Source organism: Scyliorhinus canicula, chromosome 8 (genome assembly GCF_902713615.1).
Source record: "Scyliorhinus canicula chromosome 8, sScyCan1.1, whole genome shotgun sequence".
NCBI classification, from domain to species: domain Eukaryota; kingdom Metazoa; phylum Chordata; class Chondrichthyes; order Carcharhiniformes; family Scyliorhinidae; genus Scyliorhinus; species Scyliorhinus canicula.
Window position 1 is genome coordinate 65,891,786 of NC_052153.1, and position 576,716 is coordinate 66,468,501.

Here is a 576,716-nt window from a genome sequence, read left to right on the forward strand (position 1 = left end):
CATTCAATCCGGACTCTCCTCTGTACTACCACTAATCAAACACCTCATGAACGTCTTCTTGTTTTCCCCAGGAAGTCGTCCTCAGGATCCCCTCTCCCGACCTGGCTGGCCACCCCCGGGCCCATCCTGCTCCGGAAGCATGTGCCGGTGCACAAGTCCGACCCGTTGGTTGAGTGAGTCCAGTTACTCCACGCCAACCCGCAGTATGCGTACGTGGAGTATCCCGACGGTCGGCAGGATACGGTCTCGCTCCGGGACCTGGCACCCGCCGGCGTGCGGCCTTCTTCCCCTACATCAACACCTCCCCCCCCAACCCCAATTCCCCCCAGCGCCCCCCCGCACCCCCACGACCCAGCGCACATGCCCCCTCTCCCCCGATTACAGCGTATCCACCACCGGCCTGGGGTACGGAGACACATCTACGACCAACACTCCCGGAGGCAAGGACGACCATCGGCCCAACGGCTCCGGCTCCACTGCGAAGGTCATCCATAACAACACGGGCACCCGACAGGCTGATCGTCTCCATCTAAAGTGGCCATGGGACCTTTTTTGGACATTTCGTTTTATTCTGTTGTTATTAGTAGTTGTAGTATTGTTTTGCCATTTTTTTAGTTTATCGGAGCGACCCGCAGCGCAGGCTTTGGGGGAGGGGTCGGGGTCCACGGAGGATGGGGGTGGCGCGTGCCATAAAGTCCTGGGGGTTGCTGCGCGGCCGGGGGCATATCCGCGGGCGTTCAGGTTGGCAACCTCCAGTGCGGTTGCCAGAGTCCGTGCCTCAGCTAGGCTGAGCTGTTCTTTTCTAACAATCGTTGGCGGATAGAAGGAGACTGCGAGCCAGCAACGTAAGCGTCTCTGATTAGAAGCTCCATGTGCTTCGTCGCTGAAACTTGGAGACATGCGCACATTCTCCCTAGAGCTGCGGGGGCCTGGTAAAACTCGTCGAGGGACTCACCAGGGGACTGTTGTCTGGTCGTCAGGAGATGCCGTGCGTAAACTTCTGTGAGCGGCCGGAGAAAATGTCCTTTGAGAATCTCCATGGCCGCATCAGAATCGCCTTCGTCTTCGATCATTGAATATACCGCCGTGCCCACGCATGAGTGGAGGATGTGGAGTTTCTGCTCCTTGGTGGGCTTGCCGGCTGCAGTCGTCAGGTAGCTATTAAAACACACCTGCCAGTGTTTAAAGATTGCAGGTGTATTTGCAGCATGCGGGCTGATGCGGAGGCAATCAGGCTTGATGCGAAGCTCCATTCCAAAATTCTAGCAGAGTAAATTGATGTACCATCAATTCGACTCAAGACACATTTAGGATCCGAACTGTGGCTTTAATCAGCTAGTTGTTAGCCCGGTGGTCGACTACAGAGAATGACCGACTGCCGGGAACTCTGGGTACTTATACCCCACCTCGGAGGCGGGGCCTACTTGCCTCTCGATCAATTGGAGAGCAGTCACATGACTAGTCCCAAATAATCGGACGAGAGGCACATGACCAGCTAGAGCCAATGTGAAGCCAGTGCTCTGCCCCAATGGCAGTGCTCATATCCATACCACCACATATATACAGTGGTATTACCACATTCACCCCCTGTTAAGAATGAGTCCGGCGGGGTGACGTGAAACTATAATACATAAAAAGTGATTTATTTACAGAGGGCGGGGGAGAAAAAAATCAGGTATCCATCTTGGCGCCCGTCATAGGTTGAGTCTGTCCGGTGGTCTGACGGTTCGTTGAGAGCGACGCAGCAGTGGTGGCGACGTCTGCACAGGTGGTGTCGGCGTCGACGGCATCGGTGGTGGCGGTGTTGGTGCTGGCCAGTGGCTGGACGACTCCGGGAGCGTGCCAAAATCTTCCATGTCCTCTAGTGTGGGCAGGGGAACGAGGGATGGACCTGGTGGGGCTGATGTTGGGGGCGCCGGGGAAAAGGAGGATGGCGCGTGGGTGGGGAGGTGTGTGGGCGTGGGATCGGCACCCGAGGGAGCCAGGTAGCTGAGCGAGACTGTACCCTGGTGGCTGTCGGGGAACTCCACGTAGGCATACTGGGGGTTCGCGTGGAGCAGGCGTACCCTGTCCATCAGAGGGTCCGTCTTATAGAGTCTGACATGCCTACGAAGTAGGACGGGCCCTGGAGCTGCGAGCCACGTCGGGAGCGAAACCCCAGATGTAGACTTCCTAGGGAAGGTAAAAACACGTTCATGGGGTGTGTTGTTAGTAGCGGTGCACAGCAGTGACCGAATGGAGTGGAGCGCATCAGGGAGGACCTGCTGCCAGCGAGGGGCTGAGAGGTTCCTGGACCGTAGGGCCAGCTGGACGGCCCTCCATACCGTCCCGTTCTCCCTTTCTACCTGCCCGTTTCCCCAGGGGTTGTAGCTGGTCGTCCTGCTGGAGGCGATACCCCTGCTGAGCAGGAACTGACGCAGCTCATCGCTCATGAACGAGGATCCCCTGTCACTGTGGGTGTAGTCGGAGAAACCGAACAGAGCGAATATGGATTCGAGGGCCTTGATGACGGTGGCAGACGTCATATCCGGGCATGGGATGGCGAAGGGGAACCTAGAGAATTCATCGACCACACTAAGGATGTAGGTGTTGCGGTCGGTGGAGGGGAGGGGTCCTTTGAAATCCACGCTGAGGCGTTCAAAGGGGCGGGACGCTTTCACCAGGCGCGCACGGTCTGGCCGGTAGAAGTGCGGCTTGCACTCCGCACAGACCTGGCAGTCTCTGGTGACTGTCCGTACTTCCTCGATGGAGTAGGGCAGATTGCGGGCTTTGATTAGGTGGTACAAACGAGTGACCCCCGGATGGCAAAGGCTCTCGTGCAAGGCATGGAGCTGGTTCACTTGTGCGCTGGCACATGTACCTCGGGAGAGGGCGTCTGGGGGCTCGTTGAGCTTGCCAGGGCGATACAAGATCTCGTAATTATAGGTGGAGAGCTCGATTCTCCACCTCAAGATTTTATCGTTTTTGATCTTGCCCTGTTGCGTGTTGTTGAACATGAAGGCAACCGACCGTTGGTCAGTGAGGAGGGTGAACCTCCTGCCGGCCAGGTAATGCCTCCAGTGCCGCACCGCCTCAACGATACCCTGGAATGTTGAATTTCGGAGGCATGGAGGGTGCGGGAAAAGAATGCCACGGGTCTGCCAGCCTGGTTTAGAGTGGCGGCAAGGGCGACATCTGAAGCGTCGCTCTCTACTTGGAAGGGCAGTGTCTCATCTACTGCGTGCATACCGGCCTTGGCTATGTCTGAGCGAATACGGGCGAAGGCCTGTTGTGCCTCGGCCGCGAGGGGAAATTGCGTGGACTGGATCAGTGGGCGGGCCTTGTCCACGTATTGTGGGACCCACTGGGCGTAGTAAGAAAAGAACCCTAGGCATCGTTTGAGAGCCTTGGGGCAGTGGGGGAGGGGAAGCTCCATGAGGGGGCGCATGCGGTCGGGATTGGGCCCCAATAGTCCGTTTTGGACTACGTAGCTGAGGATGGCTAAGCGGTCTGTGCTGAATACGCACTTCTCCTTGTTATAAGTTAGATTGAGGAGAGATGCGGTGTCGAGAAATTTGGCAAGGTTGGCGTCATGGTCCTGCTGGTCGTGGCCGCAGATGGTGACATTATCTAAGTACGGAAATGTGGCCCGCAGTCCGTACCGGTCAACGATTCGGTCCATTTCTCGTTGAAAGTCCGAGACCCCGTTAGTGACGCCGAAGGGAACCCTAAGGAATTGATAGAGGCGACTGTCCGCCTCGAAGGCAGTGTAGGGACGGTCTGATTTACGAATGGGGAGCTGGTGGTAGGTGGATTTCAGGTCCATTGTTGAGAAGACCCGGAACTATGCAATCTGATTGACCATATCAGATATGTGAGGGAGGGGGTACGCGTCGAGCTGCGTGTACCGGTTGACGGTCTGGCTGTAGTCCACGACCATCCTGTGTTTCTCCTCAGTTTTAACCACCACCACGTGAGCTCTCCAGGGGCTATTGCTGGCCTCGATAATACCCTCCCTAAGCAGCCGCTGGACTTCGGACCTGATGAAGGCCTTGTCCTGGGTGCTGTACTGTCTGCTCTGGGCGGCGACGGGTTTTTAATCTGCAGCCAGATTGACAAAGAGAGAGGGAGGGTCAACCTTGAGGGTCGTGAGGCCGCAAATGGTGAGTGGGGGTAAGGGTCCGCCGAATTTGAGGGTGAGGTTCTGGAGGTTACATTGGAAGTCCAGGCCCAGTAAAAGTGTTGCACAGAGGTTGGGGAGAACGTACAGGCGGAAACGGCTGAATTCCACGCCTTGTACGGTGAGTCTGACCAGACAGAAGCCCCGGATCGGGACAGAGAGGGATCTGGAGGCCAGGGAGATCCGCTGGTTGGCAGGATGGACCACGAGGGAGCAGTGCCTTACCGTGTCCAGATGAATGAAGCTATCGGTGCTCCCGAAGTCAAGTAGGCAGTAGGCCGCGTGGCCGTTGATGAGCACCGTCGTTGAAGCGGTGGCCAGGTTGCGAGGACGGGATTGGTCGAGCGTCATGGAGGCAAGTAGCGGGCGATCGTCCGAAGATTCCGATGCGTAGCGGCAGCGACCCGGGTCCCGTGATCCAGTCCCGAGGGGTGGACAAAATGGCGGCGTCCGGACTACCTGCGGGGAAGAAAATGGTGGCGCCCATGCAGCGCAAGTTGTGGGGGTGGGGCCAGATGACGGCAACCATGGAGCGCACGTTGAGGGGGCGGGACAAGATGGCGGTGCCCATGGTGCGCACGTTGCGGTGGTGGCGAAAGATGGTGGCACCCACTGATCGCACGTGGCCCCGGGAGCTGCGGACGGTGGGGCCCATTGTGCGATCAGCTGGGGAGAGGGGGAGAGGTCGGGCGCGATAGAGGCAACAGCGCGGGCCTGACACACTGCTGCAAAGTGGCCTTTCTTGCCACAAGATTTGCAGGTCACGGCGCGGGCCAGGCAGCGCTGGCGGGGGTGCTTCTGTTGGCTGCAGAAGTTGCAGTGGGGACCCCCAGGGTGCGCGGTATGGCGAGTAGCGCAGGCATACTGCGCGGGAGTGGCCCCAGTCGGGGGGGTCGGTAGCGGGGTCCACGAGGGGTAGGATGGATGGGCCGTGCGGCGGGCGGGGTAGGACTGCACGTTACGGGAAGCGGCCGTCATAGAGAGCGCTAAAGTCTTTGTCGCTGCTGGATCGAGCACGGCCCCTTCCAGCAGTCGTTGCCGGATGGGGTCCGATGCAATCCGCGTCACAAAAGCATCTCGCATGAGGAGATTCGAATGTTCCGTAGCCGTGACGGCCTGGCACTCGCAGTCCCGTACTAGAGGGATAAGGGCCCGCTAGAAGTCCTCAATCGACACCCGATTGCTGGACGCGAGTGGAGAGTACGTGCCTCGCAAACAGTGTTCGTCGACTGGACATAATTTTCTTTGAGCAGTTCCATAGCCCGGGCGTAAGTAGGCGCATCCTGTATCAGCAGAAACACGCTGGAGCTCAACCTTGAGTAAAGTAGTTGAATTTTCTGAGCTTCCGATGGTGCAGGGTCCGCGGAGGTGATGTCGGCCTCGAAGACAGCCAGCCAGTGGTTAAAGCCTTTCCTGGCGTTCGGCGATTGCGGATCCAGCTGCAGGCGGTCGGGTTTTATTCTGATATCCATGAATAGGGAAATCTCACGGTAATAAATTGATGCGCTAACAATTGCACACAGAAACACAAAACGGTACAAAGAGGCTTTATTACCGGGAGATGTTATTCCCTCAAGTGGAGCTGTAAAATGGCAGCTCAGGAGACCTCATGGATATTTATACAGCTCACTGTGAGCGGAGCTAGCCGGCAGGGGCTTAACGACAAACTATGCAGGGGCTTACTGACAAACCTGTAATAGCAGGTACTATTGTACATCCCCTAAAAGAGGCACACACATATATATACAGTGGTATTACCACAATTGCAAAGTAACAATTTCAATTCTGTTTGCCTTCACTGTTCTCCATAAGCATTTCCACATGCACTTAGTTTGTATTGAATAGGGAATGAACAATCTAAGCCTGGTAAAGCAGAAACAAATGGGTATTTTTATTTACACTTAATTCACAGCATGACACACAATTCCATAAACAGTTAATATTTGCTTCTGAGATCCAACTATGCTACCTTTCCGTATTGGAACATGGTTATATGTGTTACGATTCAAGTAGCTTCAATCCAGATGCAAGTATGAGTGTTTTTGCACACTAAGTGCTTTGTGAGCTCCTAGCAACCCTGTCAGATTACCAGAACTGGAAGAGGGGAGAGCCAGAAGGAGGTGAAAAAATTGCTATCAATCATATTTTGTTTGCTGGTGGAATCAATCCTTTGCCATTTTGGGTTACCTACCGTCTATCTCTTAGACAAGTGTGAAATTTTAGAAACACAAGGGGATCACTCACTTGTCCAAAAATTAGAGATTTTTCTCTATGCCTGCTGTTATCCATTCACCGTGTCTGAACCCCTGAATTCAGTCAGGCAAGTTAACATGAGCATGTCATATGGTTCAAATCACTCTCTATCGTTTAGTCCTGCATATTATCAGTGAATTTCCTAATACTGCCTGATGTACTAGATCTATATCTGCAACTCTAATAACCAAAATAAATGGAATCATATAAATATCCTGAATCAATTCCCCAAATTTCTCATTGTGGCTCCCTGTCTCCACCTTGTGTTTGAAAGGTGAATTCGATAGGAGGACTGCACATTGTTTTCATAATTTTGCATTTGCTTGAGGCTTGCACTTGGAAGCCATTTTGATTCCTTTGTGGATACCAAATTAATGGTAAACCTTGCAAGCTGCAATAAAAGAAAATGCAAGGAATGTACGACAGATCCATCGGTATCTGTTAAGAACAAAAACAGAATAACATTTCTTGCATTCTGATGAGCAGTCACGACATCTGAAACATCTATTTATCTTTTATCTTCATTGGCCTACTGTGTATTTCTTGAACTTTCTGTTTAAATTTCAGTTTGGCTCAGTATTCTTGACCGTGATGTGAGTCAGAGTTAGAGTGAAACCATCTACTCAGATGGACCTGGTGAATAAAATAACTAATTTATTATCTCTAATTTTACTGTATTGTATTGACGTACAATTATTGATTGGAGTTAGTTTGTAGCTTTTTCAATTTAGACTGTATTTTCCAAAGAGGAAGGTGCAAGAAATACCATTACTAATCTCCCTTTACAGTTGAATGTGTTCTTTTACTATTAGGTGTTTGCCTGCATTTGTACCTGGTCGTCCACTGGCTTCATGGTTACAGTTACAGGCATTCCCCGCTTCCAGAAGGAAGGGGTGGCTGCTGAAAGAATTGTGAATTGACACATTGTGCTGAAGATAAGATTTGTACAATTATTCTTACAGTGAAAAGCAGCTAGATTTTAAATATGGCAGAGTGCAAACAGTGGTGGATCAGAGACTGAATTGTTATATTGTACCTTTCAGGATTAGAAGTCGTAATATTCCAGTTGCCCAGCTAAAGCAGGTACATGAAGATATGGGCCCACAGATCATTCCAAATGAAAGTTTTGTGTATTATGTTCAATTTAGGACAGAAATTATGTAATTTGAAGGGATGTAGAAAACAAGAAATGGAAACCTAGTTAAGAGTTGATGGGTTCCAACGACTGGTGACCAATGACTTAGAACAATAATGTAATGATATGCAGTAACAGTGTATATAAAAGGATATATGGCCTCCGACCACTAGGTGTCATGCAAGAGGAACAGGACACTGGAACCGGACAGAGCCAGTCTTGATCAGAGTTACAGAAGCTGTTAGAACAGGGGTGGGCAAACTTTTCCGTGCAAGGGCCGCATTCAGAAATTCACAATTCACAAAGGGCCGCATAGTATATTAAGTAAAATAATTACTTCACCCGGTTATGATTCTGGGCGCCTCATATAGAACATAGAACAGTACAGCACAGAACAGGCCCTTCGGCCCTCGACGTTGTGCCGAGCAATGATCACCCTACTCAAGTCAACGTATCCACCCTATACCAGTAAGTAACCCAACAGCCCCCCCACCCATTAACCTTTAAAAAAAAAAAAAAAAAAAAAAAAAAATTTTTTTAAAAAAATTTTTTTTTTTTTTTTAATGACTTGGTGGGCCGCAGAAATTCCTTTGGCGGGCCGCATGCGGCCCGCGGGCCGTAGTTTGCCCACCCCTGTGTTAGAAGCATGGTTAAAAGAGCCACAGTTTGATCTGTAACAGATTAGTTTACCCACAATTTATTCAACATTAAATGACTGGTCTTGATGCATCAGCACAGCATCCATGTAACCACCCGGTCTACATCCTCCCCTTCTCTGTTAGGACAATCAGTAGTTATGAGGTGTGAAAGAGTGCACGAACATCACTTTACAACATACAAATTGAACAGGCTAACAACACATAACTATTTATATTTTGTGAAACACGGATTAGGCTGCTGCAGCTGGTGCATAGTCTATTGCGTCTCCTTCACCCCCGTACTTTAAAAAAAAATGAAGACCAATTTTAGTCTAGTCCGTGACATAGTCCTGGAACTTTGTGTTTGCTTTAGTCATACACTCTGAGTGTGTGATTGTGCCAGTTGGCTGTGCTGTGCTAGGGTCGGTGTCCTCAGTGTGAATGGCATCAGCCGTCCTTTCAGTGTAACCAGTGGCTGCAGGGCTTGCTGTGTTGTCTCTACAGGAGCCTCCATTTCCACTGGTGTAGGGGGTCTGGATTGTAGGCTGGATGGCTGGGGAACTCTGGTGATTGATGGTGCTGGTTCCACAACTCAGTAGGTGACACCAGTTTTGTTCATAATGGGAACCATCTGAAGCTACCACATATCTGTTTGGCTTAGGGACATGGCCGTGTACCACCACCAGTTTGTTGTGCTATGTGTGGTCTGGATCCTAATTATTGGACAAAATGTAAAAGGGCAGAGTCTGTGAGCATTTGGATCAAAGTACCATTTTCCCCTTAAACTGCACTCCATGAAGGGGCCATTCACATTGGTTTTGATATTCGGCTGCAAGAAGACCATGGCAATGGGGTTGTGGTCCTGGTGCAGCTGGAGAACCTTTGCTGTGTTAACAAAGGCAGATCCTGACTTGGCACATTTCACAGGTGGAGGATTGCAGCATAGAAATATCTGAGATCTTGGCCAGATTTCTCAAATAGGTGCTTGGCTGAGCATTCTGCCCATTCTACCAGGCCATTGGACTGTGAGTATAGGAGGCTACTCGTAATGTGCTCAAAGTTTCATGTGTGTGAAAGTTCACTGGAGACAAACTGGTAAGTGTTATCTGTCATTATCCTTTGAGGGATGCCATCTGTGGCAAAGTGTCTCAAGTTTGATTATGACTATATTACTCTTTGTGTCTGGGAGGTGGTCGAGTTCAAACCACCCAGAATATGCTGTTTACCATTCCATTCGCAAATGTCAGCTATCGTAATTGACCATGGGAGCTCCAGAACTCATAGAACATACAGTGCAGAAGGAGGCCATTCGGCCCATCGAGTCTGCACAGACTCACTTAAGCCCTCACTTCCACCCTATCCCCGTAACTCAATAACCCCTCCTATCCTTCTTGACCACTAAGGCAATTTAGCACGGCCAATCCACCTAACCTGCACGTCTTTGGACTGTGAGAGGAAACCGGAGCACCTAGTGGAAACTCACGCAGACATGGGGACAATGTGCAGACTCTGTACAGACAGTGACCCAGCGGGGAATGGAACCTGGGACCCTGGCGCTGTGAAGCCACAGTGCTAGCCACTTGTGCTACCGTGCTGCCTGCATATAGATGATGTGGATCTTTGGCTTGAGTGCATTGCATGATGCACATCTGGACACTTCCCTCTCCATGTCAGCATAAATGGAGGACAAGTAGAATGATTCCTTTGCCTGTATATGATTACTTCCAGCTCTGGGTACCTTTGGTGGAGTTGCTGAGTAATACCTCTGCAGATTTCTGGAGATGACAAAACATTGGTCAAGCAGTATCAGTCCATCCTGTCTGGTTAAGTTATCCCAGTTGGTGAAGAATGTGTGGAGCATGTGGGAACCTCTCTTGAAAGCTCAGGCCAACCTTTTGTGATGACATTGACATTGTGAAGCTGCCTGCATGTGATATCCGCCTGTAAGGCATCCTTGAGTTCCAGGATTCAATGAGAGGAGAGCACCTCTATGGACATGGGGCTGGATGCTCCGATTTTCAGGCCATGTCCGGACACCGGCATGGGAGCGGTGGCGTTTTACGGCCGAACAATAGGTGCAAAACAGCCAGCGATCCTCCGTTTGGCTGGGGTCTTGCGTCAGACAGCGTAGAGCACCCAGCTCTAGCTGCCGATACCGGCCGGGGAATTGCAGGGTCTGTGGACACACATACACACGGCGGCTGCCTGCAGCGGCCGCGCCATGCAACATGGCACCGGCCACACGCGTACCGAGCTTGCCAAATAGTGCCCCCCTTTGGCCAGGCTCGCAACCCCCGGACCATCCCCCAATAGTGCCCCCAGCCCCTTCCAATGTCTCTCCTGCCCGCAGATTGTAATTATCTAGAGTCTACCCGAGTCCGTAGCTGCCATGCCGAGTTCCCGACGCAGAATAGCATGAGTGACCCACGCCGTTGGGAACTTGGCCGGTTGGGGGCGGAGCATCGGGAAGAGGGCCTCAGGTAACATCCTGAGGCCGTCGATACGGCGTGCGACGTAGTCCTAGAGTACGCCGCTTTGGAGGGGGCTGAGCGTCGCAAAAGCAGCGGCACCCCTGTTTCATTACAAACGGGGATTCTCTGGCTGATTGGCGAACGTGATTTTGACGTTGGAGCCTGGAGAATCCGCCCATGATGCTGGAGGCACCGAGTCATCTAGCCTCATGTGAAATATTACAGATAGCTTACTAATGACATCACAGTTGAATAGGCCTTTGTACTGTATCACTTCTGGGGCCTGGTGTTGTAGAATATGTATATATGGACCAGAGTGGATGAGCCCCAGTGTGAAGCTGTCCCGAAAACCCAACAGTGGCTTTACATTCTAATTTACAATATGAAACTGTCGAATCAGATGAAACACTCATAGGACACACAGTACGATATGAAGAAAGGGATTTATTAAGATACACTACTAAACTCCCATGTCCCGAAGAGTCACCCTCCCCGTCCTGCACCCAGGCTGGGGTTTTAGACTGTGGAGCATTCCCTGTTAATGGGAAGCTCCGCCCCCAATTACGATGTACCACATCGACGCTACAACCGAGAAAGCACAGCTATACTTCCTCAGGAAACTAAGGAAATTTGTCATGTCCACATTAACTCTCACCAGCTTTTACAGTTGCACCATAGAAAGCATCCTATCGGGCTGCATCACAGCCTGGTATGGAAACTTCTTGGCCCAAGACCGCAAGAAACTTCAGAGAGTTGTGAACACGGCCCAGTCCATCACACAAACCTGCCTCCCATCCATTAACTCCATCTACACCTCCCGCTGCCTGGGGAAAGTGGGCAGCATAATCAAAGACCCCCCACCCCCGGCTGACTCACTTTTCCATTGGGCAGGAGATACAAAAGTCTGAGAACACGCACGAACAGACTCAAAAAACAGCGTCTTTCCTGCTGTTACGAGACTCCTAAACTACCCTCTTATGGACTGACGTCATTAACACTCCACCTCTGTATGCTTCACCCGATGCCGGTTTTATGTACTTACATTGTGTGCCTTGTGTTGCCCATTTATGTATTTTCTTTTATTTCCTTTTCTTTTCATGTACTTAATGATCTGTTGAGCTGCTCACAGAAAAATACTTTTCACTGTACCTCGGTACACGTGACAATAACCAAATCCAAATCCAAACCCAAATCCAGAAGAGTTCACACGTTATGAGTTAATGGGAACCGAATGGTGTACACTCCCTTACTTCCCAGGGGATCATAACAGAAGTGTTATGCTACCCTGTACGAAATGGAGAGTGACCACACCTCCTGTATGGATGGTTTGTTGGCCATAGGCCACAAGTCCACCGGGATGTTAGCGTCTGGTGCTGCATATGGGTCTAGCTCCTGCAGCATTTATGTAAGCAGTGCATTTCACTTTACTCCAGTGTCAATCTTTACTTTTAGTTTTGCATTGCTGCAGGCAATGTTCGATGTTTCTGTGATGGTGTCAATACGGTCACAGTAGAATATTGTTGGAGGCTCAGTGGTTTGATTGCACTGATTGAGCTCCAATTCATTTACCTTGTTCATGCTCTGAACCCTGAATGAGTGACTGGCTGCAATATGGCTGGTGGCTGCTGTGGTTTAGATCTGCAGCATTTCACAAAATGGTTCCATCTGCCACATTTATTGCAGCGTTACCAACTGCCAAACATGCAATGTGAATGGTGAAGGGCATGCCCTGGACCGAAAACCTCTGTTCCTGTAGTGATCTCTGTATATGCATGTACATAAGGGGTTAATATATAATCAGTAGCACCCCATGATCACTAGAGGGCCGGACCAACAGGGGTATAAAGGCAACCACATTGGGTCTCTCTCTCTCTCTTTTGGATGGACTGTGACAAGGGCAGGAGTATCAGATTAGCTCAGATGGTTAGTGTTGTTACTATAGTTAGATCTTGTCAACCTTATCACTAGTATCAATGTTATAGTAAATAACTCATGCAATTATTGTTATAGTTACTCAATAAACCTTTTGTTACCATTGGACGAGTTTGAGTCTTCTTCATCGTGATTCAGACCTCATCAGTAACCAAGGTTTGAGTAACACATTTTACACTCCGTAGTACATCAAGATACACAGAGAAGTATAATAAAAGATAATACAGGAACGTAATAAAAGATGGTACCAGGCGTGTTGGCTTTAAAAGAACTAGTTAGATTAGGTTAGGCAAAAAGAGAAGAAAAGTCAAACCGGATATTCGACTGTGGAAGACTTCGCAGCATATGGATCCTTGACGACTAACTGATTTGATGAAACTCGTTGGAGCTGCATGGCAGCTGATGATTTGAGCACTGCCTCTGACGCAACAAAAATAGCCCTGCTGCTCTCCACAGGAGGGCATGAAGCTAGAGAAATCTATAATTGCTTTAATTACTTAGAAGGTGAAGACAACAGCAAATTAGAAGTAATACTCAAAAAATGTGATGAATACTGTAAAAGTCAGTCTGGTGAGATGCTGGAAAGATTTAATTTTTGTCATAGATGCCAGAGAAACGGAGAGCTCATCACTGATTTTATTACAGACCTCAAGTTAATAGCACAAGGCTGTAATTATGCTGCTTTCAGAGGCACTATGATAATGGATCAATTAATTTATGGACGATCTCAAAAAATTGTGAGGACAGAACTTTCACAAAATAAGAATCTAACTCTAGAAATCGCTATACAAAAATGCCTTGCTTATGAACAAAAACAAAATCAATACTTTGAGTTCCCACCTTAACCCCTTGCAGCTTTTTTCTAACTGCTCATTCAGCATATAGATGTTGATGGCTGACCACAACATTAGATCTTTCTCATGAGGAAGCTGCTTGTGGACAAGATCATTTTGAACAGCACATACAATGAGATTCCTGACGAGCTCTTCGATCCAGGTGCCAAATGGACATTTCTTTGCTGGGCTATTTAGGGTGGCAGTGTAGGACTGTATTGGTTCATCAGATCTTTGGGCGGTAGTGTTAAATGCTTGCCTATCAAGTGTGATGTTCTTTACCGGCAAGCAAATGCTCCTTTTTAACAGTATCTCTGGCATCTCTTTCTCCTCCATTTGGAAAACAAAACATTTAAATTTCTCGACGGCCTCAATTTTGTAAACTGCATGCCTGTACCTTAGATTTGTGTGATAGACCCACGCCGCAGTAGATGCACCACTCACTTTCAAACTTTGTCCGCAATGGTTCTGTTGAACATGAGCGGGTCGAAGCAGGAAAATCCGTGTGGCATTCTTTTTTTAATATAAATTTAGAGTACCCAATTAGTAATTTTTTCCAATTAAGGGGCAATATTAGTGTGGCCAATCCATCTAAACTGCACATCTTTGGGTTGTGGGGGTGAAACCCACGCAGACACTGAGAGAATGTGCAAACTCCACATGGACAGTGACTCAGGGCCGGGATTCGAACCTGGGTCCTCAGCACCGCAGTCTCAGTGCTATCCACTGTGCCACATGCCGCCCTCCCCTGTGGCATTCTGCCAACTCCTGACACCATGTAGAGTTGCTGGGCTCCAATAACTGATGAACAAGGACTTAGGTTAACAACAGTTTATGAAGTACTCTGAGATGCTCTTACTTGCTGTATGTCTGCCCGCGTTCTGGAGAGAACTCCGTGCTACTGACATATACCCTTAAGTAGCTGCGTCATTACAGCATCCATGTGACCGCCCGATCTATACATAGCTTCACTGATGTTCTAAGGAGAAGTGGACAATCCCCATCAACTTCCTCTAAAATACCCTGCAGTACAAAAAAAATCCAATATACTTTCCTTCTCAAGACTTCAGCTGGAGTACACATTTTTAGTGCCTTTGCTAAATAACCAGGAATATAAAGATTAATTGTAGTGACTCCCCACTGCACCAGCTCCGAAAAACAAACTTACTTTAGACCAGCTATCAAACTGAGATTTAACCTGGTCTATGCAGCTCAGTACAACACCTAAGCATTTACCCTGGGGGTGGTTTAGCACAGTGGGCTGAACAGCTGGCTTGTAATGCCGAACAAGGCCAGCAGTGCTGGTTTAATTCCCATATCGGCCTCCCCGAACAGGCGCCGGAATGTGGCGACTAGGGGCTTTTCACAATAACTTCATTGAAGCCTACTTGTGACAATAAGTGATTATTATTATTATTACCCTTCCAGGCACTGGAGAAAAACCCCTTTTTGTTCTTATGACGCCTTGTGGAAGTAATGCAATAATACATTTCAGCGCAATTTGTACTGTGTCTTCACAAATAACATGTTAAAAAGACATCCCATGGCAGATCAGGGTGGTGGACATATGATTGTGACAGGGGCGCTGGAGGGGAGGTTAGTGGCGCTGTTAAGTGTATACGGCCCCAATTGGGACGATGTGGGATTCGCAAAGAAGGTGTTTGGGGCCATCCCCAACTTCGGCACACACAAACTGATAGTTGGGGTGAACCCTTGGAGGTTTCTGCACCCGAGGGTGCGGGAGTACTCGTTATTCTCAGCAGTCCATAAGGTATACTCATGAATCAACTTTTTCGTGGTGGGGAAGGCTTTGCTGGCTGGGGTTAAAGGGTCGGAATACTCGGCAATTGCAACGTCAGGTCATGCTCCGTATTGGGTGGATTTGGTGCTGGAGAAGGGGATAGCGCAGAGGCCGGGGTGGAAATTAGATGTGGGACTTTTGGGGCACCAAGTGTTCTGTGACAAAATTGAAAAGGTAATTAAGGAATATGTAGGTTTCAACTGTACGGATGAGATGGCGAAGGCAATTGTCTGGGAGGCTCTAAAGGCGGTGGTGAGGGGGGTGCAGTTAACGAACATGGAGATAAGGCTATGTTAGCAGGCCAGCTCCAGAGGGAAGCAGCGGCAAGAGAAATTGTGCAGGTGAGGGATAGGGCAGGGAAGTTGGTGGTGGCTCTGGATCTGATTAACAAGGTTTTTGAGGAATTTTATGAGAGTTTGTACAGATCAGAGCCACCCGGGGGAGATCGTGAGATGCAGGAATTTCTAGATGGGTAGGAGTTCCCGAGGTTAGGGGAGGGGGACAGGGCTACATTAGAAGGAGCGATAGTGGAACAGGAGATAAAGGATGCAATTGGGTGGATGCAGTTGGGGAAGGTGACAGGGCCGGATGGGTTTCCGGTGGAATATTATAAAAAATTCAAGGATGGGCTGGCGCCCCGATGGTAGGGATGTTTGAGGGGCAGTGGGGAGGGGAGTGTTGCCGCGGGCCTTGGGGTGGGCATTGATTTCCCTGTTGCTGGAAAAAAGATGGGAAAAAAGATGGGAGTGTGGGTCATGTAGGCCCATGTCGCTTCTGAGTGTGGATGCAAAAGTGTTGGCAGGGGTGCTGGTGGGTGGGCTGGAGGGGTGCCTCCCGTGGGTGGTGGGTGGGGATTGGGCGGGGTTCATGGGAGGGAAGCAGCTTTTTTCAAACATTGGAGGGGTGTTGGACGTCGTTGTGGCACTAGCAGAGGGGGGAGGGGCGTAGGTGGTTGCGGCATTGGGCGCTGGGAGGGCGTTCGATCGTGTGGGGTGGGAGTGCTTGCTGGCACTTCTGGAGCGGTTTGAGATTGGACCAAGATTTGTGAATTGGGTGGAGCTGCTGTGAGGGCGAGCCGGGTGTGGGGGCAAGGGTGGGTGGCTGCCATTCCTTGGGTGGGGACTTGCTTTGGGTGCCTGGGGGTGCGGGCTGACCGGGAGTTGGGGGGGGGGGGGGCTCCGCGGGTGCAGCATTTCTGGTTTGGTGGGGGGAGTGGGGGCTGGTCTGGCAGGGTGGGGTGGTCTCCCTCTGTTGCTGGTGCTTCTGATTTCCTTAGCATCTCCCCATTTAGAAAATAGTCTATGCCTCCATTTCTCCTTCCAAAGTGCCTAACCTCTCACTTTTCCACATTGTGTTCCATCTGCTACTTCTTTGCCCAATCTCCCAGCCTGTCCAAGTCCTTCTGCAGCCCGCCTGCTTCCTCAATACTACCTACCCCTCTATAGATCTTTGTATCATCACAAACTTAGCAACAGTGTCTTCAGTTCCTTCTTCCAGATCATTAATGTATATTGTGAAAAGTTGTGTTCCAGCACCGATCTCGGAGGCACACCACTAGTCATCGGCTGCCATCCTGAAAAAGATCCCTTTATCCCCACTCTCTGCCTTCTGACAGTCAGCCAATCCTCTATCCATGCTAGGACCTTACCCTTAACACCATGGGCTCTTAACTTATTTAACAGTCTTCTATGCGGCACCTTGTCAAAAGCCTTCTGGAAATCTAAATAAATCATGTCCACTGGTTCGCCTTTGTCTAACTTCCTTGTTACTTCCTCAAAGAACTCTAATAGATTTGTCAGACATGACCTCCCCTTGACGAAGCCGCGCTGACTCAGTCCTATTTTATCATCTTTAATAATGGACTCTAAAATCTTACCAATGACCGAAGTCAGGCTTACCGGCCTATAATTTACCGTCTTCTTCCTCCCTCCTTTCTTAAACAGGGGTGTTGCATTAGCCACTTTCCAGTCCTCTGGGATCCTTCATGCCTCCAGTGATTCCTGAAAGATCATCACTAATGCCTCCACAAGTTCCTCAGCTATCTCTTTTAGGACCCTGAGGTGTAGTCCATCCGGTCCAGGTGATTTATCCGCCTTCAGACCTTTCAGTTTTTCCAGAACCTTCTCTTCAGTAATGGTCACTGCACTCATCTCTGCCCCCTGGTTCTCCTGGAGCTCTGGCATCCCACTGGTGTCTTCCACCGTGAAGACTGATAGAAAGTAACTATTCCGTTTGTTTGCCATTTCTTTGTTTCTTATTATTACTTCTCCAGCCACATTTCCCAGTGGTCCAAAGTCTATTTTTGCCTCTCTCTTACCTTTTATATATTGAAAAAAACTCTTCCTATCTTCCTTTATATTACTAGATAGCTTGCACTCATACTTCATCTTCTCCCCACTTATTGCTTTTTTTGTTGTCATCTGCTCCCTTTTAAAGGCTTCCCAATCCTCTGGCTTCTCACTAATTCTCGCCACTTTGTATGCTTTTTCTTTAGCTTTTATGCTATCTTTGACTTCCCTCGTCAGCCATGGATACCTTGTCCTCCCCTTAGCAAGTTTCCTCCTCCTTGGAATGAATTTCTGTTGTGCCTCCCGAATAACCTACAAAAACCCCTGCCATTGCTGTTCCACTGTCTTCCCTGCTAGGCTCCTTTTCCAATCAATTCTGGCCAGCTCCTCCCTCATGTCTTTGTAGTTACCCTTATTTAATTGTAATACCGTTATATCCAATTGCAGCGTCTCCCTCTCAAACTACAGGGTAAATTCTATCATGAAGGTGCAGTTTAGCAAATCAATAGTTACAGAAATGTAGCAAACAGAAGGGCCAAAGGCTAGTCAAATAGGATTTCAAAAGTACAGTTTTAAATGAACTGAGAGATAAATTTCTCCAGGGATGAAGACAGAAGACAGGGTTGGGGTGTGGAATGGGGCATGGGTGCAGACTGATAAAAGGAAGTGATCAGAGATGGCTTTATCTGTAATTGATATGATTGGACGCTCAAGACCATGTTATTATATATAATATAGCAAGAAGCCACTGAGGCAGCTACTGTAATATCATTGAAAGTGAATTAGATAAGAGCTATGAATGATAAGAAAGTACACTGGGAAATGACAGGAAGAAAATTTAGGACTAGACAGTTAAAGCTGAAGGGCTAACAGCGCATCGCCAGAAGTGATGAATGGCCTCCTGAAATGCTGTAATTTCTGTGATACTCAGAAGTCATGTACAAAGAATACAATAGTACATTTTTGTTGCATATATTATGGTTCCATAAGCAATTTGAAAAAAAAAGTCCTGGGACATTTTCAAAGAGAAACGTTAAACTACACGGACAACATCTATCTTTTAAAATCTGAATTATAATGGAAAACGCGCAATAAAGAGGGCTAAAAGGGATCATGAAATATCTTTGGCTAACAGGGTTAAGGAAAATCCCAAAGCATTTTATTCGTATGTAAGGAGCAAGAGGGTAACTAGAGAAAGGATTGGCCCACTTAAAGACAAAAGAGGGAATTTATGCGTGGACTCAGAGGAAATGGGTGAGATTCTTAATGAGTACTTTGCATCGGTATTCACAAAGGAGAGGGACAAGACGGATGTTGAGGCTAGGGATGGATGTTTAAATACTCTCGGTCAAGTTGTCATACGGAAGGGGGAAGTTTTGGGTATTCTAAAAGACATTAAGGTGGACAAGTCCCCAGGACCGGATGGGATCTATCCCAGGTTACTGAGGGAAGCGAGGGTCGAAATAGCTGGGGCCTTAACAGATATTTTTGCAGCATCCTTGAGCACGGGTGATGTCCCGGAGGACTGGAGAATTGCTAATGTTGTCCCTTTGTTTAAGAAGGGTAGCAGGGATAATCCAGGGAATTATAAACCTGTGAGCTTGACGTCAGTGGTAGGCAAACTGTTGGAGAAGATACTGAGGGATAGGATCTATTCACATCTGGAAGAAAATAGACTTATCAGTGATAGGCAGCATGGTTTTGTGCAGGGAAGGTCATGTCTTACAAACCTAATAGAATTCTTTGAGGAAGTGACAAAGTTAATTGATGAGGGAAGGGCTGTAGATGTCATATACATGGACTTTAGTAAGGCGTTTAATAAGGTTTCCCATGGTAGGTTGATGGAAAAAGTGAAGTTGTATGGGGTTCAGGGTGTACTAGCTAGATGGATAAAGAACTGGCTGGGCAACAGGAGACAGAGAGTAGTGGTGGAAGGGAGTGTCTCAAAATGGAGAAGGGTGACTAGTGGTGTTCCACAGGGATCCGTGCTCGGACCACTGTTGTTTGTGATCTACATAAATGACCTGGAGGAAGGTATAGGTGGTCTGATTAGCAAGTTTGCAGATGATACTAAGATTGGTGGAGTTGCAGATAGCGAGGAGGACTGTCAGAGAATACAACAAAATATAGATAGATTGGAGAGTTGGGCAGAGAAATGGCAGATGGAGTTCAATCCAGGCAAATGCGAGGTGATGCATTTTGGAAGATCAAATTCAAGAACGGACTATATGGTCAATGGAAGGGTCTTGGGGAAAATTGATGTGCAGAGAGATCTGGGAGTTCAGGTCCATTGTACCCTGAAGGTGGCAACGCAGGTTGATAGAGTGGTTAAGAAGGCATGCAGCATGCTTGCCTTCATCGGACGGGGTATTGAGTACAAGAGTTGGCAGGTCATGTTACAGTTGTATAGAACTTTGGTTCGGCCACATTTGGAATACTGCGTGCAGTTCTGGTCGCCACATTACCAGAAGGATGTGGATGCCTTGGAGAGGGTGCAGAGGAGGTTCACCAGGATGTTGCCTGGTATGGAGGGTGCTAGCTATGAAGAAAGGTTGAGTAGATTAGGATTGTTTTCGTTGGAAAGACGGAGGTTGAGGGGGGACCTGATTGAGGTCTACAAAATTATGAGAGGTATGGACAGGGTGGATAGCAACAAGCTTTTCCCAAGAGTGGGGGTGTCAGTTACAAGGGGTCACGATTTCAAGGTGAGAGGGGGAAAGTTTAAGGGAGATGTGCGTGGAAAGTTTTTTACGCAGAGGGTGGTGGGTGCCTGGAACGCTTTACCAGTGGAGGTGGTAGAGGGGGGCACGATAGCATAATTTAAGAAGCATCTAGACAGGTATATGAATGGGCGGGAACAGAGGGAAGTAGACCTTGGAAAATAGGAGACAGATTAGGATAAAGGATCTGGATCGGCGCAGGCTGGGAGGGCTGAAGGGCCTGTTCCTGTGCTGTAATTTTCTTTGTTCTTTGAAAACAAGAATCATTCAGGGCTGGGTAAAACACCTTGATTAGTGCAACAATGTATTACATCCAAATACTGTTTTACCAAGTCGTCATTAGGCGTCTCTGTTTCCTCTAAAAGTGATGTTGGTTGCGAAACAAAATTAAAACAGACTTTGCAAGGACTTTGGAAGCATTAGCATTGATCAGTGCTATCATCATTTGACAAGGATTTATTTGCATGGTCAGAGGTTTCTGTACAGAAGACAATATACAACAGATGAAGACTTAAAGGCAGTATCCGAACATCAATAAGAATGTGTCCAGAATTATAGTTTGGCATTTTGATTTATCAGATGAGGAATTTAAAATGACATTGCTTTTACAACTCTATGAGCAGACCAGCTTTTATAGAAAGTGATGATCTTATTCAAAATTCTGCGAATAGAGAAAGTATAGCTTCCAGGGTGGGAGGACGTGAAGAATTAACTTCATTTATACAGTATTTCAAGTGTAACCAACGCATCACTTTCTGATCGATACATAAGCAAATAATCACTTTCTGAAATGAAATATTTGGTTATTCTTATTACTTTTAACCTCTTCATTAAGAAAGATTGTTTGGCAATGGAGGGCATGCTGGATTGTATGGATTTATGTTCTAATGTCACAAATAGATAGCATTTTACTAAATGTTCAAAAAACCAATTCCTGTAAAATTCTTAGTTGATTCATACCTATTTTGGATATTAGAATGCCGCAGAACTGATTGCTCAGAAATTAAGACAGCACTACAAAGTTAAGACAGAGGTTAAAGCAATTCTGGATGCATTGTGTCTCACGTTTACTTGGTATGTAAATCCATACCAATGAAATAGTTAAATTGCACTGAGTTTAACAACAGAGGTATACGAGTTGCAGAACACATGATAGACATCTAACAGTGTACTAAAGGAATCCCGATTCAAAGCAAATATTACATTTAAACAACACAACTCCATCAATAGATGCAAAATAAAGCTACAGCTTGTTTAAAATCCAATGACAGTCACAAAGATAGGCTATATACAGAAGGAACTGAGAGAAATAGTAACATGATAAACTAGCTGCACTTTAGGCTGTAGAATACAATGCCAGTTTATGTAAACATTATAATATGGAATTACGAATTGGTTGGGAATGGAATGAAGATAATAAAACCTCATAGGTGGTATCACGGAGAATGCAGATGTAATATGGCATTGGAACACTTTTGCAAATTGAATTAACAAACAGCAGCTTAAAATGATGCTTGGCAACTTTGTCTGCATGTGAAGTTTATGATATCAGTATCAGTCCATGGTTATTACTTTAGGAAAAGTGCTTCACTTTTGAAAAGATAATTGAGTGCAGTTTTCATACTTCTCATTCATTTGCCTTGATGGTTCTTAGAGCTCAACATATTGCCCTTGTCGCAAATGAATAAAAACAAGATCCTAGTGTCTCATAAAGATTCCATCAGCTGTTTTGTGAGCTGGATGATGATGTCTCATTCTTCCTAAAGCTTGATCTTTTACAGGATTCCCTTGGTAGAAAAAGTTAAAGTTGTGTTACTAATATTGCTTCAGGGAAGATTAAAATGAAACAGTAGTACCACATCACTTATTCTTATGGTTGAAATTCTGATCATTATTCATGCAATAAAATATTTTCCTTTTCTCTCTTGACTGCACTGGCTCAGCCTGAGGTACATTCAGCACTGATATTTTTTTAAATATAAATTTAGAGTACTCAATTCATGTTTTCCAATTAAGGGGCAATTTTTATCGTAGCCAATTCACCTATCCTGCACATCTTTGGATTGTGGGGGCAAATCCCACGCAAACACGGGGAGAAATGCCACATGGACAGTGACCCAGAACCAGGATCAAACCTGGGACCGTGGCTCCGTGAAGCAGCAATGCTAACCACTGCTCCACCATGCTGCCCGGAACTGATATTTTAAGTGATCAATGCACGTGTGCACACCCGCAGATGGTGGGTGTTAGTCGATAGGATATTTTACTGCAGGATGTCCAGCAGATGTCACTGGATGGCAATCAGGAACAGCAATCCTGGCTGTTATTTCCCCCTGCTCAATCCAAATCCCTAGACCAGTTGCAGCATCCTTCCTGCCACCCTGACTGAGAGCAGCTAAATCAGTAGAGCCTGGAATCGAAGCTAGGATGCTCATGGTGTGTATAGGTCAGAATCACTGCACACAATGCACTTCTGAACTAAACCATCTGGGGGTCTCATTGAGAGCAAAGGCACTAAAAGATCTTCTGGAGAAACGAGCTCGGCTCTGTGTGGTCCTGAGCTGGTGGTCACATATATTGATGCATTTGGGATTTGGCAACAAAACAACCCTGACATTCATGACAGCGACAAAGGTCTAACTGGCACCATGGGGACAATGGATGGCTTGTAGACTCTGGGGAAGTCAGGTATTCTGTAGAAATAGGTTGTCCTCTCACATTGTTTATGTTGTTCAATAATAAATAAAAATAACAAAAGTTATTGGGCCTGCTAAATAATGTACCAACTGCATCTGATCTCCCTTGTGTGAAGGGGATTGCTACACAAAAATTGACCTTCCTGCTGACTATGGAAAATGACAAGAGGTTGCATGTTGTACAACAAATTCTGAAAAAACTAGCAAAGGCCCAAAATATCGAGCTAGTCACCAGCTTCTGAACAAAATGATGGACTAAAACTTTTTATGTAGCACCAAATCAACAAACTCCGCTTGAAATCCTTTTATTAGATATTATCTCTCTTTTGCCACTGAGCTATTGTAGAAGTACTGTCGCATTTGTACATCTTACTTGGTCTCTCTGTGGATTTTCATGACCGGTTTATACAGGTCTGGGATCTTTCTCCCAATCATTGGTCTCAGATTCTCTTTTAACTTGTTGTAATTCTTTTTCAATTCTTGTTGATATTCCTTTTGGTCAGAGGCAATCAGGTTTTTGTTTTTCTCCACAGCTTCTCCACATCTGGAGAGGAAATAAAACATTAGCAAAGACCCGAGAAATATTATTTCACTTACTTTAACCATGAGGTCATTTACTATTTTGCATGCTCAGATTCACTCTATATTTGGTGTATTGATGTTGTCCAATATCCCTTTTCATTCCAACTTTTACATTTGTTTGGCAGTTATTTATTTTCTCCTCCCTTGCTTCGGAAAAGCTTCTGGCTTGGAAGATATGAATTTCTCCCTGCACCCGTTCCATGTTATAATCACCCACCAGGTGGTGTGCAGAGAGCCCTGGGGTAAATCTCTCTGACTTCCCCTTTCTTTCTCCTCAGCTTAGTAACATCACCCTAACCCTGCCACACACTGGCGCAACTGCAATCAATAATACTGTGAACCACGACCATACATCTGTCATGTGAGAGTACCTTTAAGAAATGGGTGTTTTTTATAGAATAACTGTAGTGGGTGTACCTTTAAGAAACGGGTGTTTATTACAGCAGTGATGTCAGAGTGTGGGTGGAGCTGGGCTGTCTGTCAGCTTTTCGTTTCACTTGAGAAAAGCATGGGTGTATCTGTGTTTTTTTGGTTTTGTTTCAGTGTTGGAGCTGCAGTCAGCCACAGAATGTGTAATGTTGTTCTCTCTGCCATGTAAAGACTATTTATTAATCATTTGGTGAATTCAGAGTGATGACTGTTCTCAGTAGTGAATTTAAACCTGATGTGCTTCTGTTAAAAGTTTTTTTTACAGTCTTATGGATGCTAAAAGGAAAGTAAGGATTATTTAGTGTTGTATTCTTTGGGGGTTGTATTTGAATTAATGGTTGCTAAGATGTTCACTATGTTTTAAAAAGGTTAACTTGAGTTCATAGAATACACATTGTTTTGCTTAAAAAAAAACCTTTCCATTTCTGCTGTACCACACCTGTACAGTGGGCCGTGTGCTCCCCATACCACAATCTATGAAAAGTTGTGGGTCAGGTGAACTCCATGATACACTTTGGGGTTCCCTAAACCCTGGCCCATAACAAATCCGATTATAATTTGTTCAAATTTATCCTCATTTGAAAAAATGTAAATTTATTAATTAGACTACACATTAATATTCACATATTTATTCTGATCAGGCAAATGATTGCTTTAGAGATAAAACTAGTCAGTAAAGCAGTGAGGTGCATACAGGCAGAGGATACAATAGGTTTGCATTTCTATTTTTAGTGCACTGTTTATGCATTCCTAACAACTTCATGCTTATGCTATCTTAATACTTTGGTTAATCCACTTAGTGGATAAAATAAAATGCAAAGAGAAATGCAATAAAATGACACACAGAAAAGGGCGGCACGGTGGCACAGTGGTTAGCACTGATGCCTCACGGCACCGAGGACCCGGTTTCGACCACAGCCCCGGGTCACTGTTCGTGTGGAGTTTGCAAATTCCCCCCTGTGTCTGCGTAAGTCTCAACTCCACAACCCAATGATGTGCAGGGGAGGTGGGTTGGCTAAACTGCGCTCAATTGGAAAAATAAGAATTGGGTGGTCTAATTTTTTTCAAATGACACGCAGAGGAAATGAAACCCCAAGATAATTTTCTCAGACATATTTCTTCAGGCTGTTGAAGATAAGCTTTGACTCACAGTAATCGGAGCATCTCCATGTCAAACAGAACACAGATACTTAGTTGAGAAAAGGTGAGAGGACGCTCGAGTGGAGCATAAGCTGGGACTGATACGACTGAATGGCCTGTTTCTGTGCTGTACATCCTATGTAATAATAAGTAAATATATGTGCTTTTGCTTTCATTCCCAATTTTCTCTCTCCATCTCTTTTCCTGATTTTAAAGATTATAAAGATATGGGGCTGGATTCTCCATTTCAGGGACTATGCCCCATGCCGTCGTAAAAACTGTGGCCTTTCGCGCCAGAAAAACTGGCCTGAAAAGGCCACATATTCATAGCCCTGAAGGGGGCTCGCAAGGACCCGTCGGGATGCTCTCAGCTTTTGCTGCAGGTACGGGTTTCCCGCACGTCTGTGTCAGAGGCCGTGCACGCGCACGGCGCCGGCCTCCAGCGGCCGCGCTGTGCACCATGGCGGTCTCAGACCACGGAGCTGGACCTCACAAATAGTGCCCCCGATCGGCCGCGCACCAGACCCGGATCACCCGCCTGAAATTAGCCCGGTCCCGTATGAGGCCACCCCTGCACTCCAATCGGCTCGCCTCCGACTGCGGTCGCCACACTAGTATCACGACCGGGAGGACCATGTTAGATTCATGCTGTCGGGAATTTGGACGTTGAGGCCCGGAGAATCGGGGAACCAGCGCTGGTCAAGATTCCATGCACGGAAGTGGATTCTCTGCCCCAGCGCCGGATGCGATTTGGCGTTGGGGTGCAGAGAATCCAGCCCATGGTTCCAAGTGAATCAGTTGCTCTCAAGTATTTCACCCAAATTGTCATTTTTCAGGTGAGAGCTTTGGTAGGTTATTCAACTATTCTGCCTTGTTCTTGCCTGGTGTGTGCACTTCGAGCACAGGTCACCAGGTAGCAAGAGTAACTGGATAGATGGTGACCCTTGGTTTTCTCTGTCATTATGCACTGCGGCCAGTTATGTTACTTCAGTTGCCATCCTTGCTAAACACAATGAATGTGCTACAGACTGAGGTCACACATGACACGTTTTTGATCTGCAATAATGTGCTGTGCAAGAAAAGGTCTCCATGTTTTCAAATTCAACAAATAACTCATCCTGCATTTCATTTAGCTTACCGCATGATAAATTCTTTGAAGCATAACCTCAATTTATTGTGATGTCTGAAGAGTTTTGAATCTTCTGGAATTTCAGCTAGAAATACTTGAGCTACTTCTAATGGACCCTGTAACAAAAAGGCAAAACTGGTATGAGACACGAGGAAAGAAACATAGTGCTTTGGTTAGCTTGTAAAGAATTAAAACCATTGTTAAGAATTAAAACCATTATGATATAACTTACTAAGACTGCCTATTTTCACCTCCGTAACATTGTCCGACTCTGTTCCTGCCTCAGCTCATCAGCTGTTGAAATCTCATTCATGCCTTTGTTACACCTAGATTGGGCTATTCCAATGCACTCTTGCCTAATCTCCTACATTTTATCCTCTGTAAACTCAACGTCATCCAAAACCTGCTGCTCTTTCCAAGTCCAACTCGTCCACCACTCTTGTGGTCTCTGACCTATATTGCCAAGGCAAGGAATGCCTCAAATAAAACATTTCTTTTTTAAAATGGTATTCCTTTATCAGAGTTACAAAACCAGAGCTCAGGGTGTGGACAGGGCAAATCCCCAATCCAGCTCCTTGCCTGCTCCAAAAATCAATTCAAATTGAATCCAATTCATGATCCTCACAAGAGAGACATACCAGATCTAGGCGTTACACATACCTCGCTTATCTTAATCTTAGCCCAAAGGCCGTGAAGCGATCAAATAAAAATTTTCATCCTCGTTTTCAATTGCCTCCTTCGTCCTACCGCTCCCTTGGCTGGATTCTCCAATTTGGACACTATGTCCTGATGCCGGCGAGGAATGGTGGCATTTTATGACCGAACAATCGACACAAAACGGCCACCGAGCCATCGTCTGCTGGGGTGCAACATGACGCTGTCCACGCGTGGACCTGGTCTGCCAAATAGTGCCCCCACTTTGGCCAGGCTCGCTATCCTCGGACCACCCCCCCCCCCACCAGTGCCCCAGCCCCTGCCAAATCCCCCCCTGCCCGCGGATTGGCTCTACCCCGACTGTGGCAGCGCAGTTGCCACCCCGAGTTCCTGAAAGAAAATAGCATGAGAGACCCATGCCATCAGGAACACGGCCGGTCAGGGTCGGAGCATCGGTGGGAGGGCCTGAGGCCGTCCATACGGGGCGGAGCATCGTAAAAGCGGCACATCTCCGATTTCGGCCCCAACGTGGATTCTCTGGCCAATCGCCGAACGTCGGAGACCGGAGAATCCCGCCCCCGTCTCTAATGTCCACTGGACTCTCCAACCCCCTGAGTCAAGTAAAACAATTCATAAACTGTCGCCACATATCCCTACTCCAAACAAAGTATCAAACAGTTAATAATGTGCAAAATGGCTGCTCCATTAATTCCTGGCAAAATGTAAAGAAGCTTAAGGAAACATAACATTCTTCTTATTCAAAAGGGTATTGTTTAGCTGTACAGATAGCTGAATTGAGATCTCAGATCTCTATGTCAAACTCCTATTTATCGACTCCAGCTTGTCGTGTTGGTTCAATATAAGATTTATTGAACTTCAGTAACGAAGATCACAGCTGCCTGTGGGTTGACTCTATACTACTCTAAGTAAATTAACATTAACTATCTAGACCAGGTTAGCTCAGATCCACATGTAGAAGGTGTTGAATGATTTGTACACCCTGACTGTCACTACAATTGTCACCAGTGGAAAGAGGCAGAGTGTTGATGCCTCGTGTGTTTTATAGTTGGAAGCCCCCTCTGGTGTCCTGTCTTGTGATTGGTCATGTTCTATTCTGTATATTGATTGGCTTACCTGGGTGTCTGTCACTGCCTGCTTTTACCTCATGAAGTGCATGGGTGCATATTATGACAGAGCTCAGCCTTCAACACCATCATTCCTACGAAACTCATCTTCAAACTCCGTGACCTTGGCCTCGGTTCCTCCCTCTGCGACTGGATCCTGAACTTTCTAACCCACGGGCCACAATCAGTAAAGATAGGCAATAACACCTCCTCCACGATCATCCTCAACACCGGTGCCCTACAAGGCTGTGTCCTCAGCCCCCTACTATACTCCTTATACACCTATGACTATGTGGCCAAATTCCCCTCCAACGCCTGCTGTAGCCTGTTCACTATCCTTCCTTTCAGTAATGTTTCCCAGTCCATCATAGCCAAAACATGCTCATACTAGTTACTTTTATTGAGGTTAAGCATCCTAGTCTCAGAATCAATTACCTCACTATCCACCTTGATAAAGAATTCTATCATATTATGGTCACTCATCCCCAAGGGTTCTCCCACAACTAGATGTCCAACTAATCCTTTCTCATTGCATAATACCCAGTCCTAGGTGGTCTGTTCCCTTGTTGGTTCCCTCCTTTATTGTATTGTGACTAATTCTACTCAACAAATCTATATGCAGATTAAAGTCACTAATAATCCTTTATCACAAACATCTCTGATTTCCAGTCCAATGCTATTTCCAACATTCCAACTGCAGTTTGGTGGTTTGCATACCTCCCCTATGAATGTTTATTGCCCTTGATGTTTCTTAACTCGAGCTACACAGATTCCACACCGACTGTGCTAAATCTTTCCTCAATATTGTATCAATATCTTCTTTAAACAACAGTACAACTCCACCACCTTTTACTTTCTGTCTGTCCTTCAAAAAAACTGAAGAGCCCTCAATGATTAGTATCCATCCTTGGTCACCTTGGAGCCATGTCTCCGTAATCCCAACTATATAATACCCTTTACATCTATCCGCACAAATAATTCACCCTTTTTATTTTGAATGCTCCGAGTATTCAGTTACAAAACCTCAAGGCTAGTCCTTTTAATGTTCCTTGTCGCATCCCTACTATTTCTTACTGTGTCTTCATCTGATTCTGGCACTTGATTTCTCTGCCTATCACTTTTCTTATTTTCTCACTTTCTTTTTCTCTTGTTCTTAATTCCTCCTGCCCTGAATCCTTACATAGGTTCCCATCCCCCTGCCATATTAGTGTAAACCCATCCCCCTGCCACATTAGTGTAAACCCTCCCCAACTGCTTTCGCAAGTGCCCACCAAGGACATCAGTCCAGGCCCTGTCCAAGTGTAACGTGCCCAGTTGGTACTGGGCGCACCTCCCCCAGAATCAGTCCCAATGCCAAAGGAATCTGGAACCCTCCTCCTCACACCATATTTTCAGCCACGTATTCATCCTATATCCTGCTCTCTTCTACTCTGACTAGTATGTGGCACTGGTAGTAATCCTGAGATAGCTACCATTGAGGTCCTAGTTTTCAACTTGTTTCCTAGTTCCCTATATTTTGCTTTTAGAACCTCATCCCTTATTTATTTTTAAAAAATACTATTATTCTTCTCTGTTTTCACATTTTCATCCATATTTACCTTCACCAACAATCAGCGGTAACAAATACAATGTCAATCCCCTGGCCAACAATTCCTTCCTCTGACCAACCCCCAAATAATCCTCAACATTTTAAATACAAACATCAAAGAAAAGGATTCAGGAATCCACCATCCACCCAGACATAGACATCAACAAAATGTACATTCCAAACCCCCCCCACCCCACACGATGTTCGGTGTCATCCAATTCTTGAAAGTGCATAATGAATAAAGTCCATGAATTGTAGAACCCTTCCATCCTTCCCCTCAACTCAAACTTCACCTTCTCAACAGATTCCCCCGCCATGCCAGGGCACGGGGTGGAGAGACTGACCTCCGCCCCAACAGGATCCGCCTTTGGGCGATCAGCGAGGCGAAGGCTAAAACATCTGTCTCCACACCCGCTTCCAACCCTGGCCAATCCAATACCCCAAATACGGCCTCCTAAGGACCCAGCTCAAACCTCACATGTACCACCTTCGAAATTACCTTGAACACCCTCCAATACCCCTCCAGCTTTGGACAGGATCAAAACATATGAATGTGGTTTGCGGTGGCCCTCCCCCGCAATGTTCACAAACATCCTCTACCCCTTTAAAGAGTCGGCTCATCCTTACTTTTGTGAGGTGCGTCCGATACACCACCTTCAGCTGTATCAGCTCCAACCTCGCACTCGAAGTTGAGACATTCACCCTACAGAGCACGTCACAGCACAACCCCTCCTCCATCCCAACTCTTCCTCCCACTCTTTTAATCCCCTCCAGTGATGTCTTCTCTTCTCCCAGAATCGCCCCAGAAATCGCTGACACCACCCGCTTCTCCATTCCCCGTCATCAGCACTTCCCCCAACAGTGTGGAGGCCGGGGCTACCGGAAAGCTCTGCATCTCCTTCTTAGCAAAATCCCAGACCTGCATATATCTAAACATATCCCCCTGCCCCATCCCATATTTCGCTCCCAGCTCCTTCAATCCATCAAATCAGCCTCCTAGAAACAAATCCTTTAATGCCCTGACTCCCTTCTTGCCCTGACTTCCTTCTCCTCTTCCCTTATTTTTAACCTATGGCATTGGTACCAATGTGTACCATGACAACCGGCTGTTCACCCTCTCCCGCTTCAGAATGCCCTGTAACTGCTCTGATACATCCTTGGCCTGAGCAGCAGGGAGGCAACATACCATCCCGGAGTCTCTTTAGCGGCCACAGAAACAGCTATCTATTCCCCTTACAATTGACTCCCCTATGACTATTGCATTGCCACACCTTCTGCCCTACCCCTGTGCTGCACAGCCAACCTTGGTGCTACAAATTTGGCTGCAGTGGTAATCCCTTGAGAGGCCATTCCCCTCAACAGCACAGGCGGCACGGTACACAGTAGTTAGCATTGTTGCCACACAGTGCCAGGAACCCATGTTCAATTCCGGCTTCGGGTGACTGACAGTGTGGAGTTTGCACCTTCTCCCAGGTTTCCCAGGGGTGCTCCAGTTTCCTCCTACAGTCCAAAGATGTGCAGGTTAGGTGGATTGGCCATGCTAAATTGCTCCTTAGTATCCAAAAGGTTAGGTAGGGTTACCGGGTTAAGCGGATAGGGTGAGGGCGTGAGGTAGGGTGTTCTTCCCACGTGTCGGTGCAGACTCGATGGGCCGAATGGCCTCCTTCTGCACTATAGGAATTCTATTATTCTAAGAACAGTATCCAAAAAGGTAGATTTGTTTTGCAGGGGAATAGTCACAGGAGATTCCTGCACTGCCTCCTTAGCCCTCTTGTTCTGCCTGGTGGTCACCCATTCCCTCCCTGCCTGTGGAGTCTTAACCTGCGGTGTGACCACCTCTCTATACGTGTTATCAACGATACTCTCCACTTCAAAAATGATCTGCTGTGTCCCCAGACACCGCTCCAGCTCCCTTACCTCCCACAGCATCCTGGGACACAATTCATCTAGACCTGGAGATTTGTCCATTTTTAAGCCTGCCAACACCTCCAATATCTTGCCACTCCCCATGTCAATTTGCTCAAGAACCTTACAGTCTCTCTCCCTGAGTTCCATACCTACATCCTCATTCTCTTGGGTGAAAACAGATGCAAAGTATTCAAAACACCCTACAAAAACCCTTTGGCTCCAACCACAGATTGCCCATTTGGTCCCTACTCATTCCCTGGTTATCCTCTTCCCATTGATATACTGATGGAATATCTTGAGATTTCCATACTTTGAACAATCAGAGCTTTCTCATATCCCCTTTTTGCTCTCCTAATTGCTTTCTTAAACTCCATCCTGCAATTTCTGTGCTCCACTAATGCCTTTGCTGATTTGCACCCCTTGTATTTGCTAAAAGCCTCTCTTTTCCTTCCCTTTGTAACCTGAATATCCCTGCTCACCCAGGGTTCTCTGGGGCTGTTACTCCTTCCTATCACTCTAGAGGGAACAGTTGGTTGACTGAATTTCAAAATGTGTTGCGATCAACCTTTCTGTAGTTGGGTACATTGTTAAGAATGGAGGTTTTTTTTAGTGTAGCTGACAGCTTAACCAGAAGCCATGAAAAGTGTTCTCAATACAAATCTCATCCTGCACCTACCACCAAGAGTACGTACTTTCATATTGTGAATGAAATAAGCACTTATTAAAGACTTGGCCGCTAAATCATCAAGTCTTAGACCTTCAAGCAGAGTGTCACAGAATCACAGAATTGTTGTGGTGCGGGAGGCAATTTGGTCCATCGTGTTTGCACCAGTTCTCCAAAAGAGCATTATGACTTAGTGCCATTCCCCTGCCTCTTCTGTGTACTCCTGCACATTGTTGCCATTCAAGTAATTATCACGATTACAAACTTGGCATCTACAGGAACAGAGAGCAAGGACAATCCAGGCGAAAGACGGGACGAACGGCTGAAGCGGAGGTGAACGCGAGACGACAACAGCAGGGAAATCCGTCCGGGAGAAGCAAGTTACAACACCAACACCAGACCCATTCGCGTATTGCCCACTGTAATTGTTTCTCCGGCACCCAAATGTATATATACCTCCCCAGTTTCTCCTCCCCCACACACACAAACAGATGCCTACTTATGTGTTATAAATAATATTGCCAATTGCATAGAGTTGTTGCTGTTGAGCTGGTGCATAATACCTTACCAGTTATTTTATTTTTTATTTATTTTTTATTATTCATTTATTTTTTTTGTTGGTATGTTTGTGTGTGCCCTTCTCTTCTTCTGTGTACATAATGGTACATATACTTCGTTCAAAACCCAATAAAAAACATTTATTAAAAAAAAGTAATTATCTAATGTTCTCTTGAATGCCTTAATGAAATCTGCCTCCACCACATTTCCAGGGAGAGCATTCCAGACCCAAACCACTCATGCGAATAGTTCTTTCTCACATCACATTTGCTTCTTTTGTAAATCACTATAAAGCTGTGCCCTCTCGTACTTGATCCTTTTTACAAGTGGGAACAGTTTCCCCCCGTCTTCTCTGCCCAACCCCTCATGACTGAGCATCTCTATCAAATTACTTTTAAGCTGTCTTCTCTCCAAGGAGAACACTCTCAACCTCTCCAATCTATCCGTATGACTGAAGTTTTTCATCCCTGGAACCACTCATGTAAGCCTCTTTTGCACTCTCCCCAATGCGTTCACATTCTTCCTGGAGTGGAGTGCCCAAAACTGTACACAATATTCCAGCTGAGGTCTAACTATTGTCTTGTACACGGTCAGCATAACCTCCTTGCTCATGTACTCTAAGACCAGGATATGTATGCTTTATTAACTGCTCTCCACCATCTTCAATGCTCTATGCAGATATACACCCAGGTCCCTCTGCTCCTGCACATCTTTTAAGAATCCTACCTCTTATTTAATATTGTCTCTCCATGTTATTCCTACCAAAACTGTCATATACAAATCAACAGTAAGCAGACTCAGACTCTTTGGTGGGGTACTATACCTGGTTTACAGTAGTTCCCACAGAGCCTTGTAGCACCATCTGAAGCAATTTGGGATCTGGAGGTTCCTGATGAGTTGCAGTTGCTAGCTCAAGGGTTTTCTTCTGCATATCCTCAATAGCTACTTCAATAGGCGTCAGGATAAACTGTAAAACGAGCCAGATAAAGTTACTTGTTTCCAGGCTGCTACAATTGAAAATAAATTTGAATTCTATTCTCAATAAAGGTACACTTGACCCATATTAATGACTATGGCTTGCATCAGATGTCAGCAGTTTAAACCTGAAGGATACTGGGACTCACTATTCATTGCTGTTTCTACTGAAACATTTTACACGTGTGTGTTGCATGAGTTGTATATTGTAAAATTATACCTGGTAATGTCACACCCCATCTTAATTGTAACACAGCTTATTGGAATGAGGTGCCAGGCTTTTGTGTACATTTCAATAAGATCCATGGTTCAACAATGGTCCACAACCACAAATTAAATGTAACAAGACAAGGTATGTGCTCAAGTGCAGAGATTGTAAAGAGGAATCTGTGAAAGAGCTGCAGAAAATTGCAGCACAGAGGAATTTGGGAGTCTTCACGCATAATTCACAAAAATCTAGTCTGCAAGTTCAGCCGGTAATGCGGGAGGCAAATTGAATGCTGGCCTTTATTTCAAAGGAAATTAAGTATAATAGGGAAGTATTGCTAAAATTTTACAAGGCACTAGTTAGTCCACATCTGGAATACTGTGAACAGTTTTGATCCTTTATCTAAGGAAAGATATACTGGCACTGGAAGCAGTCCAGGAAAGGTTCACTCAGTTGATCTCGGGTATGGAGGGATTTCCTTTTGAGGAGAGATTGAGTAGATTGGGCCTGTCTTATTGGAGTTGAGAAGAATGAGAGTTGACATTGTTGAAACATGTAGGATTCTCAGCAGTCTTGACAGGGTAGATGCTGAGAGGGTGTTTCCTCTTGTGGGAGAGTCTGGGACCAGAGGGCATAATCTTAGAGTAAGGGGTCACCCATTTGAGACAGAGGTGAGGAGGAATTTCTTCTCTCAGAGGGCAGTGAATGTGCGGAATTCTTTACCTCAGAGGGCTGTAGAGGCTGGGTTGTGAAGTATGTTTGAAGTCGAGATACATTTTTAATCAAGAAAAGAATCAAGGCTTATGGGGAAAAGGCGAGAAAGTGGAATTGTGTATTATCAAATCAGATCAATCATGATCTAATTGAATGGCAGAGCAGGCTTGACGGGCCAAAGGGCCTATCTTTGCTTCCACGCCTTATGGCCTTATGGTCTTAAAGAAAAGGATTTGGCTGAACAATTTTGTAGTTGAACTACTTTTTATTTATTAGATCTTGCTGTGCTGCTTACCAACTTTCATCTTCTTCTAACCTGAGGCAACCATATCTCTACATTACTTTTGCCTTGGGGCATCAGTCCTTTATTTAATCAGGAAAGGATATTGGGTTACACATGCATAATTTATTGACTAGTTGCTATTTGCATTTCAAGGATGGCAGTTGCTCTACCGATTGATGTTTTAAAACATCTTTTCACAATATTTCCCTATTTCTCATCATGAAATCTAATTTTTAGTTGTTTCTTATGCACAACCATTAAAAATGTAATTGCCAGCTTCTGACATGCGAAGACAAAACAAAAAAAAAATTACATTTTTAATTTGAATGAAAATACTTTCTGGTCCAATCAGTGGACCCACTAAGTGCAGCGTACATATTGCTGCATTTTTTGAAGTTATGTTGTTTAGTGAAGGGATTGTCGTGAAGAACATGCCTGTGAAGTGAGCCAGACAGGTTGCTCTTGTCCATTAAGTGTATTTCCCAGTCGGTCAATTTTCAAAACCTGGGCTGGGATTTTACACTGCCTTTCTTCTCGGGCTAGTTTGGCGATGGGAACGGAAAATCTCGCGAGAGGCCCAAATCGTGTTTTACTTTGGGGAGAGAGAGTTAATTTAACTTCTGTGCATTGGGGTTGCCTTCCGATCTTAAATGAACAAAGTTGCTGATGGAGAAGGTACAATCAGCACCACCCCGCTAACGTGATGTTGTGGGACCCAATACCTCCAATGCTTTAAAATCTATCTCCCTAATGATAAAAAAGTCGGCACTTGGGTGGGTGCGCTTCCGACTCTCGCGCTGTCAAAGCCACTTTTCTCTCCAGACTCTCACAATCTGCATACAAATAGGGAAAATTCCACCCTGGGTTTCTTTCAAAGAGTTCTTGAGCATTCATGCAGAATGGTATGTTGAATTTATTACCTCTTCCTTCTGAATGACATTAATTCTAGTTTTAATGTAAGGGAAAGCATGTAGGGTTGTCAGGATGGTCTTTCTCTTGTACTGCTCTTTTAGGTCTCCTCGGGGACGTCCATCCTTTGTAAACGGAGTGGTGTACATGAAGCGGCGAAGGTTGAAATTCTTTTCAAAATGGGTGATTCTGTCTTTCATTTCATAATCATCAAAGAACGGCTCAACAAATGTTATTTGTATGTACGCCTGGAAATACAAAAGTTCAAAATATAAAAATATACAACTAATTTTTATTTGGTAATAAGTACTTATTGTGAAGACATGCTGCCTCTTTCTCTCCATATAGAGCGTATATATTCCTGTGTCCAAAACTTCAGGACTGGATACTGAGCCAAAACAATTACGAGGATCCATGCAAGAGTGCCCCACTGGTCACTGTGCAATATAATTTCACTCCAGCTTGCAGGATGTTACTCCGCCTTGCTTGTCGCAGTGCAGCTGAAATTGACTCTCTCATACATGGTGTTACCATGACTTGAATTTTTCATCATTAGGCGCGAAACACACTACTGGCTATGATTTGCCCCAGAACCCAATTTCAATAGCTGGTTGGCTAATTAATGGGCAGCCAGCATGAAACAAGTGCAGAGTATGGCTCAGTGTTGTTGGGGAGGGCGTGCGTGGAGAAAAGGGAGGGTGCGGGATGGTGCTTTTAACGTGCTCCCTCAGAGGAACAGTTGATGTGGAGCTGTCTCAAGGAGCTGCAGACCTGTCAAAATATAAACTGCAATGGTAAAATGCTGCTAAGTGTGTCGAGACAGCACATTCAATCATAAAGTTCAATCCCCGTACACCTTCCTTAATTTTATTTCAGCCCTGACATATCATTCCACCCTGGATTGAGGTTGCAGCTTAAACATAAAGGCCACCTGGCCAATCAGCCCACCCACTACCTATAAAGGGAGGCGAGCCCTGTAAAATTGCTGGCTTGATTGTTGGCAGGCGCGCTTCCACACATTGTTAGACGTTTAGCTGCTGTTGTATAAAGAGTCAAAGGTTCTGCTCCTTTCCACAAACACCTTTATTTTACTTTAACAGACTCTGCACAAAACTCTATCATCACATCACCTGACACAAAGGCTAGCTGAAGCCCCTTTACATATCAGTGTCAATTATTAGATACTTAACATAAATGAGACAACTAATTGGAATGCCTCTGAACCCATTACTTAATAGTCTCCCCTTCCTTGGAGAAAAAAATTAGGTGAAAACTAAATTACAAGAAACTCAAAAACTCACACGCAATTTCCCCCCTTCTTTTTTTTCATTTTTGAAAGAAGAAAAAAAACAGTCACAGAAACAGATCCAAAAGTTTATGTGAACTCTCCCCTCTTTTTGTAAAACAGTCAAACAATTGATAGCTACTGTCGATACATTTAAATTTTGCTATTTCCCCTCTGTCCAACATCTGGTTCAAACTTGCAATGTCTATCTTTAACCTTTTTTCATTGACACTTTTTGTAGAGTGCACATTTTCCCACAGGGATTTATTGTCAATGTGACATTCAATAGGATACAAATCTCCTAAAATCTACAACTCCCAAAATTTCTGTCAATATCTGAGATATATAAAAGGCCATATCCACCGCCTCTACAAGGCTTAACGTCTCAGTAGCCAAAGTGCTTTTGACCACTCTCCTTATTTTCTTTGTTTCCCACACAAGAATGCAACATTTACCATTGTTCCCCAAAAGGAAAATTATAAAACCTCCTGCGCTTGAAACCCCATCACATAAATTTGCATAGGACGCATCATGATAAACTATGAGTTTCAAGTGCCTAAGGTCACCTAAAATCGGGAACCTCAAAACACACGCCTGCATTTTTAGTTTGACCAACGCTTTATTTGCTCTTATTATGTCTTCCACTTTGGGACCATTCATTCTGGTACTCAACTCTAAGACATCAAAACTCACGTCTGGTCTAGTCTGTCTACCCAACCAATTAAGTTGCCCAATTAAACTTCGCAGTAGCTCTTTTTCCATCTTTAAAACCATTGCGTTTTTTTGTGAAACCTGGCCACGACTAATCGCTATTAGGCTGAGGCTTTCCAAATCAGATTGCTGACGTAAAGTTGCCCGTAACTTAGTCTGTCTGATTTCCAGTCCACTATATTTAAATGCACCGGAAGCCTGACTTCCACCCTGAATTCTTTCCTCAACAACCAGAGATTACAATAGCTTTAAATCACTAGTTCCACCCCACAAAAAAATCGATGTGCATCATAAGATCCAAGAAGCTATCCTTTATAATGCCAGTAAAACATTGCCGGATCTGCTTTCAATTGGCAACAGCCTAACTTTTAAAAAATTGGCCCTACCGACAATACCAGACTCTAGACCATCATTTACTCCATATACACATTGTTCAACTTCCAGAGTACGCCTTCTGTGTTAGCTGCCTCTTTAGGAGGATGGAGAAAATGTCTCTCTGAAACTAATTCCTCTGCAAAAAGGCAGCTTTTATATCTATAGATTTGCATTCCCATGCCTTTGTGGCTAATAGAGCCAAGAAGATCTTTAAAATAACATTTCCTGCCGTAGGTAAATCTGCCCTTAAATCCTGATCTTCTAAGTTTTCTTCAAATCCCCTAGTCACAAGCTGGCCTTTGCCTTTTAAGTTCCATCCGGAAGAACCTTTTCAGTGCAAATCCATCTGTGGGATAGAGCTCTTTGTCCCCTATCCAGTACTGTGTATACCCCAAATTCTTGTTGTTTGGCATCTTTGATAACTTTTTCATCTAATTTATCGGAAGCCACCAAAATATCAGGTGCATGTGGGCTTCTACTTCTATTAGTATTCACCATCTTACTCATGTTCCGAAACCTTGATGAATGTACCCAAACAGTTTGATTGCCATATTGCAAAATAATTGATTTGCCATCTATACCTATGATCTTCCCTGGGCCTTTCCATTCATTAAAATTGTCTCTCTTATAGTATACTATGTCTCCTTGCTTAAAAACCAGTATTTGATGGCCGTACATTATGTCTTAAAGCTCTGTGAATTCTTTCAGAGACTTCTGCTTCCAAAAAAGCTTTTCTACTGCTATGTAATGCATTTAAATTCTCAGCAAAGGCAGAGCTAATTGTAGTCCCTTCCCATGCTGGAGGCTGGTCATCCACAATGGATGGAATTTTAGGATTTCTACCAAACACTAATTGAGAGGGATATAGCCCCCAAACATTTGCAATGAACTATTTGCATGTACCGCCCATGCTAAAGCTGAGTTTAGTTTGCAATTCGGTCTTTCTGCCAGAAGTTTCCGGAGCATGTCATTGATTACAGCACGATTTCTTTCACAGACACCATTACTAAATGGGCTTTCCATAGCTATATTCATAACTGTGATATTCTCGTTTTCACGCATATCCCTAAACTCATCATCAGCAAATTCTCCCCCATTGTCGTAAGGAATTTTGCCGGTGGGCCCATTCCTGTCCCTATCCACTTTTCCACCATTTGATCCAGAATTACTCTCTTTTCTTTACTTCGTAACAATCGTTGATTGACTAATTCTGGTTGCTAAATCTACAAAATGCAAAATAAATATATTATTGGCTTTATCGCAGATCTTAAGATCCATGGCCACAATGTCATTAAAATCCCTGGCCAAAGGTAGGGTTACTATCGGTCGTGCTGGTGTCCTTCTGTACTTCCGACAACTTCACAGCAATCACTAACCTGGTCTATCAGTTTAGTATAGTCTTCATCCCTTAACCCTGCATCCTTCAATAATTTTTCAGCCTCCGAGGAACGGATGCGCAAATTGCCTATGCAGTTTAATACACAAACTTTTTAAACAGCTAAAGTCCCATTTTCACTGCCACAAACAAATCCTTAACAACTCTACTTGAAACATTATTTGTCAATAATGGAATACAATAGTGTCCCGACTGTGTAAATTGTAAGTCCACCATCTTTCCAAAAACCGTTGCCTTATCCTGTTCCATATCCAGTTTCATGTGTGCTTTCTTCATTGACGGTCTGCTCAGAAGCAAAGGTACCTTGCTTGACACAACATTCGTGCTAATGAAATGATTCACTCTGGCAATATTGCAAGGGATCACCACGCCTTTCAGCGACTTCTGAGTATTATCATCCCCAAACCTGAAACTTGTGGAACTTTCAAATTCCTTAACCTTGTTACTATTTTCAGCTTTCAAGGAGTCCAGGTAACATTTTAATCAGTCAATTCCACACACAGTAGATGTGCAGCCACTATCCAATTCAGCACAATTGAAGGATTCTGCCACCAACACTCTCATTACTGGCATAAAATTGCTTGTTAATACAGTAGGACAATGTCTTCTTTCTGGGTCACTATCTTTTTCCTCTTCTGACTCTTCCGTGTCATGTGTCGCTTCAAACACTCTTATTATAACGTGTTGGACAGTTGAAAGCATAATGGTATTGAGAGTCACATCGAAAACATCGATTTATCATACCCCGGGCATTTCTGGGGTTCATCCTCCTATTGCAGGTTCTAACTGGGTTTCTGTCTTCATAATTTACAGGTCCCAATCTCCTTCTATAGTCTTGGAACCTGTTCGTAGCTGTACAATTTCACCATCCTGTTAGTAGTGTATCTTCCATATTCTGCATTATTGCAGACAGACCTATTTGAGTCATCAGAGCCATCAGAATCGAATGTTTCCCAAGAAACGTTTTTAAAGCTGCTGTCATCTGATCGAATAAGGTATCCTTATCCACAACTGAACTCCTGTCAAAACCAGGAGCCTATCCATGTTGCTCACTCTAGCCCAGTCAAGTAATTTAAAGGCCAACACAGACTGTGGAAATTCCAGGTTATGTTTCTGCAGCCATTTACATAATCTGCCAAATTCAATTATATAGTCTTCAAAGGAGAAATCCTCGCTTTTTCCGGAAACCTATCAAATTCCGACTATGCTTCATACGCACTTAACAAGAGATCCTTTTATAAATCTTATCCATATAATGTAATAGAGTCTGCAGACCTTCTTCTGAGTCTAACGTCTTCCAATTCCAGCTCAGAAAACACTTTGCTCCGGATTTTTACTGTCAGAAGGTAGAGAAAGAGCCAATGCCATACCTTGTTTTCTCTTTCCCACCTTAGGCACATAAACTACTGCACTTCTCCATTGGTCATATGATCCCCTTTCAGAAAATAAGGGGGGATAGTCATATCCGGCCATCTTTATCCTAGATTCAGCCATATATCTTCTTTTTTCTTCTCACTCACTCCTTGGTTTGGTCTGGAAACGTTGTATCTTTCAACCTTCAAACTTGCACAGCAACCATCCTCTACTACCATTTGTTAGACATTTAGCTGCTGTTGTATAAAGAGTCAAAGGATCCGCTCCTTTCCACAAACACTTTTATTTTACTTTAGCATACTGCACAAAACTCTATCATCACATCACCTGACACAAAGACTAGCTGAAGCCCCTTTACATATCAGTGTCAATTATTGGATACTTAATATAAATGAAACAACGAATTGGAATGTCTCTTAACCCATTACTTGACACACATGCCTACCAACTGAAATATGGCATTGAGTGTGCGAAGATGTTGGGATGCATGACTAATGTCTTCTGGCATGATTTTACGTGCTTCCAAGGTGGGTGCATGCCAACCCTTTTTTAAAAATAAATTTAGGGTACCCAATTATTTTTTCCAATTAAGTAGCAATTTAGCGTGGCCAATCCACCTATCCTGCACATCTTTTGGGTTGTGAAGGTGAAACCCACGCAGACACGGGGAGAATGTGCAAACTCCTCACGGGCAGTGACCCAGAGCCGGGATTCGAACCCGGGTCCTCAGCGCCGTAGGCAGCAATGCTAACCACTGTGCCGCCATGCTGCCCCTGGGTGCATGCCAACCTGAGCATGCAATCTGGGTAATATTGCAAAATATATGAGGCTCGATTCTCCGCAGCCCCTCGCCGAAATTGCGGCCGGCGCGGGAGCGGAGAATACCCTTTCACACCGTAATCAGGCCCGGTGCCAGTCTGGCAATTCTCCGGACTGCAAAAATCGGCGTCACCGCAGAGTACGTCGCACGGCTGGGGGCCCATTGCCAGAGGCACGCCTAGCGATCCTCCACTCCACGACCGGCTGAGTTCCCGACGGCGTGGAATAACCACCTACTCCCGGTCGGGATGCTCGCGTGGCGGCCTCGGAGTCAGTCTGCGGCCGCCTGATTGGGGGGCAGGGGAATCGGAGGTTAGAGGGGCCTATAGGTGGCCGGGGATTAGATCCGCAGGACTTTAATGCTCGGGTGCAGAGCCATTCGGGGGGGGGGGGGGGGGGGGGGGGCTGTCTCCTTTTCTCGGTGTGGCTCCGCGGTCTGAATCCGCCATGGAGTTTGGCTGTGGGCGCTAGCGGCCGCCACCGTGCGCATGCGTGGACTCGAACTGGAGGTGCGGGAGCCGTATCCGCAGCTGCGAGATTTACTCGGGTCTCTGCTAGGCCCCTGAAGAGCATTGAATTAGCTCAACTTGTTATCGGAGTTTTGGGAGCAAACCTCCACCGTTGTTACGCCAACGTGGGGACCTAGTCCCGTTTTGGGGAGAGAGAATCCAGCCCATTAAGCTCAGAAAAAATACATAGGACCAAAAAGATGTTTTTGCAGATTATGAAATGAAATGCAAATTTTTACGAGACATTGATTCATATTATACGTTGTGAACAATTTTCAACTGACCTTGTTGGGGTCCAGCTTGCTTTTCTCCACAGGACTAGAATCCTTAATGACCTCCGCAGCATCTTCACCAAAACATTTTCCATAAAATGCCTGTTTGAAAAACAATACAGAAGCCCTGGCTTTAAAGGAATTTTTAAAGTACCATCAGTTGATGGCAGCGAACCAAATGTGCTCATTTTGCTGAAGTTCAGTTATTGAAGATCAAAACTAAAGGTTTGCCGATTGCTTTGCAGCGTCAAATTACACATTGAACATTGCACAAAGAGCAATGATACCTGAACAATGCCTTTGGAAAGAGGAGGCAGGAAAAACAGTTGAAATTAAGTTTGTCATGGAAAGAGATATATTAGAAAACATTACAATTTTGATGTGACATTAAAAATTGACTAACATCATCAGTCCTGGAGACTAATGACAGCAAAAGCGAAAATGCTGGAAAATGTCAGCAGGTCTGTAGGGAGAGAAAAGAGCTAATGTTTTGTGTCCAGATGACCCTTTGACAGAGCCATCTGGACTTGAAACGTCAGCTCTTTTCTCTCCCTACAGATGCTGCCAGACCTGTTGAGATTTTCCAGCATTTTTTATTTTGGTTCCAGATTCCAGCGTTCGCAGTATTTTTGCTTTTATAATATTTTATTTATTCGACTAATGACAGGTTTTGTTTACCTCCAGCCGATGAGAAATTTCTGGCAGCTTGGTGATGGTAGGCTCCTTATAGACATATTCGTGTTCATCCAAATCCCCAAATTTAGCTCCATAGAATGCAACACGGAAATATGTACCAAACATTCGTTTAGAACCCTTGCAGAAAATAAAAATGCCACGTCTTTAATTTAGATGATCATAGCTGGGCTGTAAATGCATGGCTTTTAAATAGCAACCCTTAGGTGATGGGAACATTAACAAGAAGCTGCTTAGTACAAACTTATTCATCAATGGGCTAATGGTAAGATTCTTGGTAGTGTGGACGAGCAGAGAGATCTCGGTGTCCATGTCCATAGATCCCTGAAAGTTGCCACCCAGATTGAGAGGGTTGTTAAGAAGGCGTACGGTGAGTTAGCTTTTATTGGTAGAGGAATTGAGTTTCGAAGCCATGAGGTCATGTTGCAGTTGTACAAAACTCTGGTGGTGCCGCATTTGGAGTATTGTGTGCAGTTCTGGTCGCCACATTATAGGAAGGCTGTGGAAGCATTGGAAAGGGTACAGAGGAGATTTACAAGAATATTGCCTGGTATGGAGGGAAGATCATATGTGGAAAGGCTGAAGGACTTGAGGCTGTTTTCGTTAGAGAGAAGAAGGTTAAGAGGGGACTTAATTGAGGCATACAAGATGATCAGAGGATTAGATAGGGTGGACATCGAGAGCCTTTTTCCTCGGATGGTGATGTCCAGCACAAGGGGACATAGCTTTAAATTGAGGGGAGATAGATATAGGACAGATGTCAGAGGTAGGTTCTTTACTCAGAGAGTAGTAAGGGCGTGGAATGCCCTGCCTGCAACAGTAGTGGACTCGCCAACACTAAACGCATTCAAATGGTCATTGGATAGGCATATGGACGATAAGGGAATAGTGTAGATGGACTTTAGAAGGGTTTCACAGGACGGTGCAACATCGTGGGCCGAAGGGCCTGTACTGCGCTGTAATGTTCTATGTTCTAACTCCCAAGCATGTCAGAAAGCTTTAAAACATGTTGCCTTTGTAAAAAGGAGGTAGGTTGCCCCCCGACCAGGCTGATCACGTGGAACGTGCGAGAGTTGAATGGGCCGATCAAGAGGGCTCGTGTGTTCGCACATTTGCAAAGATTAATGACGGGTGTGGCCATGCTACAGGGGACTCACCTGAAGGTGGGGCACCAGACTAGATTGAGGAAGGGATGGGTTGGGCAGGTATTTTATTTGGGATTGAACTCTAAAATGAAGGGGGTGACGGTTTTTATCAATAAGTGGATAGCGTTTGAAGTGCGAAGTATCGTGGCGGACTCTGGAGGTAGGTATGTTATGGTGAGCGGCAAACTGGAGGGGATGCCAGTGGTGTTAGTGAACATCTATGCCCTGAACTGGGATGATGTTGTATTTATGAAGTGGGTGCTGGGGAAGGATCCCTGACCTGGATTCTCATCAGTTGATTATGGGGTGGGGGGGATGGGGGGGAATGAGACTTCAATGCGGTCCTGGATCTGAGACTGGATCGGTCAAGCTTGAGGTTGGGGAGGGTGTCGGCAAAAGCTAAGGAGCTCAATGGGAGTGGCAGTACAGAGGTGCAGTGGTTAGCACTGCTGCCTCATGGCACTGAGGTCCCAGATTCGATCCCGGCTCTAGGTCACTGTCCGTGTGGAGTTTGCACATTCTCCCCTCGTTTGCGTGGGTTTCGGCCCCAAAACCCAAAGATGTGCAGGCTAGATGGATTGGCCATGCTAAATTGCCCCTTAATTGGAAAAGATGAATTGGGTACTCTAAATTTATTTTGAAAAAGGAACTCCGGGGGTCATGGAGCACATGGTTGAGGGGGGGGGGGGGGGGGGGGGGAGGGGGACCTTGGAGGACTTGGGAGACCGAGGGCAAAAGTATTTTCATTCATGGGCCAGGGATTAGAGAACCCCAAAGTGTTTCATGGAGTTCACCTGACCCACAACTTTTAATAGATTGTGGTATGGGGAGCACACGGCCCACTCTACAGGTGTGGTACAGCAGAAATGGAAAGTATTTTTTAAAGCAAAACAATGTTTATTCTATGAAAAGTTAACCTTTTTAAAACAAACAATGAACATCTTAGCAACCATTAATTCAATACAACTCCCAAAGAATACAACACTAAGCAATCCTTACTAACTTCCCAAACAACATCCAGAAGACAAAAGAAACTCCTGGATTATTATCTATAAAGGTTACCTCATCATCAGCATTATACTTGCTAGCCTTATTTGCTGACTTATCCCGCTTCCCTTTTTAAAGCAGGTGTTGTGGGCCAGGGTTTAGAGAACACCAAAGTGTATCATGGAGTTCACCTGACCCACGACTTTTAATAGATTGCGGTTATGGGGAGCACACGGTCCACTCTACAGGTATGGTGCAAACAGAGCTTTATAGTACTTTTAAATTAAAACAATGTTTATTCTATGAACACAAGTTACCTTTTTAAACATACAGTGAACATCTTAGCAACCATCAATTCAAATACAACCCCCAAAGAATACAACACTAAGTAATGATTTAAGCTTTCCATTTAACATCCATAAGACTTAAAAAACCTTCAAAACAGAAAGACATCAGGCTTAACTTCACTACTGAGAACATTTATAATTCTGAATTCACCGAATGATCAAGAGATAGTCTTTTCATGTCAGAAAGATCAATAGTGCACATGCTCTGTCTGGCTTCAGCTCCAACACTGAAAACAAAATTTAAACACACCCTGCAGCAAACAGCCTAAAATGAAAGTAAAAAGCTGACAGACAGCCCAGCTCCACCCACACTCTGACATCACAGATAAACACCCATTTCTTAAAAGGTACATTTCTTAAACACCCATTTCTTAAAGGTACTCTCACATGACACTACTCCCATGTGCACAAGGTGTACTCCCGAATAGACATTTTTGTGTTTGACAAGACGCTGTTGGCAGGGGTGGTTGACATTGAATATTCAGCAATAGTGGTGTCGGACCATGCCCCGCACTGGGTGGACCTAGGAGTTAGTAAAAAGGGGGTCCAGCGCCCGCAATGGAGGCTGGATGTTAGACTGTTGGTGGAGAAAGAGGTGTGTGAGGGGGTGAGGAAGGCCATCTGGGAATATGTGGAGATTAATGACACGGGGAGGTTTCGGCAGGTGCAGAATGGGTGCTGGGTGCATTCCCCCCAAGCGAATTGGAGGTCTTTTTATTGATGGGGGCTTCCCGAGCTTAGTGGAGCAGGAGGAGGAGTTTGAGTTGCCAGTTGGGAATGGGTTCCGGCATCTGCAGGTGAGGGATTTTGTGCGGAGGCAGGTTTCGACCTTCCCGCACCGGGGGGCTACAAGATAAGGAGATGTCGAGAACCGGAGTAGGAGAGGGGCAGGTTGCAGAGATCTACAAGGAACTGATAGAGTGGGAGGGAGCCCCGATAGAGGAGGTGAAGAGAAAGTGGAAAGAGGAGCTGGGTGGGGAGTTGGAGGCTGGATTATGGGAGGAGGTGCTGGGACGAGTCAATGCATCCTCATCATGTGCCAGGCTCAGCCTGATACAATTTAAGGTGGTCCACAGAGCACACATGACGGTGGCTAGGATGAGCAGGTTCTTTGAGGGGGTGGAGGATAGGTGTGCGCGCTGTTCAGGAGGTCCTGCAAACCATGTCCATATGTTTTAGGCATGTGCAAGGCTGAGGAGTTTCTGGCAGGGGTTTGCTGATGTAATGTCAGAAGTATTAAAGCTGAGGGGGGTGCCAAGTCCAGAGGTGCCGATCTTTGGTGTGTCGGAAAATCTGGGAGGCCAGGGTTTGATAAAGACCGATGTCCTGGTCTTTGCCTCCCTGGTGGCCCGGAGACGGATCATACTAGGCTGGAGGCTCTTGAAACCCCCGAAGTCGGGAGTATGGGTCAGTGACATGGCGGGGTTTCTCAGATTTGAGAAAATAAAATTTGCCTTAAGGGGATGCAGTGTTTTCCCGGAGGTAGTGGCCATTCATTGACTTCTTCGAGAAAAATCAGGCTGTCAGCAGGGGTGGGATGGGATGCGGGGGCGGGTGGGGGAGGCAGGGGAGGGAGGCATGGGGGGACGAGTAAGGGCAGGAAATCCAGTGAAAGGGGGGCTGGGGAAGGTGGTACTGTTTGTGTGAGCCATGTTGGCTGGTGTGTGCCACTGGTGGGGACGGGGAGGTTGGCTGTATTGTTTTGTTCGTGTTGAACCCTGATGTTTAGACTGGGATTCTCCCTTCTGGGAACTAAGTCCCCACGCCGGCGGGAGAACCGGCACCAACCACTCCGCACTTTCAGGGTAGGTGGATGCCGGAGGTGTTGCCGCCGCTCCAGCCGCCGCCGAAGGGACGGTGTGCGTTTGTGCATGCTCCGAACGGCCGGCATGATCTCGCGCATGCGTAGGTCTGCCGGCGTGGTTCTGCGCATGCGCAGACCGGCTGCCGTATTTTGGCACATGCGCGGGGAGGGGTTCTGTTCTCCGCGCTGGCCATGGCGGAGCTCTACAGGGGCCGACGCAGACAGAAGAACCTGCTCATCCTAGCCACCATCATGTGCGCTCTGTGGACCACCTTAAATTGTATCAGGCTGAGCCTGGCACATGATGGGAAGCAGACGGAAGAAGTGCCCCCAAATAACAGGCCCGGCCACAGATTGGTGGGCCCCGATCGCAGGGCAGGCCGCCATGGGGGACCCCTGGGGTCGGATCCCCAGGTGACCACCCCCCGCTCCCTGAGGACCACGCCGGACGACTTACCTGCCAGGTTTCGCCGTGTGGGACCATATTTAACCTATGTCGGCGGGACCGGCCAAAAATGGCCCATCGGGGTCCGGAGAATTGCCTGCCAAAGCCCCCGACTGGCGCGGCGTAAATCCCGCCCCCACCCGAAAAACGGTGCCAGAGAATACAGCAGCTTGCAGCGGGGCAGGGTGGGATTCGAGCCGCACCTCCCAGGGATTCTTCGACACGGTGGGGGGGTCGGAGAGTCCTGCCTTTCAAATTGTTAAAATTCTAAATGCCTCAAGAAAACATTTTCTAAAGAAAATAGTTTGCAAATGATTCTTTCCCACCATGCTAAATAATCTGGAGAATTTGCTGAAACACTGAGAAAACCTTGACAACTGGGACAAATGGCAGCACAATAGCACAGTGGCTAGCACTGTTGCTTCACAGCACCAGGGACCTGGGTTTCATATCCGTCTTGGGTCACTGTCTGGGCGGGGCCTGCACATTTTCCCCCTGTCTGTATGGGTGTCCTCCGGATGCTCCGGTTTCATCCCACAAGTCCCGAAAGGCATGCTTGTTAGGTGAATTGGACATTCTGAATTCTCCCTCAGTGTACCCAAACAGGTGCCGGATTGTGGCGACTCGGGGCTTTTCACAGTAACTTCATTGCTATGTTAATGTAAGCCTACTTGTGACACTGTGGAAGATTATTAATTTAAATAAGTTACCTTTGCTGTTATGTTATTGAATGCATTTTTGAGCTTCCCATGTGTATACGCCAATTTGTTGACATCTCTATGGGCTTCTTGGATTGGTATGACAACTTTGTAAACTTCGTTTACACTTTCAAACATACAGGCCTAAAGGAAGGAAGCAAGAATTATGTTAACATAATCAATTGTGACACTACAATTAACTGCATTAACCATTTGATTCATTGCGTTTAAAGTTAGATCTTTTCCCCCTATTTTTTGGTACGCTATTCAATGTATTTATTTTCTTGGACCAATAATCAAATTGATTTCCATCCATGTAATTGTATATTTCTTAACGTTTGGTCTCCTAATCTCCTAACCGATGAACTGTACATGTAATTTGGAATAAAAATGAATTGGAAAAAAAAATCAAACAAAAGTTTTTCTTTAATTGCCCTTGTGTTGATAAATGGCAGCTGATCCAAAATGGATGATTTATTCTCTCACAGTATTCCACTGAAAGCGTGGTACTGTGTTTGCGGTGCTTCTGAGGAAACATCAAAATATTCTGTTTAATGTTTCAGGTGTGAAATGTTAACTCCATTTCTCTCTCCACAGAAGCTATCTGTGGCATCTCCAGCATTTTCTATTGTCATTTATTGTACTCAAAAAAAAAATACATCTGTATACTCTCCCATACATTCTGCATCTATTTTGTACCAACTGATTTTCTGTCGATGAACCTGACGGTTAACCATGACAGGAAGGAACCAATGTCATGATACATCACGGATGAAAGCATTTTTTGTCAGCACCCCATAGCACAAAATCTACTTGGAATTAAAAGATCCCAGTTCAGGATGAGGAAAATATCATGCTGATGCAGTAGAGGCCTGCTGCACTATTATTGAGATGAGGCGGAGTATTGGAATAGAACAGAAAACAATTTACTTTTAATCTGGGCTGTGTTGTACCTGAGCTGCGAGTGACCAAAATGGCAATGTATTCATTGTCAAACATTGCCAATAAGCACAAGAATGCATTTAAAAGGAAAATGACATGCATGACAGTCATGAAAAATGATCTGAACTCTTAATTTATTTCAATTGAAATTGACGCACTGGTTAGATTTGAATGTGAGGTTGCAGTGGGATCATGGTGGACAGATAGCGGGTAGGAAACCTGGGCCGTATTTTACGGGAACAGAGTTGAATAAGTTTGTACAAAGCCAGTTATAAACCTACTTAGGTATGCGAGGCTTGGCCCTGCCCATTGTGGGTAGGATCCTGATCGCGACGCCACACAAAGTCTGGGTAGATTTCGTGAGGCGTAGTGGGAAGCATCTCCTGGCAGCGCCACACTCCCGTTCTGGTGCAACATGGCCGGCAGATCGCACCCTTAGTCTCCCAAATGGAGAATTCTGGACTTGACCTCTGCTTTGATAAATGCAAACTGCCTGAGCAATTCCTCTGCAGGCCAATCTCTTACATCTCCTAATGGTGAGCTGGCAACGGACACTGGTAAGAAGTCTGCAATATGTTGCCTGTCTCTGCTGGCAGTGTTAGTATATGGGGCAACGATGACTTCAAAGAGGAAAGAAAAATAAACTACCAGGAGAGAAAGAACACTTACCGTGTTGAAGAGTTCAGCTGCTTGTTCGAGCAAACCCACAAGACCATTTTCACTGAAATACCTTCCACTGCATATCCCATCTTCATCAGGGGATAAAATATCATCTGAAACAGCAGATTCTTCCAGCACATTGGGTGATATATTCTGGAAACCATGACAAAAAAAATGGAAGTGTTTTAATCAAGTTCCTCGGTCAAGTGATATGTATAGTGAAAGTTTTCCAAACAGACTTACTTGAAAGGAAACACTGCCCACAGGAAGGTACTTGTGGTCTTCCAGCATGCTGAGATACTCGGCCACCAGAGCTGCAGCATGGACCAAACACAATGCAGCCTCGGTGTAACATTTACGTTTTGTGTGCTTCTCCGCCATGTTTTGAAGCCAGGTCAAACGTAGGTCAGGTGAGGTCTGATATCCTTTGGCCAATCTGAAAGTTAGAAAAAAAAATGAATGTAGCAACCAATATACTAAACAGTCATAGGAAGAGGATATGGTCATTTTGCCCCTTGAGGATGCCTTGCCAATCAATGGCTGACGTGCGACCTAACTCCATAGGCTCCATATTACTTAACACCTTTGACCAACATAGATATCAATCTCTGATTCAAAATTAACAACTGATTCTAGCGTCAATCGCAAGTTGGAGAAGAGAGTTCCAACTTTTGTGAGTAAACGATACCTAATTACACTCCTGAAAAGTCTGGCCCTAATTTTAGATTATGCTCCTGGTCCCAGACTCTCCAACCAGCTGAAATCTACCCTTTCTGTTCCCCTCTAATATCATGAAAACCTTGATCAAATCTTTAACCTTAACCTTCTAAATTCCAAGAACACAATCATTGTTTGTGTAACCTTCACTTAACATTTTTAATCCTTGGAGTCCAGTTATCATCTGCTAAACCTACACTGCACTCTTTCCAAGGCCAATATATCCTTCCTAAGATGTGGTGTCCAAGAGCCCACACAGCACTCCAGGTGTGGTCTGTGACTAGTTGAAGGGCGATTTCTGCCCACTGCATTCTTGTCCTCTAAATTGAAAGGCAGCGTTCCATTAGCATTTAAAATTATGTTTTATTCTCTTTTTAGAATTTTAATTATCCAATTTCTGGATTCCCAAGCTTCTCTGTACTTTCACTGTTTCTGGGAGGCCCAAAGTGGATGTTTTCACATCTGGATATATTGAAATCCATTTATCACAGTTCCATTTGTTCATTTTTTTTTTTTTTTTTTATAAATGTTTTTATTCAGTTTTCATATTTTATATTGAACAAATTACAAATTGTTAGGAGAGAAAAAAAAACAAACACGCAAAAATTAACATACATATTTACAGGTAAGCATCTTCGTAGTAGTAACTGCGCCCCCCCCCCCCCCCCCCTCAACATGTTTATTTAGTTTGGTTTTGGGCCTTAGCTAGCCATCGAACCCCCGTAACGAACCTGTAGCCCCCCCCCCTCCCGCTACCTTCCCCCGACTATTCTTCCTCTTGTACATTGGCCACAAATAGGTCCCGGAACAGTTGCATGAATGGCTCCCACGTTCTGTGGAAGCCGTCGTCCGACCCTCGGATGGCAAATTTGATTTTCTCCATTTGGAGAGATTCCGAGAGGTCGGACAGCCAGTCCGCAGCTCTGGGCGGTGCTGCTGACCGCCAGCCAAACAGGATTCTACGGCGGGCGATCAGGGAGGCAAAGGCAAGGGCGTCCGCCCTCCTCCCCAGGAATAGATCTGGCTGTTCTGAAACCCCGAAGACCGCCACTATCGTGCATGGCTCCACCCTCACTCCCACCACTTTGGACATAACCTCGAAGAAGGCTGTCCAGTACTCCACGAGTCTGGGGCAAGACCAGAACATGTGGGCGTGGTTGGCCGGGCCTCTTTGGCACCGTTCACATCTGTCTTCCACCTCCGGGAAGAACCTACTCATACGGGTTCTTGTTAAGTGGGCTCTATGTACCACTTTTAGTTGCGTCAGGCTGAGCCTTGCGCACGTGGAGGTGGAGTTGACCCTATGCAGTGCTTCGCTCCAGAGTCCCCACCCTATCTCCATCCCCAGGTCGTCCTCCCATTTCCTCCTTGTTGCGTCCAGTACGGTGTCGTCCCTATCTACCAGTCGGTCATACGTGTCACTACAGTTCCCTTTCTCTAGGATACTTGCGTCCAGTAGGTCTTCCAGTAGTGTCTGTCGTGGCGGTTGTGGGTACGTCCTTGTCTCCTTTCGTAGGAAGTTTTTGAGCTGCAGGTACCGTAGCTCGTTCCCCCCAGCTAGCTGAAATTTCTCTGTCAGTTCGTCCAGTGTTGCGATCCTGTCGTCCGTGTATAGGTCTCCATTTGTTCATTTAACCTATTATAACTTTAGTAACTGGAGGAAGCCAGCGGTAGTGGAACAAGGATTTATTGAACTATGTGCAATACTCTGCCCACGGCAGTAACTCTTTCCCACTCCAGTCCTTGTTGAGATGGTTTTTATGTGTAGTCTTTACTGAGCTCCAGCTGGGTGGCCTGCACCCCCTACCTGGGAAACCCGTACTCCACGGGTCCCATGGGAAGATCGACAATAGTTTCCCCATGATCCTCATGGGGGTTACGACAATAACCTTTGTAATTCTATGCTTTCATCTATACTGTTTACAAAGCCATCTTTGTGTCATTGGTAAATTTGGATATGAGGGGCAAGGTATTTTGGTTGGAATAGTTTCCCACCCCACAACCCGAAGATACGCTGGGGTCAGCACAGATCCCACAGCCATTTAACGCCAAGGTATTTTAATTGGCTGGAGACATGAGTTAAGGTTGTCATCAATATTTCAGAAGATATGGAGCACATAGGCTACAAACTACTTATCTAAGCTGACTTTTCTCATTTCAAATATTGTCAATCTCTGTATGTACACATTTTCTGCTTTTATTCCTCATTTTACAGTTTACTTGCTTTTATATCGACAATTTCATTTCAGTCATAAAGCTTTCCAGTCTGTTTGGAGTTTGCCGAGGTTACCAGAAGATAAGAGACATAAATGAAATTCAAAGCGACCCAATGTGGAGATATGAGATGGTATCTCTGGACAAGTGGCATAACGCCATGGCAGCCAACCTCCTGTTTGATGGCTGATATTGAGAATGCATGGATGGTTTGTCCTGTTTAGCTGCTAGACACCCTCCTTAACAGTCCACTATGACTGCCAGAATAAAATGGCAATGCCCAATTAGCTCTTCAATATTTTCTGAACTTGGGAGCAGATAATGGAGAGCATCGGACATTTCAGGCTTGATAACAGACTAAAAGTTTCCTTTCCCAGGGCAAATGCCTAAGTCTCCACCTTAAAATGTCACCTTTGACATGTCCTCATAAAACCTTCATTGCATCTCACGCATATCCATACTTCAGCAAGGTACACATTCAAGTTGAAACAGACAACAAATATTTAAAGGGTTTCACAAACAAAATCACAAGCAAAACATTGCTGCAAAAGTGTGTGATCACTACCTGACATAGAGTTTGACATTCGGGTTGGGCACATGCATTGGGCACTCTGCACATGCTCTTGCAGCTTATATTTCAAGAGTACTTTTCGTTTTGCGATGGCACAAATGTCAAGGTCCCAAATGAATAAGACCAACAACTCACAGTCCCTTAACTCCCTTGGTGCCATCCTGCTCTCATTTTCTTGGCCAATTTTCTTTGGTCCAAAACAGACAAATGTACAAACACAAGGACATCATCCACTTGATTGTGCTTTGCAACTCGGATTAAAAATGCATCAGAGAACGAACATTGTTATATTTATCTCTACTCTGTCGCTGTAAACTTTGTAGAGCAGCTTGTCAGTAGCTTGAAGAGAGGCAGTCACACACAGAATCTTACACGTATCTTGTCCAAGCATCAACATACTGGTAACACATACCCCAGAATCAACAGTGATGACAACTAGGGATCAGCTGTTCGCCTTCACTTATCTGCCTAAAAGACAAAGTGTAACAGTGATAGGAGGAGGCCATTCGGCCCTTCGAGCCTGCTCTGCCATTCATTATGACCATGGCTGATCATCAAGTTGAAAACCCTGATCCCGCCTTCCCCTCATATCCCTTGATCCCTTTAGCCCCAAGAACTATATTTAATTCTGACGGTATCTAACGTTGATGGAAGACTATTTTTGTGTGTGTTTGTATACCTGTACATCAGGTCCATGAGCATCTCGGGATCCTTCTGGAACTCCCTCATTTTCACTGTATCAGACAAGATACTGTTGAGGTTAAGCAGTAATTCCTCCACCTGGAAGCAATGAAAGGACAGGCATGAAAGGGGTCATCAAATCAATTTCCAGTAATTTACATGAGATTTGATTATATTTTATATAATCTTGGTGTACAATTCTTAGAATAGAATTTTCTCATTACTTTTCTCCTCAACCGAAGTTATTGAGTGTTTGCTAACACCTGGTTTCACTGGTTTCCCACAGCAGTTTGGCATACATAAATTATTACGATGCGTGATGACAGACTATGAAACTCTGAGGGGCATCACAGCTGAACCCAATCCAGTCATCACCTGATATCCGTGCACAGGCACCTCCAGTAAGGCTGGTGATCAGGAATAAAAATCGTGTCCAATTTCCCGCCTTTAAGACTGGTGGTGCTGCTGATATCAATCCCTGGTATTGATCAACCCAGCACAGACTAGGAATCAAACTGGGTTACTTCTTGGTCTACATGGTATAGCTAATTAATTTGATAACCTACTGATTATTCAAGTGGGAGTAGCAAGTCTTATTCCTTGCCTGATGTCTTGTGAAACCATTTTGGATCTCTGACTCTTCATTGTGGCACTGCAGTCATTTGATCCCATTCATTTATTTTGTGCAACAGTATTTAATATAAATACAATGGGGCTGTGAAACTGCCAGATGGGCAGTTCACCCTGAATGTTCCTATCTGGAATCTCAGCTACTGACTGTCAAAATTCGTGCATGGGGTTGGTGGTTTCTTTAAAGTATGGATTAAAGTATGTCACTGGCTAGGATGCCTGCTAGCCCAAGTACACTGGGAAATTCAGCAAATTCTGCTGTCTCTGGGGGAGAGGTGCATTTATCCACAACAAGGGTAAACTGGTTTGACCTGCTTTGTAAAGGACCCAGGATGTAAACAGAAAGACTTGCATTTAAACAGCACCTTTCGCATCCGCCGGATGCACCAAAGCATTTTACAGCAAAGCAAACGCTTTTGAAGTATACTTACTGTTGTAAAGCAGCAACCAATTTGTGTGCAGCACGCTCGCATAAACAGCAATGTGGTAATGAGTAGATAATCTGCTCTTGTGTAATCAATTGACAGATAACCTTGGTTCAGACACCATCTGGCCTGCTGTTCTTAGAAATAGTTACACCCTCCTGTTCTCTTACATCCACCTGAGAGGACTGACTAAGTTTAAGGTCTCACCCTTAAAAGGTTGCTTATTCAACAGTGAAACACTCCCTCAGCATTGAATTGGAGTGTCAGCCTTGATTTTTGTGTTCAAGCCATGGAGTGCGGCTCGAACCTATAACCTCATGACTCGGAGGCCAGAGTCCGACCAACTGAGTTACAACTGATATAATGTGAAATAAATGTGCTATTCTTTGGGGGGTCCACGTCAGGATCAAAGACTGAACACAATAACATCTGATGGGTGATCTGGTGTGCTTTGTCTCACCATGTGCAACATCACCGAAGACAAACTGGGGCCTGTGAAACCACATAGGCAATTTCAATGTTGGGATTTCTTGGTCCCAGTCATGGGAAAGCCATGGGCTTTTTAATGGGTGGAGGCTGCACCCTTTATAAAACTTCAGTGCATGAGAAAAAATGCAGATTTTCAGCCTGTATATGTTTCCCATTGATGAGACAGACCTAAGCTTCCTTTTTTAAAATTCATTTGCAGGATGTGGGCGTTGCTGGTTAGCCCATCCCTAGTTGCCCCTCAGAAGGTGATGGTGAGTTGCCTTCTTGAACCGCTGCAGTCCCCGAGGTGTAGGTACACCCACTGTGCTGTCAGGAAGGAGTTCTAGGATGTTACCTCAGCGACAATTAAGGAACAGCGATATATTTTCAAGTCAGGGTGATGAATGACTTGGAGGGGAACCTCCAGGTAGTGGGGTTTCCAAGTTTCTGCTGCTCTTGTCCTTCTAGATAGTAGTGATCATGGGTTTGGAAGCTGTCTGAGGAACTTGACGAGTTAATACTGTGCATCTTGTAGATGGTACACATGGCTGCCACTGTTCGTCGGTGGTGGAGGGTTTGAATGTTTGTGGAAGGGGCAGCAATCAAGCAGGCTGCTTTGTCCTGGATGGTGTCCAGGACAGTAAGCCAGCACTTTTCCAGGAGACACATCCGGAGTGAGACTCATCCAGAGTGGGGATTGAAACGTGGTAATTTGGTGCAGTGAGGTAATTCGATGCAGAGTGTGAGGCGGTGCTTTTTAACCCTGGTAAGTGACTGGTAAGTAGTCTCTCTTTTTCTTTTCATTGTCTAATTTATTTATTTTTATTTTGAAATTCTAGTTGTTTAAGTTTACCAAAGGTTTAAGACATGGCAGGAGATCCCAGACCCATGTCATGCTCCTCGTGTGCGATGTGGGAGCTCAGGGACACGTCCACTGTCCCTGGCTTCTTCACGTGCAAGAAGTGTGTTCAGTTGCAGCTCTTGTTAGACTGCTTGACGGCTCTGGAGCTGCGGATGGACTCACTTTGGAGCATCCGCGATGCTGAGGAGGTCGTGGATAGCACGTTTAGCGAGTTGGTCACACCGCAGGTGAAGGTTACTGAGGGAGATAGAAAATGGGTGACCAAAAGAAAGAGCAAGAGTAGGAAGGCAGAGCAGGTCATCTCCCTGCAAAACAGATATACCGCTTTGGATACTGTTGAGGGAGATGGCTCACCAGGGGAAGGCAGCAGCAGCCAGGTTCATGGCACCGTGGCTGGCTCTGCTGCACAGCAGGGCAGGAAGAAAAATGGCAGGGCTATAGTGATAGGGGACTCGATCGTAAGGGGAATAGACAGGCGGTTCTGTGGACGCAATCGAGACTCCAGGATGGTATGTTGCCTCCCTGGTGCAAGGGTCAAGGATGTCTCGGAGTGGCTGCAGGACATTCTGGGGGGGGGGGGGGGGGGGGGGGGGGGGGGGAGGGTGAACAATGTCAGGATAGATAGGATGAATGCGTGGCTCGAGAGATGGTGCAAGAGGGAGGGATTCAAATTCCTGAGGCATTGGGACCGGTTCTGGGGGAGGTGGGACCAGTACAAACCGGACGGTCTGCACCTGGGCAGGACTGGAACCGATGTCCTAGGGGGGTGTGTTCTAGAGCTGTTGGGGAGGGTTTAAACTAATGTGGCAGGGGGATGGGAACCGATGAAGGAAGTTGGAAGGTAGTAAAACAGGGACAGAAGCAAAAGGAAGTAAGGGGAAAGTGCAAGGCAGAGAAGACATAGTCAAAAATCTAAAAGGGCGACAGTACAAGGTACAGTGACTGAGGGGAGCTCAGTGAATAGGCCCAGTAATAACAAAAGGAATAAAACTGGAGATGTTAAGATTCAAAACAGAGGTAAAAAAACCAACATAAGTGTACTTTATCTGAATGCTCGTAGTATTCGGAATAAAGTAAATGAGTTGATGGCACAAATCATCGTAAATGACTATGATTTAGTGGCCATTACTGAAACATGGTTAAAGGATGGTCACGACTGGGAGTTAAATATCCGAGGGTATCAAACTATTCGGAAGGACAGAGTGGATGGTAAGGGAGGTGGTGTTGCTCTGTTATTTAAGGATGACATCCGGGCAACAGTAAGGGATGACATCGGTGCTATGGAGGATAAGGTTGAATCCATTTGGGTGGAAATCAGGAATAGTAAGGCAAAAAAGTCACTGATAGGAGTAGTCTATCGGCCACCAAATAGTAACGATATGGTGGGGCAGGCAATAAACAAAGAAATAACTGATGCATGTAGAAATGGTACAGCAGTTATCATGGGGGATTTTAATCTACATGTCGATTGGTTTAACCAGGTCGGTCAAGGCAACCTTGAGGAGGAGTTAATAGAATGTATCCGCGATAGTTTCCTAGAACAGTATGTAATGGAACCTACGAGGGAACAAGCGGTCCTAGATCTTGTCCTGTGTAATGAGACAGGATTGATTCATGATCTCATAGTTAGGGATCCTCTCGGAAGGAGCGATCACAATATGGTGGAATTTAAAATACAGATGGAGGGTGAGAAAGTAAAATCAAATACTAGTGTTTTGTGTTTAAACAAAGGAGATTACAAGGGGATGAGAGAAGAACTAGCTAAGGTAGACTGGGAGCTAAGACTTTATGGTGGAACAGTTGAGGAACAGTGGAGAACCTTCCAAGCGATTTTTCACAGTGCTCAGCAAAGGTTTATACCAACAAAAGGAAGGACGGAAGAAAGAGGGAAAATCGACCGTGGATATCTAAGGAAATAAGGGAGAGTATCAAATTGAAGGAAAAAGCATATAAAGTGGCAAAGATTGCTGGGAGATTAGAGGACTGGGAAATCTTTAGGGGGCAACAGAAAGCTACTAAAAAAGCTTATAAGAAGAGTAAGATAGAGTATGAGAGTAAACTTGCTCAGAATATAAAACAGACAGTAAAAGTTTTTACAATATATAAGACAAAAAGAGTGGCTAAGGTAATATTGGTCCTTTAGAGGATGAGAAGGGAGTTTTAATAATGGGAAATGAGGAAATGGCTGAGGAACTGAACAGGTTTTTTTGGGTCGGTCTTCACAGTGGAAGACACAAATAACATGCCAGCGATGATAGAAATGGGGCTATGACAGGTGAGGACCTTGAGAGGATTGTTATCACTAAGGAGGGAGTGATGGGCAAGCTAATGGGGCTAAAGGTAGACAAGTCTCCTGGCCCTGATGGAATGCATCCCAGAGTGCTAAAAGAGATGGCTAGGGAAATGCAGATGCACTAGTGATAATTTACCGAAATTCACTAGACTCTGGGGTGGTCCCGGTGGATTGGAAATTAGCAAACGTGACGCCACTGTTTAAAAAAGGAGGTAGGCAGAAAGCAGGAAATTATAGGTCAGTGAGCTTAACTTCGGTAGTAGCGAAGATGCTGGAATCTATCATCAAGGAAGAAATTGCGAGGCATCTGGATAGAAACTGTCCCATTGGGCAGACGGAGCATGGGTTCGTAAAGGGCAGGTCATGCCTAACTAATTTAGTGGAATTTTTTGAGGACATTACCAGTGCAGTAGATAACGGGGGAGCCGATGGATGTGGTATATCTGGATTTCCAGAAAGCCTTTGACAAGGTGCCACACAAAAGGTTGCTGCATAAGATAAAGATGCATGGCATTAAGGGTAAAGTAGTCATGATGTGGAGATGCCGGCGTTGGACTGGGGTGAGCACAGTAAGAAGTCTTACAACACCAGGTTAAAGTCCAACAGGTTTGTTTCAAACACGAGCTTTCGGAGCACGGCTCCTTCTTCAGGTAAAGTAGTAGCATGGATAGAGGATTGGTTAATTAATAGAAAGCAAAGAGTTGGGATAAATGGGTGTTTCTCTGGTTGGCAATCAGTAGCTAGTGGTGTCCCTCAGGGATCCGTGTTGGGCCCACAATTGTTCACAATTTACATAGATGATTTGGAGTTGGGGACCAAGGGCAATGTGTCCAAGTTTGCAGATGACACTAAGATGAGTGGTAAAGCGAAAAGTGCAGAGGATACTGGAAGTCTGCAGAGGGATTTGGATAGGTTAAGTGAATGGGCTAGGGTCTGGCAGATGGAATACAATGTTGACAAATGTGAGGTTATCCATTTTGGTAGGAATAACAGCAAACGGGATTATTATTTAAACGATAAAATATTAAAGCATGCCGCTGTTCAGAGAGACTTGGGTGTGCTAGTGCATGAGTCACAGAAGGTTGGTTTACAAGTACAACAGGTGATTAAGAAGGCAAATGGAATTTTGTCTTTCATTGCTAGAGGGATGGAGTTTAAGACTAGGGAGGTTATGTTGCAATTGTATAAGGTGTTAGTGCGGCCACACCTGGAGTATTGTGTTCAGTTTTGGTCTCCTTACTTGAGAAAGGACGTACTGGCGCTGGAGGGTGTGCGGAGGAGATTCACTAGGTTAATCCCAGAGCTGAAGGGGTTGGATTATGAGGAGAGGTTGAGTAGACTGGGACTGTACTCGTTGGAATTTAGAAGGATGAGGGGGGATCTTATAGAAACATTTAAAATTATGAAGGGAATAGATAGGATAGATGTGGGCAGGTTGTTTCCACTGGCGGGTGACAGCAGAACTAGGGGACATAGCCTCAAAATAAGGGGAAGTAGATTTAGGACTGAGTTTAGGAGGAACTTCTTCACCCAAAGGGTTGTGAATCTATGGAATTCCTTGCCCAGTGAAGCAGTTGAGGCTCCTTCATTACATGTTTTTAAGGTAAAGATAGATAGTTTTTTGAAGAATAAAGGGATTAAGTGTTATGGCGTTCGGGCCGGAAAGTGGAGCTGAATCCACAAAAGATCAGCCATGATCTAATTGAATGGCGGAGCAGGCTCGAGGGGCCAGATGGCCTACTCCTGCTCCTAGTTCTTATGTTCTTATGTGTCGAGCTTAATGAGTATTAACCATTACGCCACCATGCCGCCCCTTGCCTAGCACATGTGTGGCCAAATGTAAATTGCCACTTGCAGCCCAAGCTTGAATATTGTCCAGGTCTTGCTGAATTGTGATGTGGAGATGCCGGCGTTGGACTGGAGTGGGCACAGCAAGAAGTCTTACAACACCAGGTTAAAGTGCAACAGGTTTGTTTCGAATCACTAGCTTTCAGAGCTGTGCTCCGAAAGCTAGTGATTTGAAACAAACTTGCTGTATTTGGACATGGATTGCTTCATTGTCTGAGGAGTCGCGAATGGTGGTGAACATGTTTGCAGACACGCAAACATCCCCACTTCTGACCTTATGATGCAAGGGAGTATATTGATGAAGCAGCTGCAGATGGTTGGGCCTGGGACATTTTATTGGGTTGAGTGTTGTTCTGGCATTTGCTACGTCAGTGCAGCACAGCAGGCTGAAATTCCAAAATACATTTTTTTGCGTTTACAAATATGTTAATTTATTACAATGTAGTAGCAGTGGTTTCTGACTACAACTAACAATCTGGTATGTCTCAACAGTTCAACAATAATTTATTCCAAAATAAATATGCTGGATTTGTTAAGATGATGCGAGACTTGAGCATCTGAATCCAACTACGCTGGAAAGCCATTGAACCCAGCATAAAACAAATAAGAAAGGTCCTATTCCCAATTCAATGTCCTGGAAATCATCATACGCACAAATAGTACGACACTAAACTTTTGATATTATTATCTGGGAGGACAAGGGATCAAAATTTTATGGTCCCTTTATACTGTTGGTACTCATTTGGAGACCAGTATTTATTTTAGAGTAGTTATACTTCAGTACCACTTAGGCCTGAATTTTAAGGATGGTAGGGATCAGTCACTATACCAGCCTGCTGAAGCCCAAGTGCCAGAGCTGGAGGACAAGTTAAGTGTCAGGGATCCCAGGGTAGGGAGTGGAAGAGTGAGAGATTGGGGAGGGAAAAGGCTCAAGAATTCAGAAGCACACAGGGACTTAGGAGTCCTAGTTCAAGCTTCTTTTAAGGTTAACATGCAGGTTCAGTTGGCAGTTAGAAAAGTAAATGCAATGTTAACATTCATGTCGAGAGGGCTAGAATATAAGAGCAGGGATGTACTTCTGAGGCTTTCAGACCCCATTGAAGTATTGTGAGCAGTTTTGGGCTCCGTATCTCAGGAAGGATGTGCTGGTCTTAGAAAGGGTCCAGGGGAGGTTCACAAGAATAATCCCTGGAATGAAGAGGGGTTGAGGACTCTGGGTTTGTACTCGTTGGAGTTCAGAAGAATGAGAGGGGATCTTGTTGAAACTTACAGGATACTGAGAGGCATAGATAGAGTAGATGTAGAGTGGATGTGGAGAGGATGTTTCCACTGGTCGGAAAAACTAGAACCCGAGGGCACGGCCTCAGACTGAAGGGACGATCCTTTAAAACAGAGATGAGGAGGGATTTCTTCAGACAGAGGGTAGTCAATCAGTGGAAGTCTTTGCCGCAGAAGGCTGTGGAGGCCAAATCACTGAGTGTCTTTAATACAGAGGTAGATAGGTTTTTGATCAATAAGGGGATCAGGAGTTGTGGGGAGAAGGCAGGAGAACGGTGATGAGAAACACATCAGCAGTGATTGAACAGTGGAGCAGACTCGATGGGCCAAATGGCCTAATTAAGCTCCTATGTCTTATGGTCTGGAGCTCATCAGGGTCTTATGGGGAGGGTGCCCTCTGTCAGAAGGGGGCTTCCTGCCCGAGATCGAAATTTCATTATTTCCAGCTTTCCCATGGGGGTTTAATGTTACCGCCAGCCTAAAAGTTGAGGTTGGGCAGGGAACAGCCATTAATCTGCCACTTAGGGCCTCATTTGGGGTAAGGACAGGCTTCAAATTGCGGCCTTGTCCATCCCAACTGTGGTAATACCACTGTATATATATATGTGTGTGCCTCTATTAGGGGATGTACAATAGTACTGGCTATTACAGGTTTGTCGGTAAGCCCCTGCATAGTTTGTCGGTAAGCCCCTGCCGGCTATCTCCGCCCACAGGAGCAGTATAAATATCCATGAGGTCTCCTGAGCTGCCATTTTACAGCTCCACTTGAGGTAATAACATCTCACGGTAATAAAGCCTCTTTTGTACCATTTCGTGTTTGTGTGTGCAATTGTTAGCGCCACACCAACATAAAATCGCTGTGTGGTCAGGGGGGAGGGATCCCAGAGAGAATCCTGACCCTGTAATTTCACGCTCTGCCACTGCCTAAAAACCAGTGGGGGGAAAGGGTGGAGTGTAAAATTCAAACTGTATAATCAGACTGAGCAGAGCTTGACATTCATTTATTTTATCTTTATCCCAGCGGAAAGTCTACGTTTCTGCACAAAAGATGACGTTGGGATCTGTCTCAATTGTGATGACTATCCACCCCTCCCACCCTATGTTAATTTGCTTCTCATGGTTGGATAACCCACAAGTATCACTGTCCAGCCTCACATACAAACAGGCACTGGAGGCAGTGGAACAGCCATTATCAAAGTATACAAACATAATTATTTCAATGGGGTGCTATGCTCAGTGTGAGATCATCCTACCTGGATTGGAAACATTGTTTGTTGCATATCTTCATCTTCCTCTGCATAAGCCAGAACAGCTCGTAAAGATCGCCTCAAATATTCTTCATTAAAATCAGATGATTTACCCACCAGAGAGGCCAAGGACATGGTGACCTGCATTTTAACCCTGGCAAATTCTGAAAGCGTTAGAACACCAAAATCAGTGCAAGCAACATGAGTGCACATTTATTTTCCACTCTGATGATAAATGAAAAATATAGAAGGTACAGGTAGTATAATTCATGACTCCAGCAGGTGAGATTACTGATTTAAATGTGTATGGACCTGGCTCTTGGCTTAATTTTGCTATTACATTTAGACGGGATGAGATCATGACAGGGTGACAGAGAGCTGCTAATGATACAGCAACTGTTGCAGAGGTTGCCAGTTTGGTCGCCAGGAGATGTCATACCAGTGTGACAGCTTCCCCTGTGAGGGTAGTTTCTGAAGGAACCTCTCCTGTAACACGCCAAGGAAGGACTACCTTGAGGCAGCAAGCACAAGTTCTCAAGGAAGGATGGGAGTTCACATCACAAATTGTTCAGGATGGAAATTCTTTTCAGAGTTCAGATTGTGACAGGCTGTGTTTATTTTGTCGCAACACTAGGGGGAGCACTTCTCGCACATGTGCAGTTGCAGTCTCAGCATCAGATTGAAAGCAGCGTGTATTAAAACAACAAACAAGCTGGGTGGGCACAGACTAAGTTACTCATTCTTAGGTCTGTACATCCTTAACCAATTGCAAATTCTTGTGTTTAATCTATGTATCATTTATTAACTGTTCCCGCTGTAAAACATGCTTCTGATAATTCAGTAAACAATGAAGGGATATATTTAGGAAATTAGGTAAATTAAATTCTCACCATCTAATGTGGAGAATTGATTTGTAATATTCAGTTTAAGGGTACTTATTGACGGGGCAGCACGGTGGAACAGTGGTTAGCACTGCTGCCTCATGGCACTGAGGACCCGGGTTCGATTCTGGCTCCGGGTCACTGTCGTGAGGAGTTTGCAAATTCTCCCAGTGTCTGCATGGGTTTCATTCCCACAACCCAAAATGTTCAGGGTAGGTGGATTGGCCATGCTAAATTGCCCATTAACTGAAAAAAAATAATTGGGTACTCCAAATTTATCAAAACAAAAGATACTCATTGGCAAATAAGTGGTTAATAAAAAAAAGCAATTTTGACTGAAATATAAAGTACTTAAGAAAAACCTTCATCACCTAATCGTAGAATCCCTATAGTGCAGAACAAGGCCATTTGGCCCATTGAGTCTGCACTGACCCCCTGTAACTATCTCTGTAACACCACCTAGGGCTAATTTAGTATATCCAATCCATCTAACCTGCACATCTTTGGACTGTGGGAGAAAGCCTATGCAGACACCATGAGAAAGTGCCAATTCCACACAAGCTGTCACCCAAGGTCGGAATTGAACCCAGGTCCCTGGCACTGTGTGGCAGTAGTGCCAACCATTGTGCCACCCTTGTGGAACTCAAAACAATGACTCTGTGATTAAGAGTCCCATTATCCACCAAATGAGCAACCTACTCGTGCAGGAACTCCCTGCACAAACCTTTTTACACTCTGAATCCAGCTGAAGGATGCCGCAATGACATAAAAAACCTCACTGTGATTGAGAGCCTATTACAGATTGGGTGCCGGGATGAATTATTGCTGGCATATTACATTTTCTACATTATGCAGTGAAATCTATGCCAATCCAAACCCTTGCTGCGGACTGCAGAGGCTTGAAGAACAGTTGCACATGTGCGAGTGGCTGCCATGTGGGCCAAGTGCGAATGTGCAATTGCTCCTGAAGCCTTTCCGGTTGGTGGCAGGAATTACATTGTAGACTCAAATCTGGGCCTGCTCACCACAGATTACACTAATTGGTTGAAACTTTCTGTTATTTACCGGGTTCTGGCTGAGGCGCAAAAAAATGGCGTGCAGCTCGCAGGCAGCGCAGCTGACTTTTCTCACCACATTTAGCAGCACTCTGTGCAGAAGAAATGTCCCGACTTGGTCCATGACGTCCTGCAGTCAGGACAGAGTCTAGTAGAGATTGGGACGCCCAATCTGTGATAAAAAATACATCCACAGCAAACCCCCCCATGGATAAGGGAAACCCCCTACAACATGCACAAGGGTAATCAATCCCTCTGCCAGCTAGTCAATGGATAAGGGAATCCCAACATGCACAAGGGCAACCCCGCCTTCCCAGTGGAGCACCCAGAGGGCCCGGTTGGTACTGTCTCCCCCCCCCCCCCCCCCGCTCCCCCGCCTCAGGAGGCAATGTCAGGGTACTGTCCGGGCATGTCCCTCTCCCCAAGCGGCTATATTTACCTGTGTGCCCCCACTGAGTTTTCTTGGGCTGGTTCACATTTTGCAAAAGGTAGTTGTAAACCTTGCCGACCTGACGCCACACTGGCGAGGGTGGGAGTTTCAATTTCTAGGGGCGGGGGAAAGAGGTTGATATGGTGGGGAATTATAATTTATTGAAATGAAGTTCTTGACATTCCTCTAGGGAACCTTGTTACGTCACTGGCGAGGAGTGGGAAAACTCAGAAAACAAGGTCTCGCTGCCGAGATTTTCTGAGTCTCGCAATATTTTGCACCCACGTCGCCGTTTACGCTTGCAGTCAACGCAGGTACAAAATCGCAGCAATTAGTGAGAGGTGTGTGAAGAAGAATGAGCTATCATGTTGCATTTATTTGCTGCTAATAGCAATCCATTGCTGCCAGAACTGTAAGATAAATGTAGTGGTGCTATTACCATGAAAGGTAATTTTCCCTGTCAGTTGTAACGGCAGTATGAATGGTTATCCCGAGGCACTGACCATCATTATTTATTTGTGATGCTTTCCACATGGAATACAACATTACCGGGCAGCACAGTGGTATGGTGGTTAGCACTGCTGCCTCACTTCGCCAGGTACCCGGGTTCAATTTCAGCCTTGGGTGACTGTGGAATTTGAACTTTCTCCCCATGTCTGCGTGGGTTTCCTCCACGTGCTCTTCTTTCTTCCCATAGTCCAAAGAAGTGCAGTTTAGGTGTATTGGCCATGCTAAATTGTCCCTTAGTTTGCCCAAAGATACGCCAGTTAGGTGCAATTCTGGGTAGGGTGCTCTTTCAGAGGTTCGGTGCAGACTTGATGGACCGATAGATGGGTTCTTGATTAATAAGTGGATCAAGGGTTATAGGGAGAAGGCCAGGATTATCGGGAGAATGGGAATGAGAAACATATCAGCCATGATTGAATGGTGCAGCAGGCTCGATGGGCCGAATGGCCTATTTCTGCTCCTATGCCTTATGGTTTTCGCAAGTCTAGATGTGATTTGTTGTTACTTATGATCAGCAGTTACCATATTTTCTGAATAAAAATAAGGAAGCCTTACACTGATTGTGCTAAAGCTGTGTCTCATGATGAGGTAGAGTGTGGCACAGGCTTGGGTACGGGTGCTGTCCATACTGCTGCTGCAGTGGTCTAAGACTCTCTGACACATGTCAGAACACTGTTCTGCCTCCTCCTCAAATAGCAGGTCTGCATACTGGTGAAACAAGAAAATGAAGCGTCAGCATTTTAATCAACCCCATCAAGTTGAATATGTATATTGCCTTGAATGTAAAAGAAGTCACAAGCCACGTCACAGATGTAGGTTCAAATGAAATAGGCTCAAGTTATCCAATCGTGTTGTCCAATTCACTCCTTCCATCATATGAATGTCATTCAAGAGTTCAGTAAGAAGTCTTACAAACCTACCAACTGTCCTGGCTTGAGACAATTCATACCTTTTTAACCTGGGGTTACCCCTATCTCTGGATCTGTAAAGATTCAATTACCTGCAAATGCTCACATTCTAAGCATTGTCTGGCATCTTTGAATTCGTCTATATATATGTTTCTGGAACATACCTCTTCATTCACCTGAGGAAGGAGCAGTGCTCCGAAAGCTAGTGTTTGAAACAAACATGTTGGACTTTAACCTGGTGTTGTAAGACTTCTTACTGTGCTCACCCCAGTCCAACGCCGGCATCTCCACATCATGTTATTTAAAGAGCTTCTGTGCATCAGTTGTAATTACTTAGGCCTGTCAGCTGCAGAAGCCGGTGGCCTATAATATACATTGTCCTACAGCATGCATCTTAAGAATATGCTGTGCTCCATATCACAATGCTAACCAGTTTCCTTTAAGATGGAAATACATTCCATAAAGGGATTAGTGCCTGTTGAAAACTTTGGATAACAGTGCTTCAGGGTGGATCAGGTAGAAATGCTCTCCTGTGTATCTTGCAAAACTTTCTGCTTTACCTCCGATGTTGCACTGGCGAATCAGACCATTTTTCAAGGATAGTGCCTTGGCAGGTGGCAACCCCTGTGGCTGCCTTTGAAATGTTTCCAGGGGACAGTGGGCACAATTCCAACATGCACCCATTTCCCTGGAACAAAGATCCCATTATCTTTCTCCTGAGACACTGCAGGAAACCAGGAAATTTCCTGCCTCCGTACATCTGCCTCCTGAGTGATATTAGTAACTAGTGTTGAATTAGGCTAGCTTTATGCTGTCTATCCTGTGCCCACTGGAAAATAGTTGGAACGCCAAAACCAATTTCAAAGAAACCTTAAACTTTTCAAACTTGGCTGGGTTTCAACCTGGAAACCAGAGTTGAAAGGGCAACGTGACAACCCATAAAAATAGTCAGCAAATCTTAAATTATTCCAAATGATTTTATTATTCAGCTCCTATTATATGCATTGTTCTTAAAGTAAAGAGACAAATGTTACGGTTTTACCTTGGCCAGGAGGGCTCTCAGTGTGCTGAAGCAATGAGTCAGGAAGTAGGAGCTCTGAATACAGCCCAGGCTGTGAAGCAGAATCCTGAGAACACTTCCCAAAACATTGTCCTTGCAATCGGACATTGAAATTACCTACAAAGAAGAAAGAATGAAGATCTTTGAAGGCATTTTAGATTATTGAACCCAAGAGTCACCACACACAACACTTTACACTGTAATACGAACTCTTATTGAGTATTCCAACGGTACTTGAATAATGAGTTATTTCAACGTGAGAAAAATTAGTCCAACAGTAATTTCATGATTATTGTTCCCCAACGATGTATTCAACACTCAAACCTGAAACAGATAGAGAGATGTTTCTCTTCAACTCCCTTAAAAAAAGTTGTAATCATTCTTAGTTGCTACTGAGTGTCCTAGAAACATAGGAAACGTGTTAGAAGTGTGAAAAGGTGAGGGATCAGTTAAGAATAGTTTATTAACACTCATGGCTAAGACTGAAACATGAGTCAGTCACATGGGTTCACCTTCATGACAACAATGGAGCAGTAACCTCAGCAAGGGATCAACAACTTTGGAGGTCGGAGTGGGGGAGAAAACCAGTGAGCTCTTTACTCTAAGTCTGCTACCATAACTGACAGATGTAATATAAAGTGGTCAAACTGATTATTTGGTACAGCAGGCTTGATTATTTAGAGAGTGGTAGAGCAGGCTTGAAAGGCTAAATAGCCTAGTCCTGCTCCTATTATTTTATGTTCTTATAAAAGGGTGTTCCCCAGCTGATAGTGTTCCCCAGCTGATAGTAGATCTGTTTTTATAATATATTAGGGGACCTTTGTTTTTAGAATATATTAATGATCTAGACTTTTGTTTACAGAGCATAAGCTCAAAGTTTGCAGATGATACATAACTTAGAAATGTAGAAAGCCTCAAACAGGTGACAACCAATCAATAGCCGATTGACACCTAGCAACAGGTGGGCCTTGACTTCAATGGGTAAGCCAAGGTGATTTCTCCAAGGTTTTCAGGTAAAAATCAGACAGCCATGATTCAAACGTTTCTCCCAAATCATAGAGTTAGTGATTCTCTTTTTAACTGCTACATCATTCATAATTTTCAAAATGTGAACAAAGTGGATAATAAAAAGATTCAGGTTAGCTTAGAAACATTGCTGTTTTTCACCCTCACTCCTTCATTAAAAAATTATTTCCACCTTTTCCAATCCGCCTTAATAGACCCGATCCCTCAGATGAAAGGGAATGTCAAAAGCTGGTTGCCAATTTTCCATCAATGCTGTATTATAGCTAGGAAATAAGAAAGTGACTCTCTGACCTCCTTCCCCAAAAACATCGAGATGTAAAGACAGCTGCACATTGAAAAATATATTAAATGTCGCCACAGTCCCAGAGGACCATAAGCTGCTCTCCCGTTGAGAGCTGGTGGTGGTGATTGAACCAGAGGGTCACCATACCTCAAGCGATGGGCAAGGTTTTATATATATATGTACTGTAGCTGGTTACAACTGATACCAAGTAAGGTTTCCTTCTCATTTTTTTTAATACAGTGTGTACTGAATACACCTTTGAGGAACCCCAATCATTACTGCTGGACTAATTATCTGGATCATTCCAATCATATCTACAGCCATTCCAGTGTTTACATATGCCCCCGTACACCCAGTTTGTTAGTGCAGCACCAACACTACAATAATAAACACAGCAGAATAATTCTTAAACCCCGTTAAATCCCTTAAAAAGCGTTAAATATATCCAAGTGTGAGGCATTAAGTCATGAATTTAAAAAAAACTATTATTCAGAAAGAAAGCAAGTAGTGCAATTAATGAATTCAATATTTATTCAATGTGTAATGGAATAAGTCAATGTTGGGCGGCACGGTAACATAGTGGTTGGTAGGGCAGCATGGTGGCACAGTAGATAGCACTGCTGACTCACGGCGCCGAGGTCCCAGGTTCAATCCCGGCTTTGGGTCACTGTCCGTGTGGAGTTTGCACATTCTCCCCGTGTTTGCGTGGGTTTCACTCCCACATCCCAAAGTGTGTAGGGTAGGTGAATTGGCCACGCTAAATTTCCCCTTAATTGGAAAAAATTAATTGGGTACTCTAAATTTTAAAAGAAAATAAAAAGCATAGTGGTTAGCACTGTTGCTTCACAGCGCCAGAGACCCGGGTTTGATTCCCGGCTTGGGTCACTGTCTGTGCAGAGTCTGCATGTTCTCCCAGTGTCTGAGTGCGTTTCCTCCGGGTGCTCCGGTTTCCTCCCACAAGTCCCGAAAGATGTGATGTTAGGTGAATTGGACATTCTGAATTCTCCCTCAGTGTACCTGAACAGGTGGAAACTGGGGATTTTCACAGTAACTTCATTGCAGTGTTAATGCAAGCCGACTTGTGACATTAATAAAGATGATCATTACTAAGTCATACTAATGTTACCTGAATGATTATTTCCAGTGTATCTAAAATAGTCAGATTAGCCTCTGTCATCAGATTCCCAGAGACCAGAGCTTCCTGATCTAGATCTGCCTTAGTTCTGAAAAAAAGGCAAAAGAACCATCAATGACTGCAGTATGCTTTATGCTATAAATGATTATCTAAATACACAAATTGTCTTCTAAAATGTAGCTGCAAAACAAGTACTAGACTATGTGAAGCAGTGATGGGATCTAAAAGTAATGTTATTAATAATTACTACCAAACATAAATTGCATTTACAGACTTCCTTTTATACAAAGAAAATGTCTGAAACTACATTACAGAGTAGACATGGAAAATGGAGAATCAGAAGGGTGATCGAAAGGATAGTTAATGAGATGGGTTTTGAGAAAGATTTTTCAGGAAGACAGCTATGAAGAGACATAGGGGCTGAAGTAAAAAATTCCATAAAGTACGATCCAAAACAAAGATACATGTGGAAAAAAACAATTGTTTCAGTTATGGAAGATTATGGATGGGAGACCTAGAAGGCAAGTATTGGAATAGTCCAGATAGAGGTGATTTAAGGCCAACTGAGGGTTTCGGTCAGAAGAGACTGAAATGGAAATGTTCATTGATACAGAAGTAAAGATAACTAGTTTTAATGATGGAGAGGACTTGAAACTAGGCTCAGGACTAAACAGGATTTCAAGTTTGGAAACAATCTATTTCAATCTGAGATGATGATTGGGAGATGTTGAGTGGGTGGGAGGTTACATTGTTTGGGATGGCACTGGTGCAGAGTTGATGGTGACTTTCAAATGCCCAGAGGGATGTAGGTGCTTAGTTATCGAGTGTATTCAAGGCAGTGAACGATAGATTTCTAGATACTCAGGGAATCATGGGACATGGGGATAGTCTAGTTAAGTGGAGTTGAGCTGGAGATTAGCCAGGATTTTACTGAATGGTAGAGCAGGCTTGAAGGACCAAATGGCCTAGTCCTGCTCCTATTTTTTATGTTGTTATACAATGGTGTTCCCCAGCTGACAGTATTAGGACCTCTGCTTTTACAATGCATTAATGATCGAGACTTTTGTTTACAGAGCATAATTTCAAAGTTTGTAGATGATACATAACTTAGAAATGTAGAAAACAGTCAGGATAGTCATAGATATTTCACAGCACGGAAAGAGGCCTTCGGTTTATTTTCTCCGCACTGGCCATCAAGCACCTATTTACCCTAGTCCCAGCACTTGGGCCGTAGCCTTGTGTGCTGTGGCATTGAACTAATTACTTCTGAAATGTTGTGAGTGTCTCCAACACCCTTTCAGGCAGTGAGTTTCAGATTCCCACCTCCCTCTGGGTGAATAAGTTCCCCCTCACCTCTCCTATAAATCTCTTGCCCCTTACCTTAAATCCACGTCCCCTGGTATTGAACGCTCCGTTATGGGGAAATGTTCCTCCCTATTCACCTTAACTATGCCCCTCATAATTTTCTAAACCTCAATCAGATACCTCCTCAGCCTTCAGAAAGATATGGACTGGTTAAAAGGGCAAACAGATGGCAGATTACATTTTATATGGAGAAGTGTGAAGTAGTTTGATAGAAAGATTGAAGACAGGCAGTATAAAATAATTAGTACAATTTTAAAGGGGCTGTGTGGACAGAGAGAACTGGGGTTCTATGTATGTAAATATTTGAAAGAGGCAGGGCAAGTTGAAAAGGCTTAGAAAAAGCATGTGGGATCCTTGGTTTTATTAATAGAGGGTGAAGTACAATAGTACGGAAGGATGCTAAACTTTTGCAAAACATTGATGTGTTGTAAAACACTGTAAACCACTTTGTAAAACTCCTCAGCTGGAGTAGAACATAGAACATGGAACATACAGTGCAGAAGGACGCCATTCATCCCATCAAGTCTGCACCAACCCACTTAAGCCCTCACTTCCACCCTATCCCCGTAACCCAATAACCCAAGAACCCCTCCAAACCTTTTTGGTCACCAAGGGCAATTTATTATGGCCAATTCACCTAACCTGCATGTCTTTGGACTATGGGAGGAAACCGGAGCACCCGGAGGAAACCCACGCAGACACGGGGAGAACGTGCAGACTCCGCACAGACAGTGACCTAGCGGGGAATCGAACCTGGGACCCTGGTGCTGTGAAGCCACAGTGCTATCCACTTGTGCTGCCCGTACTGTGTTCAATTCCAAATGCTACAGTTGAGGAAGGATGCCAATGCCTTGGAGGATGCAGAAGAGATTTATTGGAAAATTAACATGTTAGAAAATTAACAGAGATGCGGGCCTCCAGTCAACTGGAGAGACTGGGCAAGCCAGCGTCGTCCTCCTCAGAACAGAGAAGGTGAAAAAGGAAATTTGATAGCGGTTTTGGTTCTGAGAGAGCGAATAAGGAGAAACTCTGCCCTGTGCCAGTAGGCCAGTAACTAGAGGACACAGATTTAAGGTGATTGATAAATAGATTGACAAATAAAACCAGAGATGACATGAGAAAACAATTTTTTTATACATGGAGCTGCTGACATTTGGAATGCGCTGCCTGGAAGGGTGGCAGGAGCAGATTCAATAATAACATTTAAAAGAGAATTGGATAAAAGCGTGAGGAGTAAAATGCAGGTCGATGGAGAAAAGACAGGGTTTAGCATTGATTAGATAGTCCCAGAAAGGTACCAGCATAGATCAAATGAATGGCTTCCTTCTATGATTGACTACTCTTTTAGTTACATACTTTTCATGTCTCTCATTGCCCTGTCGCCACTGTGTTTGATCTTTTCTCCATCGTAAGTTTTCATTCAGTCCAAAATTTCTTTCATTTCCTGCAGCAAATACAATAAATAAGCATAGACTTAGGTAAAGTGAAATTTAATATAATTGATGTGGGCTCAGTCCAGCAATTAGAGGAACCCAGAGGCCTGACCAGATTAAGGGCGCGATTTCCTCACCTCAGAGCGCTAGGGGTGAATCGCAGGAGAGGCCCAAATTGGGTTCCACGCCTGGTGCAAAACCTCACACAACTCACCCAGCACAATCTGCGTCACGCCCATGCTGGGAGTGATTCAGATAATGATATTTAAATTAGTCATTAGGCTCATTTAACTATCCCGACGCCTGGGAGTCAATGTCTGTGCCTGCGATGCTTCAACCAAGCGTCATTTAGCACTGCCGTGGACCAGGCAAGATGACACCTTGGTGATTTTGCAGGCCATTAGAGCCCCAGGTGGTCAGGGACAGGGCAGGGTAATACCCCTGGCACTCCTCCTGGCACCTGGACTCCTTGGCACTGCCAGTTTGGTGCCAACTGGGCACCATAGCAGTGACAACTGGCAGTGCCTAGTTGGCAGAGCCAGGACGTCTAGTTGTCGGTGCCAAAGGTCAGGGCCTCGAGGGACATGCCATGAAAAGGAAAGGGGTGAGGGAGTTTTGAAGGGCCCGCAGAAAAGCTGGGGGACTGATGTGAGTGGAAGATTAGGGCAGCCTTTCGAAATGACTCCCCGATTTGTGACGAGCCAGTCATGGGGGCAAGCTCAGCTCCTCAGTACAGGAAATCTTCCTAAGTGTGACCACGACAGGGAGAAAATCCTCGAGGCTCAAGAAAAACAGCTAAGTACCATTGAATAGCATTGTCAGTCCCAGCACTGCAGCTTCCGAGAAGCACCCTGACAAACACAGTGTTTAGCACAGTTGCTTCACAGCTCCAGGGTCCCAGGTTCGATTCCCGGCTTGGGTCACTGTCTCTGCAGAGTCTGCACATTCTTCCCGTGTCTGGGTTTCTTCCGGGTGCTCCGGTTTCCTCCCACAGTCCAATGATGTGCAGGTTACGTGGATTGGCCGTGTTTAATTGCCTTTAGTGTCCAAAAGGTTAGGTGGTGGTACTGGGTTACGGGGATAGGGTGGAGGTGTGGGCTTAGGTAGAGTGCTCTTTCCAAGAGCCAGTGCAGACTCGATAGGCTGAATGGACTTCTTCTGCACTGTAAATTCTATGATTCTATGATTCAAACGCACCTGAAACCGGACGTTGAAATTCTTCTGGTGAATCACACCATGAGTGGAACGCGAGGGATGAAAATCCCATCCCCTCCATAGCTGATGGTGAATCTGAAGCGGTCATCTCTCTATTATAGGCAGTGCTACCCAGAGCGGTGGCTGTTGCTGGTTGACCAGCAGAAGCCCTATGATTGCCAAGGGACCCAAACCACAGGTGAGTGAGGTTGGGCTGTGTGTTGAGTGGAAGGTGCGGCCACGAAGGATCAGAGGCAATGGCAGAGGAATGACTTCCAGTGGCCTTCCACCCTGCCCGGTGTTGGGTGCTCGATTGGACACTAAGTACCTGTGAAAGAGGGACGCCCCTGGTAGGGCACAGGCATCTTGATAGATCCTTCTGAAGGCATGGATAAGCCACGTCACTAGCATGTAATCCCTGAGGCATGATTAAATTCCTGTGGGCTCAGGGATAATTTCTGCCAATTGGCTCATTAATGAGCCCAATTGATGACATGCCCCAAGTAGGCAAGTTACCCCAATTGGCCCATTTTCACCACCAACCTAATTGCTGGGAGACAGACGGACAGCCAGTCCCATGATTAAGTGGGTCCAGCTGCCATGGTTTCTGCCGCAATGGGTTGCATTTAATCCAGCCCATCGAAACAAATCTCTGCAAACTCTTACTCTGAAATTGGACGAATGCCTTGTTGTTGCTTTCACTTCAGGTGATGAAACGCGAATGGCACCTCAGCCAGAAGTTTTGCTACAAATTAGATGCTGCCTTTAGAATCTCTGAGACCCAGATGAGAAGGTGTTTTTCCTTTGGGCTTTCAGATGCTGTAGTATGCTGTATAAATATTATCCCAAGGAGCAGCAGCCATAGTTTTACTTGGACATTGGTGGGCCCAGTGATTAAGCTGTCCACTGAGGCCAACAATGTGGACTTTCAACCATTGGTCTATACTGACCTTCTCTAGACGGGGAAAGTTTGGAAGGCCAAAATGAAAGTAACAACAAATATTTTCAAGAAAATGTGCTCATGCATAGATCCATTGTTTGCCTCTTGCTGTAATATATCAGACCAATTGCACAGCTCCATATGCCAAGACTACAACAGAACTGCTTCTACTTGATGCTTTCTGTAATGTACACATTAAATAATTCTGAGATGTGATATGGCTGATTAATAAGACTTAGGAACAGTTATACACAAGTAATCTCTTCAGGCAAGACGACTATGTAAGGCATCACAAATAATGATGTCTGTTTACAAAAATGAAATATTCAAGGTATTTCTCTGTAATGCATAGAAACTATTTTGAATTGATGAATTAAGTTTAGTGGAATCTGGAAATAAATGATCTGTGCCACCTGTTTTGTTCTTCTTCTTCTTTCAGCTTCTCCCATTTTACTTGGGATCACCATAATTCAGGTTGAGAATCCCTCCTCTATCTCCTTCTGTCTGTCACTCTTCCAATCCTGCTGCATTTCAGTCTCTTTTCATTGCATCTTTCCATCTGGGCATATGTCTTGTTTTTCCTTCTCCCTGGTAGTCCCATGTCTGTCACTCACCTCACCACATTTCCTCTCCATCCCAACGACACTTGACCAGACCATTTCAATCTCTTATTGGCTATTTTCTTCGATGCTCCCACAATCTTCACCAACCCCTTGATGTGCTGGTTCCTGATATGGTCCCTTCTCATTAATTACACCACGCGTCCAACTCAGCATCTGCATCTCATTAGTAGCCAGTCGTTCCTCTTTTATTGAGCTTACTTTGGTTCCTAGGGCAGCACGGTAGCACAGTGGTCAGCACAGTTGCTTCACAGCTTCAGGGTCCCAGGGTCGATTCCTGGTTTGGGTCACTGTCTGTGAGGAGTCTGCACATCCTCCCCGTGTGTGCGTGGGTTTCCTCTGGGTGCTCCGGTTTTCTCCCACAGTCCAAAGATGAGCAGGTTAGGTGGATAGACCATGATAAATTGCCCTTAGTGTCCAAAAAGCTTAGGTGGGGTTACTGAGTTATGGGGATAGGGTGGAGACAAGGGCATAAGTAGGGTGCTCTTTCCAAGAGCCGCTGCAGATCTGATGGGCTGAATGGCCTCCTTCTGCACTGTAAATTCTACGATTATGCACCACACAACAAGGCTGGTCTCACAACTGTCTGTTTCCTTTCAGTTTCAGCAATATATTTCTAACAGATAGCACTCTACTGCACTTCTCCCAATTCCTCCAACCTGTGTGTCATTTAGATGAGTGTTTTTCAAACTATCTTCCTGGGACCAACTTTTGCCAACTAGCCGACCTTAGGGACCCACTCCCGCTGAGCTTCGCGACCCACACCACGTTTAGAACATAGAACATAGAAAAATACAGCTCAGAACAGGCCCTTCGGCCCATGATGTTGTGCCGAACTTTTGTTCTTGATTAAGAACAAATTAATTCACACCCCACCATTCTACCGTAATCCATGTGCTTGAACCGCTTGAAGGTCCCTAATGTTTCCGACTCAACTACTTCCACAGGCAGTGCATTCCATGCACCCCCTACTCTCTGCGTAAAGAACCTACCTCTGACATCCTCCTATATCTTCCATCATTCACCTTAAATTTATGTCCCCTTGTAATGGTTTGTTCTACCCGGGGAAAAAGTCTCTCACTGTCTACTCTATCTATTCCCCTGATCATCTTATAATCCTATATCAAGTCTCCCCTCATCCTTCTCCATTCCAATGAGAAAAGGCCTAGCACCCTCAACCTTTCCTCGTAAGACCTACTCTCCATTCCAGGCAACATTCTGGTAAATCTCCTTTGCACCTTTTCCAAAGCTTCCACATCCTTCCTAAAATGAGGCGACCAGAACTGCACACAGTACTCCAAATGTGGCCTTACCAAGGTTTTGTACAGCTGCATCATCATCACGGCTCTTGAATTCAATCCCTCTGCTAATGAACGCTAGCACACCATAGGCCTTCTTCACAGCTCTATCCACTTGAGTGGCAACTGTCAAAGATCTATGAACATAGACCCCAAGATCTCTCTGCTCCTCCACATTGCCAAAAACCCTACCGTTAACCCTGTATTCCGCATTCATATTTGTCCTTCCAAAATGGACAACCTCACTCTTTTCAGGGTTAAACTCTATCTGCCACTTCTCAGCCCAGCTCTGCATCCTATCTATGTCTCTTTGCAACCGACAACAGCCCTCCTTGCTATCCACAACTCCACCAATCTTCGTATCATCTGCAAATTTACTGACCCACCCTTCAACTCCCTCATCCAAGTCATTAATGAAAATCACAAACAGCCGAGGACCCAGAACTGATCCCTGCGGTATGCCACTGGTAACTGGGCTCCAGGTTGAATATTTGCCATCCACCACCACTCTCTGATTTCTATCGGTTAGCCAGTTCATTATCCAACTGGCCAAATTTCCCACTATCCCATGCCTCCTTACTTTCTGCATAAGCCTACCATGGGGAACCTTATCAAATGCCTTACTAAAATCCATGTACACTACATCCACTGCTTTACCTTCATCCACGTGCTTGGTCACCTCCTCAAAGAATTCAATAAGACTTGTTAGGCAAGACTTATCCCTCACAAATCCGTGCTGACTATCCCTAATCAAGCAGTGTCTTTCCAGATGCTCAGAAATCCTATCTCTCAGTACCCTTTCCATTACTTTGCCTACCACCGAAGTAAGACTAACTGGCCTGTAACTCCCAGGGTTATCCCTAATCCCTTTTTTGAACAGGGGCACGACATTCGCCGCTCTCCAATCCCCTGGTACCACTCCTGTTGACAGTGAGGACGAAAAGATCATTGCCAACGGCTCTGCAATTTCATCTCTTGCTTCCCATAGAATTCTTGGACATATCCCGTCAGGCCCGGGGGGGCGTTGTCTATCCTCAAGTTTTTCAAAATGCCCAACACATCTTCCTTCCTAACAAGTATCTCCTCGAGTTTACCAGTCTGTTTCACACTGTCCTTGCCAACAATATGGCCCCTCTCATTTGTAAATACTGAAGAAAAGTATTCGTTCAAGACGTCTCCTATCTCTTCAGACTCAATACACAATTTTCCGCTCCTATCCTGGATCAGATCCATCCTCGCTCTAGTCATTCTCATATTTCTCACATATGTGTAAAAGGCCTTGGGGTTTTCCTTGATTCTAACCGGCAAAGATTTTTCATGCCCTCTCTTAGCTCTCCGAATCCCTTTCTTCAGTTCCCTCCTCGCTATCTTGTATCCCTCCAGCGCCCTGTCTGAATCTTGTTTCCTCAGCCTTACATAGGTCTCCTTCTTCCTCTTAACAAGACAACCTCTCTTGTCAACCATTGTTCCCTCACTCGACCATCTCGTCCCTGCCCGACAGGGACATACATATCAAGGACACGTAGTATCTGTTCCTTGAACAAGTTCCACATTTCAATTGTGTCCTTCCCTGACAGCCTATGTTCCCAACTTATGCACTTCAGTTCTTGTCTGACAGCATCGTATTTATCCTTCCCCCAATTGTAAACCTTGCCCTGTCCGATCTATCTCTCTCCATTACTAAACGAAAGTCACAGAATTGTGGTCACTATCTCCAAGATGCTCCCCCACGAACAAATCTATCACTTGCCCTGGTTCATTAACAAGTACCAAATCCAATATGACCTCCCCTCTGGTCGGACAATGTACATATTGTGTTAGAAAAGCTTCCTGGACACACTGCACAAACACCACCCCATCCAAACTATTTGATCTAAAGAGTTTCCACTCAATATTTGGGAAGTTGAAGTCACCCATGACTACTACCCTGTGACTTCTGCACCTTTCCAAAATCTGTTTCCCAATTTGTTCCTCCACATCTCTGCTGCTATTGGGGGGCCTATAGAAAACTCCCAACAAGGTGACTCCTCCTTTCCTATTTCTGACATCAACCCATACTACCTCAGTAGGCAGATCCTCCTCGAACTGCCTTTCTGCAGCTGTTACACTGGGCGGAATTCTCCAACCCCCTGCAGGGTTGAGGAATCGCCCGGGGCCGGCGTAAATCCTGCCCCCACCGTGGCCGGAATTCTCCGCCACCCGGGAATCAGCGGGAGCAGGAATCACGCCCCGTGCCCCCCGCGCCGATCGGCGGGCCCCCCGCAGCGATTCACCGGCCTGTGATGGGCCGAAGTCCCGCCACTGACAGGCCAATCCCACCGACGTGGTTTGAACCACCGCTGTGCCGGCGGGATTGGCGGCGCGGGGCGATCGGACCCCGGGGGGTGCCCCCACGGTGGCCTGGCCCCCAATCGGGGCCCACCGATCGGCGGGCGGGCCTGTGCCATGGGGGCACTCATTTTCTTCCGCCGCCGCCATGGCCTCCACCATGGTGGAGGCGGAAGAGACCCCTCCACCACGCATGCGCCGGTGGTGATGTCAGCGGCCGCTGACACTCCGGTGCATGCGCAGACTCACGCCGGCCGGCGAAGGCCTTTTGGCCAACCCTGACGCCGGCCGGCGTAGTGCCAAAGGTCGTTGGTGCCAGTCGGCGGAGCGGGAGCCACTCCGGCGTGGGCCTAGCCCCTAAAGTTGCGGAGAATTCTGCAGCTTTGGGGAGGCCCGGCGCCGGAGTGGTTGGCGCCACTCCGCTACATCGGGACCCCCCGCCCCGCCGGGTAGGGGAGAACTTCGGCCACTATCTCTAATTAACAATGCAACCCCCAACCTCTTTTATCACCCTCCCTAATTTTATTGAAACATCTATAACCAGGAACCTCCAATAACCATTTCTGTCCCTCTTCTATACAAGTTTCCGTGATGGCCACCACATCGTAGTCCCAAGTACCAATCCAGGCCTGAAGTTCACCCACCTTATTCCTGATGCTTCTTGCATTGAAGTATGCACACTTCAACCCATATCCATGCCTGCAAGTACTCTCCTTTGTCAGTGTTACCTTCCTCCTACCTCACTACATGATTTGATGTCCTGAACATCGGCTACCTTAGTTGCTGGACTACAAGTCCGGTTCCCATTCCCCTGCCAAATTAGTTTAAACCCTCCCGAAGAATACTAGAAAACCTCCCTTCCAGGATATTGGTGCCCCTCTGGTTCGGATGCAACCCATCCTGCTTGTGCAGGTCCCACCTTCCCCAGAATGCGCTCCAATTATCCAAATATCTGAAGCCTTCCCTCCTACACCATTCCTGCAGCCAAGTGTTCAACTGCACTCTCTCCCTATTCCTAGCCTCGCTATCACGTGGCACCGGCAACAAACCAGAGATGACAACTCTGTCTGTCCTGGCTTTTAACTTACAGCCTAACTCCCTAAACTCGTTTATTACATCCACACCCCTTTTTCTATCTACGTCGTTGATACCAATGTGCACCCACGACTTCTGGCCGCTCACCCTCCCCCTTAAGGATCCTAAAGCCACGATCCGAGACATCCCTGGCCCTGGCACTTGGGAGGCAACATACCTTCCGGGAGTCTCGCTCGCGACCACAGAATCTCCTATCTATTCCCCTACCCATTGAGTCTCCTATCACTATTGCTTTTCTATTCTCCACCCTTCCCTTCTGAACCCCAGAGCCAGACTCAGTGCCAGAGACCTGGCCGCTAGGGCCTTCCCCTAGTAGGTCATCCCCCTCAACAGTATCCAAAATTGTATACTTGTTTTGAAGGGGAACGGCCACGAGGGATCACTGCACTGTCTGCCCATTCATTTTCTTTCCCCTGACTGTAACCCAGATACTCTTGTCCTTCACCTTTGGTGTGGCTACATCCCTGTAACTCTTCTCTATTACTCCCTCTGCCTCCCAGATGCTTTCCTTTAATGTGAAAGGGGAGCCTGCTTGGTCTTCACGATCTCACTTGAATCAGGTTCAAAGGAGGAGAGAGCAATGCACACCAACTGGTGCAGATTTCAGCCAGTTCCTTTGTGCCTTCTTAATCTTTATGAAAATGGAAAATCCAATCTCGCACATGCAGGGAAATAGCAACAAGATGCTCGTTTTACTCAGCACTGGATACACCTGGGAGATGCAACACCGGAATGCTGACAGTCTCATGCTCTATTTTTGTGTCTTTAATGTGACATCACAGGTCAGCTAAAGCAGTGTAGTCTTGTAATTTGGAGTCATCTCTAAGTTAATACTGACTCTGGGGTCTCAAACACAAAAGCAATTTTTCACCCACCACTTCTCTGTCAAAACTCTCGTTTGCCAGTACTTCCCTGCACATAACACACATGGGCTTTGCATTGGTACAATTGACAAAACCATACCTCAGGAATCATCTTTATACTGCTTTGTTCACGAGTTAAGTTTCTTCTTTATAGGCTGTTACCCAGAGGCCCTGGAGCTTTATACAAAGGAAACACTAGCACTGCTCTGTCCTGCCCTGGACATTCTTAAGTATCTCTCTCCAGCAGATCATGTTGTGAGATCCTGTCAAATAGGTAAACTGCCTATTTGAGTCTTTGGCCGTCTCTTACTTTTCAGAAAACCATTAATCTTCACAGTTCACTTGCCTTGCCTGCAATCAGCTGGAAAATGAAAGCAAAACTGCTCTGTGATTTGGTGCCAAAAGCATGTACCTGGAGGATGCTGGAGATCAAGTGTGCGTGCAGGGCGAATGACCTGCTTTCCGCTGCCGTTTCTGGCCGGAAGACTCCACACAACCTCATTTATTTCCACTTAAAAGGCGGAAGAGGCAGCCATTCTTGATGTAAAAGCCGAGAGTGGCTGTTGGACGTTTTCCCCACGATCAGTACCATCAGGGGAATGGCGCGACCAATCGCTCCGTGACCGTCCCGACACCCGTGAGCGAGTCGCTACCCCTGTTTGAAAACCCCCGAATTAGACGGACAGCATTTCTGACTGGATAAGTGACTCTCTAAAGCAAAGGGATTTGTTTTATTGGGGAACTACAAAAGGAGGTGAATGTCCTACCTGGGCCACGGCACCGCTTCATCATTTCTCCCCGGGCTCCTGCATTTCCCAGAAGCACTTCTTCCAGACGTGCCTTAGTATGTTTGCTTTTTTGGAGGGCTTGTGTGCTGACTTTATCTGAACTTACTTTGCCCTGAAATGCAAAAAAAAACTAATGATAGGTTCCTTCTAAAACAATAGTTCAATGCTTAATTTCTCTCTGCACCAAGTGTTATAACATTTTCTAACATTTTTCTGAAGTTGGAAGTGAACTTACAGTACAAATAATGGATAGGTTATACTATACTGACATGTGGTAACTAACAGGCCAGCTGTTCCAAGTAATCAGAGGAATTGCAAATGCAATTTCACCATTTTTTATGCATGTGGATCTTATTGAGAGGAGAAACAAAATGGGGCTGAAAAATCCATTGATTGTCCACCAAATTTACACTTCTATATTTTCTGCAAGCAGGAGTTGGCATGATGATCGTAGTTTATTTGTAAGTGTTAGTATAGCGTACTAACACATCACAGTGTATGGAGGTGAAAAGGAAAAAAGACAGAAAATGTTGCAAATATTCAGCAGTAAAGGATCTCAATTAAAATATTAACTTGTCTTTTTTCGATTGAGATGCTGAGAGAACTGCTTGGTACCTCTGGACTTTTACATTTTTAAGAATAGTATATCCCAGTACATTGCCCCTTATTTTGATTTCTCATTTAAACACAGGTGTAATGTTAAATGTGTGACAGTATATTCTACAGTAGACAGCACTGCAGCCTGCATCCTTACCCGGTACTCAAAGCAGGAAACACAGAGATGCAGCAGATCTAAGAGCTTGTTAAGTTGGGTGACAGGGAGATCTGCTGCCCATTTTCTGATAAGAGTTTGATCAGCATTCTTCAGGATCCATAAAAAAGAAATCAGCAAATCCCGACTCGTATCAGCAGCCAGTGGAGTTGTCGGTTTGCTCGACTGCGGAGAAATAAAACAAAACATTCAATAATCATACAAAATCCTACCTTCAGAGTACTAAAGATAATAATAATAAGAAGAATCTTTATTGTCACAAGTAGGCTTACATTAACACTGCAATGAAGTTACTGTGAAAAGCCCCTAGTCACCACACTACAGCGCCTGTTCGGGTACACGGAGGGAGAATTCAGAATGTCCAAATTACCTAACAGCACGTCTTTCAGGACTTGTGGGATGAGTCTAGTGTGGACAACTTGGTTTACAGCGGTTGAATCTAGTATACAGAATTTGCTTTGCAATGTGAAAGGACAAAATTAAAACTACAAACATGGTAAGGGAGAAATTCTGATAGGTCCTCCTAGTTTCCTGAAATAAATCTGGAAAATCTGTAGAAACCCCAGGGAAATGGTGGAAATGCTATTTTTGTCCATTTAAGCTGGTTCTCCAGTGGGGGATTCGGGATTCCATCAATTTCTTGCCAGAGAATCCCCGCAAAGATTCCTGACACAGAACACTGAACTAAAACAGAAAATGCACAACAGTTTGATGAACACAGACTAATGTTTTGATTCTGTTACCCCCATCAAAATCATTGCTAATGAAGGGTTACCCCCGAACGATTAACTTACTTTTTAATTCTAGGGATGACTGACCTCTTAGATATTTCCATGCTTCTGAATATACTCCATTGACCCCTGTATTATTGTTGGAAGATAGCTAACACTTCAAGTATGAGTTATGACTACTGGATGTTATAAGATGGTTATGTTTTAAACTACCTGCTTTAATTTGAGGTAAAATTGAGTGATTTGGCAGATGTGGGCATCTGAACTCCTTCTGCCCAGATAAAAGCCCAAGCGATTTGGATGCCATGGGACCCAGTTCACCACTTATTTGAAGTCAAGTGCTAGATTTAACACCTGAACGAAAACAGAAAGGCAGTGGTTCTCGCTGTTTGAAGACTCAAAGGCTCTCAGAGGCAGAGACTGAAAGAGTTGGGAAAAGAGAACCCACAACAGACATTGCTGCGCCAAGCAGTAGGAAAGACTACTCTTGGGTTAAATATCCAGCAAAGGGTTGGTGAGGATGGGACCCGTGGTCAAGGAAAGGATTGTGAAAAGTGAGAGAACGCTGAATCACCAGGTGGAATCTTACAACATGAAATCCATTCAATTGTGCACAAAGGGCGCAGTGAAGGGTATTTTTATTAAAAAAAGGACACTGGAAGATTTAACTTGGCAAGGTAGGGAAATCTTGGATGGGCTCCAAGACTTGTGTAAAGTTGGTGCTGGACTCCTCAATACTCCTTGATAATGTGCACAGATTTTCTGGCAGGTTTGCCAATACACAAAACATTTAAGCTCTTCTGTACCCGACCTCTGATACCTCTGCAGCAGGACTTATGGCAGGCTGACACCACTGCCTTCCGAGAGTTTATCTGGAGGACTTCCTGGCCCCTCTTTCTCCTTTTCAGCTCCTCCACCAAGGCCTCTAGTGTCGCACCCCAGAATCTTGGGGGCATGCTCTCGCTCATGTTGTGCCGTTACTCAGTCATTTTTCATGTGACAGTGACTTGTAGAAGGGTTTTCCTTTCGAGCCACAATGCATCTTCCCGTTAAGAGCTGCAGGCTGACTTTAAGTCGTGCAATTACCTCTGGCTGCATGCCACGATGATGGGAGTGAGCAGGTTGCATGTAGTTGGCGTGCTGCCCATTTCACATTGATGTGCGTGGGGTAATCATGCATTGCTCAGTCCTGTTTCTAGAGTTGCCCAATTTCGACCCCTTTGCAATTTATGTACCTGGTTGAAATTATTTTATTTAAATTTAGAGCACCCAATTTTATATTTTTTCCAATTAAGGGGCAATTTAGTGTGACCAATCCACCTAACCTGCACATCTTTGGGTTGTGGAGATGAAATCCACGCAGACATGGAGAGAATGTGAAAACTCCACACGGACAGTGACCCAGGTCCTCAGAGCCGCAGTCCCAGTGCTAACCACTGCGCCACATGCCACCTACCTGGGTGATATTCTGATTTATTTATGATTAAAGACAGGGAAAATCATACAACAGCTGAAAAATTACTTTCTATATGACTGTAGTATGCCTCCTACATTGTCACACAACAAATTCCTTTTTTTTTAAATAATATTTTAATCAAAGCATTTTCTAATTATTTACAAAGCACAGATCACATGTAACCATCATCCATAAACCATAGTCCTACTAACACACAGCAAATTTCAATGTGGTTCTGTGATTTGCTGTTGAATAAAGCTGTATTCGGAATGGAGGCACCCCATGAATTTCCTACACCATCTCTGCACTCGGGCAGGATCAATAAGTTAGTGGCTGGTAAATTCCAGAAAGAGATGAGGTTTTAGAAACTCCTCTGCATGTACTTTTTATCACACTATTTAAAATGCATCAAATTCTCAAAAATGTTATTTTAATGCAGTCAATGAGTTCCCTAAAATTAGTGCACGGAGGAATGCAAATCTAATTGGGAGTGGTGAAGAGCCACAGTGCTCTGGTTTCCACTAAATTGATCTATAAATTAGATTGCAGGGCAGTAAAGCACAATAGAATGGTCAGGTGAAAGTTGTGCCATGGCCTTTCACATGATTTATTAATGAACTTAGCCATGTGACCATGAGAGTTTGCCACGGAGAGATGTTGCAATTCCATCAGGAAGATTTAAGAAAAAACATTGCATGGATAAGGGCATTGCTTGCAAGGCCAACATTTGTTCCACATCCCCATGAACTTGAGACGGTGCTGGCAAGCCACCTTCTTGAAGCATTGCAACCAATGTTGTGAAAGAACTCCCACAGAGGGTTAGGTAGGGTATTTCACTATATTGACCCACTGTTGATGAAGCAATAGTGATATATATCCAAGTTAGAATAGTGCATAACTTGGAGATGATGATGTTCCCATTCACCTGCTGCCCCTGTCCTGCTAGTTGATCGAGGTGGTGGGTTTGGGAGATGTTGCCAGAGGTTTAGACAGGTTGTTGCAATGCATCCTGTAGATAGTATACACTGTAGCAACGGTGCATCCATGGTTGAAGGACAGGATATCTACAGTGGGCAGCACGGTGGCGCAGTGGGTTAGCCCTGCTGCCTCACGGTGCCGAGGTCCCAGGTTCGATCCTGGCTCTGGGTCACTGTCCGTGGGAGTTTGCACATTCTCCCTGTGTATGCGTGAGTTTCGCCCCCACAACCCAAAGGTATGCAGACTAGGTGGATTGGCTACACTAAATTGCCCCTGAATTGGAAAAAATTATTTGGGTACTCTAAATTTATTAAAAAAAAAAGATATCTACAGTGATGGATGAGCTACTTATCTTGTAGGCTGCTTTGTTTTGAGTAGTATTGTGCATCTTGAGGGTTGTTGCAAATGTAGGCAATTAGAGTGTGTTTTATTGCACTTCTGATTTGCGACTTGTAGATGGTGAAAAAGCTACGAGGAGTCAAAATAGGAGTTACTTGCCATAAAATTCCCAATCTCTGACCTGTTCCAATAGACACAACATTCATGTGGCTGGTCAAGTTGAGTTTCTAGCCAATGATGATTCCCAGGATGTTCATGGTGGGAGATTCAACAATGATAATGTCATGTAATGCCAATGGGAGGTGGTTAAGATTCTCTCTTGTGGGAGATGGTCATTGGCCGACACGTGTGTTGTGCAAATGTTTCTTGCCACTTATCGGCCCATACCTGGATGTTGTCAATGGTTTCATTACCAGAGGAATGTGAATGGAACCAAACATTAGTGAATCATTTGTGAATAACCCCACTTGAATGAAGAGAGAGTCACTCAGCCAGAAGGTTCAGCAAATCATGAGCATGTTTTAAGAGATTGGCAGAGTCTTAGATAGAAGTTAGCTCTGGACCAAAAATGGTGCATTGCTTTGGAGGTGAAGGGCAGAACAGAGAAGAGAAAGATGAAGAGAAAAAAATAAGAAACACAATATCCTGACTGGATCAAAATCCTGGAACTCCCGAATGGCAATGAGGGTGTTCCTACAACACATGAACTGCAGCAGTTCAAGAAGGCAGCTTATTACCACCTTCTCGAGGGCAATTAGGGATGGGCAATCAAAAGTCTTTGCCTCTAGCAAGCGACATCCATGTCTCATGGAAGAATTAAAAAATATATAAAGTAATGGACATATAAACTGCCATATCATTTATTAAGTATTTGGAAAACTTATAAGATTCAACCAAGTAAAATCAAATTATGTGACTTTGCACACGAACAATTTAACAAATTAATCTGAAACACATTTTGGAACACAAAGATCACACAGTGCCATTTCACCCACCTTGCACCAAAATGTATCACAGAATCACTAAAATGTCATTGTGTTGCTTATCATTGTGATGAAAATAACATATTGCCATTGAACTATATTACCCTTCCCTACCTAGATTTTACAGGCCACTGTAGCTGCCAAAGTCTACGCCAACCAACCGTGCTACCCCCCCCCCCCCCATCCCCCCCCCCCCCCCCCCCCCCCCCCCCCCCCCCCCCCCCCCCACCCCCACATCCTCCCCACCGTCATGACTTTTCAGTCGGTGGGGCAACCACCAACGAATGGCACGGCTGCCCACATCAACTAAATAGCCAGTAATTGGACGCAGGTGGGACATCCGTCCCTCACAGACATGTTAGGGTGCAGGCTGCCAGTCAAAGCCAACAGTTTTCTAGAACTGGCAGCACCACTGGGAACAGCGGGGACTGCCAGTAGTGTGCTTGGGGCTTGTTTAGTGCCGGATCAGGCATTGGTCAGCGTTTGGAGGTCATGGGCGAGAGGGTTTGGGGACAGTGGTTTGAGAAGCTAGAGGTAGGAGAACCATGGGTGGGGGTGAACACATTTAGGGATAATCTGATGGTTCAGAAGCCTTGCCTGCCATCAGCTCAGTCAGTTTAAACCTGCTTAAGGTCCCACCTGATGCCACCTCTGCTGCTGGTAAAATTACATTGGGTGCAGACTCAGCACGTAGATTGCGGGCAGGCCACCCACTGGATATAATGTACCTCTTCCCCAAGTTCAAACCCCACTGAAAGGGGAGTGAGAAGTCTAGCCCAGCATATCTATGTCAGAATTTAAATTAAAACAAAGTCTTTCTGAGAGACTCTCAGCATACCAGTGATGAGAAGGCTATTGCAGAACTTCTCAGCATTGTGTTTACAGGATTTCCAGCAATGATCAAGGCAACATTATGATTGATGGTGCTGGTATCTGCCTCACCATCAGAAGTAGCTGGACGAGTCTTCCTGATCCGGGCATCTGAAAGAACAAACACAGATTGGGAGAAGTCCTGTGAAGGTGAAGTATAACCTGCAGATACTACAGTTGGCATTCAGTTCCCAAACTTAATCTACTGATTGACGATATTGGAAGTAAAATGATGCCATGGAAGTGTAAGCTGACAGAAATGATCTTTATTCGCAAGTTAACAATTCAATTCTACATACTGCATATGAAAATACAAACAAGGAGGAGTTGGCCTCTGACCTGAGGAAGGAGCTGCGCTCCGAAAGCTCGTGTTTGAATCAGACCTGTTGGACTTTAACCTGGTGTTGTAAGACTTCTTACTGTGCTATAATACAGAGCTGCTTTGTTGAAATGGTTTTGCAATATAACGTTGTTCGTTTGGTTACTGACCTTATTACCAATTGTTAACTGCATATGCATGGGTCACACTGGTTACCCAGCTTGTCTGGTAGGATCCTTTTCAAATTTTACAGGAAGGTCTGAGTAGGTTGGCAATATGGATAGCAGTTGAAGATGGGCTTTGATTTGACCCTGATTACCTTGGATATCCAGCAATGGCTGGCACCCACGTCAAGGGCAACACAAGAAAATTGTATTTAAAAATAGACTTGCATTTTCCTAGCAGCATTCATGGCCAAAGGGTGACTCAAATCCCAAAGTGCCGTGTGGACAATAAAGCATTCTGGATGCCAGTCAAGGGGGACATGGTGGCGTAGGGGTATTGCTCGTGGAATGGTAATCCAGAGATCCAGGCTGGTTTAGCTCAGATAGCTGGTTAGAGTTGGAGAACGACACCAGTGGCGCGGGTCAATTCCCTTACTGGCTGAGGTTATTCAAGAAGGCCCCGCCTTCTCAACCTTTCCCCTCACCTGAGTTGTGGTGATCCTCAGGTTAAACCACCACCAGTCAGCTCTTCCCCGCAAAGCAGAAAGCAGCCTATGGTCACCTGGAACTATGGCGACTTTATGTTACCTTTACAGAGACCCAGGGTAATGCTTTGGGGACCTGGGTTTGAATCCCGTCATGGCAGATGGTGAAATTTGAAATCAATAAAAAATGTGGAATTAAAAGTCTAATGATCGCCATGAAAGCATTGATAATTGTCGTAGAAGCCCCTCTGGTTCACTAATGTCCTTTAAGGAAATTGCTGTCTTTACTGGGTCTGGCCTACATGTGATTCCAGATCTCTCAAATACTCTTTGAAACTACTGAAAAGTAGCAAAGATGGTCATCAGTTTGCACACAGCAAGTCCCTGAAACAGTAATATAATAAAGACCAGATAGTCTGTTAATTGAGGGATAAATATTGACCAGATCACCCGGTCTTTCTTGCTGTTCTTTAAAATTGTGCCACTTACGTCCATCTGACAGAGCAGACAGGATTTAAGTTTACTGTCTCATCTAATGCTAACATCAGCAAAACCATACCTCAATATCAATCACTGCCTTTTGGAGAGAAATATTAAGGGGACATAGCTGGAGGGAAACAATGTAGAAGCATTTCCAGTTACAGATTCCTCTGTGTACCCTGTTCTCGATTTCCTTCGGCTCATCACAAGTGTTTTCTTTTGTTTACACTCAATCGCATTTTGGGTGGCACACCAGATTAAATTGGAGAACCGTAGGTACTGTAGATCATAGACAGGCGTACGATAAAGTAGTCCCACTTCCCCAGTCATTTCCCCGCTGGGAGCAAAATGTTCATAATTTCTTTCTGTGATAATTAATTATCTAGTAGTAATTGATAAGTGTTTTCATCGATATGCCTGATACCACGAGACTGTTACTCTAACAGATATGAACATTTGAAAAGCTTGTACCTGTGAAGTCGTAGAGCTGTGGCAGTACATCCAGAATAATCCCTATCAGAGGGAGATACAAGGCAGCAATTTTTGTTTTAATCTCTGGTTTTGAATAGCGAGAGTCCAGATCATGTGAACACAGTAGATTGAGTATTGCATTGACCGCCTTCTTTTGTACCCTTGCTATCCTGCAGGAGCAAGCAGATACCAGAAGATCAATCCTTTCTGTTCAAGTTGTTTCTGTAGCTAGCTGGCCTGCAAAGAACTAGGAAACATTTCCCTTCTTCGAGATTTGCTATTTTTTAAGTGTTAACTGAAAACATCATTTGGACTGGATAAACACTTGAGATGATATTAGATGTATTCAAATCTTTTGACAGTGGTACGCACAGAGAAGCTAACAGTGAACGAAAGGAGATATTCTGTAAAGTCTTACACAGAGGCAATTTTCCTCTTCAGTCCCAGAGTACTTGGCATCTCAATTACATGAAACTTACAATTTCATGAAAAGCTGCTGGCAGGTTTACATATTATGGATAATAATATTCCTTTCAACTAACTAGGTTTATTTTTTTTTAGGAAATATTTTATTAAGGCATTTATAATTTTAACACTTTTAAACAGAAAGATCCAACAAAGACAAAAAAACCCACAATAACATAGCCACCCCCCGCCGCCCTCAAACACAGACCCCAACCGACATGGTCCATATTAACACTCCGTCTCACGGTCCTCCCTTCATTGGTTTTCCTACCCGTATTCGTCACTTCCATGCCTATCCCCTTTCCCCCCCCGCCCCATTTCCCCGCTGACAGACTAATTTTCCTCAAAGAAGTCGATGAATGGCTGCAACTTCCGAGCGAACCCCTGTAACAAACCTCTTAAGGCAAACCTGAGAAACCCCGCCATGTCACTTACCCACACCCCCGACTTTGGGGGCTCCGGGTCCCTCCATCCCAGCAGAATCCGTCTCCGGGCCACCAGGGAAGCAAAGGCCAAAAATGTCAGCCTCTTTCGCCTCCCTGGGCTCCCGGATCTTCCGACACTCCGAATATCACCACCTCTGGACTTGGAGTCACCCTCCCTTGCAGGGGTTCAGATATGACGTCCGCAAATCCCTGCCAAAAGCCCCTTAACCTCGGACACACCAAGAGCATGTGCATATGATTCGCAGGGCTTCCCCCACACCAACCACACCCATCCTCCACCTCCTCAAAAAAACCTGCGCATCCGAGCCACAGTCATATGAGCCCTGTGGACCACCTTGAATTGGATCAGGCTGAGCCTGGCACATGATGAGGACGCGTTCACCCTTTGCAGGGCCTCCTCCCATAAACCAACCTGCAATTCCCCTCCCAACTCTTCTTCCCACTTCCTATTCACCTCCCCTATTGGAATCCTTCCCACTCCATCAGCTCCTCATATACTCTGAGACCTTACCCTCCCCAACGCCTGTTTTGACATCATCTTGTCCGAGAGACCCCTTTGTGGGAGACGCGGGAAGCTTGGGATCTGTCTCCGAACAAAATCCCGCACTTGCAGGTACCGGAAACCGTTGCCAAATGGCAACTCAAACTCCTCCCCTAGCTCCTCCAAGCTCGGGAAGTTCTCCTCAATGAAATGATCTCCAAATCTCTCGATCTCTGCCCGCTGCCACCTCCTAAAACCCCCATCCAGCCCCCCTGGAGCAAATTGATGGTTGTCACAGATCGATGCCAACATCAATGCCCCCTCCAGCCCCATTTGCTGCCTCCATTGTCCCCACGCCTTCAGCGCCGCCACTATCACTGGGCTTGTGCAGTGCCGAGCTGGCAAGAACGGCGGAGGTGCCATCAACAAAGCCCTCCGGCTCGTGCCCTTACAAGATGCCCCCGCTCCCACACCGACCCCTCCCCCACTATCCACCCTGACCTTCGATATATTAGCCGCCCAGTCATAATTGATAAAGTTCGGAAGAGCCAGACCCCCCTCCCCACGCCCCCGCTCAGGCAGGACATACTTCACCCGCGGGGCTTTCCCGGCTCAAATAAAACCCGAGATCGCCGCATTCATCTTCCTAAAAAAATGCCTTAGGGATGGAAATTGGGAGACATTGAAATACAAACAGCGATCTCAAGAGGACTGTCTTTTTCACAGTTTGTACCCTCCCTGCCAATGACAGCGGGAGCACGTCCCACCTTCGGAGGTCCCCTTTCATCTACTCTACTAGTATACCCAAATTCAAGTTATGAAGCTGACCCCAGTCCCGTGCCAATTGAATATCCAGGTACCCTCCCATCACCTTGAACGGCATCTCCCCAATCTCCTCTCCTGCCCCTTGCCTGGGTCACAAAAATCTCCCTTTTGCCCATATTCAATTTATAACCTGAGAACCGGTCAAATTCCTCCAATTCCTCCCAACAGGTCTGTTATATAAAGGAGCAAATCGTCCGCATAGAGTGTGTTCCACACCCCCCTCAAACTATCCCCTGCCAAAATTTCGACGCTTGCAACGCCCTTGCCAAAGGCTCTATGGCCAGGGAAAACAGTAGTGGGGAGAGTGGACACCCCTGCCTCGTCCCCCAACACAAGCTAAAATATTCCGATTAATCCTTACATTTGCCACCGTTGCCTGATAAAGCAACCCGCACCTATTCCACAAATCCCTGCCCGAACCCAAACCGTCCCAGGCCCTCCCACAACTAACCATGGGCGAAATTCTCTGCAGGCCGTCGTAACACCGATTTCCGGCGAGCAAAATTGGCGTAGATGACTCCGGCGTGGGGGCCTTCTTTTAGGCGGCGATTCTCCGTTCCCGGAGGGGCCAGCAGCTGACTGACGCGATATGCGTCAGTTTCACCAGCTGCGGAAGTGGTGAGACCCGGCGTTTTTGGGGGGGGGGGGGGGGGGGAGGAGGAGAGAGACAACAGCCCGGCATTTTGGGGGGGGGGGAGGAGGAGAGAGACAGCCCGGCGTTTGGGGGGGGGGGGAGAGGAGGAGAGAGACAGACCGGCATTTTTGGGGGGGGGGGGGGAGGAGGAGAGAGACAGACCGGCATTTTGGGGGGGGGGGGGAGGAGGAGGAGAGAGACAGCCCGGCGTTTGGGGGGGGGGGGGAGGAGGAGAGAGACAGACCGGCATTTTGGGGGGGGGGGGGGGGGAGGAGAGAGACAGACCCGGTATTTGGGGGGGGGAGGAGAGAGACAGACCCGGCATTTGGGGGGGAGAGAGAGAGACAGACCGGCATTGGGGGAGGAGGAGGAGAGAGACAGACCGGCATTTGGGGGGGGGGAGGAGGAGGAGAGAGACAGCCCGGCATTTTGGGGGGGGAGGAGGAGGAGAGAGACAGACCCGGCATTTCGGGGGGGGGGGGGGGGGGAGGAGAGAGACAGACCCGGCATTTGGGGGGGGGGGGGGAGGAGAGAGACAGACCGGCATTTCGGGGGGGGGGGGAGGAGGAGGAGAGAGACAGACCGGCATTTGGGGGGGGGGAGGAGGAGGAGAGAGACAGACCGGCATTTGGGGGGGGGGGGGGGGAGGAGGAGAGAGACAGACCCGGCATTTGGGGGGGGGAGGAGAGAGACAGACCCGGCATTTGGGGGGGGGGGGGGAGGAGAGAGACAGACCCGGCATTTGGGGGGGGGGGGGGGGGGGGGGAGAGAGAGAGAGACAGACCGGCATTTGGTGGGGGGGGAGGAGGAGAGAGACAGACCCGGCATTTGGGGGGGGGGGGGGGGGGGGGAGAGAGAGACAGACCGGCATTTGGGGGGGGGGGGAGGAGACAGAGACAGAGAAAAAATGGGGGGTTTGCGGCGTTGAGTTGAGAGAGGGGGGGCGGCGTTGGAGGGGGGGCGGCGTTGGAGGGGGGTAGGGGTGGTGAAGGTGGTAGGGGTGGTGAAGGGGGTAGGGTGGTGAGGGGGGTTGGGGTAGGGGCAGCGGCGTGCAGAGGAGGGGGGTGACGGATGCCCGGGGCCAACGCACCATCGCCCCCCCTCTGCACGCAGCTGCCCCTACCCCAACCCCCCCCCCTCCCCTCACCACCCCTACCCCCCTTCACCACCCCTACCCCCCTCCAACGCCGCACCCCCCCCCCCCCCACTAACGCCGCACCCCCCCCCACTAACGGATGAAGGAAGGGGGGGAGGAGGAAGGAAGGGGGAGGAGGAAGGAGGGGGGGGAGGAAGGAAGGGGGGAGGAGGAAGGAAGGGGGGAGGAGGCAGGAAGGGGGGAGGAGGAGAGAGGGGGGTGTGGGTACCGGCCTTCAGAGGGAGGGGGGGTGTGGGTACCGGCCTTCAGAGGGAGGGGGACGGGGTGTGGGTACCGGCATTGAGGGGGGGGGACCCGGCGTTGAGGGGGGGGGGGGGACCGGCGTTGAGAGGGGGGGTTGCGGCGTTGCGAGAGATGGGGGGGCGGCGTTGGAGGGAGGTAGGGGTGGTGAGGGGGGGTGGTTGGGGTAGGGGGCAGCGGCGTACAGAGGGGGGGGGCGACGGTGCGTTGGCCCCGGCCATCCGTCGCCCCCCCTCTCTGCACGCCGCCTGCCCCCAAACCCCCCCCCATGCCGCAACCCCCCCCCGATCCCGCAACCCCCCCCGATGCCGAACCCCCCCCCCGATTGCCGCAACACCCCCCCGATGCCGCAAACCCCCCCGATGCCGCAACCCCCCCGATGCCGCAACCCCTCCGATGCCGCAACCCCTCCGATGCCGCAACCCCTCCGATGCCGCAACCCCCCCGATGCCGCAACCCCCCCCGATGCTGCAACCCCCCCGATGCCGCAACCCCCCCCCGATGCTGCAACCCCCCCCCGATGCCGCAACCCCCCCCCCATGCCGCAACCCCCCCCGATGCCGCAACCCCCCCCGATGCCGCAACCCCCCCGATGCCGCAACCCCCCCCATGCCGCAACCCCCCCATGCCGCAACCCCCCCGATGCCGCAACCCCCCCCCCGATGCCGCAACCCCCCCCCCCTCGATGCCGCAACCCCCCCCCCCGACACTGAATGGCGTCAACCATCATCAATGCCGCTGCCGGCCGATTCTCCAACCCTGCGTGGGGTCGGAGAATTTCGCCCCCATATTTCTAAACATGTTGGGCACAAGCAATCCAGTGACCAGCCAGGAAGGGAATTATGGGACTGATGTCATTAATAGTTGCTGGTATTTGAAGATATCTAAGTCTGATTTGGTGAGGACCAGCAGCTCTTTTCAGGCTTATATTGGATTTTTCTGTCTAAATATAGTTTATAATAAATGTAAAAAACAACAAGATGTATCTGCATTCATGATGGTTTCTACTTTGTCGGGCCCTTGCGTCAGCATTATCTCTTATAGCTGTACCAAAGGCATTTCCACTGATTGTAAATATATTCCACGCAACAATGGAATATTTTTTTCATTTAGAGCACCCAATTAATTTTTTCCAATTAAGGGGCCAATCCACCTACCCTGCACATCTTTGGGTTGTGGGGGCGAAAACCACACAAACATGGGGAGAATGTGCAAACTCCACACGGACAGTGACCCAGAGCCGGGATCGAACCTCGGACCTCAGCGCTGTGAGGCAGCAGTGCTAACCATTGCACCACCGTGCTACCCAAGAGAAAAAGAGTTAACGTTTCAAGTCCAATATGTCTCTCCAGAACTGCATTCCAACATACATTCAGCTGACATTTTGCTTTCAAAACTGCAATTCTGTGACTTTAACACTTGTCACTTCATGGGTGGGATTCTCCCCTACCCGGCGGGACGGGGAGTCCCAGCGTAGCGGAGTGGCGCCAACCACTCCGGCGTCGGGCCTCCCCAAAGGTGCGGAATTCTCCGCACCTTTAGGGGGCCAAGCCCTCACATTGAGGGGCTAGGCCCGCGCCGGAGTGGTTGACGCCACGCCGACTGGCGCCAAAACCGGCAAGAACGGCCTTTGATGCCCACCGCTCGGCGCCGGCCAAAAGGCCTTCGCCGGTTCGCACATGCGCTGGTGCGTCAGCTGCCGCTGATGTCACCACCAACGCATGCGCGCTGGGGGATTCTCTTCTGCCTCCGCCATGGCGGAGGCCGTGGCGGTGGCGGAAAAAAGAGAGTGCCCCCACGGCACTGGCCCGCCCGCCGATTGGTGGGCCCCGATCGCGGGCCTGGCCACCGTGGGGGCACCCCCCTAGGTCCGATCGCCCCACCCCCCCAAGACCCTGGGGGCCAGCTCGCGCCGCCTATCCCGCCGCCACCAGAGGTGGTTCAAACCACGGCGGCAGGAGAGACCTCCCAGCGGCGGGACTTCGGCCCATGGCGGGCTGGAGAATCGCCGCAGGGGGCTCGCCGATCGGCGGGGCGTGATTCTGCAGGGGGTCGGAGAATTTCGCCCCATGTTTCTGGACAGCAATCCTTAGAATAAACTCATCAATACTCTTCTTAGTAATTTCACCCAACAGGCAAACAGAGGTGTACCTTAAATTGGATCAACCCCATTTTCCTGCCCTATCCCCATATCCCCTTGATATATTTTCGATACAGAAATCTATCATTCTCTGCCTTGAATACGTTTAATCATTAAGCCTCCACAGTCCTCCGCAGAAGAGAATTCCAAAGATTCACTACATTCTAAGTGAAGAAATTCCTTCTTATCTCAATCCGAAATGGCTTAGCCATTCTGAGACGGTGTCCCCTGTCGAGCCCCATAAGAAGTTTGCATGCTTCAATGAGATCACCTCTTATTCCTCTAAACTCTGGAGAATATGGGTCCAGTTATTTTTTATTTTTTTTAATTTAGAGTACCCAATTCATTTTTTCCAATTAAGGTGCAATTTAGCGTGGCCAATCCACCTACCTTGTACATCTTTGGATTGTGGGGGCGAAACCCACGCAAACACGGGGAGAATGTGGGTCCAGTTATTATCAATCTTTTCTCATTGACCAATTCCGCCATCCCAGGATCATTCTGGTGAACCTCCGTTGCACTCCCTCTATTGCATGTATATCCTGCTTTAGATAAGCAGGCTAAAACTGTACACAATACTCCAGGTACTGTCTCTCCAAGGATTTATACAATTGCAGCAAAACCTCTTCACTCTTGTATTCAAATCCTCTTACAATAAAGACCAACATAATCATTTACTTTCCTAATTGCTTGCTGCATGTTAGCTTTCAGTGACCTATGAACCAGGACAACCAGATGTCAGACTGGGTCTATGAAATCCAGAAGTACTTTTTGCTCTCATAATTTTTCTGTCTCCTTCCCCCAACAATATATTAGTTTTGAATTCTGCTTTCTTTAGTCTCCCTTTGTCACTCGCTTCTTTACCTGCACCCAGGTCTTTGTCAATGTCAATCTTCTATTGATCATTAGGAAGGGTGCTGAACTGTCAAGGTGGCTCCCTCCGTTCCTCTCCTCTGCTGTTGAGAAGCACCTAACTTCTCATTTCTACCACAATCGAGGATTTGCGATTGGAATAAACTGGAGTTATACAATTCCGTGGCACATTTCTGGAGCGCCAATAAATTCTACCCATCACCCTCATGGGCATCATGCAAGTCTGTTCCATAGAACTCGTTTGTTTCACTGAAATGCAACAATTCCTGCGAAAAAATGAAAAACTAAGCTTAAAAGCCGTACCCTTCCACTTCCGCCTCCAGGGCTGCTGCAAGCTCAGCGAAGAGAAGCCCAGTCAGGTAGTGCTGCTGACGGTAATCAGTGGAAAGCTCAAACATGTTGGCAATTCTTTGGTCTTGAACACTTGAAGAGGAGCTAGAATTCTGTTCAATAAAAATGAAATGATCAAAATCAAAAATATTAACATACAAAGTGAGAAAAACAATCTCAAGTAAAATAAAAGTTACATTTTTTCCCTCGCCTGAAGAAAATCCAACCAATGTCACATAAAAGAAAGAATCCACAAATAGTGTGTAATTTAAAATTGAGCTACAATGGCTAATATTTACCGCTAAGGATGTGCTACATTCACATAACTAGACAAAGAACAGCTTGCCACATTTTACATATTGGCCAGTCAATAAATGATAGAAAAACTAAATTAATACGAGCCATAAATTTACAATAGGATTTCACAAGATCTACATCACAGAAACAGGCCATTCATCCCAACCAGTTAATGCTGGTGTTTATGCTCCACTTGAGCCTCCTCCCATTTTTCCTCCCAATCTATAACTGCACCAATCTATTCTGTTCTCTCAGATGCTTGTCTAGTTCCACCTTCAATAGAGCTAGATTATTTCTTTCAACCTCACTTTGTCGAAGTGTGGTGCACATTTTCTTTTCATTTTTGGTGAATATATTTCTTCAGAATTTCCCACTGTATTTCTTGGTGGCTATCTTATATATCTTACGGGCTGTTTAGCACACTGGGCTAAATTGCTGGCTTTGAAAGCAGACCAAGCAGGCCAGCAGCACAGTTCGATTCCAGTAACAGCCTCCCCGAACAGGCGCCGGAATGTGGCGACTAGGGGTTTTTCACAGTAACTTCATTTGAAGCCTACTCGTGACAATAAGCGATTTTCATTTCATTTCATATCAATGGTCTTTAGTTATGCTCTTTCTCACAAGAGGAAAGCTTTTCTCCGTACCTACTCTATCAAAACCTTACAGAATTTTCAAGCCCTCCGTTAGGTCACCTCTCAACTTTCTACTTTCAAATGAGGAAAGACCGAGCCTATCAATCCTTTCTTGACATGTACACTCTTGCATTTCAGGAACCACCTTTGTAAAGTTTTTCTGCACCGTCTTCAGTGCCTCTATATCATTTCCACAATATTGCAGCCAGAGTGTATGCTGTACTGCTTATCAAGAAGTCAGTGGGGTTGATTATAACTGCCCCTTTTTGTATGGTAAGAAGTCTTACAACACCAGGTTAAAGTACAACATGTTGTTTCAAACACTAGCTTTCGGAGCACTGCTCCTTCCTCAGGTGAATGTATGGCAAGTGCCTTTTGTGTAACACGTTTCATTCACCCAGATGAATAAAGTCTAGCCTTGTGCATTTACTCATGAACTGTAGCTTTGAGATGCTGGTATTATTTTCCTCTTTCACTGAAGCCCATAATGTGAATGTATGGACAAAATTAAATCTATGCATAATTCTATTAAGCTATTCAATCACCAACATGTCCTGATCTGTAGACCAGGATCCATGAGCATTACCTGCAAGCACTAGTCTTTGCTTTCAAATTGTTGCCTAGGCTCTGTTTATGTCTTTGCCAATTAGGCAGTTCATTTAGCCTGCCTGAGAATTGTAAAACCTGCAGAATGGTAAGTGCTTAAGTTGGGTGGCAGGAGAAAATCCAGTCACAAATTATGCCTGCAATATTGGCCATTAATCACACCCACATTTTGAGTTTCAATGAAAGGGGAAGATATTGCCTGCAAATGAAATCAGCAAATCAGCTACAGCTGATAAGTAAACTCACAAGATTGGAGTTTCTCCAACTGTGTGATTGGAACATATTACACGGATGGCATTTAGCATATGCAATGTCATTCAAACAAAGGCACAATAAGGTTCACAAAACAAAATAGTTTAAATTTGATGCACGATTGTCTTCACCTGTGATGATATTGAGAGACATGGGGAAGCTGGTGCAGACTGATTTGTGATGAAGAAAAGATTCAGGCTGAGATAGTGTTCATGGCTGCAGAGTATCCTCAGGAATTCCAGTCTCATAGAAATGAGGGTGGGCAGTGATTGCAGTTTGCCCGACAGCTACAAAGGAGCGGGTTCAAAATAATGTTAATGAAACCAACACAATATTCTGGTTCATATAAATGGTCAGTTGTATTTAGCTTTCTTTTGTTTTAAAAAAAATATTGAAAACTTCTTCATTATAAACAGAATAGTAGAAAACAGTTGCTTCAAATTACAATGCAATAAAAACACAATCAACAATCTAGAACACAACTAAACTTAATCCCCCCCCCCCCCCCCAACATTAAACTCCCTTAACAACTGACGGTGACTAATTCTTTGAATAATAAAAGAAATGGTTGCCATCTTTGGTGGAACCCTTCTTCTGACCCCCTAATGGTGTACTTGACCTTCTCCAAATGTAGGAACGACCTGAGGTCACCCAAACAGGCCGAGGCTCTGGGCGGAATAGGATACTTCCACCCAAGCAGAACTCACCTCCGGGCTACTAAGAGGCAAAGGCAAGGACACCCTCACCGCCATCTGCAGCACCGGTGAGTCTGACATCCTAAAAATGGTCACCAGCGGACATGGTTCCAGATTGACATGAAGTATCTCTGACATGGTGTTGAAGAAAGAGACCTAAAAGCTTACTAACTTGGGACAAGACCAGAACGTATGAGTGTGGTTTACCGGTCTCGGAGAACAACGTTCACACCTGTCCTCCATCCAGAAAAAAACCCACTCATCCTCGCCTTGGTCAGATGAGTCCGTGTGCCACCTTGAATTGGATCAAACTAAGTTGAGCACAAGATGATGTGGAGTTGACTCTGGTATTTAGCTATCTTTTCAATTTTGTCTGCTTTCTTTCCTTTAGCAGCTGTCCAGTACTTTATCCAAATGACTTGTGTGTGACAATAGACAGCAATACTGTCAGGCTATTCAACTACAGGAGCATCACAGTCATGGTATACACATGTACATAATTGTTAGCATGGATTCCTGGTAAATGATTAGGAGCTGATCATTGTTTGTCTCTATTTCAAAGATGCTGCAGATAATTGCTGCACCCAATAGCACCATGGTGAGGGTTAGAAAACTCAACATTGATAAGAATTGAACCCTGGCAGCCACCTGGTCCATAAGGTATAGTAACAAAGTTTAAGGGCTGGATTTTTCTCAATTTTCCTACTCAAAACTGGGCAGCATAGCAAAAGAATTGGAAGATTGAATGGTATTGGAAGAACAGCAAGGAAGCTTCATTCACCTGTTTCAGCAGGGAAATCATACAGTGCCTGGTGATCATCTATCACAAATAAATGAAGTAGTGTGGGGGAGAGAAAAGGTGTCGTTGGGAAACCTGGAGGGGGATTCTCTGTAGCCCAACGCCAAAATCATGACGGAGAATGGATTCCGATGGCGGAAACGGGGCGGGGCTGGCGCCAGATTGCTGCCGGTCCGCCCACTCCAAACCAGCAGCACTGTGACGCGCGCTGTTTCAACGCCATTGGTGCATCATCGGCCAGGCCGCATGTGGCCCCAACGGTCGGGATCCCAGTATGCCGATTGCGGACAGTGTCCAGCGCCACCAGATTTGGCTGGGACCAATGCCGCTGGCCGGGGAGGCTTCTGCTAGGACTGGGGGGATTGGTGGAGGGTAGCCAGGGGGTGGGCTGTGGGGTCGTGGTTGGCAGAATAGGGTTTGCGCACGGACGGCGCCATGCTGTACAGCGCAACTGCTGCAGGTTGTCAGCCGTGCATATGCGCGGCCTGGGACTCGGCCATTCTCCGGCTGTTTTTGGCGCAATCCGCGGGCGTGTCACTAGGCGCCGGTGTTAGCCCCTCACCAATACTGAAATCGGTGAGGGGTTCATGCTGATTTTCCTGTCGTGAACATCCCACAGTACTTCGCCTCAGAAACTCAGAATCCAGCCCTGGTTCTTTCCCACTGCACTGCTGCCTCATTTTCTTGTTCAGCAGCAGTGGACTTCCACCAAAAGCCCAGCCAACATTAATTCATAAGCCCGATAGCAGGGAAAGTAGATTGGGGTAATATCGAGGGCAATGTGATGGCCAGAAGTCCGGGCTTAACCTTCCACTGGCAGCACAATTCACCCCAGAGGAAACTTCAGGCCTGAGGCAACACTACATGTTATTTATATCAAGGTTTAATGGGCAAAAATTGTGCTTGTGTTCTTTTTTTGAATGGAGTACAGCTAGGATGTGACTACACAGTCATCATCGATAAACAGCCATGTTTCCAATTCTCTCCAGGTTATAAAGGGAAGGATCGCTGTAGGAAAGGAAAGGCTATTCTGGTGGCTCTCCCAAGATTTGATTCCAGAGCTAGCTTGGCAGGGACATTGGGGATAGGCGGTCTGTCTGCTCCCTAGGCTGGAGCAGTTTGCCCAGATAGAAATTTGCCCTAAGGCAAAAATAAATGGGAGTAATGACCAATTTCCTGAAATTACACTATGGGACACTAATGGCTTGTTATTTGTCTCTTCACTGTTTTAACAAAAACATGAAAACAAATGATTTAAATTCAAAATAACCCAGAGTAATTTCAGATCAACTTAATAAGGTGCCACCTGGGCACTGCCAGGTGTCAATTTGTCCATGCCCAGGGGTGCCTCTACTCATTGCCCATGCCCAGGGATGCCTCTTCCCAGATGAGATGGGATATTGGGGCTTGAGGAACCCCCAACAGGCGATTTGGGTATCGGGGGTCGGGAGATCGGGGCCTTGTACTGGCAAATGGAGCTCCTCCGTGCAGGAAATGCAACTGAGAGCGGCCTCGGTAGGCATTCCCCACTCAGGCCCCAGAAAATCCTAAGACTGCCGTTCAATAATGGCATCCCACCACTACAAGATGAGGAACGACCCTGCTAATCCCGCCCAGAACGGGAGTCTTTACTTTCCGTTAGATCGCACCCATGATTTAGGCATTTGATCATTTTCAGACTTCTCTCAATATTAATTGTAAAGAATGCAATTTTGTGCTTGACATTGTTGTGTGAAGAATATCAAGAAGTTGTCTTAGACTTGTACACCAGAAATGTAGCAAGAGAACATGTTTTTTTACCTGCTGGCAATAAATTTTGATGAGATTAAATACAAAGCCACGGTCCATGAGAGAAAGGAGGTCATACAGGAAAAATGCCAAGCTTATGTTGATCTTTTCTGCTTGTTCTGCTTCCTGAGATGAAGAAAATTAAAATCAATATTTCACAACCTGAGAAATGTCTCTTGAGGTTTCAATGGTTTTTGTGACACCTTTGATTTAATCTGAAGTAGTTATTTCAATCACCAAGGCCTCAATATTAAGGAGGAGGCAAAAAGATGAGGAGAAGCATAGTAGCTGCTAAAGAATTGAACAGGACTGGGGATCTTGAAGCCCTGCCCAGTTCAATGGAAAGGCGTCATTTGAATAATTTTAAGAAGTACCCTTTCCAACCAGAATGACTGCCTGCCTAGTGAGAGGGAAGAGTTAAGTACTGGCAGAAGGACCAGCCTGGAGACTTGTGGTATTAGTTGTCGGCAGTCAGTATGGAGAGAAGGCTGCTGGCTATGACTGAAATCTGCAGGGAGACGAAAGCCTCCTTATTAATTCGAACTTATCCTTTCATGGGATGTGTGCAATGCTGGCTGGGCTAGCATTTATTGCCCATCCCTAATTGCCCACTCAGTGGTTTGTTCGGCTATTTCAGAGGGCATTTAAGAGTCAACCACATTGCTGTGGGCCTGGAGTCACGTGTAGGCCAGACCAGGCAAGGACAGCAGATTTCCCTGAAGGGCAATCATGAACCAGATGGGTTTTTTTATGACAATCGGCAGTGGTTTGATATATTAACCTACCCACCAACCAACCTGCACACACCAGGGCTGTGGTGCGGTGGGAAAAAAAGAACATAATTGAGAATGTTAACTGCCTGACAAGATATTTTACCTCAGTGACATTGCCTTTTTAAACATTTTGACATAAAGCGCAGATATTAAAAGAAAATCTACCTTTTGCTGTTTCACAAGAATCGTGCCAATCTCTGCAGTAACAATAGTAACAATAGTAATGATGTCATCTTTGAAGCGATCAGAGAAGCGTAGTTTTCGGGAAGAATCCTGCTTGTCCATCTGGCAAAGGTACTGAGCCATGCTTTTAACCTTTGATTCAGAACAAAAATGTTTTTTATAATTATTACAAGAACATTTGTGAAATCACAAATCAGTAAAATCACCAAGAGATAAAGATAAGGAAGAAAGAACTAGCATTTAAGTAACCTCCTTTACTTAAGGGCTTCTCAAAGTGCTTTGCAGTCAATGAATTACTTTTGAAATGTAGTCACTGATTTAACACAGGAAATGTGACAGCAAACACATATTTAGGAAGTCTCACAAACAATAAGAAAATGACCACTATTCAAAAGGATGTTGCTTGAGGGACAAATATTGGCCAGTCCATCTGGGACAACTCCCTTACTCTTCTTCAAAATAGTGCAATGTGATCATTTATGTCCACCTCACAGGATATACCAGTGTTTTTCAAACTTTTTTTCCGTGATCCATTTTTACCAACCGGCCAACCTTTGGGACCACGCGCATGCGCACCAATGAGCGGGCATGCATGTGCAGTGCGCCCGCATTTTTTTTATGGTCGAGGCCATCATCTTGAAGGCCGCTCGCAGCTGGCATTGTTAAAAGCTGGCTGCTGCGGATGTTGAGCGCGAATTTGCACAATTGGGAGTGCCGCGACGGAAGGCTCCGCGACCCACCCACAGGTCAGGTCCCGACCCCGACTTTGAAAATGCCTGGGATAAACAGTACAATGGAGTGAGATTTCTCTATGATTGCTGAAAGATTAGTGGGCTTGTTTCTGCTTGTACAGGTGGACGGTGGAGGTATCTTTGTATTCTTGCGGAATGCTTTCTTGCAGCCATATTGACTGAAAGAGTTCAATGAGCTTCTTGTCCAGGAATTGACCTCCACCTTTGTAGACCTCAGCTGGGATGGCATCAGCTCCTGGAACTTTGCAACTGGACAGGAGTTTAATTATGTTTGTCAGTTCTAACAGTGTGGGAGGGTCGTTAGGAGGACATTGGTGGCCACCTGAGGTAGCCTGTAGATTGCTTCTTTACTAGCGAATAAAGACCGATTGAGGATGCAGTTAGTATTCATAGAATCCCTATAGTGCAGAAGGAGGCCATTCAGCCCATCGGGTCTGCAGCCACCCTCCGAAAGAGCACTCTGTGCAGGTCCACTCCCCCGCCCACCCAGCCCTGACCCTATAACCTAACTTGCACATCTTTGATCACTAGGATGCAATTGAGCAAGGTCAATCCACCTAGCCTGCACATCTTTGGACTATGAGGGCAAACCGGAGAACATGGAGGAAACCCATGCAGATTTGGGGAGAATGTGCAAACTCCACACGGTCACCCAAAGCTGGAATTGAATCGGTTTCCTGGTGCTGTGAGGCAGCAGTGCTAACCACTGTGCCACTGGGCTCATCTTTATACAATTTGGCATTTTTCTGTGAACAGTTGACCCATTGGCATGAGGTTTGGTAGTGAACCAGTAGGCTGGGCTCTAAACAGTTTTCAGAGCATCATAGAATCTCCACCAGTCCTTGAGGTCTGCCTATGACTGAAGCTCATCTGCTGCCTGATTCAGCCAAGTGTTTTGCATCTCTCCGAGCTTGCAGTGGACGGTTTTGCGGGTGTTTCGGCAGGCATCATGTTTGGATAGTGATGACTTGTCATTGAGAAAAACCCTGTGGAGGCGATATTTCTCCTCCAGTAGTTTCTAGATTACCTCATTGTTTCCTCGTACCAATCTTGATTCTTACGAGGGGTGTAGTCAAGGGCCTCTAGATCAGCAGAGTACATTATATCCCTGAAAGCTGCCCATGCATGATCACTGCAGTGAGTGTCCAGTTTCACTGCACACAGGCAACTTTCTCTCTTGAGAGATTCCTTCATGACTCTGTTTGAGCCTTGAGGTATTGAGTTGCTTCTGTATCTTCATGCCCTGTGTGCCTCGTGGGGATAGATCTTGATGTTTAGCTTTGAAAGCTAAGGGTTCCGGTTGTGGCTATGCCTGGGTAGGTCGCACAGTCGGCAGCTCCTGCCGATAACGGGCTTTCGGGCCCTTTTAAGGAGCCTCAGCAGCATTTGTTCGACGATTCCCGGTGTGGGAAGGTAGCAGTGAGGGTCCCCCAGCACTGTATGGAGTGGACCAGGAGCGGAGCGGAGCGGTAAAAAAAGTGGCTTTAGAGCAGAGAGGAGAACGGGCGCGAAAAAACAAGATGGCGGCGGGCGGGGACCAGGCAGCGTGGACCCAGTGGTCTCGGGAGCAGCAGGAGTTTTAAAAAAGCTGCTTTGCTGACTTGAAGGCGGAGATGTTGGCCCCTATGAAGGTGTCGATTGAAAGGTTGGTGGAGACCCAAAAGATGCAGGGGACGGCGATGAAGGAGGTGTAGCAGAAGGCCTCTGACAATGAGGATGAGATTCTGGGCCTGGCGGTTAGAGTGGAAGCGCACGAGGCGCTTCGCAAAAAATGGCAGGGGAAGCTGGAGGACCAGGAGAATAGGTCGAGGAGGCAGAACCTGCGGACTCTGGGTCTCCCTGAAGGCGTGGAGGGGTCGGATGCTGGGGCGTATGTGACCACGATGCTGAGTACGCTGATGGGTGTGGGGGCCTTCCCGAGGCCCCTGGAGTTGGATGGAGCGCACAGGAGGCCGAGGGCGAACGAACCGCCGAGGGCGATGGTGGTTAGGTTTCACCGCTTCACCGACAGGGAGTGTGTCCTGCGATGGGCGAAGAAGGAGCGGAGCAGGAGGTGGTAAAATACCGAGATCCGTATTTATCAGGACTGGAGTACAGAGCTGGCCAAAAAGCGGGCAGGATTCAACTGGACTAAGGGGAGGGGGTGAAGTTCGGACTGTTGCAGCCGGCAAGACTGTGGGTCACATACCAGGAGCGACACCACTATTTTGATACGCCGGATGAGGCATGGACTTTCATCAAAAACGAGAAGCTGGACTTGAATTAATGGTTTGCAGTATGTTATGTGGGATGTTGGTGAGGGAGAGGGGGGGCGATGCTTGTTTGGGTGGGGTTTTTCCCCGCGTTTTCTTGGGACTGGGTGGGCCCGTAGCCTCGGGGACTGGGGTGAGGTTGCAGTTGAAAGGAACAGCGACACAGGGGTGGGGTCGGCCCAGGCAGGGAGGGTGACTTTTTCCTGCAAAATGGTGGGGGCGGTACTTGAAGCGGGGGGGGGGGGGGGGGGGGGATACTGTGTTCGATCTCCGCGTTGGTTTATATGGGGTGTAGGGGTGGGACTTTCACTTTCCCACTTTGGTGGGGGGAGGGCTGGTGATTTGGATACGAAATCCAAAAGGGGATTGGAGGCAGAGGCGGGAGCGGCCGGGGTCAGCATGAGTCAGTTGACTTACGGGAGTGCAATGGGGGGGGGGGGGGGGGTAGGGGGTTAAGCAGTTGCTTGGCCGGGGAAGGGGGGGGGGGGGTGGGAGGGGGGAACTGGGTTGCTGCTGTGCGGATTGAGGGGGAGTTGACGGTAAGAGGGAGAGTCGGGGCGGAGAGCCTCCGCCTGGGGGGCTGGAGAGTGCAGGAGGTGTGGGCACGTGGCTGGCCTACAAAAGGAGATGGCTAGTCGGCAGGGGAGGGGGGGGGGGGCGGGGAGAGAGAGAGAGAGAGAGAGATAGCCCCCCCGATCCGGCTGATCACGTGGAACGTGAGAGGCTTGAATGGGCCGGTCAAGAGGGCCCGGGTGTTTTCGCACTTAAAGAGGCTGAAGGCAGACGTAGCCATGCTACAGGAGTTTAAATACCATTAGACTATCAGTAACAACTGAGGGAGGCAATTCAACTTATTGACAAGATGGTTCATGATAGAAAGCTTACACCAGCGTTTGCGCCATTCTTCTTTTCCAGGCCACTTCAAAAGAACATGTAACCTGCACTGATATTCTGGAGTTGGCTCTCCTCAGGAAGATGAATCTTGCTGAGGGTAGTGATCTGGAAGTTGTACCTATCCAGCTCTCTACAAACTCAAGCAGCCCTTCTCTCAGGTCTGTCCATTGTAGATTTGCCCATAAGGGAGTGCATATATCATGTGCCATGTCACCTTTACTTTCTTTTTTGAGATTGACTTAGGACCATGTTGATGGGATCTCTGCCAGCTGCAGCCTGTTTGGCCAGGGGCTGCCTGGTCAGAGAGGTGAAGTAGACAATGTTTAGAGCACCGTTTCTAGCCCCTTCCTCATACTAGTGAGGTGAGCAGTGTGGTATTAAAATGGATTGCTCAGTCGCAGATGGAGCTGCCAAGTTCCATTTCTGCTTCTTTCCAGTAAAAAATAACCCTACGGCATGAGCTATCTATGTGCGGTGCGGGTTTGCCCCTACACCTCCCAGTGAATCCACACCTGCTGCCATATCGCTTGCCTGTCACCACAAGACTTGCAAAAGGCAAATAATGAATGACAAGTGATAGAAAGAGGATGAACATGGCTTCATGCGCAATTCTGTTCTAAGATTTAAGAAAAAGGTACACTGCATTGATATAGATTCAGATTAAACAGAAAAGCGACAAAACAAAATATAGGGATTGAGACATGATCACACTAAAATTCCAAAAGAAAAATTGGTAATTGACAAAAAGGAAAAGGATTATGGGAGAAAAAGAACAGGAAAGGAAGAAAACAACTGGTTCAAGTCAAATTGGTCGGGAAGAATGCGTGAGGGAAAAGAAGAGAATTACATGTTTGGAAAGAAGAATGGAGTCTAACAAGATAGTTTGTGACAATGAGCATTTTCAAAATACATCAATGTGAAATAGTTTTCAATGACACCAATTGGCTTTGATTGAATTGGAAGTGGACGTACCAAAAGCTCATAGAAGAACCAGGCATACTTGAAGACATTTTCTCTCACCATTCCCGCACTAACGACCATTTGCAGTGCCAGCTCTTCATGAAATTGCTGGATAATAATGAAAAACAAGATTTTACAAAAGATACAGATAAAAGAATGACCTTTCTTAAAAAGCCTTTATTAGATTTGTCTTTGCCCACTCCTTTCCCTGCACTTAAAGATAGCAAAAAAGCTACAGAAAATTGTTAAATTTTGTGACATAAATTTTTAAACTTTCCTTATGAAATACTGCAATAGTTACAGAAAACATGGGCGCAATTCTCCGACCCCCACGCCAGGTGGGAGAATCGCGGGAGTGCCGGGCTATTCCCGCCACGCTGCCCTGGCACCCGCATGCGATTCTCCCACCCCCTCCCCCCAAAACGGCGTGCCGCGTTTCACGACAGGCCGCTCGGAGAATCGCTGCTCGCCATTTGTCGCAGGCGAGCGGCGATTCTCCGGCCCAGATGGGCCGAGCGGCCTGCCCAATCCAATGGGTTCACGCCAGTGCCAACCACACCTGGTCGCTGCCGGCGTGAACAGCACGTGAACGCTGCGTGTGTGGTCTGTGGGTTGGGGGTGGGGGGGAGGGATGATCGAGCACCAGGGGGGCGCTCAGTAGGGTTTTGACCCGCAATTGGTGCCCACCGATCGGCGGGCCGGCGTCTCTAAAGGATGCACTCTTTTCCTCCGCCGCCCCGCAACATCAATCCTCCATGTCTTGCGGGCGTCCGCGGGAAGGACAGCAAGCGCGCATGTGCGGGTTGGCACTGGCCAACCTGCGCATACGCGGGTGACGTCATTTACGTGACGCCAGCCAAGTAATTTACGTGGCGCTGCTCCTAGCCCCCTGGGGGTGGGAGAATAGGGGGCGAGGAGCGGCCTCCGACGTCAGAGTGAAACACTCCGGTTTTTACTCCGGTGTCAGCACTTAGTCTCCCGATGGGAGAATTTTGCCCCATATGTTCAAAAAGATTTGATCCATATTTTAATTATTCCCTCCTTTTAATTATGTAAGACAGAAATTGACAAACAATTTTGAACATGCGTAAGATTTATGTTATTGTGCCTCCAACTAGTGAAGAATTGTGGCATTTTTAAAGGATAGGCATATAGACCGCGGAGGGTCAAACAAACAAGAGCTTTATTGGAAAGGTGTTTACTCTACAGGTGGTTAGAATAGACTGCCCGTTTGCCCGGGCAAATGGCTGGTGACGGCATCAATAAATCACGTGATCAGACTCTTAGAGTGACCTTTTTCCAACTAGGAAGAAATATGAATACACAACAGGAATGTTCAGCATATCCTACAAATCAGCATTTGCTTACATGTGAGAAATATGCAGATCTAGAGTAACATTGCGGGTTCCGTAGGGGCTAGAACTCTTTTAATCACCCCTTCGACATTTCTGCAGCCCCCCAGCCCATTTAATCTGGCTAGAGTATCATGATGGGTGCAGGAAAACCTGCTGGTAGAATACTCACCAGTAAGCAAAAGCTCTCCATGGTAAAGCCAAGAAATACTGGCAGTGTTTTGGCTACATTAGTTAATTACTGTGAAGTGAACCTTTTTCTTTAGTTTGTATCAATTATCCATTAATTATTGTTTGATCTAGATTGATTTTTGTTAATTTGTTACATTAAAAGTCTTAAAAAGTGAAATCTTGTCAACGGTTTATTTTAGATGGCTATTCGAAAAATTAATCTGTTTAAAAAAGTTAGCGATCTCTATGGGTTCATAACAGATAAACCCAGAAAAGGCCAGTATTATAGTTTGAAGGACTGGTCAGAAAACCGATTCCAAACTGAGGAAGCCTTGTCTAATAATCAATGTTTCTTTCAAGTTCTGGTTCCACTGCTTCATTGTAAGAAACAGATGTAATAACTCTGCAGTTTGATCATTCCGCATGAGTACTGAACAATCACATCTTTTCTTATAGGTCTAAAATAATATATAAGCTCACCTTAGAACAGAAGCAGTACAAGAAGCAATACATTAGTTAGAATTTTGTTCAAATACCAAACTAATGTGACATAACTTACCATAGAAGATACGACAGGGCATGTCCAAACTGAAATATTGGGCTATTTGTGTTCATTGTTGTTCGGTAATAAAGACTTAGCATGACAATAAATGCAGTAGGTCTGACAACTGACCCTCCCCTTTGATGTTACCAGAAGGAAATTAGTTCAATGATTTGATTAGAACTATGAATCTTAGTCCTTTAGCAACATGTACCAACTGTTAAAATTCGACATGTGCCTTCAGAAAGGGGTGCACATATAGAGGAGGAAAGAAAATTAATCTGTGGGGAAAGAGGTTGTTATTAAAGCAAAACAAAACATTTGGCAATGTGATCAAAAGGAAGACTGCCACACAAAACAACAAAGGAGACAAAGGAGGGTAAGCAGCACTCACTTCGAAATTAGTGATTTCAATATATGTACACAGATAGGACTGCAGCACACCAGTCCATTCGCTCGGTCGGATGTGAAGTTGATATTAGTCAGCAAATATTATTAAAAATGCACTTCCTAACTTTCCATTATATCGTGGGCATAAGGAGTAATCAAACCCGTGCCTTTTGAGTACTGGGAAAGAAGCCTAATGGCAAATTAATCAACTATCACCAGATCATTATTACATTGAAAAATTGGTTGATTGAGGCTGAATCATAGAAATTTTCCAGAACGGTTTTCAGAATGTAACATGCTCAGGTGTCACAACCCTAAAACCAATGGGACAACACATTTGCCATTCATCCCATATCTCTAATAATTTTGTACAACAGGCCATCTACCACTACTTACTTAGTCCTGTTACCATCCTCTTTTGCCTTGCCTCACTCAATCCCTCCTGCCTTTCACTCTATCATAGAGCTTCTTTTTGTTCTTTCTCCCTCCCCATTTTGTTTGCAGGATATGTGATCAGAATTAGTTTGTGACCAGGGCATTAGAAGGTGGCAATCACGGTGGTACAAATTTACAGGAAAATGTTTGATGCGGTATAATTTAACACTAGGGAACAGACGATGAAATAAACAAATGAAAACATATTGAATCATGGAGCAACCCTGAGGGACTTAATGGCCAACTCCAGCTCTGATTTCTTAAGATTTCAGCAGGTCTTATTGTGTTCTTACTCTTCTTTCCTGCCTCCGTCCCTGTAACCTTTAACTCCCTTGTAGATCAAAACTCTCTCTCATTCAGCCTTGAATATATTTAATGACTCAGTCTCCACTAATCTCTGTAGAAGAGAATTCCATAGATTAATCTTAAATGGAAGATCCCTTATTTTTGAACAGGGCCTCTTAGTTCTTGATCCTGCCAAAAGGAGAAACACCTCCTGAACATTTACTCCATCAAGATCCATCAGAATCTTATATATTTTAATAAAATTATCTCTCATTCTTCTAAACTCTATAGTGTGTTAACATGACTTGCTCAACTTTTCCTTACACCCCTTCATCTCTGGAATCAACCTGGTGAACATTCTCTGAACTGGTTTCAATGAAATGCAGTCTCGCCAATATTTGGTACAGCTCGAGCAATACTTTCCTATTTTTAAACTCCACCCCCTTTTAATAAAGGCCAACATTCCATTTGCCTTCCCAATTACTTGCTATACCTGCATGTTGACTTTTTGTGATTCATGTACAAGGACACCCAGATCCCTCTGTGTTGCAGCATTCTGAAGTCTGTCTCCGTTTAAATCACATTCTGCATTTCTATTCTTCTTGACAAAGTGGACAACCTCATTCTTTCCCACATTACACTCCATCTGACAAATTTTTGAACACTCACTTGACCGATTTATATCCCTTTGCAAAGTCTTTGTATTTGCCTCACAGCTCACTTTCCTACTTATCGCCAGCATAACTGGTTACAATACAACTGGTCTCTTCATCCAACTCATTAATTATAGATTATACACAGTTGAGACCTCTGCACTGATCCCTGTGGCATTCCACCAAGTATAGTTTGCCATCCTGAAAATGACCCATTTATCTCGACTCGCTGTTTCCTATTAGTCAATCTCCACTCTCCGTTTCTTGTTCGTTAGTCAGTCCTCTATCCATGCTAATATATCATCCCCAACATCATAAACTCGTATCTTGTGGATTCATTGTTAATGTGGCACCTTATTGAATGCCTTTTGAAAATTCAAATACACCCACTGCCCCCCCCCCCCCCCCACTGTTATTCCACCTGCTTGATCCATCCTCAAATAACTCCAAACAAATGTCAAACATGATTTCTCTTTCACAAAACCATGGATACTCTGCCTGATAGTATTATGATTTTCTAGATGTCTTTCTACTACCTCTTTAGTAAGATTCTAGCATTTTCCCAATGACAGATGTTGGACTAACTGGCCTCCTGCTTCCTCTCTCTCTCATTTCTTGAGCAAAGCAGTCATATTTGTAGTTTTCTAATCCATTTTGACTGCTCCAGGATATAGGCAACTTTGGAAGATTGCAAACAACTCATCCACTGTCTCTGCAGCCACTTCTTAAGACCCTAGCATGTAGGCCATTAGGTCCAGGGGACTTGTCAGCCTTAAATTCCATTAGTTCTCCCATTACCTTTTCTCTAGTTATAATTTCAAGTCCCTCCCTCCCTTTTGCTTTTTAATTTTCTACTATTCTTGGGAAGAATTCTGTGTCTTCTACTGTAAATAGGGCTGGTTTAGCACAGGGCTTGAAAAGCTTTGAAAGCAGACCAAGGCAGGCCAGTAGCACGGTTCAATTCCCGTACTAGCCTCCCTGAACAGGCACTGGAATGTGGCAACTAGGGGCTTTTCACAGTAACTTCATTTGAAGCCTACTTGTGACAATAAACGATTTTCATTTCTACTGTAAAGACAGATACAAAGCACTTGTTCAAAGTCTCTGCCATTTCTGCTTGTGCCATTATTAATTCTCATCCTATAAGAGACCAATTGTTACTTTAGCAATGATCTTTCTTTATGTGTATTTGTATAAGCTTTTACTATATGTTTTATATATCTTACTAGTTTTCTCTCACGCTCCAATTTCTCCCTCTTAAGTATTTTTCCAGCCATTCTCTGCTGGATTCTAAAAGTTTCCCACTCTTTTGGCCTGCCATTAATCTTTGTAGCATTGTACGCTTTTTCTTTCAATTTGATATCACCTTTAACTTTCTTGACTAGCCACGGATGGTGCATCCTGCTGGTAGAGTCTTTCTTCCTCAATGGAATATGTCTTTTTTGAGAGTTATGAAGTATCTCCTTAAAAGTCTACCACTTCTCTACCATTTTAACTTACAACCTATTTACCCAGTCAACTTCAGATAACTTTTTCTTCATGTCCTTGCAACTGCCTTTATTTAAGTTTAAGGCACCAGTTAGGGACCCACAATTTTCACTCTCAAACCAAATGCGAAATTCCACCATGTCGTGATCACTCTTGCCGCTGGGATCCTTTACTATAGGATCTTTAATGAACCCTGTCTCACTATACATTATCAAGTCTAAAATAGCCTGGTCCTCAGTAGGTTTCAGAATGTATCAATTCTGAATACAATCTTTCAATTCATGCATTAGGTTACCTTAGTCTCCGTCAATTTCATTTGTTGAATGAATGTTCAGATTAAAGTGACCCATGATTACTGTAGTACCTTTCTTGTAAAACCCCATTAATTCTTGATATTAACAATTATGTAAGTACACACTACAATGCTTTTCATCTGCACCCCAAATATTGTGAATTTAGAGATGTCTCATTGATCCATTTATGCTCATAATTCACTTCATTATTTCAGCCCTGTTAATCTATGCTGATACTGAATGAAAACATACAGCAATATTTCCCTCAGTGTTACTCAGTACTCAAAAGGGTAAATAGACGGACCTTTCAAAATTGGAAAAAAGTATGCTGTAATTAGCCAAGTTAAAAAGCAAAATAAATTGATTTAGTGCAGACAATATTTATTTTGCATGGAAAATAAAATAAAATGATATGCGCCATGGGAAGATATTTGTTAAATGTAAATGACCCCTAAAAAGATTGAAGTCTGTTACATGCTGACTATTTTGTTAGAGAAGGTTCAATTAAGATCTGATGACAAAGAATAACTGAACAATTGCAGCTCTATGGCGTTTTTGTTAATACTGAAGCAATCCATTACTAAGAGTATTACAGGTCTGCCCTGCATGTCGAAGAAAATATCGAGTGGAACTTGAATTTGCGCCTTTCACGCTCACAATTGCTGCATTGTCAATCTCAGTTACATGGCTATGTGGAAGTGCCAAGCTGGAGCCAGGTCCTTCCACATGAAGTGGAAGGTCGGCCCAACAGGCAAGTAGTTGCCACTGCAAGTAGCTGCCTCAGGACACTATTCAAATTCCTCCCATTTATGCAATTAGTGATAGCTGTAGCATGGTACTGGGATGAAATGAGGGAGGAAAATAAAATTTGTATTCTCACATGTACTTAAATTAAAATATTAATGGATCAAACATGTTGAGTTTTTGTCCAATAATTTAAATAGATTATCTGTAAAAAATCAAGTTCTTGAATCAAAGTGGCAGTAATGTTTAAGAGTATTTCTGTCACAAATCAGTTGAATATATAACTCTAATCTTATTATTTATATTTTATGTCATTTGGGACTATCATGTGATGATTTCTTTCAACATTTATTTTGTTCATTTCATCTAAGGATTGAAGTTAGTTTTGTTTAAATATGCATGATCAATCATTAAAAATGAATTGTTTAATATTGCTGGTAAATGTAACTTATTTGTGCATCTGTAACGTTTGCTGACATGCTTTTTCTGTCAAAAATCCGAATACAAAAAGCTACGAAAGACCTTATCAAAAAGGTATAATGTTCATAGAAGTATCAAAGTATAGAATGAGTTGACATTTTTAATTCAGTAACTAAGGCTGCAGCAAGGCATACATGGAACAATTGTTTGCAATTGGGTTTAAAGTGCTGTGCTGCCAGGTGTAACAAACATCTCCTTGTGTTATGTGGCAGTCTACCTTTCTGGTTGATGATCGTCCAACAGAAACAGCGTTGTGGAAGTAGCTGCTGACTTCGACATAGGAAGACATCCGAACGCCACTTCGATCCATTCCCTGGAGTAAAAGATCCAGGACAAAGCATAGCAGGGAAAATGTTACACAGAATCAAAGAATGGTTACCTCACAGCAAGAGGCCAATCGGCCTGTCATGCCTGTGCTGGATCTCTGAAGGAGGGAATTCACCCGCCTTCTTCCAATCGCCCTGCACATTTATCCATACATGGAGCTATCAACCACCTCTGGAACTCTTGAAATGTCAGAAGAGATTAATAATTCCAACCATAGGACTGTCGCAATATCAACCTACAGCTTCTATTTCTATAGTACCTTTCATGTAGAAAAACATCTCAAGGCATTCAGTGACATAAGAAAACAATAAAAAAAAGATCTGAAGGGCAATTAATGCCCACTTAAGGACCTCATTCCATCACCACTGGTATTAGCCCAGCATGTATGTAAGTCTTGCCATACATATTCTTACTTCCTCACTCATTCGCCTTGCACCTCAATGCGCAACCCCCTCCCACCATCACTCACCTCTAGCCTGGGATCAGAAATGATCCTCGGTCTCAGGTGGGTGTTATGCCAGCAGAAACCACTGCCTCCCACGTAGTGCTGCCATTTAATGGAGCTGCCGGCCTCCATGAGAAAAGGTCTGCCACTAGACTGTCACATACTTGAGTGGAAGAAGATGCTGTTGATCTTTGACTTAAGAGGCAGAGAGGGCTTCTTGCTTGCTCCCCAATTGGCGACCAAGACTTTTGTCAACTTCACAAGATCTGGCCCAATAGGTGGCAGATGCTAGATCAATAGGTAATTTTGAATCAAATATATATATATCGATATTTGTTAAACAAAGGGAGGTTGAGCAAAGGCACGAATATGGAGTTAGGTTTCAGATGAGCCATGGGGCGCAATTCTATCCCCACCTGTCCCCCCGCTGCATTTGGTACACCTCCTGCTATTCCCGGGTATATCAGGAGAGCCCCTAAACACAAGTTGTGCCCGACGTTGAATGGGTGAGATACTCCCAGCCTGTGGCGCCCAGCGCAATCTGGTTCCCACCCTCGTTGGACATGAACCAGGTGACAATATTTACATTTGGCTTTAAACTGATTTAAATCTGCTCAGCCCGTCCAAAGCCGGAGTTTCCCAGCTCCAGGGTTTCTCCACCCCTGCCAGCTCAGCCGGAGGCTGGCGGGAATCACTAATGGTTTCCAAAAACAGAAACCAGTTGTGGTGGGCATGCCGGGGAGCTCAGAGGTCATTTGATCCTCAGAGTGTTCGGAGACGGGTCAGGGCAGTGTCCTGGTACTACCCACCCTGGCACTGCCGACCTGACACTGCTAGAGTGGCAGCTGGTAGTGCCAAGGGCCTGAAGGGGAGGCATTAGGGGGGTCCTGAAGAGGGTGGAGGCTAAAGGGAGTGGCTTAAAGGGAGGGGTGGGTTGGTCCTGAAACTGGGCCTCGGCGACCGAAAGGCAAGCAGCTGGATTCTCCATCGGCAGGATCCTCCCCTTCACCGGCAGCGCACTCATGCCCACGGATTTCCTGACAGCATGGGGGTGCCCACAATGGGAAACCCCATTGGCCGGCAGACGGGACGGTGGGCCCCAGCTATCAGCGGGGGTGCATCGCACCAGAAAACAGGTGGAATACAGGCAGCGGGACTTGGCTGAGGCCATCCGCATGTGCAATCTGTGCACCTGGATGGTACTCTTACATTGCCAACAGCAATGCCCATTGCTAAACCCTGGCCGAAGGTATTGGCAGGATCAGTTTATCTTCTTTTAAAAGACCAAGTAACAGCTTGTGGTCCGTGATTATTGAGAAATGACATCCATAGATGTATTGGTGTAGTTTTTTGACTGCAAAGATCATAGCCAGTCCTTTCTTTTAAAATTAAGCGTAACGGCACTTTGTGTGATGCGTAGGCAATTGATGGGACAACACTTCCCCAATACCCTATGGTGCCTGATATTTCTTTGGTGGGTGAGAGGGAGGAGCGTGCCCCCGGTACCTCTGTGGTGGGGAGGGGTGGTAGAGGGGGAGTGTCCCCCCACCCTCCCCGACCCCCTCTGATACTTCCGTGGTTGGGGGGGGGGGGGGGGGGGGGGGTGGTTTGACCTGAAGCTTTCTTTGCGGGGGGAGGAGAGGGGGTGACCCCCAGTATCCTTGGAGGTTTGGGTCAATTTATTTTAAAGATCTCGATCTCAGTGAAGCCAGCCATGCAGGCTCTATCAGGCCCCACCCTGCCAGAGTGACGGTGTAAACCACACTCCCAGATTTGCTGTGCACAATGTGCCAGAAATTCCGGTCTGAAAACTCAACTGTGTTTCTGGAGAGAAACATGCTGGTTTTCAGTCAGAGTCTGACACACTGGGCGCGACCTTCCCTAAAGGGAACTAAGTGTCCGAGTGAGCACGTTTAGCTATGTGTTTCCCGACACTCACAATGCCAAGAAACTCGTGGCTATTCAACGCGACTCACTTTGAATAAAGGCCTGAACGGGGAATGCATGGCCCAGATCGCACACAGCTCCATTTTTTATAATTGTTAAATGGACCGAATGCAACAAGGGGGCTCCCCCCTCACCTCTGCCCGCCCCCCCCCCCCCAACACCCACGGCAGGAAACCCCTGCCTGATCGGCGCATGTAAAAAAATGGCAGCTTGGCACCTTGACAGTGCCAACCAGGTACCTTGGCAGTGCCCCTGCCAGCTGACAGTGCCATCTGGGCAACCTGGCAGTGTCAGGCTGGCACCCAGGTGACATTGCCAGATTGGCACTGCCAGGATATCCAGGTGGCACCAACAGTGGGGGAACTCTGATTCCCTTGGAGACCCCCATGACTGCCGTTCCATCTGGTCCTGGTTTGTGGGGTCAAGTACCCACCCAAGATAACCGAGGCAAAGGGATTGAATCCCAAAGCCTCAGGTACCTTGGAAATCTGCACATTAGGAAGTCTGCATATTAGTAAGGCTTGCTGTCTCACTCTAATATACAGATTTGCTCAAAAGTGATTCCCGCCCACTTCCCCTTGCAACGTCTAACGAGATTCTGTTGAATCTCAAGGCATGGCGAGCCGGGCAGAATCCGCGAGTTGGATCTCCCGACTTTCACCGGCCATGCTGCACTGCAGCGATCTGCTTTTCTGGCGCGGTGTGGCTGGAGAATCACGCTCTCTGATAAATTTTGGGAAAATTCCACCCACTGAAACTGTTTTGACATTAATGTTATATTCTCTGGCTATTATCAAAGCACCATCAGTTTTCACAAGTAGGGGCACTGAAGTTGAAACATATTTTAAATTGTAAGGCAATTGGATGAAGATACCAGAAGTGAATGGTAGATTAGGGTAGAACTGCATACTGAGATGATTCAGTAATCTGGGTTAAACAGCAATGGATTTAGTTGGCCTTCATTCATTCATTTATGTCTTTTACAGAAAAACTGATTTCTAAAAAGATTTGTTCGAATAAAGTTCTCTTGATTTGAGCACCATACCTTTGAAGATGAAAGAGTTTTAACTTCATCTGCTAAAACTGGGGTGCCTGCAATGTCGGGATTGCTGCTGCTCAGGATGCGGGACTGCAACAGTCTGGAGCCCACATTGACAGCACTGGAACGTCCCACGGTATAATAACGACTTTCTGGGATAATAGGACCTGCTGCTGGAACTAAAGAAAACAGTCTTAATCAGCAAAAACATCATGGACTGTCCAATCACACCTGGGTGAAGAACAAAGAACAAAAACAGGCTTGGGTCCAGACACACACACACTCAAAATCATGTCTGAATCTGTGGGGATTGAAATATGCAATAAGCACACCTTTGTTCAATTGAATGGACACATTTTTATGGTGTACTTTTGTGGTGCCAAATGGGCCAAACATATTTCTCTCAGCACCAGTTGGCATTTTCACATACATACCATTGCCAGTCAGAAGCAGAGCTTTTAGACATTGCTCTGCCAACTTCAGACAATGAAAACAAAACACTGGAGAAGGGACAGAAGGCCAACTTCAAAATATCTGCTAACAAGTGTCAGTTTTTAAGAAGTGAAACAAGGATTATAAACAAAAATCTATTGTTGCGAATGTATTTGTTAGCCTGTTCTTGCGGTAGTGGTGATGCCTTCGTCCAAGTCTTGTACTGTTTCAGACAAACCAGAGGCAAAAACCAAAGCATTAAAAAAAATGTGGTCACATCAAAGCTTTATTTTATCAGACGACTGGATGATAGCTTGATGCAGCACTATTAAATGCATTGTTAGAAAATAATGTTAACCTTGCTCATTTTCAATAAGGCAGGTAAATTATGCATTTTATTAAAATGTGAGGGCAGCAATTATTTATTGGTTACTTTAGTGGTCTTTGTGTAATTTTGCACATGTGCTATTTTGGTGTCACCGAATTAGAACAATTTGCTGATGAAATATTTAATTGCACTCTAATTTCCCCCACCTTATTACCCCAACGGTACCGACTATTGCAAGGATATAGCTCTCTTGGTGCTAGGTATCCTTTATTACCTTATCCAAGTAGCTTCCTGATTGAGCCTAAACAGGAGACGATGGCTGGATATACAACCAGGAATGTTATTGCAGAGCAGTCCAACTCCATTCTCATTTAATGTGCAGTATTTTTCAGTAGGAGCTATTGGTTAGTGAAGAGCAACAGGAAATCCAAGGAGGAGAAATTCAACTCCGCGTTTTTAATGCAAAGCTAATACTGATCTTCCAAAATTTACAACATAACCTGACGTGCCTAAACTGCGCTGGAATTTGCCATGTCATATTGGGTGAATTTCACTTGCCCAAGATACATAATTGAAACAGGTGTTAAGTTCTTCAGATGGTAAAGTAGGATCCTATACTCATGGTAGGACTCCAGGTTATTGGTTCATGTACAAATGAATGGAACTTGTACCAGAAATGCTCCATTTAACAGTATTAAGTCTTGAGCGGCCCTTCAAGGGATTTCTTCAGGAAGCTCAAAAAAAGGCCCAAGAGATTTTTAGCTTTTCATTTTTGTGGACCCAGGAGAAGGATAGCTCCTTCAGACCCATTTGGTGGGCCGAATTGTCTACTTCTGCCTATGTCTTAGGGCCAAAACAAGCTCAGGCCTGATACTGGTACATTTGAAGTCTCCTCTATGATCATCGCCTCACCCTGGCTCTCAAACCCTGTCCTGCAACCTGAGCTGGGCCGAGTAACAGGCTGATTTTGCACCCTCCCTGATTGGCAAATTACAATACAGATCCCAGAGGGGAGGTCATGTGATGTGAATGCCGGAGCGGCTGCATTTTTGCAAGCTCTGGCTCTGCTCATCTAGTCATCCTTTATTTTATCCTTGGCTTTTCTAGGGATATATGCCTTGCACTATGTCGCTGGCGGATCCCCATTGGTATTTTGTGAAGAGGGGCAGAGATAAATGGTAGAAAATCCTCATTTGACTGTGACGGTGGGAGTGGGCTGGGCTGAGTCTTTATGAAATGAAAATTAAATGAAAATCGCTTATTGTCATGAGTAAGGCTTCAAATGAAGTTACTGTGAAAAGCCCCTAGTCGCCACATTCCGGCGCCTGTTCGGGGAGGCTGTTATGGGAATTGAACCATGCTGCTGGCCTGCTTGGTCTGCTTTCAAAGCCAGCGATTTAGCCCTGTGCTAAACAGCCCCTTGTTAGAGCTCACTTGGAAGATTTGCAAGGTATCCTTGGGAGAATGGTGAAGGCGAATGGGAAAGTCCTTGCATTGGAAGAGCCCTTTCCCCGGTGAGGGCCTGACTTCGAGATGTTGAGATCCTGCTGCATATGTGTCATTTGTCCTGACAGGTTCAGGAGCGAGGGGGTTGGCAAAGCGTGTCCGTGAAGCTGGTCCCTGCCGAGAAGTGGGGGACGAATCCCCGATTGTGTTTGAAGATTGGCTGCCATGCGTTAATCACGATTTAAAAATGAAATGAAAATGAAAATTGCTTATTGAGGAAGAACTTTATTTACACGTCGTGTGGTAATGATCTGGAACTTGCTGTCCACAGGTGTTGTGGAAGCAGTAAAAATCAATAACTTCAAAAGGAAATTGAATGGACACATGGAGGAAATAAACTTGCTGGGTTGTGGGGATGAAGTGGGGCAGTGGAACTGACTGGATTACTCTGCAGGGAGCCAAAATGGATTTGATTAGTCGAATGGTTTTCTCCTGTGCTGTAAATGAATCTATGATTCTAAATTAGGATTGAGCTTTTAGCTTCTAATACTTAAAAAATAATTTTACAAGAGAGTGCATTAAAAATAACTTGGTTGTCGTGTTCTCAGGCCTGGGCCACCCATTTGAAGGCCCTCAACAAAACCTCGACTGGCAAGGGGATGAAAATCATCACCGGGTGTGATGCGTCATAGAGTACTACAATGGATGTCCACTCTAATAGCTTCTAACACAGAGAATAAACCAATACTTACCTCCTCTAGCTATCTCTTTCTGAAATTCTGGCAGGCGAAAAACATAATGGACATAAGACATCAGTAGGCAATTGCGCCCATGTTGATCCTTGCTGAGGTCAGGACTGTTATGAAGGCTGTTTACTATCGACACAACTGACTCAAATGTGAATTGGGCAAGATTGGCTGAAAATTAACAATACAGGAGTGTTAGAGTCAATGTGATGTGACAATTGTAACTGCAGTAATTTTCCATTCCCTACAGACCGAGGCACAAAAGACAGATCTATAGAACTGTCAAATGTTGAAACAATGGTAAAATCCAGGATGCTGGGTACTTTCTAAGACTGAGGCAGCAACACCCAATTCCAGATAAGCCTCCTAAAAATAGGCAGTAAAATGCTGTGCAATTGCCTTTTTGCAATAATTTAAACTATATCAATAATTATTAGTCAATAAAATCTAAACTTTTAAAACATAAATGATTTAAATCTGTACTTGTAAAGCAAGAGGACAATTATTGTAATAATCAAACCAAAATATCACGGATGCTGGAAATCTGAAATTATAGAATCCCTACAGTACAGAAGGAGGCTATTTGGCCCATCGCGTCTGCACCAACCCTCCGGAAGAGCCCTCTACCGAGGGCTCATATCCCCATAATCCCTCGATCCCACCTAACTTTTGGACACTAAGGGGCAATTTTAACATGGCCAAACCACCTAACCCGCACATCTTTGGATGTACAATAAAAACATAGAATGCGAGAAAAATTCAGCAGGTCTGGCAGCATCTGTGGAGAGAAAAAAGGGTTAACATTACGAGTCCACATTACCATTCTTCAGAGCTGAAGAGAGGCAGAAATGTGATTGACTTTATATTGTTTAAGAGCGAATTGGAGCAGGTGGAGCAAAATAAAAGGTCTGGGACAGATCTGAGAGAGATCTGTCAAAGATTTCATGGGCCCAGGCAGAGAGTGTTAATGGTATTATTATGAAGGTGCTGATAGTGGTATAAGAGAATGGGCTGAAAGCAAACGGATCAGTGTTCTGTGAAAACAAAATTAAGGACAAGTGACAGTTGACCCTGTAGAGATCGGGGTTGGGATGGAAAAAATTGGGATTAATAAAAGAGATCAAGATGGAGGAGACAGTTCATGGTCTGAAGTTGTTCAATTCAATTTTAAGTCCAGAAGACTGTCAAGTGCCCAATTGGAAGATTAGTTGTTGCTCCTCTAGTTTGCGCTGGACTTCAGTGGAACATTGCAGCTGGCCAAGGTCAGACAAGTGGGCAAGAGACCAAGATGGCGAGTTGAAACTGCAAATGACAGAAAGATCGGAGCCATGCCTGCAAATTTGAGAATCCAAACAACTATAATACTGGGCCATAATTTGATGGTTCAGTTTATTAAACAGGGCTGGAGTTTACATGCCCCCATCAGGATTTGTTTTCAGCAGGGGGGGATATATAAAATAAGTCAGGTGGTGAGTCATCAACCTTCCTGCCCAACCCTGAGCTCACCCCAATAATACACTCGGTGCGGGGGGTTGGGCTCAAATAAAATTACTAAAAGATCAACTACGCTCGTTAAAGAGCCTGTTGACCCGTGCCATAATACAGTTGGCATAGGCAGGCAGGAGTGGGAATTCTGTTCTTTAAGGTCGAGATGAAAAAGAACGAGAAGGAAGGCTATCATCTCCCCCTCCCATACAAAAAAAATATATCCCTCGTTGTCTGCTGGCACCCATCTCCCGTGCTGGGCTCCTGCCTGCCCTAAAACCCCAGGACTTACCTTTCAGGGGATAACTTAGATCTATCATGAAGGGTGGCAGAGTGACAGTGGTTAGCACTGCTGCCTCATAGCTTCAGGGACCTGGGTTCAATTCTGACCTTGTGTCATTGTCCGCGTGGAGTTTGCACATTCTTCCTGTGTCTGCATGGATTTCCTCTGGATGATTCTTATTCCTCCCACAGTCCAAAGATGTACAGGTTAGATGGATTGGCCTTGCTAAATTGACCCTTAGTGTCCAAAGATGTGCAGGTTAGGTGAAGTTATGGGGATACGGGGATAGGGCAGGGAAGTGGGCCTAGGTAGGCTGCACTTTCAGAGGGTCAATGCAGACTTGATGGGCCAAATGGCCTCCTGCCTGAAGGGATTCTGTGGATTCTTCATGTTCCTTCCTGCAGTCTCAGAAAGGCCCACTACTGTGCTCTTGTCCTGCAGGGACGTGCAGGGACCAGCATGGCCCACTACTGAGCTCTGCCCCTTACTGATTGGCTGATGTCCCACTCTCATTCACTTTAGTCTACCCTCAGTGAGCTTTGGTTATGGGGCAGGCTTTCTCCAGTGTGTCGGCTTCTGGCCCACTTTCCTTCCTGCAGCCGATGGTGGTCTGTCAATAGTTACATTTGTCCTTGCATGTTTAGCTGTGTGGCAGATTGCTAAAAGCGCAAGCTGATAAAATTGCAGCGAGGGAAACCTGGAACATGAGAAAACAGTGCAATCTAACCTGTACATCTTGACCAATCAGATTGATAGATTATGAAATTAACAGTGCAAGGACAGGGAAAGAATTGTCAATTAGAGTTGGTGAATTTGATGTCAAGTCAGGCATAGAAAGAGAAATAAAGAAGGATAGAAGAATTTGATTAATAAAGACCGGATCAAGGAGAAGAAGGAGGCGAATGAGGAAATGTAAATAAAATAATGTTTTATTTTAAATATCCAAAAAATAAAACATGAAGGGGTTTCCATACATAAAAGTTCATTTTATATATGTACATATTAGTGCTGGAGACGCTCAGTATAATTGACACTTACGAGCATATTTAGACGTGAATAGACAAGGTTTAATTGTCTACAGCAAGTTTTGTTTGTATTTACCACATATATTCAGCAACCCCACACTGCTCATTGGTGCGTCAGGCAATGAGATTCACAAAGCTAATGGTGTAGTGGCGAATCTTTGATAGCAATATTTGGATTTTTTAGTTCAACCTTGCATTTGCCCTTACCAGAGGTTGCTATCCCATTTGTGCATAAATAAAGGTGAGCACCATTACCCTCACTTATTTTGACAAGAAAATCTGCGCGAAGCATTTCAGGATAAGACTGACAAGAAACATTGGGCGCGATTCTCCGCTCCCACGCCAGGTGGGAGAATCGCGGGAGGGCCGCTCTGGCACCCCCCGCGTTTCGCGACACACCACTCGGAGAATCGCGGGCCGCCGTTTTTCACAGCGTCCCGCGATTCTCCAACCCGAATGGGCCGAATGGCCTGCCATTCCCGACCGGTTCACGCCGGCGGCAACCACACCTGGTCGCTGCCGGCGTGAACATGGCGCCGACAGCTGTTTTGTGGCTTGTGGGGGGCGGAGAGGGGAATGAGCACTACGACTGTGCTCAGGAGGGGACTGGCCCGCGATCGGTGCCCACCGATCGTCGGGCCGGCGTCTCAAAGGGACGCACTCTTTCCCCTCCGCCGCCCCGCAAGATCAAGCTGCCACGTCTTGCGGGGTAGCGGAGGGGAAGACGGCAACCGCGCATGCGCGGGTTTGAGCCATCATCCTTCGTGACGTCAGCCGCGCAGGCGCGGGTTGGAGCCGGCCAACCGGCGCATGCGCCGCTGACGTCATTAGGTGCCAGCGACAAGGCCCGGCAGCTGAGATTTACGGCACAGCCCTCCTAGCCACCCCGGGGGGTGGGGGGGAAATAGGGGGCCAGGAGCGGCCTCCGACGCCGTCATGAACCTCTCCGAGTTTCACGATGGTGTCGGGCCTTGCGGAGAATTCCGCCCATTGTGCCAGATTTTATTTTCTCGGTGAAGTGAGAGAGACGGAATTGTCCCTGCTTGTTCAATCAAAACATAGAAACTAGAAGCAGAAATAAGGCCATTCAGCCTGTCGAGCCTGCTCTGCCATTCAATATGATCACGATTGATCCTCTATCTCAATGCCACATTCCTGCTTTCTCCCCATACCCCTTGATGCCATTAAAATAAATAAAATCTATCTCTTTCTTGAATACATTCAGTGACTTGGCCTCCACAGCCTTCTATGGTAGATAATTCCAAAGTTTCACTCGCCTTTGCGTGAAGAACTTTTTCCTGACCTCTGTCCTAAATAGTCTACCCATATCCTCAGACTGTGCCCCTTGGTTCTGGATTCCCCCAATCAGGGAAAACGTCCTGCTTGCATCTAGTCTGTCCAGGCCTCTTTGAATTTATACATTTCAATCAATCTCCTCTCATCCTTCTAAATTCTCGTGAATACGGGCCCAGTTGAATCAAACTCTTCTCATAGGATAGTCCCGTCAACGCTGGTATAAGCCTAGTGAACCTCCGCTGCATTTCCTCGAGAGATAATATATCCTTTCTTAGGTAGGGAGACGCCAGATGGCCAATAGGACAGAGGCCAATTAAATGTGCAAAGAGTGGATTCCGCACCCAATCAGCACTGTAGGCCAGGCGGTCATGGGGCAGAAGGATACTGGTGCAAAAAGGATATTGGGTCACGGCAAGAATTGTACGGGCCCCCTGCTCTCAGAATCTGCCCTTATTTTGTATTGAAGGCACAAAACAGGTGAAAGATGTCATTCAAAAACATACAGATTCTACCACCTTCTTCAGCAGAACTTGCTGCTACATTTAACCACGGGCTCAGTGGCAGGCCTTTCCTATTGCCCTTATGATGTACTGTTATAGCTGGAAGTAAAAGATGCACAAACATTTTCTCGTCCTATGCCCAAAAATTGCAGCAGACAATTGGGCTGCCATTTCCGGTGCCGCTGGTCTTTCGTAATTTGTGAGACTGGCATGATGATGTCATATTACTGTCGCAATGCCATCACATCAAACGTTTTGCCAGCATTGGGGAGCCAGCGTGCTCGATTTGGGAATGGAAAATCTAGTCCATTATCAACAATGCCCAGAATGAGATCCTGGTTGAATCCTGATGACTTTGCTGGATAGATCGGAGGGTAACTGAACTGCTGAGGCACAGAGATCAAGGAGACTCAAGGGTTTATCCGTGAATTGTACCAAGTTAAAAGATCTTGCCCAAGGGGGTTATAGGAACACTAAAATTAACCTCAGTGTCCAGGAATTGAGAATATGAACATCACTCATGAAAGAAGTGGTGAATGAGCATCTGAACCATCAATTCATGGTCTATTTTCTAAAATAATTCTGAGGATGATTTTAAAAATTATTATTAGCAATTTTCAAATTGACAGTACAAGTCATTTCCTACAGTCACTTTATACAGGAGAAGAAAGATAAGGGGCGAGATTCTCCCCTACCCGGTGGGGCGGGAGGTCCCGGCAGGATGGAGTGGCGTGAACCACTCCGGCGTTGGGCCACCCCAAAGGTGCGGAGACTTCCGCACCTTTAGGGGCCAAGCCCTAACATTGAGGGGCTAGGCCCATGCCTGAGTGGTTGGCGCACCGCCGGTCGGCGGGAGCGGCCTTTGGCGCCACGCAATGCCAGGGCCGAAGGGACTTCGCCGGCCGGCGGATGTCCGCGCATGCGCCGGAGCGTCAACGGCTGCTGACGTCATCCCCGCGCATGCGCAGCGGAGGGGGTCACTTCCGCCTCTGCCATTGTGAAGTCTATGGCGAAGGCGGAAGGAAAAGAGTGCCCCCACGGCACAGGCCCCCCCGTCGATCGGTGGGCCCTGATCGCGGGCCAGGCCACTGTGGGGGCACCCCCCGGGGCCAGATCGCCCCCCGCCCCTCCCCCCAGGACCCTGGAGCCCGCCCGCACCGCCGGGTCCCGCCGGTAAGGTAGGTGGTTTGATTCACGCCGACGGGACCGGCATGACAGCAGCAGGACTTCTGTCCATCGCAGGCTGGAGAATTGCCGGGGGGGGGCGCCGACAGGCGGGGCGCGATTCCCGCCCCCGCCGAATCTCTGGTGCCGGAGAACTCGGGACACGGTGGGGGTGGGATTGACACCGGCCCCCGGCGATTCTCCGACCCGGCGGGGGGTCGTAGAATCCCGCCCATGATGAGAAAACTGGGAGGAAAAGAGCAATTTAAAAAAAAGAATAGTGGGGAACTAATGTGAAATTCTGGTTTGATGTAATCAATTCCCAATGAGGCATCTTGGAAAAGCTTCAATGCAGTCAATTCCTTCAATTAATAACTAATTAAAATAGATTTTAACTCTCGGGTAAGTTTAAAGGAAATAACACCTTAAGCTGAAAATAAAATCATTATTTCAAATGAGAAATCTATCCTCCTCATCTTCATAATTGTATGGTTAATTGGCCAGCCATGTTAATGGGTTGATGTCACTGAATTTGGTCCAATAAAATCCCATCATACGTAAATAAAACAGTTCTTCAGTAAGTTGTTCTTTACCCTCTCACTTTTGCTCCAAATGCAGGAGGTTGGCTCATTAGTCTACTAATCACTGGCAAACAACAACAATAACTTGTATTTATAAAGCGCCTGTTAATGCAGTAAAATGTCTCAAGGCACTTCATGGAACCATTCTCAAACAGGATTTGGCACTGAGCTACAGAATGAAGTGTGATCAAAAGCTTGGTTAGAGCAAAAGTTTAAGCAGTATCGCAAAGGAGGGTAAACAAGTAGAGAACCATTAAAATGTAGAGGAGGGATTCCAAAGTTTAGGTTAGCAGGATAGCTGAAAGCAGCGGTGCCACTGGTGAAGCCATCAAAATAGGGGATACCCAAGACGCCAGAACTGGAGGAATGCAAATGGTCTCAAGAAGATTGCACGGTTGGAGGAGGTAGCAGAAGTCGGGAAGTGTGAGGAAGTGGAGGAATTTGAAAACAAGGATGACAATTCATAGAACAATAAGACTGTTTGCTTTCAGATTGTTATTATTTATTTATGTTTGAAATTTAAAGTGCCCAATTTTTTTCTTTACAATTAAGGGGCAATTTAGTGTGGCCAATCCACCTATCCTGCACATCTTTGGGTTTGTGGGGGTGAGACCCACGTAGACACTGGGAGAATGTGCAAACTCCTCATGGTCAATAACCTGGGGCCGGGATTAGACCCTGGTCCCCGGCGCCATGAGGTAGCAGTGCTAACCACTCCACCACCGTGCCCCCATTCAGATTGTTAACTCTTCTTCAATTTTATACCTTTGGGCCATTATCACCCAAGCCAAATGTCAATCAATCAGATTGGAAATTATGATAATATCAGTGGTGTTTCGCTCGTCAACTTACCTGTCTGGCCTGCGACGACAATAGGCTGTACCGTCAGTTGAAAGAGCTTATCCATGACCTGGTGTAGAAACAGTACCAATGGTTCAAGCCCAGCTGAAGGCAGTGAGATTATGCTCAATTTCAGCTCATGCTCCAGGTCATTTTCTGTTATCTTCTGGTCTAGAATCCAAAATGGAAATGTCACCTGTCCTTCCAGAGTGTGGCATAAAGCGAAGAATTTATCCAGGTGGTTGTCCTGTGCCAAAGAAATAGAACTCTTTTAAGTCATATAATCAATCCTTTTAGTTGCCTCGCATTGGTGCCCATTTTTGTGAAATGTAATTATTTAAAAAATCATTCAAATCTAAATAGTCCCATTTTGTTTCTGATGTTCAATTCTATGGAAAGATTTATGGCAGAATGTGATTTGGTTGTATGGTTCAAAATTAGGCAATATGTGCCATTTATTTATTAGTTCTGGAAACTGGTCTATAAGTTGATTGTCAAACAATCATTGACTGTTTATAAACATGGGCTTTGGTATTAATTCTCTGCCCTGTTCACCAACAAAGGGTCCTGGGGGTGGGGCAGGAAAGTGGCGGTTTAACTGTCCAATGCGCAGATCCTGACACCTAGCTGCTGCAAAGGCATCTTTTGCTGTTGTAATGTGAGCAAATATTGTTCCATCCACTGTAAAGAGATGGAACCCATCACTCGTATATCTCTTAGGGCTCCCACAGTACAATAAGCACGGTAGCATTGTGGATAGCACAACTGCTTCACAGCTCCAGGGTCCCAGGTTCGATTCCGGCTTGGGTCACTGTCTGTGCAGAGTCTGCACATCCTCCCCGTGTGTGCGTGGGTTTCTTCCCACTGTCCAAAGATGTGCAGGTTAGGTGGATCGGCCATGATAAATTGCCCTTCTAGTGTCCAAAATTGCCCTTAGTGTTGGGTGGGGTTACTGGGTTATGGGGATAGGGTGGAGCTGTTACCCTTGGGTAGGGTGCTCTTTCCAAGAGCCGGTGCAGACTCAATGGGCCGAATGGCCTCCTTCTGCACTGTAAATTCTATGATAATCTATGACAATAAGGTTTAAAATTCACTGCGGCTGTGCAGGAATTCCCAGGAATTGCGGAACTTGTTTCTGAAAGGGAAGTGTTAACTGTGGCTTCACAAGCTGTGTATCCGTGCCAGCACTCCTTTTGTGTTGTCAGAAGCCCTCACGGAAGCCTTCAGTTTCGTACACCCTAATTGCAACCTTATCTTTCACCCTCCTAATCACTGACCTCTCAGCCCAATGTCCTCTTGCTCTCTTGGACTTTGCAACACTGGGAGCTGTTTTCAGTCTTCCTGCACCTTCCCTGCCTCCCTCTTAGTTTGACGAAACATCAATACCTGGAATTTCTATGGCATTTTCCCAGTGAGGAGTAGTAGAACCCCCTGGATAAATTATGTTGTTAGCTAAAAATAACCATTTCCACCATAACTGCAGGGTTTCTGCCAATCTTCTATTGAAATTGCAGTGAAGATACTAATTCGTGACATAGATATCAAAAATTGAAATTCAGCAGAGTATGACAGCAATATTTATCATGTTCACATTAAATTTCTATGGCTTTTACCTTAGCAAGCTTGTTGATATGTTTATGTAAAAATGGTGAACGACTTTATCAACATACCACACAGAAAGTTACATGAACCTGCTAACCAAGGCACCAAAAACGTGCTCAGTGGAATTACACATCTCCCAACCCATGTATTATAGGCACAGAAATCTAAGATATCTGTGTGTATTTATTGCACAGTAAGATATCACATTGGTGTAAATTTTTAATTATTGCAGTACAGGTAGGTGTGAAAAACACAACTATATTAATAAAACACCTAAATCATTCTACATTCTTTTCAGACGCTTCAAAGTTACACCTTTAATAATAATAATCGCTTATTGTCACGAGTAGGCTTCAATGAAGTTACTGTGTAAAGCCCCCAGTCACCACATTCCGGCGCCTGTTCGGGGAGGTTGGTACAGGAATTGAACCCACGCTGCTGGCATTGTTCTGCATTGCAAGCCAGCTATTTAGCCCACTGTGCTAAAGCTTGCCGATTAAACAACATATACTGGACAGAAAAACAAACAACTCCACTAATGTACATAGAACATACAATGCAGAAGGAGACCATTTGGTCCATCAAGTCTGCACCAACCCACTTAAGCCCTCACTTCCACCCTATCCCCATAGCCCACAACCCCTCCTAACCTTTTTGCTCACTCAGGGCAATTTATCATGGCCAATCCACCTAACCTGCATGTCTTTGGACTGTGGGAGGAAACCGGAGCACCCGGAGGAAACCCACGCAGACACGGGGAGAACGTGCAGACTCCGCAGACAGTGACCCAGCGGGGAATTGAACCTGGGACCCTGGCGCAGTGAAGCCACAGTGCTATCCACTTGTGCTACCGTGCTGCCCTAACCGTAAATTATAACTTAAAGTAATAGGCACTTTGTAGTTGCCATAGAATCCCTGCAATGCATAAGGAGGCCATTGGGGCCTCCATCGAGTCTGTACCGACCCTCTGAAAGAGCACCTTACCTAGACCCACTCCCCCAGCCTATCCCCGCAACCCCACTTAACCTGCACATCTTTGACACTAAGGGACAAATTTAGCGCGGCTAATCCACCGAACCTACACCTCTGTGGACTGTTGAAGGAAACCAGAGCACCTGGAGGAAACACATGAAGACACGGGGAGAACATGGAAACTCTACACAGACAACTACCCAAGGTTGAAAATTCTGAAAAACGTGAAGACATCTGGCAAGAAAAGGGCGCAGTCAGATTCGGCGGAGGTGGAGCCGCCTTTTCAATTTGGCGACTTGACTCTCGAGTGGTCTCTTGACCCGGCGTTTGCTGAGGTGCTGAAAACATTATCTGAGTAATAGATCAGGAACAAGGCTTGCAGACACAGAAATGGAGTGCCCATGAGATCGAGCTACAGAATACTAACAAGACGCTTGATGAAACGGAGGAAAGAATCCTGAACATTGAAAATGTTGCTTCCTCAGCTGAAGCTCATGTTCAATCCTGGGAAAACCAGTTAGGTGACATGTCAGAAATCCTGGAAGATTTGGAGAATCGAGGCTGTAGAAAGAATATCCGGGTCGTTGATTTTCTAGAAGGAGTGGAGCGTTATGCTCCTGATAAGTTATTTGAGAACTGGCTGCCACATTTTCTTAAGCTGGATGTGAAATTAGAAAAGGTGCACCATATCCTGTCTTTGAAGCCAAGGAATAATCAAAATCCAAGACCTATAATCATTCGCTTCCACAATTTTAAAGATCACCAGATGGACCTGGAGATGGCGAGGCGTGGCATGACGTGGCTCCATGAAGAGGCGAGGATTTTGTTTATCCAGGATTTTTTGGCAGCGAAGCAGTTGAAGTTTCGACACTTCGATGAAGTTCGAAGGCAACTCAAGGCAATTGGAACGAATTATGCCCTGCATTATCCTGCGACCATGAGAGTGATATCCGATGACTTTGTTAAGTCTTTTGATGATCCGAACTTCTGTTGGTGTCATGTAGAGGGCAGTCGCACACAAGGTGGTTCCTGCCAGAGTACCTTGTTTTTGGACCTTTTCGTCCAGTTTTCTGTGATGGTTTGAGAAGGTACTTGTTAGTCTGATGGCATAAGAGTCTCAAGTGAAAGGAATGCTTGATAAACACAAAACCAGGCAGCAGAAAAGCAAAGATTCAACGTTGGGACTTGGGTATGTCGAAAGCTACAACTGCGGAGAAAATGGCAGACGCTTCTGCTGGGCGTTTGATTACTCCACTAACTGCTTACAGGCGGCTTGGCAGGGGAACTGTATTTGTTGTGGGATGTCTGTTTGTGGGTGGGAATGTGATATATGGGATATGTTGGGGTGTCTGTTGGGCATTTTGGAGTTTGCGCTTGTATTTTTACTGATGGTGTGTGGCATGGGTATATATGTTATGGTTATTTGTTCTGTTTTTACTCTGAGCAGGGGCCGTCCTGCTAGCTGTATAGTTAGTTAACGGGAGCAGAGTGGTGGGGGCAACTGCAGATCATACTGTAAGTTTTTTCTTTTAAAGATGAGTTTAGGATTTTTGTTTTTGCTTTATTTGGGGTTAAGGTGAGGAGGGGGAGGGGTAGCAGCCTTTGTTTGCCTTGTTGCTGTTTTTGGTTGATTTGAGTGTGGTATTGATGGGGAGGCAGGTTGGGTGGGGGAGGGGAGGGGGAGGGTTAGTTCTCAGACGGTGACTATAACCTTTTCTTTGTGATGTTTGGATGGGGGCTCTCTGAGTAGATGCTGGACTGCAGCGCATGGTGGGGATGGCTGACTCTGGATTGGGGGAGGGGGGCAATCAGCCCCCTGTTCAGCTGATCACCTGGAATGTAAGATGATTGAACATCCCAGTAAAAAGATATAGGGTGTTTGTGCACCGTAAGAAATTGAATGCTGATGTGGTGCTTTTGCAGGAGACCCATTTGTGGATTAAGGATAAGACAAGGTTACTGAAGGACTGGGTGGGACAAGTATTTTATCGGGGTTTGACAGTAAGGCCCGGAAGGGCTGCGGTTTTGGTGAATAATAAGGAAGTATCGTTCTCTGCGGCAAAATTCTTGGTGGATCCATGATTGTTGGTGATTGTTGGTGTGTTATTGGTGGGTATTCTGGTGGGTCTAGTTAATTTGTGTGCACCAAACTAGGATGGCAAAGGCACTATTAGTCTTAATGGAACAGGTGAGGGGGCAGACCCGGGGCGCTTTTTACATCCGATTGAGAATTACTTTTCTTTTTTCTCTCAGGTGCATTAGGTCTACTCTCGGATTGATTTTTTTGTGGTGGGTAGGTCTCTCCTTCCTGTGGTGGTGGGGGCAGGGTATTCGGCAGTAGTTATTTTGGATCATTCTCCACATTCTGCGGATTTAATGTTGGGGTCGGGTCCCGCTCAGTGCTCCCTATGGAGCCTGGATATGATTTGGGTGGAAGACAAGGGATTCTGTGAGAGGGTATCCTCCGCCATTGGGGAGTACATTGATTTTAAAAGGAGTGAGACTATCCTGCCTTCCATGTTGTGAGAGGCTCTAAAGGCAGTTATTGGAGGGAGATAATCTCCTATAAGGCACATAAAGAGGTGGAGAGGCAGAGGTTGGTGGATTCCATCATGGTGGTGGACCGCCAGTACTCGCTTGCTCCGACACCGTAGTTGTTGACGAGCAGGGAGAAATTGCGGATGGGGTTTGGGCTGCTCTTGATGGGCAAGTTGGTGCACCAGCTGCGACGCTTGAGGAGGACATGTTATGAAAATGGAGAGAAGGCCAGTTGCCTGTTGGAGAACCTGCTGAGGTGCTAGGCTGCCTCCCTGGAGATAGTGCAGGTGAAGGTAGGTTGGTTTCCGCCCGAGAAAACGTGAATGAGGCTGCTGTGTTATGCTTCTTCATGTAGCATAAGCTGCTTCCTTGATGTATACTCTGACAAAGGAAGGTTCAGTCTTGGAGATAGGTTTAATACATTTATTGAACAGTTAACAATTCTCCTACTTGAGTTCGACTCTCCTGCTAATCTTACTAAAGTAACATAATCTAACTAACCAGTCTGCTCTAATCCATGCGGTGGGTGTGATGCTTCCTGATCTGACCGTGTCTTTGAGTGTCGCCTGTGGAAAGAGAAAGAGCACGTGTGCCCTGTCCTTTTATATGGGTCGCCCCCTTGTGGTAGTGTCACCTCTGGGTGTGTCCTGACTGCCCATTGGTCATGTCCCATCTTACTGACCTATTGGTTGAATGTCTGTGTGTCATGATGTCTCTGGTGCTCCCTCTAGTGTTTTAGTTCTAGTGTATCTACATTAACCCCTTGTGTATTTACAGTGATGCATATCATCACAGAGGCTTTTGAGGCATTTTACCGCAGACTTTATCAGGCGGAGCCCCCGGAGGATAGGCTGCCCATGACAGAATTTTTGGATGACTTGTCTATCCCAGTTGTAGAGTGAGAGAGAGAGAGAAGAGAGGAGTCCCTGTTGAGCCTGGAGGAGATCACGAAATGCATGGGTTTAATGTAGTTGGATAAGGCTCGAGCCGGACGGATTACTGATTGAATTTTACAAGAAATCTGCAGATCAGTTGATCCCAGTGCTGTTAGATATGTACAATGATTCTTTGCCCTGGGGTATATTGCTGGTTACATTGGCGCAGGCATCAATCTCTTTGATTTTGAAGAAGGGCAAAGACCTGACAGAGTGTGTGTCGTATTGTCCTATTTCGTTACTGAATGCAGACGCTGAGCTATTGCTGAAAAGTTTGGCAAGGTTCTTGGAGCTCTGCCTTCTCGGAGTAATATCTGGGTGTGATATCAGAGGAACAAACTGGGTTTAAGGGCAGGTAGCTTTCAGCCAACATACGGTGACTACTTCATATTATATTGTCCGCCTCTCAAGTCCCTGAGCCAGAGGTGATATTTCAATGGACGCTGAAAAGATGTTTGATAGGGTAGAATGGGAGTATCTGTTCGAAATCCTTGGAAGGTTCTGGATTGGGCCTAGATTTATATCTTGGATCCGTCTTTCGTACGAAACTCCCACCGCTAGTGTTCATACGAATGTCCTTGGCGGGCAGGATTTAGTCGGTAGAAACTAATGCCCTTCCAAGGTTTTTATTTTTGTTTCAGTGTCTCACAAATCTCTTTCCCAAATCTATTTTTGTGAAGGTGAATAAATTGATTTCTTCCTTTATTTGGGCAGGCAAGACCCCACGGATTCGTAGGACATTTCCACAGAGGAAGAGACAGTCTGGGAGCATACAGCTACCTAATTTGTTATTTTACTATTGGGCTGAGAACATTGAGAAAGTACGGGGGTGGAGGCAGTCGAGTGATTGTCAGAGTACTAGTTTGAGGTCCTTGGTCACAGCCCCGCTTCCGTTCTAACTTTGGATGGTTTTGCCAGTGTTGCATCAATGGTTAAAAATTAAACCATTTCTAACTTCAGGGTGACTATTTTCAATACACAGGCAGGTGGGCTTCCCCCTCCCCCACTAAGCACCCCCACATGATATCCCCTATTCCCAACCCCCCTACACCCGCATGGGTTTCCCCACTGCCCCCCTCGTCTTGACCCCCCCTGTCCCGACTGGATTGGACCACCATCACCCCCCCCCCCCCCCCCCCCCCCCCCCATGTCCACATCCTAAATCCCATCCACTTACCCTTTCCATGCCTATTATTTTCAATGGGACATTTAAACCCACTGCTTTATGGCGGCAAGTGCCATAGCAAAGGGACCGTGTCCTCCGGGCAGGCAGAATATAATGTTATTGCCAAGGGCCAGGGGGCCATGCCCATAAAATGAGGGTGGGTGGGGGTTTGAAGGGTGGGGGACCTCCAGGGATCCCATAGCGGGGTGTCATCACTTGGGGGGGGGTGTGCGGTAGTGTCCATGTGTGTGGGGGCTGACATTGTCCATGGATGGAGGGTGACCCACACGCTCACTTAGAGATTGGGGCACCCTTTCAAAATGGCGGCCCGATCTCGGAGTTCAGCTCCCCAGTGCTAAACAAAATTCGAAGTGTCATTGAATAGTGGAACTTGCCAGCAGGAATCTCCCTGAAAAACCTGCCACAAATTAACTGAGGAATATTTGGGGAGAATCGCACCCAGAGTCTTTAATTCTGTCTTTCTACATTTTCTTTCCTATTCTGACCTTACTTGCTGCTTCATTTTTATGAAAACTCTTATCAACAGACTGATCTGAAGAAAGCTCTTGGTACCACTTGTTTAGCCAGTGTCCAATGACTTATCTCAATGACTTTACCGCAATAAATACCAAAGCCCCACTTTTTGTATAGAAAGCGATAATTCCCTCAAATTTATTCTCCTAACTGCTCAGCCAAAAACAACTTGAAATGGAATGTTAGATTTGAGCTCAACTAGAAGCAGTCCCTCAGACTGACAACATTTTAATTACCTCCTTAGGTTTGTCCAGCCACAAGAGTGTGCAGGTCAAAGTTGCTGTTCGAGTGATATAAGAGTATGCACTAGATAAGTTCACCCTGCCAATCCATATATTTTCAGAATGTTATAAAGATCTGTTATATAAAATATTACTTTATAATGACAGTTGCAACCAGCTCGCAGAGACAATGGCTAAGGTAAGCTCTGATAGAAATTAGAGATGTCACATGATCCAGCTCATGTGTAAACAAATACTGGATTTGAACTAAGTCAGAGAGATTGGCACAGGAACAGAAGGGGAAACAGCCTTACCCTATCTATATTTCTCTGAAACATTTCTCTTCAAGGCCGATTTGTTTGTGATTGAAAACCCACCAGAAGATCACATTGCTGCAAACTGGGAGTTCTTAAAGGAGGATTCCAAATCAACACCACTGTCTCGAAGAGAGAGACGAAGATCACCCAGCCATAACTGCAATATGACTGCTTCAGTGAGAAACCTAAGCACCAGCAGCTACTGTGGAAAGTGACTTGTCAGCATAAGGAGAATCCATGAAACTTTTCCTGACTTTTCTCATTATTTGGCCAAGTTTTAAGATCTGATACGCTGCAGATTTTTTTGCATGCTTCAAGTGGGGTTTGTGTGTGTGCTTTTGCCCATTAATGGGTAGTTGGACATATTTGTACATTTTAAACCTATTGCTGATAATTTCTGCATCTTTACCTGAGTGAGTTTTAACAATAAAAGTAATACTTTACTAATTAACATGAGGCTTATTTCTTAGACTGAGCCACACAAAGTTAAATATATAGAGATATTACATGGAAAGTCATTTGGTGGTACCCAGCTTGAAGTATTGATCAAAAAATATATTTTTGGTTGAAGCTTTTATTCTCGCACTTACCAAAACATTTGCTAGAATACAATGAAAGGGAAATTAACAAATTTATACTGTATGAGAAAAGTGCTGATTGCTTGACAAATGGACTATGATTGAAAGGCACCAGTTGATTGGAAAATGCACCAGTTGATGGTGACTGACAGTGAACTGCCAAGCATTGTCTGAAATTGAAACCTGGCAGGTTGAACCTGATTGGTCAAGACATTGCTCTGAGGAATGAACCAGCAAATGGTCGTCGCTTATTTTGTTTTGCTGAAACTGATGCAATGTATGTCTATGTTCTGTTTGTCTGCAAAGAACAGGCATCAGTGTATTAATATATGTAGCTCCCAGTACATACAAACATGTCACCCTGTAAGCCCGACAGAAGATCTTAAATTGGCTGTCAGTGTAATTCTTAGGACATGGAGGAATATTTAGCAAATGTTGTCCAATCACGGAATCACATCTAATGTTGCAAGCATGGGCTGGTTAGCTACGGGCCTGTACCTTGCCTGTTGTGAACAACAGAAGGGACACGCTGTTTACTACAATCCGCAAGTCTTTGGGACATACGGCCTACATATCTAGCATTGGCACTGAAATTCATGAACGACATTACTAATTTGTATAATAACCAGAACATCTTTTTGGCTTGGTGGCCGCACCCTGTGAGTGTCGAATACCACTCGTGTTATTACTGCATATTATTGGGTGAAACAACTAGCTTCACCTGTTGCTCACATTTTTCAGATACCTTGCCCTTCCAGGGTAACTTGAGATAGCCTGGGCACTTTTTAGGGCCGAACGTGATTGGCTGGCCCGCTCATGAATTTGTGCGATGTAAAGCATGAAATGATCAGACCAGAGTAACCATTAACCCCACGGGATGTCTTTGACATGCCTTATTGCAGCATCGAGCTTTCATGGTGGTCAAAAGCTTGGGCCACATTTATGAGGTTGCCAATAAGGCCAAACTTCTAGCACATGGAATTGCCTTCTCTCTACCAAGCAGAGTCCACTGACAACCAATCAGCATTCCCTTCTCACACAGTATAAATTTGTTGATTTCCCCTACATTGTATTCTTGAGAATGCCCTAATGAGTGCAAGGTGAAAAGCTTTGACCACAAAGGTCTCGTTTGTCAGCATTATATAAATATAAAATTATATGTTGATATGGAATTGCCAAATCACCGTTTCAATTCAAATTCTGAAATAACTAACCCACGAGTAGAACAAGGAGAGGATGCAATTCACTCCTCCTAACCTGATTATAAGAATAAATTCTGAACGAAACATCGCTGTGCAGCTCTGCAGAAAAATGAAATTAGCCTGGAGACTTACCTGAGTATGCACAGATGAAACTGCCTGGATCTCAACATTGAACACACCTTTGTGGCCATCTACCCATTTGATTTGTGGATTCTGGTTTGGAATCTTCTGCTTTGAACAAAAAGATGATTATAAAGTGGGAATGCATTTATAAAGTATATAAAGCACTGTAAATGTATTTGTCAGACATTGCAGAGCATTTTAAATGTTGCATATTTTTTATGGGCCAGGTTTAGCGAACCCCAAAGTGTATCATGGCGTTCACCTGGCCCACAACTTTTAATAGATTGTGGTATGGGGAGCACACGGCCCATTCGACAGGTCTGGTACAGCAGAAATGGAAAAGTATCTTTTAAAGAAAAACAATGTTTATTTATAAACTCAAGTTAACCTTTTTTTAAAACATACAGTGACCATCTTAGCAACCATTAATTCAAATACAACCCCCAAAGACTACAACACTAAGTAATCCTTTAAACTTTCCTTTTAACATCCATAAGACTTAAAAAAATAAATTTTAACAGAAGCACATAAGGTTAAAGTCACTACTGAGAGCTGTTATTAGTTTTTATATTACAGAGAGACTAATACCCCTTCTGACTGTGACTGCAGCTATCCAGCTCTGAAAACGAAACTAGGCTGCAGCAAACAGCCTAAAACAAAAGTAAAAAGCTGACAGCCCAGCTCCACCCACTCTCTGACATCACGGCAGTAATAAACATCCATTTCTTAAAGGTACTCTCACTGCAGATATTTATATACACGCCCATCTATAAACACCCATTTCTTAAAGGTACTCTCACATGATACATGAGAGGGATAAACTTAATCATGAGGAAGAATATCTCACTTTACTGGTTTGGATATCTTTCACTTTTCCCAGATTTCCTGCTTTTAGCTGTGTGCAGTTGTATCCAGCAGTCAGATAACTGAAAATGTCACTTTCTTCCCTACTATTTTTTGGCCTGACATCCTAAATGTATTTGCTGCCTGTCAAATTCACCAACTGAGAAAGGGGAATCTAGAAGTTCCCATCTGGTGGCAATGCAAGTCTTACATTAGTTTTGTATACAAATGGTCTTTGCCCTTGAAGATGATATTGTATCGTTGTTTTCACTTTCATCAGTGTAATGAAACAGACTGGTGGAACAGGATTAGGGCAGCATGACATAGGTGAAAGGCAATAATAATGATGGAAATGTCAGGCCTGTAAGTACATGGAACTTCATGACTTTCATTATAGAAGCTGATACAAGGCAGTGATGTAACTGTTCACTAAATATTTATTGTTGTAATTTAAGCGTTGGTTGATTCAGTACCATTGTGGCTTCAAGTTACTGGTGGATTTTATTTTGAAACAAATGGAGTAATGAAAACTGTGTATAGTGAAGGTTATAACCAACCCTGTGTTGGAATATAATCAAGGGTGTCAATCCGATGGGATTTATATTCTTGTATTTTATCATCAGCCTGCTCCAGGTGACCATTAGTTTATAGGGATACCAACATCTTCTGGCAAAACTCCAAAAACATTTATGCATGTACAATCAAATGAATTTGATTATTGCCAATAAGCCATGATACAGATCAGCAGGCAATGCTGTTTTGTTTCCCTCCCTCAACTCTCTCCTTTATAACCTTTTGAGTCTTGCTTTATATCTCAAACACCCCTACCTTTCTTCCAGAGCTGGGTGATTATGCAACCCTTGATTTTGGTGTTTCTGTAACACAAATGACTCTGTAGACCTTTAAAAATGGTAGATGGAATCCAGATGAGGAGGTTCTGCCCCCATTTCCAACAAGTTCAATTTTTGACAGCAGGGAAAGGGGAAGGGCGTGATTCACACAGCCAGGAAATCCAAATTCAACACTAACATACTCCATTTTGGCTGGTAAACGGTCTGATTCTGTAGTGTGTGGAGATGAATTGATGGAGCGAACATAAATGCTCTTGAAGGGCGGATAAAGTCTGTTTAAGTGTCATGTTGTGGGACAGTTTTAAAACTCTCAACTGGTTCTGAATGAAAATAAAACATGCTTACTTTGTCAGTGAGAATTTAAAACAATTCTTTTGGATGGCTTTGATTGACAGGCCATCTATTATAGGTTACACAGTTCCAATAGAGGTCTTTATTGACATTTCTCAAGGGCTATTACTGTATCATTATGAATGCTTGGCTATGTTTCAAAAGTTACAATGTTGACAGTTTAAAGTTTCAAGAATTAACTTTCTTGATGTGGGGCTGAAATAGAAGTTTGTTTTTTATTAGAGATCACAATCTAGGGAGATTTGAGAGGGTCTCATGAATGGGAGTTTTTCACTTTCAAGTGTGCAGGAGTAGGTTCTGTATTAGATTGTTATAAATGTATTTTTTTATCTCCATATGGCTCCTGAGCTCCGTGCATGGTGGATACTGGGCTATTGGCTATGGAGGTGGCATGAAGAGTATGGAGCATGCGGAGATGGGTCGGGGCTTTGAGACGGATGGAGGTGGCATGGGGCTGGTGGGGGGTTAGGAGGTTTGAGGGAGGAGGTTTAAAAGGCCTAACAGCTTCAAACAAAGCTGGGACAAAGTCTCAGAGAACCGAGGCAGGCTTTCTCACCAGCCTTCGCTCACTCCTGTGGCCACATCTGTTCTGCTTCTTGGATCAGCAGACACAACTCAATGTTGCCCCCCCCCCCCCCCCCCCCACCCCAGAACCTCATCCTCCACCTCCTAGGAGTAACAAATTGGGTCTAATGGGCTCTTCAAACCAAGGTGGGTGGTCTGAGTTGGGAAGCTTTCCTCGAAAATATCTGGCCCAATATGTTCATCCATTAATGATGGAAATGTTGTTTGTTGCCCATCGTTGCCAACAGAGTGTGTGAGGAGCCAGAGTGGCCCTAAAATATTTCTGCTTCCAACTTTGAAGCAGTAATATCATACCATGTTGAAGTGAGGGATGGCAGGATTGTTTTATGAGGAGAGAGTAAGGAAACTGGGCCTGTATTCGCTCGAGTTTTGAAGAATGAGAGCTAATCTCATTGAAACTTACAAAATTCTCACGTGGCGTGACAGGGTAAATATAGGTAGGATAGATCCCCTGGGATGTATAGCCTAGAACCAGCAGGCATAATCCCAGAATATCGGACGGGCAAATTTAACACTGAGATGAGGAAGAATTTCTTCACTCAGAGGGTGGTGAATCTACCACAGAGTGCTGTGGAAGGTCAATTATACAGCATGTTCAAAACAGAAATCGTTAATGAGTTTTTGATACCAATAACATCAAGGGATGTGGGGATAGCTTGGAAAAGTGGCATTCAAGTAGCTGACAAGACATGATCCAATTGAATGGCAGAGCAGGTTTGATGGGTTGAATAGCCTATTCCTTTTCAGGATGAAAAAAAAGTCAGCTTTCTCTGGTGATATATTACAGAATGTACATGCCTTGGATGAATAGGTGAACGTGAAATATACATGAAAGGCATGTATATATTTTCACTGCACTCCGACCTGCCCGGGAACGACTGAACCATACATACTACACAATCTGTGCCAAGCCATCCAACATAGCCAGGGCAATGGTTGAAGCTTTACAACTGACTTCAGTGTCCCTACAATATCATGGCCTCCCACACACGATCATGATCAGTACCTTCTGCTGCAAATGCACATGAGTGGCTGTCATAAGGAGATAGAATTAGCTGTGATTAGCCTCACACTCTGAAATGGGCTATCAGGACTCACTGACAAAGGTCTGGAGTTGAGACCCATTAGAATGTCAATGCCTTTCATGTATATTTCACGTTCACCTATTCATCCAAGGCATGTACATTCTGTAATATCAATGATTTCAAATGTCGGCATGGTGGCACTGCTGCCACACAGTGCCAGGGGCCCGGGTTGATTCCGGCCTTGGGTGACTGTCTTCATGGAGTTTGCATGTTTTTCCCTTGTCTATGTGGGTTTCGTCCGGGTGCTCTGGTTTCCTCCCAAAGATATGCAAGCTAGGTAGATTGGCCACGATTAATGCAGGGGTGACAGGGATAGGGTGGGGGAGTGGGCCTAAGCAGAGTGCTTTTTTGGAGGGTCGGTGCAGACTCGATGGACTGAATGGCCTCCTTCTGCATTGAAGGGATTCTCTGGATATGGATACACGGACAGGAGGTTGGCCATGCAGTTATGTACAGTTTTATACCATCCTATTTGCAGAATTGCCCATTACTTGGTCCTGACAAGTTCAGATGTACCACCATGAAATCAATCACAAGAAAGGTCAGTAGACTTACCAGTCTGTTGAGGCCAATGATCTGCCCTCAGCGAGGCCCTTCATTGAGGGATTGAAGCACCTGCTTATGGGGCTCCAATTGCCATTGTAGGACAGAATTCATTGGAGCATGTGCCATGCATTCTGGATGTTACTCGATGTGGGGATGTTGCTTCCTTTGGTTGGGGCTACGGGATAGGTATGATGAGGAGAAACCTCTTCACTCAGAGGGTGCTGAACCTTGGAATTCTCTGTCACAGAAGGCTGTGGAGGCCAAGTCACTGAATATATTTTAGAAGGAAATAGCTAGATTTCTGGACTGTAAAGGGGTATGGGAGAGAGTGGGAGTATGGTTGAGATAGAGGATCAGTCATGATAATATTGAATGGCGGATCAGACTCTTAAGGGCTGAATGGCCTACTGCTGCTCCTATTTTCTATGTTTCTATACTTTTCTATATAGTGTATGGAAGATAATAATAATAATAATAATTGCTTATTGTCACAAGTAGGCGTCAATGAAGTTACTGTGAAAAGTTCCCAAGTCGCCACATTCCGGTGCCTGTTCAGGGAGGCCGGTATGGGAATTGAAGCCGCGTTGCTGGCATTGTTCTACATTACAAGCCCATCTTGCAAACCCATCTTGCAGGTTACACTTACCTCTGGAGAGTGCATGGAGTATTTGTTGGGGAGCCTATCCAAGGCGACTGGCAGACAGTAATGGCCCGTCTGAAGACGCTCATTCATAAGAATTGGTAACCACTAGAAAATAAAGACGACACAATCCGTCAATTTACTGAACACTGCTGGGCACATCAAAGTTTTTTCCCACAAAGTCAGCAGCCTGTATATAAATGAACATTCCAAATCTTGTCTGGCAATCAACACCCGACATATTGGTTACAACTACCACTGTGACTGTGTGAGTGAAAATCCGAATTACAGGCGGAGCTGTAGAAAAAAGGCTGAGGGTGACCGAGCTCCCCATTTGATTCTTCTTCACTGGTTGCACCCCAATGATGCAAGAGACCAAGTTTGATGTAGAAAGGGGTTCTACCCCAGACCAGGCCCTGTAGAAATAAAAATCTGGGGTATACAAGTTCTGCCTTAACTGGCATACTTGCATTGTGGGTTGGAATTGGCTAGAAGGACTAAAGTGGGGTAATTGAAATAATTCAACTTTAAACATTGATAGCTTTGAACTAAGTAGGCAACTTCAATTATGGGCATCTATAGCTTTGAAAGAATAGTTATTAAGGTCATTTCTCAGCATGATGGTGTGGGAAAGTAACAATCACAAACTTAATGACCTTCACATGATGGGGAAGCAAAAGTGTGATAAGAACCACAGATCTCAGCCTTCAGTTAGTTAAATTACAGCAACAGCCTGTATAATGCTGCTTATTAGGATTTTGTAGTGTAAAGGTGATAAACTTTATAGGGATGGCCAAACCAGCATTGCCCAAATCCCATAAATGAATAAAACAAAAGATGCAACTATGTGACATGGCCTTTGTATCAGGCAGACACCCTGTAGGAGAAGGTTGAGTCTCCCAAGCTTGCTTGGGAATAAATGTCTCTGTTACAGCAAGGAATAGACTTGAGTGGTTTTAATCTTTTACTGCAACAGATTGGTGTAGTCGGCAGGATCGTCACAAAATCAACACTAGCACTGGACTGGGGGGGTCAGCATTTGAAATGGGAAGCTGGTGGGTCAGTCTGAACGAGTGTGTGATTGTAGTAAAGAGGTAGAATGGAACAAAGAAGTTGAGAGTTGAAAAGGTAATGGGTTTTTTGATGGTGAAATATATTACCATACTCCAAAAGTTGATGAGGTTTCGGAAAATAAAGAAATAACTTAGGAAATGGTGAATTTGAGAAAGCAATTCCAGCAGAGAGATCAAGAGACAGATGGTTTAGAGAGGCAGATTCATACTTCAGGGTTAGGAGCTGAGCAGTCAGCTACAATATTGTAACAGCACAGTATATCCAGTCTGCATGCAGGAGCTGCCTTGGTTGAGTGCAGCAACTATGGCTGGAGCTCACAGAAAGTAACAGGACTAACGAGAGGCTCATACAGTAGCTGGGTGATGACAAAATAACTGTAAGGGAAGCAGTTAAGCAGCCTCACGGTTAAGCTAGTCATTCCCTGTGTAGGTTTCAGCTATTGTAGATAAAAGGGGAATTGGGAAAACAGCAGGGGTTACTAGCCGCAGTTACAGGAGGCAAGTTCCTCTTTCAGCGAGATGATATACCACTTGCTTGTGTGCCTGACCAAAATGTAAAACAATCCATTTCTCTAAACCCCATCCAGTCATAAGCAAGGTGTGGCTGAACGGCTACCTAAGATGACGTTGTGCAAAGGATACTGAGAATTTTTGCCAAGTATAGGACAAGCAGGCTGCGGTTTAAATAAACATTGATGAGCAAGCTGCAGCCTAGATGTTGCAATACACAGGAAAAAGGCCATCTCCAGGCCATCCCAGGAACAATAGAACTATCCAGTCAATCACAAATGTTGACCAGACACAGCAACACCTAAACTCTTTATTTGGAAAGCCTACATGCCCTTAACACCTGCAGACATGGTCGGTGAGTGCACACTTCAAAATCGAAGTGGCAGCCATTGATTGGATCTCATCGATCAGGGTGATCGAACCCTGATCAACGCATTGGCAATGACCCGGTGACCGCCCAAAAGGGCGCAAAATCCCTTGAGGTAGAACGTGCCGCGCCACTTTCCAATCTCTCTCTGCAGCAGCCAGCACCAGGAATACAACAATGGTGAACTTCACCGGCTATCACCAGGAGGAAGACCAGAGCCAGAGTATTAAGCCAGACCAAGGACCAAACATAGAGGACGACAGAAACCAGATCACGGATAAAGGCCAATATCTGTTTGGGTACTTGTCAGTCACTCAAAGTTAAGTCAAGGTTGGTATTGCACTTTAGCATTTTGTCGTATAACTTAAACTGATATTGTGATTGATTGATTCTAATATTGTGTGTGTGACAAAAGACTACTGATTTAAAACAAAATCGACTCGCAGTCATTTGTCCACCGCAGAAGGGTTAAAGACACACTGTGCACAACAAAGATAGTTGGGAGAAAGTAAGAAGTTAACTTCATAGCCCACAGTATAATTCAGATGCTGTGTGAAAAGGCAACATAAAGAAAAAAATAACTTGTGAGTACCTGTATTTTGCTGAAGTATGAATAATTTTCCTGTCTGAATGTGATTCCTCGTGTGTCTGTGCTGTTTGTGTGTCAGTGAACTAGTGGCTTGTGACCCCCTGTAGTTTAATGTTTGTATACATTTGTATTATGGTTGAAATCTTAAACCGGCTTAAACTTTAATTTGTTTTTATCTTCCCTGGAGCTCGCAATCCAGGGATACCTTTGTCACTTTGGGTTTATCTCATTACAGGAGTTCATATTTTTAGGGGTGCATGGAATTATGAAAGTATGCTTGTGATTACTGCATGTCCCCAAGTTAATTTACTTCAAGGTTTAACTGTGGATTTGTGGGAACTCAATGAAATTTTTGCGAAGGAATTTTCAGTTTGTAGTGTTCTGTCTCTTTAGCCCTCTGTAGTGAGAGATTGCTGAGAATTAACGGTCTGAAATTTACAAGCATATGTGTTGTTTCGGTTTTATATGAATGTTCATAGGTATGTTTTATTGTTGTTTTGGGCTATATAATGTATATATATATAAAACCATAGAATCCCTACAGTGCAAAAGGAGGCCATTTGGCTCATGGATTCTGCATTGACCCTCTGAAAGAGCACCCTACCTAGGCCCAATTCCCCACACTATCCCCGTAACCCCATGTAATCTTTGGATACAAGGGACAATTTAGCATGGCCAATTCACCTAACCTGAACAGGGCGCTGAGGAAGAGGTTGCAGGTGGGAGAACTGCCAAGGGCGATAGTGGTGAGACTGCATCGGTTCCTGGATAAAGAAAAGGTCCTGAGGTGGGCGAGGCAGACCAAGAAATGCACCTGGGAGGAGAGTGAGCTGCTGATTTACCTAGACCTGGGTGTGGAGCTGGCTAAGAAGAGGGCCGGGTACAACTGGATAAAGGCGGTCCTCTTTCAGAAGAGCGTGAAGTTTGGCATATTGTACCCTGCCCACTTGTGAGTAACGTATCAAAAGCAAGAATTTTGTTTTGATTCACCGGCGGAAGTGATGGACTTTATGAGGGACCATGGACTGGGAGGAGTGCGAGGACATTGAACTTGAGAGGGGTTTTGTATAAACTGCGGGGCATATTAGGTGGGTAATTTGGGGTAGGTTTCAACGGGGGGAGCAGTGATGGTGAATGTGCCTTTTGTTTCTCTTAGTTGGTCGTTGGGAGGATGGGGGGGGCTGGGGGGGGGGAGGGATAGACTGGAGGGGTGAGGGGAAGTCAGAGGCCTCAGACAGAGGCCACCATGCTAGTTGGACGGGCCAGTTAAAGGGAATGAAGTGGGGGGTTGCTAGGAGCAAGGCATGGGGTTGTTTTTTAGTTTGGTGGTTGGGGGGAGGTTGCTGACATGGGTGTGATTGGCGTGGCGCAGTTAGGAAGGGAGAGATGACGGCAGACATCTGTGGGCAGGCCTGGAGGAGCACGTGACGCAGGCAGGGTCTGGCTTAAAAGGGGTATGGCTGGTTGGTAGGGGAGGGGGACGGGAAACCCTCTGACCAGGCTGGTCACCTAGAATGTGAGGGCGGAATGGACAGTTAAATGGTTGATTGTCTTTGCACATCTGAGGAGTCTGAAAGCAGGTGTTATGTTTTTGCAGGAGAAGCAACTGAAGTTGGGAGATCAGACAAGGCTGAGGAAGGGATTGGTGAGGCAGGTGTTCCACTCGGGGCTGGACATGAGGACGAGGAGAATGGCGGTGTTGGTTAATATGAGAGTAGCTTTTGAGGTGGGGTCATCGTGGCTGATCCAGGGGTAGGTCAATGGAGAGTTGGAGGGGATGCCGGTGGTCCCGGTGAATGTTTATGCCTCGCATTGGGATGGCGTGGACTTGATGGGGCGGGTATTAGGGAGGATCCCGGAACTGGATACGCATTGGCTGATTATGGGGTGACGATTTCATTACCATAAGACCATAAGAAACAGAAGCAGAATTAGGCCATTTGGCCCATCAAGTCTGTTCCGCCATTCAATCATGGTTGATATTTTCCTCATCCCAGATTACGGTCCCAGATTCAAGTTTGGACTGGCGAGTCCGAAGTCATCGAGGGTGTCAGAGGTGGCAAGATAGTTGAGGGGGTTCATGGAGCGCACTGGGAGGGTGGACTCGTTGAGGTTTGGGAGGCTGAGGGCGAAGGAGTTTTTTGTACTTCCATGTACACCAGTTGCACTCCCAGATTGATTTTTTAAAATATGGATAAGGCGCTGCTGGCCGTCTTGGAGTACTCGGCAATTGTGGTTTCTGACCATGTGCTTCACTGGGTGGATTTGTGGGTAGTGCAGGGAGAGGCCCAACAGCCGCTTTGGAGGCCAGACGAGAGGCTGCTGGCGGATGAGGGGAATGAAGGCGGATTTCAAGAAGTGGAATGTGTTGCCGCTGTCACTGGCTGGGCGGTGAAAATGATGGTGCTGCCCAGGTTCTTGTTCCAGAACCTTCCTGTCTTTGTTTCCAAGTCCTTTTTTCAGGAAGGTTAACAGGATAATTTCAGGCTGTGTCTGTGTGTGTGTGGGGGGAGAAGACACCATGGGTGAAGCGGGTGTTACTGGAGAGGGGACGATTGGTGGGGGCATGTGGGGGAGTTGCGGGGGTGGGGGGGGGGCTGTCTTTATTATTGGGTGGCGAATATTGGTGATGAAATAGGCTGTGGAGGACAAGTCAGTTTGGGGGCTAATGGAGACGTCGTCGTACAGGGGAATGAGTTTGAGGGCTCTGTTGTTGGCACCTCTTCCGTTCTCGGTGGTCAGGTCCTCAGTGAGTACAGTGGTGGTTTTGGCGTTACAGGTGTGGAGCCAGTGCATGCAACATTTTGGACAGGAGGGTATGTCGCCGATATGGGACGACCATAGGTTTGTGCCGGTGGGGCTGGATACGAGGTTCCAGGGGTGGCGGCAGATGGGGATAGGGACTTTAGAACAGTACAGCACAGAACAGGCCCCTCAGCCCTCGATGTTGTGCCGAGCAATGACCACCCCACCCAAACCCACGCAACCCGTATACCCGTAACCCAACAATCCCCCCATTAACATTACACTACGGGCAATTTTAGCATGGCCAATCCACCTAACCCGCACATCTTTGGACTGTGGGAGGAAACCGGAGCACCCGGAGGAAACCCACGCACACACGGGGAGGACGTGCAGACTCCACACAGACAGTGACCCAGCCGGGAATCGAACCTGGGACCCTGGAGCTGTGAAGCATTGATGCTAACCACCATGCTACCGTGAGGCCCTTGTTACTTGTTATGTCCACCCCTGCATGCGGATCAGCCCTCCCCCCCACTAAATCCGCAGCCGCCATGCTGAGTTCCCGACGGGGGAAACCATGAGAGACCCACGCCGTCGGGTACTCAGCCGGTCGGGGACGGAGCATCACGGGGCGAGCCTCAGCCAACGTACGGAGGCCGTGGATTCTGTGCGAGTATGCCGCTTTTCAGGGGGCAGAGCATCATGAAAGTGGATCAGCCCCCGATTTCGGTGCCATTGGGGATTCTCCACCCCGTCGCCGAAGCGATTTCGGAGTCGGGGAATCCAGCCCCAGGTGTGAAAAAACAACATCGACTGTTGCCTAGTTTCCCATGCAGTGAGAAAACCAGTGCAGTAAAATGATATTGACTGTTTCCTACTGTTTGGTGGAGTGACGGGGAAAAGAACCTGGGACGGTAGTCCAGCTATCAACAGTGCATTAGTCATGACAGATACAAATTTGGATTGGGGTCCCGAAGGGTCACTCCCTGAACCCGGGTTCAATTGGGACCTTGGGTGATTGTCTGTGTGGAGTTTGCACATTCTCCCCGTTTCTGCGTGGGTTTCCTCCGGGTGCTCCGGTTTCCTTCCACAGTCCAAAGATGCGTGGGTTAGGTGGATTGGCCACGATAAAATCACCCTTCAGTGTTCAACGCTATGCAGGCTAGGTGGGGTTGTGGGGATAGGGCTGGGGAGCGGACCTAGGTAGGGAGCTCTTTCAGAGGGCTGGTGCGGACACAATGGGCCAAATGGCCTCCTTCTGCACTGTCGAGATTCTAGGTTCTATGGAAACTGTGCTCCAGTGGTTGTTCTTCTTTTATGGGCAGCACGGTGTCACAGTGGTTAGCACTGCTTCCTCACAGCGCCAGGGATCCGGGTTCAATTCCAACCTCGGGTGATTGTGTGGAGTTTGTACATTTTCCCCGTGTCTGCGTCGGTTTCTTCCGGGTGCTCCGGTTTCCTCCCACAGTCCACAGATGTTCAGGTTAGGTGGGTTGGCCATGCTAAATTGCCCCATTAGTGTCCAAAGGTAAGGTGGGGTGGTAGGGTAGGGAGTGGGCCTTGATCGGCTACTCTTGCGGAGTGTTGGTGCAGACTCGTTGAACAAATGGCTTCCCTCTGCACTGTAGGAATTCTCGGATTCTATGACATGTGTTGGTCAGGTAAATCAGAGTTGGGCTGCTGATTCAGGAAAAGGGACAATTATGAAAGGAACAAGTGGTACTTTGAACCAGACTTACCCACAACAATATAAAGAACCAGACTTTGCAAAATGGGAGTTAATTCTTTTTGATACCAGCTCCAACTTTTAGACTGATTAATTCCACCTCAAGCACAATGGACCCTTGTGTTTTATTTAGACATTTTTGGCAGAGTCAAAGGAGGCAGCTCGACAACACTGCTGGGATAATTTTAAAACCGAAAAAGAAGTCAGGCAAATAGTGTAGTGGGTTCCCTTGAGAAAATAAAAATTGCTTCAGGGAAAGGAGGCAAGGATTCAAACCATGTTGATGTCTGGAATCGAATAAGAATGTTTGATTTCTGTTTCCAAGATTTGATGAGAATATTTCATTGGAGTTCCCAGACAAACTGAATAACAGAACATTCAGATGTAAAATGGTGTGCGGAAATAGGAAACAAAGTTAGGGGAAAGAAGAGAGGGCGAGACTTCAATAAAGAGCGCAGAGAGAGGGCAAGACTTCAATAAAGAGCGCCGAAAGAAAGAGGGCAAGACTTCAATAAAGAGCGCGGAGAGAGGGCGAGACTTCAATAAAGAGCGTGGAGAGAGAGAGGGCGAGACTTCAATAAAGAGCGCGGAGAGAGAGGGCAAGACTTCAATAAAGAGCGTGGAGAGAGAGAGGGCGAGACTTCAATAAAGAGCGCGGAGAGAGAGGGCAAGACTTCAATAAAGAGCACGGAGAGAGAGAGGGCAAGACTTCAATAAAGAGTGCGGAGAGAGGGAGGGCAAGACTTCAGTAAAGAGTGCGGAGAGAGAGAGGGCGAGACTTCAGTAAAGAGCGCGGAGAGAGGGTGAGACGTCAGTAAAGAGCGCGGAGAGAGAGAGGGCGAGATTTCAGTAAAGAGCACGGAGTGAGAGAGAGGGCGAGACTTCAGTAAAGAGCACGTAGAAAGAGAGGACGAGACTTCAGTAAAGAGCACGGAGAAAGAGAGGTCGAGACTTCAGTAAAGAGCGCGGAAGAGGGCAAGACTTCAGTAAAGAGCGCGGAGAGAGGGCGAGACTTCAGTAAAGAGCACTATCGGGTAAGACAGCTGTTGGTTCAAAATTGAAAACAAAACGGTAATGTGATGTCACACGAGACTATAACCTGATTGGCTGAAAGTCAGACTGGGCTAAATTTGAATATCTAGGGAGTTACTGATTTAAATACTAGTTTTTATTTGACTTAGATTACCATTTTTAAATTGATTTGAATTACTATTCTTAAAATTTTTAATTTGACTTAAGTAACTATTTTGGGTTGATTTAAATTACTATTTTTAATTTGATTTAAATAACTTTTTAAATTTCAATTAAATAACTATTTTTAATTTGTTGTCAGATCAAGAGGGATAAATACTCAGTTATCTAATGAAATAGTATACGGGGATTTGATTTAATCTGACAAAAAACATCTTTCTAAAGTTTAATTTCAAAGGTTTAATTTAAAGGAATAATTCATGGCAGGACAGCTCCAAGATGTGGTCTGCTCCTCCTGCTCCATGTGGCAGGCTGGTGACAGTTCCAGTCCCCAGGGTCAGCATGTGTGCAGGAAGTGTCTCCAGTTGCAGCTCCTGGAAGCTCGAGTTTCAGAGTTGGAGCGGCAGCTGGAGACACTGTGGAGCATCCGCGAGTCGGAGAGTATCGTGGATAGCACGTATAGAGAGGTGGTCACACCGCAGGCTCAGACTCTGCAGGCAGGAAGGGAATGGGTGACCACCAGACAGAGCAAGAGAGCGAGGCAGGTAGTGCAGGAATCTCCTGTGGCCATTCCCCTGCAGAACAGATATACCGTTTTGGATACTGTTGAGGGGAATGGCCTTTCAGGGGAAAACAGCAATAGCCAAACTCGTGGCACCACGGTTAGTTCTGCTGCAGAGGGTAGGGCTGATAAGTGTGACAGTGCAACAGTTATACGGGATTCAATTATAAGAGGAGTGGACAGGCGTTTCTGTGGCCGCAAACGAGACTCCAGGATGGTATGTTGCCTCAAGGGCAGCACGGTAGCATAGTGGTTAGCCCAACTGCTTCACAGCTCCAGGGTCCCAGGTTCGATTCCCGGCTTGGGTCACTGTCTGTGCGGGGTCTGCACGTTCTCCCCGTGTCTGCATGGTGCTCCGGTTTCCTCCCACAGTCCAAAGATGAGCAGGTTAGGTGGATTGGTCATGGTAAATTGCCCTTTGTGTCCAAAATTGCCCTTAATGTTGGGTGGGGTTACTGGGTTATGGGGTGGAGGTGTGGGCTTGGGTCGGGTGCTCTTTCCAAGAGCCGGTGCAGACTCGATGGGCCGAATGGCCTCCTTCTGCACTGTAAAATCTATGATTCAAACTATGATTCCCTGGTGCTAGGGTCAAGGATGTCTCGGAGCGGGTACAGGACATTCTGGAGGGGGAGGGTGGAACAGTCAGTGGTCGTGGTACGCATCGGTAAAAACGACATAGGTAAAAAAAGGGATGAGGTCCTAAAAGCAGAATACAGGGAGCTAGGAAGGAAGTTCAGAAATCGGACCTTGAAGGTCGTGATCTCAGGATTACTACCGGTGCCACATGCTAGTCAAAGTAGAAATGACATGATGAATAACGTGGCTGAAGGGATGGTGTCAGGGGGAGGGTTTCAGATTCCTGGAGCATTGGGACCAGTTCTGGGGGAGGTGGGACCTGTACAGACTGGACAGGTTACAACTGGGCAGAACTGGAACTGATGTCTTTGGGGGGTTATTTGCTCGAGTGGTTGGGGAGTGTTTCAACTAATGTGGCAGGGAATGGGAACCGATGCAGGAAGTCAGAAGGTAGTAAAACAGGGACAGAAACAAAAGGCAGTAAGGGGGAAAGTGTAAGGCAGAGAGGCCATAGTCAAAAATCAAAAAGGGCGACAGCACAAGGTACAGTGACTGAGGGGAGCTCAGTGAATAGGCCCAGTAATACTAAAAGGTATAAAACGGGAAGTAAAAACATAATAGAAAGCGACACGGCAGGTTGTTACATGAAGATATGGGTTCACCGACTCGGAAAATAAGGAGGAAAGTTAAGAGGAAAAATAACTTACAAGAGGTTGGTGATCAAGGTGTTAAGATTCAAAACAGAGGTATAAAAGCCAACATAAGTGTACTTTACCTAAAATTTCCTGTAGTATTCGGAATAAGGTAAATGAGTTGATGGCGCAAATCATCGTGAATGACTATGATTCAGTGGCCATTACTGAAACATGGTTAAAGGATGGTCACGACTGGGAGTTAAATATTCAAGGGTATCAAACTATTCGGAAGGACAGATTGGATGGTAAGGGAGGTGGTGTAGCTCTGTTATTTAAGGATGACATCCGGGCAATAGTAAGGGATGACATCGGTACTATGGAGGATAAGGTTGAATCAATTTGGGTGGAAATCAGGAATAGTAAGGCGAAAAAGTCACTGATAGGAGTAGTCTGTAGGCCACTAAATAGTAACATTATGGTAGGGCAGGCAATAAACAAAGAAGTAACTGATGCATGTAGAAATGGTACAGCACTTATCATGGGGAATTTTAATCTACATGTCGATTGGTTTAACCAGGTCGGTCAAAGCAGCCTTGAGGAGGAGTTTATAGAATGTATCCGCGATAATTTCCTGGAACAGTATGTAATGGAACCTACGAGGGAACAAGCGGTCCCAGATCTGGTCCTGTGTAACGAGACAGGATTGATTAATGATCTCATAGTTAGGGATCCTCTCGGAAGGAGCGATCACAATATGGTGGAATTTAAAATACAGATGGAGGGTGAGAAGGTAAAATCAAACACTAGTGTTTTGTGCTTAAACAAAGGAGATTACAATGGGATGAGAGAAGAGCTAGCTAAGGTAGACTGGGAGCAAAGACTTTATGGTGAAACAGTTGAGGAACAATGGAGAACCTTCCAAGTGATTTTTCACCGTGCTCAGCAAAGGTTTGTACCAACAAAAAGGAAAGAAGGTAGAAAGAGGGAAAATCTACCGTGGATATCTAAGGAAATAAGGGAGAGTATCAAATTGAAGGAAAAAGCATACAAAGTGGCAAAGATTAGTGGGAGACTAGAGGACTGGGAAATCTTTAGATGGGAACAGAAAGCTACTAAAAAAGCTATAAAGAGTAAAATAGATTCAGAGTAAACTTGCTCTGAATATAAAAACAGATAATAAAAGTTTCTACAAATATATAAAACAAAAAAAGAGTGGCTAAGGTAAATGGATGAGAAGGGAGATTTAATAATGGGAGATGAGTAAATGGCTGAGGAGCTGAACAAGTTTTTTGGGTCGGTCTTCACAATGGAAGACACAAATAACATGCCAGTAACTGATGGAAATGAGGCTATGACAGGTGAGGACCTTAAGATGATTGTTATCACTAAGGAGGTAGTGATGGGCAAGCTAATGGGGCTAAAGTTAGACAAGTCTCCTGGCCCTGATGGAATGCATCCCAGAGTGCTAAAAGAGTTGGCTAGGGAAATTGCAAATGCACTAGTGATAATTTACCAAAATTCACTAGACTCTGGGATTGGCCTGGCGGATTGGAAATTAGCAAACGTGACACCACTGTTTAAAAAAGGAGGTAGGCAGAGAGCGGGTAATTATAGGCCAGTTAGCTTGACTTTGGTAGTAGGGAAGATGCTGGAATCTATCATCAAGGAAGAAATAGCGAGGCATCTGGATGGAAATTATCCCATTGGGCAGACGCAGCATGGGTTCATAAAGGGCAAGTCGTGCCTAACTAATTTAGTGGAATTTTTTGAGGACATTATCAGTGCGGTAGATAATGGGGAGCCAATGTATGTGGTGTACCCTGATTTCCAGAAAACTCTTGACAAGGTGCCGCACAAAAGGTTGCTGCATAAGATAAAGATGCATGGCATTAAGGGTAAAGTAGTAGCATGGATAGAGGATTGGTTAATTAATATAAAGCAAAGAGTGGGGATTAATGGGTGTTTCTCTGGTTGGCAATTAGTAGCTAGTGGTGTCCCTCAGGGATCCATGTTGGGCGCACAATTGTTCACAATTTACATAGATGATTTGGAGTTGGGGACCAAGTGCAATGTGTCCAAGTTTGCAGACGGCATTAAGATGAGTGGTGAAGCAAAAAGTGCAGAGGAACCTGAAGTCTGCAGAGGGATTTGGATAGGTTCAGTGAATGGGCTAGGGTCTGGCAGATGGAATACAATGTTGACAAATGTGAGGTTATCCATTTTGGTAGGAATAACAGCAAAAGGGATTATTTAAATGATAAAATATTAAAACATGCTGCTGTGCAGAGAGACCTGGGTGTGCTAATGCATGAGTCGCAAAAAGCTGGTTTCCAAGTGCAACAGGTGATTAAGAAGGCAAATGGAATTTTGTCCTTCATTGCTAGAGGGATGGCGTTTAAGACTAGGGAGGTTATGCTGCAATTGGATAAGGTGTTAGTGAGGCCACACCTGAGAAAGGATGTACTGGCGCTGGAGGGTGTGCAGAGGAGATTCACTTGGTTAATCCCAGATCAGAAGGGGTTGGATTATGAAGAGAGGTTGAGGAGACTGGGGGCGGAATTCTCTGCTCCCCACGTGGTGTGGGAGAATCATGGGAGGACCTCCCGACATTTTTTACGCCCCCCTGGCGCCCCCAGCGATTCTCTCCCCCCCCCCCTCGGAAAAGTCCCCGTGCGCCGTTTTTCACGGCGAACGACGATTCTCCGAGCCCAATGGGCCGAGCGGCCGGCCCTTCACGCCCGTTTCACCACAGCAGCAACCACACCTGGTCGCTGCATTCGTGAAACGGGCGGCAGATGCCCGTTTGGGACATCTAGGGGCCCGATTTGGACGGGAGCACCGCGACTGTGCTCGGGAGGGGACAGGCCCGCGATCGGTGCCCACTGATCGTCAGGCCTGCGTCCAAAACGGATGCACTCTTTCCCCTCCGCCGCCCGGCAAGATCAAGCCGCCACGTCTTGCCGGGTGGCTGTGGAGAAAGACGGCACCGCGCATGCGCGTGTTCGTGCCATCTGCGCGGTGATGTCATCCGCGCATGCGCGGGTTGGAACCAGCAACCCGCGCATGCGCGGATGACATCATGAAAAGTGCCGTTCACGCGTCATTTCTGGCGGCCGAGGCCGCGGCCGGGATCGACGGGGGCCCGCTCCTAGCCCCCCGGGTGGGGGTGAATTAGGTGCGGGGAGCGGGCCCCAAGGCCGTCGTGAACCACGGCCGAGTTCACGACGGCCTCCGCGATTTTTGGCCTTAGCGGAGAATACCGCCCTGGGACTGTACTCATTGGAATTTAGAAGGATGCGAGGGGATCTTATAGAAACATATAAAATTATGAAGGGAATAGATAGGATAGTTGCGGGAAAGTTGTTTCCACTGGCGGGTGACAGCAGAACTAGGGGGCATAGTTTCAAAATAAAAGGAAGTAGATTTAGGACTGAGTTTAGGAGGAACTTCTTCACCCAAAGGATTGTGAATCTATGGAATTCCCTGCCCAGTTAAGCAGTTGAGGCTCCTTCATTAAATGTTTTCAAGACAAAGATAGATAGTTTTTTGAAGAATAAAAGAATAAACGATTATGGTGTCCAGGCGGGAAAGTGGAGCTGAGTCCACAAAAGATCAGCCATGATCTAATTGAATGTTGGAGCAGGCTCGAGATGCCAGATGGCCTACTCCTGCTCCTAGTTCTTATGTAAAACGGAATTTGATAATCCGACCATCATCCAAGACATTTGAATTGTACAGGGGGAGAAAAGCTAAGATCTAGAGTCAGAGATCCCCTTGACATGGTTAATGTAGCCTAAATTACAGGTGCAACAGGTGATTAAGAAGGCAAATGGAATTTTGTCCTTCATTGCTAGAGGGATGGAGTTTAAGACTAGGGAGGTTATGCTGCAACTGTATAAGGTGTTAGTGAGGCCACACCTGGAATACTGTGTTCAGCTTTGGTCTCCTTACCTGAGAAAGGACATTCTGGCACTGGAGCGTGTGCAGAGGAGATTCACGAGGTTAATCCCAGAGTTGAGGGGGTTGAATTATGAGGAGAGGTTGAGTAGACTGGGACTGTACTCGTTGGAATTTAGAAGGATGCGTGGGTGGGTGGGTGCGTGGGTGGGTGGGTCTTGTACAAACATATAAAATTATGAAGGGAATAGATAGGATAGATGCAGGGAGGCAGTTCCCCCAGGCCATGCCAGAAGTACAGGAGAAGGTCATGGTCAGGGGACACTAGAATGATCTATATCTACCCCGCAAAGACAAGAACCTTACTACGTAAATATGACTGGTGACACATGTCTAGGTTTGGAAGCATTGGTCACAGGTGAAACCTTATATCGCACTGTCTGTCTCTGTCAGCAGGAATGCAACCAGTAGCTCACTTAACCATTTTGTTCCAGACAAATCCTCAGAGCAATGGTAATCTAAAGGACCGCAGCAGCAATAATCACACTCTTAACACTAACAACAGCATGGGAGGGCTCACCATGAACATCAGTAAAGCCACCTGTCTGCATCCAAGACAGTACATGCAGCTACATAAAGTAGGGAGCAGAGAATGGATAAATAAACCAAGTGTTTTGATTTCTGACAGAAGTCACTACCAGTAGTCGTGTTATTCAGATTCTATTATCAAAAAGAAGACAGACTGACTCAGGTAACATTGCCCTTACCTTTTAGACGATTGACACAGCTCGAAATGTGGACCCAAAAGGAGTGCACCATACCAGCTTGAGTGTGGGGACAACTGTGTCCAACACAGGAGTGAATGGACAGCAGAATGGACTAATTTGACCCCATTTGTCTGGGGATCAGGATTAGAGGGGTAATTCTGTCAAGAGTGTTGTATAGATGTTACTAGTCAACTTGGTTTTAGCAATTCACGATGTTTTACACATGTTTTTGTCAACATGCAGGTGTCAGATCCCTACTAAGTACCCAGCCACCATCTCACCTTCCTTGGATGGAATAATTAGAAGTGGGAAACCCAAAGCAATACTACTGGCATTAGTATAATGGACTCATAAACTAAGGGGAGGGCATGTTAGATTAAGTCCGATATTGAAGATATAAGATTTGTTATTGCACCTTGAACAGATAAGGCTGTGGAGAAATTAGATCTCATCAATCTACAGGAAGAACAACAGGTATCGGTAGTTACACAACTCTTGACAAGAGGCATAGGAGACATAACATCTGTGATGAGTATATCACAGGAACATAACAACAGAACATATCAGGGTGGATATGAAGTTGAATTCCTGGGAGTGGGAGGGTATTGGTGGGTGTGCCATCCTTGCCTGGGTGTTGTACTGAATCACAGCATTGAGTCAACTGCTTTTGCAGTTTCCTGAAACCCATCAGTGACAATTCTGCTATTGTGGTGTTGGTTAAACCTCTTGAATCGACTTTCACAGCAGTCCAAACCTCCCCTATGCAATGGTGCTTTCTGGCGGACAGAACAAGATTCCTATATGGAGGATTAGAGTGTGATGATAATGACACTTCTGCTTACAGATCAAGGACTCCTTTACAGTGGAGGGTGTTCATCTTGTAGATGGGGCCCTCACTGATTATGTATTCAGTACATGGTGAGATGCTATTTTAAACATTGGTGATACCTGGGTTGAATAGTTTGGGCAGCAAAGATAGGACTCTGGCCGCTACCAGGTGGTTTTTTGGGGAACAAAGCCAACAGCAATCATGAGGGGAAGGCTGCAGGTGACTCTGGCCACAGAAAATGCCAGGAGATTGGAAGACCCATCAAGTAATCAGGTAGAATTCCATCTGGTGGGAAGTAGGGAGAGTAACAGCAGTGATTGCGTCTGTTTGAGTGCTAATAGTTTGTCTTTGTATTTGTTGCCATCAGAGACTGATGGTATCCTAAGTGTATCCATGTTAATGCTGGCCAATAATAAAGGATATACCTTAATATCCACTGCTACTGACACTTACCTCCCAGGAAATACAAAATTGGGCTATCGGTAAGGCAAACTCGACAATACACGCCTCTACCCCAGCCTAAATCATGGGTGAATCCAACACCCCAAATATGGCCACCAGCGGACAGGGTTCTTAATCCACTTGGAGCATCGCTGGCATGGTATTAAAGAATGAAACTCCGAAGGCTACAAGTTTGGAGTCGGACCAGAACATGTGTGTGGCTAGCTGGACCAAGAGAACAGTGATCACATCTATCCTTAACATTTGGGAAAACCCACTCATCCTTGCCCTAGTCAAGTGCGTCCTGTGTAACAACTTAAAACTGAATCAGGCTTAACTGAGCACGAGGACGTGGAGTTGACCCTGTGAAGGGCCAGCAATAATAGGACCTAATTCACTTTCCCAATTCCCCCTGACACTGTTTAACGGAGCAGAATCTGATGAGAGAATATGGCCATATAGGTCTGAAATAGACCCCTCGCCAGGGACAGAATTCTCTTCCTCAAGGAAGGAAGGAAAAATCTTACTTGAGAAGTCGCAAACTTGAAAATACCTAAAAAAGCTGGAGTTGGGCAGCCGGAATTTATCAGCTAACTCCCGAAAACTAGTAAACCTGCCCTTCAGGAAAAAGGTCCCCAAAAGCTCCAGACCCTGCACTTCCCAAGATTTAAATGTTGGGTCCAAACCGGAAGGTGGGAGAAGGTGATTATTGCAAATAGGTGCGAGTGAAGACAGGGAAAGGAGTTTAAAATGTTATGTAAACTACTTCCAAATTCTAAGAGAGGAGACCGCCACTGGGTTTGAGGAAAGCCTAGCGGAGGAAAGCCAATGGTGCAGTGGCTACGGCAAGAAGAGTAGATGTAGTGCAGGAGCGAGTCTCATTTGTCCCCAAATAGAATCAGAGTCACTGATCCACAACAAAATTATTTGAACATTAGTGGCCCAGTAATAAAACAATAAATTGGGGTGGGCTAAGCCTCCGGTCTATCGCTTTGAAGCAGAACGTTACAGATTCTGAGATTCTTAACCGTCTAAATAAAAGAGGATATCAATTTGTCAACCTTGATAAAAAGGGAACTTCTGGTGACGGCATGTTGAGGGGAAGTCACACATTGGGTGGCTCCTGCTCGAAGCGTGGTTTTAGGAATTTTAATGTCCGGTCCTGGGGGCAATTTGTGAACGATTGGGTGTAGGAAGGTATAAAGAAGGCAAAGAATGTCAAAGAGTCAAAGAAAAAACAGTCGTGAAGAAGGGAGGGAGTGAGGGTTCAACGTCGAATGAGAGGGCCAGCCTGGGAGCTGGCAAGATGGCGGAGGCTGGGCTGCTGTGGGGGCTGCACTGCTTACGGCAGAGAAGATGACTGAGATTATGTCTCTAGAGTTGGAGAAGCAGTTTGCGAAACATATGGAGGTGCTGAGAAAGGAGATGGTGGTGGCATTGAAGGGGTTGGTGGAGGAGGCAATTGCCCCGGTGAGGGTGAGGGTGGCTGTGGCTAAGACATCGGCCGAGGTGACGGGGCAAGGCGAGAAGATGAAGGGAGTGGAGGTGCTGGTGTTCACATTTACCAGGACTTGGTGGTGGAACTGGCAAAGAGGTGAGCGGCGTTCGGCCAAGTGAAGACGGCATTGAACAACAGTGGGGTGCGGTTTGGAGTGGTGTATCCAGCGAAGCTGAGGGTAACCTACAGCTCCAGAGACTTTTATTTTGAGACGGTGGAGGCGGCGGAGGTTTTGTGAAGGCAGAGGCCTGGGACAGAAGTGAAGAATGGGAATGAAGAGGTATCATGGACTGTGGAATGGGAGTTGGGAGAGTGTATGTATGCAGTTTTGACTTATGTTTTTACTTCTTGCTGTTATAGTGTTAAGTTTTTTATTGTTGTTCGTTGTAGTGATGTTTTTTTCTGAGATGTGTATTTTTGATTGCTTTTCCTGGGACTGGATGGAAGGTGAGGGAAGGCCTGGGCAGCGGCCCACGCACTAGCAAACTTAAGCCGGCCAGTGAACAAAGGCGTGGGGTGGGGGAGGGGCTGCACACATTGGAGCCTGGTGAGCAGGTTTCAATGGGCTTAGGAGGTGTCAAAACGGGGGAGGAGGGGATCAATATTGGGTAAGGGTTTTTCGAAAGGAAGTGTAGGGGGATTCTGAGAGGGGGGGTGGGGTTCGATGTTAATAATGGTTGGTGATGGGTCAGGCTCAGTGGGCAGGGCCTTGAGTTATGATTATGGTGGATATGAAGGGGGGGGGGGTGGAGGTGGAGAGACCGCCTGTTAGGATAGTTAAGTGGAACATGAGGGGGTCGGGAGGCCCAGTGGAGAGGTCGAGGACGCTTGTGCACCTGAAAAGTTTGAAGGCCGATGTAGCAATGCTGCAGGAGACTCACTTGAGAGTGAAGGATAAGGTGAGGCTTAGGAAGGGCTGGGTTAGTCAGGTGTTTCACTTGGGTTTTGATGGCAGGGCACGAGGCTTGCAGTCCTGGTTTGTAAAAAGAGTGCGGTTCCAAATGGACAAACTGGTGGCGGATCAGGGAGGTAGGTATGTGATAGTGAGGGGCATTGGAAGGAGGTTGGTGGCATTGGTAAGTGTGTGTGGTCCCAACTAGGATGATGCAAGGTTTGTAAAGGTGTGTGGTGCCATCCCCGACTTGGATTCATATGAATTGATAGTGGGGGGAGACTCAAATTTGACGCAGGAGCCAAGATTGGACAGGTCGCGGCCGTGGTCGCATGACTAATCATGGGGGGGGTGGGTGCACCTGGTGGTCCTGTTGGAGTACAGGTCAGCTTCTCCACCCTGTCCTTGGCGTGGAGGGACACCTGCTGGATTAACGCTTGAGAAAGTGAAGTCGAGCTGAGGGGAAGGACGGAAGGGTTCTACAACTCATAGGCCTTGTTCATCATGCATTTTCAAGAATTGGATGACATAGAACATTAGAGGGGGGATGGTTTGGAAGGTATAAGTTATTGGTGATTATGTATGGATTGATGGTGGATTCCTGACTCTTTTTCTTTTGTGTTTAAAATGTTGGGGGCTGTTGGCCAGGGGATTGCCACTGTATTTGTTATTGTTGATTATTTGTTGGTGGGCATAAATTTGATGAAAATCTGAAAAAAGAGAATAAAAATATATATCTTTAAAAAACCTTGATAAAAAGGGATTTGGGAAGAAAAATAGGAAGACATTGGAAAAAAAACACCTCAGGGGCACATTCATTTGAACAGTTTGAATCCGACCTGCCAATGATCTCCCGGGGGACCGCTTGACGTTTGAGTTGGTGAGGCAGAAGACGACTGGCCTTCTCCCCGTACTCATAAAAAGTGCTCCTGGAGCTGACGTACCGCCCCGCTAGTAGACAATAGCTCAAATTGTGTCTGTCATTTTTTTCTTTTTGCCAATAGCTTTGGAGTAGGATCAAGGAATACTGGTGATCCATCTCCAGAATGGGATCCACCAGCTTCTGCTGCTCCAACTTCATTGTCTTCAACAGGTATGTTCTGTGAGAGATAATGTTGCCCCTGAGGACTGCCTTCAGAGTCTCCCACAGCATGGAAGGTGAGATCAAATTGGACCTGTTCGAGTTTACACAGTTGCCTGTGGAGGTGGACATATCCGTACAAACTTTTCTATGAGTTAACAACGTTGCATCTAATCTCCAGTGTGGACATTGGGCGAGGCCAGACTCGAGCTACAAGTCAATCATGTGCGGAGCATGATCTCAAATAACAATTGCTGAGTACTCAGCTGCCACCACTGAAGGGAGGAGAACCCTATCCAAAACAAAAAAATCAATACGGAAATATGCATGGCGGACATGTGAATAAAATGTCATCTCTATCATTCAGGTGCAAAATGCACCAAGGACTCATTAAAAAAAGATAAAACCCTGGGCATCACAGATGGAACAAGAGATTCGGGTTTGGATTGATCCAATCTAGGGTCCAAAAAACAGTTCACATCCCTACCTAAATTAAGCTGATGTGAGTCGAGGTTTGGGAAGGAAGGCTAGCAGGGAGTTAATAAAATTTGTATCATCCCAGTTGGGGGCATAAACATTGACTATGCCTACCAGGGTGTACGACAGGGAGTCGACCACTGGGGTTGGCTATAATCTGCGAGGAGGCACACTGAACTCTTGTGAATTAAAATGGCTGTACTTCTGGCCCTGCCATCAAAAACGGAATGAAAAACCTGCCTAACCCAACCTTTGAGAAGCATGGTCTGATCCCGGACCCGCAACTGAGTATCCTGCATAAACACAGCATCAGAGTTTAAGCTCTTAAAATGGGAAAATGCCCTCAACCTCTTCACTGGTCCATTCAAACCTCCAACATTCCAGGTGCCCAAAAGGATTGGAGCTCTCCCACCACCCCTTTATCCGGAGTCAGCCATTCCCACCAAGAGAGATCAAACAAGGCGCACTGAAGAGATAAAGCTAAACGATCCACCCAAGATGGCCACCAAACTAAGTCAGAAGACTGGACAAAGAGAAAACAACAGATACAGTCAGCAGACTACCCCAGCCCCCAAACCCCACCCTCCCCCTCCCAAAAACACCATCACCATTAAATGTTACCACACCCAAAAGCAAATACAATGAAGCAAACAATGACTTATCCTAAAACTAAAACCTACATTTAACAGAACCAAACAAAACATAAACTCTAGCAGCAGCAGCGAGCCCTACAAAACCGCTACTGTTAACTAACTCCCTAGTTAGCAGGGAGACTCCCAACTCAAAGAAAAAAAAAGAACAGAAAATTTAGAAAATACCAAAACCCCAATTGGCTTGCACACTCCATTAGCGATTAAATGTCGTGGCAAACTACATTGAAAAAAGAAAGTAAAGCATATATTGTCAAGAACAAAACCCCACATAGTAGAGAGCCTTGAATTGAATCCAAGGTAATAAGAACACAACCCCACCAAAAACAAGGAAAAACAAGAAATACAAACAATACAACATGCCCACAACAGAGCCATAAACTTGTTATATGGCACACAATTTGTACCTTTGAACAAAAGAATCCACATATCCCGACATATTGACAAAATAGTCTTTCCTCAAACTTGACTATAAGACGAGCTGTGTAGATCACCTCAATCCAAAATCCTCTCTTATACAGGTCAGCCTTCACTCCATTAAACACGACTATTTTATTTTCGCTAACTCTTCCCTCATGTCCTGATCCAATCTAATGGAGTGGCCTTCCCACTTATAGCGGTGTTCCATTGCCCATCACAGGATCCTCTCTTTTTCTTTAAAACTGTGGAATTTTACAATCACCGCACACGGTGGATCTTCACAACGAGGCTTTGGTCGAAATGAGCAATGGACCCGGTCTAATTCAGGCAGGGATGCTGATCCACTCTTACCCACTATTGAGAAACATGGCCCTCGACCCCCTCTGGCAATCCCACAATCCGGATGTTTTGCCTCATGGTCATTCAGCATGGTTCTTTAAAGGGTTATTGGTTTCAGCCACTGAAGTCAGTTCGGACTCCAGGACGGCTATCCGATCACTGTGGTACGATAAAGTCTTCTTCACGCTCTTACTCGTGACTCCACGGACTTCCAAGGTCTAACTATTTTTGTCCAGAGTCACACGAATGGGAGCCCAGTTAACTTTGATAGATCTTCCAACATGATTTGATTTGTCAAGTGTTTCTCAAACGCTTCCATCAAAATCCTAGTCAAATTCTTGGACGTTAGTGGAGTGGACTGAGAGAAAGAAACCAACCCCGCCATCTTACTTCCCATTGACTCCAGAGAGGCTTCAAACTCCGTCAATGGGTTTCTGCTCAAAGCTTTGTTTCTGGGCATCTTAGTGAAGAGAGAACTCTACCCTGATAACGATCATGAGGTTCCAAGGAATAAACAACAAAGGGCAAAATCATCAGTTCTCCGGCAGGAGCCACCTCGTGCGTGTCTTCCCCTCACATCGCATCACTGGAAGTCCCCAAGTGTAAGTGCTACATAAAAAGGTGCTTATTGGTATGCATCATGCTTAAAGTTTGACAGTCCAAAACTACAGTTACCAAAAGGTTTTATACAAAATTCCAGTCATATTTTTGGAATGGTTTCATTGTTTCCAGTCATTGGATGTGATCAAGTTCAAAAACGCATGTTCAATTTATTACTTTGTATTGATCTTAACCTGAATTTGCTGTGTACTCTCATGTATCAGATTAAATGCCCAAAGGGTATTTCAAATGTATTTCAAAGATAAATGACTACTGTTTACTTTATTTTCCTCCTCACATCTTTTCTTGTGAAGATGGTAACTCAACTCGAGAACTGTTCCTTAAATAGCAACAAGTCACTAGTGTCTTAACCCAGTGAGAACTGTATGCATCAGAGCCAGGGGAGCAAATGCCAGATTCCATTTCATCCTTGCGAGATCACAGGTGAGCCTGACCTTGTCCCAACTCATGTCCACAAATACAAATTGTTCAGCAAGGGTCACTGGCTGGTAATTCAGAGTTATAACTTTGGCTGTGTTTTTCCCCCTTCTCTAGAAAGGAAAAAATTTGAGAGGTGGAGTATGGAGTAGGAAAATGTGAATAGAAGAGCGGTATGCTATTTAAATGGAGAGATTACAGAATTCAGTGCTCTGAAGGGATCTGGGTGTTTTGGAACATGAATCACAAATGAAGTTACAATGCAGGTACAGCAAGTGGTGGGGAAGGCAGCAGAACATTGATATTTATTGCAAGGGGAATGGAATATTAAATGGAGGTTTTACTGCAGTTGCACATGACCTTGGTGAGACCACATCTGGAGTACTGTGTATAGTTTTGGTCTCCTTACTTGAAAAATCATCTTTATCATTGTCACAAGTAGGCTTACATTAGCACTGCAATGAAGTTACTGTGAAAATCCCCTAGTCGCCACACACCGGCGTCTGTTCGGGAACACTGAGGGAGAATTCAGAATGTCCAATTCACATAACAAGCACGTCTTTTGGGACTTGTGTGAGGAAGGAAACAGGAGCACCCGGAGGAAACCCACGCAGACACGGGGGAACGTGCAGACTCCGCACAGTCAGTGACCCAAGTGGGAATCGAACCCAGGACCCTGTCACTGTGACGCAACAGTGCTAACCACTGTGCCACCATGCTGTAATGTATAAATGCATTGGAAGGAGTTCAGAGAAGATTCACTTGACTCATTCCTGGGATGAAGGGCTGAGTTAAAGAAAATTTGAACAGGTTGGGCCTATGCCTATTAGAGTTCAGAAGAATGAGAAGTGTTGAAACATACAAGATCTTAAGGGCACTTGGTCAGATAGATACCGGCAGTATGTTTCTTCTTGTGGCAGAGACTAGAACTAGGGGAAGCAGTTTAATACAGAGATGAGTAGAATTTTCTCACTCTCATAGGGTCATTAGCATGTGGAATTATCTTTACAGAAAGCAGTGGAAGCTGGATCACTGAATTTGTTCAATGCTGAGTGAGACTTTTGATAGACAAGGGAATCAAGAATTATGGGGGGCAGACAGGAAAGTGAAATTGACGCACAACCAGAAAGTGCTAATCTTATTGAACGGTGGAGCAGACTTGAAGGGTTGAATTGCCTACTCGTGCTCATAGGTCCTATGTTCCTAGTCCAGGGGCACCGAGACCAAGTATATTTGTTCAACAGCTTAACTTGACTGGGCGATGATGTTACAATGGACGAGAGGTGAACATGGAACTTTATCCATTGAACTATCCGGGAATCCAAATGTACAACACTACTGGGATCTCTGGGTTATATTAGTCCCATGGTGTTAACAGGAAGTGCTCTGTGAACTGACCAACTTACCGAGTAGCCAATCAGAGTCTCTGAAGAGCCTGTTTGGTTCTGTTTCTGTTGGCAGCTGATGTGATAGAAAGTAAACAGCAAGTGGTGTTTTCCTGTAATCTTGGCAGGAAGTTTAAGTTTTACTTCCTCATAAAAATCAGGTGACCTGCAGTACAAGAAAAGATCAACAATCAATTGCCATTGTGTATTATATTAAATACAGCCCAATTCAGTATCTTCACAATGCAAAGCCTTCACATTCTGCTTATGGTAGTAATATAGACATTGATTGACTTCTATTGCATTTTGTGGACCACATTTTTCAGCAGTTATGAGTGAAACCTATCTGCTGCATTAAGCCTGCCTATTAGTAAAGCTCATAATATATAAAAATGGATGGGCCACAATAGATTAGTGTGATAAAATGCAATAATACACATTTCAGGAAGATTCATCAGTTTATTCAATAATAATAACCTGTTTGAATATAACAGCATTGTACACAAATTACGAAGTAGAATTGTGAGTACATGAGAAAGCCCAGAATGTTCCTGCCTTTCTTATTATATTGGAGATGCAGTATATGTGTGTGGAGAATTATATTACTGGATAAAAGCAAAGTACTGTGGATGCTGGAATCTGAAACAAAAGAGAAAATGCTAGAAAATCTCAGCAGGTCTGGCAGCATCTGAAGGGAGGGAAAAGAGCTAACATTTCGAGTCCAATGACTCTTTGTCAAAGCTAACAGACACAGAAAGTAGGAAATATTTATACTGTGGAGTGAGAATGAAAGAGTGAAAAACCCAAGGAAACGGGTTGCTAATGGTCACAGAAACCAAGGGCAATGAGTGCTAATGGCAGTCCCTAGAGAGAACAAAAGATGTGAAAGGCCAAACAGCAGAGAAACTAACATCAGAGGGTGAACTATGACAGATGTAGATGTGGGGGGAGGAGAAGTGGGAAGCAAAGGAGAGAAAGGGTATACTTGTTAAGCAGTGTTTCACTTGCATCTCCTCCAATTTGGTCTATTGCATTCGCTGCAGCCAATGTGGTCTCCTCTGTATCTGAGAGACTGGGTGATCACTTTGCTGAGCATCTTCAGTCTGTGAGCATTCAGGACCCTGACCTTCCCGTTGCTTGTCATTTTAACAAAAGACCCTGCTCCCATGCCCACATGTCTGTCCTTGGCCTGCTGCAATGTTCCATTGAAGATCAACGCAAACTGGAGGAACAACATCTCGTCTTCCGGTTAGGCATGTTACAGCCTTCCGGTCTCAACATCGAATTCAACAACTTCAGATGTTTAGCTCTACCCCACCTCGACCCATTTGTTTTCTTCCCATTTCATTTTTTAACTGTCTTTCACCATTTCTTTCTTTCTTTATATATATATTTAACCCCCCATCTTATCCACCTTTCCTTACCCTTTCGCCCCTTTGCTTCCCCTTCCCCTCCCCCCACATCTACACCTGTCACAGTTCACCCTCTGATGTTAGTTCCTCTGCTGTTTGGCCTTTCACATCTTTTGTTCTTTCTGGGGACTGCCATTAGCACTCTTTGCCCTTGGTTTCTGTGGCCATTAGCACCCCGTTTCCCTGGTTTTCTGCGGCTAAGACTCATCTTTCATTCTCAGTCCACAGTATAAATATTTCCCACTTTCTCTGTCTGTTCGCTTTGACAAAGAGTCATTGGACTTGAAACATTGGCTCTTTTCTCTCCATACAGATGCTGCCAGACCTGCTGAGATTTTCAAGCATTTTCTCTTTCGTTGGAGAATTATATTTCCATTCAAGAGTCCAGTTAATTATAACATTTCCCTAGAGCTGCTTCTGCACTGTAACGTTTGTCACATGTGCACTGACTCTAACAAACAGAGTTTCCACTGTGCATCCCAGCAGATTATGGCAGTGGTACGGAAGAAGTTCCACAGAAATACCCATCATCAAATGGTTCTTTCTGAAAGCTGCTTTCAGTTTCCTAATCCATGCTTTCCACGGTCTTTTCTTTGTCAAGATTTTTGGTAAACTCACTTATATTGGCTCCAAAATTTGCCACCAAACATCCATTACTGTGCCATGTCCCTTTCTTCCCTGGATTGTGGGAATTTCTGGCTTAGCACCTTTTTTGTCCTGGCTTTTCCTGGTAATGCTGATCGCTTGAGCCTTCCTGATTTTAATTGCTCCCCATTGCTGGCCAAACTTTCAGTTGTATAGACCCTGGGCGGGATTCTCTCAGCCAAGGGCCGGGCCGGAGAATCCCCGCAACCGGGCCATGCTGCCCTGATGCCGGCACGTGATTCTCTGCAGAGCCCACTCTACACAGCTGGCCTGCCAATTCTCTGGCCCGAATGGGCCACCGGAACTGTACTAACCTGCTCTGAGCCGTCAGGACCTCGGCGTTGAAGGATTGGGTTGCGGCCAGTGGGGGAGTGGAGAGGGATGGTCTGACCCCAGGTGGGGCCTCCGATGTGGCCTGGCCCACGATCGGGGCCCACTGATCGGCGGGCTAGCCTCTCTGGCTGAGGGCCACCTTTCCTACATGCCGCCCCTATAGTCCTGCACCATGTTGCGTCGGGACTGGCGTGTTGAAGGGGGTCACTGCGCATGTGCGTGTTGGCGCCGGTGCCACTGCGTATGCGCAGATCCCGCGGCGCACAGTTTACGCTGAGATCAGCAGCTGGAGTGGCACGAACCACTCCAGTGCCGTGCTGGCTCCCTGTAGGAGCCAGAATTAGTCCTGGCAGCGGCCCTTTTACGACGGCGTGGACACTCTGCCGCGGGATTGGAGAATCCCGTCCCTTGATTGTTTCACTAAACCGATCTACCTTTCTAACTCTCTTTCTCCTTTCAAGATGCTTCCTAAAACCAACCTCTTTGATCAAGTTTTTTTGCTATCTGCACTTATAATACCGTATGTGGCTTGGTGTCTAATTTTGCTTTATGATCTACATTTTGAAGAGACTTGGGATATTTCATTATCTTAAAAGGTGCTGTATAAACACACTTTATAATTTTCATGTGCTTAGTAGGGGTGGACAGAAAGCAACAAGGAAACGTTTGTCTTGTAGAAGGTTCTATTCACCTATCACTGGAACTGCAGAAATTACCTCTGCTCGTGCGCAGTGGTTAGTAGTGCTGCCTATGGTGCTGAGGACCAGGGTTCAATCCAGGGCCCGGTCACTGTCTGTGTGGAGTTTGCACCTTCTCCCCATGTCTGCGTGGGTTTCACCCCCACAACCCAAAGATGTGCAGGTTAAGTGGACTGGCCGCGCTAAATTGCCCCTTAATTGGAAAAAAAATTGGAAACTCTAAATTTATGTTTAAAAATTACCTCTGCTCAAAGATCTTGTTCTATTTACTTTACAGCAGCTGAGATTTAGCAATGATCTGATAAACTAATTACATTAATTATAACATCTCCATAGATAAAATTATTCCAATTTAACAGATTGAGTATGCATTCAAATGAAGAAAGAGTGGGAATAAACTGGATGTTCGGCTGTTCTTTTCCCTGGAATGCACTTTCAGTGGTGCAGTGAGTGTTGACCTGGGGCAGAGATTGCATCATGTAGAACGGAAGTCCTTAAAGGTAACACTTTCCTGTGCGTGATCTCCTGGAATGGTTTTGTTAGCCTGAGAAGAGTTGGAGAGGAATTTTACAAAGTATTTCATTCCCTTATTGCCCCAAAGTTTTATGTTTTTCTTTTGCTTCTTCTAGGAGATGGGGGAGGGTAGGTGTAAAGGTGGTGGTGGTAGCAATTTGGAGAGAGGAAGTGTAGCCATATTTATCCAGCTCATCATGATGTAGAGTTGGTTTGATTAACTTGCTAATCTTTTCCCAGCTGTCATTATTGTATGCTCATTTGCTTTTTACAAATTTACAGTAGTTCTGGTAATTTGACTGAGCCGATCGACTCTTAGAATCATAAAATCCCTACAGAAGGAAGGAAATAGGTCCAGCCAGTCTACACCGACCCTCTGAAGAAACACCGTACCTAGAACCACTCCTCCGCCCTATCTGGGTAACCCCATAACCCCACCTAACGTTTTGACACTAAGGACCAATTTAAGCATGGCCAATGCACCTAACCTGCACATCTTTGGACTGTGGGAGGAAACCGGAGCACTCGGGAGGAAACCCACGCAGACATGGGGAGAAGGTATAAACTCCACACACACACCCACACACACACACACACACACACAGTCACCCGAGATCAGAATTGAACCTGGGACCCTAGCGCTGTGAGGCAACAGTGCTAGCCACTGTGTCACCTCTCAGTCCCAAAAGGTTTACCCCTTATCCTCAAACTATGACCCCTAGTCACTTCAGAAAACTAGTGTGATTTTGGCACAGTTTGCATCGGGATGGAGATTTCTGTCCATACAAAAACCTCCAATGAACCATGAAAAACATCTTCAAACCAGAATTCAATCATGCCTCCAAAACAGATGTTAATACATTACTTTGTAACTGATTATTACACCAATATCATTAAGAGTACAAACACTAAGCCATAATGAAATCCTGCTGAATATGACATATAAGCAGTTCAACATGGTTTAATCAGTGTTTCTGTGTAGAGAAGATTTCTATTCCTTAGTTTGTCTAGTCTATTTAGAAAATGTAAAAGCCAAGCTGTAAAATTAGAGTATAAGGCAGTTTGTCCTATTTCCTATATACTTATCATCAATGGCAGGCTTAGTTGGTTGGCAAAGTTAAATTTAAATTATGCTATATATATGTCCAGCTATTTCAGTCTTCCTAAAGTGATGGCATAGAAACAGGTAAGATTACAGTGCAAACACAGATTCTGTCTGCAATTCCCTTTTGTACAGAAATGCAACACACAACGGTAATGGAGCCCCACTGGGCCAAACTGGACTTCTCGCTATCACACAAGTAGCTGTGCTCCTAATTACCCATAGTAGCTGTGCTGTGGCCAGACTTCTGTCACATAGTCCCCATGTCCTGGCAGATACTAACAGCAGCACAAGGTCAGTGGAGGTATGTCTGTTGCTTTTGTCCTGTTTAGCACAGGGCTAAATCGTTGGCTTTGAAAGCAGGCCAGCAGCACGGTTCAATTCCCGTAACAGCCTCCCCGAACAGGCGCCGGAATGTGGCGACTAGGGGCTTTTCACAGTAACTTCATTGAAGCCTACTCGTGACAATAAGCAATTTTCATTTCATAAGAAAACCAGCCCATAGTATCTATCACACGAGGTTCTTTTGCTTATTGCTGAGAATTTCATTTCAGCTACCTTCTTTTCAAATAATTTTTACATTCCTATCTACGTGGCGGTTCCCTTCTACACCCTCCATGCCCGCTTCCCATCTGAGAGATTGGGTTTGGCTGATGATTCACACCAGGCTTCTTTTGTGCATGCCATAACAGGGTTGAATTGCGTACTGAATGAGGAAGATAACACATTACCATTATATCCCCAGTGATTAAGAAAGTGCACAAGGAGGCATTAAGAGGACAAAAAATACATTTCAGTAGTTATGCACACATATATTACGTGTTTCTTATTTGCAAAATACATTGCAGGATTTGTTGCTTCATGACCCCACTTATATATGCTTACTTGTTATGATAAGTAACTGCAGTGTACGTTTCTGAAACAAACTCTGCATTGCTGGATTTTCCAAAGATAACCTGAAAATAAAAAACAATATTTGGCATCATTCTGATAAAAACACTTGAAAGTTTTTAATTGTTTCTTTTCTCAAAATTAGTGAAAACAGTAGAATCTAAATTATTTAAACTTATTACACTATTTTCTGTCAATAGTTAAAGGTCACCTCCTCATTGGGATGTAGAGAGTTCTTAAAATCTACAATGCTCTTCTCATAAATTATCCTCCTATTATTCCATCTCCAAGTCAGTAGTTGCCACAGTCTTTGTTAATTACTGTTAATATCCAGGGGCTGGTTTAGGTCACTCGGCTAAATCGCTGGCTTTTAAAGCAGACCAAGCACGCCAGCAGCACGGTTCGATTCCCGTACCAGCCTCCCCGGACAGGCGCCGGAATGTGGCGACTAGGGGCTTTTCACAGTAACTTCATTTGAAGCCTACTCGTGACAATAAGTGATTTTCATTTTCATTTCATATCAGCGTGGCTCAAGCTCGGAAATGAATAAAAATGGCAAAGCCTACCTTTGTGAGTCTATATGTTTGTGCTGAAACCCTCACAATTATCAAAGTATCTTAGATACAATTGCTTTATTTATTTCATACGTTAGACATTTTTAGACATGTGTTACAAGAGTCAAAAAGATACAGAGCCCATTTTCTAAATACCTTCTGCTCAGGTGCCGGGCAACTATTTTGTGTCAGTTAACTCGTGGGCGTGGTTATTAAAGGGCTGGTCACATTACCAGTGCATGCCAGTTGCATAGACATGCAGCATAAAAGTGGGCTGGGCACTCCTAAAAAAGAAAGGGTCTTGCCCGAGGTGCTTTCCCTCTTCTACTGCTCCCATTCGAGGGTGGGAAAATGTACGTTCTTTTTTTTTTTTAAATTACTACACGTTTGCTCTTTCCCATTGAGTGAGGTTCTGGTGCCAGGAGCACATTTAAAAATAACCACAAATGTGGAGCGGCTGTTCCAGATACTGGTTCTGTCTAAAAACCTGCGCTAATGTGAGAATATCCAATTGACATGCTCACTTTAATCTGATTTATAATAATAATAATCACATATTGTCACAAGTAGGCTTCAATGAAGTTACTGTGAAAAGCCCCCAGTCGTCATATTCTGGCGCCTGTTCAAGGAGGCCGGTACAGGAATTGAACCCGTGCTGCTGGCATTGTTCTGCATTCCAAGTCAGCTATTTAGCCCACTGTGCTAAACCAGCCCTGTCTTATTTGTACATTATCCCCAGTGAAACATTGGAGGATGAGCAGAATTCTCGCAGGAAAAGCACAAAGGTGAGCATAAAAAACATTTATCAACCAATAGTCACCAGAGAAGGAAAGCATCTCCCATGAACTTTGATCTGGTGGAACTTACAATTTCCAGTGGAAAATGAATTTCAATTGGGTTTGTGAATTTATAAATGATGGTAAACATGCAAAAGAAAACCATCTGAATCAACAATAGTCATAAATTCTCTGGAATAAAAAACACACATAAGGATGTCTAAACACTACAGATATTGGAATTAAGAGCACTATATAAAGAGCCAGCTGATTGGAGTTACATTGCTCTTACCTTGTATCCATGGCCCCTTGTTCTGGATTCACCCACAAGTGGAAACAATTTCTCCACATAAACCATATCGACCCTATTCATAATTTTGAAAACCTTTTCAAGATTCCTCTTAGTCTTTCCGTATCAGAGAAAAGAACCCTGACTTATTCAATCTTTCCATATAATTGTGTCTTGATGCAAATTACACTGTTAGTATTACATAGAATTACACCTAAATTACAGTACAGCAACATGGCATTTAGTCCAACTGTCATTTCTATTCAATGCGAACCTCTAAAAGTACCTCTTTCCACTCTCTTTATGAATTTCTCTACTCTCTTGTGTACGCATCTCTTCACTCCGCTCTCTTCATCCTTCCTTTACCACCGAGAAGAGTCCCAACTTGTTTAATTTAATCAGATCATCACATCCCCTCAATTTTCATAACACGTTTGTAAAACCGTTTTGCACGTTTTCTAAAGCTTCAATATCATTTGTGTACATTCGAGCTGGTCAATTTTGTTAAATGAGAGCCGTTAAGAGTGTGCACTCTTTTCTAAAGCTAAAATAATATAAAACCACATTTCACAAGTTCAAAGCTAATCCACTGGGATACCTGGGAACTTTTTAAATGTGGTTTCAAACTGAGATGGAGCCATGCAACCCGACAAACTACCTACTGCGAGAAGATCATTTACCTTTTTGCTCAGCCCAACTTGGGAGCCTGACCTCCGACTCCTCAGTTATTATATAACTTTTGCAGCAATGCGCATCCAAATCACTTTGCAGCAATGTGCAAGCTCCAGTATAATGCAACTGTAGATTTCCAGGACATGAGGGGCTATATGAAGATACAACCTTTTAGATTGGATCTTGCTTTATGTCAGTGATGGTAGATTGTTAATCCAGTATATTGTTAAATTGTTAAAGCAAGGTTGTAACAGGCAGTATACCTCTACAGTACTCACAAAATGAAATGTGATTATTTTCACCAATTACCTGCATGGCATGGCTCTGATCCTCGTCTGCCAAGAATTGGATTTTAATTGTGATGTTTCTAGCGGAAGCCAGCCGGTTGGCAAAATTAAGTCTTTGCGGGTAGACATAAAGTAGATTCCTGCAAACAAACATAAACCAAAAACCAAAATTATTACCAGCAAAACAGGATCAGCCAAAATGAAAAATAGTTGATTGAGCAGTACATCAAAAGTTTGGAACATTTTGGATGAACACCTTTTACCAAATTCAAAACTGGCCGAAGTAAAAAGCCACAGTTTAGTCTAGGTAAGAGATTTTTTTAAACATTGTATAAAGGCAAAAATCAGCAATTCATGAATATTATTGCCGAACTTTACTTAGAGTCATAGAGAGTCATAGAGGTTTACAGTATGGAAAGAGGCCCTTCAGCCCATTGTGTCTATGCTGACCATCAAGCACCTAACTATTCTAATCCCATTTTCCAATCACAGTTTCAAGGCATTGTGATTTTGTAATTGTTGTCATAGTTAAAATTTATTTGGTTTTGATATTTTGCTTTAACTATTGCATATACTGGATTAACAATTAGAGGGCGGGATTCTCTGATCCTGAGGCTAAGTGTTGACACCGTCGTAAACATTGTCGCGTTTCCCAACATGGCCTCAGGATCAGCAATTCTGGCCTCTACAGGGGGCCAGCACAACACTGGAGCTACCCATGCAGCTCCAGCTGCCAATCCCGGCGTCAGATGGGTGCTGCGGGGTCCGGGCATGTGCAGTGGCACCGACGCCAACACGCGCATGCACAGTGGGACCGGCGTGATATCCACGCATGCGCAGTGTCTCCCTTCTCCACGCCGACCACAATGCAACATGGCATAGGGCGATGCAACATGGCTTAGGGTGACAGGGGCCGGTGTGGAACAAAGGAGGCCCCCAGCCCGAGAGGCCGGCCCGCCGATCGGTAGACCCTGATCGGGCCAGGCTACAGCGGAGGCCCCCTCCCCTTGGGCTAAGCCACAGCAGAGGCACCCCCCCCCCCCCTCACTCCCACAGGCCACCCTGGACCCTTCCATGCCGAGGTCCCGCCGGGTAAGACCAGGTTAGAACGGCGCCGGTGGGTCTCAGGTTTTTGGTGCGGCCGCTTGGCCCATCTCGGGCCAAGAATCGCCAGGGGGGGGGGGGGGGGGGGCCCGTAGAGTAGCCCCCGGCCGGTGCCGCGCCAATGGCACCGATTCTCCGCTCTGCGTGCTGCGATCCGCGCTGGTCGCGTCTATTCTCCGGGCCGGCCCCGGGGTGAGAGAATTACGTCCAGAAAGTCTTAAATAGAATTACTGCTGGATTACATGGGAAAGAAGAACAGACTGCTCAAAATATGAATTGTCCCATTGAAAAAATATAGTGTGGCAATTTATGGCAATGCGGATTTATTTTCTCAAAGAATTCTCACTTCCAGTTATTGCTTTTGTGTGTCAAATGAACAACATTTTTGGACTGTTTTGGAATAGCTGCATGTTGGAGGGCATTTTGTGATACTGGACTATGATATAAATCATAGGTGGCCCTGTAACTACATTTGTGCTCCTATATTACTTTTGAATAGTTCTGATGAAACAAAAAGGTACGCATTGGCTTAGATGCCTGTTTAGAAGAGGCAATTTGTAGAAATAGATAGTGTATACCCAATGCTGTTAATATCAGAAAAGACAGAAAATGGCTGTTAGCTATTTTGTGATATTAAAGACACAAAATGGCTGAACAAGCCACATTCCCTGTAAACTGTCTCATGAGACCCAAGCGTGGGTATGTATAGGGAGTGTCCCAACAGCCGCTGATAACAGCTTCACAGAACAAGACTTGCAATATATCCTTGATAAGCTCAAGGTCTACGGCTGTAGACAGGACACATCATTATGTTAATTTTGAATGACTTCTGTATGAAGTTAGGGGGGGTAAGACGACATCTACTTTAACCATATATGTGATAAGTGGGTTGCTAGGAAAAATTGATTGACTGCACGTAATAAGTGTGACGCGAATATAGTTGATTGATTGTATGTAAATGAGAAAACAACTAATTCCGCCCCTTAAATCTGTATATTAACCCATATGAGCTTTAGCTCAAGTGGGATAAGGTGCTGTCAGGGGCTGCGGAGTCCTCAGATCTCATCTCCCAGAATTCTGACATAATAACCTGCTTTTTTTTTTACTTATACTCAGGCCTTCGTGTGAACATGGGAAAGAAGAACAGACTGCTCAAAATATGAATTTTTGAAATATTTTGAATATGAAAAATATAGTGTGGCAATTTATGGAAATGCAGATTTATTTTCTCAAAGAATTCTCACTTCCAGTTATTGCTTTTGTGTATCAAATTAACAACATTTTTGGACTGTTTTGGAATAGCTGCACATCAATGGAATCTATAAAGGTGTTTCTGTCTTACCACAAATTTTGCAATGTTTAGCAATGAGGAGATTATTCTGCCTTTTCAATGGCTGATAAGGTGGAAAGTTTTCTTCTTGTGTTTAGGAAGTGATAGCTCAACACAAGGCTGGCCAGAGCTGGAATTGTTTCAATGATTCTCAAGGTCCTGGCAGCATTGTGAGATCATGGTGTTTATTTACACTTTTAATTGCGCAATGCTTGTCTTAGTATGAGAGCTAGTAATGTGTTTGCTCATCAAAATGTGGTGAGAGATTGTTTTAAAAAGGAAACACACGTTATTATTACCCAAGTTTATATTTCACTCTCGACAGTCATCTTCATTGTGCTGATATCTTAAGAAAAAGTATCAATTTTATCAACAAGCATTGAGTATGCACAATACATGTATGAATACGCAGATATATAGGCTGTTTAGCACAGGGCTAAATCACTGGCTTTGAAAGCAGACCAAGCAGGCCAGCAGCACGGTGTGATTCCCGTAACAGCCTCCCCGAACAGGCGCCGGAATGTGGCGACTAGGGGCTTTTCACAGTAACTTCATTTGAAGCCTACTCGTGACAATAAGCGATTTTCATTTAATTTCATCATTACCTCACCAACCTTGGAGCGTTCATGCCATGGAGGGATATTGGAAGCCCTGGCATATAGATGCCTCTCTTCTCCCCACTTTCACATCCAACCATTACAACTGGTGGAAAATTGTGGGTAGCATATAATCGTGATAATTTGCTGCATTGTAAGCTGATCAAATACAGTTAAATGTTTGCATGTAGCACCTATGATGATGTACTCGGTAGAAGTATACTACTGCCAGGTGTGATAATGATGTACATGGAATAGGAAGATTAAAGAATCAATCAGTTCAGCTCAGTGCCTTTGTACTGGGTGTGGGGAAACAGCCTTGATATATGCTGCTGATCAGTAAACAGTGGATTACTGCTGGATATTGCACTTGCGGATGTTGAGCAGGATGACAATCAGCAAATGTGTCATCCTCCAGCATGGTTAAATAAATTCCTTGCACATATAGCCTGTAGGTTGAATGGTGCCTGCAGAACATTTTCATCCGGCCCACAGATTCCTGAACTAACTAGTTGTCCTTGGTCACTGAAAAAATTGGAATTTGGTGGGAAGTGCCGACTGACGACATTTCCTACTCACAATTGAAAACTTTGCCAGATTAAATTGGTCGCATTTAGATGTTCCGATCTGAAATTCAGTGGGAAGTTTTGGTTGGCTGAATCTCAATTTATTTTAGTTGGGTGCATGGCTCTTCCATTTCAGCTGTGGCACATGGTTCACGGTTGTTGGGCTTCTCTTCTATTGCTGCATGAGTTGTTCGTGTTTCAGGTAGTTTGTTTTAGAGAGGTCTTCACTGACTGCGAGGTTTTCACAGGCTGGGAAATTTTCACTGACCCAGGACTAATTTACTAGTGTAAAAGCAGTAAGTATTGATGTATAAAATTATATTATCAATGCTCGATGAAGACAAAGTACCAGTGTAGTTGTCAGTACCTTTGTATTGGGTGTGGGGAAACAGTCTTGATATATGCTGCTGATCAGTAAATAGAATAGAATAGAACAGTACAGCACAGAACAGGCCCTTCGGCCGTCGATGTTGTGCCGAGCAATGATCACCCTACTCAAACCCACGTATCCACCCTATACCCGTAATCCAACAACTCCCCCCCCCCCCTTAACCTTACTATTAGGACACTACGGGCAATTTAGCATGGCCAATCCACCTAACCCGCACATCTTTGGACTGTGGGAGGAAACCGGAGCACCCGGAGGAAACCCACGCACACACAGGGAGGACGTGCAGACTCCGCACAGGCAGTGACCCAGCCGGGAATCGAACCTGGGACCCTGGAGCTGTGAAGCATTTATGCTAACCACCATGCTACCGTGCTGCCTAAACAGTGGATTACTGCTGGAAATTGCACTTACGGATGTTGAGCAGGATGACAATCAGCAGATGTGTCATCCTCCAGCATGGTTAAATAAATTCCTTGCACATATAGCCTGTAGGTTGAATGGTGCCTGCAGAACATTTTCATCCGGCCCACAGATTCCTGATATATTATTCATAGCTCATCACAACATCATTACAGTCTGACATATGAATAGTACAGTGGCGCTCATTGTTCTATGTAACTCTAGTTTCAAACATTGATCTATTTTGAGTTAACTGAATTTAATGAGGACAGTAATTCGGGCATTACAGTCAGTTTTAGTGTCCCAGGGTTGATGGGACAAAATCAGGTCCGCTGCCCACTCCTGACTGCTAACCAGGCTGGATATCCAGTATGGCTGGATGGTGGGTGAGAACAGAATCAGATTTGACTGTGATACACATGCAGTTCAATAGCAGGCTGATACTTATTACCAAAACTCATCTGCGAATAATGATCACCTGAGCCAGCAGTCAATTGTAGTAGGGAATTAAATCCTTTTAAAAAATGGCAGAGAGAAATGAATGCTAGTCCTGCAGTGTCGGGCAATTGGATGATGTGTCCTCATCTTGATGTCAGTTCCTTAGTACATGGGTAAGTGCAGGAAACGCTGGCTCTTTAGACTACACAGTGAAAAGCTGGTTCAACAAACTGGTTCTTTAGGCAACAGGGAAGGCAGAAAATGCTCAACAGTTATCCTAACGTGTTGGGCTAGCCGCTTGCCATTGCTGTCTCCTGTCACTGGCTAAATCCTGAAAGTGGCAGAATCTCAACACTTGGACTTTAATCTGGTGTTGTAAGACTTCTTACTGTGCTCACTCCAGTCCAACGCCGGCATCTCCACATCATACTTATCCTAAAGTCAGTGTACTACTATTTTATTCCAAAACTTTACAGGTGGAAATCATTCTTCCAATTCCATTTCTCAAAGAAATTAAAGACTGGTGGAGCTTTATTGAAATGTTGAAATGTTTCACGATATTGGTAGAAGTCACCCTTTAGGAATATCTTTGAGAACCTGTTTGCTATGTACCTTAAAACACAGAGGGAGTTTCTTTTCTAAAAGGACGAAGAACCAAATTGCAGCAACTATTTTGAGACCAATAATTTTGATCACTGCATGTTCATATTCCTGTCTGGAACTCATACACCCACAGGTTTCAAGGCTACAATGCCCTAACTGTGTTATTAAAAGCATAATACTTATAATTTTCTATGTCAGGATGGTTCATGATTCCAGAGTTTGTAAAGGAAGCAAGCATTCAACATAAATAAAGAGTATGCCACCTGGTATCCAGGTCAGAGTGCTTGTCAAGTAACTGCAGAAATGAGCAAAACTATGTGAGAACACAGAACACATTCCGACATTTGACTGGAAATTATATCACCTTTAACATTTAAACCATCCAGGACATCTGTACTGGTGTGTTCACTGCCACCGCACAACTGTATTGTTTTAAAGGGAACACTGGTGTAGGAAAAGTAATATGCTGCTATGTCCACACCATGGTACTAGTCCTCCATGGTAGGGCTAATTGGGATGGATGATGCTTTGATGTCAATCTCTTAGCATTTGGTGAGTGCAGGGAACGCCTAAAACATTCTTCCTTGCGTAGGGTGAAGGTCAGGAATACGAGATAAAGTCAGTTCTTTGCTATCTTATTTCAAAAAGGGAAGAACAATTGGAATAACTGAGCCTTATTCCTCACAGTGAATTGCTGAGGTGCTGCATATTCTCCACCACACCTTAAGGCCCATATCCACAAAATACTGTGGATTGTGGCATGTTACTCGAACATAAGCCTCTAAAAATCCTCCCACAAAATGGAGGTTGACTTAAATTCCGATCAAATGTGAACTGCCTGTGTTGGTGTAGGTGGTCGCCAATTTGAAATATGAAGGAAAAGACCAGAACACTGGTATTCAAAATTATGTTTTACTGAATGAATTAACCTCAATCAAAAACTTCTTTAAAAAAAACTTCGGCATCCAGTGCAAAGAGTTCACAGAATTCACTGGGAATCACTTTGACTATTCAATGTCATAAAGATCCCCCTCCAGATCAGATTTGGTGCTTTTGGTTTCAGAATCGTCCCTGCACAATAAATCATCTCCATCCACGGAATTAGATATTTCTCATTTTTAAACACTCTGGCGACAATTCGAGTGTTAATAGTATCCCACAATTTGATGATGAAACCACATAAAACATCAAGCAGGCATGCATAACCATCCACTCTTTCATTAGGCATGAACACGATTCTTTGAATGGCTTATGAATGATGTATAACAGTGCCTTTTGATCTCATTGGTTATATGGGATGCAAACATGTCCCACATGGAATAGCTGTTTTCTTTGCTTCAGAACACCAATTCACATAGACCAATGACTTCACTCCATCCTCGTCCATCCATGCATTGCCATGGACATGCACAAAACCTCCTGCTGGGAACTGCATTTCTGGTTTTACATTTGAAAATTGCTCTGGGCTTCAATTGTGTTCAAATTGTCTTGGAGGCTAGTACTATTGTGAATCCTGCCTTCTCATGTCTTGTTTTCACCAGGACTATTTTTGAACCTATCCACTCCACAATTCAGTTGCTGGATACATTAAATTGTACTGGCGTTTCATCCATGTTGCCAATGTGATACAGTGGGTGTTTTTGCTGCTGTCTGATGAGGGCATTGCGGTATTTTGGAAGTCTCTAAGCTATCTTGGTCTTCTGCTATAAGACTCAGCATTTTATTTCCATAATGTGGCTGCACCAACTATCTGAAATCTTTGCTGGACTCGGTTTTATTTGGCCCTCAAGTGCATATACATGCATTTCATTTCGGGTGGCGGTGGTAACCATTTTCTGATGATTTTTGAGGACCCAGTCCAATACATGTTTCACAAGATCAGGCCAGTGGCTGGTCCCTGTTCTCATTGTTCTTTTTGGCGTTGGGCATCTTCTTCAGGGTGGATTTTTTCATCTTCCACTCTTGCACCAGTTTTTCACCAATACCCAGTATCTTCATTGCAGCACAGTTATTTGACAAGTTAGCAAATGTTGCTACTTTTAACTTGAAATCTGCATTCCTTTTCTGGAGGACCCATGCATGATCTTCTCTGTGTGGGCATGTATTAAACTCCTGGCCATTTTCTAGGCAACGTGGCATCTGCATGATCCAATGAGTAAAAGTGTATTCCTGAGTTGAGAAATTGAGGCTGAGTCCTCCTGTGGGTACAGCATTTCTTAGCAGAAAGGGAGCCGAGGGGACGAATTAAATGCCGAGAATAGGCCGAATTCTGGCTCCAACAAAGTGGGGTCATCTTATATGCCAGGTGAATTTATATCCACAATCTATGGTATATTTACTGGCCAGTTTTGGCTGAATTATGAGGTACAAGATTCCCTGCTCTCACTATTGGCTAAACAGTTGATGAGGAGCCTGCTGAGTGAACACCATTTCACAGCCAATAAACTGGAAGTGGTATCTCCGCCCTTCAGGGACAGGATGTCCTGCTTTAGAGAGCTGCCAACCGATCGACGTATATGATATTGAACTGGAATTTGGGTCAGCATTTTGGAGTCTTGTCTGCTGCTAAATTGGCAGGCATCAATGAGAGGAATGGGGTCTGGGATTTCAGCGACCAATTGGTTGGTGGGGGGGGGGGGGGGGGGGGGGGCAACCTGCCATGATAGGGTGGCCTGTCAAGGAGAAACTCAGTTTGCCTGCCACCAGCCCATGCAAGGAAACGTGCAGGGCTAACTGCTTGCCGTTGCGGTCTCCTGGTCTCTTGTCACTTGTTAAATCCTGGAAGTGGCAGAATGAGGATTTGGGAAGGAATTAATCGCTAACTTATGAGTCCCAATTGGCCCTTTGGCATACACCACCTACGCTATTGAATGGGGGATGGTGGTGGTGGTATTGGGAGGGTGGTAGGTTGTGGGCAGGCCGCCCGCTGGATTTAACAAGCCTCTCTGCCTTCTAACCAGCCAGAGGCAGAATGTAAAATCCAACCCTTTGTTTCAGCATGCCAGAATAGTATTTCTTCTTTTGCATATTGTCCAGGTCCTATCCTTAAAAACATACATTTTGCCCAGTCACTTTGTGACAAGAGCACTGAACCTGACGGAGGTAATAAAGAATCTTCCTACTATTGGCTGCATGGATCCTAAATTTCCCTCTTCCATTTTTCTTTTGAAGATTTCATTTAGTTAAATATTCATTCATGGGATGTGAGCATCACTCGATAGGACAGCATTTATTGGCTATCTCAAATTGCCTTTAAGACGATGGTGATAGTAAGCTGCCTTCTTGAACTGAGCCCGTGTTCATTCTCTGCTGTAGCTCGTGTTCATTCTCTGCTGCAGCCCGTGTTCATTCTCTGTTGCAGCCCGTGTTCATTCTCTGCTGCAGCCCGTGTTCATTCTCTGCTGCAGCCCGTGTTCATTCTCTGCTGCAGCCCGTGTTCATTCTCTGCTGTAGCCCGTGTTCATTCTCTGTTGCAGCCAGTGTTCATTCGCTGCTGCAGCCCGTGCTCATTCTCTGCTGCAGCCCGTGTTCATTCGCTGCTGCAGCCCGTGTTCATTCTCTGCTGCAGCCCGTGTTCATTCTCTGCTGCAGCCCGTGTTCATTCTCTGCTGCAGCCCGTGTTCATTCTCTGCTGCAGCCCGTGTTCATTCTCTGCTGCAGCCCGTGTTCATTCTCTGCTGTAGCCCGTGTTCATTCTCTGCTGTAGCCCGTGTTCATTCTCTGCTGTAGCCCGTGTTCATTCTCTGTTGCAGCCCGTGTTCATTCTCTGCTGTAGCCCGTGTTCATTCTCTGCGGCAGCCCGTGTTCATTCTCTGCTGCAGCCCGTGTTCATTCTCTGCGGCAGCCCGTGTTCATTCTCTGCTGCAGCCAGTGTTCATTCGCTGCTGCAGCCCGTGTTCATTCTCTGCTGCAGCCCGTGTTCATTCGCTGCTGCAGCCCGTGTTCATTCTCTGCTGCAGCCCGTGTTCATTCTCTGCTGCAGCCCGTGTTCATTCTCTGCTGCAGCCCGTGTTCATTCTCTGCTGCAGCCCGTGTTCATTCTCTGCTGCAGCCCGTGTTCATTCTCTGCTGCAGCCCGTGTTCATTCTCTGCTGTAGCCCGTGTTCATTCTCTGCTGTAGCCCGTGTTCATTCTCTGCGGCAGCCCGTGTTCATTCTCTGCTGCAGCCCGTGTTCATTCTCTGCGGCAGCCCGTGTTCATTCTCTGCTGCAGCCAGTGTTCATTCGCTGCTGCAGCCCGTGTTCATTCTCTGCTGCAGCCCGTGTTCATTCTCTGCTGCAGCCCGTGTTCATTCTCTGCTGCAGCCCGTGTTCATTCTCTGCTGCAGCCCGTGTTCATTCTCTGCTGCAGCCCGTGTTCATTCTCTGCTGCAGCCATTGTTCATTCTCTGCTGCAGCCCGTGTTCATTCTCTGCTGCAGCCCGTGTTCATTCTCTGCTGCAGCCCGTGTTCATTCTCTGCTGCAGCCCGTGTTCATTCTCTGCTGCAGCCCGTGTTCATTCTCTGCTGCAGCCATTGTTCATTCTCTGCTGCAAATGGCTGTTGCCTTGCTGAGTCTTCATAGAATCATAGAATTTACAGTACAGAAGGAGGCCATTTAGCCCATCAAGTCTGCACCGGCTCTTGGAAAGAGAACCCTATTTAAGCCCACAGCTCCACCCTATCTCCGTAATCCCACCAAACCTTTTGGACACTAAGGGGCAATTTAGCATGGCCAATCCACCTAACCTTCACATCTTTGGAATGTGGGAGGAAACCGGAGCACCCGGAGGAAACCCATGCAGACACGGGGAGAAAGTGCAAACTCCACACAGTTACCAAAGGCCGGAATTGAACTCGGGTTCCTGGAGATGAGAGGCAGCAGTGCCAACCACTATGTCACCGATCATATTGAGTCGCTGTCAAATACAATTCTGTCTTCACCCATTATCTAGTCATACTGGATATCTGGTTAGCAGTCAGGAGTGGGCTGCGTAGCTGATTTTGCCTATTCAATGCAGGAACACTAAACCTGACTGTAATACCCTAATTATTGCCCTCATCAAGATCAGTTAACTTAAAATAGACCAGTGTTTGAAATTAGAATTACATTGAACATACAGCCGCAAAACTGGCCAGTCATCCCAACTGGTCTATGGTGATGTCTGTACTCCACATTAATCAATCACTTCTGTCATCAGTTTACTGCTGACTGTGGATTGGGGGGGGGGGGGGGGGGGGGGGGGGGGGGGGGGGGGGGGTTTGCTAATAAAAATTTATATATATGGTACTTTCTAATGTAGAACAAAAACTCTCATGCCAGGCTAGTAATTGGCCCAGATAGAGTTTCATTAATAGGACATATTTGGGCTATACGTCATATGGTCAGGCAATGCTATAACTGCAGATAAAATAGCTCAACTCAGGGACCGGCGGGTTCTAGTGCTCAGGTCTATGGTGTTGGACGCATAACATTTCTGCATTCAGTTAATTCAGCCACTTCTTAATGTCACATGGAATTAATGTTTTTAACATTGTTAGTTTGGCACAGAATATGATGCAGAATGTGCGATATTTTGTGATCCATGTTCATGGGAAAGAATGTGGAATTTAAGAAATGTTAAGCTAGTAGAATCATAGAATCTACGGCACAGAGAGAGGCCCTTTGGCCCAAACTGGTCCATGCCAACCATGATCATCTGAGCTAACCCCATTTGCTTCCATTTGGCCCATATTCCTCTCAATCTTTCCTATCCATGCACCTGTCCAAATGCCTTTTAATAGAATCATAGAATCTAAGGCACAGAGTGGGAAAGTGAAAGTTGATAGTGAACCTTCAAATTGCATTTCTACATTTTGCTCCAAAGTAGAGATCTTGGCATTGCTCCTTTGCATTATGGCATTTGGATGAAACCTTGAATTTGGACCATTTATTTTACTATATGGCTCAACCATTCGTTGGATAGATTCAATGGACTTCCTGAGTGCTTTGTTGGACTACTTCAACCCGTCACCTATCAGCACAAGATTGGAACTGTCACTGTCGTGCGGAGTCTGAACGTTCTCCCTGTGTCTACGTGGGTTTCCTTCGGGTGCCCCGGTTTCCTCCCACAGTCCAAAGATGTGCAGTTCGGTGAATTGGCCATACTAAATTGCCCAAAAAATCAGGTGGGATTATGGGGAGAGAGTGGGGGATTGGGCCTAGGTGGGGTGCTCGATCAGAGCAAGGGTCAGTGCAGACTCGATGGGCTGAAAGGCCTCCATCTGCACTGTAGGGATTCTATGAGGAGAAATTTCTTCACCCAGAGAGTGGTGAATCTGTCAAATCCACAACCGCAGAATGTAGTTGAGGCCAAAACGTTGTGTAATTTCAAGAAGGAATTAGATGCCACTCTTGGGGCTAAAGGAATCAAAGGATTGGGGAGAGGCGGGATCAGGGTATTGAACTTGATGAACAGCCATGATCATAATGAATGGTCGGGCAGGCTTGAAGGGCCTCCTCCTGCTTTGATTTTACATGTGTGTTTCGATGCGGCTGCATGGAGCACAAATCTCCTGTCCTCTTTCAGGACATGATGTGGAGATGCCGGCGTTGGACTGGGGTGAGCACAGTAGGAAGTCTTACAACACCAGGTTAAAGTCCAACAGGTTTGTTTCAAACACTGGCTTTCGGAGCACTGCTCCATTCACCTGAGGAAGGAGCAGTGCTCCGAAAGCTAGTGTTTGAAACACACCTGTTGGACTTTAACCTGGTGTTGTAAGACTTCTTACTCTTTCAGGCCGACAGCATTCAACCTATAATTCATGCCACTTTGCCAGTACCCTTACTGTTACCTGCCCATTAGCCAGCCCATACTGCTGTTGTCCATGCCATGATGATGATGCCCACAGTTGGTTTAAGACAGGAGCTGTTAAGTCTCCTCCGTTGAAGGTCAGCAGCCTTCCACCAGGCATGTTGCAGTCACTGAATAGCACAGCATTGTAGTGCTAGAAACAGGCCAAAGACAGGAACAAAGGGAATATAGAGTGATTATTTGACTTTTGTATGCAGCATGATGTGATTTTACTTGTAAATTTGGTTTGGAATACTTTATTTGTATGCAATTCAGTCAAGCAGATGTTGTGATAGGCAGTGACAGGAGGGGAAGAGAAGGTGTGAGATTGTTGGTGAATGGGGAATTGGAGTTTAATTTACTGATACCACTTCATGGACAGTTTGGACTGAAATGGGTTGTCCACATTTCCTCCTCCATTCTTCTTCCTCCTCATTCTCCGATTCGTCCTCATGCTCATGCCCCTATCGACTGGCAGCTTATGCAACATGTAACAGATCATCATGATTCTTCATACCTGCTCTGAAGAGTAGGGCATGGTTTCTTCAGAGGTGTCCTGGAAGCGGCCCCGAAAGCAGATGCATTGTTTCATCTGCCAATGATCTACTCAATCACATTCTGTCTGGCAGTATGGCTCTCATTGTGTGCATGCTGCCCACGTATGTAGGTTGCGCACTTGCATCATCAGTTACATGGTCATCAGTTAGCTCGTGTCCCTAGTATCCTTTGGTTTGGTTTTCATTTGATTGCCACAGACTGTAAGCATTAATGATTGCTCCTAGGATATTGGACATCTCTGTATGTGGTCACACACCAATTTGAGATGGAAGAAGTGTTATCTCTTTTAACCTTTTAAAAATATTTTTTATTCTCCTTTTTCACATTTTCTCCCAAATTTACACTCAATAATAAACAATAATCAGTAACGAATGTAATGTCAATCCCCACATCAACAACAACGATCCCAGCCTCCCACCAAACCCCAGACATTAGCATGCACGTTAACATACACAAATTTCAAAAAGGAATCAGGAATCACCCATAGTCACCATTACCACATACAGTCCGCCTTCCCCAACCATCCCAGCAGCAGCCCCCCCCCCCCCCCCCCCCACCCCCACTAATGTTCGATGTGATCCAATTCTCGAAAGTGCATAATGAATAACGCCCATGAATTGTAGAACCCCTCCATCCTTCCCCTCGGTTCAAATTTGACCTTTTCAAGCATCATGAATTCCAGCAGGTCCCTCTGCCACGCCAGGGCACAGGGTGGAGAGGTTGATCTCCACCCTAACAGGATCCGCCTTCGGGCGATCAACGAGGCGAAGGCTGCAACATCTGCCTCCGCACTCGTTTCCAACCCCGGCTGGTCGAACACCCCGAATGCGGCCTCCCCAGGGCCCAGGTCCAGTTTCACGGGCACCACTTTAGAGATGACCCTAAACGCCTCCTTCCAGTAATCCTCCAGCTTTGGACAGGACCAAAACATATGAACATTGCCCGCCGCAATGTTCACACACATCTTCTACCCACTCAAAGAGCCGGCTCATACTCGCCCTTGTAAGGTGCGCTCTGTATACCACCTTCAGCTGTATCAGCCCCAATCTCGCACACGAGGTGGAGGCGTTCACTCTCCGGAGAACCCCTCCTCCATACCCTCTCCCAACTCTTCCTCCCCCTTTGCCTTGATCCCTTCGAGCGGCGTCTTCTCCTCCTCCAAAATAGCCCCGTAAACCGCCGATACTACTCCCTTCTCCAGTCCCCCTGTCATCCCTTTCAATTTTAATGTAGGGCAGAGCAAAGTGCGTGCAGTGAAAGGCATCTTTCCTGATGAGAAATCCCGCAATCCTGACAAAGCCACTTGCTCGCTCACCTGGCTTCCCTCTGACAAAAGACAATTAAAGGTACTTTGCCCGTCTTGGCTCGAGTAAGTCTCAGTGACTGTTAACTTCAAACTGCAAGGTGCTGTAACTATCTCCAGCTCCTGTGTGGAAGGAGCAAGATAGAGGGGGCGGGATTCCTCGACCCCCCACTGGGTCAGAGAAGTGCCAGGGGGGCGGCTGAATTCTCCGGCGCCGGAGATTTGGGGCCCACCGATCGGTGGACGGGTCTGTGCCACGGGGGCACTCTATTCCTACGTGCCAGCCATGTAAGCCTCCGCGATGGCCGGCGCGAAGGTGAACCCCCCCCCTGTGCGCGTGCGCGGGGATGACGTCAGCAGCCGCTGACGCTCCCGCACATGCGCAGACCCGCACCGGCCGGCTGAGTCCCTTCGGCCCCGGCTGGCGCGGCGCCAAAAGCCTTCAATGCTGGCCGGCGGGGCACAAACCACTCCAGCGCCGGCCTAGCCCCTGAAGGTGCAGAGGATTCCGCACCTTTGGGGCAGTCCAACGCCGGAGTGGTTCCTGCCACTCCACTGCGAATCCCGCTCCTGGTCTTTGCCACAGCCACCTTTACAACCACTGGCAATGCAGTGCTTTCTCTGCTCTGAGGCTGTAGTTGTGACAGCAGCAAAAGGAAGATTTCAGTGATGATATCCTTACTGTGAAGTAAGCAAAACATCATTCAGTGCCTGCTGCATCCCTACCTGTCAATCTTTTGAGCTTGAAACAAAGGTAGAAAACATCAAACACTTGTAGAATCGTAGCAGAAGGTGAAGAATCAATCACCAACAAACCTACTGGTCATTGGTAATCCCTTTAAATTGGTCTGGTAGGAGAAATCCCTTCTACTGCTGAATCTGGGTTCAGCTCTCGACTGGCAGGTTAACAGAGGACATTAGTAGGTGTGCTGAGCTCCAAATGACACCATTGGTGTTAAATTGTGGGGAGACTGCACGGCCTCGTCATCATGGGTTTAAAATCACCAGTTTAAATCTACTGCAGATCAACACAAGTGAAACCCCTTCTTCATATTCCATTAAAATTCCTGTGTAAAACAAACGTAGGTAATATCTATTCAGTTGACAATTAGTGTGCATCAGCAGCAAAATCCTGTCCCTAATTTAACATTACTGTACATGAAATTCTCATTCAGAGAAGCCACAGAGTGAGGTGGGCAATTGAAGTTGTCGGTACAAGGGTACTCTTCTGAAGCTGCAAATGAGGCATAGCATTGAGGCACAGTTGAAGGATTTTTTCCCCCTTCTACACCCATTTGTGTTCCCCTTAGCCTCTGAGTGTTTGGTGCAACCCGGATACCTGCAATTATGTACACCAGTTCTCAGCAATAATTTTCCCTACCTTGATTAAACCAAAAATGTACTGGATTAAAAAAACTTGAGAACAATACTCATGTATTGTTGGTAAGCTAGATATGTTCTGGATTTTATAAAAAATGAGAAAAGTGCTTTTAATAAGCTGAACACACATATTTTGGAGACACTCCCTTAAGAGTAGTTACTGCATAGCTGTGGTTTTTACAATGTGACTTTGGTTCCCACTGAGTTTAAACATTCATCATTTACATAAGTGGAACGGGGAGGACTCTGCTACAGTACATAAGTGAGTGCAGCGTCTGCTCTGGAACATCAGAGGACATAATTTCTGTCCCAATAGTAGGAAAAGAACTGATAAAGCTGAACTGCCCGTCTGTAAATAATGAAGACAGTTCATTTTATTGTGATAATTTGTCTAATTTGTTCCATGTCAGGTCTTCCTGGGAACACTCGCCGAGGAGAGAAATCTCAATTTGCCTCGTCAGATGACATTAGCCTACTCGCCCATGGTCTGTACCTGCTCGGAAAAGGGCTGAAGGAGCACACGAACAAAATTAAGGGAGAGATGAATGCTGTTTTAGGACAGCTGAATGTTTACAATAGCTCCATCAATAATCTTGGCAGCCAGGTGAGGCTTATAAAAAGTGATGAAAAGGATCTACAAGGAAAGGCTCTCAAGCTGGAAATTGAGGATGAGGAGCTTCATAAAAGAATCATGGAGCTCAGAAATGAGCTAAGGAAAGCACTGCAGGACCAGCAGTCAGTTGCCAACAAGGTAGATTCCGTGGAAGGAAAGCGGGAGAGGATTCTGGAGAACTACGTGGAGAAAAACAAGTCTGCCGATGTCCCCTTTTACAGAGTAAGTCAGCACATCTTGAAGTACCATGAAATGCAATAAAATTGACAGTACTTATAAAGTTTAATGATTTGATAGATTTATGGTGATAACATGTGACTACTTAATGGCTCTTACAACAAGTTGCTGGAGGATTGGGTAACTCTCCCAGAGGAATTATTCACTTGGAAGTACCTAGAGCTACAAAATATCACTACAGATGTGGCACATTCTTGGAATAAAGTAGAAAATATTTGTCAGGTATTGTTAGACAGAGTTTTGTAGATTTTAAATTATCTTTGAAACAGGGCAGCACGGTGGCCCCTTAATTGAAAAAAAAAATGAATTGGGTACTCTAAATTTAAAGAAGAAAATTTCTTTGAAAATCTGCAAAACAATATGAGATTTACATCTGAGATTATGCTGGGACTGTAGCCAGGTGTGCTAATTTAGACAAAACAAACAGCAGAAAATTTGATTGGTTGGAAGGCATTTCTGTAAAGGAAGCCAACTAAATTTTCCTTCTGTTCAAACTTAAATAACAGAGGTAAATTGAGAGGTACACTCTTTAATTGGCACACTCTCCGATGCATCCAGCTTTATAGTATTCACTGCATCCAGGCACCTCAACGTATCAATGTGTCGATCCAGAATAGTCTCTATTATTTCGAATATCGGGCGGGATTCTCCGACCCCCTGCCAGGTCGGAGAATCGGCCAGGGGGCGGGGGGGGGGGGGGGGGGGGGGGGGGGGGGGGGGGGGGTGTGTGATGAGGCGGCGTGAACCCCGCCCCCGCCAGCTGACAAATTCTCCGGCGCCGGGGACTTGGAGGGGCTGGAATCGCGCCGCGGTGGCCACTAACAGCGGCCCCCCAGCGATTCTCCGGCCTGCGATGGGCCGAGTGGCCGCCCGTTTTCGGCGGGTCCCACCAGTGTATGTTACGACAGGTACTTGTCGGTGGGACCTGGCACCGTGGGCGGCCTCTGGGGTGCTCGGGGGGCGGGGTGGCGCAGGGGATCTGGCCCTGGGGGGTGCCCCCATGGTGGCCTGGCCTGCGATCGGAGCCCACTGATCCGCGGGCGGCCCTGTGCTGTGGGGGCACTCTATTCCTCCGTGCTGGCTGGTGTACCTGTCCACAATGGCCGGCATGGAGAAGAACACCCCGCGCGCATGCGCTGGGATGATGCCAGCACACGCTGGCGCTCCAGCGCATGTGCCAACTCGCGCCGGCCGGCGGAGGTCCTTCGGCACCAGTTGGCGCGGTACCAAGCCCCTTCAGCACCAGCTGGCGCAATGCAAACCACTCCGGCACCAGCCTAGCCCCTGAAGGTGCCGAGGATTCCGCACCTTTGGGGCGGCCCGACGCCGGAGTGATTCATGCCACTCCTTCGCGCCGGAGATGCCCGCCCCGCCGGTTTCCGAAGAATCCCGCCATAGTCTCCCTACTAAAAGTACAGAATAACCATATTTTTAAAAATAAATTTAGAGTACCCAATTATTTCTTTTCCAAATAAGGGGCAATTTAGTGTGGCCAATCCACCTAACCGGCACATCATTGGGTTGTGGGGGTGAACCCACGCAAACACAGGGAAAATGTGCAAACTCCACACGGACAGTGACCCAGTGCCGGGATCGAACATGGAACCTCAGCGCCGTAGTCCCAGTGCTAATCACAACGCCATGTGCACCCCTCAAAACAACCATATTAATGATGTAGATACAAGTCTAGAGTGTGTTATTAGTGATGTTAGTGGGAAAAAGCTGTGCACTGGCACAAGTAATAATCCACTTTAAAAAATGAAAGATTTTTACTGAAATAACGGACCCTGAAATGTGTTTGTTCACTGAAACAACAATAATTTTCACACTACTTACAGGTGTTGTTGAATAATCTGATCAACGTCTTGTCCAAATATTCCAGACGTTATGCCTAATGTAGATATTGCAGTTGCAGAGTCATTTTGTAATGAGGAATGGTAGCACAGTGGCTATGTTACTAAAGTAGTAATTCAGAGGTTTGGACACAAAACCAGGAGTCCCACCACAGCAGTTTCAGTTAAAAATAAATCCAGAATAAAAAGCCAGCATCAGTAATGGTGGCCACATCAATATCGGATCATTATAAAAACCCACATGGTCCATTAAAGCCCTTCCAGGAAGGAAATCTGCCATCCGTATACAGGTTGGTCTATATGTGCAACCCAATTGACCCTAAACTACCCTCTGAAATGACCTAGAAAACCACTCATTTAAGAGAATTTGTGATGGGCAATAAGTGCCAGCCTTGGCAGCAATGTCCACATCCACTAAATGAGATCAACAAAAATGCATGGGACCTATATGACTCTCCATGAGTTCTCTATTTTTCTCAAGTTAGCTATTGCTGCTCTTTTGCTAAATGCACATATTGCATTACCATTATCAATTCTTCACTGCTCAATTTTCTCTGGCATTACACATGGAGAATCAAGAAAAAAAAACCTCATAAAAATAAGTAGGATAAACGGCTGTGAGATCAACTGGATCCAGACAGTGGATTGAGAGATAAGGGAAGGGAGAGAGAATGGGGAGGAGGGGAAAGGAATGTAGAAGGGTCAAGGTGACTGAATGGAGAGATGATGAATAGGTAAGAGGAGAGTGGAAGGGAAATGGAGAGAGGCAGGAGAGGAGGACGATGTGGCTGGAGATTGGAGAATTACATCAGCTGGGATCATAACTGCACTGTAAATTCTATGATAACATGATTTCACATTCCATTTTAGGGTGAGAAGTGTGCGAACTCAAGCCTTGAACTGAACACAATTATAAGAGTATGAAGCCAAACTTGGCTGAAGTTAAATGGAAAATACGTTAAAAGATTAGACCATAGCGAAGCAATGATAGCCAGTTAAGGATTCTCAATATCCCGTTGAGTAAGAAAGACCGAGTGGGACGCACCATCAGTGCCTATTTAAGGATGGTATCGAATTAAAAGAAAAGATGCACAATGCAACAAAGTTTAGTAGTAGGCCAGAAGATTGGGAAATTTAGAAATCAGCGAAAGATGACTAAAATAAAGAGGGAGAAATTGGAGTGTGACAGAAAACTATCAAAAAATATAAAAACAGGCAGTAAATTCTTCTACACATATATAAAAATGAAACAGGTAGCAAAAGTGAACACTGCTCCCTTAGAGGGTGAGTGGTGAATTAATGGGAAACAAGGATATGCCAGGGACATTGAACAAGTATATTACATCATTCTTCACAGAAAGAGACACAAAAAGCACCCAAGTTGAAGTGAAGATCAAGGTGCAAGACGGAGTAAGGAACCTAAAACAATTATTGATGCGACCATCAATTCGCTCGAGACATGAGTAGAAGTAAACCGTGGCTTTAATCAACTTAGAACAGTGCCTGCCTGCGACTGAACCAATGCTGAGAACTGCCTGCAGGTCGACTGCTCTTTATACATCCATTCAAGGGGGAGGAGCCATGGGCAGAGCCCATACATACCCCACATGTTCCCCTATGGATAATGCCATCCAATGGCCCATAGGAGAAGCCCACAAGGGCAACAGTATAGCACAGATACAAATATACAAATACAAGTGCGACAGCACTGGTACAAATACACCGGTGGATTATTAGTATAATACATTCACCACAATTATCACTGGAGAAAATGTACAAGGAAAACTAATGGGACTAAATGCTAACTGGTCTCCTGGACCCAATGGCCTGCATCCTAGTGTCTGAAAGGAAGTAGGGCTTGATTCTCCGCAGCCCCCCGCCAAAATTGTGGCCAGCATGGGGGTGGAGAATCCACTTTCACGCCGTAATCGGGCCTGGCACCAGTCTGGCGATTCTCCGGGCCCCAGAAATCGGCATGACCGCGGAGTACACCGTGCGGCCGGGGGTCCATTGTCAGAGGCCCGCCCGATCCTCCACTCCCGACTGGCCAAGATCCCGACGGTGTTGAACTAACCACCTATTGTCGTTTGGGATGCTGGCGTGGCGGCTGCAGACTCAGTCCGCGGCCTCCCTGGTCAGGGGCGGGAAGATCAGAGGCCGGGGGAGGGGGCCTTATAAACGGCCGGGGATTAGATCTGCGCGGTTTCAGGCTCGGGCACGCGGCTGATCGGTGGTGGGGGGAGGGCTGGGGGAGGTCACCTTTCCTCCTTTCCCTGTGTGGCTCCGCAGTCAGAGTTCGCCATGGAGCTCGGTGCGGCTGCTGGAAGCCGCCGCCATGCGCATGCACGGACTCCGCACCGGAGGTGCGGGGACCCGTATCCGCAGCTAAAGCTGCGAGTTTTACTCTGGGTCCCTCCCTGCTAGCCTCCTGTAGGGCATTGAATTAGGTCAACTTTTTAAATAGGAATTTCGGGAGTAAAGCTCCACCATTTTTACGCCAGCATGGAGGACATAGTCTCATTTTGGGAGAATCCAGCCCATGGATGTATTGGTTGTATTCTTCCAAAATTCCCTAGATTCTGGAAAGGTCCCAACAGATTGGAAAACAACAAATGCAAAATGGCAGAAGCCTGCTCGCTACTCTATTACAGGGACCAGGTCGGGGGCAGGCAGTAAGGCAGTGAGCTAACCACCTGTTATATTTTATGTCCTCCCTGCCAAAAGCATACCCAGCCCAAAGAGTTGACACCTTCACGCCTGCAAATGCTCTTCTCACTACTTTGATTTAGTTTTTCATTGTGGTGAAGGCAATCCTATTCAAAACTTTCTCTGTTTCAGTTTGAATCATATTGAATCTTGGCTGTTACATACTGGCATGGTAACTCAACATTAAATAACTGGTGGTACAGACATGATACAACTCCCACACCATGAATTTAAAACATTATAGGTTGTGGATAGTGTTATAAGTTGATGTTTGTATATACATGTGGAACTGTGGTTGGCTAAAAAGAGCAACCTAAAATTGAATACAGTGACTCGGTGAAGTGTTAAAGAATAGCTGCCTGATGTAATTTGTGTGCAATAATGAACATTCAGTTATTGGTTACGAAGCTGTTCAAAGTTATCTATTGGTTTCTGAGGTTGCGTAATACCAGAGATCCATTATTCCATTATTTTGTCAGTTCACATACAATGTTTAACACAAATACTTGTCACAAAATGTTCCTTGGAATAATTCCAATGGGAATTATTTTATTTATCTGCAGCGTAAGTAGTTTTCATAAATTATACACTCAGCACCAACAGTATGAAGAAAACATTCAGGTTTTAGGTGATCAAACAATCCTTACTATTTTTATTTTTTCCTTGTCAAATTGCCATTGTCTGACTGTCTGTCTTGTTCTAGATATTATCTGTTGTCTGTTTGCCATGTCTTATTTTCAATTCTCTTGTAATTATTCAGCTTTACTTCAAGGCTCAGAATTAGAAATTAAAGGGATGAATCACTGATTCCAGCTGAACAGCTATATAGGGGCTGGTTTAGCTCAATGGGCTAAATCGCTGGCTTTTAAAGCAGACCAAGCAGGCCAGCAGCACGGTTCGATTCCCTTACCAGCCTCCACGGATAGGCGCCGGAATGTGGCGACTAGGGGCTTTTCACAGTAACTTCATTAAGCGATTTTCATTTCATTTCATATGAGGGCCAAAATAGTGTGCCAGAAAATGATAAGCTGTCCTTGGTGGATACTGCAAAGCCAGTTTGAGTCTTGCACAGAATGCTCTCAAAAGGGTTTGTCCTCAAATTTAAAAGGATGCTACCAGTTAAAAGTCAGTAGCTACATGTAGGAAAGCTATTAAAATGCTGAGAGGTTATTTGGAAGGGTTCAGCCTTTGACTGGAAAGAGGCAGTGACCAGCAATGATAAGTTGGAAAACTCATGTGGGAGCAGAAAGCAGAATTCTGTGAGCAAATGGTCTCAGGTGGAGGAGAAAGAAAGGCTGGAATTCTCCAACCGTTCATGCTGACAGGATTCTCTGGTCTCGCCAGCAGCGTACCCGCCTCACGGGTTTCCCGGTGGTGTGAGTGGCTCCAGTGGGAATTCTCATTGACAGCGGTAGGAGTAGAAATTCCTGCCTCCTGCAGACAGCACGCCGTCTCTCACCACTGAGAAACATGCGGCTGAGAAGCTGGTGAATCCCGCCCAAAGTGGCCTTTTTCTTAGAACTCTTAATGCAGACACTCCAGAGAGTAGCAGTGCATGATAGCTGGAAGAGGATGATGGAATTCAGGTTCAACATTGTTTACTGTACCTAGAGACACATGGGACCAGAGAATTGAATGGTCTTCTCCTGTTCCTATGCTCCTACATAGGAACAGAAAGGGAAACTAAACAGTCTTTTTTTCCTTTAAAATTTCGAGTACCCAATTATTTTTTTTCCAATTAAGAGGCAATTTAGCGTGGCCAATCCACCTAGCCTGCACATCTTTGGGTTGTGGGGGCGAAACCCACGCAGACACGGGAAGAATGTGCAAACTCCACACGGACAGTGACCCAGGGCCGGGATTCGAACCCGGGTCCTCAGCGTCGTAGGCAGCAATGCTAACCATTGCGCCACGTGCCACCCCGACAAAACAGTCTTTAAAGAATTTGGCAAAGTACGTCTACCCAACGGAATGATGTATCATGGAGATGGTATATGATTACATATCACAACATAGAACATAGAACAGTACAGCACAGAACAGGCCCTTCAGCCCTCAATGTTGTGACCAGCATTGTCCGAAACCAACATGTTGCTTATTTAATTCATTCATGGAATATGAAAATCGCTGGCAAAGCCAATATTTATTATCCATCACTAATTACCCTCAACTGGACTGCTTTGTCCAGGATGGTAGTGATTTGCATTGTGTTGATGTGGTTGCATGTCTGTACTTGACCATGCCAAGCCCTTATATAACCATACAGCTCTGTTGCTGCATCGCGGCAGTCTGCTTCAATACCTCACTGAGGTGAATACAAATACATATCCATTAACATTTTGAAAATATAAACCTCTTCTGTCATCATAGAAAATTTAATGCACTCGGTTTGAATGAATGTTGGACATGGTTACATCAACAAATTAAATTTGCTTCACAGTCAGCAACCGAGTTTCAAAACCAGCGCATAGATGAAGTTGTCGTATTGCTGAAGGCCCAGCAGCAACAGATTGATGAACAGAACCAACAGATTCAACTGCTGGTGAACAAGGTCTGTGCACCACCCTACCTCTGACTTGTATTTTCAGCGCACTGTTGTACCCTCGACAGCCGTTTCTGAGAGTTCTATGCTTAGTACAACAGATAATTCTCACAAGAAATATTTCATGCAGTCGTAACTGTAAATATTTGTGGAAGGGAAAAGGGAAATTAACTTGAGGGGGCTGTTTACATCACATTTTCATATGTTTAGTACAAGATGAGCAGAAGATTCCAGGCTTATGTCTGCAACATATTTCTAGCCATATGTAGACCAGGCGAGTAGGCAACAGGATTATGAATTATTTCAGAACTAAAACTGGCATTTGTGTAAACTTTCAACAATAATTTAGCTGAGCTTTGAATTAATAACATTGCTAAATTTGGTTATATTTGAGCTTACAACAAAAACTATGTGTCACATTTTACGGTGACATTTTGTCATGAGGCAAACCTTTTCCGGAGTCTCCTGTGCCCCTAATGACCATGGTACATTACTTTGCAACATACTGCTGCAGGGGATAGATATTCAAAGAGGCATTGGCCTAATGGAAGAAATTGTAAAAAATCTTTCGCAGTTGAGAAGGAATAGAGAGCTTTCTCATTTTGCGTTTTGTTTCTAAAAATGTCATAGGTAAGTGGTGCATTGTGCTGCAGTGCACCTTATTGTTCAATATTGAGGAACTTGCACTTTTGTTCGTAACATAAGGAATGTTCCAGAATACTTTACAAGGAGGATGTATGGAGCAAGAAAATACCAGGAGAGAAGAAAATATCAAGAGAGAAGACATTGTGGTGATCTGCATCACTGTAAATACACAAGGGGATAATGTAAATACATGTAGACTAGGAGACACTAGAGGGAGCACCAGAGACATGACACACAGACACTCAACCAATAGAACAGGTAGATAGAACACGACCAATGGCCATTTGCGATACACACTGAGGTGGCACCACCACAGGAGGGCATTACACCAACCCATATATAAAGGACACAACACACATGGGGCGAAATTCTCCCCTACCTGGCGGGACGGGGGTTCCTGGCGTTGCCTAGTGGTGCCAACCACTCCGGCGTCGGGCCTCCCCAAAGGTGCAGAATTCTGCACACCTTTAGTTGCTAGGTATGCGCCGGAGTGGCTCCCGCTCCGCCGACTGGCACCAATGGGCTTTGGCGCCACGCTGATCGGCGTAGAGGCTGGCCGAAAGGCCTTCGCCGGTCGGCGCGAGTCCGCGCATGCGCCGGAGTGTCAGTGGCCGCTGACGTCACCACCGGCGCATGCGCAGTGGAGGGGGTCTCTTGTGGAGGCCGTGGTTGCGGCGGAAGAAAATGACTGCCCCCCACGGCACAGGCCTACCGATCGGTGGGCCCCGATCGCGGGCCAGGCCACCGTGGGGCAGCCCACCCTGGGGTCCGATTGTCCCGCCCCCCCCCCCCCCCCCCCGGACCTCGGGGCCCGCTCGCGTCGCTTGCTCCCGCCGGCACAGAGGTGGTTCAAACCACGTCGGCGGGAGAGGCCTGATAGCGGCGGGACTTTGGCCCATCGCGGGCCGGAGAATCGCCGTGGGGGGCCCGCCGAGCGGCGCGGTGCGATTCCTGCTCGCGCCGATTCCCGGGTGGTGGAGAATTACGGCCACGGCGGGGGCGGGATATATGCCGGTCCTGGGCGATTCCCCGACCCTGCGGGAGGTCGGAGAATTCTGCCCATGATCTTCCTCTTTCCAGTGGAGACAGCCAGTGAGTAGAGACACAGGGTTGATTCAATATCACACCCACCACGTGGATTGTAGCAGACTGGTTAGTCAGTCTGAGTAGCTATAGAAGGAATAACAGTAGTGGCGAACCCAAGTAGGAGAATTGTAAATAGTTTAATAAACGTGTTGAAGTTATCTCCACGTCTGAACCTTCCTTTGTCAGAGAGCACATCAAGGAAGCCGCTTACGCTACGCCAAGAGCATAACAAGACAGACATGAAAACCGAAAGTCCGGATAGATATAGATTTTCAAAGGAAAAGAAAATAGCAGAACAAAATGGTTTGCCAAAGGATTTCAAGAAGCAGAAGTATAGGGCATGATCTAATGACCCTGCTGTGCCTAAATCTTGCAGGAGGCTCCTCGCGGGATTTACCCGGCTCGCCATGATTGCAAGATCTAATGGCATCTTGGAAGACGCCGTGATTGTGGGTATCCATATTTGGCAAATTTACATATTGAAGTGAGCAGCTAGTATCACTTTAATATGTACTCACCTGATCTACCCTTGTGGGATCCAATCCCTTCGCCTTGGGCACTGTTTAGCATTGGTCTCCACAAACGGGGATCAGGTGGAATGACATTTGGGGGATCCCCAGGAGATCTAGGGCTGTGCTCTGGGCAGGGTGGTGTCCTGGCACTCCTGATGCCACTTGGGCACACTGGCACTGCCAGTCGGGCAAGGGCAATGCCTGGGTGGGTAGCACAGTGGTTAGTACAGTTGCTTCACAGCTCCAGGGTCCCAAGTTCGATTCCGGCTTGGGTCACTGTCTGTGTGGAGTCTGCACATTCTCCCCATGCCTGTGTGGATTTCCTCCGGGTGCTCCGGTTTCCTCCCACAGTCCAAAGATGTGCAGGTTAGGTGGATTGGCCATGATAAATTGCCCTTAGTGCCCAAAAAAGTGGGGTTACTGGGTTATGGGGATAGGGTGGCGACGTGGGCTTAAGTAGGGTACTCTTTCCGAGAGTCGGTGCAGACTCGATGGGCCAAATGGCCTCCTTCTGCACTGTAAATTCCATGATTCTACATTTGTATGCACCAGGAATCAGGTGTGGGGGTGCGCTGCCCTTATTTGGTAGGGAGCTTGATGGTCCCCTTACAGGTGCATTGGGGGAGTCCAGGAGTCGTGTTGGGAAGTCTCAAGATCGGGCGCCACGATCTCTTCCTGCGAGTGGAGCTTTTCAGTGCAGGAAATGGGACCAAGTGCAGCCTCAGCAGGCGTTCCCCACTGAGGCCCCGAAAAGAGCCTCAACAGCGGGGTCTTTCCCGATGCTGTGAGTGCCGGGAAACACCTGGCTAAATGTGTTTGACATTCATTTCTGTTAGCTCGCGCCCATGGTGAATGTACGAATGGCCTCTGAAGGGAGCAGGGAGGGGTCTGAAGAATGAGCAATGAGACAAAGAAAGTGGACTGGAACGTACAGTTTAGGTGCTGTTGCGAAAAGAGTAAACAACATCAAAAGAAACAAGAAAGGGCAAACCAAATACTTATTCATGGGAACAATGGCCTTTAAAATAGCAACTTTTATTATTATGTTTAAAATACATACCGCCCACATTGTCGAGAATAGAGAATAAAAATCAAACAACTTTATTAGTTTGGAGGTTAGTTATTATTTCTATTTTGTTCAATAATCTTCAACAGAGAGCATAGATTTGATGTTCACTATATTCAAGATTATTAGAACATTGTCAACTGGACATTCAAAATAAATATTTTTAATAATAATCTTCTATTAACACTGCAATGAAGTTACTGTGAAAGTCCCCTAGTTGCCACACTCCAGCACCTGTTCAGGTACACAGAGGGAGAATTCAGAATGTTCAATTCACCTAACAAGCACATCTTTCGGGACTTGAGAGAGGAAACCGGAGCACCCGGAGGAAACCCACGCAGACACAGGGAGAATGTGCAGATTCCACACAGACAGTGACCCAAGCCGGGAATTGAACACGGGTCCCTGGTGCTGTGGAGCAACAGTGCTACCCACTGTACCATCGTGCCACCGATACTATGGAATGCTTACCATTTGTGTTAATGATGAAATATTGTTTCATCGTATTTCAATACAAGAATAATGCTTCATGTCAAATCAATGAAATATCATATTTACAAAACATATAGGGAAATGTGTGTTCAGATCAAATTACTGAGTTTATGAGACATCCTATTTTCGAAAAAACTGTCCAAATCACTATCATCACACTGAAACATTACTGTTGATGTCAGTTGTGTGTGCTTTTTGGTACTGGAAATGTTTCCAAATTCAGTCTGTAACATGTAACTGGATCAACAATGCAAACTTCAACTGTACTTAAAAAAAATGTCACTCTGTGGAAGTACACACCATTATAATTCACGTCTGAACACACTGTGCTTTTGCTATGATTCTTTTAGCCAAATAAATGTAATCAGTTCAATCCTAGAAATTTTACAAGCTTACCTGAAAATACTTTTGCCTAACAATTCCAGTAATTGCAGCAAACAAACCTTTTTCTCCACCTCTCAAAAGGCAAGTGATATAATGTATAAATCACATGCTGTAATAGTTGGATCCAATATAATTGATTTATAAGGAGATATTATTTTCCCTGAATGAAGATTTCAAATGCAGACTTAGACCCGAGAAAACACTTCAAGAAGGATGTGAAGGGAAGCAACAGCCTTGGTGATCAATGGAGTATCCAAAACGAAGCTTCATCTGACTGTAAGTACATGTTTGCAATCTTAATCCACCTGAAATTTATGAAATAGGAGCTGTCCTGAATATATTGTGGATAGCGGTTGAAATGGGCCTTATGTTGTTCAGCTGTGTGTGGGGAAAAGGAAAAATTGAGAATTATTTTTAACAATTCATTGGTGCTTCAACGCACTCCTGATCACAGAAATACTGTATTTACCACAGATTGGTGGCCCATCAGTCAAACAAAAAGGCACAAGAGCTAATCTATGCCTTTTTCATGAAAATGAATAATGAAAATTGAAAATCGCTTATCGCTCATTCAATGAAGTTACTGTGAAAAGCCCCTAGTCGCCACATTCTGGCGCCTGTCCGGGGAGGCCGGTACGGGAATCGAACCGTGCTGCTGGCCTGCTTGGTCTGCTTTAAAAGCCAGAGATTTAGCCTAGTGAGCTAAACCAGCCCCGTGACTCATGTAACTCCTACATCAACTTCAGAGAGATAATTGATCTGGGAGCAGTCCAAAGTTTGTCAGAGGAATAGGGTTGGAGACAACCAAAATAAATGTAACCAAAAGTAAAACGTTCACATTTAAAAAAAATTACTTTACTCAAGGAAGAAATGAAATGAAAAGAATATTTTTAATCAATGTCCATTTCTCTAAAGCAATATTCTGAAAGATGATGACTGCCACACAATGTAAAAAATATGCAGACATTTAGGTATGATAAGAGCACAGTCTAGGGGACTTGGACAGGTCAGAAATATTGCTGGGGTGTGGTGATACAACCACTGTATATATGTGTGCTTGCAGTAAGGGCGGTAGGTTAGCGCCACATGGGGATGATGCAAATATCTTTTCATGGCACAAGAATGAGTTGACAGCACCTGATAATATTGTATGATGCGAAATAAGCATTTCCTTTTGTAGTTTGATGCCAATATTAATATTGGCAATTAAACACGGATAGTCGGTGTGTATTAAAGTTTCAGTAATTTATTGGCCTGTAGCTTCCTGGCTCCCCAGTGTTGCATTTTGGGGGTATCGAATGATGCGCTGGGCAATCCCTCCAAGAATTTCCCATTAAGGGTTTACCCTCAATTGCCCAGAAGTGCTAAATTCCCCAGACCATTGCGTTGGGCTGGGAATAATCCTGACGAGCAGTGATTTAAATCGTTAATTTTGAATGATTCTGCCAGTTTTACCCCGATAGTCACTCTGAAAGAGTTAGAAGGAAAAAAAACTTCTAACTCCAGAGTAACTATTTCAACGCCCAGACTGAGCCTCGCATGGGAAACGCTGTGCGCACATGACCACCCCCCCACCTCCCATAGTGGCCACCATTCCGACCTTCCCTTCCCCACGTCCTGGTCCGATCCACCCGCCTACCCCTCCTCCCCCCTCCATTCCCGGTCCGGTCTGAACATCCCACCACACCCGACCATCCATTGCTGACCCCCCCCTCTCTCCCGACCCAATTCTCCCTATCCCCCAGCTGGCCCACCCCTTCCACCTTCTGTCTCCCTTCCCAGATTGTCTGAACCATTTCAGTTTGCAACTTTTTTTACTGCCATTAAGTTGTCCCTTTAAACACCTTTAAACAGCTCGACTAAAAAGGCACGTTCCTTTCTTCCCTGCTCCCTGTTACTCTTTGCTGATGCAGCTGGGGGTGTGCTTCGCTGCTCCTGTCTCACCCAGCCCGAGTGAGGAAGGTTGGGCAAGACGGAAGCTTTTGGAACTTCTGGAGATTGCCACTCTGGAAGTTACAGTCCAACGTTTCTGATGGACAATCCAGGGCTTTAATGCACCAGAACGAACACAAATTAAAAACATTTCAACTCAACTCTTATCTTTACAAGAAGTAACAACAGTGCTATTTCTCAGTCTCACTGCAGTAATATTTCACCAAATCAATATAATTGTCTGAGATTATACACTTAGATATTGGTGAATTAAAGGTCTGCTTCTTATTGGCTGAACAAAGAATTGTTTGAGCTATTACCTCATGACATGTTAAAGTAGAATTTGTCTATGGTTCTGGGCTTCAGAAATTATGATTCCAGGCAATGGGGAAATCCAACACTATGGCTCAGATTTTCACTCCCAGGTCGGGTGCATGGAAACTGACCTTTACAAATGGCCTTCCATAGTTTTGATTTTAATTCTGCGGGGTGGCGGTGAGAGAAGGTCAGATTAGAAGTTGGGCCTGTCGGAATGTGTCCGGAGGCTGCCGGATGCGGAGGGGGCAGGATGGAATCCACCGGGAGGTTCCCTCATCCTCTGTGCCACCTACATGGTTCTTTATAACCCCAATATCGGCTAACTCATGCCAACCCATGCTCCACACTCATCTCTGTCCTTATCCCCTCCATGCCAACTCACCTAGAATCCTTTGACAGTTCCAATGAGTTTATGCACTTTTTATGTGCAGGTTACGTTTATGTTTATATTTAACAATTACAGAAGGTGGCATACCTCTCTCAAAGGTGACCCGGGATCATATCCGAAGCAGTACCGTCCCTCTCCAAAGGGGTACTCTGGCTATCCAAATGAATTTACCAAGGTCAGGCTATCTCTTACCTGGCCTAATCTGCACACTCTAGGTTTCACAACCTTAGCCTGCCAACATCCCACCCTGGCCTTACTCCACTCATACCCTCATGAAAAATAGGAAGTGCACTGCTTGGGGGCTGGACTCAGGATTTCTGAGCTTCGCCACAAATGAGAGGCTCTCTTTCATGGCAAAAATCGGGACCTAAAACAATGTAGCTACAAATAAATAATTTATGGAACTCGTGTTAACAAAATCTTCCTCTTCAGTACCGATAAGCTTTTTATGTCACCCTGCCAGTCCAAAGATATCACATCACATTGTAAATGTAGTTTTATTTTATTTTTTAAAAATTCATTTATGGGATGTGGGCATCGCTGGTTAGGTCAGCAGTTATTGCCCATCCCTAATTGCCCTTCAAAAGGTGGTGGTGAGTTGTCTTCTTGAACTGCTGCAGTCCTTCAGGTGTAGGTATATCGACTGTGCTGTTAGGGTGGGAGTTCCAGGATGTTGCCCCAGCGACAGCAAAGGAACAGCTATATATTTCCAAGTCAGGGTAGTGAGTGACTTGGTGGGGATCCTCCAGGTGGTGGGGTTCCCAGCTTTCTGCTGCTCTTATCCTTCTAGATGGTAGTGGTCGTGGGTTTGAAAGGTGCTGTCTAAGCAACCTTGGCGAGTTCCTGCAGTGCATCTTGTAGATGGTGCACAAGGCTGCCACTGTTCATCGGTGGTGGAGGATTTGAATGTTTGTGGAAGGGGCAGCAATCAAGCAGGCTGCTTTGTCCTGTTCCAATTCCAATCATTATCTTGTAGCTCCAACAAATTCAGATATACCGCAAGGCATGGAAGATCATTGAGAAACAAAGCCAACTTTGAAAGCAGTTATATTTTTCTTACTGTAAACTTTTGGTCTTGAATTTTACAGCTTGTCCATTTGTCAAAAATGTAAAAATTGCAAGTTGTTTATTTTCTAACCTTTTAAGTTGGGGAGCAGCTGAGGATTTGCAAGCAATTGCCAATTTACAAGGAAACAATAATACTTTATTTTTAAAATATGTTCAGTCTGTCCCTAATTTTCCTCAGAAATTATCTTAAAAAGGCAGGCTAGGTTTCACAGACTTCACCTTTGCAGTAGAATAACATTTTTCATAACACAATATAATAGTATAATGCTGCTGTCCTTATCCGCATTATCGCAATATCCAAATTATCCCAATCCCCAAATTACCTGCGAACCCAATGAAAGATGCTCAAATAAAACACTGGGTAAGTTTATCCAAAATAATAGTTTGATAATATGAAGAAAGTATTTGCAATGAGAATCTCAGAATTTTGATCCCTATTGTACCTGGAATTAAATTCATAATTGGCATTGAGTTGCTCTGCAGTGATGTAAAAAATCCTTATTACATACAACCCATGACATGCCAAAAGGATAAAAGAGCCAAAAGCACATGAAATGGAAATAATTTTTAGAAGGATTAAGAGGATTAACTGAAAGGTGAAAGAGATATTTCAGGCTGAGGCCTGCATTAGACTTATTGTCAATCTCTCATGGGAACCATTTCTTCGTAGCTAATTAAAATTAAATGAAACATATGAATACTCTGAGAATATCAGAAATATATTTTGCAAACCGTGAGTCATTATGGCACAGGGGAGCCCATTTTGCCCAGTTGTGTAACATTTTTAGGAATTTTAACAGGTCATGCAAGTTCGGTCGGTCTCACTCTAGTTTTGTTTTGGGCAAGGAATGAATACAATTAAGTATACATCATATTTAAAGTGAACAAAACAGGAGTGATCTGACATTCAGCCAATGCCCGAGCAACCTGTTGTCAGTACGTTACTTAAGAAATCTGTTTAATTGACCTGAACTTCATCTGAACCTCATCAGCTGTCAGAGCTTGAAAATAGCTAAGCTCCCTTGGCATGCATTTAGTATTTAGTGGAGCAACAATTTACTTTTCTTAAAATAACTTTCACCATCTCTGAAAGATGTACACTGCTGCTGAAAAACATTTATTGTCTGGAAAAGCTTGATTTAAGGCATTCACTGTATTCACTGACAAATTATTTGTGTAATAAAGGAAGAAAAACACAAATAAGTGATAAGGAAAGTTCACCAAACTTGTCCATTCTGTAAATTTGGTGCGTCGTAGAATTAAATAAATTTAGAGTACCCAATTCAGTTTTTCCAATTAAGGGGCAATTTAGCGTGGCCAATTCACCTGTGCTGCACATCTTTGGGTTGTGGGGGCGACCACCCATCCAAACACAGGGAGAATGTGCAAACTCCACACGGGCAGTGACCCAGACCCGGGATCGAACCTGGGACCTCAGCGCCGTGAGGCAGCTGTGCTAACCACTGCGCCACCATGCTGCCAGTCGTAGAATTAATTTAATCTACTCAAGGACAGCAATCAACCAGTCACAGGGAAAATCTACAGGTAGGCAATGCTTTTCGAAATGTCTCCCTGGTCCTTGAAAAATGCCCTTGGACATCAGTCAAATCTTACAACCCATATTGTTCAATTTTTAGCAGGTACGGTCTTGGCTAGATCTATGGGTTCAGCAGCAAGTCATCAATCGAGCTATTAATAATCCAAGCTGTTTTGTACAACCCTCATATACAATAACTGGCAATGTTTTCAACTATTGGACAAAGAACTATTGCATCGTAAAAATCGGAAACCACAGATGGCTTGATATTGATGGAAAGGTGGCATCCTTCTGAGGATTGCAAGGATGGAAAAATGATTGTGGTATGGCTGGTCCAAGGAGATGTGTGGTAGGGTGTGCTGAATTAGGTTTTGGAAGGTGGATGCGAGCATGACCACATGACCAGGGCGTAACCTGTGCAGCAAAAATCCTGCACTGGTGTTTGTGTTGTAGTGTAGTATGGTGGTATGGCGTATATCATTAGTTGTACATCTTTGTTGTTAGTCTATAATTTTTTTAAAAATAGACATCTACATTTCAAAACTACTGGTTAAAGGCAAAATTAAACTGGACATTTTACATGCAATTTTCCTTATACATCATGAAGTTGTGTTATGGAAATCATGTCCATTCTTCACGGGAATACAATTTGAATACAGGGATCATTTTAATGAGGTCAGCCATGGCAATTAAAGGAATGAAATGCATTACTATAGAGTCATCATTAAATTTTAGATGCCCTATTGCACCAACGTGCGTCAGAGAGAAGAAAGCAGAAATGAAAAAAAGCTGTGCTTTTATCATCCGCTGTTCCAATTCCCACACTTAGTGATTTGGGTGACGAGGCACACTGGACAAGGTAACAGCATTAGTCCAAACAGATGTAAAAGAAGAATAGTGCTTGGACTACACATATCTCTGCATTGGCATCCTGGGGTTGAGACACAAATCCAGGTTTTTATTGTAGTTGATAATACAGACGGATCTGTGTGTTCATTTTATCTCTGAACTTTTAAATGAGGATGAACTCTGCTACCTCCACCACTCACTGTATTGATAGGTGGATGTAGGTGATGTATAGACGGATATGATGTGTTGCCATATATATGTTTGCCACAAAAAATGAACAATGACAGGAAAAATCTTCAAATCATTTGCCATGAACTTCCCCCAATTTGTATTTGGGGAGTATTGTATTCCAGCTAATTGAATCTGTTTAAATGCTCTTTAACAGATGTGATTCGTCAATGACAATTAAGGTTTATTCCTTCTATCTTCCAGCTGACTGTGATCAGATTTTCAAGAGGGGTGAAAGAACTAGTGGAATTTATAGCATTCAGCCAAAAGGATCCCAGCTATTGCAAACATATTGCCAAATGACTGCAGGTCAGTTTGAACAGTTTTCTTCTGGATCTGTTAAGCTTCTACATGAGAGCTGAGAGTCCTGTACTTGATTTCATCTCATGTTACAATTCTTAAATGTAACAATTGAAGAGCCGAATGTCAATGTAATCAAAGAACTGGCATTACTGGTGGGGATTATTTGTGCTTCAACATTTTAGTGTCAGCTCCTTCTGAAGGCCATATTAATAAGCATTCTTCAAAGAGCTGCTGTGAACAATTATCCTGCCATGTCTGGCCTCAGATTAATCCACTCTCATTCTCTCTTCTGTGCCCTCAAATAGAATCTGGTTGGACTGTAATTCAGCGGCGATATAATGGCACTTTGGATTTTGATCGGTCCTGGCTAGAATATATAACTGGATTTGGGGACCTTCATGGTAAGAATCTGGCACAGGATATGTTGGATAATGCTGTACTATCAGCACCATATGAAAATTAATCAATAGTCAGGAGGGGAAAATATACTTACTACTAAATTACAATTTTGCATCAGATATTGTATGTTGAGTGATAATAAAGCAAATCTAAAAGGTTATTAACCTGAAAAGCTAATTGTATCTCTCCACAGATGCTGCCCAACTTGCTGAGTATTTTGTGTTTTTATTTCAGATTTTCAGCATCTGAAGTATTTTATTTTTGTCCCAATTAATAACATTTATTGTTTCTGGTATTGTTCAATATTGATGAATGTAATAAATCTTCATCATCTGCAATATCATGAGAAGACTCTTCGTTCTTGGTATCCACAGAAGCAAGTTTGAAATGTCAGAAGATTGTCTTTTGTTATTTTGGCTGGAATTCTCCAGCTGTTGGGAATTACTCTTCCCGCGGTCAGAGCACCTCCATCTGCGGTTTCCGGGAGGTGTGGGGTGGGTTTCAATGGGAAACTCCATTGGCAAGTGGTGGGTGTAACAGAATGCCACCGAACAGCATGCCGCTAAGAAACACGCAGTTGGTGGGCCAGAGAATCCCTCCCTTTATCTCGGTTTTAGCGACATTAAGATCAAAGATTGAAGATCCTATCAAAAAAGCTGGCACTGTAGTTAATATTGCAAACATTGACTTTTTCAACAGGATTGATTTTATGTGTTTCCGAGCAGTTTGTTTCTTTTTTTAAAAAAAAATTGTTCTAGATGTATTTAAAGTAAATTTGTATAACATAAATGAGATATTAAGGCAAAACCTTACTTTTCCTCCAACTTCAAATCAACTATCTCTTTTCTGTTTAGGTGAATTCTGGTTAGGTTTGGAAAGTTTCTATCAAGTTGCTCACCGGGCCAAATATATTTTGCGCATTGAACTGGAGGATTGGAAGAACGACACACGGTATATTGAGTATACATTTAAGATAGGCGGCAAGGACAACAACTACACCCTGCAAATCGGTCAGGTTTTGTCTGGAGACCTCTCGTCAGCCATGAGTGACTGTAAAGCGCTTCCTTTTTCCACCAGCGATCGAGACAATGATCTTCACACTGTTATTAACTGTGCTGAGCAACATTCAGGTATGATGCTGTTAATTATAAACAGCAGATCCATTCTCTCACTTGTCGCAGAAGGTCCACAAGTTCAATACCTAAAGAACTTATTTAATGGGATGTGAGCATCACTGTCAAGGCTAGCATTATTGCACATCCCCAAATGCCCTGAAATGTTGTGAGCCACCTTCTTTAACTGCTTCAGTACATCTGGTGTAGATGAACCCACAACGCTGTTAGGGTGCAAGTTCCAGGATTTTGGCCGAGCAATAGTGAAGGAGTCTGTCTTTCTAGGTAGAGGTCGCAGGTTTGGAAGATGCTGTCTCAGGAGTCTTAATGAGTTGCTGCAATGCATCTTGTAGATGTTACTGCTGCCACTCATTGTTATTGGTGGAGGGAGTGAGTGCTGAAGGTGCTGGATGGGGTGTTGATCAAACTGGCTACTTTAAACTGGATTTTGTTGAGCTTCTTGCGTTTTGCTGACACTGCACCCACCCAGTCAAGTCTAAAGCACTCCACCACATTCCTGACTGGTGTCTTGTAGATGGTCAACTGGCTTTGGGGATTCAGCAGTTGAGTTATTCGCCACAGATTTCCCAGCCTCGGACCTGATGTCCAGTTCAGATTTTGGGTTCAATGGTAACCCTCAGGAGATTTAGTGATGGTATACTATTTAATAATAATATATTCATGGTTATTCATCTTGCTCCTCGCCTGAGGTGTGGTGATCCTCAGGTTAAATCACCTCTCCATCTTAAAGGGGAAGCAGCCTACGGTCATCTGGGACTAGTCAATTTTACCTTTTACTGTTGAATGTCAAGGGGAGATGGTTAGATTGTCTTGTTGGAGATGATCGATGCCTGGCACTTGTGTGGCCGAATGTTACTTGGCACTTGTGAGGGGACTGTGATGTGGTGGTAATGTCACTGGACTAGTTATCCAGAGGCCCAGGCGATGCTTTGCACGTATACAGTTCACATCATCCAGAGCATCTGGTGGAATTTATATCCAATGAGTTAATAAACTGGAACTAACAGCTGTTCTCAGTCATGCTGACCATGAAACTAGTTTGATTTTCGTAAAACAATACCCCCCTGATTCACTAATATCCTGCAGGAAAGGACCTACCATCCTTACTCAGTGTCTTAAATCCAACTCCAGACCCACAGCCAATGGCCTAGCAAGCCAGTCAGTTGTGCCAAACCACTACTGAAAAAAATGTTTCCTACGTTACAGCACGGTAGCATAGTGGTTAGCATTATGGCTTTACAGCGCCAGGATCCCAGGTTCGATTCCCGGCTTGGTTCACTGTCTGTGCGGTGTCTGCACGTTCTCCCCGTGTCTGCGTGGGTTTCCTCTGGGTGCTCCGGTTTCCTCCCACAAGTCCCAAAAGATGTACTATTAGGTCATTTTGACATTCTGAATTCTCCCTCAAGTGTACCCGAACAGGTGCCGGGATGTGGCGACTCGGGGCTTTTCACAGTAACATCATTGCAGTGTTAATGGAAGCCTACTTGTGACAATGAAGATTATCAGTGACTACAGTTCAAAAGTATTAATTATCTGTAAAGTTCTTTGGCGGTCTTGCATCCCTACCTCGGAGTCAGAAGCTCCGGGTTTGAGTCCCTTCCAGGATGGCCAAGGAAAGTGCACTCATAACACGGCCAACAGGTTGAGTAGTACCTGCAAAATTCTTCCAACACACCAATTGCAGCGGGAAGAACGAGACACTCTCCCCTTAAGCTACAAGCCTCTGGCACTAGGCTAGCTGTTCCATGTAAAACTCATTATGGAATCAGATGAAAGTCTGCCTTGTACACCACAACAAAAGGTCTTTGGGACGTCCTGCAAATCTTTCTTTATATGGAATGTACGTGCTAGCACTTGTACATTCGGAAGGAGAAAAGGGGTAAAATAACAGGGGAACAAAACAAAATCCGCTGGTGAACAAACCTGTCATATAATCAGCAAATGGAAGCAGTTTCTTAGTTTTGTGTTCTGCCTATTTGACTGAGTAACTTGCAGGATTATATCAACAGTTAAATGATTTATTGGAAAAGAAGAAAATACATGGAGTAATTGGGAGAAAAAAATAGCTGATTTTTGTTGTGGGTATTTCAAAGGGCAAAGGAGATTTCAGCTTTTGTGACTCCAGATAGTATGTACCAATTCAAAGTTATGCCATTTGGCATGAAAAACGCCCCAGCCACATTTCAACGCTTAACTAACAAAGTCGTTTCAGGATTACCCAATTGTGCGGTATACATTGACGATCTGGTCATTTTCAGCCAGACATGGACAGAACATTTAAAGCATCTGATGGAGTTATTCGATTGACTTCAGGAGGCGGGTTTGGTGATAAACCTAACCAAAAGTGAATTTGGACAAGCCCAAATCGCTTTCCTTGGCCATACAAATGGACAGGGTCGAATGGTCACACGGGATGTGAAGACGACAGTTATTGAGGAGTTTCCAATACCCTCGACACAACGGGAAATAATGCAATTTTTTGACATGAGTGTATCTGATCAAACATTTGTGAAAAATGTTTGTAGCGTGGTTGCTCCACTGATTGACTTGCTGATGAAACGTCGAAAATTTCAGTGGACAGCGGAGTTTCAACAGGTATTTGACTGCCTGAAAGCTGTGATAACCAATGCTCCTGTGTTGGAGAATTACAAGGGAATCTGTCATCAGATTGAACTAAAGTATCTGACTTTAAAGAGACATGCCAAGGCATAGAGAAATGGATGGATCGTGCAGAGACCTTCTTGTCCAAAGAATTCCAGTTGGAGGAAGAAGAACAAAAAGAAAATGGACGATATTATTACACTGGTTTGCGTGTGTTGTTTTTTGAAACGAAAAAGTATATTTACTGTGCATTTCTTGAAGGATAGTGAGAAGGTCAAAAATGAAACCATCTTGAAGTTGATGGATTATTTTTTTTTCTTGGGGGGAGGTGTCATGAGAATATCACTTTAAGAAATGTTTGGCTGCTCATGTTGCTGCAGTGATGTCAGAGTGTGGGTGGAGCTGAGCTCTGGCTCTGCTTTTTAGTTTTCACTTTGAGAAAAGCTTGGGTTTTCTCTGTGTTTTCTTGGTTTTGTTTCAGTGTTGGAGCTGAAGCCAGACAAAGCAGGTGTACTGTTGTTCTCTCTGCCATGAAAAGCTTATCCCTTGATCATTTGGTGAATTCAGAATTATAAATGGTCTCAGTAGTGAATGTAAACCTGATGTGATTCTGTTAAAAGGTATTTCTTTTGTCTCCTGGACGTTGTTTGGGAATTTATTAAGGATTACCTAGTGTTGTATTCTTTGGTGGTTGTATTTGAATTAATGGTTGCTAAGATGTTCACTGTATGTTTTAAAAAGGTTAACTTGAGTTCATAGAATAAACATTGTTTTGGTTTAAAAAATACTTTTCCATTTCCGCTGTACCACACCTGTAGAGTGGGCCGTGTGCTCCCCATACCACAATCTATTAAAAGTTGTGGGTCAGGTGAACTCCATGACACACTTACATGATAAACCCTGGCCCATAAAAAAGCCTCTTCTTGAATAATGTAATAAATATCTGAATTTTAGGTCTTCCACTCACTCTGCATGTTGTAATTGTACACCCACCAGGCATGCCCAACATACAAGGATTCCATTCCTCTGTTGTGTCTGGTACACAATTCTATAAATTCTATATCTGCAGAGTAGTTAGGAAATCAAATAGATACAGATATTGATCAGTGACTCAACCTGCTCTTTGATTTAATAAAAGTGGAATATCATACCATGAGGCTTCTATTTTGTATCCATGAACACATGCAGTAGCTAAAATTCAAAGTAGTTAACTAAACTGTTTTAGCAGGTTTCATGCTCTTCCCCAGTATGTACTAGGGAAAAATATAGACTGCAACAATCACAATTTTGACTGCTTTAGTGAAGCATCATGCTGTGACTGATTAAATCAACTGGCTAACAGAGTGGTGAATTGATTATTCAGAGCTGAAAATGGTTTATAAAACTGAAATTCCAGGCAATGTTTTCTCATGATCATCCACTTCATACTAAGTGGTATTATCTTCATAACATCTGCTATCATGCAGGCAAGATTACATCAACAAGCTGAATGAATTTTACTTATTGGTTTCAATCCATTAAGGGATAGTGAACTCTCATTACTGCTCACTCCCCCACAGCTGTTGTTTATAATTTTCCATCATATTTAATTAATTTATTTCATAAGTTACAAATTAAGTTACCCTTGACAGCCCTAGATTCAGAGATATGGGCGACACAGTAGCACAGTGGTCAGCACTGTTGCTTCACAGCGCCAGGGAACCAGGTTCGATTCCCGGTTTGGGTCACTGTCTGTGCGGAGTCTGCACATTCTCCCTGTGTCTGCAGGGGTTTCCTCTGGGTGCTCCACTTTCCTCCCACAAGTCCCGAAAGACATGCTGTTAGGTCATTTGGATATTCTGAACGGTGTACCCGAACAGGTGCTGGAATGTGGTGACTAGGGGCTTTTCATAGTAACTTCATTGCGATGTTAATCTAAGCCTACTTGTGACAATAAAGATTATTAAAATATTAAAAGAGTGGCCAAGTGGCAAGTTTCTTAACTGCCTCAAATGCGAGAGAACAAATGGGAAATATAATTAAACTGAATTTCCAAAATATAAGTGTGACTTTTGAAAATGCTCCACATGGATTTAGAAATTATGTAATGTGGAGGAGGGTAAAGTGTTTCCTGACAATCTAATGGAGTGAGAGGAATTTCTGAAAATTTTGACCAACTTTTGGCTTGGATAAGAATGGCAACCATCCAACTCATAAACACCGTGCGTGTTTGTAAATATTTGGATGGATAGATATTTATGCTGTTATTACTTGACAAAGTTTCGCTGCAAACTGAAATTAGAACGTCATCTTTCTCATTATAGGTGGCTGGTGGTTTAGTGCATGTGGAGAAGCAAATCTGAATGGAAAATATCTTCGATCCAGAATCAGTAGAAGGCCAGATCGGAAGAAAGGCATTTTCTGGAAGACTTGGAAAGGCAATTACTACTCTTTTAAATCCACACAACTAATGGTCAGACCTATGGAGATTGCGAATTAAGAAAACGTGCTGAATATCTGTGAACTCGAGAGCGATGAATTCAAGCAGCTGGACCAAAGTTTACATTCCCAGAGCGGCATTTTATTGCAGCTATCAGCACGACTAATTTCACATGATAATTTGTCATTAGAACTGGAAAACCAGTGTTTCACGTCGTATGTTTCTGTGCCTTGTCTGTATTTATTTGCATTGAAACATCTTAACAATTGTATAAAACAGCACCCAGTGTATTGCAGAGCCAAAGTTTCCACTTAAGAGTCTCTGATGCTGAGGAGAAAATTTCAAGCAACATTTCCCATAACTGAATTACAAAGGCACTGGTCATAACTTTGGAACAACTGGTGGACCCATTCCAGGGGTAACCAAGCTGGAATCATTTTGAGGCCTCAATCATAATGGCAGTTGTGATCTGCATATGACAAATGGGCATATCCCGCTTGCTAGATTCAGGCTAGGCAGGCCAAAAACCATTGGATAGGCCAAAACTAAGTCCAGGAGGAGCGTTATGATTTTGGGGAAGCCCAGACTGGGCAATGGCTCAGATTCTTTTTGTGGGACCTGGACATGGAATCCATCTCCTATTTGCCCCACAAAAAATCATTTTAAAAACTTACCTTTCCAGGCTCTTGTCACCTTTAAATCACCTACAAAACTGGTAATAGAAACATAGAAAATAGGAGAAGGAATAGGCCATTCGGATTTTTGAGCCAGCTTCGCCATTCAATATCATGGCTAATCCTCGATATGAACGTCGATTCTCCTCCCATCCTCCCATCTCTCCTCCTGCTCTCTCCTCCCATCCCTTGACCCCCTTGGTCCAGAAATCTAGTTCCCACCCCCCACCCCCAAAAACCCTGCACCCAGTAACATCTAAAATGCATGACACATGCTCCAATGAATTCTGTCCCACAATGGCAATTGGAGCTCCATAAGCAGATGCTTCAGTCCCTCAGTGATGGACCTCTCTGAGGGCAGGTCAAGTTGGTAAGTGTGCCAACCTCATTTTTGAAGCTATTACTGCCAATTTCACAACTTCAAATCAACCTCATAGGTATCCCAATGTTAAGTGCCTATTTGTCAAAAATTGTTTTGTCGACAATTTTTAAAATGTGGCAGTCTCCTGATGGCTTAATTGACAAGGCAACAGCAGAGTGCAGAAGTGAACTACATGGACCAAGAAGGTTCTGCATTTTATCCCCAAGATATCTGGGGCGCGATTCTCCGCTCCCCACGCCGGGTGGGAGAATCGCGGGAGGGCCGGCGACTAACGACACGCCCCCCTGGCGCCCCCCCCCCGCTCGGAAGAATCACCGCTCGCTGTTTTTCACGGCGACCGCCGATTCTCCGGCCCGGATGGGCCGAGCGGCCTGCCATTCCCGACCAGTTCACGACGGCGGCAACCACGCCTGGTCGCTGCCGTTGTGAACATGGGCGCCAAAGTGCCGTTTGAAGCTTGGGGGGGGCGGAGAGGGGAGTGAGCACCACGGCCGTGCTCGGGAGGGGACTGGCCCGCGATCGGTGCCCACCGATCGTCAGGCCAGCGTCTCAAAGCGACGCACTCTTTCCCCTCCGCCGCCCCACAAGATCAAGCTGCCACGTTTTGCGGGGCAGCGGAGGGGAAGACGGCAACCGTGCATGCGCGGGTTTGAGCCGTCATCTGTCGTGACATCAGCCGCGCATGCGCGGGTTGGAGCCGGCCAACCTGCGCATGCGCGGCTGACGTCACTTAGGCGCCGCCGTTGCGTCATTCTCGGCGCGCCGCCTTGACGCAAGCGGGTGGGGGTGTATAAGGTGAGAGGAGCGGCCTCTGAGGCCGTCGTGAAACTCGGTCGAGTTCACGACGGCCTTCCCGATTTATCGCGGAAGCGGAGAATTCCGCCCCTTGTCTCTCGCAGGATGGTGTTGGGGGCTCCGATCAGCTAATAAAGATATATTTCTAACAATAGGCATCTCTAGGTTTATTGTAAATAATAACACTTATTATGAACTAATTGGTTTGCCTCGGTTCAGTAGTATTTTGAGGGTGGTGATGTTAAGGGAGGAAAATCTCCACTGATATATTTTATCTGAAAGTTTAAGGAAGCTCCATGCTGAGACTAAAGTTTCACAGAATGATACAGCTCAAAAAGTGTTTTGTCCCAATTAAAAAAATATATACACAAAAGTGTTAGCACTCTATAGAACAAACTGCATTGTCGCTTTCTAAAGATCTGACAGTTAACCCCTTTATTATCCTGCCGTAGTGCTGAAACTGTTATAAAAGAACACATCCAACAACATGACAAACAGCATCACACCGGAAAACAGTTTGTTCTTATAATAGTGATGATGAACATAGCGGGTGAGATTTTAACCCCTCAAAATTCCACTTGCACAGTTAAAATTGAGACTACGTAGTAAAGCTCTTAAAACAAAAACAAGTGTTAACTTTTTTAAAAATGAAGCGTAACTTTGCTTTAAATAACAAACAAATCAATAAACATTCATAATAAATATGAATTCAGGTATAATGCATAGTTCAACATGATACCCTTCCTTCTATTTTATTAAACTGCTTGAACAAGGATAGGAGATCTATAACCTTTTCATCAGCCTCGTTCACAAGCTAAGGTGGATTGTGAGTGGGTTAATTATCTGAATTATTTTGTTTTGTTTGATCCTTTATGACATTTTCATCTCTTTTGCAATGTAAACTGCTATAGCAATGTTAAGCATTAAGACTCCGGAGGTCCAATGGCAAAGCAAAATCAAATGCTCCCTCTTCAGGTCAAAACCTTTAGCTGCATAAACTGAATAGAATGAGAATTTGGAAAAGGAGAAAAAAAATAATTCTTCTGCAGCCCAGGCTTTACAAACGTTCGTATTGAAACACTCTTGAATTCTTGTATTATAAGCACTGTGAGGTTCGGCCAAGCTTGTAATCTACAAAATTATTAAAAGTTCTTGGGAACACTACCCTGTGGTGATGTGATTAATGTTTTAGAATCAGCTGAACTATGACTGTAATCAAGCTCTCCAAAGACCTTCATCCTCAGGAACTACAACTGGCAAAATGAAAAGAGTGACAGAAAATAGAAGGACATTTTATTTTTAAGAAATAAATTTTAAAATTGCAAGCTTTATGGTAAAAGCTCAGCAGATTTGCATTTTGCACGGGGACTGTGGGTCACTCACCTGTAAGATGCATGTGGAACGTAGACCTCTCGAGACGGGAACTCTAGAATTTCTTTGATTGGTCGGCTACGGTTTTCAGAATATGGTTTGACTGGTAAAAGTTCAGGCGTGATGCAGCATGTGGGCTTCTCTGCAGCTGGTGAAACTTCGAGCTTTATTAATCCTGAAAAACGTCAACAATCGTGAATTAGAAAGAACTTGCAGCCCCTTTTCACATCCTTTAAAAATACCTCAATGCAACGATTGTTGTTCTGGAGATAGCTGCTGCTGCTGCCATTTTGTTACAAGCAAGATGGGGTTAATGATCGGTTATTGCATTTTTGGATGCTGGTTAGCTCAGTTGGCTAGTCTGTGGTTCAGAGGAATATGAACTGCATGAGTTTGATTCCTGTTGTGGCTGAGGTAGGCATCTGACCTGCCTCCTCACCCTGCCCCTGAAAGTGGAAGGCAAAGTAACACTGGCAAAAATAATCTGCTAAGATTACAGCTCAGGGTGAAGCAGCAGCAGACAATGAGTCAAGGTCTTGCCTTTACTACGGATCATATTCCAACATCTCCCAGTAGAGGGTGTAGAGCAATGGTCTCAAACTGATCTATGCAGACCCCTAGGGATTCAATGATTTTCCACAGGTCCAGGAAATAATGTGAAAGTGATTACTATAAAGGTTCAGTCTTACAGGCGAGTAATGTTGGCATCTGCTCAGGGTGCCATAGTCATGAATAAGTGAATATCTGAAATCTATCTCAATGTTTGGCAGAGCAACATGCATTTCATTTGTGTTGGCCCATTGGTTGAGGAAGAAATGTTGGCCAGCGCGGTGGCAGAACTCTGTTCTTCCTCGATTAGTGCTAACTGGATCTTCAACGCATATTGAAATGAAATGAAAATCGCTTATTGTCACAAGTAGGCTTCAAATGAAGTTACTGTGAAAAGCCCCTAGTTGCCACATTCCGGTGCCTGTTCGGGGAGGCTGGTACGAGAATTGAACCATGTTGCTGGCCTGCCTTGGTCTGCTTTCAAAGCCAGCGATTTAGCCGTGTGCTAAACCAGCCCCATTGAACAGGCTAACAGGACTTTAGTTTAATGGGCCATTCGAAAGACAGAATTTTAAACATTGCAGCATTTCATTAGTGCTGCCTAGAGTATCTTCAGTGGTGAGACTGTTTCAAACTGGGCCAAGCTGATATCTTAAGCATGAAAGGCTACAGATCGGGCTCTTAACCTGTACATACCAAACAATAAGAAATTTATGAATGATTATGACTCTCAATAACATTTTTCTTTTAAGCTATACCATTTTTATTAGCCATATATATGGCTTTAAATCAAGTTATTTAAAGCTTGCTGATTTATGTCACACACTTTCTGAACTGAACTTACAGTAGACGCTCAGTCAAGGGTGGCTGTATTCACACAAGGAACACAGAAAATTAGCAAGGGACTGGAATACAAGAACAAGGAAGTCTGGTTATATTTCTACAGGACTAAGATGATGTCATAATATACACCAGTATATCATGGTGCAGACACATACTGATGGACACACACAGGGACCAATCAATATGTACAAACACCGCAGCCAATCACCAGTTAGAATACACACACTATAAAGGCAGAGGGCACCACGGTTCCCGCTCATTCTGGGTGCTGCCTCTCAGTGTAACAGGAACTCATCCAGCCCAGCACAGACTCACATCACGTGCTGAGAGAATCAACTGGTTCGGACAAGGCTTAGGTATCTAGTTTAAGTTAGCATCATTTAGACCCACAGTCATCTTGTGTTAGTTAGTTAGAAGTTAGTTAATAAAATTGAGTTGAACCTTCATCAGTGTTGGAAGTGTCTGTTCATCTCTCAAGTCTACACTAGCCAACACATCAGATGAAACCACACCTGGAGTACTGTGTGCAGTCGTGCAGTTTTGGTCTCGATATCAAAGGAAGGATACGCATGATACAACTTCACTCAGTAGCGTTCAAGAACACTTCTGGTGGCGGCCATGGAGTGAGTGGTTGCACATTTGGTGGCTCCCACTCGAGGTTTAATTGTTTTTTTGCGGGGGAGGGGGGATGGGGATAGCCAGAGCCCCAGGCGAGGGCCACTATACTACCTGGTTGGGCTAGTTAACGGGAGCGAAGTGGGGTGTTGTCGGGGGGATGTGGGGGGGGGGGGGGGGGGGGTTGGTTCTTTGTTCGGTATTGGGGGGTAGGGATGCTGACGTCGGCAGGATTGGTGTGGCGCAGTTGGTGAATTAGGAAAGGAACGGGGTGGACATCTTTTGGTGGGCCCAGAAGAGTGCGAGAAGCGGACTGGGGGTTGGAGCTGGCTAAAGACTGGCAGAGAAGGGGGGTGGTGACACGGCCCATGGTTAGGAGCGTGTGGGGGACCCTCAAGCTCACTTAAAGATTGGGGCAGCCTTTCAAATTGCACCATGATCTCTGAAGAGCCGGTCTGGGTGGAAGAATCCAGCCCCATGTGTTTGGGCCTGGGGGTGTTTCTCCCTGGTCTAGTCCACACTCCAGAAATGTTTTCAGCAGTGTGGAGCTGAACTCACCGGCGAGAGTGGCTCCTCGGATATCGGGGCGCCATTTTGAAAGTGAGCTTGAAGGTCCCCCTCACCCCTGGACAATGCCACCGCCTCACCAGCAACAAGTGAACCCATCCGCTTTCAGGCCCCCTTTCAGGAGTCCCCTTCACTCCCGAAACTTTATGAAGCCTGTTCATACCCCCCTTTCATGGGCATGCCCCCCCATAGGCCTCGATCTTGGCCAGTGTCAATCTGGCACCCTCGCTCTGCCAGCCAGGCACCTAGGCAGTTCCCCAGCTGCCAGGATACTACCCTGCCCTGTCCCCAATCACCGGGGGGGGGGGGGGGGCACACCGCCAGTGACACACCTCACACCGCCAGTGACTCCTACATTCCGGGAGAATGTGGCCTCAACTAAACCGTGCATGTTTAAATGTGTCGCTTTTGACAAATCGCACACCAGTACTAATTCCCAAATGTTACCCTCCCATCTGATACAGAAATCCTTCAGCATGGGAACAGAGACAAGTTCAACCCAAGTAGCTATATAAGAAATCGCTACTAATAACTGCATAAAATCTTTATCGATTTATGGAATATTGCAGAAATAGCTCACTATCTCTCACTCTTGTGAAGAAAACTCAAAGCAGCTTTCTGGGTAATTAACACAGCGCAGACCTGTTCCCTCTGCCAAGGACATGTCTCTAATACAGACCCTGAAACAAGAGATTTCTAATCCGGATACAATTGGATCTCAGGACACAGAACCAAAACCAGTTGTCTGTGTGAAGGTTGATAGAGGCTGTCAAGAGCAAAGAGATTTTGAAGTGATCGACACTGGCTTTAGCCCAACACCACACTCTGGCTGACACCAGTTCACCGTTCAGAGGAGACTGCCGTCACCAGCTATAGAGACCAGCACTCCTCTGAATTCGATCTCAGTGTGCCCGAACAGGCGCAGTGGGGCGACTTGGGAATTTTCACAGTAACTTCATTTTAATGTTAATGTAAGCCTACTTGTGATATTAAATTATTATTATTTTTTTTTTAGAGTATCCAATTGTTATTTTTTTTCCAAGGGGCAATTTTAGCATCGCCAATCCGCCTAACCTGCACATCTTTGGGGTTGTGGGAGTGAAACCCACGCAGATATGGGGAGAATGTGCAAACTCCACGCGGACAGTGACCCAGGGCCAGGATTCAAACCCAGGTCCTCAGCGCCTCAGTCCCAGTGCTAACCACTGCGCCACGTGTCGCCCCATCACTAATAAAGATTAATGATTAATTAATTAATTTGCATGGTGTGAGGCCTGGCCGTGGGACCTGTGAATATGGGAGCTAGGAGACTGCAGCCTTGAACATATATTTAAATGAGTAGAATGGCTCATTCAGATATGATTATCTGGATCATGCCCAGCAATGCATTGGGCGTAGCAGGTTGGATGCATCATGCGTGGCTCGCCGCCCAGCGCAAAACATGTTTTTGGTCTCTCCCGTTATGCACCCGATATAACTGACAACGCGGTGGTTCCTGAGCGAGCACATTTGGCTCTGTGTTTCCCGGCACTTGCAGTGCCCGATCACATGCATGCAAAAAAAATGCCAGCTTGGCACCTTGTCAGTGCCAACCTGCCAACTTGTCAGTGCCACCTGGGCACCTTCGCAGTTCCTGGTGGCATACAGATGGCATTAGCAGGATACCCATGTGGCACCAGCAATACCAAGGCAACACCCTGCCCAAAGGGCAAGCAACTGGGGGCCTCTGACCCCTTTGAGAATATTTTATCATGTAAGTTTAAACGGTGTTTCGATAGTGTATGATAATTTTTTAAGTATTCAATGTTTTTTAAACACAAACAAATTTGTGTTTAAGGTTTTTGTATGGCTTTAACTATGTTTTCAATGCAATGATTGATCAGCATTGTACAAAGGTTCAGATGCAGTACAGTCCTTTCTCCAGTGACTACAGTCCTCTTCTTTACTCTACTGTAAATGACATAAGATATGAATGTATGTAGTGGACCCTGTGGTTTCATTTTGATATTGATTTAACGTCCAGCTATTTGTTGAGCATATGAGGTACTCCGCCAGTATCCGTTCGATTGAGAACCAGAAAGCCCCATAGTAACGCTGGCAAGTCTTGGAAAAACTCAGGAAATGAAAAAGAAAACAGGAATTCAACTTTCTCTTTCAAATAAATTGCCCCTGTTAAATTCTCATTAACTATCAATAAAACACAGCTAGCAAACGGTCCATTGAAGAAACCTTTAATATACTTAACATTCATCAATAGAAAGAATTGGTGGATGTTGAGTCTGGAGAAGGGTGTGTAGATAGCCTGGGTCACATTGAGATCCAAAAAGACGAGGTGTGGGCGTCTTGAAAAATATTAAGGCAGATAAGTCCCCAGGGCCTGATGGGATCTACCCCAGAATACTGAAGGAGGCTAGAGAGGAAATTGCTGAGGCTTTGACAGAAATCTTTGGACCCTCACTGTCTTCAAGTGATGTCCCGGAGGACTGGAGAATAGCCAATGTTGTTCCTTTGTTTAAGAAGGGTAACAAGGATAACCCAGGGAACTACAGCCCGGTGAGCCTTATGTCAGTGGTAGGGAAATTACTGGAGAGAATTCTTCGAGACAGGATCTACTCCCATTTGGAAGCAAATGGATGTATTAGTGAGAGGCAGCACAGTTTTGTGAAGGGGAGGTCGTGTCTCACTAACTTGATAGAGTTTTCCGAAGAGGTCACAAAGTTGATTGATGTAGGTAGGGCAGTGGATGTTGTCTATATGGACTTCAGTAAGGCCTTTGACAAGGTCCCTCATGGTAGATTGGTACAAAAGGTGGAGTCACACGGGATCAGAGGTGAGCTGGCAAGGTGGATACAGAACTGGCTAGGTCATAGAAGGCAGAGAGTAGCAATGGAAGGGTGTTTTTCTGATTGGAGGGCTGTGACTAGTGGTGTTCCGCAGGGATCAGTGCTGGGATCTTTGCTGTTCATGGTATATATAAATGATTTGGATTAAAATGTAACTGCTCTGATTAGTAAGTTTGCAGACGACACAAAGGTTGGTGGAATTGCGGATAGCAATGAGGACTGTCGGAGGATATAGCAGGATTTTGATCGTTTGGAGACTTGGGCGGAGAGATGGCAGACGGAGTTTAATCTGGACAAATGTGAGGTAATGCATTGTGGAAGGTCTAATGCAGGTAGGGAATATACAGTGAATGGTAGAACCTTCAAGAGTATTGAAAGTCAGAGAGATCTAGGTGTACATGTCCACAGATCACTGAAAGGAGCAACACAGGTGGAGAAGGTAGTCAAGAAGGCCTATGGCATGCTTGCCTTCATTGGCCGGGGCATTGAGTACAAGAATTGGCAAGTCATGTTGCAGCTGTATAGAACCTTAGTTAGGCCACACTTGGAGTATAGTGTTCTCTGGTTGCCACACTACCAGAAGGATGTGGAGGCTTTAGAGAGGGTGCAGAAGAGATTTACCAGGATGTTGCTTGGTATGAAGCGCGTTAGTTATGAGGAGCGGTTGAATAAATTTGGTTTGTTCCCACTGGAACGATGGAGGTTGACGGGCGACCTGATAGAGGTCTACAAAATTATGAGGGGCATAGACAGAGTGGATAGTCAGAGGCTTTTCCCCAGGGTAGAGGGGTCAATTACTAGGGGCATAGGTTTAAGGTGCGAGGGGCAAGGTTTAGAGTAGATGTACGAGGCAAGTTTTTTTACACAGAGGGTAGTGAGTGCCTGGAACCCGCTGCCGAAGAAGGTGGTGGAAGCAGGGACGATAGTGACATTTAAGGGGCATCTTGACAAATACATGACTAGGATGGGAATAGTGGGATACGGACCCAGGAAGTGTAGAAGATTGTAGTTTAGTCGAGCAGCATGGTCAGCACGGGCTTGGAGGGCCGAAGGACCTTTTCCTGTGCTGTACTTTTCTTTGTTTGTTCTTTTTTTTAAATTCACAAAGGAAGATAGCATAATTTTAGGCTCAGAAAACCATCAATCAATCAAAGCTAACAGTCTCCCTTTACAGCAACGTAAGCAACCCTCAAAGGGCTGAGTCCTTCAGTCATTTTTTGAATTCAGCCAAGCATTCCTAATCTGGCGATATGCCAACTGTTATCAACAAAACTAGGCGGAACAGATAGTCAGACATTTGTTTTGCCAGGTGGCCTAAATATGAATGTTAACCGAGCTTTATAATGGACTCAGGCTGGTAGGTGGCGGTTTATTTTATGAATAATATAAAGACATCCCAGTGTCACTTCAGAGCTCACTTGTTCAACACTTAATCGATACTGGTAAGGTGGTTATGGAGGATGCGTGGGTTTGGAGGGACATGAATACTTTGGAGGTGATATGGAGTGCATGGGTGATCTGGAGGATGCATGGCGGTGGGGGGGTTGGGTGAGGTGAGCGATCAGAACTGGGATCATGTCTCAGTGGATAGAGGTGGGCCTTCTAACCTGTCCATCTCTGCATTTGCCAGCTCTGTTGTTGCCTCAGGCCTGATTTGGGAGGCAGCGGGTCCGTTTCCAGTGGACCTGTTTCAGGCCTGTGCCTCCGTCCTCAGGATGAAAATATGACAGGTGGGCACTTCTAGGGCGGAGGCAAAACCACATTTCCAACTCCCAATTCCTGGCTGGAAGACAAATATCTGGCCCCCTGTTTCCTTTATCGAGGCCTGCATAGGCCATCCTAAAATAACTGGATTCGATCAAATTTTGATATACAGGAAGTCAATCGGTTACGTCCAATGGTGTAAATTCAACTTTTCAGCTCAATTCCTCATTAATTTCTAAACTAAATGTCAACTTCAAACTAGGCCTGATGTACTTTACAGTTTAAATGAAGTAGAGCTGATTACCTGATATTGTCCGCAATCTTCTTAGCGATGCAGAAGATCTTTTTAATTCAGCTAAAAACTTGAGCAAATCTTCGTCACTGAGCCTATCACCTTCCTGTAAATAACACAAAGAAAACTCAACACTTTTGGGTCCATTCGAGGATTGTTGAATGGTGGAATAAAAAAGGTTAATAGTGTTTCATTTAGAAGTGTTTAAGTAATAAAAATATTTAACCTAACTTGGTTTTAAAGGTATTTTAAATGCATTTGTTTCATCTTTCCCAGCTTGTTCACTCTGAATAGGATTCAGCGAAAGACTGAAGATTATATGGAGGAGTAACTTTGTCTTCGAAAGTAGTTCCCCTATAAAAAAGGGATGTTTATGGTGTCTTCAGTTTTACAGGTATGCCTATTTTGTGATTGATGTGGAGATGCTGGCGTTGGACTGGGGTAGGCACAGTAAGACATCTTACAACACCAGGTTAAAGTCCAACAGGTTTGTTTCGAATCACTAGCTTTCGGAACGCAGCTCCTTCCTCAGGTGAAATCTGAGGAAGGAGCTGTGCTCTGAAAGCTAGTGATTTGAAACAAACCTGTTGGACTTTAATCTGGTGTTCTAAGACATCTTACTATTTTGTGATTGTCATCGTATTTTGTTCCTGCTTCTACATGCTATTGCTTAACCTTGCATGTAATGACACATTGCAAAAAGCTATGTGATAGGCACGAATTCAAGAAACTCTTGTGACATAATTACCAAAGATTTCCTGATGAATGTGAAACTGTAACCTTGAAACTTCAATGCTCTCAGGAAAGGCAAGAAAAGAGAGCCTGTCACTTAGTTTTAAAGATCAGAACGAGGCCCTTCAGCTCACCATGTCTGTGCTGGCAATCAAGCACCTATCTATTCTAATCCAATTTTCTGGCACTTGGTCAGTAGCCTTGTATGCTATGGTGTTTCAAGTGCTCATCTAAATGTTTCTTCCACCTCTACCACACTTTCAGGCAGCATGTTCCAGATTCCCACCACTCGCTGGGTGAAAAGGGGTTTCTTCAAATTCCCTCTAAATCTCCTGCCGTTTACCTTAAATGTATGCTTCCTGGTTATATCTATGTCCTTTATAAATTTGTACACCTTAATCCGGTTCCCCCTCAGCCTTCTCTGCACTATGGAGAATAACCCCAGCCCAGCCAGCCTCTCTTCATAGCTGAAACTCTCCAGCCTAGGAAACATCCTGGTGAATCTTCTGTGCACCCTTTCTAGTGCAATCACATCCTTCCTATGGTGCAGCAACTAAAGTTCTCTGTACTTCTTAGCATCCTGCTGGTCATTGCATACTCCCTTGCCTCGCTAGTTATCCCAAAGTGGGTAGCACGGTAGCAAAGTGGTTAGCATAAATGCTTCACAGCTCCAGGGTCCCAGGTTCGAATCCCGGCTTGGGTCACTGTCTGTGCGGAGTCTGCACGTCCTACCCGTGTGTGCGTGGGTTTCCTCCGGGTGCTCCGGTTTCCTCCCACAGTCCAAAGATGTGCAGGTTAGGTAGATTGGCCAGGCTGAATTGCCCTTAGGGTCCAAATTGCCCTTAGTGTTAGGTGGGGTAACTGGGTTATGGGGATAGGGTGGAGGTGCTGACCTTGGATAGGGTGCTCTTTCCAAGAACTGGTGCAGACTCGATGGGCCGAATGGCCTCCTGCTGCACTGTAAATGCTATGAAAATGTATCACCTCACATTTTTCAGGGTTAAATTCCATTTCCCACTGTCCTGCTCATTTGACCAACCTCTCTATATCACCCTGTAATCTAAGGCTTTCCTCCTTGCTATTTGCCATATCATCAATTTTTGTGTCATCTGCAAACATACTGATCATACCATCCACATTCCCACTGAGATCATTAATGCACACCACAAACAGCAAGGTATACCCATATCTAATCCCTGTGGTACACCACGACATAGACTTCTAGCCACAAAAACCACCTTTGGCCAACACCCTCTGCCTCTTGCCACAAGGCCAATTTTGGATCCAATTTGCCAAATTGTCCTGGATTTCATGGGGCTCTGATCTTTTTGATCAGTCTCCCATGCGAGACCTTGTCACAGGTCCTATGTGGACTATATCAATGTCACTGCCCTCATCTACACACCAAGTCACCTCCTCGAAAAATTCAGTCAAATGAGTTGTACATGATTTCCCCTCGACATAGCCATGCTATAATGACTATAATGACCCAATTGCGTTCACACTTGAGATTTGCCAACAAATCTGCTCTATATCTCTCCCTCATTGTTTGGGGGCTTATAGTACTCTCTCAGCAACGTGATTGCTCCCTTTGTGTTTTTAAGTTTCACCCATTTGGCTGAGGAGCATGATAATATATCACCCTTCCTCACTGTAATAATTGATACATTGATCAATGTTGCTATACCACCTCCCCCATCTCACCTAATGATTCTGTACCCCGGAATATTGAACTGCCAGTCTTCCCCTCTGTCAACCATGTCTCTGTGATAGCAATATCATACTCCTATGAATTAATCAACACTCTCAGTTCATTGGCCCTACCCGCAAGACTCCTCGCATTAAAATGTCACCCCGCCATGCCATATTCCCTTGTGTCTCAACAGGTCACTCATTGCACTACCTCCCATACTGACTCGGTTTTTCTTCTATATTTGGCTGTGCAAGACCCCCTACTGTACCTCCACACTGTCACCCCGTCCCCCTGCCAATTTAGTTTCAACACATCTTGCCTCCTCCGACAATTTAGTTTAAACACATTTTGCACCCTCCCATTCTGATTTAGGTGCAACCTCTCCATCTCCATCTCCATCTCTGACCGTCCATGGAAATGGCCCCAGTGATCCAGGAAACTAAAACCTCCCTCCTACACCAAACCTTCAGCCACGCATTCATCTGCTTTATCCTCCTATTACTATATTCACTAACATATGGCCCTGGTAGTAATCCACAGACCTTTGAGGTCCTGCATTTCAATCTGCTATCTATCACAGAAAACTAGAGTACAGAAGAGGCCCTTCGGCCCATCGAGTGCACCGACGCATGAAAGGCCCTGAATCCCACTTGCCAGCACTTGGCCCATAGCCTTGAATGTTAAGGCATGCCAAGTACTCATCCAAGCATCCTGCCTCTACCACCCTCCCAGACAGTGCATTCCAGACCGTCACCACTCTCTGGGTAAAAAAGCTTTCCCTCAAATCCCCCCAAACCTCTCACCCCTCACTTTGAACTTGTGTCCCCTCATAACTGACCCTTCAACTAAGGGGAACAGCTGCTCCCTCTCCATCCTGTCCATGCCCCTCATAATTTTGTACACCTCAATCAGATCACCCCTCAGTCTCCTCTGTTCCAGAGAAAAATACCAAAGCCTATCCAACATCTCATTATAACTTACATGTTCCATCCCAGGCAACATTCTGTACAATCCCCCTCCCTGCCCCCCCCCCCCCCATCCCCCTAGCGCAATACATCTTTCCTATAATGTGGTAACCAGAATTGCACTCTTACTTTTCCAAAATGTAGCTTCGAATGGAGAATATCAACTTACCTACTACTATCAGCTCTCTCTCCCTTGTAGCATGTACCCCAGGTTGAGCTGTTGCTGACTGCGGAGTGTTCTCCTCTTGCACTCTCCTCTAGTACTCTCCACTACTATGCCTCTTTCTATGCTCTTCATTGAAGTCTTCCCCCTCTCTCTCCATGCTCTTTACTGCTGAAGTCTCACTTCCCTCCCTTCGCTTTTTATTCAACTCTTGCATCTCTCTCTCTCTGTGCTGTTTAAGTCTCGCCTCTCACTCCATGCACCTTAATGTGATCGAATGATGTATTTATTTCCAGTGTTAATTAGATAAATGTCTCTTTGAATCCAGTCATAATACATCCATTTTGTTTCCTCACTCTCCCACCATATCATCAGAAGATCGATGAAAGATAGAGAAACAGTATAAATAGCCCATAAAAACTACTTGCATAAGATTTTAACAACTAGCAAAAACAGAATCTTCTTGCATCTCTCTTTGACAGTACATTGCATCAGTTGTAGAGAAATAATTCAAACATGATGACATTGGTTTAATTTGAATATACTGCCTTGTTAAATTTGACAAAACAGGTCTGGCAACTCTTTACCAGGCTGAGAAAGAGTCAGTAGATCACTAGTCACTGGGTAGCATAGTTCAGAATAATTAAGTGAAATATTGTCTACTGTAAGTATTTAAGTATGTTAAATGGCTGTTATTTAGGTACTAAAAAATAAGTAAAGTAAATGTGCTCAATATTTTAAACTTAAAACAAGGCCTTTGTCACGTTCAACCACTTTCAAAGGCAAAAGTGGAATCTTTTGGAGCCATTTAATAAGTCCTGTAACTAAAAGCAACTACTTAATAGTGCTTCATCTTTCAGACATGTATTAAAGGCTTAGCAAGATAGCTAGGCAAACAGAGACACCTATTGGTAAATCTGTGCTCCCAAGTCCTAGAAACTGTCTATTTTGTTCTTACTTTTACTCTTATTGCCTTGACTTGGCTAAGTTTTGTGGACATGGAGGCTATAGTAAAGCAATGATTCCTCATTGTTTGATAAATTCCAAATCAGAGCAGAAACTAAGTGAATGGCATGATGGATTTCACTTTCACATGTGGTCTGTGAGGTGTCTTGATGTGTGGCTCAAAAGAATCTTCAAAATGCCTTTAACTGTAATCCTGCATGAGGTGAAAAACACCATACAGCTAGACAGGACTGAAAAGTACCTGTTTAAAGAAGTTGCTGACGGTAATTGTGGCAGTTTTGAAGTTGGACAGATTATACTGATCCTCCAGAAGAGCTGACCTCTCAGAAAGTCGCCTTTGATGTGCAAAGGTTTTCTTGTCACCACTGTTTCCTTTACCTTGTTAGGGTACAACAGAAAAATAAAGGTACTTTATTATAGTTCGCAACACAGAAAATGTTTAAATTCCACTGCAGTGAGAATTTATTTTTTTCTATATTACCATTGATGTTTTCAACCTCCATTGAATCTCTGTCTGATACTGTGTTGACCATATTCATGATGTTTATGTTAGCCCAGGCAAATGGCATACGGTATTTCCCGAGTCGCTGACAAAAAGACTCTGCTTGAGATTTAAGCTTCTCAATTTTATCTTTATTCTGGGGGAAGAAAAAAATTAAAAACTTATAAGGCGCACATTAATGATTTGAGAGGAACATAAGAAATGAACAGGACATTCACCCCCTTTCAAGCCTTTTCCACTATACAATTTCCTATTACAATGGTGACTTTGTTTAAAAAGTACTTCAGTGGTTTAAAGCACTTTAGGGTATTATCAAAGGCATCCATAACTGCATATAGTCTTTCAGCCATAAGTCTTTCTTTCTTAGATCATGGCTGACTTGTATCTCAACACCATTGATCCGTATGCACTGATAAACATGTGTAACAAAAACCTACTGATCTCAATCTTAAAGGCTCCAATTAACCCAACACCACGAAGCAAGTTTTATTAAGAAGCAGCACAGTGGTTAGCACGGTTGTTTCACAGAGCTTGGCTCCCAGGTTTGATTCCCAGCTTGGGTCACTGTCTGTGCGGAGTCTGCACATTCTCCCAGTGTCTGCGTGGGTTTCCTCCGGGTGCTCCGGTTTCCTCCCACAAGTCCCGAAAGACGATGGTTAGGTAATTTGGACATTCTGAATTCTCCCTCTGTGTACCCAAATAGGCGCTGGAGTGTGGTGACTAGGGGCTTTTCACAGTAACTTAATTGCAGTGTTAATGTAAGCATACTTGTGACAATAAAAAGATTATTATTATTAGATGTATGCTTTTGAAGAAAATGTATCTACATAGATAGATACAAGGATGGCTGAGAGACAGAAAAAAGAATAAGGATATAAACAAATCGTTTTCGGTTAGCAGGATGTGGATAATACTATTCCCAGGAATCTGTTCCAGGACCTCCTGCATTTTTTAATTTATATAAAATTGTGGATGCAGGTACAAGACAACTGATAAAAAGTTTGTTGTTGGTACCAAATTTGAAGGCATGATAAACTGAAAGACATAATGAAAGAGGTTGTAGGAGGATCGAGGATGGTGGAGGGTTTAGCAACTAGGCAGTGAAGGATGATGATGGGTTAGCTACTGTTGGCTGAGATGGTGACTACATGTTTGCAAATTGTATTGATGCGTGTTGATCAACCTCCATGCAGAGTGCTGAAGTCATTAAGTCACAAATGAGATCAAGAAGGTGGGATTGAAATGGATGGAGATATAATGTGACAAAGACAGTACAAATATCAGCTTGGCTTTGGGTTCAGGCCAAAGATCTGCAGACGGACACATGAAGGGAACAGAGCCTGGTTAGCCAATTCAGGCCTACATCACTGACAGAATGACTGCCCAGGAGCTGTTGCAAGTAGGCACTCTAGTAACCAGAAAGGAGATCTAAATGGAAACAAGAACTTGTGAGGGGAATTTATGGGTAACTAAAGTTTTAAATCAACATTTAATAAATACTACTGTGAGTTCAAAACAGTCAGTGTGTTGAGCAGTTCCTTTTGTTCAGACGCATATTCACTGCAGTTCTAGGTCCTCGGACTTAGTGTGGAAGAATGGGGAAAAGGTCGGAGGTAAAACTCTCCAGAGCAGCCAGATAGAAAATGCCACTCAATGCAGAGAAATGGGAAGTAATTGATTTCAGACAAAAGGAACTGGACTTGATGTTATAGGGAGTAAAGTTTCTGTTTCAATATGCTATTAACACAAACACACTGCAGCTGAATCAACATAAAAGATTGGGGGAATTTTAAATCAAATTGAGTTAATTAACAATGGTTCATGGTTCATTTTCATTTCACTGGATCAGGCACCGCCTACAAACGGGCCACAACTCCAGGTCGATAGGGAGATTCTGCTCAGTGTGCTGGTTTGGGAAGACTCTTCAAATTCTGTTCATTTTCTTACAGGTCACAGGCACTAGTACATATGTTTTAAAAGGTTTTTCATATCAGGAAACACTGAATTAGTATACACCAATGAAACAATTAAATGATTCAGCTGTGCTTTTTTAAAGTCACCTTCATTCTTTTTTCATCTAGTTCGTCAGTTGAGGACTAGATGTGGCTCCAATGGCGCAATCGGTTAGCGTGCGGTACGTATACAGTTAAGGACTAGATACCTGATTTAAAAATGATTAATTTTGGTGATGCAGCTATTTTCCTCTGTAATAATAAAACCGCACCAGGTTTTAAATACATTGGGAAATATGTTTTTGATGGAAAGAAATCAAAATAAAATATTATGTTCCATTACACTGCCCAACTGCGTGGTCTACCTTTGTAAATCTCTTTCAGCACATTTTGGCCGTAATTTCCTGACTGCCTCAAAAAAAAGATTCTACGTCTTAAACATAGTGACGGTGAATATAAAAGCAAAGACGCCTTTTGTACAAGACAGTTGGAAGAACGCATGCGTTGTTGGTCAACTCATTAGAGAAATAACTGAGCAGATGCAAGCATGATAGAAAGCACGACACCGAAGACCCAAAGGTTGTGCTGGGAGGGGAAATCTGGTATTGGGGGAGGCTTCTTTGGGGGGGTGGGTGGGGCGTGTAAAGAAAATTAGGATATAAGTTACTAAAGAACGCAGTAAAACTTTCCGCTCGCCACTGATCCGATCCTAAAATCTCACCTCCCCCGCCCCCCCATCCCATCTCCCAGCCTCTGCAACGGAGATTAGAGGCAGAGGTGGGGTCCAGTGACTGGATCTGCCCATATGCCTTCCATCGACGTTAATGGATAGGAAACATCTACCTCTTTATTTACCTCTTTTTTCGTTTAATAAAATGAAAGACAGCGTTTCAGAGTCTGTGATTGCATTTTGTTGCGGTAAGTCAGGGCTTTTTAGGAGTATAATGTATTGGTGCAAAGTTGTGTGATTCACCATTAGTTAAAATCTACATTCAAGCATTTGGGGTTGACAAGTACTAGTAGTGGTAAACCTGCAAAAATTTTAAATAAAAGTTGTGCAGGATGACGAAAACATTAGCAGAAAAGAAAATATCAGATACCTTTGCTGACTCGGATTCTTTCATTACTAGATATGGTTCAGCACAATCTCCAATCTCTCCCTGCTGAAGGACTTTTTCAATCTAAAAACAGCAAAAATGAGTAAATAACTGGGACACAGGAGTATACTTAGCTGGATTAATCCACAGGTACTTTCTTAAATAACAAATCCATCTCTCTTGAGACCACAGGCGGAATTCTCCATTTCTGACGCCAAAATCGTGTTCAGCGATCAGCTGGAGGATCTCCGTTTGTGACGGAATTGGGGGCGGCGTTGCTTTCCCGATGCTCTGCCCCGTTCAAAGCGGCGTGCTCTGGGAGTACGCCGCATCAATGGCCTTAGGATGTTACCTGAGGCCCTCCCTCCGATGCTCTGTCCCCAACCGGCCAAGTTCCTGACGGCGTGGGTCTCTCATACTATTTTCTGTCGGGAACTCGGCATGACGGCTGCGGAATCAGTCCAGCGCAGGCAGAATCTGGGGAGAGCTGATCCACGGGCAGGGGGACTTTGGCAGGGTCTGGCGGCACTGTTGGAGGGTGGTCCAGGGGTCGCGAGCTTGGCCAAAGGGGGGGGCACTATTTGGCAAGCCGGGTCTGCGTGCGGCCAGCGCCATGTTGCACTACCTCAAAAAAAAAGGATTCTAGGTCTTAAATATAGTGGCGGTGAATATAAAAGCAAAAACGCCTTTTGTACAAGACAGTTGGAAGAATCCGCCTTGCGCATGTGCGGCCACGGACCCAGCAATTCTCCCGCCGTATCGGCATCTAGAGCCGGGTGCTCTACACTGCCTGCCTGATAACCCCCCATCAAAAGGAGGATCAGGTGGCCGTTTTGCGCCTATTTTTCAGTCATAAAACGCCACCATTCCCACGCCCGCGTCAGGACATAGCCTGGAAATCGGAGTATCCAGCCCCACATCTTTATCTGACTGTTCATGTATATGTATACACCTATTCATGTGGATGTATTGTACACCTTCCTGGATTTTTCACCAGAAGTAAAAGGAACTGGCGGAGAGCAGGAGCTTGTTGCAGGAGCTCACAAAGAAAATCCTGCCACATCCTGCTGGAGAAGTGGATAATTCCAGCAGGAGATCCTGGTCAAAATTGCCAGTGTAATCAAGCAACCACTTGGCACAACACACTCAAATAATCAAAGCACTTTACCTTAATGACCAGGTAGATGTCCGGAGAAGGATACGTAATGGAGAAGATGGCCGACCTACTCAGACTGGATGGTGCCATTTGATTTGTGTGTGGACGAAGAAAGGCCTTTATCTGGTCACTGTTCAAATCACAGTAAAAATTTTCTGAAATCTGAAAAAAAAATGACATTCGCCTTTTAGGATTTGGATTTGTTTATTGTCACATGTACCGAGGTACAGTGAAAAGTATTTTTCTGCAAGCAGCTCAACAGATCATTCAGTACTTGGAAGAAAAGGGAATTAAACAAAATTCAAGAAAATACATGAGAATACATAATAGGGCAACACAAGGTATACAATGTAACTACATAAGCATTGGCATCGGTTGAAGCATACAGGGTGTAGTGTTAATGAGGTCAGTCAATAAGAGGGTCATTTAGGAGTCTGGTGACAGTGGGGAAGAAGCTGTTTTTGAGTAGGTTCGTGCGTGTTCTCAGACTTCTGAATCTCCTGCCCGATGGAAGAAGTTGAAAAAGTGAGTAAGCCAGGTGGGAGGGATCCTTGATTATGCTGCCCGCTTTCCCCCGGCAGCGGGAGGTGTAGATGGAATCAATGGATGGGAGGCAGGTTCGTGTGATGGACTGGGCGGTATTCACGACTCTCTGAAGTTCCTTGCGGTCCTGGGCCGAGCAGTTGCCATATCAGGCTGTGATGCAGCCCGATAGGATGCTTTCTATAGTGCATCTGTAAAAGTTGGTAAGGGTTAATGTGGACATGCCGAATTTCTTTAGTTTCCTGAGGAAGTATAGGCGCAGTTGTGCTTTCTTGGTGATAGCGTCGACGTGAGTGGACCAGGATAGATTTTTGGTGATGTGCACCCCTAGGAATTTGAAACTGCTCACCATCTCCACCTCGGCTCCGTTGATGCTGACAGGGGTGTGTACAGTACTTTGCTTCCTGAAGTCGATGACCAGCTCTTTAGTTTTGCTGGCATTGAGGGAGAGATTGTTGTCGTTACACCACTCCACTAGGTTCTCTATCGCCCTCCTGTATTCGGACTCGTCGTTATTCGAGATCCGGCCCACTATGGTCGTATCGTCAGCAAACTTGTAGATGGAGTTGGAACCAAGTTTTGCCACGCAGTCGTGTGTGTACACGGAATAGAGTAGGGGGCTAAGTACGCAGCCTTGCGGGGCACCGGTATTGAGGACTATTGTGGAGGAGGTGTTGGTGTTCATTCTTACTGACTGTGGTCTGTTGGTCAGAAAGTCAAGGATTCAGTTGCAGAGTGGAGAGCCAAGGCCTAGGTTTTGGAGCTTTGATATGAGCTTGGCTGGGATTATGGTGTTGAAGGCGGAGCTGTAGTCAATAAATAGGAGTCTGATGTAGGAGTCCTTGTTTTCGAGATGCTCTAAGGATGAGTGTAGGGCCAGGGAAATGGCGTCTGATGTGGACCGGTTGCGACGGTATGCGAATTGAAGTGGGTCAAGGCGTTCCGGGAGTATGGAGGTGATGCGCTTCATGATCAGCCTCTCGAAGCACTTCATTATAACTGACGTCAGGGCCACCGGGCGGTAGTCATTGAGGCATGTTGCCTGGTTCTTCTTTGGTACCGGTATGATGGTGGTCTTCTTGAAGCAAGTGGGGACCTCGGAGTGGAGTAGGGATAGGTTAAAGATGTCTGTGAATACCTCTGCCAGCTGGTATGCGCAGGCTCTGAGTGCACGACCAGGGATCCCGTCCGGGCCCATCGCCTTCCGTGGGTTCACTTTCAGGAAGGCCGATCTGACATCGGAAACTGTGATGGTGGGTATGGGTGAATTATGGGCTGCTGGGGCACTCGACAGCGGATTGTTGGTTACCTGCTCAAACCGAGCATAGAATACATTAAGTTCATCGGGGAGGGGTGCACTGCTGCCAGAGATACTGCTCGGCTTCGCTTTGTAGCCCGTTATGTTGTTTAGTCCTTGCTACAACCGCCGAGAGTCTGTCTGTGACTCTAGCTTAGTTTGATATTCTCTCTTGGCATCTCGGATGGCTTTGCGGAGGTCGTACCTGGATTTCTTGTATAGGACAGGGTCGTCTGCCTTGAACGCCTCAGATCTGTCCTTCAGTAGGGAGTCAATCTCGCGGTTGAGCCATGGTTTCCGGTTGGGGAACGTACGTACTGCTTTCTTTGGCACGCAGTCGTCCACACATTTGCTGATGAAGTCTGTGACGGTGGTGGCATACTCATTTAAGTTAGTCGCTGAGTTCTTAAATATGGACCAATCCACCGCCTCTAAGCAGTCACGTAAGAGCTCTTCTGTCTCCTCGGACCAGCACTGCACAACCTTCTTAGCTGGATTCTCCCGCTTGAGTTTCTGCTTGTAAGCCGGGAGAAGGAGCACAGTCTTATGGTCTGATTTCCCAAAGTGCGGTCGGGGGATGGAATGGTAGGCGCCCTTGATTTTTGAGTAGCAGTGGTCAAGAGTGTTGTCGCCCCTGGTGGGACAGGAGATGTGCTGGTGGAATTTTGGCAGTACACTCTTGAGGTTGGCTTTGTTGAAGTCTCCGGCCACAATGAACAGGGCCTCCGGGTGTTCTGTTTCATAGTTGTTTATGACTGTGTACAGTTCATCCAGCGCCTTCCTCACTTCTGCCTGGGGTGGGATGTAGACCGCCGTGATAATGGCTGAAGTGAACTCACGTGGAAGATAGTATGGGCAGCACTTTACGGTCAAGTATTCCAGGTCTGGGGAGCAGTAGGTCGCCAGGGTCACCACATCAAAGCACCAGGAGGAGTTGATGAGGAGGCAAACTCCTCCACCCTTCGCTTTGTCTGAAGATGCCGTGCGGTCCGCCCGGTGAATAGAGAAGCCTTCAGGTTGTATGGCACAGTCCGGTGAGGCGGGGGTGAGCTATGTCTCTGTGAAACAGAGCACACAGCAGTCTCTTACTTCCCTCTGAGAGGTAAGTCTGGCGTTAAGTTCATCCAGCTTGTTTTCAATCGCTTGGACGTTTGCCAGGAGTATGCTGGGGAGAGGGGTCTTGAAACCGCGTTTTAGTGAAGAAAACAAAAAAAAACACTTTCCACATAATGCAGAATAATATTAACTCAACCTCTAACGGATTTGGGGTTATGGAATCAAGATGAATCAATTCAGGCAAGATTTGAGGGGCAGAATGGCTGTTTTTATTCCAATGCTCCAGCAAACATATCTCAATTTTCTCAGACTTAATGGGGAAACTAAGCCTGGGGCACAGGCGCTGTGAAGCAACAGTGCTAACCATAGTGCAACTCTGCCGCCCTCAATCTGCTCTAAAATTGTACTTATTGTCGAGCTAAATGAACAAGTTCACCCTGAAGGGAGAGCTACTTTTAATCATCTATAGATTTTCAAATAATTAGTATGACACATTGCTGGCAGGTAAGACATGGCATCAATAAATAGTTAAGCTATGTAGAGATATTTTAGATGCATGCAAGTACTTTTTTGTTAACTTAGGGTGACTAATTCATTTTTTTACCCCAATTAAGGACAATTTAACGTGGCCAATCTACCTACCCTGCACATGTTCTGGATTTGTAGGGATAAGACCCACGCAGACACGGAGAGAATGTGCAAACTCCACACGGACAGTGACCGGGGTCGGGATCTAATCTGGGTCCTCGCCGCCTGTGAGGCAGCAGTGCTAACCACTGCATCACTGTGCTGTCCTTTGATGCATGTAAGTATTTAGGCCTTCCTGGTTTAATTCTAGATAATCTGGAGAAGTTGAAAATGTAAAAATAGCTCCCCACCAGAAGAGATTGAGAAATAAGAAGTTAATTAAGAGAAACAGGTCTGTCACAGTGATAATTGAGAAGAGGGCTCTCCGGCAGTCTTTGATTGTTGGATATTTTTGGAGCTACCTCCCTCTTATATCCTATAAACTAGAAACATCCTGGGGGTTACCACTGACCAGAAATTGAACTGAACTAGTCACATAGTACAGTGGCTACAAGAGCAGTACAGAAGCTAGGAATCCTGCAGTATGTAACGTACCTCCCCAAAACCTACAAGGCACAAGTCAGGAGTGTGATGGAATACTCTCCATTTGCCTGGACGAGTGCTTCTCCAAAAACACACAAGAAGCTCGATACCATCCAGCACAAAGCAGCCTGCTTTATTGGCACCCCTTCCACAAACATCCATTCCCTCCACCACCGCTGCACAGTAGCAGCAGTGTGCATCATGTACAAGATGTACTGCAGGAACTCACCAGGCTCCATAGGAAGCACATTCCAACCCCATGACCACTAACATCTAGAAAGAGAAGGGCAGCCGGTACATGGGAACACCACTGCTGTAAGTTCCCCTCCAAATCATTCAACATCCTGACTTGGAAATATATCACCGTCACTGGGTCAACATCTTGGATCCTCCTTTCTAAAAGCACAGTGAGTGGACCTACACCACATGGACTGCAACAGTTCTAGAAAGCAGCTCACCACCACCACAGGGCAATTAGGGATGGCCAACAAATGCTGGCCTAGTCAGCGATCCTGGGGCATCATGGTGGCACAAGGTGCTGCCTCATAGTGCCAGGGACCCGGGTTCAATTCCAGCCTTGGGTGACAGTCTGTGTGGAGTTTTCACTTTCTCCAGGTGTCTGCGTGAGTTTCCTCCGGGTGCTCAGGTTTCCTCACATAGTCTAAAGTTGCGCAGGTTAGGTGGATAAGCCATGCTAAATTGTACTTTCAAGTCCAAGGATGTGTAGGTTAGGTTAAAGGGTATAGGAATAGGGCAGGGAAGCGGACTTGGGTGGAGTGCTCTTTCAGAGGGTCGGTGCAGACTCGATGGGCCGAATGGCCTCCATCTGCACTGTATGGTTCTTTGATTCTAAACGTGAATTTAAAAAGGCCACATTCCTGCCTTCACTCATCAGCTGCTGAAACTTTTAACCAATCCTTTGTTACCTTGAGACTTGACTATTCAAAGCTAGCTGGCTTCCAGTTTTCCACTGTCCATAAACCAAAGCTCATCCAAGACTCTGCAGTCCATATCCTAACCCCCCACAGAGTTTGCTTAATCTTGATCAGCCCTGCAACCCGGAGATATCTGCAGTCCTCCAATGGTGACTGATTTTAATTGTTCCACCGTTGGCAGTTGTGCCTTGAGCTGTCAAGTTCTGAATTCTTTTTGAACGCTTTCCTCCTCTCTATCCCTCTTTTCACCAAGACATTCCTCAAAACCTCCCTTTTTGGCTCAGGTTTTGGTCATCAGCCCTAATGTCTGCCTTTGTGATCCAGTATCGAGTTTTGTTTGATAATGCTTCTGTGAAGCACCTTAGGATGTTTTAATACATTAATTGTGTTCAGTAACTTTTAAAATTTATTTGTGGGATGTACTGTTGACAGGACCAGCATTTACTGACCATCTCAAATTGCCCCTTGGAAGATGGTGGGGAGATGCCTTCTTGAATGACTGTAGTCCATACGGAGGACATACGTCCTGAAGCAGGAAATTCTGGTGGCGACAGTAGCTTCTATTACATTTGGAGTGTAAACTTGAGCAACTACTTCCTTTATTGATCTTTTTTTAAATCAAAGAAAAGTTCAAAATATTAAATGAAGTTATTGGTCTTTGACATGTTTGCTGGCTCTAACAATAGAGGAGAGCCAGGGAAGAGGAGGGGGGAGGCAGGAAAACGTTAACAAACTTGGCATCCACAGGAACAGAGAAAATGGGGAAGACGGGAAGGCCGCAGAAGCGGAAGTGCGCACGAGACGACAATGTAAGCGAACTCCGTCCGGAAGAAGCAAGGGACAACACCACGAACGGATGCCTACATGTGTGTAAATATCTTTGCCAAGGGTACAGAGCTGCTGCTGTTGAGCGGGGGCACAATTCCGTCCGCTGATTCCGCGGGGAAAATTTAAACTTCAGCAGCATGGGAGGGGGTGGGAGGACTGAGGCGCGTGGCGTAACGATTAATGGATTGCTGATGTATATTCTCTTTATGCACTATGTTAATGTTCACTAATTTGCTGTGTTAAGATTATTACTATTTAATATGGAAATTTTGCAAAACCGTAATTTAAAAAAAACAGCAGCAGCAACCCGGGGGGGGGGGGGGGGGGGGGGGGGGGGAGAATTCTTTTACTTTTTGTAAGGGGCACATGCTCTATCCTGTTTTGAATTGGGTGTTAATTTGCTAAACTGTTTATCGTTTAGAGGGTTAAGTTGTTCTGTTGGAATGTTGCCCTTCTTTCTTTGTATTATTTTCCTTTTTGGAGGGTTTTGTAAACTTATTGAAAAACTTTGAATAAATAGATTTTTTTTTTAAATGTTTGCTGGTTCTGCATTTTTCATTATTTCACATTCAGCTTCCCTACAAATAAAACTGGATTCAATTCCTTTCTTAAAGAAATAGTTTAATAAATTATAACAATATATAATATACAGTTGTGTATTGGCAGTGGAGGGAGGTTGATGGAAAGGCAGAACAATTAACATATTTTGTTTCAAAAGGGTCAGCTTAGGCAGCAGATTACAGGCGCAGTGATTTACACAGGCAAGTGTGTTAAAAATGGCCTTCATAAATAGCAATATATATACACACATCTTAGAAATTACCTTTTTTTTCTCTTTTAAATCGTACAAGGCTAAACTGGCAAACAGCGGCTCTACTTCAATTTCAAACCTGACAGGGAAAAGATGAAAAGATGTATGAGAAATTTGACAAGAGCAATTTAGAACAAACTGGTTGTCAAGAATTTCAAAGAAGGTATGCTTCAGAAACATTCCTTATACTTGTTAAGGCAAAACCTTAACATCACAACATAGTTCATCCGCTATGAACTTTTGCAGCTGTCGTTTTTAAGTACACAGTTTAGTCTGAAGAATTTTGCAGTCACATCTCATTAAAAAAAAATCTTAAATAAAAATATATGAATGCAACAAGAATAATTATTGCCTTTCTGAAATTGCAAATAAATCAGAAAAACTACATGAACACCACATTGAACTTGAAAAGAAAGTATCATAATGATAAAAACGATGACGGATGGTCTTAATCACTGACATAATAACAATAATATCAAAGCTGCACCATTTAAACACCCTAATGTTCAAACTACAATCCAATTCATTTGCCATTAAAAAGAGAAAAAGAGGAAATGCAAGAAATACTTAGTGAGTCAGGCAATTTCTGTGGAGAGAGAAACAGAGTTAACGTTTCAGATCAATGACCTTTCATCTGAACTAGAAAAAGTTAGTTAGAGATGTTACAGGCTTTAAGGAAGTACAGTGGCAGGAAAAAAGGGCAGGGGAAAGAACAAATGGAGATGTCTGTGATAGGGTGGATGGTAGAAAAGATTAAATGACAAAAGGGATGATTGTGAAACGTGAAAGGAAATGATAATGGGCCAAAAGTAGAGAACTAAAAGATGGTGTAAATGGAAAAACCTGAATCACTGGCAACAACGTCAGACTGACAAGATGAGATCAGAAATTGTTGCGCATTCGCAATAAAGTAAATTAATTAATTGTACAAATAGATGTAAACGGGTATGATATAGTCAGGATTATGGAGACATGGCTGCAGGGTGACCAGGGCTATTCAGTATATAGGAAGGTCAGGCTAAAAGGAAAAGGCTGTTGAGTTGCACTGCTGGTTAAAGAGGAAGTTAACGCAATAGTGAGGAAAAATATTAGCTCCCACGATGAGGAAGCTGAATGGGTCGAACTGGGAAACACTAAGAGGCAACAAACATTAGTGTTGGTGTATAGAAGCCTCCAAACTGTAGTGTTGATGTTGGGACTGGCATTAAACAGGAAATGAGAGATACATGTGATAAAGGAACATCAGTAATTATGGGTGCATTTTGATTGGGCAAATCAAATTAGTTACAAAACCATAAAGGAGGAATTCCTGGAGTGTACAGAGGATGATTTTCTGGACCAATATGTTGAGGAGGCAACGAGAGAATAGGCCATCTTAGACTGGGTATTGTGTAATGAGAAATAAATAATTGGCAATCTAGTTGTGGGAGGCCCCTTGGGGTTGAGTGATCATAATATGATAGATGGAGAGTGACGCTGTTGATTCTGAGACTAGGGTCCTGAATCTAAATAATGGAAACTACAATTGTATGAGGTGCGAGTTGACTATGCTGGATTGAGAATATAACTTGAAGGGATGACAGTGGATAGGCAATGGCAAACATTCAAAGAGCGCAGAAGTGAAGTACAAGAATTGTTCATTCCTGTCAGGCACAAAAGTAAAATGGGAAAGGTGGCCAAACCATGGTTTACAAGGGAAATTAGAGATCGTATTAGATCCAAGGAAGTGGAATACAAATTGGCCAAGAAAAACAACAGACCTGAAGATTGGGAGCAGTTTATAATTCAACAAGGGAGGACCAAGGGGTAGATTAAGAAGGAGAAAATACAGTATGAGAGCAAGCTTGCGGGGAACTGTAGGGACTTCTGGTGGCAGTCACACACGTGATGGTTCCTGACAGGGTACTTCATTTTTGGTGCTTTTCATCCAGTTTCTGGGTGATGTTTGGGGGGAAATTGGGAGTAGTTCAATGGGACATGGTCCCCACATAACGCAAGATCCAACAGGCATAGCACAAGGCAGCAGACGGGCAACATATTGTCACTGGACTCAGAAGCCCTTTGAACTGCCCAGCGGAAAAGCCAGCAAGGAAGATGGGAGGGAAATCTCAGCCTCGGAGCTGGCAGCCGCATGAGGTGGCATGGATTGACGAACTCATAGGCTTCGTCACCTCCGAGCTCCAATGACACAAGGACGGGCTGAAGGGAGATCTCCTGGCAGCCATCGAGACAGCAGTGGAGGCCCCTATGAGGGAAGCTATGGCCAAAATGCAGTGGCAGTCGGCGCAAGAGATCTCGAGAAGGCTGCCACGGACTAAGGGGACCGGATCGTGGCACTCAAAGCCGACGTGGCGAGCCTGATCATGATTACTTTTCTCTTCTTACTGAGCAGGGCACACTGCTAGCTGTAAATTTAGTTAATGGGAACGGAGGAGCGGGCGATCTGCTGCTCATTACATTGGGGTTTGTTTAAAGTAATGAGTGTAGGATTAGAACATAGAACAGTACAGCACAGAACAGGCCCTTCAGCCCTCGATGTTGTGCCCAGCATTGTCCGAAACCAAGATCAAGCTATCCCACTCCCTGTCATTCTGGTGTGCTCCATGTGCCTATCCAATAACCGCTTGAAAGTGCCCGACTCCAGTATCACAGCAGGCAGTCCATTCCACACCCTAAACACTCTTTGAGTAAAGAATCTACCTCGGACATCCCTCCTATATCTCCCACCCTGAACCTTATAGTTATGCCCCCTTGTAACAACTACATCCACCTGAGGAAATAGTCTCTGAACGTCCACTCGATCTATCTCCCTCATCATCTTATAAACCTCTATTAAGTCGCCTCGCATCCTCCTCCGTTCCAAAGAGAAAAGCCCTAGCTCCCTCAATCTTTCCTCATAAGACCTATCCTGTAAACCAGGCAGCATCCTGATAAATCTCCTTTGCACCCTTTCCAATGCTTCCACATCCTTCCTATAGTGAGGTGACCAGAACTGCACACAATACTCCAAATGTGGTCTACCAGGGTCATGTACAGTTGCAGCATAACCCTGCGGCTCTTAAACTCAAGCCCCCTGTTAATAAACTCTAACGCACTATAGGCCTTCTTCACGGCTCTACCCACTTGAGTGGCAACCTTCAGAGATCTGTGGACATGAACTCCAAGATCTCTCTGTTCCTCCACATTTCTCAGAACCCTGCCGTTGACCCTGTAATCCGCATTCAAATTTGTCCCACCAAAATGAATCACCTCGCACTTATCAGGGTTAAACACCATCTGCCATTTTTCAGCCCAGCTCTGCATCCTATCAATGTTTCTTTGCAACCTACAACAGCCCTCCATCTCATCCACTACTCCACCAATCTTGGTGTCATCAGCAAATTTACTGACCCACCCTTCAGCCCCCTCCTCCAAGTCATTGATAAAAATCACAAATAGCAGAGGACCCAGCACTATATCTCCCTGTGGTACACTGCTGGTAACTGGTCTCCAGTCTGAAAATTTTCATTCCACCACCACCGTCTGTCTTCTATGTGATAGCCAGTTACTTATCCAATTGGCCAAATTTCCCTCTGTCTCACACCTCCTTACTTTCTTCATGAGCCAACCATGGGGAACCTTATCAAACGCCTTACTAAAATCCATGTATACGACATCAACTGCTCTATCTTCATCTACACACTTAGTTACCTCCTCAAAGAATTCAATCAAATTTGTGAGGCAAGATTTACCCTTCATGAATCCGTGTTGACTATCCAGGATTAAGTTGCATCTTTCCAAATGGTCATAAATCCTATCCTTCAGGACCTTTTCCATTAACCTACCGACTACCGAAGTAAGACTAACCGCCCTATAATTACCAGGGTAATTCCTATTCCTTTTCTTGAACAGAGGAACAACATTCGCCACTCTCCAGTCCTCTGGCACTCTCCCTGTGGACAGTGAGGACCCAAAGATCAAAGCTAAAGGCTCTGCAATCTCATCCCTTGTTTCCCAACGAATCCTTGGATATATCCCATCTGGCCCAGGGGACTTGTCGACTTGAAGGTTTTTCAAAATTGCTAATACATCCTTCCTCAGAACATCTACCTCCTCCAGCCTGCCCGTCTGCATCACACTCTCATCCTCAAAAACATGGCCCCTCTTTTTGGTGAACACTGAAGAAAAGTATTCATTCAATGCCTCTCCTATTTCTTCTGACTCCATGCACAAATTCCCACTACTGTCCTTGACCGGCACTAACCTAACCCTGGTCATTCTTTTATTTCTCACATAAGAGTAAAAAGCCTTGGGGTTTTCCTTGATCCGACCCGCCAAGGACTTCTCATGCCCCCTCCTAGCTCTCCTAAGCCCTTTTTTTTTTTTTAGCTCATTCCTTGCTACCTTGTAACCCTCAAGCGACCCAACTGAACCTTGTTTTCTCATCCTTACATACGCTTCCTTTGTCCTCTTGACAAGACATTCAACCTCTTTTGTGAACCATGGTTCCCTCACACGGCCATTTCATCCATTACTGACAGGGACATACCTATCAAGGACACGCAGTATTTGTTCCTTGAACAAGCTCCACTTTTCATTTGTGCCTTTCCCTGACAGTTTCTGTTCCCATCTTATACTCCCTAATTCTTGCCTAATCGCATCATAATTACCCCTCCCCCAATTATAAACCTTGCCCTGCCGTATGGCCCTATCCCTCTCCATTGCAATAGTGAAAGACATCGAATTGTGGTCACTATCTCCAAAGTGCTCTCCTACAAACAAATCTAACACTTGGCCTGGTTCATTATTCAGTACCAAATCCAATGTGGCCCCCCCTCTTGTCGGCCTATCCACATATTGTGTCAGGAAACCTCCTGCACACACTGTACAAAAACTGCCCCATCAGAACTGTTCGACCTATAGAGGTTCCAATCAATATTTGCAAAGTTAAAGTCACCCATGACAACTACCCTGAGACCTCCACACCAATCCATAATCTGTTTTGCAATTTCTTCCTCCACACCTCTATTACTATTTGGGGGCCTATAGAAAACTCCTAACAACGTGACCGCTCCTTTCCTATTTCTAACTTCAGCCCATATTACCTCAGTAGGCAGATCCCCTTCGAACTGCCTTTCTGCAACCATTAAACTATCCTTGATTAACAATGCTACTCCTCCACCTCTTTTACCACCTTCCTGACTCTTACTGAAACATCTATACCACGGAACTTCCAACAACCATTCCTGTCCCTGTTCTAACCATGTTTCCGTAATGGCCACATCGTAGTCCCAAGTACCAATCCACACTCCAAGTTCACCTACCTTATTTTGGATGCTCCTTGTATTGAAGTAGACACACTTAAACCCACCTTTCTGTCTGCCGGTACACTCCTGCGACCTTGATACCCTTCTCAGTACCTCACTACTCTCAACACTGGCTTTTGGACTACAGCTCGTTTTTCCATCCCCCTGACAAATTAGTTTAAACCCCCCCCCCCCCCCGGAAGAGCCGTAGCAAATTTCTCTCCCAGGATATTGGTGCCCCTCTGGTTCAGGTGCAACCGTCCTGTCTGTACAGGTCCCATCTTCCCCAGAACGTGCTCCAATTATCCATGTAACTAAAACCCTACCTCCTACACCATCCCTGCAGCCATGTGTTTATCTGCACTCTCTCCCTGTTCCTCACTTCGCTAGCACCTGGCACCAGCAACAAACCAGAGATGACAACATGGTTTGTCCTGGCTCTCAGCTTGCACCCTAGCTCCCTAAATTCCTGTTTTAAATCCCCATCCCTTCTCTTGCCTATGTCGTTGGTACCGATGTGTACCACAACTTGTGACTGTTCCCCCTCCCCCTTAAGGATTCTGAAAACACGGTCCGAGACGTCACGGATCCTGGAACCCGGGAGGCAACATACTATCTGTGAGACTCTTTCGTTGCCACAGAACCGTCTATCTGTCCCTCTAACTATTGAGTCCCCAATAACTATTGCTCTCCTGCTCTCCCTCCTTCCCTTCTGAGCTACAGGGACGGACTCAGTGCTGGAGATCTGTTCACCTTGACTTACCCCTGGTAGGTCATCCCCCTCAACAGTATCCAAAGCAGTATACTTGTTACTGAGGGGAACGACCACAGAGGATCCCTGCACTGACTGCTTCCTCCCAGCCCCTCTCACCGTCACCCATCTATCTTCATTCTTCAGAGTAACTACATCCCTGAAGCTACAATCTATGATCACCTCTGCCTCCAGAATGATCCAAAGTTCATCCAGCTCCAGTTCCCTAATGCGGTTTCTGAGGAGCTGGAGATGGGTGCACTTCCCACAGGTGATATCAGCAGGGACACTGACGGCGTCCCTCACCTCAAACATTCTGCAGGAAATGATTGTTGTTCTTGTTTTATCTGGAGTTGGGTTGGCGGGAGGGAGGGGGGGTTGCGAGGATAGGTGCCCGTGTTATCCTTTTGGCTGTCTCTGTTTGTTTATTGGGTGTGGTTCTACTGGGAGGCTGGGCGGAGGGGGATGGGGGGGGGCATGTCTGTCCGGTTGTGAACTTGGAAAACAAGAGGGCCTTGTAAAAAGATCTAGTGTGTTTGCTCAACTGAAAAGTTTGAAGGCCGATGTGGTGTTTTTACAGCTGGCCCATTTGTGTGTCAAGGACCAAACAACTTTACGGAAGGGCTGGGTGGGACAGGTATACCATTCGGGTCTTGATGGCAGGGCTCTGGGGCCTGCAATGTTGGTCAACAAGAGGGTATCTTTTTTAGCTGCTGTAATATTGGTGGACATAGGCAGGAGTATATAATCGTCAGTGGGTTGTTGGCGGGCACGTCACTAGTCCTAGTTAACATATATATGGGATGATACAGCATTTATCAATAAGGTGCTGGCTTCTATTCTGGATTCACATCAACTAATTGCTAAATGCGTTTGTTGTGGGATTCTGTTGCCATTCGGGTAGATCGCGTCCAATCTATTGGGTATTTGCAGATTTGCGATTTTTTGCACAAGAAGATTCCTTCATTTCCCCTGGCACCGTTGGGTGAGGGGAGGATTTCAGATATCTCTGACTGGATCCTGTCGATGGAGCAGGCTTCGTTGAGGGAAGTAAAAAGAAAGTGGGAGGGTGAGCTGGGTCCGGTTTTTGATGGGATGGGGTATATGGAGTTAGGCTCTTCACAGGTCATCTCCACTTCCTCTTGCGTTGGGCTCAGCTTGATCCAGCTCAAGGTGGTACACAGGGCACGAATGAGTGGTTTCTTCTCGTGGGTTGGAGGATATATGCGAACGTTGTACGAGGGGACTGGCGAATCATATGGTCTTATAATAAAATTGTAAGCTTCTGTGTCTCCTTTATCATCACAGTGTAGGGGATTCTGGGGATTCAGCTGGAGCTGTGCCTGTTGGTGGCTATTTTTGGCGTATTGGACTTACCGGTGCTGCGGGCAGGGGTGAAGGTGGACATCCTCACCTTCACCCTGTTGATAGCCCGGAAGTGGGATCTGCTCGGGTGGAAATCTCCGATACTTCCCAGTTCCCCGGTGGCTGAATGATCTCATGGAAATTTTTTGTATGAAGTACACCATAGTACACCAAGAGGGTGTCGATGGAAGGGTTCGACCCGAGGTGGCAGCCTTTCATTTCCTTTTTCAGGGAGTTGGTTACCGTCAGTTGCCGGGGGGGGGGGGGTAATGTTTCTTGTTACATTCTCTTTTTTTTTTTTACAGGGAGTTCGGGTTGTGGAGATGGGGGGCCCACAAGGATGCCCACTGTCCCCACAGCTGTTCGCTCTAGCGATCGAGCCACTGGCAATTGCGCTCAGACTGGCAAAAAGCTGGAGGGCGATCCGCAGGGGCAGCAGAGAGCACAGAGTCTCACTCTATGCAGACGACCTGCTCCTGTATATTTCGGACCCACAAAGCAGCATGGACGGAATCATCGCGCTCCTGAAAGAGTTTGGCGCCTTCTCGGGCTACAAACTCAACATGAGCAAAAGCGAGATCTTCCCGGTACACCCGCAGGGGGGGCAGCACTAACGGGACTGCCGTTTAAACAAGCCCGACTCAAATTCCGCTACCTGGGGATCCAAGTAGCCCATGACTGGAAAGGGATCCACAAATGGAACCTCACCAATCTGACGGAGGAAGTAAAAAAAGGACCTGCAAAGATGGAACACACTCCCATTCTCCCTCGCGGGGAGAGTCCAGACGATCAAAATGAACGTGCTGCCCAGGTACCTCTTCCTTTTCAGAGCCATCCCGATCTACATCCCCAAAGCCTTTTTCAAAGCACTAGACAAACTAATCCTCTGTATGGTGGGGGGACGAATGCTAGGATCACAAAGAAGGTCTTACAAAAAACAAAATAAAGGGGAGGGCTAGCTCTCCCAAACCTACAATTCTACCACTGGGCAGCGACGGCAGAGCGAATAGGGGGATGGATCAAGAAGCCAGAAGCCGAGTGGGGTGCACGCGGAGAAGGCCTCCTGTAAGAGGACCTCACTCCGGGCCTTCGCCACGGCGGCACTCCCATCATAATGAGGAGATATTGAGTTGGTTAGGATTATATTCGTTGGAGTTCAGAAGAATGAGGGGGTTGTGGGGGGAATCTCACAGAAACCGATAAAATTCTAACAGGACTAGATATGGTAGATGCAGAAAGCATGTTCCACATGGCGGGGGTGTCCAGACCCAGGGGGTCATAATTTAAGAATGTGGCATAAACCTTTTAGGACTGAGATGAGAAGAAATTTCTTCACCCAGAGGATGGTGAGCCTGTGAATTCCCCTACAACAGGAAGCCGTTGAAGCCAAGAAGGAGGTGATATAGCTCATGGGGCTAAAGGGATCAAAGGATATGGGGGGGGGGGTGGGGGAAGTAGAAACAGGTTACTGAATTGGATGATCAGCCTTGACCATATTGAATGGTAGAGCAGGCTCGAAGGGTCGAATGGCCTGCTCCCGCTCCTATTTTCTATGTTGCAATGTTGAGTCTGGAAGGCTGTGAAGTACCTGCTGATAGGCTGAAAATTTCCAGAATTTTCTGCTTTTGTCTCAGAACATTGCAGTATTTTATTGCCCTCTGTAGCTAACACAAGCTTTTTGTGCCCAAGATTACTTTTAAATAGTGCGAGTGTCTTCTTGAATTGGATCATTGCTTTTGACTCCTGGTATAATAACACAATTATATTTTGCGATCAATACATTGGGTACATTTATGGTGAGAGTGTTTAAAAATGCGAAAATTACTTTAAGATTTGGCACTTTACATGGATCCTGTAGCCCATGTGTTCTTTTGGACAGTCAGGAACTGGACGAATTTCCACAGCATCCTCCTAGCAATAGAAATGAAAAAATGTTGAAAGCATGTTAAAAATGAGATAAATTGCTATTTGCTCTAACATATGGTTCTAATCCAATTAAAAACATAGAATAACTGTGCAAATACTCCCAACTGATTGTTGTGATCACAGGATACGGTAACTGTTGATGAAAAGGGGCATTTTTTCTTGAAAGAGCATCATGACCTTTTCAGAAAACGTTTTCTCGCTTTGCTAAAACAAAAAGAGGGTGTGCCTGCTTTGTAAAGTATTCAAATTAACAAAAACATTAATTATCCTTTTACTGTGCAATAAATAATGCATAAAATATTTGTAACCTCATCTGTTGCTGGATAGAGAGCAAATAGTTCTGTCTGTCTGTTGGCTCTCCGTGTTTCTTCATTTTGTTTGTCAAGCTCCTCTGGAGTGATGGGCTGAAGTATACTTTCTAAGCGGGTTTCTGGCTGCAAGCTTCGAAGGTCAAAGTCGCATGATGTCAATGTTGTCCTCCCAGACTGCTCACCCACAACTGGATGAGGCCTTGTATCATCCTACAGAAAAGAAAACGCTACTGATTAGAAACCCAGATAAAGGCATAGAGCTGACATGATTGCAAAATCAGAGTAGTTTTATTTTGGGCTAAAACCACCACAAACGTCTTAACTGCAGAAGCTGCTCCCATGCAGTAAAGGCTGACAAACAATAGGTTCAGGCTAAGGCGAGTATGGTACAAGCAAGGAAAATGACTCCCCCAAAGTTACGACTGTACTTTAAAATCAGGAAAATCACACTGAGTACAGAATGCCAGTTTCAATGCTCTGTGACTTTCCACTGTCCTCTTGCCTTGAGGACAGTGAGGAATTAAGTCTTCCTCAATCCTGTGAGACTGTCGATGAAGATGGCAAGGTCCAACACACCTTAGGAAACCTGTGCACTGGCTGTTAAGATCCAGATTGCTAGGTCAAGTTGCAAGTTAATTGCCATTTAACTTATTCAAATATCTGGGAGGTTCCAAACACAGCCTTGTTAAATGCAGTTGTGAGCAAATGCTTGGGTTCCTTGCATGCCATCACATACCTGCTGTATCTTATTAAATTGCCCTTTGGCAGATAAAACTCTGTCCAATGTGGTAAAAGCCATTTTTAATGTGGTAAAAGTATTCTAAGGCATTATGCATCAGTGTCAAAGTTATTGAACAGTAGTACCAGAAATGTAAAATACATCACATTAGGGTAGGGCGGCATTCTGACTATACAACTGTGGTTATTTACACGTAAATTTAACAAGCTCTTTTAACTCATAACAACTCGCAGCACCTTCCATGCAAATATTGAATAATTCTAATAATTGACAAGACAGAAAACTATTGAGAAATAATTACCATGCCATCTAAGAAAATGAACAGCCACTATATTGATAGACGATCGGCACTAATAAACGAGATGCGAAAGAAGAATTTAGAAAAGGGGAAACAAGCCATTGGAGGCATAAGAAAGGACAACCAGAGTGAAAGTTGCTTGAAATTGATGGATACCGCTGCTTAGCTGTCAGATCAAAGCAATATTCATCTACAACTGGGAGAAGGCTTCCCTCCTTATGTTTGTTCCCTACATTTCTGTCCAACTTGCCTGAAATCAGGGATTGAACTTTGGGTCTGGTTATCCGAGTGGTGAAGCCACCACCAGCTTCTTACCCAAGTGACCACTCTATGGGCAGGATTTTCTGTTTTTTGACGAAGTGCTGGCTCAGGAGGAAACCCACGCAGACACGTGGAGAATGTGCAGACTCCTCACAGTTAGCCAACAGCCTTCAATCAAACCTTGATTTTGTTGTTTGAGTGGAAATAAAGATAGCAGTTAAGGGTTATTGTGTTACTGTATTAATTAGCATTACTTAAGGGGTAAGCTACTTTCTTGTGTGAGGTTAAAAATATTTTAATCCTGTGTTAGTAATAAAGTTTAATTAAATATACCATACCCTTATTTCATGTGAAATCACTCCTGGAGTGAGTAATTCTTTCCTCACAATCATACAAAATAAAAATAAAATTTGGGGGTTTCTGTCCAGTATCCTAGTGACTGTTACGGTCTGATCCGGGATAGCCTGTCCTGCAGCCTCCGGTTCCTCCCTGGCCTCATCCTACAGCCCCTGCTGGTCCGGTGCTACCTCATCATACTTGTCCTCCTTGGAGGTGGCCACATGTTCCCCATCATCAATCTTCAGCTCGTCGCCCCGCTGCTGTGCGAGATTGTAGAGGACACAGCAGACCACAACAAAGCGAGCGACCCTCCGGGTGGTGTACTAGAGTGTACCACTGGAATGGTCGATACATCGGAACCGCATCCTGGAAGAGTCCGATGCACTGCTCAATGACAGCCCGGGTGGTTACAGGGGCCTCATTGTACCGGGTCTCCGCTTCAGTCTCCGGTCTCCGTACTGGCATCATTAGCCAGATCATCTCATCCCCAAATAGCTAGCCACCCATCCTGGGCTGCTCCTGGTAGAGGCCAGGGATGACCGACTGCTCCATGATGTAGCGGTCGTGGAAGCGTGCATACACATGCGTGATCTTCATTTGGTAGCCGCACACGAGCTGTATGTTCAGGGAGTAGAACTCCTTTCGGTTAACATATGGGCACTCTCAGATGGCCCGGTGAGCACAGGGCAACATGCATGGCATCTATTACCCCCTGAACCTGAGGCACCCTGGCAGTGGTGGAGAAACCTGCCAATTGGTCCATGTCAAAGATGGTGTAGGTTTCAGCCCGGGCATACAGGGCACCCATGACCTCATGCCTGTGAGATACCTCACAGGTCCCCACTCGAGCCCTGGAATGATCCCAAGGTGTAAAGGTGCAGTGACCTTGACCCCCTCCCTCTTGGAACACTCTTCCCATGCAGACCCAGCTGCAGCAGGCACCTCTAACAGGACCCCAAACCCGTACATGGACACATGCTCATAATGTCACCTGGACCGGGCGCTGGTCCCATCCCTGTGGCACTCACCCACTCTCCCTGCTGTGGACATGTCCCAGGGGCTGCCTGTTCGGAAGTTGGCTGCTGCGTGTGTGGTGTTGCCTCCACACAGAGTGTTCAGCACAGTGCCCAGGCATCAAGTCTAATTGGGATGCTAGGCACTGGCTCCCACATGCTACATGACCTGCTCCCCCACGGGAAACAACTTGGGTAGCGTGAAGTGCTTTCCTAACCACGATTGCCAATTCCCTAATTCCTTATTAGCAATAGCGTTAAGCCACAGAGCCAGAGGCCTCGGCAGCCGATGAGGGTAATGGGTGGTCGGTGGGGCCGACGGGCAGGGACAAGGGTTGCTCCCGGAATGGGTACACATGATCAGGGGTTGGCATGGTGGTGCCATGTGCGGTTGCCCCCACGCACCCACGACATTCCACCCCTGCAGAGATCCCCCCTCCCTCAGCCGAGGTCCTCCCCCAGCTAATGGTTCTCCACCTCCCCCCCCACCTTCCCCAGCTAACAGCCCCCCACCGAGCACTGGGGTGGCAAGCCCAGCGCCGCCGGGCTCTTTGCCTGTGAGCAAAGGTGGCAACTCACCACCCGGACTCCCCACAGAAGCCCTTCAACCAAGGGGCTGGTTTAGCACAGTGGACTAGACAGCTGGCTTGTAATGCAGAAGAAGGCCAGCAGCGTGGGTTCAATTCCCGTACCGGCCTCCCCAAACAGGCGCCGGAATGTGGTGATTAGGGGCTTTTCACAGTAAACTTCATTGAAGCCTACTCGTGACAATAAAACAATTATATTCACATTTTTTAAAACAAAGTACTAATTGGCGCCAGCATGACCACTTGCCTGGGAGGCCGATGAATGGGGGAGGCGTTGGATAAGGGATTGCTCCCGTTAATTGTTTGGAAATAGGGTTTAAGTTGTGATAATTGGTTTCTTGCCACACTACGGCGAGATCCCAATTTCGCCTACAGGAGCACGCCGGTTGCATCGCAAACTATTTGGCGCCTGCCGTGGTTCTCGTTTTCCTTATTTTTAGAAAATATTTTATTAAGGCATTTATAATTTTAACATTTTAAGCAGAGAGATCCAACACATTCAAAATCCCCACAATAACATTCCCATCTCCCTCCAAGCATAAACCCTAACTATCATGCTCCATGTATCCACTCCATCCCACGGGTCTCCCGTCATTAGGTTCCCTATCTTTATTCGTCACTTCCATGCCTACCCTGGAGGCTAAGCCTGGCACACGATGAAGATGCATTGACTCTCCTCAGGGCCTCTTCCCATAGCCCAACTTCCAACTCCCCTCCCAACTATTCCTCCCACTTCCTCTTCACCTCCCCTACTGAAACCCCTTCCCACTCCATCAGTTCCTTATGCATTTCCGAGACCCTCCCCTCCCCGATCCCTGTTTTTGGCATCACCTGATCCGTTAGTCCCCTTTAAGGAGGACTGTCATTTTCACAGTCTGTACCCTTCCCACCAATGACAGCACGATAGTACAGAGGTTAGCACTGTGGCTTCACAGTGCCAGGGTCCCAGGTTCAATTCCCGGCTGGATCACTGTCTGTACGGAGTCTGAACGTGTTTTTGTTTTCCAATTTAGATCCCAATTAAATTTTTTCCAATTAAGGGGCAATTTAGCATGGCCAATCCACGTACACTGCACATCTTTGGGTTGTGGGGTCAAAACCCACGCAAACACGGGGAGAATGTGCAAACTCCACACGGACAGTGACTCAGAGCCGGGATCGAACCCGGGACTTCATCGCCGTGAGGCAGCAATGCTAACCATTGCACCACCGTGCTGCCCGTCTGCACGTTCTCACAGTGTCTGCGTGGGTTTCCTCCATGTGCTCCGGTTTCCTCCCACTAGTGCCAAAAGACATGCTACTAGGTAATTTGGGCATTCTGAATTGTCCCTCTTTGTACCCAAACAGATGCCAGAATATGGCGACTGGGGGCTTTTCACAGTAACGTCATTGCAATACAAGCCTACTTGTGACAATAAAGATTATTATTATTAGCAGGAGCACGTCCCACCTTCAGAAGTCCCCTTTCAACTGCTCCATCAACCTGCCCAAATGTAATTTATGAAGCTGACCCCAGTCCCACTCGAATACCCACGGTTCTCATTTTCTGCCTCTCCTTCAATTTACCAGCCTCATTTTGCTCTCAGCCAGATTACAAATTTCATTAGCAAAAGCTTTAAAATGAGAAAAAGGATAAAAATGCAAAGTAAGGGAGATTTTAAAAAAGTGGACTGTTGTAGCAAAATAAACAAATGGATGATACCTGAAACTCTTGACTGCCTGTATCTCCATTGTCATCTGTTTCAAACAACTGCTTTGGAAGAGTCTTGTATAAATCTCTCCTCAATTCAAGTCTGCTTGAACTCAAGGGCCCAGTGTCTCCTTGATTCCTGAACATCAGACATTAAAATGAACACAAGTTATGAAAGGAGTCAGCAACATTTCAATGTGTCTGCTAATAACCTTAAAGCACAAAAAACAATTGTGTGAGATAAAAGCAGCTATTTCAAAAGAGAGAAAATATGTGGCCCTTCCAGTATAATGTGGCTGTCATTATGGTGGGAGCATGAGAAAAATAAGATACTTCAGGTTAGGAACTTGTTTCCAGGATTCTGTAATCACTTGCATTAAACAAATCCATCGGTAAAAGGGGGGCAAAAGCCAGCGACAAAGATTTGTTGGGTTAGGTGTTCTTTTTCAGCCCTTATTGGGAGTGGGCATTGCGTTGACAGAAGCATCCTTATCAGCTAAACAGTAGAAATGCCATATGGGCAGCGCGGTGGTGCAGTGGGTAGCACTGCTGCCTCACGGCACTGAGGTCCCAGGTTCGATCCCGGCTCTGGGTCACCGTCCGTGTGGAGTTTGCACATTCTCCCCATGTTTGAGTGGGTTTCGCCCCCACAACCCAAAGATGTGCAGGGTAGGTGGATTGGCCATGCTAAATTGCCCCTTAATTGTAAAAAATTAATTGGATACTCTAAATTTAAAAAAAGAAATGCCATATGAAGGGGTCCCAAGCAGAATCATACCTGGACCCCTGAGGAAAATGTCAGAATGTTAAGCAGTTTTTAAAAAAATGTAACCCCATACCTGTCCACAACAAACCACTACCCCCACTCCCTCCAAACACCTGATAAGTCTTCCATTGATGTCTGTAGTGGGTTGGTCCCCTGGATGCAGCCATAACGCTGCGAGGGCCCACTATTGCCATGTTAACGAAGAGAACTCCTTCTGATTCTCCATGACTTTGTTGGTATTGGCTGTGGAGGCCGATGGGCATATCTTGGCACTTAAATCAGGGTGTGCGTCCCCGCTCCCCACCACTGAGCAATGATGGGCTTTGTGGTCTTTATTCGTTGATATTTTTGCACATTCTGACATTTTATATACATAGTACAAAAAGCAACATATTGAAGACGCTGGGGCGGGATATTCCACGGCGCGTGCCCTGCGGCGTGTTTCATGGTGCTGAAAGGGCGTGCCATCTTGTCTGCTTCCCAAAATGGCACAATTTCAAAGCCCAAAGTGTATTCATACTTCAAACCAGATCAAAAAATCCTAACAATTCCAAATGAGTTGTTAACTCGTCAATCTTCCAATCAAAGTGTTATCCTTGATTTTATTTCAGTCAAGTTAGAATTGTTAACTTACCTTCTGTTGACAATGAGCCAATCCTGAGTGTAGGTCTGGACACAATCACGTACAAGTGGATCTAAATTAACCCTAGAAATTTGAAAAAAAATATATATATATTTAAACAATCCATCCTCATGAGATGTGAACTTCTATCCTGGTAAGAAAACATAGAAAGGAAATATGGACAAACTGCTACGTGACAAGTGATACTTCGAGAATTTAGTCACAAGAGGAGGTTTTCTTCTGTGTGCTACATTTGCAATACATTCGCGCCACACACGTACCAGGCAATGACCATCTCCTACAAGAGAGATCCAACCACCGCCCCTTGACATTCAACGGTGGGACTTCTGGTGACGTCCATGGTGTGAGTGATTGCACAGGGCAGTTCCTGCTTGAAGGCGTAGAAAAGAGATCTTTTTACCTGAGATTGAGTGCAATTTTAATGGAAAAATGTAACCAGAGGTCGGAGGAGACGTTCGCCCTGGAAGTGGTATGCCTATTGGTTACCAAACCCGGCAGAAGGTGAAAGACCCGGCCAAGGAGTTGGAAGAGACCTGTGGCATAACAGGCAGTGGAAGATGGCGGAGGGGGAAGGGTCAGTGCAAGTAGAAAGCCCAAAATGGAACAGTTAATGGCCTTCATCAAAGAAGAGTTTCACCGACAGAGGAAGGAGATGCAGGAGGATCGCTTGAAGGCCATCGAAGGGGCTGTGGCACCTGTGAAGGGCTCGTTGGAGAGGGTGGAAAATGTCTGGAGGCTCAGGGGTTGCAGATCCGAGAGATTGAGAGGGTGATGTCGGACCACAGCGATCAGGTGGCATTGGAGGAGGTCTTGGAGCTCTTGGAGGACCTCTGCGACTCGTTGAGAGCAGAATTGGAGGAGAAGAAAAATAGATCGAAAGGCAGAGTGGATAGTGGGCCTGCCCGAAGGAGTGGAAGGTGCGAGTGCCACAAGGTACATTGAGGATGCTGGCGGGGCTGGTGGCGGAGGGAGTGTTGGATAAGGCCCCTGAGGTGGACAGAGCGCACGGGTCTCTGAGGCAGAAGCCTAGAGCGGGGGAGCCACCGTGGGCAGCAATCGTGAGGCTCCACAAGTTTGTGGAGAAGGAGAAGATCCTGCAATGGGCCAGGGAGAAGCGCAACAGTGAATGGGAGGGGAACAAGGTCTGAATATTCCAGGATATTGGAGCTGAGCTGGCAAATGGCGTGTGGGATTCAACAGAGCCATGGTGGTGCTTTTTCGGCGGCAGATCAGGTTTGGAGTGCTCTACCCTGCGAAGCTTTGGGTGATGCATGAAGGCTGGGAATACTATTGAGACCCCAGAAGAAGCCAATGATTTTTTCAAGGAACATAAACTGGGGAAGAACTGAACAATTTTGGGAGACTGAGGTACTGCCACTTTGAAATAATTAGGAATAAGGATAGAATGGGGGTTTGAGGGTTGCGGGGGGAGGTGGGGGGGGAGTTTCTTTTCCTCCGATGTGGAGGTTTTGTTTCTTCTTTTTACTGTTGGATTGACATAGGGTAGCTGGGGTGAAAAGTTTGTAAGGGGACGACTGTCCCCATTCCTCCTCCTGCTATCTGGGCTGTCTTTCGGTTTGTTCTTGGGGAAGGGCGAGGTCAGCGGGGAGCCTTCTTCACAGAACAGAGAGGTCAGTCGGAGGAGCCTTCAGGCAGGAGTTACCAACACGGTAATGCTAGTGAATGGAAGTGAAGGGGGGAGGGGGAAGGCAGAAAGAGGTGGCCATAGGAGGGGGCATGGGGTAGGGAGGGTGATGCAATGAGGCGAGGTTCGAGAAGAAACATGGTCGGGGCAGAGAAAAAGGACATCTTAGATGGGCCAGGTATAGGGTTAAATTAATGGGGGTAGAGCCAAAAGGGGAGGATGGCGGAAGGTAGAGGGGAATGGAGAGGTAAGCCCCTGGTAAGGCTGATAACGTGGAACATGTGAGGACTCAATGGACCGGTTAAAAGATCTTGGGTCTTTACGCACACTAGGAGCTTTAAATCGGAAGACGTCTTTCTGGAGGAGACGCACCTCCGCGTGAAGGACCCGGTTAGGCTAAGGAAGGGATGGGTGGGTCTGGTTTTCCACTCGGGGTTTGATTCAAAGTTGCGAGGGGTGGCAATTTTGAGGAATAGGAAAATGGGGTTTGTGAGCGCGAGGGAAGTGAGAGACCCGGGTGGAAATTATGTGGTTGTGAGTGGGGTATTAGAAGGGATACCGGTGGTATTGATGAATGTGTATGCACCGAATTGGGAAGATGTAGGTTTGCGAGGAGGTTACTGGCAGCAATCCCAAACTTGGCCACACACCAGTTGTTCATGGGAGCAGATTTTAATTGCATCATAGAATCTTAGAATTTACAGTGCAGAAGGAGGCCATTCGGCCCTTTGAGTCTGCACCAGCCCTTTGAAAGAGCACCCTACTTAAGCCCACACCCCCACCCTATCCCCGTAATCCAGTAACCCCACCGAACCTTTTTGAACACCAAAGGCAATTTAGCATGTCCAATCCACCTAACCTGCACATCTTTGGACAGTGGGAGGAAACCGGAGCACCCGGAGTAAACCCACGCAGACTTCGGGAGAATGTGCAGACAGTGACCCAAGCCAGGAATTGAACCTGGGACCCTGGAGCTGTGAGCAACAGTCCTAATCACTGTGTTACCGTGCCGCCCACTAGAGCCGAGCGTTGATAGACCGAGCCCAGGTCAATGGATAAGACAAGTATGACAAAGGAGCTGGGTGGATTTATGGAAAAGATGGTTATGGGGGACCCATGGCACTTCAAAATCCCAGGGGAAGGGAGTATTCCTTTTTTTTTGAATGTGTATAGGGTGTATTCCAGAACTGACCTTTTGTGGTGAGCCAGGAGATTTTGGTAGGGGTGGAGGGGGCAGAGTATGCTGGGATAGTAATCTCGGACCATGTGCACCATTTGCTGGAGATTTGGCTTAGATCGGGATGGGAGCGGAGGTGGAGGCTCGATTGGGGTTGTTGATAGATAGAGGGTATTGTGGCAAAATGCGGGCTGTGATTAAAGATTCTGTAAAATGTAGAGAGGTGTCGGCGGCCGCTTTTGGAAAGCGCTAAGAGATTATCTTGTTGAAGGCACATCCGGAAAAGGTAAGGAGGAACATGAATGGCTAATGAGCGAGATAGTGGCGGTAGATAGGGAGTACTCAAGGATGCACACCACGGAGGGATTGGTGAGGAGGAAAAAAATTACAGGGGCAATTTGATAGGCTGACAATGGGAAGGGCGGTAGGTCGAATGTTAGCGCATCAGCCAAAAAGGCAGGCCGCATCCAGGGAAATATTGAAGATACGGACTGGAGCAGGGGATGTGGTGTTGGAGTTGGGGAAGATAAACAAGGCGTTTAGGGATTATTATAAGGAGCCAGGGTGGATCCGGGGGGGTGAAGAGTAAAACATGGGGCAGCTCTTAGACAAACTGGAGTTTCCACAGTTGGAGGAAGAGAAGAGGCAGGTGCTAGGTGAGAGAGATATTGGACAGTATAAGGGGTATGAAGTTGGGGAAGGCTCCTGGGCCCGATGGCTACCTGGTGGAATTTTATAAGGTGTTTGCGACAGACCTGGTGCCACATCTCTTGGGGGGGAGTTTAATGAGGCATTGGAGAAGGGGGAGCTGCCGGAGATGATGACGCAGGCAACAATCACATCAATACCAAGAAAGGGAACAGACCCATTGGAATGTGGGTCATACAGGCCCATACCATTGTTAAATACAGATGTGAAAATGTTGGCTAAGTTGCTGGTGAGAAGGATAGAAGGTTGTGTTCCGGGAGTGGTTGCGGAGGATCAAACAGGCTTCATAAAGGGCAGACAGCTTTGTAGCAATATAAGGAGGCTGTTAAATGTGATCAAGACCCAGTCGAAAAAAATGCCGTTTCGGGAGATCCATGGGCGGAATTCTCCGCTCCCCACGCCGGGTGGGAGAATCGCGGGAGGGCTGGGCGACTCACGACACGCCGCCCTGGCACCCCCCGCGATTCTCCTAACCCCTGCTCGAGGAATCGCCGCTCGCCGTTTTTCCCGGCGACTGGCGATTCTCCGGCCCGGATGGGTCGAGCAGCCTGACGTTCCCGACCTGTTCACGCCGGCGGCAACTACATCTAGTCACTGCCGTCGTGAACATGGCGCCAAAGTTTCTTTGTGGCTTGTGGGGGGTGGAGAGGGAAGTGAGCACCACGGCCGTGCTCGGGAGGGGACTGGCCCGCGATCGGTGCCCACCGATCGTCGGGCCGGCGTCTCCAAGAGACGCACTCTTTCCCCTCCGCCGCCCTACAAGATCAAGCCGCCACGTCTTGCGGGGCAGCGGAGGGGAAGACGGCAACCGCGCATGCGCTGGTTGGAGCCGGCCAACCTGCGCATGCGCAGCTGACGTCACTTAGGCGCCGCCGTCGCGTCATTCTCGGCGCGCCGCCTTGATGCCAGCGTCAAGGCCTGGCAGCCGAGATTTACGGAGTGCCCCTCCTAGCCCCCTTGGGGAGGGGGGGGGGGGGGGATAGGGTGCGATCTGAGGCCATCGTGAAACTCGGCCGAGTTCACGACGGCCTTAATTTTCGGAGATGGGAGGAGAAAGGAATTAGGACACTAAAAGATGTATTTCTTGGGGTCGTTTTGAGGGATTGAAGGAGCTGGGAGCGAAGTATAGGCTGGAGCAGGGGGAAATATTTAGATACATGCAGGTTAGAGACTTTGCCAGAAAGGAGATACAGAGCTTCCCAGTAGAGCCGGCTTCCACATTGCAGGAAGAGGTGCTGACGACAGGGGGACTGGAGAAGGGGGTAGCATCGGCGGTTTAAAATTGGCTATTTTGGAAGAGGAGAAGGCACCGCTAGAAGGGATCAAGGCAAAGTGGGAGGAAGAATTGGGAGAGGATATGGAGGAGGGTTTCTGCTATGAGGTCCTCTGGAGGGTGAACACCTCCACCTCGTGTGCGAGGTTAGGGCTGATACAGCTGAAGGTGGTGTATAGTGCGCACCTTACAAGGGCGAGGATGAGCCAACCCTTTGAGGGGGTAGAGGATGTGTGTGAATGTTGCAGGGGGGACCCCGCAAACTACGTTCATATGTTTTGGTCTTGTCCAAAGGTGGAAGGAGGTGTTTAGGGTAATCTCTAAAGTGGTGCATGTGAAACTGGGCCCGGGCCCTCAGGAGGCCATATTCGGGGTGTCGGACCAGCCGAGGTTGGAAATGGGCACGGAGGCAGATGTGGTAGCCTTCGCCTCGTTGATCGCCCGAAGGCGGATCCTGTTAGGGTGGAGATCAACCTCTCCACCCTGTGCCCTGGCGTGGCGGGGTACCTGCTGGTATTCGTGATGCTTGAAAAGGTCAAATTTAAACTGAGGAGAAGGATGGAGGGGTTCTACAATTCATGGGCGTTATTCATTATGCACTTTCGAGAATTGGATCACATCGAATATTAAGGGAGTTGGGGGCTGGGAGGGTTGAGGGGAGGAGGACTGTATGTGTTAATGGGGATTATGGTGATTCCATATTCTTTTTTGTCATTTGTTTATGTTAACATGCGGGCTAATGTTTGGGGTTTGGTGGGAGGATGGGATCGTTGTTATTGATTTGGGGATTGACAATACATTCGTTACTGATTATTGTTCATTATTGGGAGTAAATTTGCGAGAAAATGTGAAAAAGGAGAATAAAAAATATATTTTTTAAAGACCCAGTCGAAAGCTCAGGTACCACAGTTAGCGGTGTCCATGGATGCGGAGAAGGCATTCGACCAGGTAAAGGGGCAGTACCTGTTTGAGGTCCTGGGAATGTTTGGATTTGGGTCGACGTTTGTGGCACAGGGGTCGAGTGTGCAGACCAATGACAATGGGTTCACGGAACTTTGAACTATACAGGGGAACAAGGCAGGGGTGCTCGCTGTCGCCGATGCAGGTTGTGCAGGCTATAGAGCCTCTGGCAATTATTCTTGGGGGGTCGGTAAAGTGACGAGGGATTATGAGGAGACGAAGGGAACATCGGAAGTCGCTATATGCGGACGATGTGCTGTATGTTTCGGTCCCGCTGGAGAGCATGAAGAGGATCATGGGTCTGCTGGGGAAGTTTGGGACGTTCTCGTGATATAGGTTAAATGTAGGGAAAAAACTAAGTGTTCCCGGTGAATGAGTTGGGTCGGCGAGCTAATTCGGGGGGGATGTCATTTAAGGTGGCTGGAGACAGGTTCAGATACCTGAGGAATCAGATAGCGAGGGAATGGGCAATGCTTCACAAAAGGAATTTAACAAAACTGGTGGAGGAGGTTAGGGAGGATCTTAAGAGCTCGGACACGCTGCACTTGACTTTGGCAGGGAGGGTCCAAGTGGTGAAGATGAACATTCTGCCGAGGTTCTTGTTCATATTCCAGACACGCCCGATCTTTATGCCGAAGGCCTTCTTTCGAAAACTAAACACAATTATTTTGGACTTTGTATGGGTTGGGAAGGTGCCAATGGTTAAGAGGACCCTGTTACAGAGGCAGCAGGGAGGGTTGGTGTTGCTGAACCTGCTACATTACTATTGGGTGGCAAACGTGGAGAAGGTGAGGCGATGGTAGGAAGGAGAAGGGGTAGGATGGGTTAGAATGGAGGAGAATTCCGGAAGTGGTTCCAGCTTAAGAGCTATGGTGACGGCAGCGTTGTCAATAGCGCCAAGCAGATACTCGGAGAGCCCTGTGGTGCAGTCCACGGTGAAGATCTGGAACCAGCTGTGTCATAATATACATCCATGTATGTGATGGAGTGCAGACAGGCAGTGATTGACACACGGGTTGACCAGTGAGCACACAGAACACAGCAGCCAATCACCAGACAGGACACGACCACTATAAAGCCAGAGGGCACCAGTTTTCACGCTCTCTTGGGATCCAGCCTCTGAGACAGTCAGAGCTCGTGAGCAGCAGCTAGTACAAACACCATGTGGTAGTCAGTTAGTCTGGTCAGGCTAGTGTCAGGTCTCCAGTCAAGTCAGCATAGTGTCAACCCACAGTTAAAGCATGTATTATAGTTAGATGTTAAATAAAATCATGTTGCATCTCATCAAGTGTTGGAAGCCTGTCTCTCTCTACACTGCATCAAACACAGTCCACATAGACCCAGCTTACCCAATACATCACTGGCTGAGGAGGCACTTTAGGATAGAGGGGGTGTCTGTGTTAACGCCGTTGTGTGAAAACCGACTTTGAGCCAGGGGGGATCGACGGCATGTATAGGAAGTGGAGAGAAGTGGGGCTGGTTAAGGTGAGGGATTTGTATCTGGAAGAAGGGTTTATCAGTATAGATGAATTGAAGGAGAAGGTAGAGCTTCCGAAAGGAAGTGAGTTTAGGTACCTGCAGGTACGGAACTTCAGGCAGAAGGTTTGGAAAGAGTTCCCCAGGTTGAGGAGGTACGCCTGCTGGAGCGACTGTTGCTTCCGGATGTGGAAGGGGAGGGCAGGATCGGAGACATATATAGGTGGCTGGGAGAACAGGGAGGTGAGCAGGTGGTGAAGATTAAGGAGGGGATTAATTTGTACAAATTGTATTGGTTTGTGTTGGGAAGTTTGTTTCCTGAACTGTGCATGTGTTGTAACGTTTTATATACGTTTGGAATAAAATACAATAAAAAAAGATATGCATTGGCATTACCATCGCTGAGTCCCCCACAATCAACATCCTGGGGGTTAACATTGATCAAAAACTGAACTGGACTAGCCATGTTAATACCACCAGAGAGCAGGTCAAAGATTAGGAATCGCACGGCCAGTAACTCAACTCCTGACCCCCCAAAGCCTGTCCACCATCTACAAGGCACAAGTCAGGAGTGTAATGCAATACTCTCCACATGCCTGGATGAGCACAGCTCTAACAACACTCAAGAAGCTCGCCACAATCCAGGACAAAGCAGCCTGCTTCCTCCCCCTCCCTTAAACATTCAAACCCTCCACCACCAACGAACAGTGTAGCCATGTACATAAGATGCCCTGCTCTAACTTGCCAAGTTTCCTTAGACAGCACCTTCCAAACCCACGATCACTACCATCTAGAAGGACAAGAGCAGCAGATACCTGGGAACTCCACCACCTGGAAGTTCCCCAAGTCACTCACCACCCTGACTTGGAAATATATCGCTGTTCCTTCACTGTCGCTGGGGCAACATCCTAGAACTCCATCCCTAACAGCATAACGTGTGCACGTTCACCTCAGGGACTGCAGCGGTTCAACAAGGCAACTCACCACCACCTTCTGAAGGGCAACTAGCGATGGGCAATCAATGCTGGCCTAACCAGCGATGCCTGCATCCCGCAAAATAGCTTTAAAAAAAATCTCAGAACTGGAAAAACAATCAAGGAAACCTGCCTGGACCAATATTTTAGCATAAAGCCAGTATAAAATTATATGTCTGTGAGATTTCTCAGACACCTGCTTACCATCTGAGCTATTGGGAGAGCTACATATCATTTTGGATTAGGGATGTGGGCTTTGCTGGTTAGGCCAGAATTTGTTGCCCGTCGCCAATTGCCCTCAAGAAGGTGGTCATGAGCTGTCTTCTTGAACCGTTGCAGCCCATATTGTGTAGGTACACCCACTGTGCTATTACGGAGGGAGTTCCAGGATTTTGACCCAACGAAAGTGAAGGAACAGTGATATAAATATACAAAGTAGACAACATGTACAAAGTTGCCATTTTCCCTCCAAAAATAAGAGTGGCACTGCCAAATCTAGACCCCACTGGTTGTCTAGAGAAATACAGAGAAGATCAAACAGAAAAAGAAAGTGTACCATAGGCATAAAGAACTGAGCACTTCAGATAGCCTACTTGAGTATAGGAAGTGCAGGGACGAAGTCAACAAGGAAATAAGGAAATCAAAGAGAGGACATGATAAAAGATTAGCAAGTTAAGTTAAAGAAAACCCAAAAGTGTTTTACCAATATATTAATGGAAAAGGTTAGTTAAGGAAAAAGTGGGGCCTGTCAGAGATGAAGAAGACATGTGTGTAGATGCAGTGGCTGTGTGAAGCGTTTTAAATGAATATCTTGTCCCCGTGTTTACAAAGCAAATGGATGATGTAGATATACTAATCCAGGAGGAACATGGGCGATATTGGATGGGATAACAATAAAGAGAGAGGAACTACTCGAAGGGTTGGAATCCTTGAAAGTTGATAAGTCACCAGGGCCAGATGGATCATTTCCGAGGCTGCTGAAGACCAGGGCGGAGATGGCAGTTGCTTGGAAGATGATTTTCCAATCCTCACTAGACACGGGGAGATACCGGAGGACTAGAGAAATGCAAATGTGGTTTCATTGTTTCAAAGGGGATCGAAGGAAATGCCAAATAATTACAGGCCAGTTAGTCTTATATCGGTGGCGGGCAAATTAGTCAAATCAATCCTGAGGGATAAGATTAACTGTCACATAGAAAGGCATGGACTAGTCAGGGATAGTCAGCATGGATTTATTAAAGGAGAGTCTTGCCTGATTCTTTGAGTAAGTGACAAGGAGGTTTGATGAAGGGAGTGCAGTGGATGTTTTGTACATGGATTTTAACAAGGTATTTGACAAAGTCCCACATGGCAGATTGGTCAAAAAAGTTAAAGTCCATGGGTTACAGGGCAATGTGGCAAACTGGATGAAAAGTTGGCTTAGCAACAGGAAACAAGGGGTAATGGTCGACGGTTGTCCTTGCAAATGGAAAGTTGCTTCAAGTGGTGTTCCACAGGACTTGGAGTTGGAACCCTTAGTGTTTGTATTATATATTATTGATTCAGACGTAAATGTGGGGGGCATGATGAGGAAATTTGCAGACTATACAAAGATTGGCCATGTGATGGACAGTGTAGAGGATAGCCATTATCTCCAAAACGATATTGATGGGTTGGTGGAGTGGGGCTGGTTTAGCACAGGGTTAAAGAACTGGCTTTTGAAGCAGACCAAGGCAGGCCAGCAGCACGGTTCAATTCCCGTACCAGCCTCCCCGAACAGGAGCCGGAATGTGGTGACTAGGGGCTTTTCACGTAACTTCATATGAAGCCTACTTGTGACAATAAGCGATTTTCACTTCATTTCAAAATGGCAGATGAATTTAACAAGTGTGAGGTCATGCATTTAGGGAGGTAAAACAGTTATATAGGGAGTATGCAATAAATGGGAATATACTGAGAGAAGTGAGGGATCTTGGCATACAAGTGCACAGGTCCCTAAAGACAGTAATTCAAGGTTATAAAGAAAGCATATTGAATGCTCTTCTTCATTGGCAAAGATATAGAATAAAAGTAAGGATATAATGTTGGAATTGTATAAAATGCGGGTGAGGCCACAACTGTATTATGTGCAATTCTGGTCAGCACACTACAGGAAGGACGTTATTGGTATGGAGAAAGTGCAGAAATGGTTTACAAGAAGATTGCCAGGGCTAGAATGGGGTAGCTGTGAGGAGAGGTTGGATAGGCTGGGGTTATTTTCCTTGGAATAAAGAAGGCTGAGGGGTGACATGATTGAGGTGTAGATAATAATGAGTGGAAGGGATGGAGAGGACAGGATAAAATTCTTTCCTTTGGTTGAGAATTCTAGAACCAGGGTGGAAGAGGGGCTAGAGGGGACATGAGGAAGAACTTTTTTGTTTTTGCACAGAGGGTGATGGGAGTCTGAAATTTTTTGCCCATGTTGTTGGTGGAGGCAGAGACCCTAAATTCTACTTAAAATGTACCTGGATCTGCACCTTAAGTGCTGTAAGCTACAAGGCTATGAACAGGTGCAGGAAGGTGGGATTAGAAAGCGCACCTGGGTGCCCTCAGGTTGGCATGGACAAGATGGGCCGAATGGCCTCCTTCGGTGCTGTAACCTTTCTATGGTTCCATATAAATGGCAGTGCTCATGGGTTTGGAAGGTGCTGCCTTAGGAGTCTTAGTGAGTTCCTGCAGAGGATTGTGTAGATGGTACACACTGCTGTACTGTGTGTCAGTAGTGGAGGGATTGAATGTTTGTGAAAGAATATTAAACGGGTTGCTTTATCCTGGATGGTGTCGAGCTTCTTGAGTGTTGTTGGTACTTCACTCATCCAGACAAGTGGGGAGTATTCCATCACACTCCTGACCTGTGCCTTGTAGGTGGTGAATAGGCTTTTGGAAGTCAGGTGGTGAGTTCCTTGCCACAGGATTCCTGGCAGCTGACCTGTTCTTTCTTTGTTGCAGAACTATCAGCCTCTGACCTGCTCTAGTCACGTTATTTAAATGGCTGGGGCATTTGAGTTTCTGATCAATGTTGATTGTGGGGGATTCAGTGATGGTAATGCCATTGAATATCATGAGGGCAATGGTTTGATTCTCTCTTATTGGAAATTATCATTGCCTGGCACTCGTGTAGCACAAATGTTACTTGCCACTTGTCAGCCCAAGTAGGATACTGTCCAGATCTTGCTGCATTTGCATGTGGACTGCTTCAGTGTCTGAGGAGTCGCGAATGGTACTGAACATGGTGCAGTCATCAGTGAACATTCCCACATTTGACCTCATGTTGGAAGGAAGGTCATTGGTGAAGCAGCTGAAGATTATTGGGACAAGGACATCACCCTTGAAAATCTAGGCCCAATAATGGCGTCTCAAAACCCTCATCAAGTCTCATAATTTAACTGGTTCACTAATGTGCTTGAGGGAAAGAAATCTGCCGTCCTTATCTGGCTTCCATGTGACTACAGATCCACAGTAATGTAGTTGATTCTTAACTGCCCTCTGAAATAAATCCAAATGCTTGTGAAATTCCTCAGAAAAAGTACCACTGTGTCAATCTTACACCACAGTTAGGCTGAATAATTCCAAGCAATTCTAGGCCACTTACATTTTTATCAAATGAGCCAATGGTAGAGCCGAATATCAATTTGGGTTCGGAGTTCAAGTTCTGGATACTCCATTTAAAAGCAAGTAGGGAGGGACAACAATTGACAGATGGCCACATCCCATGAAATTTAACAAAGGAAATCCATGGTCAAGCTAGTTCTAATATTTGAATCAACATTTGGATGTTAACTCAGACGCCCTGCCTTTGGTAAATTGACATGTGGCTGCACAGCTATTCTAGCTTCATGCTCTTCCTTTAACAAGATACACTATTCCATGTTGATGTAATCTTGGTGTTGCCATACTAAGGGCAGCACTGGTCATGGGATGGAAGGAGTCCCAGTTGACATGTAACACACAGGAACCCAACATGAAGAAAAATGCTCCTAACTTGTCATCCTAAATCTTCCATTTCAAGCCTTCAAAGACATAGAAATTGACACGTGTGTGCATTTGTATATATGTATATTATGCCCATGTTGGTTATTGCCTCAGTATAAATCAAGACATTTCAATCAGTGAAGGAACCATTTCCCGTTGAAAGTTGCTGCTGAATCTGCTTCGGCCACTCTTTCAGGCAGCGCAATCACAACTTGCTGCATAAAAGATAGCTCCTCATCCCCTTCTGGCTCTTTAATATGTGTTCTCTGGTTACCCATTTCCTCCTTATTTACTCTGATCTAAACATTCCTTAATTTAGAATACCACTACGGAATCTTCCCTTAACCTTCTCGGCTCTAGGGAGAGAAATCCAGTTTTTCAAGTCTCTCCATGTAAATGAAGTTCCCCTTTCCTAGTACCATTAAAGTAACCGTCTCTGCATCCTTTCCAAGTTTTAGGATTTCTAATACCATTGACAACATTTATACATCAAGGAGCCCACAAAATACTGCTGTTTTGGTATTTTATATTTTCCAGTGTATCACCGTAGGCGGGAATTCTTTTTCCCTAACAGTAATGATTGCCCGTCATTGGTCACTGGTGGGATTTTCCGGTCCTGCCAAAATCAATGGAATTTTCCATGGTCGTCCTGCCGCCACAACCCCATGGCAGGGGTCAACTTCTGCGGAACCTGAAGATCACACTGGCGGGAAGGGCCAGAAAATCTCACCCATATTTATTAACATTCAATTAAACAAGTGTGTGGATGGATTACCCTTCTTCAGGAACTGAAGGCAGCAGAGTCCTGCATTCTCTTGGAACAAAAGTAATCTCCAGGTCATCATCGGGGAAGTCACCCAGGTCTTGCTGCAGATCGGGATCTATAATGTTGAACTGCGACATCAGGAACTCTTCAAAGTCCACAGGCACCACAGGGTCATAAAATGAAGGCTGAATGGAAGTAGGAAAAGCTAGGGGTTAACATACAAGGAAACAAATAAACACTATTCAGAATCCAACACTTTATTCAAACAAAATGCCATTTGATGTATCAGTGACTTGGTGGAATGTTGTGCCTTGCCCGTGGAGAGTTTGGTGGCATTTAATTAGCTGGGGGGGAGGGGGGGGGGGGGGGGGGGGGGGGGGCGCGGTTGGGGACCCTATCCCCTTCACAGATGCATCCTGATTAAACCTGCAGCAGGAAGGCCCCTAGGCAATTTTACCATTCTTGCCACCAGTGGAGGCCATTAATTGGCCAATTAATGCTCACTTAAGGGCCTCATCCCACCACTGTTGGAATGAGCCCAGTGATGAGTGGATGGCTCACCATGTGGGGAGCACAACAAGCAAACCTGTGCAATGTTGCTTTCAGACTCCTAGGGAAGGGGCCCTTCATTCAAAGGTACAGTGCCTGATTGAGAGACCTGGCATTGGAAAGGAGGGATCCTGCTGAAAGTGAAACCCCGCTCTTGCTGCCAACACCCTTCTTCATGAGTTCCCATTCCGCCATCACTCATCTGTGGCCGGCGATGCAGCAACAATCTGCTATCTGACGAAACACAGACTGGTGACCGCTTTGCAGAAAACATTCGGTCCATCCGCAAGCAGGTCCCAGACCTTCCAGTATCTTACCATTTCAACTCACCGTCCTGCTCTCACGTCCACATGTCTGTCTTTGGCCTGATTCAATATTCCAGTGAAGCCCAGCGCAAACTGCAGGAACACAGCACCTCACCTTCTAATTAGGCACATTACAGCCTTCTGTACTGAACACTGAGTTCAACTTCAGACTGTGAACTCTCTCCTCTACCTTCACCCCATTTTTATTTCTATCAATTTATTTTCATTTCTTCCATTGATCTGTTTTTCCTCACCATTGTTCTCCCCCCCCCCCCCCCCCCCCCCCCCACTTGGGCCAACTGTCCATTTACATTCCTTTTGTCTTATGTCCTTGACATCTTTGCCAATCCGCCTATCGCTGGCCCCCTATCCAGCCCCACCGCTCCATGTCCCCCCACTACAGTATAAATCTGACTCCATTTCCAGTTCTCTCTAAAATCTGTCCAAAAAACAAGAACAGCCAGTGTGCAAACCAAGTACTCTGATTGACAGCAACCATTGCAGGCAACTGTGTGCTGACTGGGAATTGGTTTCAAATCAGGATTCTGGTACGGTTCAGAATATTAAGAAGCTTCCTAATCCCTTGGACAACATTAACATTTGGAAATGGAAAATATTGAGCAAATATACTATAATATAACACGTTGGCACAGACTGACAAGCTTGAGTAGATTTTGCTGAAAAGTAGAATAAGTTGTCCTGCCGTTAGCAAAACGTTTTCAGAACTAAAATGTATTATTCATTATTTATTCTCACACCTATTCACTTCTAGAAGGTCGAGCATGAGAGTTTGGCAAAAGCAATAGAGCGGGATGAAAATGTAAACCGGGGTTTCAGTGTGATGGGAGTGAGGCTGGAAAGCGGTGAGCAATGTTTCGTGGCTTGTCCTCCAATTGTGATACGGCTTCCTCATAGCACAACTCAAATGTTATTATCACTCTCAAATCGGCAAAATAAAAGACGTCCTTAATACAGTGCAAAGCAGAAACCCACATCAGCCACCCAGATACAAACTTGCTCCCACTCCACTCTTCCTTCTACTGAAAGCAGACATATCTGACACTGGTGGAAAGAGTGGATCTTCAGGATGCGTAGCAACAAGACCTTACCCTCCCTTGACTGATCATTACCAAAGGGTGGGGCTACTGATGCCTGTATACCACTCCTGTCCTACCTCAGGCTATAGTAATTAGATACAGAGAGAGCACAACAAAAGAGTATTTTATACTGCTCTGTCTGTACATGCTACTCTGGACTCAGCAACAAATACAAACGGTTATTACCACTAAGTTTTTCGTTCCTCAAAGAGTTTTGAAGACAATGAAATCTTCAAATATTCGTCATGCAGCAGAGTCTTTGAAATAAATATATAAAATTGTACTTCAATTTAATAGGAATAAGGTTATTCGGTTTCAAAATGTACATTCATTTGCTACTGATCTGACAACATACAGATGGGGTGACTTAATTGAGGCATACAAGATGATCAGAGGATTAGATAGGGTGGACATTGAGAGCCTTTTTCCTCGGATGGTGATGTCCAGCACGAGGGGACATAGCTTTAAATTGAGGGAGATAGATATAGGACAGATGTCAGAGGTAGGTTCTTTACTCAGAGAATAGTAAGGGTGTGGAATGCCCTGCCTGCAACAGTAGTGGACTCGCCAACACTAAATGCATTTAAATGGTCATTGGATAGGCATATGGACGATAAGGGAATAGTGTAGAGGGACTTTAGAGGGGTTTCACAGGACGGCGCAACATCGAGAGCCAAAGGACCTGTACTGCGCTGTATTGTTCTATGTTCTATTAAACTTGGGGACCATCATTTGATTCTGTCTGTATTTTTGAATAGATTTTTACTTAGTGGTTGGTTTTCTGCTGGGCATTCATGTGAATGGTAAAAGTTTGACCTGAAATAACTTGACTTGCTCAGTGTTACAGGAAATAAGCATGACGCAAACAGGAAGGGCACAGTAAATGCAAGATATTTGGCATATTACAGGTGGATATATGTTCAATGCATTGTTTTTAGATTCACTAATCTCATTTCCTACATTTCAACAGTGACTAACTACACTGTTGAAAAGCACTCCATTGCCAGTCAAGCACTTTGCGATGCCCTGTGGTCAATTTCCTATAAATGGCTAGGTCAAATAAAACCTAACAGAGGAAGAAACAAATCAGAAGACTGAAAGCAAAATACTGGGGACGCCGGAAATCTGACTTAAAACAAAGTGCAGAAGGGGAATAAACAGAATGTCCGCGTCTTATTTGAGTTGAAACTTCCGCTTTGAGCAAGAGGTCAGCGAGAGCGAGCCCTCCACCCAAGAAGCCGCAGATGAACTTGTATCTGAGATCACCACTGCAGACGTCAGAGCAGCCTTCTCGAAAGTCAACCCACAGAAAGCCACTGGCCCGGATGGGGTACCCGGACGAGCACTCGGGTCTTGCGCAGATCAGCTGGCGGTAGTATTCACAGACATCTCCAACCTCTCTTTACAACAATCTGAGGTCCCTATCTGCTTCAAGAAGACGACCATCATCCCTGTACCAAAAAAAAGTCAAGCAGCGTGCCTTAATGACTATCGTCCAGTGGCTCTGACATCCATCATCATGAAGTGCTTCGAAAGGTTAGTGATAGCACAGATCAACTCCAGCCACCCTGATTGCCTTGATCCACTACAGTTCGCTACCGCTGAAACAGGTCCACAGCAGATGCCATCTCCATGGCTCTGCACTGTACCCTGGAATGCCTAGATAACAAAGACACCTACGTCAGACTCCTGTTGATCGACTACAGCTCAGCCTTCAACACCATCATTCTTACGAGACTCATCTCCAAACTCCATGGCCTTGGCCTCGGCTCCTCCCTCTGCGACTGGATCCTGAACTTTCTAACCAACAGGCCACAATCAGTAAAGATAGGCAACAACACCTCCTCCACGATCATCCTCAATACCGGTGCCCCACAAGGCTGTGTCCTCAGCCCCCTACTATACTCCTTATACACCTATGACTGTGTGGCCAAATTCCCCTCCGACTCGATTTTCAAATTTGCTGATGACACCACCATAGTGGGTCGGATTTCAAACAATGATGAGACAGAGTACAGGAATGAGAGAGAATCTGGTGAACTGGTGCAACGACAATAATCTCTCCCTCAATGTCAACAAAACGAAGGAGATTGTCATCGACTTCAGGAAGCGTAGTGGAGAACATGCCCCTGTCTACATCAATGGGCACAAAGTAGAAACGGTCGAGAGCTTCAAGTTTTTAGGTGTACAGATCGCCAACGGCCTGTCCTGGTCCTCCACACCGACACTATAGTTAAGGAAGCCCAGCAACGACTCTACTTTCTCAGAAGACTAAGGAAATTTGGCATGTCAGCTACGACCCTCACCAACTTCCACAGATGCACCATTGAAAGCATTCCTTCTGGTTGTATCACAGCTTGGTATGGAGCCTGCTCTGCCCAAGACCGCAGGAAACTACAAAAGGTTGTGAATGTAGCTCAGTCCATCACGCAAACTAGCCTCCCATCCATTGACTCTATCTATAATTCCCGCTGCCTCGGAAAGGCAGCCAGCATAATTAAAGACCCCACGCACCCCGGACATACTCTCTTCCACCTTCTTCTGTCAGGAAAAAGATACCAAAGTTTGAGGTCACGTGCCAACCGACACAAGAACAGCTTCTTCCCTACTGCCATCAAACTTTTGAACGGACCTACCTCGTATTAAGTTGATCTTTTCTCTACACCTTGCCAAAACTGTAACATTATATTCTGCAGTCTCCCCTTCCTTCCCTATGTACGGTGTGCATCGTTTGTACAGCATGCAAGAAACAATACTTTTCACTGTATACTAATACATGTGATAATAATAAATCAAATCAAAAACTCTGCTTCTCTTGAGATAGAACTATTAAGATGCACAAAAAATGAGGTTGAAGCGATAGATTTCTGCATTGCGCTGTGTATTAAAAAATTTTTTTTAAAAACAAGTTATACATTTTTGCTTCACAAAACTTGTCATTTCTCTGGGAGAAGAGGGCAGAGTAACAGATAGTTGAGAGATGTACAAAAGATTGCACAATAGAAAAAAGATCAGAAATTAAAATACTGAAGGGGGAGATTTTGGGCGCGCCAATTTTAAATTGTCTCATAATTTGAATTTAAAATAATTCGGAATACAGCATCCTTGTTCTTTTCATCTTTAAATATTAACAATCTGATGAGACCATTTCTTAATACATATAGTGCACATTAAACAAATTGTGCTTGACAGTTGCATCACCCAGGCATGTAACCAACAGCATCTCCTTGAGATCAGCACTGGATATTCCTGCCATTCGCATTTACATTTGTTCAATATGTTTAATAACAGAGTAAGAAGTCTTACAACACCAGGTTAAAGTCCAACATGTTTGTTTCAAACACTAGCTTTCGGAGCACTGCTCCTTCCTCAGGTGTATGAAGGAGCAGTGCTCCGAAAGCTAGTGTTTGAGATAAACCTGTTGGACTTTAACCTGGTGTTGTAAGACTTCTTACTGTGCTCACCCCAGTCCAACGCCGGCATCTCCACATCATTTAATAACAGACTGAGATAACACTAGATCTCACACTGATACACCATTTTCAGTAACTTCAACAAAACTACCTAGGCCCACATTCCAAGAGCACAAGAGCAGAATCCAGTGACCTCGCTTAGCAATGAATCCTACTGTGTTAAACAAAAAGGATTGTCACAGTACATTGGGTGCAAAATGTTGCTGGAATATGAAACTATCTTTCATTGTCTTGGTGGCTCAAATGCTGCATCCGATACCCAACACATGCTTTAGAGTATTGCTCTTTTGTGAATTCAATCTCTCCAGTACAAGATTTAAAACAATTTATTATTAGGAACTTTTCATGTAAATATATAGAAATATGAATGACTCACTTGTTATGAGTTTTCAACCGTAGAAAGTCTACAGTGACAGAAACCTTCAAATAAACAACAACTTGGTCATTGTTGCAGCATCCTTCAATCTACGTATGATATGGACATGCAGCAAATCAATTGAGGAGAGTACACTTTTGCTGATGGCTGGGGAGACCAATCAGTGAGAGGCAGGTTCTGGCACATAAGGAACTGTTATCAGGTGGTATTGTAGGGTTTTTTTTTTGGGGTTGCATCCTGGTCGTCATGATTTCACCATTTTCCTTTGTCATCAGCTAGTGTCTTCCTAGTTGCAAGAAATTATATTTCAGGCCCGAATGTCACCCAGGCAGGTGGGAGCACAGTAGTGTTCAATCAGGACAGAGTTACCTCAGTGTACTCAACACTGCCTCCAGGCCCCTTGAAGTTTCATGGCATCAGGTTAAACACGGACAAGTACCTGCTGATTACCACCTACCATTCTCCCTCTGCTGCTGAATTAGTAGCCCTGCATGTTGAACAGCACTTGAAAGAAGCATGGAGAATAGCAAGAGCACAGTATGTTCTCTAGTTGGTGGACTTCAATGTCCATCACCAAGAGTGGCTCAGTAGCACTTCTACTGACCAAGTTGGCTGAATCCTGAAGGGCAAATCTGCTAGACTGAGCTGGGACAGGAGGTGAGGGGAACAAGAGAAAAAAAAACTTACCAATAATCTAATTATGACAGTATTGTTAGAAGCAATCGTTGAACAGACCCACCTTCACACAGATGATACCCCTCACCGTGCAAAATGAGACAGATTCAGAACAGATCTAACAACTCAAAACTGGGCATCCATGAAGGTACTGTGTGCCAGCAGCTGCAGAAATGAATTCAAATATAATCTGTATGTCCCCCAATCTACCATTATCATCAATGGTTCAATGAAGAGTGCGGGAGAGCATACCCAAAGCAGCACCAGGCATACCTAAACATGAGATATCATCCCGGTGAAGCATGCAACAGAGCCAATCGATCCCACACTGACAGATCAGATCAAAGTTATGCACTCCTGCCATATTCAGTCATGAAGGCAATGGACAATTAAACATCTAACCGGAGAAGTCTACAAAAATATCCCACCCTCAATAATGGGGGGAGGTATTGGGCAGCACATCGGTGCAAAAGACAAGGCTGAAGAATTTGGAAACACCTTTAGCCAGAAGTGCCAAGTCAATGATACCTCTCAGCCTCCTTCGGAGGTCTCCAGAATCACAGCTGCCAGTCTTTTTTCATTTTTTTAATATATACTTTTTCTGAGTTACAAAGCCAGGACTCAAAGAGTGTGGACAGGGGCGAACCCCTAATGCAGCTCCTCGCCTGCTCCAAAAAACAATTCAAATTCAAACTGAATCCAATTCATGGTCCCCACAAGAGAGACATACCTGGGGCGGGATTCTCCCCTACCCGGCGTGACGGAGGGTCCCGGCGTAGGGGAGTGGCGCCAACCACTCAGGGGTCGGGCCTCCCCAAAGGTGGGGAATTCTCCCCTCCTTTGGGGGCCAGCCCCGCTCCGGAGCGGTTGGCACCAGAAGACTGGCGCAAAAAACCGGCGCCCCCGGCAGCGGGGCTGGCCGAAAGGCTTTCGCCGGCCGCTGATATCACTGCCGGCGCATGCGCGATGTGGGGTTCTCTTCCGCTTCCGCCATGGCGAAGGCCGTAGCGGCCACGGAGGAGAAATAGTGCACCCAGGGCACTGGTCCGGAGTCTGAGCGGGGGGCCCCGATCGCGGGCCAGGCCACCGTGGGGGTACCCCCCGGGGCTCGATCGCCCCCCGCCTCCCCCCCCAGGACCCCGGGGCCCGCTCGCGTCGCTGAACCCGCCGTTCCAGAGGTGGTTCAAACCTCGGTGGCGGGAGAGGCCTCCCAGCGGCGGGACTTCGGCCTATCCGGGCCGGAGAATCACCGCAGGGGCCTCTCCGATCGGAGTGGCGAGATTCCCGCCACCGCCACTTCCCGGGTGGCGGAGAATCTCTGCCACGGCGGGGGCGGGATTTTCGGCGGCCCCAGGCAATTCTCCAACCCTGCTGGGGGTCGGAGAATTTCGCCCCAGATCTGAGCCAAAAGGCAGAGCAGATACTACACTTGATCTTAGCCAAAAGGCTGAGAAGCGATATGCTGCCAGTCTTCAACAGTTCAATTCACTCCATGTGATATCAAAAAATGGTTGAAGGTACTGGATACTGCAAGGCTTTGAGCCCTAATAACATTTCAGCAGTAGTGCTGAAGACATGCGCTTGAGAACTTGCCGCGCCCCATTTAAGCTGGCCCAGTACAGTGACAGTATTGGCATCCACTCAACAATATGGAAAATTACCCAGGCATGTCCTGACCACAAAGAAAAATCAAATCTGGCCAATAACCAGCCAATAAACAGTGTAGCCACTGTAGCCACCTAAAATGGACACTGAACTAAACAAAATGGAGAATCGCTAAGACTGCAGGGAAAAGCAGTTTAGCCAAGGCAGCAGTCTGCAAACACTCATTAGCATTTTGCAAGCAGCAAAACTAGTTTTTTGCCAGGTGGAAGATCTCAAACCAAAGGTGATAATAGCAAAACGCTTTACATACTAATGAGGCAGTCCAGATCTAGGCACACACAATGGCAACATTTGGGTTTGAATAAGATACTTTGAGTGGATGTCCAGACAGAGCGGCACCAGAAGTATCCACTATAGAAACCGCCCCCGCCATCAAGAGAGACCCTCACATTGGAGGAATTCAAAAGATATCGATTGGGAGTGATCCAATCGATACCTGAAGGTAAGGCCCGCCCAGAAAAAGGCAAGGACATTGGGGACCCCTATAAAAGATAGACCCCCACCCATGGTCCTGTCTGTTGTTTCGTGCTCCGGCTTTGACCAAGAACTCCAACCTGTATCCTGACTCCAGCCGTTGAGCACCAGCCGCCGAACCGTAAGTGCCAATACGACGCTCGCTACGCGAACCAGGCCCTCTAGACCCCCAGTGACCAGCACGCTCTCTGAAGGTTGCAGACCAAGATCGGAACGAAGGCCTCGCTCCCTGACCTTGCCTGTTCCTGTTTAGTTAAGTATTCTGATCGCTTAGTTTAGTCATAGCTTAGTCCCTTAGCGTGTGCATGCGTATTTATTATAATTGTATAATAAATATTGATCGTTTGGAACTTACTAATCGGTGTATCGTTTTATTACTTTGAACCTGACCTTGGAATATTTGTGAGTTGTCTATACGGCATCTGGCGACTCCTGAGCTGAAAATACATACATAGAGCCTAGTAGTGTTAAGCACACGGCCTTTAAACGGAGGCGTGTTAATACACTCCAATAAACGCGTTTTACACCCATAGCAAAACGTGCAACATTTAGTGGCGACATCCTGACGGGACACGGTTATAAGTGGTACCCCCACTCCGTCGAGGACCCTGAAATTTGAATTAGAAATCTGGTAAAGAAAAAGGAAAGAAATCACAAATATTCAAGGTGTTCAAAGGAATAAACGTAATTCGGAAGTGTGTTTAGTGCATGCGTACTAACAGGGTTGTAAGGAAAACCTGAAAGCATTTTTGTTGCGACAAACTTTCGGTAGTTTTGTGAACGGAACATAGCGTAAGCCTTACCCGTTTCGTGAGACATAACCTCAACACCCCCTGTTCTAAATTTAAAGTGAGTCAGAAAAATGGCCATGCATGCAATGGAACGCCTCATGAACCCAGAACGGTTTGTGGTCGCAGCGACCAGCAGTAGCCGAGTAGGTCAGTGTCCCATGTGGGAGCTGGAACTCCGCAAGTATCTGCAAGGAAAGGGATGGCCCCTTTGGAAAGAGTTTTGTTTGAATGAGGAGACAGGTCCCGGAAGTATAGGACATACTTGGTGGGAGAACCTCTCTCAAATTCACAAGAAAAATATGAGTAAAGCACGTAAGCCGATGGCGTTGTGTCCTGTTTGGCACAATTGCGAGGCACAGAGGAGGTCGTTCAGACGCTCCGGGCAGAATTAGAAGAAAGAAATAGAATGAGTAAAGTGGATGTCAGGGACATCGAAAAGGAAAACATGGATCTCAGAGGGAAGCTGGCAGAGAAAGGTAGAGAGGTAGATGATGCCAAGAGGGCACATCAGTCTTGTCTAGCCCATCTCAGCAGTTCCCAGACCCAGTACGAAAAGGCCTATCAGGACGTGCAACGTGCCATCCTGATAAGAGAAGAATCAGAGAAGCAGGTAGAGGCTTTGCAGAGGCAATGCTCTGACCTTAAAGCAGCTTTGAGAGCACTCCATGCTGCCACCACAGAACAAAGACAGAGTACTGTAGACCACGCGAAATGCAGGAAGCAGATTGCAGAGCTGCAATCGCTGCTTTCGGTGCAAAATGGGTTTCAAAGCACCTTTGGAACGCAGTTAGATGAGGAGAATGCCCCAGACTGGAAAGAGTTAAGTGAGACAGCGCAGCGTTATGTTCAGGGAACATGTGCGCCAGCAGCGCAGCATAAAAGACAAGCACCCCAACCCCCCACAGATCAGCTAATTACCGTTCCAATGAATCCAGTCACCACCCAGAGAAAAGCGACCACAGAAGGCGCACCCGATATAACTTACACCACCCCCTTGACTGTAACCCAACTAAGGGACGCGTGTGAGAAGATCACTCTGTTTCTCCCCACCGCAGACCCCCACCAGTTTTTCGCAAAGGTAAAGCAACAGGCAACCATGTACGGCCTGGACGAGAGAGAGCAGGTTAAACTCACAGTTCTGAGTTTAGACCCATCGGTTGTAGCAGCCCTCCCCGACCCACAGAACGTTGGCGGAGGCACCCTAGAGGAAATGCACACCTCCATTTTAGATGCCATAGGGTATAATCGAGGTGACCCCGTAGAAGGACTTAATAAGTGCCGGCAGAAGAAATCCGAGCACCCCACAGCATTCGCCGGAAGGCTGTGGATCCATTTTAACGCAGTATTTGGCGATTTAAATAGAGCCCATTTGAACCGTGAAAATATGGTTAAATGGACGCGCACCATAATTTCTCATGCAACAGAAGCAGGACAGAGCGCTTGCAACAGCTATGACCCCTCAGAGGAGGCCCATAATGAGAAGTGGGTCCTGAAAAGACTGTCCCGCGCTTGGGAGCAATCAGTTCAGGGCAAGAGTAAAGTGAAATCCCCAGAAGAAGCTCAGGCTGCAGCAGACATACAGGCAGTGAGAGAGCACCAAAAACCTGCGTGGGTGAATGAAGGAAAGAGCAGCCCTCCACAGAAGTCACAGGAATGCTACAACTGTGGCCAGTTAGGACATTGGGCTAAGGAATGTAATGGACCCCAGAGATCACAGAGAGGCCAGCAGACAGGCACTCTGAATCGCAATAAAACCAAACCAATTCACAGTATAGGCGTACAGTCAGGACCCACCAATGTGGACGGAACGAACTGACGGTGTTCGGGCTCCCCCACTTGGGTCTGTGACACACTATGGGATCCATCAGGAAGACCGGTAGTCACGGCAAAGTTAAGAGGGAAGCCCATAGAGTTACTTTGGGACACAGGAGGCTCCCGCACCACAATTAACTCCACCACCACGGCACAAGCAGACACGTGGCCGACCACCTCCACCATCACACTTAGCGGGTTCACAGGACACTCGCAGCAGGGACATATTACAGCACCCGTAGCAATCCAGCTAGGGAACATTTCCACCAAACATCCCGTTGTTCTCGTAAATCTTCCCCGGACAGCAGAACACATCCTAGGGATAGATTTTATGAATGCACATAGCCTGTCGTTCGACCCAGTGAACCAGTGTGTCTGGCGAATGGCAAGATCGGACAGAGCACCCGCTACTCTCACAGTAGGAGAGTACGCTAATAGGATTAGTGCAGTAGGAGAATACTCATTTGACTTGACTACACTAAACACGGACAGACAAGTCAAGGCAATATTAAACAAACATAGGACAGCATTTGCCAGTCACCGGCACGACTGTGGCAGAATGACTGGACAAATTCACGTTACCGGACCTGACCCCAGACCACAAAAACAATATAGATTTCCCCTAGAAGCAGAGGGAGAAATAGAGAAGGTAATAGGTAGCTTATTGGAGCAAGGTGTGCTTAGAACAGTAGCCTCGACCAATAATGCCCCTATTTGGCCAGTGAGAAAGCCCGACGGATCATGGCGTCTGACCATTGATTATCGGGAACTCAATAAAGTAACCCCAGCAGTAGCCCCCACGGTAGCAACAAGTCCCGAGACCATGCTCAAGCAGGGACTCAACTCCAAATATTTCACGGTTTTGGACATTAGCAATGGCTTCTGGTCAATCCCATTGGCAAAGGCGTGCCAGTACAAATTTGCCTTCACTTTTAAAACACAACAGTATACGTGGACATGCCTTCCACAAGGATTCCACAATTCCCCCTCCATTTTCCACCGACAGCTGGCGAATGGTCTAGAAAAATTTTCCCGCCCCGAATGTCTGGTACAGTATGTAGACGACCTACTACTGCAGACAGACACAAAGGCAGAGCACATTACGCTTCTGGCCGAACTCCTGGAACTTTTAACCGAGATTGGATGTAAAGTTAACCCAAGAAAGGCCCAGATTTTGGAAAATAAAGTGATGTATTTGGGTACAATCATCACACACGGCAAACGCGAGATCGAATTCAAAAGAATTGATTCGATTGTCAAATTGCCCCTTCCCCAGAATGTTTCAGCCCTCCGGTCGTTCTTAGGACTGGTTGGTTATTGTCGGAACCACATCGACGGATTTGCGACAAAGGCCGCCCCACTCTCAGACCTCCTTAAGAAAGGAGCCCCCTGGGAATGGCTTCCGCAGCATACAGAGGCTGTGGAAGAGTTAAAGAAAGCCCTTAGCGCAGCACCCGCGCTACAAGTCCCAGACCAACTTTCCCCCTATGCAATAGAGGTAGCGAGCACAGATCTGACCCTCTCGGCCGTGTTACTTCAGGAACGGCACGAGCAGCTAAGACCAGTGGCTTATGCCTCCCGACTGTTAGACCCAGTTGAACAAGGATTTTCAGCCTGCGAGAGGCACCTCCTTGCTGTCTTCTGGGCAGTGCAATATTTTTCGTACATTACCGGACTCAACCCCACCACCATTTTGACCGAGCACACCCCCACACAGTTACTCCTAGACGGTCGACTGAAGGACGGTTCAGTTAGCCAGATTAGGGCAGCTAGGTGGACACTACTCTTACAAGGACGGGACATTACAGTAAAACGGACCCGCACACACACATTTTTAGCCGACAACCTCCAATACCCAGGACAGCCCCATGAATGTGAAATTGTAGCCCCCTTACATAACACAGGACCCTTTATAGCGAAGACACCCCCCAGGAAGATAGGGAACCCCAGACAAAGCCCCCAACACACAGACACGTGTGGACCACTGAGGATATATGTAGACGGTTCATCCACGGTGTTAGAGGGTGAGCGTATCACAGGATGCGGCATCTATGTCGAGGACGCGCAGGGGCGCGCTCTCGAAGAGATAGCTTTAAAATTACCAGGACACTTAGGCGCGCAGGCAGCAGAGCTCGCGGCCATAGCTTATATAGTGGACCACCCCGATTCTTTCCCCAGCCCAGCGGACATATATTCGGACAGTCTATATGTCTGTAATAGTTTAACAGATTTTCTGCCCCTGTGGAGGACACGAGGTTTTGTCTCCGCAGATGGGAAACCCCTTCCATCAGCCCCTTTACTCCAACACATTTTAGAGAAAGCGAAGGACAGGACCTTCGGCATTATCAAAGTAAGAAGCCACCATAGGTCATCCCCCCCTGGGAATGTAAAAGCCGACGCACTGGCTAAGGCAGGTTCCAGGCGAGGACACTTGTGGACACCCCCAGCTAGCGCACCAGCTAGCACCCCTGTGAGCGCGGTTCAAGTCTCACAAACAGATATCAGGGATTTAGCTGAAGCTCAGAAGCAAGATGAGGATCTCAGGGAGATTTTCAAAGGCAACTTTGTGCCACAGTATGACAAATTCAGACACGCACTGACCACACATGAGGGTGTGATCATAAAGGATCAGCTTTATGTGGTCCCGCAGCAGGACAGGAATGAAATGATTGCTTTGTTCCATGATGGACACGGGCATCAAGGGATCGACGCAACCACGAGGCACCTCAGGCAGCTCTGTTGGTGGCCTAACCTAAGGACAGATGTAAGTCACTACATCGAGAATTGCCTTATTTGCGCCCAGAATAACCCGGAGAGGTATTCTAAAAAGGCACAACTTCGGCATACTCGACCAGTTAATGGCCCCTGGACAAACCTCCAGATCGACTTTATAGGACCATTGCCCCCTTGTAGGAATGGCTATAAATACGTTCTGGTGGTCATCGATACCTTTACCAAATGGGTAGAGGCATTCCCCTCTAGAACGAATACAGCTAAGACAGCTGCAAAGATCCTGACCCACCACATCTTCACGAGATGGGGTTTACCCCGAAGCATCGATTCGGACCAGGGATCTCACTTCACAGGACGGGTCATGAAGAACGTCCTGACAATATTTGGCATAAAACAAAATTTTCATATTGCGTATCACCCACAGTCCAGCGGGATTGTAGAGCGCATGAATCGGACCCTAAAATCCACACTTCGAAAAATGGTTCAGGAGAACAACTCCACATGGGATTCAGTGCTCCCATTTGCACTCATGTTCATCAGAAATACAGTTTCAACTTCCACAGGATACACACCACACACACTCATGACCGGACGCCCTATGAAAGGTACAGAATTCCTTTTAGGACTGGACATGACTAGCCCCGAAGTGACGGCCCTCACACACGAAAAGACGGTTAAAGACCTGGTTGAGACTGTGAGGTCTGCACAGATCGCAGCCGCAGTTCAGCTAGGGAAACACCGTAGACAAAGCACAGCATTCTTTAATAAGACCGTTCACCCCACAGAATTCCAGGTTGGACAACAGGTAATGCTATCTGTATACAACCCCAGCAGTTTTTTGGCACCAAAATATTCTGGCCCATACTCAATTTCGGATAAAATTAGCCCCTCAGTTTATAGGATAAAATATCCTAATGGTAAGACCGCGTGGTTCCATATCAACCAGCTAAAAGCATATGGAGCACAGGCTAACCATGCACACCATGTCCTGCTAGACGCAGCAGAACACCTCGCCCCACCCACTAGAGACACGTTTCCACCATCCCCCTCACAGACCAGTTCTTCATCGGACTCGCCCACGACTCCGCCCACTGACCATGACAGACCACGCCCCGAAACGCCCACAAGCTGCCGCAGCAGAGACAGCGATACAGACACTGACTCTGAGGACAGCCACAGCACACCACACTACAGCCCACATTGCAGCAACAATGACCCCGACTACAGTGACCCCATGGAAGTCACTTACATTAAAAACCCAGACCCACCACCCGACCCCGCCGACCCCGACAACACCCATTCACTTTTGGACCCAACACTCTGGCACAGGGACGATTCGTACCGACTTGTCCGCAATGACGAAAGTGACCCCCAGTCACACAATTCAAAGATATCATGCCTGATCCACACAAGGGTGTGGGATCCGGGAGAGCAGGACGACACGGTGTCTGAATCCCGATACGGCAACCCCTTTGTGACCCTGTTCACAGAGACAGAGGAAAAGTGAGGTGTCTAGATGATGTAACATAGGAACCGCTTGAGGGAAGCGATCTCCTTTCTGATGGAACCTGCACGCATGTTTGTTTGTCAGTTTATGTTTTTCTTGTTAATATGTTAAGGGTTTGATTGCAGATCTTTTCAGCTGAAAAGATTGCGACCACCTCGCACGCACGTTAGCTTGTCCGCAGAAACCTCTGAGAACTTCAGTTGTATCCTCTGGTGAACCGACACGGTTCACGACTTGTTCCCTGTTTTCAGATGAAGGAGCATCTTGGCTCCTCCATTGTTTTTAGGTGCCCCTCTATTCGGCGAATAGAGGCTGCAAACCCACGGTAAACACATTCTTGCCCGTTTAATCCAGGTTACTCAGGCAGTGGACAAACGGCACTGAGGACCCGCCCTGTCTGAGAACCCACTTTGGTCAGCCAAGCTCGGGTATGGCACAGCACGCCCTACCCGGGGATCCCATTCAAATCGTACCCGTAGCGGCCCATACGCAACCCATTCGACCTTTTGTTTCCAATTTGTTTTCATTTTTCGTTAGGCAGCCCTTAGGCCGCCATCCCACATGCTATTTACATCCAGGAACATTCGGATGGTAAATGAGCAAAGCCTGCGAGACGGCTCGCAGGAGGAGAGTTGTTAGGTGTATTGTGTTCATTAAATTCGCTTTTGAAAAAAAAAATGAGTGGAGTCACAGGGTGTGACTTGGCCAGTCATTTTTAATGGGTCAATTGGAATTGAAAGACAGATACACTAACAAGTACGGATATTAAGCTGTATTGACAGATACTGTGCTTGATCCCATAGCTTTCGAAGGACGAAACAGGGATCACAGCAAGGATCGGCCATACAGGAGGAAGAAAAAGGAGAACGAAGAGAAGATGATGGAAGCCTACTTATTGCTCTTAAATGTTGTATTTGTTTATGTCAAAGCAAGACACGTTTCCCCCACAACCCCCGCCGTAAATGTTTCACTCACAGCAACTCCCCCGTGCTCAGCTCTGATCAGTGAGGTTCAGACCTGGTGCACAAAATTTATGACATGGTACTCCATGTCATACGTGATTGAATCACTGCTAGTGATTGCGATCCTCGCCATACTCGTACAGACCCTCAGGTTGAGGAAGTGGAAGAGGAGAGCCTCCCGTTCCTGCCCCTCAACCGTCTATGGAGTTCGATCCCCTATTTTTCGGTTTCATCAATCCCCTTTGCCCCATGATGAATAAAGCACTGTGAATAAAATAAAATATACCCATGTATTATATTGTCCTGAACTCGACTGCCGAGTCAGGAAATGTTATGTGATGTGGTATGAATGGATGAGGTTTAGTCTGTAATGAAATGTTTAAGGTAAGATAAGGATAGTTGTGATAGGTAGAGGTTCCCGGTTTTTGGTAATGCATGTCCTCTTTGACATAGCGCCAAGTAGAGATGTCAGGTAAAAAATTTTCTTCCCATAGTTTAAGGACAGAGTAGACGCTCAGGAGCTTGCCGAGGTCAGGGAACACAAAGAAGGCACCCCAGATGCACTCGAAGCAACGTGCATAGGTGATCCTTCACAATATTTTGATTGTGAGGATCACAAGGAGGGAATGTAGCCACTGTAGCCACCTAAAATGGACACTGAACTAAACAAAATGGAGAATCGCTAAGACTGCAGGGAAAAGCAGTTTAGCCAAGGCAGCAGTCTGCAAACACTCATTAGCATTTTGCAAGCAGCAAAACTAGTTTCTGGCCAGGTGGAAGATCTCAAACCAAAGGTGATAATAGCAAAACGCTTTACATACTAATGAGGCAGTCCAGATCTAGGCACACACAATGGCAACATTTGGGTTTGAATAAGATACTTTGAGTGGATGTTCAGACAGAGTGGCACCAGAAGTATCCACTATAGAAACCGCCCCCGCCATCAAGAGAGACCCTCACATTGGAGGAATTCAAAAGATATCGATTGGGAGTGATCCAATCGATACCTGAAGGTAAAGCCCGCCCAGAAAAAGGCAAGGACATTGGGGACCCCTATAAAAGATAGACCCCCACCCATGGTCCTGTCTGTTGTTTCGTGCTCCGGCTTTGACCAAGAACTCCAACCTGTATCCTGACTCCAGCCGTTGAGCACCAGCCGCCGAACCGTAAGTGCCAATACGACGCTCGCTACGCGAACCAGGCCCTCTAGACCCCCAGTGACCAGCACGCTCTCTGAAGGTTGCAGACCAAGATCGGAACGAAGGCCTCGCTCCCTGACCTTGCCTGTTCCTGTTTAGTTAAGTATTCTGATCGCTTAGTTTAGTCATAGCTTAGTCCCTTAGCGTGTGCATGCGTATTTATTATAATTGTATAATAAATATTGATCGTTTGGAACTTACTAATCGGTGTATCGTTTTATTACTTTGAACCTGACCTTGGAATATTTGTGAGGTGTCTATACGGCATCTGGCGACTCCTGAGCTGAAAATACATACATAGAGCCTAGTAGTGTTAAGCACACGGCCTTTAAACGGAGGCGTGTTAATACACTCCAATAAACGCGTTTTACACCCATAGCAAAACGTGCAACAACAGCAATCAGATTGAATGTGACATAGAAAGCACTATCAAGCGGCACTTACTAAGCAACAACCTGCTCACTAATGCTCAGTTTGCATCTGCCAGGATCAATCGGCTCTTGACCCCATTACAGCCTTGGTCCAAACAAGGGCAAAAGAGCTGAATTCAAGAGATGAGCTGAGAGCGACTGCCCTGGACATTAAGGCAGTGTTTGACCATTTTGGTATCAAGCAGCACTAGTAAAATTGAAGTCAACGGGAATCTGGGGAAATACTCTCCACTGGTTGGACTCATACCTAGCACATAGGAAGATGTCTTGTGGTTATTGATAACAGTCATCTCAGCCCCAGGGCATCACTGTTGAAGTTTTCTATGCAGTGTCCTCAGCCCAACCATCTTCAGCTTCACTTTCTGTCCATCATAAGGTGAGAAGTGGGGATGTTCGCTGATGATTGTACAATGTTGTACAATGTACTATTGACAACTCTCTGAACAAGCCAATGACCATCAGCAGCAAGACCTGGACAACATGCAGGCTTGGATTGACAAGTTACATGCAATATTCATGACACACAAGTGCCAGGCAATGACCATCTCCAACAAGTGAGAATCTCCCTATGATATTCTAAAGCATTACCAGTGCGGAATCTCCCAACAACATTATCCATTGACCATTAACTGAAAGAAAATCATAAATACTGTGGCTACTAAAGGTATAGTCACCATTCCTGAAAATCAGGGATGCAAGGGGTGGGGGTACACTGAGCCACAGCCTTTTTATTGTCTTCCTGGTTTCTTAACCAGTACCTTTTTTTATAAAAACATTCGTGGGATGTGCATGTTGCCAGCTAGTCCAACATTCATTGCCCACCCCCAATTGTCCTGGAGAAGGTGGAGGGGTCAGAAGGAGCGGACTCTAGGGCATACATAGCAGGCATGTTCAAGAAGTTGCTGGGGGGTGGGACGTTCTTCCAACCCTTGGAGGTGGACAGGGCTCACAAAGCACTCGTGAGGAAGCCGCGAGTGGGGGCCCCCCCGAGGGAAATGGTGGTGAGATTCCACAGGTACTTGGAGAAGGGGCGTATTTTACAGCGGGCCAGGCAGACACAGAGCTGCAAATGGGAGAACACTATCCTGCGGATCTATCAGGATCCGAGTGCAGAGGTGGCCAGGAGAAGAGCGGGATTCAATCAGATAAAGTCGACCCTCTTTAAGAAAAAGGTGAAGTTTGGACTGCTGTATCCGGCCCGTCTCTGGGTCACGTATGAAGACCAACATTTTTATTTCAAGTCACCCGAGGAAGCGATGGACTTCCCGAAAAGGAAATGACTGGTGACGGACTGAGGTCTTTGAACTTTGCTGCAACGTTCACGTTTTAAAAAGTTTCTTGTTTTTCGTTTGTTGGACATTATTTGTAATGCCTTCTGTTTTGATTTGGGGCCAGTTGCAGAGCTGAGTGAGTTAAAGTTTACATTTGCACTGATGGGAGATGGAGATTTGTTTGTTAGATGCTGGATCATCTGTTTGATCTTTTCTTTGTTTATCGTTTTTTTTCCTAGGTTAATTGGGTCGGGACTGAATATGTTTTTGTTTGAATATATGAGTTTGAGTGGGAGGGGGAGAGTTAGGGGGAATAGGTGGGAGAATGTCTGGCACCGTGGGTGGGGGCCACCAAGCTAGCTAGACGGGCTAGCTCACGGAAGCACAATGGGGGTGAGCAGATGTTAGGCTTATCGAAGGGGTCGATTTACATTGTGCTGTTACTGGAGGGGGGGGGGGGGGTGAGAATGTTCTGCTGACGAGGGAGAGACTTTTGCTGAGGGACAGTGAGGAGGTCGGGGGCGGAGACTGCCTGGGGGCAGGCCGGTGGAGGCGTGGGGCCCGGACTGGAGACTGGCCCAAGAAATGTGATGGCTGCTTGGCGAAGGGGAGGGGCGATGAGCCCCCCAACTAGGCTGACAACTGGAATGTACAAGGGCTAAAAGGGCCGGTTAAGAGGGCAAGCATGTTCGCGCATCTGAGAGGACTGAAGGCGGACGTGATAATGCTACAGGAGACACACCTCAGAGTAGCTGATCAGATCAGATTAAGGAAGGAATGGGTCGGACAGGTTTTTCACTCGGGGCTGGACTTGAAGACTAGAGGAGCCGCGATCCTGATGAACAAGCGGGTGATGTTTGAGGCAGGAAGAATCGTTTCAGATGTGGGAGGCCGGTACATTATAGTTAGTGGGAAATTGGAGGGGGTGCAGGTGGTACTAGTAAATGTGCATGCGTCAAATTGGGATGATGTGGAGTTTATAAAGAGGAGGTTGGAGAAATTCCGGACCTGGATTCGCATAAGTTGGTCATGGGAGTAGACTTTAACACAGTTATTGACCCTGGGTTAGACCTTTCGAGCTCAAAGATGGGCAGGGTGCCAGCAATGGCAAAGGAGCTAAAGGGGTTCATGGAGCAAATGGGGGAGAGGGGGGGGGGGGGGGGGGGGGGTTGGACCCATGGAGATTTGGGCAGGCGAGAGTGAAGGAGTTCTCCTTCTACTCACATGTGCATAAAGTGTACTCCCGGATTGATTTTTGTATTGTGGCTCTACTGGCGGTGGTGGTGGACACGGGGTACTCGCCGATCACAATCACAGATCATGCACCGCACTGGGTTGACCTACAGGTCAGCAAGGACAGTAGCCAGCACCCGCACTGGAGGCTGGACGTGGGACTCTTAGCTGATGAAGAGGTGTCTGGGCGGTTGAGGAAAAGTATTCAGAACTACCTGGAAGTCAACGACACGGGGGAAGTTTCGGCATCGGTGGTCTGGGAGGCATTGAAGGCGGTGGTTAGAGGGGAGCTGATCTCGATACGGGCCCACAGTGAGGAGGCAGACAGGGCTTAGATGGACCGGCTGGTAAAGGAAATATTACAGGTCGAAGGAGGTATGTGGAGACCAAAGAGGCAGGGCTTTTAAAGGAACGGCGGAGGCTACAGGCGGAGTTTGGCTTATTAACAAAAGGGAGGGTGGTGGAGCAGCTGAGAAAGGCGAGGGGGGTGATTTATGAGCCTGGAGAGAAGGCCAGCAGAATGCTTGCACAGCAGCTTAGAAAGAGGGAGGCAGCCAGGGAGATAGGGAAAGTAAAGGGCGGGGATGGGAACCTGGTGGGAGACTCAGCAGGGGTGAATAAGGCATTCAAGGAGTTTTACAGTAGGCTGTATGGGTCAGAAACCCCAGCTGGGCTGGAGGGGATGAGACACTTCCTAGGGGGGCTGAATTTCCCAAAGGTTGACGGGGGGCTGGTAGAAGGGCTGGGGGCCCCGATCGGGTTGGAAGAGATAGTGGAGGGTCTGAAGGCCATGCAGTCGGGTAAAGCCCCGGGGCCAGACGGGTACCAGTGGAGTTCTATAAAAAGTTCTCTGGGATATTGGGGCCGCTGTTGATGAGGACATTCAATGAGGCAAGGGAGCATGGGGTGCTTCCTCCGACGATGTCACAGACCACAATTTCATTGATTCTGAAGCGGGACAAGGACCCGGAGCTGTGTAGGGTCCTACAAGCCGATATCCCTATTGAACGTAGATGCCAAACTGCTGGCCAAAATCTTGTCCTCTAGGATTGAGGATTGTGTTCCGGACATCATTGGGGAGGACCAGACGGGGTTTGTTAAGGGAACGCAGTTGGTGGCCAATGTAAGAAGGTTATTAAATGTGATCATGATGCCCCCGGAAGTTGGGAGGTGGAGGTAGTGATTGCAATGGATGCAGAGAAGGCTTTTGATTGAGTAGAATGGGAATATCTGTGGGAGGTAATGGGACGGTTCGGATTTACGCAGACGCCTGGCTCCTGTATGTATCGGACCCATTAGAGTGGATCGAAGAGGTTATGAGGATTCAGGAGGAATTTGGCCGGTTTTGGGGTATAAACCAAATATGGGGAAAAGTGAGAGATTTGCGATCCAAGCAAGGGGACAGGAGAGGCAATTGGAGGAGCTGCCGTTTAGAGTGGTAGGGGGTAGCCTTTGGTAGCTAGGCATCCAGGTGGTGCGGGAATGGGAACTGTTGTACAAGCTAAATCTGGCCTGACTAGTAGACCAAATGAAGGATGATTTTCAGAGGTGGGACGCGCTTCCGTTGTCACTAGCTGGGTAGGTGCAGACAGTGAAAATGACGGTCCTCCCGAGATTACTGTTTGTGTTTCAGTGTCTCCCCATCATTATTCCGTGGTCCTTTTTTAAAACAGGTCAATAAGGTTACCATTGGCTTTGTATGGGCGGGTAAGACCCCGTGAGTAAAAAAAGGGGATGCTTGAGCAGCGCCGGGGAGGAGGGGCGGGAGGGGGGGGTGGGGGGTGGCGGAGGCTGGCGTGGCGCTGCCGACTTCAGAAATGACTATTGGGCGGCGAATATAGCCATGATCAGGCGTCAGCATGGGAGCTTATGGAGGCGGCTTCATGCAAGGGCACCAGCTTGGGGGCGTTGATAACAGCACCTCTGCTGTTCCCGCTGGCATGGTACTCCACCAGCCTTGTGGTGGTGGCAGCCCTGAGGGTCTGGGGGCATGTGGGAGCAGCGGGAGCATCAATGTGGTCTCCAATCTGTAATAATCACCAGTTTGCCCCGGGAAGGATGGACAGGGAGTTCCGGAGATGGCAGAGAGCAGGGATTGAGAGGATGGGGGATACGTTCATAGAGGGGAGCTTACCTAGCCTGAGGGAGCTGGAGGAGAAATTTGGATTGGCGAGGGTAAACTAATTTAAGTACCTGCAGGTGCGGGACTTCCTACTTCGGCAGGTTTCAAGCTTCCCGCTTCTACCACCAAGGGGGATACAGGACAGGGTAGTTTCCAGAATGTGGGTGGGAAAAGGGTGGGTCTCTGACATTTACAAGGAACTCACGGAGGCAGAGGGGACACAGACAGAGGAGCTGAAATGCAAATGGGAGGAGGAGTTGGGAGGAGAAATAGAGGATGGTCTCTGGGCGGACGCATTGAGTAGAGTCAACGTGTCCACATCATGTGCCAGGCTCAGCCTGGTACAATTCAAGGTCATTCACCGGGCTCACATGACAGTGGCCCGGATGAGCAGGTTCTGGGCATGCCCAAAGCTTAGGGGATTCTAGCAGGGGTTTGCAGATGTCATGTCCACGGTGTTAAAAACAAGGGTGGCAATGAGTCCAGAGGTGGCAATTTTCAGAGTGTCGGAAGAACCGGAGAAAGAGGCAGACGTTCTGGCCTTTGCTTCCCTGGTAGCCCGGAGACGGATATTATTAGCTTGGAGGGACTCAAAGCCCCCGAAGTCAGAGACCTGGCTATCGGACATGGCTAGCTTTCTCTGTTTGGAGAAAATCAAGTTCGCCTTGAGAGGGTCAATGTTGGGGTTCGCCCGGAGGTGGTAGCCGTTTGTATTGTTGTTGTTAAACCATAAATACCTCAATGAAATGTTTATTAGAAAAACAAAGTCTAGATCAATGGCCTACATACTCTGTCACTGTACACTGGATGGAGCTAAGCCTTGCTTTGGTGGCTCAATACCTATTGATATGCAGCCAAGTGCTCCCTACTCTTTTATTGCATGTTGTATTGGGCTCTATTTGCTATATCAAGACACAGTTCTTGTTGAGTAGCATTTTGCATTTACAGTTCAGCCACTCTACACCAAGAAATCAAATCTAAATCGGACGCTTCAGTCAGAATTAAATGAATTCCCCCCATCCCTTTTATTTACACATACTTCTGGCCTTGTCAAGACATAGACTGTATAGCACTGAATTACATGTAGAAACAGGCATCAGGGCATTCATTATGACGGTATGTCATTTGAGCTAAAGCATACATAGCCTGTACAGAAGCTGCACCTGTTACAGATACAAAATAGATTAAAACATTTAACTTACTTCTAAATACCAGCTACTTTGTTATAATAAGTATGAAACTTACCCAATTTGATATGCTTGATAAAAACTCCCTACAAACACCATACAATAGCAGTGAATTAATTGTCACAGTGACCTCCGTGAATACTGCACCTGCCTTTGCCAACAAGTCAGTACGACATGCAGACAAATGTGTGAATAGAATTGGGCTGCTTATGTCTACATCATTCAGCTTCATAGCCAATAAAACCAGTTCTGAATTGGCATCTGGATTGAATTTTCTTACAATCCTGAAGTTATCAATATATAGCCGCATGGGGCTGTTCATTATGTTTTGGTCGGCCAGCAGGCTTCCCTATTGCACTTGAGAAATTGGCAGCCAATCACTTCCTTGAATACATTGAGTAGCTTGCTAGGTGATTCCAGAGAGCAGTTAGAAGTTCAACACAAAACTATGACCCAGATATTCACCATGACAGAGAGGCTTTCCATTGTGTTGAAACTCTCAGAAATGGCCAAAATTTCTCAACTCTGCCCCCAAAACATGCATTTCCCATCTTCGCCAGGGTAAGACTGGAGTCAGGCCAGAATTCACGCATACTCGACTCAGAGGCAGCTGTGTCTGCCTCCACAAAATTTGGAAGAATAGGAGTGTGGAATCTGGAGTGTGCAGATTAGAACAGGACTGAACGTGTTGGATGCATTTGGACAGCCAGGGCAACTCTTTGGATGTCTTGGGACATCTTTAGGTAAGGTAAGGCAATCTTTGGGAGAGGATTGGCATGCTTTGGGATTGGTGAAAGTGAACAGGAGTATGCACATTTTACACATAAACATATTGGAACTGTCAAGGAATCAAGGAATTGCCGAGCTGGCAAGGAACTGTAAAACAATCTCCAGCTATCAAACCTGTCAAAGCTATCCAGAAAGTGCCAAAGCTGCCAAACATGCTCAGGAAGTGTCAAAGCTGTCAAGAAACTGCCGAAGGATACCAGGTGAGTTGGCATGGAAGGGACAAGGGCAAATGGTGATGTGTGCAGTGAATGGGTTGGCTTGTGTGTGCACCAATTTGCCATTGGAATTATGGGGGCCATGGGTTAGCATGAATGGGGCTGTGTGTGCATGTGTGTGTGGGTGGGGGGGGGGGGGGGGGTTGATATTTTAAAAATTAATTTAAAGGTTTAAAAAAAATTAATGTAAACACAGTGCCAGTGAAGAGGCAGCCGTTACATCCAGCCTGCCTTCCCACCTTACGTTCTAGGTATTTGGTCTGGGGTCAACCCAATTCCTTTTTAAGCCTCTGACTGAAAATTGATCTGTGGGTGGGCATTTTTAAAGGTTGTGTTTGCCATGGCAGGAAATCTTCCGACTCGGTGAACTGATCTGGAGCGGATATGTAGGCCGATGGGTCTGGAATTACGCGTCGGTCAGACCAGGGAAAGGCTGCAATCTCTTTCCCAAAAAAGGACATCAGTGAACCACATGCAGCATCTTCATGGTCACTGTTGCTGAGACTAGCTTTTTATTCCTCATTCATATAATCAACTGCTGCAGTAGGATTTTAACTCACGTCTCTGGTCATTACACCAGGCCTCGGAATTACTAGTCCAGTAATGCAATTGCTGTGCTATGCTACCATACCCCATAATATGGTAACACTTCACTTCAGACAATGCCACGCCTGTGGGACTGCAAGCTAATCTGGCATTGGAGCTCAAAATTAGCTATTTTAAAATGTTTCAAAGACACTTATAACACATGCATGCTTTAAGTATGTTGAGGTTGAGTTGAGGTTAAGTTGGCATGTTAAGACAACAGCAGCTACTGACTCCCCTACAATGTGTGCCAATGTTTGAGTAAAACAAAAGCTTCCTAAAAAGATCTGATGCAGCGCTTGAGCTTTGGGAGCTGTCATGATATGCAGATAATGATATACAGACAGGCAGCTAATGAACAGAGAACAGGACAGGACCAATGAGCAGGCAGGACACTCAGGGGTGGTACCTCACTATAAAAGGCACGAGGCACTCACACTCCGCCTCTTTCCACTGATGAACATCTACAGAGTGAGTCACGGTGTATGTACAGTATCACACCTCCAGCACATGGCTAAGAGCAAGTCTGGTTCAGTCAGACAGAGTAACCACACTTAGGTTAGCAGAGAGTCGAACTGATAGAGAACTGTGCTAACTGTGCTACTGGTTCAATAAATCAGACTGAACTAACTTCAAGGTCTGGAGCATCTTTTGGTTAAAGCTGCATCCAGTTGCAGCCTGTGTTATCCCAGAGTACATAACACAACAGGAGCAATGGAGCAGAAATCCCAGATCCCCAATGGCTCTACATGGAAGAGAGAGCCACCCTGTAGTGCATTATTGAGATCGCGCTTTGAAGTAACCATTGAAATTGGATCAGGAATGTTGCTAATTTTGTTGCATAAAAATGTAAATAATTCATCACCTGATCTGCTATTAATTAGAATCTATTTTCTTGCTGGATGTATGCTACAGTTGTGAGGTCCCACAGAAATGAGAAAGGTGCGAGAGCCAGCAGTTAACAAGGTATTTCCAGGGCAGCACGGTGGCGCAGTGGTAGCACTGCAGTCTCACGGCGCCGAGGTCCCAGGTTCGATCCCGACTCTGGGTCACTGTCCGTGTGGAGTTTGCACATTCTCCCCGGGTTTGCGTGGGTTTCGCCCCCACAAGCCAAAGATGTGCAGGTTAGGTGGATTGGCCATGCTAAATTGCCCCTTAATTAGAAAAGATTAATTGAGTACTCTAAATTTAAAAAAAAGAAAAAAACCCAAGATATTTCCACCAGGAAGGAAATAAGTACGCGTCGCCACCAGTTTGGTGCTATTTGCATAAATGCTTTATGTCACTGGTGGAAGGAATCTGCAGCAAGAGTTTCCATTGGGCTTTGCTACATTCTTCAGTGCACTTCATCCGAAATCGATGTAACCTGTGCAAAAGATTGTGGACATTTAACTGCAAAATAAGTCCAGTGCAAATAGCTTAATACAGCTGATGTCATCAGGAGAAATTGGTAGTTAATGCTGCCAGTCCCAAATCACACACAACCACATCAATGATTAAGCCAGTTAGCACCCAGCCAGAAGGTGCATGCACACAGTGGTTCATTTACCAGTTGCCTCTAATGTTTAAAATAAAGTTTGCCATAAATAACCCGTCAGGTTCAGTTGCATTAACAACCTACCTCCGTCATTAGGTCAGAAGTGGGAATATTCCCTGATGACTGCTCAATGTTTGGCCCCATTGGTAATCCCCCAGATGGTGAAGCAGTCAGTGCTTGCATTGAGCAAAGCTTGGACAACATTCAGGCTTGGGCTGATAAATAACAATATCATTCACACCATCAAGAGTCAGGCAGTGACCATCTCCAACAAGGGAGAGTCTAACATGACATCCAACAGCATCATCATGACCAAATTCTCCACCATCAACAACCATAAACTGTCTGTGCGGAGTCTGCACATTCTCCCCATATCTGCGTGGGTTTCCTCTGGGTGCTCCGGTTTCCTCCCACAGTCCAAAGACATGCAGGTTAGGTGGATTGGTCATGCTAAATTGCCCTTAGTGTCCAAAAAAGGTTAGGAGGGGTTATTCGGTTATGGGGATGGGATGGAAGTGAGGGTTTAAGTGGGTTGGTGCAGACTCGATGGGCCGAATGGCCTCTTTTGCACTGTATGTTCTATGTAATACCGAATTAGCAATTTTAATATTTTAAACTCATCTCCCCACTCGTCAGTCATTTCACTATCTACTGAACAACACATGTCAAGACTTTGGTGCTCTATACTTTATTTGCCTGGATGAGTACAACTTCAACAACAAAATAAGCTCAAACTATCCAGGACTAAGCAGCCCACTTGATTATCATCCCATTATATACATTCAGTCCCTCGACCGCCAATTCATGGTAGATGCAGTGTGGAGCGTCTGCTAGATGCACTTGCCAAGGCTTCTTTGACAGCACCTTCCTAATCCACAACAAACAAGGGCAGCAGAAGCATGGGAACACCACCACCTCCAAACTACCCTTTAAGTCACACAACAGCAAATCACACAACAGCATGACTTAGAGATACATCACCACGCCTTCCTCATTGCTGGATTAAAATCCTGGAACTCTCAACCTAACAGAACTGTGGGTGTACCTACAACAGCAGTTAAAAGCGGCAGCTAACCACCACAATTAGGGATGTGCAATGCATGCAGGCCTTCTCAGTGACGCTCAGATCCCAAAAACAAATTTTTTAAAAACACTTTCTTCTTGAAGTCTGAAAATCTCACTTTTGTGTGAGTTGACCTCTCCTGCTCTTATAGTGCATCACTTGGGTACAACAAAAGCATCCTCTTCTGATCTACAGTCTGAATTATTCATGTTTTTTTGCATGTGCATTTGTTTTAACTCTCCAAAGTTAAGTTTCATTTGAATTACAGGTTTTTATTCATTCCACAGTTCAGCAAAATGAAGACTACTAGGTTTGTTCAATTGTTGCACCTTTGTGTAATCATACAAAATAAAGAACACATTATTTCCAATCCAATGGTTCATCCAGATTAAATTTAAACAGGATAATCTCTCCCTAGGTTTGGCCCCTGTAAACCACGGGATTTTTTATGCAGTCATTCTTCTTGCAGAACCCTGTCTTTCACAGGTTTTTGCTGTGAAGACACTAAAAGCTTGACTGCAGTTGGCAATGCAGCCTAGATTTCAAATGAGAGATAACATCTTAAAGGACATCTTAAAGGACAATATCGCTTCCTGCGGGTGGAATTGGTACACACCCAGCTTGTGTGAAATGGGCTTGTGCTAAATCAGCAGTCAATTCTTCACTGTGTCTAATCAGTTCACAGAATGATAGTTCAAATCATTTTTGGAAACCATTTCCAATTCTCACTTTTGCCTGGTTCGAATTTAAAACCTTGGCAATATTTTCACATCTGTGGAAATCAAAAACTAGAGCGGTGAAAAATGGGCTGCTGATTGGCTAGGATTCCATTTTGCACTGATGGGTGGATCCATTTCACCCTTACTGTCTTTGTGTGACCATAACAAATAGGAATAGGCTATTTAGCCCTCGGGTCTGCTCTGCCATTCGATCAAATCATGGATGATCTGATTGTTGCCTTAACTCCCACTTTCCTGCCTGCGCCCATAACCCTCGACTTAAATCTGTCCAATTCAACCTTGAAAATATTCAATGACCCAGCTTCCACTGCTCCCTGTAGAACAGCATTCCAAACACCAACAATCTGCTGAGCGAAGAAACACCTTCTCATCTCAGTCTTATTTTTAACCTGGATCCCCGACGGATTCCCCCGTCAGAGGAAACATGCATTCCGCATATACCCTGTCAAAACCCCTCAGAATGTTAATATATTTTAATAAGATGATCTCTCATTCTTTTAAACTTCAACCTGCTCAACCTTACTTCACAAAGGGCAGCACGGTGGCGCAGTGGTTAGCACTGCTGCCTCATAGCGCCGAGGTCCCAGGTTCGATCCCGGCTCTGGGTCACTGTCCGTGTGTAGTTTGCACGTTCTCCCCGTGTTTGCGTGGGTTTCACCCCCACAACCCAAAGATGTTCAGGGTAGGTGGATTGGCCACGCTAAATTGTCCCCCAATTAGAAAAAATGTCCTTAGTGTCCAAAAAGTTGGGTGGGGTTGCTGGGTTTTGGGAATGGGGTGGAGGTGTGGGCTTAGGTAGGGTGCTCTTTCCAAGGGTCGTTTCAGACACGATGGGCCGTATGGCCTCCTTCTGCACTGTAAATACTATGATACTATGACTAGTTGGCCCATTTATCCCGACTCGCTGTTTCCGGTTAGTCCATCCACGCCGATATATCACCCCCAACAACATAAGCTCGTATTCTATGTTGTTTCTCTTGCACTAGGTGCACAAGGCAAACTTTCATGTGTTCCCATAGTGAGGTTGTTCCTCGAACAGTTGGGGAGCCTGTCGCCACTTGAGGGGTGCCACTTTGCATCAAGCATGGCTGACCAGGGGTCTCACCCACTGCCATTGCCACCTACCATTGGGGTGTTGGAAAGATTTTTCAACCTCTTGGCTGTATTATGAACACACCTTCCTTGGTCATTATGTCCTGGGGTGGGACTTGAAGCTCAAGATACTGATCCAGAGGCAGGATGCTACCCACTGTTTCATAAGCACCACACCAATTGACTTTTGAAAATTCAAATACACTAGATCTACTGGTTCCCTTTTATCTGCCCTGCACTTCACAGCCTCAAAGAACTATAATAAATTTATCAAACATGATTTCCCCGAATTATTTAAAGTTTTGAAATCTCCCTTTACCTGTTCTTTAACAACTGATCTAGCATTTTCCTAATGGCAGACGTTAGGCTAACTGACCAACAGTTTCTGGCTTCCATCTCTCTCCGTTCATGATTAGTGGTGTAACATTTGGGGTCTCTAATCAGTTGGGACATTTCCAGAATCTAGGGAGTTTCGGAAAATTGCGATCAATACATCTGCTATCACTGCAGCCACTTCCTTTAAGACCCTAGCATGCAGGTCATCAGGTCCAGGGAATGCGTCAGCCATAAGTTTCATTAGTTTGCCCATTACTTTTCCCTGGTGATAATGATTGTTTAAAGCTTCCTGTTTTTGCCTCCTGTTTCTTTCACTATTCTTGGGATGCTTTTTGTCATTTCTACTGTGAAGGTGTCTGTGGAGTTTTCACTTTCTCCCAGTGTCTATGTGGGTTTCCTCTGGGTTCTCCAGTTTCCTCCCACAGTTCAAAGATGTGCAGGTTAGGTGGATCGCCATGCTAAATTGTCCCTTAGTGTCCAAAAGGTTAGGTGGGGTTACTGGGTTATGGGGATAAAGTGGAAGCATGGGCTTCAGTAGGGTGTTCTTTCCAAGGGCCGATGCAGACTCGATGGGCCGAATGGCCTCCTGCTGCACTGTAAATTCTATGATTCTAAGGTGAATTAAAAAATACTTGTTCAAAGCACTGCCATTTCCTCATTTCCCATTATTAATTCCATAGTCTCACAATCTGATGGATACAGACCATAAGATGTAGGAGCCGAAGTAGGCCATTCAGCACATCGAGTCTTCTCCGCCATTCAATGAGATCACGACTAATCAGTTATAATCCCCAACTCCACTTTCCCGCCTTATTCCCAAAACCGTTGATTCTCTTGCGGATTAAAAATTGGTTTGGCTCGGCCTTGAACATACTTAATGACCCAGGCTCTACAGCTCTCGGTGGTAAAGAATTCCACAGATTCACTGACCTATGAGAGAAGACATTCCTCCTCGTCTCTGTCTTAAATGGCGATCCATTACTTTGAGATTATGCTCTCTGGTCCAAGATTCTCCCACAAAAGGGAAACGACCTCTCAGCATCTACCCAGTCAAGCCCCGAGAATCCTATGTGCCTCAATAAGGTCGCCTCTCATTTCTTGCTAGCGCCAGGGAGTAAAGTCCCAAACTATTCAGCCTCTTTATTCACAAGAAAATCCCTCCATACCCAAGATCAACATAGTTACCCTTCTCTGGACTGCCCCAAATATCTTTCCTTCGATAAGAGGACCAAAACTATTCACAGTATTCCAGGTGTGGCCTAACATAGCTTTAGCAGGACTTCCCTATTGTTATACTCCATTCCCTTTGAAATAATGGCCAGCATTCTATTTGCCTTCCCTATTACCTGCTGAACTTGCATGCTCACTTTAGCTACTCTTTTCCGTTTTACATACTTGTCCAGGCTTTTACTGTCAGTTTGTATATTTCTTGCATAACCTAATATCTCCTTCTTTATTATTTTCTTCATCATCCTATGCCGGTTTCTAAATTGTTCCCAATGTTCTGGCTCACCATTAATTTTTGCAGCACTGCACACCTTTTCTTCTAATTTGATACCATCCTGCAATTTCATTAGGTAGCCACATATGTGCATCCATCTGGTGGAGTATTTGTTTATCAGCTTTCAACTAAGATATATATCTCCTTAAAGGTCTGCCACTGCTTCTTTACTATCTTACCTTTTAATGTATTTCCCCAGTCTTCATTAGCCAACTCTGTTTACGTACCCTTGCCATTAAGTTAAGACTCTAGTTATGGAAACACATTTCTTCAAATTGAATGTGAAATTCTATCACATTATGATCACTCTTACCGAAAGGATCCTTTCCTATGAAGTCATGAATTCATTCTCTCATTCCACATTGCCATGTCCAAAATAGCTTAGTCCCTGGTGGGTTTCAGAATGCATAGTTCACTGAAACTGTCCTTAATATACTCTGCAAACTCACCATCCAAGCTCCTTATGCCGATTTAATTTGTTCAGTGATAAGATTAAGGTCACCCATGGTTATTGCAGTATCATTCTTGCAAGCCCCATTTTTTCTTTATCTGCACTTTATTCCCGTGTAGCTACTGTTATAAATTACTTCTACCAGTGACTTCTTTCTATTGCTATTACTTATCTCCACCCAAGCTGATCCTACCTCTTGATCTTCTGAGCCAAGATCATTTCCTCCTGTTGTACTGACCTCATTCTTTATTAACAGAGCAACCTCACCTCTTTTTCCATTCCTCCTATGCTTTGGAAATGTCAAATTCCTTGAATATTCACATCTCAATGTTGGTCACCTTGGGCCCAATCTCCAAAATGGCTGCTATACCATACTCATTTATTTCTATTTTTTAAAAACATTTTATTCAGGCATTTATGATTTTATGACAACAAATACAAATGTAAACTTAAACTCAGTAAATAACACCACCCCAACCACCAACCATATTCAGCCAGCATGGTTTATACAATTCCCCAGTCTCTCCTCCTCCTCCTCACGCTGATCCCCCCTAAATTAAACTATCTCCCCCTACCCCCTCCCGCCCCCCCCCCTCCCGTTCCCTAACCCCCGCCCATTGTATCTGCGAACAGTTTAATTTTCCCCGAAGTCGATGAACGGCTGCCACCCCCGGATGAACCCCAATGTTGATCACCCTTAGGGCGAACTTGATTTTCTCAAGCCTGAGAAACCCAGACATGTCGCTCACCCATACTCCCAAATTCAGGGGCTCTAAGTCCCTCCACACTAATAAGATCTGTCTCTGGGCTACGAAGGAGGCAAAGGCCAAAACGTCAGCCTCTCTCACCCCCTGAACTCCCAGGTCTTCCAACACTCCAAACATTGCCACCTGTGGACTTAGCGCCACCCTTGTCTTTAATACCGCGGACATGGTGGGGGGGTGGGTTGTGCCCCCCGACCAGGCTGATCACCTGGAACGTCAAGGGACTGAATGGGCCGGTTAAGAGGGCGCGGGTGTTCGCGCACTTGCGAGCTCTGAGGGCAGACGTAATTATGTTGCAGGAGACACATCTGAAAGTGTCTGACCAGACCAGGCTAAGGAAGGGCTGGATTAGCCAGGTCTTCCACTCGGACTTGGACTCGAAGTCCAGGGGGGTGGCAATCATGATCAACAAGCGGGTGCAATTTGAGGCGGAGGGCATATCCGCAGACAGGGGGGGGGGGGGCAGATACCTGATGGTACGAGGCAGATTGGAGGGGAGAAGAGTGGTGCTGGTGAATAAATATGCCCCGAACTGGGATGACGTGGACTTCATTAAAAGAGTGCTGGGGAAGATCCCGGACCTGGATTCTCGCAGGCTAATAATGGGGGGGGGACTTTAACATGGTCCTTGACCCGGCTTTGGATCGGTCCTGTCCCAGAACGGGTAGACTCCCAGCAATGGCAAGGGAGCTGAAAGGGTTTATGGAGCAAATGGGGGCAGTGGACCCCTGGAGAGATAGACAGCCGACAGGAAGGGGCTACTCATTTTACTCGCACGTCCATAAAGTATATTCTAGGATAGATTTCTTCGTACTAAGCAGGGATTGTATAGGGGAGGTAAAGAACACGGAATACTCGGCAATTACTATCTCAGACCATGCCCCGCATTGGGTAGACCTGCAGATCGGGGGAGCGAGCTACCAACGCCCGTAATGGAGGCTAGACGTGGGACTGCTGTCGGAGGAGGGGATCTGTGAGAGGCTTCGGAGGTGTATGCAAAATTACTTGCAGGTGAATGACACGGGGGAGGTCTCAGCGGCGACCCTGTGGGAGGCGCTAAAGGCAGTAGTGCGGGGGGAGCTGATTTCAATTGGGGCCCACAGAGCCAAGGCAGACAGGGCAGAAATTGATAGATTGGTCAGGGAAATGGGTCGGATAGATGAAGAGCACGCGGAGTCCCCGGGGGGACTACAGGCAGAACTGGGGGCACTATCCACGAGTAGGGCCGTGGAACAGCTTAGGAAGGCGAGGGGAGTGGTGTACGAGCATGGGGAAAAGGCTAGCAGACTGTTAGCGCAGCAACTCAGGAGGAGGGAGGCGGCCAGGGAAATAGGTAGAGTGAGGGATGGGGAGGGGCGCAAAGTGGAGGACCCGGCAAGATTGAATGAGGTATTCCGGGACTTCTATCGCAAGCTGTATACTTCGGAGCCGCCGGAAGAACCGGAGGAGATGAAAAGGTTTCTGGACGGGTTAACCTTCCCAAAGTAGGTGGGGGGGGGCGAGTGGATGAGCTGGGGGCCCCGATTAGAGTGGAGGAGGAATTGGGGGCCTAAAGGCCATGCAGTCGGGGAAAGCCCCGAGGCCGGATGGATACCCAGTAGAGTTCTATAGGAAGTTTTCTGAGCTGGTGGGCCCGGTCTTGGTGAGGGTTTTCAATGAGGCAAGGGACAGAGGGACCCTGCCGCCGACAATGTCGCAAGTCACTATATCTCTGATATTGAAGCGGGGTAAAGACCCGGAGGCGTGCGGGTCCTACAGGCCAATCTCCCTGATTAATATTGACGCCAAGCTCCTGGCAAAGGTACTGGCGGTAAGAATGGAGGGCTGCGTACCGGAGGTGATTGGGGAGGATCAAACGGGGTTTGTGAAAGGTAGGCAGCTGGCGGCCAACCTGAGAAGATTACTTAATGTGATAATGATGCCCCCGGCGGGTAGGGAGGTGGAGGTAGTGGTGGCAATGGACGCCGAGAAAGCCTTTGACCGGGTGGAGTGGGACTATCTATGGGAGGTGCTCGGACGGTTTGGGTTCGGGGAGGGATTGGTGGATTGGATCAAATTATTATATCAGGCCCCGAGGGCCAGCGTCAGGACTAACAGAGAAGTGTCGGAGTACTTTAGGTTGTACCGAGGGACCAGACAGGGCTGCCCGCTCTCCCCGCTGCTGTTTGCGCTGGCCATAGAGCCGCTGGAGATTGCGCTGGGAGCCGCAGAGGGATGGAAGGGGGTGGTGAGGGGCTTGGTAAAACATAGGGTCTCTCTTTTCGCAGACGACCTGCTCCTGCACGTGTCGGACCCAGTGGCCGGGATGGGAAGTATACTGGGAATGCTGAGGAAGTTCGGCCAGTTCTCAGGATACAAATTAAATACGGCCAAGAGTGAAATGTTTGTGGTACAGGCAAGGGGCCAGGAGAACAGATTGAGAGGGCTACTGTTTAGGCTGGTTGAGGAAAATGTCCGGTATTTGGGAATCCAGGTGGCACGAGACTGGGGCAGGCTTCACAAGTTAAATTTGGCCAGGGTGGTGGAGCAAATTAAGGGAGAGTTTCAGAGGTGGGATGCACTCCCGCTGTCGCTGGCAAGGAGGGAGCAGACTGTAAAGATGACAATCCTCCCTAGATTTCTGTTTATTTTTCAGTGCCTCCCGATCTTTATCCCACAGTCCTTCTTCAAAAGAGTTAACAGGATGATCATGAGCTTTGTCTGGGCGGGAAAATCCCCGCGGGTGAAGAAGGCGATGTTGGAGAGGAATCGCAGCAAGGGATGGCTGGCTGTGCCGAGTCTGATTAATTATTACTGGGCGGCCAACATCGCTATGATAAGGAAGTGGATGGTGGGTACGGGGTCTATCTGGGAGCGGGTGGAGGCGGCTTCGTGCAGGGGCTCCAGCTTGGCAGCCCTGGTCACGGCTCCTCTACCGCTGCCGCCGGCCAAGTACACCACCAGTCCGGTAGTGGTGGCGACCCTGCGGATATGGGGCCAGTGGAGGGGGCATGTAGGGGAGATGGGGGCATCTGTCTGGGCGCCAATCTGCGACAACCATCGGTTTGCCCCTGGGAATATGGATGGGGGATTCCGAGTATGGCGGCGGGCGGGAGTGGGAAGGGTGGGTGATATGTTCCTGGAAGGGAGCTTTGCGAGTTTGAGGAGCTTGGAGGAGAAATTTGGGTTGGTAAGGGGAAATGATTTTAGGTACCGACAGTTGCGGGACTTTGTTCGTAGACAGGTCCCATCTTTCCCACGCCTCCCGCCAATGGGGATCCTAGACAGAATAGTCTCTAGGGGGGAAGAAGGGGAGGGTAGAGTCTCGGGTATTTATAAGGTGCTCATGAGGGAGGAAGGGTCCCAGACAGAGGAACTGAAACTTAAATGGGAGGAGGAGCTAGGCAGGGAAATGGAGGACGGGCTGTGGGCAGAGGCCCTGAGTAGGGTAAATTCGACCGCGACATGTGCTAGGCTCGGGCTGATTCAATTTAAGGTCGTTCACCGGGCCCATATGACGGTGGCTCGGATGAGCAAATTCTTTGGGATAGAGGACAAATGCGCTAGGTGCGCGGGAGGACCAGTGAACCACGTTCACATGTTTTGGGCATGCCCTAAGCTGAGGGGGTACTGGGAGGGATTTGCGGGGATCATGTCCCGGGTGCTAAAAACAAGGGTGGTGATGGGTCCAGGGGTGGCAATTTTTGGGGTTTCGGAAGACCCGGGAGTCCAGGGGGAGAAAGAGGCCGATGTTTTGGCCTTTGCTTCTCTGATAGCCCGGCGACAAATACTATTGGCGTGGAGGGACTCAAAGCCCCCGAAGACTTAGTTGTGGCTTGCGGACATGTCGAGTTTCCTGGGTATGGAAAAAATTAAGTTCGCCTTGAGGGGATCTGTACAGGGGTTCGCCCGGAGGTGCCAACCATTTATTGACTTCTTTGCAGGAGAGTGAGCGTCAGCAGGGGGTGGGGGGGGGGGGGGGGGGGGGGGGGGGGGGGGGGTAGAGTAGAGTAGAGTAGAGTAGGAGGGAAAATATGGTGGGTAGTACCGGTGGGAGAGGAGTGGGCTTGTGCAGTATATTACGATTGAAGTATTGAATGTATGTGGATGTTTGCACATTTTTGCCTTTTTTGCTTCCTTTCTGTTGATGTCTGTAACTGTTTACGAAGCCAAAAACTACCTCAATAAAATTGTTTATTTAAAAAAAAAATACCGCGGACATGACATCGGCAAACCCCTGCCAGAATCCCCTAAGCTTCGGACATGCCCGAAACATGTGGACATGGTTTGCTGGCCCTCCGGCACACCTCACACACCTGTCCACTAACCCTTCAAAAGAACCTGCTCATCCAGGTCACCGTCATGTGTGCCCGGTGAACCACCTTAAACTGAATCAGGCTGAGCCTGGCACTTGATGAGGACGTGTTGATTCTACTCAGAGCATCCTCCCATAAACCCGCCTCTAGTTCCTTACCCAACCCATCTTCCCAGTTACGCTTTACCTCCCCTGTCTGGGTTCCCTCCCACTCCATGAGCTCTTTATAAATTTCTGAGACCTTACCCTCCCCCATCCCCTGGGGCGGTAGAAGCAGAAAGGTCGAGACCTGCCGACGTACATAGTCCCTCACCTGCAGATAACAAAACCCATTCCCTCCCGGCAGTTCAAACTCCTCCTCCAAATCTTCAAAACAAGAAAAGCTCCCATCAATAAACAGATCCCCCAGCCCCTCAATCCCTGCTCTCTGCCACCTCCGAAACCTCCCATCCAACCTCCCTGGCACAAATCAGTGATTGTCACAAATTGGAACCTACGCCGATGCTCCCTCCACTCCAATATGCTTCTGCCACTGCCCCCAAACTCTCAGAGCTGCCACCACCACCGGGCTTGTGGAGTACCGAGCCGTCTAGAACGGCAGAGGTGCCGTTACCAGTGCCCCAAAGCTTGTTCCCCACATGATTCTGCCTCCACCAGCTCCCATACCGACCCCTCTCCCACTACCCACTTCCTGATCAAGGCTATATTTGCCGCTCAGTAGTAATTCCTAAAGTTCAGTAAAGCCAGCCCTCGGCTCCGCTCCAACAACACCTTCCTTACTCGCGGAATTTTATCTGCCCAAACAAACCCAGAGATCACCGCATTGACCCTCTTTATAAAAGCTTTTGGGATAAAAATAGGGAGACACTGAAAAATAAACAAATTTCGGAAGAACCGACATGTTTACAGTCTGTACCCTTCCAGCCAGTGGCAACGGGAGCATGTCCTACCTCTGAAAGTCCTCTTTCATTTCTGTACCTGCCTCCCCGGACAGGCGCCGGAATGTGGCGACTAGGGGCTCACAGTAACTTCATTGAAGCCTACTTGTGACAATAAGCGATTTTCATTTTTTATTTCATTTCATTTCATTTGCTCAACTAACTGGGCCAGCATATTCATTCATTCCTATTTGTGCTCTGAATTCCTATACCTTGTTATGAATACTGCAATCATAGAACATAGAACAGTACAGCACAGAACAGGCCCTTCGGCCCTCGATGTTGTGCCGAGCAATGATCACCCGACTTAAACCCACGTAAACCGTATACCCGTAACCCAACAATCCCCCCATTAACCTTACACTACGGGCAATTTAGCATGGCCAATCCACCTAACCCGCACATCTTTGGACTGTGGGAGGAAACCGGAGCACCCGGAGAAAACCCACGCACACACGGGGAGGACGTGCAGACTCCACACAGACAGTGACCCAGCTGGGAATCGAACCTGGGACCCTGGAGCTGTGAAGCATTGATGCTAACCACCATGCTACCGTGAGGCCCCGTGAGGCAATCATTTGGAAAAAGAGCCTTCAATTCTGTCTTTTTTCCATTTTTGTCTGCTCTCAGCCTTTTGCTGGTTCACTCATATTTGTATGCTCTGTCCCTTCCTGTCACACTCTGGTTATGACAACCCATATCAATTCTCTGCATTATTGCCTTGGCCTTTCTATTTAACTTGTTTTTAAACTTCCCTCAGGTGAACACTTCCCATTCCCCACAGCCCTAGTTTGCGATTTAAGTACTCTGGTCCCAGTACTGTTCAGGTAAAGGCCAACCCAATATAACAGCACCCTCTTTCCCCAGTACTGGTGCCAGCACTCCAGGAATTGAAGCCCATTAGTCCCACACCAATCATTGAGGCATGTATTAAATTCTTTGGCTTACTTACCCTGTGACAATTTTCCTGTGACTCAGGTGTTAACACAGAGATTAACATCTTTGATGATCTGCTTTTATATTCAGACGTTCATACCTATGAACAGGATCTCTCTTTCTTAGTCCTACCTTGCTACAGGTACTGGCATGGACCACGACATTTGGGTCCTTCCCCTCCCGCTCCAATTCCTTTCCAGCCTGAGCAGGTATCATTAACACTGGCACCACGCAAGCAACACAGCCTTCAGAACTCATGCTCTCAGCTGCAGAGAACCATATCCATTCCCCTAACTAAACTGTCCCTTACTACAGCTATATTTTTAAAACTCCCCAGCCCCTGACCGACCTTGTCTTGGCAAATTTCCTCATCCTCCCTGCTGTTCCTGCTCTTGTTTCTACAAGCTGCGTGAACCTGGAACCTGTTGGCTAATTGTGGGTCCTCATGTGCTACCTTCCAGATCATAATTGCCATTACCCGCAGACATACCTGCCTGTCCCCGACCATGGACCAAATCTGACATGTCTATAGCGTCAGAGATGTGACTGTTTCGTGGAGCAAAGTGTCCAGATATTTGCGCTTTCCCTGATGTATCACAGTGTCTGAAGCTCAGACTCTAGCTCATCAAATCTGAGCCGAGGTTCCTCAAACTCTGGACCTTACTGCAGATGTGGTTGATGTGGCTCACACAGGTGTCCTCCCGCTCTTACATGCCACCGCTGCTACACATTCCTACCATCTTTGCTGTATTACATGCAAACAATTATGTTTCTAGATATCAACGATTCGGTAGTTACATCACAGTTTAAGTAAGTTATAAATTTAATACAATAATTGTATATCCTCAGTACCAGTTTAAAGTACTGCCTCCCATTAAGAGATAGAATACTGCCCCCGTTAAGAGAGAGAGAGAGAAAAAAAGGTGTTTCATCAGTCAGTTCAACAGTTGAGTTGGTAGAGCATAGTGAGGAAAACATAAAAATATCCAACGAAAATGAGGGGATAAAATTAGATTGACTCATATTAGTGAGATCTACCTTTAGGCGCACTTGTTACCTCCTGTAGATGTGCTCTGCGCAACCACACTTCCGTAGGCCAGACGATCTATAGGCCTTAAGCCAGAATAGCAACACAAATGCTGCTCTGATGTCACGCACCAACAGCAATGCCCTTTGCACAACTACAATATTTGTTTCAATAATTTTAAGCTTTGTCTTCTCACTAAATTTAAGCAGTATCATTCGAAGTTATTCCAAAATAATATTTGAAACCAAGTTCCCGAGTCTGGTGGAAATATTATTAATCTATTAATATTAGGCCTTTCATGGCATGCTAATTATGGGACAAAATGGCACTATTGAGTTTCAAGCATATGTGAAAATGCTTTGATGATCATTACCAGAGTTCATTCCCATCATTTAATTAAAAAATATATAATTGCTCCAATCTCTCAATATAATTGAGCCAATCTACTGATTTCCACCAACAGCTGCTCAATTTACCACACAGAACAAAATGATGAAGTCCAAAATGCAATTTGGCCAAGTACATCAATTGGTTTCAAATTGCAAAGATCACCACCACACTAGATGAAACCAGGCTGTCACTCGAATGTGAAATACATCGTTTGCATATTGCCCAGGATGGCATCAAAGTGTGGAATGATAATACTGAACACATCTGCCGGTCATATTCAAAGTTCTTGCTAAAATTAGCTTTGCGATAACAGACTAGAACTGCCAAAATGTTTCTTACCTGATAAGAACGAGTGGCAAAATCTACCTTCTTAAAATGGCGCCTCGAGCTAACAAAAAAAAAGAACAAATCTACACAGTGAAGTCTCCGAGAGGAGAAGTGGTGGTTACAAAACCACTCTCCTTCCTGCCTTATGCAAACCACACACAACTCTGCAAATAAATAGACATGTATCTGAGATGCGCAGCTACACACTCAGGAAGTGATGTCACCGATAGTGTGACAAAATATAGGAAATCAGTCTTATTTTCACCTCAAATCTTCTAATCCGACACATTTGTCACACAGTGTTTGTTTTTATTGGCTCGCGGAGACTGTTGATTCAGTGTCTAAATTATATAGTGAACCTGTAGCAGCAGAGATGCATTGGAGAAGCAGTGTACAATGAAGTGTTAAAATGAGCCAGCTTATCTTTTTCTCGGCAAATCGTTCAGAACTGAGATGACATGTTAGAAAATTTCCATGTGATCAAGCTACCTTGTGTTGAACCTCGTGACTTTAGTGTGCCTGTCTCAAGAGTTTGGTTAGTTGCTTTCTGCAGTGCTGTGGATGTCAGTTCCTCATACAGCCATCATTCATATCCTTACTTTGTGTAAGCACATGTTACTGCAACATTTCCCAACCACCACTGAAAGACCAAATTCTGCTGAGCTACATCCACAAAGCCAAACAGAGGCCTGGTTTGGTTTTATCCTTACAATTCACTCACTTCCTTCACATTACTCAATTATTCTGCAGTCCTGCTGGCTGGAATTAGTCATAAGAAATATCTAGAAGTGGAGGCATGAAAGTGTACTATTTCAAATGTTGAAAAAAAAGAGATGCTTCTAGATAATTCCAGAAAGGATGTGTAAAGATTCTATTGGTCAGATAGAGCATTCCCACTTTGATTCTCAGTGCAAAATTTTAACCATTGAATCCCGACAGAGGAGAGAAGGCTCTTTGGCCCATCGAGTCTGCACCTACCCTCCTAAAGAGCACTTTATAATAATCTTTATTAGTGTCACAAGTAGGCTTACATTAACGCTGCAATGAAGTGATTGTGAAAATCCCCTTTACCCAGGCCCCGCTCCCCTGCCCCATAACCCACCCAACCTGCACATCTTTGGATACTAATGGGCAATTTAGCATGGCCAAGCCTCCTCGTCTGCACATCTTTGTACTGTGGGAGGAAACCCACACAGACGCGGGGAGAAAGTACAATCTCCACACTGGAACTGAACACAGGTCTCGGCACTGTGAGGCAGCAGTGTTAACCAACTTTTTGTTTTGCAAATGCTGCAAGATCTGCTGTGCAATTCCACCATTTTCTGTTTTATTTCAAATTTGCAGAATCCAGTTTTTAAAAAAAATCTCTGCTACAACTTTTTTTTCAATATAAATTTAAAGTACCCAATTCATTTTTTCCAATTAAGGGGCAATTTAGCGTGGCCAATCCACCTAGCCTGCACGTCTTTGGGTTGTGGGGGCGAAACCCACGCAAACGGAGAGAATGGGCAAACACCACACAGACAGTGACCCAGAGCCGGGATTGAACCTGGGACCTCAGCGCAGTGAGGCTGCAGGGCTAACCCACTGTGCCGCCTCTCTGCTACAACTTTATTCACTCTGCATATCCATAGAAACCAATGAGGATAGCATCGGCCAATAAAGCGACTTAGGGGAGCTGACACAGAAATGAACAGAAAAGAAATAGATAGTGACTGCAACTGGAGAGACAGAATTTTATACAAGTGACTGGTGAATGAAATGGAGAGATAGAGAACAGAATGAGGGAGAGAGATAGGCAGACAAAGACACGGAAGGGAGCAGAGAAGGTCAAAGAGCAGGGAGTAGTCTATTCAGCCCATCAGGTTGGTTCCATCATCGTGTTATACGAAAGTCGATCGGAGAGAGCGAGAGAAATATGAATGAATCCCTGACCACCAAGCAGGAACTGGAAAATGGACCATAAAATACGAGCTGGAGAAAGTGAGTTAGAAGTGAGAACAGAAGGATAGCTGCACGCTGAAGCCTGAAAATTAGCATTGTTCCAATGCACCCCTTGCATTCGACTCCCGGCACCCTGGCCTTCCTCAGGAGCTGGTGCTATTGATGCAAATGTGTTGTCACAGTGGCGCTTTATGGCTGGATTCTCCTGCACCTAGTCTCGCTCAGTTGCAGGTGGCTAAATCTCTACCTGTAAACTTGTACGGCGGCAAAATATTATCTGCACCTCCATTGAGAGTTTCTGGGTTCTTTTAACTCGTGTGGTCTGGCGCTGCTCTGTCCCCTACTTGAAAAACCACAACAGCCCGAGTGTCCCTGTGTTCCCTCCTTACTCTCTCCTCCTCACAGGGGCTTGCATTTCCAACTGAGAACAATTATTCATCTGTCTCACAGACTTTACGCCCTTGAGCAATGGACTCTGGTCTCAGCTACAGTTCGAAAACCCACCAAACAAGCTTTCACATTTAAAAACCTGATTCCTTGCCTTTCGTGATTCTCACCCTTAAGGTGCATTATTGCCTTCTGAACATATTATAGCTACGAGTTGGGTTGTTAATGACCTAAATTGCCCTCCAAGTTGCAATCTAAACAATACGGACGGGTTTCTAACTTTATGACCTGCCCATGTACACAAACCACGTGATGACATCATGAGCAGCACCAATATCAGCACACTCCACATTGTACTCCGCAAGGTGGTAAACACTCCTGATCTGGGAGCATGTTAGTCAGCCCGAACTGGGAGCATGTTAGTCAGACAACTGTCATTCAATTTCACTGTCACCAACTCAAATACTGGCATACTTTCAAATACAACAGGTGGAATCTGTAAATGGTGAGTCACTGGGTCTTCCACCTGGGCAAGGAGAATGGATAGTGCAGGTGACAGTCTGTTGGAAGACAGGGTTGCTTGTACATTCTGCTGCAGAGGACTGATATGAGGCTTTGATGGGGTGACATAAAAAAAAGGATGATGGGCATGCACATTAGGTGTTTGGTTCATTGACAGGCCTACAATAAAGTATATCGTCACCGTCAAGGATAATGAAGGGATCTAGCTCCAACTTGGCACAGGAATTTGCAGCGAACAGGGAACTTAACTTTTCCAGCCTTATTAAGGACACTGGTGGACCTGACCATGGTGCAGAATCTGATGGCTAATGCCTCAAGTCTTCATCCCAGCACAAGCAGAAGCCACCCAATGTTGAGGACTGCACTGGAATGTCAGACTGGGGGCATGAATTATTGTTGCTCAGACTGCTGCCATCATGGCAGAATATACTGGTGCTCAAAGAGGCTTTCAGAGACTCAGAAAAGTGCAGCAATCTAGCAGATAACATTTCTGAAGAGCTGCCCCAGATGGTTGGCAGTGCCCCATGCAGCACAATCCCACTTTCCTCTCAGCTTTTAGGCTCTCAACGTTGCCACTTTTCCTGTATCTATGCCAGTGCTCGTCAGCCAGCCTGATGCTGGCACCCATGTTGAAGTGGCGTAATTCAACGCTCGGCTTTCTAAGCCCAGAGTTGCTCAAAGGCATCCAAAGTAAGGAGCCTTCAAGCAGCAATGCTGCAGCCACTGGGAGTGTACTGCATGCAAAGGAATCTTCAAAACATGTGTTAAGGGATTGGGATGAGTTGAACTTTCTTTGGAATATTGGATGGCTTGTATAAATTTGGAGCAAAGTTATTGTTCTGTGGTACATTTTGTTTTTGCATTGTGGCTAAGGGGACATTTTGATGGACTCTTCCAGAAGGATGGTAGGGTGTGGACCGTGCTTCTGTTCACAGGAACCAGTGGTTAATTGAGGCAGTCACAGTCAATTAGGCTGGAATGTGAATATGCCGGTTCCTCATCCCCTCCTCTTCCTCATTTTGACAATCAGGTACAATTAGTTTGCAGTTTAGACATGGCATTAGTCAAATAATGGGAAATGTCAACCCAATATATTTTTATGCTGAATTCTGGGAAACTAGCCCATCACATGACTTGGTCTTAGCATCATACTCAAGTGAAACAAAGCCAGTGAATAAAGGGAGAGGCAGAAAACTAGAACCACGCCAGGCACCAAACAGTTTGCAATCCAACCGGCCCGCTCCCGTAGACGAAATCAGGATCTCACCATAGCGTGATGAGAAACCAATTATCACCACTTAAGCCTCATTTCCATACAATTAGAGAGAACCACCCCATATCTAACGGCCTCCCGTCATTCATCATCCTCCCCAGCAAGAGGTGACGCTGGCGCCGATTAATACGCCTTTTGAAAAACGTGAACCTGGCGGAAGGGCTTCTATTGGGTGCCGAGATGAGTAGCCATCTTTGCTCACAGGCAAAGAGCCTGGGGGCACTGGGCTTAGTGCCCCAGTGCTCAGCGTGGGGGTGGGACCACCGGGTTGGGGGGGGGGGGGGGTGGCAACCGCTCGTAGCATGATCATGCCAACCCCTGAATCGTGTATACCCATTCCAGGAGCAATCCTTGTCCCTGCCAGTTTGTCCACAGACCACCCATAACCCTCACCGACTGCTGAGGCCTCTGACCGTGCGGCTGAAGGCTATTGCCAATAGGGAATTGGCAATCGTGGTTAAGTGAGCACTTCACACAACCCAAGTGGATTCCAATGAGTGGGTGGGTCATGTTGCATTTGGGAGCCATTGAAAGGCATCCTAATCACACCTTGATGCCTGGACACTCTGCCTGAACACTGCGGGTGGCAACACCACATACCCAGCAGACAACAGCCGAACACGCAGGGTACGGGACACAGCTCTGGGGACATGACCACAGCCGGAGGGTGGGTGAGTGCCACTGGGAGGGGGCCAGCACCTGGTTATGGTAATGTTATGAACAAGTGTCTGGGGGATGTGACCATCAATTCACGAGACACGTGCTTTAGGATGTGAACACTGGTTTTAATCAACTTGCAACAAAGCCAGCCTGTAACACGATGAACTCCAGATGAACTGGTGGCTGGCTCTTCGGCATCATCCTTTATACGTCAGTCTAGGGGAAGGAGCCGTGGGTGGAGCCCAAGTACAAACTCCTGTACATTCCCAGTGCAACTCCCCCTAGTGGTAGGGCAACGCAACTGCTCGTATGTTGAGCTTACAGTGACATGGTATAATATATATTACAGTGTGAATTACATTCACCACATGGGGTACAGGGTCTGATGTTTGGTGAGGGGGGCCCGCTGCGCCTGGGTGTGCATGGGCATTCCGAGTTGGGGGGGGGAACCAGCCGGAGGCTGCAGGACACGTGGCAGCGGCGAGGACCCGGCAAGCCCGGAGGGCCCTCATACTCACCCGATTCACTTAGGACATGACCTGGTCTGTCAACACTACTCCCATTTCCCACTGTCCCAAGGTCTGAGCCACATCACTTCAGGGTGGGGATTGTGTCAGCAATGTCAGCGGATCATTGTCGAGGGCATTAGGTAATAATAACCCACAGAGAGCGGAGCGGAGCGCCAGTGCTCCTCAAACTATGCCATAGTCTGACCTTGCCTGTCTGCTGAATGCTCCCTCACACCCATCACCTGCATGTGGTGTGCCCGGGGGTGGGAAGAGTTACCTGAAGAGATGGGCCTCAGTGATCCCCCCCCCCCCCCCCCCCCCCCCCCCCCCGGCGTCCCCCCCCCCCCCCCGGTGCCCTCAGTGATCCTCGATGTGCCTTGCCTTCCTTGCTCTACTGCTACATCTAGTTGTGTCCCCAAGATGCATATCTGAGATGGAGGCAGCCAGTGATTACCACATCCTGTGGCCTTCGATACCCCTGGCGGGCTTCCTCAGGGGGCCTCAGTACACTTGTCAGTGGCACATTCACAGCCATGCCGCCCTGTCCCGTGAGCTGGCTGTAAGACACGGCCTCATCAGAGGGTTGGAACTTGGGGAGCTGGTGCTTCCATCGCCACTCCATGGGTTGGGTCATGCTGCCTGGCATAGGTCATTGACCTTTTTCTGGCACTGGAGGCCAGTCCTCCTGGTCATACTCCCGGCGCTCACAGCTGCCGCCACCTCATCCCATGGCTGATTCTTCGGGACCCTTGGGGGAACAGGACATCTCTCCTGGCCTCCACTGCATCTAGCAGTCCCCCCAGATCTGCATCCCCTAATCATGGGCCCAGACTCCTAGGCATTATTGTTGTGAATTGGCTGAGCAAGTGCTGCTCAACCTTGTCAGCAGGGGGCTGGCGAGCGCCATGCCAGCGAATCGGCTGGTGAGCCTTCATAGGCGGCGAGTAGCCCGTGGGGCCTGGTTATAATAATACTCTTTATTAGTGTCACAATTAGGCCTACATTAACACTGCAAAGAAGTTAATGTGAAAGTCCCCTAGTCGTCACATTACGGTGCCTGTTCAGGTACACCGAAGGAGAATTCAGAATGTCCAATTCACTTAACAAGCATGACTTTTGTGACTTGTGGGAGGAAACGGGAGCACCGGGAGGAAATCCACGCAAACAAGGGGAGAACGTGCAGACTCCACACAGGCAGTGATCCAAGCCGGCAATTGAACCCTGGCACCAATTAACGCTGAATAGCGTTGCCGGACTCGCTGGGCCGAGCGACGGGGAGCTCGTAGCAATTCCCGCTCATTACCACACTTAGAAATCTTTCCAGAGAATTGCGCCCTTGAACTTAACAAAAAAAGTATATGGCCCTCAAGCCAGTGATGCAAGACATCAAGGTTGAACAAGTATGGGTGTGGAAACATCCATTTGATTATCAGCTCCATTCTCCAAACTCAAAGTTCTATTGCACAAAGAAAAACCAAGTGTTAAACATTCAACTTTGTGCATTAAACTAGTGCAGTTTTACTTGTGATGTTTAAAACAAAAGTCACTTCATTTCACAGTATGTAACCATCTTGGACTTTGTAAGTTTAGAATTAAGTTCTGGAATTAGCTTTTGTAACTCTTTAGCTATTTTAAATTTTAATATTTGTTAGTGAAATTTGTTGTATTATTTTTAGCACACCAGTCAATTGTAAGCATTCACTGTATGTAAATTCTGTAACTCTGTACGTTTTGCAAAACTACTGTATTTTTTTTAATTGATGTATAGCAATCACCGACAGATACAACAAAAGCATACAACAGCAAAGCAGTTGTTTCAACAAAAACACATTGATAAGTGCCTCTAATTAAGTTCAGATACCTCTTGATCAATTAGACATGTGGACCAATGAATCCATGTTCTCGGACATTGCATGTTGTCTGATGTAAAAAAAAAGCAGATATCAAAAATATTCTCATTTTTAAAAAAAAATTCATCTATGGGATGTGAGTGTCACTGGCTGGGCCAGGATTTGTTGCCCATCCCAGAAGGCATTTAAGAGTCAACCACATTACTGTGTCTCTGGAGTAACATTGAGTAGGCCAGACCGACAAAGGACGTCAGATTTTCTTTTCTAAAAGGACGGGCTGGATTCTTCCCTACCCGGAGTGACGGAGGGTCCCGGCTTAGGGGAGTGGCGCCTACCACTCAGGGGTCGGGCCTCCCCAAAGGTGGGGAATTCTCCCCACCTTTGGGGGCCAGCCCCGCGCCCGAGCGGTTTGCACCAGAAGACTGGCGCAAAAAACCGGCGCCCCGGCAGCGGGGCTGGCCGAAAGGCTTTCGCCGGTCGGCGCATGCGCGATGTGGGTTTCTCTTCTGCTTCCGCCATGGCGGAAGCCGTGGCGGCCGCGGAAGGAGAAAGAGTGCACCCAGGGCACTGGTCCGGAGTCTGAGCGGGGGGCCCCGATCGCGGGCCAGGCCACAGTGGGGGCACCCCCCGGGGTTTGATTGCCCACCGCCCCCCCCAGGACCCCGGGGCCCGCTCGCGCCGCTGATCCCGCCTTTACAGAGGTGGTTCAAACCTCGGCGTCGGGAGAGGCCTCCCAGCAGCGGGACTTCGGCCCATCCGGGCCGGAGAATCACCGCAGGGGCCTCTCCGATCGGCGGGGCGAGATTCCCGCCACCGCCACTTCCTGGGTGGCGGAGAATCTCTGCCACGGCGGGGGCGGGATTTTCGGCGGCCCCAGGCGATTCTCCGACCCTGCTGGGGGTCGGAGAATTTTGCTCGACATTAGTGAAGCAGATGTGTTTTCATGACAATTGACAATGGTTTCATGGTCACCTTGTTAAGAATTTTAATGCCAGATGTTTATTGAATTCAAATTTCACCATCTGCCATGACGGGATTTGAACCCAGGTCCCCAGAGCATGATTCAAGGGGCGGGATTCTCCACCCTGCCGCACCACATTTCTGCCCCAACCGGCTGGCAGGATTCTCCGGTACGCCGGCCAGTCAATGGGGTTTTCCATTGTGGGGCAGCCCCACGCCGTCGGGAAATCCCCGGGTATAACGGAGAATCATGCCAGCGGAGAATCCCGGCCTGGGTCTCTGGATTACTAGTCCAGCGATAATACCACCAAACCATTGTCTCTTCTATACAAAAACTACATAACCTTAAAACTAACAAACATTATCACTCTATCCTTTGTTTTAAAAGTAAAAGGAACTAATTTCAAGTGAGCACATCAACTCTCAAATGACCTGTACATTCACTGACAGGATTCTGGTTTAATACCAATTGAATGAAGTATGAGAAGATGAACCCAAGATATCAATCATGAGAGCATGACAGCATCATCCTGAACAAAGGGATAGAGACGAGATCGTGAAACTTTCTATTGTCTCAGCAAGAAGTCATAAGGCTAAAAATATTAACACTTTAATAAAAGAGATGGTCCCACAAGTAATTGACATCTCAGGAGACCTGGTCAGGAGCACTGGGAAATTAAATCAATAGATGACAATCACCCTCAAGAAACCAATTAGAAACTGATCATGCACCACCTAGATCAATCACAGACCGATTACACACCTCTTAAGCCAATTAAGAAATAGCCTCACCTCATTTATCAGAATGCTATAACATAATTGATAACACTGTGGGTTGTGACTTGTAATAATACACAGAAGCTTTCACTAAGCAAGTGCCTGCTGTGCACAGGGAAGTTATGGAGAGAGAACAGAGATAGAATGTCAACCTGTGCCGAAGGTTGAACTGGACAGCAAGAGCTGTAGTACACCAGTCAAGACCCGTCCTGTCATTGATTCGTATTAATCTACAATTTTGTAAAGATTTCCTGAGTTACTTCACCAAACTGTCTCCTGTTGCCTGTGTGGTTAAAATCAGAGGGATGGTGGTAACAGGTGGCCTGTGATTAAGTCCACAGGAACCAAAATTAATTGAGGCAATCACATTCAGGCTGGAATGTGGATCCACAGACTGCCTCATCCCTACCTCCTCCCAGGTGGCACATTCTGACAATGGATGAAGGCTGGGATGAGCGATGGGAATCTTATATAATTCTCGGGATATAAGCATTGCTGATAACTGCAGTATTTATTTCTCAACTATATTTTTCCTTGAAGTTGGTGCTGAGGTTTATTTTGGAATTTGCGTGCCATAAAGGTGCTCCAAGTGGCAGTGGAAGTCTAACATTCCCAAATCCAATGGGGCTTTCCTAGTGCTCTGCTGGTAATATATATCTGCATTTCTAATAAAAATATGTTTCCGACAACAAAAATAACATTTCAAAATTTAGATGTAGCCAGATTTCTGAATCCTGAAAAACCCAATATATGACCCCTCCCCATTTTGTTGTCAGAAGCATAAGTGTTCCTTGATTTTAATTAGCAAAGTGGATATGTAGCACAAGCTGGGCACACATCATATTATTTGCATATTTTATCATTTGCACCAGAAATGGTCAGAATGTCTTGGGGTCTACCTTCAGACATTTGTACTAATTCATAGTAATAAAACTCACGATTTGACTACAACTGGTTATACTGGTCTTGCATTCACCAATACTGTTGATTACTTTAGGTCACAGAGCATAACTAACACAAGCCATTGAAATCAACCAATTACTTAGGTTAGTTGTTATTCTTTCACAGGATGTGGGTGTTGCTGGCGAGGCAAGCATTTATTTCCCTTCCCCAGTTTCCTTGAGGTGTGGTGAGCCAACGTTTTAAACTACTACACCCCATGCGGTGCAAGAACACCCAAGCGCTAAGGAGAAAGCAGTGGCATTGTGGTAATGTAAATGGATGAGCAATTGTAAGGTGTTGATTCCCTTATTTTCCCCCTTCTCTATTTTGGATCCATGGATGCTTAATGGATATGTATTTTTAAATCAAGCAGCAGAGAGAATGAGGAATTCAAAAAGTTCAAACAGTTTTCAGTGTTAGTTTAGTCATCTGAACTCAGACTTTGTGGCATCTGAGAGATGGGGTGGGGCTCTGTTTGATTGGTTGGCTGATAGCCATGAATTGGCAAAATGCCATATTCTACCCAGTAGCAGATGGTGATTGCCCAAGCGTGATGATTTCCAGAGATCTAAGGAAATCCGGATCCCTGGACACACCGAAGAAAGGACCTTTTCTCTCTTCAGAAAGGCTATGAGTTGCTGTATTTCTGAAACTGCAGAGACCTGAATGAATTTACAATGAAAACCATTACAGACTGGAAAGCAGAAATCTGGATTTGAAGTTTAAAGTTCATAAATTCATAAGATTATAGGAATAGAATTAGGCCATTCAGCCCATTGAGTCCCATTCCATCAAGGCTGATATGTTCATCATCTGCTACCTACAATGCTACAGACCAAGAGCTGCATTGCAAAATCAGCCAGAGCATCTCCTCTCTTGAACACATGACCTAGGAGCAGGAGCAGGCAATTTAGCCTCCTGAGCCTAAACATCTTCAAATGGCTGATCCCATCCTGGTTCTAAGGAGAGTGTGCTAGAAACAAATATATTTATATTATATTAGATATAGAGGGTGGGGTGGGGTTAGGAATTAGATAATAGTTGACCAGTTTTATTTGCTGCATATTTCATTATAGTTCTTGTTAATAAACGCAATTGTGTTTAAATTTACAAACTTGCTGTTTAAATTTACAAACTTAGTGACTAATCATTAGGCAGCCAAGGGCCGAAGACTTTGGGCATTTTTTGATGAATTACTTGTTAATTCAATTGTGTTGCGACTCGGGGTCAAAGGAGGCTGGAATTGACTGTGCACTAGCCCAGGATATTGTAACACAATCCAGAGGCCCAGATTCCCAACTATGGGGACACAGATTCAATTACCACCATGGCAACTCATGGAATTAAAACTCAGCTAATAAATCGGAGATTAAAAGCTAGTCTCAGTAATACCGATGATGAAACCATCGTCAATTATCATAAAAACCCATCAGGTTCACTAATGCCCTTTAAGGGAGGAAATCTGCCATCCTTGCCTTGTCTGGCCTATGTATGTCCCCAGACTCTTAGCAGTTAAATGTCCTCTGAAATGGCCGAGTGAACCAGTAGTTTGGGGCTTTTCACAATAACCATTGCAGTGTTAATGTAAGCCTACTTGCCACAATAAAGATTATCATTTGGATCAAATTGCTATGTACCTTCCTTTGTGTAAGTTGAATATATATTATCTTCTGATGAAGTGTTCAAGGTTTTGGAGAAAGTTCAGTTCAATTTGTACTGACAAGCTATTCCTTTGCACTTCAGAAATTTCTGGTTTGAACTCTTAACCACATCTGGCTTCTTTCCTTTTCAGATTCTATTGATTACAATATATCTTCATGATTGTTCTGCTGTTCACTCACAGATAATGTTGGAGCGATTTAATGTGTACTTCAATGTCTAGTTGGATATAGCAGGAATTAGTTTAAGCAGGAATGACTGCTTTCTTTATTAACTAGCTAAATCTTCTAAGATAAATATAGATAAGAAGGCCGTTCTGCTAGTCTAGTTAATCCATTTGAAATTGCTTCAATTTGTCACCATCGCAGCATCCAACTACTGCTCAAATGTTATTAATATTGGCTCTTATTTAGTGGCGGTCATGAGAGACCAAACCCGGGCAGCACGGTGGCCTAGTGGTTAGCACAACTGCCTCACGGCGCTGAGGTCCCAGGTTCATCCCGGCTCTGGGTCACTGTCCGTGTGGAGTTTGCACATTCTCCCCGTGTCTGCGTGGGTTTCGCCCCCACAACCCAAAAATGTGCAGAGTAGGTGGATTGGCCACACTAAATTGCCCCTTAATTGGAAAAAATAATTGGGTAATCTAAATTTATAAAAAAAAATGAGAGACCAAACCCCATGCACTGATTCTTGTAATCACATTGCAACTATTGTCTACTTTGTCAATGGCAGAATCATGGGCCATTATTTTAAGAGTTTTGCGAATTAATCATGATGAGGAACGGAGTTTATTTAGCTTCACTGACGGGGCAGCATAGTGGTGCAGTGGTCAGCACTGCTGCCTCACGGCACCAAGGACCCGGGTGGTTCGATCCTGGCCCTGGGTCACTGTCCATGTGGAGCTTGCACTTTCTCCCCGTGTCAGCGTGGGTCTCACCCCCACAACCCAAAGATGTGCAGGGTAGGTAGATTGGCCATGCCAAATTGCCCCTTACATTGGATAAAATAATTTGGTACTCTAAATTTATAAAAACAAAAGAAAAGAAAAGCTTCACGGACTGAAAATATTATTCTTCAAATCACTGTTCAAGAACAAAAAAAAAAATCCCTAAATATGCTGCACTTCAGTTTGATTTTAAAATTTAAGTTTCACAATGTCCCAGACAACACCAGCACCATCCATGCGTGTGCCCTGTCCAGCACCAGAGGTAGGGACACCGTGGGTACAATGTTGGGAGGAATTGGCTGAGGAGTCACCAACATTGACTCCTGGACCAAGAGGTCTTGTGGCATCAGGTCAAACATTGCCACCTACCACCCCTTCCCCTCCCCCCTCAGCTGATGAATCAGTACCCCATCCATGTTGAACACCACCTTGAAGAAGCACTGAGGTGACACGGCCACAGGATATACTCTGGGTGCGGGACTTCAATGTCCATCACCAAGAGATGCTGAGCAGCACCATAACAGAACTGGCTGAGGGGAGGAGTGACTATCAGGCAGTCATTGTGGAAACAAAGTCCCACCTTCACATTGAGGATACGCTCTATTGTCACGTGCAAGAAGGGATAGATTCCAAAACAGGTCCAGCAGATTAAAACTGGACATCCTTAAGGTGCTGTGGACTATCTGCAGCAGCAGAATTGCATTTGACCACAATCTGTAACCTCATGATCTGGTATATCCCCCACTCTACCATTATCACCAAGCCAGCAGATCAGCTCTGATTCAAGAATGCAAGAGGGCATAGCATGGGCAACACCAGTCAAACCTAAAAATGAAACAAAAACAGAAAATACTGGGCAATCTCAGCAGGTCTGACTGCATCTGTGGAGAAAGAGGGAGCTAACGTTTCTAGTCTGGATGACTCTTCAGATGCGGACAGACGTGCTGAGGTTGTCCAGTATTTTCTGTTTTTGTTTCAGATTCCAGCATCCGCAGTAATTTGATTATACCTATAAATGAGGTGTCAACCTGGTGAAGTTACAACACAGTACTATTTGTGTGCTAAACTGCATAAGCAGCAAGTAATAGACAGAGCTAACCAAAAAATCCAATCCAAGTGGGCAGCACGGTAGCATAGTGGTTAGCACAGTTGTTTCACAGCTCCAGGGTCCCAGGTTCAATTCCCGGCTGGGTCATTGGCTGTGTGGAGTCTGCACGTTCTCCCCGTATCTGCGTGGGTTTCCTCCGGGTGCTCCGGTTTCCTCCCACAGTCCAAATTTGCGGGTTAGGTGGATTGGCCATGATAAATTGCCATTAGTGTCCAAAAAATGTTAAGTGGGGGTTACTGGGTTCCGGGGATAGGGTAGAAACGTGGGCTTCAGTAGGGTGCTCTTTCTAAGGGCCGGTGCAGACTTGATGGGCCGAATGGCCTCCTTCTGCACTGTAAACTCTAAGTTCTAACTGTAAATTCTAACTGTGATAAGTTCTGCCACATCCTGTTGTGGTGGACAATTAAACGACTAACTGGAGGAGGTGGCTCCACAAACATCCCTATCCTGAAAAGATTGGGGAGCCCAGCATATCAATGCAAAAGGTAAGGCTGAAGCATTCACAACAATCTTCAGCCAGAAGTGCTGAGTGGATGATCAATTCCAGCCTCCACAGCATCACAGATGCCTGCATTCAGTCAATTCAATTCTCTATATGATAGCAAGAAATGGCTGAAGGCACTGGACACTGCAAAGTCTGTGGGCCCTGACAACATTACAAGAATAGTACTGAAGACTTGTGCTTCAAAACAAGCTGCACCCCTTGCCAAGCTGCTCCAGTATAACTACAACACTGGCATCTACCCAGCAATGTAAGGAAGGTGTCAGCAACAGTGCTATCAAGCAGCAATAATACAGCAATAAACTGCTAACTCACGCTCTGTTTGGGTTCTCCGCCAGGGCCACTCACCTCCTGATATAATTTGAGCCTTGATCCAAATGTGGGTAAAAGAACTAAACACAAACAAGGTGAGAGGAGGCGAGAGTGGCTGCCCTTGGCATCAAACAACATTTGACAGAGTGTGGCGTCAAGGAGCCCGAGCAAAACGGACGTCAATGGGAATCGGGGGACTTTCCACTGGTTAGAGTTATACCTAACACAAAAGGAAGGTTGTGGAGGTTGAAGGTCAATCATCTCCGCACCATTACACCCCTGCAGGAATTCTTCAGGGTAGGGTCCTATTTCCAACCATCTTCAGCTGCCGTATCAATGACCTTCCCTTCATTATAAAGGTTAAATGTGGAGCTGTTTGCTGATGATTGCACAACGTTCAGCACCATTTGCAACTCCTAAGATACGGAAGCAATCCCATGTTCATATGGTTCAAGATGGGACAACATTCAGACTTGGGCTGATAAGTGGCAAGTAACATTCATGCTGCAGTGCCAAGCAATTACAATCTTCAAGAGAGACCCCCCCCCACACTTGCCTGGGTGAGTGCAGCTCCAATAACACCCAAGAGGTTCAACACCATCCAGGAAAAGCATCCTGTTTGATTGGCATCCCAATCACCACTTTCTACATTAATTCCCTCGATCACCAATACACAGTGGCAGCAGTGTCTACCAATTACAAGGTGCACTGCAGCAACTCACCAAGGTTCCTTCAACAACACCTTCCAAACCCACAACCTCTAACTTTTGGAAGAATAAAGGCAGCTGGTGCATGGGAACACCACCGCAGCTGGAGGTTCCCCTCCAAACCACTCACCATCCTGACTTGGAAATATATCACCGTTCTTTCACTGCAGCCATGTTAAAATCCTGGAATTCGCTTCCAAACAGCATTATGGATGTACCTATGACAGGCAGACACAATGCAGCCGTTCACCACCATCTTCGAGTAATTCAATTCATTTGATTTTCTTCCCATTTACATTTTCTATTAGATACCAGCATCTATAAGCCTGCCGGGGATTATCATGCAATGGAGACCGAAGGCAGCACTGGAGCATCTGGGGTGCTTTATTTCCCCTTATAATCACATTTCAAATTAATGTTTTAAGTCTCATTTGCATTTTGCTTTTGTTTAAGGCTGTATCCCTTTAAGGGGCTGCTCCTATTTCTTTGTCCCTCAGTTTAGTTAATTTAGTTTATTTGGTTCAATTAAAATAGCTGGAGACTGAAGGCTTGATTTTATGGAGGACGCTTTCATCAAAGTGATGGGATAGGTGGCAGAGGGGTGAGGGTACTCTACTTTGTAACATGACCTGCAGCCACAAGATTGCACCGGTGTTGTTGTCCCTGTTAAGGATGTAGCCCCCTACTAAGAGCTGCTAGTCCAGAGGGCCATCAACCTCAGCAATGCTGCGGATAGTAGTGGCCATTGCTGGGGCCACAACCTGGATGATGAGGGCTCACCGGGGGGGGTCAGGTAGCTGGGATCTTGAGGGACCAGTCAGGTAGGCAGGATGCTGCTCAAAGCTAGAAACTATAGAGGTCTGGTAGGCCATGGAGAGGAACATCAGGCAGGTATAATCCTCTTTGCTCAATTTTCTTCCAAGGGCTGCACCAATGTACAACCAATTGAAGTGGAAAACCTGCCATTGCATGTCTGCCAGCAGCGCACTGCAATAAAGGAAAGGTTCTGAAGGTGATATTTATCTTTTTGTCTTCTCAACCTCAATGAATGTAGTTTGCTTCCACACCCAATGACAAGTAAACACAAGTGCAACACCCCTGAATAACCTTGGCATATCTAAACAATTCATGACACACGGTGACTCTTCAGCAGCGCAGTGTAGCTGTGATCTAGAATATGTTGAATGCTTTCCTTCACGCAGTCGCTACGATGAATACATCAAGCAGATTTCACTCAATTTCTTGGTTTAAAGAAAACTCCTATTCAGTTCCCTTTCTATATAAAAAAAAAGGCCAAAATTACTGAGTTAGAATGTGACAATAAGTGATATTATTATATTATTATTTTAGCTCCCATTTTCTCCATGCAGGCTATTTACATGTGGGAGCTCTTAATTTAACGTTCATGCAGATAACATCAAAAGATAAGATCAACAAGAGCAGATTTATTTTTCCTGTGATGCCGTTTCCATTTCTTCAGCTAACTTCCAAACCTTCCAACCCCTCCTTTCCTGGTGGCTTTAACTCAGAATGCAAGTCAAATAGGTATTGATTGATTGATTTGATTTATTGTAACATGTACCGAAGTACAGTGAAAATTATTTTTCTGTGGCCGAGGGAACGTACACAGTAGACAAAGAGCAATAATCAACAGAGAACATTGACAAATGCTACATCGACAAACAATGATTGGTTACAGTGCAGAACAAGGGACCAAACAAAGCAAATATATGAGCAAGAGCAGCATAGGCTATCGTGAATAGTGTTCCTACAGGGAACAGATCAATTCAAGGGGGAGTCGTTGAGGAGTTTTGTACCTGTGGGGACGAAGCAGAGTCTTGTAGCTGTGGGGAAGAAGCTGTTCCCATGTCTGGATGTGCAGGTCTTCAGACTTCTGCCTGATGGAAGGGTCTGAAAGAAGGCAATGCCTGGGTGAGAGGGGTCTCTGATAATGCTGTCTGCCTTCCTGAGGCAGCGGGAGGTGTAGACAGAATCAATGGGGGATGGCAAGCTTGTGTGATGCGTTGGGCTGAGTTCACCACACCCTGCAGTTTCTTGCTATCTTGGACCGAGCAGTTGCCATACCAAGCCGTGATGCAGCCGGTTAGGATGCTCTCTATGGCACATCTGTAGAGGTTTGTGAGAGTCGATGCAGACATGCCGAATTTCTTTAGCTTCAGTAGTAAGTAGAGATGTTGTTGGGCTTTCTTGATTGTTGCATCAACGTGAGTGGACCAGGACAGACCGTCGGTGATGGTGACCCCCAGGAACTTAAAACTATCGACCATCTCCACTTCTGAGCCATTGATGCAGATGGAGGCGTGTGTCGTGCTACGCTTCCTGAAGTCGATGATCAGTTCCTTGGTCTTTCCAACATTTAGAGAGAGGTTGTTTTCGGTACACCATGCAACCATGTGATTTATCTCCCTCCTGTAGTCGGATTCGTCCTTGTTTGAGATACAGTTGTATCATCCACAAACGTACAGATTGAGTTGGAGTTAAATCTTGCCACAGTCATGTGTGTATAGGGAGTACAATAGAGGACTGAGCACACAACCTTGCGGGGTCCCGGTGTTTGGGACTAATGTGGAGGAGGTGCTGTTGCCTATCCTGACAGATTGTGGTCTGTTGGTGAGGAAATCAAGGATCCAGCTGCACAGGGAGGTCTCAAGTCCAAGATTGCAGAGTTTAGTTATTAGTCTCGTCAGGATAATGGTGTTAAAGACGGAGCTGTAGTCAATGAACAGCAGTCTTACATAGGTGTCCTTATTGTCGAAGTGTTCGAGTGTTGATTGTAGAGCCAGGGAGATAGCGTCTGCTGTGGACCAGTTGCAGTGATAGGCAACACTAGGCAAACTGCAATGGATCGAGACAGTCTGGGAGGCTGGCGGTGATCCGTCTCATGATTAGCTGCTCAAAGCATTTCAAGATACCAGATGTCAGGGCCACCGGTCGGTAGTCGTTGAAGCAGGCTACCTTGTTCTTCTTTGGTACTGGTATTATGGTGGTCTTCTTGAAGGATGTGGGGACCTCAGAGCAGAGGGGTGAGGTGTTGAAGATATCTGCGAATACACTCGCCAGCTGGTCTGCGCAGGCTCTGAGTAGTCGGCAGGGACTCCATCGGGGCCTGTCACTTTCCGCAGATTCATTTTCAAGAAGGCAGTTCTTACCTCAGAGGCTGTAATAGTGGGTATGGGTGTGTCCAGGGCTGTTGGGGCCGGTGGCACTGATGCAATGGCTGACAGCTCAAAGCGGGCATATGTTATGGGAGCGGCGTTTTCAGAACCCCAAAATGTATCATGGAGTTCAACCAACCTCTCCCTTTAATATAGTGTTGCTTTTGAAGCACACGGCTTGGTCTCCAGGTGTGGTATTACAATTATGGACACATGGGTTTTTAAACACAAAACAATGTTTATTCCATGAATTTAACTTAACCTTTTTAAATAAACATTGGATCATTTACCACCCCTTACTCCAAAGATAACCCCGAAAATAATACAACATTAAATAAGCTCTTTTTTCCTCAAAACTGCAACTAAAAGCAGAAGTGAGCTCAGCTTGACACACATAGGCTTACATTAACACTGCAATTAAATTACTGTGAAAATCCCCTAGTCGCCATGTTCTGCCGCCTGTTCGGGTACACTGAGGGAGAATTCAGAATGTTCAAATTACCTAACAGCACATCTTTCGGGACTTGTGGGAGGAAACCGGAGCACCCCGAGGAAACCTATTCACCCTGTTTCAATTTATCATGTATAATATCGCGTCTCATGTAAATCGTTCCAAAGCCAGAACTTTTGAATAAATAAAATGGGAAAGCAAAGAACAAAGAAAAGTGCAGCACACAAACAGGCTCTTTGACTCCAAGCCTGCGCCGACCATGTTGCCCGTCTAAACTAAAATCTTCTACACGTCCAGGGTCAGTATCCCTCTATTCCCATCCTATTCATGTATTTGTCAAGATGCCCCTTAAATGTCACTATCGTCCCTGTTTCCGCCACCTCCTCCGGCAGCGAGTTCCAGGCACCCACTACCCTCTGTGTAAAAACAACTTGCCTCGTACATCTACTCTAAACCTTGCCCCTCGCACCTTAAACCTATGCCCCTAATAATTGACCCCTCTACCCTGGGAAAAAGCCTATCCACTCTGTCTATGCCCCTCATAATTTTGTAGACCTCTATCAGGCCGCCCCTCAACCTCCGTCGTTCCAGTGAGAACAAACTGAGTTTATTCAACCTCTCCTCATAGCTAATGCCCTCCATACCAGGCAACATCCTGGTAAATCTCTTCTGCACCCTCTCTAAAGCCTCCACATCCTTCTGGTAGTGTGACGACCAGAATTGAACACTATACTCCAAGTGTGGCCTAACTAAGGTTCTATACAGCTGCAACATGACTTGCCAATTCTTATACTCAATGCCCCAGCCAACAGAGGTGGTCATTGCTAAGGATCCGTCAAGTTGTGTAATATTCTTACAGCTTCATAACCAATGGAGAGAGCTAGCACACAGTATTGTGTGCAATGGCAATTGCATGGAAATGACAAATTGAAACTTGTTTTCTGTAAAAAAAAAAGACAACAGTAGAACAAGAGAAGTGAGAGAAACACAGACACAAATGGGATGAATTTTACCAGGCCTTTGGAAATGGGACAGCAAGCAGGAAGGCTGGTGAAACAGCATTGGACGGCATTGATGTCTTCGCAATGTCATGCCATTTTGTCAACAGTAGGAAAGTTGGAAGACTGCCAGCTTGCACAACCGTAAGTGGCCAAACAAGGGCCTTTTCCCACCTCTGTTGGTGTTTTATCAGTGGCTAAGCAAATTCCAGCAGGCCCCTTTTGGTGCAGCCTTTATCAATCCTGATTTCTCACAGGGCCTGCCTCCCTTTATCTAGCAACCCCAGATATCCATTTACCTTGTCCCAATGCCCTCGCCTCCTGGTGTAACCCCAGCAGTGACCACCTGAGGCTTCTGAGCTGCTGGCCTCTGTTAGACTGGCAAGCCTTGGGGGTGGGCTGTCGCACTTAATAGGAATAGCTGTGGCACTGGGTTCCACTGAATGCCAAAGTAAGGGCATCCCACCTTTGCCCCTGGTAGCAGGAACACACACACACTGCTGCACTTTCAGAGGTGCTATCTTTCAGATGAGATATTGAATGGAGGCTGTCTACTTGGGTGAATGCAAAGGATCTCATGGCACTACGAGTCGGTGACCTTGTCCTGCCAAGGATACATCGGAGACAGGTAAATGTGTGAATTATTTCAGTTGTTTCTCCTGTTAGCATTAAGTTGTCAGCTTTGGCACTTTCAACTGGCAGACAGTTACTGATAGCACGTCACCTGGGGGGAAGGGTGATGAGCCATCAATTGCACGAGAGACGAGTTGCTATACAAAAGTTAGGCTTTAATAAACTAGAACTTAACCCTGCAGTCGACTACAATAAAATGGACGACCGCCGGGCGTTCTGACTATTTATACCTCGGTATGGAGGCGTGGTTAACTCAGCCTCTCGACCAACCGGAGAGCCATCACATGACTGGTCTCAACCAATCGGCCGAGAGGCACATGACCGACCAGGGCCAATGGTAAGCCGGTGTTCTGCACCAATGGCAGACAGCTATGCAAATCATACCACCACAAAGGGTATTGGAAGAGACAAGCAGAAACAAAAAGCTCAGCAGGCAGAGGGTAGGGCCCAGAGAATCATATCTTCTCAGGCCATTGTCTTCCCCAACAGCGAATGTGGCAGAGACTGGCATGCCAGAGTGTGGCTTTAACTGATGATGCTTAACACTTAGTTATCCCTGGTGGCCTGGCTAACATTTATCCCTCAATTATCACACACACACACACACAAAAAAAAGTGTGTATCTGGTCATTAATACATTGCGGTTTGTCGGAGCTGCTATGTGCATATTGGCTGCTGTGTTTTCTGTGCTGCCACTGTGGTGTGACAGTAAATTCCAACATTTTGATCTGGCAACAATGAAAAAGAAAATGATATCTGTCCTAGTCTGACTGCCAAAGTAAGGGCATCCCACCTTCAACAATAAATACATCAAGCAGATTTCACTCACTTAGAATAAATGCTGTTCTTATAACATTGCTGTTCTTGTCATTCCCAGTGGTACAGGTCAAGGGAGAAGAGAAGAAGTGTTGCCATCTTTGTTGTGGAGATGCCGGTGTTGGACTGGGGTGAGCACAGTAAGAAGTCTTACAACACCAGGTTAAAGTCCAACAGGTTTGATTCAAACATGAGCTTTCGGAGCGCAGCTCCTTCCTCAGGTGAATCTCTGTTGACTGGTTTAAGGAATTGTCCATTCAGCTTAAGCATGGCGGCATCGTAACCTTTCTTCTTCCTCACCTGAGGAAGGAGCTGCGCTCCGAAAGCTCATGTTTGAATCAAACCTGTTGGACTTTAACCTGGTGTTGTAAGACTTCTTGCCATCTTTGTGAACTGCTATAGCATATTCAGTCGTTAATAGATTCTACAGCCATATTGTGCTGGTGTCCCAAGGAGTGTACATTGGAGATCCTGGAAACCCTGTCTTCAGGCTCAATCAAGGAAATTGCTCCATCCTGGATGGTGTGGAGGTTCTTAAAATGTTGTTGTACATTTATCCATCCATCCAGCACTAGGTATTTCATCACTGTCTTGATTTGACTCTAGTAGGTGGAAAGGCCAGGAAAGGTCAGAGATCAAGCACATGGTATTGAACCCCTCACTGTTCTTGCAGCCATGATATTTACATAGCTGGCTGAGGTAAGCTTCTAGTCAAAGGTCAGAGGTGCTTGGTGATGGTCTAGGTCAGCATTTTGGTGTTTGTCACTGGAGATGGACATTGTCTGGTACTGGTGTGGTGCAAATTTAACATGCTACTTGCCACCCCACCCTCTCTGCTCCATTTTTGAACCATAATAGGGGAATTTCCGTGGGGCTTTTCTGGTTGTCTGCTGTTAGGTTTGGCTGAAGATCCATGTAAAACCCATTGAAACCAGTTTGAGCAGATGTAATATTCCTAAATCACGAAGTGAAAATGATAAAACTGAACAAAATGATAGTGGTACAAAAATGAAAATTTGTAATTTTTCTAAAGGTCTGTAGAATCTGTGATGGTTTTAAGAATGTTTGAAAAGTACATAAAGAGTTTGCATGAACTGTAAATCTATTCTCTTGTAAGCAACACAGCTGACCTTTGACCTGGAAGAAACAGGAAGGAGTGTGCCTGACAGGCAAAGGAAAACGATGAGCTGAGGAGCAGAGGCACAGATACAAACACAAAGAGAAAGAAAGAGTAACACAGAAAATTCTTCAGCACGGTAGCATAGTGGTTAGCACTGTGACTTCACAGCTCCAGGGTCCCAGGTTCGATTCCGCTAGGTCACTGTCTGTGCGGCGTCTGCACGTTCTCCCAGTGTGTGCGTGGGTTTCCTCTGGGTGCTCTGGTTTCCTCCCACACAGTCCAAAGACGTGCAGGTTATGTGGGTTGGCCAAGCTAAATTGCCCTTCAAGTGTCCAAAAAGGTTGGGGGGGATATTGGGTTATCGGGATAGGGTGGAAGTGAGGGCTTAAGTGGGTCGGTGCAGACTTGATGGGCCGAATGACCTTCTTCTGCACTGTATGTTCTATGTCCACACTCTCAGGAAGAGATTAATTTTTCTTGTTTGGTAGAGGATTACTCGGAGGTACTAAATCGAGCTAACTAAAAAAGGTTCAATGCCTGCAAAGCTGGGTAAATAGCCTGGAGACGCAGCTGGGCCTTTTCCCAGAAAAAGCCAAACCTTGAACAGGAGCGTTATTGGATGGTGATTTGAAAGGCTGGACCATCAGAACTGTGGTGACAGAAGGGAGAGAGGGGTCAGAGAAGTGTGACTTGCTGATAATGATCATACCCGTAAACCCTGAACCTAAAAACTATCAGTAGGAGTCCTGACCTACCCTGCATAAATAAAGAACAGCAGATTTTGGAATGGTGTAGCTATTTGGTGCCACATTTGTACGGCAGGTGATGTGGGAGCTCATCATCATGCAAGACCATTTAAAATAAAACTTGGCTTTTTATTTGAAGTATTATTTGCTTGTTGATTCAGGTTTAACATTTGTTGGTTCTGATTTATGGCAAGTTAAAATTACGAAAATCGAAATCTTACTGGTAATTCCTTCATTGGAGGTTAATTAAGAATGGTTATCTTGGTTTATGGTTTCTCTGCAGGGACATACATAAATAAAAATGTTCAACTCACCTCATTTTTCTTTCCACAATGCAGATTTTACAGTTTGCCTCAGCAACATGAATTTGTATCATGCTTTTGCATAATAAAATGTCCGACAACATTTCACAAGAGCATTAATCAATCAGCATTTGACACTCGAGACACATGAAGGTCTTCAGCAATCACAAGGCATGGGTTCTTTGGGTCTTTGCATGGCTGATGATCCCTATCTGCGAGTGACATCTCTAACCACCGTTTCCAGGAAGTGGGATCAGTCCTTGGACTCTAGGTCGCTGGTATTTCTTACTCAGGCTCATTTTCTGGACCTCCTCTTGTCCTGTTCTCCAAGAATTGTGTCCCTTCAAATCAGGGGGTTCCTCCAAATAGGCCTCTTTTGAGCAAGAGTCGCCCATGAGGACGTCTATGTTGCATTTCTTGAGGTAAGCCTTCAGGGTGTCTGTCTTTGAAGCTTTTGTCTTTCTTTTGGCCTGGAGCCTTCCTCACGTGGGGCGAAGATGATTTGGTTTTGGCAGTCGGATCTCTGGCATCTTAAGCACAAGGCAATCTTGGCTCCTTCAAGGACGCTGGTGTTAGTACACCTGTCCTCCCAGCTGATGCAGAGAATCTGTCTCCGACAGCATTGATGGTACCTCTCCAGGACTTTAGTACCTAGTCCAAGTTTCTGAGTCAGAAAAAAATGTTGAAAGGATGAATACCTTGTACACGAGGATTTTGGTGTCAACATGGATATCGTGATCATCGAAGACTCTCATCCTTAGGCATCCGAAGGTGGCACTCGCAGATTGGATACAATGTTGGATCTCCGCATTAACAAAAAGAGACCGAATCTTGCCCTGGGGAGGTTTGGTAAAGGAATTGGGTCTTCTTGAGGCCGAGACCTATTCTTTGGTATGCTTGCGTGAAGGTGTTGAGCATGGCTTGAAGATTCTCTTCCGAGAGAGTGGAGATAGCATTGTTATCCTCAAAATGAAGTTCCACAAGCAATGTCAGTGTTGCCTTCTTCTTGGATTTCAACCAGTTGAGGTTGCAAAATTTTCCGTCCATCCTGTAGATGGTCGGGCAGCACGGTAGCATGGTGGTTAGCACAGTTGCTTCACAGCTCCAGGGTTCCACGTTCAATTCCCCGCTAGGCCACTGTCTGTGCGGAGTCTGCACGTTCTCCCCGTGTCTGCGTGGGTTTCCTCCGGGTGCTCCGGTTTCTTCCTACAGTCCAAAGATGTGCGGGTTAGGTGGATCGGCCATGCTACATTGCCCTTAATTGTCCAAACAAATGTTAAGTAGGGGTTACTGTGCTACGGGGATAAGTGGGCTTCAGTGGGGTGTTCTTTGTGAAGGGAAGAGTGCAGACTCGATGGGTCGAATGGCCTCCTTCCGCACTGTAAATTCTATGATTCTATGATGTCCACTCCACTAGGAAGCTTGCTCTTGACAAGGTGAAGGATGTGTTAAGATAGGGAAGAGAATGAAGGAATGTCTTGCAGCTGCAGAGAGAGGTGGAGAGATAGGGAGCTGGATTTTCACAAGTTGGGGAGATTAGTGGAAGTGATAAAATAGCATCCGGGGCCCAATTGAGATTCCCAAATCCATTTCTGGCACCCCTCATTTTCACAAGTGAGAGTTAAGTGTGTGGGCTGATGCTAGTCGCAAACCCACATCTTACACTCGCGACCCAATCATTTCCAGAATGGATAAGGCATCACCTATACCCCTGTAATCGTCATGGAGAAAGGCAGCTTTTAAAAGATTCAAGGTTCACGGCTCCTCAGAGTTGTTGTGAACCATAGTCTGGATGAGGGAACGTTTTGAAAGATAAGCTGAAATACATGTGCCCTCATGCTAAGCTATGACTTTTCATCACCTCCATGGTTCCTTATATCCTCCATGTCGAGTTATGTTCACCTTCCCCCATGGTCTCTCTTACCCTCTATTACAGATACAATGCTTCTCTGGACTGCTCACCAGTTTCCAGACAGGGGTCTCTTTTTTGGGGAAAGATGTCTCCCTATCACAGGGGTCCCTGTGGGATGGGGGCACCTGGAAATTTGGGGGCTGCAGTCCGGTGCGGAGGGATGACCCTCGGATGGTCTCGACCATCGTTGCCCTGGCACAGTGGACCTTGTGGTAGGCCAAGGAGGCAACTGCGAGGTCAACCATGTCAGATTCACCGACGTGATTCCCGGCCTTGGGAACCGGAGAATCATGGGAGGACGGAGCATATCGCCCTTATAGGGAGACCCCCCCCCCCCGCCAGATCTATTTGCATTTATTTCCATTTTCCCGCTGGCGTGTGGCGCAGAACTCATTTATGCCATCAGCGAAGGGCTAGAGCATGGAATTTGGTTCGGCACCAGGCGCCAATCACAATTTTGCCCGACACCCGATTCTCCATCCCATCAGGGAGCGCATTCTGGGTGTCCCGAGGACAGAGAATCCCACGCCACCTTTTTGACCAAGCTTTTGTTCAGGTTTTCTAATATCTTACGTGGCTCCATGTCTATTGATAGAACTCCTGCATCATGCCTTGTGATGTTTTGCTATGTTGAAAATGTTGTATAAATGCAAGTTGTTGTTATTGAGATATGCAGTCAGGGAGTATAACAAATGCCCATGAAAAAGACTGAGGGATGGCTTCCGGTTGCGGCTATGACTAGCTAAGTCGCACGTTTGGCGGCTCCTGCTACAAAGGTGTTTTCGGGCCGACTGGAGGGCCCCAACGGCGCTGGAAGGACAAATCCCGGTGGGGGAAGGCTCCCCGAGGAGAACCAGACCAACTTTATAGTCGGTACCCGGAGTGGGGTGGCAAAGAAAGCAACAGCAGCTCCCCAAAAAAAGCGGGGGAAGAAGACCAAAATGGTGGCCGGTGGCGCACCCGAGGAATGGAGGAAATGGGCGGAGGAGCAGCAGGCCGCTCTCCTGCGCTTCTTTACGGAGCTGAAAGTGGAGCTCCTGGAGTCAATGAATGCGACGACCACCAGGCTGATGGGAGCCTAGGCGACCCAAGAGGCGTCGATTCGGGAGCTGCAGCAGGAGATGACTGCGAGGGAGGAGGAGGCCACGGTCCTCGTGGGAAAGGTAGAGGTGCACGAGGCACTCCACCTGAAATGGCAGAGCCGTTTTGAGGAGCTGGATACCCGAATGAGGCGGAAGAACCTGAGGATCTTGGGCCTGGCAGAAGGCCTGGAGGGGTCAGATCTCCCGGGATACGTAGCAGAAATGCTGAGCTCCCTGATGGGGGCAGGGGCCGTCCCTTCGCCCCTGGAGCTGGAAGAGGCCTACAGGGTCATGGCTAGGAAGCCAAGCGCAAATGAGCCCCCGAGGGCGGTGCTGGTGCGGTTCCAGCGACTCAGCGATCGTGAGAGAGTGCTGGAGTGGGCCAAGAGGGAAAGGAGCAGCAAGTGGGAGAACTCGACGGTGAGGGTGTACCAGGACTGGAGTGCGGAGGTGGCTAAGCGGCGGGCCCGGTACAACCGGACGAAGGCGGTGCTACATGCAAAACGGATCAGGTTCGGAATGCTGCAGCCAGCGCGCTTGTGGGTCACCTACAAGAACCAACACCACTATTTTGAGTCCCCAGAGGAGGCGTGGGCCTTTGTACAGGAAGAGAAACTGGACTCGAATTAGACCCAGGGGATACTTGGCGGCCGTAGCCGCTCGGGTACTTTCAGCTGAACAAGCGGTTCTTTTTCGGCTGGGTCGGAACTGGGCAACCCTTATTGGAACGGTTTCCCTTTTTTTTTTCTCTTTCTTTGTTTGGATCTTGAACTCTTGCTTTGGTTTTTCTTCTGATGTTTTTCCCCCCTTTGCCAACTTCCCTTAGTTATTGTTATTGTGGTTATTCATGGTTATTTATGGTTATTTATATTGTTTGGTAGAGGGCGACTGTTAAGTACATTGTTATTTGTTATCTATCTGTTATTTATAATGTTAAGTTGGGGAGGCGGGACGGGGGGGAGAGCAGATCGGGGATATGGGCTCCTAGGGGGGGTTCTGTACAGGCATGGATGGGGACGGGGGTGGAACTGAAGATGGCGGGGTGGGGTGTGGCAGGGCGAAAGCGCGGGCTTTCCTCTGTTTTCCCGCGCGCGGGGCAGAGGAGGGGGGAGGTGAGGAGCGCTGGGCGTGGCTAGCAATGGCGACCTTTCCCGCGTTGGAGCGGGGCCAGGGAGGAGTGGCAAGGGGGGGGAGGAGTGGCAAGGGGGGGGAGGCCCCCCCCCCCCCCCCCCGAGCCGGGAGGAGTCGGAGTGTGGCAGGAGCAGCCGGGTCAGCGTAAACCAGCTGACTTACGGGAGTACGATGGAGGGTACATCGCGGCTAGGAGGGGTCCTAGCCTGGGGGGGGGGGGTTAGGGAGGGACACCGGGTTGCTGCTGGAAAGACCAGGAACGGGAAGTGGAGGACTGGAGGGGTGGGGGGAGGGGGCCATCGCCATGGGGTGCCGGCTGATCACTTGGAACGTGAGGGGGCTGAATGGGCCGGTCAAGAGATCAAGGGTATTCTCACACCTGAAGGGACTGAAGGCTGATGTAGCAATGTTACAGGAGACCCATTTGAAGGTAGTGGACCAGGTTCGCCTGAGAAGGGGGTGGGTGGGACAGGTGTTCCACTCTGGATTGGACGCAAAGAACCGGGGGGTGGCGATTCTGGTGGGAAAGAGGGTGTCGTTCGTGGCGGAGGAGGTGGTGGCGGATAAGGAGGGTAGGTATGTGATGGTGAAGGGTAAGCTGCAGGGGGAGAAAGTGGTGATGGTCAACGTATATGCCCCGAACTGGGATGACGCGGGTTTTATGAGGCGCCTATTGGGCCTCATTCCGGGACTGGAGGCAGGGGGCTTGATCATGGGGGGGGACTTTAACACAGTGCTGGACCCCGGGCTAGACAGATCGAGCTCAAGGACCAATAGGAGGCCGGCAGCGGCAGAAGTGCTGAGGGGGTACATGGAGCAGATGGGAGGAGTAGACCCATGGAGGTTTGGTAGGCCGAGGGCGAGGGAGTATTCCTTTTTCTCCCACGTCCATAGAGTGTACTCCAGAATCGATTTCTTCGTGTTGAGCAGGGGGCTGATCCCGAGGGTACGGGAAGCTGAGTACTCGGCCATTGCGATCTCTGATCATGCACCACATTGGGTGGATGTGGAAATGGGGGAGGCGCGGGACCAGCGCCCGCTGTGGCGGCTGGATGTGGGGCTGTTAGCGGACGACGAGGTGTGTAAAAGGGTCCGGAAGAGCATTGAGAGCTATCTGGACTTGAATGACACGGGTGAGGTGCAGGTGGGGATGGTCTGGGAGGCCCTGAAGGCAGTGATCAGGGGAGAGCTGATCTCCATAAGGGCACACAGAGAAAGAAAGGAGAGGCAGGAGAGGGAGAGGCTGGTGGGGGAGCTATTGGAAGTGGATAGGAGATATGCGGAGGCACCAGAGGAGGGGCTGCTGGGAGAACGGCGCAGCCTGCAGGCCAAGTTCGACCTGCTGACCACCAGGAAGGCAGAGACGCAGTGGAGAAGGGCGCAGGGCGCGGTCTATGAGTATGGGGAAAAGGCGAGCAGGATGCTGGCACACCAGCTTCGCAAACGAGATGCGGCTAGGGAGATTGGGGGAGTGAAGGAGAGGGGCAGGAAGGTAGTGCAGAAGGGGCAAGAAGTGAACGGGGTCTTCAGGGATTTTTACAAGGAGCTGTATCGGTCTGAGCCGCCGACGAGGAGAGGGGGAATGGAGGACTTCCTAAACAAATTGAGGTTCCCAAGGGTCCAGGAGGGGCTGGTAGAAGGGCTGGGGGCGCCAATAGGGCTAGAGGAGCTAGTCAAGGGAATAGGTCAGATGCAGGCGGGGAAGGCGCCGGGGCCAGATGGGTTCCCGGTGGAATTCTATAAGAAAAATGTGGACTTGGTGGGACCGGTACTGGTACGAGCCTTTAATGAGGCGCGAGAGGGGGGGGTTCTGCCCCCGACAATGTCGCAGGCTCTGATCTCCCTGATATTGAAGCGGGATAAAGACCCCGTGCAGTGCGGGTCCTACAGGCCTATCTCGCTTCTGAACGTGGATGCCAAGTTGCTGGCAAAGATCCTGGCAGCTAGAATAGAGGATTGTGTGCCAGGGGTAATCCATGAGGACCAGACGGGGTTCGTGAAGGGGCGACAGCTCAACACGAACGTGCGGAGATTGCTGAATGTAATTATGATGCCGGCAGTGGAGGGGGAGGCTGAGATAGTGGTAGCGCTGGACGCGGAGAAGGCATTCGATAGGGTGGAGTGGGAGTACCTGTGGGAGACGTTGGAACGGTTTGGGTTTGGGGAAGGGTTTACTAAGTGGGTGAAGTTGCTCTACTCGGCCCCGACGGCGAGTGTAGTGACAAACGGGAGGAGGTCGGGGTATTTCGGGCTCCACCGAGGGACCAGGCAGGGATGTCCCCTATCCCCCTTACTTTTCGCACTGGCGATTGAACCGTTGGCGATGGCACTGAGGGGTTCAGGGGGGTGGAGAGGACTGACTAGGGGAGGGGAGGAACATCGGGTATCGCTGTATGCGGATGATCTACTGCTGTACGTGGCAGACCCAGAAGGGGGAATGCCGGAGATAATGGAACTATTAGCAAAGTTTGGGGACTTTTCGGGGTACAAACTAAATTTGGGCAAAAGCGAGGTTTTTGTGATACACCCGGGGGACCAGGGAGAGGGTATTGGGAGACTCCCCTTCAAGCGAGCAGGAAAGAGCTTTAGGTACTTAGGGGTGCAGGTGGCAAGGAACTGGGGGACCCTCCACAAGTTGAACTTTTCCAGGCTGGTGGAACAGATGGAGGAGGAATTTAAGAGGTGGGACATGGTACCGCTGTCGCTGGCGGGGAGGGTGCAGTCAATCAAAATGACGGTCCTCCCAAGGTTCTTGTTTTTATTTCAGTGCTTGCCCATCTTCCTCCCTAGGGCCTTCTTCAAAAAGGTGACGAGTAGCATCATGAGCTACGTGTGGGCGCACGGCACCCCAAGGGTGAGGAGGGTCTTTTTGGAGCGGAGTAGGGACAGTGGAGGGCTGGCACTACCCAATCTCTCGGGGTATTACTGGGCGGCAAATGTGTCAATGGTGCGCAAGTGGATGATGGAAGGGGAGGGGGCAGCTTGGAAACGAATGGAGAGGGCGTCCTGTGGCAACACAAGCCTGGGGGCCCTAGTAACGGCACCATGGCCGCTCCCCCCCACGAGGTACACCACGAGCCCGGTGGTGGCGGCCACCCTCAAGATATGGGGGCAGTGGAGGCGACACAGGGGGGAAATGGGAGGTCTGTTGGCGGCGCCAATAAAAGGGAACCATAGATTCATCCCGGGGAACATCGACGGGGGATTTCAGAGCTGGTACAGGGTGAGCATACGGCAGCTGAAGGGCCTGTTTATAGAGGGGAGGTTTGCGAGCCTGGGAGGGCTGGAGGAGAAGTTTGAGCTCCCCCCGGGAAACATGTTCAGATATTTACAAGTGAAGGCATTTGCTAGGCGGCAGGTGGAGGGGTTCCCCCTGCTCCCCAGTAAGGGGGCGAGTGATAGGGTGCTCTCGGGGGTCTGGGTCGGAGGGGGGAAGATATCAGACATCTACAAGATAATGCAGGAGGCGGAAGAAGCATCAGGGGAGGAGCTGAAAGCCAAGTGGGAAGGGGAGCTGGGAGAGCAGATAGAAGACGGGACGTGGGCGGATGCACTGGAGAAGGTCAATTCTTCCTCCTCGTGTGCGAGGCTGAGCCTCATTCAATTTAAGGTGCTGCATAGAGCTCACATGACGGGGACAAGGATGAGCCGGTTCTTTGGGGGTGAGGACAGGTGTGTCAGATGTCTGGGAAGCCCAGCGAACCATGTGCATATGTTCTGGGCATGTCCGGTGCTGGAAGGGTTCTGGAAGGGGGTGGCAAGGACGGTGTCGAAGGTGGTGGGGTCCAGGGTCAAACCAGGATGGGGGCTTGCGATCTTTGGGGTCGGGGTAGAACCGGGGGTACAGGAGGCTAGGGAGGCCGGAATACTGGCCTTTGCGTCCCTAGTGGCTCGACGAAGGATACTAATTCAATGGAAGGACGCGAGGCCTCCAAGCGTTGAAACTTGGATTAACGATATGGCTAGCTATATTCAGCTAGAAAGGATCAAATTTGCCCTGAGAGGGTCGGTACAGGGATTCTCCAGGCGGTGGCAACCTTTCCTTGAGGGGGGGGAGGGGAAGGGGAGGGGGAGGGGAGGGGGGGCAGCAATGGTCGTGGGGGGACATGCACGACTGTAACGCGGGCAAGTCTGCTCGCTGCTCAGGTCTGAAACTGTAGGCTGCCTTGTTTGTTAAGTTGTTGCTTGGGGGGGGGGGGGGGTGGGGGGGAGGAATGGTGCGCGCGAGAGGGCGGGCGAGGGAGGGATATTTGCCTAGAGGGATTGTGTTGTAAATAATTTAAAAATTAGTAGGGGTAAATGTCTGTATGGAAAAACTCTTTCAATAAAAATTATTTTTAAAAAAAAAGAAAAAGACTGAGGAAATTCGGGCACTTGCAAGTCAGGCAGGTAATTAAGTCTCAATCCCTTACGCCAATTCACCCATCCCTGTCCTTGCACACATCTCAGCTCATAACAACACTACCACAATCCCTGTTTCCCTAACCTCCGCAAGGTGAGTAGCCATATTCAAATTTCCTGCAATTAGTCTGGTTCACATTCAAAATTCCCAGAAATTAAGGTGCAGCAAAAAAAAAAACAATTTTTTGGTGTTTTACAGCAATTTTTCAAGTAGTTTAAAAAAAAAGATTTATCCTGAAAAGATCTGTAGTGCATTTGAAAACTTATTGCGTGCAGCTTGCCTTTACATTTTTTCAAAAATGACTATGCCTCACATGTATGAATGATGGTTAGATAGCTTCCAACTTTATATTTTCATTCTTAAGGAAACACTATGCAGTGTAGTTCCTCATCTTCCTCGGTCTGCGACTGTTGATGGTTTCTGTTGGTTTGTGTCAATTGTTACCGTACTATGCAAATTAATAAGATTGACAGACATTTTGATGTGAACATCCATCAGCAAAAGTAGTCAATTTTTATCCCTCAAATCAACATCACAAAAAAAAATTATATGGTTACGATCACTTGCTGTTTGTGGGAGTTTGGGGAGCATTAACTGCCTGCCATTTTTCCAAAATTTCAATACTTCAAAAAGTACTTAATTGACAGGAAATTGGTTTGAGGCATTCTGTGATTATGAACAGTGCTCTATAAATGCAAGTCTTTCTTTTTTCTTTCAAACAATTGTAAGAATTGAAACAAATATCTGGAATTAAATTAGTATATGTTCCCATTTACAAATGCCCAAATTATTCTCCAATTTAATCCATTAACAATGTTTTTGTACAATATTTAAACATTTGAAATCTTTCAATTGACACACGTAAATATTAGACGTCCACGTAATAGAATGAAGAACAATACTGGTGTACCTGTCCTCATTAAACAAGAATCATTCTCCAGATTTATTTTTTCCCTCAAATAATTAGATGAAGATGACGAGTCACACAAGTCAGAAGGATAATGGTTTGGGAAATTGAATGATCACCCTGTTGCAGTAGGTTTTGAGAGTGGGATTAAGGTACATTGTTGAACAGAGCATCGTGTGTTTCACTCTGATTATATTGACAGAGGACTGCTTGGTGGGGGAGCCATTCCTCAGTGTTAACATCCTTAATCATAAGAGCTTCAAAATGAACTGAAAATTATGAACATCTTTGATGCAATAATCATGGAACTGCTGCTCTCCCAGTTAATCTACATTAATTTTTCTAACCATCATTGTACTTTTCCTTTTTTGTAACATTAGTGAATGAGTTTGTGGGAAATTTCATGATGATCCTTTATTCCAAGTACAAGTCAAATTGATGTCTCGGTGTAATTCTTCAAATTAAACAGAAATTATACACACTATGTGCCTTGCAGTCTCACATGAAGTGAAACTAAATCTTTTACTTACTATCTGTAATGAAGTGGAGCCATAGGCACTTAAAGTGCGTTGGTGATTTGTTTGTTGAAAACATTGTCTCCTAATTTCAGCTGAGGAATACCTACAATAAAAAAAAAATCATTACATTTAAAAACTTAGATGTGGATAATGGCTGAAATTTTACATGATTATATTTTCATTAACAATTCAATAATTCATTTACTATTACAGATCAATGGCAGGTTCAGTGCAATTTATACAGACCTCATGTCCTGTCTTTACTCACTTAAAAATCTTATTTTTCCTTGGGTTGGGACAGCACAGTGGCGCAATGGTTAGCACTGCTGCCTCAAGGCGCCAAGGACCCATGTTCGATCCCGACCCCGGGTCACTGTCCTTGTGGAGTTTGCACATTCTCCCAGTCTCTGCATGGGTCTCACCCCAACAACCCAAAAATGTGCAGGCAAGATGAATTGGTCACACTAAATTGCCCCTTAATTGGAAAAAATGAATTGGGTACTCTAAATTTATTTTTAAAAAGTGGAGCAGAAGCTTTGTTTAAAAGTGTAATTTGGAAAACCACTTGGAAAACATAATTATGAGAAAAACTATTAAAGTGTGTTTGGGGCGATTCCGAGGGGACATCCACAAACATTCACTTGGAGTTCAGAGTGGAGAATGTACTTGCCAGTCATCGTGTGCTTAAAAGGGATTTGTGCTAATGAAACCATTAAGTTATGTACTTTGTAATCCGTATTAATCCGAAAACATGTGTGATGCACTATCAATTATGCAAAGACCAGAGTAGGATGCAATCGAGGCTTTATTACACTGAGATGTGTGGCCTCCTGCAGCAGCTGACAAAATGGTTGCTGTTCGGGGAGCACACATATTTATACGCCGCCTACTGGCAGGGATCTACCCCCGTACCTGTAGTACAGGGGCCTTACCGTAAAGCACCTATAACAACATCCTTTATAGTGTATACTATATATATATATATCTGTGGTGACCAACACAATGTGTAATCGTTAAACTAAGCGGGAGTAAAGGAGTATTCCATCATAATTCAATATTTTCTGATTTAAAAAAATATATATTTTTATTCTCCTTTTTCACAATTTCTCCCAAATTTGCACCCACCATCAATAACCAAATCAATAACGAATATAATGTCAATCTCCATTTCAATAACAACGATTCCATCATCCCACCAAACCCCAAACATTAGCCCGCATATTAACGTAAACAAATGATAAAAAGGAATCAAGATTCACCCAGTCACCATTAAAACACACAGTCCCCCTCGCGCCAAACCTCACTATCCACCCCCCCAAACTAATGTTTGATGTTATCCAGTTCTTGTAAGTGCATAATGAATAATGCCCATGAATTGTAGACTCCTCCATCCTTCCCCTCAGTTCAAACTTAACTTTCTCAAGAGTCAAGAATTCTAACAGGTCCCACCGCCAGGCCAGGGCACAGGGTGGATAGGTTGCTCTCCATCCCATCAGGATCCGCCTTTGGGCGATCAACGAGGCGAAGGCTACAGCATCTGCCTCCGCATCTGTTTCCAACCCCGCCTGGTCCGACACCCCGAATATGGCCTCTCGAGGGCCCGGGTCCAGTTTCACGTGCATCACTTTAGAAATTACCCTAAAAACCTCCTTCCAGTAATCGTCTAGCTTGGGACAGGACCAAAACATATGAATGTGGTTAGTGGGACCCCTCCCCGCAACGTTCACACACATCTTCTACCCTTTCAAAGAATCGGCTCATCCTTGCCCTTGTGAGGTGCACTCCATACACCACCTTCAGCTGTATCAGCCCCAACCTCGCGCACGAGGTGGAGGTGTTCACTCTCCGGAGCACCTCACACCAGAACCCCTCCTCTTTCCCCTCTCCCAACTCTTCCTTCCACTTTGCTTTGATCCCTTCCAGTGGTGCCTTCTCGCTTTCCAAAATAGCCCTATAAACCGCCTACACTAACCCTTCTCCAGTCCCCCCATCGTCAGCACCTCCTCCAGCAATGTGGAGGCCGGCTCCACCGGGAAGCTCTATATCTCCTTTCTGGCAAAATCTCGAACCGGCATGTATTTAAACATTTCCCCCTGATCCAGCCCATACTTCGCTCCCAGCTCCTTCAATCGTGCAAACCGACTCCCTAGAAACAAATCTTTTAGTGTCTTAATCCCCTTCTCTTCCCATTTCCGAAAACTTCCATCCCACTTCCCTGGCTCAAATCTGTGGTTCCCCTGAATCGGTATTTCTCTTGACCCTGCCCCAAGTGTTGGCGAAACTGCCTCCAGATTCTCAATGAAGCTATTATTACCAGACTCCCCGAGTATTTCCCCGGGGCCATTGGGAGTGGCGCTTGATGTGTTGGGTACTCTGGATCTGTGGAGACTGTTTACCTTAGCAGTAACATGAACAGGCTACCAACACTTGTAATAGTACAACACTATTTTATTAAGCTAAGACCTGTTGAACATACTTGCACTGTGGGTCGACACTATGTTAGATTAACTGAAGACCTATGCCTAACCTGACCAGTCTAAACTGTTAGCACATGGTGAAGGTTTGTGCTACTAGCTGCGAGCTCTGTCCGTCTCAGAGGCTGCATCCCAAATGAGCAGGAAAACTAGTGCCCTCTGGCTTTATAATGAGCGTGCCCTAACTGGTGATTGGCTGCTGTGTTGTGTGTGCGTGTCTCCGCACCATTATATACTGATGTGTATATTATGACAGCGCTGTTGCTAGCGCCTTCAATCCCGACCCCCTGCACAAACTCTCCTCCATTCTGACCCACTGGCAATCAACCCCTCTGACCCAGCTCCGCACCTTCTCCACATTCACCGTCCAGTAATAATACGGCAGCTTCAGAAGACCCAAACCCCCTGCCTGCCTTCCCCTCTGTAGCAGAACCTCTCTCACTCTGGCCACCTTCCCTCCCATATGAACAAGGTAATCCTTCCCTCAATCTCTCTGAAAAATGCCTTTGGCAGGAAATCGGCAGGCATTGGAAAATGAGCAGAAATCGCGGTAACACGTTCATTTTAACCGCCTGTATCTGACCCGCCAGTGACACAGGGAGACCATCCCACCTTGCCAGATCAGCTTTCACTCTCCCCACCAAACTAGAAATGTTGTACCTACGGATCCCCCCACCCCTAGAAATGTTGTACCTACGGACCCCCCCCCCCCCCCCCCCCCCCCCCAGGCATCTAAACTGAGTCCCTGCCCTACGGAATGACAGCCCCCCTTGAGCTTCTTAATATCCCTCAGCTTCTTAATGCGATGGCCAACGGCTCAATTGCGAGTCACAACTTGAGGGGAGCATAGGACATCCCTGCCTAGTCCCACAGTGCAGAGAGAAGTATCTCGAGCGCTGATGTTATTTGTGCGGACACTCGCCCTCGGCTCCTTATACAGTAGCTTTACCCAGTCCAGAAATCTTGGTCCAATCCCAAACCGCTCCAGAACTGCCATCAAATACCCCTATTCTATCCGATCAAATGCCTTCTCAGCGTCCAATGCCACAACCACAATTTGTGCATGATTAATAAATGTTTTTTTTCTGGTTGTTCAAACTAGTTAGTAGTCCTGTGATTATAAAATGTGATGGTCTTTTGAGCCATTCTGGGATCATCCTGCCCAGTTATATCCACTGGGATCGTAACAAGAATTGCAAAAGGCATTTGATAAAGTAACACATAACAGACTTACTCGAAAATAGAAATGCATGGGAATGGGAGCCAGTGGGAGAACTTAGATATGTAATTGGTGAAGGAATAGGAAACAGAAAGTGTGCTGGATGGATGTTTTCCTGGTTGTGGAAACGTACGCAGTAGACCGTGATCTGTGTTGAGCCTTGGGGCGCAACCCAATTGCTATGCTGCACTTGAAAAACAGTGCATCATGAAAGCCGGGGACCCCATGCTCTCTACCCGGCTCAGAACATCTTGAGAAATCGAACGCGATCGCACGCGATGTTGCGATGTAAATCCTGCCCACAATGGACAGGATAACTTTTTGGCAACTCTGCACATTATAGCAAGACAATTAGTCTCACGTGCAGATTCCCGAGGTACCCGAGGCTTTGGGATTCATTCCCTTAACCTCGGAGACCTTTGGTGAGCACTATTCCACACAAATAGGGACCAGACGGAATGGCACTCGTGGAGGGTCTCCCAGGGAATCGGAGGCCCCCAGTTGCATGTCCTTTGGGCAGGGTGGTACTCTGGCACTGCTAGTGCCACCTGGGCACCTTGGTAGGGCCAGCACCACCTGGGTGCCAACCTGGCACTACCAAGGTACCAAGGTGGATTGCCAGCTGTCATGTGCACTGGCAGGCTGGCACTGCAAGGTTATGATCTGGCTTTTTTTGCACACACGTGATCAGGCGGAGGGTGCCGGGGACCCCACTGCTTGTCCTTTTCTGGCTCCCTACTTGCCTACTTGTTTTTCACGTATGCTTTCTTAACCACCTTGTCAACTTGCCCTGCCGCTTCCAACCATTTGAGAATGTGCACCTCCGTTTCCCTTTGTTTTTGTACACCCTTAAATTTAGTATCATTTTGATTGTTTGTTCAAAAAAGAACAACGATTAGTTTTAGAAGCCCATCAGTAAGTTTGGGATAAGACAAGGAAGTTTTATTCATTGATTTCAGTCCGTAAGCTGAGCGGTTTAAAGATCGATCAACAACTTGAAGAAAAGCAAAAATGTAGTTTGTTAATGAAAGGTCATCGAGGCAAGTCATATTTCCTCAAACTGTCACATTTGATGACCCTGTATATATTTTTTGGCAAGTATGTAAAAATGGGCACCATGTAAGCAGTTCTCAAAACCGAGCATTGTACAAAATCTCACCCTTCTGGGTATATATGCGCTACATTATTGCCCGGCCCTTCTTTGAAAAAGGTATGGTTTGCCTTTAACTCATAAATGATCTGATAGATTTTTTTTTAAACATCATCTCACATGCTCATTGACATTGGCTTAGGCACCACAATCCCAAGTAGTGATTTTTCCAAAGAATGTTGGCTGGTAGCAATATTTTGATGCAGTTGATACAACTTGTTCCAGGACACGTTTTTATTATTCATTCATGGATTATGGGCATCGCTGGCTAGGCTAGCATTTATTGTCCATAATAATTACCCTGGAGAAGCTGGTGGTGAGCTGCCTTCTCGAACTGCTACAGTCCAGGTGGTGTATAGACCCACAGTGCTGTTGGGGAGGAAAGTTGAGCATTTTGAGCCAGTGACAGTGACGTATTTCCACATCTGGATAGTGTGTGGCTTGAAGAGGATAGTGTTCCCATGCATCTGCTGCCATTGTTCTTCTGGAAGGTGATGGTTGTGGGTTTGAATGGATCTGACTAAGGAGGCTTGTTGAGTTCCTGTAGATGGTGCACACCGCTGCCACTGTTCGTCGGTGGTGGAGGAAGGGGTGCCAATCAACTGGGTTGCTGGTTCCTGAAGCTTGTTGGAGTTGCATTCATCCAGGCAAGTGAAGAGTATTCCATCACACTCCTGACTTTGCCTTGTAAATGATGGAAAGGTTTTGGGGAATCTGGAGGCAAGTTACTCGCTACAAAATTTTCAGTATCTGACCTGCTCTTGTAGCTACAATATTTATATGGCTAATCCAGTTTCTGATCAATGGTGACCCCCATGATGGTGATGGTAATGCCATTGAATGTCAAGATGGTTAGGTGTTCTCTCTCTCTCTCTCTCTCTCTTGTTGGAGATGGTCATTGCCTGGCACTTGTGACGTGAATGTTACTTGCCACTTGTTAGCCGAAGACTGGATATTGTCCAGGTCTTGCTGCATTTGGCCATGGACTGCTTCGGTATCTGAGGAGTCGCAATGGGGAATATTGTGCAATCATCAGCCAACATTCATTGAAATGAGAAAAAAGGTGTGACATCCCTTGTTCTGGAGGCAGAGTTGGAAGGACAACGAGATTGCACAAAGTGCCACATATGTTCAGAGGCTGACAGGAAAGCTTGTAACCTTGGTTATATCTGCTATTTCATATGTAATTTTGTAATTCTTACTGAGCATAATTTACCTAATAACTCATGTTCAATTTATGTGCATTCTGATTTTTGTTAAATTGAAAGCTACAAAAAGTGGAAATTTGTTGGTAATTTTATCAGAGGACTTTCCTTCCTCTTTAAACCTTTAGTTCACTGCTCTGCATGTTTTTTTTTAAAACAATTCTTACAATAGGTTACAAATCAGTTTTGAATTGAATTCATTATATATGCATCGGTCATAAACAGCGATGCAACTTAACATCGAGAATCATGGGGCAAAATATAATTAATTTTTAAGTGCACATTGATGTGTTATCTGTGTTGGTCTAACATCGACTGCAACTGATGCAGTAAAACGAGAAACAGGCTTCCGACACAGGAGATGGTCCAACACTGTTTTATTGAACCTGTTGCTTGCTGTACATAATCTGCTGTGGGTTGACACTCTTAACCCTAACTGATAACCTCCTACTGGCTTGACCAGACTAGCTCTCTGTCACATGGTGATGATGTTCATTGGCCTGTGCACTGCGACTGTCTCCTTAGCCATGTCCTGTGTGATAGAGGGAGAGCCTTAATGCCCTGTGGGCTTTATTGTGGTGGTGTCCTGTCTGGTGATTGGTTGTTCTGTGTCGTGTGTGTTCATTGGTTATCCTGTGCGTCAATCACTGCCGGTCTGCATCTCATGATATACAGGAGTGGATATTATGACACACATTTGGATAGGTTTTCAAACACATATGAATAGTGGGCAGCACGGTAGCATGGTGGTTAGCATAAATGCTTCACAGCTCCAGGGTCCCAGGTTCGGTTCCCGGCTGGGTCACTGTCTGTGCGGAGTCTGCACGTCCTCCCCGTGTGTGCGTGGGTTTCCTCCGGGTGCTCCTGTTTTTTTTGCATGCACAGATCATCTCGCTGGCTGACATATTTTAATCAAAGAAAATACTGTTACTTTGGTGCAAATGAAAGTATTAATTATTATAGCTCTGTCTAGAAAGTCCATTCTTCAACTTAAATTTAGTGGTTATCAAAATTACTTATTAACCAATAAAGATCATTCATCACCTAGACGGTGGTTATTTATACAAGGGGTTTTGGTTATCGAACCTGCTTCTCAATGTCTCCATCCACTTCGAAGACATGGATTTGAACAATCTAGTTTAGGGCGACTTGATAAATATCTATTCTCTCTGTTGACTGTGAAAATGTTAACAAAGAAATGAATTGAGTTTAGTAGTTGACACAAGTCCAAAACATTGAAGCTCATCATAGCTTAGCTTGGTCAATTTAGTTCTGTAAGAAGTCTTAAAACACCAGGTTAAAATCCAACAGTTTGTTTCGAATCCCTAGCTTTCGGAGCACTGCTCCTTCCTCAGGAGATTCAAAACAAACCTGTTGGACTTTAACCTGGTGTTGGAAGACTTCTTACTGTGCTCACCCCAGTCCGAATTTAGTTCGGAATTATGCAATCTTACTCAAGAGCCCACAACAGCGAATTATATAGGAAATAGACAAGTTACATTGGTGCATCATGATGCCCTTCTGATGTTAGGTGGAAAAAAAACACGGTTCAATCAGGGAAAAAAGTGAGTTTGTTTGCTTACGGAGAATCTAATGTGACGAATGCTAATTTTGGGTGGCAAAAATAGAGACATACTTCCTTCCTCTCAACAGACTCTTTCAGACTGATTTTTTGCATTAATTAAAATTGTTCGGCTTATCGTGAATGTACTTAGCCCCTTAATATAGTCCTTATGCACACACAACTGTGGCAACATTTGGCTCCAACTCCTCCACAAGTTAATGGAAGGAGCCAGAAGCTGAAGCACTTTCTGGAAGTTCTGTTGAATTCTGGACATGTCTGAACAGACAAGCTTCTTCTCTCCCAGCAGTTTCGTTCAAAAAAGATTGTGAACATAAGAGGTTTCTGAAAAGGCAAGACTGCAAGCTGTTTCCTGGAGGATCTAAGTGGTTTATTCAAGACATCTCTTTACGGCAAGTATTCCCGAGTCTGTTATCTGTATCTAAAAGTGGATTGTGACCAGAGATGGGTTTTCCTTGAGTGGAGATAAAAGATAATAATCAGGAAATAGTGTTTCATTGTCATTGGTAAACATTATTTAATAGGTAATTGCAAGCTATTTTCTTGTATGATGTTAAAGATATTTTGATCATGTGTTAGTAATAAAGTTTGTTTTAAAATACCTTATCCCTATTTTTTTATGAAATCACTCCTGGAGCGAAGTATTCTTTCCTCTCAGTCTTACAAAATTATAATAAAATATTGGGGTTTCTGTCCAGTGTCCCAAGCAACTGCTGGGGTCTGGTCCAGTATCGTAATAAAATAGAACAACAGGGAAGGTCTGTGATAGGGAGTGGAAGGGTGGAAGGCAGGAGAGATTAAATAATAAAAAGAGTTGAATGCTCGAGGGTCAAATGGTGTGGTAATGGGCCAAGTAAAGAAATGAAATGATGTATCTAGAGAGGATGTGAAGAGAAAAACCATGAACAGATGTTATGTGAAAACAAAAAACCCCAAACCAACAAAGAAAATAAAGAGTGACAAAAATTATGATCTAAATTTGTTGAACTTAGTGTTGTGTCCAGAAGACTATAAAGTGCCAAAATAAAAGATGAGGGGCTGTTACACAAGCTTACATTAGAGAGAACAAAAGAAGACTTAAAAATGACAAGTGACCAGAAGCTCAGGGTCACACTTGCAGATTTTGTTTTTTAAACATTCGTCCATGGGATACGGGCATCGCTGGCTGGGCCAGCATTTATTGCCCATCCTTCACTGTCCTTGAACTGAGTTGCCATTTCAGAGGGCATTTAAGAGTCAACCGCATCACTGTGGACCTGGAGTTACATGCAGGCAAGACCAGGTAAGGATGGCAGATATCGTTCCCCAAAAGAATATTAGTCAACCAGATGCATTTTTGGTGATAATCAGCAATGGTTCACCGTCATCACGATTTCTATTGAATTCAATTTCACCATCCGCCATGATGGGGTTGAGAAAATAATCACTGCACCACTGCCTACTCACAAAGCAGGCAGCGAATCTGCATTTGGTTTCCAAAGTATTTAACTGCATTCAACGCATCGTGAACAGCAAATGCAGTATACTAAAGTGAAAAAACTACAAGTAAACTGCTGTTTACCTGGAAGACGTGTTTGCAGCCTTGAACGGTGGGAAGGAAGGATGTCAATGGGCTGCATCTCCTATGCTTGTATGGGAAGATGCAGCAGAGGTGGATCTGGATATTGCAAATGGAAAGGTCACTCACTCCAGAATGCCGACAGGAGGAAATGGGAAGATGCATTTGGTGGCATCACACTGCAGGTGACGGAAATGGCAGAGGCCTTTCGATCACTTAATCTCTCCTGCTGCTCACCCTATAGCAGACCTTCCCTTTTACTTGCATAAAATCATAGAATTTACAGTGCAGAAGGAGGCAATTAGGCCCATCAAATCTGCACTGGCCCTTGGAAAGGGCACCCCACTTCAGCCCACACTTCCACCCTATCCTCATAACCCAGTAATCACACCCAACCATTTTGGACACAAAGGGCAATTTATCATGGCCAATCCATCTAACCCGCACATCTTTGGACTGTGGGAGGAAACCGGAGCACCCAGAGGAAACCCACGCAGACATGGGGAGAAAGTGAAAACTCCACACAGACAGTGACACAAGCCGGGAATCGAATCTGGGACGCTGGAGCTGTGAAGCACCTGTGCTACCGTGTCACCCTAAAAAAAAAATGTATGCATCGTTAACTGTTCCCATTTATGATGAAAGATGGTCACCCTGAAATGTTAACTTGTGTTTCACTCTCCACAGGCACTGCCAGACCTGAACATTTCTAAAATTTTGTGATTTAACATTTCTGCTAATGCGCATTCCTACATTTATGGTGACCATTTTTTATTCAGCTACTCTGAAAGGATAACTAAAGGCAGCATGGGAGAGGAAAAACCATTCGTCCCAAATAATACGAGTGAAATTAGTCTTTGGCCTGCCTTCTACTCTGCCCAATTTGCCTTTCCAGTGACTGGGTCACAATCGCGCTGCTCGTTTTGCACAACCACTGAACGTCAATTTGAAACTCAATGGGATGAATTTTAATTTTTACTACCTGGCAGCCTGTGAGCAGTCGTGGATAAGTTGCCTGTTTACAACTTGCCCTTTTTAGTTCAATGAATCACCTGATTTCAACATGAACAGTCAATAGTTTTAGTAGTTGCTAATTAATGCTTCAGCACTTCTGTGGAAAATATTTTGATCAGCTGCTGCCTGGAGGTAGAATTAAGTCACACTGAAGAATTCAATCTCAGAAAAAACAGTCGAAAATGGTTTCTTTTTTTAAAAAATGTGTTACACAATACTTTGCTAATAGCCTACCAAAGTTCAGCATCTTGGCTCACAGTAGAGGTAAGAATCATTTCTATTTGGTCTTATCCCTGCCTATGTTGGTACTGATCGAAGAGGGGGTTATCAGCTGCAATTCTAACTAATTCCCAATATCCTGTCATTCTCAGCAAGAAAAATGTTGTGAAAATAGTAATTGTCAAATGTCAAATGAAGAAATAAATCACCATTAGTTAAATTTTAAAATGTTGTCATGTGATGTGTCTGCCAGCATTACTGTGTCAGGCTCTCTGTTAAATCATTCATCAGACTATATTTTGGTGCTTTACATCCAGATTCAGACGGCATTCATCTCGTTGTGCTTTTGTACAGCTTGTCACTTCAGGTTCAAAATAAGATGGGTCACAACTGTGCAAATGAAATATACGTAAAAACTATGGAACTCAATAGGGCATTTAGCAAAATCATAAAATGAGTCATTAAGCCAACAGACGTAACTGTACAAAAATCAGAACTCAAAAGTTCAAGCATGCTTGAAATGGTATCATTTCTCATGAAATAGGCAAGTTGATGGATGCCCAATCTAAACTTAGCATTCCAGTCACTGGTGGAGTTACTTGAACAAAAGCAGATATGAAACCTTTCTTCCCAACCTAACTGTCTTGAGGCTATTTTTGCATTTTCTAAAACCACATAGTTTGAAATAAGTCTTACACAAGGATCCATTTTCGCAATTTCACAAAGTGACTATCAAACAGTTATCCATTTCTTATGCAATTCGGTCTTAGATCCTCAGCCTTTCAATTTTAATCAAACATATTCTCTCTCAGATCCTTGAGCTTTTATTTGCAAATATCAAAATTATTCACTGAAGGTGTCATTCAAATCCTTACACTTGGAATGCTCAAACATGGGATTTTTGCACAAATATAATTTACTGTAAAATGCCAATAAACTCAAGTTGGATGCTTGCAGTTTGACACCTCATCATCAACCCCTCCCCACTACATGAGGACCTTCTACAGCTGAATCAAGACACAGCATTTACTGTCCTTTCCAAATATTAGTCCTCTAATGTGATGGAAAGGGTGTCACACACATCAATGTCCTTTAACATCTTTAGGCTGGAAACTGGCCCTGTACATCTGCATAGAAGCAAAGAAGTAAGATGGCATGACATGCAGGTCAGGTAGCCTGAACCAGAGTGCCATTACCAAGGAAGGTGGCACAAGGAGGACATGGGGAGAGGGACAGGGAGACGTCCCAGAATGTCCCAGGCAGAAACAAAGACAAGGATTGTAAAGAGGTCCTAGAAGTCAAATTGCAAGTGCAGAGAAATTGGCTCAGAGTTAAAGAGAGAGATGTGAACAACAGCCTTGAAGCAAAGAGAGCTTGAGAGAAGTTGAAGGTTGTGGGCTGTCGGGAAAAAATAATCCTTTGGAGCAGTGGTGTTCTGCTTTATATGGCCAAGGATCTGAAATTGAGATCCAGGGGAAAGGAATCTCCGAAGACAAGATTGAAACCCTGGAGGTGGATTCTTGCTGAAGCTGTCCGAGTAGGAGCAACGATTGGAGAAGTATCCAAAGTAAATTCTTCAATTTGAAGATTGGAAACCCTTGTGAAAAGACAAGGTTTCTGTTCGACTGGTTGGCTCACAATGTGATAAACTTCTGGATGAGTTGCTGAGAAATCCATGGAATCTGCTTTGCTCACATTTGCCGTTACTTTGGAATGCGGTAGGTCTGAACACAAGTTTGTCTGTTAATTCACATGTACTTTATATTTACCCTAAATATTGGAGTACAAGATGGATATTATAAATGGTTTTATCTTTCTGAGTTTGCATGTGGCTGTAGAGATATTGCTGGGGTAAAGGAATTGTGTATATTTGAATCATCTTCTTGTGCTTGCATTGACATTTTTTTCAACCTTTTTGTGTGGTGCAATACAATTAATTTCTTTGTTTAGTAAATATTTTATTCTTTGCGTTAAAAATCATCAATGGGCTCCTGTGAATTTGTTCAGTAATTTTCAATTTTCCGCTACAGTTTCTAAAAAGGTCGGGGGCTGGATTCTCCGCTCCCAGATGCCAAAATAGTGTTTGGCGACGTGCTGGAGAATCCGTTTTGCCGCCTAAAATTTGGAGCGGCGGCGGTTTTAAAATTCCCGTCCCCTGAAAAGCAGCGTACTCTACGCCGCGCCGAGTATCCACCGCCTCAGGCCATTGCCCGAAGGCCCGCCCCACAATGCTCCATTGCCAACCGGCCGAATTACCAACGGCATGGCTTACATGTGCTCACACCGTCTGGGATCCTCGTGTGGCGGCTGCGAACTCAGTCCAGGGCCGCCACAGTTGGGGGGGGGGGGGGGGGGGGGGGCCGTTCGGCGGGCGGGGGGGGCATAATTCGGGGCTGGGGGCAATGTGCACCGGCGGTCCGGCCGCTGCCGTGCGCATGCGTGACCTCTGAACCTGAACTGCTGGGGGCCGTATCGGCAGCTCTACGATGACTCCCTGCTGGCTCCCAGCAAAAACGGGGAATCTGTGGCCTTTTGATGTCAGTTTTCCCGGCATAAAAAAAACAGTTTTCCCGACGTGCTGGGGACTTAAGTCTCCAAAGCGGAGAATCCAGCCGAGGATCTATCAAGCCAGATTTCACTCTGGGGTCTGCACAATATTATCAGATGGAATATTTAACATAATCTAAGATTACAGTAACATAGTTATGTTACTGGAACTGGAATTCAGAAGCTTAGACCTATAATCAACAAACATGACAGTAGTTGGGGAATTTAAGTTGTTAATTAATAATATAAATTTGAAAAAAAGTTAATATCAGTAATAGTATTTATGACTGTAGCAAAATCCCACCTTGGTCATTAACAGTGTTTCAGAAAGGAAAACATGTGGGTGGAATTTTCCCACCTTTATCCTTGCCAGGTCCTTTTACAAGTCAGGAACAGAAGTAAGGGAGGAGTTGGGTTTTGCTGAGACTCTTTAACTGACCCAGCAGACTGTGTTCGTCTTTGGGTTCACGAACTAACCAGGCACAGTGGGTGGGTGACACGTAGTTCTGTCAAGGAATTTCTAAATTAAACGAACTATGAAATGGGTTAAAAGAGCAATTAGATCTTTACAGCTGCAACATAGAATCACTATAGTGCAGGCGGCCATTCGACCCATTAAATCTGCACCGACATCCTTAAGGAGTACCCAACCTAGCCCCACTCCCCCCCCCCCCCCCCCCCCACACCCCCCCTCCCACCGCCCTCCCCCCCCCCCCTCTCCCACCGCCCTAGCCCTATAACCCTGTGCATGGATCATGGCTAATCCACCCAACCTGCACATCTTTGGACTGTCAAGGGGAGAAAGTGGAAACTCTGCACAAAGAGTCACCCGTGACCGGAATTGAACCCGGGTCCCTCGCACTGTGAAGCAACAGTGCTAACTGCTGTGCCACCATGCGCCCACGGGAATGGAGGGCACTGGGAAGGCTGTTCCCTAGGTTTCACACTAGAGGTCCTGCTGCAGGATCAGAGGGGGCTACAATGAGGTGAACTCTCCCAAGGGTGGAAGGAAGAGGACAGCCTCTTAAGCAATTGTTGATTGATGTGGCCGAGGAAGTCAGCAGCAGAAGTGTGGTCCCTCCAGCCTGGAGATAGTGCAACAAAAGAATCCCAAATCTCTGGATTGCAATGACAGAACACCGGGGTGCCATGCCCAATACTCTTATTCTCCTGCACTGCACACTTAGCAAACCTTGGGAGCTCCTGTCATTCATATCTCTTCAGGTACCTCATGTTCTCATCTGAGCAGCGAACAGTTGCCTTCAGCTTGTTAACCTCTCACGCACATGCCTCAGTTACTCAGCCCTCCCGATTGCGCAAATTTGCGCACAACAGCCGGCTTTTAACAATACCGGCTGCGACCACATTTAAAGAAATGCGGGCACCCGCGCATGCGAGCCCGCTCATCGGTGCTCATGCGCAGAACCACCATAGTTCTGTGCATGCGCACCGATGAGTGGGCACGCATGCGCAGTGCGGCCGCATTTTTAAAATATGGTTGCGCCCATCATTTTGAAGGCCGCTCGCAACCGGCATTGTTAACAGCTGGCTTTTACCAGCGAATCTGCGCTATCGGAGACACTGGATAAATGTTTTAAATTTAATGTAATGTTCCTGCCTGAAGGGAGGCAGAGAGCGGGTCACGCGCCCCCCCCCCCCACCCCCCCCCCCCCCCCCCGAACGTCGATGTCACGTGCTTTGGCCGTGATTGCAATTCCTCCATTTTGTTAGCAGCAAACAAGGTAAGAAAAAATGGTGGGTCTTGAAGGTTGGCCGGCGTGGATCCCGAAGGTTGGCCGGTTGGTAAAGATGGGTCGCTGGAAAAAAAGTTTGAAAAACACTGACCTAGGCAATAGGAGTCACAGAATGACCCTCCAATGACAGGCGCCTTACTGGCCATTGGCAATACAACCCTACCTGGTCCACTGGGAAGGAGGATTTGCCCCAGGAGGCTGCAGGTGTCAGATGCCTCGTGAACCTGAGCCTCCGGAGTCTCTGGTGTTCGGACATGTTGAAAGAGCAGATGGAGGGCTGCGTGGTGGCGCAGTGGTTAGCACTGCTGCCTCATGGCATTGAAGACCCGGGTTCGAACCCGACCCCGGGTCATTGTCCATGTGGAATTTGCACATTCTCCCAGTGTCTGCATGGGTCTCACTCCAACAACCCAAAGATGTGCAGGGTAGCTGGATTGGCCATGCTAAAATTGTCCCTTAATTGGAAAAAAAAGAATTGGGTATTCTAAATTTTAAAAAAAGAGCAGATGGCCTGTCTTCAGACAGGAGCGTTTGCAGGGGTGTCCAGGGAGATTTTTCAGATGGGACAATTGTTTATTTGTTTGTGTTTATTAACTGATCTCCCTCAGACTATCCAAACATTTTTAGGGCCCTCTAGCTACAGACTTCCAACTCCATGCCTCTGGGGTTTGAATTTTTGCATACTTTTGTCCCCTCATCCTGCTCGTTTGGAATTGGCTAAGTGCAGAGCCAGGTGGGAACCAACACCAGCTCCATCTGGGTCATACAAATAACAGTAGGTTAGGAAAGGGATAGAAAAGATCCAGCTGAGTCCATTCATGTGTGCTGCACCTCTCTATTTCCATGGAGGAAATTCTGTCTTCCCCAAGTGTCAACCCAGGGTTAGTTCAGGGCAAGTTTAGTTCACAGTATAAAACGGTTCACAATTCAGCAGGAAATGGAGATTCGTAATCTGATAGACCTAGCTAAAGAGAATGGTTGGGAATGTTGTATTTGTTTATAAAGTAAAAAAATCAATGCCTAAATACCTATGGAAGTGAGATTTAGATCGGCAGTTGTCAGTTTGTTCAAATTTGGATGCTTTTTCACAAATGCTGTAAATGCACCAACTCATTAGATTGGTTCAAAGAATCCTTTCCAGGGTAGCTAAATTTTCTGTTGCTGTCTTGTCCAAACTCAGGTGGAATAGCAACGGAATAAAGCGGCATTGAAGATTCTGGCAGTAGGTTGCACAAACTGCCCTCCACTCAGCCCCAGGTCCCAGCCCCTGTGCCACCCCACTGACAAGTTGGCTACCCAACCTCTGACTAACTTGTTGCATTTCAGTGATGGCAGTCACAGAAACTCATTGATGTTCTTACCTTCCAGTCTCAGGTACTAGGAAAAGCAGCAGGATGATAAGTGATACCCCCACCTCCCTTTCCCTTCTCATCTCGGAGGCATTCACCTGAGGAAGGAGCAGTGCTCCGAAAGCGAGTGATTTGAAACAAACCTGCTGGACATTAACCTGGTGTTGTAAGACTTCTTACTATCCAGAAGCTATGGTTCATGAAGAAGCTTCAGTTCCAATTTGAAAGATTACTCTTCGGGGCACTTTGGCCCTCTTTAATCCAGCCTCCTCCTTTGCTGAGTTTTACTTGCTGCTAAGTAAGGTCTAGCTCTTGTTACCAGGAGCTTGTCCCCTGCTTTTATACGAATTTTAATTGACAAAGGTTGGTTGGGATCATAGTGCAGATGGGGCATATGTCGCCCAAACTCACTCCCAAATCAACCTTTTTTATGTTTTTGTTTTTATAAAATTAAGAGTACCCAATTCATTTTTTCCAATTAAGGGGCAATTTAGCGTGGCCAATCCACCTAGCCTGCACGTCTTTGGGTTGTGGGGCAAAACTCACACAAACACGGGGAGAATGTGCAAACACATCAACCTTGAAGGAGAAACAGCCCTCATCTTCCTTCAAAGAATTTGTTTAAAAGGGCTACAAACAAAAAGTGAATTATTTGATCCAAGGGATCATTTGTTTTTGAAATCTCGCATGAAAAACATTAGCTCCAGGTATTGAAAAGCCTCTCATTGGGAACTTGGCCAGGAGGGACATGAAATCGCACGCTGCTGCTCCTTCATGGTTTAAAATTGTGCAGCAGCCTCAAGGAGTAGAAGTGCACTGTAAACTTCTTGACAGCTGATTTGTACATGATGTATGCCTAGACAATCTACAGGGCGGAACATAGCCTGCAATGTTCCCCAAGGCAACAGCTCTTCTGGCTGATCCTCCCTTACACTTGGGTGTGTTTCCACTCTGGGTCCTCAGGTGGGCTCAGTACTATGTCATATTATGAAATATTTCTAGATGCAACTACACAAATGTCCCGAGACTTGTGTAAATAAAAATTAGGAGGGCTATTGCTTTGTTTCCAATTCAATTGCCGTTGTCCTTCCTTTGAAGGCCCTGTAGGTACAGTACATGGACAATACTCAAAAAGGGACAGATGTGGTCTGACTAAAATGTATATTCTAAAGCCACTAAAGGAGGACGAGTCATGCCAAGTTTGAACTAGGTAACACAATCAGACAGTTCATATTTCATACTGTTACAACCGATGTTGATGTGGGATGAACTGGTTCCCAGTCTCTATTCAATTCTCTGTTGGTTGCAACTAAATTTAATCTGGAAAGGACCCCTTTTTGTGGTAAAATGCACAACGGCCTGAATTTTAGGCCTAATATATAATTGGACTCTTGTAAACCACAGTCATCCCACAGACAGGCCTGATGGGAATTTGAACAGCCAAGTTCGAATCCACTGAAAAGGTACAGTCGGGACAAGTCTGGGCCTGCCCTGTAAACAGGACATCAGGAGATAATCGGTCCCATTCTAATGGATCAATTGTTGTGGATTGCCTAGATAAGGCTAGACTTTCTGGCACCCAAATCTCCCGCCATTACCATATATGGAATAAGGTTACGTGCAGAAAATACCTGGAGATGGACCCCTGGGCGTGGGTTCCTGGTGTCCTTCAGGAGTTGCAATCGGCAACTCCATTGGGTGCTGCGACCCTTGCCAGGATCTCATTGCCTGAAAGCCAGAGAATTCCTGGAAAGGCATGAGGAGGGCCATAAGAATCGACCACCAAGACCCTCCCCAGCGAAGACTCGGCACAGAGGCAACAAAGAAGTTCAATGGTGGATGGTGGAGAGAACCTCCTGGAAAGGCATGAAGTGGGGTATAAGAATTAACCACCAGGACTCTCCCCAGCAAACACTCGGCACAGAGGCAACAAAGATGATTTGATGGTGGACCAGGGGATGGAAGGAAGCAGCATGTGAGATCCACCTTCGCAGACGGAGGCCTGGGACCACCGAGACTCAGAGAATTGTACCCGTAGTTCGATTTAAGTTCATCGGTGCGGGTACTATTAAGAATTTTGGGATTATTGTAGTTGGGATAATTTAAAGGCAGTAACTGTTTTTACTGTGATTGATAATAAATTTTGTTGAATTATAAACTTGTATTTGTCTTTGTACATCTGGCAAATAAGGGCACCTGGGTAAAACGTTTGAATAATAAACTGGTTTTACAGACAATATCTTTTTTCTGGACCCAACAGTTATACGTTTATTAATTATTAAAGGCAAGAAAATGGTACAACACATGCATATACATTCACACAGATTAGAAGGGAGAATTGAGTTCAAAGTAAATATTTTTAAAAGGGTACATGGAACAATCCTTGACTTGTTCGGAGAAGATGGTTGATCAGTGGGGCTTGAGACTCAAGTAAAGCTGACTTCAGTAAGCGAGTAGTTTTGCAACTCCAGTGGTCTGTAGTTTAGCGGAGAAGCTTACCAGTTCTCTTTTAAGCTACTGACTTTGCTGACTTCCGCAGACAGAGAGAGAGAGAGAGTTAGATCGAGTGAGCGAGAGACCTGCAAAAAGGCTATCTGCAGGGGCACTTTGGAGTATGTTTGCTGGTTTTGCTTCCGTGTCAAACTTACAGCATTTGTTCTCATGAACACACACACCTGGGACATCTTTCAGCTGGCTTTTTTTTAAATAAACAATTTTATTGAGGTAGTTTTTGGCTTTGTAAACAGTTACAGACATCAACAGAAAGAAAGCAAAAAAAGGCAAAAATGTGCAAACATCCATGTACTTTCAATACTTCAATCGTAACATACTGCACAAGCCCGCTCCTCTCCCCCCGGTACTACCCGCCATTTTTTCCCTCCTACTCTACTCTACTCTACCCCCCACCCCCTGCTGGCGCTCACTCTCCCGCAAAGAAGTCAATAAACGGTTGCCACCTCCGGGCGAACCCCTGTACAGATCCCCTCAAGGGGATTCCATACCCAGGAAACTCGACATGTCTGCAAGCCACAACTCAGTCTTCGGGGGCTTTGAGTCCCTCCACGCCAATAGTATTCGTCGCCGGGCTATCAGGGAAGCAAAGGCCAAAACATCGGCCTCTTTCTCCCCCTGAACTCCCGGGTCGAAATCCCAAAAATTGCCACCCCTGGACTCATCACCACCCTTGTTTTTAGCACCCGGGATATGATCCCCGCAAATCCCTCCCAGTACCCCCTCAGCTTAGGGCATGCCCAAAACATGTGAACGTGGTTTGCTGGTCCTCCCGCGCACCTAGCGCATTTGTCCTCTATCCCAAAGAATTTGCTCATCCGAGCCACCGTCATATGGGCCCGGTGAACGACCTTAAATTGAATCAGCCCGAGCCTAGCACATGTCGCGGTCGGATTTACCCTACTCAGGGCCTCTGCCCACAGCCCGTCCTCCATTTCCCCGCCTAGCTCCTCCTCCCATTTAAGTTTCAGTTCCTCTGTCTGGGACCCTTCCTCGCTCATGAGCACCTTATAAATACCCGAGACTCTACCCTCCCCTTCTACCCCCCTAGAGACTATTCTGTCGAGGATCCCCATTGGCGGGAGGCGTGGGAAAGATGGGACCTGTCTACGAACAAAGTCCCGCAACTGTAGGTACCTAAAATCATTTCCCCTCACCAACCCAAATTTCTCCTCCAAGCTCCTCAAACTCGCAAAGCTCCCTTCCAGGAACATATCACCCACCCTTCCCACCCCCGCCCGCCGCCATACTCGGAACCCCCCATCCATATTCCCTGGGGCAAACCGATGGTTGTCGCAGATTGGCGCCCAGACAGATGCCCCCATCTCCCCTACATGCCTCCTCCACTGGCCCCATATCTGCAGGTTCGCCACCACTACCGGGCTGGTGGTATACTTGGCCGGCGGCAGCGTTAGAGGAGCCGTGACCAGGGCTGCCAAGCTGGAGCACCTGCACGAAGCCGCCTCCACCCGCTCCCAGATAGACCCCGTACCCACCATCCACTTCCTTATCATAGCGATGTTGGCCGCCCAGTAATAATTAATCAGACTCGGCAAAGCCAGCCATCCCTTGCTGCGGTTCCTCTCCAACATCGCCTTCTTCACCCGCGGGGATTTTCCCGCCCAGACAAAGCTCATGATCATCCTGTTAACTCTTTTGAAGAAGGACTGTGTGATAAAGATCGGGAGGCACTGAAAAATAAACAGAAATCTAGGGAGGATTGTCATCTTTAGTCTGCTCCCTCCTTGCCAGCGACAGCGGGAGTGCATCCCATCTCTGAAACTCTCCCTTAATTTGCTCCACCACCCTGGCCAAATTTAACTTGTGCAGCCTGCCCCAGTCTCGTGCCACCTGGATTCCCAAATACCGGAAATTTTCCTCAACCAGCCTAAACAGTAGCCCTCTCAATCTGTTCTCCTGGCCTCTTGCCTGTACCACAAACATTTCACTCTTGGCCGTATTTAATTTGTATCCTGAGAACTGGCCGAACTTCCTCAGCATTCCCAGTATACTTCCCATCCCGGCCACTGGGTCCGACACGTACAGGAGCAGGTCGTCTGCGTAAAGAGAGACCCTATGTTCTACTCCGCCCCTCACCATCCCCTTCCATCCCTCTGCGGCTCTCAGCGCAATCGCCAGCGGCTCTATGGCCAGCGCAAACAGCAGCGGGGAGAGCGGGCAGCCCTGTCTGGTCCCTCGGTACATTTCAGCTGGCTTTTAATCCATTCTTTGCATATTCCAAGTGGGAAAGAAAATACAAAATGCATCTGAACACTACATACAAAATATTTCATCGCATCTGGACGCTACACAGGAAATATCTCAATGAGATGGCAATCACAGAAAATACAGTGCAGAAGAGGCTCCTCGGCACTTGGCCCATAGTCTTGAATGTTACGATGTGCCAAATGCTCATTCAGGTACTTTTTAAAAAGGATGCGAGGCAACCCGCCTCCACCACCCTCCTTTGCCCCTTTCGCTCCACTGGAGATGGCAATTTCCTCCAATGAACAGCTAATCAGAATATATTACCAAATTATAAAGCAATACCTTCCATAAAAGAAAGCCCCTTACTTTCACTTCCTCAATTGGAAATTATTACTTGTATTGGGCACAGTGAATCCGACTTGAACGACGCCATGCTGTAATCTAGCAATGGAGTAAACTGCTGACATGGCAATTTCATCTATGATGAATTTCAGATCATAACCATTAAATTATTGTAATTCAATATAAAACTCGCCAGTCACACAGACAATGCATGAGTTTCAGGAGATTTCAAACAGGGAAAGCATAGCGTACAGTATATCCAACAAACTAAATCCACAAATACTGGTATGCTGATGACCAGTACAAAGCCCAGGTAAATGCAAAAAAGTGAGATACCCTCCTGTAATGGACAGGGGTTCTGTGCTGTGTCATGCTATGAAATATTTCCAACTGGAACTTGACCAATGTCCTGGGATTTAAAATAAAACATCACAGGGCATTGCTACAGTGTGGAGTTTGGATTTCTCCCAGTGTTTGCATGGGTTTCCTCCGGGTGCTTCGGTTTCCTCCCACAGTCCAAAGCTGTGCCGGTTAGATGTATTGGCCATGCTAAATTGCCCCTTCAGTGTCCAAAAGGTTTGGATAGGTGGGGTTACAGGCATAGAGTGGAGGTGTGGCTTACGTGGGGTGCTCTTACCAAGGGCTGGTGCAGACCTGATGGGTCAAATGGCCTCCTTCGGCACTGTAAATTCTATGAGGGTTGTGTTTGTCCTTAAGCTTAAAAACGTCCTGTACTCTGAGTTACAGTATATGGAAATGCTAGAAAGGGACAGATGTAAGCTAACTGTTAGGTTACACTGCAGTTATTAAAGGGGTCATACCAGAAGACAGCTTGTGCTTTGTATCTGCACAAGTAATATAATTAATTGATAAAAATTGATTACGGAGCCAAAAACAGATATTGTTTAAAAAAAAAAGTATGCAGTATCTTGGGATAGAAAAACGGAGTTAATCTTACAGGCTAACTGTTCAACTTCTGTTTTTATTTCAGAGTTTCGGCACCTGCAGTATTTTGCTTTTGATTACGAAGCTGGTGGATTTAGAATTTTCTGCACAGCTGCTTGAACTGCTGCAGTCCATGTGGTATGGGTACACCCACACCGATGTCAGGAAGGGGGTTTTAGGATTTTGACCTAATGACAGTGAAGAATTGCAATGTAATTCCAAGTCAGGATGCTGTGTGGCTTGGAGGGGAACTTGCAGGTGATGGTGCTCCATGCATCTGCTGCCCGTGTCCTTCTCGGTGCTAGAGGTTGTATATTTGGGAAGGTGCTGATGAAGGAACCTTGGTGAGTTGCTGCAGTGCATCTTACAGATAGTACACACTGCTGCCACTCGAGGCTGCTGTGTTTTGGACAGTGTTGAGCTTCGAGTTGGAACTGAACTCATGCAGGCAAATTGAGAATATTCCATCTCACTTGTGCCATGTAAATGGTGAGGAGTTACTCACTGCAGAATTCCGACGGCTCTTGTCGCCACAATACTTACATGGCTAGTCCAGTTCAGGTTCTCTCAATGGTAACCCCCCCCCCATTTGGGGAGTCGGACATGGTAATGTCAATGAAAGGTGGTTAGATTCTCTTTTGTTGGAGATGGCCGTTGCCTGGCACTTAAGTAACAAGTAACTTTTGTGCCATACATCAGCCCAAGCCCGAATGTTGTCTTGCCACATTTGGACATCGGATTGTTTCAGTATCTGAGGAGTTGTGTATGGTGCGGAACATTGCTCACTGATGATTGCCCAACCCAACTTCTGAATTTATCATCAAGTCATTGATGGCACAGCTGTAAGCGGGTGAGTCTAGGATACTATCATGAGAAACTCCTGGTGCAATGTCCTGAGACATGAAATGGTCGACTTCCAAAACCACAACCAGTGCTAGGTAGGACAGCAAACAATGGAGAATTTCCCTACAATTACTAGTGGCTTCAGTTTGGAGCTCCTTGGTGCCTTGATGTTGAGGGCAGTCATTCTCTTCTCACCTCACCAGCTCTTTTGTCCGTATTTGCACCAAGAGTGTAATGGGGACAGGAGATCAGTGGGCCTGGTGGAACCTAAACCAGAGTCCGTGAGCAGGTTATTGTGGACTAAGTGACATCTGGTCTGGAGTCCTTATGATCATTCCATATCTCATTCGTTATTCTGTGGGAGGAGTGGTAGGTTCTGTCTTTCCTGGTTCTTCCTGCTGCGTGTTGAGGTTGGACAGGCATTTGGGTACATTTTCAGTATTTTCTTAATGTTGAACCGCACTTGCTCGGATTGGCTGCTGCGATTGGCTGCTGCATTGATCAGTGGCCGCTGCTACTTCAAATTGTTTCTTGGGGTGAATGAACATTGTCCTCAGCTCTCTGTCACTTCTTTCTACATGTAGGCCGCCTCGATGTTTTCTGTGGCTGAGAAAGCATTCTTGTGGTGAAAAGGTTTGGTGGTATGCCCACCTCTGCTGTTGTTAATGGTGGGACACTGCTACCAGGTTCCAGAAGCCCATGTGGTTGGGGCCTGCTGGCTAGACGTTGCAGTGCATGTACGGTGGTCACTATGTTGACCAGCTGTACCACAGTTGGAGTTGGAGATAGAGGCTTCTTAGACTGCTGATCACCCTCTTATTCCACTATCACTGGAGGCATGGTGGTTATGTTATGAATGGTAGGCAGGTCTAACTATTAGGAATTTTCTGGCACTTATAAGGAGAATGGACAAACCCGTCCTGCAAAAGAGAGGAGAGTTCAGAGCTGAAGTCGGAGTTGGAAGACTCTACTGTGAGCACTCGAGACGAAGCAGTTCTGGCTGGCTCACGACTGTGTTTGCCGTGACATCCTCTGCCATCTGGAGGTGACCCAAGGTTACACACGCATTCCTGCTCAGGAGAGAAAAGCTGGTGATGGATAACATACATCAGCTCAAAGATCTGTTTGCCATCCTACCTCAGTTGTTCCACGATCATGCCAATGACTGAAAGTTGGGCTCCTCTTGCCCCATAAGGTGGAGTGTCTGTCATTTAAAATCAGGAGGTTTTTGAGTCATGGTTCCCTGTCTGACAGAATTGTCACGCTGGCACCCAAATGGAATGCAGAATGTCATTGACACAGATGTCTGTATTCCAGAATGAGAAAGCATAATACTTGACTTCACCAAGAAGCATGGCTGTGTGGCTTCAGTCTCGCTCTCATGGATAACGTTTTGGGTTTTGACTCAGTTTACCTTATAGGGGTGCACTCTGTTACAGAAAGTAGGGCTGTACTTACAAGGCACTGATCCCTCAGCTTCACACTGCAGCACTGGCAGGGTCACACTACTGGCCAGTTCAGGAATTGCTTTCCCCGACTTGGATTAGACTGCTATTTTTGTAGTCTGATAAAAAGGACTAAAGATTGGCTTCTGTCCCATGTTTTATTTGTTCCTGTTAAGATTGCTCTGTTCTGCTTATGGAGTTAAGACAGCGTATCTGGATTTCCTTCTCCATTGTTAGTTCATTCATTGGATGTGGGTGTCAGTGGCTAGACCAGCATTGACTGCCAATCTCTAATTGCCCTCGAGAAAGCAGTGGTGCTCCCAAAGCTAAAAAAAACACAGTACAAACCGGGAAAGAAGAAGACGGGTCCAAATTTGTTTTGTAAGCTTTGAAATGGAACACTAATAAGAGTACTGGTTCGACCTGCTTTCTCTTGAACTGCTGCATTTTGAAATGACTCCAGGAATGGCGGAGGTTATTTACACCACAAGGTCCTTAGAACCTTCATTGACAATGTAGCTTGCCAATACAATGGTGCAAAATCACCAGGAGTCTGGGCCCTCCTGCTGGTTACCCAACTAAACAACATAAATAATTGATCAACATAAATTAGTGAGCTGCCAAGAATTTAATTACCAGGTTGTTCAGAAATTATTTGAAATTTTCATTACATATTTTTCTATTGTGAAAAGGCCTGCTCTTAACTTCAGGTAGGCCATAGGTTGGCTGAACCTGCCCGACCTGTTTCAATCTTTCGTATAACAGAGAGCAAATGGATAGATCTGACAAACATTTCCTTTTGACACAAGTGTGGAATTAACTATGTTGCAAGGAAATTAGATCTAAAATTAGCTTTGTTCAATGCTGTTATGGGGTCATACTGCGTGTGGAGACTGACAGTACTCTCCAATTAACCAAATACTTATTCTCAACTGAATTATTTGATTAGTCAGGTTATTCTTGAGGGAGCATGTGGGGGACTTCGAAATACAGGCTTGATGGAATATTTCACTTACATCTACTCAAAAGCATTGATGCAAGAGTTTAGGATCTTGACTGTAAATCATGATTGTAGCCACACATTTTGCCAATACGCTGCAGATTCATGAACAAGAAATGTCCACAACATTATAGGTACTTGCACTAATTCAAAGGAAACGTTTTCCAATAGGATCCTTGTTTAACAACTAACACCAGAGCTCTTATTGAGGAACGTCCAAAAGACTAAATCCAGGAAGGTATCTCAAAAAGGATGAACCATAATTCTTAACAGACTTTAAAAAAATATAAAGTTGTATTATGAAACTTGCTCATTAAATCAGATTTGCTAGGAAATCAATTAGTGTACCACTTTTTCCTTCGAACGTCTCCATTAACCATGTCCCTATTCAAGATAAATAGGCACAATGGTTAGCACCGCTGCCTCACAGCGCCAGGGAGCCGGGTTCAATTCCAACCTTGGGCGATTGTCTGTGTGGAGTTTGTACACTCTCCCTCTGTCTGCGTGGGTTTTCTCTGTGTGCTCCGGCCTCCTCCCACTGTCCAAAGATGTGCATGTTAGGTAGGTTGGCCATGCTAAATTGCCCCTTAGTGTCCAAAGGTTAGGTGGGGTTACAGGGGTTGGGCAAAGATTCGATGGGCTGAATAGCCTCCTTCTGTATTGTAGGGATTGTCTGATTATTGTCTGTAGGTAATATTAATTGTAGGTTATTTTCCAGTTCTCCCGAAGAGAAACATTTAGTCAAGTATTTCCTGCAGATTTTGTTAACTCATATGGGATGTGGACATCGCTGACTAAGCCAATATTTATTGCTCACCCCTAATTGCCCTCGAGAAGGTGCTCGTGGGGAGCTGCCTTCTTGAACTGCTGCAGTCCATGTGGTAGACCCACAGTACTGTTAGGGAGTGAGTTCCAGGACTTTGACCCAGCAACAAGCAACGGCGATATATTTCCAAGTCAGATGGTGAGTGACTTGGAGGGGAACTTCCAGGTGGCATTCCCATGTATCTGCTGCAGTTGTCCATCTAGATGTTAGCTGTTATGAGTTTGGAACATGCTGCTTAAGGAGCCTTGGTGAGTTCCTGCAGTGCATCCTATAGATGGTACACACTGCTGCTACTGTTAGTCGGTGGTGGAGGGAATGAATGTTTCTGGAAGGAGTGCAAATCAAGTTGTCCTTTTTTGTTATTCATAAATGGGACGTGGACGTCGCAGGCTGTGCAGCATTTATTGTCCATCCCTAACTGCCCTTGAGAAACAGTTAAGAGTCAACTATATTGCTGTGGGTCTCTGGATTACTAGTCCAGTGGCAATACCACTATGCCACCACCTCCCCTGGATGGTATCAAACTTCTGGAGTGTTGTTGGAGCTGCGTTCACCCAGGGAGTATTCCATCACACTCTTGACTTGTGCCTAGTCGGTGGTGGACAGGTTTTTGGGAGCCAGGAGGAGAGTTACCCGCCACAGGACTCCCAGCCTCTGACCTGTTTGGTAGGTACAGTATTTATATAGCTAGTGCAGTTCATTTTCTGGTCATTGGTAACCCCAGGATGCTGATTGTGGGGGATTCAGCAATGGTATGTCATGGGGCAAAAGTTTGATTCTCTCTTGGAGGAGATAGTCATTGCCTGCCACTTGTGTGGCACAAATGTTACTTGCCACTTGTCAGCGAAAGTCTGGATATTCATTGAATCTCTACAGTGCAGAAGGAGGCCATTCAGCCCATTGAGTCTGCACCGGCCCTCCAAAAGAGCACTGTAAAACATATCCTTACAGATAAAGGTTGGATGAAGCTATTCTTGCTGTTACTAATTTTGCACTTTCAGCTAGGCAGTGTCATAATTGCCTAACATTAGTTACCAGCATTAAATAAATATGTAGAAGATAGTTCTCAATCGTCAATGACTATTTACTTATCCAATATAAATCACACTGCATTGCAAGCACAAATCTACAGGTGAAAAAGAAAACAAATAGGATTTTATTTAGCTTGGCTGCACTAGTTCATACATCTATATAAAACTGTGGTGTGCTATTTAAAGTGGAATATACAGTCATTAAATGTGTTATTTACTTTGAAATTGTACATAAAACAATTTTACACAAACACATTAATTTCCTCTGGAAGTGCCAATGGTTAAAATATGTGAATTAATGAAACAGAATAATGCACAATTCAGAGAATATTTCATTTGAGTTACAGAAAAAAAGTCATGCAATTTTGGGCTTGGAATTTTAAAAAGGAACATTTTGGCCGCTTCAAATATTTACTTCAGGCCTTGCTCTGAAATTGATGACTACCAAAAAAGAAAATCACTGACGTTGTTTTGAACTGAACAGCTGGGATGTGTACAGGACACAACTTAAAAAGTGAAATATCCTTATAAGCCCACACATTCAACCGTTAAAATAACTGTTTCCCTCACTCTAACAAATTCTGCTTCAACTCGCTCCCTTTTGGACCAAGGGTCAAATCTTGCTTCTCGGTTTACACTGCAGTCGAGAACATTTAATTCATAATATAGATCAATGAAATTAATCTGAAAATTAAAACAATGCATATCTTCAAATGCACCTTGTAGCTATCTACATTTGTGTGCCATAAGACATAGGAACAGAATTAGGCCATTCAGCCCATTGTGACTGCTCCGCCTATCAATTTCTTAAAGTGAGATATGAACAGATGCCACCTCTGACGAATTGCCTCCTCATTCCCTCTTAAGCTAAATGTAATCCTTTCTAGGCTTAGAAACTCCATTAAACCTCCCAGCTATATTGAGGCACAGGGTGAAGAAACTGACCTCCAACCCAATAAGCCAAGACCCTCCCCCTGTCTGGAACTCCAGCAAGTCTGATACCCCAAATATGGCACCCCGAATATGGCTCCCAGGGGACTGTGTTCTAGGCCCACTGTTAACACTGCCGACATGGTGTTCCAGAATTTCCAGTTTCGGGCACGACCAAAACACGTGTACATGATCCCGTTATTAATCAAAAACATTACATGATGCTGGATCAGCATTTCCTCAAATAATTAGTTCTAATGCTTACAATTTGAGATCGAAATTTCAAACATCTTTCTGTCATATTATGGGTTATTTATGCTGCTGTGGTGAAGGCTCATTGATGAGGACTTGAGGTGTGTGTGTTTAAATACAAACAGTTTTATTGCGAAGCTTTAACTATTTACAGTTCCAAGAATAGTCTTGCATGGTGATGCTTCCAGCATGCAGACTAGCTGCTACAGAATGTTGCTTCTAGATTGTTTTCTGACTATGTGACTACATACATCACACTGTGGGCGGTACCACCCACCAGTCCCACAATAACCCTTACTCAGTGGGGCACCGTCACATTAGAATGCATGCGTGCACCTATCATCACACTTTCCTTGACCGATTTTTGTCCCAACAAGAGGGAGCCAGCACTTCATGGTTTCATCTGAACCCAGTTCCAATTTGCAAAGTCTACTTGCAGTTGAGGATTGCAGCTTTTACGGTATCATTGTTGGAGATATCAGCTAAAAGAATCTTCAACAATACAACAACACCAGCTTCATTGGTTGTCAGCATGCTCCAGGTCTTAAGTTTATGAGTTTCAACCCTGTGTTTGTGTGGGTCTCACCCCTCCCAACCCAAAGACGTGATGGGTAGATGGATTGGCCATGCTAAATTGCCCCTTAATTGGGAAAAAATGAATTGGTTACTCTAAATTTTTTTTTTTTAAACATTTATGGGTTTCAAGCCCAGTTAAGATATAATCTATGGCTGATAACTCAGTGTGGTACCAAGGGAGCATAGAATCTTCAGAGATACTGGACCTGAAATTCCAATCAGCCTAACAGGCCAACGGATGAAGGACAGAGCAGGTCTCGAGACTGTCAAAAAACCTTAAAAATGCAGATCCTCTCTTAAATTGCGGGGATCAATTGCAAACCTCAGCATTAGCAACTATTGCTTCCCAGTGTTATTTCATTCGGAAGCCAGATGGTGAAGTAGGAAACCAGACCCCAATCAATTTACTTATTAGACTAATCTACAGAATGCAGCATTGCAAGTATCTGCCTGCTCCTGAACCAACACCCAGCGTCCTAGCATTTCTTTTTGAATAGAACAAAAACATAAATAAATGAAACAAAAATGACAGGGGGGCAGGGGGAGGAAAGAGTGGTGACAGCCCCTAGTGGGGCACTGTAACAAAAATAAAAAGTAAACCCAACTATTCAAACCAAACCAAAATAGTGTTACCGGGGATGATGATGCACCCCAGCCCCGGCAGATCGGTGGTTACCACATGCTCCCTTTCCAAGACCACCTGGCTGTGAATATAGTCTTGGTAGAGGGGCAGTCTTTCTTTATACTCTTGAATAAAACTAATAAACCTCAATAAAATATACAAATTAAAAAGGGTGACAGAACCTGGTGGGGACTGAAACAAAACAAAATGGCAAAGGAAACTTAACTAAACCAAACCGAACAGTCATTACCAGGGGCGATGCTGATATACTCCTCCCCCTGCAGTGCCCACCAGTCGCAGTGCCTTCAGGTAGGCTGAAGCTACTTCAATCAAAGCACTTTACCTGTAAACCCTTACCTTGCTAACAGTGAGCATGCATCAGTGGGTCTGATCTGATGCCAACCTGGGAAACTGGAGAGGCACATTGCTACTAAATGTAGAAGACTGGGACACTCAGCAGGTGAATCTGGTGTGAATTCTTATTTAACCTGCTTCAAAGAAATGTAAAAAGACATCAATTATACATTCTTTGAAGTGAATGAATGCTCTGTCCAAGAGCAGGTGTTGGTTCGACTGTGCATACTGGCTAGAATTCCTCTGGCAGCAGGGAATTCCTTTTTGATCTCCCCCTTTGTTTTGACCAGCTGAAGATCCACTCTTTAATCAGAAGAGAGAAAATTTACTGGAGGACCAAATCGTGGAGGAACCAGGGGTTCTGTCCCTTTCTTTTGGCTTGCCTGTAGTAGTTACACTGTTGCAATAAGAGAGAGTAGAATCAAGCTTCACGTTTTTTTTGAGAGAGGTTGGTTGTTTACAGTGACATAAAAGATCCCACGGCAAGATCTGACGAAAAGCAGAGTGTTCTGGTGTGGTGGCCAAATTCCCCTCTCAAATATTTCTCTCCACAGATGATGTCAGACTGCTCAGTATTTCCAGCATTTTCTGTTTTATTTCAGATTTCCAGCATCCGCAATCATTTGCTTTTAGAATTGTAAAAATTAGAAGAGGATGATGTAAGGAATAACTTGGTGGGTATTGTATGGCCGGATTTTGGGTTTAATCTGTACTTACACTAAAAAAAATAAAATTTGAATTTCAAAGTGTGAGAATCTGGCAGAGCAAAGCAAATACCGGCCACAATTCAACTGCAGGTGCAAATCCCGTAATGGCTGATAAATCTTGTTGGATTAGTGCCAGCTAGATTTAGGTTTCCGATCTGTCTTTCCCCCCCCCGCCCCCATGATGCGATACGGTTCACGGCTAGGAAGGGTGCGAGCTTCAATTGCATATATTAGAATACTAGCGGGCTTGACGCCACTACTTCTGCCCTCAAGGTATCTTCCCACCCAACTGGCATGACATCATGCAGGCGCAAAATCACTACTGGGTTTCTAAAACAGGGGTGCGCAGCTAAGTATAACTCCTGGTTGGTAGGGACATACTTGGGCACTGCCCTGGTATTACTAGGGCCGGGTCCCACTGGAAGGGGGTGGGTGGGAAAGAGGAAGAAAATGAAAAAATGCCCGGATGCCTTTTCGTGTTGGTCGGGGGGTGGGATTGGCTAACGGTCACCCCAATGCTTGTGAGGGAGTCCTCAGTGCCTTTGGGCTGAAGTGTGTGTGGTGGGGGGCAGATTTTATTAAGTGCACAGATCAAGGCACTTTTCAAGATGGCGGCCTTATATTCATGCAGCCGACCTTGGTTGGGGTGGCGGTTGCTCCAATGCTTCTGAGGGTGTCCTCAGTGTCTAGGAGCTGAGGTGGGGGGGTGCCAGAGTTTATTATGTGCGTAGATCAGGGTGCCTTTTAAAGATGGCTGCCCGATCTCTGTCAGCCACCCTTGGTGGGGAGTAGAAAGGGGGGGGGGGGGGTGGCGGTCGCCCCAATGCTTGTGAGGGTGTATTCGGTATTTGAGGGCTATTGGGGGGGGGGGGGCAGAGTTTATTATGTGCGCAGATAAGGACGCTTTTTAAAAAGGATGGCAATCTGATCTCTGTGGAGCGGCCTCGCTAGCTCTATCAGGCCCTGCCCCACCAGAGTGCCAGAACCATGCCCTCAGATTCTCTCTCTCTGCAGAATGCAAGAGAATCTGGAGCAAAAACCCGGCTGTGCAGTTTAAGAGCTAGTTGCCTGTTTTCGGACTGAAACAAACACCCTGCCAAATTTTGGGACAATTTCACCCACTTAGTTTCAAGCCTTAGTTTTTCTAAATGTTAATAGTGCAAAATTATCATATCTACCAACCATAAACTTTAATGCAGAAATATATTCTTATGATCAGCAGAAGAATATGGTAAAGAGAAGGGGGAACAAAAGTTAAAGTTTAGATTTTATCTTCCCAAACACATTTTCATTTGAAGACTGTCCAAAATTAGCTCTAAATATGGATTTATCAAAACTCAGAACACTTAAAATGTCAGCATGCTGCTTTCTGAAAAAACGGAAGGATCCAGTTTATCTCAAGGTCACAGATTTAATTCAAAACCAATGCTGAGCCTTGAGATGAGCACAAGGCAATGTGTACCAAACAAGAGAATTACTTCAGGACAGAGTCACATTATTCTTACAGCAGAATAGCAGTCTACTCAGCCAACTCCAAACTCTGCATTCGGAGAGAAGTACAATTTCCAGTGTCCAGTACTTTTTTGCTGTTTTATATTGGATAGGAGAGAACTAGGATTATTTATCTTCGCTCCAGTGGCTCCGAGAGCCTTTATGGATAGAAACATCATCAAGAACAGACATGCAGATAAATTTCATCCAATTCAGATAGCATTGCCAGTATCAGGCATCTGTAGGATTGGGTGGTGGTATGATACAGCATACGATGCTTTCATTTCTCAGGCCTAGATGTGAATGCAACTCGGCCTGAGAGAATGCAGATCACTTAGTGACACTACTGACACAGCAGACATGAAAAATAAGGTTCAATATTGCCTTCAGTGTGCCTGCATGGCCTCTGGTGGCCTGAGGAAGAAAGTGTTTGAAGACCTCAGACCTGGCACTAAGCTCATGGCCCACGGAGCCCTCTACAGATACCCACCCTCCTATATGGCTTAGGGACGTGGACTATGTACAGCAGGCAGCTCAATATTCAAGAGAAATACAACCAGCACTGTCTCCACAACATCCTGCAAATCCATTGGCAGAAGGCACTCCGACGTTGGTGTTCTCGCTCAGGCCAACATTTACAGCATCGAAGCATTCACCACGTTCGATCAGTTGCGCTGGGAGGACCACAGTGTTAAAGGAACCTTGGCGAGTAACTGCAGTGCACCTTGTAGATTAGTGTTCGTCAAATTTTTTTTCCGGGGACCCATTTTTACCAACCGGCCAACCTTCCGGACCCAATCCGGCCGACCTTCGTGGCCCAACTCGGCTGACCTGCGCGACCCATCATTTTCTTGACAAAAATGGAGGAAATGGTTTTGGGTCCCTCGTACACGCTCTCTAATGGAACCTGTTGGATGAAGGTGAAGCCTTCCGGTGTCGGAATGTTATAAAGTCTCCATGGGTCCAAAGTTCTGCATTTTCTCTTGTAAACTTTTATCAAATAAAACCCACCCGAACTTGTAAAAAAAAAGTAAAAAATAAAATGAATAAAATAAATGAAAAAAATAAAAATTTAAATGAATAAAATAAATGAATAAAACCCCCCCAAACGTGTAAAACAAAAAGCTGCGACCATTTTTTAAAAAAGCGGCCGCACTGCGCATGCGTGCCCGATCATCAACGTGCATACACATAGTTTTGCGCATGCGCATCGACGATATGGCACGCATGCGCAGCCGCATTTTTCTTTACATGTTCGCGGCCATTTCGAAGGCCGCTTGCAGCCAGCGTTATTAACAGCTGGCTGCTGCGACTGTTGCGCGCAGATTTGCGTGATTGGGAGTGCCACGACGGATGGCTCTGCAACCCTTCCGACACCCGCCCGCGACCCACCTACGGGTCACGCCCCCGAGTTTGACAATGCCTGTCGTAGATGGTACACCATGCATCAGTGGTGCAGAGAGTGAATGTTTTAGGGTGGTGGATGGGATGCTAATCAGGCTGCTTTGCCCTGGGAGATGGTGTCTAGATTCTGGCGTGAAGTTGATCTGCACTCATCCAGTCAAGTGGGGAGCATTCCATCATACGTGTGGCTGGTGCCTTGCAGATGCTATACAGGCTTTGTGGAGTCAAGAGGTGAGTAACGTGCAACACATCTGCCCTGTTCATGTCGCCATGATATTTATATGGTTGGTCCAGTTCAGTTTCTAGTCAATGGAGACCGCAGGAGACAGTATGCAAAGAGGCTTCAATTGGTATTCGTCCCCTGGTCACAAATTTACAAAATAATTAAGTGTGAATAGTTTATGGAGTAGAAACAGATTATAGACGATTGGGAAGGTGCCGAAGATATATATGTTCAGGTACAGTCAAGGAAATTGATCAGCAGACAGCTAAATATGTAGAAGGCATAATCAAAGAACAATAAAAGGTATAATTGCCAGACAGTGAAGAGAGGCAGTTACCATCTAGCAGTCTCATAAAGCGGACAGGCCGTTTCAAGCCGCCAAGCCCTAATGCCAAGCTTATAGCAAACAAGCTTCTAAGTCTTACAGCCAAGGCAGGAAAGTAAACCTTTGTAACAGCAGTTTTAAAATATCTTCTTGGACGAGGAAAAAGATGGTTCCCAGATTTGAGTGTCATCATTGTATTGTGTGGCAACTAAAGCTGATTATTCATTTTGGATGTTGTTTGGGGAACAGAGGATGGGGATATCTTACAGATGAAAGCAAATTACTGCGGATGCTGGAATCTGAAAAAGAAAATACTGGACAATCTCAGCAGGTCTGATGGCATCTGTGGAGAGAGAAGGGAGTTTCAAAGTTGAGTCTGGATGATTCTGTCATAGCTGGAGAGATTTGGAAAGGAAATTCATACTGTTGTGGGGGGGGGGGGGGGCAGAATTAGAGCAGTGGGACTGGATAGACGGACAGCAATAAGTGGAGATTGACAAGGATGTCATGGACAGAAAGACAATGGGAATGTAAATGCAGTGATCAATGCTCAGAAGGGAGCTGCTACTTTAATATAAGAGATTAGAATGTGTTCATGGCAGAACAAAGGTAAGCAGTGTGTCAAAGCAGAACTAGGAACAGGGAACAGATGGCTCAAGTGGGGTGGTGGTGGGAGGGGCATGTTCTATAGAAACTGTGTTTGTTTAGTAATTCATACATCCTATTTGCGTGAGAGTAGCGTCATCCTGTTGTGTGCATTTGTCTTTTCTTTAATAATTGTTACCCGACAACTGGGCTACTTATTCTCACTGGGGTTTCCACTTGTCTCCTCACACAAAAACAAAACTAAACTAAACACCCCTATGAAACAGTGTTTCAAGTTGTAATACCCTCGCAAATAACTGGCAGCACAGTGGTTTGCACTGTTGCTTCACAGCACCAGGGTCTCCGGTTCGATTCCCGGCTTGGGTCACTGTCTGTGCGGAGTCTGCATGTTCTCCCCGTGTGTGTGTGGGTTTCCTCCGGGTGCTCCGGTTTCCTCACAAAAGTCCCGAAAGACGCGCTTGTTAGGTGAATTGGACATCCTGAATTCTGCCTCCGTGTACCCGAACAGACACCGGAATGTGGCGACTAGGGGATTTTCAAGTAACTTCATTGCAGTGTTCATGTAAGCCTACTTGTGGCAATAAAGATTATTTTTTTAAAAACATTGTGACAATATCACATGGGAGTGAATCTAATTGGCTGTGGACTGGCAGGTGTGATGCTGGGGACCTCAGGACTGCATCAAGATGGGTCACTCAACATTACAGAAACTCGCATAAATTCCATATTTATTAAATTTAATTCTTAGTTGGTGGGATTTGAACCCATGTCCCTCCAGCATTTGCCTGGGTCCCTGGATTACTAGTCCAAAGAGCACTTGGTTCTCATTTGTGGGCAAGGCACAGAGAGTGGCAACAAGGTGCAAGTTTAATTTAAACAAAGTTCAAATAATGTTTAAACATCCTTCATGGAACACGCTTCCTCCTTGAATGGCAGACATCTGCTAGAAATTCAAAAAAAACTGAGCATGTTGGTCAGCTCTTCCTCCTTGATGCTATTTCCGTTTAAGCCACAGCAACAAAGAACGTTGTGCACCATGCCCTACAACTTATTTTTAAGTAGTGGGTTGATGGTACACAATTTGAGCAATAAGACATACTGTTGAAGCTTTGCATCTTGCACTCATCAGGACAGATATAAAATCAAAATTCAAAGGGAGCAACAATTTATACTGGAGGAGAAAATGATACTGAGTGATATATTCACCTGCAAGGACATTTCCTCTGCAGGACAAAGGAACATGTCCGGGTACTGTGCATTTAAAAAAATTAAACTAAAGCATGAGGAAACAATAACCCCCGGTGCATTTGCCATAGTAACGCCTCAAATTTCTAACTATATACATATTATTTTATTGCAATGGTGTGCATGTCACTGGAAAGGCTCATTGCCCATCCCTAATTGCCCTGAACTAAGTGGTTCACTGGGCCATTTCAGGGAGCAGTTAAGCTGTGGGTCTGCAGTCACACGTAGGCAAGGTTGGCAGCAAATCTGCATTATTGAGTCAATGATAGTTGTTGTGGTAATCATTACTCAAGAGATTTATTTTATATTCCAGATCTGTCATGGTGGGATTTAAACCCTGGCTCCAGAGCATTAACCTAAATTACTAGGCCATTGATATTACCACTATGCAACCATTCCTCTTGACACCCACTCAGGAATCTGGTTACATACATACAAAAGCTATCAACAATAATCACCAACAGTCTGTCCTGGTCCACGCACATTGATGCAACAGCTAAGAAAGCTCAACAACTTCCTGTGGAAGCTAAAAATTTCGCATGTCTGCATCGACTCTCACAACTGTCTACAGAGGTACGATAGACAGCATCCTATCCGGCTGCATCACAGCTTGGTATGGTAACTGTTCGGCCCAAGATTGCAAGAAACTGCAGAGTGTGGTGAACTCAGTCCAACGCATCACACAAGCTTGCTACCCTCCCATTGATTCTGTCTACACCTCCTGCTGTCTCAGGAAGGCAGACAGCATTGTCAGAGACCCCTCATACCCAGGCTTTGTCTTCTTATAGACTCTTCCATCAGGCAGAAGATACAGAAGTCTGAAGACTCACACATCCAGGCATAGGAACAGCTTCTTCCCCACAGCTACTAGACTCCTCTCGGACTGATCTGTTCCCTGTAAGAACACTATTCACAACGCCCTATGCGGTTCTTGTTCATGTATTGCTTTGTTTGGCCCTTGTTGGGCACTGTAACCAATCATTATGTGTTGATGTACCATTTGTCATTGTATTCTGTCGATTATTCTTTTGTCTACTATGTACATACAGTGTATGTCTCTTGGCTGCAGAAAAATACTTATCACTGTACTTCGGTACATGTGACAATAAATATCAATCAATCATTCAGGCCATTAAGCATGCCCACCATTTTGTTAGATCATGGCTGATATGTATGTCAATTCCATTTACCCCTTATTTGACTCACATCCCTTCATAAGCATTTCTATTAAAATGCTGAATAAATCAATCTTTGAGAAACGTTGAAAAAACACTTTTCGCTAAGCTACTGAAAAATTTCTTAATGTTAATAGAGTATACAAAATGTACAACATGATCATGGATTCTATATTAGTAAAGCTGACATAGCCCCAGGTGACTATAGGCTTTGAGGGGGAGAGCTGACTGGTGGCGATTTAACCTGAGGATCACCATAGCTCAGGCAAGGGGCAAGGTTGAGAAGGTGGGACCTCCATGAATAACCTCAGCCGGTACAGGAATTGAACCCACGCTGTTGGCCTTGTTCTGCATCACAAACCAACTGTCCAGCCAATGGAGCTAAACCGGCCCCCTATATTATGCACAGTATCAGTTGACACTTTGAAGAATTTGACACTTGATACCTCAACATTGTTAAAAGGCTGTTTTTTTTCCCCTCTTGCAGACCTGAAATATTCTATGAATCAGAATGAACATGCTTCTGAATATGGAGCCAGAAAACATGCTGTTCTAAGATTTCATGTAATAAGTACTTTGTCATCAAATGGAAACATCAATGAGATATACATGGTAATATTCCTTGCCAGATTATTTTGATGATTTAGGCTCAGTACTTGTATCTCAAAGTAGCCCCCAAGCTCCCAATTTGTAGTTAAGGAAACTGTATTTTCAAGGATTCAACCCCAAACTGAACATAGAACAGTACAGCACAGAACAGGCCCTTCGGCCCTCAATGTTGTGCCGAGCCATGATCACCCTACTCAAACCCACGTATCCACCCTATACCCGTAACCCAACAACCCCCCCCCCCTTAACCTTACTTTTTTTTATTAGGACACTACGGGCAATTTAGCATGGCCAATCCACCTAACCCGCACATCTTTGGACTGTGGGAGGAAACCGGAGCACCCGGAGGAAACCCACGCACACAGGGGGAGGACGTGCAGACTCCACACAGACAGTGACCCAGCCGGGAATCGAACCTAGGACCCTGGAGCTGTGAAGCATTTATGCTAACCACCATGCTACCCTGCTGCCCGAAGTTTAGTTTAAGATTTGACAAAATATTTACGATCATATTTTCCAGTAGTTCTTGTGACTTTACACATTTTGTCAATCCCTACTTGCTTGTTCATTTCAAATGCAATCTGGAATTCTTTATCAAGGTGTGGAGTTGCATACATTTGTGGACCATGCATATTCAACTTGCAGCTCTATGTTGTATTTTTTACATGCTGGTTTGTTCTGTTTGTATTATGTAGGAATGGAGATTGCTTCATTGGGCTTAACAGAGATCTGTTTGTATTATATATGAAAATCAATGGCAACACACCCAGTCTCTATCAATGGTGCTGAGGTAGAGATGGTTGACAGCTTTAAATGTCCTGGTCCACCCACAAAGCTAAGACCAAGAAAGCACAACATTTCCTATATTTCCTCAGGAAAGGAAATTCGGCATGTCCACGACGACTACCAATTTCTATAGATGTACCATAAAAGGTATCCCATCTGGATGCATCCCAGCTTGGTATGGCAACTGCTCTGCCCAAGACCGTAAGAAATTACAGAAAGTCGTGAACTCCTGCTGCCTTGGGAAAGCGGACAGCATAATCAAAGACCCTTCCCACTCGGGCTATTCTCGCTTCCATTAGGCAGAAAGCATAAACATTTGAGAACACGGACCAATAGATTGATTCAAAAACAGCTTCTTCCCTGCTGTTATCAGACTCCTGAATAGCCCTCTTAGGGTCGAACTGATCTCTCCACACATCTTCTCTATAGTTGTAGCATTATATACCGTATACTTCAGCCACTGTTTATGTTTATATATCCTCATATATTTATCATATATTTTCATGTATGGAGCGATCTACATGGACTGTATGTAGAACAATACTTTTCACTGGACCTTGGTACGCGTGACAATAAATCAACTTCAAAGAGCTCTATCAGAAGTTTATAATAATAATAATCTTTATTAGTGTCACAAGTAGGTTTACATTAACACTGCAATTTAGTTACTGTAAAAATTCCCTAGTTGCCACACTTCGGCGCTGGTCTGGATACACCGAGGGAGAATTCAGAATGTCCAATTCACCTAACAAGCCTGACTTTTGGGACTTGTGGGAGGAAACCGGAGTAAACCCACGCAGACACGGGGAGAATGTAAGATACAAATCATTAGCCAGCAATGATCAGGTTTATTCCTCTCCCCTCTATTTTGTTTTGAGTAAGGGTGTAATATGTTCAATCCTACAGTCCTCTGGGATTACTGCAGTATCTAAGGAGGATCCAAAGATTCTGATCAAAGCTTCAGCTGTCTGTACCTGACTATACATGACAATAAACAAAACATTTATTCTGATTCCTACATTGCTAATGCAAATAAAATGCACAGTAGGCCAGTATCATCATCATATCGTTCAACCAAAGGGAAGTGAGCATCCAAACCAATGCCATGAAGCTAAACTGTGTGAGTATCAATTGTTACTATTTCAATGCATTCAGCAAGATTAGAAAGCATTTTCAAACTGACTTAAGGGCTTCTTCGTGCCACTAATGTGTTCACCAGTGATATTAGTAACAAGCAGATGTTTGATTGTGAAACATCCGACCGCTTTATTAGATTTAACGTGCCGTGATTTGAAAGGGAAGTTTGAACTAAACTGTGACTTTCGAAACTCAATTCCATTTCAGAAAGAGAGTATATCTTTTTTCCCCCTTTTCCAATTAAGGGGTAATTTAGCGTGGCCAATCCACCTACCTTGCACATCTTTTGGGTTGTAGGGTGAGGCCACGCAGACACGGGGAGAATGTGCAAACTCCGCATGGACTGTGACCCGGGGCCGGGATCAAACCTGGGTCCTCAGCGCAGTGGTTAGCAGTGTAACCACTACGCTGCGCCACTGTGCCATCCTTCAATTCCATTTCAAAAGGAATAGCAGTCTTTCAGTGGTCCATTCTGTAGTACTGAATATCTCAAAGACTCACACTATGAGTTTTACACTAAGTCTCACACCAGCAATCATAGAATTATAGAATTTCCAGTGCAGAAGGAGGCCATTCGGCCCATCATCTGGGCTGGCCCTTGGTAAGAGCACCCTACCCAAGCCCAGTGCAGAAGGCCATTTGACACATCAAGTCTGCACTGGCCCTTGGTAATAGCATCCTATCCAAGCCCGCACCTCCACCCTATCCCTGTAACCCAGTAACCCCACCCAACATTTTCGGACACAAAGGGCAATTTAGCATGGCCAATCCATTTAATCTGCACATCTTTGGACTGTGGGAGGAACCCAGAGCACCCGGAGGAAACCCACGCAGATACGGGGAGAATGTGCAGACTCTGCACAAACAGTGATCCAAGCCGGGCATCGAACCCGAGACCCTGGAGCTGTGAAGCAACTGTGCTAACCACTATGCTACCGTGCTGCCCCACGATAGCATGAGTGTCCAGAGGAAATCACATTGTTACACGCAAGAAAGAAGTTGGATCTATATGTATTGCCTTTGGCATGGTTAGACCTAAGTAAACATAAATACAAATGGCAATTGTATACTGGATAATTTATTTGTGATGGGCATTAAAGGAGGGAAAATGGCCAGAAGTTCAAGTGCTTCCAGTTCATCAGGCCTTCATGAATGGCTTGTCTAATATAGGAATAACGCTGACGATACCGCACTTCCTCAATCTCAATCTAGTGTGCCGAGGTGAGGGTCAGGATTGAACACAGAAACATTTAATCTAAAGCAAGAACACTCCCTACCGAGTCATGCTGTAGTCTAATTCCATTGACATTCAGAGCTCCAAAGCATTAATGTTTTTCAATTCAAACATCCAGCTTATGTAGACTTTTTCCTCATCTTAAAATTAATTTGGGTTCCATACATTTAAATAAATTGATAGTCTATGTCACTCGTTAATTAATTAACCCTCTCCCATTTGCTGACAGCTGAGTACTCTGTTAAATCGATGATCTGTGAGTTAAAGAAAAATATTTCCAGTCAAACACAAACTACTGGTTGGTCCAAACACATGACTGTCATCCAGCTCACATGGTTAATAACACAGCTTCCCCACATTACAAACCCACTTTGAAAAACTTTTCTGTAAAGGGAACCCGTTTAAAGTCGTAGTATAATGAAAAAAATATAGCTTGAGGTTATACATATCGCAAAGAGCAACAACAGCTAGTGCAAACACATCTGCATGCAGTACGAAAGTCGCTGGTGGCTGCGTGTGCTATCCTGTCTTCCTGCAAACAGTTCTGCATTTCGGAGGCAACGTTAGTCTTCACCAACTTCGTCAGGAAATAATTCATGTAAACAGCACCCCTCACCTGTTGATTCTCTGAGCAAAAGCCCTCCGCTCCGAATTTAAAGTGGCCATCGACCCCTGTGTTTATATCCTGGCCGTCGATGAAAGATGTGAAGGCTGTGATCTGATTAAAATACCAAGCCGAGTGGAAACTTCCGCATTTTCACCTTTCTCTCCAACCCGAGAGCCAATTGTATATGAGGGGACAGGCTTGTGTTCAGGCAATTGCCCGCCTGTCGACATTAAAGGTCGCGTCACTTTACAGGAGATGTATTCGCTCAAGTTCAGCTCTTGTGATATTCAGATCTGCGTCCTGGCCCCTTTCGGAGTCACATGGCCAGGGTGATATTAACAATACGTTATCTGTGCTTAAATATTCTGCAATAAACTGATAGCCGCTGGTGCTTCAGTCGGGGAAACTTGCCGCCAATTTATGTTTGTTAAGTGGAACTGCAATTAAAGAAATAAAACAACTTTGACGAGGATAGTAACGAAATGCAATTGTATTTGTAATAATTAAGAAATGTAAATACATTTAGCATTTCGTTTATAAAAGGTGTATTCGGTATGACTCTGGGCCTATACAGAATGTTATATATTTTGTTATGAATCCCACTGATCCTCAATGCAAGGACATCCGAAATCTCAGAAGGGAAACTTGAAGTGCCGATTCTTAACTATTTTTGCGAGCTGGGAAAAATGTGAGAAAGATGACACTGAGCGAGGAAAGTGACCAATTTTGTTATAAACTATTCAAACAAAACATTTATTGAAAACTTTAAAACACACAAAGGCAACAATAAAGAACAAAGTTTACAATTAACTATGATAACTGTTACCCAGAGAGTATACTTAAATTACACCAAATCCATATTATCTACTTTCCTAAATTCCAAGAATACACCTTCCCCAAAACAACATCCCATAGGTTTCAACTGTAAGGGTATTCCCATTTATTCCCTATTTCCCCTTTCTTTTATTTTGCTGTTGCATTTTTGACTTATGGATGATTAGTGGATATACCATTTTAAGACAGTCTGTAAGAAGCCTGTACCTTTAATTCAAACAGAATAATCTGGCAGGATATGCTGGTTGACCTGATGATTGCAGACTGGCCAGTGTCAGTGATGACTCAGTTTGATTGATTTGGCTGGTGGCCGGTGAACTGACCCAAAAGGATGTGCTCTACCGTTAACCGGTGGTGATTGGATCTGATCCCATTGATGTTTTTTTCAGAATTCTGAGTTTCCAGTTTGGTTTCAGTTTTGACCCTGGAAGCCTGGAGGTAAAGATCCAGCTAAATTATCTCCATAAAGCTGTTGCTGAGCCACTTCAAAAAAAATCAGGATAAATTCTTTCCAGAAAGCCTGCTGTAAGAGCTGTAGCTCGCTCCAGAAGGAACTACCTAACTCTCTCTCCAATTAGCCCGTGGGTGTTGGATTCCTGTTGCTACAGGGCCTGAAGGGAATCCACAAACTGAAAGCAGTTTTATGAAACAACGACCCCGCCTCTCCAGGAAAGCTGTGAATACAGGCTGCAAAGCAAAGACTGTAATCTACAAGATCACTGAGAAGAAGGTCTGCAAGGTACAATCATTTGAAGAAAAGACTCTTTTCTCTTTCACTTACATTTTCCGACCTTTTCCACCCATCTGTTTTTGTCTGCCTTGCGTATGAGTTGAGGATGGGCGGGCACGTTAAAGTAGGAGTTAGGTATGTCCTGATATTGAACCACCTGTGTCAGCGTATTCCATCTTAGGCCTTGTTATAAATAAACAGTAACTGTGTTGAAGCTAACAAACCTGATGACTGTAATTATTGGGCAGCCAGGGGCCAAGGTCTTCGGGTATTTTTATAAGAATTATTGGTTTATTCCCTTGTGTTGCGGGTGGCACAGTGGTTAGCACTGCTGCCCCACGGCGCTGTGGACCCAGGTTCGATCCCGGCCCAGGTCAGTGTGTCGAGTTTGCAAATTCTCCCCGTGTCTGTGTGGGTCTCACCCCCACAACACAAAAAGATGTGCAGGTTAGGTAAATTGGCCACGCTAAACTGCCCCTTAATTGGAAAAAAAAAAGAATTGGATACTCTAAATTTATATATTTTTTAATTCACTTGAGTTGTGACGCCAGGATGAGTGGAGCTGGAATTGACCGCGCACTTGCCCAGGGTGTCGTAAGGTAGCACAATGAGCCAAATTCAACAAATAATTAATAGAATAGAATGTTGCTGTTAGTGTATCTTCACACACATATACTGTTTTTTACCCTTTGGGGACCTGTAGATTTCTTTTAGGGTCACTTCTGCTAGAGTACAACATATGGGGTCTCACACAGAAAAACTTTGTCTGCTTTCTTTTCTGCACAACAGCTTAATTGTGTGAGAGAGCTCTGTTTTGCAAATGGGTGTGGCTATGATCTAGGTCTCAAGACTGCTAGTCTCTACTTTGCTCAACAAAGTATCTATTTGACCCTGCTGCTCAACTAATCTGCATCTCACAAGTCCTAAATCCAGCTAAAGCTCTTATCAGGTTCTTTTTTTATCCAGTTCTTTACTTTTCTTTTCATTCCAACTTCCGAACAATATGTATACAAGGTGTTAAATACGAAGAATCAAACTTTGATTCAATTGGCATGAATTATTATGGGATGTGTGGAATAAATACAAACTATAAAAGATTTAATTGAGTCCGACAAACCACTTTCTTTGTACTTTGTGTCTGGATAGTTTACTGAAAACTGCTGGCTTGCCAATGACAAAGGCGCATTCAGCCCAGTCAACCATGCAAAGTTCACCTCAGTGACATCTTGGGACATGTGGCAAAATTTGAACAATGAGCCCACAAGATTAATCAAGCAACAGACTGACACAGTAATACTGGCAGGATCATAACTTAATGCGAATGTCCCAGACTCCTCCATCACGTCTTGTCCCACCACGTGAACAGATTTCACCAGAGAGGAGGGTGCAGTGGTGGTATACACTGGGGAGGAATTGGAACTGGGAGTCCTTGATGTTAATTCTGGACCTCATGATGTTTAATGGCATTCGGTCAAACATGGACCTGCTGATTACCACCTATAATCCACCCTGAGTTGATGAATCAGTATTCTTCCATGTTATTCCACTAGCCCAGCTGTCCTAATATTTGTAGCTTGGTGTATAGAATAGAATGTTGCTGTTAGTGTATCTTCACACCCATATACTGTTTTTTACCCTCTGGGGAATAGTTGGGGAGGTGGTGGAAGGATTTCTGATCTGATTATCAACCCGTTAAACCATGATAAACACTGCTTCTGTGGCCAAGAAGTCGTGGCGTTGGATTCAAATGCACAGGTCCGGTCCAGCGGTAGGAAAGCCACCACTGCGCCACAAGGCCTCCAATAAAATAGAATACAATCATAGAATTAATGATTTTATGTCTAATTTTACTTTATAACACTCTTGTGATACGACTGGAATTGCCACATGCCCAAAGAAAAAATTCCTGTCTGGAATTGCCACATGCCCCATAGTAGATTACAGACCAGAAATATATGCCTGTTTGACTGCATAAATGGAGCTAGTGAACGCCTCAACATTTCTGGCTAGGCGTTGCTGGATATCTTAAACAGACATGACTGACTCATAGAGTTTGTTCAATTAGACAACAATTTTCTTTTATAAGCAGCCCATGTGAGGTCTAAATACTCAAACACTATGGCCGAGGAAGAAAGTGATCTGGTCCTCTGAGATCAAAGTTCCTATTCCTCCATTGCAGTCACCATTTATTTGTCCTTATGCGTGCATGTGACTCACATGGTATTACTTCTTGAAGCTCAATGGAGTAAAGACTGCTGCACTAGAGCCTGTGATCAGCACCTTGCAGTGTTGCCGCCCTGTCTCTGCCACTGGTCATCTTAAACGCTGGCTGCCAGACATCTCAATTCTTTGTAACATTGTGTATGAAGGTCTTGTGCTTGAGCAGTCTGCATCAATTAGGAAGATAAGGTATGACACACTGGGAGATGCCGCTCAGATTATGAAGAAAACATCACTTTACTGAATGTGCCTTTCTTATGCTGGAAACCATGGAGATAAAGATAAGAAAATGCAAATATAAAAACACAAAAATAATTTTGACATGAATTAGTCATGGTACGGTAGTAAGTGGTTAGCACTGTTACGTCACAGCTCCAGGGTCAGAGGTTTGATTCCTGCCTTGGGCCACTGTCTGTGTGGAGTTTGCATGTTCTCCCTGTGTCTGCGTGGGTTTCCTCCGGGTGCTCCGGAATCCTCCCACAAATCACGAAAAGACGTGCTGTTAGGTGAATTGGACATTCTGAATTCTCCCTGGTGTACCTGAACGCTGGAATGTGGCGACTAGGGGCTTTTCACAGTAACTTCATTGCAGTGTTAATGTATTCCTACTTGTGACAATAAAGATTATTATTATTAGTCAGCCCGGATTCGGTGACAAAAATGCAACTCGATTTGGAAAGAGATGGAGAAAAGGTGAAAAAGAAAGAGAAATGTGATAGCTCAAATTACATTCCAAAGGGAAGAAAAAGTGAAAGACAGAGAGTGTCAAAGAGAAAGAGAAGTCAGGAAATTTGAATTAGATTGGGAAAGGCTTCAATTATGTGAACTGGGAGTAGCAAACATGCTTGGTGATGGCTCAGATTTAACCCCTGGTCTTGATTAGGCAAAGAACATTCACCCAGTTTCTAAATTTAGTAAGGAAGGGATTGAAATGTATTTTACCTATAGCAAAAGTGTTTGGTCAGGAAAGAATTGGGAGGTTTATTCGACTCTTTCAAATGAAGTCTGCAGATGATATGGTTAAGGCTGTGATGCCTAAAATGTATGATATAGTCCTAGAAGCTTATAGGCAAAGCTTAGAAATCTGAGGAAGAAACAGAATCAGACTTTTGTATAATTTGCAAGAGAAAAAGAAAAAATATTGATGGTATAGGGTGGTGTGAAGCTGAATCAAAATCTTTAAAACTTTCGAGAGATATTGTTAATGGAGGAGTGTAAAAGCAGTATTCCTTTAGGAATTAATTCCCATAAAGAACACTAACATTTCTAAATTAAGGGAAGCCGCAGTTCTGGCTGATAGATATGAACTATCCCAGAAATACATAAGTGACAGCAAATCTTTGTTTGCAAGCTCTCTCAGGAACTGGAGAGAGAAGATTAGTAATCACAAACAGAACATCGAAACATAGAAAAAAGGATCAGGAGGAGGCTATTCATCTCTTCGAACCTGCTCTGCCATTCATTATGATCATGGCTGATAAGACAACTCAATAGCCTAATCCTGCCTTCCCCCATATCCTTCGATCCCCTTCGCCCCAAGTGCTATATCAAACTGCTTTATGAAAACATACAATGTTTTGGCCTCAACTACTTTCTGTGGTAACAAATTCCACAGGCTCACTACTCTCTGGGTGAAGAAAATTCTCCTCATCTCTGTCCTTAATGGTCTACCCCGTACCCTCAGACTGTGACCTATGGTTCTGGACACCGCAACATCGGGAAAATCCTTTTTTGCATCTACCATGTCTAGTCCTGTTAGGTTTCTATGAAATATCCCCTCATTCTTCTGAACTCCAGCGAATACAATCCTAACCCACTCAATCTCTCCTCATACGTCCGTTCTGCCATCCTAGGAATCAGTCTTGGGGTAAACCTTTGCTGCACTCCCTCTAGCAAGAACACCCTTCCTCAGATAAGGAGACCAAAACTGCACACAATATTCCAGGTGTGGCCTCACCAAGGACCTGTATAATTGCAATGACGTCCCTGCTATTTGTACTCAAATCCTCTCGCTATGAAGACCAAATACCATTTGCCTTCTTTACCCTCTGCTGCACTTGCATACTTACCTTCAGTGACTAGTGTACGAGGACAAACATGTCTCGTTGCGCATTCCCCTCTCCTAATTTATGCCCATTCAGATAATCGTCTGTCTTTCCACTTTTGCTACCAAAGTGGATAAACTCGCATTTCTCCAAATTATCTGCCATTCATTTGCCCACTCACTCAACTTGCCTAAATCACACTGAAGGATCTCTGCATCCTTCTCACAGCTCACCCTTCCACCCAACTTTGTCTCATCTGCAAATTTGGAGATATTGCATTTTGTTCCATCATCTAAATCATTAATGTACATTGTGACGAGCTGGGGTCCCAGCACCAATTACTGTGGTGCCCCACAAGTCAATTTGAAAAAGACCTGTGAATTTCTGTTCTTTGTTTCCTGTTTACCAACCAGTTTTCAATCCATCTCAATATACTACCCCAATCCCATGCACTTCCATTTTACACGTTGGGGGCAGCAGGTTAGCATAAATGCTTCACAGCTCCAGGGTCCCAGGTTCGATTCCCGGCTGGGTCACTGTCTGTGTGGAGTCTGCACGTCCTCCCCCTGTGTGCGTGGGTTTCCTCCGGGTGCTCCGGTTTCCTCCCACAGTCCAAAGATGTGCGGGTTAGGTGGATTGGCCATGATAAATTGCCCGTAGTGTCCTAATAAAAGTAAGGTTAAGGGGGGGGTTGTTGGGTTACGGGTATAGGGTGGATACGTGGGTTTGAGTAGGGTGATCATGGCTCGGCACAACATTGAGGGCCGAAGGGCCTGTTCTGTGCTGTACTGTTCTATGTTCTATGTCTATGTTCTACGTTAATCTCTTATGTGGGGCTTTTCAAAAGCCTTCTGAAAGTCCAAATCAACCACATCCTCATCAACTCTACTAGTTACATACTCAAAGATTCCAGTAGATTTGTCAAGCATGATTTCCCCTTCATAAATCCATGCTGACTCTGTCCAATCCTGCTACTGTTTTCTAAGTGCTCTGCTATAAAATCTTTGATAAAGCATTTTCCCCTCTACCGATATCAGAATAACTGGTCTATAATCCCGTTTTCTCTCTACCTCCTTTTTTTACATAGTGGGGGTTACATTAGCTACCCATCAATCTGTAGGAACTTTTCCAGAGTCTATAGAAACTTGGAAGATGAATAAGAAGTACACTATTTTCCTTTAGGGAGACAGCAGAACCGAAGAGACAGATGCTTCTCACAATGGTGGAAAAGACAGTCAGGAGGCTAAATATAAGGTTTTAATGTAAATATGACTTGGTTATTTTTGCTATAAAACAAGGCATGTGAAAAGCCAACTACTGGACGTTAAAAGCTAAGCCGGGAACTTTTGTGAGCATGACGAGTATTTCTCCAGAAAATGTTAGACTAGTGAGTGACGCTTGTGGCAAACCGATGACATGTAATGTGCTTGCAGTGGGTATACACCAGAGCATAAAAGATTCTAGGAATTTTAGATTTGAGGAGCCAAAAATATAGTTATTCTTAGGGATACAGGGTTCACTCAAAGCTAGATGTTAGCAAAATACATGAATTTCTCTCCAGAGAATTTGCTAAAGAAAGTATATTGATAACGGGCATTGATGGAAATTGTTTACTTGTTTCATTGTGTTGAGTGGATTTAACCCATTCTTTAGACAATTGGTCTGCTATTGTTGTAGTGGTCTCAAAATTGCAGATTATGGGTGGCAAGATGGCACAGTGGTCAGCACTGCTGCCTCACAGCACCAGGGACCAGGGTTCGAGTCTGACCTTAGGTGACTGTGTGGAATTTCTACATTCTCCGTGTGTCTGCGTGGGTTTCCTCTGGCTTCCTCCCGCAGTCTAAAGATGTGCAGGTTAGGTGAATTGGCCATGCTAAATTGCTCTTAGTGTCTAAAGGTTGCAGGGATAGGGGGAGGGTGTGGGGGTGGGGTGGCAAGATAGGGTGCCCTTTTAGAGGGTGGGTGCAGATTCGATGAGCCAAATGCCCTCCTTCTGCACTGTAGCAATTCTATTTAAGACAATTTTATGCTAGGAAATGACCCAATGTGAGTTAAAATGCTGCCATCCCCAGGGATGGTAGGTATGTACATTGAAAAAAATATAGAACATATAATCCTGCTGTTGAAAGTGCTGTTTAGACTAAAGATGTGTCCAAAAAATCAAAAGCTCAGACTTCTGACTTGAAACCTCTGACTGATAACAAAGACAAGTGAACTGAATCTACTTGCTTTGAACTTTCCTGCGGGCCCTAAGGCACAGGAGTCAAAGCAGAAATGTTCTTGACAAATGGACAACCAGAGAGAGACAGTGCATTTAACTAAAATGACGTGGCTCTAACTGATGCTGTTGGTGTGGAATGACAATGACCTACGAGGGTGCATTAACAGTGTGGAGCTTTATAATAAACAAAGCTTGTGCCAAGTGAGATGTCAAAAAACAGACTGAATGTAAAAGAATGCAAGAGCTAATTTAAAAAGATTTTTTCTTGGAACACAAACATAATCTCAACAAAATTCTTAAGGCAGCGTAGGAGAACCATAATCCACATTTAAACAGGAGGAAGGTGACTTGGATGGTTGCTGAGCTGAGATGTGTCTTTCAAGTTTGGATATTTAAGAGCATACAGTCATGAAAGAAAATGGAGATCAATATTAAAGTTTGAGCCAAGTGGTTCTCAGATTGATTCGAGGAAACCAAAAGGAAATACTGAATCCAGAGAGGCATTATGACAGGGAATTTCTTCTGAATCCACAATTTACACTTGCTGGGATTCAAAAGCCAGAGGGACTATCAGAAGCCAGCAATATTGTTCTTGACATAGTTTCCCAGACTGAAGCAATTGGGCATCTTATAACTGAGGACAAAGCAACATGAACTTTAATCATCAAAGGAAAGACACAGTAGCACATATGGGCGGCACAGTAGCACAGTGGTTAGCACTAATGCTTCACAGCGCCAGGGTCTCAGGTTCGATTCCCGGCTTGGATCACTGTCTGTGCGGAGTCTGCACATTCTCCCCATGTCTGCGTGGGTTTCCTCCAGGTGCTCCAGTTTCCTCCCACAAGTCCTGAAAGACGTGCTGTTAGATGAATTGAACATTCTAAATGCTCCTTCAGTGTAGCCGAACAGGCGCCGGACTGTGGCAACTAGGGGCTTTTCAAGTAACTTCATTGCAGTGTTAATGTAAGCCTACTTGCGACAATAAAGATTATTATTATTACAAGGATGTACTGACAATTAAACCAATTCTCAATCATATGAAAGGAAGGACTTTAAGAATCACTATAGAGGGGTCTTTAAATTTGGTTGATACAGGTTAAACTATAATGATACTGCCAAGGTGGGCTGTTCAATGAAAAATGGGGTAAGAGAAATTTTTTGCTTGGACTGTATGTCGGAAGTTGGTTTTTAAAGTGTATAGAATGTTATGATAGGTTAAAATAAAGGGGGTATTGTGATAATGTGATTATTCTGAATTCTGCCTGACAACAAGCCTGGCTTAGTCAAGGGACATGCTGAGCAAGATTCAAAGTTCTCAAACCTGGGAAGAAAATGAAGGGCAGCTATGTTAACAATGAACAGGTCTGCTGGCTCCATGCCTACATTCAGAGAGAAGGGGGGGGGGGGGAGAAATATTGGTATGGTCAGCATAGAGAAGACTGCAGGTTCTTTGTAATTATTAAAGCCAGATACGGGAGGGAGATGCATTCTGCTCCCATCTCAGGTATCCAGAAAATTAATCCTGTCATGGTCAGAAGGGAAGCAGAATCATTGGAGTGGGCTGTAGTGCTGGTAGAGAATTTGGGAAATTCGCTGAAAACTGAGGGAAGCTCCTGGACATCGACACTCGGAGTCACTACTTGGCAAAATGGGAAAACAGGAATCCATTGGAAACTGGATGGGAATGTGGATTGTTTTGTGTGAGAGCCAGAGTTGTGTGATAAGTATAAAAGAGTAACATTCCTTGCTATAGTTTAAAGTATAAGTTGTCTGCAAAAATAGTATTTAGTGGATACTGTTTTAGTCATTTGTTACAGTAAAAATCTTAAAATGTAAAATATTTTTATACTTTTCAGCTATTAACTCGAAATGGTAAAAGTTATTGGTCTCCTCCGTGGTCTTAAGACTAGGGAAACGGATTACTAGTTAGTATTTCTGAGGTTACGGTGGGGTCATTTTTACCAACTCATCCAGCAAGAGACTAACACAATCAGATCAGCAAGCCTGTTTTATATGCAGCCTGACTTTACTTCCTATTGAAGTTGATGGAGGTGCGGGGAGGGCATGCTTGGTGCAGATAGATATTCCACCTGACCGAGGAATGCCTGTGAATTGGATTGTCCTGGATTCTGAGTGAAAACTCAATATGCCTGACTTCGTCAGGCTCTTTAAGATAACTTACGCTGTCGGATCACTTTTGGGTCAGAGAACTCTTGGCTCAATATTTCCTACAGGAACAAACAAAAATTTTACAAAACTTACCGAAAAGAAACTTTGTTTCTCTCCCCACAGATGCCGCCCCGGACCTGTGAAGTTTTAAAAGAATATTCTGTTTTTATTTCACAAAACTTGAGGGATCATTCTACTGACATCAATAACAGAAACAAATACTGAGAAATTGATTATTTTTCTCATTTGGGCATACACTGTCATTACGAGCTTTTCCAAATGACCAGTTAAAGTACAAAGTGTCCTTTACTCTGCCCTAGCTATCTGGCTGGAATTTTCCAGAAATTTCTACCAAATGTCAATGGAATTTTTGTTGGTCCACTAAATTTTCTAGCATGTCCACGACGGGTTCAGGCCATGTGATCTAAGAGGATGCATTTCGGCACTGAAATAATTTCACCCCAACCCTCCTTTTACAACCGAAATTGTTGTTCTGGTTTCTGCCATTGAGACGATCATATTTAGATCAAACTATGAGCAAAGTATCGTACATACCCCTGTCTGCATCAATGGTGCTGAGGTGGAGATGGTTGACAGCTTCAAATTCCCAGGTGTGCACATCACCAAAAATCTATTCTGGTCCACCCATGTCAACGCTATGACCAAGAAAGTACAACAGCGCCTCTCCTTTCTCAGCAAACTAAGGAAATTCAGCAAGTCCGAATTGACTCTTACCAGCTTTTACTGATGCACCATAGAAAGCATTCTATCTGGCTGAAACACAGCCTGGTATGGCAACTGCTCGGCCCAAGACATAAGAAACTACAGAGAGTCGTGAACACTGCCTCCCATTGACTCTGTCTACATCTCCCGCTGCCTTGGGGAAGCGGGCAGCATAATCAAAAACCCCTTCCACCCGGCTTATCCACTCTTCCAACTTCTTCCATCGGGCAGGAGATACAAAAGTCCGAGAGCACGCACTGACAGATTCAAAAACAGCTTCTTCCCCGCTGTTACCAGACTCCTAAATTACCCTCTTATGGACTGATTTGATCTCTTTACAAATCTTCTCTACTGAGTAGTATTGCATTGCTGTATGTTTCACCCGATGCCTGTGTCTATGTATTTACATTGTGCATAATGTATGCCTTATGTTTGTTTTCATGTATGGAATGAACTGTCTGGATTGTACGTGGAACAATACTTCTCACTGTACCTCCGTACACGTGACAATAAACAAATCCAATCCAATTTCATGCTTAATAGCCAAATAGAAAATGAATTGGCTCTGTAGAAATCCAATCAAATATTGAAGAGTGATTTTATTGTGAGCATAAATTACTGATCACAAATAGAATAAATAATCACGTTGTCATTAATTTCAATTACTCACATGTATTAGTATTGACACAATAGAATTCCAATAGAATGGTCAAAATGGTCTCAGAAATATTTCAAACACAATGGCCATTTCAAACCTGGGGATATATACTTGCAAAAAAAAAGATATTTGAGTTTTTAGGATATCTATTGGATATAGTCTCTTACTGCCCCAATTATTTTGGTTTTCTGTGGAATATTTTCAACATCAACATCGAGAAACGTATCAAATGCTGCATCAATTAAAATTTCCATTTTTTTCTCCTATGCGGAATTCAAAAGTACAATAAAACCTACCAGGATAAAGGCCCATTAATCTGACATTAATACTATGGAAAATAATGATAATCTTTCTAAAGTGTAGACAGGAGAGTAATCTGTATAGAGATAGGAGGCCATTCAGCCTTGAGTTGGGTCTTTGAATGGGCAGATGTACTTAAGTCTCACATCCTGGTTTTTGGCCCTGAACTCTCTTAAGGTCATAATTGTCAAGTACCTGTCCAACTGTCTTTTAAAATTATTTATGAAATCTGTTTCCACCACATTTCAAGGTAGTGCTTCCACATCCTGACATCTCTCCTGGAGTTTGGTTGTTGTAAATTGTGCACAATACACCAGCTGAGGCCTATAGCCAAAGTTCTAACATAATCTTTGCTTCAATATCCCGTCCCAATATTTATAAGCCAAAATGACCCATTTGCTTTTATAACCACCAATCAAATTGACCTGCCACCTTTAGGATTATATATCTTGGCTCATCTCGGCTTTTCAGGACTCTGCTGTTTAGAGTATACTCTACTTCTAGATTCAACCTCCCATAGTGCATAAATTCACACTTCTCCGCATTAACCATGCCACTGTCCATTTCAGCAGTCTAAGTCATCCTAAAATCTATAACTATCTGCATTATCAGCTACAGGTTTGCCAATTTTGTATCATCTGCACCCAAGTTTAGTCATTTTGTTTTTGTTATTTAAAAATTTTTTTTTAGAGTACCCAATTCTTTTTTTCCAATTAAGGGGCAATTTAGCGTGGCCAATCCAGCTACCCTGCACATCTTTGGGTTTGTGGGGGTGAGACTCACGCAGACACGGGGAAAATGTGCAAATTTCACGTGGACAGTGACCCGGGGCCGGAATCAAACCCAGGTCCTCGGCGCCGTGAGGCAGCAGTGCTAACCACCGCGCCACTGTGCCGCCCTAATTTATTCATTTATAAATATAAAAAATAGAAAGGACCAAAATCTGACCTTTTGGGAACACTACTAAATATCCCTTCCCTGTCCGAAAAACATTAATCTGTCAACACCCTTTGCTCCCTGTCGCAGAGCCAATTTATTTATCCATACTGCCACTTTTACCTTAATTCCAAGGGTTCCCATTTTGTCACCAAGCTTCTGTGTGGTACTTCTTTTGATGTTTTCTTCTAAGTCCATATATACATTTACTGCACTATCTTTATCTTATCTATTACCCCATCAAAGAATGACATGATTTGTCTTTAACAAATCCATGCTGACTCTACTTGATTAACTAATGCCTTTCCAAACATAAGTTTATTTTGTCCCTGATAATGGTTTCCAATAACTTTCCAACCACCCATATTTGGTGATTGGCCTGTAGTTTCCAAGATTATCCCTCTCCCATCTCTTGAATATTTGTACAATATTAAAAACACTCCAAATTGCAACTACTACCTATATAAAAATGAAAGACTTACCTCTGAACTTAACATTGCGAAGAAGCTCTATTAGAGTAACTTCAACCCTAAAGAGATTCAGACTTACCAACAAATCCTGTTCCCCTGCCAAAGATAATGTTCATGCATTGGCCAACCAGCAACAGACAAGACCAGATTTGATACCTCACGAGGCGGGCAGAGGGTATCAGTCACTCCTCCTAAGTGTCACATTGAGCATCATAACTCCTGCAAAAAATGTGTGAATGCATTGTCACCATCCTCCTGAATGGGCATATAACAGTACCCACTGGCTGAATTTGTGATATCTTATCAGCAGCTTTCTGCAACATAATCAAATGTAAACAGTGAATCCTGAAGATATAAACAGCTTTTGACTATCCTCTAAGTAATGACTTCCACATTTCAATATTTCCTCTCATAAATGTATTTATATAAACTGAAAATTCAAACTGAATTGCCACTTTCCAAAGTCCAAATCTATTAATAATCTAGTACCTGTATGCTGATTTTAGTCAGCTATTGTGAAAATGTATTTTCTAACTTTCTATACCTCTGGGCTTGCAAGACCAAGTTCTGTCTTCCGGATTAGCACAATTAGAGGATTGGTTAGCATTGCAACATGGTAGTGGAAAGGTAAAGAAGGCTTGAGGGAGGTGGCAAGAAAGTCGGAAAGAAAAAGAATGAATAGGGAAGGGGAGATGTGAAGAGGGTGATGTAACGGTCAGGAGGTTTGATTGGACTTGGGCTAACGTGTAGAGGTGGAGAGAGGGGGAGACAGTTGAAGTGAAGAATGGGAGAATCTTGATGGTTACTGCATGTACCCATTTGTACCCTCTCCCCATCCCTTCCTTTTTTCACTTTACTGCAGATAAAGAGTGCTAATAACAAGAAACATAAAACTCCAAAAACTACTGAAAATTAACTGCAGAAATAGGTTTGTGCAGTTAATTTTCCTTGTTTAGTAAGCCTTTTGGATGGTTTAGACGGTACCTTATATTCTTTATGTTTTGTATTTGACGGATTATCTGATACGATTATCAACTCCGACTTACTTGGATTTAGTTCCCTCACCGGCCCTGATCCATTGCAAGCTTTCACTCTAACCTGGGTGGTGTCCCGCTCGAGTGGCCTCCTTAAATGTGCTTTGTCAGGTCTTCATCACTGATCCCATCTTCCTTTTCCATCTTGTGCTGTCTATCCTACTGCCACACTGTCAAGACGCAAGTTGGGAAGCGAAATACATGTCCCACCAATTTCAGTTGTCTCTCCGTCACAATGACTTACAGGCACTCCTGACCAGTTCTGTAGCACTCCTTCATTAGTGATTCTGTCTCTCCATATGATGCCCAGGATCATACATAGGAAATGCTAGTAAAATACTACTAACTTAAATTACACCTTAACTGTTCTCTTCCATGTCCCACTCAGCTGGTAATACTCTGGACATGTAGAGTTGCAGCTTCATGGCCATGTTGGTGGTATTAAGATGCCGAGACCACGTGGAGCTCCTGAAAGACCGATACTGCTTTAGTGATTCTTGTGCGCATCTCGATCTCTACACCACCCTCCCTAGAGATGTTGCTTTCTATGTAGGGGATGTGGCTGACATCCTCGATGTTCTCTTGCTTGATGGTGATGGGAGGGCCAAGCTGCTGTCCAGCTGTCACGGTCTTGGTGTTCTCGCAGCTGATGTGTTGGCCCAACCTTGACATTGCTACCCTCGACTGGTGGTCATGTTTTGGAGCGCGCGATTCTTCGGCCAGTAAGGCGATGTCACCTGCAAATCTAGGTCCCTCAACTGATGGTGTTGTTGTAGGATGTCAAAGTCTAAACCCATCATTGCTTCCCTCATTGCGAAATCAATAAGCAAGAGGAAATTGAATGAGGAGTATGGAGCCGTGTTGTTAGCCCTGATGCTGTTGAAGGAGTCCGTGCAAGTTTTGGCACAGTAGTGACTGCCCATGTTTGCTATTGAAAGCCATCTTGAAATTAATGAAGTTGATAACAAGTGGCTTCAGATACTCTAGGCTCTGCTCTCTGATGTCCCAGAGCGTAAAGATCTGCCAACTGCATGATCTGACACCATGGAAACCAACTTGTTCTTCCCTTAGGGTACTGCCTACTTCTGTTTTCAGTGTTGAGGAGCTGATGACATGCCAGGAACTGACAGCTGATGTCAACAAGTTATCAACAGATGGCGCCAAAACATTATGGCCCAAAGTAATTTTTACTGCAGCAGTTTGAGCTAAATTGTGCAGATTTTCTGAGGAAAATTGTGTGACCAACACTGGTTTTATATTGGGGTCTGCTCTTATCATTTGCACCCAACGAAATGCGAATGAGTTACTGAGAATAGCTCGTCTACATGCCAAACAGACAAGACAACACAAGTTTCCTGTATTTACTGAATGGGCTGAAAATGTGCACCCAAACATTGAGGCACAGCGAGTCCCTATCCGACCCGATTGGCGCGCGCGGAGCCTGAATCCACTCGGGCCTGTTATTGTGCGGTAAATCATGCTGCGACTGAGAAACCTTTGCAAGCTCTGGGGCCAGCTGCAAAACTTGGCTGCTGGAGTTTGCGGTTCAAAACAAAAAAAACGTGGCAAGATGTGAAGCAATTGGGCTGAAAGTCGAGGGACGATGAGTCAAAATAGACTGCCAGCGGATTGTTGGGAACGGCAGGCTGGCGCCTAAGTAGCATCACAGCAACAAGAGAGTCGGACGACGGAACCGGCAAGGGTTTCAGTGCTCTCGCGGGCGCCGGGGATGGAACGTTGCGCGGTCCGGGGATGGAACGTTGCGCGGTCCGGGGATGGAACGTTGCGCGGTCCGGGGATGGAACGTTGCGCGGTCCGGGGATGGAACGTTGCGCGCAGCCTGCCCCGGCGCCCGAACTAAAGCTGTGTGACGCCGGAAGCTGCAGCAGTCACACACCGATTGAGCACCCCCTCAGCAAAACACATTGCAACCGGACCTTGAGGAATTTCAGCTCCTTCGTGCCTGCAGGATTTAAAAAAAAATTGCAGGGTTTTTAGTTGATGGGATATAGTTCCAGGAAAACTAGAATGGCCGCTCGAGCTTAACGGGGACGAGCTCGGGTTTAACTCCGCTGAAGTTATTGCCGATACATATCTTAACTGTAAGTTCATTATTGACATAGACTTTGAAGAAAGATGGCAGGCAAATAAAAAGGCGATCGGTGACACAGACCCGGGTTCATAAGCGTGTCTGTGATTTTAGAAAGCTGGCAGAGGTACATTTGTGCTGGCATTGTGATGGTGGGGTGAGGGTCCAGTGATTCCAGCTGCTCACTACTTCTAAAACTCTGCAACGCAAAACGTTGCTCTCGTGTTATTTACAGTGTTTTATTGTTGAACCACAAATACGTTGCGGATAAATATCAATAATCCTATTCTATTAGAATCCAAGACCGTGGCCGCTTGCAGATTAGAGAGATTCGTTTCTTTAAACAGCACTCGTCAACACTTCACCTTAAACAGGCTCTCAGTAAAAGCCCAAGCCTCCTCGGGATACATATATAAATTAGATAGGGCTATCTGATGATCTGATCAGGATTTTGCGACTAATTTACTCCCAATGTTTGGATGCTCATGTTCCACACAGGATATTGCAGCATTTGGTCACTCTAACTGTGTGTGTAATATTGATGTGGAGACTGGGGTGAGCACAGTAAGAAATCTTCTAACACCAGGTGAAAGTCTAACAGGTTTGTTTCGAATCACCTGAGGAAGGCGCAGTGTCCAAAAGCTAGGGATTTGAAACAAACTGTTGGACTTTAACCTGGTGTTATAAGACTTCTTACTGTGTAATATTGGGCATTGGGTGTGTTTAAATTCCCGCCTCAGGATGTACTGTGACAGTCAAATGAGTTGGAAGTCGGCATGGCTACAAATGGAATTTCGATCCCAAAACAGTGAGAGATGGTGTATCGCCTGAGTTGTAAGTCTCCATTGTTCTTGATGGTTGGCAGCCCAGGAATCAATTCAGAGCAACACCTATAATTCTTTGGATGCAGCTAATTGGTCAGCATGAACCACAGTTTGTAGCATCCTCTATTGGAAATTAGATTCAATAAGAATTCTACTCCAAATTAATTCAGGAGTTTCAGTCAGGATAACATATCCCTGCTAGGGGAAGCAATAGCGTAGTGGTATTGTCACTGGACTAGTGATTCGGAGACCCAGGGTAACCTGCCACGGTAGATGGGGCAAATTGAATCCAATAAATATTTGGCAACTAATTAACTTCCTTCTCTGTTATTCATTCATCACCAGTGTTCTATGGTATTCAATCACACCACTTTATAAATATTGAAATGTGTTTATTATTTTGGTGCATGTGTCAAGTATTGGCACTGACAGTTGGCGGCCTAGTGCTTTCTATTATACCTTGTTCACTATTGTGGGCATATAAGCACATTTTGGTCTTGCATTATCATTACATGCACTCTAATGCACTTCTGCATAATGAAATAATATGCTGCAAAGCAATGAAGATATGATTACTATGGTACCAACTAGTTGGGTTGCATGGTCATCTAATCTCCTCAGTCCAAATGGCTGCAGAACTCTCCTCTTCGTTTAATTTTTAAAAATAATCTGAGAAGTTTATGCTGTCACTTTCCACCACGCCGTCACTCTTTTTCCTTTAATGAGTGAATTTTGGCATTAAACATATGTAGGGCGGCATGGTGTAGCAGTGGTTAGCACTGCTGCCTCATGGCGCTGAGGACCCTGGTTCGATCCCGGTTCCGGGTCACTGTCCATGTGGGATTTGCACACTCTCCCTGTTTCTCACCCCCACAACCCAAAGATGTGCAGGGGAGGTGGATTGGCTATGTTGAATTGTCCCTTAATTGGAAAAATGTTTTAAAAACATGAGCAGTGTGGATTGTGATGGTGTGACGTAGTTTATGGAATCCCTCCTGGTAGTACACAGACCTTGCCATCGTAGCATGTACAATGTAATTTGATGAATCCGTTTTTGCTTGCATTAACTTAGTTATTGAGGAAGCAGCAACAATCTGTCAGTGGTATTAAGTATATAGAATAGGCAAAAAAAAAATTCTTGCACAAAACTGTTCTATGTTACTGCATTGCATTAATATTTTGGCTTTATTGTTTTGAGCTGATTGGATTTCTCAAATTTCTTTCCAGATCTCTTAAGCATTGAACACACCGTTAACAACTTATCTGCATTTTCCACAGATCAGCACCAGTTTTGAGACAAGGTGAGAAGGCTAAAACCCTGATCCAAAATTGTCATCGCAATTTTTTCAAATACCCACAGATAGTCAGTTCCAATAATAAATCCTGCTTTCTAAAATGTATTAAAACATTATTTAAATATATTATCTGCCCGACCTCTGGATTTGTGAGATGTTAACTATTCTGTTTAACTGGGGTAACTGCTGTAATGTTTTAATATAATGTGCTACATAGTTTCCTACCTATTTATTTAACTTTCTAATTTCTCATGTTGCTAGAATAATTTAATAGTAATTTTTATTTTTACACTTTAACATCAAAATATTAATTATATATAATGACCCCCTCCCCCGCCCCGGGGAGAGAGTACCAGAGGTGATCGTCTCCCTGGACGCAGAAAAGGCCTTTGACAGAGTCGGATGGAGCTATCCCCTCGAAGTACTGGAGCGGTTTGGGCTAGGAGCGGGATTCTGGGTGAGGCTCCTGTACAAAGTTCCCAAAGCGAGTGTCCGAACTAACACCACCAGCTCTGAATACCTCAAGCTACAGAGAGGAACAAGACCGGGCTGCCCTCTGTCCCCACTCTTGTTCGTGCGAGCAATCGAACCCCTGGCGATAGCCCTGCGGGATGCAAAAAGCTGGAAGGGAATCCGGAGAGGAGACAGAGAGCACAGGGTCTTACTCTATGCAGAGGAGCTGCTCCTCTATGTCTCGAAGCCATAGGAGGGACTGAACGCAATACTGCAAACACTGAAAGAGTTCGGAACCTTCTCGGGCTACAAACTTAACCTGGGAAAAAGTGAGGCATTCCCAGTGAACCCAAAAGGGGCAGGGACAGAGCTGAAGGGGCTCCTGTTCAAAACAGCCCAGAACAGATTCTGTTACCTGGGGATCCAAATAGCCAGAGACTGGACACAGATCCACAAGTGGAACCTGACCTACCTGGTGGAGGAAGTAAGAAGAGACCTTCAACGGTGGGGCTCACTCCCACTCTCTCTGACGGGAAGAGTGCAGACGATCAAGATGAACGTACTGCCAAGGTTCCTCTTCCTGTTTAGATCCATCCCGATCTTCATCCCCAAGGCCTTTTTCCAAACCATAGACAGGCTAATCATTGCGTTTGTGTGTGTGTGGGGGGGAGGGGTGTGTGGGTTGGGTTGGGCTGGGGGGGGGGGGGGGGGGGGGGGGGGGGGGGGGGTACAAGAACCCGAGAATTCCCAAACCGACACTGCAAAGTTGGAAATTCAGAGGAGGCCTGGCTCTACCGAACCTACAATACTACCACTGGGCAGCAACAGCAGAAAAAATGAGGGAATGGGTACAAGAACCCAACACCGATTTGGAACAAATAGAGGAGGCATCCTGTAAAGGAACAACCCTCCGGGCCCTGGCCACAACAGCACTCCCATCCTCCTCAACAAGGTACACAACGAGCCCTGTGGTAGCGGCCACGCTGAGAATGTGGGCCCAGTTGAGACAGCACTTCGGGATAACCAAAATGTCCCTTACGGCCCCTATCTGCGGCAATCACAGATTCCCCCCAGCCATGCTAGATACCACCTTCAAAAATTGGAGGCGGGACGGGGGCACACTGACGGTCAGGGACTTCTACGTGGGCCGCAGACTGGCGACACTGGACGAACTGACGAGGAAGTGGAAACTATCAAGAGGACAGGAATTGGGACACCTCCGAATAAAGCACTTCCTCCGCAAAGAGACAGTAGGGTACCCCGGGGCCCCAGAAAGCACACTACTCGAGGACCTGATAGGCACAAGCAGTGAGAAGGGGAGGGGCTATGTGGGAAAATATACGGACAGCTACTGAACAGAGCCCGAACACCACTGGACAGGATCAGACAAAAATGGGAGGACGAACTGGGGACAGAGGTGGGATGGGGACTCTGGAGCGAAGCACTGAGCAGGGTGAGCGCCACCTCCTCCTGCGCAAGGCTCAGCCTACTGCAGCTCAAAGTGGTGCACAGAGCGCACCTGACCGGAACCCAAATGAGCAGGTTCTTCCCGGAGGTGGAGGACAAATGTGAGCGTTGCCAGAGGGGCCCGGCCAACCACACCTACATGTTTTGGGCTCGTCCCAAGCTTGCTGGGTTGTGGACAGCCTTCTCCGAGACAATGTCCAAGGTTGTGGGGGTGAGGGTGAAGCCATGCCTAATAGTGGCAATCTTCGTGGTATCGGAGCAGCCAGAGCTGCACATGGGGAAGGGGGCCAACGCTCTTGCTTTCGCTTCCCTAATCACACGCCGGAGAATCCTGCTCGGCTGGCGATCGGCAGCACCACCCAAAGCTGCAGACCGGCTCGCTGACCTCTCGGAATTTCTCCACCTGGAGAAGATTAAGTACGCCATCCGAGGGTCAGAGGAAGGCTTCCTGAATACTTGGGGGCAGTTTGTCAGCCTGTTCGAAGCCAGCAACGAGGAGTAAGCCAGGAAAAAAAAAAGATGAAGAACCAAAGGACTGCGCAACTACAAGAGAAGAGGAACGGAAGTGGGGGGGGGGGGGGGGGGGGGGGATATCATACACCGATCCAGAGGGCAGCAGAATGTACATACAGTTAGTCAAATAAAGGACAAAGCGAACCCCTCTGTAAAATAAAGCAAATTAGCGTGGGCAAGAAAAATGTAATGTATGTACGTAACAACTTTATAAATATGGGAAAAGCCAATAAAAAGATTTTCAAAAAAAAAAATATTAATTATATTAGCTGAAGATCACTGATTTCCTATTTTCATATAATGTTTAAATATATTTTGGCATATTTATTTCCTATAGTCATTTTGCATTCGAATAAAATCAGTGTAGATTCCTTCAAATATTCTGGTCCATTCCATTGGTCTCCCAGCAGATCTCGGATAGGTGGAACTGGAATTCTGCCTATGTTTTTCACCATATGTTCCCCAGCATCCAGCGCTTGCATGTTTGGTGGATAGGCCTTGACAACCTTATTTTAAAATGGGGACTGTGCAGCCACTCGTAGCGATGCCTTGCACTGCCCCAAGAATAATAATGCACAGATACTCACCCGAGCTGCAACCCCTCATTTTCAGCTGGGGACCCTACCATGCCTGTGCAAAGGTTGCTAGTGCCATAAGCATTGTCAGGTCTGTCGGGTCAGGGGACAAAGGTGGGAGCAAAAATGCGTGAGTTTGAATAGATTATCTCCTGGGCTCTGCTGGAGATTTCCTCCCCAAGTTGGAAAGCCTGGTCCAAAAAGTCTGCCACATCCCCTTTCAAAATGGCACTGATCCAAGGTGTCAGTAGTCCACTTTCTCTGCAAATATAATAAGCAACTGATTAAAAGCATGTTTAATAATATTTTATAGAATAATATTTGTCATGTGAGAGTACCTTTAAGAAATGGATGTTTAAGCAGTGTACCTTTAAGAAACGGAGCAGCTCATATTACTGCAGTGATGTCAGAGGGTGGGGGAGCTGGGTTTTTAGCTCAGCCATTTTGCAGTGTTTTGGTTTCGGTTTTGAGAGAGAGCAGCTGAAAAGTGCCTGGCTGGTTTGCTGTGAGCTGTTTGAAAGGAAAAGCCAGTTTTGAGAAAAAGAGCTTGGGTGTGTCTGTGTTTTTGCAGTAAGCTGGATCTGCGGTGATCTCTGCCATGAAAGACTATCTCTGAATCATTTGGGTGATTTAAACTCATAATAGTAATGTCTTTAACCTGATGTGTTTCTGTTTAAAGGTGTTAAGTATTTTGGAGGTTTGACGGAACATTTTGATGGATTATTTAGTGTTGTATTATTTTTGGGGTTATCTTTGAAGTAAGGGGTGTTAGGGATCCAATGTTTATTTAAACAGGTTAAGTTGAATTCATGGAATAAATATTGTTTTGTGTTTAAAAACCCCTGTGTCCATAATTGTAATACCACACCTGGAGACCAAGCCGTGTGCTTCAAAAGCAACAATATATTAAAGGGAGAGGTTGGTTGAACTCCATGATACATTTTGGGGTTCTGAAAACGCCGCTCCCATAACATATTGCAAAAAGATCTTGCTCAGAAACCTCTAATGTGGCCACTCTTAGAATGAATAGTAGTAAATAATACATTAGTACAAATCTAATTGAACAAATGACTGTTGATGGAAGTGCAAAATGACATTAAAAGCACACCACGGAAAATGTTTATCGACTGATTTATTTGAATGAGTTGCAAATAATATGTAGCACTTCCCAGAAGAGAACCTCCTGATTGTTTTATTACATTGCAACTGCAGTCAGAATTTACAGTTTAACAAAACAATCCATGTTGGGGCAGCACGGTGGTGCAGTGGGTAGCATTGCTGCCTACGGCGCTGAGGGCCTGGGTTCGATCGCTTTGTGAAGTTTGCATATTCTCCCCGTGTCTGCGTGGGTCTCACTCCCACAACCTAATGATGTGCAGGGTAGCTGGATTGGCCACACTAAATTGCCCCTTAATTGGAAACAAATAATTGGATACTCTAATTTAAAATAAAATCCATGTGAAGAAAAAATACACTATAAAATTATATTGTCACTTTTCAATACTTTGGAACTGTCTAAGAATGGTAAAACTACCAGTTAGCCAAGAATGCTGTCATTTTCCAATTTATGGTGTCTTTCCAATCATCTGATTTCATTGGTTTATCTTCTGTCAAAGTGTGTCCTTTATTGAACTTGAGCAAAGATTTGTCTTGTTTGCATTTTTGAGCTAAGCAGGCTTTGAGATTGTGATTGATTTAGTTGGCCCATGTGCCATGCAGGAACAAGTTTAATCCCTGATCAGTGCTGAGTTAGCTTAAACTGGCTTGAGTGTCTCCGGGTGAGGTGGTGTAAAATCAGCAAGAGGTCTGTTTGTTATTCTAACTTATGATTCCTACTGCCTTGTAACAATGCATGGCTCTCTTGCATTGGCTAGCTATGCGCAACCCTAGATACACGTTTTGTGCCATAATAGTGTTAACTTGCAGGTGTATGTCAACAGCACTCACCTTTGTCACCTCCTTGGTTTCATGAGTGTTCCAGTTCTGTGAACTCTGTGATAGACATTGAAACCTGGATATGTCATTGTTTTGTTCAGCTTGATGCTAGCAAGACCATAAGACATAGGAGCAGAATTAAGCCATTCAGTCCATCAAGTCTGCACTGCCATTCAAACATGGCTGATATGTTTCTCACCCCCATTCTCCTGCCTTCTCCCTATAGCCCCTGGTCTCTTTATTAATCAAGAATCTAGCTCTGTCGTGAAAACACTCAGTGATTTGGCCTCCACAGTCTTCTGTGGCAAAGCATTCTGCAGATTCACCACTCTCTGCCTGAAGAAATGCCTCCTCACCTCAATTTTACAGAATCATCCTGAGTCTGAGGCTGTGCCCTCGAGTTTTTCCTACTAGTGGAAACATCCTCTTCACGTTCACTCTATCCAGGCCTCTCATTATCCTGTAAGTTTCAATAAGATCCTCCCTCATCCTTCTAAACTCCCAACGAGGGCAGACCCAGATCTATTCAGTTCAGCTTCCAACTGAGTCGTCACATTTTCGGCTCTTAATTCCTATTCTCTCATTCTTAGACTATGCTGAACACAATCTAAATGCCGTCCGTAATCTCAGCTGAGTTACAAAGTTTGCGTCACCAAAATGCCCAAGTTCATAGCAACATGTTTTTGCCCTGTGATGCACGGGGTCCGCATTTAAGCTCTTTTTTTTTTTCAAACTTGTGTTAACAGGTGTGGAACTTGTGCTTTAACAGACCAATCAACCCTGTCCTTGGATTCATCTATTCACTCCCTGGTCCTCAGAAAGGTACCTCCAAAATGATGAGATCCCACCATAGTCTCACTGAAGTCTTGCTGTGCTGTCTGCTCCTATCTTTTGACCCAGAACATTCCTCGTACTCTTCTAACTTTGGTCTATGTAATTGTGTGCCCATTGTTGCTGCACCAATGGTGTCATGACCTTCTGGCAGCCTTTGTTCTTGATTACTTACATTCTGATTTTTAATTTACTATGTTATCCTCTATATTTCACAATGGTGCTCAAGTATCTCAGGGTAACCTTTTTTACTGATGTTTATCTGTTGACTATAGAGGACATGGCAGATGTACTTTTGGGGGAAGGAGAGGAAGAAGAATGCCCCAATCTGGTTCCAATTGAAGCAGATCCTAATATTGGCAGTGCACGGATTCCGGTAACAATCATAACAGGATATTTAGGCAAGTATTGTTAAGTAAATCACTAGATTACTTCAATTATACTGCGCCATGAGTACTGCTTCATTACAAAACTCGTTAAAGAGTCCTAGAAAATTAACATGCAATTGGAAGTATCAAACAACATAAGGAAGGAAACATTAATTCTAAATGTGCAGGTAAACATGATACTGGAATTTTTCTCTGCTGAAATATAGGGAGCGCTGAGTGCAACTGCAAAGAAACACAGAAACAGCTTTAGACGAGCCTATTACCATTGATTGGATGTATTTTTGAAATAACATAATGAAGCCTGCACTCCTGTTCAGTAAGATTTGCGCATGAGTAGTTGGAAGAGAGCACATCCTGAGTGAGACATAGCCAGCGTATTTGGGAATTTGGAGCACAGTGCGAATTCGGTGCAGAGGGGAGAGAGATGCTTTTTGCTTTCTAACTTTTTAAATCTTCAGAATGTGGCCTTGCCCTGCTGCAGAAGCAGAGGCTATAAAGGAGAGAAGTGATTGCTAAGTAGTGGGTAAGTTGTTTTTCTCAAATTCAGGAAAGATAAAAGTTTTAGCTTTGTAAAAAATAACAAATAATTTTCTAATTGGCATAAGTGTAATGTTAGAGTCTTTTAACTAAAAGCATGACTGGGAAGTTCAGTTCCATGTTTTGCACAGCCTGTGGGAATTCTTAGACACTCCGTGCAGTCTGGATAACCATATTTACAGGAAATGCCACCGATTTGACCAGCTTGAGAGTCAGGTTTCAGAGCTTGAGGGTCGGCTGGAGGCACAGCGGCGCACCGCGAGGCTGAGAGGTTCGTGGCTAACGTTTTTAGATGTGGTCACCCAGCAGCTTAAGGAAGTGCAGTCAGAGAGGGAATGGGTGACCCCCCAGTCAGAATAAGAGTGGCAGGCAGGTAGTTAAGAAAGCTCCAGAGTGCACCTCACTATAGAACCATTTCTCGGTGTTGGAAAATAGTGACGAATAGATAGGTGATGGCAGGTGCAGGCATGATGGACCGAATGGCCTCCTTCTTTGTAATAAAACTCTATGACTCTGTTTATGTGCTAATAATCGGTTTTAAAACCGAGTCAAACTCTAGAGGTTTACGATGGGGTTAGTGAACAGATATACTGAAGCAACAACAAGACCATGTAACAACATGTTACAGTTACACTGAAATGTTTCTCTTTCTGGTGTTCTCCAACTTATACCTACGATTTCACCTGTTGTGTGATAATCCACAGGCCACTGAATTACATAACCCTTTCCACACACTCTTATTAATAGGACTCTGTCACAATATTTACCTCCATTCCCTGTCCTGATATCTTATGGTTCTGAAATTGTATAAAAATATCAGTAATTAAGGTTAATGAGGGAGAACTTAGCATCTGGTTGAAGTGATAAAGCAAATCTAAACGTTTACCAGTAAGAATTTCAGAGCAACTAATAATGAGGAAAAATATAATTACATTGGATCTGTATAAGGCTCGGTATAACTATAAACCTGGAATTTAACACTATGCAATAATGTGCTGCAAGTCTTCCGATTTAATTGTCAACATAGCGTGGAACAACATTGACATTGCTAGATGTAGTGTGTGTGGTTAAGATACCGGTTTGTAGAAGAGACGTACTCCCCGAGTAAAACATTTTTGGTTCTTTTAAGAGCAGCTATCTTTACTATTGTATTTCTGTTTTTGTAGGTGCTGGTAAAACAACTCTTCTGAATTACATTCTAAGAGAACAACACAATAAGAGAATTGCAGTAATCCTGAATGAGTTTGGTGAAGGTAAGAGATGTTCTGAATAAGTGGACAAGATTGCATCTGACACCTGAGGCAACTATTGTATGATTTCAGACTTCTGGATAAAAGATGGAGAGGATAGCTGAGAGCATATTGAATATTGCTGAGAAAATAGATCAAAGCTTTTTGTCTTGGACTCATCAGGACACTTTGCAAGAATACCAATATAAGGAGAAAACAACAATTTATACTGAATGAGAAGAGATTGTTTGGCAAGTGGAATGGTATTCACCAGTAACAGGTTGCTGCTGTCAAACTAAAAAGACGTTCTGCTTATCACACAAATGAGTAACGTCGTATATGAATTTCAGTGAAAGTGTGATGCGAGGTATATGGGCAGTATGTCGCAAAGATTGGAGAATTATTTCAAACGGCATGTTCCTCCCACTGTTCGCAACAGGCAAGCTGGAGACCATTCCCAACCATCCATGCTTGCAAAACTCAAAACACAGTACCTTTTGGTGTGATACTGCGATTGGACAGCGTTTGTTAAATAATCCTCCATGTGCTCAGAATTAAGCTGGCGACCAATCTCAGATTGCCAGTCGGGCTCGCAGTGTGGCGCATTTGCAAGGACAAGAAGCTACATGAATTAATACACAGGGCCCTGTTCTTTGCAGACTGAAAGTGTACACACATTGTGCCCATTTCAGCTAAACAAAATAAGTGACAGCCATTCGCTGACTCATTCCTCAGGGCAATGCCTTGACCAATCAGTCAAGCTGCCTGGTTTACATTACTAACAATGCTTGGCAGTTAAAGGTCAGACACCATCAACTGATGCATTCCCCATGGCAATGCCTTTAAATTATAGTCCACTTGCCATCCAGTCAACACTCTCTTCTCATACGGTATAAGTTGTTGTTTTCCCCTTATATTGGTATTCTTGAAAAAGTGTCCAGATGAATGCAATTCAAAAAGCTTCAACATGTCTCTTTTTCAGCAATTCTCAACCAATTGACTATTTAATAGCATATTGTTATGTTTCATTATGCCTGCCATTTGCAAGGAATAAACACTGGATGAGCAATGTGTCTTTTGACAAGAAATATATGATTGGGGTTGAAGAAACAAATGATGGGATGAGGAAAGCAAATAACGGGCTTTGAAAATCTCTTGATTGTCAATATATGTCCCAAAACCCTTAATTCCTGAGCAGAATAATGCCAAAGAGTAGAAGATTATTTTTTACTTTGTCATTCAAACATTGAGTTTTTTTTGCCATTGCAGCTGTCACATATGTACTTCGTAATGTTGTACTTACAAGAGAACTTCAAATGTTTTGTTGTAGGGAGTGCAGTGGAGAAATCACTGGCAGTAAGCCATGCAGGAGAACTTTATGAGGAATGGTTGGAGCTGCGAAATGGATGCCTTTGCTGTTCAGTGAAGTAAGATTTTACTTGCTTAGATCTTTACGGTGCACCAGTTAATCTTTACAACAAAAAACAAACATGTTCACTTGAATTTCATGGTGCCCTATTTTTAAAAAATTCCTTCATTGGATGCGTGTGTTGCTGGTGAGGTCAGCATTTATTGTGTATTTCTATTTGCCCTTGAATAGTTGGTGGTGAGCTACCTTCTTGAATTACTGCAGCTATGTGGTGTGTGCAAACCAACAGTGTTGTAAGAAAGTGAGGTCCAGGAATGAAAACATCGACCTGGCAGGGTGGAATATTGTCCAAATATGTCGCGTGCACAAAAAGCTCAACGAATCCAACCTGGCCAATTCATCTACCCTGCACATCTTTTTTGGGTTGTGGGGGTGAGACCCACGCAGACACGGGGAGAATGTGCAAACTCACGCGGACAGTGACCTAGGGCCTCGGTGCCGTGAGGCAACAGTGTAACCACTGCACCACCATGCTGCCCATCAGGGCAGCATTTGACCGAATATAGCATCAAGGAGCCCTAGCAAAACTATTCGCTGATTGGAGTCATACCTGGTATAAAGGAAGATGGTTGTGGTGGTTGGAGCTCAATCATCTCTTCAATCATCTTTCTGTTGTTTATACTTGGTGGCACATTGGTTAGCACTGCTGCCTCACAGCACCAGGGATCCGGGTTTGATTCCGACCTCGGGTGACTGTGTGGAGTTTGCACTTTCTCCCTGTGTCTGCGTGGGTTTCCTCCAGGTGCTCCAGTTTCCTCACACAGTCCAAATATGTGCAGGTTAGGTGGATTGGCCATGATAAATTGTCCCCCAGTGTCCAAAAAAGGTGAGGTGGGGTTACTGGGTTACAGGGACAGAGCGGAGGTGTGGGCTTAAATAGGGTGTTCTTTCCAAGGACCGGTGCAGTCTAGATGGGCCAAATGGCCTCCTTTTGCACTGTAAATTCTATGATCTCAGCTCCAGACTTCATTGCAGGAGCTCCTCAGAGTTGTGTCCTTGGCCTAACCATCTTCAGCTGCTTCATCAATGACCTCCCTTCCATCATAAGGTCAGAAGTTGGGTTCTTTGCTGATGATTGCACAATGTTCAGCACCATTCGGACTGACCCCTCTCCCCTCACAGACTGACCCCTCCTCGCTCGCAGACTGACCCGTCCCCTCTCAGACTGACCCCCCCCCCCCCCCCCCCCCCCCCCCCCCCCCCCCCCCTTCTTGGATTGACCCTCCCATCGCCCTTTCTCTCAGATGGAACCCCCCCCCCCCCCCCCCCCCATCGGACCGAGATTTCCCCGCTCTTCTGGACTGGGATCCCCCTCCCTTCCGATTCGGGCTCCCCTTCCCTCCCAGTCCATGATATCCTTTCCTCGCTCCTGGTCCATGATCCACTTTCCTCCCTCCCAGTCCATGATCCCCTTGCTTCCTTGCCGGTCCGGGATGCCCCTTCTTCCCTGCTGGATGGAATCATCCTCCCTCCCCCTACCAAGATGCCCCTCCACCCTGGACTGATGCCCCAAACCAGCAGGCCTGGCTCCCATTCCCCCATCCCTGCCCAACGGATCAGTCCACCCCCTCCCCGCTCCCCGAAATTATCGTGTTCGTGTCCAACTTCGATTATGCTGTAAATAGGGGGAGTGACTTATCTCTCTGCACCCCAGTTACTCCACGCCAATGCAGCGGAAAGGGGGGGGGGGGGGGAACTTTGCTGCCCTTGCCGTATAAAATGCTTATTAGGCCACAGCTAGAGTACTGTGTGCAGTTCTTATCGCCACACTAGGAAGGATATGATTACACTTGAAAGAGTGCAGAGGAGATTCACTGGGATGCTGCCTGGGCTGGAGCATTTCAGCTGTGAAGAGAGGCAGGATAGGCTGCGGGTGTTTTCTTTGGAGCAGCGAAGGCTGAACAGGGACCTCATCGAGGTGTACAGACTTATGCGGGATATAGATAGGAAAAAACACTTCCCCTGAGTGGAGGGGTTAATAACCAGGGGACATAAATTTGCTGTTCAGTAAGGAGGAGTGGATTTGAGGAAAAGCATTTTCACCGGAGGTGATGGGAATCTGCAACTCACTGTCTAAATGGGCAGTAGAAGTGGGAATCCTCACAACATTTAAGAAGCATTTAGCTGAGCACTTGAAACACCATAGAATACAAGGCTATGGTCGAACTGCTGGAAAATGGGTTTAGAATAGATAGGTGCTTGATGGCTGGCACAGGTGGGGAGGCGGTGGAGTAATGAGATAGTCACTGGACTAGTAATTCAGAAACTCAGGGTAATGTTCAAGGGACCTGGGATGAAATCCATTCATTGCAGATGATGGAATTTGCATGCAATAAAAATCTGGAAGTAAATGTCTCGTGATGACCATGAAACCATTTCCAATTGTTGTAAATCATCTGGTTCACTAATGACCTTTAGGGAAGGAAATGTACCGCCCTTACCTGGTTTGGCTTGCGTGTGACTCCAGATCCACAGCAACGTGGTTGACTCTTAACTTCACACTCAAGGGCAAACTTCCCACTCGAGTGCAATTCGGGTGGGCAATAAATGCTGACCCAGCCAGCGATGCCCACACCCTATGACCGAATAAACAAAAAAGACATGATGGGCCGAAGGGCCTCTTGCTGTGCTGTAAAACTCAAACCATTATTGCAAGGAGCCAGATTGAATCATAGAATCCCTATAGTGCAGAAGGAGACCATTCAGCCCATCGAGTCTGCACCCACCCTTCGAAAGACCACCCTACCTAGGCCCAATCCCCAGTCCTATTCCTACAAACCTACCTTAAGGGGCAATGTAGCATGGCCAATCCATCTACCCTGCACATCTTTGGACTGTAGGAGCACCCGGAGACCCACGCAGACACTGGGAGAATTTGCAAACTCCAAGCAGTCACCAGAGGTACGAATCGAACCCGTGTCCCTGGCGCTATGAGGCAGCAGTGCTTGCTACTGTGGAGCCCCTAAGTTTGAGTACTTTGACTCCTAACTGTGTTAAGATTAGAATTGGGTTATTTCATTTTGTTGTAGCCAGTGCTTATATGGCTGATCCATTTCAGTTTTTGATAAATGGTAATGATATTTAAAGTGAGGGATTCAGCGATGTTAATGCCATTGAATGTTAAAGAGTGGTGGTTAGATTATATGCTGTCAGGTGGCTTTTGTAGTTGTGAGATTAATTCCCACTTGTCTGGCTGCATAATCCTTAAGTATTTCGAACAGTGTAGTAATAATAATAATCACTTATTGTCACAAGTAGGCTTCAATTAAGTTACTGTGAAAAGCCCCTAGTCGCCATATTACGACGCCTGTTCTGGGGGGCTGGTACGAGAATTTTATGTATGGATTTGGACTCTATATTAGACTGCAGAGTAAGAAAATTCTTGTCAAGGAATAACCTTATTGGCAAAAAGGACAATTATTAATTTAGAATACAAACTTAAAAGATGGATTGGGCAATGAAGATTGATACTTTAACATTTTACTATTGGAGGTATGGCATGGTACACAAGTTCAATGTGTCTCGGTCTGCCTTTCCCCAGGATCCCAGAACTTCTGTTTCAATTGTATAAGCTTTCAGCTGAGTGATTGCACCTGTGCGGTGTGCTACTGTTATGGTGTGAAAAGCCTGTTCGCTTTTGAGCTCAGGAACCTCTTTCTTGGTATCTTCTAGTGATCTAGTTTGCTGCCCACTTTCATGGATACACCTGTGCTGAGACTGATCAGTGACATACACCTCCTTGTTGCTGCCACTGTGCAGCGCTGCTTCTTGTTTGACTGCGGTCTGCTTGTCGTCCTTGACCCCACCTTCATAGCCAGACTTTCTGCCCAATGCATGCCTTGCAATGGTCTTGAAATGGGGGACAGTCCTGCGGCTGGTCTATAAAACCACATTTTCCATATATCCTGCTCTGCCCTAGTACTTTGGCTACTTCGCCAATAGACGTTACCTCCCTACAAGTATATCCAGTAGGTGTTGATATTGTTTGCTTTTTTTCCTCTCCAACAAGCATTTCTCAATTGGGGTTGAGACAATAACGAAGTCCATGATTCTTTCTGACAGCTCTGCCTCTGAGAAATCGCACCCTGATCACAGATTGGCTAATCGACTCTTTGGGCTGTTGCCTGAGTGCCGTTAACTCTGATTGGTGGATCATGAAATTCACATCAACTTGGAGCTGATCAAGCAGCAAGGTGGTGCAGTGGTTAGCACTGCTGCCTCACGGCGCTGAGGACCCAGGTTCGAAACTTGGTCCTGGGTCACTGTCCATGTGGAGTTTGCACATTCTCCTCGTGTCTGCGTGGTTTCACCCCCACAACCCAAAAGATGTGCAAGGTAGGTGGATTGACGATGCTAAATTGCCCCTTAATTGGAAATAAATAATTGGGTACTCTAAATTCAAAGAAAAAAAAAACTTGGAGCTGATCTTCCAACTTAATCCAGAGACTTCAAGGGTATTCTTGATTTTCATCAAAGTGCTGATGTATTAATGCAATAGAGTCTTTTGTTGCCAATTGCCCGTTTAAATTTACTTGCCTGCTTGTCATGTTCCAGATCCAAAAAGCAATACTTCATTGTGTGGTGAAAAAGTTTGAGATGTCTAAGACCTTCCATTTCATCACAGTATATTTTAAAGCTACGGCATTGGTGCTCCTTTTCAAGGGTTCCTCTTTTATCTTCAAACCGTGTTTTCTTTAATCATCAGCATGCAGGGCATCACCGTTGACCAGAAACATAATTAAATGAGCCATATAAATATTGTGACTTTAAGCAGTCAAAGAGTGGGTGTTCTGTGGCGAGTAACTCACCACCTGACTCTCCAAAGACTTTCACCCATCAGAAGTGAGATAGAATACTCTCCACTTGCATTGATGAGTGCAGCTCCAACAACATTCAGGGAGCACAATGTCATCCAGAACTAGGTGTGATTGCTTCGCTTCCCTTTCAGCACCTTAAACATGCAGGTCCGACTCCAAACCTGCAACCTCTATTGCCTACAAGAACAAAGACAACAGGCATGCTAGAAACACCCCCATTTTCACAGGTTCCTATCCAAGTCACTTCCTGTCCAGATCTGGAGCCAAATTGCTGTTCCTTCAATGCTGCTGGATGAAACTCCTGGACCACTCTCCCTAACAGTACCATGATACACCTACACCACACTCACTGCAGCAGTTGAAGAAGGGGGCTCACCACTTATCTTTTCAAGGAAATTTGGGAATGGACAATAAATGCTGTTACAGAAACACAGAACCACAAGTGATACTCACACAACATGAATAAACAAAAAAAAAAACTTTATGACACATTGGTTCGACCTCAATTGGAGTACGGTGTTAATTTCTGGACACCACACTTCAGGAAGGATGCCGAGGTTTTGGCGAGGGGGCAGAAGAGAATGATACCATGGCTGAGGCAATTTATTAATGTGGAGAGACGGGAGAAATGGGGTGGTTCTTGGAGCAGGAAATGTCAGCAGGATAATTGACAGACTAGGTTTCGCTAGAATAGATGAGGAGAACCTGTTCAGTGGTATAAGGTTCAGCAGCCAGAGGAGAGAAATGTTGTGGTGATTAGCAAATGACTCATGGACGACATGGGATTTTAAAAATGCACCAATTTGTTGCGACCTGGAGTGCACCGTCTGAGGGTGGAGGACGCAGAATCTATAATAATTTTTTTTAAAAAGGAAATTAGCTGGCGAAGGGAAAGAATTTGCAGGATTTTGGGAACAGAATAGGGGAGTGGACCTAAGTGGATAGCTCTGCTGAAGAACCGGCAGAGGCAAGGTGGCCTGCACATCCCCCTTCTGTGCTGCATATTTCCATGATATTCCTGGGGAGTTTTGGATGATGTGGGGGAGCACGAAACGGGCCGAGAAACACAGCCAGATTGGGAACATAAAGACCGGTAGGATCTGATTGTAATATTGGTGGATGGCCTCCCTCCTGAAAGCAACAGATCTGATCTGCATATTTAAAACTGGACCCTGCTTCGTTCCTGTTTGTGCTCTGCTTGCCTGCTCAAAAAAACAAGTTCCAACAGGGGGGTCATACAGCATCAATCAGCACAACTAATTCCCATTACTTTAACTGCCTAATTGGCCAATTTCCCATGAGGTGGGGGCAATTACAATTGGGGCGGAGGTTTCATATAAACCTCTTGAGATGCAACGCAACATGACATCACGGTGTTTTAGCATCCCAACTATGTTTTTGCAGTTTTATTAGGCAATATTAATGGCAAATAATTCAGTTACGCCTCTTCTAAGTTTGCCAATGTTTGACGAACATTTATCAGTCACGGATGCTAATTTTTCAAAATATTATTCCACACAGAGACAATGGTTTGAAAGCCATTGAAAACCTCATGCAGAAAAAAGGCAAGTTTGACTACATTCTACTGGAAACGACTGGATTGGCTGATCCAGGTAATAGCACATGAAGGACAGTGGCTGATTCAATTATCGCATCTTCTGTTGGAACCGTGATCACTAATTTATTTCCCTCGTTCGCAAGATTGTCAGTTGGGTAAAAAATACACTTTTCAGTGGGATTGTGGTATTTTAACTGGATTTAACATCGATGGCCTATCTACCTAATTATCAATATTATTTTAATTTTTGGTCACACCCATTCAGGAGGACTACTAGCTGGAAAATAATGACTGCTCAATGTTATCATATTCAGCACATACATTGTGCTGAATGTACGTTTTCTATATCCTTTTTAATATGTTTGTCAAAACCCCCCAGGAACAGAGGGCGCCAAACTTTGAAATTCTTAATCTGTCTAGCTATATGTTAATGCTGCAACTGTCAACTCTACCGACCCGGGTAATGGCTGCAAACGTGAGTTTGCACCTTTCACTCTGGGAGAAGGTAAGAGGGAGTAAAAATTAGGGGAACCTCTTCTATAAACCTCTGAGATCACTAGAGGCAGCTATTTTTAAAGTTCTTTATTAGGGGAAGGGTGGGTAAAATAAGGGCCTGGTTTGTTTTTAAATCAAAAACTTAATTTAAGGTGTTATTACGATCCTGGTTATTCTGCGTAGAGAAGTGAGTAATTGCCATGCTATGTTGACCTCCCTTACAATAAAACTCATTGATTTGGATCCCACAGCTTGCAAATTCCATTTCACAAAATAGGAAAACTATTAAGCTTGGGGGGGAAAATCAATACAGATCAGGCAGTCATTAGAGTTTTTGGGCCATGTTGTATCTCGGATGAGCAAGCATTGTAAAGAACTGACAGATCTTTTGCTGCCAACAGGGAATGATATGCCAGGTCAGTATCTTGTCAGTTCAGGTAGAAAGGTTTGGACATTAACAAAATGAGTTCAGTTATCAATGTTTGTATTTCCCCCAAGTATTTCATCTTGTCAGATAGACATATCATTATTCTTCGAAAAATAAAAATACTTTTCATTTATACGTTGCGGTTTACCAACAGCTGTCACCTTAGGACATGTCAGAAAATTATGATTTCTAATGTCAATTTTTTTTAAGCTGTGCAATTCCTTTAGTCTTCAGATAGTCAATTTAATTTTATAATCCAAAGCATTTTATGGCTTTTATTTCCACTGAATCTCATAGCACTGGGTTTTACAGCTTTGTTTCTACATTGTGTCATTTACTCATTTCAATTGCGGGGGGTGGGATATTTTTTTATTTTACAAATTTACATTGTCTTTGAATCTTTCAATTATTCAGAGCATCATAGAATTTGCAGAGCAGAAGGAGGCCATTTGGCCCATTGAGTCTGCACCAGCCCTTGGAAAGAGCACCCTACTTAAAAGCACGCCTACACCCTATCCCTGCAACCCAGTAACACCATCTAACCTTTTTGGACACTAAGGGCAATTTATCATGGCCAATCCACCTAACCTGCTCATCTTTGTGGACTATTGTCTAGCTCATTGATGTGAACGAAACACTGGCCCCCAACTTCACATCTTAATCCTCGCAATTCTTTCACCAGTTTCAACAGTGAGGGGAAAAAAATAGATATTTCAAACAGAAGAATGCTTTTAAAAAAAATTTAAAACACCCAATGAGTTTTTTCTTCCAATTGAGGGGCATTTTAGCATGGCCAATACACCTACGCTGCACATCTTTTTGGGTTGTAGGGATGAATCCCACACAGACACAGAGAATGTGCAAACTCCACATGGACAGTGGCCAGGGCCGGGGTCGAACCCGGGTCCTCGGCGCCGTGAAGCAGCAGTGCTAACCATTGCACCACTATGCCGCCCAAAAGGAAGCACGCATGTCAGTTTGAAATACATCACCAGTTAGTTTAAGAAGAGCTGGTGAAATGACATTTTACTGAAAATACGGATAAGTATAAGGAACACGTTGCAATGTTCCGAAATGTTGACAAGCTGCAGAATTTATTTGGATTTCCCGTTCTTGCAGAGTGAACATTTGGTTTGAGTCAAAGGTGTTCCATCTGATGACAGTGCTCCGGTCCTAAAGGTGGCTGATATTTCGAAGCCTGTTAAATAAAACGCTTATTTGTTTCATCAGGATTGCCTGATTGAGCAGCCATCTTTTGGGGTCAAGATTTAGGATAGTGTTGAGTGTCAAAGCGACTCTGTCAGCTTCGAGATCAACCAGATGTTTCAGTGAAAACAATAGAGGTGAAAATTTGTGGGCTGTGTGGAGAGGCTAAATGTTACTGCGCATTTTGAAACATCTGTTCGACTGTGTGGAGGATATTTGTATTTCTTTGTTTTGTTTGGAATCACCAAGAAATAATGATGGTACATTTGTGATGGGTGAAATCTGTCTGATTGTTTGTTCGATTATCAATGCACATGGCAGAGTGATGCAGGTTTTATGGTGTGCCATTCCTAATGTTTGGCTGGAAGGGAACAAAAGCCAGTCAAGTACCATTATATCTTCATCTAATTGTGCCCTTAACTCCAATAATGTGGTTGTGATAGGATCCCTGGAGGTCGAGGTTAATTGACACCACATGCCCAGGCCGAGAAATATTCAGTAACCCTCTCCAGTGTGAAAATAGCAAGAAGACTTACAACACCAGGTTAAAGTCCAACAGGTTTGTTTCCTTCACCTGAGGAAGGAGCAGTGCTCCGAAAGCTAATGATTTGAAACAAACCTGTTGGACTTTAACCTGGTGTTGTAAGACTTCTTACTGTGCTTGCCCCAGTCCACCGCTGGCATCTCCACATCAGTGTGAAAATGGCAGTGAAGGATTTTAGTGTAGACTAAATCTCACAAACAGATTTTTGAGTATACATAATGGTTCAGACTTAGCAGTATTATAAGAACTCGGAAGGATTTCATTCATTACTTTTTGGTCCAAGGAGATGCAAATCAAATGTTTGTGAGAGCAGCTTCAATTCGATTCTTGTTATAAATGATCCATCTTTTGTTATTCGAAGGTCAAGGGAATGCGAGAGAACTTGAGTCACATCCAATGAATAAATTACAATTACAAGGATGGTTTGTTTGACTGTGGACTACATCACATGACCAGATTATTTGTGTTGTTAGCATCTGCCATGGGTTTTTGTTATCGTGGGATGTGGACAGCGTTGGCTCGACTAGCAATATTTGCCCATCCGTAATCACCCTTGCGAAGGTGGTGGTGAGCTGCTTTCTTGAACTGCAGCTGTCTGTTGTTTAGTTACTCCCACAGGACTGTTAGGGAGGGAGTTTCAGGATTTTGACCCAGCGACAGTGAAGGAACAGCGATATATTTCCAACTCAGTGTGTATGTGTGGTTGTGTGTGTGTGACTTGGAGGAGGACTTCAGGTGGTGGTGTTCCCAAGTATCTGCTGCCCTTGTCTTTCTAGATGGTCATGGTGGTGGGCATAGAAGGTGCTGTTGAAAGTGCCATTGCGAGCTCAAGCAGCACATCTAATCGATGAAGCACGCAGTTCCACTGTTTGTCAATGGTGGAGGGAATGAATGTTTGTGGATGGGATGTCAATTAAGTGGGCAGCTTTGTCATGGAAAGTGTCAATCTGTTGGAGCTGCACTCGCCCAGGCAGGTGGAGATTTTTGCATCACACTCCTGACTTGTGCCTTGTCGATGGTGGGCAGGCTTTGGTGGTCAGCCTCTGATCTGCTCTTGCAACCACCACAGTATTTATATGGCTAGTCTAGTTCAATTTCTGGTCAATGGTAACCCAGGATATTGATTGTGGGGGTTTCAGTGATGGAATGCCATTGAATGTCAAGGAGCGATGGTTAGATTCCCTTTTGTTGGAGAAGGTCATTGCGTGGCATTTGTGTGGTGCAAATTTTACTGGCCACTTATTAGCCCAAGCCTGCATATTATCCAGGTCTTGCTGCATCTGAGGAGTTGCAAATGGTGCTGAACATTGTGCAATCATCCGTTTCTGACCTTATAATGGAAAGAAGATCATTGATGATGCAGCTGAAGATGGTTGGGCCTAGAATACTTTCCTGGGAGCTCCTACAATGATGTCCTGGGACTAAGATGATTCACCTCCAACAACCCCCTCCCCATTGACTCCAGTTTAGCTAGGGCTCCTTGATTCCACCCTTGGTCAAACGCTGCCTTGATGTCAGGGTAGTCAATCCCACCTCACCTCTGGATATCACCTCTTTTCTCCATGTTTGAATCAAGGCTGTAATGAAGTCAGGAGCTGAGTTGCTCTCGGGACCAAACTGAGCACCGGAGAGCAGGTTATTACTAAGAAAGTACTGCTTGATAGCACCGTTGATGATCCCTTCCATCACTTTCTTGATGATCAAGAGTAGATTGATGGGGCAGTAATTTGCTGGGTTGGATTTGTCCTGCTGGTTGGGTACAGGACATACCTCAGCAACTTTCCTTATTGCTGGGTAGTGGCCGTGTTGCACCTGTACTGGACCAACTTGGCTAAGGGCATGCTAAGTCCTGGAACAAAAGTCTTCAATACTTTTCCGAAAAATTGTCAGGGCCCACGACCATTGCAGCATTCAGTGCCTTCAGCTGTATCTTGAAATCACATTGAAGTGGATCGAATTGACTGAAAACTAGCAACTGTGATGCAGGGGACGTCCGGAAGAGGTGAGATTGATTATCCACTCGGCACATCTGGCTGAGGATTGTTGCAAATGCTTCGGCCTTATCTTTTGCGCTCATATGCTCCCTCATCATAATAACTTTACACGTCTGTGCTGCCATTGCAGGAGGATTTTAATGTTGGAAAGTGAAGAGTTGACTTTTCGGAAGGAAAACCTGTAAAATTATTGATCAAGTCATCTGTGTTGGCAGCAGAGTTTCGTAAAATGACCCCTAATGTGTAAAGTGATGGGATATTTATCTCTTGGGTGGGGGGGGGGGGTGCATCTGAACTACATTGGTAGAGACAGGAACAGAAATTTAAAGAATGTTCAAAATGAGACAAGAGATTGAAAACAAATAAAGTAATCATTGATGTACAATCATCTTGTTAAAATGCGGTGTGTTTATAATTAAAGAATAAATAATGTTCTGTTGTAATTTGATCCCTTCTTTTCTTCCAACAGGTGCTGTTTCGACCATGTTTTGGGTTGATGCGGAATTAGGGAGCGACGTTTATCTTGATGGTAGGATTCCAAATGATTTCTGTGTTCATTTGTTGTAAATTATAAGTTTTAACATGATTAGTGAAACCTGAAAAAAATGTTTCGATAACTTAGAAGCTAAACCTCTGTGTAAGATGAACGAGCCCATTCCATATGGATTCTATTAATTACCGTTCTGTAATTCACCATTAATTGTCCATAACCTACTAAGACATCAAAATGATTTCTAAAGCTCTTAGCACTATCACTGATTTTACCAATCTTAAAAAATAACATTGTAGAATCATGAATATAATGTTGGAGTTCTCTGCAGCTAATTCTGCTATTGAGATTATTTGAGGGAAAAAAATTCTCAAATACACGACTAATATCATTGGCCCATTACCTAGAGAATGTAATTGGATTAGAGCTCAGTGATTGTTGAGCCTCAGGCTGTTCGCAGGGGAGGGATTGGATTGGATGGATTTTGTGTGTTGTCACGTGTACCAAGGTACAGTGAAAAGTATTTTTCTGCGAGCAGCTCAACAGATCATTAAGTACATGAAAGGAAAAGGGAAAAAAAGAAAATACCTAATAAGGCAACACAAGGTACACAATGTAACTACATAAACACCGGGTGACGCATACAATGTTAATGAGTTCAGTCCATAAGAGGGTCGTTTAGGAGTCTGATAACAGCGGGGAAGAAGTTGTTTTTGAGCCTGTTCGTGCATGTTCTCAGACTTTTGTATCTCCTGCCAGATGGAAGAAATGGAAGAGTGGGTAAGCTGGGTGGGAGGGATCTTTGATTATGCTGCCCGCTTTTCCCAGGCAGTGGGAGGTGTAGATGGTCGCAGCGTCAATGTGAGTGGACCAGGACAGATTGTTGGTGATGTGCACACCTAGAAATTTGAAGCTGTCGACCATCTCCATCTCGGCCCCATTGATGCAGACAGGGGTGAGTACAATACTTTGCTTCCTGAGGTCAATGACCAGCTCTTTTGTTTTGCTGGGACTATGGCGACTTTACTTTTATGATCGTCAAAATACTTAGTTGAACTGCAAAAACAAATATTGTTCTTTCTCTCATATGGGATACATAGGGACCACAAAATATTCTAAAGAAATTCAGAGTTTATATTGATAAGGTTTTCCTCTGTGAAAACTCTTTCAAGTTGTGCAATACATTTCCAATTAAATAATTAGAACATCAAACACTGACATGAAAAAAATTCAATTATTTATCTCCTATCTTACAGGTATTATTTCTGTTGTTGATGCAAAATATGGATTGCAGGTAATACTTGATTGTTTTGAAATAATTTGAACATTGGAAAATTGGAACATGCATTCCTGTTTTGCTCCCAACCATTGTTTTTTTTGAATGGAATACGATTTTGTCTAGTGAGTAATTAACCTGTAGAGAACAGGAAGGCCCAATGTTTGATTGCCAGTCGATGTTGAGTTAGCTGATTTTGACCGAAGTAATGTTTGCAAAACTGCAATTGGTTTCAGTGACTTTGGGTAAACAAAGCCAGCAGAAGCTTTCCATGTTACGTTGCAGTTCCACTTTCGTTTCTGGCTTTGTGACCTGCGGTTGAGCTTTAAACTCCACCTGTAATCTGTTACCAATATCAGATACTTGCAAATCTATAACATTGGCCATTTGTGTCACTGTCTGATTCCCATCGTCCTCATCCATGTCGTCATCTCATGGCTTTACTTTTGCAACGCACTCACTGTTGGTTTTCTGCCTGCAATTTACATATATTTCCATATCATCAAAAACACCTTTGACTCCAATCCATCAGCATTTGGCTTTTTAAACACATCTGCAAATTCTTGCAGGCATGGTCACGGTCAGGTGTACTGTCCTCGGCGCATGCCGTTTGCTTTTCTGACTCTGCTGTCATTTTTAGATACCCGACTCCTGATTGTTCCATCATCAGTTGCATTCTTAGAATCCATAGAATCCCGACAGTGCATTCGGCCCGTCGAGTCTGCACCAACCCTCTGAATGCCCCCCACCCTATCCTTGTAACCCCACGTAACCTTTTAGATTCAAAAGGGCACTTTAGCACGACCAATCCACCTAACCTGCACATCTTTGGGCTGTGGGGAGGAAACCGAAGCACCCGGAGGAAATCCGCGCAGACACGGGGAGGACGTGCAAACTCCGCACAGTCACCCAAGGCCAGGTCCTTTGCGCTGTGAGTCAGCAGTGTCACCGTGCCGCCCTATATCCTTGCACTCTACAACTCCCGTTCCTAAATTCCTCCACCTTTCTGCCAGTCACCCATAATTAAAATATACCTCCTTCACTGCACTGTCTGTCCCCTCACTATAACTTCTATCCCTTATTATTTATGTAAAATGCCTGATGTGGGTGTGTGTACGCACCTCTCTGCTCATCAGGTGAAGATCGGATCACAGTTGATAATGTCCCTATTTTGGCTCACACATGAACTATGCTTGTTGGTGCTTATAGAAATATAGCCAAACAAAAAATTAATGTTTTCCACAAAGATGATGAGTGGAAAGATCCTTGCCTTTTGTGTCATTTTTAACATTATAATCACGTGAAAATTAGTATAACCTGTTTACCTTGGTTATGGATTTTCAGTCTAAACCGAAACTGTACAACCGTTATATCTAGTTGCCCGTGAGGCCTGGCCTGGGTGATCCAATATGTTTTTTTCTGCTTAGCACATTCGTCATTTGTCACACTGTAATTGAAATGAAAATGAAATGAAAATCACTTATTGTCACGAGTAGACTTCAATGAAGTTACTGTGAAAAGCCCCTAGTCGCCACATTCCGGCGCCTGTTTGGGTAGGCTGTTACGGGAATCGAACCGTGCTGCTGGCCTGCCTTGGTCTGCTTTCAAAGCCAGCTATTTAGCCCAGTGTGCTAAACAGCCCCTAGATGCTGGGCTTGAGTTTTCCTGCAATTTCACACTCTGGACACTGAGTGGCTCTGTAGCAATTCTGCCTCCCCAAAACCCTGCATCCTTTTGAATCTGTTTTTGGCACTGTTGTTTTTTCCTCAAACCTGAGAATTTTTAATTTTGCCGTCATTTTCCCCCAGGTATCTATACCCCAACCTGAAATAAGCTTCTTGCGGCTTGTCCAGATCTAGTATTCCAGTTGGTTTATCTTCCTCGGGAGGTGGCTCGAGTAAAGTTGAACACCCTGCTGGGTGCACACTGAACCGCGAGCTGCTTCTCGTACAGCCCACGCAATGTACTAACTTGAGAAGTGCCTTTGCATGGAATTCCCCATAAAAAAACAACCAGTGGTATTGACCAGATCATGACATCATACAGCTACATTGGCTGACGTGATGGCCATTTGCCGAATTTTGATGGTGTGGGTTCATCCAACATTCACACATTCAGCTGTTGATTGACCCAATGTCAGTCCTTTGGAAAGTACCAGTCAGCAAGTCGCAGGTGAGATGCTCTTGACTTACCGTAGTTATGCTGAATTTGTGGAAACACTGTGCCTTGTATTTGGTGTCGGCTTTTGGAAGCTGTTGCATACAGTCAGGGGTGAGAAGAATACCTGACCCAGGTATGGGAGTTGTGGTGGCGGTGCCCGCAACTTGTCCAGGAAATGGAGCTGAGGATGTAGAGAGGAGAAGCTCTGCCGGGAGGGAGGAGGCATAGCTGACCCGACCCACTGAAGACTGTTAGCGAACTTTACTCTCGCGTACACCTCAATCGGGCAGTCCCTGAGGTGACGGGTTTAACAAGACGATGGCCACTGAACTGCACCACTTCCTTCAACCCGACCTGGAGTCTAACAGCAGAGCAAGGACGGCCCTGCTAATGCCTCAAGGTCATAATCACCTTCAATTTGTATGCCTCTGGATCCTTCCAGGTGGGAATTGGAGATGTTGGCAACATTTCTCAGTGTTCCACTCATTGGATCATTCGGGAGGTTGTCAAGGTCACCTACTCCAGACAAAGGCAGTTTGTTGGCTTTTCATGTACAGGAAGCAAAGGGAGCATGGCTTTGCCAGCTTAGCAGAATTCACAAAGTTACCAGCCGCTCTGCAGGTTTCCCTACGTCAGAAAGGAGGGGTTTACCAATCCCTAGGACTTCCATTTCATAAATGTGCAGTTGGTGTGCGACCATGCACAATACATTGTTGGTTAATGCCCACTGTTGTGCAATAGCCATGATGCATTCATTCTGCCCCGAGGTTAGCTGCTCTGGCACAAGGCTACTGTATCTGTATGTGGTTACGAGGAAGCTTCCTGGACTCCTTGTTACCAGACAGACTGTAAGAGATTGATTTCCAATTTCAGTGAAAAGCCTTTCCTATGCCAACGTGGACACACCATTGCCTTGCACATCGGATGTGCCATCACAACATTACTTTGCTCATTATCCAACAATGAAGGCTACCAACCAAAATCCTTCTATGACATCTTTATCTAACAATTGATCCAACTATGTCAAGCAAAATGAATGATTCATTTTTGTGCGCTCTCTTGGCGCTTATCTGGGTATTTTCACCTGCCCTGGTGCTTCAGTGCAGTGCCACTCCAGTGATTGCAGCCTGGCTGGTGTTTGTCTGCTGGCCTTCACTGGTGGTGTCTGCAGCAGCTGGCCATGCAGGATGGCCTCAAGCACCCTTTCGGCCTTGAGGGTCTGGCTTTGGCATACACCACTTCAGCAGGGGTGGGAGTAGCCTGTGCCGGCTGGCTGAGAGACTGCAGCAAGAGTGTGGAGAGGCAGTGCTGGAAGGATGAATGCTGTCACTTTGAGAAAGGAGAGTATGTTTACGCTCCTTGGAGCCCAAACCATTTCCCCGGGGGGCAGTGTCTCGGCAATGCTAGTAATCTGCTGGAGCTCGTATTACTGTACAGCTTTGAGAGCCTGAATGCTGCTTTGAGCAATGCGAACTACAGCCTTGAAACCATTAATCTGAGCCTGCATGAAAGTAAGATGGCTTGTGTGGCAACAGGCAATGATTTCTTGACTGCCTGCTGAGTTTCCACTGCAGCACTGAAATATTGAGTGGTTTCTGCCTTTGCTGCAGTAGAGGCTGAGGCGGTAGCCTCGAGGCCCGTATCACGTTGGGTCTCTGAGTCCTGTCATAGAGTTCGCCAGTGCTTCCACACTGCAAGGAATGAGCTCCAAGTTCTGCGGGAAGCGCGTTCGAAGTTGGAGCCAAGCTCTTTGATTCACCTTCTCAGTGAGAGGTGGCTCTATGAGAGGCCTACAATGCATCCTGCACCTCTGTGAGCATGCTCACAAATCTTTATGGGCGGCATGGTTGAACAGTGGTCTGCACTGCTGTCTCACAGCGCCAGGGACCCGGTTTCAATTCCAGTCTCTGTCTGTGTAGAATTTGTACCTCCTCCCCATGTCTGCGTGGGTTTCCGCCGGGTGCTCCGGTTTCCTCCCACAGTCCAAAGATGTGCAGTGTAGGTGGATTGGCCACGTTAAATTGCCCCTTAATGTCCAAAGGTTAGATGGGGTAATGGGGCCAGGGTGGGGAATGGGCCTTGGTAGTGTGCTCTTTTGGAGAGTGGGTGCAGACCCGATGGGCCGAATGGCCTCCTTCTGCACAGTAAGGCTTCTATAATGACCTTAATCTTCTATCATGAGCGGTGGATTCATATGGATTGGCCATGCTAAATTGCCCCTTGGTGTCCAGGGTTGTGCAGATTAGGTTCTGGGTTACGGGGATTGGGCGGGATGGATGTAAGAGTGTAAATGGGTAGAGTGCTCAGTTGAAGGGTTGGTGCAGACTCGATGGGCCTAATGGCCTCCTTCTGCACTGTAGGGATTCTATGATTCTATATAGACTGCCTCATCAAAGCCCCCATGTGAACCCCTTGCAACAGAACTGGCCTGCAGCCTTCTGAGCTGGCACACAAACTAAGATCACAAGGACATAAATGGAAGTAGGCCCATCGGCCCTCTAGCTGACTCCACCATTCAGTTGTTCTCTGGGAAAGAAAATTCCAAAGATTAACAAACCTTTGAGAGAAGAAATTCATCCTCATTTGCATCTTAAATGGAAGACCCCTTATTTTGAAATTATGCCCCCAGCTCGAGATTCCCCAAGAACCTTGTATGTCTTTTAAGCTCCAATGAATATCAGCCCAACGGCCTCGATCTTTCCTTCAACCCAGGAATCAGCTTAATGAACTTTCTCTGAACTGCTTCCAATGCAAGTATATCCCTCCTTGAGGTAACCAAGTATGCACACGGTACTCTTAAATGTGGTCTCATCAATGCCCTGTATAGTTGTAGCAAGACTTCCCCACTTTTATACTCCACCTCCCCTACCAATGAAGGTCAGAATTCCATTTGCCTCCCTTATACCTGCATGCTGACTTTTTCTATGTAGGTGTACACACTCTACCTTCCCGGTTCACTCTGGCCAGAACCCCCCTCTCGAGGGCCTGCGCTTTCTCCTCATTGGTCGGGTTTTGTGCACTCCCGCACGATAGATCTCGGGCCAGACGTATGGACTGTGGGGGCATGCCCATTAAAGGCGCCACATTACCCTCGTTCCTGAACGCATTGTTCGAATAAACTGTCCTAAATACACTCATCCTCAACTCATCTTCCAAGCTACCTATGCCAATTTAATTTGTCCAATCAAAGTAAAGATTCAAGCAACGCAGCAGCTTTCTTGCAAACGCCCATTATTTCTTGATGTTTATTCTGTCTTGCTGTATAGCTACTGTTAGGGGATCTATAAACTATTTATACCAGTGCCTTCTTTCTTTTGCTATTTCTTATCTTCACACAAATTGATTTTACATCCTGTATCCTTACTCCCTGGCCTGGTTGTCCTAGCCCACTTGTGCTCATTGTCTCATCAAGTGCAGATCCTGATTTCAAACTACCCTGTTAAGCTATGTACAGTGCCAGTATCTGAGAGGTTGGCTGTTCGTTCAAATCAAGTGACAGTGTTTTCTCATCACAGTTTCCCCCTCCCTGGGTGTGCTGTAACTGGCCAAGGAGGATTCTTGGGTATCTGAAAGCAAAAACTCGGAAGGGAAGGGTTGGTGAGTAGGGAGACAGATGGTCCATGGTCATGGCATCTCCAACTTTAATTTATTTCCCATTAGATATCAGGATGAGGGTGATACGGGTGTCGAGAAGGCACATGAGGCAGTACCTTATCATTGTCCTTGATTGTGCCAGTGCTGCCAGATGCCATGTTCTCTTTTGCAATCAGCCCTGCAATTTAGCGTACCGTATCCTCCCATCGAGATGAGTGAATGGAGTGGTGGTGCCCCCTGCACCCCTCCCACTTCTCTGATACTTCCAGAGGTTATGGACCACCTTAGTGCGAAGGGAAGATAGGATATAAATATTAGTGATTGTGCAGCATTTGTTTGGGTGATGTGCTTTCCTTAGCTGAATAGCTAGAGGTATGTTAGACAGTGAGAGGTAGGAATGATGTTGGCATCATTGGAAGTTGAGTGAGATGAAGTAATGTGAATGTTAAACTTGAGACTCGAATGCTAGTGACTGATGACGTTGTGATGCATTGCACAGTACCAGTGACTGGTGCAGCGGTGGGTATTTTGAAGATAAATTCCTTGACTGTGCATGTGAAGTCATTAAACTTCCAGCACTGCTGCCTTGGGGTTAAACTCCGAGTGCTTATGTTTCTTCCAACTTGCTCCCTTTCCGTTCAGAGACTGCTATGGGTACCTCTGGGCTCTCCTGGCAACATTGCCTCTCTCCTAGAGTACACCTCTGAGACTAATGCCTTCAGTGCAACTGAACCTCGTAATCTTTGGACGGCTGCCCCATTTTCTTCTCATTCATTCTTCAACTATAACTTTCTTGTAGCATTCATTTTTCGAGTGCTTTAGGAGGGCGAGGCAGCCTTTAAGAGGTGGAGAGTAGCTAGTCCATGTGTTAGCCTCACACATTCTAAAACATTCAGACAGGGAATAGCACCTCTCACTGAATGTAAAATAGGGCATTGGCACAGTCCCTGATAAACTCCCCGGGGCTGCATACATTGATCTTTTTTGTCCAAGTGGTGAAAGAGGTCACAAGACTCTGTCTGGCCGTCAACTAAGCCTGTTTGACCAGGCATCATGTTATAATCCTGCTGTCAGCCCTGTTCTAAGAGTTTCAACAAAGGGAATGCAAATTTCTATCTTGGAAATTTAGATTCCCTTTTAAAGTGTTATGAGGAACAGATGAGTGTACATCATTGTACCACACAATTATCAGGTTAGTGGAAGATGAACTAGATTTTTTTTGTCATCTTATCAATTTCTATGTTCCTTTATTGTTCTTTGCAAGTGCAGATTACTTTGCAGATATCTGTTGTGGGTAGATAGGGCATAAGAATGGCCTTAACTGCATAATCGTAGCAGATTTGTACAACTTTCTGTCCTTTCGGGTGGTGCAGTGGTTAACACTCCTGCCTCATGGTGCTGAGGTCCCAGGTTCGATCCCGGCTCTGGGTCACTGTCCGCGTGGAGTTTGCACATTCTCCCCGTGTTGCCGTGGGTTTCGCCCCTACAACCCAAAGATGTGCATGCTAGGTGGATTGGCCATGCTGAATTGTCCCTTGATTGGAAAAAATGAATTGGGTACTCTAAATTTAAAAAAAAAACTTTCTGTCCTTTTACCATCCTTGCTCATGTTGATCCCGTTCTCTCTGCTGGGTTATTTTCCCAGGTTTGCTACAGCTTCTGCTGAAGTTTTCTTTTCCTCTTGTTCCCCAGTTTCCTCCTACCCTCTCCTGTTCCCGCCCCCTACCCACACCCCCTCACCTCCCCATTTGCTGTCTATTGCATTGTGGACAATAAACTGATCATCAGATTCCTGTATGGCTTGTGGGTTGATCTTATGCCAGGCAGATCTGGCAAAAAACACTAAGTCATAGCTCCCATTTTTGATTCCTTGAAGTGAATGTGTCTGGGCAACAAGTGATAAAAGATGAAGAATGGCCAGTTGGGCATGGTGGATGTACCAGTATTTGTGAAATAGTACTTTCAGAGTGAATGCATTGAGGAAAGTAAGAATAGGGACCAGTGGGGGAAGGGAACAAGAAATCAAAATATCCGACAAAGTGTTGCTGTGCAAGTTTGAGTTACAATTCCATTAAAAAAGTTGTCTTATTAGTTCCTGGTTAAATGCTGCATTGTGAAAGTAGATATTTCCTATTACTTGATTCTACTGAAAGGGCTTGCGGGCTTGTTTTGTTTAGTAACAGTATAGCGACAGTCTTTTTATGGAAGAAATATTTTCAGAGATGCATTGACAGTTCCTTTATTTATTTGAAAAGCAATTGTTAAATACACATGTAGACTAGATGAAGTTATTTCTTAAAATGCATAGAGCAGTTTGAAAAAGTGACACATTGACAGATTTACAGAAAGCTGTTGCATTTCAATTATGGCTCGGAAATATCTAAGCTTTTGTTTTCTTCTCATTTGGGGATGAAAATTTGGCAACTTGTCCGCTTCTGTAACCCCTGATGCTTGACCTCTGCCAGTTACCCACCGTTTAAGTAGTTTTGATGTCACTACAAGTGATGACATATCGGTAATGGGTAGCAATTGGAATGTGTCATGCTTCACGGACTGGGCCCATCACAGCTGAAGCTGGGAGAGCTGCTGTGTGATCAGCCAGTTAAATTGAAACTGAAGTGGTAATTGAAATCAGGGCCTATCACGGAAATGGGATTGTCACCTAGTGATCTAAAATATTAATTTCCTAATCATGGACAAATGATTGGACAAGCGCAAATGACAGCTCCTGACTCCAAGGGCCTGACATTTAGGCCAGAGCCACAGTTCTTTTGTGGTTTGGCTTTAAAAACGTGGCAACATTCAATTGAAAGGAATTAATGAACAGGGAATGATATAAAGAAGGTCAGGGAAAGGTGTTTTTTTATTTTCTGTATTGATATTGTACAAGTTGCTTTTGATTATTTATAGTGGAAAAAAGCATGAATTGAATTACCACTTGAATTGCTACATAATAGAAAGTCAATGAGGTTATATTCAAGGGTCAAGTGACTGGGGAAAGTTTCTACCATTATAGTTTACTAATCTTACTGCTCACATTCCTCAAAATTACATTGGCCTAATGTGATCAATTTATAATTTTCTTCCATGCTGGTTAGTTAACTTAAAAGCAAAATAGGTAATCTGATTCTACACATTTTTGTTACTTCTGTGGGTATCTTCGATTATAAAAGTTATTTTGTGTTTCTTGCCAGACTTAAGTTTTCCGCCCTGCAATAATGCTCCTGTTGTCCAGCATCTTTCACATGGATGCTGCACCACAATCTTTGGTTATCCCTGTTGGTATTATTTTTTGCAGAATAAATATATTGAATAAGGTGGCTCGTTCATCTTTATTCTGTCAAAGCAAGTGAAAGAGCGGTTTGTACCATCAGTTCCTAGTCGATGAAACTTTTGTCACTGTCAAAAGATGCTCAGTTCATGCTTTCTTCCACCCCCCCAACCCACTCCACATCAGTGGATGCTGTATCACTGGTATGACTTGTTTGGCTTAACAGTCTGCTTTTCTGTGTGAAACTCTGCAATACGACTCAGTGTCTTGCATGAATAATTTGCATTTTGTACTGCAGTTATAATTTTATATATGTAAATAGGAGGTAAATTAAGAGACTATTCTGGAAATTCATTCATGGTGAAGTTGAGAATGACTGCCCTTGACCTTAAGGCGACCTTTGATCGAGTATGGCATCAAGGGGCCATGGCAAAACTGGAATTAATGGGAATTGGAGGGGGAAACTTTCCACTGGTTGGAGTCATACCTAGCACAAAGGAAGATGGTTGTGGTTTTTGGTGGCGAATCAGCTCAGTCCCAGGACATTGCTGCAGGTGTTTCTCAGGGGAATGTCCTAGGCCCAACCACCCCTTCAGTTGCCTTCTCCCCTTTACACAGTCAGACATGGGGATGTTTTCTGATGATTGTCCAATGTTCAGCACCATTCGGAATGTTTCCAATTCTATTGCAGCCCATGCCCATGAACAGCAAGACGCAAACAACATCCAGGCGCAGGCTGACAAGTGGCAAGTAACATTCGGACCACACGAGTGCCAGGCAATGACCATCTCTAATAAGAGAGAATCTATCCATCTCCCCTTGACGTTCAATGGCATTATTATTGCTGAATCCCCCATTATCAACATCTTGGAGGTTACCATTGATCAGAAACTGAACTGGACCAGCCACATAGGTACTGTGGCTACAAGAGCAGGTCAGAGACTGGGAATTCTGCATTGACTAATTCATCTCCTGACTCCCCAGAACCATTTACAAGGCACAAGTCAGGAGCGGAATGGAATATTCTCCACTTGCCTGGGTGAGTGCAGCTTCAAAAATACACAAGAAGCTTGACCCCTTTTGAGGACAAATCCGCCTATTTAATTGGCACCCCATGTACCACCATAGATATTCACTTATTCCACCATCAACACACAGTGGCAGTAGCGCGTACCATCTACAAGATTTACTCTAGCAACTCATCAAGATTCCATCGACTGAACCTTCCAACCCTGTGATCTCCACCACCTAGAAGGACAAGAGCAGCAGATATCGGAACACCAGCACCTGCAAGATCTACTCCAAGGCACACAACTTCCTGACTTGGAAATATATCACCATTCTTTTACTATTACCAGGTCAAAATCCTGAAACTCCCTCCCTAACAGCCCTGTGGATGTACCTACACAACATGGACTACAGCTGCTCAGGAAGGCAGCTTACCACCACCTTCCCGAGAGCAGTAATGAATAGACAACAAATGCTGGCCAGCAGCGGCCACATCCCACAAAATATATACTTTTTAAATTGTGGGTGTGATGTGTTTGTTATTCAATAAGTCACTTTGTTGTACAGAATTTGAGTTTTTTCTGGAAAAAGAGACATGTTGGTGAATCTTTTTGGCTTGCACTCATCAGAATTGACGCAAGAATACCAACCATTTTTACTGCATGACTAAAGGATGCTGATTGATTGACATGTCAACTCCATTTGGTCAAGACATTAGCGTAGAGAATGCACCAGGCAAAAGGAACATGTCCAGGCATTGCACCTTTTTTGAATTAAACAATAGCATTGGGAACAATGGTTTCCTGGTGCATTCTCCATGGCAACACCTCAGCGACCAGCAACCTTTTATCGAGTAGTATAATTTTTTGTTCATTCTTGGGATGTGAGCTTTATTGGGAAGGCCAGCATTTATTGCGGATCACTAATTGCTTTTGAGAATTGGTAAGGCCTTTGAAATGAGCTGCGAAGGGATGAAGGGTGATGGACCCTGGCAACACACTTTGGCCTTTTAAAAAAAATTTAGATTACCCAATTATTTTTTCCAATTAAGGGGCAATTTAGTGTGGCCAATCCACCTACTCTGCACATTTTTGGGTTGTGGGGGCGAAACCCACGCAGACACGGGGAGAATGTGCAAACTCCACATGGACAGTGACCCAGAGCCGGGATCGAACCTGGGACCTCAGCGCCGTGAGGCAGCTGTGCTAACCACTAGGCCACCGTGCTGCCCTGACACTTTGGCCTTCTTTTCCTCCCGTTTTGTTGAAGAAGTGCTGACCTCTACTTGGCACATCAACACAATGGCAATACTGAGATTGTTAACATGCAGGTCCTCCTCTGCCGTGATGAATGTTATTGTTCCAAATGTAGTGATTTGTCTTTGTATTCACTCTTTTATTAGTTTTCTGCTGGTGGGAACCACGAGAAGGCGTGATACTGGGTGCATGTTCTCTATTGTTTTTTTTTTAAATAAATAAATTTAGAGTACCCAAATTATTTTTCCAATTAAGGGACAATTTAGCGTGGCCAATCGACCTAGCCTGCACATCTTTGGGTTGTAGGGGTGAGACTCACGCGTACATGGGGAAAATGTGCAAACTCCACACGGACAGTGACCCGGGTCAGGATCAAACCCGAGTCCTTGGTGCTGTGAGGCAGCAATGCTAACCACTGCACCACCGTGCCGCCTTGCATGTTCTATATTGGATTGAAAGTTGGTTTGCTCTCACCAGGAAAGTCCTCCAAGTGGGGATCGAATAATTTATTTTAATGATCATGATATACTTGCCCGCTTCCCTCCTTTCACTTTTTAGTATATTTATTCACAGTTTCAACATTTTCACAATACAAAATGACTCCAGCAACCCCGCTCCCCACCCCTCAACAACCAATGGTAACCAACTTCTTCCCTCCTTTCACATTGAGTCATGTTAGTATAGCGTTTTGAACAAAAGTCTAGGTAGGAATTGTTCCAGACCTCTGCTTGGGATCAGAAGTTTGGTTGGGGAATAAACATAAAATGATAGAAATATAAACCAGGTTAGTCAGCTTTTGAAAGAAAAAGGTGGGCTAATGCTTTTGGATGTGACCCTATTTCCCTGCACTGTGGTCCAGCTGAGAATGCAGTTAGATAGCTTCCTTCCAGGCCTCGGCCGAAAACACATAAAGGAATTAAGTGACCCATGATGATTCATTCTGCAGGGTTTATGTATTGGTGGCTCCTCCCGATAATATTACCTTTAATATAGAAGAACTCTCTATGCTGTCTCTATATAGCGCTAATACATTTGTGTTTCTTACAGCACCTGACAGAAGAAAAACCTGGAAATCTGGTCAATGAAGCAGCCAGGTATTTCCTATACTTAAATAATACCTTTTCAGAGGCTTGTGCCAAAACTCTTAAAAAGATTTTAACTATATAAATATGTCTAGTTTTTAAAATTTTCTCAAAAGCCATGGTATGCTGGGAATATTTTTGATTTTAATTGGGTAAAAGATTATTCAAGGATATTTAAAATTTATTTTGATGTTTAATATATTTTGTTTAAGAATGGCAGTTTATTTTTGTTCCATCTCTCACTCCAAACATAAAACTTGCCAGAGGGATTCCTGGAAATTTCCACAGAGCAGTGAATTCCATAGATAATGGTAATTTCCTGATGCTTTTCAGGGGTTAGTTATTGTCTGTTGCTTTATCATATTTAGGCAAATTGCCCTTGGTGACCTCATTGTCATTAATAAAACAGACCTGGTTCAACATGAGGAGCTGGAAAATTTGAAAACTGCTGTTAGGTAAGGAAGGATGTTTTGCCATTTTATAGTAACAGATCTTAACATTTTAAATATGTTTTTGGCCAAGAAAGAAACAGAATAACTCATAAATCTGACAGGAAGTACAATGCCAACAAAATTCTTAATGCAACCAACTTTGTTCAAATATCTGAAAGTAATGTGAGATGCCATTCAGTCCTCACCAGCTTAGTTTCTCTGCTTCTTCTCCTTCACCTGATTGATGACCTACATCCCTTTTCTGGCGAATGAGAATCAACCACAATAATTTTTGTCTCCTCCTTTGCTAAATTGTAATTGTTGCACATTGTTTTTGAGACTACTATTCCTTGCAAGTCTTTCTATATCTAGTCACCTTTTTATTGCTAATTGGCCTGGAAAATGAATAATCGCAGATTGGCGGCCTGTTAAATACCCTGTCCAAACTTTCCTTTCCATGTGTTCTAAATGTTCAAATAACTTTCTTTCTGTTTTGGGATCAGATGTCCAGATTCTGGAATTTAATAGCTTTCTTCGGTGTTTTACAAAAAGTGAAATGAACAACTTGAGTTCATATGGTGCCTGCCCATGACCTCTGGTGCCTTCCAAAACACTTCTCAGTCAATGAAATACTTTGTGTATGATCACTGCGTAATGTAGGAACGGTGAACAAGTGCATCAATTAGAAATTAATCTGCCCTCGCAGAGGGTGGTTGGTGCCTGGAACGCATTGCCAGTGGAGGTGGTGGGGGCAGGCACGATAGCAACATTTAAGATGTATCTTGCTAGACACATGAACGGGTGGGGAATGGAGGGATATGGACCATTTGGGCAATATGTAGCAGGTCTAAATAAGGAGGATCGGGACAGTTTTGGTGGGCCGAAGGGCCTGTTTCTGTGCTGAAATGTACTTTAAATAGACAAACTGAATCACAATTTGATGATTTCTCAGGGAATAAATCAAATTTAGTAAGTTTTGTTCACTTCATGTTTCCTCAGGGAACACAGCTAAAGTCCAAAATCAGTCACGGCAGCAAATATAAAATGGGGGTGAAATCATCTCTGAAGCTCAGCACATGTGAGCTGATTTAGATGTAATAAGATGCCTTCTGAGGCAGGAGGAGCAGTTTGAAGAGTGAAAACTATCTATGGTGGCTGCAAAGTTTAACATTTTCCACATGGACTTTTTTTTTTCTCTCATCCAAGCTCTTCCAAATCAGGTAGAGTATGGATTTGGTGCAGAGTAAAGTTCCCATTACGTAGTGTGGTAACTGTAGTTATTTACTCCAACTTGTGGAGGTTGGGAATGCCATTCACTCTTGCCCCAGGCCACCAACCTGTGTACATACACACAAGCAAAATTTGTCAGGAGCATAAGGCTTGTCGCTATCAACTTCACAAGGTGTTTAACAGAGGCGACAACCAACAAAACTAGTCTCCAATTTACTGTACAAGTCTTATTTCCCCTTACCTTTGTCAAAGATCTATTTGGTCTCCTTAGGTCTATCATGTGCAGGTTGCCGATCACTAGAAAAGGAGCAGGTACCAGCAGAAAGCTGTGGGCCCATGACATGTAGAACCAGTGTTAAAATACAAGAGAAAGATCAAGGTCAGAGCACCATGTACTGTGATGGCATCCAAAGAGAATACACTTCCAAGGAATTGTCACAGTTCATGTTACCGTTTCAGCCCCTTCCAGAATGAGCTCCAAACCCCCTTAAAAGCATAAACTCACATAGATTGAAGTGGTTTTAAATTGTTACTCTCTGGCAAACTTGTTCAAACCTTGTTATGCAGTAGCTTGCAGGAAATTAATGCACATCAGAACCAACAGGAAGGGCTGCACACATAAACATAGTCCCAAACACTCAACCACATCGCAGTCCCAAGTACAACACTCTCATCTTACTGTCAATGATAACATTGAAAAAAGAAAGACTTGCATTTGTTCAAAGTTGGATGAATGGCCAACCTACTTCCAATGCATTAATGTTCCAATCCTTTCTTTTGTTTAAGGTTACAAGACTTTAAACAGTGATTGTGATTTTCTTATATATATGATATATTACAAAAAATGAGTTTTCAAGATCACAGATTAAAGTTTAATATTTGCATCTTTTAATTACGCCCCTAATTAGTTTGAATTCCTGTAAACCAGCCTCATCATTGCATCAACCAAAACAAGCACTAGAATCACAGAGAAATATGACTTATGACTTCCAAGTTAGTGCAGATGAAAACTGCATCAGAAAAATAAATGGAAAACAGTTGTTGGAGAAAATGGAATTTGTACTGTTACAGCAGGGGATAAAAAAACGTCAGCGTTGTCCTTGCTAATGTCCCATTTTTGTATTTGCCCACAACAGTCATACTTTGGCCCCTGAAAATAAGATCAATGGTTTGGCATCAAATTAAAAACAACTTTGAATAATGCCTTCATTTTGATTGAGAACAAGGTTCGTACTACCCAATCTCATTCCACTTGAGGTCCCATTTCTAAAAGGCATTAAGGTGGACAAGTCCCCAGGACCGGATGGGATCTATCCCAGGTTACTGAGGGAAGCGAGGGACGAAATAGCTGGGGTCTTAACATATATCTTTGCAGCATCCTTGAGCACGGGTGAGGTCCCGGAGGACTGGAGAATTGCTAATGTCCATTTGTTTAAGAAGGGTAGCAGGGATAATCCAGGGAATTATAGACCTGTGAGCTTGACGTCAGTGGTAGGCAAACTTTTGGAGAAGATACTGAGGGATAGGATCTATTCACATTTGGAAGGAAATAGCCTTATCAGTGATAGGCAGCATGGTTTTGTACAGGGAAGGTCATGTCTTACAAACCTAATAGAATTCTTTGAGGAAGTGACAACATTAATTGATGAGGGAAGGGCTGTAGATGTCATGGACTTCAGTAAGGTGTTTGATAAAGTTTCCCATGGCAGGTTGATGGAAAAAGTGAAGTCGTATGGGGTTCAGGGTGTACTAGCTAGATGGATAAAGAACTGGCTGGGTAACAGGAGACAGAGAGTAGTGGTGGAAGGGAGTGTCTCAAAATGGAGAAAAGTGACTAGTGGTGTTCCACAGGGATCCGTGCTCGGACCACTGTTGTTTGTGATATACATAAATGATCTGGACGAAGGTATAAGTGGTCTGATGAGCAAATTTGCAGATGATACTAAGATTGGTGGAGTTGCAGATAGCAAGGCGGACTGTCAGAGAATACAGCAAAATATCAATAGATTGAAGAGTTGGGCAGAGAAATGGCAGATGGAGTTCAATCCAGGCAAATGCGAGGTGATGAATTTTGGAAGATCTAATTCAAGAGCGGACTATACAGTCAATGGAAGAGTCCTGGGGAAAATTGATGCACAGAGAGATCTGGGAGTTCAGGTCCATTGTACCCTGAAGGTGGCAACGCAGGTCGATAGAATGGTCAAGAAGGCATACAGCATGCTTGCCTTCGTCGGACGGGGTATTGAGTACAAGAGTCGGCAGGTCATGTTACAGTTGTATCGGACTTTGGTTAGGCCACATTTGGAATACTGCGTGCAGTTCTGGTCGCCACATTACCAGAAGGATGTGGATGCTTTAGAGAGGGTGCAGAGGAGGTTCACCAGGATGTTGCCTGGTATGGAGGGTGCTAGCTATGAAGAAAGGTTGAGTAGATTAGGATTGTTTTCATTGGAAAGACGGAGGTTGAGGGGAGACCTGATTGGGGTCTACAAAATTATGAGAGGGAAGGACAGGGTGGAGAGCAACAAGCTTTTTCCAAGAGTGGGGGTGTCACTTACAAGGGGTCACGACTTCCAAGGTGAGAGGGGAAAAGTTTAAGGGAGATGTGCGTGGAAAAACTTTTACGCAGAGGGTGGTGGGTGCCTGGAATGCTTTGCCAGCGGAGGTAGTAGAGGCGGGCACGATAGCATAATTTAAGATGCATCTGGACAGATATATGAACGGGTAGGGAACAGAGAGAAGAGGACCTTGGAAAATAGGCAACAGGTTTAGATAAAGGATCTGGATCAGCGCAGGCTGAGGGGGCCGAAGGGCCTGTTCCTGTGCTGTAATTTTCTTTGTTCGTCTTTGTTCTATTTCTCCATTGTCTCCCAGCAACAAAACAAAATCAGGGGGTTTTAAAATTCATATTTTTCCTCCTTAATATCTTCGGTAGTGTTTGCCGAGTATGATAATCTGAGCATTTATATTTCAGGTCAATCAATGGACTTGCCAAGTTAATTGAAACACGACGATCAAGGTGAGAATATTGTGTGTTTTTCCGCCATTAAAATTAATTCTGTAAGCGACAGTGTTGTGAGATGCAGTTTAGGGTTCAGACACTGCAGTACACCATGGGCTGGATTCTCCGCAGCCCCGTGCCGAACCGCATTTGGCACGGAGGGGGAGAATCGAAATTCCGGATGCAATCAGGCCTGGCGCTGCTCCGGCGATTCGCCGGGCCCCAAATATCCATGCCTCCGTGAATTACGCTGCGCAGCTGGGGGGCCATTGCCAGAGGCCCGCCCACCAATACTCCGCTCTTGACCGGCCGAGTTCCCGACGGCATGGAACTAATATGGTCTGGCTGGTCGGGGCAGCAATCGGGCCGGTCCGAATCAGGGCGCGCTGCCAATCAGGGGGCGCCTAGTTTGTTTGTGTTGGTCCGTGGTCCGAGTCTGCCATGGTGCTTGGAGAGCCGGTGGAGGCCGCCGCCGTGCAAATGCGCGGACTCGCAACCGGAAGTGTGGGGGCCCGTATCCGCAGCCAAAGCTGCGTGAAGCTCCCCAGGTCCCTGCTAGCCACCTGAAGGTAAGTGAATCGGGTTTTTTTTCTTGGAAACTCGGGAGTGCAACGCCAGCATTTTTACGCTGGCGTGGGACATAACCCCATTTTGGGAGAATCCAGCCCCTTGTATTTCATTCCGACGTGAGGCAGCTGGACTCGTAAATTAACATCCCAGCCAACATTCAGTGTTAGACATTGGAATGATCCATCAATTTGAGTTCAGCAGGGATTAACTTCAAAGGACCCACCTCTGGGGGAATGCCTTAATTTTTAAACCCTGGGAAAGGTCAAAGGTCAAGCTGCAAACCCCTATCAGTCTAGAAATAAAATAAATGTGACGCACAGTTTCGGAGAGTTGCAAAGACCTGCTGAGGGGGAGCTGAAATAGTTTTAAGCTGAAGCCAAGTCAGATCCAACAAAAGCAGTCTGTTCTTAAATGAAACTTTAACATAATAAAACATCCCAAGATGCTTCACAGGAGCATTTTCTATAGATCATTATCTGAAAATGAAAACAATTGCAGGGTTATTGGAGGAAATGTCACCAAGTGAATTATTTTGCAGAGAGCCAACATGGACATAATTGGCTAAATGACCACCACCTGTGCTGTAACCATTCTAGAATTAGAAATAAAATTATGGCATTGAACCGCAGGAGGAAATATTAGCAATATTAGTGTAGGTGACCAACGTTTTGGTCAGAGAGTGAGACTTTAAGGAGTTTCTTAAAGAAGGAAAGAAAGATAGAGAGGCAGGGAGATTTAGCAAAGGAGTTCCAGAACTTAGGACCTTGGCAACTGAAGACATGGCTGCGACTGATGGAACAGTTAAAACTGGGGATGCTCAGGAGGCCAGAATTAAAGGAGTGTAGATATATTGGTGGTGTATGTACATCCTTAGGATCTCATCTGACTATTTTGAAGGCAGATGCTTCAGCTTTTGATGAAAAATTGTCTCCGGTATTAGCGATATTGCTGCGCCTGTACCCACTTCCGTTTTAATTTCATGACCATCGAGTTTTGAATACGCCCAAAAACATTGTTGATCTCCCTGCATTGACAAAACATCTTGCTTTAGTTCTTGCTGGAGCTCTGGTTCACTGACATTTCAGTGATTTTTAGCTTCAGCCACTAATTTTTTTAACTTGTATTGTTCGTCTTGCATTTTCTTGGTATATAACAGTTTTTCTGAGCCCAACACGTTTTGGCAATGTGGCCCTTCTTACCACAGTTCTCACATGTGCTTTATTTAGTCCATCATTCCCCTGCTGAGTGTCCAACCTGTGTGCAGCCGTGACATGGCTGCACCTTTGCCTTGTTCCTTGGGGTATCCATTTTCTGAACCTTCGATCCAGCCCCTAACTGCAAAGCTTCTCTCGAAGCAAGCTCCATAGATCATAGGCGCGATTCTCTGCCCACCACGACGGGTCGGAGAATAGCGGGAGGGCCTTCCCGACATTTTTCCCGCCCTCCCGCTAGTCTTCCCCCCCCCCCGCCCAACTCCCGACACGAATCGCTGCCGCCGTTTTTTTACGGCCGGCAGCGATTCACAGCTGATAGATGGGCCGAAGTCCCAGCCCTTTACGCTGTTTTTACGAACGGCAAACACACCTGGTCTGGCCGTTCGTAAAAACGGCGGGAACAACTCGCTTTTTATAACCATGGCACCGATTGGCACGGCAGTACCACGGCCGTGCCAAGGGTGCCATGGGCCCGCGATCGGTGGGCACCGATCGCGGGCAGCGGGCCCGATGCCCGCGCACTATTTGTCCTTCCGCCGCCCCGCAGTATCCATTCGCGGGGCGGCTGAGGGGCATCCCGGCCCGCGCATGCGCGGGTTTCGCACAAATACGCGATGACGTCATCCGCGCATGCTCGGGTTGGTGTCTTCCAATCCGCGCATGCGCGGCTGATGTCATATGACGCGTCAGCCGGCGCTAACTCCGGCAAGCGGGCTTAACGAAATTCGTTAAGCCCGTGATGCCGGAGCTTACGGCGTCGGGCTGCTAGCCCTGACCGGGGACCAGAATCGGTTCCCGGTCGGGAAGGGGCGCGCTGGCGTCAAACCCGCCCGGGTTTGACGCCAGCCGTACGATTTCTCCCGTTTTGGGAGAATCGCGCCCCATAGAATTCACAGTGCTGAAGGAGGCCATTCGGCCCATCGAGTCCGCACCGGCCCCTGGAAAGAGCACCCCACCCAAGCCCACACTTCCACCCTACCCCAGTAACCCCACTTAACCTTTTTGGACACTAAGGGCAATTTAGTTTGGCGAATCCACCTAACCTGCACATCTTTGGACTGCGAGAGGAAACCGGAGCACCCGGAGGAAACCCATGCACACACGGGGAGAACATGCAAACTCCGCACAGACATTGACCCAAGCCTGGAATCGAACCTGGGACCCTGAAGCTGTGAAGCAACTGTGCTAACCACTATGCTGCTCAGATGTGGCAGGTTCCACACCAACTTTCAAAGTCACTTACAGTTATCAGCTTCTTCTGAATTCTTTCATTGCATAATGCACAAACCAACCTGTCTCATAAGAACATAAGAACTAAGTGCAGGAGTAGGCCATCTGGCCCCTCGTGCCTGCTCCGCCATTCAATTAGATCATGGCTGATCTTTTGTGGACTCAGCTCCACTTTCCGGCCCGAACACCATAACCCTTAATCCCTTTATTCTTCAAAAAACTATGTATCTTTACCTTAAAAACATGTAATGAAGGAGCCTCAACTGCTTCACTGGGCAAGGAATTCCATAGATTCACAACCCTTTGGGTGAAGAAGTTCCTCCTAAACTCAGTCCTAAATCTACTTCCCCTTATTTTAAGGCTATGTCCCCTAGTTCTGCTGTCACCTGCCAGTGGAAACAACCTGCCCGCATCTATCCTATCTATTCCCTTCATAATTTTAAATGTTTCTATAAGATCCCCCCTCATCCTTCTAAATTCCAACGAGTACAGTCCCAGTCTACTCAACCTCTCCTCATAATCCAACCCCTTCAGCTCTTGGATTAACCTAGTGAATCTCCTCTGCACACCCTCCAGCGCCAGTACGTCCTTTCTCAAGTAAGGAGACCAAAACTGAACACAATACTCCAGGTGTGGCCGCACTAACACCTTATACAATTGCAACATAACCTCCCTAGTCTTAAACTCCATCCCTCTAGGAATGAAGGACAAAATTCCATTTGCCTTCTTAATCACCTGTTGCACTTGTAAACCAACCTTCTGTGACTCATGCACTAGCACACCCAAGTCTCTCTGAACAGCGGCATGCTTTAATATTTTATCGTTTAAATAATAATCCCGTTTGCTGTTATTCCTACCAAAATGGATAACCTCACATTTGTCAACATTGTATTCCATCTGCCAGACCCTAGCCCATTCACTTAACCTATCCAAATCCCTCTGCAGACTTCCAGTATCCTCTGCACTTTTCGCTTTTCCACTCATCTTAGTGCCATCTGCAAACTTGGACACATTGCCCTTGGTTCCCAACTCCAAATCATCTATGTAAATTGTGAACAATTGTGGGCCAACACGGATCCCTGAGGGACACCACTAGCTACTGATTGCCAACCAGAGAAACACCCATTTATCCCAACTCTTTGCTTTCTATTAATTAACCAATCCTCTATCCATGCTACTACTTTACCCTTAATGCCATGCATCTTTATCTTATGCAGCAACCTTTTGTGTGGCACCTTGTCAAAGGCTTTCTGGAAATCCAGATATACCACATCCATCGGCTCCCCGTTATCTACTGCACTGGTAATGTCTTCAAAAAATTCCATTAAATTAGTTAGGCATGACCTGCCCTTTACGAACCCATGCTGCGTCTGCCCAATGGGACAATTTCTATCCAGATGCCTCGCAATTTCTTCCTTGATGATAGATTCCAGCATCTTCCCTACTACAGAAGTTAAGCTCACTGGCCTATAATTTCCTGCTTTCTGTCTACCTCCTTTTTTAAACAGTGGCGTCACGTTTGCTAATTTCCAATCCACCGGGACCACCCCAGAGTCTAGTGAATTTCGGTAAATTATCACTAGTGCATCTGCAATTTCCCTAGCCATCTCTTTTAGCACTCTGGGATGCATTCCATCAGGGCCAGGAGACTTGTCTACCTTTAGCCCCATTAGCTTGCCCATCACTCCCTCCTTAGTGATAACAATCCTCTCAAGGTCCTCACCTGTCATAGCCTCATTTCTATCAGTCGCTGGCATGTTATTTGTGTCTTCCACTGTGAAGACCGACCCAAAAAACCTGTTCAGTTCCTCTGCTATTTCCTCATTTCCCATTATTAAAACTCCCTTCTCATCCTCTAAAGGACCAATATTTACCTTAGCCACTCTTTTTTGTCTTATATATTTGTAAAAACTTTTACTGTCTGTTTTTATATTCTGAGCAAGTTTACTCCCATACTCTATTTTACTCTTCTTTATAGCTTTTTTAGTAGCTTTCTGTTGCCCCCTAAAGATTTCCCAGTCCTCTAATCTCCCAGCAATCTTTGCCACTTTATATGCTTTTTCCTTCAATTTGATACTCTCCCTTATTTCCTTAGATATCCACGGTCGATTTTCCCTCTTTCTTCCGTCCTTCCTTTTTGTTGGTATAATCCTTTGCTGAGCACTGTGAAAAATCGCTTGGAAGGTTCTCCACTGTTCCTCAACTGTTTCACCATAAAGTCTTAGCTCCCAGTCTACCTTAGCTAGTTCTTCTCTCATCCCCTTGTAATCTCCTTTGTTTAAACACAAAACAGTAGTATTTGATTTTACTTTCTCACCCTCCATCTGTATTTTAAATTCCACCATATTGTGATCGCTCTTTCCGAGAGGATCCCTAACTATGAGATCATGAATCAATCCTGTCTCATTACACAGGACAAGATCTAGGACCGCTTGTTCCCTCGTAGGTTCCATTACATACTGTTCTAGGAAACTATCGCGGATACATTCTATAAACTCCTCCTCAAGGTTGCCTTGACCGACCTGGTTAAACCATCGAAGAGTATCATCCAGTATTGTATAAAATTCCCAATAACTAGCTAATCTTAAAGCTATAAATTGTAAAATGGTTTCACCTTCTTCCTGACTACAGCAGTGGAATTGGAACAACATGTTCCAACATGTTACTGCAATGGACAACGGTTTATGAAAGGATTGGCCATCTAAAAGTTTCATTAATTCACTGAAGGTGTGCTGGATGAGCAAGATTCTGTTGCAGCATTAATGTTTTCCGGCCAACTCAGCTAAGAACTGTTGCAAACTTTAGGTCTGATTAGCAGGGGCTGTTTAGCACAGGGCTAAATCGCTGGCTTTGAAAGCAGGCCAGCAGCACGGTTCGATTCCTGTACCAGCCTCCCCAAACAGGCGCCGGAATGTGGCGACTAGGGGCTTTACACAGTAACTTCATTGAAGCCTACTCGTGACAATAAGCGATTTTCATTTAATTTTCTGATTAGCTAATAAAAACAATTGGAATCTTTCTTCATATGAATTTCATGTTTCATAATCCTCAACATAAGCCCAGGAGCCCATTTTTCCCATCTTTTTTGGATCCCAGCTCCTAGGATCTACACTTCCTCCCTTCCGACTCCGTTGGAGACTAGGGGCTTTTCACAGTAACTTTATTGAAGCCTACTTGTGACAATAAGCAATTTTTAAAAAAAGTATGGCAAAATAATCGCTTGAACAAGCAACTAGGAATTATTCCTCTTTTTGACCTGAGTATTTTGACTTTTCTCCCGAATAGTGGCTTGTGCAGAGTCGCCAGACTTTGAAATCCCCATTTCCTGCAGATTAGATTATAAGGTTACACCAATAAGCCGGGGTGGGCGTAGGAGTGGAAATACGTTGAATGCTCAATCAAAGGTGCAGTGCAGACTTGATGGGCCAAATGGCCTCCTTCTGCCCTATAGTAATTCTATTCTATGAGATGATAGAGATGTGGAGGAGAGAAGCCCCAAAGATGAAAGTAAAGATGAGAATTTTAAAATTGAAGCTTTGCCCAACTGGAAACTAGTGTAGGTTAGTGAGCACGGGTATGAATGGTTACTAGGACTTTTGGTGTGGAGATAGAACATGGGACAGGCGAAGAGTACTTTGAAATTCTCAAGTCTGGGCAGCACGGTGACACAGTGGGCACCATTGCTGCCTCACAGCGCCGAGGTCCCAGGTTCGAATCCCAGCCCTGGGTCACTGTCTGTGTGGAGTTTGCACATTCTCCCCGTGTCTGCATGGGTTTCACCTCCACAACCTAAAGATGTGCAGATTAGGTGGATTGGCCATGTTAAATTGCCCCTTAATTGGAAAAAAAAAATAATTGGGTACTCTAAATTTATTTTTAAAAAATAAATAGTCAAGTCCAAGGCTTGGATGCGGGTTTGAGTAACAAGTGAACTCAACTGAAGTCGGATTATGCTACAGAGTTAAAAGAATGCCATCTTAGTGTAGAAATATAATTGGAAGCTCATCTCCGGGTCAGATCTGACACTAAGGTTGTAAACAGTCTGGTTCAACATCGGTTCATTGCCAGTGAGAGGGATGGAATCCATGGCCAGAGAACAGTTTGTGTACTGAGGAAACCTTGGTCCAAAAGTTACATGTGGTATATTTCACTATTTTCTACACCATGAGGTTTACTGAATTAAGTTGAATTAAGAAGAGATTTACGAGAAATGTTCCGGTGTATTTAAATTTGTAGAATAAACTGTTCAATTTGTACAAATGAAGATGTAAACCATGCAGAGCTCTTAACTTTATGTTACAGCAAGGGAGAGAAACCTGTCCATTCCAATTCATATATGTTACAAGTGCATAAGGTGGCAAAATTGGGATGTTAGCTTCGATAGTTAAATGCAAAAATGGTAATATGGTTGTTGGTTCAAGGCATGGTGTTACGGCATCTAGCATAAAATAAGCTTTTGACGTTATCTGGGGCAGCACGGTAGCATTGTGGATAGCACAATTGCTTCACAGCTCCAGGGTCCCAGGTTCGATTTCGGCTTTGGTCACTGTCTGTGCGGAGTCTGCACATCCTCCCCGTGTGTGCGTGGGTTTCCTCTGGGTGCTCCGGTTTCCTCCCACAGTCCAAAGATGTGCAGGTTAGGTGGATTGGCCGTGATAAATTGCCCTTAGTGTCCAAAATTGCCCTTAGTGTTGGGTGGGGTTACTGGGTTATGGGGCTAGGGTGGAGGTGTTGACCTTGGGTAGGGTGCTCTTTCCAAGAGCCGGTGGCCGAATGGCCTCCTTCTGCACTGTAAATTCTATGAAGAGCAGGGACGTCTAGTGGCCTGGTCAACATTTAGCCCTCAGCTTCACCAGAATCAATCAACAAGTCATTGCTGTTGTCTGTGCAAAGATTGGCTGCCTTGTCTGCATATGAAACAGCAGAGACAGCACTTCAAAACAAATTCATTCATTGTGCTACACTTTGGGTAGTCCATTATGCATGATGTGCACAAATATAATTCCTTTTTACAAATATATAAGACAAAAAAGAGTGGCTAAGGTAAATATTGGTCCTTTAGAGGATGAGAAGGGAGTTTTAATAATGGGAAATGAGGAAATGGCTGAGGAACTGAACAGGTTTTTTGGGTCGGTCTTCACAGTGGAAGACACAAATAACATGCCAGTGACTGATAGAAATGAGGCTATGACAGGTGAGGACCTTGAGACGATTGTTATCACTAAGGAGGGAGTGATGGGCAAGCTAATGGGGCTAAAGGTAGACAAGTCTCCTGGCCCTGATGGAATGCATCCCAGAGTGCTAAAAGAGATGGCTAGGGAAATTGCAGATGCACTAGTGATAATTTACCGAAATTCACTAGACTCTGGGGTGGTCCCGGTGGATTGGAAATTAGCAAACGTGACGCCACTGTTTAAAAAAGGAGGTAGGCAGAAAGCAGGAAATTATAGGCCAGTGAGTTTAACTTCGGTAATAGGGAAGATGCTGGAATCTATCATCAAGGAAGAAATTGCGAGGCATCTGGATAGAAATTGTCCCATTGGGCAGACGCAGCATGGGTTCGTAAAAGGCAGGTCGTGCCTAACTAATTTAGTGTAATTTTCTGAGGACATTCCCAGTGCAGTAGATAACGGGGAGCCGATGGATGTGGTATATCTGGATTTCCAGAAAGCCTTTGACAAGGTGCCACACAAAAGGTTGCTGCATAAGATAAAGATGCATGGCATTAAGGGTAAAGTAGTAGCATGGATAGAGGATTGGTTAATTAATAGAAAGCAAAGAGTTGGGATAAATGGGTGTTTCTCTGGTTGGCAGTCAGTGGCTAGTGGTGTCCCTCAGGGATCCGTGTTGGGCCCACAATTGTTCACAATTTACATTGATGATTTGGAGTTGGGGACCAAGGGCAATGTGTCCAAGTTTGCAGATGACACTAAGATGAGTGGTAAAGCGAAAAGTGCAGAGGATACTGGAAGTCTGCAGAGGGATTTGGATAGGTTAAGTGAATGGGCTCGGGTCTGGCAGATGGAATACAATGTTGACAAATGTGAGGTTATCCATTTTGGTAGGAATAACAGCAAACGGGATTATTATTTAAACGATAAAATATTAAAGCATGCCGCTGTTCAGAGAGACTTGGGTGTGCTAGTGCATGAGTCACAGAAGGTTGGTTTACAAGTGCAACAGGTGATTAAGAAGGCAAATGGAATTTTGTCCTTCATTGCTAAAGGGATGGAGTTTAAGACTAGGGAGGTTATGTTGCAATTTTATAAGGTGTTAGTGCGGCCACACCTGGAGTATTGTGTTCAGTTTTGGTCTCCTTACTTGAGAAAGGACGTACTGGCGCTGGAGGGTGTGCAGAGGAGATTCACTAGGTTAATCCCAGAGCTGAAGGGGTTGGATTATGAGGAGAGGTTGAGTAGACTGGGACTGTACTCGTTGGAATTTAGAAGAATGAGGGGGGATCTTATAGAAACATTTAAAATTATGAAGGGAATAGATAGGATAGATGCGGGCAGGTTGTTTCCACTGGCGGGTGACAGCAGAACTAGGGGGCATAGCCTCAAAATAAGGGGAAGTAGATTTAGAACTGAGTTTAGGAGGAACTTCTTCACCCAAAGGGTTGTGAATCTATGGAATTCCTTGCCCAGTGAAGCAGTTGAGGCTCCTTCATTACATGTTTTTAAGGTAAAGATACATAGTTTTTTGAAGAATAAAGGGATTAAGGGTTATGGTGTTCGGGCCGGAAAGTGGAGCTGAGTCCACAAAAGATCAGCCATGATCTCATTGAATGGCGGAGCAGGCTCGAGGGGCCAGATGGCCTACTCCTGCTCCTAGTTCTTATGTTCTTATGTTCTTTCTTTAAAAACCACACAGTTGCCCACTTTACGTTCTTGGAATTCTCTAAGACCAAAACATGGGATAATGTGTCTACCAAGCTACTTTCTGCTGGCGCTGACAAAGGGTGCACGTCAGTGTTGCCAATCCTATGGAATTGACCTTGGATCTTGAGGAATTAAAGATTATTCTCCTGCATATATCTGCCGGCAATCCAGAAGAATCAGGGCATTAAAAATGTTTTTTCTTCATTTTCTTTGAGAACTTTTAGTTAGAGAAATATTGGAAATGTAGGAAAAGCCACTGCCTTTCCTGTGATTAAAGCCTCCAAGAATACACCCAATTGGAATTGGTAACCCTTGGCTCACTGAGTACCTCAACAAGTGGATAGCCAGCTTTTGTTTCTGCTCGTGGCAGGTTGCTCCCCCTGGAGGCAATGCATAGAAATAGTAAAACTGCCCACAATGGTTACAAGCATATTTATGACCCATGGTTTTCTTGTTGGGATGCAGAACCCAAACCAATTGTGTTGCTGATTTTTTTTAACATATTCAGAGAAGGGAAGAAGAGGTCAGCAGTTGATCTAATTTCACATGGTGCAATACATAAGATTAAAATGCAGCTATATGCCGTAGTAAATTTCATTCATAGTGGAAATCAATTGTTTCCTTTCTCTTGATGTAAAGAGTCTAAATTAAGACATATCTGTAGTAAAGGAAGTAAAGTAAAGTCGCCATAGTCCCAGATGACCATAGACTGCTTACCCCTTTGAGGGGGAGAGCTGACTGGTGGTGATTTAACCTGAGGATCACCACATCTTAGTCGAGGGGCAAGGTTGCGAACGCGGGGCCTTTATCTGTGGACTGTGAATGATACATTTCCAAACTTTCTGCCACATTTGTATTCACAAAGAAAAACCTCTACACACATCAGAAAGAATTTTTTATGGAAGCTTTTTATGAATCCATCGGTCATGGTAGAAGATTAAGGTCATTAAAGAAGCCTTACTGTGTAGAAGGAGGCCATGTGGCCCATCGGCACCCACTCTCCAAAAGAGCACCCTACCAAGGCCCATTCCCGGCCCTAGCCCCATTACTCCACCTAACCTTTGGACATTAAGGGGCAATTAAGCATGGCCAATTCACCTAACTTGCATATCTTTGGACTGTGGGAGGAAACCGAGCACCCAGAGGAAACCCACGCAGACACGGGGAGAACCTGCAAACTCCACACAGACAGTCACCCGAGGTCAGAATCGAACCTGGGCCCCTGGTGCTGTGAGGCAGCAGTTCTAACCACTGTGCCAGCGTACTGTCCCAACTGGTGTGTGGGTGGGTCAGTGGGTGTGTGTATGCACTTGCACGTGTGTGTGTTCATGTGCATGTGTGAATGTACGTGTGTGTGTTTGCTTGTGTTTGTATGTATGTATGGGTGCATAAGTGTGTGCGGAGGTGTGCAAGTGACTTTCGTCTTGCAAATGGTGACCATGACCGCTATTATCGCTTATTGTAAAAGCCCATCTGATTTGCTAATGTGCTTTAGAGAAGTAAATCTGACATCTTACCAGGTCTGGCCTACATGTGACTTCATCCCAAAGCAATTTGGTTGACACTGCATTCAGCTTGGGGGCAACTAGAGATGGGCAACAATTTCTGACATTGCCAGCGATGCCTGCTTCCCTTGAAAGAATAAAGAAAGAAAAAAAAAACAAGCTCCCCAGTAAATGCATCGCACAAGTGCCAGGCACTGACCATCTCCAACAAGGGAGAATCTAACCATCTTCCCATGCCATTCTGTTGCATTACCATCACTTAATGCCCCGCTACCAACATCCTGGGGGTTACCATTGACCAGAAGCTGAACTGGATTAGTCGTATAAATACTTTGGCTACAAGAGCCGGTCAGAGGCTGGGAATCCTATAACGCACCTCCTGACTCCCTGAAGCTTGTCCACCATCCACAAGACACAAATCAGGAATGTCAGGAATATGCTTTGCTGGCCTGTGTGAGGACAGCTCCAACAACACATTTGAACCTTGATTTCATCCAGGGCAAAGCAGCCCGCTGGATTGGCACTGCATTCACTGCCTTAAACATTCACTACTCCACCGAAGTGTATGGTTAGCAGCAGGACCCAGGAGAATGGGGTGCACATGGTACCTTCTGACAACCGGGCTCGGGGAGCACCAGTCCTTCTCTCAAGTGGCTGCCTCACTCTTCATTGTGCTCGCAACCAGGTGGGCAGTGGGCGCTCTGCTTTGGGATAAAGTTCCTGTCCTCAAGGTCTGATTGTCCTGGAGCAAGAGCCCGAGTCCGTGTGGCCATTTGTTTTGACAGCGAGGGGTGAATTCTGGGTGCTGTTGTCCACATCTGCCCTTGGCCTCACTCTTGCCCTCCCACAATAGCGTTGGCCGACTACAGGACTCCATGCAATTTTCAGAACACGCTCTTCCCCATGGGAAATTGAGATGTTTTCACTCAGAGTGAAGATACAGGCAAGTCTTGTGAGTTTTTAAGTTTATATCCCTACAGTACAATTTCCTATGATTTACTAAAGCAGGTATAAAATGCTCTAATTCCTTTATTCGGTCATGCCAGGCTACACATAACTAGAGGACCATTACCATTGTAGTAACCTCTTTTAATTCTCTCCTGATCTAACTTTATTTCTTTGACTAATTGCTAATTAGTTACTACTGTATCTTAATTACTATCATAAGTCATGTTAATTTTACCTGTACTATGAATTTGTTCATTAGGTCTTTATATTTTTTAATTACCAGCTTTCTATTTAATTTATTAAATAATTTTCTCTGTTTTGACAACGAAAGTCAAATACCGTATGTTTGGTATAAATGCTCTTAACTAAATTTGTGTTCTAGGCGGCACGGTGGCGCAGTGGTTAGCGCTGCTGCCTCACGGCGCTGAGGACCCTGGTTCAATCCTGGCTCCGGGTCACTGTCCGTGTGGAGTTTGCACATTCCCCCCCGTGTTTGGGTGGGTCTCACCCCCACAACCCAGGCTAGGTGGATAGGCCACCCTAGATTGGAAAAAGAAAGAATTGTATACTCTGAATTTATAAAAAACTATATTTCTGTACAATTATCTAGCATTTTTTTCTAAATAGCTTTTACAATAGAGTTGACCAAATGCACAGTAGTTTGTAAGAAAACCAAAATGACAAGTTGCCTCTTGATGGACACGCAAACACAGAAAACTACACACACAACCTAACCTACCGCCCCCACATCACCCAGGTTTGTTCCTCTTCAGTTGTGGCAGCACGGTAGCACAGTGGTTAGCACTGTGGCTTCACAGCGCCAGGGTCCCAGGTTCGATTCCCGGCTTGGGCCACTGTCTGTGTGGAGGCTGCACATTCTCCCCGTGATCTGAGTGAGTTTCCTCAGGGTGCTCCGGTTTCCTCCCGCAAGTCCCGAAGGACGTGCTATTAGGTAATTTGGATATTCTGAATTCTCCCTCGGTGAACCTGAACAGGTGCCGGAATGTGGTGACTAGGGGCTTTTCACAGTAACTTCATTGCAGTGTTAATGTAAGCTTACTTGGGACAATAAAGATTATTATATAAATTATCTAGTATGCCTCTCTCCAACTTTGCTTATTAAGTAACAAGGCAAAAAAAGTTTTATTACTTGACTCTACTGCTTGCCACTTTTTAATTGTCATTTTTATTGAGTACTCATTTTTATTACATGATCAATTTGTTGCTTTGACATTGATTTTCTTTTTTTGCTCAGCGAGTTGTTTATGTTTTCTCCATACCTTAACTTTTTAATCCAAATTCATGTTTGATGTTGTGCCCGAATCAGATTACAGGCATCTGCTGCTGTGTTTCGTGCTGAAGGGGTATGAAAATTTCACAGAAGTCTGAACACTTTGTCGGGCTGGCTTAAAGGGTTATTGTTGTTCCAGTGGGCATGGACCAATGTTCAGCACGTGTGGCAGCATCTGTGCAGAGGAAAGAGGTCAATGACCTTTCGTCAGAGCCAGTGCAGATTGTGGACCTGAAGCTTTGAGCCTGTTTCTTTCTCCACTGCCTAACCTGCTGAGTCTTTCCAACTGTTTCTGTTTGTGGGCAGGATTCTCCCGACTCCCAGCCGTGTGTTTCCCCGCAGCAGGCAGCGGCGCGCCATTTGCTGGCGGCAGGATCCTCTGCTCCCACCACTGTCAGTGGGATTTCCCATAGAAGCCGCCCCATAACGCAGGGCAACCCGCCGGTGGGGGTGCACTGCCAGCAGGACCTAGGAATCCTGCCACCAGCAAACGGCTGGAGAATTCCGGCATCTATTTCAGATTTCCTTTTTTTTTTATTTTAATTTTTTGATAAATTTAAGAGTACCCAATTCTTTTTTTCCAATTAAGGGGCAATCTAGCATCGCCAATCCACCTAACCAGCACATCTTTGGGTTGTGGGGGTGAGACCCACGCAAACGCGGGGAGAATGTGCAAACTCCACACTGACAGTGACCCAGAGCCGGAATCGAACCCGGGTCCTCAGAGTCGTGAGGCAGCTGTTCTAACCACTGCATCACCATGCTGTTCTATATTTCGGATTTCCAGTATCTGCAGTGCTTTGATCTATTACATGCTCCTTGCTGGACACTTATAAATGTGGTTAGTTTCAATTTAACATGAGAAAATATTTGGCAGTAAGTGCAAAGTGTAATTTTCCTGTTAACAAAGTCCACTTGTGTGGATAGAAATTATTGCAGGTGAATAGGTTGGTGATCATTTACTGGAGGATTTTGCCATTTTAAAGTTCAAAGTAAAACCAGGGGTCATGCGCCAATAGAATGTGTCACTATTGGTTCAAGATATCCTCATTTTCACATATTTATATTTCCTTGTGAGGTTCAAGTCATTGTATAATTGTATAACAAGTTCAAGCTCGTTGTATAATACAAATGTCCAAGTTGTGTGTAATTGTCTGACAAAACAGTGTTTTTAAAGTGTATCATAGCAAACCCTGAGTTTTCGATTGGCTTTATCAATAGAGAAGTTAGTCTAAAAGCCAAGAAGTTTTGCTAGATCTATATAAAACAGTTTGTCTGCACTGTGACTATGGTTACCAATTCTGGACACCCGAAAGATGAGAGGGGTGAGTTAAAGGGAGGGGTGGTGGTAGATAAGGGACCCAGAACTAGCAGAAGCGCCATGACCAATGATTTCACCCCAACCTTAGGCAGCAGTGTGTACCATCTACAAGATGCACTGCAACAACTTCAACAATACCTTCCAAACCTGCAACTTTTACCCCCTAGAAGGACAAAGGCAGCAGATGATGGGAAAATACCACCTGCAAGATCAACTCCAAGCCACACACCATCCTAACTTGGAACTATATTTTTGTTTCTTCACTGTTGCTGGGTCAAAATCCTGGAGCCCCTTTCCAAACAGCACTGTGATGTACCTACACGACATGGACTGCAATTCAAGAAAGCAGCTCACCATCACCTTCTCAATTACGGATAGGCAAAAATGCTGTGCTAGTTAGCGATGCCCATATCCCTTGGTAGAATAAAATAAAAACCTCCACCCCCTGTGACTGCCCTTCACCCCACTCACTGCCTAACAACTCCCAGCCACCATAGGACCCCCCCCCCCACTGTGACAACCGTCACTACAAATAATGGGAATCTCCTCTTCCCCCCCCCCCCATTCCAAATCCCTCACTCTCCCAATACTTCTGCTTGTTCTCATAGGTTTGAACCTTGTGAAGCAGTCTTCCCTCCCCATGAGACTCGCTGTGGGTGAGAACCCAACAAAAAATAAATAAAAGGAGCCGTGTAGTTAAAAATTGTATGGAGGGCAGCACGGTGGTGCAGTGGTTAGCACTGTTACCTCACAGCGCCGAGGACCCGGGTTCAATCCCAGCTCTGGATCACTGTCCATATGAAGTTTGCACATTCTCCCCATGTCTGCATGGGTCTCACCCCCTCACAACCCAAAAAGATGTGCAGGATTGGTGGATTGGCCACTCTAAATTGCCCCTTAATTGGAAAAAATGAATTGGGTACTCTAAATTTATTTCAGTAAACAATGCAATGAAGTTACTGTGAAAGTCCCCTTGTCACCACACCCCAGCAGGTTCAGGTACATAGATTGTTCAGAATGTCCAAATTACCTAACAGCATGTCTTGTGGGAGGAAACCAGAGCATCCGGAGGAACCCAAGCAGATACGGGGAGAATGTGCAGACTCCGCACAGTGACCCAAGTCAGGAATCGAACCTGGGACGATGGCACTATGAAGCAACAGTGCTAATCACTGTGCTACTGTGGTTAACCTTTCTATATGAGCACTTATTGTTGATTCGTATTCAATAAATAATAACTTGGATTTAAAAAAAATTAAACTAATGGATTGTCAATAATTTTAATCCCAAAAATGTAGGCATGTCACAAATTTCTGTGTTAATTGACTAATATACCAGCCTAATTTTCAGCAGTGTGGCCATTACGTTGCTTTAATGAATATTAGTACAACTACTTGTTCGGCTGAATTGTGTTTTTTCTTGCAAAATTTAGAACTGAAAGCATAGAAGTTACTCAGTTGACATTTGACTTTATTAACTCAGTAGATTAATTAGTTCCATGTTGTCGATGCTTTGGAGTGTGTGATAAATACACACTGAACTAGATGTTAGTGTAATAGTACATTTATTGTTTGAACAAAGTAGTACTGCATTTTCAAGTCATTTTGAGGCTTAAGCCGGAATACTGCAGTCTATATTAACTTGAGATAGATTTGACCTAAATAGGCATGAGTGTTGGCCAACACTTGCATAAATGTGTTCTGTGATGGCAACAAGCCAATGTTAAAAAGTGCACACAGATATTTTGGGTGAGAACCAGGCTTTCAATGGTAAAATAACTGCCCCTCACAGTTTCTGCTCAAGTACAGAAATTTGTCTTTTGAAAGAATATTAGATAACCCCAATGGCATTATATCCCTTCAATCAGTAGGATGAATGTATGAAACTTTTATATAGATTGTGTTTTATATATATATCTGTATCTGTTGTAATAATATTTTTTTAAATCCTGGTTTAACATACAGGCAGGTGGTGTATCTGCAAAAGGTGAAATGAAAATGTCATAGAAGTGGGATAATCATTCATTGTGACCATTTACTTGGTTACAAAGAGATGCCGAATGGAACTTTGTTATGATTGCTAGAGATTTCCTGGACAGTTGATTATCATAGACATTAGGCGGGATTCTCCGACCCCCCCGCCGGGTCGGAGAATCGCTGGGGGGGTGGGCGGCGTGAAACCCGCCCCGATGCCGGCTGCCGAATTCTCCGCCGCTGTTTTTTTGGCAGGGGCGGGAATCACGCCACACTAGTCGGCGGCCGCTGGTAGCGCCCCCCTCCCCCCCCCCCCCCCCCGCCCGCTGATTCTCTGGCCTGCGATGGGCCGAGCGACAGCAATTTTCGGCCTTTCCGCTGGCATAAGTCAAACCAGGTCCGTGCCAGCGGGACCTGGCTCTACGGGCGGCCTGCAGAATCCTCGGGTGGGGGGGGGGCCAGACTGGCGACTGGCCTGCGGGGTGCCCCCACCGTGTGCCCCACGGTAGCCTGGCCCGCGATCGGGGCCCACCGATCTGCGGGCGGGCCTCAGCCGTGGGGGCACTCTTTCCCTCCGCGCCGGCTGCTGTCAACCTCTGCCATGGCCGGCGCGGAGAAGAAACCCCCTGCGCATGTGCTGGGATGATGCCAGCACACGCCGGCCGGCAGAGGCCCTTCGGCACCGGTTGGCACGCGCCAAGCCCTTCCACGCCGGCCTAGCCCCTGAAGGTGCGGAGGATTACGTACCTTCCGGGTGGCCCGCCGCCAGAGTGGTTCACGCCACTCCCCGGCGTCGGTATGGCCAACCCCGCCGGGAAGGGGAGAATCCCGCCCATTGTGTTTAGTCCTAGCTAAGCAGGTTATGGAACAGTGGGATACAGGTGATGTAATTAATATTAATAATCACTTCTTGTCACAAGTAGGCTCCAACGAAGTTACTGTGAAAAGCCCCGAGTCGCCACATTCTGGCGCTTGCTCGGGGAAGCCGGTATGGGAATTGAACCCGTGCTGCTGGCCTTGTTCTGCGTTACAAGCCAGCTGTTTAGTCAACTGTGCGAAACCAGCCCCTGCTAGGTCTGTAGCAAGCGGTTCTGGCTGTAGTATTTTAGTCTGACAGTGACAGAAGGATTTGCATGTTGTGCCTGAAAGGGTCTCTCTCTACTTTCCTGAAAGGATATCTCTACACAATAGTACAGCAAGTACCACTGTTACTAACTTTATTTACCAGTGACTTTTGACCTGTAATGGGCTTTGCTTAACTGGAGATCGACACGGTATATGTCAGTGGTTAATGTGTTTCCTTTTATTTTCAGACTTGTTCAACTGTTAATTTAAAAGCTATTTTCTGTGATGTTAATGTGGTTACTCCTGAGTTAATAAAGTTTGTTTTAATATAAAAGATCCCTATTTGTCAGTGGAACCACTCCTGGGGCAAAATATCCTTTCCTCCCAGTTTTACAAATTGGAAGATTGATGGGGTTTCCTCCCGTTTCCTAATATAAATTGGTATCTGGTCCGGCACCGGAACGTATGTCAGTGCTTTTAAGGGGACACTAAACTGTATGCAGATGCAGAAAAATAATTGAACTGTGAAGTATCATCAGCAATGATATTTATATCTCTTTATATCTATGACTGAGATAAGTATGTATCTTGGGCTTGTTTCTCTGTGTTGCAGTTAATTTTAGAATATTTATATATATGTGTATTTCTCTGGTCCTGCAGTAAAATAAAACTCATTGCTACATTTTAGTTAAGTGATATAGTAAACTCATCAGATGATTTGTTGCTTCATAAGCCAATTACACTTGATGCCGGCTCAAAAATAAATTTGCCAAAAGTTAAATACTTGTTTATGTCACAAAATGTGAAGTGTGACTGGCTGTTGTAGGTTTTATGTAATCCAAACTATTATTGTTTATAACGTGTTTATTATAGCCTGCATATTATCTTATATTTAGTCTCATAGCTACTTATTTTGTTTATTGTCTTTCAGAGTTGATCTTACAGAAGTTCTTGATTTGCATGCTTTTGATAGCCAAGCCAGTGAAAGGTACATTTCAAGCCTACGGGTAAACTGTGATCTGCATTTGTCGATTTTTTTCTTCACCGCTAATTTATGTTAAAGAAGGCAACTAGAGATTGGTGAGATAAATAATGTCACTTGATGGTTTAAAATTTATCATCGCACTAAAGAGCGTGTAGATTTAATGCCCGTTGACTATGACTAGTTGGAAAAATGTAGCTGATACTTACCTGTAGGTTCTTGTGTCCATGTTGACCACTAGCTAATGTAGTTTATGTCCATTCACAAAACCTTACGCGCTTGAAAATGAGAATTGGCCATTTGGTCCATTATAACTCAGTCCTTCCATATGGAATTATAAAATACCCTGTCGAATGGAGGGTATGAAAGAAAGCCCTTCTGATGCAAGGGAGAAGAAATAAGAAGGTAAAGTGGAGAACTCTGGCGGCAATTGTCATGGTTGGTACAATTCAGGTCTGGTGTGACACCAATATTCTCTGTCTCACAAATAGCATCAAAATTGAGTCTAAGCCCTGTATAAACAGCAGAGGGAAACTACAGTAATGATGCTTTTCAAATATTTTTATCAATCAGTTTTCTGAGGACAGTTGTTATTTATTACTTGGTTAAAGCATTGTATGTTTCCTCCCGAAATTGTTTTAATGATTAAATGCAAGGTTTTTTAATGCGTTTTTTAAAAACAAAATTGACCAAAGTTTCACTCGCACATGATTTCACTGAATTCAAGAAAACATGTTGGCCGATTTTGAGACATTGCCGGACAGGGAAGCAATGTAAAACCCTTTGATGTCTCTGCAGTACTCCAATTCTGTCTTCTTGCACATCCCTATTTTAATCGCGCTACCATTACTTATTTCAGTTGTCTCTCTCTGTCTCTCTCTCCTCCTTTAAGATTCTCCATAAAACTTATCTATGTGACCAAAGCTTTTTTCCCCAATATCTCCTTTAGAACCTAAGTGTTGCATTTTATTTTGCAACCCTCCGCTGAAGTTCCTTGGGCTATTTTGCTATGTTAAAAATCATTGATGCTGTAGGCATAAAATTGGCAGGTATGCATCAGCTGCCCATTGCAGTATTTAATCAGGCAAGAGGCTGAGGACGCTGCCACCATCCTGCCTTCATACGGTTAAATCCATGACTTTGCTGCTCTGCCATCAGTTGACGCTTTTAAGTGAGAAAATAATGCCCACATAAGTGCCTCATTCTGCCACCACTGGCAGTAACCTAGCAGCGGCTGGGGGGGCTCACCATGCTGACTGTACAACAAGCAAACCCTTGTCGAGTTTGCATGCAGGCCCCCGGAGGTGGGGCCTCGTTCAAAGGCACTGAGTGCCTGATCACTGAGAACTCCGCTCCTGCCCTTGCTACCCATGAACCACTGAGAACTCCGCTCCTGCCCTTGCTACCCATGAACCCCCTTCCCGCCAGCACTCACTTCTGGCCTGGGTCCCGGGCCTTGGATGGTTTTCATTCCCACTGCGGGTCAAATAAAACAGCCAGTCTGCGATTGGCCAACAACTCTCAGTAACGGGGGTGGGGACATCTGCCCCTGGGGTCCTGATTATGGGGAAAGGACCGCCGCTGGCTAGTCAACTGCCTGATTGGCACAAGATGCAGCAGACCATCCCAGGAAGATGTAAAACCGAGGGGGGGGGATCTAGCTGACTATGCAGCTGTTGGCTTAGACCCCCATCGCCGATACATGATTCTGCCCTTGGGGTTTCTTTGGCAGCAGGCTGAAAATCTGCCCCAAAATATTTAATAGGTGCCATTTTAATTCCTTTGGGACGTGGACATACTGTACGTAAAACGGGAGAGTGAAATTGTTCTAAAGTCTGGTTTCTATAAATGGATAATTAAAGTTTTATTTTAAATTTCATTACCTGTAGCTTTTGCAAGAAATTGACTTCTGCTGAGACCCATTCAGCTGAGCTCCCCTACACAGCTTGACGATGCACACACTCACCTTTCCTTCCTACCCTGAAGTCCAGGGTCATCACCTTACCCCCTCAGAGTATTTAGAAGCTACTGGAACATTTTGAAGTTACTCTCACAATATCTGTCTACACCTTGCAGTTGTAAATGTTGCAATCTTGTCAATCAATTTTGCCTACATGGTATAATTTAAGAAGCCAGAACAACTGCTAACTGTGCAAAAAGCATTTTTTTCTGGAGTATGTTTTCCTTTTCTTTAAGTGGTGCCAGCCGTGTGGTTAGGGATTTATTCTATCTGTTGAATTTTCCATGTGGACATCAAAAGTTAAATATACGTGAATAGCTCTCGGATGTGGGGATTTAATCTGATTTCAATGTTCCGTTAAGGGTGTTATTATAAGCACTTGGCACGTTCATCCTAACTACATTATTCGGTGCTAATATTGCCTAAATTTTTCATGTACGTTAATACCTATACTTTTACACAAAAAAAAATTTCATAACATAGTAACTGAAGAATATTTGAGAATTTGCAACATTCCTGATGTCTACAACATCACCACATTCAAGCTGCAGCTTTGTGACCGGTGGAGAAACAAAATAGAATCTCTACAGTGCAAAAGGAGGCCATTCGGCTCATCGAGTCTACCAAGACCACTGTACCTAGGCCCACTCCCCCAGCCCTATCCCAGGAACCCACCTATCCTGCACATCTTTGGACTGTGGTAGGAAACTGGAGCACCTGGAAGAAACCCACACAGATACGGGGAGAATGTGCAAACGCCACACGGGCATCGAAGGCCAAAAATCAAATCCATAGAATCTCCACAGTGCAGAAGGAGGCCATTCGGCCCATCTAGCCTGCACCGACCCTCTGAGAGAGCACTCTAGGCCCACTCCCCCGCCCTATCCCCGCAATCCCTACCTAACCTAGAGTTCTTTGGACTGTGGGAGTAAATCAGAGCACCTGGAAGAAACCACGCAGACATAAGAGTGACTTTGATCATTAGTCAGCCACCATCAGTGACTTTCATGTTTCTTTGACTGATCTGGAACTGAATGCCTTTCAGAGTTTATTTAGAAGAGCAAACCAAGTCATATGTTGTACTGTGCTTCACTAATATTGTACTAGAAACATAGAAAATAAGAGCGGGAGTAGGCCATTCAGCCCTTCGAGCCTACTCCACCATTCAATATGACCATGGTTGATCATCCAACTCAGTAACCTGTTCCCGCTTTTCCACCATATCCTTTGATCCCTTTAGCCCCAAGAGCTATACCTAACTCCTTGAAAACATACAATGTTTTGGTCTCAACTACATTCTGTGGTATTGAATTCTACAGGCTCACCACTCTCTAGTTGAAGACATTTCTCCTCATCTCAGTCCCAAAAGGTTTACCCCTTATCCTTAGACTATGACCCCTGGTTCTGGACACCCCCACCATCGGGAACATCCTTCCTGCATCTACCCTGTCCAGTCCTGTTAGAACTTTATAGGTTTCTGTGAGAACCCCTTTCATCCTCCTGGACTCCAGCAAATTTTTAAAAATAATAATTTAGAGTACCCAATTCTTTTTTCCAATTAAGGGGCAATTTAGCGCTGCCAGTTCACATACCCTGTACCTCTTTAGGTTGTGGGGGTGAAACTCATGCAGGCACGGGGAGAATGTACAAACTCCACACGGACAGTGACCTGGGGCCAGGCCTGGGCGCCATTGTGCCACCTGAACTCCAGAAAATATAACCCTAACCGACTTAATCTCTCCTCATACGTCAGTTCCACCATCCCAGGAATCAGTCTGGTAAACTTTCTCTGCACTCCCTCTATAGCAAGTACATCCTCCCTCAGGTAAGGAGACCAAAACTGCACACAATATTTCAGGTCTGGCCTCACTAAGGCCCTGAATAATTGCAGCAAGACATCCCTGCTTCTGTACTCTAATCCTTTCACTATGAAGGCCAACATGGTAGCACGGTAGCACAAGTGTATTGCACTGTGGCTTCACAGCGCCAGGGTCCCAGGTTTGATTCCCCGCTGGGTCATTGTCTTTGCGGAGTCTGCACGTTCTTCCCGTGTCTGCGTGGGTTTCCTCCGGGTGCTCCGGTTTCCTCCCACAGTCCAAAGACGTGCAGGTGGACTGGCCATGCTAAATTGCCCTTAGTGTCCAAAAACATTTAGGAGGGGTTATTGGGTTACGGGGATAGGATGGAAGTGAGGGCTTAAGTGGTTCGGTGCAGACTCAATAGGCCGAATGGCCTCCTTCTGCACTGTATGTTCTTTCCCATTTTCCTTCTTCACCGCCTGCTGCACCTGCATGCTTGCTTCAGTGACTGGTGTACGACGACACCCAGGACACGTACATTCCCTCTCTTAAATTACTGTGCCTCACTGTTGCTTTAATCAATATGGAAGATAATCATCTTTTTATGTTATGAATGGCGGACAAATGTTTTGCATGATTTGCATATGAATCCAATGTCCATTTTCTTGACTTTGGAATACCACCTTTTATTTACTAGGTCACTTCATGCCGCAATCGCGGAGGAGAAAGAATGGTCACCTCCTATCCTGCCTATTTCTATCTTCCCACTTTTCCAAAAATGTACCTTTGTCTGCTTGCTGCTCTTTCTCTTATTTAAAAAAAAATGTACCTGTGTGATTACTCTAGCCTTGGTTGAATAGATCCCAGGAAGAAAAAAATAATTTTACGCAACCAGTACCTATTTTGTTCAGTTTGCAGGAAAAATTATGCCTTGTGCAAACAGCCCACCCTCACCTTGATAAGGTAACTAGATTTCATTAAGTGAACATTGTGCCTTTGACTTTCTGCTGCCAAATATAATTTATTGATTTGAAATGTTTTGTTTCTAAAAATACATAATTATAATGTTAGGGATTTGACTGTATGGACTTAACTGCTTCAATTGTAGATGTTTATATAAACTGCTGTAAGAACATATTAGTAGAAACAAACTATTTTCAAAACCTTTTCAAGAAGACCTCAATTTTTCAGACTTTGTACATTGTGCTTCAGTCAGTTGTGTGCATCAGCACAAAACAACTGCAGGATATCTGTCTGCACAACTTGGTGATCATGTCGTTTTCTTTGTACAGAAATGAATTATTTATGCTGGAGTGTGGCGACTATGGGATTTTCACTGTGCTCTCAATTAACTTAATTGCAGTGTTAATGCAAGCCTACTTGTGACAATAATAAAGATTATTATTATGTAGTGACATTGTGATGTACAGGCTATTGTGAAACTTATTACTGTTATCAATGTGATCTTAAAAAGTGTACCATTTTATATATTAACAATTGATAGCTTCAAAGTCTTACCTAAGTTTCTGCTGAAACTGTCAACTTCATAATGCTGCCACTATAACTACTGTGATAGTTTCATGCAGGTTGCAACCACTGCATTTGCACAAACGGATGCGTCGGTTTATTATCTGGGAGCATTGATCTTGTGACATTGCCCATGCATCGTTCAATGCACAAATACTGTGCACACAGTGCACATTGGCATACGCTGTTGACTGTTGTGATGTGTAAAATATGTGCTCTCAAGATTGTGGGATAAAGTAGGATTATGAGGAGTCGGACACCTACATAGGCCCAAGATACCGTATTTGACAAATAGTTATTTAGTCGTATCGAACTTGAGTACTGCTAAAAAAGGACATTCTGCTGAAGCTTTTAACCTTGCACTCATCAAGACAATCGCAAGAATACCAATGTCAGGGGAAACAGTGATTATATACTGTATGAGAAGAGGGTGATGATTAGTTGGCAGGTGGATCTGATTGGAGAATACATCAGTTGATAGTGACTGACAGTTAACTGTCAAGCAGGTAGGTTGACTCGGTCAATGTATTGCCCTGTTGAATGAACCAATGAATGGCCATCATTTATTATGTTTAGCTGAAAGAGGCACAATGTATGTATGTGTTATTTCTGTCTGCAGCGAACAAAACCCTGTGTATTAATGTATGTAGTTTCCAGTACATCCAAATGTGCCACACTGCGGGCCCAAATGACAATAGTAAATTGGTTGTCAGTGTAATTCTTAATACACTAAGGATTATTTAGCAAATAATGTGATTCCACAATTGGACGTCATTTGATAAATAATCCGCAGTGTGCTAAAAATTATGTTGACAATCAATTTAAGACTGTGAAGTGGGCTCATTGTGTGGTGCATTTGTATGTATTGGTAGCTACATATATTAATATTCAAGACCTTTTCCTTTGCAGACAGAAAGAACATGTGCACACATTGCACCTCTTTCAGCTAAACAGAATAAGTGAAAGCTATTCACTGGTTCATTCAACAGGGAAATGCCTTGACCAGCCAAAGTCAAGCTGTCTGGTTTCAATTTCGAACAATGCTTGTCAGTTAACTGTCAGTCACCGTCAACTGGTTTATTCTCCATGGTAACTCCTCTATCAATTGAATCCACTTGCCAACCAATCAGCACCCTCTTCTCATACAGTATAAAGTTGTTGTTTCCCCCAACATTGGTATTCTTGCGATTGTCCTGATGAGTGCAAGACAAAAAGCTTTGACAAAGTGTCTTTTTTCAGCACATCCTTTCTTATTGCCATTTTGTTGATCCGTTCAGTGGTTCTTGGCTACATTTGTAGAGTGCAATTGGGAGGATCTGCAGACATGGATGTTGCGCTGAATGATGTCTGCAGTGACATTTCAGAGGTGACTTGGTAAAATTGAAGACTTGCCATCATAAGATTTTTCCTCCCCTAGAATATGAATGCTCCAGTAATGTAGGGATGTTAGCTATAGTTACATTGCAACACATGCAAAGGAAAATAAAGGCAGGACTTGAAAATGGCTAGATTTATTTTAATACATTTGGAATCAGGGTGATATCGTGAGCAGTATGCTGTACTTTGGGGCTTGCTTGGTGAAAATATTGTCGTGGAATTGTCCACAGATATACAAAAGAGTAATACAATTTGTGGGAGGTTCTAATATGTATATCATACACAACTGATTAAAATAAATATGGAGATGAAACCACTTCCCAAGAAGGTTTTCATTGAACACAATGATATGCTGAAAAGTATTCCAAATCAAAGACCGATTTCAGATTTTTGATGGACGAATAGACAATGGCCATAGTGTAACTTTCTTTTCTTTTTATTTATTGCAGAGTATCATTACAGTTACATTCGAAATTCCTGGCACCATTCTTGAAGAAGACTTAAACATATACCTTCAGGTGCACTTTTTAAATACTTTTTTTGAAACATATTTTTAAACTAACTATAAACTTTCTTATAGAAAAATACTTGGGGCTAACGTAAATCACTTAGAATTTCAATGCATGGTTTTTAATGTTACGTTTTGTTAAGTGTTTTGTTCATAGTGGGCTAAGGCGTATTGGGTGGTCAGCATTGTGAATATTTCAGAGATTAATTTAAAAGTCAAAAGAATGGGCAGCACGGTGGCGCAGTGGGTTAGCACTATAGCCTCACTACCCCGAGATCCCAGGTTCGATCCTGGCTCTGGGTCACTGTCCGTGTGGAGTTTGCACATTCTCCCCGTGTTTGCATGGATTTCACCCCCACAACTCAAAGATGTGCAGGGCAGGTGGATTGGCCATGCTAAATTGCCCCTTAATTGGAAAAAATGAATTGGGTACTCTAAATTTATAAAAACAAAAGTCAAAAGAATAAGAGACTTCAAAAACATTTAAACCAATGAGTAAATTTAATTCTGGATGAAGATGTCAGATTTGGATATGATGGTGCTTCTCGCATTGTTTTTAGATTTTAGATGGGATGCATTGTGTGGGTAATTTAGGTGTGAATCTATATTTCACCAGTTTACGGTATTGCATGTATGGTACAATAACACAATGCAACATGTTTAATTGCTTGCAGTGTCCTTCCTTCACCTTCATTATACTAAAATGGAATGAAACGTGGGGCGGTACAGTGGTTAGCACTGCTGCCTCACAGCGCCACGGACTGGGTCCAATTCTGGCTTTGGGTGACTGCGGAGTTTGTACATTATCCGCGTGTCTGTGTGGGTTTCCTCCGGGTGCTTCGGTTTCAAAGAACAAAGAAAAGTACAGCACAGCAACAGGCCCTTTGGCCCTCCCAGCCTGTGTCGATCATGATGCCCTAACTAAAAAAAAACCTTCTGCCCGTAGTCGGTCTGCATCCCTCTATTTCCTCCCTATTCATGTACCCATCCAGATGCCTCTTAAATGTTGCTAATGTACCTGCTTCCACCACATCCTCTGGCAGCGCATTCCAGGCACCCACCACTCTCTGCGTGAAAAACGTACCCCGTACATCTCCCTTACGCTTGCCCCCTCTCACCTTGAACCTGTCAGTCCAAAGATATGCAGTTTAGGTGAATTAGCCATTATAAATTGCCTTAGTGTCCAAGGATGTGCTGGTTAGGTTACGGTATAGGGTGGAGAGGATCGGTGCAGACTCTATGGGCCAAATGGCCTTCTGCACTGTAGGGATTCAATGATACTTTCGCCTCAGTATGTTGCAGTGACTATCAAGAAACATCTGGAAGTGTAATAAAAATCATAAGTTGTAATCTATCCAAAACTCCTCTTAGCTTTGTCAGTCACTATAAATTGCATTAGTGAGCCACCTATGCCAATAAAAGCAAAATACTGCAGATGCTGGAAATGTGAAAAAAAACAGACAATACTGGATAAAGTCAGCAGGTCTGGCAACACCTGTGGAGAGAGAAACAGAGTTACCTTTTCAAGTCCATTGATCCTTCTACGAAACAAGCACATATACTTTTTTTAAAAATGTATTTTATTCCAAACACAATTAACAAATCACATAGTCATCCAAAAACACAACCAAATTACAAACAGTTTGTCATTTTTCACACAACACTCCCCCTGCTCCCTAACACGGTGACACAGTGGTTAACACTGCTGCCTCGCAGCACCAGCGACCCGGGTTCGATTCTGACCTCGGGTGACTGTGTGTGGAGTTTGTACTTTCTCCCCATGTCCGCGTGGGTTTGCTCCGGGTGCTCTGGTTTCCTCCCATAGTCAAAAGATGTGCAGGCTCGGTGGATTTGCTATAATAAATTGCCTTTTCGTGTCCAATGGTTAAGGCAGAGGCATAGACCTCAGTGGGGTGCTCTTTCAGAGGGTCAATGCAGACTGGATGGGCTGAATGACCTCCTCCTGCCCTGTAGGGATTCTAACAGGCATCTATATTAATTGCACTGGAGTATTGTCCTTTTGCCAGGTCAGGGGTTAGGTGAGAGGGTTTAACCCCAACAACCCAAAGATGTGCAGGTAAGGTGGACTGGCCACGCTAAATTGCCCCTTAATTGGAGAAACAATAATTGGGTATTCTGAATTTATAAAAAAAATCAACAATCAGACTTCTATTTTTTATAGGCTTCCAGTAAAGTAAAGAAATAAATAGGGGCAGCATGGTGGCGCAGTGGGTTAGCCCTGCTGCCTCACGGCACCGAGGACCCAGGTTCGATCCCGGCTCTGGGTCACTGTCGGTGTGGAATTTGCACCTTCTCCCCGTGTTTGCGTGGGTTTCGCCCCCACAACCCAAAAGATGTGCAGGCTAGGTGGATTGGCCATGCTAAATTGCCCCTTAATTGGAACAATGAATTGGGTAGGCTAAATTTAAAAAATAAAAAAAGAAATAAATAGGTGCCATCGAATTCAGTTGACCGCAGTCTCATCTGAATTAAAATGTTGTGGGTTCAAACCCCTTTTTAGCATCTCAACACATAATTTAAGCCTACGACCCAACCGATGTGCTCCATTGTCAGAGGTACTATCTTCCAGATTAGATGCTGAACCTGGGTCTTCAGTTCCTATTTTGATGGTCTGGATTGATATTCGAGATCCCCTGGTACTGTTCCAAACGAAAATAAAAGGGTTTCTAAACTTTTGGCCAATGTTTGTCCTCTACCAGCAACATTTAAGAATAGATGAACTGGCTACTGATCCTTTTGCTAATATTGCATTTGATGGGGCAGCACGTGCGCAGTGGGTAGCATTGCTGCCTCGTGGCGCCGAGGTCCCAGGTTCGATCCCGTCTCTGGGTCACTGCCCGTGTGGAGCTTACACATTCTCCCTGTGTTTGCGTGGGTTTTGCCCCCACAGCCCAAAGATGTGCAGGATAGCTAGATTGGCCACACTAAATTGCCCCTTAATTGGAAAAATAAATTGGGTACTCTTTTTTTTAATGTTTTTAAATGATTGCATTCGGTGTGTGGAAAATGGTCATTGTGTTTGCCTACATAACCAACAGAAATTGCACCTCAAAAATAAAACCTTCTATTTTCAGCACATTGGAATGTGATAAATGTCATGTAAATACAAGTTTTACTTCTTTCTTTTAGAATCTGTTATGGGAAAAAAATTTGAAGAATAAGTCAGGCATTCCAATGGAAATCATACGGCTAAAGGTAATTATTAGTTTACCGTTCGCTTATCTGACCTAATTTGAGGAAGTACTATGCTCAGGGATGGTACGTTTTGGTTTAATTTTGTCATGTTGCTTTCAATTATGTTATTAATATGGGAATCAGCATTGCTTTTAAAAATCAAACAGTATTCACTCTTCAAAGAAAAAGATGTAATAGCAAAATAAAAATGAAATGAAATGACTCTGTGAAAGGAAAGGAAGTTCATCATAATTTTTTAATGAGTTATTTTTTATCGAAAAATCAGTTCTGGTGGGACTTTCTGGTTTGCTTTGTGAGTGATGGGACCACCAGATTTCATACAGAGCCATATGAACCAGTGTGTTTCTAGATTTGATTCCTTATCTGCACTTAACTAACAAATCTCTATTGGGATACTGCAGTCAGCATTTCTCCAAATTAGCTCAAATGCCAAAAAATAGTTAGGAACTCTGGTCTCCACTTATTATCAAGTGACTCCTCTTGGAAATCATATGTTTGGAAATTATAAAAGCTCAGGTTTAATTGTGATGTCCGCTTGGTGGCGCATGCTCCTTGCACTATCTCTCAACGCTTGCGTGCAAACAATGCCTTTGTGTGAGATACTAAGGATCCTGATGATGAATACTGTCGGGTTAAATACTGCATAGATTCTCTAGCACTGATCCTCTGCAAAAATGCACTTTAATCTACATTTATCGAAATGGTGTGGCTCATGTCAATTTTGTTTTAACAGCTGTTATGTTACATAGAATTTCAAAACCTTTGGCAATTTCCAAGCAAACATTTTAACAACCTATTTTCTAGCAGTTAAGTGCTCTTTGTAAAATGGCTTGCATTTTCCCATGATCATTGTCAGTGTAATTTTAGTTAAAGATGCTGAAAATTATGTGGCTTTCTCACATCCTCAGTATTTCACTTTGGTTAAGGATGGTGGGGTGGCACAGTGGTTAGCACTGCTGACTCACAGCACTAGAGAGTCTGGTTCTCAGATAGCTGAGTATTGAGAAGGTGGGAGCCACAGTAACCCTGGTAAGGGAACTTTATCTTGTTAGATTTTTGTCCCATGTGGCATCAGGGCTTTCTCTAAGATGGTTGGAACTGCCGTTTACACCGATGGGAATTTTTTTTGGCCTCTTCTCTGGTCAGAGACCTGATGTTTCTAAACGTTCTGCCTCTGCTTAACCCCCTTTATCCTCCATTCTGCCCTTCATCCCAGAAAATTTGCCCAATGTATTTTAATCAATTTCTATAAACACTTTATTGAAATCAAGTTTAACATGACAGCAAAATATCCAATTTTGATGCTGTATAACAGTTTGTACCTGGCTTTGTACTTCCGTCCATTTGGATTAGTTTTAGATTTGTTAATAAACATGTTTCTTTAACATGATGGAATGTAATTCTATAAAGTGTTGTGATTTTGAATTTCAGCTTCAAACCATCAGGTTTATAGTTGCCTCTCTTATTATTTGGCAGGCCCTTGTCTCAATACAGGAAAGACCACAGCAGGTGATTGTCCAGGGAGTGTACGAACTTTATGACCTGGAAGAAACTTCTGTCAACTGGGATGCAGACAGCGAAAGAATCAACAGATTTGTGTTTATAGGTAACCAACAAAAGTGGCATCCCACCTGCCTTTTATTTTTCTTTTGATGTTTTGGGTAGGTTTAACTTCTATTGGGCATGGGCAGCACGGTGGTGCAGAGGTTAGCACTGCTGCCTCACGGCGCCGAGGACCCAGGTTCGATCCCAGCTCTGGGTCACTGTCCGTGTGGAGTTTGCACATTCCCCCTCTGTTTACGTGGGTTTCGCCCCCCCCCCCCACAACCCAAAGATGTGCAGGGTAGATGGATTGGCCATGCTTAATTGGAAAAAATTAATTGGGTACTCTAAATTTAAAAAATAACTTCTATGAGGCATAGCAATGTGCTGTGGTTACAACGGTCACCCAAATTGTTCAGTTGAAAACAGATTTTACATTTGGTTTGAAAAAATGTTTGCACAGTAATCAAAATACATTTAGTTACCTTCCCAGGTATGTTTAGTTTTAAACTCTTCTGTCTTTATCCTATCCTGCGCCGTGTTGTACCCTGCCATCACTGCTGTCATTTCTGACTGTATTGTTGGTTCCTAATCCTCAAAAGCCTCAAATTTAAAACTCATCTTTCCGTTTGTTTCCATGGCCTCAACCTCCTTAACCTCCCTCTTTGCATTCATCCACTCAGTCCAGAACTCCTCTGCTCCTTTAAGTGCAGCCTTTTGCGCAATAACCCATTTAGGCTTCAGCATTGGCAACCATGGCTTCAGCTGCATAAGGCCCATGCTCTGGAACCTTCATTCTAAATCCGTCTGACATTGTGCCTCCTAACTTCTCATTCTCTTTGCTGTCATTCAATTTTTATTTTATTTTTTTATAAATTTAGAGTACCCAATTATTTTTTCCAATTAAGGGGCAATTTAGCGTGGCCAATCCACCTACTCTGCACATTTTTGGGTTGTGGGGGCGAAACCCACGCAGACACGGGGAGAATGTGCAAACTCCACACGGAACTGTCATTCAATTTTGACTGATAACTGTACTGGGACTTTTTCTACTCTGAAGGTGTTATATAAATGCAAGTTGCTATTTAAGCCTTCAAGCCTGCACCAATCATGATGGCTATCTAAACGGGAACCTTCTGCACTTTCAGGGTCCGTATTCCTCTATTTCTATCCTATTCATGTATTTGTCAAGATGCCTCTTGAACGTTGCTATCGTATCTGCTTCTACCACCTCCCCCGGCAATGCGTTCCAGGTGCTCACCACCCTCTGTAAAAAAAAAAAGTTTTAAAAACCTGCCTCGCACATCTCCTCTAAACTTTGCCCTTCGCACCTTAAACCTATGTCCCCAAGTAATTGACACTTCCACTCTGGGGGAAATAGCTTCTGACTATCCACTCTATCCATGCCATTCATAATTTTGTAAACTTTTATCAGGTCGCCACTCAATCTCCGTCGTTCCAGTCATGCATAAGAAATAAACATTAATGGATATTTGATGGATCAGTTGATGCAACAACTTGTATTTATATAAAACCTTTAACATAATAAAATATCCCAAGGTGTTTCCCTTATTAAACCAAATTTGATGCTGAACCACATAGGGAGATATTAAGATAGGTCAAAGGGGCAGGTTTTAAAGAGAATTTCAAAGGAGGAAAGATAGTTAGAAAGGCAACCAGGTTTGGAGAATAAACTCCAGAGGATAAGAGCCTAGTCAGCTGAAGGCAGTAGTAGTGTAATGAAAATCAGGTATGTCCAAGAGACCAGAAGGCAGTGTATGAACCCTTGCGTGTGAAAAGGCTTTTACACACAACTGGTGGTTAAGGTCTGGAATGCACTGCCTGAGAGAGTGGAGGAAGCACCTTTGATCAAGGCATTCAAAAGGGAATTGGACTGTTATTTGGAAAGGAACAATGTGCAAGGTTACAGGGAGAAGATAGGAAAATGGCACCATTCGGAGAGCTGGTGCAGACACAAGGGGATGAATGGCCACCTGTACTGTGAAACTTCTTTCAATATAGAAACATTTTTAAAGTAGAAATAGGACAGGTACTCCTTCCAGCATAGTTTGTGTTCAGTTTTGATAAGTCACATCCAGTCATGCATTGCTCTGTATGTGTTCCAGTAATTTTAAACTGCAAATGCTGTATTTGCATTAATAAGCAACATAATGCATTGATTACGTATAGTCTTGATATTGCTAAATATTTGTATCCTCTCAGTATTCCTCCTGTTAGTAAAATTTGTTTCTGCTTCAACTGATATGTGGTTCACATCTGGCAATTAATATATGATGATTTGTATACTGGCTTTTGTTTCCCCTCCCTCCCCACAGGCAGAAACCTGGATAAAGATATTCTAGAAGAACAATTTTCTACAATTGTAATGAATCGAGGAGACTCCAGCTGAAATTTGAATAGAAATGTGAAAGACAAAAATATAGTTAAAGTGGAGCCCAGTGTTTACGTATTGGAAGATGTGATTTTTCATTTTTTGTTCTTTCGATTCTCTCGCCTGGAAATCTATTAATTAGCATATGTCCTTCACCAGCTGCTGGGGAAGGAATGATCTGCTTTGAATTTACTCTCAGCACCACAGTTAATCAAACCTTACTGAATCTCCAACAGAACGAGTGAGACGTACACCAAAGCATTTTTTCATCATCCCTATCGAAAGAGAACATGTATCATTCTATTTATTTTCTGCATATAAGATGGTTAATTTACCTGAGAAACGAGCAGAAACCCTTGGATTATGGTCTATTACCTGCAGTTTGAGTGGCATGAATTTAATTCTTAGCTGCCTCACGGCGCCGAGGTCCCAGTTTCGATCCCGGCTCTGGGTCACTATCCATGTGGAGTTTGCACATTCTCCCCGTGTTTGCATGGGTTTCGCCCCCACAACCCAAAGATGTGCAAGGTAGATGGATTGAACATGCTAAATTGCCCCTTAATTGGAAAAACATTAATTGGGTGCACTAAAATTTAAAAAAAATTAGATTAAATTAATTTAATTCTTAGACTTGTACGATATTTTGGGTGACATTTTTTGTGAATTTTGTTCTCATCAGTATGAGGGTTATTAGCAATGGAGAATGGGACACTTTTTGTTTTGAGCGTCGGTTTGTCAGCGTCAAGCGCTTCCAGGTTAGGTATAGCAGTAGGTTAGGTATACCAACCCTCCAGGATTGGTATGGAGTCTCCAGAAATTAAAGATTTGTGTGCGTGTGTTTTGGCGGGGGGGGGGGGCTGCTGCAGGCAATCCCAGGCTAACACTATCGGAGCATTCAGTTTCTCATTGAATGTTTTTGCTTTATTAATTATAAAAATATCTTGGGGAACAAAGTTGAACAATTATCCAATTGGGTAATAAATATATTTTGAATGGCTGTGGGAAGGTGGTGCGCTGAAAATATTGGTGTTTCAAGTAACCAATAGTGCAGTTCAAGAGGGGTGGAGTGGTGATGTGATATCTTCCGGAAAATGTACAATCGGAGTTGGCAACCCTACATAGCACATGGTTTCCCCAAGAACAGAGACAATTTCCTACTCCTGAGCCAAGAGGCACTGAGTTCAATCCTCATCAAGGAGCCCCATTAAATAGATTCCAGCCCCGGGGTCCAGAACTCCAGCTATGTGCACCAGCCCAAATCTCAAGCAGCCTATATACCATATGACATTTCGTTTTCATTTCCAACATCGGCCATCCCGTGGACTTTGACTGAAGTTGAATCTAGACAGTTTTATTTTGCTCCGTAGTGTACTGGGATTGTTTAGACTTATTTTACGGAAGGCTATTATAGCCAGTAAACACTAGATTTTCGTGCTGGGCCAGTTTGCCCATTTTCTGCCAATGTTTTCCCCGAAAGATGTTCACTGACTTTCTGAAATACAGTTCCATGACTCTCAACCTCCCATAGGTGGCCATCATTCATAAACAAGAGCCCTGATGCTGGATTTGTGGGCTGTTTCACCACAGACAGCAGGAATTTGGCTAATCTTCAGCTCCTAAGCCCAAGGCGTCAGTGGTGTTTGAGAATCAAGAATGTGCTGATCGGTTTAATTAGATGTTTTCTGCACATTTTGACCACAATGTAGGTGAGACTATGTAAAGTTCTCCAAGATTTTGTTTTTTTGTGCTATATGATTACTGTAGCGATTTTATTTGTATATATCAATGTTGAAATTAGACTGCTAAACTCAATTATGAAGAGACAAAAGTTAATTAAAATGTTAAAGAGTAATGTTTTGGCACTCCCAATATGTGCTTCTGACATGTACAGGGAATTTCAAGGTGGAAGCTCTCTCCTTTGCTTCCTACCGTGTTGGTACTTCAGACAGGTTTGAGTACTTCCAACCAATATATTGAGACTAAGAATCTTGAGCACTGCCAGTCGCTTAGTTTCTGATCGCTAACTATGACTGCGAGATGAAAGCAAGTGCTTGAGAATTAAGGTGAGTGCATTCCACATCCATTCTTCCACCAGTGAACACGCTTTCGGGCACTTGCCAATGTATCTCTACAAGCAGTTATATGAATTACACAGAAGCAGTCACGTGTCATAGACATGTTCCTAATATACCAGATACTGGCAAACTGCTTGGGACATATTTGTGCCTGCAAGTTTCTATAGGGATGCTTTGCATTTCTTTGCTTTTTTCATTGTAGAAAAGTGCCCCTCGACGGTAGCTTGTGAAATGAAATGACGATCAGAGATGAGAATGAAAAGTATTTCAAATAGTATTGGAAGATTGCTGCTTCAAAACGATAGCACTGTTATTTATTCATGCCCTTTTGTGTTGGTGTTCTCAAATGCCTATTAAAAGCGGAAATGAGGTTTCATGTCTATTGAATGCAGTAGAGTAATTCATGCAGAATTTCAACTGAATTAATGACCTTTCACTTCAGACAGGTTGGGTCCCAGGTTCGATTGCTGGCTTTTTCACTGTCTGTGCGGAGTCTACACGTTCTCCCCATGTCCGCGTGGGTTTCCTCCCACTAATCCCGAAAGACATGCTGTTAAGCAATTTGGACATTCTGAATTCTTCCTCTGTGTACCCAATGTGGCGACTAGGGGCATTTCACAGTAACTTCATTGCAATGTAAGCCTACTTGTGATAATAAAGATTATTATTATTAGTTGATTTCCAATTGGAAAGTTGAACTGAAGTCTGGAACACTGCCTGCCGCTTAGATTTAAAACTCTTTTTACCAGCCATGATCCACGTTGTCCATCGAGGTGTCTGATAATTTGCTGTATTTGCATTACACTCCACTAATCTAAACCATTAATTGCATAACTCCCATAGAAAACATGAAAAAATTCTTACAACTTCAGGCTAAAAAAAATTCCAGTAGGATTCCTAAGTAACTTAAATCTTTAATGTTGCCTTTCAGTGCACCTTGCAAGGATGGGTGAAATGAAAAGATTGGTACTGTTGGTTGGATGTAGCTTTGCTGGTTGCAACTCTATAGAAGAGAGCACATATTAAGCTTCCCAATAACATAATGGGTAAACACACTTGCACCCACCAAAGGCTGCTAGGTTTAATTGCCTGTTGACACATTTTGAAATAATATTCTAGAATGCTGTGTGCTATGTAATCTTTGCTCTCCATAACATTTTTTTGCCCCTGCCTAGATAATGTAAATACATGATGACAAAATCTAAAACAAACAAGTTAGCCTCAGAACATCAAATTGATCTACAATTACTTTGCTTCATGACAATAAATACATTATGTGGAATGTTTAATTTGTTGGGTTAAAAGTGAATTGCAGAGGGCAGCACATTGGCGCAGTGGGTTAGCACTGCGGCCTCACAATGCAGAGGACCCAGGTTCGATCCAGACTCTGGGTCACTGTCCGTGTGGAGTTTGCACATTCTCCCCATGTTTGCGTGGGTTTCGTCCCTATAACCCAAAAGATGTGCAAGCTAGGTAGATTGGCCACGCTAAATTGCCCCTTGGTAAAAAAATGAATTGGGTACTTTTTTTTCTTTTTTAAAAATGAATTGCCAAGAAACATACAGCTTGCAATCAAAAAATTTCAAGAATGCCATCCAATGGGTGGCATAGCGATGCAGCGGTTAGCACTGCTACCTCACGGCACCGAGGACCCGGGTTCGATCCCAGTTCAGGATCACTGTATGGAGTTTGCATATTCTCTTGTTTGCGTGGAACTCACCCCCACAACCCAAAGATGTGCAGGGTAGATGGATTGGCCATGCTAAATTGCCCCTTAATTGGAATTTATTTTCTAAAGAATGACATCCAAAAATTTGTATCATGCTTCAAAATTGAAACTCCGTTCTCCTACAAATGCAAAATGCTACAGACTCTGGAAATTTGGAATGAAATCAAAAATACTGGAAAGACTCATCAGGTCAGCTGGCATCTGTCGAGAGAAACAGTTCACTTTTTTAAATTCAGTGTACCAAATTCATTTTTTCCAATTAAGGGGCAATTTAGTGTGGCCAATCCACCTACCCCGCACAACTTTGGGTTGTGGGGGCAAAACCCACAAAAACAGGGAGAATGTGCAAACTCCACATGGACAGTGACCAAGGGCCGGATTCGAACCCGGGTCCTCAGTGCCGTAGGCAGCAATGCTAACCACTGTGCCATGTGCCGCCCCAGAGTTCACTGTTCTGATAAAAAGGCATATCAATATGAAACTAACCTTTGCCATATTAGCTGAGATTATTCATGAAGGTCCCGCTTTCTCAACCTTGCCCCTCGCCTGAGGTGTGATGCTCCTCAGGTTAAACTACCACCAGTCAGCTCTCCCCCTCAAAAGGGAAAAGCAGCCTATGATCATCTGGGACTATGGTGACTTTACCTTTACCAAAACAAATAATCTGTTCTCTTGAATGGAAGTTAATTCTGTAGTTCACCTTTCGTGCACGCAGTTCACTTATTTTCATGTCAGCTTTTTTATAACCACATTTCTAATGACAATAGTTGTTACGGTGGCACAGTGGTTAGCACTGCTGCCTACGATGCTGAGGACCTAGGTTTGGTCCCCACCCCAGGTCACTGTGTGTAGCTTACATATTCTCCCCTCTCTGCTTGAGTTTCAACCCCACAACCCAATGATGTGCAGGGTAGGTGAATTGGCCACGCTAAATTGCCTCTTAATTGGAAAAAAAGAATTGGGTACTCTAAATTTATATTTTTAAAAATTGTTCAGGCTGTTCACAATATTGGTGTCTTGTAGGGCCACAAGTAGAATTTCCAACCCAGATTGTACCCTACTAGATAACCTACTTTCAACTGTATAATTTAATTCCCCCTTCTATTTCCAGGTTCCCTAATGTCTCTTCCTCTTCATGTACCTCAACACATCTTGATCACCATTACTAATATTTCCTCTGACCCACAACATTTTATTTGTCTTATTCCCCCTCTGTGAAGTGGTACCTGTCTGGGATGTTTTCTACATTAATGGTGCTATATAAATGCTAGTTATCTCGCAGCTGAGTTTTTAATTTAGCAATCACAGTCTCGTCTCGCAGATAACTACTCACCCACCCCGTGAAGATCAGAAATCGTACATTCACCAGATAAACACATGGGAATGAAACAGTGCCATGGTTATTTATGAGTTTAGAGTGCAATGATTAAGATAAAAGGAAATCCACATTATTTTGTGGACATATTAACAAAATAAAAGGGTTGTTAGAGGAATAGCGGGGACAATTAGAGGTCAAAATGGTAAACCATTGGTGGAAACGAGACGTGACTGAGGCACTTTGTAAATGGAGACATAGAGTAGAAAAGGGAAATGTGCTCAATATATGAAACACTAAATTTGGAGTATAATGTTCATTTCCGGGCACCAAGTTTTAGGAAGGATATTAAGACTTTGGTAAATGGAAAGGAGTTATTAGAATGGTTTAGAGATAAAGGATTACAGTCTCACGGGCAGGAGAAGTTGGACTTATTTTCCTTTGAGCAGAGAAGGCTAGGAAGAGGTCTGGAAGAGGTGTTTAAATCTCTGAATGGTTTAGAGTAAATGCAGAAAAAAATGTTCCCAAGAGTTGCTAACAAAACACCGCAGATTTATGAGGAAAGACTGTTTTAACACCAAGAGTAGTTAGGATTTGGAATGCCGAATCCGGTGGTGAACACTGACTCAATAGTACCTTGCAAAAGGGAATTCGTTAAGTACTTAGAAAGATTAACGATTGCAGCAGAAAGAATGGGGAGTGGGTCGAACTGGGATTACCCTCCCGTAGACTTCAAGGACCGATTCGCCTCCCCCTCTACCGTAGCATTTTGTGATGTTTAGAAGTTTATTTAATCCTGGAGACATATGAAAGTAAAGAAGGTCTTCAGATTACCCGGTCTGCACTGAGGGGAAACTATTTTAATCGCAATGTTGTTCAGTGTGCATATATGTATCTGCTTTCTCCATTTAGTTTGAAGGTAATTGATTAAATAAGATTAACCAATACAATCTTATGAGATGTTGGAAAAATAATGCTCTTGGTACGGATAATGTGTGTTCACTGATACCTTATCCAATTTAACTGGGCTATAAAACTGGATGTCACATCGTTATTCCACGAGCGTTATTCCACGAATGACATTGTTGTGAATCATGGACACCCTGTATGGTAGGGATTGACAAGCGGTGCATCTTACTTACGGAATGCATCCGATATTGGAAACAAATATGAGTGCAGGACACCGACTCTCTGAAGTATAGAAGCGGCGGTGTTTTGCCATTTCGTTGCAGATCTATCTTGCAAAAGAAATACTTGAAAGTCGGAGCTGAGGCTAATTATTTGACGTCTCGCTTCATCTGACTCACTCCAAATAAACCTCGTTATTAAGATGCACGGCGATCGAATTTGAATCTAAATGAATCTGGTTTGAGTGTATACTCTGTAAATATGCGCAGCTTTTAATAGGACGTCTTTACGTTTGACATGAGGCTGCCTTGATCCGCTCTAGTTTTAAAATGTACTTTTTAAAAAGGGATTTTGGTTTGTTTTGTCGGGGTAAGGTTCGGAAATAATTACAGCAGTACTGTTTGCACATTTAGTACACTGACATTAATTTCGAACGGTGCAGAACAGTCAACCTCGTTAAATATAATTGCATTATAATTTACATGTATTATTCTGTAGGTTAGATACCTATCTTCATTAGTAAGTTATTAATTAGGTATTTCACATCACGATAGTTGCGTTGAATAACATCATTGCAATGCTTGAACCAAATCAAGCTCTTACGTGCAGTATTTTGCGATTGCAGTTATTATAACTTCAGGACCTCCTAATACGTTTGGCTAAACCAATAAAGTTCATTTTTCAAAGCAGTCCGTTTTAATGTGGGAAGCGCTAATTTGCGGGCAGTGTATTATCATTCCACAACAACAATTTAATCACCGGTTTTTCGAGGCCAGGACAAGGGGTGAACTCGCCTGATCTTCTTCCAAGAGCCCCAGCGGATCGTTCACTTCTAGTTGAGTATTCTTAAGGCGCAGTAAGAAGTCTTACAACACCAGGTTAAAGTCCAACAGGTTTGTTTCAAACACGATCTTTCGGAGCGGTTTTTAGATCGCTCACGGAATCAAGGGATTATACATGGGTGGGAAAGAGGAATCGAGGCGAGGTCAGCCGATCACAGAATTGTTATGGCGCAGAAGGAGACCATTTGGCCCATCATGTCTGCACTAGCTCTCCCCAAACTAGCAGTATATCTTATTTCCCGTAGCCCTGAACATCGTTTCTATTCAAATAATCACCCAACGCCCTCTTGAATGCCTCGATTGAACCTGCCTCCACCACAATTTCAGGCAGTGCATTCCAGACCCCAATCACTCCATGTGTGGAAAAAGTTTCCTCCCATCACATTTGTTACTTTTGCAAAGCACTAAATCTGTGCCCTCTTGTTCCGGATCATTTTATGAGTGCGATGTTTCTCCCTTTCTATATAGGCCCTCCCTCATGATGGTGAACACCTCTATCAAATCGTTTCATCTTCTTCTCTACAAGGAGAACACTCCCAACCTCTCCCTAACTGAAGTTTCTCATCTCTGGAACAATTCTTCATCTGCACTCTCTCCAATGCATTCACTAAATCCCACTAAATGGCAGAGTTTGCTCTAGGAGTTGAGTGGCGTCTCTCTGCCCCCATTTCTAAAGTTATGTTAGTTTTGGGAGCAGATGGGACCTTGGCTTAACATCCCTTCCCAAAGATGGTGCAGTGTTCGCTCAGTTCTGGACTTGTGCTCAAGTCTATGGAGTGCATCTTTATCCCACAACCTCATGGCTCAAACGTGAGAGAGTGCACGAGATTAAGCGGAAACTGAGAGACTTTCATGCAGAAATAATATATTCCTTTATTTACTTTAAAAAACACGGGCAGTATGGATACAATATAGAACCGTGGGTCGAAATTGGATCATTTTGACTAAAAATGCTACCAAGGTAAAATCAGCTGATACTGCATCATCAAAGGTTTAATTGTTTTCAGGGTTGAAGTTGCAATAAAATCCCACCGATTTCAGAAAGAATGTCAGAAAACACCAACCTAGAATTACATTAAAATGGAACACAACCCTTTTGACCTATTGCACAGGAATAAGTTATTTCTGCAGTCGATTCTTAACAATCGTCAAATACATCAGATGGAATTTTTAAAAATAAATAGTTCACCATAAAGCACATTTTATTTACACGTACGCTATAGGTCACCGCGCCCACGGGAGTTCAAGTCGAGGAAAGGGTGTCGAACCACAAAGGCATGTGTCTGTCCGTGAATAGGACTGAGAGATGCTCCTCTCCAAAATCTCCATTGGAAACCTTAACCCGTTTGGTGGCCCCGTAACTTGAAATTAAATAATGTTGAAACATACTTTCGGCTGCTGACCATTGAACGCGAGAAGCAGAGCCATTCCCACACAACCATTGTGAGGTTCCAGAGCATTATTAGACTGTCTGTCTAGTCGAAGCTAATTATAACGATGACTTATTGTAAATGTGCACCATTGAGTTCTGTCCCCCACTGAATTGTGAAATGAAGACAGAAGCATTTTGGAAGCACTCGGCAGGTCAGGAAGCAACAGTTAACATTTCAGACATTGCATTAGAAACGTTCATTCGGGTTCTCTCTCCACAGATGTTTCCGAAAGCTGCTGCATGTTTCTGTTTTTACTTCCGACTTCCAGCATCCGCAGGATTTGACCAAAGACTCCTTCCTGTGAATCTCAATGGGCAGCTCCTGTCCATCTCTCTGTCTCTCTCTCTCTCTCTCTCTATCTCACCCCTGCTCTGTGCACTTGTTCAGCTCGAGTGGAAATGAATCAACACATTCGTTGTTACTGTGAAAGAAGATCAACAAGTCTGGGAAGGACGGATTGGCAATGATTCCAGGGCAACTTGAAGTCAGGACCATGCCCAGGTCGGGACTCGATGTTTTGACAATGGGGAGCTGGGGGAGAGGGAGGTGGATACCAGGGCAGTGCAGATTTCCCATTTAGGGTGGGTAGCAGAGAGGGAGCTGCTGCCTGTTGGAAAGTGCCCCGGTTAAAGGGCTGTTCCCGGAGCTATAGACGGTTCTTGTGGACATGTTTAACACGGTGGACAGCAGGCAAGGGGCTGAGTGGAGAAGGCGGCAGTAATCAGACTGGATCTGGGAGTTTGAACAGGCGGGGAACGCCCCCGAAGCCGCGCTCGAACTTCCGATGATGTTTTCGATGCTGAACGAAGTGCGGTTGAAGGCAGCGGCGCCGGGTTTGGGAGCGATGGTTTGGAGGTGGAGCTGCAGAGCTGTGCTGCCAGCCGGCGGGGGGTGAAGCTTCCTGTTGAGGCGCTGGTACGGCAGGCTGCGAGCTGGGCTGGGTAGCAGACTGGCCTCGGGGATGGGCAGGTAGCTGAAGGCAGGCTGCGGCTGTAGCAGGTAGGGGCGGCTGTAACAGGTAAAGTTATGGCACAGCAGGAAGCCAGCTGACTCTTTAGCCGGGTCCGCCTCTGGCTGGGGCTGCCTCTTGAAGCGCTTTCTCCTGCGGAGGAAGCTGCCGTTGTCGAACATGTCCTCAGAGGCCGGGTCCAAGGACCAGTAGTTACCCTTCCCCGGGTTGCCAGGCTCCCGCGGGATCTTGATGAAACAGTCATTGAGGGACAGGTTGTGCCTGATGGAGTTCTGCCAGGCGGGAAATTTCTCTCGGTAATACGGGAAGCGGCCGCTGATGAACTCACAGATGCCGCTGAGGGTGAGCTTCTTGCGGGGACTCTGCAGGATGGCCATGGTGATCAGGGCGATGTAGGAATAGGGAGGCTTCACCAGGCCCACCTTGGGCTTGCTGCTGCTGACATTGAGGCAGATCTCGCCGCTTTCCCACTCCATGGAGGAGTCTGCCTCACATTGCCCAGCTTCCCGGGGGGGCAGGCTTCCCCCATCCCCTATGGCACTGAGGAAATACAGCCCTGGCCTCTGCCTGGCCTCCTCCTCCTGGCCATCCTCATCCCCAACAATGTCAATCTCTGCCTCCTCGGGCCCCACCATCCTCCGCTGGCCCCCCCAAGGCTCAGATCCTCACACAGGGTCCAGAGGGTAACAATGTGCCAGCTCTTGCACCCCAGCCCAACCAGATCCTTGTGGGCTCCAGATGTGGAGAGGGAAAGGGCTGAGCTTTCACACCTGTCCTCTGTTAGCCACTCCTGAGAGTTCACTGACAACAGAAAAGCTTCACTTTAACCTGAGCAGAGGGGTTTTTCCATCTTCTCCTTTTAACTGATGCGGATCTGCAAAGAACAAGAGGGTGTGAAGCATTTATAGGATAGTTTGGCGCATGCGCCATGGCTTTGCTGAGGCAGCCCCCAGGTACCTGACATCAGGAGTTGGATGTGAGGGATCAGGGGGTGCAGGGAACAGGGCATTTAGGAGCTTGGGGAGAATGGGGCAGATTGAAAGATCTGGGGAATGGAGATTGTTTTATATGAAGGAAGAAGGGGAACGTCATAAAATCTTTTGAAGATAGTCCAGGCAATGCACGATGACTACTGTTAATACTGTATGACTGATTGCCAAATAAATGCAAGTGGAGTGTTTTGCAATTCATTTGTTGAGATTACAATAAAAGAAATACGGTTACCTGGCGCTTTCACACATAACATTGAACAATGCCGCAAAGTGGAAAGATTATTTGGCCCCATTTACAAACCCTCCTCCCCCCTCACAATGAGGGTTTTGCTGCCAACGAATCGATGAAAATCGCAACCTGTTTGTGTCGCCAATCTGAGCAATCAGAGCTGAACAGAAAGACAAACATCAGCGGTCACTCTGCACGGACAGACATTCGTCCAGAGTCTTTAACGGCAGAAGAGAAGTTGCAAAGTTCCTTCCTTCGGCTGGAAGGCTGCGGGTTATCAGAGCAATAGAGTGTGTAACATTGTGTGGACAGTGTGCGCCGCCTTCGCATCTTCCATTCTGTGTCCAGGAGGGATAGCCAAAATTGCGGTTAACATTCCCAAGTGAGAGAATGGAAAGTGCTGGAACTACCCGAGTCTAAACTTTCTACAAAGTCAGCACCAGGTGATAGAAACAGTGACATGGATGACTCATTTCTCTTTAGTTCACGGACAATTTTGATGTTTTTGGTGCATGTGGATGTAAATAAACACGGGGTCGCGGGTTGCAAAATGCGAGCATTGTGTGTTGTGTATAAAATCTCAGCAGGGAGCACTTACCCAAACTGAAAAGCCTCTTGTCTGCAATATGTCTGCAGATTTGGAGGAGCCCAGCCGATGTCATTGTTAAAAGGTGTTTCTCTGGGGGGGGGGGGGGGGGGGGTGAGGTGAGTTTAGTCTGACGGCTGCCTGGGGGCAGCAGAGGTGTTAAACCAGCCTCTAATCCCACCATTCAGCATATGAATCGGATTTAGGAAATGGCACAGTAGCAACCGCCTCATGGGATGTGCTTGCAATCATTGTGGGGAGGGAGGGGGGAGGCAATGAAAATTCTTATTTAACTTTGTTTAAACACCATTTTACTTTGACCTCGTGGAGAAACGAGGGATGGGAACTCACATGATATCTGTGAAGATGGGAATGCGGGGTACTAAATCTATCCTTGCGTTTGTATCACTTCTCTTCATTTATCTGAATAAACTTTGTTGCCAAATCTGCAGTCTGAATCGCGCTCTCAATGGCATCAATATAGCAGCTCCAGTTATCCACACCGACTACAGCATTGGAATAACTGCTGAGCACTCCTGGGGCAGCTTGTGCACGGCCGCATTTTAGTGCAGCCAGCTCGAAAATCACAATTGTTCGATTGTCTTAGGTTAGAAACCTAACGGGCAACGGGTACAGCCCAAGGATTGATGTAACACATCTTCCAACAGCAACAGCAGATGTGAAGCAGCCAGCACACAATGTCCCATGAGCAGCCGGTGAAATCCTGTCCCCCTTTCAGAATGTGACAGGAAGGTAAGGTGCAGATCGAACCAACGACACAAGAATTCGTTTCATGTGAGAGGTTTCTGGAAGTTTTCGAAACATCATGAAATGCAACCGGGTAATTCCCAACAATTCGATGTTATTTCAGCATCATTTAAAATAAGCTTTCAGACTTGTGAGCCTCACTCACAAAGGTAATGCAATAACGCAAAGAGCAGTTAAGATTGCACGCCTGTTGGCTATACCTATCAGAGGACACGATGCATTGGACTGGCACAGTGCCAGTTTGATGAATTTATGTTAGAGACATCGGAACTGTTTAATTTAAACCGCGTCCGCTTCCCTGATAAATAATAGCGGGATATCATTCAAATTTAAATGCTGATATCTCTTATTGTCCACGAAGTAATTGTAACGCCAAACGGGCTTTAGTGTCGGTTTAGATTATACTCTTCAAGCAAACGTTTGCAAGGATTGTATGTTTTGATTGGGACACTGAGCAACGTTAACTCTAATTGAACAATTCAGCTCAACACAAGCTTGAGGTAAAGGTAAAGTCACCATAGTCTCAGATGGCCATAGGCTGCTTTCCCCTTTGAGGGGGAGAGCTGACTGGTGATGATTTAACCTGCCCAGTTCCTGTATCATACCGACACTATCTATGCTCAGGCATGTGTTTAATTCATTTTATTACATTTCTGGTTGTTTCATACTGGTATCAATCCAGCCAATTAAGCATCTCCTATTTTTCACTCAAGCGTTTCTCTGGTCACCACACCCCAGGCGAAGGGCAAGATTCAGAAGTTGGAATCTTCATGAATAACCTCCGCTTTGTACATTATTGCTTTCGATTAAACATTTTCTCTGGTTTTAATGTTTAATTTTAATAACTGCAGCCCTTCATTATAGCTTTCACGTATTTTGCCAGAATGAGTCAAAGGTTTGAAAGAAGGGAAGAGCTTGTATTTATATAGGGCCTTTCATGATTTCGCAACCGCCCATGGCATTTTACAGTCAATGGGTTATGGTTTGAAAAAGTGCCTTTGCTGAAGTTCTGTGGACAACATTTGATGGACAAGACAGGTTGAAATTGGGGACCCTTCACTGACACACCACCCGGGTAGACCAAATCCATCCTTGTGTCCCCATTTTATTTCTTATTCTAAGGCCTGGTTCCCTGTCAGTTTTAGTCTCTTTCAATTTTTCTAGTCACATGCCCAGTTCCTGTATCATTCCTACATGATCTATGCTCAGGCATGTGTTTAATTCATTTCATTATGCTTCCGGATGTTTCATACTAGTATCACTCCTGCCAACTAACTTTTTTCACTCAAGCATTTCACTGTTATGGCCTGTGTATATATATTTTACATTGATGCGTGTAATGTACTTTCCTCTATGTTTCTCTTATTCTGTTCCTTTTAAAATGCTGACCATCTAGTTCTGATGAACTGTCTTCACCTCAAATGTCAGCTTGCCTGTTCTCTTTGCTGATAGGACTGAGTGTTACCAGCATTCTTTGTTTCAGCTGTCCATGATTTGCAGTTTTTTTTTAATGATTGAACTCTGAGTGTGAAGCAAGCTTGCTAGTGAAGTACAGATTAATTTTCATCCTGCCCACTTTCTCTTTATAGTTTCACAGTAACCTATAAGGCCATCCCATCTTCTCTGGTACTTAGAACAACAAAATACCACAATGGACATGTTTTACATCAGGTGCCACATGAGGCATGTGCAATCCAGCAATATTTATGTTTTATTTCATGGAGGAAAACCATTAGCATTACTCAGTCACAAAACATTTATCCTGCCCACCTTAACAAGTAGAATTTTAGAATGATGCAGCTCAGCAGGTCATAAGCCCATTGTGTTTGTTCTTGCTTTTTTGGTAGAAATATCGAACTAGTTCCTTTCCCCTGTTATTTCCCCATTTCCTACAAATGTTTACCCTGCAAGTATTTATCCCACATGAACGTGCATTCCAGAAGACATCTGACTGTGGGAAAGAAACGTGTTCCTCGTGTTGTCTCTAGTTCTTTTGCTGATTACCTTAAATCTGGTTCCACAGGTTACTGACTCGTCTGTCTCAGGAAGTAGTTTCTCTTTATTTTCTTTCTCAAAACCATTCATGAACCTGAATGCGTTTGCCAAATTTCCTCTCCCATCTCTTCTCTAAGGAGACTAACCCAACCCTCTACACATAATGAAAGTCCCTCATCCCTTGTACATCTTGGTAAATCTCTTCTGCTCTCTCTCTAAGCCCTTGACATTCTTCCTGAAGCGTGGTGTTCAGGATTGAACATTATTCTTCAGCTAAGGCCTAACTCATACTCCATAACAGTTCAACATAATTTCCCTGTTTGTGTTCTTTATGCTTCTACTAATAAAGCTGAGGACCCCATATACAAAAGCAGAAATTGAAACCCGTGATAAAAACAGGGAAAAAAAACAGGAAAGTTATGTAAAACCTTTCTAGAAGACTGGTTAGGCACTGCTGTCTGACGGCGCTGAGGACCCGGGTTCGTGTGGTGTTTGCACATTCTCCCCATGTCTGTGTGGGTCTCACCCCTACAACCCAAAAAGATGTGCAGGGTAGGTGGATTGGCCACGCTAAATTGCATCTTAATTGAAAAAAAATAATTGGGTACCCGAAATTTATTTTTAAAAATAGAAGACTGCTTAGGTCTTTGCTGGAGTATCAAGAGATCAAAAACTGAGAATGCCGGAAAACTTCACCAGGTCTGGCAGCATCTGTAGAGTGAGGTTTCTCTCAGACCGGCCACGATCTTATTAAATGGTGGAACAGGCTCAAGGGGCTGAATGGCCTACTGCCTCTCTTTGTTCGTACGTTTGTACGTAAAAAGTTAACATTTGAGGATGACAACCTGATAATTGACTGAAGATGGTCACTCTATTTCTTGCTCCACAGATGCTGCCAGACTGTCAGAGCATTTCCAGCTGTTCTGTTTTTATTCCAAGTTCGCTTGTACTTTTTTGAACAGCCTCTTCAATTGCTTCTGCCACCATTTTAAGCATAAAATATAAACCTCTAGGTCTTTCGTTCTTGGACCCGTTTTAAAATTGTACCCTTAAGTTTATATTGGCTCTCCTCATTCTGCCTTCCAAAATGCATTTAAATTTAATCTGCCACGTGTCTGGCCATTTCACCAGTCTGTCTTTGTCCCTCTGAAGTCTGTTACTATCTTGCTCATTGCTTAGAACATTTCCAAGTTCTGTGTCATTTGTGAACTTTGATATTATATCATGGACAGTCCATTAATATATTTCAAAAATAGACGTGATCTCAATACCCACCCCAGAGAAACACCACGGTACAAGTCCGTCCAGTCTGAAAAACAACCAATCACCACTACTCTCTATTTTTTGTCACTTACCCAATCTCATATCTATATTATCACAGTCTCCTTAGTCATCTTGGCTTTACATTTGTGAACAAGGCTATTGTAGACTATTGTGATTCTTTGTAAATACTTTGAAACATAAAGATCAGGCATTGCATCTTCTTTGTCTTATGAAATACTTTTTTATTGTATTTTTACATCTATCGTTCAAGAAGCTAAAACATTTGAAAGGTACTTGAGACTCCAAGTTGCTACTCTTTTCTCCACCAAAACCCTTTAATATGCATCTATGAAATATCGAGGTATTGCAAGACTTGCCAAAAAGAATAGGAAAATCTCAGCTGAGCCATCAAGTGAAGTCCTCGGAATTTCCAGTGTACTTGTTATCAAATAATAAAATGGATTGGTTCCAAATACTTGTTTTTTCTTTCCTTTTTAAAAATAAATTTAGATTACCCAATTCATTTTTTCCAATTAAGGGGAAATTTAGCGTGGCCAATCCACCTAGACTGCACGGGCGGAATTCTCCCCCCCCTATGCCAGGTGGGAGAATCGCCGGGGCGCCGAGTGAGTCCCGCCACGCCACCCCGGCACCCGCACACGATTCTCCCACCCCCCCAAACCAGCGCGGCGAGAAACACAGGTGGCTGCTCATGAGAATGACCGCTCGCCGTTTGCAAAAGGCGAGCGGCGATTCTCCGGCCCGGATAGGCCGAGCGGCCGCCCCAACACGACAGGTTCCCGCCGGTGCCGTCCACACCTGGTCGCTGCCGGTGGGAACTGCGCGGAAACGCTGGGGGGGGGGGGGGGGGGGCTGTGGGGGAGGGGAGGGGGGTTCCTGCACTGGTGTGTGCCTCCGTTGGGGTCTGGCCCGCGATCGGGGCCCACCGATCGGTGGGCCAACCTCTCGAAAGGAGGACCTCCTTTCCTCCACCGCCCCGCAAGATCCATCCGCCATCTTCTTGCGGGGCAGCCTCGAGTGGACGGCAACCGCGCATGCACGGGTTGGTGCCGGCCAATCCGCGCATGCGCGGGTGACTTCATTTATGCGATGCTGGCCGCATCATTTACGCGGTGCCAAGGCCCAGCGCGTGTAAAATTCGCAATGCCGCTCACCCCCCCCCCCCCCCCCCCCCAAACCCGGTTTTGGGGGGGGGGGGGGGGAGAGAATAGGGGGCTGGGAGCGGGCTCAGCCGCCGGAGTGAAACACTCCGGTTTTCACTCCGCCGTCGGGACTTTGTCTCCATTTTGGAGAATCGAGCCCCACATCTTTGGATTGTGGGGGCAAAACCCACGCAAACTCGGGGAGAGTGTGAAAACCGGTACCAAATACTTAACGGTACTGTGACCTTGAACTGGAATTGCTGGGAATAGCTGCCAATGGTAATTTTGTTTTTTTTAAATAAAATTTAGAGTACCCAATTCATTTTTTCTGATTAAGTGGCAATTTAGCGTGCTCAATCTACCTACCTTGCACATCTTTGTGTTGTGGGGGTGAAACCCATGCAAACACGGGGATAATGTGCAAACTCCACATGGACAGTGACCCAGAGCCGGGATCGAACGCAGGATCTCGGCGCCGTAAGATTGCAGTGCTAACCACTGGGCCACTGTGCTGCCCTCCCAATCCTTGTCTTGTTAAGCCAGAAACAACAGACTCATAATCAAATACTAACTCTTGCACTATCATCAAAAATAATAAGTCATTTATACAACAACCTCACGCTATTAAAATGGTGTTTCAGAGAGTAATGCTCATACCATGATAGAGGCCAAGCCAACAAAAGCTAGGTCAAAAGTGTGAAATTTATGAACTTGAACATCCCAAAGCACTTTACAGAACAGTCACAAAGAGACATATTGAAACTAATTTGAACACAACAAGGCTTTGCATGCAACAATCATGTAAAACACAGATAAAACTGTTTTATTGAGTTGGCTAAGGGATAAATAGTTCCTGACTCATACCATGGGATCTTTTGTATCCACTTGAGACTTTAACATCTCCTCCAGCCATGAAGCATAGAGAGTGCAAGAGGTGGGTCTCTTGGACAGACATGCCAACTCTCATGACAGGTTGGGGATGACTTCTGAGAGAGATGTGATATAAATTTTAAGCCTCTCTAACGATCTCAGCCTCTCTCACGATCTCAGCGATCAGGCTCCGAAGTCTTGGATTTTTATTATACTCGGGGAACACGTTTTTCTACTGACACATATGTGAGTAATTGCTTTGAGTTAGTTTTCTTCGAAATGATTTACTTAACCTTCAGAGAAATCATTTTAAATTGGAAAATATTTTTCGGCATTTTATCTTTGGTTTCTGCTTGTGGAGCAGTGTCAGGATCAGCTTACTGACAGACTGTCTCTGTGCTGTTCATGATTTGCTTTTACAGTGCAGTTCTGCAGGGTTCTAAAGCTACCATTGGCTTTTTTTATATTGTGCTTAACCCCTCCCTACAAAGCAGCATACCACTTTTCAAGAGGTAAGTTCGCACTAATCATATAAATAATTGCCGCATTCAAACAACTGAATAGTTTATTCAACAAAGAGTCATCCAGACTCAAATCGTTAGCTCCCTTCTCTTTCCACAGCTGCTGTCAGACCTGTTGAGATTGTCCAGGATTTTCTGTTTTTGTTTCAGATTCCAGCATCTGCAGTAATTTGCTTATATCTTCGTGAATAGTTAATTTTATTTTTTCTCCAGCCAACTTTGCATCAAATACATAACGGCAGCTATGTATACGGACAGACATGAACACCAAATCTGGATACTGTTCACCATTTTATCACTGTGAGCCAATAAGATTATAGTACTTGGTTCCCTTTATGGGTGGTTCTATCGTGTCAATCAGAAGAAATTGGATTGCTGCGAAACGGTGCTCTGCTCGAGGGAGATAACAGTGGTCACTCAATTACAAAATTGTTACAGTGCATAAGGAGTCCATTTGGCCCATTGTGTCTGCAACAGCTCTGCAGATGAGCATCATGACTTAGTACTAACTACTCTGTAAGTTTGCACCTCTCTGTAAATTCCCTGAAGATTTGTTCCTCTACATCCTTTCCACTAGTTGGAAATTTCTAGACTATACTGAGCAGTGCAATTGCACTCTTTTCGTTCCTTAACTTTAGCCAAATTGATCCTATCCTTGAACCCTCTGGGATATCCTCTTTATTCAGCACAGCAATGTTTTCCTTAATATCACCATTCCTCATTTTCTTCCTGTCCGATATTTTCCGAACGTGAACCCAGGAATACTTTTAAAAATAAATTTAGCGTACCGTCTGAGGCCTGAGATTTCTTTGGACTTGTGGTACCCAATCCTCTTTGTTTTATAAATTTAGAGGACCCAATTATGTTTTTTTTTCCAATTAAGGGGCAATCCACCTAACCTGCACATCTTTGGGTTGTGGGGGTGAAACCCACGCAGACATGGGGAGAATGTGCTAACTCCACACGGACGGTGACCCAGGTCCGGGATTCAAACCTGGATCCTCAGCGCCGCAGTCCCAGTACTAACCACTGCACTACATGCTCCAAACCCAGGAATACTTAACACCCAGTCCTGCTCTACCTTGAGCCAGGTCACTCTACATCTTTGTTCCCATGCTCATACCAAGTTAATTTTTTAAAAAATGTACTGCGGGATTCTCCGTTGGCGGGATCCTTCACTTCGCCAGCAGCGCACCAATGCCCACGGGTTTCCAGAGGGCGTTGGATGGCCACAATGGGAAACCCCATTGGCCGGCTGCTGGAACAGACGATCCCACTGCTGGAGGGGGCGCGCCGCACTGGAAAACAGGGCTGGCGGTACAGAGAATCCAGCCCATATTTTTATTGAAGTTTTCAAGTTTTTTATTGTAATTGCATCAAACCAAAAGAGAAAGAGAAACAAAGCCAATACAAAACAGCGACAGCACATAACATGACAACATAGGAACAAATAAGACCGAAGGACAAAATCCCCAACGTATTCCTCCACGAACACAAGATCCGTCTGCTCCAAGCAGGATACAGTCAACAACACAAAGTTACGTCATACCCATAGCTTCAAAACAAAAATAACAGGACCAAAAAACCCAGAGAACTCCAGAGCTGTGGGGTAATTACACTGATATCGACAACACAATCAAACTTCCTTACAGGCCCAGGACAGAGCAGGAAATCATCATATAACTGCAAGACAAGGATTGGGAGGGCAGCACGGTGGCGCAGTGGGTTAGCATTGCATCCTCACGATGTTGAGGTCCCAGGTTTGATCCCGGCTCTGGCTCACTGTCCGTGTGGACTTTGCACATTCTCCCCATGTTTGCGATGGTTTCGCCCCCACAACCCAAAAGAAGTGCAGGGTAGGTGGATTGGACATGCTAAATTGCTCCTTAATTGGAAAAATGAATTGGGTACTCTAAATTTATTTAAAAAAGAGGACTGGGTAACACAAGTCCAAAGAAATATCAGGCCTCAGATATCAACCTTAAACCCTGAGTCTCCCAGAGAAAATTAAGAAAGAATAAAGAGTCAGAAACAAGCAGCATCAAGCAAGCAAGACCTTAGCTACCAAACCCCATCCACCGGGTCTCAGATCCAAGGGAGGAACAGGCTGCCGAACCATCAGACAATGACACGTCCCCTTGGGTTCCACCAAAGTAGCCATGAAGGATGTGGGAAAGAAGGGTATCAACAGATCCCAACTGGAAAGGGGGAACACTGCCCCAGGGAGGATGGGGCTGTCAGGGCACCTCCTGAAAGGGGGGCAACATGAGAGAGAGAGGGAAGGTCTGCCCAGCCCCCCAGCACCAAACCACTCACCCCGACAATCAGGACCACTCAGGAAAAAGGGATAGGTCTTCCAAAGGCCACTTATCAAAAAGCCCGCTCATTTAAAAAAAATATAAATTTAGAGTACCCAATTAATTTTTGGGGATTCTGGCCGACTCCTTGGTGGTACTGCCTTGTCTTCTTTGAAAAGGCCAAGTCTGTGATTATTGCAAAGTGCGGCTGATAAACATTTTGATGGAACGTCTTGACCCTGCAGATCACAGCCAGTTCTTCCTTCTCAATCTGAGCATACCTGCGCTCCGCGTCGGCCATGGTTTTTGACACAAAGGCTATTGGCCTCTTCGTCCTGTCGTCCATCTGATGGGACAACTCCACCCTGATGCCATATGGGGAGGCATCGTACGTGATTAGATGTGGTCTGGTAGGGTCATAATGTGCTAGCTGCTTCCAGGACGACATTGTAGTTTTACATTGGCAAATGCCAATTCTTGTAGAGCCCTCCATGCCCATTTCTGATGTTTCTTTAGGAGTAGCGGTGCCAATATGGTTGCCAGATTCGGAATTCATTTTCCGTAATATTTTATGAGCCCTCGGAATGACAGTAGCTCTGTCGTATTTTCTGCGGTGGGGCCTGCTTGATAGCTCGAACTTTCTCCTCCACTGGGTACAAACCGCCCTTGTTTACCTGGTACACCAGGTATGTGACCTCCTCCACCCGGAAGACACATCTGCCCAATTATTTGGCGGATGCCAGCCTCAAAGAAATGGCAGAGGACTTGCTCTAAATTATCTGGATGTTCCTACTCAGTGTCTCCCGTAATCAAGACGCACTGTAAGTAGACTGCCACCCTTGGGAGCCTTTGGAGGGCGCTCTCCATACCCTGCTGGAAAATCATGCAGGGGGACAAATCTCTAAATGTGGGTATTGATGGTCACATCTTTTCTGGAGGTATGTGTGGCTCATGTCCAACTTGGAGAAAGAATGACCCCCAGCGAACTTTGTATAAATAATAATGTTTATTAGTGTCACAAGTAGGCTTACATTAACACTGCAATGAAATTACTGTGAAAATTCCCTTGTACACCGATGAAGAATTCAGAATGTCCAATTCACCTAACAAGCATGCCTTTGAGGACTTGTGTTAAGAAACCGGAGTGAACCCACGCAGACACGGGGAGAACGTGCAGACTCTGCACAGCCAGTGATCCAAGCCAGGAATCGAACCAGGGTCCCTGGTGTTGTGAAGCAACAATGCTAACCACTGTGCTACACATACAGCATTGGGTACCCATCCAACCGGAAGCTTTGTTCACTGTCATTTATAAATTGCCACACAGATGTCTTGTCTGGTTTCAGCACTGGGACTACAAGTGCTGTCCACTCAGTGAACTGAACTGGGCGAGTAATCCCCAAGTTTTCCAACCGGCTGAGCTTGTCACCCACTTTTGACAGCAGAGCATATGGAACCGGGCAGGTTCAGTTTCTGGGTCCACGTAAATTTTGGCCATAGCTTCCTTTAGTTTTCCCAATCCATTTTGGAAAATGTTTGGGTATTTTCTCAGGGCCTCGTACAATGCACCTGTACCCATTTTAAAGATCGGGTCCAGGCCCCTGAATCAATATCAGTGGCAGGCGAACTGATTGCTGTCCATAGACATCATTGTTGTCCCAATGATGGACAATGCCTGTCTGGTATATGTCGCCAATTGTGCCTTAGTGTCCCTTAGGTCCAAGTGTTTCATCATTGTACAGGCTTTCCATATGTTTGTTGTCCAATGACTGAAATAGCAGCCCCTATGTCTATGTCCATCTCTAGTAGATGGCCATTTATCTGGATGGTGATCTTGATGGGGGCTACTTTTGTTGCCATAATACAATTTAGTTGCATGCATCCATCCTCCTCGTGTTGTGCTAAGTGTAAAGCCCTGGCTCTGGGTAGACCTGTCCCCTGACCAAGGCGATGCGCTCGCTGACAGTTCTGGAGTCCCTGGCCCCCATGGTCCCTGCGAACACAGGTGCAACATCATTGTGAGTCATGCTCCTGGAGCTCAGGAGAGGTGTCTCACCGGGCTGCACTGGCTCTTGGCTGATGGGTCTGACCATGACTTGCTCATGTAGCGATTGGGTCCCAAGGCTCTACTCTTGGGGGTTGTTACTCGCTGGAATGGGGTGGGGTGCCCAATGCTATTTACCTTCATATCAAAAGAACCCTGGATGTTCCTGGTCTCCCGTTTCCATGGTTTCATGGGAGAGGGATAATTCCATGGCTGAAAGATCTGCCAATAACTTAGGAAGGGTCATCCTGTTGTTTATGCCATACACAAGGCGGTCCCGCAGCATCTCTGGAAGGGATGGCCCTTAGTAGCAATGCTCGGCCATCTTGCGTAGGCACATCAGGACTTCCATGACTGTCTCCCAAAGGGTTCCCCCAGCCATGTTGAACTTGTACCTCTGTACTATCACCGACGGTTTGGGGTTGGAATGGTCTGCCACAAGCGCTACCAGCTCATCAAAGGTGTTTGAATCTGGGGCTGCTGGGGTAGGTAAGTTTTTTGATCACATTAAGGCTGCGAAACCACAGGCAGTCAGGAGAATTACCTTTGTTGGTCATCTCCTGTAATTTAAAGATACCACATCCTTTCAGCATACTGGGCCCATTTTCTACGCCTGCATTAAAAGCCTTGCCGGGTGGAACAGTGGCACAGTGGTTAACACTGACGCCTCAGAGCTCCAGGGTCCCGGGTTCAATTCCGGCCTCGGGTGACTGTGTGGAGTTCGCACTTTCTCCCCGTGTCTGCGTGGGTTTCCTCTGGGTGCTCTGGTTTCCTCCCACAGTCTGAAGATGTGCAGGATAGGTGGATTGGCCATGCTAAATTGCCTTTAGTGTCCAAAAAGATTAGGTGGGGTTACTAGGTTACGGGGATAGGGTGGAGGCGTGGGCTTAAATTGGGTGCTCTTTCCAAGGGCTGGTGCTGACACAATGGGCCAAATGACCTCCTTCTGCACTTTAAATTCTATGAAAAGCTTAAAGTTTCCCCAAAAAACAACATTTAAAAACTTTCTCTGACCTTGCTCTTGTGCTGAGGAATTCGAACACAGTGCGGACGTCCAGAATTGCAGCTGTAGTTTTTCATTGTCGCCAGTATAATCTCTTCCGGTGTCCCAAGAAGGATAAGCAACAAAGGTTTATTTAGTCAAACACAGGTAAAGGCCATAACGTGACATACAGCACAAAAGTCCCAGCTGGGACTACCAATCATGCCGATCCCAATCCTGGAGGCTATTAAGCACCTGGTTCCCTAGTCCCAGCTGCTAGTCCTCCGCCCCTCAGCGGAGGAGCTCATATTCCATGAGCCCCATGCGGAGATCAATTGGGTCATCCCCATGGGTCTCACGAGGGTAATTACAGGATGAAAGATAGCAACCATGTCCAGTGACTGCACTGACACTGGGCCTTTTAACTTCCAACTTCAATGTGGGCAGCAGAGCAAGGGCCCCATCCCCTCTCCTGGTGGAGCTGTTGACCTGACATCACCCAAGGTCTTGATGGGCCGATAGTGGTAACTAAATAGTGAATGGGATGGGAGGGGCATGGGTGATGTTAACAGGAGGCGAGATTTGGAAAGTTAAAAAGAAAGGTCATGGCAATAGTGCAAGGTAAGATAGTGATGTGGGTACTGATAACCAGAGTGTGACAGGAGAGGATACAGAGTACAAACATAAGAGGGACCTTCGTTCCAACATAAGGTAGGCATGGGGATTTCACTGATGACTGCATAATGTTCATCTTAATTTGCAACTCCTCAGATACTGAAGTAATCCATGTGCAAATGCAGCAAGGCCTGGACAATATCCAGGGTTGGGCTGACAAGTGGCAAGTAACATTCGTGTCACACAATGCCAGGCAATGACCATCTCTAATAAGAGAGAATCAAACCATTTCCCATTGACATTCCATGGCATTACTATCACCAAATCCTCCACAATCAACATCCTGGGGTTTACCATTGACCAGACACTTAACTTGGATTGGATTGGATTGAACTTGTTTATTGTCACGTGTACCGAGGTACAGTGAAAAGTATTTTTCTGCAAGCAGCTCAACAGATCATTCAGTACATGGAAGAAAAGGAAATTAAACAAAATTCAAGAAAATACATGAGAATAACTGGACTAGCCATAGAAATACTATGGCTACAAGAGCAAATCAGAGGTTGGAATCCTGTGGCGACGAGCAACAGGGTTCCAGGTTCGATTCCTGCTTGGGTCACTGTCTGTGTGGAGCCTGCGCGTTCTGCCGGTGTCTGCGTGGGTTTCCTCCGGGTGTTCCGGTTTCCTCCCACAAGTCCCGAAAGACGTGCTTGTTAGGTAAATTGGACATTCTGAATTCTCCCTCTGTATACACGAACATGCGACGGAGTGTGACGACTAGGGGATTTTCACAGTAACTTCATTGCAGTGTTAATGTAAACCTACTGGGGCTAGGGAACCAGATGCTTAAAAACCTCCAGGATTGGGATCGGCATGATTGATAGTCCCAGTTGGGACTTATGTGCTGTATATAACATTGTGTCCTTTACTTTTGTTTGCCTAAATAAACCTTTGTTGTTTAACCTTCTTGGGACTCCCCAAAGTTTGTCCACCAACTACAAGGCTCAAGTCAGGAATATGATGGAATACCCCCCACTTTCCTGGATGAGTGCAGCTCCAAAAATACTCAACAAGCTCGACACCATCCAGGACAAAGCAGCCTGCTTGATCGCTCCCCCTTCCACAAACATTCAGTCCTTTACACCTGACAAGCAGTGGCAGCCGTGTGGACCATCTACAAGATGCACTGCAGGCACTTAGAAAGGCTCCTTATGCAGCCTCTTCCAAACCCACAACCACTACCATCTAGAAAGACAAGGGCAGCAGATACATGGGAACACCACCAGCACATTTTTCATATCTGTCCAGATTTTGATACCTGTCTGACTTTCTTCCAGATGGAGAAAGAGGGCTCAAAATCATCCTCTATAAGTGGCACAGTGGATTAGCCCTGCTGCCTCACGTGCTGAGGTCCCAGGTTTGATCCCGGCTCTGGGTCACTGTGTGGAGTTTGCACATTCTCCCCGTGCTTGCGTAGGTTTCGCCCCCACAACCCAAAGATGTGCAGGCTAGGTGGGTTGAACACGCTAAATTGCCCCTTAATTGGAAAAAATGAATTGGGTACTCTAAATTTAGTTTTTAAAAAATCACCCTCTATATTAATGACTCGGATGAAGGGACCGACTGAATTATAGCCAAATTTGTTGATGATAAAAAATAGTTCTAGGGTGACACAAAGAGTTTGCAAAGATTAAGGAATGGGAAAATATTTAGCAAATTGAGTTTTATGTGGGAAAATGTGAGGTTGTCCATTTTGACAGGAAGAATAGAAAATCAGAATATTATATAAATGGAGAGAGATGGCAGAATTCTGAGAAACAGAAGGATCTGGGTGTCCTAGTAATAATAATCTTTATTATTGTCACAAGTAGGCTTACATTAACACTGCAATGAAGTTACACTTGGGAGAGGGATGCGTGGAAATCAAGGACCTTTGAGCACCACATTCTGTCTGGTTTATAACCATAGGAAAGCTGCCATTGTAAACAAACCTTCATATTTCCTGTTAGAAATTAAATAAACTGCTGTTGAGGCTTGTAAACCAACTAACTGTCAATCTATACTGGTTGATGTTCACAAAATAGAAACTCAAGATTTTTATACAAAATGTCTTCATTTTTAACAGTTTGTCTCCAAATGTATGAGGTGGTAGAACTGACATTACTGCATGGACAACATGATCTCAGAGAAGGCATGAGGGGGGTGATAGGACAGAAAGAAAATAAAATATAATGATTATTCTTCATTCATGAAAAAGTACCATTTATTTTACAGATTAGAGAATCTAGTTATTTGCAATATTGCTACTAAGAACATAATTTAAGGATTGTAATCCCTTAATTGGGGTCTGCAATAATATCCCAGAAGTACAAATTCTCAGTGTTAGGGCCTCAAGCAATAGGAAAGAATGGAAGAACCTAGGCTGATCAGCCTGGAAAGGAGATAACCAATCTTATGCAGCTATTTAAAATTGTTAATGGAAAAGTTAATGACAAACAATTGCCAGTATAGAGCTGGTGCACCGGTTCAAACTTCATTGGAGATTGTATCAGAGAATTCTTCTTCAAAGTGAAATCAGTGTTCTGAATAAGTTTCCAGCCAGAGTGTGCAAAAACCTTGCATGAATGTAAGAAACAATAAATGCAACTGCAGGGAAGGAATACAGGGGTGGGGGAGGTGCTTATGATTTGCTTGGATGTCTTTATAATGATGGTCTGAATGTTATTTTTTCCCCTGCAACGTGCCATGTCTGTGCATTGATGAAAATGTGACAATGTAATAAACATGATAGGTTGTAAATTATGTTGTTCCTAACACTCTTGCGATTCTAGGTTTCCTCGAATCAGAATGCTTCCTCACAGAAAATGAACAAATTGTTTATTTTATTCAAAACAACCCACAGTTGAAATGCATAAAATAACGAGCAAAGTCAAAAAATTCAAATAGTTGTCATTGCCTTTCTGAACATCCTGGCCACAAATATTTGCTCATCGAGGCTGTCCATTCAAAGCCATTTGCTGTGTTTTTTAAATGTAACTTCCTTACGCTCTTTTGGGCTAACAAATGACTTTTCCCAACAAAAGTGATCTGCATATCTATTCACCTTACTTAATTTAAGTTAAAAGGTGTTATCAACTATTCACCCGTCCTGGGGCATCCATTAACATCTCCATCAACAATTACCTAAATGCTAAACTTACCATCTCAAGGACTTCCATGACTTCCTGAATAAGAATGCAAGCCAATCTGCTTGTTTTAACATCAACAAGGCGGCACTGTGTTGCATTTTAATGTCTGACGTTGCAACAGAATAAACTTGGGATCACTTGCAGGTCTGAAACTGACAGGACACAATAATGCTCTAAATGCTAATAAAATTAATGTTTTAAACTACTGTTCCAAACAGGGTAAATTCATCGACTAAATGTTAAGCTGCATGTATTTTAAAACTAGCTATAGTTTAATGTGGAGTTGATACAATCCAAGGGCTCTAAGATGATACAGCACATTAGAGTAGACGTGTACAGGGGCAGCACGCAGTAGCACTCAAGCTTGGGGCAGCTGCTGCCAAGGCGCAATGGGGAAAGACCACTGTGTAAGGTCTTACCAGCAAATGTACACCGAGGGGTGGGTAACAGTGTAAAACCCCTCAGTCTGGGTCATTAACACTCCAATGTATAAAAGAAACATGACGATGTAAACATTTAAGAAAGAATTGTAACATAAAGAGGGATATGTGTGTAATGTCATCCCAATTGAATGGAAGAAAGTCATGGGAATGTGTAACTTTGATGGAAATGTACAGTCAAGACAATTCGAAATGTTCTGAAATGTTTATTATACATTTTATGAATAAAGTATATTTTTTGAAAAAGAAAAGTTAACACTGCTACCTCACAGTGTCGAGGGCCCGGGTTTAATCCCGGCCCCGGGTCACTGTCCGTCAGGAGTTTGCACATTATCCCCGTGTTGTCATGGGTCTCACCCCCACAACCCAAAAAGATGTGCAGGGTAGGTGAATTGGCCACACTAAATTGTCCCTTAATTGGAAAAACAAATTGGGTACTCTAAATAAAAAAAAGGATAGACCTGTACTATCGTGATCTTATCTTAATGATTCATTCTTCGGAATCAAATTAAATGAAATGAAAGTCGGCAGAGTCCCGGAGGACCATAGGCTGCTCTCCCCTTTGAGACAAAGCTAGTTGGTGAACGCAATTTTAAGATATTCAAGGAGCCACCCTAACTAAGCAGTGTTTTTTCAAAATAGTAAATAGTTAACTTTTAACGAAGTGTGTTGAACTGAGCAACCACCTTTAGTGGCCCTCTTCTTCATCATCACTTAAATTCTTTTTTTGTTGTTGCCAAAATGAATTTTATTCGCAGACTGACGGTAAAGTCGGCTGAATGGCATGTTTAGCGGGGTGTTTCTGGGCAGCTGCAGCACTGAGAAACATCCCGTTATCCACTGGCCCTTGTTGTTTTTTTTGGCTTTGGGGAGTTTCTCTCCACCGAGGCTGCACTTAGAGGGATTTCCTGCTGGTGAGCTTGAAAGGCTCCTCACAGGTCAGGGTGCTATTTTCTATGGCAGACCTGGGGGTTCCTAGGAACACCCCCCCCCCCCCCCCCCTCCCCCCCCAACTTACAAGTGCAAGGTCTCCTGGACACAACCCTTGGCAGTGCCAACCTGGCACCTGAGCACACAGGCACTGCCAGCCTGACATCCAGGCAATGCCAGATTGCCTGGGTGACACTGTCAGGGCGCCAGGGTGACTGTGCTAAAGTGCCTGGGGGAGTGCCATGGTGTCCCTGTGCCCTGTCCCCAAACATCTGGTGGTCCCCAATGGCCTCAGAGACTCCCCAGGTGCCGTTACACCTGGTCCACGGTTGTGTGGACCAGTACTAAATGGACACCCTGGCGAGGTCTCCCATGTGCGGCCGGTGAGTCCCACTGAAGGCAAGATCCAGATCTGGGCCATTCTGTTTCTGCCAGATCTGGTCACCTGGTGTGTTCATCAGGGTGTAGATTAAAAAACCATCAGGTGGTTGGGATTTTAAACCCAACGGCCAAGACACAGACAATGACTGTATCATTGTTTTTCAATATTCAAGTATATTAGATTAACAGTCACCATTCAGCACCCCCTTAAATAATCTTAATGTGACAATATGCAGCAAAACAATTTCACAAAACATTTGCCGCATGTACAAATCTTTATTACACAAATGGCAGAAAGATTGAAACTCTCTGTGATCAAAATATAAACGGTGCCAATCTCAAATCAGAACCAAATGCAAAAGCAGGCCCAGCAGCTTGGTAAAGGGAAAAAACAAGGTCAAGCTTAAGGGGTTGACACTTTTGGAAAAATTGAGGCAGCACTTTTATTTTTAATTCCTGCTACACAAAATAATGTTCTAAGTTTGAATACTAATTGCTGAATATTGGTGGAGTGTACGGCTGGAAGGGTTATATTAAGTAGCAGGAGTGAAGCATGAAGAACAACACGGACCAGTTGGGCTGAGTGGCACACTTCTGTGCTGTAAACTCCATGTCATTCCAAACAAATGGAGAGAAAGAGGAGAGGGTGTGAGGGAATATGACATCAGGGGCTAAATTGAATAGATTATAAAACAGGTACTGTGATCACTCTACGTAATATATCCATGTTTGTTTAGAATAATGCGGTCAGCAACTTTCAAATTATCCATTCATTTGAGTGAATACTGGGTGCCCCAGTAAGAAACAGAACTTCCTACCACTAGCTAAAGCTAGTCTGAACTTCTTAACAGGGAGGTATATTATGGCTGGAGCAAGTGCTGGTAGACCTGGGAAGTCCTGAAGAGTAGCAGAACATGGGCGTGAGTGGACACCAAAGCTTTTGGACTGGAGACCTTGGTGGAGGAGCTGGGAAGCAGGAGAGATTTCCTGTATCCACTGGGACCCAGAGGCACCCAAGTCCACTGGGACCCAGAGGCAAAGTCAAAAGGTAGTGGGAGAAGATAGACATGGAGGCCAATGCCAGAAGTCAAGTCCTGATGATCTGGCTGCAGTTCTGGCAGCAATTTAGTGACCTCACACAAATGTTCAAGGCCAATGATTGCCAGATCCTACCAACTTTATTCAAGGGAACGTGGTGGCATAGTGGTATTATCACTGGACTAGTAAACCAGAGTCCCAGAGAAATGCTCTGGGGATCCATGTTCAAGTCCTACCACTGCAGATGGTGAAATTTGAATTCAATAAAAATCTGGAATTATAAAAAAAAACACATCTGGTCCACTAATGCCTTTTATGGATGGAAAACTGGCATCCTTACCTTGCTTACACGTGACTGCAGGTCCACAGCAATGTGGTTGACTCTTAACTGCCTCCTCAAAGACAATTAGTTGAATACCGGCCCAGAATGTGATGGCCATGTCCCATGAACGAATATAAAAAATCTGCACTGCTAATCTTAACGACTGCATAAAACTGCTGCCACCTGTGAAAAATCTCTATCAACAAGCACTTATATTTCTCATTCATATCCTTCTCTTCACCTTCACACATTTAGACCTACTGCAAGATAGACACCCTTGTACGCACTGCCAGCTGTTCAACAATAACAGCTACCTCAGCCAATCAAGTTGCACAACACTCACTGAAACATCTCCCCATCTTTTTCAAGATAAGGTGGAACACAAGCAGGGCAGCAGCAGCCAACCGCAGGGGGACTGCCATATGTTACAAATGATAGCCCCTATGGAGAAGGTTGGCATTATTGAGACACCCAGTGCTGAGGTTGGGGTGGGGCTAAATCCATAGAAGATTCCTTGGCTGCGATTTAGCGGCCATACTAGTCACAGTACAAATCCTGTATTGGCCGCTACATCGTGCAAGGTGCTAACAACAGGATTTGTGCCGATTTCTGAACGCGATCTTCCCAACTCTTCCTCTGATGACACAATCAGGTTCACACCCAGGAGGGGTGTGAGCCTGATTAGCATATAGTATAATACATTTTAATATCATAAGTGGGCTTAACAACCCAATTGCCGTTATGTCATGTCTATGCGATTCACTACTGGTTTTAAAAATGGAAATCAGTTGTGATAAACACGCTGTGGGTGCACAGGTAATTTAGCCCCCAGGTGGTGAGGGATATGTGCACTAACCCCGGCATTACTAACCTGGCATTGTAAACCTCTAAGGGTGGGCCCCACGGGGAGACCCATTGGGGAGGATACCCTTGTGTATAGTTTTTGGGGGGGGCATGCCTTGATGCCTGTGAGGCGGTGGGGTGTCCACATGGGGGGACAGGGTGTGGGGTGCCCCGATGCTTGCGGAATGAGGGGGGATGACCCAATGCTTATATGGTGGGGGAACCCCAATACCTGTGGAGGGGAGCTCCCCTATGTCCGTGGGGACTAGGCAAAGTTTATTCTCAACATGGATCAGGCTGCCCTTTAAAGATGTCTATACAGGAGCCAACCTTGCCAGCTCTATCAGGCCCCGCCAGAGTGACGGCATAAATCAAGCCCCCCGATTCTCTGTGCATAGAGTGTCAGAACATCTGGAGAGAAACCCGGCTGTTCAGCTGGAGGGACACATGCCAGTTTTCAGTCTGGACTGGACACTTTAACAAATGTTGGGTTTTTCACACCTGCCTCATCCCACAATCTTTGAGAAGCTACACATGGTATGTAATTGCACTCCTTACTTTCCTCCTCAAGATATCACAATCTAATCCTTACATCTTTTAGCATTCAGATGCCTAAGAGGTCATACCTGGCCAAGCAGTGGCAGAACACATGAATACAATGATTTTTTTAAAATGTATTTTTATTAGAATTTTACAATTTTAACAATTTAACAGTTAGACATATAAAACATATTTACAGAATAAGATGGTTCTTCTGTACAATTTACACGTACCTCTTTCCTCGGCCCTCCTCCTTCCCTTGTTCCCTCTTCCCCCCATTTCCCACCTCCTCCCCCTGTTGTTAATCGGGCTCCATCTTGACCCCTTCTTCTGTCCCTGGGTGTTGTAATCTTTATTTTGCCCCTATGGCTTTGCTGGAGGAAGCTTTCTGCCTACCCCCCCACTCTTTTCCCATGTTCCTTCCTGATACTTCCCGGGGTTCCTTCCTTGCCCCCCCCCCCCCCTCCCCCCCCTTGATCCTATCTGTTCTGTGTAACCCTATGTGCCCTTATTGGTCCTCCCCTCCCCCTCCTTCCTATTCGCTATTGGCTTAGAACAGGTCTTGGAACAGGCTGATGAATTGTCCCCATGCTTTGTGGAATCCGACGTCCGACCCTCAGATGGTGTATTTGATCTTCTCCAGGTGGGGAAATTCCGATCGGTCTGCCAGCCTGTCCGCAGCTGTGGGTGGTGCTGCTGATCGTCAGCCGAGCAGAATTTTCTGGCGTCTGATTAAGGAAGCAAAAGCAAGGGCATCTTCTCCATATGTAGTTCTGGCTGGTGGGAACCCCGAAGACTCTCACTCTTGGGCCCGGTCTGCCCTGACCCCCACAACCTTGAAACTTCGAAGAAGGCTGTCTTCTGGCCAAGAATACAATGATAATGAAGGCACAGCAGTCATTCATTTCACACACAGCTGTCAGCTTGGATATTGATACACTTCACCTCCCTTGGAGGTCAGATTAGAGGCATGTAGTGAGACACTGCACATGACTGGGCTTCTCTCAGGCTAGGGGGACAAGGGTAGTGCAGGTGTCAGCTTGCTCAGGGGTGAACACACACATGGGTTCTGCTACAGAGATTTCAGCTGAGCACCTTGATAGCCTTGAGTCGCCATTGAGGCCTACTCTTAGGGATTCTCTCTTGATAATCGACCACCGTTCTGCTGCCTCACCCTGACCTCTCTCAGATTTGTGCTTCCGCACACCAATTCTTTCTTATGTATTGACCTCTGAAAGACTGAGATATGAAAATAATAAAATGTTAACTAAAGGCATTAGTAAATTATCCATCCACTTGGCGGTTATGACTTTTCTCGCCACATTTCTCAGCCCTCTGTGCATCAGGCTAGTGGGACAGGGCCTGATAGAGCCACCACTACCAGCTCTCCAGAGACCGCGGCGCCCTTTTTAAAGGACCCCCCGACATGCAATTTTAAAAATACATTCCCCACAGGACCTCCGGACGCCGCCATCTTGTCTTCCCCATGGGGCTGCAACGCCAACTACATCTCACGATCTGGGTCGCCGACGCTCTCCATCCGAAACCTCTGACGACCACCCGCAGCTTGCCTCGATGACGCTGGACCAGTCTCGTCCACATAACCTGGCCACCCCTTCGACAACAGTGAAAATCAACGGCCACGTGACCTCTTGCCTGCTGGACTCCGGGAGCACCGAAAGCTTCATACACCCAGATACGGTAAGGCGCTGCTCCCTCGCAGTCCACCCCACCAATCAACGGATCTCCCTGGCCTCCGGATCCCACTCTGTCCCCATCCGAGGATTCTGTACGGTCAGTCTCACTGTCCAGGGCGTAGAATTCAGCGGTTTCCGTCTCTACGTCCTCCCCAACCTCTGCGCTGCACTATTGCTGGGCCTGGATTTCCAGTGCAATCTCTAGAGCCTCACCATCAAATTCGGCAGGCCCCTACCTCCACTCACCGTTTGCGGCCTTGCGACCCTCAAGGTTGATCCCCCCTCGTTCTTTGCCAATCTAACTTCGGATTGCAAGCCCGTTGCCACCAGGAGCAGACGGTACAGTGCCCAGGACAGGACCTTCATCAGGTCCGAGGTCCAGCAGCTGCTTCGGGAGGGTATTATCGAGGCCAGCAATAGCCCCTGGAGAGCCCAAGTGGTAGTCGTAAAAACGGGGTAGAAACACAGAATGGTTGTGGACTACAGCCAGACCATCAATCGGTACACGCAGCTCACGCGTGCCCCCTCCTACGTCTATCTGATATGGTCAATCAGATTGCGCAGTTCCGGGTCTTCTCAACAATTGACCTGAAATCCGCCTACCACCAGCTCCCCATCCGTAAATCGGACCATCCATACATTGCCTTAGAGGCAGACGGTCGGCTCTATCACTTTCTTAGGGTTCCCTTTGGCGTCACTAACGGGGTCTCGGTCTTCCAAAGGGAGATGGACCGAATGGTCGACCGGTGCGGTTTGCGGGCCACGTTTCCGTACTTAGATAATGTCACCACCTGCGGCCATGACCAGCAGGACCACGATGCCAACCTCGCTAAACTCTTCCGCGCCGCCACTCTTCTCAACCTTACGTAAAGTAAAGAGAAGTGTGTGTTCAGCACGACCCGCTTGGCCATCCTCGGCTATGTAGTCCAAAAGGACTTCTGGGGCCCGATCCCGACCACATGCGCCCCCTCATGGTGCTCCCCCTTCCCCACTGCCCCAAGGCCCTCAAACGCTGCCTGGGGTCTTCTCCTACTACGCCCAGTGGGTCCCAAACTATGCGGACAAGGCCCGCCCACTCATACAGTCCACTCAATTTCCCCTCGCGGCCGAGGCACAACATGCCTTCGCCCGTGTCAGAGCAGACATAGCCAAGGCCGGGATGCATGCAGTAGACGAGACACTGCCCTTTCAAGTAGAAAGCGACGCTTCAGATGTCGCTCTTGCCGCCACTTTAAATCAGGCAGGCAGACCCGTGGCATTCTTTTCCCACACCCTTCAAGCCTCTGAATTTCGGCACTCATCCGTCTAAAAAGAGGCCCAGGCCATTGTTGAAGCTGTGCGGCATTGGAGGCATTACCTGGCCGGCAGGAGATTCACTCTCCTCACTGACCAACGGTCGGTAGCCTTCATGTTTAACAACACGCAGCGGGGCAAGATCAAAAATGATAAAATCTTGCGGTGGAGAATCGAGCTCTCCACCTATAATTCCGAGATTTTGTATCGCCCCGCTAAACTCAACGAGCCCCCAGACGCCCTCTCCCGAGGTACCTGTGCCAGCGCACAAGGAGACCAACTCTGGGCCCAGACCAACTCCAGGAACCTCCCAGCCTCTCGCTGGCAGGAGGTCCTCCCTGATGCACTACACTCCATTCGGTCACTACTGTGCGCCGCCACAAATAACACACCCCATGAACATGTTTTTACCTTCCCCAGGAAGTCCACATCCGGGGTGCCACTCCCGACTTGGCTCGCAGCTCCACGACTGGTCCTGCTCCATAGGCACATCCGACTCCACAAGGCAGACCCCTTGGTGGACAGGGTACACTTGCTCCACGCCAACCCCCAGTATGCCTGCGTGGAGTTCCCCGACGACCACCAAGACACTGTCTCCCTCAGGGACCTGGCACCGTCAGGTTCCACCACAACACACTTCCCCACCCATGCGCCACCCTCCGCTGCCCCGGCGCTACCAACATTAACCCCACCTGGTCCATCCCTCCTTCCCCTGTCCATGCAAGAGGACGAAGAAGATTTCGGCACGCTCCTGGGGTCATCCGAACACTGGCCAGCTCCAGCACCACCAGCACCGACATCGGTGAATCCAGCACCGCCGGCACCGACATCGCCGCCACCGTTACATCGCTCCCAGCGAATCGTCAAAGCACCGGATCGACTGAACCTCTGACGGGCACCGGACCGTCAAAATGGACATTTTATTTCCTTCCCCACTCATTTTATAAGACACTGTACATAATTCGCAACATTGTATATAGGTCCACACCACCCCACCGAACTCATTTTTAACAGGGGGTGAATGTGGTGAACCACTATACACCTGTATTAGGGGATGTAAGGTAGGACCTGTACTACAGGTTCGCCGGTAGCCCCTGCTGGCTGACTCCGCCCGCAAGGAGCTGTATAAATATGCATTTCCTCCATTGATCTGCCATTTCGCCAGCTGCAGTAGGAGGCCATGCATCTGACTGTAATAAAGCCACAGTTGTACCCAATCTGAGTCTTTTGTGCAATTGATCGTGCATCATATACTAATGGACAAATCTGCCTGGGGGTTCTCTCCAATGGTCTACTACAAGCCTGCCTTCACTGGTCAATAGACAGGTTGGGATTATTATAGTTAATTCATTCATTCTTTATTTTTTAAATTTAGAGTACCCAATTCATTTTTCCAATTAAGGGGCAATTTAGCGTGGTCAATCCACCTACCCTGCACATCTTTGGGTTGTGGGGGTGAAACCCACGCAAACACGGGGAGAATGTGCAAACTCCACACGGACAGTAACCCAGAGCTGGGATCAAACCTGGGACCTCGGCGCCGTGAGGCCACGTTCATTCATTCTTTACATCACCGATGTGATGCATCTGTGGGAAGCAGATTTCAAAGGCGGGATTCTCCACAAACCGGCGGGGTGGCCCACTCCGGTGCCGAGGAGTGGCGTGAACCACTCCGCCGTCGGGCAGCCCTGAAGGTACAGAATCCTCCGCACCTTCAGGGGCTAGGCTGGCTCCAGAGTGTTTGGCGCTGCATAGCCGGCGCGGAAGGCTTGGCGCCATGCCAACTGGCGCTGAAGGGCCTCTGCCAGCTGGCGTGAGTTGGCGCGGGAGCACTAGCGTGTGCTGGCAACATCCCAGCGCATGCGCAGGGGGCATCTTCTCTGCACCGGCCATGGCGGAGATTGACAGCGGCCCATGCTGACCAGGCCACCGTAGGGGCACCTCCAGGAGCCAGATACCCCCTGTGCGCCCCCGAGGACTCTGCAGGCCGCTCATGGAGCCAGGTCCCGCCGGTAAGGACCTATTGTGATTTACGCTGGCGGGACCCGCCGAAAATGGGAGGCCACTCAGTCCATCGCGGGCCGGAGAATCGCTGGGGCGGCCGCTGCCAGCGCCCCGATTCCTGCCCCCGCCAAAACTCCAATGCCGGAGAATTCGGCAGCCGGCGAGGGCGGCATTCATGGGATTCTCAGAATGCAACTGATCTCTCTTGTGGATTTAACACTCACTATTGTCTAAACAACTACAGAAATTGTGGTACAATGGGAACGCAGATTTAGTGCTTGCAAATTTAAATTCCGCAAAATGGATGTGAAGAAAAACCATTCGATCACAATGAGATGCAAATGGTTGAGATTCAAACTCCGCTCCAGTGTATGCCCATGTTAACGTCATCAGTAACCAATTGTACTGACAATGGGAACACCAACAGAAACTGGCTTCCGGTAAGAAACTCCTTATTACTCACATATTGAGCAGCCCAGATCAGTCAGTATAGGAAACAGATAACAGAGTGGGAAGGAATTCCAACCAGTTAAAGAAAGGTCCCTGCCTAGCATAATATTACTGGAAGAGACAGTGGTGCTCCCCTTTATTCTGCTGAATTGCAGAACCAAACCAGATACCGAGGGCGAGATTCTCCCAAAACGGGAGAAATCGTAAAGCTGGCGTAAAACCCGGGTGGGTTTGACGCCAGCGCGCCCCTTCCCGACCGGGGACCGATTCTGGTCCCCGGTCGGGGCTAGCAGCCTGACGCCGTAGGCTCCGGCAAGACGGGCTTAACGAGAATCGTTAAGCCCGCTTGCTGGAGTTAGCGCCGGCTGACGCGTCATATGACGTCAGCCGCGCATGCGCAGTTTGGAAGACTCCAACCCGCGCATGCGCGGGTGACGTCATCGCGTTTTTGCGCGAAACCCGCGCATGCGCGGGCCGGGTTGCCCCTCAGCCGCCCCGCGAATGGATACTGCGGGGCGGCGGAAGGACAAGTAGTGCGCGGGCATCGGGCCCGCTGCCCGCGATCGGTGGGCACCGATCGCGGGCCCATGGCACCCGGGCCGTGGTACGGCCGTGCCAATCGGTGCCATGGTTATTAATAGCGAGTTTGTGACGCCGTTTTTACGAACGGCAAGACCAGGTGTGTTTGCCGTTCGTAAAAACGGCGGAAAGGGCTGGGACTTCGGCCCATCTAACAGCTGAGAATCGCTGCCGGCCGTAAAAAAACGGCGGCAGCGATTCGGGTCGGGACTTCGGCGGGGGGGGGGGGGGGGGGGGGGGGGGGGGGGGGGGGGGGGGTGGGAGAATAGCGGGAGGGCGGCAAAAATGTCGGGAAGGCCCTCCCGCTATTCTCCCACCCGTCGTGGGGGGGCGGAGAATTTCGCCCCGACTGTCTTCAGGAGTCAGTCATTGTGAATTAATTGCCAGAATTCCCCAACCTCCTTTTTCTTCAGCGAACCAAGAGAGAATCCTCATGCCTGCAGTGATTCTAGCTACTATCTTTAAAACTAAGAGTAAAAATGACTTTCTGGACTCTTGAGAAAATCTAAGTGCATGATTTGTTATTGTTGGGGTTGTCTCGGAAGGCATTGGGTGTTTGAATCTCATAACAGATCTGGCTAAAGGCAAAGATCTTTCCTAACTAATTATTTACAAAATTATAGAACATCAGCAGCAGCCTAAAGCACTCCACAAGATGGTGGAGGTAAATGAGCACATAATCCTGCACACGGGAGGTGATACCCGCAACAGGGTATCTATGCAAAGAATTAGCTTTGTGCATCTTGTCAGGAGGCTCAGGGTATTGCGTTAGGCAGTCACAGACATCTGCAATCTCCCAGAAGAAGATTTCCTGTTTCCTCTGACTTCATAGAATCATAGAATTTACAGTGTGGAAGGAGGCCATTCGGCAGATCGAGTCTGCACCGGCCCTTACAAAGAACACCCTAGTCAAGCCCACATCTCTACCCTATCACCGTAACCCAGTAACCCCCACTTAACCTTTTTGGACACTAAGACGAATAATCGGAAGATCCAGCCGGCAGTTTCACCAATTTCTTTTTTTAAAGTATAAATTTAGAGTACCTGATTCATTTTGTTTTTCCAAATTAAGGGGCAATTTAGCATGGCCAATCCATATAGCCTGCACATCTTTGGGTTGTGAGGGCGAAACCCACGCAAACACGGGGAGAATATGCAAACTCCACATGGACAGTGACCCAGAATCAAACCTGGGACATCGGCGCCATGAGGCATCAGGGCTAACCCAGTGCGCCACCGTGCTGCCCCTAGTTTCACCAATTTTGCTGGATGTGTGTGAAGTTCCTTGTGAGGATCTGTTCGCTCTGAACTCATTCCCTGAGAGTTGTCACTGCTTGTTTCCCTCATTAGTGGTTCTGCAGGTATAACGTCCTCCTGAGGATCAGGGGATGCAGCTCAACCTGCTAATGGTTTTCCAGTATGTGTGAATCTACATAAATTCTTCATTGCGCCTTTGAGCCTCTCAACATCTTTGCAACGTCCATTCTGTTGCTGGCAAGTTTTGAGTGGTTAAGGTTGTGACGATCTGACTTCCTGAATGAAAGCCTCATCTGCTTGTTTGGGGTAATTAGTGGGTAACCATGACAGAATATCAGTTGTATTTACCTGCACATAGTTTGTGGTAGTGTCTTATCACATGAATGTCAATCTGAATCTTTGGATTCAGGGTGGTATCTTTACAATTTCCTTATTCAACAAAGTTACCAGTGGTTTATGATCAGTTTTGATCTTGATGTTTAGGCCCAAGGCATAATAAGAACATTTTCACTAACCTAGGTTGCTGTGAGGGCTTCTTTCTCTTTGACGGCATAATAATTTCAGTCTCATTTAAGGACCTCGATGCATAATAGTCAGGTCTTCTTGTTCCATTCCTCTGGACCTGCAATAACACGCCTCCCAGTCCTGATGCTGGTGCATCTGCTGCTACAACATATGGAAGTTTGGGGATCATCGTGTGGTGGGATCTCAAAAGATATCAGCATGGTTTTGATACATTCAACGGATTACTGTTGATGCTCAGTCCAGCACCACCATGGTCTTGTTGCAAAAGATGTCTTAGAGATGGGGTGGCATGGTGGCGCCTCACGGCGATGAGGACCCGGGTTCGATCCCGGACCTGGGTCACTCTCTGTGTGGAGTTTGCACATTCTCCCCGTGTTTAAATGGGTCTCACTCCCACAACCCAAAGATGTGCAGACTAGGTGAATTGGCCACGCTAAATTGCCCCTTAATTAGAAAAAAACAATTAATACTCTAAATTTAAAAAAAATCTCGGCAATTAATTTACTTGAGTTAGCTGAGGTAGGAATTTTACTTATACCCATACCCATAAACTGTTGTACTTTACTAATATTCTTGGGTGGTTGGAATTCTCTTATGGCTTTTGTCTTCTGCAGATCTGCGGAAGCCTCCTGTTGCCTGTATAATATAGCCGAGGGATTTTCTTGTGTGTTTGGAAAACTCATACTTCTTGTTTTGTGTTAAGTCAACATCTTGCAGTCTTTTAAATACTTCTCTTACTTTTCTGTTGTGTTCTTCCTTTGTTGAGCCATTGATGAAAATGTTGCCCATGTGGCATATGACGCCTTGTGTACATTCTCATCTGCTGGACATCGGCCTTTGAAAAATTCCCAATGTAGCGTGATGCCAAAAGGCAGGCGGTTAAAATAGTAACATCCAAGATAGGGAGGTTTTGGGTCCTGATCCAGCAGTAATTACCAGAATCCGCTATTTGCGTTGATCTTGGCTGGATTCTCGTTGACCGATGTGGATGTGTTTCTCACTCCACCGCCTTGTTCCGTTGCGTCAGATCAATGCAGGTTCAGATGGAATTATTTGGTTTTAAAACTGTTACTTTACCAGAGCACCACCTGGTTTGACTACTGACTGGCGAAATAGTCCCTTGTTGAAGTATCACCTCAATCCTACTCCTTACCCATTGTGTAAGTGGGTGTAAATAAACAAAAGGGTTTTGTGTCTGGCTTGAGAGTGATGTGCTGCAGTTTTCAATTTTCACAACTCTGAAGAGTTTTGAAAATTCTCTTTTAAATTTGTTGTCTTGTCCTTATTTGTTGCCTTCACCGATTTTAAGGAATAGGTTCAGATCTATACAGATTTGTTTGCTCCACAAGAAAAATCCCTGGTTCTGAAGGACCTATAGTGTCTCAGAGATCTTTCTAGTTTGCATTTTAATGTTCTCTTAAGCTGGACATTGGAGTTGCTCTGATGAAAGTTGCAGAGTATTTTCTTGCAGCCATTGAACCACATCAGATAAAAACTGAGAGTCCAGCTCATGAGTCCAATTATAATTCTGTTTGGTATCCTCCGCTAGTGCTCCACTATTGGTTTTTTGGTTTCTTTTATTTCGCCTGGGCAGGTGATCCTCTTTTTGTATAGAACTTCTTAGAAAAAAAATTACTTTTGTTTTCCAAACACAGGGGGCGAAATTCTCCGCCCCCCACGACGGGTGGGAGAATAGCGGGAGGGCCTTCCCGACATTTTTGCCGCCCTCCCGCTATTCTCCCACCCCCCCGCCGAAGTCCCGACCCGAATCGCTGCCGCCGTTTTTTTACGGCCGGCAGCGATTCTCAGCTGTTAGATGGGCCGAAGTCCCAGCCCTTTCCGCCGTTTTTACGAACGGCAAACACACCTGGTCTTGCCGTTCGTAAAAACGGCGTCACAAACTCGCTATTAATAACCATGGCACCGATTGGCACGGCCGTACCACGGCCGTGCCAAGGGTGCCATGGGCCCGCGATCGGTGGGCACCGTTCGCGGGCAGCGGGCCCGATGCCCGCGCACTACTTGTCCTTCCGCTGCCCCGCAGTATCCATTCGCGGGGCGGCTGAGGGGCAACCCGGCCCGCGCATGCGCAGGTTTCGCGCAAAAACGCGATGACGTCACCCGCGCATGCGCGGGTTGGAGTCTTCCAAACTGCGCATGCGCGGCTGACGTCATATGACGCGTCAGCCGGCGCTAACTCCGGCAAGCGGGCTTAACGATTTTCGTAAAACCCGCCTGGGTTTTACGCCAGCTTTACGATTTCTCCCGTTTTGGGAGAATCTCGCCCAGGCTTTTTTTGAACCACATACTGTATTTAAATGAGCAATTTTGCAACCTTGCCACACACATGTAAATGTGAGGTTAGGGTGGGATATTCTTTGTATCTGTGGAGACATCGGATAATAGTGGTGGTTGCCCTCTCAGCACACTTCCCCGATTGTTGCTACTATGTACTTTCTGAATGGCTTCATCGGGCTATTCCTGTGGGATCTCTCTCTCACCGCTTAAAAAGACTCAATTTTGCCTTCACCCTTCAACCCAATACACAGAGGTGACACTACCACGGGGTGGGGGGGGGGATTACACCAACCCATATAAAAAGGACACAGCACACATAATCTTCCTATTCCCAGTGGAGACAGTCAGTGAGTAAAAATACAGGGTTGATTGAACATCACACCCACCGTGTGGATTGTAGAGACTGGTTCGTCAGTCTGAGTAGCTATAGAAGGATTAACAGTAGAGTCGAATCCAAGTAGGAGAATTGTTAATAGTTTAATAAATGTGTTGAAGCTATCTCCACGTCTGAACCTTCCTTTGTCAGAGTGCACATCAAGGAAGCAGTTTATGCTACGTCAAGAGCATAAGAAAACATGGTACCAGTGAGTGACTGTTTCAATCCATATAGTCACAACTCAGCAAACAGTGACAACCAGCAACAACACCCAGGCAAGATGATCGAGATTCCGGTTCCACAGTGGCTCAGGTGCCATGGCAATCTCAGTGAAAACTGGCGTGCATTCAGGCAAAGGTTTGAGATTTTCCTCGTAGCAGCCGACCTACAAGACGTGGCCGATGCTGAAAAGACAGAGCTTCTAAAATATTGACCAATATGCTTTCTTTTTCAAGTCTTTCTCTTTCAAAGGCAGCACGGTAGCACGCGTGGCTAACACTGTGGCTTCACAGTGCCAGGGTCCCAGGTCCAATTCCATACTGGGTGCTGATCTGGTCCTTGACACCGATTCAAATGTTCTTGTCTGTTCCTTCAACTTTGTTGTAGCTGAATCTACCAAACTCCATGCAGTAAACATATCTAAACCACTTGTCTGTAGATAACTTGATAACGGGGTTGTAGTTTCAAATATATACAAGTAAGTAAATGCTGTCAATATGGTTTCAAACTTTAGAAGACTTTGAAGTAAAACATTTGCTTCATGTTTTGTTTTTGCATCAAACTTTTCTGAATCTTGTATCATTGATAAGCATGTCAATAGATTTACGAAAGTACTGGCAGCGGCATCATCAAAACGTCCAAATATAGTTGTTGCTGCATTGGATTTTCCTGACCATCTGGTCTCACCAATTAGCTTTAATCGTTTCATTTTTTCTTGTCCTAGATGTTTTCCAACAACTTCTATTCATACAGCCATTCAGTATCTCACTTTTTCCGTTCCAGGAACCTTGATCAGCTGACCCTGGCTGCTACTGTGACTTACACGGCTGAGTTTGTCCCCTCGTGTAAGAGGTGAGCTAGCTGATGAGGCTGGTTTAGCACAGTGGGCTAAACAGCTGGCTTGTAATGCAGAACAATGGCAGCAGCGCGGGTTCAATTCCCGTACTGGCCTCCCCAAACAGGTGCCGGAATGTGGCGACTAGGGCCTTTTCACAGTAACTTCATTGAAGCCTATTTGTAACAATAAGCGATTATATTATCTTTTTTTTTTATAAATTTAGGTTAGCCAATTATTTTTTCCAATTAAGGGGCAATTTAGCGTGGCCAATCCACCTACTCTGCACATTTTTGGGTTGTGGGGGCGAAACCCACGCAGACACGGGGAGAACGTGCAAACTCCACACGGACAGTGACCCAGAGCCGGGATCAAACCTGGGACCTCAGCGCCGTGATGTGGTTGTGCTAACCACTAGGCCACCGTGCTGCCCTTATATTATTATCTTAATAAACTTTTAAAAACTACTGTGGGGAAAAATGCGACACTAATTTCAGATAACAAACAATTGAAGGAAAACAATTTAATACAGAAAATCAACTTTCACGTATGAAAGAGGACTGTGCAAATGAAAAAAGAGAACTGACGAGAGCAACTGAGAATCAGTGAGAAAAGTGGAACATTTAACTGAGGATTTGAACAGTCTGAAAGATTATCTTGATGAAGCAAACTTGGCAAATGTCGAACTTCAGTTAAAACTTGGTTAACGTCAAGCATCAGAAGTATTTATGAAGTATCATGGGAAATGCCTTGGACAAGTGTTATGGGCCAGGGTTTAGAGAAACCCAAAGTGTATCATGGAGTTCACCTGACCCACAATTTTTACTAAATTGTGGTATGGGGAGCACACGGCCCACTCTACAGGCGTGGTACAGCAGAAATGGAAAAGTATTTTTTAAAGCAAAACAATGTTTGTTCTATGAACTCAAGTTAACCCTTTTAAAACATACAGTGAACATCTTAGCAACCATCAATTCAAATAAAACTACCAAAGAATACAACACTAAGTAATCCTTTAAGCTTTTCTTTTAACATCCATAAGACTTTTAAAAAAAACCTTTAAAACATAAAGATCAGGTTTAAATTCACTACTGAGAGCAGTTATTAGTTTTAAATCACCAAAGGATCGATTTACAGTCTTTTGATTACAGAGAGAGAGACTAATACACCTTCTGACTGCAGCTATCCAGCTCTGAAAACGAAACTAAAACACATCCTGCAGCAAACAGCCTAAAATGAAAATAAAAAGCCAACAGACAGCCCAGCTCCACCCACACTCTGACATCACTGATAAACACCCATTTCTTAAAGGTACATTTCTTAAACACCCATTTCTTAAAGGTCCTCTCACATGCCACCCCCCCCCCCAGAAAAAAAATGAACCATCAACTTCAAGATGGTTTCATTTTTCACCTTTTCACTGTCCTTTAAGAAATACACACAGTAAATATACTTTTTCATTTCAAAAAACAACACACGCAAACAGGTATAATAATATAGTCCATTTTTGTTCTTCTTCCTCCAACTGGAATCTTTCTCGATTGACAGTCTCTTTGAACAAGAAGGTCTTTGCATGATCCATCCATTTCTCTATGCCTCGACATGTCTCTTTAAAGTCAGATACTTTATTTCAATTTGATCACAGAGTCCCTTTTAATTCTCCAACGTAAGAGCATTGGTTATCACAGCTTTCAGGCAGTCAAGTGCCTGTTGAAAGTCCGCTGTCCACTGAAATTTTTGACGTTTCTTCAGCAAGTCCATCGGTGGAGCAAACACGCTACAATACGTTTGCACAAATGTTCGATCAAATCCACTCATGCCAAGAAATCGTATTATTTCCCTTCGTGTCGAGGGTTTTGATAACTCCTCAATAACTGTTGGTTTCACGTCCCGTGTGACAATTCGACCCTGTCCGATTGTATGGCCAAGAAAAGTGACTTGGGCTTTTCCAAATTCACTTTTGGCTAGGTTTATCACCAAACCCGCCTCCTGAAGTCGATCGAATAACTCCATCAGATGTTTTAAATGTTCTTTCCATGTCTGGCTGAAAATTGTCCCTGTGTTTGAGTGGGTTTTTGCCCTCAAAGATGTATACCGTACAATTGGGTAATCCAGAAACGACTTGGTTAGTTAACCGTTGAAATGTAGCTGGGGAATCTTTCATGCCAAATGGCATAACTTTGAATTGGTATATATCATCTGGAGTCACAAAGCTGAAATCCCCTTTGCCCTTTCGGATAAACTACCTGCCAGCAACCTTTAAGTAAATCCAATTTGGAAATAAAAGCTGATTGTCTCACTTTCTCAATGCAATCCTCCAAACGTGGGATAGGATAAGAGTCCGTTCTTGTAATTGCATTAACCTTTCTATAGTCCACACACAACCGTTGGATACCGTATGGTTTAGGTATCATCACTATGGGTGAGTTCCATTGGCTGCAACCCACTTCAATTATGCCATTTTTAAGCATACTCTCAATCTCTTTGTTAACCTGTGCCAATTGTAAAGGGTTAAGTCTGTATGGATGTTATTTGATTGGAACAGCATTTCCCACATCTACATCATGTACAGCCGTTTTAGTACTTCCCAATTCATCTCCACAAACTTGCCCATGTGATATCAATAAGTCTTTCAGGTCAGTTTGTTTGTCCTCTGGAAGGTAACTCAACAATTTATCCCAAGTTTTAAGAACATCCTCATTTTCCAATTTAATTTGAGGTATGTCAAATTCCCAGTCATCTGGATTTGGTTCGTCACTTTGAGTTAGAATCATTAAAACCTCCTCCTTTGTCTCTCCTTCCCTTTCAAAGTACCTTTTAAGAATATTCACATGACACACTCGGCGAGTCGTCCTTCTATCTGGTGTTTTTACCACATAAATTACCTCACTTAATATCCTTTCAATCCGATAAGGTCCACAAAACCTAGCTTTTAAAGCTTCACCTACCACTGGTAACAACACTAAAACTCTAACTCCACTGGCAAAACTACAAACTTTGGATTTCTTGTCCGCTAACCGTTTCATCACATTTTGTGCAACTTTTAAATGTTGTCCAGCCAATTCACCTGCTATATTTAATCGTTCCCTAAAATTTGACACGTAATCTAATAATGTCATTTCCGATTTCTCACTCACCAATTTTTCCTTAATCAATTTAAGTGGTCCTCTTACCTCATGACCCAAAAATTAGTTCAAAAGGACTGATTTTGGCTGACTCATTAGGTGCATCCCTAACTGCAAACGGTACAAACGGAATTCCTTTATCCCAATCCTCTGGATAATCGTGACACTAAGCCCTCAACATTCTCTTTAATGCCCGATGCCACCTTTCTAATGCTCCCTGCGATTCTGGATGGTACGCAGTTGATTTAAATTGTTTTATTCCTAAGCCATCCATAACTTCTTTGAATAATTCTGAAGTAAAATTCGATCCTTGATCTGATTGTATTTCTGTGGGTAGTCCATACCTAGTAAAGAATTTAAGTAACCACTCCACAATCTTTTTAGCTGTAATATTACGTACTGGAGTGGTCTCTGGAAACCTAGCAGAGACATCCATTATCGTCAAAAGATATTGATTCCTACTTTTTGTTTTAGGAAGCGGTCCTACGCAATCAAATAGGACCCTTCTAAAAGGTTCCTCAAAAAGGTTAATCAGAAATGGATAAGTATTTTTTAAAGCAAAACAATGTTTATTCTATGAACTCAAGTTAACCTCTTTAAAACATATGGTGAACATCTCAACAACCATCAATTCACATATAACCCCCAAAGAATACAACACTAAGTAATCCTTTAAGCTTTCCTCTTAACATCCATACGACTTAAAAAAAATCTTTAAAACACAAAGATCAGGTTTAAATTCATTATTGAGAGCAGTTATTAGTTTTAAATTACCAAAGGATCGATTTACAGTCTTTAGATTACAGAGAGAGACTAATACACCTTCTGGCTGTGACTGCAGCTAACCAGCTCTGAAAACGAAACTAAAACATACCTTGCAGCAAACAGCCTAAAACTGCTCCCACAATGAACTATGCAAGTTCAAAGATAGGAAGTGATTGACATGGCTTAAACTGAATTGAAAATAGTCCTTTTGAATTGGGTTTGGGAGAAGCAAGATAACAGAACGTTCAAAGAACAAAGCAAGAGTATGATACTATTTTGAGTGAACATAAGACACATCTTAACAACATTCTTGAAACAACTTAATGAGATTTTGACAGGAGAAAAAAAGAGATGTTAATGCACAAGAATAAAATTAAAAAAAAAATTTAGAGTACCCAATTCATTTTTCCCAATTAAGGGGCAATTTAGCCTGATCAATCCACCTACCCTGCACATCTTTGGGTTGTGGGGGCGAAACCATGCACACACGGGGAGAATGTGTAAACTTCACACAAACAGTTACCCAGAGCCGGGATTGAACCTGGGACCTCAGTGCCGTGAGGCAGCACTGCTACTCACTGCGCCACCGTGCTGCCCTCAAGAATGGAATTTTGACTGTGTTAAGTTGAAATGTTAATTTAGCACATGTGAATTTGGAAAGTGGGCTTGAGAATGGAACTGTGCCTACAAGTGAGGAAAAGGACAATTGCACTGTTGACTTAAAAAAAAAAATCCAAATAAGGGGAAATTTAGCGTGGCCAATCTACCTACCCTGCACATCTTTGGGTTGTGGGGGTGAGACCCACGCAGACATGGGGAAAATGTGCAAACGCCACATGGACAGTGACCTGGGGTTGGGTTCGAACCTCCGTCCTCGGTTCCGTGAGGAAGCAGTACTAATCATTATGCCATTCTGCCGCTCCTGCACTGTAGACTTAAATGAAACATTCTGTTCTTAGTTGGTAGTCGGATGTTGCTGGAATTCGCATGGATTTACAAATCTACCAGAATTCTTTGAAGATGTAACTAGCAGAGTTGACCAGGGAGAACTGATGGACGTGATGTGATTTATTCAGACTTTCAGAAGGCTTTCGACAAGATCTCACATAGCAGATTCATATCATAAAATCATAGAATGTACAGTGCATAAGGAGACCATTCGGCCCCTCGAATCTGCACTGGCTGTTGGCAGACAAGGGGAGGGAGTACACACTCCACATAGACAGTCACCTGAGGACAGAATTGAACCCGGGACCCTGGAGTTGTGAGATAGCAGTGCTCACCACTGTGCCACCGTGCTTCCTATGTAAAGTTAGAGCACATGGGATTACAGGTGGTGTCTTGAGATGAATAAAAAGCTGGTTAGCAGACAGGAAGCAAAGAGTTGGAATAAATGGGTCTTTCTCTGACTGAAAGGCAGTGACTATTGGGATACCACATGGATCTGTGCTAGGATCCCAACTGTTCACATTATATATTAATGTCTGTGAGCATTGAGACCCTGGTTGTGATGGGAGAGGGTCTCCAGGACTTGCAGTGCCAAGTGGCGGGGGGGCCTCAGGGGTTAGCAAGCTCCCCACCCCCCCCGTACCATGGAGTAGCTTGGGGGCCATCTAGCATTCTGAGAGAGGGGAAGATGATGAGGCCCGTGCCAGTGACTCCCACAGGGGTGGTGCCTGTCATGATATGCAGACACACACATAATGATATACAGACAAGCAGCTAATGGACACAGAGAACAGGACATGACCAATAAGCAGGCAGGACACTCAGGGGTGGGATCTGACTATAAAAGACACGAGGCACTCACACGCCACCTCTTTCCACTGATGAACATCTAGAGAGTCAGTCAAGGGTGTTGTTACAATCTCACACCTTCACCACGTGGCTAAGAGCTAGTCTGGTTCAGTCAGACAGAGTAACCACACTTAAGTTAGCAGAGAGTCGAACTCACAGAGAACTGTGCTAACTGTGCTATTTGTCCTGTCCAAAGCTGGTGGATTACTGGAAGGAGGTTTTTAGGGTAATCTCCAACTTGGTGCACGTGAAACCCGACCCGGGCCCTCGGGAGGCCATATTCGGGGGCGTCAGAGCAGCGGGGGTTGGAAACGGACGCGGAGGCAGATGTTGTATCCTTCGCCTCGTTGATCGCCCGAAGGCGGATCCTGTTAGGGTGGAGATCAACCTCTCCACCCTGTGCCCTGGCACGGCGGGGTACCTGCTGGAATTCTTGATGCTTGAAAAGGTCAAATTTGAACTGAGAGGAAGGATGGAAGGGTTCTACAATTCATGGGCGTTATTCATTATGACCTTTCGAGAATTGGATCACATCGAATATTAGGGGGGTTGGGGGCTGGGAGAGCTGGGGAGAGGGGGGAACTGTATGTGGTAATGGTGAATATGGGTGATTCCTTATTCCTTTTTGTCATTTGTTTATGTTAACATGCGGGCTAATGTTTGGGGGTTTGGTGGGAAGATGGGATCGTTGTTATTGATATGGGGATTGACATTGCATTCGTTACTGATTATTGTTTATTGTTGGATGTAAATTTGGGAGAAAATGTGAAAAAGGAGGAGAATAAATAATTATTTTAAATTTTTTTTTACTATGGACTAAGCCCACCAGAATGCCCGGATAGCGAGGTTCACTATTATCGGCAAGGTGCCCCAGGTCCAGGGGGTAATCGGCGGGATGCATTTTGCCCTATGAGCACAGGCCAATGACTGGCCGGTCTTCACAAACTGAAGGGGATTCCACTCGTTGAACATGCAGCTGATGTGTGGCCATGAGATGTGCATCCTGCACGTCTGCGTCCGATATCAGGACAGTGTGCACGCCGCCTTCATCCTGACACACTTGGCGGTTCCTAACATCTTCGAGATGCACCCCCGGCTGAAAAGTTGGCTCCTAGGTGACAGGGATTATCCTCCAGAATATCACACCGCAGAGTGATAATGTGTTGGAGGAGGAGGTTGAATTCCAGGACATCCGGCGAGGAGGATGCAGGGCAGGGCAAGGATGGGGAGGACAAGGATGGGCAGGACAAGGATGGGCAGGACAAGGATGGGCAGGACAAGGATAGGCAGGATAAGGACGGGCAGGACATGGATGGGCAGGACATGGATGGGCAGGACAAGGATGGGCAGGACAAAGATGGGCAGGACATAGATGGGCAGGACATGGATGGGTAGAACATCGATGTAGCCAGGGCCGACATGCAAGGGACACTCTAATCACCTCCAGGTTCACTGACTAGGGGGCCTGGCCAGCGGCACACCACCCCGTCCCACCCCCACACCCATCTGGGCCAACCACCTCTTCCCATGAACACCCTCCCTGCGGGCATGGGTTGGAGAGGGATGGGGTGGGACATTGGAGGAGCATGCGCTGACTGAACTGGGATCTCTGGCCCAAACCCAACCCCAACATCAGCTGTCATAATTGCTGTCTGTGAATGGACGCCCCGGCAATGGGGGAATCACCCTGATCCCACAGTGGTTCCCGCCCGTCACATCCCACATCCCCTCCCCCTTAACACGGCACATGCCCCCTGCAGCCAGTCCTCCCAGGACCTGCAGACCACAATCATACCTCTGTGTGTCCTACCTCCTCTCTCTCCCTCATCAGCTACGGCGCCTGTTTCCCTATTTTTAAAACCACAAGTGAAACTCATCATTGGTAACACCTCCCGATGGGGGCGAAGCATTGTGGAGGCCCCGGAGAATACCGGGTCAGGGCCGTTAATGATACGCCAACAGCGTTTACTGTACGTGCAGAGTAGAATGCATTGACACCGCTGTCGAGGCACTGGAGCATGGCATTCCATCGGGCACCTGGCGCCGGCCACGACTTGTGCCTCACGCGCGATTCTCCGTCCATTCGCCTTTCCTGATTACGTCATCGGCCGATGGAGAATCTCGGCCAGGATGTTCAGAGGGAATTTGAGGAAAAAAATTTTCATCCAGAGGATGGTGGGAATCTGGAATGCACTGACTGGGAGTGTAGTTGAAGCAGGAAACTTCAGAAGAACAATCGAGAAGCACTTGAAATGTCATAATATTCAATGCTGTGGGCCAAGTGCTGGGAAGTGGGGTTAGTGTAGATTAGTGTTTTTTTTTATCAGTATAGACATGATAGGCCAAAGGGCCTCTTCTGTACTGTATGATTCTATGAGATTTGCAAGCATGGCTCTGGTGCAGGAGTGGGACAGTTACCACGCTTTTGGCCCCTTTAGTGGATGTATATCTAAAAGAATGCCTTTGGATAGGGCCTTGCAAGTAATCTCTCTGACGATTGCATTATTCTTGGCACCATGAGCCACGGGCGGGACATATAATATAAGTTAATGTTACTGATTTTTGAGTTAGTGAATCGGTAAAACCTGGTTTTCTCCCAAATCATCTGTGAATTACAAACTGCTCAATCTCAAGATCCACTGTGCTGGGCGAAAGGCTGTGAATTGTGTCAGATCACCACTAGGTGGTAGAATATTACTGCTTTATTTTGTGATATTCTTCTGCAGATGTCAGGAATTGTGCATTTAACCACTTCTCACATAGTAAAGTGAAACAGCTCCCAATCTCACGACAGATGAATACAGTGGACTCTCATCCTGCTTTCTTCAATTTATATATATTTTTTCTGATTTTCTCTGATAACGAAACATTAGACTTAAGTTTACAAAGTGACCAATTCCAGCTATGTGAACATATGCTAATAATTTTGGACCTTGCAGTTAATTAGTAAAATGCCGACACAAATTTATTGAGTATGGTGAAATTCCAAAATATTTGAACAATACCCTTCTAGTTATTAGTTGAACCAATATTCTAATTTCTAAAACACTTGTGTGGCCTTTGCACAACCATTGGAGTTCTTTGAAATGTATTATTTGAAGCAATATTTTAAATCTGGCAAAGGTCCAGAGAACAATAAAATCACAGAACTTTGCAGCACAGGACTAGGGTCTTCGACCCATTGTATCAGTGCCAATTCTCTGAAAGAGCTACCGAATTAGTTCCACTTCTCTGCTCTTTCCCCACAGCCCTACAATTTTCTCCCCTTCAAATATTTATCCAATTTCCTTTTGCAAATTATTTCTGAATGTACATTCATCACCTTTTCAGGCAACGGTCGCCATGGGAGCATTGTACAGATGCTTCACCCATGTGATGAACCCTGCTCTAAGCCCAAACTGCTCCAGTACCCCCATGAGGTACTTCGAATGCCTTTTCCTCATCCAGTGAGATGATCACGTCAGGTGTTCTCTCTCCAGATGGGGTCATTATCATGTTCAGCAGGTGCCTGATGATCGATGTTAACTGCCTACCCTTAACAAAGCCTCTCTGGTACTCTGCGACCACCTCTGGTATGTAGTCGCCTAGCCAAGATCTTGGCCAGTATATTTGTGTCTATATTGAGCAGTGAGATGGGTCTGTAGGATCCTCATTTGGTTGGGTCTTTGGCTTTCTTAGGTATCAGCGAGATTGAAGCTTATGCTAGAGTTGTAGGAAGATTGTCCCTTGCTAGCAAGTCTGCGAACATCTGCCGCAGGTGCGGGGCCAGTGCCACCACAGATTTTTTGCAGATGTCCGCCGGGAATGGAATCCATCTGGTCCCGACGCTGTCCCTGCCTGCATGGAGTTTATGCACTCCATGACTTCTCCCACTTCTAATGATGCTTCCAGGCACCGTCTCCTTTCTTCCCCCATGACTGGCATGACCAGTCCGTCATAGAACTGCTTCATCATCAAGTCCTCTTGGGGAGCTCAGAGGTGTACAGCCCGGTAGAAGGCCTCAAAGGCTTTGTTGAACTTTCCTGGCTCTAGTCCCAGTCTGCTGTTGTTGTCCCGAATCTGTGCTATTTCCCTCGTGGTTGCCTGCTTTCTCAGCTGGAGAGTTACCAGGCGGCTGGCTTTGTCTCCATGTTCCTAAAGGGTCCCCCGTGCCTGACGGAGTTGGTGCTCTGCCTTCCTAGTGGAGAGCAGGTCACAGCCAATTTGTAGCTTTTTCCTCTCCGCCAGAAGCTCTATGATCGGAGCCTCAGAGTATCTCCCACCCACCTCCAGTCTGGAGTCGATGAATTGTTGCCTAGCCACTCTCTCCTGCCGGACTCTGCTATTCTTTCTAAGTAATAATCCCGTCCCTGGTCATATTCTTCAGCACATCTGTTAACGTGGAGGGTGAGACCTATCGATTCTGATTATTAGTAATATACCCGTCTATGGCCTGTGTTATTTCTCGCAAAAAACCTTGTTGGCTGTGAAGGCTGTATCCAACCTCCATGGGGGGGGGGGGGGGGGGGTTGGGCATGGCCCGTCTCCAAACTTAGGTCAACGTAGTGTGGACCATGTTCGGCGATTAAGATCGGAAAGTATTGACTCTTACTATCCCTGGATGCACCTCTTTCCCACCACAAAGAAGATCAACGCGTGTTTATTACTTGTGACCTGGGAGAAGAAGGAGAAACTGCTTCTCCCCTGGGCGGGTAAACCTCCACGAGTCCACTGTCCACTGCCCACATCTGCTCCATGAAAGCGCTTAGTTCTTTCACCATATTTGAGATCTTCCCAATTTGGGGTTTGATCTGTCCGTCAGTGGGTCCTGTACACAGTTAAAGTTCTCCCACATGATCAGTCGGTGTGTCTATGTCAGGAATTTCCGCTATGGTCCTCTTTATGGATTCCGTGTTGTCCCAATTGGGAGTGTACACTGTTGTGGGCCAGGATTTAGAGAACCCCAAAGTGTATCATGGAGTTCACCTGACCCACAACGTTTAATAGATTGTGGTTATGGGAGCACACAGGCCTACCTTATAGGTGTGATGCAACAGAGATCTACAGTACTTTTAAATTAAAACAATGTTTATTTATGAAACCAGTTAACACTTTATAAACCCACAGTAAACACCTTAACAACTATCAACACCAATAAATCCCCCAAAGAATACAGTTCTCTACAAGTAACTCTTAATCTTTCCTTGCAACATCCATTAGACAAAAAAGAACACTTTTTACAGAAAGTCATCAGGTTTAACGTCTCTACTGAGAGCGGTTACTACTTTGAAATCACCAAATGAACATTCTTTAGCTTGCAGAGATTCATACACATCTTGCTGTGACTGCAGCTTCTCCAAATCTAAAACGAAACTAAACAACCCTGTTGCAGACAGCCCAAAGCAAAAGTAAAAGCAGACAGACAGCCCAGCTCCACCCACATTTCTACATCACTGATAAACACCCATTTCTTAAAGGTACATCCACTACAGCTATTTTATACGCACTCATTTCTTAAAGGTACTCTCACATGACAACATATGAACAAGGACCACTGGTGCCTCTTCCAGTACACTGTTGACCATGATGTACCATCCACCTGGTGTGTAACTATCCTCCTCGTGGTAAATGTTGTCCTCTTATTCAGTGGTATGGCAACCCTCTGGTTCTTGTCCCATAGCGAGATTGGTACGTCAGTCCCACCCAGCACTTCCTTACCCACAGTCAGTCCTTCTCCCTCAGGTGTGTCTCTTGGAGGAAGACTATGTCGACCTACATACTTTTCAGGTGGGTGAGGACTCTGGATCTTTTCACTGGGCCGTTCCAGGTAACTATTCTGATGGGGGGTTTCTGGACCCCGCACTCGTGCGGACTCAATCATACTTACCTGGTGGGCACGCCCCTGCACTCCGGGGTTTCCCTTTGTCAGGGGAACATCCAAAATGGCCATGGTCACCGTTCTCACTCTGAAGCCAGGCCCGTGCGCTCCGAGGTTTCCTTTTGTCTAGGAGCCACCCAACATGGCCACCAACGATGTGTATTCATGTGGGTAAGCCCCTGCACTCCGGGATTTCCCTTTCTTCGGGGATCCACCGAAGTGGCTGACTGTGGTGCCATTTTGTTTCTTGCTGCCATATGGGGCCTGTTGTAGCCAGCTTAGAGCCCTTCCCCTCCTTGTCCCTTTGTTCCCCCTGTGGCCTTTCTTCTCCCTCTCCCTGTTGTTGTCTCCCCCTGTTCGCTCCCCCACTGTTTACCCCCCTAACTATTGGTGACTTCTACTGCCCCTGTCGCCAGGAGCTCATTCCTGGTGGGTGATGCGCTGCGGTCCCCGCTCACCCGTACCTCCTGGCACTAGCTTTCCCGCTAGAGTGGTGGCCCCTTCCTGGGGTCAGCCTAAGCCTACCCTTCACCCGCTACTTTTCTTCCTCCTCTTCCACCTTCTCACCCTGTCTTGCGCTCTGCTACCTCGCCCCTTCTTTTCTGTGTTTTAGCTGCCAGGTTCAGAGCGAGGTGGTACAGTCCAGCACTAATCATCTTTTTAAAAAATAAATTTAGAGTACACAATTATTTGTCTTTTCCATTTAAGGGGCAATTTAGCGTGGCCAATCCACTTAACCTGCACATCTTTGGGTTGTGGGGGTGAAACCTACGCAGACATGGGGAGAATGTGCAAACTCCACACAGACAGTGACCCAGGGTCGGTATCCGAACCCGGGTCCTCAGCGCCGTAGTCCCAGTGCTAACCACTGCACCACATGCCGCCCTCCAGCACTAATTATCTTTTAATGTTTTAGCCTCTCCAGGTGACCTTTTCACCTTTGCCTCTGTTGCTGCCTTCCCATCCTGTTCTCTTGGACGAATCTGTCCGGGTCCACAGGGGCCGTGAATTTGTGCTCCCTGTCCTTGAAAGTGACCCATAATTTGCCTGGGTACAGCATCGCAAACTTCACAAACTTTTGTACAGGGCCACCTTTCCTCTGCTGAACCCTGCCCAGGGCTTGGCCAGGTCTGCCCCAATGTCCAGATATGTCCGAACCTGGTGTCCCTCGCAGTTGCAGGTCTTTTTCAGCCTGACCCAGAGCAGGATTCTTCCCCGGTCCTGGTACCAGTGCACCTTGGCAATTGGACCTCAATTGCTCCCTGGTCCTGCGGTTCGGCTGGAGCAAGAATATACTGCCCTTCCCTAACTGCCCTTGAACTAAATGCCATTTCAGAGGGCACTTAAGAGTCAACTGCATTTCTATGGATCTGGAGTCACATGGAGGCCAGACCAGGTAAGGGCAGCAGATTTCCTTCCCTTCATACCACTTCAACCATGGTGGGATTGGAACCATGGTCCCTAAAGCATTACCTGGATTACTAGTCCAGTGACAATACCACTATGCCACCACCTCCCCAATAAGGCAATAAAGAAGGCATAAGGTAGACCTTCCTTTATTGGCAAGGCAGGGACAGTAAGTGCTGGGAGGTTATGTTGAATCTGTATAAAACACTTGTTAAGCCACAGCTGGAGTACTGTGTACAGCTCTGGCTCCCATAGGGAGTATGTGATTGCACTAGAGATATAGCAGAGGAGATTTCCGGGGATGCTGTGAGGAATGAAAAATGTTAGCAATGACGAAAGATTGCACAGTCAGGGGTTGTTTACTATTGAACAGAGAAATCTGAGGGGAGATTTAATTGAGATGTATAAAATTATGAGGATCCGAGACAGCACAAATATGAAAAAGCACCCATTTATTTTAGCAGAGAGATCAATAACCAGCAGGGCATAGATTTAAACTAATTAGTACAGTGGAAGAATTAGAGGAGAAACCTTTTTCACCCAGATGATGGAGGTCTCAAACTCATTGCCTGAAAGGGCAGAAACCCTCATCACACTGAAAAAGTAGTTGGATAGGCACTTGAAAGGCCATAATCTCCATGACAACAGATTAAGTGTTGGAATGTGAAAATTCACTGAATAGTCCTTGTTCAGCCAACATGAACAAGAGAGACTGAATGGCCTCTCTCGGTGCTTTAAATTTCTATGATTCCATAATCCTATGAAATCCAGCCGCAACTACTGGGTTTCCATGGTGAGCTATACACGTGTAGATTCTGGAAACAGTGTCAGATTTACTCCATAATAATGGTGAACACTGATTGACTTCTTCAATGTTCTGAACACAAAACCTGGGGCAATTATTTTTTTTTTCAATTTAGAGTACCCAATTATTTTTTCCAATTAAGGGGCAATTTAGCGTCGCCAATCCACCTACCTTGCACATCTTTGGATTGAGATAGATAGAGATAGAGAAATACAGCACAGAACAGGCCCTTCGGCCCACGATGTTGCGCCGAACTTTTGTCCTGGGTTGATCATAGAATTTTGGACAATTTTTCATGGCCAATCCACCCAACCTGCACACCTTTGGACTGTGGGAGGAAACCGGAGTACACGGAGGAAACCCACGCAGTCACGGGGAGGATGTGCAGACTCCACACAGACAGTGACCCAAGTCGAAATCGAACTTGGGTCAATTGTGGGGATTCCAATTGTGGGGGTGAAACCCACGCAGACACGGGGAGAATGTGCAAACTCCACACGGACAGTGACCCAGGGCCGGGATTCAAACCTGGGTCCTCAGCATCATAGGCAACAATGCTAACCACTGTGTCACCATGCTGCCCTGAAATCTGGGCCAATGAAGAGGCCAAACCAAAAATTAATAAAATTCTAGTGGGAAAAACATGTTACATTGGATGAGCTAAATAATTATTGACAAACACTCATTCGTTTCTGTGTACCACACAAGATAATCCTTAAGCGACACACTTGTAACTAACAAATTCCCCTCATTAATATTTTGCATCAAGTCAATGAGTTTGGACAGCAAACTCAGTTTGAAATAAGTAGCTTCATATCACTTGCACACCTCAGTAAGGTGAGAGTTATGCTGCATGTGTTTTGAGTACCAAGCAGTAGGAAGTTTCATAGCTCAGGGGTTTAATGCATTCAATACTGACCACAGGGAAGCCACTATTGATCTCCCCGTGTGACCTATGGAGTACGAGCTTCCCAGATTGGGGACGCAGGCCAAGCACCTGGGGCTCATCATGAGCTAACATAAAAGCAGGACCAAAACATGGCCTCGTGTGTTTAATCCTCCCAGCGAGGATTGTACTGGGAGTGATGTGCTGTATTATGCAGACATTGGAAATAATTTAAATAAATCTATGTTCAGTTGCCACCAGCCTCCTCTGAGTCATTAAACTGGCGATGAGGATGAAGGGAAACTCTAGACTCGCTCAGAGATTTGCTTAGCCACCAGAAGTTCACTGTTTCGGGACGTCACGACATATCGGTTACGATGCTGTTATTCGGAAAGTTGGAAGCCTTCGACACAGGTCTGGAAGATTGGAACCAACATGCGGAGTGCATGTGGTATTGTTTTTAGGGGAACGGGATATTGGGGGAAGACCGACAGGAAATTCTCCTCTTGACTGCCTGCGGGGCCCAGACATTTGGCATCATAAAGAGTGCTTTCCCGGCTGCACTGGACTCCAAGTCTTTTGATGAGCTGGTCGCCTTGGTTTCGGAACACCATTACCGCAAGCCCTCCACAATTATGCAACGGTATCGGTTTAATATGGAGGTGCGCTCTCCTGGTGAATCTGTCACGGGCTTCTTGATCCGCCTGCGGCACCTGGCTGAACAAGGCGCTTTTGGGCCATCCCTCCCTGAGATGTTGAGGGACTGGCTCATGTGTGGTATTAATAATGCAGTCAGACAGAGGAAGCTTTGGAGGAAACCACTTAGATTTGAAACGGGCCATTAACCGTTCCCTCTCTTGTGAACATGCAGAGCTGCAGCGTTCCATGGACTATGGTGATCACAGTCTGGGACGTTCACCCTTTCAAACTCCCTCTAGGTCACATTGCTGGTCCGGCCAGATTTCCTCCGTAAGATCAGTCCCTGAGACACTTCCGTAGTAAAGTTTGGATCTTGGATGCTGCCATACCCAGTGGGATACTTTGCCCGAGGATGAAAGAGAGAGCCGGCTGTATTGCCAACTGTGTGGTCAAAGGACTCGTGAGGGTAAGGGTCACCCTGTTTGACGCAGGAGGCGCCGTCCTCAACAACCACTGAGGTCACCACGAACCAGGGCCTTGCACCTTGACCCTGGAATGAGGATAATTGTTTAATGCAATTGAACTGTGTCTCAGCTCTGAGTTGCACTGATCCAGATCACCTTGCAGGTCAATGACCATCCAGTGCCGATGGAAATGGACATGCGGCCGCCATCTCCATTGTTGACCTCTGCACCTTTCGGCTGTTTGAGACAAGATCATGCCTCCAGTATTGTGTGACATCAAAGCGAGGTTGGTGACCTACATGGAGGAGCCCTTGAAGATCATGATGACAACAGTGACTCCGGTATCGTATGGGCAGCAGTTGGTCCACCATCCTTTGGTTGTGGCGCAGGGAGCGTGTTCAAACTGTTGGGGCAAGACTGGTTAAAACTCCTCCGTTTCAACTGGCAACAGGTCTACTGGATGGGCACTGGGAATTTCTATGATGTGCTGAGTAAATATCCTGGTGTTTCAGGAGTATCTGGGGAGGATAAAGGGGACCAAGGCCCATATCTAAGTGGATCCTGCTGCTCAGCCCGATACTTCAGGGTGAGGCCTGTCCCTTATGCACTCCTTCCAAAAGTCAACACGGAAGTACGGTGCCTGCAGGACCCAGGAGTCGTACTCCCTGTTCAGTTTGTGGAATGGGCTGCGCCTGTGGTGTCGTTGATGAAGTTTGATAAAACTGTCCAACTCCCATGAGGGCGCCAGGCTGAAGCGCAGAAAGTGTGTCTTCCATGCTAGAGCAGTAACCTACTTCGGTTATTGGGTTGACAACAATGTTCTGCATTTAGTGGAGGATTAGGTTCGCACCATTAAGGGGCCCCCAACCCCAAAGAATGCCGTCGAAGTCTGGTCATTTTTGGGCCTGGTCAACTATATGGGAAGTTCATTGCCAATCTGGTCACTCTGCTAGCTCTGCTCCATGTGTTGTTGAGGAAGGACCAGGAGCTTCTCAAGACAAGGCGTTTATTTCTGTTAAGAAGTGACCATCTTCAATGTAGCTTCTTACGCATTTTGATCCGGTGAGTACTCTAATTTTAACATGTGATGCCCCTTCGGCATCTGGGCTGTGCTATCCCATGCCCAGGATGATGGCCCGGACCGCCTCATGCGTTCGCTTCAAGCACCCTGGCGGATGCAGTGTGTCATTATGTGCAGATAGAGGAGGGCTTGGCTGTGAATTTTGGAATAAAGGAATTCCATCAATATGTTTATGGGTGACATTTTTTTATTATAACGGACCACACGCTGCTGCTTGGCCTCTTCAGGGAGGATAAAGGCATCCCACCAATACCATTGGCTACGATCCAGCGTTGGGCGCTGTAGAAGTCAGGTATTTTAAATACACTTAATATAGGTAAGAAGACTGTTTAAGACAGAAATATCAATTCCCAGTTTTAAAATGAAAGAACCATACAATTTCCAAACTCAGTCATGAGTTTGCAAAACACAGAAGTTTGATAAAAACATCACATTTTCCAAGGGCAAGGGCGGAATCCATAGCAACGAGGGATAAGGATGAAGTATTGTACGGTTCTCACGCCGCTCGAGATTAGGTTGAATCATATCCCATAAATTATACAAGCTAAAAATATATCTTGAACTATATTGCCTTGTTTTTAATAAATGGACAGTTAAAACATCGACTCAAATATAATATATATATGTATATATTTGATTCCAACATTCTCAGTGAAACAATCTTATAAAAGACAGTTTGAGTTGTATGTTCTGAAATATGCCTAGCCTAGCAAGATGAGATAACATGAGGTCTCCATGGTGGCAATAGGTAGGTCAGCATTAGACCAGTTTTTGCTGGTTTTGATAAAGCACAATATCCCATGAGAAACATACCAATAAGCAACAATTAGAAGTGGCGTTACATTGTCATGATGGACGGCTTTTTATCAAATCAAATGTGTTTTGAATATAGCTTAAACCAATTAGGATTATATTGGGGTGTGATCAGATCGCTTAAGACAGATATCAAAGAGTATATCCATGGATGATTTGACCACCATTTTTAGTGAGGCGTGAGGCGTGAGGACAGGAGACGAGAGACAGAAGACTAGAGACAGAAGACTAGAGGCAAGAAGACAGACAAGTCAGAAAGGCAAGAAGACAGACAAGTCAGAGAGACAAAGAGAACAAGACAGAAAGAGAGAGAGAGAGAGAGAGAATTAGAAAAGAGTTCTGTATTCCTATTTCATTTTCATACTTTGACTTCAGCCTCTGACTTTTAAAGTTGTGTTCAGGCTATTGTCTCAGAAGATAATTCCTGTGATTCTTTGAAGAAAATCAAATTGTCTACAAACTACCTTTTAAATCATTTTCAAGTTGTAACCAATGAACTTCAATAAAACAATTCTTATTTGCACCTGACAAGTTTTTAACTTGAATTTCTACTGAGTTTCAGCAATGTCTCACCAACAACCGGCAACCGTAATTTAAACAAAACTGGAATCAGATCCTTATGATAAATCGAAAGATCAAGTGAGATATATCAGGCGCTCTTCTTCGCTGCGTATGAATATTCTTTCCAGCACCGCCTGGGTGTGAAGATTGCCGATGTGGGCACCGTCAGACATCTGCCTTTGCCTGTGAGTGCCCCGTCCCCACCAGTGGCAGATGAGGTGATTGCGACATTCAACCTCACGGACACCTTGCCGGTGACGGCTGCCCAGGTGCATGCGTGAACATAACGGGACCGGATTTTGGCGAAGCTATGCCTCATAGAGGCAGGAAACAGGAGGCCCTTCTGGTGACACTTCGGTCTTTTGCCCAGAAGTTCTCTGAACTCAGTTTAGAGGATGGCTTTATATTGTGGGGAGCCCGTGTCGTCATCTCCCCACAAGGCCAGGAAGCCCTTCTGTAGGGCCTGCAGTGTCCATTCTGGGGCTTCTAAAATTAAAATGTTGGCCCGCAGTTATGCCTGGTGCCCTGGTATCAATGGCGACATCGAGAGGGTTGTGCAAAGCTGCCTGACGTGCCAGGAATTTCAGAGTGCCTCCCTTTACCCTTGGGAATGGCTGGGATGCCTATGGGTTCGCCTTCATGTGGATTTTGCGGGACCATTCATGGGGTCCATGTTGCTTGTGATCGTGGACACCCACTCCAAGTAGCTGGTGGTATGCAAGGTGCCCTCCACAACATCCAGGGTCACGATTTAAAAGCTCTGGGGTACTTTTAGCAGCCATGGGATCCCGTAGGTCCTCGTGACGGAAAATGCGTCGCTGCTCACTAGCGAGGAATTTGCTGTGTTTACGTAGCGGAACAGCATTCGGCATCATTGAACTGTCCCGTATTATCTCTCCTCCAATGGACTAGCGGAGAGGGCCGTTCAGACCTTTGCGAGGGGCTTGAAAAAGCAATCGACAGGGTCCATGGAGACACATTTGGCACGGTTATCGCACAATGCCGCATGTGATGACGAGAGTTGCCCCTATGGATCTATTGATGGGCTGAAGGCTAAGGATCTGGCTGAGTCTGAGTCTCAGCAACAGAGTAGTGAGGCAGCAGGAGATGCAGAACTGATAACATGGCCTGGTGGGCACCGGAGCGGGCTTTTCAAGCCGGCGATGTTGTCTATGTTCGCAGTTTTGGTGATGGAGCATTGTGACCCCTGGGTGTGATACTGGAACGTATGGGCCCAGTTTCGTATAAAGTCTGGGTTCAGGGAAGGATTCAGAGAATGCACTTGGACCACTTGACGAAGTATGAACCCGAACTTCGGGATATCTGGCAGGCAGTGGTAGTGCCTTCACCACACCAGGAACCGCCTCTTTTTCTGAGGACCCACCCGCCCGGGTCACCAAGCCCAGTCCAAAACAGGAGCATGATTCTGGATTCAAGATGGACGCAGAGGAAATGAAATGAAAATCCCTTATTGTCACGAGTAGGCTTCAAATGAAGTTACTGTGAAAAGCCCCTAGTCGCCACATTCCGGCACCTGTTTGGGGAGGCTGTTACGGGAATCGAACCGTGCTGCTGGCCTGCTTGGTCTGCTTTCAAAGCCAGCGATTTAGCCCTGTGCTAAACAGCACCATGAAGGTAGGTGAGGGCATGTCTGGAGCCCGAGGTCCCACAGTAACTTTTTGACGGTCAGCCAAGAAACGGCGACCGGCTAATCAAAACACTCCACCCGACCCATAGCCGCCTCAGGAAGAAACACAGCTGCGGGAGAAATGATGCAGAAGTCTCCACCAGTGGCACCTGCAGGAGGACTTTGGAATTTTGGTGGGGAGGGATGTCATAACCTCCATGAGGTGGGTTAGCCCTGCTGCCTCACGGCGCCGAGGTCCCAGGCTAGATCACGGCTCTGGGTCACTGTCCATGTGGAGTTTGCACATTCTCCCCGTGTTTGTGTGGGTTTCGCCCCCACAACCCAAAAAGATGTGCAGGGTAGGTGAATTGGCCACGCTGAATTGCCCCTTAATTGGAAAAAATTAATTGGGTACTCTAAATAAAAAAAAAACCTCCATGAGGATCACAGGGAAGCTGTCATTATCTCCCTGTGGGACTCGCGGTGTACAAGCTTACCGTATAGGGTGCAGAGGCCAACCCCCCGTTATGAGGTAACATAAAATGGGTCTATCAGGGCTTGGTCTGTTTAGTCTTCCCAGATACGATTGTACAGGGAGCAATATGCTGTGTTATGCAGACATTGCAAATAATGTAAACAAATCTATGTTCGGTTACCACTAGCCTCCTCTGAGTCATTAAAGTACTGTTTTGAGTAATACTGACATTTTTTCCCTGATGCATGCTGAAAACGACTTTGTCTCTTGATCAAAGTAATAATACAAATGTACAGCCTTCATCACATTCAATACATGACAAAGTGAATTGGGAGCCAATCAGATCATCTAATATCTTGGCTAATAACCTATCACTACTCTGCAGCATGTGTAGCTGTGGTGTCAATGATCCAAAGATGTTGATAAGGAAAACATCCCAGATGTGCCAGATCATTTTAGATTTTATTTTTACAGGTAGTGGTAAATAACTATAATGGACTCATATGCCAAAGGATCTTTTTGTTACTCAACTAATACTAGATGGAGCCCCAGTAAGTTTGTCTCATTGTTTGAATTATTATAGGATGTGATGGTTTAATCGGAAATTATGCACTAGGCCACAGTCATACATCTTTTCCAGTGTGAATGCACATATTGATTTGTAATAAATGAGATCTGAAGTGATCAGCCTCTGGTCAATGTGATTTAGGTAACAGTTATAGTGCATTATTGCAAATCAATTTTGGCTGCATGTCAATATGAAAGTTGCAGGTTAACGTTGGGGTAAGGTTTTTATCTGAATCCAGAATGCCAAGCAGTGTGTGTCTCCTTAGGGAAGGACATCTCATTATGTTTAGGTTTGACCCTTTGTGGAGCATAAAATGCGTTTTCATACGGGTTTAGAAAGCAAAAATCCTGTCCATTACTTAACTGCACAGTCTTCTCTATGTACTGAGGAAGCAGATGTTCATATCAGAGCTCTCAAAAGTTAAACATTAGAAATAAGGGAAGTATTTTTCCTTTGTGTGATAGCGTAAATCAGGGATTAACTGCCTATGGTTCTAATAATCTTTATTAGTGTCACAAGTGGGCCTCACGGTAGCATCGTGGTTAGCATCAATGCTTCACAGCTCCAGGGTCCCAGGTTCGATTCCCGGCTGGGTCACTGTCTGTGTGGAGTCTGCACGTCCTCCCCGTGTGTGTGTGGGTTTCCTCCGGGTGCTCCGGTTTCCTCCCACAGTCCAAAGATGTGCAGGTTAGGTGGATTGGCCATGCTAAATTGCCCGTAGTGTAAGGTTAATGGGGGGATTGTTGGGTTACGGGTATACGGGTTACGTGGGTTTAAGTAGGGTGATCATTGCTCGGCACAACATCGAGGGCCGAAGGGCCTGTTCTGTGCTGTACTGTTCTATGTTCTAAGTAGGCTTACATTAACATTACATTACATTAACAAAAATTCCCTAGTCGCCACATTCCGGCGCCTGTTCAGGTACACAGAGGGAGAATTCAGAATGTCCAATTCACCTAACAAGCATGTCTTTCGGGACTTGTGGGAGGAAACCAGAGCATCCGGAAGAAACCCACACAGACATTGGGAGAATGTGCAGACTCTGCACAGACAGTGACCCAAACGGGAATCGAACCTGGGACGCTGGCGCTGTGAAGCAACAGAGATAATATTTGTGTGTTTTAACATTATCCCTTGTTATATATATAAATGCACCTAAGAACACACTATGGCAAAGATTGTAACCTACTTGCGTCTTTTAAGAATGAATATAGCCACAGAATTCAATCTTTAAAACAGTGCTACTTATTCCATTTTGGTAAATCAATGGTCTTACATTGGTTAAAACCACTATTTTAGAAAACAGCTTATCCTCCAACTCATCATGGAAGATCTGCTGGTCTTTGGAAAAAACTGTTTTGTGACATGAAAACGTTATATTATCTGAAAAATGAATAAATTCCCCCTTTACTTAATTAAGGGTATTGAACGGAATATTTATGAAATCCTATGACAGCCATGTGAGGTGTGGGTCGGCTTTGCTGGCTGGTTCCACTTTAACTACTCCTCTTGAGTCACATTGTCCACAACAAGTACCTTACATCAGGCCTCTGTGAGGGACTGACTGGCTTCATGGCAATTGAGAAGTGGGAAGAATCACAGAATTCTGGAAAGGGAGGGATTTATTGGAATCAATTTATGGACATGTTAGTGACGATCATGTTTGCTATGTCTTAAATTTAATTTTGGTGGTGTTTGGTAGTGTGGTAGTCGCCACTGTTGTATATGTCACATACGAGATGTAATACGGTAAGGCTCCTGTACTACAGGTACGGGGGTAGATCCCTTCCTGTTGGCTCCGCCCAGTAGGCGGAGTATAAATCTGTGTGCTCACCGAGCTGCAGCCATTTCGGCAGCAGCTGCAGGAGGCCACAGATCTCAGCTTAATAAAATTACTCTCTACTCTCGTCTTGTCGTAATTGATAGTGCATCAATTTATTAAGCTGGGATTTTACAACAATGGACCTCCACATCAAGCCAGACTGCCTGCAGCTGCACCCTCAAACAGACAATGCCAAGTCGGCCTTCGCCCATTGGCTAGCTTGCTTCGAAGCCTACATCGGATCTGCGACAGAACCACCCTCAGATATACAGAAGCTCCAGATCCTGTATACACGGCTGAGCTCCGATATCTTTCCCCTCATTCGGGACGCAAAATCTGCCTATCACCAGCTCCCCATCCGCAAGGCGGACCGCCCGTACACTGCGTTTGAAGCAGACGGCCACCTTTACCACTTCCCTAGGGTTCTCTTCGGCATCACTAACGGTCTTCCAACAGGAGATGGACTGAATGGTTGACCGGTACAGACTGCGGGCCACCTTCCCGTACCTGGATAATGTCACCATCTGCAGCCACGACCAGCAGGATCACGACGTTAACCTTTCCAAATTCCTCCACACCGCCAAACTCCTCAACCTAATGTACAACAAGGAGAAGTGCGTATTCAGCACCAACCGCTTAGCCATCCTTGGCTATGTGGTGCAAAATAGAGTTCTAGGGCCCGACCCCGACCGCATGCGCCCCCTCATGGAGCTCCCCCTGCCCCAAGGCCCTCAAACGATGCCTGGGGTTTTTCTCATACTATGCCCAGTGGGTCCCTAACTATGCGGACAAGACCCGCCCACTCATTCACTCCACCGTTTTCCCCCTGATGGCCGAGGCTCACCAGGCCTTCAATCGTATCAAGGCCGACATCGCCAAGGCCGCGATGCACACGGTCGACGAGACGCTACCCTTCCAAGACGAGAGCGATGCATCAGACGTCGCTCTGGCCGCCACCCTCAACCAGACAGGCAGGCCCGTGGCATTCTTTTCACGCACCCTCCATGCCTCTGAAATTCGGCACTCCTCCGTCAAAAAGGAGGCCCAAGTCATTGTAGAAGCTGTGCGGCATTGGAGGCATTACCTGGCCGACAGGAGATTCACTCTCCTCATTGACCAACGGTTGGTTGCCTTCAAATCCTCGCAAACCCGTTCAGAAAGATCTCCCGGAGACACAGACGCTGGGCATTATTCTACACAAGAAAGATGGCGCCGGAGCGAGGCGACACTCTGCGAGCTCTCCCCAACAGATCCACTTTTTACTTAACTTATACTCGTTCTAATCTTTTAAAAATAATTCTAAAGCTAACATTATTACTAACCTCTTTTATACCTTGTATATGTTGTGTTGCCCTATTATGTATTTTCTTTTATTCCCTTTTCTTCCCATGTACTTAATGATCTGCTGAGCTGCTCGCAGAAAAATACTTTTCACTGTACCTCGGTACACGTGACAATAAACAAATCCAATCCAATCCAATCCAATCCAATAATACACAGTGGGGCAAGATCAAAAATGATAAAATCTTGAGGTGGAGGATCGTGCTCTCCACCTACAATTATGAGATATATCATTGCCTTGGTAAGCTCAACGGGCCCCCCGATGCCCTCTCCCGAGGTACATGTGCCAGCGCACAAGTGGACCGACTCAGGACCTTACACGATGCTCTCTGTCACCCAGGGGTCACCCGGTTCTTTCACTTCATAAAATCCCGCAATCTGCCCTACTCCATTGAGGAGGTCAGGGCTATCACCAGAGACTGCCAGGTCTGTGCGGAGTGCAAACCGCACTTCTACCGGTCAGACGGCAAGCAAATAGTGAAGGCCTCCCACCCCTTTGAACGCCTCAGTGTGGATTTCAAAGAGTCCCACCCCTCCACCGACTGAAACACGTACTTCCTTAATGTGGTCGACGAATACTCCAGATTCTCCTTCGCCGTCTCATGCCCCGAAATGACGCCTGCCACAGTCATCAAAGCCCTCAACACCATCTTTGCCCTGTTTGGTTTCCCCGTCTACATCAACAGCGACCAGGGATCCTCATTTATGAGCGATGAGCTGCGTCAGCACCTATTCAGCAAGGGCATTGCCTCAAGCAGGACGATGAGCTACAACCACCGGGGAAACGGGCTAGTGGAGCGGGAGAATGGGACGGTCTGGAAGGTCGTCCAGCTGGCCCTATGGTCCAAAGTCTCCTGGTCTACCGCTGGCAGGAGGTCCTCCCCGACGCCCTTCAACTCCACCTTAGTATCATCTGCACACTTGCTAATCAGACCATCTACATTTTCCTCCAAATCATTTATATATATTACAAGCAACAGTGGTCCCAGGAAGTCCACCTCCGGGGTTTCGCTCCCAACGTGGCTGGCAGCTCCAGGATCCATTCTCTTCTGCAAGCACGTGCGGCTCCACAAGGCGGACCCGTTGGCTGAGAGGGTACAGCTACATCCATGCAAACCCGCAGTACGCCTACGTGGCGTACCCCGATGGCTGCCAAGACACAGTCTCCCTCAGGGATCTAGCACCAGCTGGGTCCCCACCCACCCCCCTGCCCCGGCGCCACCCTTCCTCCCCCCAGCGCACCTCACCACAGCCCCCACTCCAGGACGATCCATCCTCCCCTGGCCCCACCCGAGGATAAAGATGAGGTCTACACGCTCCTGAAGTCACTGGCGACCAAGTCGATGTCTGCATCGCCACCGGGACTGCGACGCTCACAACGGAGGATCAAGGCACCCGATCAGCTGAATTGTGAAGTTTCCCCAAAATGTTTACCTTAAAATGCATGTAGTTTTCCACCAACCCCGCTGGACTCTTTTTTAACAGGGGGTGAATGTGATAGTCACCACTGTTGTATATATATCACATACGAGATGAAATACGGTAAGGCTCTGGAGCTCCCCCTGCCCCAAGGCCCTCAAACGATGCCTGGGGTTTTTCTCATACTACGCCCAGTGGGTCCCTAACTATGCGGACAAGGCCCGCCCATGTCATTCACGGGGGTAGATCCCTTCCTGCTGGCTCCGCCCAGTAGGTGGAGTATAAATTTATGTGTTCACCGAGCTGCAGTCATTTCAGCAGCAGCTGTAGGAGGCCACACATCTCTGCGTAATAAAGCCTCAATTACTCTCTACTCCTGTAATGAACTCTAATTGGCTTTATTGGTTGGCCAATTGGAGTATGAGCTCCCTCAATGATAGCTCATTGAGGGGGCCCATATAATCACCTGTGTAGGCTTTGTGAGCAGTCTTAAGTTGACTGGACTGTTAGCAGCACTGTTTGTAGCTGCTCCTGTAATATCGTTATTGTAAATAAATATTGGTGTGGTGACAGAACTCCTGCCTCCCGTGGATTACTACAACTCCCATCTCGTCGTAATTGATAGTGCATCAGGTAGGATGTGGGAGCAAATGCCATGGTGATGGATCTCAAGCAATTGTTTTTTGCTGGGATGTGGTCCCTGGTTGGATTCCTGGCTTGGGTCACTGCGGAGTCTGCACGTTCTCCCCGTGTCTGCGTGAGGTTCCTCCGGGTGCTCTGGTTTCCCTCTGCTCTGTAAATTCTATGATTTTATGTTTAGAACAGAGGCTCAATCACTTCAACCAGACTGAACCCGAAGCAATAAAGAAGCCAATTAATCAACCTTGTCTGACAGCTAGCAGACTCAACAGATTTGACATACACACTAGACTCAAGAAATGCTATCAGCAACGTTAAGAAAACTTCCTGATGAATTGAGAAAAGCACTAACTATAATGAAGTAAGAGGTGTCCAAAATGGGAAGTAAAAATATAAGAGGAATACCTGAAAATAAATAAACCTGAGAAAATGAAATGTTTCCAGAATTAAAAAACAGCAGCAACTTTCCTCCCCAGAGATTGAACAGCAGTTCAACTTGACTAGTTCTATTAACAAATGCCAAACCACTTGAGCCACCAGAGGGTAGCACAACTAAGTGTTGAGGCCAAAGTACCTTCATTCATCGTGATAAGGATTCCTGACATTCAAAATATATGTACTTCTTATGATCCAACCAGAATGTCCCTAATAACCAGGCGTGATGTGCATCTTCTGGAAGAGGCACCACTGACAAATTGCAACAAAAAAACAAATCCTTTAAGGAAATATAGTTGATTCTATATTCAGATTGAAGTGTCATTCACAGGGGTGCATTCCAGGCCCGCAGTGCCCACCAATCCCTGAAGCCCTGAAGTGTACCAGTGAACACGGCATGTTCCCTCTCCAGAAACACCTGGACAGGGACATAGCCATGGGAGAGAGACAGGCTGTTGGCCCAATAACTTCCTTGACTGCCCGCTGCCTGGACCTGTGGATGGCTACTGTGGCCAGGTCCATGAGGAGATCCACTGATCCACTCACTCCCATCTATAGCATGTGGTCAAAGATCAGGAACGTGGGACTGAGGTGCAGCCAGAAATTGAGGAGCAGCAATGATTAGGGAAGATGGGGTTACAATCTCTCATACACATAGATGTGAAACATGGACTCCTCCAGGCAGTCAAGTATATAGCCGGTATAGGAGTCTGGGAATTGAATTAACAATTGATTGTACGAGATTGCTGTGTGCATGACCCCCACAAAAATCACTGATGGACAAAGTAAGGACTCCCAAATGGAGAACCTTCCATCAGGGCCAAGCTTCCTTCAGATGGCAAGATGGAATGCTACAGCATATCAGGATGGCCGTTGAGGATGAGCAAGCTGAGAGTAACAAGAGCAGCATGTACAAGAAACCTCTCCATGCAGAGAGGAAAGGCATGGAGGAAGCTTCCGAGGGATGGCTCAGATTGTCGGGCTGCGGCTCTCGATGGAAGTTTCGAGTCCTGGCATCGCTGAGAATAAGATCTGACCTGTGTTCCGTAAAAAAATATATAAAAGGAAGCATGCATATGATCCAGGCAACTAAAAACAGAAGCAGCTTTTGAAGAATACAGGGAAAGTAGGAGCAAACTCAAATGGGGAGTTAGGAGGGCTAAAAGAGACCATGAAATGTCATTGGCAAGCAAGGTCAAGGTAAATCCCAGGGCCTTTTATACATCTATAAGGAGCAAGAGGATTTCTGAGCAGCGGCTCTGGGAGTATAGCCACCACATCTGATGGGCAAGAATGCAAATATATGAATGATGTTCAGATCATGCTTGTATTGAGACACCAGTAACGTGTACTGAAAATTTGGGTGTGTGCAGAGTAGTTTTCCAAATGTTTCGCTGAATGGCCAGTAATCCACATTTCCCATAATTGTTGCTGGCAGGAAAGGTGTCTGATTGGCAGTGTGAAATTAGTAAGTACTCTATATATCTAAACTGACATGAGACAAAACTTGATAAAGCTTGAAAAATACATCCCAAATTTTATTCACTGCAGCATTGATTTGTTGCTGCACCTGTTTAGGCCGTAATCCCCTCCCTAACGACCCCCCCCCCCCCCCCCCCCCACTCCCACCACTCTATTTATTCGTATTTCCTTAATATCCCCTTTAAAACCCACTCCTTTGACCATTTACCCTGATATAAGAACATAAGAACATAAGAACTAGGAGCAGGAGTAGGCCATCTGGCCCCTCGAGCCTGCTCCGCCATTCAATTAGATCATGGCTGATCTTTTGTGGACTCAGCTCCACTTTCCGGCCCGAACACCATAACCCTTAATCCCTTTATTCTTCAAAAAATTATCTATCTTTACCTTAAAAACATGTAATGAAGGAGCCTCAACTGCTTCACTGGGCAAGGAATTCCATAGATTCACAACCCTTTGGGTGAAGAAGTTCCTCCTAAACTCAGTCCTAAATCTACTTCCCCTTATTTTGAGGCTATGTCCCCTAGTTCTGCTGTCACCCGCCAGTGGAAACAACCTGCCCGCATCTATCCTATCTATTCCCTTCATAATTTTAAATGTTTCTATAAGATCCCCCCTCATCCTTCTAAATTCCAATGAGTACAGTCCCAGTCTACTCAACCTCTCCTCATAATCCAATCCCTTCAGCTCTGGGATTAACCTAGTGAATCTCCTCTGCACACCCTCCAGCGCCAGTACGTCCTTTCTCAAGTAAGGAGACCAAAACTGAACACAATACTCCAGGTGTGGCCGCACTAACACCTTATACAATTTCAACATAACCTCCCTAGTCTTAAACTCCATCCCTCTAGCAATGAAGGACAAAATTCCATTTGCCTTCTTAATCACCTGTTGCACTTGTAAACCAACCTTCTGTGACTCATGCACTAGCACACCCAAGTCTCTCTGAACAGCGGCATGCTTTAATATTTTATTGTTTAAATAATAATCCCGTTTGCTGTTTGCTATCCTCAAATGTGACTCGGTGAAAGGTTTGCTTTATAGCATTCCTGTGAAGCTCCTTGGGACATTTAGTTATGTTAAAATGTTAGACGAATTATTATTAGCTGTTGTTGTTGCTGATGTTGTTTGGAGGGCCTTCATTGCCTAACAGGAAAGTAGAGGCCTGAATACTTGTCCCGGGTCATGAGACCATAGTTGGGACAATGCCAGGCTCCGCAAACCTGGGAAAAATAAGTTCAGATTTTCAGCCTGGAGGTTGGGGGTGGGTGGAAATGAGGGATCCTGGAAAGCATTTGGAGGATGCTGGCGGCAGAGATTGGCTGGGCGAAAGCCAACCTTGGTGCTTAGCACTTTCTCGAAGATATGAAAAAACAAATAAAACAAAAAACAGCCCTCCAACCTTCATATCTCTGAACACTCCCAGACTCCCCAGGTCCCTCCAAGCCATCCTGTGCCACTCACTGACTCCCCGTCGTTCCTCATGCTCTTAATGCCAAGCTATGCCCCTCTACCTGTCCCAGCTCTTTATAGCTTTTTTGGCAAACTAGTGCAAACTCATGTCATCCCATACCCCCGCCTACCACTCTTTTCCCTGACACCTACCATGCCAACTCACTCAGTGCCCACCACGAGTAGACCTCAGAAACCATGCTGAGGTTAAATACGTTTCTTAGGTGTCTAATCATGAATTCATTTAAAAAAAGCACTCATTGATTAAAAAAAAACATTCACTATATTTAACTTCCTTTCACCTCTTACAAAAACAAGCATTTGTTATCATTGTCACATTGCAAAGACTTTATAAACGGTTGGAGCTGTAAATCAAACTGAGAACCTAAAGGTCCCCCACCATGATAATGAATTGTTGTGAAATCAGTCATGCAGCACTAATCCTGTAATGGCAAACCTCAGGTTTATGTCAACAGGCAGAGTGAAATAGCAAGCACTGATTTTTTAACAGTGCAGACAGGTTTTTCAAAGGGCAGGAGATTTAAGTCCCTCAACAGCCAAACAGTTCTCGTTAGTTCTATTGACATTTATCTTGACAACTCTCTTGAAAACTCTCTTGATAGTTGCAATGAACCTTGATAGTTCAAATGAATTCATGCACTTTTTATACAAGTGCAAGTCTACTTTTTAAAAATAATTTTAGAGTACCCAAATCTTTTTTTTCCAAATAAGGGGCAATTTAGCGTGGCCAATCCACCTACTGGGCCACTGTGCTGCCCTAAGTTCAAGCCTACTTTTAACTATGTGATAGGGCACAATACCTTTTCCAGAGGGCACCTCACCTCTCGCAAACTCAAAGGCCATTTCCAAAAGGATATCCTACCTCTCCATAAGGGTAACCTACCTCTCCAAAGAACTCCTGCAGCTTTAGGCCTTCTTGAAAATGCACAAGTGATGTTTTGGACATCTCATTAGCCAAAATTAGGGTCGCAGTTCTCCGGCTGTTGAGATTTTCTGTTCCCGCCGGCTGTGTTTGATGGCTTCAATGGGAAACCCCATTGACAAGCAGTAGGCGCAGAGAATCCTGCTGCCAGTGAATGGCGCACTGCCGAGAAACACTCGACTGAGGGACTGGAGAATCTAGCTCTGGATCTCACTGACATAGCTGCTGTTTAACATATGCCATTGCCTCCGTGAACCATCAATTTAGAAATTAGAACCCTTGTCCACCCCAACTACCTCCCTGTGAAAAAGGCAGGGATGGAGTTGGGGGGCCAGGACTTCTGGATTTGTTCCTCTGCCACTACTGTTGCTAAGGTGGAGAGCATTTCCATCTGACTGAAAATGAAGGCCAGAATCTCCATCCTCCTGTCTGCCTGTACCATAGCTTCCAGTGCTAAGTCAGAGAACCTGGATGCTCTCTCTGGACCTCCTGCAGCTGTTTTCCTCCCTGGCATTTCCTACTGTCCACAGCTAGAATTCACATCCCTTTTGAGGGGTTGACTCCCTTTAAGTCATGTCAGTGTGGGCAGCATGGTGGCACAGTGGTTAGCATTGCTGCCTCACGGCGCCGAGTCCCAGGTTCCATACCGGCTCTGAGTCACTGTCCATGTGGAGTTTGCACATTCACCCCCACAACCCAAAGTTGCGCAGGGTGGGTGGATTGACCACACTAAATTGCCCCTTAATTGGAAAAAATGAATTGGGGCCTCTCAATTTATTGTGTCAGTGAAGCCTCACTTCCTGCACCTTCAAGGAGATGCACAACCAATGAAAGGCTCTAGCTGCATGCTTGACCTATGATAATGAGCTTGCAGCTCTATTTGAATGTGGCCCCTATGACGTTATGAGCTTGTGTAGTACAGGCTCTATTCCTTGGGCGTGGTTGAATACCTGCGCTTTTATCATTCCTTCACATGTGCTTCTCTGGCCTGCACACCTACATATAATGTGCTACATTTCCTTTCCTTTCACTCCTGTACTTATACTGGAGCGAGTGTGAAAAAGCCTCCTTGGTTCCATGTACTTCATGAAAATGTATCACTTCTTCTTTAAAACTTGTCATTTCACTGCCAAAATATTAGACATTTATGCTCCTGCAAGGTGCTAAAATATAGATGGACCTTTTCCTCATCTGCAGCTACAACTGACAGTTGCTATTTCGGTCACTCAGCCATATCTTCACAGCATGTGGATTCTATCAATGATTGCAAAGAAGGTTGGAAAGTATTGAATTCAAAGATTTATTATAAAATCCAAGAAGGATGAAGCAGCATGATCTGTCATGCCTAAAACCACTGAACACTCAAAGTCACGAATCCTCTTCCAGCTGCCATTTTCATGAGGAAAATTACTCCAAGCGCTGGGGACAATGATTTACATCAGATTCCAGTCGGGAAGGTTCCAACTTCAGTTCCTGACACACACTGACTTAGCTGGGTGGCAGTTTTAAAATAGCTTCAGTGTCCCTGGTTTCGGGGGAGATAAAAAACAGGCAAAGATTTTAGTTCAGTTTGTTAGCTGAGAACATTGTTTGAAAGTGGATGCAAGTTGAGGGCAAGGTCTATGATACCTGCTATCATCAAACAGACTCCTGACACACATTTCATAGGCTTACCTGTGGATAATGGGGGCTGGGGCCAGGTATTGGAGAACTATCTTTGGCACTGAATCCCAGTATCTCAGGACAAAATGCTGAGAACGTTCTTTCAAAAATACTTTAACTAACTTCGTGGTTCCCCAGCCTCGCATTTAAGGGGTACCCCAATGATGTGATGGGGAATCCCTCTAAGAAGTTCCCATGTAATGGTTCAAAGAACAAAGATTAAAGAAAAGTTCAGCACAGGTCCTTTCAGCCCTCCAAGCCTGCGCCGACCATGCTGCCCATCTAACCTAAAACCTTCTACACTTCCGTATCCCTCTATTCCCATCCTATTCATGTATTGTCAAGATGCCACTTAAACGTCACTATCGTACCTACTTCCACCACCTCCTCCAGCAGCGAGCTCCAGGCTACCCTCTGTGTAAAAAACTTCAATCACACATCTCCTCGAAACTTTGCCTCTCACACCTTTAGGGCGGGATTCTCCGACCCCCTGCTGGATCGGAGAACCCCCGGGGGGGGGGGGTGGGCGGCGTGAATCCCGCCCCACCACTGCGACGCTGGCCGCCATATTCTCCACCTCTGGTTTTTGGGCGGGGCAGGATTTACACCGCGCTGGTCGGGGGCCGTTAGCAGCGGCCCCCCAGCAATTTTCCGGACCCCGATGGGCCGAGCGGCCGCCCGTTTTTGGCCAGTCCTGCCGGCGTGAAATGGACATGGTCCATTACAGCGGGACCTGGCTTGTAGGCTGGCTAGGTGAGTCCTCGGGGGGGGGGAGGCGGGGGTATCCGGCCTCGGGTGGGTGGGGGGGGGGGGCACGGTGCCCTGGCCTGCGATCGGGGCCCTCCGATCTGCGGGCGGGCCTGTGCTGTGGGGGCACTCTTTCCTTCCGCGCTATAGCCGGCGCAGAGAAGAAACCCCCTGCGCATGCGCAGGAACACGCCGGCCGGTCTGCTCATGCACGGAACCACGGCGGCAGTTCTGCACATGCGGCAACTCGCGCTGGCCCTTCGCCACCGGTTGGCGTGGCGCCAATCCCCCTGCCGCCGGCCTAGCCCCCGGAAGTGCGGAGGATTCAGCACCTTCCAGTCGGCCCGACGCCCGAGTGATTCGCACCGCTCTTGGCGCTGGCGTCAGGACATCCGGCCAGTTGTGGGAGAATCCCGCCCTAAATCTATGACCCTTCGTAATTGATTCTTCCATCTTGGGAAAAAGCTTCTGACTATCCATTTTGTCCATGCCCTTCTTAATTTTGTACAGTTCTACCAGGTCACCCCTCAACCTCCGTTGTTCCAGTGAGAACAAACCGTGTTCATTCAACTTCTCCTCCTAGGTAATGCCCTCCATACCATGCAACCTCATGGTAAACATCTTCTTTACCCTCCCCAAAGCCTCCATCCTCCTGGTAGTGTCGCGGCCAGAATTGAACACTATATTCCAAGTGTGGCCTAACTAAGATTCTATACAGCTGAAGCATGACATGACAATTTTTATACTCAATGCCCCGGCTGATGAAGGCAAGCATGCCATATGCCCTATTGACTACCTTCTACGCCTGCGTTGCCTCTTTCAGTCACCTGTGGACCTGTACACCCAGATCCCTCTGCCTGTCAGTACTCTCTTAAGGGTCTGCCATTTACTGTATATTTGCCACTTGTTGTAGACCTTTCAAAATGCATTGCCTCACATTGTCTGGATTAAACTCCATCTGCCATCCCTCCGCCCAAGTCTCCAACTGATTTATAGCCTGCTGTATCCTCTTACAGGCCTCATCGCTATTCCACGAACCTTTGTGACGTCTGCAAACTTATTAATCAGACCAATTACATTTTCCTCCAAATCATTTATATGTGCTGCAAACAGCAATGGTCCCAGCAGTGATCGCTGTGGAACATCGCTAGTCACAGCCCTTCATTCGTAAAGCACCCTTCTATTGCTACCCTCTGTCTTCTATGACTGAGCCAGTTCTGTATCCATCTTGCCAGCTCACCTCTGCCCATGTGACATCACCCTCTGTACCAGTCTGCCACGAGGGACCTTGTCAAAGTTCTTACTGAAGTCCATGCAGACAACTTTCACTGCCCTACCTGCATCAAGCATCTTCGTCATGTCCTCGAAAAGCCCGATCAAGTTAGTGAGACACGACCTCCCCTTCATAAAACCATGCTGCCTCTTGCTAGTACATCCACTTGCTTCAAAATGGGAGTAAATCCTGTCTCGAAGCATCCTTTCCCTACCACTGACATAAAGCTCAGCAGCCTGTAGTTTCCTGGATTATACCCAACAATTGCCCAGAAGTGCTAACTTCTGGGCAACAGAATTGAAAACAGTGGCACAATTGGACAGAGACAGTGTGGATTTATGAAAGGGAAATCATGCTTGACAAATCGACTGGAATTTTTCGATGATGCAGTGAGTAGAGTTCATGAGGGGGAACCAGTAGTTGCGGTTTACTTGGACTTTCAGAAGGTTTTCGGTAAAGTCCCACAAAAGAGATTAGTGTGTAAAAGTAAAGCACATGGGATTGGGGGCAGTGCATTGAGATGGATAGAAAGCAGGTTGGCAAACAAGAAACAAAGGGTCGAAATAAACTGGCCTTTTTCCGAATGGCAGGCAGTGACTAGTGGGGGCACCGTAGGAATTAGTGCTACGACCTCAGCTGTTCACAATATATATTAATTATAATAACCTGCATGGAGGACATGGCTTGATTGTTTTCCCTGTGCGTCTCGAGGAATATGAGCTCCCCGCTAACTGCGCTGGACTATTACCATGTGTATACAAGGTCGGCAAGATCGAACAGACCAACTGAAAGAGAGGACCGGGTGAACTCTTAACTAGGCCCCTTTGTAAATCGTATGTGTTAGAAATAAATGTCTTCTTAATGTTACTCTTCAGACTCCTTTCACCTTTATTAAACTGGCAACAAGGATAAACTGGCACTATAAACATGTTACTCTGCCACCTACGCCATATTTCCATAACATTTCATTGCCTGGGACTAAGGTACAGCACTGAGTCTTCACTATGCCTTTGTTTGGTCGATTGGATGCAGGTGACCCCACGGTTAAGTTGTGAAACAAGTACGCAGAACCTTTCTTGTGCCAACAACATAATCGAAAATGAGCGCCAGAATGTGATATTGTAACGGCCTGTGGTGCGCACACTTTTGGCATAATTAGAGGACTCATATTTCTGGCAACATCGGGTAGGGTAGCATTTGACCAGCTCATCGCACTGGTGGGAAATGATTTCAACCCGACAGCATCTATCATTGTGCAACGGTACAGATTTCATACGGCGGAAAGGTCAGAAGGGGAATCATGCCAAATATGTTTCCTGGCTGCGGGAAATCGCAGAATATTGTAAACATAGGGCTGTGTTGGCAGATATACTGTGTGACCGCTTGGTTTGCGGTAATTCCCGACATACAAGAAAGGCTTCTCGGATAAGCTTCGCCATCATTCCAGCAGGCATCGCAGATTTCTCTTTTGCAGGTGAGTGCCCACTCAGGATGTATAGTGGCTCCAAGGTATGCAGGTCAATGCCATTCGCCACTGCCCCGCTCACCACCTTTCTCCAGTAAGACCTGATCGGTGTGATGCAGCAGGCCTGACGTCTCGAGGACCTAGGCTGTGTTGCATGCCCTCTCCGGATTCGGGAGGGATCGATTCCGCTTCCTGTGAGAAACGCGAACGTCAGGATTGTCGAAGCCGCAGGCAGCGTGATGGACTGTGCCCAGACAGCAGGCCTGGTCAATGGGATAAAGCATAATGACAACCCGCTTTGCAATAAGCACCATACCATTTGGCAATGTATGACTCCTGCCCACAGTGCCACTTTCCACTGTCTACCTAGGCAATCCCTGCATGTGAGCTGGCCACTCCATCACACGGTCCCACTGAACCCTTGGGATGGCAGAGGTGGGGATGGGATGTGGGCAGAGGGGGGAAAGAGGGGGAAGGGGTTAGGTGAGCGCTGGCTGAACTGGGGTCCCTGGGCCAAGCCCACCCGCAACATCCACCCTTCTTCCCCCCCACCCCCAGCACCTCCTCTACGGCCAGCCCAGCCCAGCCCATCCCTCACACCTTCAGACAGAGCACCGAGGCAGGTTGTAATGTCATGAACGTGTGTTTATTGTGAACAAGTGAACATATATATCCGGATTGTGCCCCAGCCCCTAACACTATCCTATATGCTGCACCCATGCCAACTTAACTGGTGTCTACCTTTCTGGCCTTACGAGCCCTAACACTATGCATAGGTGGATCCCCAGGTGGTAGATCAGGAGTGGACCACCACTGGACTACCCGAATATTTCCTCGGGCAAACGGAAGCAGCGCCGTTGCCAGCACCCGCAAGCCCAACCCTCTTCACAAACCTGCCTCCATCCTCACCCACATTGCCTTCGGTTCCCTATGCCACCCCCACACCTTCTCGATGTCCATCGCCCAATAATAATACATCAAATTTGGCAGAATCAAACCCCCGACTGTCTCCCTCTCTGAAGCACCATTTTCTGAATCTTCGCTGCCCTTACCTGCCCAGACTAAACAACAAAATTGACCATTCCACCCCCATAAAAAATGCTTTTAGCAAGAAGACCGGAAAGCACTGCCATAAAAATAAAAACTGCGGTAAAACATTAATCTTTACCGCCTGCACCCGGCCTGCCAATGTCAGGGCAAAGCTGTCTCACCTCAACAGAGACGCCTTGACATTGCTTACCAGGCTCGTAAAACTACATTTTTAGAGATAGGCCTAATCCTTAGCCACCTGCACCTCCAGATACCTGAAGTGAGTAGTCGCCACATGCTACGGCAATCCCCCCAAGCAGATTCCCACCGGGGAGACCAGAAAGCACTCTCTCTTCGCAGTTTCAATTTGAATCCTGAGAAAGCCCCAAATCTCTTACGCAGTCCCATTATATCCTCCACTGTGGGACCTGTGTTAGAAATATACAACACAGGTATTCAGCATACTGGGACACCCTATGCTCCCTACCCCCGACTCACTATCCCCCTCTGTTGTGTTATGTAATTTGTAATAACACAAGCTGCCACTTGATGCAGTTCTGAGTAAAAGATGCTCCAGACTTTGAAGTGAGTTCAATGTGTTTTAGCACAGTTCTCAATGAGTTCGACTCTCTGCTAATCTAAATGTAGTAACTCAGTCCAGCTGAACCAGCCACGTGCTGGGGTGTGATGCTGAGGATACACCCTGTCTCACTCTGTAGATGTTGGTCTGTGGGAAGAGGTGGGGTGAGAGTACCTCATCCCTTTTATAGTGAGATACCACTCCTGAGTGTCCTGACTGCTCATTGGTCGTGTCCTATTCTATGTGTTCATTAGCTGCATGTTTGCATATCATGATATCTCCCTTTTTTAAATGTTTTGTTGGCGTATGTGAATGTATTTATATGTGAATGAGTCTGTCTAACGTGACTGATGGCGGACAACAGAACAGAGCAAACAAAACAAATGTTCACAAGTCCAGTCTCTGAGGCCTGCGGCTGATCCTGGTCGGCCGCCGGAGAGGTAGCGGAGGGGATGACGGCGCCTTGACAGGCGGGATGGAAGCCTGACTGGTGGTACGGATCTGCACAGGGCTGCATAGTGGCCTGGCTTCCCGCAGTTTAAACAGTGTTTGCCTCTTGCAGGGCAGTGTTTCTTTAAATGGGCGGTGCGACAGTTCGAACACGTCATGACATTGGCATCCTGACACTCTGTGCGTCGTTGCACATGCGCAGTGCGGTTCTCAGACGCCTGCACCTGCGTAGTGCGGGTTTCGGCCACTTTGTTATCCCATTCGCATCGCGCATGCGTCGGGCCCTGGGAAGAGTGCGCAAAATGGCTGCTTTCGTCAATGTTGAGGCGCTGCATCCTGGAGATGGCCTGCACACTCTCCGCCTCGTGGGAGGCTAGTTTATCATTTTCTGACGTTTTGTACTGTGAACAGTGATTTTTAGCATGCTCATGCACTGTGCATATTTCAATCGCGACTGGCAGGGTCATATGCTTGATCTTCAGTAACTGCTCTCTCACAGGATCAGAGTGAACTCCAAAAATGATTTGGCCTCTGACCATGGAGTCAGTGATATCACCAAAGTTGCAGGATTGCGCTAGCAGTCTAAGGTTAGTTAAATATGAGTTGAAGGATTTGTCTTTACCTTGCAATCGCTGCTCGAATATGTAGCGCTCCAAGATTTCGTTGGTGTCCACCTCACAGTGGCAGTCAAACTTGTCCAGGATGGTCTGAAACTTTGTCTTGTCCTGGTCTTCGGCGAAGTGAAAGGAGTTGAATATTTCCAAGACGTGATCACCCACTGTGGTGAGGAGAAATTACTGCTTGAAATTTCTGCTTGAATGTCCGCAAGTTGGCACTGAGATTGCCGGAGGTCCTGAGCTGGTGTGGAGCCGGAATCTTTTCCATTGTGCCGGTATACATTCGCTGGTCATCACGGATCTTGCTGAGTTGAGCTAACTAGATTGAACAGACTCCTGGTATCATGTTGTGTTATGTAACTTGGAAAAACACAAGCTGCCACTTGATGCAGTTTTGAGTAAAAGATGCTCCAGACTTTGAAGTGAGTTGATTGTGTTGTATTGAACTATTAGCACAGTTCTCAATGAGTTCGACTCTCTGCTAATCTAAATGTAGTAACTCAGTCTAGCTGAACCAGCCACGTGCTGGGGTGCGATGCTGAGGATACACCCTGTCTCACTCTGTAGATGTTGGTCTGTGGAAAGAGGCGGGGTGTGAGTGCCTCATCCCTTTTAGGGTGAGATACCACCCCTGAGGGTCTTGACTGCTCATTGGTCGTGTCCTATTCTATGTGTTCATGAGCTGCATGTTTGCATATCATGACACCCTCCACTCAGCAAGCTCCTCAACGCTATATCCAAGGGCTCTATTTCCAGTGCAAATGAAAGGGGAGACATGGGGCACCCCTGCTTCGTTCCCTATACAGCTGAAAATATCCTGAGTTCATGTCATTCATACAAACGCTCACCTTCGGTTCCTTATACAACAATTTGACCCATGCCACAAACTTAGGCCCAATCCCAAACTGCTCCAATACCGCAAACAAATAACACCACTCTAATCGATCAAACGTCTTCTCCTCATCCAGCGCCAACCACCTCCTGCCTCCCCCCCACTCTGTCAGGGAGATCACCATTTTTAACATTCGAGAACAACTGACTACTCCTAACAAACCCCGTCTGATCCTCCCCAAATACCTGCAGAAGGCACTCCTCCAACCTAAGCGGCAACACTTTGGCAAGAATCTCCACATTTAGCAGGGATATTGGCCAATATGACCCATGCTCCACCGGGTCCTTATTCTTTTTTAAAAACAGTGAAATAGTACTCGTCCCATCATCCCCGGCATGCCCCCCTAGCTACTGCATCCTCAAACATCCGGCGGGATTCTCCCAGCCCTGGGCCGGGCCGGAGAATCCCCACGACCTGGCCATGCCGTCCCGACGGCGGCACGCGATTCTCCGCAGTTCTCCGTTCTAACCTGCTGTGAGCCAGCGGGACCTCGGTGTTGAAGAGTCGGGTGGCGGCCTGTGGGGGGAGAGGGGCACCGACCCCGTGGGGGGGGGGGAGGGCCTCCGATGCGGCCTGGCCCACGATCGGGGCCCACCGATCAGTGGGCCGGTCTCTCTGGCTGGTGACCTCCTTTCCTACACGCTGGGCCCTGCAGCCCTGCACCATGTTGCATCGGGGCCAGCGCGTTGAAGGAGGCCACTGCACATGTGCGCATTGCGCCGACGTCACTGCACATGTGTGGATTCCGCGGCGCACAGTTCCCGCCGGGATCGGCAGCTGGAGTGGCGCGAACCGCTGTAGGGGCCAGAATTAGTCCTGGCAGCGGCCCGTTCACACCGTCGTAAAACGCGATGGCGGTCACGACGGCGTGGACACTCTGCGTGGATTAGAGAATCCTGCCCACCTCCCCCAACAGTGTCTCCAGCCTATCCAAAAACATCTTATAAATTTCCATTGGGAACCCACCTGGCCTCGGTGCTTTACCGATTTACATCTTCCCTACTGCCGTCCGAATCTCCTCAATCCCCACGGCTCCTCCATCCCTGTCCTCTCCTCCTCCACCACTGTGGGACACTCCAGCCCCTCCAAAAACTCCCTCATATCCAACTCATCCCCCAGAGGTTTCGACCTATACAGCCTCTTACAAAACTCCTCAAATGCCCTATTCACCTGCTCCGGCGCAACCACCAGCCCCTCAACCCAGCTGCTCCATCGACCACTGGGTGGACAGCCCTCCGCCATCTCTATCTGTGGCGCACCAGTTGCTCTCTCTTTACCTTGGGACTCCTCATCCTCTGATCCATACGCCAATCTCACTCGAGGTGTATTACCTTCCCTGGGTACTCCACATATTGTGTACTCAAAAAACCCCCCATACAGGTGGGGAAGGATCAACAAAATCCACCTTGAGCAGGAGCCACCAAATGTGCGGCCACTCAGTCCATGGCTGCCACCGGAAGTCTTCGTCCATAAGCTTCTGTCCGTCAAAATGAATAATCAGGAGTTGGAAGCCCAGACTTTCCTGATTTGCACACATATACCTCAAACACTGACATAGAAAATGAAACTAAATTATTTCTACTCTTCACAACAATGTACTTCAATTCTAATCTCAAAAAAGCACTCCCTACCAGTGCCAGTATGTTGGTGGTTCCACTAAGTGAGATACTAGGCTATGAAAAACTGAAATTTACAGAAAAGGTGTATAATATTTTACGTTTGATGAAATTAGCCAACAATTTTATGTCATGTTATTGACTACTAATTTACATTGGCCTGTATAAGAATCCAGCCCTCTACCTCCTCTTGATAACTTATTTTCCTAACTATCTTGGTGTAATTGGCAAATTAAACTACCATACATTCGGTCCCTTCATCCACATCATCAATGTAGTTTGCGGTTATAGTTAAAGAATCATTTTGAAGTACCATTATGGAAAGAAAGACTTGTATTAATATTACACCTTAGTACATGTTTCAGAGCCTCTCATTTTTTTTTCTTATTTGTTCGCAGGATGTGGGTGTCGCTGACTCGCCCAGCATTTATTGTCCATCCCTGAGGGAATTTAAGAGTCAACTACATTGCTGTGGAAATTAGTGAACTAGATGGGTTTTTACTACACTTGAAAATGGTTTAATGGTCATTTTTTAATTCCACATTTTAATTGAATTCAAATTTCTCCATCTACCGTGGTGGGGTTCGAAACCGGGTCCCTTCAGCATTACCCTGGGTCTCTGAATGACTAGCCCAGTGACAATACCACTCCGCCACTGCCTCCCCACATAATGAATAATGAATAACTCTGTGCTGCAGTTTGACTGTTATTTTGGCAGTCATTTGGCAAAACGAAACAACAAAAATAAATCGTACAAACACACGAATTAGGAGCAGGAGTAGGCCACTCGGCCCCTCGAACCTGCTCCACCATTCAATAAGATCATGGCTAATCTGATTGTCTCCTCAACCCGCATTCCTGCCTACCCTTGATAACCTTTCATCTCCTTGTTAATGAAGAATCTATCTAGCTCTGCCTTAACAATATTCAAAGACTCTACTTCCATTTGTTTTTGCAGAAGATAGTTCCAGCTAGGGTAAGTGATCCCTGTCTCCTCTTGGAAATCCACCCTTCCACCGTCACCCACTGCAATGCCACCTTGAACCCACTTGCCGCCACAGTGCAAGTTCCCATCACATGAACTTCGCTCACCTCTGACCCACTGGGCATCCAGGTCATATTATGCCCTTTTCTGACCCTGCATGAGAAGATAACCCACAACTGGAGAGGGAGAGAGAAAATGGGAGTTGGAATGCCTGAGCTGAGAATCCTGACTCTATTCGAGGAGAGAGCCATGGAGCTCACAGGGGACTAGCAGCAGCGGGCATGCACTGAGAAGGAGGCTGGCCTGTGGGATAAAATTGAGGAGTCTCTGCTCCTTCATCCAAACGGCCAGTCTCAATGGAGTGCTTTGTTGTCCAAACGTTTGACCAGGCTATGTACTAAAACCATGTCCCTGGCCTTGCAGGAACATCAGCCTGAAAAGTCTGGTCCATCGGGTTTGGTACGTTTCGGCGTAGCCCATTCGGCGTGGCCCATTCGGCGTGGCCCATTCGGCGTCAGGGAAATAATTGGCTGATTCGGCGTGGCCGTTTAGGCGTCAGGACATTTCGGCGTCACTTTTAAAAATATTTTAAAAACCTAGTTAAAAAACCTTCATTAAAACGCCGAATTGGCCACGCAAAAACGTCCCATTCCCCTCTCAGGAGCAAAGGAGAAATGGTTCCAAGGTTTTGAATAAACCTTTTAAACCTTGGGGGTGGGGGGGGGGGGGGGGGTGCTGTTCCCCTGAACCAGGCCGCCTGTCCGCTTCACCTCGCCGGCTGCTGTCCCCCTGAACTGGGCCGCCTGTCCGCTTCACCTCGCCGGCTGCTGTCCCCCTGAACTGGGCCGCCTGTCCGCTTCACCTCGCCGGCTGCTGTCCCCCTGAACTGGGCCGCCTGTCCGCTTCACCTCGCCGGCTGCTGTCCCCCTGAACTGGGCCGCCTGTCCGCTTCACCTCGCCGGCTGCTGTCCCCCTGAACTGGGCCGCCTGTCCGCTTCACCTCGCCGGCTGCTGTCCCCCTGAACTGGGCCGCCTGTCCGCTTCACCTCGCCGGCTGCTGTCCCCCTGAACTGGGCTGCCTGTCCGCTTCACCCCGCTGGCTGCTGTCCCCCTGAACTGGGCTGCCTGTCCGCTTCACCCCGCCGGCTGCTGTCCCCCTGAACTGGGCCGCCTGTCCGCTTCACCTCGCCGGCTGCTGTCCCCCTGAACCAGGCCGCCTGGGCCGCCTGTCCGCTTCACCTCACCGGCTGCTGTCCCCCTGAACTGGGCCGCCTGTCCGCTTCACCTCGCCGGCTGCTGTCCCCCTGAACTGGGCCGCCTGTCCGCTTCACCTCGCCGGCTGCTGTCCCCCGAACTGGGCCGCCTGTCCGCTTCACCTCGCCGGCTGCTGTCCCCCTGAACTGGGCCGCCTGTCCGCTTCACCTCGCCGGCTGCTGTCCCCCTGAACTGGGCCGCCTGTCCGCTTCACCTCGCCGGCTGCTGTCCCCCTGAACTGGGCCGCCTGTCCGCTTCACCTCGCCGGCTGCTGTCCCCCTGAGCTGGGCCGCCTGTCCGCTTCACCTCGCCGGCTGCTGTCCCCCTGAACTGGGCCGCCTGTCCGCTTCACCTCGCCGGCTGCTGTCCCCCTGAACTGGGCCGCCTGTCCGCTTCACCTCGCCGGCTGCTGTCCCCCTGAACTGGGCCGCCTGTCCGCTTCACCTCGCCGGCTGCTGTCCCCCTGAACTGGGCCGCCTGTCCGCTTCACCTCGCCGGCTGCTGTCCCCCTGAACTGGGCCGCCTGTCCGCTTCACCTCGCCGGCTGCTGTCCCCCTGAACTGGGCCGCCTGTCCGCTTCACCTCGCCGGCTCCTTCCGGAGTCACCCACTGCTCATGTGCAAACCAGGGACAGCCTCTAAAGCGGGAGAGAAATGCTGCGCATCTTAGAACTAAGAGCAAGAGCAAGACCGATATTAAATGTCTGCTCATTGCACTAACCTGTCTGACTGAAGCCTGTCCTGCCGCCGAAAAATTCCTCCGCCGAAAAATTCCTCCGCCGAAAGGACTACGCCGAATGGGCCACGCCGAAAGGGCCACGCCGAATGGGCCACGCCGAAAGGGCCACGCCGAATGGGCCATGCCGAAAGGGCCACGCCGAATGGGCCATGCCGAAAGGGCCACGCCGAATGGGCCACGCCGAATGGGCCATGCCGAAACGTCCCATCCCCTGGTCCATCAACCCTTGAAAGCAGCTCAGAGAAGATCTCAGAGGCCACGAGTGAGGCATTACAACTACCACGCGCACCATCCACCATCGCAGGTCACACACCTCGGTGGGAGAACTTAGCAGGCAGGCTTCTGAATCCCTACGTGGTGAGCACCACACAGCTTCTGGTGTGTGGTGATATGATTTGCATAGCTGTCTGCCATTAGTGCAGAACCCCGGCTTACCATTGGCCCTGGTCGGTCATGTGCCTCTCGACCGATTGGTTGAGACCAGTCATGTGACAGCTCTCCGATTGGTCGCGAGGCTGAGTTAACCACGCCTCCATACCGAGGTATAAATAGTCGGAACGCCAGGCGGTCGTCCATTTTATTGTAGACAACCGCAGGGCTAAGTTCTAGCTTATTAAAGCCTAACTTTTGTATAGCAACTCGTCTCTCGTGCAATTGATGGCTCATCATGGTGCACATCAGATGGAGGCACGAACACCCAGGGGTCGGACAGTTGAGAGGTCTGCTGGAGTCTAGGACTCAGCTGTGCCCCAGCTGCTTGGGATGCAAAGGCAGACCCGGGAAGCCCAGTGGGGTTGTCAGCGACATTCCTGCGACTGCAAGGCTGAATGGAGGAGTGCCAAAGCCTCCTGTCGCAGCAGATGTTTATGGTGATGCGTGGCAGCCAGGCCAACACTGTAAGGGTGGTGTCCACAGTGGAAAACCTGGGGAAGACATCAAATCCATGACTGCTGAACTCCAAGGCATAGCTCAGTCCCTGAGGACCATGGCTGAGAGGTTCAAAATTATGGTTCAGACAGTAGCGGGCCTCCAGGACTGGCAGTGCCAGATGATGCTGAGACTTCTGGAGCTCACTCCAGCTACTCCTCAGTCCCATGGAGTAATCCAGAAACAAAGATGCAGAAGGAGGAGGAACTATTCGAACACCTCCGGCCTTCCACCCAGGAGAGCCTGAGAGTGACCGACACACCTCAGGGGCAGCTAGCTGAACAGGGTAATGCGGCAACACCAGTGCCACCTGAGAGTAGACCGGGGGCCCTCCAGGTCCCGGTCCTCCAGAGGAAGCCAGTCAAGGGTATCTCAGGCAAAAGGGCGTAGAAGGCAGCAGGCGGCATCCACTTCTGATATGCTTCCTGGAAATACACCTCGGTGTAGTGGGAGGGTTCTCAAGGTTAAGGAATTATAGGGGCACAGAATGGGCACCCGTGAAGTTAGGCACAGATAGCTGGGGGTGGGGGGGTCTTCATTTTTAAAAATAAATTTAGAGTACCCAATGTTTTTTACAATTAGGTGGCAATTTAGCGTGGCCAATTCACCTACCCTGCACATCTTTTTGGATTGTGGGAGTGTGATCCACGCAGACATGGGGAGAATGTGCAAACTCCACACGGACAGTGAACCGGGACCAGGATCGAACCTGGGACCTCAGTTCCGTGAGGCAGCAGTGTTAACCACTGTGCCACCGTGCCGCCCAGCTGGGGGTTGCCATGCACATGTTACCCCATTTAAAAATCTTGATCCTCACAAATATAAGGTCTCACTGTTGTTAACCCTTCTCCCAGTGGGATAGCACTTCACCCCATCTGGACACAGCTCTTCTCACAGGCCCTCAATGTCAGGCAAACAGTGAGGTTCACTCAAAGTGAAAATAACATTTTTCCTAAAAGGATTTGGCCTATAATCAGTGAGCCCTAGACTCTCTCTCCCCTAATCTCTCTATAGTGCTATGAGACAATGAGATCGAGGGGCAAACCTCACTCACACATGGCCCAGAGAGTCAGTGCTGGTAACAGACAGACAGACAGGAGTCAGACATCAGCAATAGCTGAAATGCATCAGTGAGCTTTCCTCACTGCATGTTGTCACTACCCTCCTGGATTTTCTGATTAGCACGCACAAAGACACCCAGGCCAAGCACCCTGGGGATTAAAGATTACTGTGACCCTCCTTCAGTGACCACGGAAGGGTGAGCACGATCTTGCGGCTTTTTGAGCTTTTGGACAACATGGTGTTCCGAAAGTGTGAAGGGGGAATCGATGAGGACAGCTCTGGTCCTTCTGCCCATGTGATCCTTCGCCTCCACCTGTCCTCCATACTCTGGCTCCTTTCCAGTCTCTTCCACCATTCCCTCCTAGTCTTCCTCCTCATCCAAGGAGATGTTCCGCTCTTTCAGGTCTTCATCAGTAAGGTGGTCACCCCGCTGCTGTGTCAAGTTATGTGGGGCACAGCAGCCCAGCATGATGTGGGAAACCCTCTGGGATCAGTAATGTGGGGCCCCACATATTAAGCAGCCCAATGCACTGCTCAATCACAGACTGGGTGGCACTGTGAGCCTCATTGTAGCTGGCCTCTGCTTCAGTCTCAGGCCTCCGCACTGGCGTCATCAGCCAAAACCTTACTAGGTATCCATTGTCTCACTGATGCACGATCAATTGCACAGAGACGAGAGTTGAATACAACTGAGGCTTTATTGCTCTAAGATATGTGGACTCCTACAGCAGCTGACGAAATGGCTGCTGTACAGGGAGCACACATATTTATACTCCGCCTACTGGGTGGAGCCAGCAGGCAGGGACTACCCCCGTACCTGTAGTACAGGGTCTTACCACATATCTCCTAATATACACAACAGTGGTGATTACCACATTCACCCTCTGTTAAAATTGAGTCCGGCGGGGGTGACGGAGAACTATATACAGAGCAAGTTTAATATACAGAGGCAGAAATTTTTTTTGAAGTCCAGTACAAGGTGCTTTACAGTCCCAAACCAATTACAGGTTTAGCCGGTCCGGGTCCTTGATGTGACGTTGGGAGTGATGCAGTGGTGGCGGCGATTCCCGTGGTGGTCTGATCCTCGGTGACTCCGGGAGCGTGCCAAAATCCTCGGGCGTGGGCAGGGGAAGGACGGATGGTCCTGGTGGGGTAGGGGGAGGGTGACGCCGGGCCGGAGGTGTCTGTGTGTGTGGAACCTGCTGGTGCCAGTACCTGAGGGAGACAGTATCCTGCCGGCCGTTGGGGTACGCCACGTAGGCGTACTGGGGGTTAATGTGGAGTAACTGCACCCTTTCAACCAACGGGTCCGCCTTGTGGAGTCGTACGTGCTTACGGAGGAGTATAGGTCCTGGAGCTGCGCGCCAAGTCGGGAGCGACACCCCGGATGTGGACTTCCTGGGGAAGGCGAAGAGATGTTCATGGGGTGCGTCGTTAGTCACAGTGCATAGGAGCGACCAAATGGAGTGCAGTGCATCGGGGAGGACCTCCTGCCAGCAGGAAGCCGGGAGATTTCTGGACCATAGGGCCAGCTGAACGGCCCTCCAGACCATCCCGTTCTCCCTCTCCACCTGCCCGTTTCCCTGGGGGTTATAGCTGGTTGTCCTGCTGTAGGCGATGCCCCTGCTGAGCAGGAACTGACGCCTCTCATGACTCATGAATGAGGATGCCCTGTCACTGTGGATGTAGGCGGGGAAGCTGAACAGAGCGAAGATTGTTGAGGGCTTTGATGACAGTAGCAGGTGTCATGTCGGGGCACGGGATGGCGAAGGGGAATCTGGAGTACTCATCGACCACACTGAGGAAGTACGTGTTACGGTCGGTGGAGGGGAGGGGCCCTTTGAAATCCACGCTGAGGCGTTCAAAGGGGCGAGAGTCCATCACTAGGCGCACGTGGTCCGGCTGGTAGAAGTGCGGTTTGTGTTCCGCACATACCTGGTAGTCTCTGGTGATTTCCCTGACTTCCTCGAGGCCAGTGGGGAAGGGGGAGCTCCATGAGGGGGCACATGCGGTTGGGATCAGACCCTAGGACTCCGTTCTGGACCACATAGCCGAGGATGGCTAAGCGGTTCGTGCTAAATATGCACTTCTCCTTGTTGTAGGTGAGGTTTAGGAGAGAGGCGGTGTGGAGAAATTTAGCAAGGTTGGCATCGTGGTCCTGCTGATTGTGGCCGCAGATGGTGACATTGTCCAGGTACGGGAAGGTGGCCCACAGCCCGTACCGGTCGATCATTTGGTCCATCTCCCTTTGGAAGACCGAGACCCCGTTGGTGACGCCGAAGGGAACCCTGAGAAAGTGGTAAAGGTTACCATCTGCCTCAAAGGCAGTGTATGGGCGGTCCGCCTTACAGATGGGGAGCTGGTGGTAGGCAGATTTCAGGTCCACAGTTGAGAAGACCCGGTACTATGCAAACTGATTGACCATATCAGATATGCGTGGGAGGGGGTACACGTTGGGCTGCGTGTACCGATTGATGGTCTGGCTGTAGTCCATGACCATTCGGTGTTTCTCCCCAGTTTTCACCACTACCACTTGGGCTCTCCAGGGGCTGTTACTGGCCTCAATGATGCCTTCCCGAAGCAGCCGCTGGACCTCGGACCTGATGAAGGTCCTGTCCTGGGTGCTGTACCGTCTGCAATCCGGGGTTAGGTTTGCGAATAGGGAAGGCGGGTCGACCTTTAGGGTCGCAAGGCCTCATACAGTAAGGGGTAGTAGGGGCCTGCCGAATTTCAGTATTAGGCTCTGGAGGTTACTCTGAAAGTGCAGGCCAAGTAGCAGGGCAGCGCACAGGTTGGGGAGGATGTAGAGGTGGAAGCTGCTGAATTCTACGCCCTGGACTGTGAGCGTGGCTGTAGAGTACCTCCGGATCGCCACGGAGTGGGATCCGGAGGCCAGGGAGATTCTCTGATTGGCGGGGTGTACCGCGAGGGAGCAGCACCTTACCGTATCTGGATGGATGAAGCTTTCGGTGCTCCAGGAGTCCAGCAGACAAGAGGTCTCGTGCCCATCGATCTTCACGCTTGTTGAGGCGGTGGCTAGATTGTGCGGGCGAGACTGGTCAATTGTGACCGAGGCGAGTCACAGCTGGTCATCGCTAGTGTCGAACGGTGGGGTTCCAGGGGGGCCCGGGTCCTGGAACGATGGTGGCGCCCATGTGCCATGGGGGAGACAAGATGATCTCTTGCCTGATGATCTTGGGCTGGACAAGATGGCGGCGCCCATGGGCCGCACGTGGCGGGGGTTGACAAAGATGGCGGCGCCCATGGGCCGCACGTGGTCGGAGGAGGGGGAAGAAGGCAGCGCCCACTGGCAGCGCGGGGTCCGAGCAGGGGAAGGTGGTGGCGCCCACTGTCCATACGTGAGGGGGGTCGGGGTGATAGCGGCTGCTGCACTGGCCTGGCACACCACAGCAAAATGCCCCTTTTTGCCGCAGACATGGCAAAGGGCGCTGCGGGCCGGGCAGCATTGGCGGGGGTGTTTCTGTTGCCCGCAGAAGTAACATCGGGGGCCCCCGGGGTTGACTGGCTGTCGAGTAGCACAGGCGTAGGTTTGGCTGGGTGAGGCCCCCGGTAGGGCGGCCGTCTGTGGAGTCCACGATGCGTAGGAGGGGTGGGCCGCGCAGCTGGAGGTGTAGGCCTGAATATTGCGCGAGGCAACCATCATCGATAGCTCTAGCTTTTTGGTTTCTGTGAGGTCGAGCGTGGCCCCCTCTAAAAGTCGCTGGCGTATGAGGTCTGACCCTATCCCCGTAACGAAAGTGTCCCGCATGAGGAGATTCGAATGTTCCATGGCCATGATGGCCTGACAGTTACAGTCTCTGACCAGGGGAATTAAGGCATGCCAGAAATCTTCTCTGGACTCACCAGGGAGTTAACTACGAGTAGAGAGTACGTGTCTGGTGAAGAGCGTGTTAGTCCGCTGGGCGTAATTCTCTTTCAGTAGCGCCATGGCTGCATTGTAGGTCGCGCGTCCTGGATAAGAGGAAATACGTTGGAGCTCAGCCGCGAGTAGAGTATCTGGATCTTCTGAGCTTCCGGAATTGGGTCTGGTGCAGACCTGATGTAAGCTTCAAAACAAGCTCGCCAATGTTGAAAGTCCTTTTTGGCGTCGCTTGATTGCGGATCCAGCAGCAGGCGATCTGGCTTGATGCGAAGGTCCATCTTCTGAAAATCTTAGAGTTAGAAATTGATGCACAATCAATTGCACAGAGACGAGAGTTGAATACAACTGTGGCTTTATTGCTCTAAGATGTGTGGCCTCCTACTGGCGCAATGGCTGCTGTACATGGAGCACACATATTTATACTCCGCCTACTGGGCGGAGCCAGCAGGCAGGGACTACCCCCGTACCTGTAGTATAGCGTCTTACCATACATCTCCTAATATACACAACAGAGGTGATTGCCACATTCACACCAAGCCAACTGATAGAAATCTCGTTTTAATATATAGTAAGTTTAAAAGGAAGAAATGCTTCAAAATCAAAATGGCTTCTTAAAGTGATTTAGGCCCAAAATGGCTTCACTGAGGTCACACAGTTCAAACAGAGAGGCAGTGAAAGCTGCTGAATAGCATGAGAATGATCAGATTAAAACCCCAGACAGACACTGTCGTTACACATTCGTTACTATATGCACCTGGGCAAAGTTTCTATTTCAGTAGTCATGAGAACTGATGAAGTGTGGTGGGACCAGAATGTTACGGTGACCCATACTAAAAGTTTGATGGACAGCCATTTCTATTGAATAAAATGAAATATAATTATTATGACCCAATCACAGAAAGAAAGGGGACAGAACATTAGCAACAGCAATTACCTTAAAAATAGGTGCCCATTTTGAGCAAATTATTCCGGAATCATCCTTACTTCCTGTCTTTAACTATTTCCTGCACTTTGCACTGAAGATGCCATTTTATCAATTTTCAACTTCTCTGTATCATGTATTTTAATTTGAAGGAATCATCAAGAACTGTAATTTGTATTGAATTTGACTGAGTCAAAATTTGCTTGGACAAAACAAGCTTTTTAAATCTCTGTATTTGCAAGCAAACTGACTTGATCAAGAGACATCTAGGGCGAAATACTCCGACCCCCCGCAGGGTCGGAGAATCACCTGGGTCCGGCGAAAATCCCACCCCTGCCGTGGCAGAAATTGTTCGCCACCCAGGAATTGGCGGGGGCGGGAATCACGCCCCGCCGTTCGGCATGCCCTCCGCGCCGATCGGCGAGCCCCCCACGGCGATTCTCCGGCCCGCGATGGGTCGAAGTCCCGCCGCTGAGAGGCCAATCCCGCCGCCGCGGTTTCAACCACCTCTGGTGGCGGCGGGATTGGCGGCGCGAGCGCCCCCCCGGGGTCCAGGGCGGGCGCGGGGCGATCGGACCCCAGGGAGTGCCCCCACGGTGGCCTGGCCCGCGATCGGGTGTCAAAGGACGTTGGCGCCGGTTTTGGTTCCAGTCGGCGTGGCGCCAACCACTCCGGCACAGGCCTAGCCCCCAAAGGTGCGGAGAATTCTGCACCTTTGGGGAGGCCCGACGCCGGAGTGGTTGGCACCACTCCGCTACGCCGGGACCCCCCGCCCCGCCAGGTAGGGGAGAATCTCGGCCCTGAAAGCTGACTGAATAAAGCTTGAATTTACTTCACGCATATAGCTCAGTTTTAAAGTACGGTCGAGTGATATATCGTGCGGCGACACATAAGATATATTGACCAAAGTACAGATCTATCAATTGGTGCAGTCGGCAGCCGATAAGGGGGAGGATCGAGGGAATCGGACGAATGGCAAAAGAACGGTGCGGCCCGAAAGCAAACCTTGCTGGAGGGGGCCCCAGAAACCTGAAGACCAGACCAAACCAGATATCTTGACCAAAGTACAGATCTATCACCATCCCTGCAGCCTTGGTTTAAAAAAATAATAATTTAGAGTACCCAATTCATTTTTTCAAATTAAGGGGCAATTTAGAGTGGCCAATCTACCTACCATGCACATCTTTGGGTTGTGGGGGCAAAACCCACACAAACACAGGGAGAATGTGCAAACTCCACACGGACAGTGGCCCAGAGCCGGGATCGAACCTGGGACCTCGCCGCCCTGTGGCAGCAGGGCTAACCCACTGCGCCACCGTGCTGCCCTCCTGCAGCCTTGGTTGACCCTCGAATAGTCCAGGAATTTGCAGTTGCCCAAGGATGTAGCTTTCCTGCACAGTCTCTGGAAAACGTGCACAAATGTGCATGAACCTTATCTGGTGGTCACACACCAGCTGGAAATTAAGAGTGTGGAATTCTTCCTGATGATGAATGATATCACGGGGCATGTAGTGCAAGATGAGTGCAGTCGTCTGCCCCCTGCACCTGTGGGAGACCAGCTACGGTGACAAATCTCGCAGCCCTCTTGTCCTGCTGGTCTGATCCAGGTCGAAATGGATGAAGTCCAATGCCTTCGCTTAGAGTGCATGCGTGACCTCGGATGACTGCGAAATGCTACCCAGGTCACCTGTGGAATCCTGGAATGAACCAGTTGTGTAGAAATTGAGGGCTGCTGTAACCTTCACGGCCACAGGGAGTAAGTGCCCTCTGCCTCCATGTGATGCCGAGTTGGACAAAATGTGGCATATGTACAGCACTGTGTACCTGGTGAAGTACGTGCTGTCCGACAGCTCCAAGAAGGTCCTGTATACCCTCGGTCTCCTTCTTCGCCTTCATAACCCCTGTTTGTCTGCTATCATCTCCGTTGCTTGAGGCTGCCCTGCGGCCCCCTGATCGCCTGCCGCTGGGTCTTCCCTGCGTGATGCCACTCATTGCTGAAGGAGAATGTGCTCCTTCAGCCCTGTAATTAGCTGAATTGCCAACTCAGTCAGTAAGCTATGAGGGATGAGAGAGAAAGAGAGAGAGAGGGAGAAAGACAGGGAGAGAGAGGGAGAGTCGGGCGGGTCTTACAGCCATTTTTCAGTAGCTCCCCTCACCCATTATCCTCCCGGTCCTGGAAGCAGCCAGTCCTTCACTTTATCCGGTGGCTTCCGCTCGCTCACATCTCAGGAGCCCTTCCATCTCCATTGCTTGACCGGCCCTGGTCAATGCCCTCGCCCCTTCAAAGTCACCTCTGGCCACCCGCCTGGTCGTCCTCTCCCTTAACCTCTACATCACTGGGGGTTCTGACAGGTGGTGTCAATGTTCCCCATCCTCATGGTCAGGGTCAACTGGATGCTTCTGTCCACCTTGAGGTCTAATAGATCCTCAATGGCAGGCACTAGGATGCGTCACTTATGCAGACGCAGACCCTCTCAAACCTGTGTTTATCTTGAACCATGAGTTATCAGCCCTCTCCTTGACTTTAAAAATGTGGGCAGCTGATATTGTTATTGAAATGTGGCACAATGGTTAGCACAGATATCTCACAGCTCCAGGGACCCGGGTTCGATTCTGACCTCGGGTGACTGTCTGTGTGGAGTTTGCACATTCTCCCCGTATCTGTGTTGGTTTCCTCCGGGTGCTCCAGTTTCCTCCCACAGTCCAAAGATGTGCAGGTTAGGTGGATTGGCCATGATAAATTGCCTCTAAGTGTCCAGAGGTTGGATGGGGTTTCTGGGCCTATGTAGGGCGGTCTTCAAAATGTCGGTGCAGTCTTGATGGAGCGAATGGCCTCCTTCTGCACTGTACGGACGCTATGATTCTATGAGGGCCAATTTGTTTGTTGGGTCAGAGGAATGTTAGATGGCATAATTACTTTCTGCATCAGGGTTAGGCAAGACTAATAAGCACCATTCTTACTCCGACTGCATAATCCCGAGACCTCATTGCTGTCAGTTCTTCACACTTAAGACTTCTGGGCCACCACTCCATTCATTTTTAATGAAGAGAGAATTCTGGCCCGTGTATGTAGAATGCATACATTAATTCATCCTTTGATGTGTAAATTAATTCATAAAACTTCAAAAAATATTACGGTTTTAATTTATTTTAGAAAATAAGGGAGGCACGATAGCACAATAAGAACATAAGAACTAGGAGCAGGAGTAGGCCATCTGGTCCCTCGAGCCGCTCTGCCATTCAATGAGATCATGGCTGAAATTTTGTGGACTCAGCTCCACTTTCTTGCCCGAACACCACAACCCTTTATTCCTTTATTCTTCAAAAAACTATCTATCGTTATCTTGAAAACATTAAATGAAGAAGCCTCAACTGCTTCACTGGGCAGGGAATTGCATAGACTCACAACCCTTTGAAGAAGTTCCTCCTAAACTCAGTCCTAAATCTACTTCCCCTTATTTTGAGGCTATGCC

At 45.7% G+C, this 576,716-nt stretch overlaps 4 protein-coding genes, 1 long non-coding RNA gene and 1 pseudogene across 9 annotated transcripts; 2 read left to right on the forward strand and 4 right to left on the reverse strand.

Moving 5' to 3' along the window:
• Positions 1-20,659: 20,659 nt before the first annotated feature.
• Positions 20,660-389,070, reverse strand: dock8 (dedicator of cytokinesis 8). Of its 2 annotated transcripts, XM_038804697.1 has the most exons (48): positions 388,669-389,070; positions 347,167-347,257; positions 273,065-273,240; positions 260,078-260,149; positions 258,690-258,816; positions 253,748-253,960; positions 253,339-253,424; positions 244,125-244,191; positions 237,545-237,694; positions 236,380-236,460; positions 233,307-233,463; positions 233,067-233,203; positions 228,319-228,412; positions 220,906-221,068; positions 176,904-177,021; positions 174,298-174,368; positions 168,731-168,875; positions 145,028-145,129; positions 140,130-140,225; positions 129,946-130,180; positions 122,766-122,930; positions 119,814-119,986; positions 116,267-116,362; positions 109,230-109,325; positions 104,342-104,491; positions 103,416-103,529; positions 100,253-100,408; positions 98,308-98,447; positions 90,745-90,914; positions 88,794-88,936; positions 83,451-83,633; positions 82,676-82,808; positions 73,494-73,581; positions 70,764-70,860; positions 68,311-68,445; positions 66,918-67,068; positions 63,494-63,651; positions 54,435-54,535; positions 50,497-50,689; positions 50,263-50,406; positions 48,664-48,795; positions 43,211-43,345; positions 42,545-42,634; positions 35,803-36,039; positions 33,526-33,669; positions 26,216-26,322; positions 23,300-23,470; positions 20,660-22,017 (listed from the first exon to the last, which is right to left on the reverse strand). In XM_038804697.1, exons 1-48 carry the CDS (start codon positions 388,716-388,718, stop codon positions 21,951-21,953), a joined length of 6,300 nt encoding a protein of 2,099 aa, XP_038660625.1. In that variant the 5' UTR covers positions 388,719-389,070; the 3' UTR covers positions 20,660-21,950. The 2 variants fall into 2 exon arrangements, with proteins under 2 accessions (XP_038660625.1, XP_038660626.1); XM_038804698.1 differs by lacking the exon at positions 116,267-116,362 and having other exon boundaries at positions 388,669-389,069.
• Positions 192,642-219,008, forward strand: LOC119970298 (angiopoietin-related protein 3-like). The gene is made up of 7 exons (XM_038804692.1): positions 192,642-193,195; positions 200,210-200,320; positions 204,667-204,772; positions 211,021-211,125; positions 211,425-211,520; positions 212,373-212,648; positions 217,556-219,008. The coding sequence occupies exons 1-7, from the start codon at positions 192,719-192,721 to the stop codon at positions 217,729-217,731; spliced, it is 1,347 nt and encodes a 448-aa protein (XP_038660620.1). The 5' UTR covers positions 192,642-192,718; the 3' UTR covers positions 217,732-219,008.
• Positions 280,903-280,989, reverse strand: LOC119970816 (annotated as a pseudogene).
• Positions 389,071-390,631: 1,561 nt separating the features above from the next.
• On the reverse strand, positions 390,632-404,737 carry LOC119970301. Of its 2 annotated transcripts, none has more exons than XR_005461582.1 (4): positions 403,012-404,737; positions 402,045-402,184; positions 398,972-399,015; positions 390,632-392,610 (listed from the first exon to the last, which is right to left on the reverse strand). It is a non-coding gene; the product is annotated as an uncharacterized LOC119970301 (long non-coding RNA). The 2 variants fall into 2 exon arrangements; XR_005461583.1 differs by having other exon boundaries at positions 390,632-392,703.
• Positions 404,735-482,161, forward strand: cbwd (COBW domain containing). Of its 3 annotated transcripts, XM_038804695.1 has the most exons (18): positions 404,735-405,101; positions 407,140-407,213; positions 412,897-412,972; positions 413,257-413,382; positions 415,074-415,160; positions 416,467-416,563; positions 422,904-422,995; positions 428,076-428,135; positions 429,353-429,390; positions 441,709-441,755; positions 442,112-442,198; positions 446,379-446,423; positions 465,335-465,391; positions 470,056-470,107; positions 472,498-472,566; positions 475,707-475,772; positions 477,249-477,378; positions 479,651-482,161. In XM_038804695.1, the coding sequence occupies exons 4-18, from the start codon at positions 413,262-413,264 to the stop codon at positions 479,722-479,724; spliced, it is 1,122 nt and encodes a 373-aa protein (XP_038660623.1). In that variant the 5' UTR covers positions 404,735-405,101; positions 407,140-407,213; positions 412,897-412,972; positions 413,257-413,261; the 3' UTR covers positions 479,725-482,161. The 3 variants fall into 3 exon arrangements, with proteins under 3 accessions (XP_038660623.1, XP_038660621.1, XP_038660624.1); XM_038804693.1 differs by lacking the exon at positions 412,897-412,972; XM_038804696.1 differs by lacking the exons at positions 407,140-407,213; positions 412,897-412,972.
• Positions 482,162-488,804: 6,643 nt separating this feature from the next.
• Positions 488,805-489,833, reverse strand: foxd5 (forkhead box D5). Its single transcript, XM_038803874.1, has one exon. The coding sequence runs from the start codon at positions 489,831-489,833 to the stop codon at positions 488,805-488,807; it is 1,029 nt and encodes a 342-aa protein (XP_038659802.1).
• Between the last annotated feature and the right edge of the window lie 86,883 nt (positions 489,834-576,716).

Bases quoted from the DNA above. Each gene is read 5' to 3' on its own strand.
- LOC119970298 (XM_038804692.1), top strand. From the start codon at position 192,719: ATGAAGACAGTTCATTTTATTGTGATAATTTGTCTAATTTGTTCCATG. The intron at 211,126-211,424 runs GTCAGTTTGAAC...GCCCTCAAATAG, and splicing joins ATATTGCCAAATGACTGCAG to AATCTGGTTGGACTGTAATT. The intron at 212,649-217,555 runs GTATGATGCTGT...TTCTCATTATAG, and splicing joins CTGTGCTGAGCAACATTCAG to GTGGCTGGTGGTTTAGTGCA.
- dock8 (XM_038804697.1), bottom strand. From the start codon at position 388,718: ATGGCCACTTTAAATTCGGAGCGGAGGGCTTTTGCTCAGAGAATCAAC. The intron at 258,817-260,077 runs GTAAGTTAACAA...TCTGATGTTCAG, and splicing joins TGGCTCATTGTCAACAGAAG to GAATCAAGGAGACACTGGGC. The intron at 88,937-90,744 runs GTACAAGCTTTT...TTGTTCTTTCAG, and splicing joins ACAGCTCTACGACTTCACAG to ATGCCCGGATCAGGAAGACT.
- cbwd (XM_038804695.1), top strand. From the start codon at position 413,262: ATGGCAGATGTACTTTTGGGGGAAGGAGAGGAAGAAGAATGCCCCAAT. The intron at 413,383-415,073 runs GCAAGTATTGTT...CTGTTTTTGTAG, and splicing joins AATCATAACAGGATATTTAG to GTGCTGGTAAAACAACTCTT. The intron at 442,199-446,378 runs GTAAGGAAGGAT...TTTATATTTCAG, and splicing joins AATTTGAAAACTGCTGTTAG to GTCAATCAATGGACTTGCCA.
- foxd5 (XM_038803874.1), bottom strand. From the start codon at position 489,833: ATGGTGGGGCCCGAGGAGGCAGAGATTGACATTGTTGGGGATGAGGAT.